Genomic DNA, 576,716 nt, shown 5'->3' with positions numbered 1-576,716 from the left:
GTTATTTTTGGTTTCTTTTCCAGAGACAATATTTCTTCCCTACTATCAAGCATGAGTAGGGCTAAAGAAGATCTCCCTAGAACAGAGAAATTTTGATCTTGCTCACAACATTAGTGCCCTGCATTTCCAAATTCACTCAAAACCTTTGTCTTAATGTGCATACGGTGCAGGCTCTGGGTCAGACCTGACTGGCAAGGTTAAATAAAGGTAAAGATTAAGTTTTTGTACATACCAGAAATACCATTGCAGTGGTTCATGGCCTTCCGGAGAGTTGATAGGCAAAGGAAGCAATCACTATACTGTAATTTTTGTATAACATTTGTACATTCCACACCCTGACTCCCACCTATAAATGCCCAAAGGAAGTCATAAGCACAGTTAATGACATATTAGATGTAAGACCTCTGTTTCCTAAGGACATTCTCCAAGGCAGTTATTCAAAGGGAGCTTGGAATTTTCCATTAGAAATCGTTCTCCTTAATAATGATGTCACATGACATGCATTCCTGTTTCTGTTTTTGTTTTTCTTTAACTCTTTTGATAGTTCTTACACTCTGCATTCCATGGAAAATGTTAATTCTGCAGAGTCTGAACTTCAGTCTCAGAAATGTAGGGTAATCCTAGGAAGTTAGTAAGAGATCTTCAGATGGAATGTATTTGATCTATAATACAGCCCTGCCAAAAGACATCACAGCCAGATTTTGGGAGCAAGGCCAGGGCCTGCTCAGCATCAGAACCGACCAGAACCCAGAGCACTGTGGTCCCTCCCATTTGCTCCATTCAGGATAAATCACATACCCCAACTACAGCTGGGGCCATGGTTTAACAACTAGATCTGTTTTCTCCTAGGCGAAACTCACAGTTGAATGTGATAAAAAGCAGCCAGTGTGACATACTTTAAACATCCAGGAGATTTCACAGCTTCTCAAAGGGAGTAGATTTTCAAGTTGATTTCCAATTGTAAACTGAAGTTGAAATATTTGTCTCTGTTCCTTAAGCATCCCAGACTATTGGTTGATATCCAGGACACTGGTCTGTGACCAGGCTGGGAGAAGCTTTAGATAATTGGGTCTTTACCTTAAAAGAGTACTTTTATTTGCTTCAAAAATGCCCTTCACACTAATGTTCTATTGAAAAGCAAAAACCTCTTGTTTTAAAAATGTATCCCTTCAAAATATTTCATAGGAAATGTAGAATTAATTTTTCTCTCTTTCTGAGATAATCCAGTTGTAACTGATGAAAAGGAATTCCTAGAAAAAAAGAGGAAGTCTAGCAGTGAAACTCTGGTAGAGTTATTCTTATAATGGTGCAAATGTATTACATGGTGAACAGGAGGGAAAAAATTATTTCATTCATGAAATATATTTCATTAAGTCACATTTTTTTTCCTGCTGATCCTGTAAAATTACATTTAGCGTATATGTGGAGCTAGATTGTATGGATTCCTGTATTGGCTGAATCTCTTCTTTTATTCATCAGTTTCTTTGACAAAACAAAGAGGATACCAATAGTACCTACTTCATGTGTTGTTACAACAATTAAGCATGTGAATACATCATGTAAAGCACATAATAACCACTCTAAACATTAGGTATTACTGTTAGTAGTAGTGGCACTATTAGGTGCTTTCAAAAATCTAAACTTAAAAGGAGGCATATTTTTCTCCTAAGTTTGTATCTCTGTGAATCTAATTCATATTATGATAAACTATATGGATTTTATTGGGAGGTCAGTTCACTCCACCAGGACAGATCTGGCTCTTGGTTTTCAAAATAAACTTATGTTATTATTCTATAAGCCTGTTGTCACTATATGTTATAGTTTTCTTTACATTATAACATCGTTTCTTGTGATATGACCTCCTGAAAGACTTGGCTAGGCAAATAACCACTTCCTTTTCCAGTGATATGTTTGCATCAGGTTAAGAAATGGGCAATACTTTAGCAGAAAATACTAAGAGCATAGTATTTTCTGCTAAAATATTATTTTTGCATATTGTTATTGTTTTAAAAAGCCCTCTGCTATAATAAGAACAACATCAAAAACCCTCTTTGAATAGAAGAACAAATAAATTTGGGGTAGCCATATTTGAGTGTGAATGTTATCCATCTTTGTAACTTCTGTAGTTTACGAAGAGATGTGAGTTGAATTGGAGACTCAGTCAGGGTCCTGACAGGAAACTGATGTAAACCAAAAGGGGCAATTAAGGAGAGTTTAATGATAAGTCTACATACAAGCCAGGGGCAGGGCTCAGGAAACTCACACGAGATGATACCCCAAAGCAATACCGCTCTTACACTGTCCCAATCTGAAGAAGCAAAGAGAGGAAGCAGGACCAGAAGCCAGGCAAGCTGAGCCTGTAGAAGTCTGCTGGACAGAGGCCATGACCGTTCAGCCGTTGCCAAATCACCACCTTGTCAGAAGGAGCCAAGGCAATAAATTCCCCCCTCTTTGTCTTCCTCTGCTCTCCATACCCTGCCAGGGCTTCTCAATGGCCAAATGCAAATGGACACCAGATGCCAAAGAACCTCAGCTGATGCAGTTACTGCAGTGAGCTTCCCCAGAGCTCATAAGGTGGAAAGGGAGGGAAGGGGATCTAGAGGTGCAAATTTTCTGCAAGGTCAAGAAACACTCCAGGAAATGCACTGATGTGTTTTGGTTTTACGGCCTTTCCCATGCTGTAAATGAATCCTGCAAACTAGTGTTAAAAACAGGGTTCCAACTTTTAGAGAACTTCTCCAAATCAGAGTTTCAGACTGTAAACACATCTGAATTTTAAAAATTGCAAGAGAAACTGGTTCTGCTTTTTTACCTAGAGGATTTTCTAGCTTCATACTAAAGAGAATTTGAATTAAACTGGTTTTTGATATTTTACCACTTTCGGCTGAAGAGAAATATGTTCCCACCAGATCAGTTGTTCTTCCTCCTAATTCTTTTGACTATAAAAATCTGTCAACAAAGAAAAATTGAGCATGCACTCCTAATACAAGTTTGCGTATTAGTAAAGTGTGTGTGCATGTATGTGTATAGAGAGAGAGGGAGTGACTATTTTAATATATATGTATCAGAACATGTGAACGTGGAAAATAATAACAGCTGAATAAAATGAAAATATATGAGTTTACTATCACCTCTGCCACCCCTGTATACATCTTCCTTCCCCTCTTTGCTCCTGGGAAGGCCCCTTAAAAGACAACTAGGATTCCACACTTGCTCTAATGGCCATTCTGGGCACAGTATTATTCTACCCCATGGACATTTTATCAGTCAGGCTCTTAAGAGAGAACATGGACACCAAAATAGGATTTTCAGAATAATCAGAAGATGTAAAATGGATAACTTGCACCTGAGAAACACGTTAAGCTGCTGCTAAGTGTGGTCAGTGTATGGTTCTCAGTAGAGCTTCAGAACAGGTCTTACCTTCATTTTAAAAACAGGGAACTGAGCCATAGAATATTTTAGCAACTGGCACAAGATGATTTTTTTCTGTCTAAAACTCAGTTTCCTGAGTTCCAGATGAACATTTTCTCTCAACATACCAGGCTTCCTGCATAGCACATTTTCTATAGAAGAAATTTGTGGAATAAACCAGCATTTCACCACAGAAGGCTCTCTCTGGGAAAGATATGTCCTGATCCTAAATGAAATGATTTGCTTAGAGAACTTAAGCTAAATGCCTCATGCATGCTTGGCCTCCTGGTTTCTGCTTTTCCTGCTGGGACTGAGAAATTCCAGCATTTCTCACTGGAACATGAGTTACCCTGGGCCAGAGACTGCTATTACATTGTCTTTCCTCCAGCACCTGAAACAGTGGTGAACAATAATAGATTCCTGATAAAATGGCCAAATAAATGTTTACTCTAATGAAACATAAACTTGTGTATCTCCAAGGCAGCAGGCAATTTTGAAATCTGAATTAGGAAAATAGCTCAAAAATTTTTAAATACAAACATTGAAAAATATACCACAATCTTTAGAGATGAAAACTACCTCAAAATATCACTGTAGTTCATTTCAACAAAGGGAAAGAATTCTTGGCCACTTAGTCTACCTCGTTCACAGCTTTCCTCAGTTAACAAGGTGCAGTTCAATTCCATTTTGCCTCCAACTCCTTCTCATTAAGCTTGGCTCAAATTCAAGCCCCCAAAACCCTCCCGTTGTCCCTGAATGGTCCCCATGTTTCACTTCACTAAAGAAGAGATTAATTTGTAGAAAGGCTTCAGCACATTCCTGGGTTGCTCAAGTGCACTTCTTTTCACAGAACAGGCTTTTGATTTTGTGCTTTAAATCAAACGCAGAGAGCAAAAATTCCAAGTATGTATGGGCTTCCGACCTTTAAAAAAACAGGATTGTTCAGATGGAATTTGACACAGAAATGCTCTACCCTACTACCCTTGTTAGTTTGATTCTTCCTCAAGATACCCCCTTTCTTCTTTCTACTAAATATCAGCATTTCAATCAAGTTAGTTTTTGGCAAAGCATTAAAGATAAGCGAAGAGTTCATTATTAGTAATTTATTCATATTGACATTTTAGTGGTTTCATTTCTATGGAGAAGACAGTGGCTTCAATTAGGAAGTCTGTTTAGCAGAAAATATATTAATACACTATTTTCTATGTCATGGGAAATAATGTATTTACTTGTACACTGACTCAGGCACTATTAACAAAAACTATGATAGAATTTAGAAAAGTCATTTTTGGATATTTGTACAAACTCCTGAGTCACAGATTTATAAATTAGATAGAGAAAGGAAGCATAGAAAACATTAAATACTTACACTAATGCATTTGAAAGGTTATTTTCAATCATCCTGGAATCTTTTTATCCTACCATTTCTAATTTTTTAACTTACTGAGGTAGTTTTACTTGAAACCTATGGCAAGCAAAACAGTCTAGTCACAAAAAAGATCCTTTCCCATGTGGGATGGAGATGTTGCTTTGATCTTGTTCACAATGTCTGTTAAATAAAACACCATGTCACCCCGCTTCCTTGGTGTGATTCCATTTACACACATAGACACACACACACACTTTGGTGAACAATTTAAGAAGAATAGTTTTAAACAGTTTTAAACCATTCTACATTCAATGCAATGGTTGTTGTACTCACAAATTTCTTCTCTCCCTCCATTTTCAACAGGTGATTTTAGGGAATAGAGATGCCATGATTGTGCAGACTTATGAATGATCAGAACATAATAGACTAATCAATTGCATTTTAGAAACATATTCAACCTTTCAAAATGCCTTCAACCATCCTTTTTCACATCCTGTGATCACAAGAAAAGAGATGCTCCGATTGATTAAAAGGGGATGTCCTTGGTAATTTGCAACAGACATTCAGTCACTGGAATGGATTCTGGTAAACTGAGTTCGATGGAATTCTATGAATATAATAGTAGTAGTGTGATCCATGAGTATTATACCCTTCACCATAGTCCTGAAACAACAGTATCCCATCCTTAACTCGATGGTGTTGAAGAAGTACTCTAGAGGGCACCCAAACCGCAAACGTTTCATATCACATACAGTGACTGGCAACCAACTGCCCCCCTAATGCCTTTCTTGCATTTCATAGCTTCTTATTTTTGTGTATATGAACATATAGGACAAGCAGTATTCCAAAGCTTCTTCAATCTCCTAGACCTCTGATTCAGTCAAGTTTTCCTCCAGATGAAGGAAAAACAGATTCCTGGGACCTAGATGTGGGTGGCAAAGGGTCTTGACCTTGCCTAATTCAAAGTAGAGTGGCCAAATAATAAAGAAAATCCCAGGACCTGATGATTTTGCTAGTGAATCCTACCAAACATTTGAAGAATTAATGAAAATCCTTCTCAAACTCTTCCCAAAAAAAAGAAGAGGAGGGAAGACTCCCAAACTCATTTTATGAGGACAGCATTACCTGAATGTTAACACCTAATAAGGACACTAAAGAAAACTACAGACCAATATTCCTGGCACATATAGATTTAAAATTCTCAGCAAAATATTAGCAAACTGAATTCAACACACATTAAAAGTATTATATTCTGTAATCAAATGGAATTTATCCTTGGGATGCAAAGGTGGTTCAACATACTCAAATCAACAAATGTGATACATTAACAGAATGAAATATAAAATTCATATGATCACCTCAACAGTTGCAGAAAGAGCATTTAACAAAACACAATATCTTTTCATGATAAAAATGCTCAACAAATTGAGTGTTGAAGAACATACATCCACATAATAAAGGCCATATATGATAAGCCCACAAATGACATCATATTTAACAGTGAGAGATAGAAAGAGGTTCCTTTAAGATCAGAGACAGAATAAGAGTGCCCACACTCTCATCACTCCTATTCAACATAGTATTGGAAGTCCCAGCCAGAGCAATCAATATAGATTCAGAAGTAAAAGGCATTAAAATTATAAAGGAAGATGTAAAATTGTCCTGTTTGCAGGTGACACAATCATCTATATAGAAAACTCTGAAGACTCCACACCAAAAAAAAACTGTTAGAAATAATAAACAAATTCGGTAAAGTGACAGGATATAAAATCAACTTACAGAAATTAGTTGCATTTCTATACACTAACAACAAAACATCTGAAAAAGAAATAAAGAAAATAATCCACTCACAGTAGCATAAAAAACAATGAAATACCTAGGAATAAGTTTAATCAAGGAGATGAAAGATCTGTACATTTAAAACTATAAAACTTTGATGAAAATGGAGAAGACACAAATAAATGGAAAGTTATTTAAGTTTATGTAACAAAAGAATTAATACTGTTACAATGTTAATACTACCCAAAGCCTTCTATAGTATCCATGCAATCTCCAACAAAATTTCAAGGGCATTTTTCAGAGAATTAGAAAAAAGCAATCCAAACAATTTGTATGGATTCACAGAAGATCCTAAATGGGCCATAGTAATCCTGAGAAAGAAGAATGAAGCTGGAGGCATCACACTACCTATTTTAAACTATCTCACAAAGCTACAGTAGCCAAAACAGTATGGTACTGGCATAAAAATATACATATTGACCAATGGAACAGAATTGAGAAACTACTTATAAAATCATGCATATATAGTCAAGTAATATTTGACAAGGGAGGCAAGAATACTCACTAGGGAAGGGATAGCTTAATAAATGGTATTGGGAAAACTGGTTATTCACATAACAAAATTATGAAATTGGACATTTATCTCACACCATTCTTAAAAGTTAACTCATAATAGATTAAGAACTTAAACTTAAGACCTGAAACCATAAAACTCCTATAAGAAAACACAGGGAAAAAAGATCCTTGACACAGATATTGGCAATAATTTTTGTTATGTGACACCAAAAGCACAAACCACAAAATCTAAAATAAATAAGTGGGATTACCAACTAATAAGCACAGCAAAAGAAATAAAGAACCTATGTAACTCAATAGCAATAAAACGAACAGTTCAATTACAAAAAGGGCAGAGTAACTTAATAGATATTTCCCCAAGGGAGATATGCAAATGGCAAACAGACACATGAAAATGTCTTTGACAGCACTAGTCATCAAGGAACTGCACATCAAAACCACAAGGGGATACCCCACATCTGTCTCCAGAATGGCTATCATCAGAAAGACAAAAGATAACAAGTATTAGCAAGGATGTGGAGAAATGACACCCTTTTATACTACTGGTGGGGATGTAAATTGTACTATTTGACTACTGGTGGGAATGTTAAATTGCTGGAGTCATTATGGAAAATAGTATAGAGATTCCTCAAAAAATTAAAAAATATAACTACTGTATGATCAAAGTAACTCTTTGGGTATATACCCAAAGGAAATGAAAATAGGATCTTGAAAAGATACCTGCATTCCTATGTTCATTGCAGTGTACTCAAATAGCCAAGATATGGAAACAAACTAAGTGTACATCAACAGATGGCTGGATAAGGAAGACATAGTGTATAAACACAATGGGAAATTACTCAGCCATGAAAAAGAAGGAGATTCTGCTGTTTGCAACAACATGAACCTTGGGGACATTATGCTAAGTCAAAAAGTCAGGGAAAGACAAATTCTGTATGACATCATTTATATGTAAATCCAAAAAAAGTTTTTAAGTTGAATTCATAAAAACAGAGAGTCAGTTGGTGTTTATCAGGGACTGGGAGTGAAAGAAACAGTAAGAAGTTGGCCAAGTGGTCAAAACTTCCAGATATAAGATGAATAAATTCTGGGAATCTATTATACAGCATGAATTATAGTTAACAATACTGTATTATATACTCAAAAGTTGCTGAGAGAGTAGAACTTATGTGAGTAAATGTTCTCATCACAAAAAGGAAACGGTAATTATGTGATGTGATACAGGTCAAGCTATGCTAATGCTATGGTGATAATCATTTTGCAATCTTTAAGTGTATTGAAAGAACACTGTACACCTTAAATTTACACAATATTACATGTCAATATATCTCAGTAAAACTGGGGAAAAATGGATAATGACAATACGATAACTCTGAGATACTAAAGATAAATCTTGAATTTCTTTTGGATGGGTAAAATATGATAAAGCAAAAGGACAAGGCTTGTTAAATATATGATGCTATGGAATTATAAGAATTAAAACTGTTATCATTAAAACAAGACAGAACATCCATAGTTGGGTGACCAAGATCCAAGAACGAAGCTGCCACAGCAAGAGACACATAGTGCAGTGCAGACCATGCTGCCGGCCCTGCCCTTTAGGGCTGTACTTGGATGGATGTGAAGGCCACTTCAAATGGGGCTTCTTCTGAGTTTCTGCCACCATCCAAAAGGAGACTAAGATAGGATAATACAGAAAAACTTATTCCTTGGAGAAAAAATATGGGCCAAGACACTAAGGAGCAAAACCTGGAAAAAGAGGAATAAAGAATTTGTAAAAACATCTTTCCACTGAATAGGTTCTTTCCTCTTTGTGATGCTTCTTTCTTCAGAGTTGAGTTGATATAGCAAGCCAGACCTGACGCTGATTTCCCTTTAGAGGGACCCCTTTCCAAGCAGAAAATACTGCGAAGTTCAGATCAAAGAAAACCTAGAATAGAGTTCTTAGAAGAGCTGCTATCTTTCTGTAGGATACTTCTATTTAGGTTCTTTTCATCTCAGAATGAGAAGACTGCAAGGGAACTCAGAGTAAAGACTCAGGAAAAAAGGCCACAGTGAGTCATCAGTCTGCTCTTATTCTTGACTTTGTGGCAACCAATTAGAATAATTAACACTTACATTTGAGATAGAATGTACTAGCCACCAGGTATTTTCTACATGTTTTACATATATTAACTCATATAATCCTCTTATTGACCCTTTGGACCTCATTTCATAAAAAAGAAAACTGAGGCCTGAGAGGATAACTCAATTACCCAATTTCCCACAGCTAATAAAAGGCAGAGATGGTCCTCAAACCCAGGTATTCTGATTTCCAGTGTCAGAATACACTGAACCATAGCACTATATTACTGAGTGTAAATCCCTTTGTGCTCACATGAATATGTAGGAGGTTTCCAAAGGTCAAATATTCATAACAACAAATAGACTTGTCTACGTCCCTTGAGGACTCAAATAGAAAGATGGTTACAATCATGATAAAATATATCAGCTGAATACATACGTCTTTCTTCCCATGATGCCCTGAATTTCAAGGACTGAGTCCTTGGAGTCTCTAAAATAGGCAAGACCTAGTGTTATACCAAAGTCCTGAAAAGTCACTAAATTCCCTCATAATCTCACTCTACAACATCTCTTGGCTCAGCACCCTGCTAATTAATCACATTTATATTAATGTTGGATTCCACTTTGCTTGGCCTTCATTTCATTCTAATGTTTAGACAAATATCCAACACTAACTTTGTACAATTTCTGCTCTACAGCATTGGGTTATGTTCTTGTTGATAAAGCTATCCCCAAAAGTCAGATTTGCTTAGGGCTCCAGGGATGGTGAAATATATTTGAGGAGCAAATACAGATGCAAGATGAGTGGGTTTTAGAAGCTAGGCTTAACTAAGAGCCATGGGATATCCATACCCCACCCTCCTACAGGCTAAAAGTACAGATTTCAGAGAAAAAGAATAAAGTAACATGGCCTCAAGAAATACATGATCACCTGTAATTACACTGTCCGCTGGCATAGAGGAGAATAAATTCAACCCATCAAAGTGAAATCATTTGCAATGAAAACAAAGGTATCCATGTGTAAGCAAATCAATTACAGGAAAGTATACACCCAGACAATTTCTAAACAATGTCCAGTCATGACTAATTTTAGTTTGAGGAATTCAACAAAGAAATAATGTCCATTCAGCATCTCTAGTCCTGCTGAGACTCTGGGACATTGCCAATGGCTCAGCTACTACTCTCAAACCCTAGGTAACCTGAGTCTGATACTCTGCCCTTTCAGATCACCAGAAAACGTTACCAGGATTTCATTTCTCTAGTCTTTACAGACACTCTGCTTCTTTTGTTGAAATAGAAACCAGTGAAGGGGAGAATTTGCCCCCCCCCAAATATGTCTCTTTGATAATGATTATTTTAGACTGATCATTTTTAAGAAACAGCAGAATTAGGAAAAGATCTAAAAACTGAGTAGAAGTTACTCACTTATAAGAGACATCCACTTTTGTGAGGAAAATCTGCATTTGTATGTATCGCCTTCTGTCTGTACCAAGAAGAGAGGATGCCTAAATCTCTGAAACTCTTACTAATGGAAAAGGAAAGGATTTAAATCTGCATGACAACTTTGCCCTTTTTTATTGTGTTTTTCCTGATGCCATCTCATAACTGGCTTTCCCCCCTCCCCAATAACTTTTGTCTTTAGCTGGAGATGGCATTTAAGGTGTACAGAAGGTAAAAGTGTTATTAAACTTCTGTTTGCTTTTCTGCTATTAATCTGTTTTTTATTATAGGTGGTGTTTCTGCCAAGAACCCAGAAGAGTACAGGGAGAAATTATTTTTTCCTCCCTTACACCAGTAAGAATATTTTCTCCCATCTCTACTAATGGGAATTTATGGTTTTTAGGTCAAATCTATAGGCACATCAAGGACCTAATTCCCAAAGCACAGAGGAAGCAGAACCCAGGGTCAAGGTATAATATACATAGAAATTAAGACAGTGGACTTGGTTGTCAAACTCAAGTCCTGCTCCACCATTCCTAAGTCTTGATATTGGGAACCTGATTGACCCTCTTTTACTGAGGCTAAGCTTTCTCATGGATGAAATGGGGATAATTACGGTGGTGGCTGACTCAGAGAATCATCTGTAAAGCTACTCAGTATGTGACTATTGGACCAGCAGCATCATGTCAAGTCACCTGGGAGCTTGGTAGAAATGCAAATTCTTGGGTCCTGTCCCAGAAATCTGAATCAGAACTGGGGAAGTGTTGGCTAAGAACCTGTGTTTTATTAGCTCTCCCGGTGATTCTTATGCACACTAATGTTCAAAAGAACATTGATTTAAAGCATTAAATAAAATATGAAGCCCTTAGTATGGCTGCTGGTATACATATGACCTTAATATATATATATGAACTATTCTGGGGTGTTGCCAGTGGCTGAATGATTCAGGAGCTCAGATGGCTCCAGTGAACAATTAGAAAAGACACCAGCAAGATGCAAGCTAATTGGAAAGGGGTTATAGATCTGCCTTTCCAGCCTTTTCACTTTCTAAGATCTCCATTGCATTTCTAAGATTTTTTACTTACTTTTTGTGCCTCTAATTCACTCGATTACAAACCAACTATCCTGCACCTTCTTAGGTACTGCCATTTCATTTACGTAATGTAAAACATGACTGATTGCAACTTAAAAGTCCACACCTACATGGCAATATGAATCATGTATGAAAACTAGGAATGGCCAAAGAGGCAGAATTCCTGAGTGATGGTCCTTCTGAAAGAGCAGAGCTGCTAATCATGGTGCTAAAAATGTGTGAGAATTTCTGTGGGACCCACATTTAACTTGACAAGGATGATTGATAGGTAGCCACAGTTAGTATTGAGCTATAGCCTAATTTAGGTAGTCAGTACATGGTTCACCTGCTGTAACTAGAGAGGGAAGGAAGACCTTTCTTCCCAGCCCATTTCTGGAGACCCTGAGGAACCCACAAGGATGCTTGGGGAAAGTACATCCCCACAAATTATTACATCAACCAAAGTCTGTCCAAGGCAGGTACAATGTTCAATGTTGGGCCTACAAGATCATGGTGTTTTACTCTTAGAAAAATAGAATTCTTGAAGTTAGGGTCTCAGATGAACAAATTTTTATTGACTATATGAGGATCTTAGGATACACCAAGTCCAATCCCCAAACAAAATCAGGAATAACTTTTCAGCAACCTGGATGCAGGGTTACCCAGTTAAAAATACCTCCCACAATGGGACTTTGCACCATGAAAGGTCCCATTATTTTAAAATTAGCTGAGAAAATATGTTTGCATACTTTCTGCCCGTACAATATTGACTATTACTGGCTCTTTTTTCTAATAGTCTGTATTAGATATTGAAACTTTACTACTAATGTAGTATCCCTTTTATCAAAGCCAATCAGGATAGATAATTGATCAAATCACTGAAAAGGCTGATTCAGCAGTGATAAATAACAATTTTAACTTAAAATATATAAATATGAGATGCTATGACCATTTTTGTACTTCCTTTATCTTTCTTACATAAATTGTATCCATAATGCACCTTTACAATTTCCAATTCCAGTTTCCTTGAATTGAAGCAAGAATTTAGAGGCACTCATGAAACCTATCAGTCTGTTATATTCACCCTGGAGTTTTATGATTATTTTCCCTACCCTGTCAATTGTCTCACCTACACTTAATTCCACTGTTGTTAAAGGAATTCTCTTTAGTAAATCGTTTAACATAGTTTCCATTATTATAAAAATTATACTATTTTTATTATTATAAAAACCTGCACTTTTAACTAATTTATGTAATACTGAGTAAAATTACAGGAGTGTAATGAAAAGGAATACTGACATAATTACATGGGGAGACAAAGAAAACTGGCTCGGTGTAAGCGTACAGCTCTACCAGCTAGAATGCCATTATATCAACTAACAAGAAAGGAAAACTTCAAATCGTGAGTACTGAGTGTTATGGATGGCAAAACGTTTTACACCATTAAGGGGCAGCTCCACTTACCTGGTAAATCTATTAGGTGGAACTGATGGGGAGAGCTTGTTCTGAAGTATTTTACCTTGGAAATGTATAATAGCATATTATTCATAATTTCATGTGTATTGATCCCCTATGACCAAGTAGAATGGTACCCTGCAAAAAGAGGCAGAAAAACATCTGGGATCTAGAGTAAAAGTCCCAAAATTTGTAATTAAAAACTAGTGATTTATGAATAAAGTTTATTTGAAGAGTAATTTATGAATCTTGTTGGAAAGGTGAACCACTGGCTAAGTTACAACAGAGGCTAAAACTTGAGTTTCGTCTAGACCTGAGACAGGATGTAAAGCAGATATCTCCCCTGATTTCCACACCCTGTCCTCCTGACAATGGCATCTGATCAGTCCCCTCCACGAATAACTGACACATTGTACATATGTCTGTACATGGGCCAACACTTAATTAAATCATGAAATTATAAATGGAACTATGGAGTATGATCTGCAAGGACTGTACCACATGAATATTTTATCTAGAGTTAAGAGCCACATTTACAGAAAATATGTAAGAATAAAGACATTACACCTGATCATCTACACTTGCCCTCTTACAGCACTAAATTATGTTTTCTACCTTTATCTTGCATCTATTTACCACTTTAGCATTTTATTTAAAAAAAAATAAAAATAAAAAATAAGGTAGAAATGTGAGATTCACATATAAATCAAGTATAAAGATCAAATGAATATTCATATTTGACCTGATTGTTTATAGATCATGATGCGTTATCAAAACTGAAAGTTTCTGTGATGACTGCCCTTGCACTGTTCACCATGTAAGAACTTATTCACTATGTAAGAACTTGTTCACCATGTAAGAACTTGTTCGTTATGCTTCAGAAGATTGGAGACTGTTGAGAGTTAGGCTTGGGGTTGATTAATGATTGTGCATTGAGTTCCCTATACAGAATTTTAATTGTTGTTAACAACCATATGATCAATAAATATGAGAGATGCCCTCTCAAAAAAAAAAAAAAGAATAAAGACATTGCAAAGACCTTGGCATATAGGTGGTGGTGATAAAAAAAAAAAAGTCAATTATCTTCGTACCCTCTCTGCTTCCAAAAAGTTCCTCTATGTAAAGACTGTTAGGTCCTAGTAACAAAATTGTTGGGTGCTAGTGTATGCAACCATCAGCTTTACTAATTAATGACAAGTTGTTTGCCTAAATAATTGTACTGGTTAATTTTTTCATCACCATGGATGAAAGTCCCTATTCTTCCACATTTCACCAGTATTTAATAGTGTCAGACATCGAAAAAAATATTTTGCCAATATGATGGGTAAAATGGTATCTCATTATGGTTCTATTTGCATTTTCCAAATTACTAGTAAAGTTAAAAATCTTGCTGTGTTGACATCCAAAATATATAAAGAGCTCAAACACCTCAACAAACAAAAAGCAAATAATCCAATTAAAAAATGGGCAGAGGAGCTGAACAGACAGTTCTCCAAAGAATAAATTCAGATGGCCAACAGACACATGAAAAGATGCTCCACATCGCTTGTCATCAGAAAAATGCAAATTAAAACCACAATGAGATATCACCTCACACCAGTAAGGATGGCCACCATCCAAAAGACAAACAACCACACATGTTGGCGAGGTTGTGAAGAAAGGGAAACCCTCCTACACTGCTGGTGGGAATGTAAATTAGTTCAACCATTGTGGAAAGCAGTATGGAGGTTCCTCAAAAAGCTCAAAATAGAAATACCATTTGACCCAGGAGTCCCACTTCTAGGAATATACCCTAAGAATGCAGCAGCCCAGTTTGAAAAAGACAGATGCACCCCTATGTTTATTGCAACTCTATTTACAATAGCCAAGAAATGAAAGCAACCTAAGTGTCCATTAGTAGATGAATGGATAAAGAAGAGGTGGTACATATACACAATGGAATATTATTCAGCCATAAGAAGAAAACAAATCCTACCATTTGCAACAACATGGATGGAGCTAGAGGGTATTATGCTCAGTGAAATAAGCCAGGTGAAGAAAGACAAGTACCAAATGATTTCACTCATATGTGGAGTATAAGAACAAAGGAAAACTGAAGGAACAAAACAGCAGCAGACTCACAGAACCCAAGAATGGACTAATAGTTACCAAAGGGAAAGGGACTGGGGAGAATGGGGGGGAATGGAGGGATAAGGGCGTGGAAAAAGAAAGGGGGTATTACGATTAGTATGTATAATATGGGAGGGGCATGGGGAGGGCTGTACATCACAGTGAAGACAGGTAGTGATTCTACAGCATCTTACTACACTGATGGACAGTGACTGTAATGGGGTTTGTGGGGGGGACTTGGTGAAGGGGGGAGCCTAGTAAACATAATATTCTTCATATAATTGTAGATTAATGATAACAAAATAATTTTTTAAAAATCTTGCTGTACACTTAACAGTCATGCTTCATTTTTTTGTGAAATGTCTGCTCACATCTTTTGTTCATTTTGCTATTTGAATTGTCTTTAATTTCTTGATTCTTATAGGTTCTTTATCTTGCTGAACTTCATATTAACCTGGGACAGGGATGTGATTTTTCTCCTTTACAGATAAGAATAAGATGAGTAAGAGACTAAGGAACGTGTGCAGGTCATAGAGGTAACAAATGATGGAGGGCAATCCGAACCCAGCTCTGCTTTACTCCACGTTCAGTGCCTTCCACTTAACAAGCTGCATTTATTTTTGCTGCTTTCTTATTTCTGTACCACAAGCTCCCCCTAGATTCTCTACAAAGAACACTCTCACTGTGAATCACATTGCACTAAGGGGTAGGGAATGGAAATGATCAGGGAAGGCAGACTACTCTGGAAATGACTAGGGAATAAACCAGGGGCAAAATTGAAAGAGTAGAAGGTATTTGGAAGATCTTCCTATTGCTCTTAGCTCATGTTCACCACTGTCATCAATTATAATGATACTAAAAAGTAACAAAAATATCAAATATCCCTTGAGCACTTATGATGCACAGAATTCTGCACAAAGCACTTCAGATGCATCATTTAGGTGAGTCATTATGGCAGCACCATAGGTTAGAGAATTGACTTAGTCCTATTGCATAGAGGAGCTACCCCATTTTAGAGGAATTACAGAAATTCTCCCAAGGCCACATAACCAGGCAATGGTACATTCTGGGTAAATACCAATTTGTTTGACTTTGGACACTGAACTTCTAAAAGTTATGACTGTATGTCACATGCCACTAATCAAAATACTTTACCATATAGTTCATATCTCTTTGTCCCAAGCAAGTTTTCAATGGATGATTAATCATCTGCTAGTTTTCACATTATCTAGCAGATGATTAGTCATCCACTGAGAATTCAGAAGGCCTGCTGGTCCTCAAATACCAACCCTACTTTAAGGTTAATTTTCCAAAGCAAATTAATGTTGATATGTGCACATGTTAATAAAAAATGCACAGTTCAGTCTCTTTTGTAGCAAAAGCATGGCTTCAGAGTTCCAGGAGTCCAGGAGAAAGATTATTTTGGACAACAGAAGTAGGATGTGCCTCAAGCTTTTGCTAGGCTCTTTCTGCACAACTAGAACTTGTTTTTTGAACTCAGGGAAATATATCCATAAAATTTATAAAAAATCAGGAACTTCTCAGATGATTTTTAGAGAAATTCCCACTTCATATCTGACTTACCTGAGGCATATCATGTTGTCATTTACAAAGGATCACCCTTCACCAGTTAGAAAGTAGCACTCAGCCTTGGGTTAGCATCCTTAAAAATGGAAAATTTACTATCCTGAAATGTCTTTTTTTTTTACATTTCATTTTTTACATCAAATACAGCACATGATGTCTCATATGAGAACCAAATATTTAAAATCACATAATTACTTAACTCAATGGCTTGTTTGGTTGACATCACCTTAAACTTTATGGGAAATAATGATTTTTAAGAGCTTAAAGCAAAAAGAAACCAAAACAGACACAAGTACATAATAGGTGCTCAGAATATAGAGACTAAATTCATAAAGGGGCAAATGCCATTAACACCCAGAACATTTCTCTTGATAATTATTCAGAGCTCTAATTTAAGGATGAGGTTTTAATGTAGTTATAGTTTCAGAAATATATATTGAAAGTAGCATTTGTATGAGGCAAAAATCTGATTCACTCTATGTATTAAAACTATTACATTTTTAGTAGTCTTAAGTCAAAAAATAAACATCATTTTTTAATGTCTGACTTGGATTAATCCTCCCTACACTATTTGTACTTTTTACAAATAAGGAAACTGGAATTCTGAAGGGACACTGTAAGCATTACTGAGTCACTGAGCCAGGATTCACATCTTAGACTGTCTCCAAATCTCATGTTTCTATATTAGAACAGGTTTCCATCTTAAAGCTGTGTCTGTCTCCTTTTGGGCAAACACAATCAAAATCAAGATGGGGTCTAAAGAGAGGAAAGAACCAGAATATGCTGATGACATATTTGAATCAGATATTTCCTATATATAATCTCATTTGATCATCAAAAAAATGGTAATAAGAGAACCGTCATCTCAGTCCCATTTCTACAGCTGAGAAAACTGAATCCCAGACAAGTCAGATAACTTTGTCTTTGGATGGGATCAGAATTTAATATGTCTACTAATTCAAAGTTTTCTTTAGAGTAAGAAATCTAAAGACCAGGAGGGAAATAGCACTTATCAAAGGCATATTTTAATTAGAAATTTCATATATTTTCAAAACATTGAGAAGCCAATTTAATTTCTACTCACCAGGAAACTGAGTCTTAGACATTTTAAGTGATTTGCCTAAAATATTAGGATCAGAATTCAAGTCCAAGTTATTGATTCAAAGTGATTGTTCTTCCCATTAGAAAATTGATTTTTATATTTATTTTTTTTTAGTTGGAAGAGACTTTTGAAATACATGAGGCTAGACTTCTTATTTTATTGATGAAATGAAACAAGATGTGAAGAGAATATCATTCCTTCAAAGTTGGTTGAAGAGCAGGAATTCAAATATAACACAATCGCTTGCTGTCCATTGGGAAAGAAATTTCCAGCTATGTTACTAGAAAGCCACTCAACAGTATTTAAAGAAATTTAATGTTGTATAATTATTAATTATGATACCCTTAATCTAAAAACAACCATTTCCAGTGAACTTTAAATTTCTTGGGCTGGGAGAAGGTTGGTGGGAGGCAGAATCCTCTTTTGCATATTAACAGTTCAGAGCACTGGGCAGACATTCAACTGAATGATGAATAACACAGAATAAACCATAGTAATATTTGAGAGTTCCTATATATTTAAAAGTATATTCCTTCTATTTTCAACTATTTGACAACAACTTAAGACAGTTTTGTCTACTAGGATATTGATCATCCCTTCCCTACAATCAAATTTATATATTTCCAGAAGACACTGCCCTTACTTTGCCAATAGTTCTGTCCATGCGTTGTGAGTGAAACAGTAGTTGCATAGAATTAAAGAGTGGTTGGTTGGGATAAGATTGGAAAAGACTAGACTAAGGATTCTGAGGTTGGCAAGGGTAAATGTTAGAGAAGGGGGAAGATAGGTGGCAGGAAGTGAAAACTGACTGAGCTTCATTAGGATCATACCTACCTTCATGTGCATGTACATTCATGTGACAGAATTTAGCTAAGAAAGGACAGCTAAAGATAATACAGCTGTAAGAGAAAGTAATTTTTATCAAGCAATTTAAGGTATGTAGTGTCCCTAAATAATGAATCCACAAATAGTTGTGGAATGCTTACTAAGGTACAGTTCTAAGTACTGGGCACCCAGCAGTTAATCAAAGTTCTGTAGAACCCAGCTGCTGGTCTACAGAGGGCTTTACTTGTAGTATTTAATATACATCTTCATATTTTTACTTCTGGTTAACCACGTATTGACTGTATTAATTCTCAAAAGACTGGTTGGTAAATTTACTTCTGTTAGCACATAAAATACAAAATAATGGCACATAAAATACAAAATACAAAATAGATACAAAAGAATCTAAAATATATCGTATTATTTTTGCATGGTGACAGAGGGTAAACTACATTTATTGTGGTGAGCATTTTGTAGTGTATATAATTGTGGAATCATTATGCTGTTCACCTAAAATAAATATAATATTGTATACCAAGTACAGTTCAAGAAAAGTAAAATAAAACAAATCTTTAAAAAGGGTGTGAGCAGATTATAAGAGGGAGCTGACTTGCAATTGGACTGAATTATGGCTGAAGCGGTAGAAGACAAGGACTCCGAAAGTAGGTGGGAGGAGCCTAAGGAAAGACTTCAGCTTTTTCACAATTTTGTTTGGTGCACAATGAGAATTTTAAAAAAACACTTTACAATAAACAAATCTCCTGATGGTCAAAGCTGGAAGAATTTGAGCACTATGGTAAATAACAGAGCATTGGATTATAACACAAGTAAAAAGCAAATGCATGGCTCTATATGATTGAATAAATAAACAAATATGGTGAAGCAATAAAACTTTCTTACAGAACAACGCTAATTTCAATTGTCAGCAAGGCAGATCTTCAGTTATATCTCCCTTTAGTATATGCCAGACTGAGTAGTTCTTTCCAAAGAATAGGACAGGGGAAAGGAAAAATAACTGTACAATGAGCAAACCTGAAGAACATGACCTTTACCAGCAGATGAAGGTTAGCATCACCAGTGATGGCCTGTGGATGTCATGTGACACTGATATGAAGTGATGAGAAGGGCATTTCACTTTGGTGGTATTCTTCCCCAGACTAGATCTCGAGTCTCATCATGAGAAAAGTATAAGACAAACCTGGATCAGGGTAATTCTACAAGATATTTGGCCAATCATCCTCAGGACTATTAAAGTCATGCGAAACAAGACAGGACTGTCATGGACCAGAAGGACTGTGGAGATACAATAAGAAACAGTGCAGTGTGGTACCCTGGAAAACAGAATGTGAATGGCAAAAATGGTGAAATCAAAATTAAGACTGGACTTTAGGTAACAGTATTGCACCACTGTTGATGTCTTAATTTTGTCAAGTGTACCGTGCAAATATAAGGTGTGCTGACCATGGGAAAAACAAGGTGAAGTGTACACAGAGACTCACTATATTGTATTTGCAAGTTTTCTGTAAGTCTAAAAGTATGATAAAAGCAAAAATAATTTTTTAAAATAATGACAGAAAATATTAAAAAACAAAACAAACAAAAAAGTGCAGTGTGGAGGTGCTGTTGACAGGAGTGAATAACTTAAAAAAGAAAAGCCTGAAATGTTTGATAGGCAAGCACCAGGATTTTATGTGGAATTCAGTAAATTTCACCCAGGGAACTCTTCTCTAGCCTTGTGGAAATTCTGAAAACCCCCTTCCATACTGGACTGATTATCTGTGCTAGTGACCATGATTATAATGAATACAGACAAGTTTACGGCTGTAAAAGCAAAAGTGGGATGAAGGAGAAATGTGGATTTTGTCTTTGTCTTTGAAATAGGTGGCAAAAGGTTCTATCACGTGATAAATTATTTCCTAGACCTTGAGTATCACTTGCTAGGGACACATATTTGGTGGTGAAAAAAAAACCCAAAATAAAAAACATGTGTGAATGAAGAGGTTTGACAGGATATTTTATATCTCCAGTGATTTGGGGAAGTAACTAAAATGGTCAAGGAAGGCGGCTGTATTTCATTCATTCAATACAAGCTGGAGGGAGAACCATGGGTCCAGGCCCATTGTGTTTCTTTCTGTAGTCCCAGGGCTCAAAATATGGGTGTTATGAATGAACGAGTGAATGAACAAGTGTGATGGAAAGATGAAATACTTGGAATTACAGGAAGTGACACAATGTCAATTTTAGTAGAGGAAAGAAACACTTATGAATGGTTCTCATATAAGAAAAGATAGTGCAAGTAGTAAGAGGTTTAAATAAAGAACTATAGGAGTTCAGAGGACTGAGGTTATAATTCAAGATTAGATAGTGACCTTCCATTTGTGCTGGGCTTTAAAGTGTTCCTAGTACTTGATGATGTGATTTCGTTGAGATCATTTATTTCCTCGTTGTGTGTGGTGTGGACAAAGTGCTTACTTAAAGAAAGAACATCAGAGTTTAAATCCTAGTGCTACATCTGACCGCCACACTCTTAAATATAGAGATTCAGTAGCTTCATCAGTACCATAGAGGTGATGAGAATACGTATTTGTCTCACTGCTTAGCAAGGAAAATTACATTAGATAAAGTTTGTCAACAGGCTTAGCAGAGCAGAGCAGTAGTAGTGGCCGGTGACTGAATGCAGATGGAGGGAAGGGATTGACAGTTCACTGTTCCTAGTCTAGGTGGGCAATCATTTATTTCAACCTGCCATTCCATTCCATAGAGTAATACTGGTATTGTAATGATGTCTGATGAGACAATGCTGCCTCTGATAGTGGGATTTTAGATGAGGGAGAGCAGGCAGGACCTTCCCAGATCCCTGACAAGCACAGCGTTCAGGTGACCACCCCAAATGCAGCAAGCCATTTTCCTCTACTGTTAAGATTAAGTTTGGTGGCTACCAAGATACATACATTGGTTTCCAAAAGCAGAGACTCCATCCTTCCACTTAGGCTGATGGATCTACACATTGGTTTTATCCATGTAATAGATGGTTTTCAATAGCGGTCCCCTGATTTGACAGAGTAATTTAACTTCCATTTTGGACTTTTAAGTTCAGGAACTGAAAAAATGACTCCTTATTTTCTCAAATGTAAAGGGAACATCCAGAAGCCTGGAAGAGTCATGGGTAATTGGTAGGGAGTATCTGGGAGGCAGGTAATATCTGGGAGGCTGCTGGCCATCTGAGAAATCTTTTTGTACTTCCAGTATTAGTCAGTGGGCTTTCAATTTCCTCTCAGATACTCCAGCAATGCTATATGCTCATTATTTAAACGACACCCCCAAGACACAACCTGCCATTCCATAGAGTAATACTGGCATTTTAACGATGTCTGATGAGACGAAGCACATGACTGTGGCTAAAACTTTGAAGTTCAAGGAGTCCGTTTTAAATCTCTTCATCATAGACATTCAGTGGTCTTACATCCTGGGCTTTTAGTTAGAATAATGTCACAAAAGCTGGGGAAAAATAGCAATATTCACCATTAAAAAGTGTTTTCACTTACATTATTTAATGCTCACAATAGGAATCCTTGGGTCACTTCATCGTTTCTATTTTCAGTGAAGAACCTCAAGCTGAGAGAGGTTAAGTGACTTGTTCAAAGTAACAAGGCAAGTTAGTAAGTCTTTTTAACTCTGTGTCTAGAAATTTTCCCTCTATGCCCTGCTGTTAATACCTTGATGTGAATTAATTTTAATTAGCACTTCCTTCCCAGGGCTTCTGGCATTTAAAATAACATAGTAAGTAAAAAGATACATTCATTAATGCTAGAATTCAAGACATTTTAGCCTTTGAGTAAGTAGATATTTAGAGGAAGCAAAAGGACTTTCTGGGTGTTCCACAAATCACATAAAATGTAGGTGAAAAATGTCTATTTGCATGTAAGATTTATTTTGATGATATCATTCAGCTATGACCCTGCTTTATTCATTATATTATACCAATATAAATTCCTAAATAATTTAAAATTATTTTCTGGCTCTAGTAATCAGGAATCAGAACAACATTTATACAATTACCTTCTGTCACGGTGACCACTGACACCCCAAAGGACAGTTATATAAAGGACCATAGGGGTGTCACTTGAAAGTTTGGAAAGCCCAGGTGTCTTTTGAAAGTTTGAAAAGCTCAGATGTTTCCATAATAGTTTTAAATCTGACATCTTAAAAGTCACTAATTGATAATTCCTCATGTTGGCAAATCAAACATCATTTACACAGCACTTTAATAAAACATACGATGATATGAAAAATGGTGCCACTGGGAAGGAGAATATTAGTGGAGGTACTGAATCCTAAATTTCTCTGTTGTAGATGGAGAAAAATACAATCAGTAAGCCACACACGGTGGGGTTTTAATAAATATCCAAAACTGTTTCAGGAAAAAATAAATAGGCCATGAAATCTGGATGATGATACACATGATTAGAGTGGCCCCATAAAGGAAAACAGCATGGAAATGACAGAAGAGCATTGAACTGCACGTCGGAGGACCTTGAGTCTGAGGCCGCCTCTGCCTCCCACCAGCCGTGCGACCTCGGGAAGCCATGTAATCTCTCCATGTCCGTTTCCTCATCTAGAGATCATTTAATCCATTAGACTGGAAATCTTTACCTTTCCTCTGTTACATAAAACATTCCTTTTAAAGCCATAGAATTACAGACAGGCACTCATTCATCTAGCTTAACATTTATACTGTGCTTCATGCTTGGGAATCAAAGATAATTACAGTATGAGTCCCATTCCCACTCCCCACGCTCTGGGACTTCCACAGTCCAGAGTAGAGATTAATTCATTCACAAGAGAACAAGCACAGCCTAGCAGTTAGGAGCCAAGGGCTCCAGGCACAAACTGCCCGAGTGTGAATCCCACTCACCATTTATTAGCTTGGACAGGTCACTTAGCTTCTCTGCACATCAATTTCCTCAGCTCTGAATTCAGTTTCCTCAGCTGTAAACTGGATATGACAGTAGCACCTAACTAACAAGTATTAATATTAGTACATGCATTGCTTTTAGAAAAGTATCTGCATGCTATATGTAGTACGTAAAAGGCTATTAAGTAAAATAAGTTCCATAGAATGTTTTAAGTGGTATGACGAAAGGTATAAACCAATAGTTCTCAACCAGGGAAGTTTTGCCCACCAGGGGATATTTGGCAATAGTTGGAAACATTTTTGGTTGCCATCTCTGAGAGGATGTTACTGGAGTCTAATGAAGTTGGTAAAGGTTAGGAACGAGGACAAATATCCTACAGTGAACAGGAGAGACGTCCACAACAATGAACCAGTCAGTCCCAAATGTCAGTAGGGCCAAGGCTAGGTACATACACAGAAGAGCAGGGAAACACCAAGGGCCAAGGAATCAGTTCTATTTGGGTTGGCAGGAGGCAGGGAGGAATTGTAAAGATGGAGGTAAACCAGTGTTTGAGCAAGATCCCATGGCCAAAAGCACTGAGATGAATTTCAGGTATGGCCAGAGGCCCTGGGAATCTAAAATTGATTAAATTGATTTTGTAACTCACTTTGCATTATTAATTCATTTTATCCTCATCACAGCACTATAATATTATTAGTCCTGTTTAACAAATGAGAAAATGAAAGCACAGAAACATTTTGAAACTTCCAGAAGATGGCATAGCTAGTACTTATTTTAGTAGAGTTAGTGATTTTATAATTCAAAATATGTTATTTAGATCACATAATACAAAAAGAAGTATCTGATAGTTTACAAAACACGCACACAAATAAGACTATTAAAACTATAAGAGGAAAATAGTATTTAAAAGTTGTACACATTCGGTATGAAGTATGTAGTAGAGTGAGAAATTTGACCCTACACTCCTTCTAAACCAAAATAAGGAGGAAAACACCATTGAATACACAGATACTGTGGTCTGATAAAAGGAAATCAAATGTTTGAGGTAAGATGAAGGGCTGATAAACAGACATCCAACTGTGTGTTTAGCAGCAGACTGAAGCTATTCTCTTTTAATAATTAAACACTTAGTCATTAGAGAATGCTGGGAGAGTTGCCTAACTTCTATTAATTTTCACCTTAAGGATGAGGTGATCATATGTAGGATTTAATCAGTGTAAGAATAAAAAGACATTTCCTTAAAAGTCCTCTTATTACTATGTTGTTTTGACTCAGCTGGAAAGCATGGAGCAATGATTAGGTCTGTTGCTATGGATTAAACCACTGATTTATGGATGGAAAGAATGTCACCTCCTTCTCCGTGAAAGACTGTTCTTCTCAGCTGGACAGCCAAGGGCTCAATTCTTCTTCCTTCCAGACCAAGGAAAACATTTTAATTATGACTTAAACAACTGTTCTGGACAAATCCAGAAATAGACTGCCTTGGGAATTCTTTTTTCTAAAATGAATGGCAAGAGTTTACCATAAATATATGTGCAGTGTTATATTTGGAACTGCTTATATTTGGAGCCCTATAGCCAGAGGAAAAAGACAGACAGCATAAAATTACTTTATTGGAGATATTTTACGGTAGTGAATTTTTATTTATCCAACCAGCATGTATAGAACACCTAAGTTGAGTTAGTGTCCTTTCCAACTAGCTTTTTTTTAAACATCACACAGGCTCAGTACTGACCCATTACTTAGATCAAGAGCAGAATAGTAAACAATTATGTAATATGCAGCATGTAAACATAGACTACTACATGCATCCATTCAACATTTATCAAGCATCTATCATGTCCAAAATTTGCACTGAAATTGCACAGTAATCAGATACCAAATTTTTCCAGAACACATTTATTGGCACCGACTGAATTTTTCTCCTGATACCTGTGAGCTTACTTTTCAGTAGGAAAATGGATTTTTCTGCTCCTTTTCTATAAGGTAACAGGTCTCAAATATCTTCACTCAATACAAATACAAAAAAATACAAAGTTATTGTAAGCCAAAGGGAAGACTTGCAATATACAAGGCAAACCCTTAGCCCTAAACCCACTGAACACCAGAGCAATTCATATCCACTCAGGTATTTTATTTACCAACTCTACAAGCATACACTGAAGTGAAAATCTGACAAACGTGCCTTTTTTTCTCCTAGCAGTTAAATCCCTCAGCACAGTGGTTAGGATGAAAAATAAAACCTTAATGCACTTCCAAATAGCTGCTGTTTTTTATCAGCAGGGCTGTTAGAGTACCTCCCACCTCACACACACACACATGCACACACACACATACACACACACACACACACACACACACACACACACACACACACACCGCATGCATGCACACCTTTCTCCTTCCTTCCCTAAATAAACTTGATCTTAAAGAAAATTTTAATAAAACTGAATCAAAGGCAAGCATTATGACACTATCTTCTGCAAAACAAACACTCCCCCATTTTTGTGCTGCTTTAACTGAGGGGTTCAGAGATTGAGAGAGGGACAGTGGGTCCTGTCTGGGCTACAGCTCAGGGCATCAGAACATGAAAAGGAATAGGGAAGGTGGCCTGGAAGAGGTCCCTGTTCCCAGACTTGAAAGGAGCATCCAAGTGAGGCTGACTTAATTCAGTTTGACACATTTCAAACTCCAGGAAAACCAGGTGCTTCAAAGCCAAGTTCTGAAATCCACAGGTCCTGTGAGGGGACACTAGGAAGGGGGTGGGGGGAGGGGTGGCTTTTCTTGACTCAAAAGTCAGCGCTGTGCTTGGGGAAGCAATGCATTCAGAAGTCCAAGGACATTTGTTTGTAGTGGAAGAGAAGAGGTGTTCAAAATAGCATCTGTCATCTCTCCTCACCTCTGAGTCTTGGCAATGAGGCTAACCTTTCCTGCCTTTACAGAAATTATTTGATGATATTCCTCACAGATATCAGACAGGCAGACAGTCTAGGGCTCAGCAGGCCCCGTAACACTGACTTATATTTGAAAAGTTCTGACAGATAATTCTTGGCGGATGTCCTAGATTAAATATCACCAGCAGCTCTCTACGCCTACCCAGGGCAGCTGTAAAGTATCTGACCCTGGTGACTAAGGCCCAGAGCATGAGAAAGTGGCCATCCCACCACCAACTGATCAGTGGGGTGATGTGTTCTCACGCCTCACAGTGACGTTAACCCCTCAAAGAATGTAGCTGGGATTTGCGACTCAGTTTATTTCAGGAGGCGACAGGCTGGCCTTCACATTATTTTTAAAAGCCCATCAATATGGAACTGGACTTTGTACATTTTAAGATCACTTCTGAGGCATTTCATCAAGAAATGGACAGAGAAAATGGTCAGGAGATAAAATTATTCTTATTCTTTGCTTTTGTTTTAATATAGAACACATTATGTAGGTGCAAAAACTGAAATCTCTTGTTTTCAGTACCTTAAAGAGAAAAGTCAGGAAGTATAAACTGAAGAAATAATCTGTTTTGAAAGGGGGATAAGAGAGATCCAAAAAAAATGAAAGAGAAGTAAAGTGAAGTATACTTATGATTATCAGTGCATATAGAAAGAAATACTAAGTAGATCATGGGGTATCGAGAATAAAATTAATGTAGATAAGAAATTAAAACTACTGGTCTTTTTACCATCAGATGGGTATTACTTTAATCTTGTTATTAAAATAGATGATCACGATAATATTAATAATAGGTTCCAATTACAGAGTTCCCAGTATGTGTTAGAAACTTCCTGCAAGAGAAGTATCAGACCAAGATGAGGCCCAATTGAAATAACTTGCTCAAAAACAGAATCAGTCTTTAAGCACAGATGTGTTGGAGCCAAAGGTATACATTAGTAACAGCTAGAGACACTTTTTGGTAGTAAGTTGAGTTTCTTACACCAATCAGCAAAGATACTGCTGAGCTTGAGTTTCTGTAGCCTGTGTATAATGAAAATGATGGTCATATGACTGTGCTTTTCAATGTACATATCCTTTTCATAGAAACACTAGCATGACTCCAAAGAAACTTCCTTCACTCCCCAGGTTCCAGCCTCTGCCCCCACCCAAACCCCTTGCCCCCTACACTGCCCTTTCAGACCTCAGTGAGGACCATCTATACAGTCAACGAACTCAGTCCCACATTCTATTTACTCCAGTTTATTTATTTGGGCATTGCCAGTAAATTTATACTAAACTCTAAAATAATTTCATTTCCTAAAATTGAATGGGTATGAAAATCTCCTGAATATAAACATGAGCAACTTTTTCCTGAATGCATCCCCTTGGGCAAGGGAAACAAAAGCAAAAATGAACAAATGGGACTACATCATGCTAAAAAGCTTCTGTACAGCAAAGAACACCATCAGCAGAACAAAAAGGCATCCTACAGTATGGGAGAATGTATTTATAAATGACATATCCAACTAGGGGTTAACATCCAAAATATATAAAGAACTCACATGCCTCAACAACCAAAAAGCAAACAACCTGATTAAAAAATGGGCCGAGGATATGAACAGACAATTCTCCAAAGAAGAAATTCAGATGGCCAACAGGCACATGAAAAGACACTCCACATTGTTAATTATCAGGGAAATGCAAATGAAAACCACAATGAGATATCACCTCACACAAGTTAGGATGGCTAACATCGAAAAGAGTAAGAACAGCAAATGCTGGTGAGGATGCAGAGAAAGGGGAACCCTCCTACACTGCTGGTGGGAATGTAAACTAGTTCAACCATTGTGGAAAGCAATATGTCAAAAATATAAAAATATAAATACCATTTGATCCAGGCATTCTACTCCTAGGAATTTACCCAAAGAATACAAATTCTCAGATTCAAAAAGACAGATGCACCCCTATGTTTATCGCACTATTTACAATACCTTATGGAAGCAACCTAAGTGTCCATCAGTAGATGAATGGATAAAGAAGAGGTGGTACATATACACAATGGAATACTACTCAGCCATAAGAAAGAAACAAGTCCATTTGCAACAACATGGATGGAGCTGGATGGTATTATGCTCAGTGAAATAAGCCAGGCAGAGAAAGACAAGTACCAAATGATTTCCCTCATTTGTGAAGTATAACAATGAAGCAAAACTGAAGGAACAAATCAGCAGTAGACTGACAAACTCCAAGAAGGGTCTAGCAGTTACCAAAGGGGAGGGGTTGGGGACGGCGGGTGGGGAGGGAGGAAGAAGGGGACTGAGGGATATTGTGATTAGTACACATGGTGTGGGGGGATCATGGGGAAGACAGTGTAGCACAGAGAAGACAAGTGGTGACTCTGTGGCTATTGCTACACTGATGGACAGTGACTGCAATGGGTATGGTGGGGCGACCAGATAATATGGGTGAATGTAGTAACCACATTGTTTTTCATGTGAAACCTTATAAAAGTGTATATCAATAATACCTTAATAAAAAAATTGTAATAAAAAATAATTGAATGTGTATGTGCTGCCTGGTTTCATAGCAAATCTAATCAAATGTGAGTATAGCAGAAGGTAGATTCAAGAGGCACCCATGCTCACCAAGGATGTGAATGGGATGGAGAGAGTGAATGTGTGAGGAGGGAGTGCTGGGTTTGAGTCTGAATTCATCACTTACTGTCTGTGTGAGAGAGCACAGTTCACAAGTCTGGCTGCCTGGATGCAAATTCTGTCCCATCCATTTAATAACTGCGACTGTCAGAATGTTACTTTACTTCTCTGAGTCTCAGTTTTGTAATATATAAATCAGGGGTATTAATAGCACCTGTCTAATGAGGATTAAATGACATAATTAATGGAAGTCCTTAGAACAACATTTGGCACATAGTAAGTGCTCAATAAGTGGTAGCCATCTTCATCATCATCATCATCATCAATATTATTATTATTGCCGGTATTATTGTGATTACTACTGTTGTGGTATCTAGTTCCTAATATCTATTATCAGCCTCAAGCCCTTCATGAAAACAAAAAAGTGTCAAAGTGGTTATTTTTCAAAATAGTTTATTGTATTTTATCAACTATATTGACAATATAATTATTTTATGAAATACAGCTTTATGAAAAAAATGGAATAATTCACTCAAATAATGGGATTAACTGGTAAACCAGTGGTCTGTATTCAGCCCCCAGAATTGTTCATTTCCCGTGGATAACGTACTATCTCCATCTCTCACTTGACACAAGTCACTATGTGAATCTGAGAACCATTTTGAAAGTTAAGCACATCTGTTTAACTTGGAGTTAAGTTCTAACTCTAAGTTAGGCCCACTTCTAACTTCCAACTTCAATGAAGTTCAGTTTTCTCTTTTGTATAATGGGGCTAATAGTAATTACCTTGAAAGATAGTTATTAATGATTAAACATGTAAAATCACAAAGTAATAAAAGCTAACACTTACTGAGCTCTTATTTGACGCCACATAATGCTGCAGGGACTTTTAATGTATTAATTAATTTATTCTTCACTACGACTCTATGTGATGTGTGCTGTTTTAACACCTGTTTTGGTAACAGCTAAATAAATGGCAACTTGGGTTATTTAAACTACTGTCTTGACTGTGCGTGCCACTGGTTTTCAGAGACAAAACCTTTCAAAGACTCTCCCCTTGGAGGAGTCATTTAGGATGGCTATATTATCTGCCCAGGTTCCCCACTGCCTGTCTTGCCTAAAGGGCTCCAAGCTGAGTGTGGGAGAATTTACCAGAGAGAAAAACCATTTAGCTTTACCTGGGTGACAGCAATTATGCAGAATGACAAAAGGAACAGTTAAGTTACTACGAGTTAAGGATGATAATTCACTCTCCCCAGGGACTGTCAGTCAGAAAGCCTTGAGAAAAAATAACAGCAAAACAATGGCAGACTCTATTGTCAACAGTCATGTTCTCATAATGCCTTGGCATGCTGAAACAATAAGGCCAAAAATGCAGTCTGTTGTCCCTCGAAAGCCCTCCAAGCACATCTGCTGTATCTCAAGCTGTCACTCCTTGGAGACTCACCCTGGAACGGTAGTCAGGACGTCTGTTAGCCGTGGTAGCTCCATAGTAATGGCTCCAGAGGACTCTCCAAGTAACTCAGCTGCAAATCAGAATTTACCAGCAGCTTTTAAAATACATGACCAAGGAGTAGAAGAAACCTAGATAGTAAAGTATAGATTTCCTCAACATAGAGATGAGGGGCAGGGTAGTTGCAAGACTAATCGTGATTATTACTTTTGTACACTATGTGAAAAGTGCCAATCTGAAAAAACCCAAGAGGGAAATAGAAGTAAACTATGAATGCCCACATCTCCAGGAGTTAAAACATTTTGCTGATTTCTAATCCATCAGTATTGATTTGAAAACCTTTGTTTTACTTGCCGTTTGCCATAGTCTTAACAACAGCATTATATTAGTTTACAGTAAGGTGATGTCAGACGACATTTATTGCTTGAAATCTAAAGCAATAAGTAAATTGAGAGAGGGGGACTAACAATTTCTAGGGGGTTAATATGACCTGATATGCCAAACTGCACACTGACATATACTATATCACATGAAGATAAATAAGATAATGGAGCTGGCTTGCCTGGATTCAAATCCCTGTTCTTCCACTTCTTGCTATAAGATCTTTGGCAGAGAAATCTCTTAAACTCTGTATGCTTCAGTTTCTGGAATTATATAATAGGCATAATATTGCCTCTAAACCATATGATTGTAATTAAATGATTTAATTATGTTGTATGCTTCAAATGCAACCAGCATATGATAAACTCTGGATAAACACTAGCTCTATGATGGAAGCACATTTAACAGATAGTTTAATCATTTAGTCACTTTTATTCCCACTTTATTGATAATGAAACTACCACTCAGGGAAATTCTGTGATCTATTGAGGGGCACATGGAAGAGCTGGGAGTGGAAATAAAGCCAGTCTGTATCTAGATCTCATGCTTCTCAAGTACTTGATTCTATTCCTCTAAGAGAAGGAGCTTTGGGGGAAGTTGGAACTGAGATCATATCCCTCCCTCTGTGCTGTATGACCTTGGGCAAATCATTGAAGTTCCTTATCTCTAAAATGAAGATAATCATAACAGCTAATTTACAGAGAGAAGTGAGGATTTGAAGATATTTTTATGGCAAGAAAATAGCAGAAGGCTCACCTCATGTAAGTTACCTTTTTCATTCACAGTGAAGGGCGCTCTATTTAGAGATCACCTGGAAATACTATTATTACTCTTGTTTTTGGAAGGAAGCATTGAAAAGATTAATGGGTGAAATTTTACATAAGATTTTATTTTTCCAAATTATTTCTTCTCAAAGATATACTAGTATCTGTCAAGGAATTCATTAAACTTAAGTAAAGTTTAAATTTAAGATCATATGAAAATCTGTATGACCCAAAATTGTCATCTATCCCTTCTGATAGAGTAAGCTTAAAATTCCAAAGCTTAGAAGGTTGGAAGAGTTTGGCTTTCAGGAATATGTCCCAGCAATGGAGAATCTGGGCAGGTGTTTACTCAGAGGTCAGCGTTCTGAGCCATCCATTTTCATTAAACACTTACTGGGAGAAACAGGGAGAATTAGAGTACTAGCCAAGCAGGTGTTCAGGACACAGCATGAAAGAGGCCTCGAGTAGATCAGTCTCTCGACTGACAGAATGAAGAAAAATCTTATCCAGAGAGATAGCTACTCTGGTTTGGGGGTAACACTTAGGATGGGAAGGAGGTGGAGAAGGAGCACAGACACCTGAGACTCATGGCTGGCCCAGGAAATCCTGCATTTCAGAGTAACACATCCATCTGAGTGAGAGTGAGCACTGCCGTAAAGGCATGGTGGGGGAATGGGAAGAAGGGCAGAAGAGATATTATTATTATGATGATGATGATGATGATGATGATGATTACTATGAGAGATCAACCTGCCAGGCTAGACTAAGTACTCTCCTTTGTGCTTCTAGAAGTTTCTGTGTCCTTCTCTATTGGCTATAGTGTTAATTACAGACTCTATTGATCTGTCACACCCACTAGATAGACTAGAGGTCTTTGTATAAACCAAGACTACCTCCTGTCATCAGTTCCAGGCATGGTACCAGAAGGTAGTAAGTGCCAGTAAATATATTTTTTTTTATAAAGATATGAAGAGGAGAATGGTAGAACCTGTTATATATACTTTGGCCCTGTCAAGTTTAGACAAACAATGTTCTGGCCCTGAGCTTGCAGGAGAAAACAAGGCACGGAGGCCAAGGTAAAGTGAAAAACCTCCAGGCTAGTAGTTCTTAGCAGAAGTACCTGAAGAACTTATAAAAATATGTATGATTCTGTACATTTATCCATGGAACCATTCAACAAATATCTGCTACATAACTCTTCTGTGTGAAGGGTCTTATTTGGTAATGGATTTAGATGGAAAGCAATAAAGACACTAGCTCTTCTCTAAAGTTTCTTGTACCCTAGCACTGGTTACGATTTCAAGCAAAGAAATTACATACAAAATAATGTATCAGAATTATCATAATAACTTAATCATAATATGGTGGTTGCCACCTAAAAATATGGTAGGGTATATTCCACTACAGACTAGGTAGGAGGGACACAAAATAGCTTGGCAGCAGTGCCTTGAGGTGACTCAAATATGTCTTCCAATAAAAACCACTGATTTGGTCTTTCATAATTTCTTCTGGCTCTTACTTCTGTAAAGCCTTACATTAAATTCACTTATTTGAAAACACCTTTACATTTATTTTCACAGTGCATTGAAAGCTTTTCAAGTCCTATGAGTCAATGAACAAAGTAAACAGTGAGCTCTGGTTGGATCCTGACCCAACAGAGAAGCAGTTATGTTAATACAAAAATGTAAACGTCATAGTCATTTAAACTCAAGCCTCCCAAATGCTAATCTATACCATTCCCATGACACCAAATCCCATGTCCATCCAGCCAAGGAATTATAATTCACTTTTTACTGTCCATATGACAAATAGCATGGGAAACCCAAAGACACCTGTCAACTTTGGGTTCTGACTTACTCCTGGTGGTGTGGCCCATCCATCGTAAACCACAGCCTAGCTAAATGACCTTACTGCTCAGACTTTTTCACCCCATTCACAGCAGGGGCATGATTACTACCCAGAGCTTCCAGTGATGTCAACAGATATTCTGGATTCATTTGAAACTCATGGCAAAACAAGGGTTTGCATATCTGACAGAGATAACTAACCCTCCCTTAAAAGAAATTTGCAATGGATAGGCTCAATACAACCACCATTTTCAGAGTAATCAGTTGTCATAATCACATAGCATAGACTTAATCACTTCTGAGGAATTTGGTCGGACTGGGGACATTCTGCATTTGTTGTTATGGTTGGTTCAGAGTACACATTCAGAGTATTTACGCATCCTGACTGGATGGACTCACTCTCCCCAGGCTTATGTTTCTCTGCAGGTGTTTCTTTATGACTCACAGGTCACAGTGTGGTATGGAGAGTGAAAAAGGCAGCAAGTATTTGTCATTTGGGGGCCACTGGGAGCTCAAGGGATCAGGGATATGAAGATCCTTTCTCCAGTTGATAAACCTCTAGAATGCTTCATGCAGGAATCTTTCTTTCTTTGGTTCACCACACCCTCCCACGGACCCCGTCATGCATTCCAGAGGTTTGTACTGCTGACACTGCTGACATTGGCAAAGTTTGCTTTTGACATTCAAGAGCTTCCACTTTATCTCTGTATTTCTCCACATTGCAGTGCTGCACTCTCATGATAATGCTAAGCACTGCTGTTTCATTATTTTTAGGCATTTTATATGGTATACTATTTTTTAAAGCCGAAGTTATTTGTTACTTCTCTCATGTCATCTTTTTCTTTCAAGCAAACCACAAATTCTTTTCACCAATGACAAAATGAGCCCTTTCAAAGATTTCTCTGGGTCTTTTATCTTAGTCTTCTTATAAACATAGAGATGAACAAAATGTCAAATTCTGAATCAGTATGCTATGGTCTGAAGAGCACCAAATTGGATTTGAATCCTAGCTTTGCTTTCCAATGACCTTGAGCATGTGAAAGTCAGGCAAGGAATTACATATGAAAAACTGTCTGGTTACTTCCAGATATACCTCTAACTCTTTAAAATCTAGAATTCTATGATTATTTTTGGAGCAGATATACATAGCATTATCTCTAAGATATTTTCCAAAGAAGTCAACAATGTATTAGATACTTGGGTGTTAATACTTATTTCATAATCAAAATAGCAATGTCCCTTCTATTAAGACAATGGAATGAGAGTCAGATAAGGATTTGAAAGCTATATCCTTTATCCAATTATTAAAAAACATTTCTGAGTAGCAGACCCGTCAATTTTAAAACAAAGGGATAATGTCTTTCCTCTATGACTTTTGTGAGAATTAAACAAGATAATAATGTATGTGCAAATGCCAAGCATGAGATCTGACACATAGGGGTCAGAAAATAAATGATAGCAATTCTTACTATTATTGACACAAAGCTTTTTTCTTTTCAAAGCCCATATATTATTTCATGCTAACAGGCTAAGCTAATGCTGCCAAGAAATGTCATATAAAAACATATACCAGGGTCAGTGACATTGCAAAATTCCCATCCTGAAATGGAAAGACTTTCAACAGATTTTAACAGGTAGCAACAAACTCGTTCATATTGTATGTTTCATTCATTCAAATAGCCCTTGACCCAATAGCCCTGTAGCAAGTCTGTCATATTTTATTTATGCAGTCATTAATATGGCAAATATTTATCAAATGGCAACTATGTACATGGATTTTATCAGAAACTAGCTTTTTATATTGAAATAAGACCACAGGGGGGGAAAACTGTTACAGTAGAAATGTGCTTAGTAGTGAGCTGATGAAAGGAAGGAAGGAAGGGGCAGAAAGGAGGGAGAGAGGGAAGGAGGCAGGGAGGGGGAAAAGAAGGCAGAGGGGAGGAGAGGAAAGGAAAGGAAATAAAGAAAGGAAATACTACATTACATTTCCACAGTGCGGTAAGATTTACAAAGCCCCTTTTCTTAAATACGCCCTGGCTCCCCACTTTGCTCCAATCCTACTCAAATCACCAACATTCAAGCCATGTTATTCTCATTTCTCAACAAGACTATTAAGTACGGCTCCCAACCTGGTCTCCATGTTTTCACTTCTTGCATCCTTACATCCATTTTCTACAAAGCAGCTAAAATTATCGTTTAGAGTGAAAGTCAGATCATTTTACTTTCCAGTTGAAAGCTTGCAGCGCCCTTCCGGTGTACCTCTCCAGCGCTGTGTCTGACAGCTAGCTGCTCCCTGCTCTTGGGAACCATGCTCTAGTCACGGTAGACTATGGTCACTTCTGGAGCAGACAGATCTGGTCCCTGCCTCAGGGACTTCACACTTACTATTCACTGTGTCTGAAACAAGCTTTCCTCCCATCTTCTGGAAGCTGACTCCTTTTCATTAATAGGATCTCAGCCTTCTTGAGCTCATTGGGAAGGTGCCCCCTCCCTACCAATCACTATTACACCCCTCCCTACCAAACACTATTACACTATTACCACTGTTTCTTTTCTTTTTTGTCTGTTACGTTTCTGTTGTCTACTTGTGCTCTGCTATGGTCAGACTTCTTCACTAGAAAATAAGCTCCATGAAGGAAAGGATGGCGCTTTCATTGGCATTTCCCTGCCACACAGGGAAGCTGGCTGCAGCAAGGTTATGAGACTTAATAAGCAAGTAAAGGAGTTTATAAATTGTATCCAGGATGCATAAAGTTTCATTCTATTTGTGTTTTATTACATTTCATTTATGCATATAAAAAAATGACCTCTGTCTCAAGGAGTCTGAATCAAGTCCTTAAAACAAGATACTACCTCTTCAACAGTTAATGATCCAGGAGTTAGACTATAGGACAATAATAATGTAACAAGACTGGAGATGACTGTGTGCCAAAATTATGAAAGAAACAGTAAGTGCTCTGATTTTGCATACAGTTTAAACAAGTATGTTACAAGAAGTGTTTTTCTTTTTCCAGTAAATTCTATCTGTTGTTCCTTGAGTTCATGGTGCCTGCTTCTGTGGTTTATTTGATTTTTCTGTTTAACTGACTTCCATGTCTTAGTGTCTTCTAAAATTGCTGTATTTCACATATTTATTTTGTAAATTAAATTTATTTCAAATCAGCTATCTCTTGACCATTTTTTTAAATGTTCCAAATCCCTTGAAATAAGTGGAGATACAACACTGGTGAAATTCTAAAATCACTGTTGTGATAAGGGGAGCAGGGTGCCAGTGAAGTGGCCACCTGTTTGGAAAATCTTCACTTTTAGATATATACTGATACCTATATATTAGTAATGATCAAGTGGAATTTATAATTTAAAATATAAACAATGCCATCTGTATTAGCACCCCAAAATATGAAATACTTAAATATAAATCTACAAACTATATACAACACCTATATGAGGAAAACTATAAAACTCGGATGAATGAAATCAAATAACTAAATAAATGGAGAGATATTCCATATGAATGGAAAGACTCAATATTGTCAAAATGTCAGATCTTCTCAACTTGAGCTATAGATTCAATGCAATCTCAATCAAAATCCCAATAAAAATATTTTAAGGATATCAATAAACTGATTCTAAAGTTTATATGGAGAGACAAAAGATCCAGGATAGCCAACAAAATACTGAAGGAAAGAACAAAGCTAGAAGACTGACATTATCTGACTTCAAAACTTACTATAAAATTACAGTAATCAAGACACAATGGTATTGGTGAAAGAAGTGACCAATACATCAATAAAGCAGAACAGAGAGCCTAGAGGTAGACCCACAAATATAGACAACTGATCTTTGGCAAAGGAGCAAAGGCAGCAGAGTGGCAAAAAGAGTCATTTCAACAAATGGTGCTGGAACAGCTGGCCATCAACAGGCAGACAAATGAATCTAGACACAGACTTTACACCATTCACAAAAACTAACTCAAAAAGATCTAGACTTAAATGTAAAATGCAAAAATATAAACTTCCTAGAAGGAAACACTGGAACAAATCTAGATGCTCTTGAATATGGCGATGACTTTAGTTACACCACCAAAGAAAGGCACCATGGATTAAAGGACTAACTGATAAGTTGGACTTCATTAAATTTAAATCTCCTGTTCTGTGAAAGACAGTGTCAAGAGAATGAGAAGGCAACCCACAGAGTGGGAGGAAATAGTTGCAAAAGATATGTGTGATAAAGGACTGCTGTCCAAAACATACAAAGAACTCTTAAAATCAACAATAAGAAAATGAACGAATCTATCAGAAAAAGGACAGAGTGCCTGAATAGACACCTCACCAAACAATATATACAGATGGCAAATAATCATATGAAAAGATGTTCAAAATCATATGTCATTAGGGAATTTGAAAATTAAAACAATGGGATACCACTACCTAACTATTAGAATGGCAAAAATCCAAAAAATGGACAGCCCCAAAGCTTATAAGAATGTGGAACACTCGGATCTCTCTCACGGATGACTAGTGCGAATGCAAAGTGATACGGCCACTTTAGAAGACAGTCTGGCAGTTTCTTACAAAATTAAACATAGCCTTACCATATCATCCAGCAATCATGCTTTTACCCAAAGGAGTTGAAAACTTATGTCCATACAAAAATCCCCACACAATTTTTATAGGAGCTTTATTCATAATTGTCAAACCCTGAAAGCAACTAAAATGTCCTTCAGTAAGTGAATGGATAAATAAACCGATACAGCCAAACAATGCAATACTATTTGGCACTAAAAAGAAATGATCTATCAAGCTATGAAAAGACATGGAGGAAACATAAATGCATATTGGGAAGCGAAAAAAGCCAATCTGAAAAGGTGATTCCAGTTACATCGCATTCTGGAGAGAGCGAACTACAGGGACAGTAACAAGTTCAGTGGCTGCAGGGGTTGGAGGGAGGGAAGGATGAATGGGAGGGATTTTAGGGCAGAACTATTCTGTATGATATTATTATCATGAACACATGCCATTCATTATACATTTGTCAAAACCCATAGGATGCATAATCAAAAACAAACCCCAAAACTACAGATTTGGGTGATAATAATGTATCAACATTGGTTCTTCAGCAGTGACAAACGTCCACTCTGGTGAGGACTTCTGAGAGTGGGGAGACTGTGCCTGTGTGAGGAAGGGAGCATATGGGAACCCCATACTTTCTCCTTAATTTTGCTGTGAATCTAAAACTACTCTACAGTCTATTAAAAAGAGAAAATTAGGATATGACTAACATGGAAGATACTAAAAATTTTATATATTCTTAAATTTGGTTATTTCTAAGGTAATAAGTAACCAAATTTATCCAATAGAAGACCTCAATGGAAAAATGTATAGCAATAATTTGAACAGGTTATCAAAGGATTATTTGATTTTAAGATTAAAAACTCAAGAGAGGTCATAGGTATTTTTACTCATTTTTTTCAAAATTTAAAGGAACAGCTTTAAAAAATAATATTAAAAGTGACATCTACAGGTGGCAGGAATTATTTTCTTTCCAGTTCAGTATTTTATCAAGTTTTATTCAATTAATGTCATAACTGTGCATTTTATGTAAAATAATGAATACAAATTTTTTGAGACTAAAATGCATAAGTAGAAACTTTTGATTTATATTCTATCGCTTAATAATAAAAAATGGCAAAATCTATGTGTTATATAGAAATAATTTTATGAGGATTGGGCATTAAAGTCTAAGGGAAATGGAGAACAAAACCAAGAATTCAGACAATGATTTGGAAGGATAATACACATGTGCTTAAAATATTCATGCCAAATTATGTAAGTTTCAGTAATGTCCTCTTTTTTCATGGATAGACTGTGACCTGTGAGGACGTGTGCCATGTATCCCTCTGATCTGTATCTCCAATAAACAAAGTAAGGACAGGAATCTTTGTTTGTTTTGTTCTCCTAGAGAGCCCAGGACCTACAGCTGGGCCTAGCAAATTATACATATGGGTCAAATAGGTCTATTTTTCTTGAATGAACACATATCTGTTTAATAAAGAATAACACACACACACACACACACACACACACATGAATGTACAATTTCAATACTGCATTTCAAACTTAATTAGAAACTTCATTCTTTAGTCTACCTTTGGATGTTTCTGTCGGCTTTATTTATCTGCTTATTTCTAATTGTGCTAGTCATTTCTGCTCATCACCAAATATTTCTGGTTCCCTCTCTTCCAGGAACACGGCAGGCTCCATTTCCCAGCTAGAAGGGGCCATTTCTGTCCAATAAGCTGTAACAGAAATGATAGCTGCTGAAGCATTTCATTATTAATGCAAGATAACTTTAGCACTCTCTTATCTATCAGCCGTGGTAACCTGTACTATTCAAGATGATATTGCTTCGTCAGCTGAATCCTTGAGTCAGGAGTTGTGGCTAGAAGTCTGCCGTGGCCTCTGATTTGTTTTGGCAAAAAGCAAATCCTTTGTTGTAGGTCATGAAGATATTGACGTTGTTCCCCAGAGTATTTTAATCCATCCTGATTGACATACTCACCCCTAAAAAACATGTTTTAATCAGCATAGTTTCAATTTCTGGTTTGGCACATTTGCCTTGTTCTTTTTCATTATTTTCCTAGGTAGTCTCCCGTTTTATTTTCAATGAAACCTATTTGTGTTTCAATTGGTATTGCACTGAGTTTACAGATGAATTTTATGTGAATTTAAACTTTTACTACATTGCATCTTCCAATACAAAAATGTTCAATTACTTAAAACTTCATTTATGACCTCAATAAAAATTTTAAAAATTTTATCCTCATATAAATCATGCATATTTCTTGTCTGTTTCCAACCAGTTCACCTTTTCTTTTTAATCACTATTGTATAAAGGCCCTTTCCTTCTATTATGATTTTATTTTGGTTATTATTTTCACATAAAAAATATATTAACATTTTATATATTAATTTTGAACTAGCTAAATAAATTTCCTTAGTTTTTCTAATACTTTCTGTATTTCTGTTCATGGTCATGTTTTTAAAATTTATAGAAACACAAGAGAATTAATTTTGCTTTCTCCTCTGACATATTTATACCAGTATCATTAAAAAAATAATATTAAGTTGAAAATATTTACACAATGCAAGAGTAGAGAACAAGAAGCCATAAAATAAAAGTTCTAAATCAATAAGACACTAACTGTAAGTGGTATAAATAGTTTTGAAATTAAAATGAAGTATTACTACAACTTAATAGGTCATTATGTTAAGAAAAAGGAATTTTCCATAAGAAACACTCGAAGCTCATAACTGCGAAAGTATTTTACTATTGCAAAACAATAGTGAAATGAGGTATTAAAATCTGTACATTTCACTAGTTTTGATGTTGGCCATAGTCAGCAATATGTTTCCTTACTTATATATGCAGATCACAACACATTGAACTGAGTGTTTCCACTGGGTTTCTGAAAATCATTGTATTTATAATTTGATACTATTAATGTTTTGGTCTGATTCTTAAGTCCAGAGGTTACAGGTATTTAAGCAAATTTCTCCCTGCAAATTCAGCAGATGTCAGGGCTACACCAGCCCCTGCTTTCTTTCCTTTGGCCTATATTCTCTCTTTTCTTCCTGTCAGTTTTCCAGACATCATCTCTCTTACAGAACTATTTATGCCCAAGTACCTGACCTTCAATGGACATATTTCAGTATCTTCACTCCATTTCCATTTCTCCTGCTCAGAAAACAAGCAAGATTTTTGAGCATGTGAATGTCATGTTGCTTTTACTGACACACAGACCTGAGGTCTGGGATTGAGGAGGGAGCCCTCAGGTGTTCATGCAACATTCCTAAATTGCAACAGTTTGGACCCCAGTAGTTGGTTTTTCCAGGCCATAGCTCCCTGCCTCAGGGGGCTTGACCACTTAGGGGGTGTATTTCATTCTCATAGTGAAGTTGGGAAGAGTTACTGGCTTTTAATGGGCATGGACAGAAATGCCAAATACAAAGTAAAGAATTCAATTGCCCCTTAAACCAAAACCAAATAAACAAAAAATATTTGAAGCAGCCTATTTCCTCACCAAGGAAATAACAGACATTTTCTCAAGATCTGAATCTTACTTCTCAGCCTAGCACCCTGTGCCCCTTTCTACTTATATAGGAAGTACTTTCTACCTCCCTTCAATTTCAGCATAGCCTTATGATTTGTTTTGGCCATTGAAATGTGAAAGAAAGTGCTATGTGTCACTTGCAAGTGGAAGCTTTAAAAACTAGTGTACAATTCTCTAAGTGTCTTTTTTCTGTTCTCTATACTGGTGGGAGAATGTGTCAAGAGAAGCCTATGACATCCTGGGTCCCTGAGAGAACCCAGGAACAGAACCCTTGCCAAACCATACTGTGCCTATAACAGGAAAAAGAAACAAACAAATCACTAAGAGTTTAAGGTTTTTTGTTACTGTATTAACTCCTAACCTATCATGATTGAGAGTTCCTCTTTGGATAACAGGAATCAGATTGCCTCTATATACCTCTTAGGGACTGTACTATATCCACTCAAAATTCATAGACTGAGGCCTCAACCCTCAAAGTGACAGGACCATAGGAGACAGGGCCATAGGAGGGGTGATTAGCATGAAGTGAGGTTATAAGGGTGAGAACCTAATTGAATAGGACTGTGTCCTTAGAAGAAGAAGAGACATCAGAGGTGTGCACATGCAGAGAAAGGCCCGGGGCCATGTGAGGACACAGCAGAAGGCAGCCATCTACACGCCCAGGTGAAAGGCCTCAGGCGACACCACCCTACCACTGTGTTGATCTTGGACTTCCAGCCTCCAGAACTGAGAAAACAAGGTCACTGGGGAAGCCATTCAGCCCCTGGTATTTTGGTGGTAGTCTTGACAAATACAGTCCCCACCGTCTTCACAACAGTCTTTCTAATTTATTTTAATTACACACTCAGCTACCACAGAGCAGCTTTGCCCTGACTTAGACCAAGTCCAGGGTCCCAGGTCACTCTGGCCTCCTGCTTGCATGGGGAAGGTGCTGTAGGGTTTCATTTAAAATGAAACCCTCTGATCTGGGTTTGCATCCCAGCTCTTGATGTGTGGTGTTTGTGTTTTAATCCCAGCTCTATCTTAAATTTATTGTGAGACCTTGAGCAAATTATTTTTCTGTGCTTCAGTTTCCTCCTTTTTAAAATGGAGATCCCATTAGTACCTGTCTCACAGTGTTCTGGGGAGGATGCAATGAGAATGAAAAATAAAACACCTAACAGTAGAGCTTTACTTGTACTGAGCACCGTAAATGAATACTAACGCATACTAATTGTTCATATATTAATTCATTAGTATAACTTCTAGATTGGAATGCCCTCCACCCCTGGTTGCCTGAATCACAAAAACATTGATAAATGAATGCTGATGAACCTGTCATATTTTGTGCTACACTAGTCAAGCTCTTTTTCCCTTATCAGCCTCCACAGCAAATGGCATTTCTGAGCCCAGGGTCCTACTCGGGGCTATGGACATTTTCAGGGTACTAGTTCTAGTACTACTGCTGCCAGCAGTGGGGTGGCAAGATTCTCACAGACTTGTACTCAATTCCATTCAGTTTACAAAGTAGCCTAAGATACTTTGAGTCTCGTAAACAACAATGATGATAAATTAAAGTTCAGTGGGCAATTTACTCTGGAAATCGAGAACCTGTAAGTACATTTAGAAATGCTTGAAAGAGACAGAGCTTGCAGGGCTTGGTAGCAAAATGCTACCAATACTTTATTTGAATTTTGTAACAAGAAAATAAAGGCCAGAGATGTGTTCCTTTTCACACTAAAGGAAATAGCTTCTATCAACTGGATCAGTTCCAATAACTTCAGGGATCTATTGGGCTTTATTAGGTCTGTTGCCATTGTGATGGGCTAAGATGTTTCTTTTGAAGAAAAGTAATTACTGTACCAGAGTACCTAGCCAACGAAATGCAATCGCATTTAAAAAAATCCACTTGCTCAGCACAGTTTCGGCTCTCTGTGCCTTTCGGTAAGCTGGCTCAATAGCTAGCAGATACATAGATCGCCATAATGGCTAGAGCTTACATCCTCTTGCTTACATTTTATAGCAAAGCACAAGGAGAAAAAGAAACACCGTATGAAACATATTCACTGAAAGCTATATTAGCACTTTATCACATTCACAAAGTAGTCACTATTGTATAACTAGGGGGTTAAGCAGAAAAGTGTAGGACAGAATATTTGTTGAACATGTACTTTTGGCTAGGCACTTCAATACGTGACATATTTGATTTATGTTATTTGAATTACAGGATTCTTATTGTTACCACATCAGAGTGGGTGGATAATGCCTGACTCACCCTCATTAAAATACATGAAACTAAAAGGAAAGAAAAGAAATCTGAACCATTGCAGAACAATTACCCAGCTAAATTTAGTAAAAGTTTTCAAAAATTGATGTTTCCCTATAACGTATTCCTTAGAGCTGGCATATATATGAATATCTTTATCAAGAAGCACAGTAAACTGTATAGGATTTGAACAAGGGTTCAATTTTCTTAAGTAACCCCTGTATCATCCTAAAACCCTTTTGAAGCATACCTTCTTTCCTACTACGGAAAGATACTGATGAGAAAGATGCATTTGAGGCGATAACAGTGATATTTCTCAGGTAACACATTTTACTGAGTGGCACTTTCAGTCTTATTTTTGACATTTTATTTCTAGAAAATATTTCTTCTAAAGTGAGGGCCAAATGATACAGTTCTTTTCAAGTTTTTTTCAATGAACACAACCATGTGCTCAGTGTTGGGAGGTTTATGTTGCTTTGGAGTCCTAAATTTCCTTCCATCCAACTCAGTGAACCCCTCAAAGCAAGAACCTTCATTTAACAAATTCATGCAGAACAAATTTAGTTTAGCATACTTGAAGATTCAACTCTCATAATTCTGAAATGAGGAATACCAATTAAAGTAAAGTGATATCTTCTCTAATGTTGTGTTGTGGCAGGCCTTGATTTGAGGTGGGGGAAAAATCTATCTGGCCCTAATAAAGATTTGTTATTTCTGGGTTGTTGGGGTATATTGCTTCTTTTACATTTTTACAGTAAGGCCTAATTTTCAGTGCTGTAGAGCTAAACAATTTATTTTATTTTGAAAGAGATCAGTCTTACTGATTCCCCAAGGCTTCATTAAAAACTAAATAGTAAGTGTTGGGCATCTCCTCTAACATAGTGTGATAAGTCCCATACCAGAGAGAAGTGAGATGTGCAAGCAGGAGAGAGCCTTCACCCAGTCCACAATTTAGGTGAGCTCCCCAGAGGACAGGGACCCAGGTCAAATTCTGAAGACAGGCAGCAATTATCAAGAATGAAGAACGGGAGGAAGGGCTTTGCAGGCAGAATGAGAAGTGAATGCAGATCACATTCCTGAACTTTCATTTTGATGCATGTCCATCTACGTTTACCCTGTATGCTCTCAGATGTCTAATGAACACCCCTCACCAGCAGCCCTGCCCATGTGCACCTCCACCTGGATTCCCCACGCAGCAGTGGCACCATGAGTCACCATTCCCCGACACCAGAAAGTGTGAGTCAAACTTGATTCCTCCCTCTTCTTGTATTTAACTACAGTGTTAAAGGAATCACTGCAAGTTCCCTATCCCATCTGCTAGGCGTTTGTTGAAGTTTTGTCTTCATCATCTCCAGTAATATTTGTTTATTTAAATGCCTCTTGTTCTTTAATCTGGACAATTGCTATAGTTGGTTTTTATTAAATAACAATCATCACTTAAATTCAGCAGTCATGGGCAGTTATGCTAAGGTATATACAAAGTGCTGGGGATAAAGCAATGAATGCAACATGGCCACAGACTCCAAAGAGATCGTATCTAGTGGAAGAGATGGAAACAAAGAGATAATTTTGATACAAGGCTTGTTAGAGACACACAAAATACAAATCAAAGAAAGCTGAAGAAGGAGCAAAGAAAGCTGAAGGCCTCTCAAATTAATCCTGTGGTGAGACTTCAAGGAGGAGAAGGAAACACAGAGAAATTACTCCAGATAAAATAGGCAGAATTAGCAAAGGCATGGATACAAAATACAATGAGTTATATCAATGTTGCTGAAACTTAAGATTTTGGGAGTAGGAAATGATAAGAGGTAAAGGTAGAGGAAAGCATGTGGCGGGGGAGGGGGCAAGACATGCAGAATCTTGTATGCTATGTTAATTAACAGCAGTAGTAATCACATCAGCCACTGAAAGCCTATTGTACTTCCTAAAATGATTACATACTTGGGAATTTCATCATAATAACTATATGTTGAAAAAGATGTTATTTCCATTTTACAGACTTACCAACTAAGGCTCCAATGTAAGCTAAGTTGCTGCTGGCTTCTGGTGAACTCAAATTCAAATTCTGATATGATTCACACCTACATTATTCCTCTATCTCATTTCCACCTTTCCCAAATGTCTCTTTAATTTATTAACAGATACTTTTGCTTCTAATTTCGTATTTCTTGCCTCAATTAGACCCAGTCACCATGGGATGATGTCATTCTTTCAGCTGTTGACGGTCCTCCTTTCCCTTTTGCAGAAGTTCAAAGTTCATGCGCTCTCAGAGCTGCTTATGTGTTACTCTCCCTTCATCTCGATTTCTCTACACTCACCTTACACCCTAGAGACACTTAGCTTCTTGAATGTCCCCGAATATGTCTCCACATCATCACACGTGCTGTTTCAGCTTGTTCAAATGCTCACCCTGACTTTATATCTTCCTTGATCCCTGGAAAATACATATTTATTCCCCATCACCCAGAAAGCAGAAACCCACGTCAGTATCTGTCACAATGTTATATCATCAAAAAATGAGGATTCACTTTCAAAATATGTAAAAATGACTATGAAGATATTGAAATGTGATATTTAACCAAAGATCATGTAAGAAATATAACCTTCTATAAAGTCATCAAGGTAACTGTATGAGGGAGTATAATAGACAGATATATTTTTCTTTAACTGGTGCAGGAAGAAAGTATAGCCATTCCCACTGATATACGGCTGTCTCTGAATTTTCTATGCCTGTGTTTTATAATCTAAGTACTTAGAAGGATAGCATGTATGGTCTAGCCCAAGGCACTGTACAAATCAAAGCATGACCCATCCATTTCTGTTCTGTCATATGGAGATTGCAAAGGGTGTACTTTTCATGTTCCACATCATTAGCAGAGCCTAACACCAGATTCAGCCACATAATGTCTGTGTCCGAACATGAGCAAAGGAGTTGAAATATTCAAAGATGTGTGTATGAACAGCTGAATCACAGGTGTAATGTCATTTATGCTATCCTTCGACACTTATTTGTTGAGGACCTACAAAGTTCCACATTACTTTGAGTAGAGACATAAGACCAAGTACCCATCATAATAAAACTCGTGATCTTGCTGGCGAGATAGACCATAACATATGGAATAAAAAAAATAATGTAAAACAGCAATCCAAGACATTTTGTTCTATGAGGAAAGATGGTAAACTAAGCAGTTTAAGATAGCTTTGTGAATAATGGAAAAAGCACTGGAGTCAGAAGTTTGGGTTTTAGCCCCAATTCTGACATATGATAGCACTATGACACACAACAAGTTATTTAAACTTTCTGACTTTTGAGTTCAGATAAATATATCTGTTATACAAACTTCAGAGGGCTTTGGAAAGAACCAAATGAAAATCCTTTTAAGACTACAAAAGAATATAGAGAAGTATGACACAAGATAATTTCCATCTAAAACACAACATTTTAGTGGATCATGTACTCAGAAGAACTACATGCATTCTCTTCTCCATTCAATTTCAAGTTGGGTTCCTCTTTGACAGTATTTATTAATCCCTCAATTAAATATGATTTCTTAATTCATTAGTAATTTATTGAGAACTATTATATGCAAGTCACTGTGTACAGTATTGGGGATTCAATCATGGAACTGTCACATAAGGAGCCTATATCATGCAGAAACTGTCAGGCCAATAGCAAGTGCTCAATAATGTTAGTTTTACCTTCTAAAAATTGCATCTCGAGGATGGGCGGAAGATGGCGGCGTGAGTAGAGCAGCGGAAATCTCCTCCCAAAACCACATATATCTATGAAAATATAACAAAGACAACCCTTCCTAGAATAAAGACCAGAGGACACAGGACAATATCCAGACCACATCCGCACCTGAGAGAACCCAGCGCCTCACGAACGGGGTAAGATACAAGCCCCGGCCCCGCGGGAGCCGAGCGCCCCTCCCCCCAGCTCCCGGCGGGAGAAGAGCAGGCAGAGCGGGAGGGAGACAGAGCCCAGGACTGCCGAACACCCAGCCCCAGCCATCCGGGCCAGAGTGCAGACACAGTACGTGCCCAGGGGTCCCTGGATACTAGGGAAACAGGGCAGCAAGAACAGTGAGCGGGCACCAGAGGCCAGGCACCGGAGGACATAAGAAAAGCGAGCGACCAATTTTTATTTTTATTTTTTTGCTGTTTTGTTTTGGCGAGCGGTTTTTGGAAGTCTTAAAAGGATAAGGCTCCCAATACTAGGGAAACAGGGCAGCAAGAACAGTGAGCAGAGGCCTGAGGCTGGCGCCGGAGAATAAAGAAAAACAAGCAGCCACCTTTTTTTTTAATTAAAAAAAATTTTTTTTTTTTTAATTTAAAATTTTTTTTTTTTTTGTGGTTGTTGTTTTGTTTTGGCGGGTGCTTTTTGGAAGTCTTAAAGGGGCAGGGCAGGACACTTAATCCAGAGGTAGGGAATCCAGGATCTCTGGGCACCCTAACCCCTGGGCTGCAGGGAGCAGGGAGGCCCCTTACGGAGATAAATAGCCTCCCAGCAGCTCCTGCTCCAACGCGACTCCACCATTTTGGAGTAGCTGCCCGAGCCAGGCCACGCCCACAGCAACAGCGGAGATTAACTCCATAGCAGCCGGGCAGGAAGTAGAAACCCTGTCTGCGCGCAGCTGCGCAGCACAAGCCACTAGAGGCCGCTGTTCTCCCAGGAGAGGAGGGCCACAAACCAACAAGAAGGAAAGCTCTTCCAGCCGTCACTCGTCCCAGCTCTGCAAACTATTCCTATCACCATGAAAAGGCAAAGCTACAGGCAGACAAAGATCACAGAGACAACACCAGAGAAGGAGACAGACCTAACCAGTCTTCCTGAAAAAGAATTCAAGATAAGAATCATAAACATGCTGGCAGAGATGCAGAGAAATACACAAGAGAAATGGAATGAAGTCCGGAGGGAGATCACAGATGCCAGAAAGGAGATCACAGAAATGAAACAAACTCTGGAAGGGTTTATAAGCAGAATGGATACGATGCAAGAGGCCATTGATGGAATTGAAATCAGAGAACAGGAATGCATAGAAGCTGACATAGAGAGAGACAAAAGGATCTCCAGGAATGAAACAATATTAAGAGAACTGTGTGACCAATCCAAAAGGAACAATATCCGTATTATAGGGGTCCGAGAAGAAGAAGAGAGAGGAAAAGAGATGGAAAATATCTTAGAAGAAATAATTGCTGAAAACTTCCCCAAACTAAGGGAGGAAATAATCGAACAGACCACAGAAATACACAGAACCCCCAACAGAAAGGATCCAAGGAGGACAACACCAAGACACATAATAATTAAAATGGCAAAGATCAAGGACAAGGAAAGAGATTTAAAGGCAGCTAGAGAGAAAAAGGTCACCTATAAAGGAAAACCCATCAGGCTAACATCAGACTTCTCGACAGAAACCCTACAGGCCAGAAGAGAATGGAATGATATATTTAATACAATGAAACAGAAGGGCCTTGAACCAAGGATACTGTATTCAGCACGACTATCATTCAAATATGATGGTGGGATTAAACAATTCCCAGACAAACAAAAGCTGAGGGAATTTGCTTCCCACAAACCACCTCTACAGAACATTTTACAGGGACTGCTCTAGATGGGAGCACTCCTAGAAAGAGCACAGAACAAAACACCCAACATATGAAGAATTGAGGAGGAGGAATAAGAAGGGAGAGAAGAAAAGAATCTCCAGACAGTGTATATAACAGCTCAAGAAACGAGCTAAGTTAGGCAGTAAGATACTAAAGAGGCTAACCTTGAACCTTTGATAACCACGAATTTAAAGCCTGCAATGGCAATAAGTACATATCTTTCAATAGTCACCCTAAATGTTAATGGGCTGAATGCACCAACAAAAAAATATAGAGTAATAGAATGGATAAAAAAGCAAGACCCATCTATATGCTGCTTACAAGAAACTCACCTCAAACCCAAAGACATTTACAGACTAAAAGTAAAGGGATGGAAAAACATATTTGAAGCAAACAACAGTGAGAAGAAAGCAGGGGTTGCAGTACTAATATCAGACAAAATAGACTTCAAAACAAAGAAAGTAACAAGAGATAAAGAAGGACACTACATAATGATAAAGGGCTCAGTCCAACAAGAGGATATAACCATTCTAAATATATATGCACCCAACACAGGAGCACCAGCATATGTGAAACAAATACTAACAGAACTAAAGGGGGAAATAGACTGCAATGCATTCATCCTAGGAGACTTCAACACACCACTCACCCCAAAGGATAGATCCACCGGACAGAAAATAAGTAAGGACACGGAAGCACTGAACAACACAGTAGAGCAGATGGACCTAATAGACATCTACAGAACTCTATATCCAAAAGCAACAGGATACACATTCTTCTCAAGTGCACATGGAACATTCTCCAGAATAGACCACATACTAGGCCACAAAAAGAGCCTCAGTAAATTCCAAAAGATTGAAATCCTACCAACCAACTTTTCAGACCACAAAGGCATAAAACTAGAAATAAACTGTACAAAGAAAGCAAAAAGGCTCACAAACACATGGAGGCTTAACAACACGCTCTTAAATAATCAATGGAACAATGACCAAATCAAAATGGAGATCCAGCAATATATAGAAACAAGTGACAACAACAACACTAAGCCCCAACTTCTGTGGGACACAGCAAAAGCAGTCTTAAGAGGAAAGTATATAGCAATCCAAGCATATTTAAAAAAGGAAGAACAATCCCAAATGAATGGTCTAATGTCACAATTATCGAAATCGGAAAAAGAAGAACAGATGAGGCCTAAGGTCAGCAGAAGGAGGGACATAATAAAGATCAGAGAAGAAATAAATAAAATTGAGAAGAATAAAACAATAGCAAAAATCAATGAAACCAAGAGCTGGATATTTGAGAAAATAAACAAAATAGATAGGCATCTAGCCAGACTTATTAAGAGGAAAAGAGAGTCAACACAAATCAACAGTATCAGAAACAAGAAAGGAAAAATCACGACGGACCCCACAGAAATACAAAGAATTATTAGAGAATACTATGAAAACCTATATGCTAAAAAGCTGGGAAACCTAGGAGAAATGGACAACTTCGTAGAAAAATACAACCTTCCAAGACTGACCCAGAAAGAAACAGAAAATCTAAACAGACCAATTACCAGCAACGAAATTGAAGTGGTAATCAAAAAACTGCCGAAGAACAAAACCCTCAGGCCAGATGGATTTACCTCCAAATTTTATCAGACATACAGGGAAGACATAATACCTATTCTCCTTAAAGTTTTCCAAAACATAGAGGAGGAGGGGATACTCCCAAACTCATTCTATGAAGCCAACATCAGCCTAATACCAAAACCAGGCAAAGACCCCACCAAAAAAGAAAACTACCGACCAATATCCCTGATGAACGTAGATGCAAAAATACTCAACAAAATTTTAGCAAACCGAATTCAAAAATACATCAAAAGGATCATACACCATGACCAAGTAGGATTCATCCCAGGGATGCAAGGATGGTACAACATTCGAAAGTCCATCAACATCATCCACCACATCAACAAAAAGAAAGGCAAAAACCACATGATCATCTCCATAGATGCTGAAGAAGCATTTGACAAAGTTCAACATCCATTCATGATAAAAACTCTCAGCAAAATGGGAATAGAGGGCAAGTACCTCAACATAATAAAGGCCATATATGATAAACCCACAGCCAACATTATATTGAACAGCGAGAAGCTGAAAGCATTTCCTCTGAGATCGGGAACTAGACAGGGATGCCCACTCTCTCCACTGTTATTTAACATAGTACTGGAGGTCCTAGCCACGGCAATCAGACAAAACAAAGAAATACAAGGAATCCAGATTGGTAAAGAAGAAGTTAAACTGTCACTATTTGCAGATGACATGATACTGTACATAAAAAACCCTAAAGACTCCACCCTAAAATTACTAGAACTGATATCGGAATACAGCAAAGTTGCAGGATACAAAATCAACACACAGAAATCTGTGGCTTTCCTATACACTAACAATGAACCAACAGAAAGAGAAATCAGGAAAACAACTCCATTCACAATTGCATCAAAAAAAATAAAATACCTAGGAACAAACCTAACCAAAGATGTGAAAGACTTATACTCTGAAAACTACAAGTCACTCTTAAGAGAAATTAAAGGGGACACTAACAGATGGAAACTCATCCCATGCTCGTGGCTAGGAAGAATTAATATCGTCAAAATGGCCATCCTGCCCAAGGCAATATACAGATTTGATGCAATCCCTATGAAACTACCAGCAACATTCTTCAATGAACTGGAACAAATAATTCAAAAATTCATATGGAAACACCAAAGACCCCGAATAGACAAGCAATCCAGAGAAAGAAGAATAAAGTAGGGGGGATCTCACTCCCCAACTTCAAGCTCTACTATAAAGCCATAGTAATCAAGACAATTTGGTACTGGCACAAGAGCAGAGCCACAGACCAATGGAACAGACTAGAGAATCCAGACATTAACCCAGACATATATGGTCAATTAATATTTGATAAAGGAGCCATGGACATACAATGGCGAAATGACAGTCTCTTTAACAGATGGTGCTGGCAAAACTGGACAGGTACATGTAGAATGAAACTGGACCATTGTCTAACCCCATATACAAAAGTAAACTCAAAATGGATCAAAGACCTGAATGTAAGTCATGAAACCATTAAACTCTTGGAAGAAAACATAGGCAAAAACCTCTTAGACATAAACATGAGTGATCTCTTCTTGAACATATCTCCCCGGGCAAGGAAAACAACAGCAAAAATGAATAAGTGGGACTATATTAAGCTGAAAAGCTTCTGTACAGCAAAAGACACCATTAATAGAACAAAAAGGAACCCTACAGTATGGGAGAATATATTTGAAAATGACACATCCGATAAAGGCTTGACGTCCAGAATATATAAAGAGCTCACATGCCTCAACAAACAAAAAACAAATAACCCAATTAAAAAATGGGCAGAGGAACTGAACAGACAGTTCTCCAAAAAAGAAATACAGATGGCCAACAGACACATGAAAAGATGCTCCATATCGCTAATTATCAGAGAAATGCAAATTAAAACTACAATGAGGTATCACCTCACACCAGTAAGGATGGCTGCCATCCAAAAGACAAACAACAACAAATGTTGGTGAGGCTGTGGAGAAAGGGGAACCCTTCTATACTGCTGGTGGGAATGTAAATTAGTTCAACCATTGTGGAAAGCAGTATGGAGGTACATCAAAATGCTCAAACCAGACCTACCATTTGACCCAGGAATTGCACTCCTAGGAATTTACCCTAAGAATGCAGCAATCAAGTATGAGAAAGATCAGTGTACCCCTATGTTTATCGCAGCACTATTTACAATAGCCAAGAATTGGAAGCAACCTAAATGTCCATCGATAGATGAATGGATAAAGAAGAAGTGGTACATATATACAATGGAATACTACTCAGCCATAAGAAAAGGGCAAATCCAACCATTTGCAGCAACATGGATGGAGCTGGAGTGTATTATGCTCAGTGAAACAAGCCAAGCAGAGAAAGAGAAATACCAAATGATTTCACTCATCTGTGGGTATAAGAACAAAGGAAAAACTGAAGGAACAAAACAGCAGCAGAATCACAGAACTCAAGAATGGACTAACAGGTACCAAACGGAAAGGGACTGGGGAGGATGGGTGGGTAGGGAGGGATAAGGGATGGGGAGAAGTAGGGGGGTATTAATATTAGCATGCATGGGGGGGTAGGAGAAAAGGGAGGACTGTACAACACAGAGAAGGCAAGTAATGATTCTACAACATTTTGCTATGCTGATGGACAGTGACTGTAAAGGGGTTTATAGGGGGGACCTGGTATAGGGGAGAGCCTAGTAAACATAATACTCGTCATGTAAGTGTAGATTAGTGATACCAAAAAAAAAAAAAAAGGGCAGTTCCTGTGTGGTAACCTCCAATGAGTTCTACACAGGGTATAAAGGGCATATAAAAGTGTAGGCAAAGGGTCTGTTTGTGTTTATATAGAGGATCAAAGCCTAATTGGGCTACCCCAAAAATGAACTAAGATATGATATGAAAAAGAACTTCCAACATCAGCACTCTCTGGAAGACTCATGCCAGAAGATGATCATCAAAAAACCCCAAAAAAGATCCACGCACTGCTACAGCTGTAGATGCACTCATCCCACCAGTTCCTGGACTTGCCATGGGAATGAAGAAGGAGATATCTAAGCTGGCCTGTGCATACAGTAAAACAACAAATTTGACTGGATCTATAGTGTTGGAACTCAATCAAGAATTAGGAGAAGTGCAAATTGTAGCACTCCAAAATCTTACAACTACAGACTATTTACTGTTAAAAGAACATAAGGGATGTGAACATTCCCCAGGGATGGGTTGTTTTAATTTGTCTGATTTCTCTCAGACTGTTCAAGTTCAGTTGGACAATATCCACCATATCATAGATAAGTTTTCACAAATGCCTAAGGTGCCTAACTGGTTTTCTTGATTTCACTGGAGATGGCTGGTAATTACAGGTATGCTTTGGTTATGTAACTATACTCCTATTATGTTAATGTGTGTGCACAATTTAAGTAGTAGCTTAAAACCTATACATGCTGAAGTTAGTCTACAAGAAGATATGTCAAAGAAATAATCAATCTTCCCATGTTTTCTGCCGCCTTCTACTTCTATAGCTTTTCTTCTTCCTTCCTAATTACAACCCTTAAATAGAATTTGTGCCTCATATCAAATTTACCCAGTATCATAATTCTTCCAAGTGGTAAAGATACCTCAAGACAAATGCTGGGCATAGAAGCCACAGGGCATAAATATGCAAAGAAGTAAAAAGCTAACCATTTCAAACAATAAGGCTTCTCTCTCACTTACCAACTTTACATTTCCCTGTATGACCCCGGAAGATGACTGGTTAGCCAGAGACGGGTAAGATTCCTCAAGGGGGGAACAACCTAAGACAGGCACAGTCGCAGGGGGGCCATCAGGTGAGAAAATGGGGATCAACAGAGGTGAGGCTTAGAACCTCACCCCCGCTGTTCTGAGAGAAATCTTCTGCATCTGTCGATGTTTTATGGCCCTTGTCTAGCTTGGATTAACACATAGTCTACAGGCACACACCTGATCATCTACATTTGCTCTCTTACAACACTAAACTATGTTTTCTACCTTTATCTTGTATCTACCTACCACTTCAGCATTTTATTAAAAATAATAATAATAAAGAGAGAAATGTATCCACATATAAATCAAGTATAAAAATCAAATGAGTATTCATATTTGAACTGTTTATAGTTCATAATGCATGAGCAAAACCGAAGGTTTCTGTGATGGCTGCACTTGTACTGTTCACCATGTAAGAACTTATTCACTATGTAAGAATTTGTTCTCCATGTAAGAACTTGTTTGTTATGCCTCAGAAGATTGGAGACTGATGCAAATTAGGCTTGGGGTGGATTAATGATTGTGCATTGAGCATTGACTCCCCTATACAGAATTTTATTGTTATTAATAACCATTTGATCAATAAATATGAGAGATGCCCTCACTAACAAAAAAAAATTACACACTTCCAGTGGTAAAATAATAAGTAACCGGGATGTAATGAATATAGTCAAGATACTGTAACAGCTTGGTATGGTGATAGCTGGTACCTAGGATTGTCATGTATATAAATGTTGAATCACTATGTTGTACACCTGAAACTAATGTAATATAATACTGTGTGTTAACTACCCTTCAATAAAAAATAATTATCTACAAAAAAAAAATTGCATCTCATATCTGTGGTACATACAGACAGGCTAGAGAAAGTGAAGAAGAGTTTTGCATGATTTAAAAAAAATTTCCTAGAGAGGAAAAATGTTTTATTGCTGTGATAAAGATTTGCACTACAAATTATGTTAGAACTGATAAAAAGAAAATTCATTCTAAAACTTCAGTAACTGAAAGGGAACAGATAGAAGCTGGCAACACACAACAGGGACAGCACAAATAGCAGATTGAACCCTGACAATTTTGGACCATCATTAATTTAAAATGTGTGCATCTACATATGTCTATATATATTTACATAATATATATGTGCAAATATGTTGTGTATATATATGTTTATATATACATACAACTTAATTGAACAAATAACAGCAAAAAAAATAGCAAGTGCATATACTCAACATCTGAAAGCTGTGATGAAATAGATATATTTTGATTGCTAATAGATTTTTATTACACTTAGGCATACAATCTTTCTGGAGGGGAGTTCAAAAATGCATTGCTATAGTGGAGTCATGTTACTATATGACCTAGTAATACTATTGATTTCTATTGCTCCATGAAAATATTCCTACACAATTAGCAACTTAAAACAACACAGACTTGCTTTGTTACAGTTTCTGTGGGCTAAGAGTCTAAGCCTGGCTGAGAGAGGCAGGTGGACCCTCTCATAGAGGGTTACAAGGCTGCAATCAAAGTGTCAGCTGGGCTCGGGGGGTCTCATGTGAGGCTCAACTGGAGAATAACTCCCAAGCTCACTTGAGTTGTTGGCAGATTAGCTCTTCGTGGTTGTGAAACTAACGGCATCAGTTTCTTTACAGCTGGAGTCTGCTCCCACCTCCTAGAGACCACACGCTCATCGTTTCTTGCCACTTGGGGTTCCTCATTGTAGCTGACCAAATTTTCAAAGCAGCAAGGAAGAGACTATAGTGGATGGACATTATACCTTGTGTAAAATAATCATATACACATAACCACATGCATTTCATCAACTTTCTCATATTTGACCATTTAAAATTAAGTGAAGGACCACCACCACACTTAAAGGGAGGGGATTACTCAAGTTGTGAATAAAAACAAAAGGTGGGGTTCAGGGAAGCCACCTTAAGATTCTTTCTGCTACGACCATATCAGGGAATATATCCCAAGGAAGTAACTCAACATAAAAAAGAAGGACTTAGACAATATTGTTTATTGGTTTACTGTCTATTACTTCTGATAATTGGGAGCAATTTCAATTCATAAATGTGGGCAAGAAGAGGATATAAAAGGCTAGACACTTGAAAATTAATCTCATTGTATATTATGTACCTTAGACATGAAAATTAAGAGTTTCACACATATAATAGGAAAAATAACCAAATGGGGCAACAATAAGGGTGAAATGAAGTTAGAACAATGAATATGTGATCACATACCAACTAAAGAAACATTTATTTGAATAATATTTAGAGTAGGAGAGGCTACAATATTTGTGAATTCTTTTTGATCATTTTTCAAAGAATATAGGTACTGGCTAGTGTTCTTAAAAATCAAAAGAAAGTTATTTATAAAAACGTGAGATTCATGATATGTAGAAAGCAAAAATAAATTGTAGAAATGATTTTTTAAGACCCTATAGTGTAATTTTTGTAAAGATCAGAAAAGTGATAAAATTTTAATTAAGGAAAACAAAGAAAATAAAAATACATATTATTAGGAATGAAAAAGGAGGCATAATCATTTATGCAAGAGTTTAAAATATTTAAACACAAATATTATGTGTAAAATTAGGCAACTAATTGGAATATTGAAGAAAAATGGATGCTTACCTAACAAACTATCAATTATCAAATTGATCCCAAAGAAAGTACAGAACGTAAATAGACAAGTGACCATAGAAAAGACAGTGGAATCAACTAAATATTTTGCCACTTGTAAAATAAATACCTTTATTAGCCTAGATGCTTTTCTAGATGAACTCTATATAATTTTAAATAACATGTGATCCAGTGCTATTAAAAAAATTGTACAGATCACAAAAAAAAAGAAAGCTTCTCATTCCATTTTTAGAAACTGAGGAAACCTTAATATCTTAATATGAAGACAAAAGACTTCAAAAGCTTTACACCAATCATTCTTTGAATAATAATGAACAATCCCTTGATTAAAAATTAGAAATTGGGAAGTCTGCATACCTCCTGCTCAATTTTGCTGTGAATGTAAAACTGATAAGAACCTAAAATATAAGGTCAAAATAGGGTAAAAAAATTGGAAATTGAAAATAATGCAAAATACTACAAAATCATAATAATGCAGTCTAATAAAATCAAGCTAAATTATTCAAAGAATTCAAGGTTGGCTGCACCATATTGTATGCCATCATTTCAAATATATTATACCTAAAAATGCATTATATTTAAAAATTTATTTGATTTAATTCATCAAGCATTTTAAATTAAAAACTAAAGAAAAACAAACAGAAAAGATGTAAATGATTAGATGCAACATCATTGCCATTAAAATTAGGGATAAGACATTATAATTGTATATTGTTCTAGAAATGCTAGTATGGCAAATCAAAAAATAAAATTGCTTAATTCACATGACCACTGAACAAGAAAATCATCTCTCTTCATAGATCATACTTATATACCTAAAATTGTCAAAATAATCTAGGGTAAACAAAATAATACACATGCATGCATTCACACACACAGAGAAAAGGTGAACCATTAAAATTATAAAATGATAAATAGTCCAAGTATGATAGTCTTTCTGTGTTCAATGAGTTAGAATGAAAATCCTTATATATTCTATTTGTAAAAGAACATATAAAAGTATATTCTGATATATTCTGTTTATAATCCTGTTTATAAAAGTGATGTTAAATGAAGTAATACTAAAAGTTTGCAAAAATTATATAAAATCGCAGATGAAGAAAATAGCAAACAACAACAAAATCCTCCCAAATGAAAAATAATGGATGAAAATTTGCTGAAGTAGATACCAAAAGTTAAATAAGCCCATTACAATAAAAATGGTAGGGTAATTAAATAGGTATAGACAAACTGGTCAGAAGAGATAGTTCAAAAGAGATCTATCTGAAAATATGATGGAATGTATGGCAAGTCCAATCATCATATTTGAATAGTTGGTATATATAATAGGGTAGCAAAATACAGGTTTATTTCATAGCCAGTACAAGTGGTTAGTTATCTAAGAAAGAAGATGGCAGCATGAGAAGTGAGGCAAAAACCTACTCCCAAAATCACTTATAACATGAAAATACAGCAAACACAACTATTCCTGAAACAGTGACCCAAAGACTGCAGAACAGACTGCCTAGGTCCTCGAAAAAGAGAAGACTTCACAGAAAAGGGTAAAGTAGCAAAGCTACAATCAGGCAGGACCAAAGCCCTCCCCTGGCTCCAGCCCATAGGCAGGAGGAAGAAAAATCAATCAGGGGAGGGAGTAGAAGCCCAGGACTGCTGAACACCCAGCCCTGGACATCTGCTCCAGGAGCACAAACCCACATTACATGGTACTCCAGAGATTAGTGGGGTTTGAAAGCAAAGACAGGCAGAATACTCAGGAAGACTGAGATTCCAGCCACTGTGAAGAACAGGTACACAAAACCAGCCGTCCTGGAACAAAAGAAAGGTGGGCAATTTGAAAGACTTCCCAGCAGTGAGAGTGGCTTTAAAGGGGCAAATATTACACAGAGACCACTGCTCAGGAGACAGGGCAGGTGGACAAAGTCATCCTGGCACACTCAGCCAAGCAGGTTGGGAATTTTCAAAATCTCCAGGAGCTCCATCCCCTGGCTGGCAACACAGCACCAAGGTTTCCCACTGCGATATGCAGCCTGCTGCTCCTTCCTCCCAGCAGGGACTGTTTCTGCATACCTGCTGTCCCCACCAATGCACCAGGCCAGCCAGAGGGTGGTCCTGCCTAAGGCAGCTACAAGGGCATAGCGCAGATGCTCCTCCCTGCACACTTGGCCCATTGGACCTGTCAGTGGAGGCATGTACTTATTATAAGTCTATGTACTTATTATGACTGGGAAGACAAGGAAAAGCTCTATTCTCCTGGCAGGAGCCAGTTCTGCTCACTTACAACCCCTGCTATTGTTGAAGGTGCTCTGCAGCCACAGAGAGTAGAGCTTCTGGGTACTAGAGGGCACTTCCTGTACAAATCTATTATCACATAAGAAACCTCCCACCCCTCCATAAAATGAAGAGACAGGGGAATTTTTTCAAAACAAACATTCAAGAAAAAACTCCAGAAAGAGGGCTTAATGAAATTGAAATTATCAATCTTCTTGATAAAGATTTCAAAATAAAAGTCATAAACATGCTCAGGGAGGGAGCTACAGAAAAATATTCAAGATCTCAGGGAGGGCTCAATAAAGAGACAGAAACATTGAAAATTACAGTATCTGAAATTAAACATACAATGGAGGGATTTAAAAGTAGATTCGATGAGGTAAAGGAGATGGTAAATGAAATAGAAATTAAAGAACAGGGAAATGAAGCTGAAGCACAGAGAGAAAAAAGATTTCTAGGAATGAAAGAATAATAAGTGAGCTGTGCAACCAATCCAAACAGAACAATATTTGCATTATAGGGGTACCAGGAGAGGAAGAGAGAAGAAAAGGGATAGAAAGTCTCTTTGAGGAAATAATTGCTGAAAATTTCCCCAATCTGCAGAAGGAAATTGTCTTTCAGGCCATGGAAGTACAGAGATTTCCCAACACAAGGAACCCTAGGAGGGCAACACCAAAACATATAATAATTAAAATGGCAAAGATCAAAGACAAAGAGAGAATATTGAAGGCATCCAGAGAAAGAAAAAAGATCACTTATAAAGGAAACTCCATCAGGCTATCAGCAAACTTTGCAGCAGAAAACCTAAAGGCAGAAGGGAGTGGCATGATTTATTTAATGCAATGAAAGAGAAGGGCCTATTATATAAAGAGTGGAGGAGGAAGAAGAAGGGGAGGGAAAAAAAGGAACCTTCAGAATATGCTTGAAATAGCATAATAAGTGAGTTAAGACAGACTGTCAGATAATAAGGAAGCTGTCCTTGAACCTTTGGTAACCATGAATATAAAGCCTACAGTGGTAATAAGTACATATCTATCGATAATCACCCTAAATGTAAGTGGACTGAATGCACCAATCAAAAGACAGAGTTACAGAATGGATAAAAAACCAGGACCCACCTACATGTGCTTACAGTAGACTAACTTCAAACCCAAAGACATACACAGACTAAAAGTGAAGGGATGGAAAAAGATATTTCATGCAACTAATAGGGGAAAAAAAGCAGGAGTTACAGTACTTGTTTCAGAACAAAGTAACAAGAGACAAAGAAGGACATTACGTAATGATAAAGAGGTCAGTCCAACAAGAGGATATAACCATTAGAAATATATATGCCCCCAATATAGGAGCACCTAAATAAGTGAACCAAATACTAACAGAAATAAAGTGGGACATAGAATGCAATGCATTCATTTTAGGAGACTTTAACACACCACTCACTTCTAAGGACAGATCAACCAGACAGAAAATAAGGAAACAGAGACAATGAACAACACATTAGAACAGATGGACCTAACAGACATCATCTACAGAACATTCCACTCAAAAGCAGTAGGATACACATTCTTCTCAGGTATACATGGAACATTTTCCAGAATAGATCATGCACTAAGCCATAAAAGAGCCTCAGTAAATTCAGAAAGACTGAAATAGTGCCAACCAGCTTTTCAGACCATAAAAGTATGAAACTAGAAATAAATTATGCAAAGAAAACAAAGAAGCACAAACACATGGAGGATTAACAACATGCTCCTAAATAATCAATGGATCAGTGACCAAATAAAAACAGAGATCAAGCAATATATAGAAACAAATGAAAACAAGTCAACAGTCCAAACCTGTAGGATGCAGTGATTGCAGTATATTGTAATACAGGACTTCAAGAAAGAAGAACAATCCCAAACAAACAGTCTAAATTCACAATTAATGATACTAGAAAAAGAAGATAAGTCCAAAAATCAGAAGAAGGAGGGACATAATAAAGATCAGAGCAGAAATAAATAAAATTGAGAAAAATAAAACAATAGAATCAATGAAATCGGGAGCTGGTTCTTTGAGAAAATAAACAAAATAGATAAACCCCTAGCCAATTGGATAACCTAGAAGAAATGAACAACTTTCTAGAAAAATACAACCTTTCAAGACTGACCCAGGAAGAAACAGAAAACCTGTACAGACCAATTACCAGCAGTAAAATGGAATTGATAATAAAAACTACCTAAGAACAAAACGTCTACACCAGATGGCTTCACCACTGAATTTGATCAAACATTTAAAAAACAGCTAATACCCATCTCCTTAAAGTATTCCAGAATGTAGAAGAGGAGGGAATACTTCTAAACTTATTCTATGAAGCCAGCATCACTCTAATACCAAAAACGGACAAAGACACCACAAAAAAAAAGAAAATTACAGACCAATATCCCTGATAAGCATAGATGCAAAAATACTCAACAAAATATTAGGAAACCAAATTCAAAAGTACATCAGAAAGATCACCCATCTTGACCAAGTGCGATTTATTCCAGGGATGCAAGGATGCTACAATATTAAAAAAATCCATCAACATCATATACCACATCAACAAAATGAAGGGCAAAAATCACATGATCATCTCAACATTTGCTGAAAAAGCATTTAACCAAATTCAACATCCATTCATGATAAAAACCATCAACAAAATGGATATAGAGGGTAAGTACCTCAACATAATAAAGCCATATATGACAAACCCACAGCCAACACCATACTTAATAGTAAAAAGCTGAAAGCTTCTCCTCTAAGACCAGGAAAGAGACAGGGATGCCCACTCTCACCACTTTCATTCAACATAGTATTGGAAGTCCTAAGCACAGCAATCAGACAACACAAAGAAATAAAAAGCATCCAAACTGGTAAGGAAGAAGTTAAACTGTCACTGCTTATCGATAACATGATACTGTACACAAAAAGCCCTAAAGAATCCACCCAAAAACTAATAGAACTAATAACTGAATTAAGAGAAGTTGCAGAATATGAAATTAATATACAGAAATCTGTTGCATTCCTATACACGAACAATGAATGAGCACAGAGAAATCAGGAAAACAACTCCATTTACAATTGCATCAAAAAGAATAAAATACCTAGGAATAAACATTACCAAGTAGGTGAAAGACCTATACCCTGAAAACTACAAGACACTCATGAGAGAAATTAAAGAAGACACCACTAAATGTAACACATCCTGTGCTCATGGATAAGAAGAATTAATATTGTCAAACTGGCCATCCTGTCTAAAGCAATATACAGATTCAATGCAGTCCCTACCAAAATAACAGCAACATTATTCAATGAACTAGAAAAAATAGTTCTAAAACTCATATGGACCCTGAAAAGAACCCAAATAGCCAAAGCAATCCTGAGAAAGAAGAACAAAGCTGGGGAGGTTATGCTCCCTAACTTCAAGCTCTACTACAAAGCTACAGTAATCAAAACAATTTGGTACTGGCACAAGAACAGACCCATAGATCAATCAACAGAATAGACATACCAGATATAAACCCACACATATATAGCCAATTAACATATGATAAAGGAGCCATGGACATACAATGGGGAAAAGAGAGCCTCTTCAACAAATGGTGTTGGCAAAACTGGACAGCTACATGTAAGATAATGAAACTGGACTATTGTTAACTTCATACACAAAAGTAGACTTGAAATGGATCAAAGACTTGAATTTAAGTCATGAAAACATAAAACTCATACAAGAAAGCATAGGCAAAATTCTCTTGAATATAAACATGAGCAACTTTTTGCTGAACACATCTCCTCAGGCAAGAGAAACGAAATAAAATGAACAAATGGGACTACATCACACTAAAAAGCTTCTGTACAGAAAAGGACACATTCAGCAGAACAAAAAAGCATCCTACAGTATGGCAGAATATATTTGTAAATGACTTATCCGATAAGGGGTTAACACCCAAAATATATAAGGAACTCACACACCTTAACACCCAAAAAGCAAATAACCCTATTTAAAAATGGGCGGAGGATATGAACAGACACTTCTCCAAAGAAAAAATGTGAATGGCCACAAGGCACATCAAAAGATGCTCCACATCACTAATCATCAGGGAAATGCAAATTAAAACCTAAGGAGATATCACCTCACACCGGTAAGGATGGCCAATATCCAAAAGACAAGGAACAACAAATGCTGGCGAGGATGCAGAGAAAGGGGAACCCTCCTACACTGCTGGTGGGAATGTAAGCTAGTTCAGCCATTGTGGAAAGCAATATGGAGGTTCCTCAAAAAATTACAAAGTAGGAATACCATTTGACCCAGGAATTCCACTCCCAGAAATTTCTCCAAAGGAAACAAGATCCCTGATTCAAAAAGACACATGCACCCTTATGTTTATCGCAGCACTGTTTACAATAGCCAAGATATGAAAGCACCCTAAGTGTCCATCAGTAGATAAAGAAGAGACGCTACATATACACAATGGAATACTATTCAGTCATTAAAAGAAAATAAATCCTCCCATTTACAACAACATGGATGGAGCTAAGGGTATTACGCTCAGTGAAATAAGCCAGGTGGCGAAAGACAAGTACCAGATGATTTCGCTCATTTGTGGAGTATAACAACAAAGCAAAACTGAAGGAACAAAATAGCAATAGACTCACAGACTCCAAGAATAGGCTCACAGACTAGCGGTTTTCAAAGGGCAGGGGTTAGGGAGGATGGATGGGGAGGGAGGGAGAAGGGGATTAAGGGATATTATTATTTGCAACACAATGTAGGTAGGTCACGTGGAAGGCAATACAGCAAGGAGAAGACAAGCACTATCTCTTTAGCATCTTACTACTCTGCCAGACAGTGACTGCAGTGAGAGGGTGAGGACTTGATAATATGGGTGAATGTTGAAACCACAATGTTGTTCATGTGAAACCCTCATAAGATTGTATATCAATGATACTTTAATTTTAAAAAATAAATAAAACAACATATTAGAAAAATTTAGGACTTCTCATGTAGCTTTTTGGGAAATACAGAATTACCAAGGTGAGAGGAAACCCAGATGTCATAAAGGAAAATGGAAATAAAATAATTCCATAAACAGAATAAAATCAAATCAAATATTTGCAACTCATGTGGTAGATAAGTGATTACCATATTAAATGTACATAGAACTCCCCCTCAATAAGAAAAAATACAAAAATGAAAAATAAGGAAATTATATGAATAGGCAATTCACAAAATAAGCAATACAAATGGTCAGTAAACACAAAGATCATTAGTCTCACTGGCAGTTGGAAGTTGAAGACATGATGAAAGACTGCATTTCACCTCTCAAATTGTAAAATAATGTAAAATAAAATAAAGACTGGTTCTAGTGACTGGATGGGGTAAACAGGCAGTCACATGATTGCTGGTAAGAATGTGAGTTGCTACTGCAGTTTGGAGAGTAATCTAGCAAAATCTTTTGAAAACATAAGTCTCACAACCTTTACATTTTCGTTTCTGATTTTCAGTATTAAGGAATGAAAGCTCAGAGACACAAAGCAATATTTACAAAGATATCTATCATAGTATTTGTGGTGGAGGGCATGGGGATGCCTAGCAACAAAGCAAACAATTAGGAAAAAAAAAGATAAAACATGAAACAACCTAAATGTTGGTTATTTTTCAGGGAGCTCAATGCATCAAATATTATACAGTATTTAAAAATAATGAGTTGGTTTTCAATTTATTGACCTAAAGATATATTCATGTTCTATTATTAAGTGAATAAAGCAGGATGAAAAGTAACATGTATATAAAAATCTGTAAAACCCTTATGAGTATGTATCTGAGCTTCCTGGAGCAAGGAGTTAGACCTGGTACCCTATCAACCGGGGTGTTAACACTGATTTCTGCCACATCAGATGGCATGGGTGGTTGAACTGCCTCAATAGTTGTCATGATCTCATTTTTTTTAATATTTGAGAAAAGAATAATAAACTAACTTAGAAGAAAAATGTACATTTAAAAGATACCATTTGCAAGGGTTGAGATTTATAGCCATGATGTCCTGTTGCTATTGCGATCTATTTCAGCTCAGTGCTTAGTATTATATTTAATAAAAGAACAAAAAATTAAAAGGAAACTGGCTGAGTATGAGAGGGGATGGGGATGTGAAGAAAGAAATTTGGGATAAATGCCCATCCCTTAGATACTGGGTTTCCTCAGCCTTCTGCCCCTGATCCTCTTCTCTTGCCTGGTGACAGATATAATTGCATAGCACTCAATTTACCTTGTTACTTTCTGCTTCTCCCACAGGACTTCAGGGGTTCACATGGCCAGGGATGATGACTTCATTATTTACTCCTTTCTCCCTGAATGTAATTAGTAGCTATAAACTAGTAGGTAATCAACAGGTAGGTAAACTGTGGGAAGAAACTAAGAAGAGAGGGAGGAAAGGTGGGAAAACACAGAATATTTGGCATGGTACCTGGCACATGAATGGTCTTTACAGAACGTGATCACCCCCACGTCCCTTTCTCACTCCAATTCCCCTGCCCTCCATGCCCTCATTCCTGAGTACTGCTCACTTTCCTGATTCAGATGCCATACCCAAGCAGCAAAAAGGTTATCCAGCGATTCATCAATTCATCACCTCCCATACTTCACTTTCCTGACTGCATTTCAGCCCCTGGTGGGAGATCTACACCCTTTGGCTCTGCTTACAGAATGGCCAAAGAGCACATCTGGACTGAGCATTTCATTTTCAATCCAAACTTGGTTGTATTAACGCTCTGTCATACTTAATATATACTGGGCAACATGCAGTCTGCTAGATTTGTACTCACTGGAAAAAGACAAAGCACGACATTGTTGAGGCCATACCAGCAGGGGGTATAATTCTTTGTAAAGCTATATAGTATGTTCCAAATACATTGCAGCTGTTGATAGGTTTTATTACATTTGCAGTTAGGGACCTTATTATATTTGCCGGAAAGATTTATTATATTTACTTTTATTACTTCAGCAGTTTGGGATATTTTCATATTTGTCATGAACTTATTCCATTTATGCTCACTGAGTTTATATCTTAAGGTTGCGACATGAGCAGTCTATGAATAATTTCACCTATTGTCATTATGCTGCAGTCAATTTTCATTACCACTCCGCTAATATTTCACAATCTTTGCAGGTGCTGCATATTACATTAGTGGTGTGAATATTTAAAGTCAGCAGGAATGGGGCAGTACAATCAGCTGAAGAAAGGGCACAGACCTTGCAAATGCTCAAACTCTTGGCAGATGGAGGGAAATATGCTGGACTGCAGCAGGTGGCTATGATAAGCAGATTCATTTTAGTAATGTGTGTCCAAGGAACTTAACCCTTAGTCTGACATGCTCTGGCTTGCACACTCCAAGTTGTCCATATATCTTATTGCTTCAAATTTGCCACATTCTTCCATGGATTTACTAAATGAAAAATAAGAAATAAATCTTGAGATTATGACAAATTTATGTTTTCAAAGTGATTCCTTGCCTGAATTAGCTCTACCTTGAACAGTTAGGTGATAGTCCTGTAACTCTACATTATAGGTGAATATAAGGAGATTATTCAGCCTAATTCTTAGATTTAGGGGCAGGATAAACAGCTTGATAGGCTTTCACCATTATAGCCACTATAGTTTATTCATAAATGTGACATTGATGCAAACCTTTGTTTGAAGTTACATAACTTATTGTTGTTGCTAATAGAACCAAGAAGAAAGGCAATTTGGGGCAAGAGGAAACCTGGTAATTACAGCACATGCTGGCATCAGCAGTTGCAGAAGGAAATAATAATAATAATAACAACTTAAGTTTATTGAGTGTTTACTACTTGCCAGTCACTCTTGTAAAGCAACTTACTTGTACTAAATTAATTAATCTGTATAACAACCCTCTGAGCTGTTTACAATAATTAGCTCCATTTTACAGGTGAGAAACCAACTCACAGATAAGTTTAGCAATTTGCCTAATGCTGATCACACAGGGTAGAAGAGATCCAACCAGGTTTGAGCCCAGGTAATTTGACTTCAAAGTCCAAGGTCTTAACCTTTGCAGGATATTAATTCCTAGTTCCCCAAGTAAGATAGCCTCCTATTCCTTAACTAATTACTTTTATGCAGTTTTTATTAATGTTATGGATTATGCTATGTTCTCTGGACTTTCTCTAGATCTATAGAGTCTATTTAACCAATATTTAAATATACTTTCAACCAATGGGATTATATACTTTTCTCTCTCAAACTACTTGAAATAATATGGACATCAATTTAAAGGCAGATAACAAATCTGTATCATCCTTGTAACTCCTCCTCCGCCCCCAATATATGCTAAACTAAGCTAAGCTGAAATTAACCATAGCAGTTAGGAGCACAGTATATCATTTTTAAATCACCCCTGAAACTACAGCAATGAAAGATAGAATCCTGAGAAAAACATGAGAAAACCTAGGTGTGACTAGAATAGCAATTTCTGATATTGCAGAATATCAGTTTCCTCACCTATAAAATCAAATAAGATGAATACTTGCTCTGCCTCCCTCAGAGGTTGCTATGAGGTCATAGGGTCATCAGATTTAACAAATAAAAATACAGAGAACCCAGTTAAATTTGGATTTCAGAGAAACAAATATGTTTTAGTATAAATATGTAATATTTGAGATATACACTAAAAGCATATTTGTTGTTTATCTGAAATTCAAATTTAACTGAGCATCGTGTATTTTATTGGGAAAGTCTATAGGAGAACTAAGTGAGTTGCTGCGTGAAAATACAGTTGAACCCTTCTGACATGCTGACACAAGACACTGAGATGGTAATACGGCTCATCCTTCAAAACAGGGAAAAACACAAAAAAACCTTGGAGGATTTAACACAGAGTCCTAATGCTGATCACCTCCTAAGGATTTGCTCCTCAGTAGGTGGAGGGCTGTTTTGTGGTTACTTTGGAAAAAAAACTGACTCTCAGCCAGAGAACATGCAAAGTCAGGGAGGTGACAAAGATCCTTTGGGGCAGGGGTCTTTTAGCATCATCTGCCGACTAACGCTGGGTTGGCTGCCCTTGGAACCACCAGATGGGAAGTTACTACAGACACAGCCTCCTAGACCCTCTCCAAGAATTCTGATGTATACCTCTGGGTCCAAAATTATCTATGTTCAGCAAGATTCCCAGGTGATTCTTTGCAGTAGGCAGGTTTGGCCTATTGTCAAAGAGATTCTGAGGGATATTAGATGCTTTTCTCTAGAGCGCTAATGACTGCAGCCAGTGTCAATGATTGGAACACCCTTGTACCCAGGTGGCCCTAATCCTGGCATCTACATGGGACATTTGAGGGGCACTGGCTGTCATCCAGAGCATAAATCCTTTGAAAGGGCCCAATATCTGTCCCAACAGTGTCAAATGGACTAGAAGCATTTGATAGAGCTCTTACTGTTGATAACAACAGAATCCTAGCTCCAAATAAGTTAAATTTAAAACAGTAGAAGCCATGTTGCAATATTCCTGCACTTATGATATTATGTCACCAGGACAATAGTGATCTCACGTTCTCTTTGCTTATCTCTCTTCCAGAACACCCCCCAGCTAAATTCATTGGTTCAGCATAGGTGACATGCCTATCCATATAGAAAAAAGCACAAAAATCAATTAGCCAGTCATGAATCACATGCTCACCCATCCTACCCACACCCCATAGACTAAGACAGGAGGGAGTGATTTTAAATGCCAGAAAGGATGTCTATTACTAGTATAAAATATGCTGGGGAGAAGTCTGGTTATTATGAGTATAAAAATAATGAGATGAACACTTTTCCAGAAATATGAAAGACAGAAAAGCAGAAAAAAATCATGTGATCCTGATTTTTCAAAACATATTCTCTAAAACCCTAAAAATCTCATTAAATATTCTGGATGAAACATGGTTCCCTGCTCAAGAACTTTGAAAACACAATGTACTGTATGTGCGTCTTGGAGATTAAAATGGGGACAAACCATATAAAGTCTCTGAAAAGTGACTCAATACAGAAACCTGTTTACCTTGATTTAACCCAGATTTCTGAATTTGAATAAAACATGAAAGATTTTTAATAGTGGGGTATTATGGACTGAATGATTATGTCCTTCAAAATTTATGTTAAAACCTACAATGTGAGGGTCTTAAGAGATGAGGTCTTTGGGAACATAATCAGGATTAGCTGAAGTCACAATGGTGGAGTCCTCATGATGGGATTAGTGCCCTTACAGGTAGAGACCAGAGAGCTTGCTCTCCTTCTTCCTGCCGTGTGAGCACACAGCAAGAAGGCAGCAGCCCGCCAGAGAGGAATAGGGCCCTTCCCAGAGCCCAACCCTGCTGGCATGCTGATCAGCAACTCCCAGCCTCCAGACAGGAAGAAATAGATGCACTGTTTAAGTCATCCAGTCGATGGCCTTCTGTGATAGCAGCCCAAGCAGACTAGGGCACAGAACATATCACAGAATGTGTGTCTTAAGGCAATACTTCTCAATGCTTAATGCATACACTTATCACCCATGGTTCTAGTAACAGCAAAGATTTTGATTCAATAGGTCAGGAGTGGGGCTTAATAATCAGCATTTTAACAAAATGCCTTGGGGACAACACTTTCAGTAGCAAGGTTCTAAGAATGGTACTTTGGAAAATAAAGCTCTGGCTACAACCTAGGTCCTTCATGGCCATTTTCGTGTCTTCCTCCTCTGAGTAGCCTGAGCTTCTTGTGCAGGGTCTGACATGTGGAGACGTCCAGAACTATTTTAGGGTTAAATGGGTATATGAAAGAGTGGCTCACTTGAAGCCTTGCTTTCTGATAAGATTTACAAGTCAGGCATCCACCTGTTCTATAGTTGAGCAAAGTACCCTCATGTGGGGTACGGAAGAGGGGGCAGAATGGGAGGGAAGATTTTCAAGAGGCAACAGACGTTCTGTAGCTGAAGGGTAATGACAAGGTGCTGAGACAGCAGTTTCAACATCAGGCCAATGGACAGCCTGGTGGGGCCATTCCTGGGCACGGTGATGGAAAATTAACCCAACCCTGAAGCAACTGACCTCCAAATCTTTTCAGGCCCTGTGAAAAAACTCCCTCCCCTTCTCCTTATTCTGATATGTGACCACACTCCTCACTACCACATACTTAGAAGCATTGGTTCAAAAATGCACCAAAGATTTTTTAAAAGATAATGCTTCATAGGGAAGGTTCTATTTATTATCCTAAGCAACCAGCATATTCTAATCACCATCGGCACCATCAAAATAAGCAGAGTGAGAAAAGATCATACCAGCTGCCTATTTATAAGAGCATCACTTTCTCTTTTTGATATTAGTATGCAATTAATGAACATTAGTTTCTCAGATCACTTAAGTTCTTGGTGCTTATTTCTCCCTTTAAGAAATAAAGTTCAGAAACATGATATTTGTTGGCAGCAGAACAGTAATTATTTACTCCTTATGCTTCCATGTGGAGAAACTTTAGCTAAAAGAACTCTCTTCACTCTGTTCCCACCCACCTTACGCTTCCCAGTACTCAGAGAAGTCAGCCAGCTGACTGGTGCAGTTAGGAACAAAAGCTGAACATTCCTGCCTCAGTCTTTCATTCTGTTCTATGTAGCATCTTCCTGCTCACATAGAGTTGCATCCTGCTATTCCAGGGAGTAAATAATTTTATAGGTGGGCTCTGCCATGTTGGACAAGGTCTTCCGGCCAGTGGTACTGCCTGAGACAAGGTAGATATGTCTGCTCAAGAGTAAAGAATTAGCAAGCTCATTTGCCCAGAGTCCGGTGTCCCCATTTATCTAGATATCCAGAAAGCAGATACTCTGATGCTCCATCTTTTTGTCTCCTGGACTTCATTTTGTTCTGAACTAAGGTTAAGAATGAAGTTGTTATTTATTGAGCACCCCAAATTCTAATATTTGCATGCATTAAGATCCTTGAGAAAAGGCAAGAAATAGCGTTGGGAAACAAAATACAAGACAGAGAGAGACTGGTTGACAGCTTTATTCTTAAGGCTTTGGCCACAAGAGGAATTCTGTCCTTGGTGGATTGTTATGGTTTATGGAGGCTTTATTCATAGACAAGTGACTTCACTGATATAGGCAGAGCTATTTTTAGCAGGCATAACTCATAGAAAATATAGATCTTTAGCAAACAAGCCTTGAAAGGACCTGCAAACTTGGACAGCTCTACTTTACTGAGATTTACCTAACTGCATTTCCTCTTCTCCATGTTGACCTGGCGTATACAGCAGTGTGGCTTGATCTTGAACTACAAGATTGTGGCTTGACCTCTGCAGAAGCCAGTGAGGCAGAGATTAGATGTAATATGTAAGATGTTGCTAAGGTGAAAAAATATAAATCAGAAAAAATCTCTGGCAAATCTGACTTTAAGTCATCCACAAAACAGAAAAGAGAGAAAGGCAGTTTCCTCTGGTGGGGCAGGGACACTGTGCTGCAAGATCACATCTGGGAAAAGGCAAAAACCCAAGGGAAGTCTGGTAACATTACATTGATCTGGCAGTTTATTTTGCTGGCAACCCTCCAATTAATCCAAATAGAGTAATGCTAACCTGGTTGTTCATGGCTTAAGGCTGAATCAAATCATGAGGCAGTTTTAGAACACCCAGGCTTATGGACGGAATGAGAGGGACTTCACAAACTTCAGACCATGAATTCACCCAGAGAAGGGTCATGAGTCTTATTAATGAACAAATGAAAGAATTGAACTGCATTCTGGGAAGTGATACAGGTGATATTTTTTATCTCTGCCAAATTACTATCTCTTTCTTCCTACTGGTTAAGATCTCAGGTGGAGAACGGGCGTTTATTTATTGCATCTCCAAAATCTCAATAATAAACCTTTCAGTTTATTTTCTTCTATATTCATCTTATCACAATGATGCTACACATGACATATGATAACAATCGTCAAGGAAGTGACAGTGCAATGGTGGAAATGGATGGATTCAGAATATATCTTAGAAGCAGGGGCAATGGAAGTGACAGAGGTATTGGATGTGAAAGAGAAGAGGAAATGCAGGGAATACTATTTCCTGTGTTGTAATCAATTAATTACATAATTACAATTAATTGAGATGGTAAAGACTGCAGAAGAACAGGTTTGAGGAGTAAGAGAGGGCCTGTATAAATTCAGGTGAGTGCTCATTTAGCTTTATTATATTTTCGAGTTTGTCAAAATGGATTTCTATTTGTGCTGTCCTCCAAGTTATACCATGAGAAGCAACTAAGACATTCTATGGAAAAGTGCATTTCAAACGTGCAATGCCTTCTGAAAATACAAACACCTAACTCAGGCAATTATCCAGGTAACAGAAAAAGTAATTCTCCCTTGTTCTGAATTATCTGTAGATGTGAGAAATCAAAAACTGCTCCCATTTAAAAATGTTGTGGAATTGATCTTTGGCTCTTGAGAGATTCCTAAAGAGATGATTTTAATAGAAACAGCAACAGAATCTTCTCTAGCTCTCTTTTTAAAATAGGAGTGGAAGGATAGGAATCAAACATGAAGAGAGGAACTAATATGTTCTAGACTCAGATAACCCACTTCATAAGTATTAGTTTATACTTACTTAATTACTTCATCTTCACATTAAACCTGGGTTACTATTATTATACCCATTTGTCAGATCTGAGTCAGAGAAAAAGAGTAGCAAGTACAAGACCACAATGCTAGTAAATCAGTAAATGCAGGATTTTATCTGAAGTTTTGATAACAAGAAAATGCATTTGGTTCAACAAATAGGTCCTAAGAGCTCACTCACCATATGCCTGGCATCCTGGCCTGGCTGTTTATCCCAGCAAACTTTCCCAGTTACATAACAGGAATTAAAAATAAGCAGACATAAAAAAAATGTGGACAAGACTCTGGGCCATAATAAATAATAATTATAGCTTCTTACCTTCAGGGATGTGAAGTCTCGCTAATGCAGATGAAATAGTTTTGGGTAGCGATTCTGGACCATAAATCTAGGACTAGAAGCTGTAAGTTTTTGTCCTGAGTTGAGCTGACAATTTTTCCTTCCTCTCAGGTAAAACCTTCCCCAGAAATTACATACTTTGCAAAGTTAATTTTTGTAGCAAAATTGACAGCAAGTGCTGAGAGGCTCTAAAGGGTAGAAAAGGTGAAAAACTCATATGCATTGCCAGGTTCCTGTGGTTCCAAGACAGACATAAGCAGAATGATGATTCAGACTAACCAACCCTCCCTTCTTCCTATAAACAGAACAAGTAACAAACAAGTCATCATTTTCCAAAACATGCCCTTTGAAAGCATTCCCACCCACTGCAGTACAAGGGCCAAGGGCTATCTGTACCTATAATCAGAAGGTGAACCTTGTTTAAAATGCCAGATTCCTCAACTTAAGAACCAGGTTAGAACTTCAGACCACTTCTGGCCTTGAAGCACCTGCTTATGAATGTATCCAAAATCCAGTTCATTTATTTTTTCTTTATTGTGTTGCAACTTCTATTGGAGCATATGATTCTGTTGATGTAGAGCATCACAAAACAATATGATCCAGACAATATAAAAGATGCTCCATAGATACCCACAGACTTTATCATTCAATACTTCTTTTTTATTACTACAGCATTTTTCTGCTTGCAAACCACTTTTACATACAGTAGCATAATGATTTTTTATGGGGAAAAAAATAGGACATATATTATCATTTCTATCACACAATTAGGAAAATCCTAGCAGAACTTGGAATTACATTTTCTGGATTGTTCCAAGTTCTGTGTTAGTCTCCAGTAAATATATTTTCCTTGGGGAATAGGAAAAGATGTATTCATACAAGTGTATGTATTATTATTATTGTAAAACATAAATCATATATTTTAATTATGTGAATGTAATTATTATTAATTATATGTTTTAGTCTGCTTAGGCTGTTATAACAAAATACCTTAGACTGAGAGGCTTAAACAACAGAAATTTACTTTCTCACAGTTCAGGAAGCTGGAATTCTGAGATCAGGGTACCAGCCTGGTTAGGCTCTGGTGAGAGCTCTTTTCCTAGCTTGCAAACAAGCCACCTTCTCACTGCATCCTCACATGGCCTTTCTTCAGTGCACACATGAAAGCGGAACAGAAACAGAGAGCTTCCTCTTTCTGCAAGGCCACCGAACCTACTGGATTATGTTTCTAGGCTTACAACCACATTTAATATTTTTCCTTTTTTTTAATTGAAGTATCATTGGCATAAATCTTATTATTGGTTTCAAAGTAACCACAACACCATGAATGGTTCAACAGTTACCCATATTATTAAATCCTCACCCCCTCTAGTGCCTTTACCATCAGTCAACATAGGAAGATGTAACAGAATCAGTGGCTTTATTCTCCATGCTGTACTACCAGCCCTGTGACCTATTTATATTATGATTGGGAATTTTTGTGCCTCTTTATCCTCCTCACCCTCCCCATCCACCCACCCCAACCCCTTTCCCATGGTAACCACTAGTCACTTCTCGGTGTCTATGAGTCTACTGCTATTTCGTTCATTCTGTTTTGCTCTGTTTTTATATTCCACAAACAAGTGAAATCATGTGGTATTTGTCTTTCTCCTCGTGGCTTATTTCACTTAGCATAATACCCTCTAGGTCCATCCATGTTGTTGCAAATGGCAATATTTCTTTTTTTATGGCTGAATAATATTCCATTGTGTATATTACCACATCTTCTTTACCCATTCATCTGTTGATGAACACTTCAGTTGCTTTCATACTTGCCTACTGTAAATAATGCAGCAACAAACAGGGATGCATGTATCTTTTCAAATCATGGATTTCATTTTCTTTGGGTAAATTCCTACAAGTGGAATTAGTGGGTAGAATAGTATTTCTATCTTTAGTTTTTTGAGGAACCGCCATACTGCTTTCCAAAGTGACTGCACCAGTTGACATTCCCACCAACAGTGTAGGAAGGTTCCCATTTCTCTACATCCTTGCCAACACTTGTTATTTCTTGTCTTTTGGACAGTGGCCATTCTAACTCATGTGAGGTGATATCTCATTGTGGTTTTGATTTACATTCCCCTGGTAATTAGCAATGTGGAACATCTTTTCATATGCCTGTTGGCCATCTGTATTTCTTCACTGGAGAAATGTCTGTTCAGGCCCTCCACCCATTTTTTAATCAGATTATCTGTTTTATTGATGACCTCATTTAACTTTCATTGGTTCTTAAAAGCCCTATCTCCAAATACAGTCACACTGTGGGCTAAGGGCTACAACATATAATTTTGGGGGATTCAATTCAGCCCAGACTTTAATACAGTGAAAAGCATTTCAAACATTCCCACTGTAGTTTTATCAAATCATTGAATGGACAGTAAAATATCTCATGGTAATGCAATCTTATACATATTTTTACCTTATAAAAGTGTTCTTTATTAATTTCTCATAATACTACTAAACAAATCTTTTTTAGAGTGTTCAAATTATGGATTATTTTGCTTTGTTAATTCTAAAAGGTTGATAAGAAAAATGCTCATTTTCATTTGAAAATTTAGTTTCCATTTATTTTAGTTAAATGTGTACTTCTAGTGTTCACAGAAACTTGAAATGAGATTATAGTTTTACTCAGGGTTCACAGTTACAAAAAACAGTCTTATCCACTATAAATAAATAAATAAGTTGTTCTATTGATTTAAGTGACCTGTTTATCCAAGAATAGGAAGGAAAACTATAAATCAACACAGCAGAATTATTAAACTTATTGGTAATAAAATGCATATGGATTAAAAATAAAAAGCACATTTAATATCTATCAAATAACCAAAGATCATAAATTTCCAATGATGATAAATTTTAAAAAATCACTATCTTCATATACTCGTGTTTACATTATATATTAATGAGATGCAGTCTAAAAGTTATAAAAATGTTCATAACTTTGACCATAAAATTTTCTTTGAGGAATATTTCATAAGAATATTATTCAAAATTTTTTCTAGATTAGAGAAATAGGAGGATTTATATGTTTAAAATGAAGAGAAATGCTGTGAACTTTATCTAAATAAAAATTTATGGAGCCAGTTAAATAATTATGAAGACTATAGAAAATAGGGTATTTTATAATAAGTGAAAAAGGCAAAATACAAAATTGTAAATGCCTTAAGATTATAAGAAGGAAATACGTGTGCAAACAAGAGCTAACAGGCAACATTCAAGTGTACACACACACATATAGCTTTTGATAAACCTGAGTTTTGGGATTTTTGAGTCACCTATTTTCTTTTGAAAGACTCTTTTTTATTTTACTGTAATGCTTGAATAATAAATAAAATCCTATTAATATAAAAACAGATAAAATAAATAAAAATGAATATATATTTAACAGGATTTCATATACTCCATATTTCTCTCCCAGCAGAGTTCTTCTTCAATTTAGCTCTAACGACAAAAGGAAAGCCAAATGAAATTGACTGTCACGAGGCATGATAACAGCATCCAAGTTTATACTAATGATCAGATTTTATTATAATAAGGTCAATAGCAAAATTTACAAATCCATATATGATACATGGGAGAATACAGAGAAGTGGAGAACAGTTTAATGTATCTAATATTCTTTAATTAATTTGTTGTCTGTTGCTAGTACTATGCCTTGGATAATGTAAGCACTCAATAAATAATTGTTAAATTGAGTTGCATTTTATAAGAAGCATATCACAAATTAGATATTAATATGTCAGTGCATTTACATGAATAATCTTAAATATTAATTTTTGTAAAATATAAGATACTTCCATATCTCCTGTATAGATGAAATGAACATAAGAGAATATAAACTTTGGAATCATACTTAGTAGGCACATAATAAACATTGATTGAATGAATAAACAAGTTAATGACTAAATGAATGTGATTTTCTTGCTCTTCTTTAGGTTGCGTCATTCTGTGGAGTATTACCTGTGTTACTTTTTCTCAAAGTGTGGTCCCCAGCTGTCAACAACAGCATCACCTGAGAACTTGATAGCAATGCAAATGCTCAGCCCATCCCAGAAATTCTGGTTTGACAAATTGCCCAGGGGCTTCGGATGCATTTCATGTAAGCTCAACTTAGAGAACCAATTATCCAGCCCAACTGACATTGCTTAGACAGTGCATTCCACAATCTCTAACCCAATAAAACAAGAGGAAGCAATGGGGTCACAAAATATATACTCTCATAAGATTATATGTCAATGTGAGATTTAGTTTTGAATTAAATAGCCCATCTTTAAGAAGAGTTGCCATAAAACTTCAGTAAAGAAGTCAATGATACATAGCCTCAAAATCTGAAAGATCACAGATAACCTAGTATTTACAGGAAAGCCCTCAAGTAAAGAAAAATAATTAAAGACTGCCTGAAAATGAGTTTTAACTGGCTCCTAGGTCAACATGTTATCAAAATATAAGACAAAATCTACATCAGTGTGAAAGCCTGAGAAGCTAGTTTGCCAAGAGGCCAACTAAGCGGTCCCCATGGGGAGAAAACTTATACTTCGAATATTTATAGAAAAAATGAGTTTGGAAATCAACTTTGTCATTCATCAGAGAACTCACACGGGGGAAACTCTATAAGCATTTCTGTTGTGAGAAAATCTTTAGACAAATGTCTAAATCCCATTCCTCGAGAGAATCCATTTTGGGGAGCAAGCCAATAAATGTGATCAGTGTGGGTAAGCATGCTGTCAAAGGTGATATTTTCATATTTACTCATGAGTCTGAACAGGAGAGAAGCTAGGTGAAATAAAATCAGCATGAGGAAAGTTTAACTAGACATCTCTTGCAAAAGCCACATAAGAAGCATTCCTGAACATATGCAAGTAAGTGGTGGGTTGCCTGCTCCTAGAGGGTACTTAGGCTACTGTGTCTCTTAGTTGCTGGTGGTAAATGAGTAAATTCTATTCCATGCAATAAAAATTACATGTGTAGTGACTATGTTTAAGAACCTTCTTTAAGTTTATAAAGGCTATAAAAAGTGAACAAAGCACAGAGCCCTCCTTCCAAGGAGACTGAAATTTATCCACAGAGATAACTCAAAATACAACCAATATTTGTTGTGCTGGTTAAAATCTAAGTAAATCAGGCAGTTTAAAAAGTAACAAAATACAAGGAAAGGAGGCATTTTCTCCCAGTGAATGGAATCTAGAGGAGTTGAATATGAGATGAATTTTGAAGACGGAGGATAGACTGGGTTTCAAAGGGTAAAGTGGTTTAGAGAGAACATTTTGAGGTAGAAGAAAGGAAGAAAGAGGGACAGAGTAAGCACGAATACAGAGAGAGAGAGAAAACCAAGGTACGGCGGCAGATTAACGCTCCCTCCAGATGGTGTTCGTGTCGCAATCTCCAGAATGTGTGACTATGGTAGGTTACACAGCAAAAGGGACTGAAGGTTGTGGATAGAATCAATGTCACATTCTGCCTTTAAAATAGGGAGATTATCCTGGATTATCTGGTCGGCTCAATGTAATCACAAGAGTCAAAGAGATGAGAAAAGAGGAACGATTCAAATGACACAGCCTGGGTTCTGAAGGAGGGAAGAGGTCACGAGCCAATGAATACCGGCAGCTTTGAAGAGTTGGGAAGGCAGGAAAGTGGATTCTCTCCTCTAGCCTCCCAAAAGAAACACAGACAGAATGACCCCTTAATTTCAGCCCAGTGAGATTTGAAGTTCTGACTTGCATAACAAGATAATAAATCTGTCTAGTCTTAAACTGCAAAGGTTGGGGCAATTTGCTAAAGCAGTGATAGAAAAGTAATCAGTACGGATTGTGGGAAACGGCTGAATCACAGTGTGCTGGATAGATTTAAAGCAGCACACGGAAGGCAGATTGGTGTCATGGCGAGAAGTACTTTGACTCTCAGGGTGCGGCAAGTCTAAATTCGAAACTACAGTGAGAAATCACCATAAATTTTGAGTTAGGGATTTTTGGGGTGTGGCGGTTGTGTGGATTTATTCTAAAAGCAGTGTATAGGATGGATTGGAAGAGAGAAAAATAGGAGACAGGAAATCGCCACGGGAGGCTGACAGCAAACTTCAGTTTAGATGGATTCAAGGTCTAAAAGGCAGTGGCAGCAAGAATAAGGAAGAGAAGATGGACTAAACATTACAAAGACTTATCTACTTCTGTGATTGGGGTTTGGAGCCAGGGGTGAATTGAAGGAGTCAAACATCTTAAGGACAGATAAATGAAAAAAATATATGTATTAATAAAGAAGTCAAAAGAAGCCAAGGAAATGGAGAAGACCATAAGACAGTATACATTTTGAACATCTGAAAAGGGAAACTTATATTTTTTATATTTGTAAAGTGGAAGGTGTATCAATCGGATCTATCCAGTATTTTATACATCTGGAGCAAGTCAGAAGCTCAGCTGCTCACCAAAGTCAATTCTCTCCTTCCATCAAATGGCTGGAAACAAACCTAGACTACATTTCCCATTGGAATGTGGGCAGGAATGATGTAGGAAAATTCTTGGTTTGAATTCTTGAAAGAGTTGGTGTGCCACTCACACTTCCATTCCTCTTCTGCTCTGAGGGATGGCGGACTCACAGGCGAGAGAGGGGCTGGGTCTGAGGGGAGGAGAGTGACTCTGTCTACTTGACCTCTCAGAACAATTACGTGAGGGGGAAATAAGCTTCCATTTTGTCAAGTCACTGACGCTTTTGTTTCCACAGCTGAGCCTGCCCTAACAAATTCATAAAGCAGACTTTCTGGCACAAAATGTAATGTCAGTTAAGCCCAGTTGTGAATTTTTTTTTAAATAATGTTCAACTCTATGCAGAGTTAAACACACAAAGTCACACATTGGGGGGTATACAGGACTCCTTTAAACGCGAAGTTTCTTCACTCATTTGCGAAGACAAAAATGGCAACTAACTTTTCAGAAACATTATATTACATAAATTTAAATAGAAGACAAACCTATATTAAACATATCAGCAAGGCATAAACAAAAGACCATGTCAAAGGGACAGTGAAAAAAAACAACAGAAAAAAAAGAAAGATTATTATTACCCAACTGAGGGACTTCCAGGAAGCTGCACTGTTATATTTTCACAAAATGAAGATACAAATATATACAATGTAAATTAAGAAAGATTCTGTTATTGTCTCAATGATGATAATAGTTCATATGTGATTTGTTTTCCCACGAGGACCACATTTGTCGAGGATGATGAGGCAGGACCCAAGGGGATGGCTTCTAGAGGAAGATTTTCTACACAAAAACTTCATCTACTTTCATATCTCAGACTGAAGTACAAACGTATCACCTCACAGCTCATTAGGCTTAGAGAAGGAATAATTTGGCTAATCATTATCCAGCCTTAATGATGCATGGAAATGGGCTGAGCTCAGCTCCAGGCAGGCTGACCTATTCCGAGGAAAGGGCAGCCAAGCCACGGCAGCCACTTTCGGCTGCCGGCAGACGGAGAGTCAGATCACCCGACGGCAGAGGGCAGGGAAGGGAAAGAACTCCGTTCAGTTTAGATATTTCAGTATTTCTACATTGTCAGGAGCTCCACATGCTGGCATCCAAAGATTAAAGTCTCAAAAGACAACTGGGTAAAAGAGTAATCCGAGCATTCTGTGCTTCTAGGATAGAGAAAAGAGGGAAGGTAGAATATAGCTTGGTGTTTATAAATGAGATTTTATGCAGCCACATTGCCACCCTGCCTTGATTCAATCTAGCAAATTCCATTTCCATCTCAGCCTCTCCATCTCCTTCTCTGCATGAATTCCAGTTGTTCCCTAGCTTATCTCAGGTGCTTACTGGTTTCTTTCACCATTCTTAGCATTCTTAGCACCACTGCAATAGAATTATCCATTCATCTGTTGGACTCTATGTTTTCTAAGAGCAGGAAATATATATCTCACTGCTCTGCACCTTAATTTCCTTGTCAGAAAAAAAAAGATAATTATAATAAGATTACAGATCTCAAAGAGTCGTTACAAAGGTTAAGTTGGTTGATACACGCAAAGGGCTTTGAATTGCATATTATGTACACTAGAGGCATTTGCCATCATTGCTGTTGATTTTAATTTTTCAAATGAGTTAAAACATAGTCTTTATAAGGAGTTTCAATCTATTTAGATTTAAATTTAAATTAACTAAGTAAAAAAGCTTGGTTCCTCAGGCACACTGGACACATTTCAAATGTTCAATAGCTACATGTGGCAGCAGTTACTGTATTGAACAGAACAGATATAGAACATATCCATCATCACAGAGCCTTCTGTTGGACAGTGTTGATCTAAGCTGCTCTCTGATCAATTTCCTAATTCCCTTTCTCTTTCATGAAGAGAAGGGATCATATCTATTTCATCTATCATTTATTGCTAGCAATAACATATTTTTATTGATTGAATAAATTGTATAGCAGTCAGCTTAGCCTATAAATTCTCCCCCCATATTCAAAAACAGCCCAAATGTTTTCTCCAACTTACAGACTTGCAAACCAAATTTCCAATAGAATGCCCTACAAAACTTTGCATTAAGCATTTTCAGCATCCTAACAACACTCTTCTTGTATATTGTGGATATTAGCTAGGGACACCAGTGCCCATGCACAGTTAAATGCCAGAAACCTTGAAACTGGAATCTGTTTCCTTCTTCTTCACCTGGATACATGATTCAATTCTATTTGCCTGCCTTCTTTGTATTCAGATCTGACCATGTGACTAACACACAATGCAATGGAAGTGGAAGTTGTATGTGTAATTTTCAGACAAAGTTTTTAGGAAGTATCTCTTCCTCCTACATGCTCCATTTCCCCCTCTGCCAGCTGCATGAAAGGATCCCAAGGTGTTAGGGGATGGTAGGAGCCGAACATGATGTATTTGGGGTCCCTAAGTCGCCACATGGATAAAAGACACTCACATGCCAAGAACATCTGCTGTGGAAAGTTGTGTGAGAAAGTTCTATTTTATTAAACCCTGCCAATTTAGGAGCCAATTTGTTATAGAATCTAACATCCTTTTTACAAGTATATTTAACTTTCTTCATTTCTGACCCTCATGCTTCAAATTCAAATGTAAATTTTGCTGGGCATATACCACTTAAATATTTTTCATATTTATTTAGTATCTTTCAGTATCCTGTGTCTCCCATTCCAATTCTTACTAGTTATGGTATCTACTTCAAAAAAACTCTCTACTTTGTAAATTAAAAAAATAATCATCATGCCATTAGTCAAAACTTGAATCAGCTTTTCTAATATTCTCCTTTTATGTTTATCTCAAATACTTGTGTCCCCACCAAACAAGACTGCTAATTATTTTTTGTGTACCTCAACCCCATATTCTCACCTCTAGGCCATTGTTCAATATGTTTACTCTGCCAGAATGCCCAGAGCTGCCTTTCAAAATTATACTCACATCATTTAAGGTGACACTTATATTTCATTACTTCCATTATATTATTTCTTCTCACATTTTCCTATTTGTAGCTATTTTCTTATGCCTTTATTATCCCTGATATGTCTTCCTTAATCACCATCCCTGGGATACTACACCATGAGAAAATGAGTGACTATACATAATGGTTCTGTCCCTAACTGAACTATAATAACCACTTCAAGAAAAAAAACAAAACGGAAACAGTTTCATGAACATATCGATTGTTTTGAACACTAAAAATAAGCAAACACAGTATAATGTCCAAGTAAAAGCAAAGCCTTTGAAGAAGCCACCGGGCTGAATCAGAGCCACCTTCTGCCTCCAGGAGCTCCCAGGCTAAGTCTGGCAGCTGGAGGGACCGAAGCCAGAAACCTGGAGAGCATCCTCCGCATCTGGCATTCCCTTAATCCCCCAAGCTCTCCATCCATTAGAAAGTCTCATTAGTGTCACCTGCTAAAGAAATCTCAAATCTGGCTCATTCTCTCCATCTAACCAAAATTAGCATCACCTTTCTCTTGGACACCATGTGACATTTGACATTTGACTCTCATAAACTAAAGACAGTATAATTTAGTTCTTCGCTGATATTGCCACCTCCCTCACTTTGAAGCTTCTAGCAATTTTCTATTTCTCTTAGAATAGAGATGGAACTCCAAATAGGTCTGGTCCTTACCTCTCACTCTTAGCTCACCTGCAAAGTTCCCCTTTGCTCTCTCTGTTCCAGCCATATCAGCCTTATATTGGTTCCACAACCCATCACAAGGTCTTTCCTTAGTGACGTCTTTTCTGATAACTTGGATTCAGCCAAATTGCCCGACAGGTATCCTAGCACTATATCCTCACCATCCCTGAGTTTATCATGGCTGTAATAATAAACTTGATTATAAGTTTACTTGATAAATGTGTACCTCACCACTGTGAGAGAGGTCCATCTAAGTTTGATGACAGCAAGGACTGTGAAGTTTTATCGATAGTTGCTTGCCTAACATATGGAAAATGCTCCATAAATATGTGTTGAAATGAAAAATATATGAATAAATAAACCTGAATCTATTAATCCTTTCCTTTGTGAACCTTTCTCTTGAGGAGCTCATGCTAGGTTGATGAGTGAGACATGTGAACTAGAGTTGCACTGCATTATTACAGAAGTAAATGAAAATAATTTTAAAGATACAAAGAAGCTCCTAATTTTACTAGGTAGTACAGGGAAGTTCAAAATACAAAAACTCTTCAACTGAATCTTAAAGAATGGAGCAGGCTGTATCAAGAATAGGTGTTGTAGGATGTGCAAAGGGCATACAAGTCAAATGGAGTCATTGTATGAAATAAAATCTATGAAAGAACTTTGCAGGGGGGATTCACATTCTGAGAAATATAAGTACAGGCTACAGAGCCGTTACTGAGAGTCATAGAAATAAAGATAAATGCAGGCAGTTTATCAAGTGACATGGAATCTTATTTGTTCTGAAAAATCTATTTCATCTTGATTTACATAAATATAATTACCTATCCATACAAATAAAATTGATATAGGTTATAAACAGAAATTTTATTTAACCTGGTTTTTCATGAAAAAGTCTCCCATTTGGAGTATATGTTCTAAGGCATATATAGTTATACTTTTACAGCATTGACCACAAGTGCTGTTTCTATATATTTTATTTTCAGCTCGAAGAACACTACTAAAATTGCTGTTTTTGTTTTCAGGTATTGGTGGCTTTTTCTGCAAGGATGCCATGGTAACCATTTCTTTTAATAAACACTGAATATATTCGTCAACATTTACTTAGAAAATAAATTACTGTTGCATATTTTCTGGTTAATAACTTTATAGAAAAATTTCCAATGTTGCAGCTACACATTTCTTTTGTTAACAACCCTTTCTTTAAAATACACTCATACTCACACACACCAGACATACAATGTTCTCATTAATTGCAACCTCTGTAAAGAGGATTATTCAAGTTTTTTAACTAGTAAAACCATTTCAAGGATATTGTACAGTAAAGTTTACTCACTTCCCACCTCTTACTTGGCTTTCTGTTTAGTAAGACAAATACATTTTGGTTACAAGAAGTTTTGGACAATCACAGCAGTGACAAACTGTTGAAAGGAAAAAATTACACAGTGATTACTAACACATTAAGAATAATCAAGAACAATCCCTTTGATATGTTAAGGACTTTATAATTTTTTATGTATTTGTATGTGTGCATATGTGTGTGTGTAGCCCTTCTGTATTCTACTAAGATACTTGTGAAACTGACAGTGATATCCATATATAACAAATGAAGACACAGAGACTCAGAGAGGTTCACCCAAATTAGAAGTATTAGCCAACAGGACCTCTTTGTCATCAGCCTTTTGTAAGTAGTCTTGCTAGAATTCCATAGCTGCTACCAACAGGCATGAAAATATTAATGTAGTGCAATGTAGACAGACGCCATAGGAGTATCTCTTCTTAGTTAAATATGTGTTTACTTTATTGGGTCTCATAGTTTCTGGTATTATTCTTAGTTCAAGCAACAAAATCAACATTCTTCTTGAAGCTTTTATTGTTATAAAGATAAACTGAGTATTTCATTACTTGAAATATTTGCTACAAATGACTATAATAAAAGTCCCTAGGTTTGCTACATGATGTTATGTTTATGGTATAGCCGATAGAATGCTTTTCATTTGGAATACTTTGTTGAGTAGCAATTGATTGTTCTTCCTATAGGGATCAAACTTCTAGTAATAAAGATTAGCTTAAATATGCATTCCCATTTCTGCCTTTCACTAATTGATTTCTATTCTTTCCCCTGGACCTGTGGTAATAATAAGCAAAAGAATCAGTGTATGAACTTTCTTTCTTTTGAGTGGCTTGGATTTTGGATTTATACAAAAATAATGCACAGAGTTCTTTAACCTGATGAGCCTGGTGCAATCTTGCAGCATCACCCTTGTTTACAGCAGTTTAATAAATTATCTGATATTATCATTTAGAAGAAAATAGTCTCAAGTCTCTTAGGAAACTAGTATTGTTGTCTTATGCAGAAAACTGAAATTTAGAATTAGATAATCTTTCATTAGTCTGATTCCCAACTTCATCATGGTTGATATTGGATAAACTACTTAAACAATTAAGAGTTTGTTTTCCACATCTATAAAATGGGATTATAATTCCTATATCTAAGTGTTACGGTGAGTGTTAAATAACATATTAAATATTAAGTAATGTTAAATAAGATATTATTTAAATAGTAATCAGTAAATTAATTTAAATATTAATTAAATAATATAATCAGTATTTTATTTCACTGTATAGGCTCTCAGTTCTCAGGCAAATATAAGATATTATAGGGAACTTAGTATTTTTAATAATTTTCCTTCTCAAAATGTTTTTTTGACATTACTATTTCCACCCACTATAAAATCTCATGTTCGTTTTCATTTGTGGTATCCTTTCTCAACTCTCTATCTTTCCACTATTGCTATGAGTTGTGGGGAGCTTTGCCAGTATGGAATGTTTATCTTTTATTGACTGAAGCAATTTTCTTAAAATAAACACAAACTTTGTGGCTACCCAAGAGCCCTCTTTGTGTGTATTTAGAAAGAGCTAACAATGTGGTTAGTTGAAAAGTTTGGGAGCAAAGGACAATGCAAAAAAAATTTTTCTGAATTTTTGATGGTTAAGAAAGTAAGTTGGAAGAGTTATCTTGTGCAGTTTTTTGAGTAACTCCTACTTTAAGATGATTAAAGTAAACTGATATACCTGGTCATTTTGTTCCTTTAGTCAAACAAAAATGTGTTGTAGAGGTGCCACTGAAATACAGATGGTGGTGACATCTGTGGATTTTATTTGTTTAGTAACTCCAGTAAAGCACATTACTTCCCATGGATCAATGACCTACCCCACCCTAACCCAAGATCCACATGGTTCTGATTCTGGGGAGAGATCCTTTTCCTCATACTGGCCCTGAAACAGGTTTAGAAACACTAGGCAAACTTGGCCAATAACAATCACATCTCTCACAATTCTTTTGTGAATCTAGCTCTGTTATCTATCTGTCTGTCTGTCTATCTATTACACATCTCTCTTTCCTCTGCACTCCCTAATATGATATGATGTAAGGGCAGTGGGCACTATGGCCATAACTGATTTCTTCCTCAGTCACACGGGGAAACCTACATGCAATAGGTAAGAATAAAGCTAACAGAGAGTAAAGCAGAACGCATTCAAGTATTCATTCTGTTCATCAGTCATTTATTCAACCAATGTGGACACAGAATCTACTATAAGCCAGTTTCAGGTACTTGTGTTACATCAAAAACTAAAGAAATAAAAACCCTTGCCCTCAGTAGCTTACATTTTTGCAGGAGAGGGAGCTGGAAAGAGGGAGAGTTGGGATGGAGGAACAGATATTCAATAAACACAATGAAAAGTAAGTCATATAATACATTTGAAGGTGATAAATGTTACATAAAAATCAAGCCAGATTAAGAGGGATCAGAAATGCCAGGTTCAGATTATATAACTGAATAGAATGGTCAGAGTAGGACTCATTAAGAAGATAAAATCTGAGAAAAGATTTCAGGGAAGTGAAGACATTAACCATGTGGATATCTTGGGAGAAAGCTAAATGGAACAAGAAGTGCACTGGTCCAAAGGCATGAAGTAGTCAAAAACAGAAAGGAGGCAATGTGTCTAGAGCAGAGAGAAAGGAAGAATACTTCAAAGTTAGCTGGAAAGTAGATCATTTAAGGCCTCAGTTAATATACCATACTAACAGTCTGTGCAAGAGAAACCATATGATTTTGTCAACTAATATAGAAAGAAAAGCATCTGACAAAATTTAGCAATCATTCATGATGAAAACTCTCAGCAAACTAGGAAGATAAGGGAACTTCCTCACATACTGTACTATGAGCTAAGTCCAAGTCAGATTTTACAAGTTAAAAAACTGAACTTTAAAGAGGTTAAATAACTTATTTACTGTAATACGGCCAGACTGAATCATAGTTTGATTACAGAAGTCTCATGCTGATCCACTGCATGATAAGTTGAATGACAGTCTACTTGATATTGGACATGCATTAAGTTTCATCGCTTGAGGTACAATTCTGTGAGTGATATACTATTACATATTATTGCAGAGGCTATGTCAGCTGTTAACTCATGGGAAAATCCATTTGTAGCTAAGATTACAAATTAAAAATATTTATATGCTTTTTTAAAAAGTTTTAAAAAATTCTTCCTATAATCATTGGCAATAAATAAACAACAAACAAATAACTGATATCAACGTAGTTAATTCTGGCCTGGAGCACTCAGGTAAGAGACAGAATACAACATATGTCTGCATTCCTTAACCAATAAGGCAGGCAAACTGCTAGTACTATATATGACCCATTATTAGGAAGCAGTCATTCTTAGAAAACAACTACCAACTAATAAAGGAATACTATTTAAAGAAAACAATTCAGTCTAGTGCATGAACAAAATGTTTTTTTCTGCTGATGATAAAAAGAGTACCTAAGCAAAAAGTAGAAATTGTGAAATAAACTGAAAAAGATTATCAGAATCACTGGAGGAGAGAAAGATAATCTAAGCCATGAAAAAGACATGTTTCTTAGGCGTGGTAGGGCAAGGTGGTCATCAATACTTGAGCAAGAAGTAATTGCAAGTTTATCACAGAACTCTACTAACATATATATATTTTATATATACTGTGTCTAAATTTGTTATATAGCAAAATACCCCTTTCTCTCTGTAATCTATATTGTCTTGGTAAAGTAAGATATTTCTACAACTCTCATTTTCAAAATGCCATTGATTACTGGAGGACACTAGCAGGGTGGATGGATTATGGGCTGTAGAGACACCACTATGAGGGCTCAAATCCTAATGTAGCTAATTACTAACTTGGAAGCCACTTGATCCTTAGTAATTTGGAGTTAAGATCAGTACCAATCACAGAGCTGTTGTGACAATAAATTAAATATTTCACATAAAGGTGCTTACAAAGTATCTGCAAGAGTAAGAATTTAATAAATTTTAGATGTCATTGTTTTTGAGAACCTGCATTTCATCATGCTGGTAATGATCACAAACTAGTACTTGATCATGAAGAAGGTACTCCTCATAGCAATTATTCAGTGCTTCATGCATTGTTTATTGTGATAAAGGAGATATAATTATATAAATGTATAGATGTAATATGCAAATGATGGTGCTAGTGACTATAAATATTGTGAAAGTGTTAGTTTTTGTCAAGAGCAGAATGTAATCAAATTCTGGATTTCATTATTCACCTTAAGATTTTATAGCAAAGCTCTTATATTATTATTTTTTTAAACTTTAAATAGAAACCACTGCAAAGTAGTTAGGTTTTTCATGGAAATCTAAACCTCTCAAACCATACTGCCGTACCGAAGAAACTATGGTTTTTATAATGCAATTTTCACAATATCAAATTTCTTAAGAACAGAACAAACTAGAGTTCAAGTGTTATTTTTAAAATAGTATTTGAACGTCAACATCAATGACAATCACAATAAAGATTTAAGGGCCAAAATTAGCAAAGCAGGATTAATTCCTGATGAAGTCAAGGCTCTTCATGGGTTGGGTAAGCTCAATTTTACAAAATTCTTTCTTAAGGAGAATGCAATTTTTGATAAAAATAATATTTTGCATTGCATTAAGCAACTCAGATAATTTGTTGCAGCAGACACCAAAAAGCTAGAGTGAAAACTGAGTGGTGCCCTCAAAAAGAAGGCCTTTACCTTCAGGCTTAGAAACTGGTCATCTTTCTACCTGAAATCTTAATGCATGCACTCATGTCAGCCTGTTCATTTCAGCACCTTAAAGCCTCATACATTTCTTGGCACAAAGTACCAATGAATCAGTGAATCATATGCAAATAATAACAAAGTTGGAAAATACCAAAATACTCATTTCTGGCTAGAGAGATCAGAGCTGCTTCAAGAAGCACTGACATTTGACATAGTTTAGAAAATTAACGTAATTTATGTGGCACACTTTTAAAGGTAAGATAAACCTCTTCATCTTAGTTCTTCTAATATACATTATGAATTTATATAGAGTGTTTTAAAAATCAGTTTTGCCCTCCATAGTGTCTGGAGTCTTCTATGTGCCACCTAGGTCAAAAGTTACGTTTCCCTATGTTTCCTTCATACTTTGGTCCTACCCAGGCCATTCAGAGTCATCTGTCCCATCAAACACTTTCATCCAGAATATATATACAAATTCTATGTGATATAGATTCACAGAAGACCAAACAAATCTGTGGCTTGTGTGTGTGTGTGTATGTGTGTGTGTGTGTGTGTGTGTGTGTGTTAGGGTCTTCCTCACATATGCCTTTGCAAAAGGTTTATCCTGCCTGGGATCCTCTTCCACTCTGTGCTTACCCTCCAGAACACCACACCCACTCCCCCACCACTCACCTTCAGGCAGCTGTCTCTGAAAGCCTCAGTTCAAGCGTCTCAGGTCAGTGAAATCTGTCTGTGTCTGTCTGTCTGTCTGTCTGTCTCTCTCTCTCTCTCACACACACATGCACACACACACTCATTCAACATCTTCCTTCTCCACAGGAGGCACTTTCATCCCTTGGCTCCTCTTGGTTTGCAAATTCAAGCATTTCCACCGCCTGGGCTTGTGCATTTTATGTCCCACTTTCTGGAGAAGAAACATGTTCTAAATTTATTATATAAATTATGTAGCAAATTTATTTATTTGCTACAAATAAGCAAGCAGCTACCATTTGAGAGATGGTATAATGAGAAGGCCTTGGCTTCCAGTCTCAAGTTCTAGAAGAAAACACTGCCCTGCCAGCATATCTGTCCCCTTAAAATCCCCTCACTCATGTCTGTGACAAAGGCCATGAAGGGCGGGGTTCAATCCACTCAGTCGCACTATATCCTCTGTCACATATTCCCTTAAAAAGCAAAAATCTAGAAAAAGGACAGAACTGTATAATCAGAAACACCTTCACATCAACTAACATAATGGTACTTTGTTACAGATAAATCTTTGACTTATCTATAAAATTGAGATAATAATACCCACTCTACAAAAATGTTATAGGGATTAATTAAGGGAAAAATCCCCCTTCTTCTCTCTCCATTACCTTTAAAGTCAAATGGGAAAAGAAAGTTTAATCTGAACAAAAAAAGCCTAGTTGGCATATAAACACATTTTATCCACTTAAATGCAAGTCAAACCTCTACATGTCACTGCGTCACTTGTTTGTTTCACGTTGCTGTCACATTAGAGTTCAAAATTTCCCCACAGCCATTGTATATAGCACTATGCATTCCCTGAGGGCATTTCCTTCAAGCAATTATAGACGTTTTAATATGATAGGCTTTTTAGTTTGTACAACATGTTTTATGCAAATCACATCACAAAATGCTATGCAGAGTTAAATAATTCACTTAGAGAATTCAATAATACATAAAGGTAATGGGAAGAAGAAATTAGGAGATACTGGCTAGACAGAACACTGAAAACCTGTGGTGTTAATAAAAGAATTAACTCTGGTAAAGGAAAGAATTAATAGTGAACAAAACAATTCCTACATAATATGCAAAGTGCGTAAAAGTACAAGATGTTATCGCAAATTTAATATTCCTTATCTGGATGACAACAGGGCCAAAGTAATGCAAAACAGAATGTCATGAACATTAAAATAAGAAGAGGATTCCAGAGGCAGAAATTAAGGGGTCTGTAGGACTTGTCATGAAACAATAGAAATTATTTTATCCATGTATGTCTCTGAATCCTGGGCATGTTGTGTCTGTAAGACACTTTGGAATAGTAAAGTATTTGATTCCCCAGAAGGAAATGAGTGGTGAAAGCAGCAACTGCTGAGCTGCCTGAGGTACTATGTAATTCACAGAAAGGCAGAGGATTTGGGTTCAAAATAAACCTATGAGCTCTCATTCTACCATATATTACTTTCTCTGGAAGAGGGATTTAGCCCTGTGTTTTGGATTTTCTCATCTGCAAGATGTCGCTTGTAAAAAAAATGTGCAGCAGGGAAATATCAAAGCACTTTGAATTGTGGAATAATCCTAAATAAACACTACTTATCAGCCATTTGTGTGCTTTCTCACTGGTTCCCTTGGGGCTGGACATTTCCCTGCCCATTCATTCTTGCCTTCATTCTATCAGCGGATGTTCACTGAGCTCTTAACATTATTCCAGGGACTGTTCTGTGTGCTTCAAATAGTGTTGAACAGAAGAGATTCAGTTGCTCCCCTTACAGCATGCACAGTCTAACTGGAAAGAAAGACATTACAAACAAACAAATTGCATAAATATAATGTGATATTTCATAAGTGTTCTGAAGGAAGCCAAGGTAATGTATATACAGAGAGGCTGATGTAAAGGTCAGAATATTAAGAATATATTCCTTTTGAGGTGACACTGAAGCTGGAACATGAATAATTAGTAGGAGCCAATCATATGGACAGCAGGGAAAGACATGTTCTAAGACAAACATGTGTGGAAACCCTGAGTTGGGAAAGAACCTGGTGTGTATGAGGAAGGAGAGAGGCAAATGCATGTGAAGCGCTGGGCTTTCTCTAGACTCTGAAGCTACTGTGCTTCCTCCTATCACAGTGTATCTCACACTGGAGTATACTTTCCTGTCTACTGGGGGACTTCTCCCACAGGACTGAGGTGTTGAAGTTAAGAACGTGGTTTCTTCTCTGTAAATCCAGGTTGCCTATTACAGATCATAACATACTGTTTTATAGGTATTCTTATTCCATAAATACTTGTTTAAACAGTGAAGAGGCATTAGTCCCTGGTGTAAGGTACTGGGAGAATAAATATTTAACTGATGGAAGAATATAAAAGTCGACTTAAATCCCTGTCTTTCAATTACATAGCTCCTGCAGGAAGTGTATGAAAACCTATGATCTAATAGGCAGCATACTAGCCCTAAGGGCACAGAGAAGAATTAGAGTCCCAGCCTTCTATGACCCCAGAATATAGTGGGGAGAAGGATAAATAAACAATTAGAGAAGTGTGTTAGGTTTTATAATAGATGCCACTGTGATTGGCACAAAAAATCAGCCAAGGGTATCTTTGAAGGCTTTCTAGGGATGTTTTCTGCTTTTTTCTATAATGTTTCTTTCTACTAGATTTAATCAGTTCAATTTAAGGAACAATAATTGCACTTATATAAAGTACAGAGTCCTGCTGAAGAAAATGATAGGAGTAAAATTTTAAATTACAGAACATCTTCTCTTAAAATATGGTAAGGATACCCATAAATAATTCTAGGGCATTCCAAATCATTAATGTGAGGTACCATGGAAATCTTGTTGAATTACTGATAGGGGAGAACATTTTAGGGTATCATGGAAGCCATCATAGAAGAAGTGGTACATGAGCTTATCTTGAAATAAAGGAATATTAGGAAGAGTAAAGAGTAACAGGAAGATATAGGGCATATATGAAAATTGCATAGAGTTAATTTAGCAGTAGTTTGTATTCAAACAGGGATAGTACCCTATTATTCCTATTTACAGAAGGGAAAACTCAGGTTCAGATAAGTTACAAGTTAATTTCCCTAGGGCACAGAGCAAATAAGTAACAAAATGGAAATGTGTAATGAAGTCCAGTGATATTTCCACATGGTTGGTTGGGAATTTCTGATGCATCCCTCCAGATACATGGATTCATAAGTGGGAATCAGCAAAAGACAATTCCAAGCCATGGATCCAGTCTTTGGATTGTCAAGTAACTTATTCAAGAAATACCCACTGTTCCACCTTTCATCAAACATCTCTCCCATGGAGCCCTTAGGTACCAACAACACTGAATAGATGGTTGGTGTTATGGACTGAATTGTGCCCCCCTCCAAACCCCACCCCATTCATATGTTGAAGCCTTAAGCCCCCATATGACTGTATTTGGACATAGAGCCTTTAATGTTAAATAAGGTTGAATAAGGTCATAAGGGTAGGACCCTAGCCTGATAGAAATGTATCTTTATAAAGAGAGGAAGAGATACACTCTCTGTGTGTGTGCATACACAGAGAAAAGGCCATGTGAAGACACAGGGAGAAGACACCATCTACAACCCAAAGAGAGCCACTTCACCAGGGGCCAGCTCTGCTCCCACCTTGATCTTGGGCTTTCAGAACTATGCTAACATAAATTTCTCAGCCACCCAATCTAGCATTTTGTTATGGTAGCCTGAGCACACTAATACAGTCAGGAAAGGAGACACGTGGTCGTTAGTTTGTGTATAATTCAATAGTCACATCACAAAAGGTCTGCTGCAATATATCATGATGGTATTGGTCCAGTCCCACATTAGCCACCTGGCCAGTGGACAAGACTAACCTGTGAAGTAAATCTACAAGAAATTCCAAGATACAGAGGAGGAACTGCTTGGAGCAGCCTCATTTTCCATTATGAGCCTTCCCGTGGTCCTCGGTCCTTTGTCTTGATCTGAGGCCACTGTGGATGCCACCTTTTCTTTCTTTTATAGGCTCAGACTCCTATGTCTTCCTAGAAAACTTTCATGGAAAGAATGGCAAACTCCATTTTACAGGCAAAGGAGCTGAAGATGAGGAATAAATCATCTAATGTCACAGAGCCAGTAAGTAGATACCTCTTATTTATTTTCTTCAGTTTCCTACTCTATTTGGTTCTGTTTACTTATCTCTGATGTTGGTTCATAGGCTTCAGACTGTGGATTGACATTGATTCTCTCATTTCTCACTTAAAATACTAGAAATTTATTCTCTTTCATTAGATTCTAAGTCATAACCAGATTTGGGTGATACCAGGGAAGCCCAAACACCCATTTATCAGTTTAAGTTCGTCTTAACCTAAAGCAAGCAAGAGAAAATGGATTTGGATTCAAGCAAAAAGAAGTCAAGGAAAAGAATTCACACTTTGCTGAAGCTGCCAAATCCTTCCTTCTCCAAATTTGGAAATTGAGGCCAAAACGGTTCTGAGAGTCCTAGGATCACAGAGCTTGCCGAAGGTCTATTTATGGGTATGTGTATTACAGGAGAGGATCGTTAAGTTGGAAGAAGGAAAGAAGTACGAAGCTTTTGTTTTATTTAGTTTTTAATTTAGAAATCAGGAAACAAATGCATTGAGGATTTTCTGTGTATCACACCAAATATTTCCGTTAGGAAAGTGCTGGCCATGCAAACAACTTTTTTAGTCCAAGCCCAGATATAGGAATAATGTTCACTAAGTTATAGAAATAATAACCCTAGGTGCTCTGCAGACATATCCACAGACCTCCTCCCCTTACCCCCAATATCCTCATACTCCCTTCCAGACTTGCAGCCACATTGCAATCTAAGTTGACTGTTTGTTCTTACAAATCTCATTTCATAAATTGTTGTATGTAACATTTGCCTACATTTAAAGTGCATGACATCTACACTTCCCTGTACCTTCCAATTTTGCAGTTCTTTCCAAAATAGCAATCCCATGTGTCCAGCAAGATGTGTTTTCTTACAAACTGCTGTTGCTTATTGTCCATTATCCATTGTGGCCAATACTAATGCAGAGCTTCTCTTATTACTTCTTTATTTGTAAGCTAAAACACTGGGAGTGAATTTACTACTCAGCCAGCCATGAAGCTCCCTGGGTATAGAAGAAAAATCTATTTACCCAGAAATTCTACTTACCCAGTAGCCTCCAGAGATACTTCTTTTACTTTCTTTCCAGGAAAGAGTCAGTGGGGGTGGTGTGTGGGGGGGAAGCCAGTGGCCTTTTACTTTTGGAAATTAGAACGAGAAGCTTGGCATTATAAATTTTTGTTTGTCCTGCTTCATGGAGAAAATCTGACCTCTTATAGTCCAAACTTTTACCTCCGGTGAACTCTAAAGTCAAGCACTGTGTGAGTCACCCCAGGGAGCTTAAGTTGGTAGGATGTAATTTAGTGTTACCCAGCAGGAAAGAATCGTAACCAACTCCGTGTCAACACACCAGTCTCCTAACAAGAGTCTCAATCAACTGGTCAAAAGTGTTACCTTAAAGAAAATTAGCTAAATAGATTGTGTGTGTATGCATGTATGTTTTCATTGAACTGAACTCTTCCCCATTTTTCATTGTTAGCTGTGACTATTTGATAGCAAATCCTTTGATTAGATCAAGAAAAGAGAATCACATTTACTGAAGTGCAACTATGAGCTGGTCACTGATCTAGGACACTTCTATGCATATTATCTAACTTAATCCTTATAAGAATATTGTCAGAAAATTTATTAACTCCTTTGTCTACATAAAAGTTGATTTCTTAAGCAGTTTGGATAGTAGCCTGTGTCGATAAAATTGACCTTCAAATAATCCTAAATACATTTTAGGATTGTTTTCCATTGCTCATAGGTCACTTTTTTTCTTCCTTTTGCAGGAACTAGAAGTTCATGTTTACAGTTTGGGTGATTTCAAAATGTGTGGTCTGGATCAGCAGTTCTCAGTTTAGGGTGATTTTCTACATGCACAATTACTGCCCCACCCCCACTGTGAATTTTTACCAATGTCTGGATATATTTTTGTGTCTCACAACTGTGAGGGGTGCTGCTAGCATCTGGAGGCCAGCAATGCTGCCAGCATCCTACAGGATGGCCGTCCACAATAAAGAACCACAGGGCCCAAAATGTCAATAGTGCCTAGACTGAGAAACCCTTCTCTAGATATTTTCTTCTAGGTTTTATTCATTTAACTCACATATATTTAATGTCTGTTATATACCAGGTATTTTGTTATGACCTAAAAGAACAAACCTAAAACAGATTCCTGGACCTCAAGGATCTCAAAATCCCCCAAGAGGAAAGAATACACTACATAGTGTTGGCACCTAATGCCAGGCACTGTGCAGGAAAGCAGTAACCCAACAGAGGCCAAGGCAGGCGATAGCCCTACCCTCACAAGGCTTACAGTTCCATAGGGAAGAGGGACACCAAGTAACCAGTTTAAGGAGAAGGGCAGGCAGTTGTAAGACTATTTAGCCTGAGGTCCAGAAAAGGTTGCCCTGAGGAACTGGCTTTTGAAGAAAGTTCTAAAGGATGAAGAAGGATTCACAATCTTCAACAATGAGAGCATAGCATGTGTGAAGGTGCCTGGAGTGAAGACACTGAAGGGAAGGAGAAAAGCATGATGCTAGGGTGCTGAGTTGCTGCGGGGGCCAGGTGTAATGTTATGATAGATGCTACTCTTCCCTCATAAAGTATTTTTAACCAAGACTTATTTCAAAGAGGAATCACTATCAGAGCTAGGATTTGAAAGGTGGGTTGCAGTGAACTAGGTACAGAGAAAATATCCAGGCAAAGGACGCTGAGGTTAAGGTGGCATGGCTTGCTGGAAGAAAGGCTGGGTTCGGATGTCTGAGCGGGTAAGCGTGTGGGTCAAAGAAATGGGATGTGAGGATCGAAAGTAACCAGGCCTTCTGCCTCCTCATGTTTCTTGTCTAGATACCTGAATGGCTTAAAATGATTTATTTCCCTTCAATATATGTGCATGATTTTTAACAGGCTCTATTTTAAACAATTCATGAAGTTCAAGGAGTCTTTCGCCCCAGGCCCCATTTGATTGATGCAATGGTATCTTAGCAAGACCTTTTCCAATCTCTGCCCCGTCTTTCTGTTCACCCCCCTTTACAACCGATTGGAGTCCCTCAGCTTCAAACTCAAGCTCAGTAAAAAGTCCCAGTTCGCTTCAGCCTCATGCCTTTGCACCATCTCTCAATCCCAGGCTTTTCAGAGCCCAGTGGCTTTTTAATCGCTGGTGTTCTTACAACACTTGGAGCAAATCACTCAGCACCTCCCACACACAGCCAGCTCCTCACAAACAATAGGAGAGCGTGAAATTCAATTCACAACACTGCAGTTTACACATTCCAAACTCACTGAAGAGATAAGCCCTCCAATTAATGGCCTCCCTGTGTAATTGCTTTCCCTTGCTTACCCAATTTGCTTTTGATCATGCTCTGTTACAAATTCCCTCACCTGCTTACAAGGTGAGTTCCTTTCAAAGGGAACCAGTGGGGATTGAAGGGAGTGGGCTGGGTAGTTGGATACACAGTGAGATGGTTTTAAGATGGTTTTAAATGGATTTTCACTTTTCCTCTTTCCCCTTAAGCCTCCCTGGGTGTTGTATCAGGACTACCTGAGGTCTTCTTCCTCCAACTTCTCACTGGTTTAGGAAAGCAAGTTGTTTTCTTTTGTCCCGTTTATTCTTTTAAGAAACTCTCTCCTATGAACAGGAATGAACCATTAAACTCAATTTGAATGCCTCCTGCTTACCCAAAGTCAACAGTAAAATTGATCAGCCTAATGGCTGATTTCCCCAGTGACAGTGCAAGCAAGGATGTCAACTATTATAATTTACTCGTCTGTCACCACATCTTGGGGCTCTGTGTGTGGCACATAGTAGGAGTTCAGTAAATATTCATAACACAGCTATAGGGATGAATATTTAATCATGGCATTCAACTTAGTTTAAGGATTATGTTTTAAAAGAAGTCAAAAGAGATGAAGATGTGGAAGAAAAGACATTTCTACAGGAAGCAAACAGGTTAGACACAACAGCAGAAGCCAGAGGTTCTGATTGGAGAAGGCTGGCATGGGCACCTGATTCAGCAGCTTACAAGTGCCCGGTTGACCTTGATGTGGGTGCTAGCAGACAGCTCTTTAAACTCTTTGAGAAAGTTTGTAAACAGAAAAGCCTGGCCATAGGATCAGAAAACCAGGTCTTACAGACAGGACTCAACTTGAGCAAAACCATTTAACTGGTTGAGAATGAACTTCCCTGAGATTCCCAATTCCTCAGCCCATCCCTGCACCAAAGGAGAGTGAAGACAGCTTGGGTCTCCCAGGCTAAACACAAGGAGAGGCAAACAAGAAAAGGCCTAAGAAAAGGATTCACAAACTACAAAATCAGCTAGTATTTTAACAAAATAGAATGGATCAGAATCCATTAAGACAAGATGGCTAATTTAAAAGACATATTTAGAGGATGAGGAAACAGAATAAGAACTGATGATTGGAACCACTTCTCTATTATTTTCATTTTATTTTATTTTTAATGTTTAGAAAAAAAGTTATTTTTGATGGTCTTAATGGGCTACAGAAGATATTAGCATTAGAAAAGTAAATGGCATGCCATAGTATTCTTGAGATAAGTTATCTGTGCTTACCTGCTATACTCTGAGCTGAATTATACACTTAGTGTCTGCAAGTTGTAGAGCATTCACTCTACTAACAATATACAGAGTCTTTATAGAATGAATCATGTGGGTTAAAACATGTCAGTGGAGTCAAGGCACAGGTCCCTAGTATCACTAATTTCAATTTTGGGCTTTTCTTTGCATGGTAGTATGATTATTCCTGAGCAAAGACTCTCTCCTGAGCATTCCATTAAGGAAATGGAAGTGGATAATGAAAAGATGCCTTATTTTCTCTTTGTCAAATTAACTGTGCATAATCACAAAAGGGAGCTGATATATTATATACATGAACTGAATTTTCTAAAAACATGCATTCAATTAGTGGCTTGAAGGTCACATGGAAGCCACGTGGAAGAATTCAGTCCAACTGAACCAACACTTTTTTAAATGCGTTTAGTTATCCAAGAACTATATGGGAGGGAGGATATGTGTGAGGATACATATCCCAAGATGAGTAAATGGGGGCCTTTGTTCTCCAGGGCAGGACCTGCCCAAGTCTGACAAGTAAACAGAGTGGGAGACTTCAGATCCAGTGTCTGCTGACCCAAGACAAATCCTTTCTCAGTTTTGTTAACACTGAAGAGACAGCCTGAATTTTCAAAAACTAAATTAAAAGAGGTCCAAAAGGAAATCACTCTGAGAGTATGTGAAGCATAAAATTAAGCATTTTTCACAGATTTCTAAACTTGTCATACTGAAGAAGGTCTTTGTCTTATTACATCTCCTACCTGCGGGTCAGAGAAATCTTCACACAGGTCTCAATATTTAAGATCATTCACCTAGATTTCTTTTCTCAAGTTGCCTTAGACAGCCAAATTTTTGAAGTTAGTTCCTCTGTATCTTGCCCAAAAACTCTTTTTCCATCCCATCCCATCCATGTATCTACATTTATCATATCCATCTCTCCTTCTCTTTCTCCAGTATTGGACACAGTGGAGTAGCGAATGACACAGACAGTGCGGCAGGCTAAAGAAAGAATAAGGAGGTGTATTTTAATGGAACATTTCTGAATTCCCTTGCTTCTGAGGATGACCCAGAAATGGCCTTCCTCAGGCCTCTAGTTGGGAAAAATTTTCCTCATCCTCCCATGAAGCTAAAATCACTGTAATTTTTTTCTCTCATAAGGCAATGGTGTTCACTACCTTCTATTACAGTAATTTTTCTGTCTGTTCTCTTTCTTTGAGTAGATTTTAAAGTCCTCACAGCCTGAATCATACTCTGGCTCATCTCCATTTCCCTCACATGGCCAAGCACTGTGTTTTATACAAGGGCAGCTGCCACGTATATGGTTATTGCATAAAGTGAGGTGGGCTGGCAAATAATGATATAATAGCCTGAGAAAACTTCGTTTTGGTAGTTGAGAAAGTCCCATACATAGAAGTATCCCTGAAGAGTCCCTGCATGTTATGATCTACATAGATACATTCCTACTTCTCCGTGTCCACTATCTTGAGAGTGCTACCATTTACTTTTACAAAGGGGAATGTCTCTTCAGGCGACCTCTGGAACTAATTTGGCTGACTTTGCAATTCCAGATAACAGTTCACTGAAGCTTCATTAGTACACCAGCAACATAATAATTTAAAAAAAAAAAAGAATTAAGATTGACTGCAGGAGAACTTGAAGTAGTCTGTCACTTCAGATGAGCAATGTCATCATTAACCTTTAAGGTCACATTAGCTATTATTGAAGTGTCACATATCACTGTGTCAAGATTAAATTAGACAAACTATTACCTCATTATTATGCTAACAAATCTCCAGCCTCTATGAATTAATATTACACAGAGTGAAGACTTATTTATCTAGTTTACTAATAATGCACAGGTTTAAACTATTTAGATGTAATGTATGAGATCAATTTCATAACTGGAAAAAAATTATCTGATGTTACTTTCAGTTACAGCAAAACCATGAACAGATCTGGGACTAAATTACAAGTTGGCATTTAATTTTAAGACAATGTGTTGAAGGAAAGTTGATGCCTATTGATTTTATTCTGGAATCCTTTTACCTTAATGTCAGAAGTTCTCAGATATAATAAAATAAGTTTATTCTTTATCTAAAGAGAATACATGGCTTTGAAAGCATCAAAGGAAAGACAACTTGTGATATAAAAGAGCAGCCCACTAGATGTCTTGTTTTGAAAAGGTTATCATCCAATCAATACACTAAAATATGGTGTGTGAGATGTTATAGACAGCTGGCTGGGGGTTTGAGTTAATCCAGGTTTATGTAGTGGCTGGGAGACAGCCAGGACTGTATCTTGCCTCAATCCAGTAAATATTAAATTTTATAACAATGGCTCTGGAAGGGACTTTAGAGATCAGCTAGTCAAACCCTTGCCATTTCATGAATGAGGAAATAGGTTCAGGAGGTTTACATAATTTGCTCAGAGGTACAGAGCCTGAAGTACGATGAGCACACAGGACCACTGCTGTACGCAGGCTGCCTGAAGCGGGAAACTACACAGGAAGCCTTGTGATCTCTAAAACTTGTGAAAAAGTAGGATGTCAAAGTTGAGGCATAGATATGCTATGGGGCAGGGGACAAGGAAAACTTTTGTGTTCTTGGGTAAATTATCTTTAATAACACAATTTAATTCTACTAGTTCATAAATATGCTCTTTCTACTATAATTGAACCTATATGGAGAGGCTTCTCATCAATGAGCAACCAGCCCATCTAGAATGGCAGCTGTGCCTTGACATATCTATGAATTATTTATAACTGCATTTAACTTTAACACAATAAGAATCCTTTGCTTTTCTCCCAATTTTTATGAAATAATAAAGCAAAGTGCAATTAAATGTAAAGTTACACAATTAAATGTATTTGCCCAAGGAAAGCTGTATTTGTGAAGTTGCCAAAAGAGAACTATTGGCTGTTGGCTAGTGCTGCATGTAATTTCCACTTGTGATTTGATATAGCAAGGTTGGAAATTCTTATATAAAGGCCTATTTACCGGTGTTGGTTTCTAATGTACAATAGGGATGGCTGCTCAAAAGTTGGAACTATTCGAGTGGAGAAAACCCTGTGTTGTGGTAGAGAACATGCTAATGAACTAAGAAGAACATTACTGAAATAAAATTGAGGATATGCTTACCAAAAAGCTCTAAGTACTTTTTCAGGCCAATGACCCAGAAGGTAAAATGAATAGCAGAAGACAGAACAGAGAGAATTTTCACCTCCCTACTCTTCTGAATAGAGTCCCTATATTGAAGATAAGAAACGAAAATGCAGTGCCAATGTTGAAAATCTAATGTTTTAGATATACAGATATATGCAAAATACATAACGATGATCATAGTTTAGAAGCACAGGGATGAGGCTACACAGTGTCAAAAATACAGGGAAAAATATGGATGCCTCCCAATGCCGAGAAGTTGAGGTTTGTGGATCCTTAGGTGGGCGTCTCAGAGGATTCTTTTTTCAACAGCGTTCCTGTAATTATGTATAAACTATGAACTCCTCTTTAAAACTCTGAAGATAATAACTTTCTTGGGGAAAGTAGCATGAAGTATAGAATCTGAGAAGCATTTTTTTTAGGACATGCTTTCATGCTCTGAAGCAATTCACTTCCTGAACCAAACCACCTGCTGATTAGATTGATAAGAACACATTTTTTTTTTCTCAAGGTAACTGCAGAAGAAAAATAGAAAAATTAAATAAATAGCATAAAAATCCTATGGTGCCATATTCTCTCATGCTCTCATACCCCATATCCATCTTTCTTTGCCTGCTCTGGTGCCTTCTTCCTATACTAACAATTTTTCTGTCCATTTTTATAAATTTCCACATATAGATGTACATAAAATATATAGCCTTGATATATGTTTAATTTCCATGAATGATATCATATTGTACATATAATTCTGCATTTTTCTTTTTTCCCTCAGTTATGACGTTTTGTACATCTACACATTCTTCTATTTAAAGATCTAGTTTATTGGCATTAAGAGCATCATATATAGTGTTCTACTATAGGATTATCCCCCATTTTATTCATTCACCCACCTATTGATGAATATTCTGCTAAATATCTTACCTGTTATAAACAATGCTTCAGTGTGAACCCTCCTAGATAGTTCTGTAGAAGTGTGGGAAAGTGTCCCTTTGCAGAGTTGAAATATATGAGTTTAGATATGCTTATTTTTAATTTTATCAGAATATGTTGAATTACTTTCAAAGTGTGTCTGTTTACATTCTCAGCAGCTAAGGATGATAATCCTATTTCCCCAAATGTTTGGTACATCAGATTTTTAAAATTTGTTGACATTATTGAGATATCATTTAAATAAATAGCATATATTTGAATAGTACAGTCAAATGGCTTTGACACTTACATATGCATATGAAGTCAACCACAGAATCAAAATAATATTTTCATTACACCAAACGTTTCCTTGCACCCATACACAATGATTCTCTACTCCACTGCTGTCTCCAGGAAGCAACTGACCTGCTTTCTGACAATACAAATTAGTTTATATGATCTAGAATTTTATATCCATGGAATCAGGGAGCGTAAACTCTTTCTTGTTTTGTTTCTTTCACTCAATATAATGATTGTTAAGATTCATGTTCTGTGTCTCAGTAGTTCATTTATCTTAAAGGTTAAATATTCTTTTGCCTATTCATGGACATTTGTTTCCAGTTTGGTGCCCTTACAAGTAAAGCTGCTAGGAACATCATATATGTCATCACTCATATATACGTAAATGTCTAGGAAGAGAAGAGCTAGGTCACAAGGTAGGTATACATTTAATGTTTTAAAAAGACAGTCAAACTATTGCAAAGTTGTACCATTTTATATTGCTACCAGCAGTGTATGGGAGTTCCAGTTACTCTAAATCCCTGTCAATATGTGGTATGCTCATTCTTTTTAATTTTAACAAATCTAATGGGTGTGCAATGGTATTGCATTGTGATTTAATTTGCATTTCCCATATGAATGAGGGAATAAATATCTTTCAAGGGCTTATTTGTCATTTCCATCTCTTCTTTAAAAAGAGTGCCCTGTATTTTGCCCAATTTATATTGGACTGTTTATCTTTTTGAGTTGTAAGCATTCTATATGTATTCTAAACACAAGTTCTTTGTCTCATATTTTCGTTGTAAATATTTTCTACCAGTATGTAGCTTTCATTTCTATCTTCTTAGTTCTTTCAATGACATTTCTCAATTACAATGAGTTTCAATATCATGTTTCATGTTTTTGAATTCTATCTACAAAATCTTTTCCTCCCTGGAGTACCAAATTTTTCTTTGTTTCCTTTTAAATGTTCAAGTCTTCTAGATTTATAGTTAGGTCTGTGATCATTTGTAGCTCAGTTAGGATAAGGCTTTCATCTGTTCTGACTATTCTGCATCCTTTTGCATTTCTGTATGTATTTTTTAGAATCAGCTTGCCGATTTATAAAAGAAAAAAATAGGTGCTGAAACTTTGTCACTGTATTCAATCTTTAGAATAATTAAAAAATCTGACATCTGAACAATCATGAGCATTCCAATTAATGAATATCATAGATCACTACATTTATGTAGGTCTTTGATTTTATTAATGTTTTGTAGTTTCCAGTATGGAGGGCTTGACCATGTTTTGTTAGAGATATATTCTTAGTACTTTTGTGGTTTGGTGCCATGGTAAGAGGAATTTTTAAATTTTTATTTCCCAATTGTTTGCTTTTAGTATTTACAAACACATTTTCTATTTTATAATCTTTTATCTGAAACCTTGCTAGATTTATTTTTAGTCTTAGTTGTTTGTAGGTTCCCTGGGATTTTCTGTGTAAACAGCATATCACCTGCAGATAGGGATAGTTTAGCTTCTTTCTTTCCCTCTTTGCACTTTTTATTTCCTTTTCTTTCCTTATTGTTGTGTCTAGCATCTCCAGTACAACACTGATTATTCAGTTGGATAGCCACGCATTTAAAATGGCAATAGTCGGCATCCTTGTCTTGTTTCCTATCTGAGGGGGAGGCAATTAGGTCTTTCACTAGTAAGTGTAATATCGGCTGTGGAATTTTCATAGATACCCTTTGTCACTGAGAAAGTTTCATTCTATTCCTAATTTGCCATTGTTTTTTATCTCAAATGAATGTTCAGTTTTGTCACATGTTTTTCTGCAACAATTGAAATAATCTTTTCTCTTTCACATTTCAATCATATTTTTTTAAGTCCTTATTCTTTTTGTTAATGTGATGAATTGCACTGATTGATCTTCAAAGCATAAACCAATTTAACATAGCTGGGATAAACCTTACTTGTTCATGATGTATTATCTTTCTTATTTTGGGTTTGATTAGCTTATATGTTTCTAAATAATCAGCATCCGTGGTCATGAGGGATATTGGTCTTTTCTTTTTGTAGTATTTTTTTAGGTATTAGGGTTAGATTGGCCTCATAAAATGATTTTGGTACTGATTCCTCCAGTACATTCTGAAAATGTGTGTGTAAATTGGTTTTATTTTTTCTTGGATGTATTGTAAACTTCATCCATGAAGCACCTGGGCCTGAAGAGTTATTTTTGAGAATTTTTTAAAAAACAAATCTAATTTATATAATAGGTATAGAGACATTCTTATTTTTCAAGGGAAGGGTATAGCTATTTTTCAAGAAATGCTTATGTAACATCCAAGTTGTCAAATTTGTTCACAACATTTTATTCATAATATTCTCTGATCTTCTTAATGTCTAGGATCTGAGATGATAACTTCTTTTCCTTTCCTGATGGGGTGGGTGTATGTGATGCGATATGTTCCCCCACCCACCCCATCTCTTGTTACCTCTCTTTTAATCAGTCCAACTAGAGGTTAATCAATTTTTTTGACCCTTTAAAATAACCATGTATTGAATTTTAAATTTTCTTCAGGGTTTGCTTTATACTTCTTTGGTTTCTGTACTTTATTATTGTTTTCCTTCTACTTCATTTGGAAAGATTTGCTCCTCGTTTTTCCAATTTTTTAAGGTGCTGGATAGTAGGGGCTCAGCAAATATTTGTTATGTATGTTATCTTTTTTAATCTTCAAAATAACCCTATGGGTTAGCCTCCATTACTTCCTTATTTTTTCAAGATGAGCAACATGGTGTTTGGAGAAGCTGAATAGCATGTTAGAGCAGCCTTAATAAAATGCAGAGTCAAGATTTGAGTATATGTCTGTCTGGCTCCAGAGCCTGAATTCTTACCCATTGAGTTATGGGGCCCAGGAAAAATTCCAGATATTTTGCTTGGATCCCCTAATAGGTGACAAGAAAATCCAGAGAGGGTGTATTTGATGGGAGAAAAAAAGAAAAGATCAGTATTTAAAATGTTCCACTTCAGAAACTTGTGGACTATGCAATTCATGGCAGGTGTGGAGTTGGATAGCCACACATTTAAAATGCAATCATTTTCAAGTCTCACAATGCTATAGGAGCATGAATGAGAAAGTTCAGACACTGGCATAGTAAGCAAATATCAACACATTACCAAATAGCATACTCTCCACATTTTAATAACTGAGCTACAGTAGTTCCAAATCAAAGTAACTTATTTCTAAATGGTTTAATATGAGCAAAGTGCAGAGAAATGCTTCCATTTTTTGCTCTTTCATTAGGACATAGTGCATGTATAAGAAATACATCCAGGCTCAGCAGAGCAATTCTCCTGAGCTTAGCCCCAAGATGAAAAACAAAGCAATCTCATCCTTTTAAAATTAAATTTCCACTTAGTGTTTTCCTAAAAGATAGTTTCTTAATTTTTATTTCCTTGAAAGGTCCACATTTTATTAGAAAATAAACACGGACCCTAAAAATAAGTTATTTAATTACCCTACATTTGCCGTTGAGGTTTAGTTCCAAAACTTTCTCAGTTCTCTAATGCCATATGTAATTCATGTTGCATACTTTTGCAGTTTTATATTTTACATTTTACCACTTTGAAACTAAGGAAGGCAAAAAAGAAGGCCTGCCATTTACTAGAGATGGGCTTTGGTTATAGTAAAAACATTTGACCTTTTCACTAATGGGTGCAAAGGAAATTGCAAGTCAGATAACAGTTGTTCTAAACCAGAACTAAAACTAACACATGGAGTTAAATTATGACCTGAGGCACAGGCTGATGCAGTGCGGCATGGCAGGCAGAGCCAGGCTCATGTAAAAGAACAAAATAAGTCTGACTCCAGCTCAGCCACTGTTGGGAGCTTGAGGAAGGCACTTCTATCTGACTAACTCCATCTGTTTGGAACCAGTCTAGTCCCCAAAAGGTACCTCTAGATACCTGGGAGGTGAAAATCGCGCTAATCAATATGCATATTTCTCTAATCAAACTAACACTGAGAGATGTAGGTATATTTTAATGCACATTCATCCATGAAGACAGCAATACCAGTGCCCTTTGTATTGGAAGTTTTGTACTGCAGATCAAGATTAGACTGGGGGGATATACAATGGAGGATTTACTAATTTGCCTTTAAATAAGGTCCATGCTTTTAATGACACTCCCTTGTCCTTCTGTCATTGTGTACGTAACCTGGCAAACTCCAGCTCTCGACCTATGTCCCACCTGTACTTGCACAACTAAATTTAATGAGCTAAAATCATAAAAGTAGACTCACTTTAAATGTCTGAACTCCTAACTTCACACAGGCTATTATGGATGCCCAGAAACCTAGTACACATTTATTCCTGTTTCTTTTTCCCAAGATAACTCTTTTACAACTTCTCTTACCTCAAACTTCACACACCTCCTCCACCGCACTCATTCCCAGCTTAGAGCCTCGGATTCCATTACACTGACACAATGGCAAAAAATTAGAAGGTATAGCCACACGCTTTGACCAAAATATCTCCAACAAAACTACTTTTGCATCTAGAGTCCTTCCCCATTCCACTTTAGATGTACTTTCCATGCACCTAAGGCCAATCCAACATTAGAATTCATCTTTTCTCACCTACTCAAGGCCATGGTTGTTCCAACATTTGTAAATCACCATCTTTTAATTTCTCTGGATCATGCTCATTAGCATATACATATGCTTTAATAATTCTCAAGTTAAAAATCCAACAGGAAATTCTACTTTGACTCTATAATCCCTTCTAGCTTTATTCTCCTTTATAGAAAATCTCCTCAAAAAATGGTATCTGTATGTTATGTCCCCAAAATCATCTTCTGCAATTCTGTATGGAACCCAGTTTGATTAAGCTTTCAACTCGTCACACCACTGGAACTGCTCTTTTCGATTACAAGCCCACATCTTACTTCACAAAGCAGCTGCCTCTGATACAGTTAAACACCCTCTTCTCAAACTCATTTATTTACTTCCTTTCAGGGAAATCTCTCTCACTTGCCTTTATTTCTACATCACTGGAGGCTTCTTTACGTTCTCCTTTCTTAGGTTCTCTACATATTCTGATTTCTAGGCAGTTGGTAGCTGGGGTGTCAATCCTCAGGCTTCCGTGCTAGTCACTCTCACTCCCTCCATCATCTCTTTGAAACCCAAGTTTTCAACTACCACCTCCAGTCAGACAACTCCCAACATTCAAGCCTCTCTCTAGGACCCTGGATCCTACACACAACTACCTACTAGATGCCTTCTCTTGAATGATTCACAATGATTTCAAAACTAACATTTCTCAAAGTGATAGCCTTATTTCTCCTGCCTTACCCAAGAGATTTGCTTCCCCTGCAGTCTTCTTCATTCCATTTACTAGCAATTCAGACTTCCTAGTTGGCTCTGGCCAAATCATCCCTGAATCATCTATTTCTCTTCTACCCCAAACTATGGCAAGTATGTCCTAGAAATACACAGAATTGAACCAGTTTTCAACACCACTGCTACTACACCCTTGTTCAAGTCACTGTTGTTTTTCACTAGGATCCTTTCTGTACTCTCCTAATTTGTCTCTCTGCTACATGCTTGTCCTACTTTGGTCTCCTTTTACTCAAAGATAGAGCAATCCTATCACTTTTCTCAAATTCTTAAATGATGCTCCATCTCACTCAAAATAAAAGCCAACATATTTATAATAGCCTAGAAAGCACCACATGACCTGGTCCCTATTAGCTGTGTTACATCAGTCTTACAATATCCCCATTTGCTCAGTTGGGTCATGTTACACACGCCTTTCTTTTATTATTAGGGTATTCCAGGTACAGTTCTAACCCAGCTTATGCACTTTCTGTTCCTTCTGCTTGGAATGTTCTTTCAGAAAGCTGGGAGTGTCTTGGAAAATTCTCCCTTCCAGATAGCTTACATCTTAACCCTAGGAAGTTAGATATTTATTCTTTTGATACCTAGCAGTCATTGATTCAATTCTAGACATGGAGTAGAGTGGTAATAATGTGTATTGTCACCCAGAGAAACCCCATATGATATATAAGCCCTTGTTGAAATTTGTACATATGCTTTGGAATATTCTTTGTAACTCCAGTTCCTATGCATAGGCATACAAAAAATAATAATAAAAGACCTGGCTAGTAAGTGAATGAAGGTTCTATGTACTTCATGCATTGTGAAATTCATATGTAAAAATTTCATAGTAACCTAAAATAAATTGCAATCTAGTGGGACAAACAAATAGGGCTACATCCACATAATAAAAGTTTGCAGGAGACATAAATAATAAATAATACTGTGGGATATGTGGTGAAAATGGATGTATTCCCGGGACTATGGAATTTGAGATGAGTGAGCATGATTCTGAGAAGAAGAAACAGATGGTGAAGGACAGACTGAATAAAGACCAGAGACAAGAAACTGTCTGACAAAACATGTAGTCTCACATTCCCAAAATTATCCTCAAGAGAGACTTTCATATTATAAGACCTCACTCTTAGATCCACACATACAGTTCCAGAAATGGATGGATTTACATTAATATCAAGGTTATTATAAAGATTTTTAGGGCTCTCTTGCACTAAAAGCTACTAGAAAGTAAACACAATTCTAAGGTCTCTCAATTTTGATGTCCTATATTCCTACTTATTCAGACCACACAAACACATACACACAGATGCAGGTAACATAGCTCTAACAAGAGGCCTTTTACTTTGACTTGGGAGATACATGTGTTCTACAGTCTTAGAAACCTCTCTGAGGGTATCTCCAATTATTCTGGAAAATTTCTTCTACAGCTTGCACTAGTATATTTTTACTTTTAAATATAATTTTAAGCTAGCATACATTAACTTAATTTTTTAGTATACCTATATAGATTCACTTATCCACTGCTACAATCAGGATACAAACCACTTCCTACATCCCCAAAACTCCCTTCTGCTATCTCTTTGTCAAACTAAATCTTTACCTCGAACCCCTGGCAATCATGGACCTGTTCTCTATGCCCATGGATTTGTTTTGAGAGAATGCCATATAAATAGAATCATACAGTAAATAACCTTTTAAAACTGGCTTCATTTCCTTGGCAAAATGCCTCTTGAGAGTTCATCCAGGTTGTTGCATGTATTAAGCATTTGTTCCTTTTTTGCATGGAATATATTCCCTTGTATGGATATACCACAGTTTTTGTATTCATTTACTGATTAAAGGACATATTGGTCAAAGAGTACAAACTTCCATCTTTAAGATAAATAAGTTCTGGGGAATCTAATGTACAGCACAGTGATTATAGTTAATTATACCATATTATATACTTGAAAGATAGTAGATTTTTAAATGTTCTCACTACAAAAAAGAATTGGTCATTATGTGACGTGGTGCAGCCAACACTATGGTGGTTATCATATTGCAATATATAAGTGTTATCAAATCAACACATTGTACATTTTAAACTTACACAATTTTGTATGTCAATTATATCTCAAAAAAGCTCAAAAAAGATGGAAACATGGATTATTTCTAGTGTTGGGAGATAAGGAATAAATTGGCTATAAGAGTTATAGGTTTTTTGGGTAAAGACGTTTCCTTTTTTTATGGTAAATAACTAGGGTAAATACCATACACTAGGTCATATAGTTAATTGTATGTTCAACTTTATAAGAAATTTCCAGATTGCTTTCCAGAGTGGCTAAGAATTTGAGTTGTCCCACATCCAAGCAATTGCTTTTGTTGTGTATTTGTTTTCTCATTTAGCTTTTCTAGTAGTGTTAGCTTATCTCAATGTTTTAATTTGCATTCTAATTTGATATTATATATCTTTCCATATGTTTATTTGCCATCAACACACTGTTTTTGGTGGAGAGTTCAAATATATCCTCCAGTTTTACTGGGTCATTGGTTTATATTGATATTATCGAGAGTTCTTTATATATATTCTAGATTCAAGTATTTTGTTGGATATGAAGTTTGCAAATATTTTCTCCTACTTTGTAGGTTGTCCTTTCATTCTGTCATTGAAATCTTTTGCAGACCAAAAGTTTTGAATTTTGTTGAAGTATAAATAATCAATTTTCTTACTGTATCATGCTTTTGGTGCAATATCTAAAACTTCTGCCTAAACCAAGGTCAAAAATATTCTTACATATTTTTCTAAAATTCTTATATTTTTACATTTTATATTTTGATCCATGACCCATCTTGAGTTTATAAAGAAAGAATTATAGGTTGAGTTTCTTTTTCTTTCTTTTATTTTCTTTTTCTTCTTTTTTTTTTTTGAAATGAATAACCAGTTGTTTCAACACTATTTTTTGAAAAGGCTATTCTTTCTCTATTCAATAGTTTTGGCACCTTTGTCAAAAATCAATTGGCCATATTTATGTGGAACTATTTTTGGGCTTTCTATTCTGTTTCATTGATCTATCTGTCAGTTCATTCATTTTTATCAACTTTATCGTTAGTACTTAAAGTAAGACTGGGAACACAGTACAAAAGATACCAGAACTGTTTTCCTTATAACAGCAGATCTGTCTGGCCCTTAAAGGCCTGCTTAATGTTCTCCTGGTTACATAGCATAAGTTCTCAGACACATAAAGAGTCTCTTCAATCTCTATAAATGTTGTTCTGTACAAATATCACTTTCAAAAAAGATAAATATTAATATTAAAAATGCTGGAATAAGCACCTGATAACCAAAGTCAGTTCTTAAATATTTGACAAGTTTTGGATAATGACTCAAGCTGGGTGGAAATATGTAGACTATTTTAAGCCAACTTATATAATCTTTTCTTGGGTCATTAATCAAAATATAAGACTTCTATCATTTAATCTCTTCTTTGTTATACCAATCTAAAACCCTCTGAAATTATCTTATGTTTTATGGGGAAGTTAAATTATTAGTGTATTGAGTATCTGGCTTATGATTTGTTTTGCAAGGATGTTCCGTAGGTTCTCCTAGAACAGCCTAGAGCAGTCACCTTTAAACTGTCATAAGATAAGATGCTAAGACCTTGACTGGATTTGTAAATATTATCTTCTCATTTACAGTTCAGAAGTTCCTTGCTTCTTTAGGACATAGGCAACCTCAGATGTAGGAGAAAGGACTCGAAAGGGAAATTGAAGTAATAAACTAAGTATTATAAATAGCTTGAAATGGTCCCAGTCCATGTCTGCCATCTGCCTCTTGCCTAGGGTGTTTGGTTGCATACCCCTTGCTCTCTATGATGCCAGGCACTGTTCTAAGCCACTAACATGTACAAATGCTTTGTCACTACAATATCCATGGGCGGCAGATGCAGCATTAATATTGCTTTTTCATAGTTAGCCAAATGAAGTAGAGAAAGGGTAACTTGACCAAGACTATACTTCAAGATGGCAGTACAGACATGGTCCAAACTCAGATAATCTGCTTCCAGAGTCTGTGTTCTTAATCTGATCTTTAGAGCTGCTAGAAAAGGGTAAGGAGAAAATGTAATTGTGAATCAGTGAAATCATCATCCAAAAAACTCCTTATAGTATAATCTATGTTCTATAGAATGATATGATGCATGTATTGAAATTATTATACCATAAGCAATAATAAAAGTAAATGGGATATTTATATTATGTATGTGTAACTCTGGACAGAAAATCCCCAGGAAAAATACCTTTTGAAATCAAAATCAGTCAAAGGGAGAAATAAAGTGGGAGAAACCCATTTATTTCTTACAAGCAGTCATCCACTTCTCTCCAGTGTCTCTCGCCCGGCTGCGGAAGAAGAAACCCCACCCAACTTCTCTGGTCCAGATAAGCCCTCGTTTGCCCTTGTAATTTCCTAATGATATGGAGCTGGACTACTTCTCTCCACCTCTCAGAAACACCTATTAATATGGAAATACACTATGGCCAGGCAAGAGATTCTGGAAATACTGCAATTTTACCCACAGTATAAAATACTGTATATATAGGCATCTGTATCTAATTGAAAACTAGTTAATGCTCTGTGAATATAATTTCCCTTCTCCCTGTTTGCCCAAACCCTCCTCATCCTTCAAGATCTCCCTTTCCTTTGAAATTGGAAAACTAGTTATTCTTTTCCTATCCTAAGATAGAAACTTTGGAATAAGATAATTAAAGCATAAAATCTAGGCTGATACAGAATACTTATAGAATTAAAATTGAGGAAAAAGTGTGTGGGGTTGAACGGATAAGATGGAAGTAATATCTGACCTGAGTCATGCCTATCTAGGGTGGATATGATTGGAAAATTACAGTTAGGTCAACAGGGTACAGTGTCCAAAGAACCTAGCCTCAATATGCATCAATGTTTCCAAAACCAGAATCAAGAATCTGTTAGATTAGCCGTCCTTCAGGAGATGTGTCCCTGGTGTGGTAGAGCCCCAGACACTGCTCCAGACCTCTGAGACAGGACTTGGCTCCCTGGAAAGAGAGAAAGGGGGTTGTACAGGCCAACATACTTTCTATTTCTTTGAAACAGTATGAAGAGACAGGGGAATGTGAGGCCTGACTCGGCATGAGAATATAATTGAACGTCTTCACTGAGGGTCAGTTTAGTTTTTCCACTGATTTTCCTCACTTAAGGGAGAAAAATGGAAGTGTTGTCATGACCAAATTCACCCATTCCATAAACACATTTTTTCACTATCAATGCAGAATAAGATTCACATAATGGGATATTTCTGAGCACTGAAGCTCATACATTTAGGAACATATTTTTACCAGTGTAGAAATCATTCTGAAATAAATTAAATGATGTCAATAAAATGACTATAAAATTGAAGCCTAGAGCCAGATAGAAAAATCTGAAAACAATAAAGAATTCAGTGAGGCAATAAAAACATAGGCTGAATCAAATCAAGAGGTGAAAGGAATTAGTTGCAACCTGGGTTGTAAATATTAAGTAATGGTGATAAATGAAAGACACCTAGAAGGGATATATAGTGCAATAGAGTGCAAAATTAATTCCAGCCAGAAGCCATAGGAATGGAGATGCCCACTTATGTAGCAACCAGAACTAAATAATAAGAAGGTACTTGGTGGTTTCAATTGTGGTTCAAGTTGACTCAGCCAGATGTACGTCAGCTGCTTGAATGCCATGATACAGTCTTATAATACACTCAGACTATAGCAAAGGGTATCAATACACAATATAAATATCTTCTATAAAGCTTTTACAGAAGGACAAAGAACTCAACAGATAAAATGCACAAAAGGCACAGTTTACAGAATTAGAAATTTTAAAAGATTTTATGTATAGAATATATAAAATTAAAGTGCAATAAAATATTATGCTTTATTCAAATTATTAATAATTCAAAGATATAATATCCGTATACCCTTTTTAATGTTGTTGTTATTTACATCTATGGTGAAGGAACGCTATTTACATTATTTCTGTATTCTATTTGTCTTTGTGTCTCTTGCAGTTCGTTTTAATGTCACTGCTGTGTTTCTGGATACATGCATGTTAATAACTCATATCTTTATTATTAAATACAGCTTTTAACATTACCCCTGTTTTTTTTTTTTTATTTTTAAGGTATACTTGTGTACTCTACCTCTGTCCGTTATTTTATTTTAAACATTTCAGAATCTCTTTGTTTTAGATGGATGTCTTGCATATAGCATACTAATGACTTTCTTCTGCTAACTGTGACGGATCATATGCTGTCGACCAGCACCATCTTCATCCCGCCCCCGCTACATTTCCTAGAATCCCCTTCTCTGTGTGGTTCTGGGTAAAAGATTTCCAGTAAGAGAGACTTCTAAAAGATCAGAATGAATGAGAAGACATTCTTCTCTTGAGTTGCAACCAGATATATGGGCACATGAGAAATTCCTGACAGCTAGGAAGAACTACCTGCTTCTTCACTGCGGACTGAGATACTGGGGAATTCTCACCTTCTGAAGAATTGCTGTGGCTTCCAGTTTAAGAATTCTCGACTTCGGTACTTCAGGTTGAGACTTCAGTGTTGATGCCTCTGACTTGCAGGAGATACTCTGACTCTCAGTGACAAGTTTCCAGAGAAGCGACCTCTATCTTTCCACCTCTCCCAACAGATATTTAAGCCCTTAGTCTACATGAGAACAATTACACCTGAGAGCATGGTGTGGCTTCTGTCTTCTTGACTGAACCTGGACTAATACACTGGCTGATTTTGCCTTCTGAATTCTGTGACATTTTTCATCTCATATTTACCTTTAAATGTCATTTCACTACAGTGTCCGCTTGTCTCTTCCTCTTCACTTCCATTCTTGTTCTCTCTGCATATCTTTAAATTTATACAAGTCTATCTGTTTTTGCAGTAATATCTTTATACTAATTTCTTTATTCATACTGCTTACCATGTTTTTACTTTTTGGATAATTGTTTTCTACTAAAAGTTTTAGGTAGAACTTCTTCTTTTCTCTGCCCTCTCTCTCTCTCTCTCTCTTTGCACTTAATATGAGATGATAGACTTTAACTGCCAATGTTTATTCCTAAAGCAATCAGTAAACTCATTCTGCATTCCTTTTTCTCTCCCCTCTCTCCCTAAACTGATTTTAGTTCTATTGGTAAAATTACATTGATGTTTACCTTAAATACTTATGACAGTGTCTTTAGGCTCTTTTATATTAAGATCTTTCTTTAGTATATTTCCTATGAATGACTTCTGAAATATTAACTGACATTATGCATGTTAATAATATGTCTGTGTTATGCAAAAATGCCATTACCTTTTAACACCCGTTTGGCAAGATATGCAATTGCTGGCTTACATTTTCTTAACATATGTTATTTCAGTGTCTTCTGGCATAAAATATATATGTTGCTCTCATAAATTCTAATAATCATATTTTCTTTCTTATAAATGACTATCTTTTGGGAATGATGTCTAAAGGACTTTTGTTCCTCTGAAGTCCATAGTCATGCTAAAAATTAATCTTTCTGGGTCATTTTCCATAGGGATTATGTTCTTTCATTATTTAGTATGAAGTCTTTTTTATTCCAAGGAAATTTACTTGAATTCTATTTTCTATTATTTGTTCCACTTTACTGTTTTGCTGTTCTAATGCAATTAATACCATTACACATATGTTGCATTACTTATCTTTATATCATTCTTTCAAATACTCTTTCTCTTTCTTAATATTTTCTCTCCTTTACTTATGTCCCTTATGACATTATTGGTGGCCTTCATTCTTGTTTAAACTTTGCTTCTGAAATCAATTTTTTTCTTTCATTTCTTATTATTTTATGAGTCATGTTAGTTCTCTAATCATATTCTCATTTGTGAAATGAATTATTAGCCTTTCTAATTCTGCTTTCTATTGTTTTCCTTAATTCCTTTGAAATAATACTAGTATATAGATTTTATCTCTTCTTGTGTATGTCTTTGTGGAATGATTTAAATGTCTATAGGCATATTACTTTGCTCATTTTACTCTTACCAAAATTTAATATAGAGTTCTATTGTAATACATTTCAGTTGCTGATTTCTAAGTGAAATAGGTTTCCTGAACTCTTAGAAGGGGAGATAGCCTAAATTAGCATCTAATCATATGACTCTAGAGCAATAGTCTCTATTGTTATCATATAAAATTCAAAAATATGCCCTTGCATTTTCTGAGATGTGCTGGCCCTATTTCCCTTGCTGACTTTTATATGGACTGTGCATCCTTTGTGCTTAATATCTATTTTTCCTCAGTGTGTATTCTATTCATAGCAATACAACCTAAGCTTGGTACTTTATTGTAAAAATGAGTTCTATTTTATTAATTTTAAGGATTAATAATGATCAGACCATCTCAACATTGTCTGAACTTCCCTTGGTCACCATTAACTTCCTTGCTAAGTTAAGCCTCTGTAGACACCCTCTTACTTGGGATGCTTAAGCTTTGCCCATCAAGTTTCCTACAATAAGTGGGGCGATTTCTAGGTTTTTCAGCTCTCAGGGCCATTTAAAGATTATTTATTCCCTGATTCTTCTTTCTCTTGCAGAGTTGTTGAAACCATACAGTTCTCATTGCTGTTTATGGTTTGACCCCACACACATGGGAACCATTTTTCATATGATTTTATTGGAGATATTGTCTGTGATATTTCCAATATGTTATCTTAATGGTTGTATCTATTTTGGAAAGGGGCTTCTGGGCTATTCAAAAGCACACCATCAGCTGCTCTGCAAACAAGGTATTTATATTTGTTAACTACTACCCATAACTAGAATTTAATAAAACGTGAAGAAAATACGCCCATTAGAAAAATATTTTTCAAGTGCTAGTTATCTTTAAGATATATTTAGAAAGCAACAAATCCAAATTTTACTTCATTTGTATATCTTTGGGTAGTATACACTATTGTGATCAAGAGAAGGTTAGTTTTGCTGAAGTGTTTTTAAAAAATAACTGACAATTGTGCAATATAGGTAGACCCAGCTCAAATTTTTATTGTCCATGAAACCACACAAGGTTCTGGGGCTTATTCTGATGTTTATCTAATAAAAGGATGAATTGTCTCTTAGTACCTTTCACTTATTGATTTCCAAGATTTCATTAAAATAGCTTCTCTGGTGCACTTAAGAAGATGCAAACATATGTAATTTGTGTGAGAGACCATGAACTAATCCCATCCCTCTCTCCAGTGGATCTGCTTTTATGTTATATGAAGTTTTCAAACAATATTAAGAATAAGTGATAACAATAGTACTTAATTTTCAATTAATCCATAGCACTAACATGGATTCTAACAAGGACTAAATTATTAAGCTGTGGTACTAAACAACAGGACTATCAACTCAAAAGAACAAATCCTTAAATTACTTTGACCTGTGCTAGTCTTTGTACAAGCCAGTAAGTATTAGTAGAAAGCATTTTTCCAAAACATAGGCTTTAAATAGAACCTATAATTTGCTTATCTTTGCTCTTCAATTTTATAAATTTAAAACTCACCTCCCTACTCACAATAGAGGGTCATTTATCTATAACATACATGATTTAAGTCAGCTGTGCTGTGATCATGTGCACTGTGGCTGAATTACAGATCCAAAGTTATTTTTGAATCATTTGAAATGCTTTAAGATTCACTGAATACAGCTGGAAGCAGATTATATTGAATTCTAGGAAAAGCCTAGTTTATTCCCTTCCTGGTACTTAACAAAAAGCAAAGTGAATCAAATTTCAGTTTGAGTACTGTAAACCAAAATTTGCAAACCCCATATATCTTGGCTTTCAAAGATCTTTGTTGGAAGAATCATAGTGTTTAAGTTTGGAAAGCTTGCTGAGGTTTTCCTATCTGTATAACAGTCAATTTTGGCATTTTTCCCAGGGAAATGCTGTACATAGGATTTGATAAAGGAGTTCAATGTTGGGCTATTTCCCAAATACTTAGAGAAGACATATTTCCATTCTAGACAAGAGAGGCCTAGAGAAAGAACAAGGAAAACATTAACTGTAATTTGGACAATCAGGATAAACCCAGGAAACCGAAACTGAACAAGATCTCATCAACCTGAACCACAAAGATTTGCTCAGGCAAAAATTCTGTTCTCTATCCAAAAACATGTGCATTATCTTTGAAAGGTCCCTCAGAATCCCAGGGCACATCCCTTCCCAACTCAACCAGCTTCCCTAAAGGTATTTTTTTAAATTAACAACAATAGGATTATTATATAGCTAGATTGAAAATAAATAAGAGAAATGCTTTGCTTAAAATCAGGAATATATTAGGCATCATTACATGAGATATAATCCATGAGGCAAATAATTTTAAAAAACGAGTGACAGTGTTTTCAGATTTGCAGCTATGAAAATTCCTGCCTCGGTGCAGCTTTCACTTGCTTCCCAGGTTCTTGGAATATATCAGATATAGAGGGAAGCTGATTAGAAAGCTCATTGATGTGAAATACAGACTACAGGTCAATTTTTATATATCTAGCAAAACAATCTTGACATTAAAACTTAACCATCAATATTAGACTAATTTCAATAAGCAGGTTTGACAAATCCCCCAAATCTTAAGATAGCTTAAATATTACCCTATCCTACTTTTGCCCCATCCTATCCTACTTTTATTGTGGAAAATACGTAATTTCTACAACTTGCATACAGCTAAATGTTAGAGCACTGACTAGAATACCAGATCTAATATATATGATATTATTCTGAAGACAATAAAATGAGACTGAAGAATTTTAATAAATCTCTATCTCCAATCCACTCCTTTGACTCCTCAGTCCTGTATTTTCAAAAAGCCCTTCGAGTCAACATTTTGCAAAATAAATTCATCTTTCCTTTCTTCCAAATAAAACTCTCTTCTCCTGTATTACCTTGTGCCGTGAACACCACCACTGATCTTCCAGAGGGACACCACAGAGGCTCTCTTACACATTCTTTTTTCTTTCAACTCATATGATAATTTGTCCCCAACTCCTGCCCCTCCTATTTCCCAAGTTTCTCCTCTATCTGTGAGCCCTCTCAAAATCTACAGCTGCTCCTGAGTTGAAACCATCATTATTTCTCACCTCCTAATTGAAAATAACTTCCGGAGTGAATTCATGCTTCTATTACTACTCTGACCCACTATGCATTCAGCCATGAAAGTGCTGTTTCTAATGTAAGTCTTACTGTGTCATTCCTTTATCTGCAATTTTCAATGGGGGCATCTTCTTACTACTCTTGGGCCAATTTCTCATTTTCCATTCGATAATCCCGAAGAGGATATTAGGTTCCATATGAAACAGTTAGCTCATTCCATGGCAAGGCCATTCTGTTATTTTCCAAAAGATCTTCCATAAAATAAACAATTTTTGTTTTTTTAAAGTGAAGTAAATAATCAAACTGCATAAGAGTAAAAGACACAAATGAATTAACTTTCCCAGCTGTTGACTCTTATCTCATTGGTATGTTTATTTGCATTTCAGTATTACTTGTTTTTATATATTTTTTAATTATCCTGGAAATAATCTCCAAAGCCATACATGAAGTGCTCGTACATCTATTCTTGATTTTCATCTAAATATAGTATTGTCTTCCTAATATAGTGGTTATGATCCAGAAACCTCTATTGTGCTTTTCATATTCCCATTCTTTCCAAATTTTATTTTCAACTTCCTTATTCATCATCTGTATAGATTTACATATTTACTTAGACTTTATTTTCCAACCTATCAACATAAGACATTTCTTGCTTTTTCAGGATCTAAGCTAATACAATGCCCCAGGTTCTCCTATGTTTTATTCACCTTTAATTTTTCCATAAATGTTTTTGACTTTTACTCTCTTTTATTTCTGTAAACTTAGTTCAGTTGAAAAATATTTATTGAACAGATGTTACACAACACAGGATAACAGCATTTCATCATTTTTCAAATCTCTGCTAAACATCTCACAATTCAAGGGACATAAAAACAATCTCCCACGTACAAAACACAGAATTTTCCAACTCAAAATGTCAATCGTGCCAAGACTGAGGAAAACCTGAATCGAAGCCACCTGACTTCTACATCATTTTATTTGTTAATGGTGAATTAGTATTCCTTTTTACTGTCTTTCTTCTTAAAACTTTTGGAATTCCTCTTTCACTTTAGTTCACTCATTTTCTGAGCCAACTGTACAATTAACAGCTGGGTTTGAAAATTTTAGTCAAGTTTTGCATGATGGTATTTGGATCTCATGTCTTCTTCTTTTCCTGTATTTTGTCAGAAGTTTGCTGGAGTGCCTTCTAGAAAATCACTTTAGGAGATGAGTGGTAAACTTAATGACTCCATGCATATCCAGATACATGTCTATGCTGTATTTGCCCTTGATATTTTGGCAGGGAATTGCCTTTTCCTTTGGAACTTAAAATAACTTTTTTTTTCCACTGTCAGATTTAGTTTTGCTGATGAGAAGTCAGTTTCCATTCTAATTCTCATTTCTTTGTAAATAACCAGCTTGTTGTTTTGTATATTTTTGGAACCTTTTAAAATATCTTTCATGTTCTGAAATGCCATGAGGGATGTGCCTAAATAGGCATTTTCCATTTATCCTTCTCAGCCCTTCATGGATTATTTTATATTGATGATTCATTTATTTTAGCTCTTTAGCTCTAGGAAGTTTTGTTTTTCTATTTCTCCACTTTTTTCCTTTCGTATTTTAATATCTTAAGACAATCTATTCAATTCCTATTAGAAATATTTAAGCAGATGGCTGTGGAGCCAGTACACCTGGATTTGAATTCAAATTGTGCCCCTTGTTGTCTAAGTGAATTTGTTCAAGTTACTTTACCTCTGTGCGTCTCAGTTCTTCAGTCTGTAAAATGGAGACCACAGTAGTACCTACTTCTTAAAGTAATTGTAACAATTTTGTTAGCATGCATCAAAAACAATTAGTAGTTTATCTGGCATATAGCTCCTTTTCAACGTTTCCTAGCATTATTTCTATATTCTCAGTACACTGTACTGTCTCCATAGGTGCATGAAAATATTTCTGGCCATTGCAAATGACAATTACATGACGTTTCTTTCAGAAAAGATCAAATAGCAACTGGCAAAGATAATGTCCATGTGATTTATTTAGCAGTTCTGTGTTTCTATAAATGTGAGACTGTCAGGATGGTCATAGATCCACTTTCACGGGATCATAAATCCATTTTAATTACTTCTCCTTTGCAAAACCATTCCAGGGGATTGTGGAAAGGAAGTTTTGGTGGATCCACTGATGGATGCAGATGATCTGTCAGTTGTTATATATGTGCACATACATACATGCAAAGAGCAGACTCACACAATACTTCAGCAAACCTCAAAATACCATCCTTTCTAAACCCCATCAAGAAAAATTTCAATTAAACATTTATTTTCCCCTTTTGGAACTCATTTTTCAAAATATCCCCCATTTAAAGTATAGGCGTAGTCTTTGCAGCAAAAGACTTCGTTCCTATCTCTTCTCTGTCACATGCTATTTGCAAAGTCCTAAATAAGATACCGACTAGGGTTTTTCCTGTAGCTTATGAAATGGGGTTAACCCAAATGGTGTAAATGAGACAGAGAGCACACACATGTGCATGCCATACAGAAAATATGCAAGCTTGCTCTCCTTTTCTAAGCCGGATTTCATGTAAATTACTTCTTAGAGAAAGAATGAGGTGAGTAGAGTGATCACAGAATATAATTTAGCCTATACATAACTTACCTAATTTGGTTCTGCACCAGTACTTCATTATTGGGTATGATATAATTGTGTATTTTACATCTCTCTATATATATTTCACTTTACCCACACTATTTAACATTTCTTTCATTTTGCTGAATTTTAAATGCTCATGATAGGCAAGGTATATGGAATGTGTAGATTCTCATGTCTAAGTTTCTATTGCTTTTTTGCCTGTCAGGAATATTTATTTTTCCACAGAATCATAGTATTGAAAACAAGGGTTTTCTTCTTAAAATAACTACTTATTTCTTTCCCTCTATGGGAATTCTTTATATTTTGGCACAAATATATGGAAAAAAATATAGTTGGATTATACCCAGAAGAAATATTTGACAGGTTTGTCCTGTTAATAGTAATTAAGTTTAAAATGCAAATTTTAAGATCACTGTCTATATAATAAAATCTTTTTGGCTAACCTCAAAGTATTAAGTGATTATAATTTTAATGGAAAATTTCTGGCCCACTGTTCACTATTGGCTTGTATAATGTCCCAGTGAAGGACTTCTAATACCACCAAAGGGAGAAGGTTAAAGTCCATTGAAAGTGCCCTTCATTTTCCTGGAATGGTGCCTAGCTCTTGGAAAGCAATTTACAAAAGGCCTTTTTTTCTACTATAATCTTTTTTTCCTTTCCTGGTGACTCCTTTATTCAATGCTTATATGGAGAGCCAGATAACCACTTAATGCAACGTTCTGGTGCATTAGGCCATGTTCATGAATGAGTGAAAAGATCTAAGATCAGGAGAACGTGAAGATTGGGAAGGACATGAAATAATGACCCAGAATCTTTTCCAGTATCATTTATTAATAGCAGCTGAAGTGACCAGTTGTTTTTGCAAAGGGAGGCACTGACCGCCTCATCTGTAGTGATGCTTCCACTCTGAGTAACCATCATTCTGTGGGTTGTCTTCACTGCATCTCACCCACCTTTCTCTTTAACCTATTCTCACAAATCAGTCATCACAACAATTTTAATGTTAAAATTCCTTAGATGCCTTCCCTGGAAACTGTCAAATTCCAGATTTGTTATTTGTTCAACTAATATTTTATGTAATAAAGGAGGAAGGAAAAAAATTTGTATAATTTTGGCTAAGCACCAAAGTGGTGTATTAGTCTTATTGCCACTGTTAGCAAATTACCACAGATTTGTTGGCTTAAAAAAAACCCACAAATTTGCCCTCATAGTTCTGGAAGTTAAAATTCTAAAATCAAGTTGTTCATAGGGCTGTATTGTTTCTGGAGGCTTCTGGGAAGAATTTGTTTCCTTGTTTTTTCCCCACTTCTAGAGACTGCCTGAATTTCTTGACTCACGGCCCTTTCTTCCATCTTCAGAGGTATGACTGCAACTTCTGTTTCCAGCATCCTCTCATCAGCTTCTGTGATCAACTCTCTCTCTGCCTCCCTCTGTAAAGAATACTTGTGATTTCACTGGACTCAGCCAGACAATCCAGGATAATCTCCATATTTCAAAATTCTTAATCACAACTGCAAGGTCCCTTTCGCCATATAAGAGAACATAGGCTTGAGGAATCAGGACATGGACATCTTTGAGGGACCATTTCTCAGCCTATCAAAAATTTGAATATTTAGATTCCATGAGGGGTTCAGACAAGGTTCCAAGATTATGTATTTGCCAGATTATCAGACCTGTTTATGTAGGAATATGAGAACTCAGCCACTATCTGCAGGCTCTTCCTATAAAGAACACTGCTAAACAAAACTACTAAACAAGATGAGTATAAAAACATTTCAGAAATAAAAAATGGAAGTCATAAATCCAAAATAAAAAGTACTCATACCTAAAATGGAAACATTTCAAATGATTCACATAATTATGACTTCAAAAGTTTCTCTTTTTATTGTTTGTTTAAGAAAGAAGTTATCACCTAAGGGCTAGGCTATTTATAATAACTGATACATCATTTTAGCTGCTACAATAAGATGTATATATGTATATATATATGTATACATATGAAATTTAGATATTCTATAACTATTTAAAAGTGATTTTGTTAAGGCTTTGAGAAAATAGTGGCTTAGATGGCTCTAGGATCCTACTTACAAGTGTTTGGAAGTGAAATGACTATTATCTACCACCCATTTTTTAAAAAGTGCATTAAATTGAAAACCAAAATTGTATATCATGATTGAGCTGGAAAGGTTCTGATATCCAAGACAGTGCTATGTTTAAAGCCATTGAAATGAATTTTCCAGATTAACTCGAGATTCAAAGGTCAAGGGAAAGACTTCATATTGAATAAGTCAACAAAATGGTGTTTCTCTTTTGACTTAAATAAACAACTATGCTGAATAAAAGTTTAAATTACTTGCATCATAAAATGATAATGATGTTGATAAAGATATTATTTGTTGGCATTTTATGCCCCCACACACATGCATACGTATACATAGATACGTGAAATGTTTTTTTAAATCTCCAAATACAATATTGTACTTGGATATAATACATAGACAAATGCAACCCTGAGGTATTAGACATAAAATTACACTGTAAATACAAGAGATCAGGGTAACCAGGATTATGCAGTCTTTTCATCTCTCATAGATCTATTTTGGAATAAAAGTCTTTCTGCTTCCAGAAATCACATGGTATTGATACATATCAGTATCATGGACCTCACGGATGGGAGAAGGCTTAAGAAAAAGAGCAGGTATGTTGAAAGATTTAAATAGTAAAAGATACAGCTTCAAGTCTAACCTCTGTTCTTAATAGCTGTGAGCTCAAGAAAAAATCATTCACTTCTCTGAGAGTCCAATTCTTCAACTATAAGGATGAGATAATAATATGTGTATCCCGTGGTTTCGCTGAACTAACCAGAAAAGAGTTTTTAAGTCCCTTCTGGCTGGACAAAATCAACAGAAACAATCTATTGAGCACTGACAACAAGACAAAGGTTCTCCAAATCACAAAAATCTCCACAAGATAAATATGCTATTTAATTTAGAACACAAACTATAGATCAGGAAAGCAGAACCCTCTGCCCAGAATCACACAGAAGAACTTAGATTTTAAACAAAGCCTAGGAAGCCTGTTCTATCTGCTATGCCCAGCTGCCTCTCAATAAAATAAAATATAATTTTATGATTTAATCCAACAATTTTCCTCTATAAATAAACAAAATGTGGACCCAGGGAAAAGTTTCAATTTGAGTCCATCTGATTTCTGCAGGCACAATTTGGTGATCAAATCCAGGTGGAGACGTACCTCTTTTTTCTAATTCAACCCTATGAACATCCCATCAAGATCCTTATTTTCATGAAAATAGTTAAAGGATGATTTTTATAAGTAAGTATGGTTATTGTAATTTTTTGATTTATATAATTTTTAAAAGCTAAGGTCATGTTTCTCAGCTTGGACCAAAAATCCACTTAACACCTTGGCTGACATCAAATCCATAATTGGGCGTGTTTTTTAACTTGGCAATGGGTAGAAGAGAGGGAAGCACATTAGTTAGTCCTTATATTCTTAGTTCAGAAGTCATCCACCCAAAATGTAGAGTGACTCAGACATTCAGTTGGAAACATAGGTAACTTATTTCACTAGTTTGCGTACTTCAACTAAGACTGACACTCCACACACCTGCAAGAGTTGAATTCATTTTGCCAGCTCATGGTACTAATTCACACAGAGTCTTCAGCATATGTTATCACCATGCTGTATATAATAGCATAGGCTCTCTATCCTTATCTCGAGCAACTGGTAGCCAATGAAAACAAGTCCAGGTGATGGTTTCCACAATTTGACTTACACAGCAAATTGTACACAATGATTTATCTTAAAGGTTATTAGCAGGTATCTGGTTTCTAGATACACAGGTTTTCTACTTTTCCAGTTTTTGTTATTTTCAAAGTGGATAACTAGCCCTACCCCATTCAGACTTAACCACACCTGGAGCATTAATACTTTCTATCTATTCCCAGCCTCTGCATACTCTCTCATTGCATCTCTGTTCTAAAAAAGTCAACAGAAGAAAGGCTCCAGTTGAAGATGCAGATATCACCCCAAACCTCTTCTTCAGACCACAGCAAACACTACACACAAAAAGAACTGCAAATATTTTCTGGATGAGACGAGCCTCCGAGCAATTCACTCTGGATGGAAATTTATTGTTCCCAGTCTGTCAACAAAAGTGACAAATTGATGCAGCTGGGAAAATTCTCTACTGACAGTATATTAAAGAGGTGAGGGATGGATTCATTCATCTTTACTTCAAAGTTTCAAGTATACAGTTTATTATAAGAAACTTCACTACTCTATACATATATCTGTATATATACAAATATATAAACATATTCAAATAAAGATAATTTTCATTATCTTTGAAGCAATTCCATTTCATTTTAAGGCTTTTCCAACAACATTTTGATTAAGGAAAGGCAACTACCACAGTATCAAAACATGTTTTCAGTCCTAAAATACAATGACTTGTTCCCCTTTGAGAGATATCATAATTTCACTTCAAAAACCTTATGATAACCAAAGGTAATCTTGTCCAAAGTCCCTTCAATGTACTTCTGCAGCCAGATGTGGTAGTATTTATCCTCAGAAAAGAATAGGTTGAGAAGAAATTGTATTTAATCACTTGGAGATACGTCTATGTTGGATGGTAATTTCAACCAAATATTCTAGATCATATAATAAGGGTCCTAAGATAATCAAGTTCTAATCATTGAGTGCATTCATCCTGCTGTTTATTTCAAACCATCAACATGTAGAAGTCAGCCACCTACAAATCTCTTTTGGAAACAATAAACTTCGTAGGTTCTTATTCTTTTTTATTCCTATTTATAAGCTTACCTTTCAATAAAACTTAAAGGAAGAAAGAAAATTATTTTATTTTAGATGGGTATTAATCACAAAATAATCCCTTTTACATGGTAACATCTGGGGTTTGGGCTGTGTCTAGATTAGAAACTAGACTTCAAACTTGTATGATGGGATTGTCCTCTCCTATCCACTGCATTTGTTCTGAAGGGAACAGCGCCCTCAGTACCACCCAACTCATCATATCAAGTGACAAAGCAGGAATTGTGAGAATCTACTTAGGCAGTCTTAAGTGTTTTGAATATTGCAAACAAGATTGGCTAGAACTGTAAATGTTTGTTACTTTTGAGTAAGTTCGTGGTTCCTTGTCACCTTATACCAGCTATCTTTGGTAGAAGGTAGAACATCCAATTTCCCTGGAAACTATATCACACTCCTGCATTTAATAATTTTTACAATATCAAAGAAAACAAAATCTGCTTATAAAACTGAAAATATGAAGCAGAAAACATTTGGATTCTGTGTGTAAAAAGAAACAGTTCTTTACAAAATGGAACTCAACTAAAAATCAGCAAGGTCCACGTCAAAATGTTAACTGTTAGCAGGTAATCTGTGGCAAAGATGAATAAATAATGAAGCAAATCTGAAATTCTATACATTTCTTTGTTCAGATTATCTTCATTTGTCTTCCCCAAGAGAAAATGGCCTGAATTATATGTCTGAAGTATAACTTACATAGGAATAGTTCTGCAAACACATTTTTAAGAACCAATATATTTTTAAAATATAGTGTTTATATTAATAAATGACATTTATTACTTCTCATGCTTCAAATCAGAAACACAGCAAAAGAACTGACACATGTTCTCCAACTGTTATTCTGAAACAGGCAATCTTAAATCTATTGATTAACTGTGATTCTCACTTATGTTACTTGAAGACACAGGATAAAAAATAATATTTAGTTCCAAGATAATGTCTAGGCCACAACAATAAAAAAAACACAGGCTTTCTTAAAACAATGTTTCAACCTTTTAATTATCAGTATTGTGATGTCTCCCAAGGAAATATGCACATAAAGACTGTTATTAAATATAAACATTCAGTTATTTAATGGGAAGTACAAAATCTAATGTCAGAATTAGCTATGATTTCATAGGTTCCAGGAAGGTATCTTTCCCACCCAAATCTCTCTCTAATATGTTCATCCACTTGACTTGAAGGAGAAGGGAGAGAAGGATAGGGAAGTAAAAGAATAAGGAAAAATGGAAGGAAGTGAAGGAGGGAGGGAGGGATGAAGGTCATATTCCACAATCAGAAATAAGATTTAATACTCAATAAAATTTGATTTAAAATGTTTGTTAAATTTTTACTAAAAGTATTTTTTTAACTATATGAAATCAAGCATGAGAGTAATAGTACAAGAAAGACCTTTCGTGAGAAGTTATAATTGATGGCATCAAATATTGATATCACCCACCTCACAATGTTGCTTGGAATAAAGGCCTAAGAAAATGAAGATCCTAGTCAACTCTTGAGATTCTTGATAAGGTGAAATAGGAATAAAATCTATGAGTAATTATTCAAAAACATCTTTGAAAATTCAAAATAGGACTATTACATTTTTAATTGCATAGGGATTTTTGGCTTGTAATTTAGTAAACACTTGCTAATGTCTTGCCTTGTGTCAATCCAGTGGCCAGACTTGACATCACATTCACCTGCAAGAATCTAGGATAGGAAGCCCATCTTTCTAGAAAAGCAGAAATAAACATTTCTCTTGAGTGAGAAAACTCACAGGAATGCATGTAACAGTTCTCAGACCTGTATAGGAGTTACCCTCTTTGTTCCCACTAAGTATCAGCTAAACTGTGAGGGAAAGATCCACATTGGGTGGGTGTGGACATCACCTTGTCATAGAAATCTCACTCCTTACAGCCCAAGCATTCTGGTAAGAGCTGCACTCAGGGGCACCCAAGGAACTCTTCCATCATGTATTTATAATGTACCAAGTTGACTGTCATGTACCATTCAGAAGATGTCTTTACTATAAATGGTAATCATTTATCATTATCAGATTCCAGGTGAACTGGCTAAAGGACAAAAGCTTGTAGAACAAAAAACGCTTGGTCATTTTCTGGTATTTTTTCTTAAATCCTTTTGCTATTGATGAAGATTGACTCTGTTTATAATAATTAAAATAACATGTGCTCACCTGCACTCAAGGAACCCAGTATGTATAGTATCTGGGGAGTTTAGAAATATATAGAAAAGCAAGAAAAAGAAGAATATATCCATAATCCTGCCACATGGAGACAACCACTGTTTGGATACGCAGGTATTTACTCTCAGCCCTCTAACAAAAATGTGTTTCACATAATGGAAACTTTATTCTCAGAATTTTCCAACTTGCTAACATTTTTTAGCTCAGTATGACATGATAAATGATTTCCCTGGTATTCAAATTAATTATAAATTATTTAATGATTGCATAATATTTCATCATGTAGAAATATAAAATCTGATTGTTTTCAAATTCCTAACATATAGGTGTTCTTCCACTTTTTTTAATTGCAAAAATACCCATTTGATCCCTGTACTTACTTTTAATTTTGAAATATATTAACATAAAATACTATATATATGTGTATCTAGGTATATATGTGTGTACATATTAATATATACATATTTTAAATCTATAGGTTGGTTTAAAGAAAGACATTGAATAGAGTACCAGTTGACCCACCAAGCAGAAAATTACCAGTGTACTGGAAAGCCCACTGTATGCCTGATCCGTTTTCTTCCTCTGTACAAGAGATAACCTGTGGCATGAACTCTGTGTCAACTATTGTTTGTCCTTTTTACTGTGTTTGTCATATGTTTATATATCCCTAAAACATGGATTGCTTAGGTTTGTATGTTCTCAATTTTATATTAAAAGATGTATTTTTTTGCTGGGACTTGGTTTTAGGCTTGACCTCATGATTTTGAGATTCATCCATGTTGACATATGTGTCTAAGGTTCATTGGTTTTCACTGCTATTTAGTATGAGTTGTATTATTTTGTTATGTCATTTTTGTTACGGAAATTGTTTTTTCCCAGGTTTCCAGTATTACACCTATTATTTCAAATAATGCTAAGCTACAAAGATTTAAAAGAAGTAAAAGGTTCTTTAAAGCATTAAAAGTATTTGTTTAGTGTCATTTTCAATTATTTTAGCTCCAAGCTTCTACTTTCTTTTGCCTTTTGTGATTGCATTAGAGCTGGATTTTTTCTGAAGCCCTTGCTAAATATCATTGTCTATTAATTGAAGATTATATTCATTTTGATTACTGATATATTTAAATTCAGTTCTACTATCCTGTTATGCTTTCTACTTAGCCCACATATTCTATGATTCTTTACTCTTCCTCTTTTTGAGCTAGCATTTGTTATGTAATGTTTATTTTTCTTTATTCTTTTCATTACTTTCTTCTCCCTCTATTAGATCAGAAAGTACACCTATTTATTTCTTCATTTTACTTCCAGATATCTTAACATGTCAATTTTTCTTAACATGGATAAAATTAATCATTATCTTTATTCTTTCCTCGTATCTTTCACTATAATTATTTCATTAAATTCATTCAACAAATATTTATTGAGTGCTAACTATAAACAAAGCATTCCAATATTCTTTAAGATTAAAAATATTTGTACTATATTCTGAAGGAAATGAAATGAGAGCAACATGGAAAATATCTCAAATGAGGAATACTCCATTCATCCTGAAATGTATATATTCCTGTAGGAGTAGATGCCTAGGCTGATTTCTTAAAATGACGTGAAAAAGTCCTATAGATACAGAAAAAAAAAAAACTGAGAGAGATATTTCAGACAACACAGAAAGCACAAGAGTAAGCTCAGAAGTAAAAAATTACAATCTAGGAGTAGACGATTTTCATGTATTTTAATGGTGCTAGAGCACAGGGAATAGAAGTGCTAAGTTAATCTAGAAGAAAGGTGAGTGAAGGTAGGGAGACTCCAGCACCTGATGTATCTGGAGCACTTGGAATACTAGAGGAGAAATTGCTGGGTCAAAGATAAAAATTATGTTTTCTCTCACTAATTCTAACTTCTTTTCTGCTAGAGGTGGGTCCCAGTTGCCAGCCTGCCACAGAAGCAGCGATGTCTGGCCTACAGCAGTAAGGAACTGGCTTCTGCCAACAACCTCAATGGGCCTGGAAACAGATTCTGCCCCGAGGTTCCGGAAGGGAACACCCTCATACAGGCTAAAAAATATCCTCAGCCCAAATATCACTGGACTTATATTTTAAGAAGCCTTATACATATATAAATTATGTATAAATTCCCAATTTTTCAGATTGATTTCATAACTATATCAGCCATTTTCCTGATATTCCTCCTGTTTGCTTCCATCTCTCTTTTATGACCAATGCTTTCATTTGCACTTAAAATATCAGCCTTCCCTGAGCCAGTACAGTATATTCTAGGTGTGTCAAAATGAACTCCAAACTCCTTCCTTTCCCTAAAATTGTCCTATTGGCAAGTGGCTTTGTAATGGGGGACTCTGAGCCCCTGGCCATGGCTGCTGGACCCAACAAATCCCCCAGCACTGTCTAAACAGACCATATTCCCTCTCCCAGGAATCTGAAGTTCACAATAATGGTAATTTGGGCTAAACAAATTATGTATCTGTACCTATTATATAAAAATTCATTAATTGTGAAGCTGTCATATTATACAACATAGATGAAGTGGGGTGAGGTAGGGAAAAACTCTATCTTTAGGGTGGACAGGGGTTGCAAAGAACTCAGGTCAAGCACTCCAGCAAAGCTGGAAGGCCTAGAGAGCGGAAGACCAAGGAACACAGAACCTTGCCAGACTTTTAGTCTCTTTCAAGACCGTTATTAGTCTGTCCCCCTTAGTGTAGCCAAATCAGTTTCCTTAAAATTCAAATCTCTTTGTCATTTTCATTCTTGGGCACTTGTCCGTGACTCTCCATTACTTTTGGGATAAATGCCAAACTCCTAGTACATTAGATAAAGTCCTTCTTAACTTTTTCCTCCTTTCCTTCCCAGCCTCAACCACTGCTGACACGTTCTGCACACACTAAAATCCAGTCATGCTGAATGTGCCATGTATTCTCTCACTTACAGAAAGTTAAATTTTCTGTTCTCTATGCATATTGATTCGTGACATCAATTCCAGTTTACTTTGTAGAACTCCACTCAGCTGCTCTTCTCCCAGAATCCTGTCCTTCCACAATGGATTATGGCCTCAAAAAACTCTAAAAATTCCCCTGAGTCATTACCATATTACACCTATATATGTAATACAGCTATATTTTCTATATGTGTGCATGTATGTTGAGCCTCCACTAGTCTATGTAAGATATTTGTAGTATCTAGTATTACCAAGTAGATAAAGCTCAAACCAGGCTTTATGGCTTAACAGGTGGAGCACTGCCTGGATTTCAGGAGCCCATTTGCATTGTAAACTGAACAATTTATGCAGTGCACAACCTGCACAACCACACACAGTGGACCTATTGGTATATTTTTCTCACACAAAACTGAAACCCCCCACCCCATGGAAGAGGATAATGATTTATTTAGTTTTGTAAAAGTAACACCTAGCAATAGTATCCATGAAAGCTGGTTTTAAGTTTGTTTGTTGAATTATTGATTGGTGAAAATAAATTATTTAGTTGATTATTTTATTTTGTGCTTTTATAACAAGTGATTTTTTAAGTTTATAAAATAATTTCTTCCTAATGAATTATGAGGATTTTTTCTTTTTTAATCTGCATGAACTCATTTATAAATTACACTCACTTTTCATGTGTCATGTATGTTGCAGACATATCTTTCTAGTTTTCTAATTGCATTTTAAATTTATGATCTTTTCACAGATGAAATAGTTTGAAAACATCAAATCTGATATATCCTTTCGTGATTTTTTTCCCTTGTTTTTATAATGAGACAGTCTTTCCCATCCCATCTTACAGATAAAATTATATTTATACCTTTTCATCCCTTTCTATTTAATCCTGCAACTATCTGGAGTTTGTTTTGAGGTATGCTGTGGCTTATGGCTTATAATTATTTTTGCTGAAGAGAAAATAATAATCTGTTTGAGTATCAAACTAAAAGGGAGAGCCTTTATTTGTTTGAGCACCTAACTTCAGAATGCAAGTGAGGTGTATAGCATTGGTTTTTAATTGTGTTTTTATTTTAAATTTTAAAAATTCACCCTTTCTGGACCCTGAGGCTATGCATTCAAAAACCCAATGTATTTTATGCTGTTACCATTTCCATAGTCTTGTTAGTATATTAAATAATTGAATTAAGTAAATTATAATGTTGTTTTATAAGAAAAAGCCTTCATGCGATGTTTGAGGTTGGTCTAAGAGATGGCAATTATATTTCAGCACCCTGCTTCTGCCAAGGTCACTTTTATTCTAGAAACCCCTTTGCCTCCCAACACCTATATTATTAACTACTCATCACTCTGAAATCAGAGGAAGAGCATAATCTAAATTCCAGTGAAGAAAACAGATAATGAAATTCCAGCAAGATCAAATGAACATAAAGGAAGTCAAAAATAAGTACTTTAAAACGGTGATTTTTAAAGAAGTTCTTGTAAGCTAGTAAATACAAGTTAGAGTCAAACTTTAAAATGCAAGGAACTATATTGGGCTATATTGTAAACCAGGCTTAGCCAATCACAGCCATCAGCTGTCAGGCAGATCGAGCCTGCTGGTTTAGGAAAGCTTCCTGGGACATATGTGATGACGGGATCCTCTCCCCACCTGCTCCTTTATCCTGCAGCAGGCTGGCCCGCATGCCCAGTTCCAAGGGCATGAAATTAGGAGCTGCAAGACCTCTGTGGTCTAGGCTTGGAACTGTTATAATGTCACATTTGCCTTATCTTCCAGATCAAAGCAGAGACCAGATACAAGGCACTGGGAAATTGAACCCATGGCTTAATGGGAAGCATTGCAAAATATGATGCTATTTTTGCAATTTATCACAAAGATACATAGCTTTTCTTTCATCCTGGGGATTTCTGCCTTGTGGGTGGAATAGAGTAGGGAGGTCTTCACTTAAAGCAGAGAGGATCTCCTTATGGTTTTGACAGACCCTAGCCACATGTCCTTTAGTGACCCCTTCCTCCACTAAAAAATTATGTTCTATTACTGCATGTGTATAAAGATAAATATGAAGATTATACTCTTCAATGAAACTGTACTAAAACTTATGATGGGTCCTAAGGTATAGTGTGTAAACTACCTTTTGGATAAATCAACCCTTCTTGGAGAGAAGACTTACAAATCATCCTTATTTACTTTTTAACGAAGCTACTTTCTGTCTTTATGGATGTGTCTATTCTGACATTCCATATAAATGGGATCATACAATATGCAGCCTTTTTATCTGGCTACTAAAATTACCAAAACACTTTCAAGGATCATCCATGTTATAGTATGTATCAGCACTTTATTCCTTTTTATGGCCAAATAATGCCCCATTGTATGGCCATACTGAATTTTTTATGCAATCATCAGCTGATGGACATTGAGGTTGTTTCTGCTTTTTCCCTAACATAAATCATGCTTTTATGAACATTCATGTAGAAGTTTTTTGTGTGGACATTTTTTCTTTTCTCTTGGATATATACATATATGCATATGTATATATTACATATGGAATGCATGGAACATAAAGTAACACTATGTTTCGCTGTTTGAAGAACTGCCATACTGTTGTCCAAAGTAGCAGTTTTACATTCCAATGTGCCGTTTATGTGGGTTCTGTTATCTCCACATCCCTTATCACTATTCTTCACCAGCACTTGTTACTATCTTACATTTTGATTACAGTCATCCTAGTGGGTAGAGAGTGGTATCTCACTGTGGTTTTGATTTGCGTTTCTCTGATGACTAATGATATATTGTCACTTTTCATATATTTATTGTCATTTCTTCGTCTTCTTTGGGGAACTAAGTCCTTTCAGCATTTTTTAGTTGGGTTATTTGTACTTTTTAGTTGAATTTATAAAATACATATACTCTGTATATGAGTCATTTACTGGATATATGATTTATAATTATTTTCACCCCCAGGGAGGTTATCTTTAATTTTCTTGGTTGTGTCCTTTAAAGCACAAAATTATTTTAAATTTTAATAGAGTCCAATTTATCTATTTTTATTTTTGGCATAATATTTAAGAAACTATTGCCTCATTTAAAGTCATGAAGATTTACTCCCATGTTTTCTCCTATGACTTGTAGTTTAAGCTTTCACTCTTAGATCTTTGACTCATTTTGAGTTTGCTTTTTGTACATTGTATAAGGTGAATATCCAATTTTATTCTTTCCTTCATAGAATCCAGTTTTCCCAGAACTGTTTGTTGCAAAAACTGTTCTTTCTCCCAGGGAATTGTCTTGAAACCCATGTCAAAAATCAGTTGACCATGATGTAAGATTTTATTTCTGGACTCTCAGTTCTACTCCATTGATCTACATGTCTGTCCTTATGCTGGTACCACACTGTATTGATTACTATACCTTTGTAATAAATTTTGAATTTGGAATGTTTTCATTTTATGCAATTGCTTTGGCTATTCCATATCCTTTGCATTTACATATGAATTTAAAAACAGCTGGCCAATTCCAACCAAAAAGGCAAGTAGGATCTTGATAGGAATTACCTAGAGTCTGTAGATTAAATTTAGGAGGATTGCCATTTTAGCAGTTTAAAATATTCCAATCCATAAATATAATGTCTTACCACTTATTTAGGTCATTTTAAATTCCTTTCAATGGTTTTTTACATTTTCAGTGTGAAAGTATTGTGCTTGTTTTGTTAAATTTATACCTCATCAACTTATTCTTTTGAAGCTATTGTAAATAGAATTGTTTTCTTAATTTCCTTATGGAGTTTTAAATATTTTCTGACCCTTAGCTGCTATCTAGAGTCAATTATAGCATCAAGGCAATTTAACACGTACCTAAAGTACATATATATACTAAAAACTTTTGTGCACAATGAAATATTCAGACTATAATGGAGACTGCAAGAATAAATAAAGCATTGACCTTGTCCTCTAGTGTGAAATAATAGAAAATACATATATTGGTCTCTGCCCCCAGTTTCTTGAACAGGGCTCCTAAAACCCTTGTAATCAACTAAATGATAAGAATACTATTAACATATTTTGTTCTAATATTTGAACTTTGATTCCAGTTCTTGATACAAAGCTCCTAAATCCCTTGGGATTTTCTGGGTGACTGGAGTGTCTTTTGCTCTAAGAGGCAACTGCTGGGGGCTTCCTGCATAGCTTCTGGTTAAGAGTTGGTCACCAGAAAGGCCAAGCCATCATAAGAAGCTTAGAAATTTTCATCCGGTCCTCAACCCTCTGGTAAGGTGGGGTGAGGCTGGAAAATGAACTAATGATTGATCATACCTATGTGATGAAGATTCCATAAAATCCCCAGAGTATAGGGTTCAAAGAACTTCCAGATTGCAGAACATATCCAGGGGCCAGGAGAGTGGTACACCCTAACTCTATGCTAGGGACCCTCTGGACCTTACCCTGGCATGTCTTCGCCTGTTTGTCTGTATGCTTTATAATAAATCAGTAAACGTAAGTAAGTGTTTCCCTGAGTTCTGTGAGCCATTCTAGCAAGTTCCTGAAGCCATGGAGGGTGTCATGGGAACCCTGATTTATAGCCAGCCAGAAGTATGGATGATGACCCAGTACTTGTAGCCAGCTTCTGGAATTGGGGGCAGGCTTGTGGACTGAGCACTAAACTGTGGGACCTGATGCTAACCCCAGGTAGACAGTGGAAGAACTGAACTGAATTAGAAGACAGCCAACTGGTGTCCCAGAGAATTAGTTGATGTGTTGAAAACCCACACACAACTGATATCAGAAGTACTGTATGTGAGCAAAGGAGAAACACAGGAGTACTTTCCCAAACTCTTCTAGGAACTTTAAAAAATTATATTTTTCATTGTAAAAAACCACGTTAAGTGGCACAGTACCTGCTCTATAATAAATGTTCGTGATTAGTAAATAGATGAATGATGTAATGATGGCAATGGTGATAATAATATTCACTTTAATCAAAGAAAGAATGGATAGCCTCTTAGTCTACCCAATAATCCTACCTGCTACCTTCCTGTGCACTGTCTCTCTCTGCACCCCAGGAATTCCAAACTACTTACATCTACACCCTGCCATGTCACTCTCACTTACGTGCTACTGTCCATCAAAGAATGTCCCTGGAACACTTTTCTGTCCCCTACCCAAGACTCCCTGCCCTTGCCTAGCTCTTCCTTACCCCTTTAGTCTCAGCCCAATGTAACCATCACTTCCTTTAAACTTTCCTGACTTTAAATTTGGGTTAGGGGCCCTCCATCGTTCTGAGGATGACTCCAATTATCCCCATCTTGGTACCATTACACATCTCTTTGGCTGACGTGCCCACTAGGCCGTAAGCTCCTTGAGGAAGTGGAAGCCTGCATCTCTACATCCAGAACAAAGACTGGTATATCACAAGTGTAAAAAAAAATGATAACCATAAGTGATCACACTTATGTGAATAAAGTTATCCAGAAGCAGTCCATAGCTTTAGGGCATTGGTTTTAATCAATATTTACCCTCTTATCCCTCAAATTTTGTATAAAAATTTCCTGTTTTCCTTGTTCTCCCATTGCATTTCTACTTTTCTTTTACTCTCCCTTCTACCTTCTGTTTTAATTTTTATTGTCATATGTCTATTGTCAAACATGGTCCTTGTTGAAAACATCTTGAAAGAGTCCCTCCCTCTCACCTTAAAATGGTCCTACATCCATTTAACTGACACATGAGACCATTAAGGGACTACTCCGAAGAGGGAGCAAACATGTTACCAGAACCCACTCCCCATCCCCACAACACAGGCCAGCATACCAGTTGGGGTTGAAATATTGTCACGTATTTGGAAAAACATAATTTTTGACTCAACAGATATAGTGGTATTTGGGTATTTTAAAATCATATATAAAATAAATACATTTTCAAGCCTATCTATTATTTTATTCTATTCTCATCAAAATGTTCTCTGAATTGCATAGTCAACCCAAGGTTTACTGACTGCGAGACACAGGCATGTCACTTTACCACTCTGACTTCCAGCAATGACATGTGAACACTAACACCCATTTCTTATGTTCTGTGGAAGGAACAAAATTTTAGAAGACATATAAACTGTCTTTTTCTGTTCCTGGCATGTTGAATATGTACAATAAATTTGTTCCTTTATCCATCCTCCCCACTTACTATATAGAAACAGCTATGGTCCCCAGGTAAATGCCTGACTGAGATAGAAACACTATTTTTGAGTAAACATTGCTGACGGTTACTTTGAACCATTTATCAATTTAAAAAAACAAGCATACTACAAGAAAAACAAAAATAAATCGATTTCTTATGTTGCTTTTTTTTTTGCTGTTTCTATAAGGGTTATTTAAACAGAAATTATGACATTCTCTTGGGGGATTGGCTCTGGTTACCCCTCAATATATGTACCTCCCTTTAGAATGTCAGTCTTATTCATTGACACTACCATATTTTCCTCAAAGAGTTGAGTATTTTCCAAAACCCTGCAAGCCATTTCCCCTATAAATTATTCTTATTAATGTTTCTATACTAAAATGCCTACATGTTGCATTGCTTTACGTGCAGGGGGCAATTTTAATATTTCAAAGACCCCTATAAATCAAACACAGTGTTGTAAAAAAGAAGCAGTTTGGCTGGAAAAGCAAAGATATGGTTCCTGTCTGACATTTGCATCAGAAAGTCAGCCAAGCTTCTGAGTGCATTAGTCCATGGAAACAAGAGTCCTCTTATGATAAACAAGCACTCTGGGAGACAGGGTATTATCACAAAGAGGATTATTTATGCTAGTTCGAGAAACAAGAAAAGGGGAAAAATGTAATCCCCTTCAGATCTTGAGGCTGATCAAATAAAAATTTCAAAGTGAAATTTTTGAAAACTGGCTCTATGAGTGCTTATGGTGTTAGTCAGAAAATAAGTAGGCAGAAGGGACCTAGGGATGGCAGAATATCAACAAATAGAGGGGCTAATATTGAATTCTCTTGAAGCAGGATTTTAATTCTCCTAAAAATCAGAAGCTACCCTAACTCCATTACAGACCTCATTGGAAATAAAATCATCTCTGTGGAAAAAAAACAGATGCACATATATATACAGAAATACACACTTATTTGGAAACACAGATATGAAGCCCATAGACCAGAAAACATCTCAAAAAATATCCAACTATGCTGGTTCACAAAATTGGCATGGTGAATCTGAGGTCACAGTTGGAAATTGTAAGCAGGGCCAAATCCCTAAACTTCAAGAGCATAAAGTGTCTTTAAATTTAAAATGCCAAATAACAGTTAATATCTTCTATTTTTTCTCTATTTTTTCATTCAGATTAGAAAATTATAATCTGAATGTTTCTCTTGACAAAGAAAACTATTATATACAAAGCAGGTGTGATTTCTACTTATACAATAAGCATATAAAGTAATTTGAGCCTTTTATAGAAAATATAAAGGAAATAGTAAAGATAACAAATAAATAAATATTTTATATATACCAGGATAGGGTCACCTGTGGAAAAAATCAAAATCAGTAATGGTAAATTATATCACAATTACAGTTTGTCAGGCTTGGCTTCAAATGAGCTTCCAATCCCAGCTCTGTCTGCCACATATAAGCTCTGTGGCACTGGCAAAGATAATTAACCTCTCTGCCTCAGTTTATGCATCTTTAAGTGGAGGTAACAAATATTTAACATTCAGATAGTTAGTATTATGTAGTCTCTCATTTTAGTATAATCTCAGGCACACATTCAACATAATCATTATACATTAATATAACGTAATATGAGTTGTTTAAAATGATTTGTGGATTACATTTAATTGAATCAACTTTAAAATAATCTAATTCAAGCTACATTAAATGAGTAACAGAATATGCTCAAAAGAGACTAAGAATCTGAAAGCACAGTTATATGTGTAAAATACTCTTTCATTCCAGTTTTGTTTATCAGTCAGATTCCTAGGTAGTCAGGAAAAAGGAAGCCCTGGATATACAGCCACAGTAAGACAGCTGAGCAGACTTTGCAATACAGGTTAGAAGTACCTTAGGGGAGATGACCGATCTGCAGAAACACTGGTGTACATCCTTCCTGACAGTGCTAAACCCCAATAACTAATGACAAATGGGAAATCCACCCCATCGAACAGTTGTCTTCATTACTCAGCACCAAACAAATGGGTCTGATGGATGTTTACCATTGGACAGGCCACCTGCTGTGGTGCCTTTGTGTCTTGGGACTCATATTTGAAGCAATCTTCCTTCTGTGTCTGCAATTTTATAGCCTAGGTTATATCCTAAAGGATAAGTACAAGTATTCTTGGGGAAGAACACAGCAAACCAAGGAGGGATAAAGCTAAGTGAAAGGAATGTAGGTTCAATACCAGAAGAGCAGGGAGATAATAAAGAACATAATTTTTAAGACCATTATAAGAATACAATGAAAAGATGAATATAAAGCACTTAGCACATTATAAGTTCTCAGGGAATGTTCTGTTAACATTTTTACAGGTGTTTATAATAATAGTATCAATTTTTATATTCAGATGAGCATGTTGTTATTATTTTAATATTATATCTAATAGAAGTTTCAGTCAACATGTCTGAATAATGAGAACAATGATGATTAGGATCAAATATCAGAGATCAAGAATACTGAGGACAACTGAAAAAGGAGATCCAAGAAAGTGATCATGACAGTAACAGTAAATCACGATAGGGTATTATGGAGAATTTACCTTTTGCATGTTAGCCAAAGGGTGGAAACGCAAGTGGGTTATGCCAAAGGAGCAAGGATGGGACAGATGTGGTTCCTCCAGCCTATCTCTGACTCCCTGTTCCTCATCCCGACTTCCACCTACTTCCTATGAGGCCTTCCCTATCTACAAATGGGGGATTGTCTTTTCTTAGGTCAATTAAAAAAAAAAAAAAACCTCCATTAAAAATCCTTTGCCCCATGTCCTGTACTACCCAAACCCTGCTCTGCTGTTTCTAAAATGGCAGCTAATAAATATACTAAAGTTGCCCAAGCTAAGGTGATATTTTTAAAAGTCTCTGGCCTCCTTCTGTACTCAGGGTATAGGTTTGTTTTCTCATAGTATCTTTGGAGGGACAGCATGTTACAGACTGAATTGTGTTCCTTCAAAATTCATATGCTGAAGCTCTAACCCCAAATGTGACTATATTTGGAGATAGGGAATTTTACCTTTCGAAGTCTTAAGGGTAGGGCCTTGATGGAGACTTCTGTCTCTTGCTTTCTCCCTGCCTTTCTCTCTTCCTCTCTCCCTCTCCCTCCCTCCTCTCCCACCCCTGTCCTGCATGCTCAGAAAGGCCAAGGGAAGACACTAAGACAGCAGCCTTCTGCAACCTAACAAGACAGGTCTCACCAGACACCAAACTTGCCAGGACCTTGATATTGGACTTCTGGCCCCTAGTACTGTAAAAACAATTAATTTCTGTTGTTGAAGCCACCCAGTCTGTGGTAGTTGATCATGGCACCCTGCAGAGCAGACAGATTACAGCCTTACCCAAAGGACTGAATAAAATGGTGAGAATTTCAGACATCCTCAAAGACAAGAAATGTAGACCACACAAAGATGTGAATTTTATAAACTACTCAAATTAATGCACAATAAAGTCCAACTACATTTTTCTTTTATCATAGTTAAATGTTTTGCTTAATTCGGCACACTAGAATATTAATATATTATAGGGCTCTCTGAGTATTTATTACTGAAATATTAACTGATGACCAAGGAGAGAAAATTTTCCACAAGCTACTTAGACTTGGATTCAGAATTTATGCATCAGTTTTTGGTGTAAGGGGGCATTAAGAGGACCAGATGCAATCTGTAGAGGCAATAACTGCCATGTGAGATGCTGAGACCACAATCATCCTTATTTTGTTGGTGCTATTAATTAATTAATTCTGCCAAAGAAATCTCCTTTTAGCCACTTTGCTCGATATGTAGGAACATCTTCTATTTTCAAATTCTAGGTCAGTGTAGAATATTTGCTGCCTCCTAACAAAACCTCTCTTCACTTCTCCAAAGTGACCTATCATCAGAGCTGATAGGCAACCTTTCTTTAAGGGGATTGATAGAATTTTTAATGCCTGAAAGAAGTTTCTAAGATTGTTTTCAAACAATTGAGGCTGCTTAGAAATTTCCTTCCATGAATTGGAGGAGGAAGGGCACCCAAATTTTCTTGTCATTTTCCTAGGAAGAAAGCTCAAAAATTACTGTGTAAACAATTCTTCCAAACATATATTTATTTATCCAGAGCAATTTTTAAACAAATTCATGGCTCCTAGACATCTGACCTCAGAGTTTTGGCAAACTGATAGACCTGTCCGATCCTTTTGTTCCTACATTTTTTATTATCTTGACATCCCCATATTTTCAGGGTTGAATTTGTTTTACATGTAAATTTATATTACTTGTCTCCCCTGGGTTGTTCTCTCCAACTAAAAATTCAGCTAAAGCTGATGGTGAAAAAGAATGGAGATTTTAGCTACCTAAGGCATATAGAAGAATCTTTGAGACCCGGGCAATCAAGTAATTGAAAACATATTGTGCTTTTCCCCCACCCCAAGGGCTTAGCCTAGCTACTACTTTCAATGATTTAATTTTCTTCCTGTTATGTCATCTCCCACAGATTGCCTGCAAAACAACAGGCTTGCCAATGGCGCACAAATGCTGCGGCTGCCTGTTTTCTGATGGGCTGCAAAACAACATTAAGTTTTTTTTTTTTCCTTCTCTTTTTAAAGCTGAGAACCAAGTGTAGTGCTGCCTTGATTATAATCATCTCTCCTCTTCAATCTACACACTTAAATGACTTTTGACAAGAAGTCTCCCTTCTGAATTTCAAATACCTTATCCATTGGATGTGGACAATAAGATCACCCTTAGGGGACTGCTTAAATGACATGCATGTGATATACATGGCTACTGATTCGCTAGTATCTATCCTTCCTATCTTTCTTTTAATAATTTAGCCTCTGGGTTTCAGTTAATCACAAAGCCTGCTGGTTAAAGAATACATACCTCAGACCCCCTTGCAACTAGCCAAGACCCCCTTGAGTAAGTACTGGCCAGTGAATTGTGATGGGAGTGACATGTTCTACTCCTGGGTGGTGTCCTTACAAGGACGCTTCTTGTTCTCTTTGTCCTCTTTCCTCTTTGCCATGGGATGAGAAGTGTACATTGGGGTGGTGAACGCCAATATCACCACCACTTTGTCAAGCAGACTAGGAAACACCCCAGGGAACAACAGAGAAATAAGAGAAAAGGGATGTGGGTACCTAAAACAATCTCACTGAGTTGAAACTTCTGACATACTTAATTTAGCAAAATCTTACATGAGAAAGAAAAGACCCTTTTATCTTGTTAAAACATTCAAGCCAAAGTCCTAAGGAATCCCATGTATAAAGCCTGCAGTACAGATGCCACAGGCAGTCATGGTATTTCCCAAACACAGACATTCCTTGCATATTGGAGTCACACTACAACCCAGGGCAGGAATCTAAAGTGAAAAGTCACCAGGGTTCCACACATTTATTGGCTGTGAATCAGGAGTGGCTGTCCTATTTCATAGATGAGGAACCTAGAACTCAAAAACATTAAATAATGTTTCTATATTGTGAGAAGAAATTATTAAATACATACATACACAAGCACAGACATACTCCGATAGAAAATGTTTTAAGGGTCTGTTGTTGGGATGATAGAACTATTAAATTAAGCAGTACTTGTTGAAAAGAAGGACCTCTGCATTTACAGTAAATAATATTAAAATACTCAATAATTGTATTAGTTGTTGTGATGGTTAACTTCATGTGTCAACTTGATTGGCCACAGGGTGCACCAATTAACGTTAGTTCTGGGTATGTCTATGTGGGTGTTTCCAGATGAGATTAGCATTTGAGTCATAGATGGCCTTTCCCCAGGAAGGTGGGCACCATCCGGAATAAAAGGTGGAGGATGGAGGAATTTGCCCTTTTCCTGCCTCACTGCTTGAGCTACATCATCTGTTTGTCTTCCCTGGTTCTCAGACTGAGATTTATATCTTGGGCTCCTCTGGTTCCCAGGGTTTTCGAATAGTTACACTGCCAGTTTTTCTGTGTCTACAGCTTGTAGATCCTGTGGCTTCTCAGCCTCTGTAATCATGTGAGCCAATTCCTCATGATAAATCCCTTTTTATATCTATAGATATATGATAAGTATAAATGAAAAAGCAATAGAGTTAGACACGCAGAGACAGAGATGGAGAAATCCTACTAGTTCTGTTTCTAAGGAGAGCCCTAACACCCTGTAACATGCACATTTCATGAAAGTACTTACCAGATAAAAAAGCTGTTTAATCATACAGTTAAATGACTGCAATTTCCCTCTTTTCATCTAGTTCATCTTCAGGTATCAGTTCAAACACTGCTTTGTCTCTGAATTCTTTCTTGATTCTCTCAGGCATTTGGACAGTTGTTATGCCATATTTTCATATAATGAATTAAAACACTTATCACATCCTATTATATATCTTGGCATTTCTCCATCTCTAAAGTCAAAAACATTTTGATTTTCCTAACTGTAGGCTCAGTCCCTAATTGGCATACAGCAGGTGCTCAATAAACATTTTCAAATAAATAACTAATGCCAGTAATGTTTTCAGTCTTTACAATGCATCAACCACATTTGATCCCACAAAGTAAGGACTATCATTAGCCTACATACACAGGGAAAAGCTGAAAGTTAAATAACCTAAGATTACACAGTCAGTGGGAATCAAAGATTAGATCCAAGGTTTATAGGACGTCAGTTCAAGAACTCTTAACCACAATGTTATACCCCTTGTCAATTGACTGAGTACATGAACCAACTAGAATTGCTGAACACCTACTGTGTGCTTCTTCTTGTGCTAGGCACAAAGGTAATGAAATAGTTCTAAAAACCATTACCTCTGGCCCTCAAAACATCTATTTAAATGGACGCAAAGAATGCACACATGAACACTCAATCGTCTGTGTTGGTGGAGACAGAAAATAGCTAAAAACTACCCCTTAATGGTCTCCCTACCAATTTCATCTAAATTCAGGGAAGTAAATGATGTTCAATGATCTGCCATATGACGTGGTGCAAAAACTCTTCTTCCCATAAGTCTATTTATTTCTAGTGTCACTAGAATGATAAACTACTTCTTCATAAGAATACCCTGGAAAGTAAGAGCATGAGACTGTGAGCTGGAAGTAACACAGATTTCCAAAGACACAAATCATGCCAGCAAACATGACTTTTTGCCATAATACCATTCGAAGGTAAGTCGATTAAAGAGCATTGCAGGAGTATTGAATTGTACTTGATTTATTCAGGCCCAAGTTAGTGTCTCAGGAAAACTTGCTCTGATATTAGGCAAAATTTCTATAGGTGTTGGATGACCACTGTCAAACAGATTGCTTACTAACTGCAAGGTCATAAAACAAAGAGTCATCACAAATTGCCTGGCATTTCGATGAGCATGCCCAACTGCAGGACTTCATGAAACAGTCATAACCCTCAAGTGATGACTGTGCCAGATAGTTGCAGAGGCCTAAACACAGGAAAGCATAAATCTCTTGTGAATGAGAAGGCTGAAATGTCAAACAAAACAATAGTTTTAGAGGCTATCCTTTACCTATGTAGTATTATATATATATATATATATATATAAAATACACATGTACTATCATTTTTATGATTCAGTCAACAAAATATTAAGTGCCCACTCTATGGAAGGCATTAGAAATATGTAGAAAGAAAGGAGCTTACATTTATTTGCTGCCTAGTATATATCATGCTTTGAACTGGGAGCTGTCCATAATTCATCTTCTTTAAAAAAGACAGTGTGGTTCTGGGTGTGAGAGACTGGCCTCACATGTTAGATGTTGCTCTTGGCCAAATGATATAATTTCTCTGTTCCTCAATTTCCTCATAGGGTTGCTGTAAAGATTAAATGTGTTAATATACATGAAGTGCTTACAGTATCACTACTTAGTCTCGAACTCTGAGGTAGATAGCAAAAAGAGCATGTGCCTTACTATCTGTGAGACCTAAAGTGAATTCTTTTTCCCTAGTTTCTATTTTGCGACCTGCAACTAGTTTGTTAAACGCTTTGTATTTCATTCCTTCATAATTAAACTGAGGACCATACCTATTTTTTAAGATGGTTTTAGGGATGAAAGGTAATGAATTCAATTTGCCTATCACTATGCCTGGCAAAATAGAAATTCTCATTGAACAGAAGCTGTTACTGTTAAGAAAATTACATTGCCCTCGGAGCTTACCACTTCAATTTCAAATCCCAATGGTTATTCAGAAGCTATTTATATTTTAATATTTATATTTTAATAAAAATTCTGATTATAAATTCATAATCTTGCATGATTAAAAGCATATATATCTATAATCCCACAATACAACATGCTTATATCCCTACAACCCTGAGCAATCTTCCATATTACCTTTTATGCTGCCCTATTTATTGGAGACATACCAGATGGTTGAAGGGTAGAAGGGTCCGTTAAACTACTGCTCAGTGTCAGGCGTGGTAAATTACTTTTCCTACACAGACATGTTCTTAACATTTAGAAGCATTTTGCATAACTATTGCTTCAAAATCAAAGATAAAAACATTCAAATACTACAGCTTTGATTTAAGACTTTTATGACATTAACTTAGAGATAGCACCTATTTTCACACTCGGAAATGTTGTTTTGGTTCTATGTATTTCCATCTGTCTTTAATTTACTTAAAAGCCATTAATATTTACTGAGAACCTACTGTGTATAAAACCCTAGAGATAAAAATACAAAAATGGCATACCCCTTGCTCTCTAAGAATTCAAAATCTATTGGTGAATTCAGATAAGTTAGAGACCGAGGTGATTAGTAGAGCAGAGTCATTATGTATTTGGCTCCATCTCTGAAAGTGTTAAAAACTATTAGTAATTACTATTACAAACTTCTGTTGATCTTTGGCTCAAAATGTACAATTCTAATGTAAGGTTGTACACAACTTAAGATATTTTAATAATGAGAGTATAAGTACATACGCAGGTTCAAATCTCCTAGTTATTTTTGTTTTGTTTGTGTATTTATTTGCTTGCTTGCTCTTTTCCATTTTAGTTAACTCTACCAGAATGTTCTATGGTTGAGTCAGAGGGTAGGGTGTTGAACCTGGGACACCATAGTATTTCTGGGTCAATGAAGAATTATCTAGGCTGTGAGAAAATTTGGATACTTTTCCTGAACCTAGGGGGAAAAAAAGTTTTTTTAATGGAAGGACTCACTGTAAAATAAACTTGAGATACATTAAGGGGAAAAAATGTGAATGTTAAATTCCCATGGTGAATATATGCTTGGCATCCAATAGATACTCTATAAATATTTATTAAAATCATCTACCATGTTTGTTGATCAGATTGAGGTGTTTGAGAAGAGATAGTTGAATATAGGAAAGTGAATAAAATAGTCCAAAATGTCATCTAGCCTCCCATTTAAAAGACAAAAAAACAAGATGGGTGCCCCACACTTTTCTATATCACAGATTGAATGCTCCAAGTGTCAGATAACATTAACAACTGTTATACTGATGTGGAAAATGAAAGCTGAGATGTAAAAGTCAAGATGATAGTCTACACATCTCACAGTCTCCATGCATTATACCAGGTAATTTCCATATGCATTATTTCTTATAATCATCTCAAAAAAATTTCAGGAATACAGGAAAGTTCTTATATTCATTTTAAAAATGAGAAATCTAATGCTCAGGAAAAGAATGCTTACAATGTTATATGACTAGTAACCAGCAGTACAGAAAGTAAGATTTGAGTCTTATGACTTCGTAACATATTTTTCCCATGGGAATATGTAGGTCACTTTATGACCACTTAAATAACAAGCACATTTATATTCTCTTTAACACACTGTATCTGTCTTATGTTCTAGCTAATTCCAATATGCTCATGTGGATTCCACACATACCTCTTTTTATTGAGCCTCGTTTTATTGTGCTTTACAGATAACATTGTGCTCTTTATAAATTAAAGGCTTGTGGCAGACCTGCATCAGACAAAACCATCAGTGCCAGTTTTCCAAAGCATTTGCTCACTTTGTGTCTCTGAGTCACATTTTGGTAATTGTCACAATATCTCAAACTTTTTCACTATTACTGTATTTGTTATGGTGATCTCTGAACAAGGATCTTTGGTGTCACTATTGTAATTATTTGGGGCACCACGAACCACTCCCATGGAAGACTGTGAACTTAATTGATAAATGTTGTGTGTGTTCTGACTGCCCCACTTAGGTATTTTGCCCCATGTCTCTCCCTCTCCTCAGGCCCCCTATTCCCTGAGACACAACAAAATTGAGCCAGTTAATGACCTTACAATGGCCTCTCAGTGTTCAAGTGAAAGGAAGAGGGGCATATCTCTTACTTTAAATCAAAAGCTAAAAATGATTAATCTTTTATGAGGAAGCTTGTCAAATGCGAGAGGCATGTTGAGAGTAAAGATAGGCTGAAAGTTAGGTCTCTTGCATGAAAGAGTTAGCCAGGTTGTGAATGCAAGGTTCTTGAGGGAAATTAAAAGTGCTACTCCAGTGAACATACACATGACAAGTAAGTGAAACAGCCTTATTGCTGATCTGGAAAAGGTTTTAATAGTCTAGATAGAAGATCAGGCCATCCACAACATTCCCTTAAGCCAAAGCCTAATCCAGAGCAAGGCCCTAACTCTCTCAATTCTATGAAGGTTGCAGAATAAAAGTTGGAAGTTAGCAGAGATTGGTTCCTGAGGTTTAAGGAAAGAAGCCAACCCCCTAACATAAAAATGCAAGGTGAAGCAACAGGTGCTAATGGAGAAGCTGCAGCAAAATATCCAGATAATCTAGTTAAGATAATCACCAAAGGTGGCTACACTAAACAACATATTTTCAGTGTAGACAAAACAGCCTTCTATTGGAAAAAGATGCCATCTAGGACTTTGATAGCTAGAGAGAAGAAGCCAATGCCTGGCTACAAAGCTTCAAATAACAAGATGACTCTCTCGTTAGAGGCAAGACAGCTGGTAACTTTAAGCTGAAGCCAATGCTCATTGAACTTTTCAAGAATTGTAGGGCCCTTAAGAATTAAGAATTATGCTAAACTTACTCTGCCTGCACTCTATAAATGGAACAGAGCCTAATAAACAGCACATATCTTTACAACATGGTTTACTGAATATTTTAATTCCAGTGTTGAAACCCATTACTCAGAAAAAAAGATCCCTTTCAAAATACTACTGATCACTGACAATGCACCTGGTCACCCAAGAGTTCTCATGGAGACATCCAATGAGATTAATGTTGTTTTCATGCCTACTAACACAACATTCATTCTGTAACCTGTGGATCTAATTCAATCTGACTTTCAAGTGTTATTGCTTAAAAAATATGTCTTCTAAGACTGTGGCTGGCATAGCTAGTGATTCCTCTAATGGATCTGGGCAAAGTAAATCAAAAACTTTCTGAAAAGGCTTCACCATTCTAGATGCCATTAAGAATGTTTGTCATTCATGGGAAGAGGTCAAAATATCAACATGAACAGATGTTTGGAAGAAGTCTAACCCTATGGATGACTTTGAGGGGCTCAAGATTTCAGTGGTGGATGTCACTACAGATGTGGAGGAAACAGCAAGAAAACTAGAATCAGAAGTGGAGTCTGAAGATGTGACTGAATGACGGCCACCTCATGATAAAACTTAACTGGATAAGGAGTTGCTTCTTATGGATGAGCAAAGAAAGAAGTTTTGTGAGATGGAATGTACTCCTGGTGAACAGGCTGTGAAATTGTTGAAATGATAACAAAGGATTTATAATATTACATAAACTGAATTGATAAAGTAGTTTCATTTAAAAATGAGGATTGAGCTTGCTGGGAAAACTGGCTGACATTGACCAGTTTTATCAATTTCCAATATATTGTTCTCCCCAAAGATACTTCATAGGTAAAAGTAAACGCAATGATTTCTGTTATAGTAGGCAGTTAGTTAGACATAAGCAGGAGAAAAGTGTCAGCCCATCAGCAAGGAGGACTCCTCCCTGGGCAACTTTTAAGCCCTCCTAGTTCCCAGTTTCACAGTCAAGGATGCATAGCTTACCAGGAGACCCAGCCAGTCAAGGACACCTAGATTGTCAAGAGGACCGAGGCCACAAGGGCTCCACTTGATTACACAGGGCATGTGCAAGGTCCAAAGACCTTGTCCAAAAGTAACCCCACCTCATTAAAGTAACATCTAAATCTAATTAGCATTGTGTTTTTGGCCCCTCTGTGGGCTTTGCTCTCATAATTATGGGTATGGTGCCTGTGCACTGAGAAAGGAAGTTTTATAACCTAGAGCTGTCAATCAACCTATCAATCAATTGACATAAGATGCAGGGCAAGACTTCCTGCCACCTTAAGAAAAAATAAAAACCAGCCTAACTTTAACAGCAATGCTGTTTCTAGACAACCCACTCTCCACCCTTCTTGAGAGTATACTCATGATTTGCTTAATAAAGTCCTGCTGTTTAAAACTGTCCTACATCTGTCTCTTGAGTGAATTCTTTCCTTCAAGAAGACACGAATCAGCAAAACACAACATGTTCTGCAGGTAACAGTTTCCCCTTCCATAAAGCCCTTACTGACCAGTCCTCTTGTATGTTCATCCTTCAAGCATGTATCTCTATTAGGACAGTGGAGGATATTTAATCTACCTCTCCCAGTAGATTTTTTTGCACAGTAAGAAGCATAACTATAGCATTTTTTTCAGTATCCCCCGATTCATCTGGCATTTAATGAATGCTCAAGAACTGTTATGAAATGAGTAAATACATGAAATCTTTGCAGTGTAATATTTATTTTACCATAGGTATTATCACTAGTTTCATCAGAGTACAAATATTTTAACAGCCCTTAAAATCCCACTTCCAAATCATCTTTCCAAAAGGCTTTTTAAACAAAATATGAAGGGCCATAAACCTACATTTGACCTATGCATTTTTCTTCCATAGTGTGTTTCCATTAATGAGAACATTTTAATCAATACTCAATGGATCCTTCCAAGAAAGTCACTTGCTGCTGATGTCAACAATCCATCTCTTGTGCCATAGGAGACTTCATGTGATTGCTCAGATCCATCTGAAAGCCAGAACCCACGAGTTTGGCAATGATAACAGAAAATACGGCGGACTCAAATCACTGTGTCAACTTACCATCATCCTGTTAGGTAGAAAGATAGACAGACATGAGCAGCCAGGGGAGGGGAAGATAAGGTTCAAGGACAAAACTGCCCAAACTCTGCCTGGGTAGGAAGTCCCACATGAAGACAACAAAGGCTTTGAAGGGCGATAACTTCTTTGCCCATTGGGACCAGGCCAAACTGGTCCCAACCTGATCCCAAAGTGGGCACAATCAAACAAAACTAAGAACTGCCCAAACCACTCTTCTTCATGGGAAAGGATATGCACACTGAGAGGGATGGCTATATAGATGCACCTGTCAATCAAATAACCCCACCTGTCAATCAAAGAGGCACCTCCTGGCCAGAAAGTAGTATAAAGGCCTCCAGACTAAACGGATCAGGGCCTTTGTCTGCTTTAACTCTGGCTCACTCCGCCCTTGGAGTGTATTTAAATAAAACTTTCACTCTGCTTTGCTATTGTGTCTCTGCCTTTCACTTCTTTGTTTCAATGGGGACAAGAACCAGGAGAACAAACTCAACCCACAACAATCCAGGAAGAGAAGGCATTCGAAGGCTTTCGTTCTGTTCATGGCCACTGAGGTCAGCATCAAACACATCATCCAACTGCCTGAAGGGGCCTTCTCTAAGGACTTTCCCTGAGTCTGTCAGAGTCTGTCTGTGTTCAAAATAAGAATTATCCATTCTACATGTCTACTCAAAGTCACTAAAAATCCTCTTTTGAAAGTGCATCAATCATTTTAAAAATACACATGGACAGAAAACTAAAACATGCATTTCCTAAGAAAAACAAAGTTAAAGAGCTCCTTTCTCATTTTTTGGTGTTCTGTTTTTGTTTTTTTGTTTTAAGACAGAATCAGCTTTGATATAATGGGTGCACTGAACATGTCAGGCAGAATGTTATCAAAAGAAATAGTTTAAAGTTGTTCCTGGGGGGTTATGTATTTTGATGTCCGACTATCCTTGTCTTACATGAAAGTATTTGTTATAGATAAAAATTTATTTTGACCCAGAATTGGCAAATACACAAATGTAAAAACAACAAATCTACGCTTTGGAATAGGGACTTTGAGCTCTTTGATTGAAGTCAGTTAAAATGACCTGACCGTATATTGCTTTTTTAAGAAATTCCACTCTGAAGACATTAAAGTGGTGGGTTCACAAAAAAAAAAAAGAAACTCCAATTTGTAAAACTGTTTCACTAGGTTCCTCTGAGAAAAATGGCAAAACTGAAGTTGAATCTTGAATAGTTTTTGATTCTTGGAAAACCACTAAAATCCATTGCCTCAGCAAAGAAAAATGGTCCACATCACATTTTAAGCAATTAAGTGAATACCTCTCTCTCTCTTTAACAAAGAGATCAACATGAAAATGAGAGCAAAATGATTCTTGTTTAGAGAGGTGAGGTAATTGGCAAGCGAGGGCTGTTTTTTCCCCATATTTCTGTTTTGCCTGAAGCTAACCTCAACTGTAAGGACTCCTGAGCATGCTAAAGAAACCCAAACCTTTTTGATTATAATCAAAGAACAACAATGTTTCATATGTGAGTTTTTAGCATCTGCTGAGCAACAGATATGCCCTTTCAATGAGTGAAGCCACCCAAACCCCAGACAAGTTTCCTGTCTGACTTGATAGCCATACAGGTGAATGATGCACTGCCTTAAACTCAGCCCTGTGGCTCTGCCCCGGGAATTGGGAGCTGGAGCAGTTACCCAGAAGAGAAATGCTGGGAAAGAGAACTTTCTTTCCTCTCATCTTTCTTCTCTCTTTTCTTTACAAGCCAATTCCTGCTGACCCCAGTTCAGCCTGGAGGCATTTGTCTGACAAATGTAGGCACATCCTTGGAGGGGAGAAAGAGGGAAATAAGCCACATCCCTTGCCCTGGGGGGATTCCAGAAGGAGGTTAGGGCACTGGCTGGTGCAGGGAGGGGAGGAGGGCACTCCCAGCTGTGTGCACAGTCATCTGAAACCTACAGCAGGCAGACTACCAGACAGTCCACAGAAGCCTGAGAGCTAGTGAGCCAGGGGACCTATGGGGAGAAAGACAGTTGGGCTGTGGGGACAGGAGAGGAGGGGCCTGGGGCTGGGCTTCCCAGGCACTGCATTTCCTTTGAAAGGAAAGAGGCCAGGAGAAGGGGCCAGTGTGCAGGCCGGGGCACCTTAATGTTGTTTATTCTCCCTCCCACAGTTATTTTATGTCTCAGTACACCGCAGAGCACCAGGCCACCTGCATTCGGACAGGGTCTGCACTTCTAACTCAGTGTGAGCCACGCCCCTTTCTCACCAACATGGACAGTCCGAGACATCCCCATCCGACCAACCTCCTGATATACTATAAAATGAAGAAATCATAAAATAGGGTTATAAAAACGGGGCTCTATCTTCAAGGCTCACATATAAAAACCAAAGGGATGTAGTGAGCACCTCCTCCAATATTCTCTAAATAGACACAGATTGGGAGCATATATTTAACTTCATTTGCAAAGAATGCCCAAGAAAAGCAGTCTTGGGCCAATGAAGTCTCCTGTCTTTCTCCTCAAAGAGCACAGACCTAAGCTCCCCCACACCTCATACCATACTGGCCCCACCCAGGGAGGCGCTGGATCCAGGGAGGAGGGAAGCCTCAACAGCTGAGTCAAAGAAAGGTCCTTAAGGGTGTCATTGGGGTGGGGGTCACCCCAGGTGCCCTGGATGATAATGGCCCTTCAGTCCTGCTCAGTGTCAGCAAGAGCCTGTCTCTGGAGTTGCTCATCTCCCCGCAACAAAGTCACTTCTCATCATCTCACAGCCTGGAATCTCACAGATGATGTCACCTCGTCATCTCACAGCCAGGAATCCCTTGAGAGAATTTGAAAGCCACCCCCAAATGTTGCCCTTCAGACTGCAGAGTTGCATTACGACAGGGCCCACTCACAGATGCCAATGCACGTTATCACTCAAACACAAAGGTGATATGAAAAACGGTGAGGTCTGACCTTTGTCAACTGTGTCCCGGGCCCAGAACGATGCTGGCTAGCAGAGGCTGCTCACGGAAGCCCTGAAAGGTGTGAATTCTGGAGCCCAACTGTGTGGGTGCCCACCTGGGTACTGCCTCCCGCTCCATCACTTACCATTTGTATTCCATCACTTTAGGTCTTGTTTTCTCATCTGAAAGAGATAATTATAGCACTTACTGATTAGGGTTGTCAGGAGGAGTAAATGACTTAGTTCACCTGAAGGTATCTAGGAGACTGCCAGGTGCATAATGAACATTTACTAAAAGTTAGCTGCTAATACGACATCTCCACTCCTCACCATAACTTCAGGCAATATCTATTAATATTCTGTTTTACAAATGTAACTGAGACTTAGGTTAGTTAGGGAGGCTGCCTATGTTAGGTGATGCACAAAAAGACAGGTAGAGGTTCAAATTCAAGTGTGTCAGATTCCAGTGTCTGCCACCTGATCATCTTTTACTTTCACATATTACTGACTCGAGAAAGAAGTTGGAATGGATGCAAAAACTGAAGAAAAGTAGTAAAGTAAAAAAATGCAATTCACAGCATTTTCCACCTTTTCAGAAGACAGAACTATACAAGCTGAATGGTTTATTTTACTTTGTTTATTAGCTCCCATTTTGTCTCCTCTGTCTCTTTCTTCTCCCTCTTTCTCTTTCTAATGATAAAATGATCTGACATTACACAAAATGCAAATTATGTGCTATTGCCTTAAATTGTTCCAGTTCATTTCACTCGCCAGGAGCATTCATTACAGCTAATTATTGTAACAGATTTTTATTATTCATAATTATTTGTTCATGTCGTAATGATCATAAATTTAAAAAATTCTAGCTATCATGAGTTACCATTCATGCTTGGCAGGATTTTTTTTGTTGTTTTCTCCTCACAGAACATTTAGATGCTCATTATCATCAATACATTTGTAGGTTGTTATTATCCATATCCAATAAGGTCCTTTTGGGGTATGCAGACTGACTTCAGAAACACAGTAATTCTGAGGCCTAATGACAAACCAATGCTCTGCTTAATTTTAGAAAATCAAATTAACTACCTCTGATTAAATTTACAGCAGATTTCACTGTGTTAACTGTGTCAGGTTCATGACTGCAGGCAGAGAGAGATGCTTCCTTAGCTCATCTCTATGCAGAACTTTTTTTTTTTTTTTCAAAGATCGTCTTTCCAAACTGGGATACTATGCAAGAGTTTCCTGGGAATGTGAAAATGATCAGCCAAAAAAACCCTCTTTCTATTAGTCATGGAAGTGCACTCACACCACCAGGGATTTGAGTCAAGATATAACGGGTGCAAATCTCAGGCCACATGAAACAAACCTTATTTCATTATTTTTTTAGATTAACCTAGTTCGGTGTGATTGCCTCATTCCCTGTCCAGCTCATGGGAACTTTGGCTCTTCTTACCACATTCTTGAAGTGCCAAGGGCACGTGAGAGGCACAATTTACCCCTTGGAGTTGTGCCAAGAACAGGGATCTGCTCGCTTCTGAGGTGTCAGGTGACCTGTCACCCACCCTCCCTCTCTGCCCCTCAGATGCCCACTGTCTCTCTCTTGCATGGTTCTAACAATTTGGTTCCTCTGCCATGTCTGATGCAGAAATCTTTCACTGAACTGGGAGTCCTGGACACAGGGTTGATCCTCCCTGCTGCTCCTCTTGGCCAGTCCCTCCAAGGTGCTTCCACATCCTCAGGTATCATATTAAAGGGTACAAGTCCCCCACCTTCAGCTAAATCTACAGCATTCACTTCTCTGTGCCCCAGGGTTCAGGAAGTCACTGAGAGGCGATCTCCTCTCTATATTCTTATCTTAGGAGATCTTTTCCAGATGCAGGACATTAAATAGCATCTAAATGCTCATGATTTCTAAATGCGAACTCCAAGTTCGCAGGGACTCTCTGAGCTTCAGATTCTATACTTTCTTCACAGCTTTTCTCATGTATCAAATCAGCACGTCACACTTGGTATGCCCAAACAAAAATACTGATTAGCTTCCCTGTAGAAACCTGCCCCTTTAGAGTTTCCCCATTTCAGTAAATGGTGCTCCAATCCCTCATTAACTAACTTAGGAATCAGGGTCATCCTTGACTCCTTTCTTCCTTTCCCACAGCTCAGCAATCTCTCAAGTCCCACCACCTCTGCCTCTGAAGACAACCCACATCTGATTACTCCTTATGGTCTCTGCTAACACCCGTGTGCAAGCCCCTTCACCTAACTCCTGCGTGGCTGCAACTGGACTCCAAGACCTGACTCTAGCTCCTCATGCTCCATTCCCTCTGCAAGGCACACCGAGCGTTCTAAAGCAAATCAGAGCATGCTCACATTTGTCTTTAAACTTTCCCTTACTTTTCATTAAACTTGCAATCCAAACTGTCCTTTCCTGTAAGACTCTATGCCCTGGCCCCGTCTTCCTCCTCTGCTACTGCACCTCCTCCCTCCCTCCCACCTATGAGGCTCTAGCCACACCAGCCTCCTTCAGTCCTTACATAAAATTTATTTATTTGGCTGTTAATATCTACTGGTTCAGATGTTGTAATAAAACACTGTCTTGCCAGTGGGTTTCAGCCCCAAGCAAGTTCACTGTAGATTCAATGTGACCAAGGAAATGACAGTAGAACGTTCTTGGGGTGAAAGGGTTATACCCAGCATTATATCCACAGTGGCAGGTCAATCACTAGAATCCCATCCACTCAGAGCAAGTCTGCAGGCAGCAAGCTGGTCTCTGTCTCTGGCCTCTCTGCCTGCACAGCCATCCTCTGGGTCTCTGTCTTCAGCACTGCCACCACTCGAGTCTCTGCTCTGCTCTCCTGCAGCCTTGCAGCCCTGCCACCGTGTCGCCCAGAGCACTGGGCAGGGCTCTTTATACAGAGTCAATAATGATGCATTGCCCACACATGTGTAGTGAGCTAGCCAACCAGGGCCAGGTGAGAATCCTGGCCACAGGAACCTTCATTTTATCCACATTCCATCCCCTCCAGGATTCTTACCTCTCAATTTATGTGCCCTGAATCCTCTGTAATGGTCCCTGTGCAAGGAAGCTGGAATATTTTAATCAAATTCCATAATCTACAACAATATACAAATAACAGAAATTACATCAAATTATTACAACCCTCAAGCCTGAGGAGATAGATCCATTGCCACCAAGTGGACATCCTGGCTGTATTCAAACCATTTCTACTCAAATGAGTTAACCAAAAGGACCGTGGGCGGGCCTTACAATACCCACCTTCTCCAGCCTCTCCAGCAGAAAGTCTTGCAGACACACAGACCCATCTTGTTGCTTTGTCCCCGCCTCTGCTTCGTCCTCAGCAGCCAGAACCACTGCTCCAGTCTCAGTTGTTGCCACAGCTCCAGTCCAATTTCTTTCTATCTGCTCCTGCCTTTTCAAACCAACCCACATCTGGGTCCTCATGACCTTCACAGGGCCCTTCAAATTCTTTCTTCGAGAAGCAGACCGTATTTCCTTTTGTGCTTGAGCCTGAGGATAGAAGCAGAGCATGGAGGAACCCACAGCCTGAGGGGGCTGCACCTCTCCTGAAAGAACCCGTGGTTGCTGAGTCCCTCTGGCTTTCCCCCAGCTTCCAACCAGGTGGGGTCTCAACTGAGGAGGAGCTGATGCATCCGGCCTGGCAGGGCCTCACCCCTACCTGCTCGTCAAACCTCCGCTCCTCTATTTCTGGGGCTGATGGCTCCACTCCATCCTTCTCTTGCCCCAGGGCGCCTGGCAGCCTGCGCTCTCAGGCTGCTCCTTCTCGTGCTGCTTCCTCTTGGGCTACCACAACATCTTCACTATTTCCACAGCACTTCGTAGTGATGCCATTTCAGCCAGCAACAAATTTTCTTTCTCTTGGGGTGGACCCCGGACCTCCATCCCTTCACAGTACCACATGTCCACAGGGGACACTCGAGTGTCTCCCCGTCCATAGGGGTAGCCCGCTGGAACACTCCTTCCATGGGGGCAGCCTGTTCCTTTTCCTTGGTCACCAGTGAACTCTGCCAACTGTTACCAGTTGTCTTGTCAATGGGTTTCAGCCCCCGACAAGTTCACTATGGATTCAACGTGACCAAAGAAATGACAGTAGAACGTTCTTGGGATGAAAGGCTTATAGCCCATTTTATTTCCACAGTGGCAGGTCAATCACTAGAATTACGTCCACTCAGAGCGGGTCTGCATGCAGCAAGCCGGTCTCTGCCTCCAGGCCCCTCTGCCTGCACAGCCGTCCTCTGGGCCTCCGTCCTCTGCTCTGCTCTCCTGCAGCCTTGCAGCCGTGCCAGTGTCACCCAGAGCACTGGGCAGGGCTTTTAATATAGAGTCAATAATGATGCATTGCCCACACGTGTGTAGTGAACTAGCCAACCAGGGCCAGGTGAGAATCCTGACCCCAGGAACCTTCATTTTATCCACAAACACTCTACAGGAACTTTTTCACTTAATCTTCACAAAATTCACTTCATCCTAATTTTAAAATAAGGTACTATTATCATTGCTGTTTTATAGATAAACAAAAATAAAATGGGAGCTTAGAAAACACATACTATTACCTGACTGATCAGAGTGAGGGAAATATGAGGAGGAAAGAATTATAATGCAACTGGATGTATAGGGATCCTGGTACTATTTCTTCTGAGTTCGGCTTTCTTAAATAGAGGCGCTTGTCATGTTGCCAAGCATTCTGTCTCAAGTGGGCAGACTTCTACCCACACTGGCTTCACCCATTCTGTTCTTGACCCTAGGCATCTCTTTCACTCAATCATGCAGAAATTATAAGGCCAAAGAAAATTCAAAGATATTAAGGCAAAAGGCTGGGGGGAGGGGAGAGAAGGAGAGAGCCAACAGACAGATATTCTTTGGAGCTGAATATATTCTACCCAAAACTGGAAACAACCCAAAATGTCTATCAACTGAAGAATGATATATACACTATGGGTCTTCTTTATCAGTGGTTCTTAACTGAGAGAAATTTTGCACTCCAGGGAACATTTGTCACTGTCTGGGGATGTTTTAGATTGCCACATGTTGGGGGCAGGTAGAATCCAGGGTTGCTGCTGGATATTCTCCAATGCACAGGACAGCTCCCCTGCCCCCAACAAAGGATTATCCAGCCCAAAATTTCCACACTTCTGATGCTTGAAAATCCTGATCTTTCTAATGGAATTTTATGCTGCTAACAAAAAGCATGTTTGAAAAGAGTGTGTCACTACATGAATACAAATTGTGGTGATATAAAATAACAGATGAAAAATGATAGTTGATATTGTATATGCTTTATGATTTTAAGAAAATTACACAACACACAGAACTCTTCTACTGAAAAAGAAGACACAATAGAGATAGATACACCCAAATAGTAACAATAATTATCTCTGGGCAATAACATAGCAATTTTTTTATTGTTTGTGCCTTTCCTTATATTCCTTCCAATGAACATGTATTACTTTAGACATTTTTTTTTCTTTAAAATATTTCTGAATTTGTGTCTCCAGTTCTTGCTCAGAAGGAAACTGAGTGCTATCCCCTGCTTCCTTCCCAGACCCTAAGTAAATATCCGGTGAAATATATGAATCATCCTGTTCTTTATACTGGAGATGGCACCATCTCTCTTTATTATGCCTTCTGGAAAGGAACATGCACAGGAAGTGAAACAGCAATATGAGAATCTAGTGGTAAAATTATTCACAGGGTATTTGGGAAGCACTGAGGAAGAGGAGCACCTGACTCAGTCAGGCTAGTGTTCAGGGAAGACTGCCTGGAAGAGACGCTGTTTGAGCGGATACTGAAAGCAGAGGAAGGGACGGGGTACCACTCCAGACAGAGAGCAGAGTATTTGCAAGGACATGGAGATGATCAGCATGAAGGTGCGTACAGAGGAATTTCAAGTGTATAGTCCATCCACACAGCATTTCTAGAATTGTCTCCAACTCACTCTTCAGCACAAGTCACCTCTTCAGACTTCCAGGATTCCCTTCTCACCTCCTACGTCAGATATACTCTGTGGACAGGCTCTGACTGTGGGCATCTTGGCTAAGAGCTGGCAGCTTGCCCACACTTTCCTGGAGTCACGTAAATACCTGCTAATTCCATCATTCTTTTTCTCTTTGACCTTGGAAGGAGGCATAGTTTGTAGACATAGTAAAATCTGGCAAAGTTTTGGTCAAATCAAGGTGATATTTGGTTGGGCAACTAGATTTTCTGTCTGCTGTCTACCACCACCACCAGTTTACAGGGGAGATAATAGATGATAGATAGATAGATGATAGATGATAGATAGATAGATAGATAGATGATAGACAGATAGATAGATACAGAGTAGATAGATAGTGATAGATACATATAAGTAGATAGATATGTAGAGAGAGAGAGAGAGAGAGGACAATGGTTTTCAAAGCCTGGTCCCTGACAGGCAACATCACCATCTTCTGAAAATTGTTAGAAGCACAAGTTCTCAGGCCATTCCTGACACCTGCTTAACCAGAAACTGTGGTGGTGGGCCCAGCAATCTGTGGTTTAGCAAACACTCCATGTGATTCTGAAAACAGTATATTTTAAGCACCACTAATACAGAGAATATGGGCAGGTAAGGCCTCGGTGACTAAATTAGGGTCAATCCCACACCAGAGTATGAGCCATTGTGGCTTGGCTGGATCAGGAGGAGCTATAACAAGTGTTCCTGTGCACAGCAGTTGATGGCCTTTGCCTCCTTTCCCTTAGACCCTTGTCTTGCAAAGTGTCCACAGAACTAGTCGGATTAGCAGCCACACCATACTGGAATTTGCTCGAAGTGCAGAATCTCAGGTCCCATAGTGCCTTCCAGGTCTATTGAATCAGAATGTTTATTTTAACCGTCTCTCTAGTTGGTGAAATTGTGTATTAAAATTTGAGAAGCACTTCTATAAGCCATACTTCAATTTCAGACCTCAAAATCAATGCTTGTTTAACTGCCATCTTTTAAATGTCATCTGCATGAGTTTTGCCTATCCATGCATCACAGTTACTACTATTTACTTAAAATTTCTGTATGAGTCTAACCCTTTTAACAGATATAAATTATTTCATAGGGTAAACTTTATACCAATTCCACTGAAGAAAAAGCAACTCAATTTGCAACAAATAGAGTATGCATAAACATATAGTGAAAGGTAGGAAGTATCGCTAAATTATAACTGGATATTGTTGACTGCCAAAGGTTGCTGAGCCTGTACTTCCTTCATGCAAAGATAGAGATGCAAGTGTTAAAGGAGCATTAAAACATCTAGCTTAGACCTTAGATTCCCTAAACAGGAACACTGAAGAGAACTGGAAAGGGAATGACCTCGTCACTATGTCATTTACTGTGACATAAAGCCTGATTCCTGGGAAACCAATAATTACCTGACTTATTACCTAAAAATCAACTCCTGTGTCCCCTGTCAAGAATTCTATTGGGAATACTGTTCTAGTGCAATGCTTCTCAAACTTTGACATGCATTCAAATCATCTGGGGGTCTTGTGAAAATGAGTGTTCTCTCTCCATAGGTTTGGGGTCCACCCTGAGAATCTACATTTCTGACAGGCTCCCTGAGGGTGCCCATGCTGCTGTTCGTGGGACCAGACATTGAGTAGCAAGGCTGTAGATATTATGACATAATAGGAAGGAGAGACGCAGCAAGTACTTGCTCAGGGAAGGGCATGAGATGAGAGGAGGAAGAGGAAGTGGGTGAAGGTTTCCATGTAGACTGCTGACACTCCTGCTGCTGAGTTCCACCCCCATCACAGGACACAGTGGCCACAATACCTCAGAGGTGGGAGCTACTGGAGTGAGTTAGGGCGGGAGGAAGATGAAGTCCTTCCAGGCCGGGAGTGTTTCATCAACAGAAGAATCAGGTAAACAGCATTTACACCAAGTGACACCTAGTTATAGTGATTTGAGGCCAGAAACCATTAACCACATAAATATACACACTTCACGGTCCTTTCAGCAGTGTGGTGGTAGGAGGCTACCTGGCCCGTGAAGCATTTCTCAGCTGGAAATCACCAAGGGTGAATTGACCCATATGGGGACCCCTTGTTGTTGGGTTCTATCTAAGAAAAATCCTATAGAGGAGCATTTCTTACCTTAAGTATGCTGTTCACCCTGAAAAGTAAGTCTGTTTTTGGATCACCCGTGCCTCTCAACTGGATCTTGTCTAATCTCTGAGCTTTAGTTTAGTTTAATGCGCATTCATTGTGCAGCCCCATTCAGCCTGCACCCAGAGCCCATTAACTGACATTTGACAATGTGTGCTGGGGAGAAGAATCATGGAAAATAGAGGCAACAAAATTCAGATGGGAAGCTTTCTCTTTGACATCAATGGAGAACAGCAGTCATGCCCCCAGGGTGCATAAAACTACGCAGCAGCCAAGCAAACCTAGATCTGGTACAGTTTGTCAAAACACAGCAAAACCAATCCAGGCCTCCAAATCCTGGGGTAATAATGTTTGGCCATCACCAGGAGTCCAATTAACCTGACATTTCCTCTTCATGTCCTGGAGTCATGACCTGGGCACAGTCAACACAAACTCGATTTCCCTAAATTCAAAAATCATTTGTCAGCTCCCAGGTGATGCCAAAACACACCGTTCTAACCTCCTTAGGAAAACTGCTGGGCCACTCAAGTAAAACAATCAGCCAAACTGATGTTTAACTGAACTGATTAGTCATTTGGTAGTTTTATTTTTTTTCCTTTATCTTCTTTGAATTTACAGGTCAGAGGAAATCAGTCAAAAGAAATTGTCATCTCCAGAAATTGTCATCTTTGGTTAAAGCCAAAATTGCTTCTCTGCACTCTAAACTCACCCACCACAAAGCTCCGTGCCTCTGTTACTGCATCGCTAAAGTCAGATGTGAAAGAGGCAGGAAGAAATCAGCTCTATTTGGCAAATAATTAATTAGAGTTTACCAGGCATCAGGCACCTTCCTAAGCTCTTTACTCATATTAACGAGTTTAATCCTCTTAATAACACTTGAGGCACATTGTAACCCCATTTTACACGTGAAGAAACTGATTCACATAGACGTTAAGTTGCTGAGCAGAAAGCAGACCTACGGGTGGGTGCAGAAGCCAGAATCACTCAGGGCACCACTAGTACACACTCTTTGATCTCAGACGCACTGTCGTCCATCACACACCGAGCTCAAGGAGGCCTTCTGGGTATTTCAGAGGTCTGGAAATACAAATCAGCGGGAAGTCATGGAGCCTAGCAGTGGGCAAGACAGTGAGCCGATTTTGCACAAGAGATCTGGTAGGATTACAATTGCCGTCCACAAAGATTGACAAGGTCATTACTTACAGAATGAACATAATTATTCTGTTTCTCCCATAGGCCAGGCTAAGTCAAATGATGGAAGACAGATGTGGTATTTCATTCATTTTACTTTTTGCTTATTTGTTTTCCTTCCTTCCTTCAGAATCACTGTGAGCATGACATGGTAGTTAAGAGCACAGTCAGCAGCGTCAAGCAGAGGTGGGGATGGGTGGTCTATGTTCTCATGTTTAGAAGCTGCAGTTGCCACATTTTCTTTACCCACTCATCCATCAAAGGACATTTAGGTTACTTCTATATCTGGGCTATTGTGAATAATGTTTCCATGGACACGGGGTTTAGGTATCTCCGCAAGACACTAATTTCATTTCCTTTGGATGCATACCTGGAAGTGTAATTGCATGTGGTAGTTCTATTTTCATTTCTTTTTGAGGATCTGCCATACTATTTCCCATAATGGCTGCACCAATTTATATTCCCGCCAACAGTGCCCAAGGGCTCCCTTTTCTCCACATCACCACCAACACTTGCGATCTCTTGTTTTTGATGCTTAGCCATCCTAACAGCAATTTTGAGCACTTTTCATATGCCTATTGGCCATTTGTATATCTTCTTTGGAAAAATGTCTATTTTGTGGTATATATATATGCAATGGAATATTGTTCAGCCATAAAAAAGAAGGAAATTCTGCAACAACATGGATTTACCTGGAGGGCATTATGTTAAGTGAAATAAGCCGATCATCGAAAGACAAATACTATATCACTTATATGTGGAATATAAAAAAATTTAAGCTGATTTCATAGAAACAGAGAACAGAAGGGAATAGAATGGTGGTTACAAGTGGATGGAGAAAGGGGAAAATGGGGAGATGGAGGTCAAAGAGTACAAACTTCCAGTTATTAGAAGACTAAGTTCTGAGTATCTAATGTACAGCATGGTGACTATAGTCAATAACACAATATTGTGTATTTAACAAGTGTTGAGAGTAGATCTTAAGCATTCTCACCACGCACATACACAAAAAATAGTGAAAGAATTAACTGTGTTAATTACCTGAGGCAGTGGACCTGTTCATTGCCTTCATCCTGACAATCACTCTACAATATATATTATGCACCAAATCATCACATAGACTTTAAATATATAAACTATATTAGACAATTATTCCTCAAGAAAGTTTTAAAAGATAAATAAAAAAGAAAAGCTGCAGTGGTTATGGAAATGTTATTATACTCTCTAATCCTCGTCTCCTCTATCTATAAAATGGGCATGCATTTGTACTTACCTCATAGGACTGTGACAATTGAATGAAATCATGCAAGTAAAATGCCAAGTATAGTGCCTGACTCTACAAAAATTAGTTTTCATTGGCATTCTTTTGTTACTGGATTGAGAGGAGATAAGATGAGAAAAAGATATTCCCCTTCATCATGCAGGTAGAAATTACAGGGCTGAGCACAGTGCCGTGAGAACACAGAAAGGAGCGAACACCTTCAGGAGAGTGGAGAATGTTCCAACAAGGCAATAGCTTATTTTAGGTGCTAAAATAAATAGTTCATATGGTGGACATGGGAAATAAAGGCAGTGGAAAAAGCTTGCAAAAATTTGGGTATGCCTTTTTTTAAGATGGGTTTGAATAGTTGTGGCAGAAATACAGAATTCTTGCTCGGCTTGAGTGGGGGGATGAGGAGAAAACATTAAACTGAACTTTCTAATAGACAGAGCCCCTCAGCAGTGGGGTAGGATAGGCTCCCTAGGTTCTCATAATTGGATGTTAAGCAGAAGTTGGATGGACATCTTTCAGAATGTATCTTTTTTGGGTAAGCTAGCTTCTCACCTACAATGTGATTTTGCACAGATCACTTAGCCACTTAAAGCATTAGGCTTCCCTGCAGAAAAAAAAAAAAGGGAGATAACACTGAAGAGAAGACTGAGCTTCTCATGTGATTGTGTGTAGGAGTTTAAAAGACTCATCCATCCACTCAAAGATTACTTATTATCTACTACATGCCAGAAACTATCCAGGTATTAGGAATACAGTACTGAACAGAACACTATTCTGTACTCACTGAGCTTACGTTCTAGTGTGGGAGGCAAAGACAATAAACACAAAGGTATGTAAATACATGATGATTTTTATGGCTGTAAGTGCTATGGGGAAAATAAAGCAGGCAAAGGGGAAAGGGAACACTGGTGGAACGTTTTAAGGAGGGAGGGTCTCTGAAAAGGTGACATTCAATCTGTAGATCATGAAATCATGAGCCAGAGAACGAGCAGCCAGAGATACAGAAAACAACAAGCGAGAATGGATCCCAGGAACTATGTGAAAGTGATATGGCAAAGAGGACACAAGTATTAATTTTCTTAAATGTTGCTGAGATGCATATTAATGATAAATATTGAAGTTGACAATGAGAAGGTAACTTGGGTAGGTCAACTGTGAGGAGCTGCTGCAGTGGAATGGTGGGGGGGGAATCTGATGGGAATGGGTTCAAGAAAGGACAGACGAGAAGGAGGGAGATAATGAGTATAAATAACCCACTGAGGTTTGCTGTAAGGGGAGCAAAGAAATGGAACTGCAGCTAAAGAGGAGTGTGAGGTCAAAGAATTATTTCTTTCCAATTTTTTTCTTTAGATGGCAGTTATTACAGCATATGTATATGCTGATATGAGCAATCCAACAAAAAGGAAAAAAATAATAGTACAGAAATGAGAGGAGAGGACTGCTGGAACTTTCCCTTAAGTAAGGAAAGGAGACACACAGGATACATACAGTGCACTAGGGCTGGGGTTGGTCTCTAGAAGAAATGGGTATTTTATCCACAGTGCTAAGAAAACACGCTGAATAAAACAAGTTCACCTCCAGCGAGGATGCAAATGAGAATCTTTCTTTCTGACTTCTTTTGAGGTTTTAATGAAACAGGGCAAGGTTCATAGCAAAGACTTGGCATGGGGTGAGGCTTAAGAGGAGCGTTTGAGGAAAAAGAGAAGATATAAAATAGTCATCTAGGATAGGGGAAGATTGAATGGTCTAGAGCAGCCATTAAACTATAGCTTGTGAGGAAAATCCAGCCCACTGCTTGTTTTGGTAAATAACATTTTTTGGAAGACAGCCACACCCATTCATTTATGTACTGTCTGTGGCTGCTTCCCCGCTATGACGGCTCAGCTGTGACAGAAACCATACGGCTCCCAAAGTTTAATGCTTTCTCTCTGGCCCTTTACCAAACCCTGGTCCAGAGAATTGAGTTAGATTTGAAGCAGTGTTAGGAATCACAAGGTTGAGGTCATAAATTTGAAGGGAGAGTAGAAACACGGATGTGACTGTGTATATATATGTGTGGGTGGGAATGGGGAAAGGGGATTCTCTCCAGACAACTTCAGTTGTTTGGATGCATATGTAGAAGAGGAAGAGAGTTGGAAGTAACCAGGGTGGACATTTAGACAAGCAAATATAATAAAGGGAAAGAATGGTAGAGGGACCAAGGGCAGTAAAAGGCACAAATAATGGACCCTGGAGTCAATGCTGATTAAGTGAGGTCATGAGAGGAAGAGTGACAGTGAAAAAGGATCAGTGGATTTTAAGTCTCAGTGGGCTTCAGGAAATATTAAATTGGGGTACTAAAGGGAATGAGCACAAAATGCATGAGGAGAAAGAAAATGCTTGAAATTAAAATCATGGAGAGGTTGCCATTTTGGGAAATAAGGAAAAGCAAGTGAATCAGTTTGCCGAGATGAGAATAAAATAAAGCAAATATAATCGCACTCTCAAAAGGAATATCCCATACAAATGTCAGATTATTTCCAATCTCCCGGACACAAATTTTGCACACAGTATAGCATTTCAATTTGGGGAGGATATTTGGATAGCATGAGCAGTAAAGAACTCCCCTTGTTTGTCTAGTTTCCAAGAGATCAGTGAAATTACATTAGGAAGAGGGAAAATCTAAAACAGGTAGGAGAAAGTATATGAGCTTTCAACGTTACATGTTATTAATAACTCCATCTCTCCAGGGAAATGGCTCCAACTGAAAGACACTACCCAGGATTACTGTCCCTGGAATGGCTTAGATGACAGACAGAACGCAGGAACCGCAGATTTCATTATTTTCCCCACACTGTTGATGAAATGGGAGCCCAGCCTGAGTTATGTGAGGTTTTTCAGGTCTTTCCAAACTAAACACAGTTCATCAGTTTTCAAAATCATAAAGAATGACCTCTCTCCCTACCCTTACCCCTGACCCTATTCACATAGCTTTTTCTTTTTTAATCATTGTGTCTCTTACATCAAACACTTTAAATGGGAAGAATGCTGGTCTTAGGTGACTGTCCGTGCTTGCCATCCTTCCTGATCCACCTTCAAAGTCATGGATGCATTCCCAACTGATTAAATGGGTCACAGCCGTTCAGAGAGGCCAAAGCCAGCTGGTTCCAGTCAATTGTATTCTTTCCAACTGGCAAATGAGAAAGAGTTTTTTTCTCAGGGGGTTGACTCTACAGTTGGTCTCACCCAGTACATCTCACCCCCAGCCAGTTGATGAATCTATCTAGACCTTTGGTTAGCCCATGTGCCCACCACGAAACATTGCATATGAGATTATTTTTAACTAACAAATATCCTTATATATTCAAGGAGTTGAATATATATATATTCAAGGAGTTATTTACCCATTTATTTTCTTCATTATTTATGGAGAAAAAATATATATATATATATACCAATATTCTGGTTGTGAGGAAATGGAGGGGAAAGAGACAATCCCTCATCCAAGAATATATAGGTTACTGGGGGGACAGAAAATAGCCAATAAAAATTAAGTGTGATAAGTAATAACATATAGAAGCAATTAATGGAAAATACAGGAGGGATATCTAACTCACCCTAGATCATGGTTTCTCAACCTCAGTACTATTGACATTTTTGACTAGATAACTCTTTGTTGTGGTGGCTGTTCTATGTACTATAAAATGTTTAGCAGCATCCCTGACCTCTTCCCACTAGATGCTAAAGAGTAACAACTCCCCACCACCACCAAGTGTGACAATTAAAAACATCTCCAGATGTTACCAATTGTCCCTGAAGGGAAAGAGAGGAAAAATCACCACATTTGAGCACCACTAGCTAGAGCATCTGAGAAGGTGACCTAGAGGAGGTTATACCAGATCTGGGTCTTTAAGGATAAGACGTCCCTTCCACAGTAAACAGAATGAAAATATGATATTTATGCTGAGGAAACAGCACATGAAGAGAGAGCATATTCAGGGAATTGTAGGTAATCTGATGAGGCTGCCGCACAAAGAACAGGTAGTAGAGTGTAGATGGCAAAGACAGACTGGACCCAGGTTAATCAAATCATTCACAACTGGAGTACATTTTAGCTATTTCAAAACAAGACATATTATAAAAATTATGTATGTAGATATTAAAAAATATAGACATCTGATTCCAATCTTACTGAATCAAAATCTCTGAAAGTAGAGCCCAGGAACACATCTATTTTAAAAGTTCTTAGTCAGTTCAAGGAATTATCAGAGTCTTGTTACCCAAAGTTTGGGTATTTGCTTATAAATGCAGGATCTCTTTGCAGTTCTACAGAAGTATAATCTGCAATTTCACAAGATCCCTAAATGATTCCTATACGTGTTAAAATTAAGAAGCACTGCTCTTGTCTAGAGGAAATCTTTCAAGAGCCAGAAGTGAGTCCATTAATGACCACCAGAAATAACAATAGGCTTGTTCTACTGTTTAGAAATAAAAGGAATTTACCTGAAACATGCACCACTGGATCACTCATTTCAAATTTGTGCCACGTGGTAAACTGAATATTTCTTAGTAATATAAAATATGATCAATTTTCATAAACTCATATGAGAAAGCAAGGAGCAAATGTCGCTCTTGATCATAAAATAGCCTGCATCTCCATGACCCACAATCCAATCCTGACATAAATATGCCTCTCCCAGGATATCAATATTTTGAGCCAGTGAAAAGCATAATTTCATAATTTGTCATTGACAGATTAACATGCTCTAATTCCAGGCTGAATTGGAATTTTAATCTACCTATTTATAGTCAGGAGAAAGCTGACTATAAAAACTGATAGGAATGGCCATTTGGCAAGCACTTCAAATTGCCAGTACTGTGCTAATGTTTCACATAAACAATGGCTTGTCATAGGAATTATTACTCCATTTCATAGACAAAAAAGACTGAGACAGAGAATGGGAATGGCCATGGTCTCACAGCTAATAGACAGTAGAGTCTGAATGTAGTCCCCCATCATCTGACTTCCTAACCCCTGCTTCTATCTACTCTAATTTAATTGTAAGGACATATTCAAACCCCAGCCATCCTACCCTGCAGACTTAACAATAAAACGTCTGGGTCAGTTGCTCCATCTATAATTTAAAGGCAGTAATCTGAGGCCGTGCTTTTAATGAATATGCCATTCAAGTGTGTTACATAACTTGGAGGTGTCAGGCGCTTGACCTGTATAGACTGAAAACATTCCAGAAGCAATTCTGATGTCTCTTTTCTCTACCTTATGAAGAAGCACTGCTTGACATGATACAGCGGTACACAGAGTGTTTGTGAATGCCACGTGCCCAGCTCCTTGAAGAGGAGATGTGTACCCTTGAAACAGACCCGTAAGTGAGGGGACTGCTGCTGATATTTGGAAGACTAATTTTTTAAGCATATCTCATAACACATGTAGCCTGTGTCTTTAGACTCAGTTAATTGAAATTAACCTCAGTGAAATTAACCTTGACTGATATTTTTTTCTGTTAAAATAACTGAACCAAGTGCTGAGAGTTCTTTGCACCTCAATTTTCATACCCGTCAGATGGAGGTATGTAAAGATAGATATGCTAGGTAGATGGACGGATGGATAGACAGAGAGCTGAAGAGTTGGTATCTAATGACATTGCTGTTATTAACATGCTAAGCAAGCAATAATGGCAATTAACAAATATTGAGTGTTCTGTGTGTCAATTGTGTTCCAAGCACTTTACATGAATTCCTTTAATCCCTTTCAACAATTCCAGGAGTTATGTATAATTATTTTACAAATGAGGACACTGAGGCACAGGGAGATTAAGTTACTCATTCCAGTTTGTTTAATTAGTAAGTGCTGGTGAATCCTTCTTCAGTCTGTTCTCCTAACCACCACCCTATACTCTCCCTCATGCATATCTTAATTAGCCCTCCTTTACTACTGTCAGAAAAGGCTCTTATTTCTGTTTGCTTTTCCTAACCTCACTGTACACAGTGCAGCAACACTGAATAATATTCCTGACAGCTGTCAAGGAGGGTAACCAATTAAATGCAAGAATCTGTCAGTTTCTTCTTTGCAGGGGAAATCCTTAAAATAACATTTTATCTCACCTCTCTGACTTTGTATCCAAACAGGCAGGACAAGATACCCGGGAAGAAGATGCATTTTCTAAGGCATCTTCAGTCAGGTGCTCATATCCTATATACCAACAAGACTTTCTCTTTCCTGTGGACATCTAACGGCTTTGATGATTTACCCAGTCTGCATCTTCTTTGAGTTCCTTCCAGAACATCTCACAGCAGAATGGCCAAATTTCCATCAGTTGTGTGTGTCCATGGGAGAACTTAATGTGCTGAGACCCTGCTGCATTAATGACACAACCCCTTTCTTTCTATAGCACCCAAATAATGCTCGCTACAGATCAATTACAACATGAAGACTGCCATTATTCATTATTATACCTCTATCTTTTACTATTGCATAAATGATTGAGGATGGGGACTGTCTCGTTTGTTTCAGAAAATTTCTGGATTTATTTTCTGTAAGAAAAAAAATACAATTAAAGACACTGTTAAGTGCCTCTCTTTTTCTTTTTGGGTCTTCTGTATGAAGTTTCATACAAGAAATGTCTATATTAATTCCTGGGTAAAGCTTTGATTTTATGTTTTCTTTTGCAGAAAGTCAAAACTGGTATAACTGACTATGTGCATGCACCCGACTTTTCTTTTAGTCACAGAAAAACTCAAGGCCAATTCCATCTATCATCTATCTATTACCTAACTATCTATCCATCTATCTATCTATCTATCTATCTATCTATCTATCTATCTATCTATATCTATATTGATCTATCAATCATCTCTCAGTCTAGGAAAGGACTATTTCATCAAACATTTACTTAACTAATTAGTTAGTTAAGGAATTGATACCATATCTGTAGAATAAATTCCCTTACTAAGTATCTTGATACAAAAAGTCATGGATGAATAAGAAAGGGACTAAGAGAGAATATGTTTCCCTTGACATGTACAAACCCATCTGTACAATTTCAAGAAAAACTCAGTGTTTATAATTCATTAACATTTTTCCTACGTCTCCATATTTTATACAATGAAATAGAGATAAAGAAATAAACATGGCTTTGGCAAAACAACATAGCCAAGAGAACACGTCTAATCAATGACAGGGAACGTGGCTACATAACAATCTTTGATAAAAATTCTGGCTATACCTTCACTCCAAATATAACACTTCTCATGACAAACAGCTGCCACAATTCATTCACTTGCTGCTATTCTCTCTGCAGTGAACAACCATTGTCTAACACTCCCTGTTCCTTGGAGAAAACAATACTTCATTAATTTGATTTGCCTAGGACTGCTATCCAGTACCCATAGCACCCTCCACCCTTGGGCAGAAAATCTGACCTTCACCCAGTGAATCACAATAGTTCATTTTACTAGCCACAGCGCGTGACTGAGAGATGGACAAATGAACCATGTTGAGCCAATAAGAGACTTTCTCTTGTATTATTCAGTTTGGATTGGAAGCAAAAGGACCAGAAAACTACAGCAAGGTGAACTGGAAGCTTATCATCATTCCTACTATGTAAGAAAAAGTGACAAGTATTGTGTTGGAGAGAGAGAGGAAGAGGAGGGAGGGGAGGAAAAGACAGATATGAGGCTTCATTTGAATCATTTGGCCTTTTTATGCTTAAAGTCAGCTCCACCTCTGGACTCAGACTGAGCTCAAGTTCCCACACTTAAAATTGCAAATGTTCTAACTGATAGATTTCTCCTAGCATTTTTCTCCAGCCATACTAAGCTATTAAACGACTTGGTATTCCCAGATTAGAATGGACTTCGGCATACCTCTGCATTTTGCATATGCATCCCCTATTCTGATTATTCACTGCTGTGTAACAAATTGCTCTAAAACTTGGTGACTTAAAGAATCCTTTATTAATGGCTCATATTTCTGAGGATCATGAATTTAGCAGGGGCTTCAGCTAAGGTAGCTGGGACTGGAAGCCATACTTCTAGGACAGTTCTTTCACATACACGCCTGCTGCTTTGATCGGAGGGTCCTTGGCCTCTCACTCTCAGTGTGATGTATCATCCTTTGAGTCTATTCCCATGGCTCAGGCTACTCACGTCACAGAGGCCTCAGGCAGGTGCCCTTCTGAGATGGCTTCCCAGAGGGAACATTCTAAAAGCAAGAGTTCTAAGAAGCTAAAGTGGAAATAGTGAGGTTTCTTAAGATCTAGCCTCAAAAGTCACACAGCATCAGTTCTGCCACCATTTATTGATCTGAATGAATCAAAGGGCCAGTCCAGGTTCCAGGTTGGGGACTGTAGAAGGACAGGAATACCAAGAGATGTGTCTCATGGATGTGGCAGGAGAGATCATTAGAGACCAGCTACTGTCTGCTCCTCTGTCTGGAATGGGATGCCCTTCTTGTCCTGGTTACTCCTACACTCCCCTGGGCTCTTAGCATGAATATTCCCTTCTCTAAGAAATCTTTCTTTCTTCACATGTACATACTTCTGCCATAGCATGTGTTAACATCCCCTTGCAGTATGATTTATTCATATGTCTCTATACTAGACTCTGAACACTTTGAGGGGATTAAGATGTCTTAATTCATCTTTATATCTGAGAACATAACTTATCACTGGTGCTCAGTAAATGTTGGCTGGGTGAACATGCATGTACATGTCAACACGTTTACTCCTTAGGCTGAGAAAAATCACAATAGATGGATTCAAGTGACATTCCTGCTCCCAGAGAAGTTTCTGGGTCAGGATTATGTCAGCCTGTGGACTATTTTCCCCCATGATATATTCACACATGCTGTCAACCAGTATCAGGATATAACAAACTGACTCAGCCAAAAGTAGTCAAAGCAACTGTCAAAGTGCTTCAGGATCCCATCAGCTGGATGAGCCCCGTCTTTCTCACACATTTCAAGCAAACTTGGCAAATCATACATTTATCTGGACAGTCAGGTCCACAAAAATGTTATCACTGGACAAAATGCAACTGAGTGTCAAAGGGAAATTATGTTTCCATGATTGCCTTTATTTCATATTTCATAATACTTACTAAATCTACATCTGACTTATGAGCTATGCTGATGCTACCTTTACTAAGGATGCATTATACAACCTCCTGCAGATGAGAAGATCTGAGCTAACACAGGCAAAAAAATTACACTTGCATTGAAGTTCCAATAACCATGAGGCTGAGGTGCTCATCACCATTAGTACAATAGAAAACTGGATTATTCTAAGGTCTTCTCTTTCATCTTACTGAGGTTAAACATAAGAAATCTCAGGAGTTTGTGTATATATGTGGGAAGAATACGTAACATGAGAGCTACCCTTGTAACAAATCCTGAAGTACACCATACTGTATTAATTATAGGAATTATGCTATGCAGTACATCTCCAGAACTTATTCAAGTAGCATTACTGAAATTTATACCCATTAAACAATTCTTCATGAAACAAACAAAACACAGGAACACAAGGAACTTCTGGAAGGCATTGGCTAGGTCTCTTATCCTGATAATGGTGATGGTATTAGAGGTGTTAGCATATGTCCAAACTCATCAAATTGTATAATTAAAAATGTGCAGTTCTCTGTATAACAATTATACCTCCATAAAAGCTGTTTTTTAAAAGAAATCAATTAAATTATTTTTCTTTTTCTTTAACTCCTCTATTTTTTTGTTTCTATAAAAAATAACAAGGGTCATACCCAGAGAAGTAACCAAGATCAATGAAAGGAAAAAAAAAGAGAATTGAATGCTGAAATCAGTAAAGAGGACAAATCCTTAGAGAAACAAAACAATAGAAAGCCTAATTCAAGGTAAAGCAATGGGTTGAATGATGATCCCACAGCTCCTCGGAAAAACTTTGTGATATAGATATTTTTTTAAATTCTGGGTTTGACTGTTCTACCGTTCAACTAAGTGTTAACCTCCATGTAGAGCTCAGCAAGACATTAGAAATAGTAAGATAAGGAGATGAATTCACAGAACTATTTAAAGGAGAATAGTGAAAACACAAAAGAAAGCTGGAAGTGTGTGACCTGGGACAAGTGTGTGACCTGGGACAAGTGTGCTTAATGAAGGTATTTGATAATTATGAAGCTGTTCCAGACACAAAGCAGTATGTATACATACAGTGCAACCTATTTGGATATTATTCATTTGGTTCAGGTGCCAAGCAGGAAACTGTTCCTAGGCCTGCTGACTCTAAAACAACTTTATTGATGTCACTTCCCCAAGGGGAGTATCAGGTTTTTCTATCAAAATCTCTCCCTGGACACTAGAAATGGATCACATATGTCCAAAATTTATGAAAATTATAAACCACAAACCAGAATTTGAAATCTCAAAAAGACTATGGCTATAGATTAGCAGACATGAAATACCAGGTCCCAGTTGTAAGTATTTTAGGCTTTGCAGGCCATACCATCCCTATCACAAATGTTTAACTCTGACTTATACCATAGAAGCAGCCAAATACAGTATGTCAACAAACTGGTGTATCTGTGTGCCAATAAAACTTTACGTATGATCATGGAATTTTCAATTTCATTTAATTTTCACATATGACAAAGTATTCTTTTAGTTATTTTTCAGCAATTTAAAAATGTAAAAATATTCTAAGCTTTCAGACCATGCAAAAACAGATGGTAGGCTGGATTTGATCCACTATCTAGTTTGGTGACTCCTAGTATAGACTAACTTTGGTTAGTGACAGAATGAAGGACCCAAGTTTGTTTTTCTTGATTTTGTGTGTGTGTATGCATATTCAAGAGTGTCAGCTAGAGTTATCTTGCCTTTAGATCTAACTGACTTGGACTACTATTCCACAGGTGGAAAACAAAAACCCACAGTCTTCTCTCTCTCTCCCTCTATTTTATCTTGGGTGTATGCACCTCTGTCTCTCTGATATCTCCCTCTAGCTCTACCTCTGTGCTTTCTCTACAGCCCCCTCACACAACCCCCCATCCCCCAACATTTATCCTCTCTTTTATCTCCATTCATCCCTCAGCTCCATTCTAGTTAAAAAGCATCACGATTTAACAATATCTCTTGTTGACCTACATTTTCTAACAATTTTAAATGGTGGGGAAAACATAAGAAAGTGATAATATTTCATGTCATGTGAAAGTTTTATTAAATCCAAATTTCTGTGACCATAAATAACATTTTTTCGAATATAATATGGAAATTGCATTATAATAAATAAATTTTTATATATAGCTGGGAAAAAAAAGGGTTCTTTGAATCAGACAGTCCTGAGTTCAAGTTTGAGCTCCACCAAATAAATAGTATGTATAAATCATCTCTAAGCAATACAACTAAATTCCAAGGTAATTTAAAAACACTTTTTAGGGAAAATTAATTGAATCCTATCTTGATTAAATCATTTGTCTGACACTGAAACTGGTAAATAGCACAGTTGAGATTCAAACTCAAGTCATATTCTGGAAACTTTCTTCCTCTAACAATGATGTATGGTAGTTTTCTGTCAAGTCTGTCTTTTTTCTAGTGTAGCAGTTCTATGTAGGGAGTTCTAGGTCAGGATGGAGAATTTCATTTGTTTAATGTTTCAAGATTAGATGCTGCAAAACTTGCATCAATTTCATTTCATTCTGTTATTAAATATCCATCTAACCAAGTAACAACTCTAATGAATTTTTTTTTATCAACTCAAGATGTTCCAAAGCACAAACATGGAATTTCAAAATTATGCCTTATCTATTTTTTGAGCACTCATTATTTAATTTGCTAAATTCCTACTTTGATTTTGTTGTGATTGTCAATGACTTGATTTGCAAGCTTTGTTTTCAATAATTATAATTCAATAAAACTGTCAACATCTGAAGTTTTCATGGATTCTATTCATTAAATATTTGATTGAAGTATTTCAACACATTTTGACTGAAAAAAAAAAAGCAACCAAAATTTGAAGACTCAGTTACAGTAAATACATTCCAATACAATAAATTTCAATATAGGTCACATGTTTTGAAGTAGTTGTCCTAAGGCTCTAATGTTCTAAAATTTAACTAATAATGGACAGCAGTGAAAGGTATATGCACTGCTAAAGAACTTTAAAATTTCACTTAACATAAGTTCCTCAAGATTCATCCATGCTGAAGCATGTATCAGAATTCCATCTTTTTTAAGGCTAAATAATATTCCACTATATGTATACCACTTACAAGGACTCTTTCCTTGAATAAACTTTAGTTAGGCTCCTCTGGACCCAATTCTCAAGTAGGCCTCAACCCTTGCCCCTGTCCTTGCTGGGCCTTATCAAGAATGCTGCTAAATCAGTATAGAGAGAATCCCATACCCTTGATAATCTGATCACTCTTGATATCTGATTAAGTTTCTTATCCCCTAGCTTGATATCTAAGCCCTTGGTCTGCCTTCAGCATGCATCTTGTTAAGTCTGTTTTTTTTGTAAGAATCCCCTCCTCTTGATGTCTCCTCTTAGTAATTCATTTACCCCTCACTCTTCTCATTAAGTATAAATCCTCACTTTTCATTGGAGTCCTGATCTCTTTCTCTATTGCAATGACCCTACTGCAGTAGTCTTGAATAAAGCCTTCATTTCATTATCATTTCAAGAAGGGGCAGAATAATTTTATCCTTAATACCACATTTTGTTTATCCATTCATCAGACAGATACTTGGACAACTTCCACCTTTTGACCATTGCAAATAATATTGCTATGAACATGAATGTACAAATGTCTCTGAGACCTTGCTTTCAATTCTTTCAATTCTTGTGAGTCTACATCAGAGGTGGAATTGATGGATCATGTGGTAATTTTTTTTCAATTTTCTAGGGAACTCCCATATTACTTTCTATATGGACAACATCTTAAATTCCCACCAACAGACACAAGGATGCCAACTTCTCCATATCCTCACCAACACTTGTTATTTTCTGTTTTTCTTTCTTTTTTTCTCAGAATAGCCATCCTAATGGGTGTGAGGTGGTATCTCATTATAATTTTAACTTACATTTCCACAAAGATTAGTGATGTTAGTTATCTTTTCACATCTTTCTTGGTCATTTGCACATCATTTTTAGAAAAATGTCTATTCAAGTCCTTTGCACATTTTTTTAATTGGGTTGTTTTTTGCTGTTGAGTTGTAGAAGTTCATCATATACTCTGATATTAACCCCTTATCAGATATGTAATTAGAAAATATTTTCTCCCATTCTATAGGCTGCATTTTCATTCTGTTGATTTTGTCCTTTGATGAACAGAAGTTTTTAATATGGATGTAGCCCAATTTGTCTATTCTTACTTTTATTGCCTGTGCTTTTGGTGTCATATCCAATAAATCATTGCCAAAAACAATGTCATGAAGTTTTTCCCCTATGTGTTCTTCTAAGAGTTTTGTACTTGAGCTCTTATATTCAGGTCTTTAATCGATTTTTATATATGCTGTTTGGTAAGGGTCCAACCTCGTTCTTTTGCATGTGGATATCCAGTTCTATTCTATTCCATTGGTATATATACATATATTTTATTTTTACTGGTAACCACACTGTTTTGATTACTTTAAATTTGGTAATAAGGTTTGAAATTAAGTGGTATGGGATCTCCAACTTTGTTTTTTTCAAGATTATTTTGGCCTTTTGGGTCACCTGAGATTCCATATGAATTGTAGGAGAGATTTTGCAATCCCATTTACAAACCCATGTTAATGGGATTTTGAAAGTATGACCTTAAATGTATAAATTGCTTTGGGGAGTATTGATATCTTGACAATATTATCTTCTAATCCATCAGTGCAGGATGCTTTACCATTCAGTTGTGTCTTCCTGTGTACACATTTTGCCTTGTTGGCTTATTCCTAGGTATTTTGTTCTTTCTGATGATATTGTAAATGGAATTGTTTTGTTAATTTTTCACATCATTTACTGTTTATGTGTAAGATGGTATATGGTATATAGAAATGCAACTCATTTTTGTGTATTGATTTTGTATCCTACAACTTTGCTGAATTCTGTTATTAGTTCTAACAGTGTGTGTGTGTGTGTTAGAGATCTTTAAGGTTTTTCAACATACAAGATCATTCAAACAGAAATATTACTTCTTCATTCTAATTTGGATTGATTTTTATTTCATTATCTTGTCTAAGTGCTCTGGCTAGGATGTCCAGTACTATGCCGAAGAGAAGTGGCAAAGGCAGACATCCTTGTATTTTCCTGATCTTAGGGGTAGAGTTTTCAGTTTTCCAACACTGAGTATGATGCCAGCTGTGGGTTTTCATGTTGAGATAATTTCCTTTTATTCCAGTTTGTTGAGCGTTTTTACCAAGGGTATTGACTTTTGTCAAATGCTTTTCTTGCATCAAATGAGATGATCATGTGGAAGTGTTTTTCCTTCATTCTTTTAATGTGATATATCATATTGATTGATTCCACTCTTCCCTTTCTGCTGGGGAATGGGTGTCATGTTAGCCACTCCTCAATACTACTTACTATGTTTCCATAAACCAAACTGAAATATAGAAAGCAACAAGGGTACTTCTTAGAAACACTGGTGTGCCTGTCCAAAGGGACACTGTCATCAGGCTCTTATTTACTGAGCTGTAGAATTTCCAGGACTCATCCTGTTCTGCAACTGCATCAGAGCATATTGAATGTCTTCTTTACAAATTTGACTATTATGCTTGGTAAGGTTTTGGAATTTGGTGTCAGACACTGTCATTGGAAAGCTTAAATCTGAAACCTGTCTGGAGCTTCTTGGAATTCCACTGCAAAAACAGCAAAGGCAGCCTCGACCAGAGGCCAAAGAGTCAAGTTTTACCAAAGGGTGAAGAAGGCTGAGCTAGAATCCTCCTAAAATAATAGGACCAAAAAGCTGTCTGCCAGCTTTGGAACCCCAGCAGGAAGAGCAGGAACTGAGAGGACTGAAGAGATCTGAGACTGAAGACTGAATGTGGGCTTGACTGGACTTTTAAAAATAGCTGGAAATGAGACTTTGTTTATAAATGAAAATGGCCAGAAAAGCAATGGAACAGGTTCAAGCACTGGACAGAAAGGGAAGAGATGATGTAGCAAAGTGAGTGACAAAGAAGTAGATTGCCGACTGCTTAGCCTCCTAAGTCCAACTCCCTAGGGGGAGGTGGGGGCGGGGGGTGTTGGAAAGGGGAGCAGTGAAATGTTGTGAATTCCTGAGCCGACAATGGGATGATCAAAGTAATGTGCGTAATTTAAGAATGTGTAGATTACACTTAGGACATGTAATATAAGATGATGGAAGGAAAAGGGGAAAATGTGTCAAGAAACAACGTTAGGATTTCAGCCACACCATTTGCTCCTTCATCTTTGGCTTTCTTTAAAGCATTCCCTGTGCAGGAATAACCTTCCACCATCCTCTTCCATTTTTAGCTTGCAACTAAATGCATTAACTGTAAATCCAGAATTAGAACCCAGGTTGTTTGACTCCAAAAACTCACATTATTAACCATTATATAGTCAGTTTCCAATCAGGTCTATTACAAATACCTTTATGTCACTATCATTTCCATGTGATTGTGGAGAGAGTGGAGGACTCTATCAATTATTAGAGACTATTTTACTTTATTTCACTTCACTTTCTGCTCTCATCTCATGATAATACTAATGTGATCTTGAGAGAATACTGCTCATTCACTAGGAGTCCAAGAAATCAATCTGAACATCTTTAAAACAATCCAAAGTGAGAACCAGAATTTATACTAGTTCTCAAGCTGGAGCTGTCTTTGGTGATTTTATCCTTCTTTAAGTGTTCTGTGTTTATTCTTCAGTACGAAGTCCTCACAGAATATTTTGCATGTACTTTAACTATGGTCTTAACTAGACCCTTTGCCTTCCCAAAATAAAATCAGATGTTTCAAGTACAATGAGATCAGGAGTCTAGTGTACATTTTATATTTCTGTAAATCATAATGCTTTAAACTCTGAGAACATCCACTGAAAGTGCGGGCATTTGCTGGGACTCTTTGGACTATCCTCAGATCAGCTCTATGAGCATCTATTGTTCATAACAATGGTGACTGGTGTCCTTTTATTCTTTCCCTCCCATGGTAACCTTGCCTTAATGGCAAAGGCCTTTACAGAAAGTGTTCAGTTATTACAGTAAAAGCCTTGAATTCTTCACTCTAATGTAAATTGAATTCTTTATCAAGAATACTCTTTACATTTGACAAACATAAATGTGTAACAATATTACCATTTATGAGCACAGCAGGTAATTATACACATAACTTAAATTGGAGCTTCTGCTTAGGATAAACTCATTTTAATTTTTTTTCTCAATTACACATTGTGTTTGGCTCATGGTTTTCATTAAGGAACATGTAAAATCTTATGCATTTTAGTTTACAAAAATAAATGTGGCATTTTCCCCTTGATATAACATTTATTAATGTTTGAATGGAGCTTTCAAAAGTCAAGCAGATTTAATTTGAAACTTATGAATAAAAGATTTGCATTTAGTTTAAATTTTTCTCCAAGGCACCTGTGTCTTTCCTTTATTGATCATTATGTTGTACGAGGAAGCTGTGTTAATTCTTTGTGTTGCTATTTTAATTAATGCTCAACTGAATTTATTCATTCAGAGATACAACACAAGCATCTCCAGGCAAGGGTCAGCACTCTCAACCCTTTCATCAGCATGTTTTTCTTTTAAAAGAGGACTTCCGTGCGAATAAGAACAAAAATCCTCTCAGTTTCAAATCATAATCAATTCAAATGAATTATTTTAGAATCCATTTAGGCAAAGACCTAAAGAACTTAGCCACATTCCAGATTGAGGTTCAAGACTACCCAGGACTTTATAGCAGAACTAATTCCCAGTTTTCAACACTTCTCCCACATAGAAAGTATAAAATGTTGAGGAGTTAGAGATTAAGGAGGAATTTTTGAGAAAGCCTTTGGGATGTCATGAATCCTACCACCTCCAAGAAGTCAGTGATAGGAATTCTTACCCTTCACCTCAAATCTAGGGAAAAGGGCTTCAAATGGACACTCAGGGTACTTATCATATGTCCTCAAAACTTGGGAGCAAAGTGGACTCACTTCTGTCTTTTGACTGAATCTACAGAGAGGCTGACTAAAGAGTCCACTTGAAATAGCACCACAGCAACAGCAGACTGGAAATCAATCACATGCTTTTGAAGATGAGCCCAGTGGCTGGATCCCATGAGCCACTAACAGTCTATGGGTGCGACAGTGAAATGGGATGAGAGAACTTCATTCTCCGATGACAGGCAAGGGATCTTGGAACATCCCTCAAAAGCTAGCATTGTATTTTTGTTACTTCCAAGATTAGGAAGAAGTGATAATTAGCTAGGCAATGATGTTAAGAAACTTGTCCATTTAGAAAATTAGAGAGTTCTCAGAGATGGGAAGAATCTTATAAGAACCCACGAGACTTCTCACTGAGTGAAAAAGTCAACTGCAAATACCTCCTAGACCCAGAAAGCACCAAATCCAGATAATTGAGAAGATTGTTTGAAATAAAAGAATTTTCCTGTTCTTTGCATCTCTCTTCCCTTCACTCCTGAAAATTTCCCAAGTTCCACTGATCAGAAATGGTCAGAAATCTGCTCACAAAGTGAGGGAGGAATAACAAAAGTGCTGGGAGGAGAGAGAAGCCCTTCGTGAAACCTCACCACTGCTTCTGCAGCAATCAGCCTGCATCAGGTTTTGGCTGGGAGATGGGATGGGAGAGCTGGCCTTCAAAGTTTAAGGTTTTGATTATAACACTAAACGGGACAAATTAATGGTTGAATTCAGAATCCTTTGTAGACAGAAGTTACAAAGAACTTCTCTTATCTCACAGTAAGCAGAGGATTCATGAGCCCTGACCTAGTTTTTTTATTCAGGGGGACAGGAAGAACCAGTGCCATAACTTGGATTTGAATGAACAGTAGGGAATGGGAGGTATAAGATGTTGTTAGATAAGGAATCCTACTTATTTAACATAATAGTTCCACTTCCCTTATCAGCCTTCATGTGGCAAATACATACTTGTTGAAAATCTTTAAATTTTCTACAAACCAGTCTCAGGTCTTCTTAAAGTTACTGCAGAAACACAAAGGACTGAGATTACTGAAAAAGGGATCTTGATGTCACCAGTAAGATATTTGCTATTGTCCTTACTTCATCAAGGAAAAGAAGTTCAGAGAGGTTAAGTAACTTATATCTGGTCTCTCAGTTAGAAATTTTCAGAGGCAAGTTTGTAATTATTTAGTCTAAGAAAATGTTAGTTAGTTGTTGAATCTTAAGACAAGAATTATTGTCCCTTCTATAAGAATATCATAATGAAAAATCAAGTATTTTGGGCTATTTATCCAAGATCTTATAGCTGGTTTATAAGAAAGCAGAATATAAATCCAGATTTAAATCCTTGGTTGCCTTTTCCAAAGTCTTTAGACAAAATGAAAAAATCATTATTGCACAAAGTGACCACAATTTTATTCAAACATTTCCCTTAACCATTCAAACTTGCCATTTTCTCTCCCTTTCACCAATGGACTTTTTTAAAGATCTGAATTAAATAGGACATTTCTCCTCCTCTGTGAGAACTTCCTGGCCTTCTAGTTTCTGATGATTTGCTCCTTCTCTAAAATCCTATGACACTTCCAGTCTATATCATCTGGGCTGGAACTTAACCTATGTGACTTACATTCTCTTTATACCAATTATTTTCATTAAGGTATTAATGATAAAGTCATTCTTTCTTGTGTATAGTTCTCTAAGTTTTGCAAATGTACAGTCATATAACCACCACCAAAGTCAAAATACAAAAAAATTTCATTAACAAAATATTCCCCTAAATCCCTTTGTCATCATCCTTCTCTCTTACTCCAGCCTGACAGTGATTGATACATTTTTCTGTGTCTCCAATTTGGTATTTTCTAGGACTCATATAGTATATACATTACAATGACATGAAATCATATAGTATATAGTTCTCAGGGACTGGCTTCTTTTATTTACTATAATGCATTTGAGATTCATCCATATGGCTGTGGGAACCAGAAGCTTGTTACTTTCTATTGCTGAACAGCATCCCATAATGTGATGTACCATCATTTGTTTGACCATTGACCTATTAATGGACATTTCAGTTATTTGCAGTTTTTGTCAATTATGAATACAACTAACACAAATATTTACATAGGAATTTTGCATTTAAAAAAGCATTTGATTCGCTTGGTAAAAAATTCCCAGCAATGGGACTGATAGTAGGTAAATGTTTAAACTTCCTAAGAAATTACCAACATGTTTTCCACAGTTGATTTACCATTTTGCATTCTCAACAGCAAGTTATGAACAGTTTAATTGCTCTGCATCCTCACAAATATGCTGTATTTGTCAGTTAATAAATCTTTGCCATGCTGATAGTAGAATCTCACCATGGTTTTCGTTTGTATTTCCTAATGACTAATGATGTTTAGCATCTTTACATGAGCTTATTTGCTATCCATATACCTTATTTGGTAAATATCAGTTCAAATATTTTTTTCAAAAACATAGTTCAATTCTTGTTTGTTTTCTCACCATTAAGTTCTAGACTTTCTTTCTTTATTTATCCTGGATACAAATTCCCTAGTAGATGTGTGATATAAAATATTTTCTTTCAATCTATGGATTGTATTTCCATTTTCTTAAGAGTACCTTTCAAACAGTTAAATCCTTAATGTTGATGAACCCCAAAATGTCATATTTTTTATAGATTTTATAAATCTTTCTTTTTTACACATATTTCTCTTTTATGGGTTTCTTGTAGTCTAATCAAAGAAAATTTGCCTATTTTCATGTCACAAAGTTTTTTCTCCTGCATTATTTCCTAAAACTTTGAGCTTTTAGGTTTTATTTTTAGGTATATGACCCACTTTAAGTCCAAGAATCAAAATTTTTGCTTGTTTGGTTTTCTGCATATTGATGTCCAAATGTTGAGGCTTCATTTGTTGAAAAGATAGTCATTTCAAAATTGAATTGCCTTTATCCTTTGTCAAAATTCCACTGGGATTATACCAAAACTCCTGTACCATGGGACTACTTCTAGACTTTCTGTTTGGTTCCATTAACTTATGTATCAGTTATTCAAACATAATTTCATCAATAATCTAAAGAAAAAAATAATTTGATCCTCTTGGAAGATACAGAAAATGACTAACAAAATTCAAAATCCATCCATGATAGAAGCTCTAAGTAAACTAGGAACAAAATTCATTCATTCATAATTTCACCAGTACCACTGCTTTCAATACTGTAGCTTCATATTAAGTCTTAAGATTATGTAATGCAAGTATTCCATGATTTTTTGGAAAATGTTTGACTGTTCTAGCTCCGCTGCCTTTTCACATAAACTTTAAAATCAGAATGACAATTTTTTTCAAAGATTTTTCTGCTAAGATATTAATTTAGATTGAGTTGAAGCTAAAGATCAATTTGAAAAGAATTGACATACACAGTAAACCTTCCAATCCATGAATATGTATATATCCATTCACTTAAATATTGAACCATCAGTGTTTTATAGTGTTCTATGTACAGAATTGCAGACATTTTATCATTTATATCTCTAATTATTTTATGTTGTGGTGCTAATGTAAATGATCTTATTTGAAATACCAAATAATTTTAATATTCAGAAATGTGATTAAATTTTGTATATTGATTTTATATCCTGTAACCTTGCTGAACTTACTGGTTTCAGTGGCTTTTTTTAGACTTTGGTACTTTATAAATACTATAGATAATGTCTGACAATAAGGAGAGTTTTATTTCTTCCATTCCTATTGGTATGGATTTATTTCTTTTTCTTGCTTCAGTGCACTGACTAGAACCTTAGGGTACGACTTCCATAGAAGCATTAAATAAGAGTTCACATACTTGTCTTGTTCTCTGTTTCAGTGGGCAAGCACTCAGTTATCTACCATTAAGAAGTTAGCTGTCTTTTTGTGTAGATGACCTTTGTTATGGCAAAGAAGTTTCCTTTTGTTCCTAGTTTACTTAGAGCTTCTATCATGAATGGATGTTGAATTTTGTTAGCCATTTTCTATATCTTCCAAGAGGATCAAATTATTTTTTTCTTTAGATTATTGATGTAACAAATTATACTGATCAATTATATAAACATTTTTTAAAGAAAAAAAACAACCTTGGGATATTCCATTCATGCCAAACCTAATATACAACAATGTGTTATAAATTCCAACTTAAGGCTTTGATAGTTTTACACTGCACTAAAGCATGAAAATTTTAAATATGAAAAGTGACAACCTTGCTGTGTGGCCCTCAAACATATCTCTCTTCCATTCAGAACACAACTTATATATATATTTACATTCTTACAATATATACCCTAAGAATTTAAAACTTTATTCTGTTTGGAAAACTTCAAAGGTTTTTAAACTATAATATTTTTTATATTTTATCATTAAGGTATAATAAAACACCTAATCATTAAAACTTTTAACAAAATTTTACATAAATTGTACAAGATACACTAAACTTTAAAATAGGGAAATATTCAGAGGACAGTAACCAGGAGGTTAAAGAAAAGAGAAATAATGTCAAAAAGGAATAAGGGGAATTGGTGAGGTTTTCCAATAATAAATGATTGTTAGTTTGAAAGTAGATTGTATTTGTTCTGAGAATTAAAAGTCAGAGAGACTCTAGATGGGCAAGTGTTCTCTTTAGAAGTAGTGAATTTTGTATCACTGGAGTTGTTTATGCATAAAACGCATGGACACATCCCAAGGGTGATGTAGACAAGATTCAAGCATAGAGGTGAGAATCTGGAGGGAGAGAGACTAAAACTATCACATAAATGACCCATAGGCAGTATGTTATTTTTTCCATCTAAAGGCTATATTTCCTGAAATAGATAATAAAATTGAAACAGTTGTGCTCTGTTCTCTTGATTTCCTTGGCAACCACAAGCTCATTATGCTTTCAAAGGTTACAATTGCTGTTACATTCTCCAATGGGAAGGTCAGGACAACCTTAAGGACTCTTCTGGGTCAAAAATGTCCCAGGATGTATGAATTTTTTCCTGAGTTATATGATAGTAAGGATTAGGAGAGGGAAGTTTAGAAAGAGGGATCAAATGAACCCAAGGAAACAGGATGCTCCCCAACTACACTGTGCAGTGGCACCATGGCTAGGCACATACCTGAGCTTCCTCTGAAATCAGAGCCCAGAATCAGCCCAACAACCCCCTCTTCTGTCCCTCAGACCAGAGCCTATGTTGAAAGCAAGGTGCTTTAGGGCACTCAAGAGGCCAGCTGAGAGTGAATCACTTAAGTGAGTCACTCATCTATGCAAAACAAAAACACAATGGCGTCATGTGCACTTGGGGACTCCCCTTAGACTGCTTTGGAGTCATTCAGAAAACCAAAACTCTAGGTCACACCTTTCAGAAACTAGCATTTTTCAAAGCACTTCCCATCTTGGGGCTCTGTCTTAATCTATTGCTTTCCTACCTCTGCCAGCATAAACCTATGCTATCCATCCCAATGAATTTTCCTTGGCCTATTCATGTAGTGTTTGGGGCCAGGGTTATTTGGTTTTATAACTCTTATCTCCTCTTAAAGTTGAAATCTTTAAGAGTTACCCCTGGCCTTAGAGATATGTAAGAATGTACTGTAACTTGATAGTAACTCAGGTTTCTTTGACTTTGGTTGGTGTACACAGAGAATGGGAAAGGAGGGAAGGAAAAAGTGTTCTGTTATGTTGTACTTTATAAAGTTTCTTTTTTCTTCTTAGTTAATAGGAAAATAGATACTTTGTAAATCTTCAGACTTGCTGTAGGCTTCATGTTTAATGAGGTAAAGGATATTCAATAGTTTTTCAAAGCCCTACACAGCTGGAATAAAATAACCCAAGTATTAGCAATTTACATGCTCTATATACAATCAGTGATATTTGTACTGAGTATTTAAACAATGCACTTAAGGCATAAGCCTTGAAACACAAAGATAAATACACTTACTGGTTTCTAAGTGCTTAGAAACTAGTCCCTCCTGTGATCTGTGTAAGCCTCCTAAAAAGACAGAAATCCCATATGACTGAACTGTCTCATTTTAGCAAAGACATCACATCACTCTATAGCCCTACTTTAGAGGTTCCAACACAATTCCTTTATCTTTCCTCTCTTCATATTTGAAAAACAGAAGTCTTTACATGTGATTTAATCTATCTTGAAATCAATTTAATTGAGCAAACGTCATTGTACTAGATGCTATACAGGTTGCATTTTGAATCCTGCTTTCACAGAAATCACACTATTTTAGAGGAGAAGAAAATAAGCAAATAGCTACTGCAAATAGCCACAAGGAGGGAAGGTTTTATGAAGGTAACTATCTGAAGACCCATGGAAAATTTCAGAGGCATTATGCCCAAGTTGGATTTTGAAAGACAAATGGAAATTCCCCCCAAGTTGAACAGTAAGAATATTTTAAGAGACTATAGCCTTGTCTCTTGATGAATCCACAAGTAGTTCAAACATGGCTGTCAGATAAATAAAGCATTACTTGGATGGGGTGGGTTGGGGAACTGCTGGAGAGAAAACTGGACAGATGGATGAGGAAGAGATCAGGAAGGACTAACATGCAATGCTGAAAAGCTTGCACTTCACTCTGTAAGGAATTGGAGGCCTTTGTTGGAACTCAATCCGAGGGACAGTTTGATCAGATTTTATTTTAAAAATAAAGTTACATGGAGGCTAGATTAAACTGAGACAAAACTGGAGGTTGGGGGATCCTAAAGATACCACTGAAGATTCAAGCAAAAAATAATTAGGGTTTAAATAAAAGTAAGGGTGGGTTTATGGGGGTACACCAAAAAGGTTATTTGAGGGTAGAATCTACAAGACCAATGATCGTGGCAGAGGATGAGAGATATCTGAGGAGCAGGGCATGTGTGAAAGAGTGAAGAATAATTTCAAAATTTCAGAAATCTCCTATTTTGGTTTTTCTCCCTAGAAACATTGTGCATTCTGCCCTTGCTACTCAAAGTTGGTCCATGAAATTACTGGAAGCATTGACATTACCACAAAGCACATTGGAACTGCAATTCATTGGGCTCCTTTGCAGAATTTCAGGTGGCAAGGTCGAGGAATCTTGCTCTCCAGCTGATTCTCATGCAAGCTGAAATTTGAGAAGCACTGTTGCACGTGATTGAAACCAATAATCTATACATCCCCCCATGAAGATGCTTCCTTTCCTCTCAGCTATCTCTGACAACTCTATTTCTATTTCTTCTCTCGCCTGAAGGCTAAGCAAAAGTAGCCTGTTAGGGTGGTGTCAAAATTTGGAAATGAGCGATCTTTTCCCAGTACTAAATTTGAGGCTCATTCCATATGGCTGTAGCGATTTAATGGTAAGTGCCGAGATGTTTCACGATCCACTTCGTGTAGTTCCAATATGGTATGGACCTGCTTGTTATTGCATTAGACAAAAGCACTTACAAAGAATGGACACTGTGCAGTACTTGAACTTCCGTCTATTTTCTCTCCACAGTTCTCATTTCGAAATTACCAATGATGGCAGTATCCTACTGTGATATCCTTTATTATAAATACCTCCATTGTAAATAGTGCAGAAAAGAGGAGCTGAACTTACAATGTAATCGTGAAAGGATGGAAAACCTGGTTCCTAATTAGGCTCTTGAGTTTGAAAAACTCCATTCTTGTTATGAGAGGAAATACTTCAGACTGAGCATGAGGCAAAAGAGATGTTATATAAGAATTGAGAATAGGAGATTGACAGACTAAAGGGGATGTCCAATTTGTTGCATTTCTGAATAGAGGTTTTCAGCATTCTGCCTTAGATTGTTTCACACTATCTACTATTCTTTCCTTCTTTTTAATCCTGCAATTGCAGTTGTTGGAGTTGTAACTTTCTTGATCCATGTCCTTCCTCTCCATTTGTTAGTCTCACTATGTTTTGAGTGAGATATATTTTTAAAGGCTTATACTACTTTCTCCTTCTGCAAAGCAACATCATAGGAAATGAAAATGAGGATACCTGCAGAATGCAAGGAAACAAGGGAAAAATCAAGGAAAGCAACACTTGGAAGAAAGATAATGAGAGCCCCCTACTGAGCTCTTACACACACTGGTGGGATGGAGGAGGCAGGACTGCGAAGGCAACAGACAATAAAGGCAGGGCAAGGACCCCCACTTAAGGTCTCAGAAAGAAGAAAAAATTATAGCCTTTCTGCTCCTATGAAGGAACAATGGACCACCCAGAAGGGATCAGAAGAGATGAGGCTCCCCGTTACCTGCACCAGAATACAAAAAGAGAGATTGTCAAAATACCTTCCAAATGACATAAACGGTAATGTGCTGAGCCTGCTTCTAAACAGATCTCTTGAAAACTCTCCATTCAGGTGAGGGCTGCCTCCACTTGATTTGGTCCTGGAAGCATAAACTTCTCCAAAAGATGCTGCCCATGGCTGACAGTTTGGGATCCCTCCTCTGAGGAGTGTCTTCAGGATGCTATTTCTTTCTCCTGTTTTACAGTGTTTTGGTTAAGTGGGTGGGTGGGTGGTGTGGTAGGCTCGGTTTGTTTTTATTCTTCAATGTTTAGAACGTATAGTTCCCATGGTATGGCACCAGTCTTCCCTTCCTTTCTAGGTATCTCAGGATGTGGCTAAATAACCATCTCGGTTATAGGCAACAAGAACAGGCCTGATATTTCCACCTACTTTCAAGTAAACAGGTCCAAGGCATTTGGTAGCTTTGGATTTCCAGTTACTATTGTGTTTTTAATCCATCTCGATTGCTCTTGCAATTAACAAAAATCCTGAAGTTTACTGGTGGTATATTTTTATCCTTTCCTTCTTTCTTTATTAGTAATTATAGAAGGTAGATAAAAGCTCTGTACATTCAGGTTCTTTATGTCCTTATGCTCTCCTGCATATACCTTCTTTTATTTTTATAAAGTAGACCAGACTAGATATTGTTCTGCCTCCTCCCTGGGGCTAAGCAAAATAAGTTGGAATAACAAAAGTGGTGTTTTTTTTTTATTTTTGCTTTTTTGCTTTGTTTAATCCTCATTTTGTTGTGACAGCACGATCACCAAAGAACAGGATATTTCCATGGGCCGGGGATTGCCGTGGAAACTCCCACATAAGGGCAGGAAAGCTGCCTCTGCTCGGTCCCACTAGAGCTCAAAGGATAACTTGGCTGCAGCCCCCACTTGGGAGGGGCACGGACACCCCCATCGCAGCACCCTGGGGAGGAGAACCAATACTTCTCTGAGCTGGAATAGAGTTTCGAAGGACAACTTGGCTGTTAATCTGATAGGCAAAGCAGGACAGTCTCAGAAGTCAGAACCATATGGACAGGAATATGGAAAAATTTAACAACATGCCATGTTGAGAGAAACATTAGAAGGTGTTGAAATTGGTTTGTGAGTGACAGGGATACATGCACCAAATATGGCCCACAAATTCAAAGTGTTGGTGCAAACTGTAAAGAGCAAGACCAGGGTTTCTCAAAGTGTAGTCTGAGAACTTAGCAGAATTTATCAGAATTACCTAAATTGATAGCTAGAAATGTAGATTCGTGGACTCTATCCCCAACTAATTATGCCAAGAATCTCTTTTTCTCTCCCACAATTTTAGTTGCTGGATTTGAAACTTTCTCAGTTCACGTCTTTCCTCTCAATTTATTAATCTCACTATGTTCTGAAAGAGAGATACTTTTAAAGGAGTATACTACTTTCTCCTTTTGCAAAGCAACATTCTAGTAATATGAAAATAAAGGTACCTGAGGGAGAAAGCCAGGAAACTCACCCATCCTTAAGAGCTACCCTAATGATTCTAAGTGGACTAATTTTGAAAATCCAGTGTTTTTTCATTTCATGGTTTTAAAAGGCTAAATGAGTTATATTGCTTTTCAAGTTACACTATAGACTGGATGAGCATAATGCTAACTTTATAGTAAGTTTTATAGGTAGTTAGAGCAAATATCAGACAATAGAGAGGCTGTAAAAAAAACTCAATATATATGTTAATTCCTTTTAAAGACACATTCCTAGAACTGTTTATAAACTGAAAATTCTAATTATATCTTTCCAGTTGTCTGGCTTCAGATGAATAGATTAGAGGAATTCAACAGCTAGTAAAAAATAGAATCAATTTCCTGATCATTATCATTTAAACTTTCATGCTTCAGATTCAAAACCCTTTAGTGTTTCCCAGGCTACATATCACGTTTAGTCAATCTTTATAATAAAATTCCTTTCTAATAAATATTGATTTTCCCATGCCATTATTTTAGGCCAGACCATTAGCATATTATACCTGAAAAACTCCTTAGCTGCTTAAAGAATCTCCAAAATTCCATAGCACTTTCAGCATTCCAACTAATTTGTAGGAGGGCCTACATTTATGTGCCATCTATTAAAGCAGGAAACTGATACAGGGCATAACAATTGGAATGCAGGAAGAAAAAGTGTTATTTGTAGATGCCAAGACTTCACACCTACAAAACACAGAACGCATCACTGAAAAACTATTAAAACTACTAACTGAGGTCAGTAAGTTGTCCAGTAGCAAAGTACATTGATAATCAATAGTTTCTCCGCATAACAGGAAAAGAAGTGAGAAGAGATAATGAAAAGAACATTGTTCACAAAACCATCATCCCAGGAGGAACTGCAGTGGAGCAGAGTCCTGGAGCCACACGTCTTGTGATCAAATTCTCAACTGCTGCTTACTACTTATAGGACTTTAAGGAAGTTAAATAAGCCCATGCCTCAGTTTCCTCATCTCTAAAATGGGAGAGTTTTAAAAACCAATTTCATAGCATTATTGTGAAGTCTATAGGGGTTTTACACAAGGGATTAATGTAGGTTATGACTCTATGACTATGATAGAGTATGGGCAATAGGAAGGACTATAGGAGGAGCTAATGTAGGTTAAGACTCTATAATACAGAATGGGCTACGGCTATATGTAACTCCAAAACATATTATATATTGTATATGTTACATATAATATATATGTAATGGGGAACACTGATAAATCTTCACTGTGATTAATGTGAAATTACATCAATCTTGTGCCAGCAGTTATTATACAGAATAAGTTCTGAAAGTCTAGGATTGACCCTGGTGACTTACGATTCCTTCCAATCTTGGGATTCTCTGGTTCACTGACATTGTAACTTGACATTTTTGTTCCTCATCTCCTCTACGGTTTTTGTCAGTTTGAAGACTGGAGGCTTGGTGCATGTGTAGTCGTGCTCTCTCACTTACAAGAAATCAAAATTTTAAAGAGGTAGGGCAGTTTTCTAAAAATTTCCAAAACAGGTGTCTGCTTTCTTTTCTCCTATAAAATGAGTTGAAGATTATGAAGGGAATGGCTGACAAAGATGAATAGAAGGAAGCCAGAGATCTATGCTTCTGAGATTGAGCAGAGCCAGCCTGGCTGCAAGGGAATTTAGAAAGGCTGTGTGGAATAATGCAAAGAATGTAGGCTCTAGGGCCAAAAAGCCAAGATTACAATTGAAACTCTTGTGTTTCCCAATCTGGGGGAGTTTAGTGGGTCTCACTGAAATCCTCAGCCTCAGTTTCTTCATTTCTAAAATATAAATCAAACAGGAATCTGATTCACAAAGACTTGTTGTGAGGGTAAATTTAGGAGCTTGGTAAAAACAAAGTGCCCTTTGGATACCAAGAATTGAGTTCACGGCCTGTGTAAACTTCTCTCTGTTTTCTAAAATGCACATGTCATTATACCTGAAATTATACCATTATGGGTTCTTTTTAGGGAGGGAAAGCAATCTCTTCCAGGCATCTTTATCCTTGATACGAGGATATCCATTCACCATGTGAACTTGATAGCTTGTAGTGAGAAAAGGATAAAAGTGGCCCAAATGTGAAATGAAGTGGATAAAACATCTCCTGAGGCAATTTCATGATTTCCCCAGCACCAACCTCTGGCAGTGAAATATTGGAAAAGGGAGCCAATAAATATGGTTTTAAAAATTTATATGATTTGTCCAGAAATGCATTACAGACCTGAAACATAATTCCACTTAAAATAAATTCCTCCATGTGGGGATTTACGTATTTCTGTATCTTTATAAAATCAATATTATAATTGTAAAATTAATATTTTAGGTATTAAACAATTTAATGAAGGATCAGGTACAACAGATAAAGGCTTTTGTGCATATTAGCTACAACAAAACAAAATAAGATAGTATATGTAACTATCTTGCTCAGTCGACACTTAAAAGCAGCCTGATATTCCTCTCCAATGCCCTTCAACCTGTATCTAACTCTTCTTTTCCCCAAAACCTGGAAACTCAGCATTGTTTTTGTCTACCTTCCAAGCCAAATGCACTGAAATTGTTAGAGAGAAAGATCCTGCGATTTGTCCAGGTACTCAGGGATGAAAACCAAAAATTACTGTAACTACTGTATTATTGCTATTTCAACTGTGCTGTAAATATGTAGAATGGAAGTGTTGAGCTTTATATTGAATGTGCATCCTTGCAGATTTAAATAAATGTTCAAAATCTCTGTGTTTGTTTGGGTTCTTTGGTTGCAAGCAACAGAAACTAACTCTGACTAACCCAAGTGAGAGAAAGTGAGATGGAGAAAAAGATCGACAACAGTACAGAGAATTTGAGATATTCTCAGAATCAAAAGAAATGGGTAAAAAACATTCCTTAAGAAACAGTCATGGGATGGAGTATAGTAGGAGAAATGACATTTTCCTAAGGTGCCTGCCTATATAATACATATTTGGGACATATGGCTCAAGACACGTTTTCCCAGCGCTCTAGCAGCTAACCCAGCTTAGAATACCTCTGTGCCTTTTTCCAGGGCAAAGTGACATCTTGACTGACAGTTCCAGCCAGATTTTGTAGAATGGAAAGCATAAGTTTCTTAGTGGGAAATCAGAGGAAGGAAAATAGCATCTGGACAGTCAAAAGTCCCCAGATGTCCACTAGACTTACGCTAACAGCCTTCATGCATTCACCAGTGGCCTCCTGCCTTGTAGTCTAAAATTCCTCTCCCCACACAGTGTTGTTTTAGAAGCAGAAGCTTTGGGGATCTGGGCTGGAATTCTGTACATGAACCAAATGGTCCAAGGTGAGTGTTGAGGAATATCCTCTTTATAAGCTCAGACCGTGGCTTAGTCCAGGTGAGCAGCATTGTATATTTTTATGCTCAGAATCTCTGTTCATTAAAATTTCCATAGTGAATGAATAAAATTAGACCATGTGTTTTTCCATTTGCATGGTTTCAAAAATAGACATAAAGCTGTATCTTTTTCTTTTCATTTAAATAGTACAGGTGGTTTTTCTGTTATTCTTTTTTTAAAAAACTACTTACCATTCCTTCTTTTTCCAAATTAAAAAAAAAATAAGTATCCAGATATACACTGAAGGTGCCAAGTCACAAATAAAGGATCGTGTTCAATAAATTTCAATAGCTACCACTCTGCAGAGTTCCCTCCACTTGAGGGAATTTGCTGAAAGAAATTAGATTTTGGAATAAAACAAAGTTTGGTCTTATATTGCTATAATCTTTCTTCCAAGTCAAGGCCTTCACCCTGACTCGGAAAACCAAAAATAATAATCTATTTAGACACAGGATAAAAGTTATTGAGATTACAACTTTCCCTTCTAACCACCAACATCTGGTGAGAAATATTTAGATGATTAACTTACAAAGAGATGGTTTTGATATTTTGCTAGTGAATTGACAAAAGTTTTGATCAAATGGACAAGATGTTTTGATGCTAAGAAAACACAACTTAATAAAGTCTTAGAATTCCTAATGCTAGGTCCTTAAATGATATGGCCATAAAAGTTTTGGGGTGTTTGAAGTTTTTTTTCAGGGGTGTGGGAAGGGAGACAGAAAACTGGAAGCATATGTTTTGATTCATTTTCCTTGCCTCTGAGAAATGTGCCATAGAAATATGAAGAGAAATCTTAATCAGCCCATACAGAGCTCTAGTGGCATCTTCTAGATAACTTTACATTTTACTGGTGGGTTGAAATGCTTGTTATTTATCAACAGCAAGTACAAGAAGCATGCCATAGAGAACAGGGCAAAGACTTTGGAACCAGAGAACCAGAGCCCCAAACTGCCATGTGTGTAATCCTTGTGGGTTATTTAATGCCCTAAACCTCATGTTCCCTAAGAGTACCCTGTGGGCTTTTTGAAAGGATTAGAAACAAATATTTTAAAAAATGAGGAATCATCTAGGATGTGACAGTGCTGAATAAATGATAGCTGGTATGAAACTTCCTCACAGAAAAGGATAATCTTCTAATGGGGAGGTGAATTTTGATCCTGATTGTACCTGGAACATCAATATAAAAGGTGTAACATCAAAGCAAAAACAGACCCAACCATGATCTATGATTCTAGGGATGCTATTGGACCTTCTTACCCCAGACACAGGAAGTGACAGCAACTAGTACTTGGGTCCAATAAATATGCTTCTTGTCTTAAATATAACTGAGTTTCTGTAAAACTTGATAGTACATAAGATTTATAGAAGTATTCACTAAGGAAAAGGTGGTTCTGCATGATAGGATAAACTGCTTATAAAACGGTTATATAATAAATCTCTGCTTCTGGTTGCGTTCTCTGTGCCTTTTGATGTGCGATTCTGTGTCATCCACTGATCTGTATCTGAACCTCACCCATGACATCGTGCCCCTGAGATGAGTCCACGTGGGCATCAGGGCTGTGATCACCTAAGCTGCACGGGTTCTCAACTCCATGCAAATTCATTCTGCAATTAATACAATTACAGTTTTAGCGGGGGTTTTTTGTAAAAATAAAATACATCAGTTACATTTTAGATATTCAAACCACGTTGGACCAGGCAATTGTTAACATATTACTACTTTGAACAGATCACTCGATTGCCTTGTAAATGAAGCAACTATAAAAATGCAGTTCCCAGTAGGTACCCATGTGGCAAGTGCTGTCCTTGATGTTCTCCTCATTTTAATAAATTTAATCCTCCAAATGATCCTACAGGCTATGTATTTTATCCACAACTTAAAGTTGAAGACACAAGATTTCTACAGTACATGACACGTTCCAAATCAGAGAGCCCAAGAAAACCAGATGAAGTTTGAGTCTAGAGCCATACAACTGTAAAGTCCATGCGTCTTCTTCCCTAGCACACAGCTGCTCCACAACGATCCCCATCATTTCTGTGCGGACTGTGTCTAAGAGCATGGCATGGGCTCTGGAATCAAGATGGCTTGATTGAGGTGAAAACTCTGCCACTAGATTCAATTGTATTGATTAATAATAATTAATTATTATTATTAAATTTATTTAAAAATACTATGAATAATAATGCTCATGATTATTAGTCATAATTAACAATAATAGGTGTATCACAATGATTATATATGAGTAAAGCAATTTAAGAGTGCTTTGGATGAAAGCAAAGTAAACCAACAGGGAGATACTCTCTAAGGTTGTTAGGAGCAATGCTTGGACAATTCTTGCAACTCTGTCAACCTTATGTCTATTGTTTCCCAGTTCTTCTGACAGAGATCTTTTTAGTTAACAGCTATGATTATCTACAAGGTGTTCTGCATTTTAATTATTTTTGCTCATGTGCCCCTGACTTACACAGACAATTACAGTTTAAAATTCAGATCACAAAAGATTTCATTGCATTTTAGGATGTGATGTTAGATTCTATGTTGCCTAGATGGTTCATTTATTGTGTGTGTGAACTGCATTTTATTCATGAAAATTTGCACTGGACTCTATGTTGTGATATTAAAACCATTACACTTAACTGAAAGAAATCTGCTTATGGGCTGCTAATGAATCCCTTTTCCTTTCCTCTATGGGCTATAGTCAATTAGGAGTATTACACAGTAAGCCAAATCAGAACTAAAACATAGTACAACTTTACTACTGATAAAACCATCTGGAGAGTAGGGCAAGGCTTGCTGTGTCCCTGTCAGACCAAAAGCACCCAGAGTTGTCCATCCAGTGGCAAGATAAGTCAAAGTAGAGCAAAAGCATGCAGACTTTTATCCTTATAAAAAAAAATGCAACTTTGCTCTACACCCTTGTGGTAGGTGTAGAAGAGAGAGAAGGTCATGCATGACGATCTAACCAATGTCAAGTTCCCAATTTTCCAGGTCAAATGCCACTCTTTCCAAAATGGGGGCCCCTGTGATACATCCCCTGAGTGTTCTCTGAGCTTCTCCTTTACTGGCTTGCCCTCACTCACAACATGCTACCAAAGACGGTTCTTATTCAGTGCTCTGTATTAGCTGTTCCTGTTTCCAGAAACACTTGGCTACCTTGTTCTTGACATGATTTACTCTTTCTTGTTATTCTAGTCTCAATCCAAAGGTTATCACTTCAGAAAGACATTTGATAACCACCTAAAAATAAAAGCTTTCTCTGTTATCTCTGTAATATAATTGTTTCATTTTATTTGTAGCATCTGAAATAATTTGTTTACTTGTTTATCAAATGGTCTATCCTACCAGTTGGGGCAGACAAACATATTCCGTAAAAGGCTGAATAGTAAACATATTAGGTTGTGAGGTCCATAGGGTCTCTAGTGCAGCTTTTCAATTCTACCGTTTTAGTGTGAAAGTAGTCAGTGGTGAAACAGAAGTGAGCATGGCTGTGTTCCAATAAAACTACATTGTAAAAACCAGGTGGCAGGGCAGATGCGGACTGAGGCCACAATTTGCTGACCCCTGTACTAGAATATGAACTCCATGAAATAGAACTTACTGGTCTTATCACCACTCTCTTCTCTTCCCCTAGAATGGTATCTGGAACACAGCAGGTTTTAAGTAAATATTGCTGTATGAATAAATGCACCCATGATGAGATCTGGCAAGGAAGCTCCTTAGAAAAAACACTTTTGGGCTGGAGAATACATTTTGCATCTTGTGCACACTTCACGGGTAAAGAAACTGAAACCTAGACAGAATCAATTTTCCAAGGCCTCTCAAATGGGTAGTCCCAGAATTACAACCAGAGCTATGATAGCCTGACTCCAAGCATAGTGTCCTTACCAAAAGCCAAAAAATAAAAAGCAGTTCAATGGAACAATAATGGAGGTTCCCACCATTAAATATAATTTTAGCAACAGCAATGCTGTGTGTGTATGTGTCTGTGTGAGGAGAGAGAGGATGGGGATTGGGAGCAGAAAGTGTTCAAGTTAAGACTGAATTGTGTGCTGAGGATGATGCTAGGCATTTTAGATGGATTGCTCAATCTCCACAGTCATGCCATGAGTAGATTTTACTGTCATTGTAATCATTGCATAAATGAGTAAACTGAGCTAAGAAAGATTTGGCAATTTGGTCAAAGATGCATAGCTTGTAATTGTGGAGAAGTAATTTAAACTCAGAAAATATTATTCTGGAACCCCTATTTCTAATGTGTATGCTAAAATATAACTGAAAAGGTGACAGCCTTTCTCTTAGAAACCAGTGCTATTCTCTGAGGTTCTCATTATTGGCTGTAATCCATTTGGGTCAGAGACTAACTTAGAAAAGCCTACTGTATGGAGTGAGTGACATACAAAGATGATGACAGCTTTATTTTGTTCTCCAGACAGAGGCTGTGCAAAGTTTCACATTGGCTCTCTTCAGTGTGTTTTGTGATTAAATACATTTGGCCAATGCTGACTTAAACTAAGCTAAACACGTTGGTTTGTTTTTGTTTGCTTGTGGGAATTCTCATAAACCTAAATATTTTAAAGACCTTGCAAATCTGAAAGGGGATATTTAGTACACAGCATTTCCCATATTTGTCTGTGGAGTACTTCCTTTCCACACTTGCAAAAATATCTCAACATCTCCCTACTATACTTATTTCATTTTAGAAGTCAGTATTGAAAGATTGGAAAATGAGGAGCCATCTGAATGACTCTTTTAATTTTATACAATCTGAAGACTGATACACAAGACATGGTAGTCGGGTAAGAGGAAAGAAGGATTAGAACATGTTTGAAACAGAATGATTGGTGAGAGGAGATTATAGGATCCTGTTGGATCTTGCATGCTGCATACCTTAGGCAAAGCAGCAGGGAGAGAAAGGGATGAGGAAGGCATCAGATAAGCCAGGAGGACAAGCCAGTACCCACAGGGGCACTGTAAGGCACTGTGAAACTTTTCCTAAGTTTGGTGTCATGTTTCAACCAAGAAGTAAAAGTTATTTACTCAACTCAAGATGCTTAGCATTATAGTAGCATCTGTCATGTAGCTCTTACTGAATCAAAAAGCTAAGAGCAAAACAAGGTATAACTTTACTGTGGATTGAGATCCTTCAAAAGGGTATTTTCAAGTCCTAACTAACTCCTGGTACCTGTGAATATGACCTTATTTGGAAATAGGATCTTTGAAGATATGATCAAGGTAAGAGGAGGTCATACTGGATTAGGGTGAGTCCTGATCCAATATGACAGGTGTCCTTGTAAGAGAGAAATTTGGACACAGAGACAGGCAGGGAGAGCGATGATGGAGGTAGGGATCAGTGATAGGTTTACAAGACAAGGAACTCCAAGGATGGCCAGAGACTACCAGAAGCTAGGAAGCAATAAGGAAGCATCCTTCCCTAGAGCCATCAGAGAGAGCATGGCTCTGCCAAGTCTTTAATTTTGGACTTTTGGCCTCCAGAACTGTGAGAGAATAAACTGAGTTATTTCAAGCCACCAAGTCAGTGGTGTTTTGTTTCAGAAACCCTAGCAAACTAAAATAACCTTGATTCTAATTATAGCCATAAGGCAAATCATAACTCTTAAGCAGCACCACAAATGGCCATATATAGACTAGAGCACTGCCTCTTGTGAACATTAGGTCGTAGTGTCCAGGCAATACAATTATATTCTCTATACTAGTGGTGACACAGGCTGTAAAGTGAATCGGTATCACAACATCTCTGAAGGAAATTTAATCTCTCCGAAAGCACTGCCAAAGTTTCTAGTAATTGAAAGCCTACCATGAACACAGAGAACAGATGAGGAGCACTGAAAAGGTGTGTCGAGTACAACCATATACCTATAACATTCTGAAACAACAGTGAGCAACAGAAGTCAATAAAGAAGGAAGTGCTAAGAAATGTGGCTCTAACTCAAAGACATGCAGAAATCCACAGCAAAAGGGAGATCAATGACCAAAAGTGTCCTCATGGTTAGAATGTGACATGTGGGTTTGGCAAGGTTATTGATCTGACCCTATAGATGGTATCTCTGGGTAACTAATAGGGAATATTATCATTTTCATTGTTTTAAATTTACTTACGATTTCCTGGGAAATGGATACTGAGACTAAAATCTGGTTGAAAGAGAGGTCTGGTGAGTGCTCTAGGGAAGCATACCCGTGAGGGTGAGCGATGCAGGGCTTGACTGAGGAGGAAGTTGAACGCAATGCAGTTGATCTAGGATAGACCACAGCATTATCCTCCTTTGAGTAAAAGGGACCACACCTTTCTGTTCCTGCCTCAGTTAACCAGATACTGGATGTGGCTTGCCACAGGATAGAGATATAGACTCAGGAAGGAAGTTCCTTTTGACTGAAGGCAATTACCAAAGGGGGGCTCAGCTGAGAATCTATGGCCACCACTACTTCAAGCAGCTGGGAATGAGTACCTCAAGCCAACAGCCAGCATCTGGATGGCATACTCTTCTCACTTCACAAGGAGTTTGGGCCTCCCTCCAAGAAGTTACAGGCAATTAAAGGAAGCACAATTAGAAATGAAAAATCAATATCTGAAAATAATACCAATGCAAGTGTGCCAATATTTATATATGTCACTGCAATTGAGGAATATGGCACTCATCTTCCCGGGAGTCAGAGTAAAAGGAAAATAGGATGAGTCCTATCCTTATCTTTATCAGCGAGGAGAAAGCAAACTAACTCCTCAAAGGAAGCACAACTTTCTTCACATTATACAATAATACATTATATAATATAATGTAATATTTTATATATATATAATATAATTTTTTATATATTTTATATATAAATATTTTATATATATGTATATTATATATATTTTATATATATATTATAAATATTTTATATATATATAATATAATACATTATATAATAAAACTGGCACACAGACCTTATAAGGTAGAACAGAATGACATAAAGGAATAATGCCCTCAATAGCATTATCTTTACAGCACATATAACGGTACAAGTTGTTTCTTGTAAATCCTGGGGAGAGGGGTAACCAGTGACAGAACTCAATGAGGGTTTCCTTTCCTCCAAGATACAAGATAACTTGACCCAAAATGCAGAATTCTGGTGCCAAACTTGAGTTCTAAATCTGGACCTCAAATTTGCAGCAGTCCATGCACCTCATGGCCTTTAGAGGATTATGCTAAATAATTTTTCCTTCAGGGAGCAGTCTCTTAAACCTTTCTAAACCTGTATCACCAGCAGCTGGTCCATAGCAGAGACTCAAATATTTGTTGAAAGAATGAATAAGAAATACAATTTCTTTCAGACTGGTGGGCAGTCTGTGTATGTGTGTGTGTGTGTGTGTGTGTGTGTGTGTGTGTGTGTGTGTGTTTAATGAGTAAGTATAGAATTTCTAGGGTAATTTCAAAACATGTTGGAATCTAGACAATCTAAAGGCAGAGTAAGGGGAAATTATTTTTGATATAACAAAATTATAGAAGGCCTTGAGAAACGAAGAGATTTAGACTTGAAGGCATAAGAAACAGGGAGCCAATGAGGTTTCTAAACAGAGCCCAAGATAAAAGCATTGTCTGAAATAAATGATGTTGGCAGTAGAAAACTAAAAAACAATTTTTTCCATCAAACAAGTTGTTTCCAGCAGGAACTGTGTAATTTAATTTAACATTTTATTTTTAAACCAAATTTAGTCAAACCAGTTGTTCTTGTAGACAAAATTATTTTAGAGAACTTTCTTCTTAATAATAAAAAATTTAATTAGCAAGTAGGAATATATAAAAATAAATAAATTGTACCAAATCACCCCCAGAGAGATTGATTGCTAACATCCTTCCCACCTTTTTTCTCTGTAATTTACATAGTGGAGTTCAGACTATACAGATCATTTTGTTACCTCAGTTTTCATTTAAATTATGTGTAGTTTTCATGTTATTGAAAACTCTTCAGAAACATAATTTTAGTAATTTTAACGATTTCATAATATTCACTTATATGAATCACACATAATATACTTAACCATTTCTCTGATGTTATATATTTGTTTTCAAACTTAAAATTTTAGATTTTTCTACTTCAATAAGAATACTATAGGTAAATCTTTGTGGATATTTCAGATTATTTCCTTAAAAAATATTCCTCAGAGGGGAACTACTATTTTGGAAACGTTTATACACACACACACATATATGTTTTAAGATATTTTTTAAAAGGATTATACGAATTTGTACTCTACTAGTATATGAGTCTATTAGTATTCAATATACCCATTATCATGAGGTATTTGTAATAAAATAAAAATATTATTGATTAGACAGGAAATAAATTATGTTTCATCATAGCTTTAATTTAAATTTCTTTCATTTCCAGTGAGCTTGAACATTTTATTCCAATACTTATTTTCAACTTCTTTTTTCACTTTGTAAATTCTCTTTCCTCACTTCTTTGCTATTTAACTCAAGCTCTCAGTAACAATATTTGTTTTGTCATAAGTCTTTTAGGAGCTCATTATATAATAAATTAATTGATCTGCATGTTGTATTTGTTGGATATATTTATAGAAATAGAGAAAAAATAATTTTCATACATCTTTCCTTTTGTAATTTCTTCTATTTCTTTTAAAGTTAAAATGCTTTTTCATTCCTAGATTTGATAGCAATTAACTTCTATTTTTTGTATATACTTTAAAAACCTAAATTTTAAAATATAATTCTATAATCCATTTGAAATGCCTTTTGATGCATGGAGTGAAATGACATATCAGTCAGGTATCATTGATTACAAACAAGAAGTCAGATGTCCTTACCACCAACTCTGACAGTAGAACAAATGTAAACGCCACCCACTTCTTCATTTAAGGAATTGTAACCTGAGTCATGAGCTAGTCGATATAATTTTTGAAGCCCAAGTCAAATGCCTTGATCTACATTTGAAGAGGGCTCTTTGAGAGTTCTGAATTTTGGTTTGGGAGAGGCAGAATTTATAATGTGTGGGAAGTTCCCCAAGTATAACATGGCTGTTCAAAAGATGCTGAATTGCCAAAAAACAAAAAACAAAAAACAACACATATCCCTATAGATAAACAAACAAATCAGCCATTGTTTCAAACAGCTTGGCAATTGTGCCAGTATAACTTAAGTAACTTCTCCTTCCTCCACGGATATAGTATACTTTCATTATAGTATATTAAATATTACTTGTAGTTGGATAGGTTTCTGGTTTGTGCACAATTTTTAACAGTAGTAGATTGAGCATTTATTTGGTAAGTTTAATGTAAGACTGAGAAAACAGTCAAGAGTCTTTCTCTGTCTCTCTCACATACATACCCTACAAGACATACACACGTTATAGCTCTCCACATATTAGAACAGTAACTTTTATTTGTATGCATTATCTTCCATTTTAAACTGTATTTCCACTATTATGTTACTTAGCCTCTCTTAATCTTCAAATAATTAAAACTAATCATAGTGCCCAAAGCACACACTTTTAACCACTGATGTCATGTTATCTCTACTTTACAAATGATGAAAGGAAAGAAAGCCATATCTGAGAGAGTGGAAAATATGGCAGAAACCTCCTTCCTCATATACACCAAGGAAGTAACTATAGCAAATACAACTAACCCTGAAAATGACCTGAAGACTGCAGAATAGACTATCAATACCTGGTGAAGAAGAGGAGACCACCTGAGAAGGTAAAGCAGCACAGTCATGATCAATCTGGGCTCAAGCCTTTCTCCCTCCCGTGGGAAGGAGAAGAATGGAGCAGGGATGGGATAAGTGCTGAGAGGTCCTGCACACCTGGCCCTGGATATCTTCTCTGGGACCATGAGTCCACCCAGCATTGAGCCTTGGTGATTAATGGGGCCGGAGACCAGGGAGGGCTGGTGTACTCTGGGGCCAAGATTCTGTTTCTTGTGGAGGACAGGCATACCCATTGGTCCACTGAGGCTAAACTTAGAGATGGCAGGTTGAAGATTCTACCAGCATCGGGGAGTATGCCAGAGAGGCAGAGATCAGAGGGAGATCTCTCCAGAGGAGAAAGAGCAGGCAGAAGACACTTTCCCAGCCCTCCCTCAGCCCAACTTATCAGCACTTGCAAAGCCAGCCCCCAAACACTCCATTTAACTTGCTTGTGGCCCAACCCAGTGCAGGCCGTTCCTTGTACACCCACTCACCCAGCCCCTTTGACCAAGCAGCAGTTCCACCTTGCTGACTGGCAAGCGAAGGAGAGCCAACACGTTCCCAGCTTTCCCAATCCTCCCTCAGCTCAGCCGGTCAAGGGCATGTAGGAGCCAGCTCTAAACTCTCCATGGGTCCGATTGGCTCAACCCCAGCACTGCATGGTCTGCCTGCCCTTCCCGGTACATTCAGCTCAACAGTGGTCCTCCCTTGCTGACCAGCAGGCAGAGGACACCTCCACTCACAGTGAATCCCATAAGAAGCAACTCATGTCAGCAAAGGGCACACAGAGGTGAGCTACGGGATCAGCCATTACCAGGAGAGGAGCAGAAAGGTGGGACCCACCCACAGCCCTCCAACAGCAACTGCAGCTCAGTCACAAAAGAGAAGTAGGCACTGGTGAGCAAAGAGTCTGGAACTCCGAGGCACCACAGGATGCCTTCTTCATAAAGCTATAACATTCAAGATGAGGAGACATAGCTGATCTATCTAACACAAAGGAAGAAACACAGAAACCCAGACAGAATGAGGAGGCAGAGGAACATGTTCCAAACAAAAGAACAGGATTTGATACCAGAAAGAGGGCTAAATGAAACAGAGGTCATCAATCTTCTTATAAAAGATTTCAAAATAACAGTCATAAAGATGCTCACTGACCTGGGGAACAGAATCGATGATCTCAGTGATTACTTGAACAAAGAGATAGAAAATATGAAAAAAAAAGCCACTCAGAGCTTAAAAATACAATAAATAAAATGAAAAATACAGTTGAGAGAATGAATAGCAGACTGCTGGAAGTGGAGGAAAGAATAACTATGATGGAGGATAGAAAACAGCAGAGTAACCAAGTTCAGGCATGGAGAGAAAAAGGAATTTCTAAAAATGAGAAAATGCTAAGTGAACTGTGAGACAACTCCAAATGAAACAATATTCACATAGCAGAGGACCTAGAAGGAGAAGAGACAAAGGAGTAGAACGTCTCTTTGAAGAAATAATAGCTGAAAAGTTCCCCAGTCTGAGGAAGGAAATAGACATCCAGGTCCTGGAAACACAGAGAGCCCCTAACAAGAGGATCTTCCCCCCCCCAAGAAGACAACATAAAGACATATAGTAATTAAAATGGCAAAATTTAAAGATAAAAAGAATCTTAAAGGCAGCAAAAGAGAGGCAGACAGTTATCTATAAGGGAAACTTTTCTATAAAGCTATCCGCAGATTTCTCAGCAGAAACTTCACAAGCCAGAAGGGAGTGGCATGAAGTATATAACGTATTTAAAGGGAAGAACCTACAACCAAGAAGTATCTACCCAGCAGAAGTTTAAAAGAATTCACCACCACTAACCTGGCCTTACAGGATATGTGAAAAGAACTTCTGTAGATGGAAATGTTCTTAAGCCTAAATATTTCTCATCAGTGAAAACAAACCTACAGTAAAGGTGGTAAAACACTTACTTACAAAGCAAGTATGAAGTTTAAAAAAAGGAGTAAAATCACTATACACAAAATTAGTCAAGAGATACATCAAAAATGTAGATTATGACACTGTATACATAAAATGTGAAGGAGGGAGAAGAATAAAAAAGTAGTACTTTTAGAATGTGTTTGAAATCGAGTGACCATCAATTTAATATAGACTGTTATATATTGGAAACCATCCATGAACATTATGGTAACCACAAGCCTAAAGCCTATAACAGACGCACACACAAAAACAATTTTTTTAAAGAAATCCAATCACAACACTAAATAAAACCATCAAATAACAAGAAGAGAGTAAAAGAGAGGAAGAAACAATCAGGGAGGAACTACAAAACAACCAGAAAACAATTAGTAAAATGGCAATAAGTACCTGTCTATCAATAACTACCTTAAATGTAAGTGGACTGAAGGCACCAAAAGGACACAGGGTGGAAGAACGAGTAAGGAAACAAGACCCATCTATATGCTGCCTAAAAGGGACTCATTTCAGACCTAAAGACATACATAGACTAAAAGTGGAGGGATGGAAAAGACATTTCATGCAAATATATTTTTAGGTAGAAAAAAGCAAGAGTAGCAACACTTGTATCAATAGTAGACAAAAGAGATTTCAAAACAAAGAAGGGCATTACACAGTGGAAAAGGGATCAGTCTAACAAGAGGATATCACAATGATAAATATTTCGGCACCTAACACAGAAGCACCTAATTGTGTAAAACAAACACTAAGAGAACTAAAGGGAGAAAGAGATGACAACTCAGTCATATTAGGGGGCTTTAACATAAATAAACAGCTCAACCAGACAGAAAATAAGTAAGGAAACAGGCACTGAACAACACACTAGATCAGATGGACTTAACAGATAGATACAGAGCACTCCACCCAAAAGCAGCAATATAACACATTTTTCTAAAGTACACATGGAACATTATCCAGAATAGATCACATATTAAGACATGAAAAGAGTCTCAACAAATTCAAAAAGATTGAAATTATAGCAAGCATCTTTTTTGATCATAGTGGTTATTGGTATGAAACTAGAAATCAATTACATGAAGAAAACAAACAAAAAAAACACCCTGAAGCTAAAAACTATGTTTCTAATTAACCAATGAATCAATGAACAAATTAAAACAGAAATGAAACAATACATGGAGATAAAAGAAAACAGAAACACAAAATTCAAAGTATATGGGATGCTGCAAAAGTGGTTATGAGAAGGAAGTACACAGCAATACAAGTCTACCTCAAGAAACAAGAACAATCCCAAATAAACAGTCTAAATTCACAGCTAAAGAAACTAGAAAAAGAAGAACAAATGAAATCCAAAGCTAGTAAAAGAAGGACATAGTAAAGATCAGAGCAAAAATAAATAAAATAGAGAAGAATAGAACAATAGAAAAAAAATCAATGAAAGCAGGAGCTGGTTCTTTGAGAAGAAAAATAAAACACCTACCAAGACTAATCAAGAAAAAAAGAGGCAGGACATAAATAAGCAAAATCAGAGATGAAAAAAGAGAAGTTACAACTGACACCACAGAAATACAAATAATAGAGAATTCTATGAAAAATTTTATGCCAATAAATTGGACAACCTAGAAGAAATGGACAACATCCTAGAAAAGTACAATTTTCCAAGAATGACCCAGGAAGAAACAGAAAATCTGAAGACACCAATTACCAGTAACAAAATTGAACTGGTAATCAAAAACTCCCAACAAACAAAAATCCAGGATGAAATGGCTTCACAGCTGAATTCTACCAAACATTTAAAGCATAGCTAATACCCATCCTTATTAAAGTATTCCAAAATATAGAAGACAAGGGAATTTTCCAAACACATTCAAAGAGGCCAGCATTACGCTAATACCAAAACTAAAAAAAGACACTACAAAAAAAAAAGAAAATTATAGAATATCCCTGATGAACATAGATTCAAAATCCTCAACAAACTATTAGCAAACTGAATTCAAAAATACCTCAAAAGGATCATCCATCATGACCCAGTGAGATTTATTCCAGAGATACAAGGATGGTACAATATTCATAAATCAATCAATATCATATACTATATTAACAAAAAAGGATAAAAACCACATGATCATCTCAATAGATGCTGAAAAGATATTTGACAAAATTCAACAACCACACTAATAAAAACTCAACAAAATGGGTATAGAGGAAACATACTTCAACATAATAAAGGCCATATATACAGCAAACCCACAGCTAACATCATATTGAATGGTAAATGCTGAAGGTTTTTCCTCGAAGATTAGGAACAAGACAAGGATGCCCACTCTCACCACTTTCATTCAACATAGTACTTCAACTCCAAGCCGCAGCAATCCAAAGGCAATCCAAAAAGGCTTCCCAATTGGTATGGAAGAATGTAAACTGTCTCTATTTGCAGATAACATAATATTATACATAGAAAACCCTAAAAACTCCAACAAAAACTATTAGATCTAATAATTGAATTCAGCAAGGTCGCAGGCACAAAATTAATACACAGAAACCTGTCGCATCCTGCATATTAACAGCAAATTAGCAGACAGAGAAATCAGGAAAACCATTCCATTTATAATTTCATCAAGAAGAATAAAATGCCTAGGAATAAACCTAAGCAAGGAGGTAAAAGACCTGTACTCTGAAAGCTATAAGACACTGGTAAAAGAAACTGAAGAAGACACAAATAAATGGAAAGCTATCCAATGCTCATGGATTAGAAGAATTGTACTGTTAAAATGGCCATCCTGCCCAAACCAATTTACAGATTCAGTGCAATCCCTCTCAAAATACCAATGGCATCTTTCAATGAACTAGAGCAAATAATCCTAAAATTCATATGGAACCACAAAAGGCCCTAAATGGCCAAAGTAATCTTGGGGAAGAACAAAGCTGGGGGTGTTACACTCCCTGACTTCAAGCTATACTAGAAAACTACAGTAATCAAAAGCATAGTACTGGTAAAAGAATAGACCCATAGATTAATGGAAAAGAATAGAGATCCCAGAAATAAATCCATGCATATATAGCCAATTGCTATATGATAAAGGAGCAATGAATATACAATGGAGAAAGACAGTCTCTTCAATAAATGGTGTTGGGAAATCTGGGCAGCTATAAGCAAGAAAATGAAGCTGGATTACTGTCTATCTCCACACACAAAAGTAAACTCAAAATGGATTAAAGACCTAAATGTAAGACATGAAACCATAAAACTTAGAAGAAAACAGGCAAAAGTCTCTTCAACATAAATAAGCATGAGCAATTTTTTTCTGGACATGTCTCCTCAGGAAAGGGAAACAAATTCAGAAATGAACAAGTGGGACTACTACATCAAACTAAAAAGCTTCTGTACAGCAAAGGACACCATCAAGAAAACAAAAAGGCACCTATAATATGTAAATTATTTATCCATTAAGACATTAACATCCAAAATATAAAAAGAACTCATACAAATTAACACCAAAAAAACCCAAATAACCTGATTTAAAAATGGGCAGAGGATCTGAACAGAAATTTTTCCAAAGAAGAAATACAGATGGCCAACAGGCACGTGAAAGGATGTTCCACATCACTAATCCTCAGGGAAATGCAGATCAAAACCACAATGAGATATTACTTCACAACAGTCAGAATGGCCACTATCCAAAAGACAAGAAATAACAAATGTTGGAGAGAATGTGGAGAAATGAGAACCTTCTTACACTGTTGGTGGAAACATACATTGTTGTAACCACTGTGGAAAACAGTACAGAGGTTCTTCAAAAAACTAAAAATAGAAATACCATTGACCCAGTAATTCCACTTTTAGGAACTTACCTAAGGAAAACAAAATATCCAATTAAAAAATATATATGCACCCCTGTGTTTATTGCTGCATTATTTACAATAGCCAAGATATGGAAGCAACCAAAGTGTCTGTCAATAGATGAATGCATAAGGACGCAGTACATATACACAATGAAATATTATAAAGCCATAAAAAAGAAATCCAGCCATTAACAACAACATGGATGGACTGAGAGTATTATGCAAAGTGAAATAAGCCAGGCAGAGAAAGACAAATACCACATGATTTCACTTACATGTGGAATCTAAATACGAAACAGAATGAAATGAACAGAAGTACAGTAGACTCATAGACACTGAGAAGTGACTGGTGGTTACCATGCGGGAAGCGTTGGGGTGGGTTCAGAGGTATGTGAGGGGGGTAAAGAGGCACAAAATCTCAATCACAATATAAATTGGTCATGGGGGTGGAAGTGCACCATGGAGAATAGAGTCAACAGTTCTGTAACATCTTTCTATGTTGACATATAATAACAATACCAGTTGAGGTGAAGATTTAGTAATGTGTGTAACTGTTGAATCATTGTGTTGTATACATGAAATCAATATAATATTCTATATCAATTATACTTCAATAAAAATAAATAAACATTTGTTAATTTAAAAGAAAAGACTTTAAAAGATAAAACATAAAAAATAAAAATAAGAAAGCCTTTCTAATTAATGTTGTACAAACTTTGACTAATTACACAGATGAGAAATTCTATCAGTTACCATCTTCCAACGTTGAAGACAACCGTGTGTTCACTTTGGTGAGAACTCTTCCCCTCAGGCAGTTTACATTCTGGTTCACTCTGGATGTGAATGATCGTCCTCATGATTTCTTAGCACATTCCTCCAATTTCCACCACGATCATAGAATCAGAGTATCAGGTGGGTTCTCCAAGTCCTTAAGAAGTTTACCAAATACTTTTTGTAAAGTTGTCTTATTTAGTTGTTATATCTTCACCTTGGGAGTGTAATTGCCCAACATGCAAGCTCTCTTTTACAGAGATTATGGTGGAAAAGGGAGTTCAAGGCAGAAATTAAAGACTGTACAGTCTATGGGGTTTTGAATGGGGCCTATTACAAGGCTACCTTTATTGTGGGAAATTAAAGGCCTCATTGCCTTACTCTGGAATAATAATTCCCATATACAGCTGTAGAATAATAGTTCTAATCAATAGTTTCCCTATGGAGTATGAGGCACAGCCTTAGGTTATTTTCAACCCTGAAGAATAAGTAGCATTATTCCTAGTTTTAAAGGAAAAAGGTGGAACATTTGTGTTCCAACCCAGATGCCCATCTTCAAATTTCATGTTTTGTCCACCATATCGGAGGTTAAAGAGTCAAATGTTTTAATATCCCCCCATTTCGTATCTCCTGCCTCGTATCTTTGATGCTCATGGGCCTACCTGGGGCATCACTGTGGGAGCCAGGCTTCTTTGTGAGACATCAGGGACCAGGAAAGCCAGTGATTCCAGACCTTAAATACTGAAGTACTGCAGAACTAAAATTCTACTTTCTCTATGAGTTTTACTACTAGAAATGAACATGCCAAGAATTTACAAGTTTATTAAAAAGTTAAGATGTAGTGAGAGAAAATTAAAATAATGGCAAAAATGTTTTCAAAATTCTTATAGTTTTCCAGAGAGCACTTTCCAAATTTTGTTAATTATATTTAATAATAGAGATTTAAACTGAAATGATGATTTTAGCAATAGATCGCTGGTAACAAACGTCTGTCGCTGGAGTATGTTTATTGATGCTCCAGCTGCTATATTCCCAGGGATAACCCACAGTTTGCATGCACCCGATCAGAACAACACTCAAATTAGCAGATTAGCAACAACTGGCAGGGCAGCCAGATGTTTCTCCCACCTGAAAACACAGGAATAAGCTGGAGAAACTGACATGACGTGGAAAGTCACTGATACACCAGGGCCACAGCCTTTACCTTGTTCTGTTCACATAATTTCTCTTTCTTCCTTGATCCCTGAAGAGGGTTACAGTGTTTTCAGGCTGCATGGGAAATGTGGATGACGTTCATGAAAGGATGGTGTGGATATGAGACGGAAGGAAGCAAGGCCTATAAATCTGAACATGTAGGAGCAAAGGAAAGAAAGGAAATTTTCAAAGAGAGGCCTTAGAGGTATGACATCCTTAATTATTTGACATCTATGAGTCAATACTAAAACATGGAGTTGGGCAAGTGATAACATTTTGGGGACTGAATGGAGCATGGGGAATCATGCTTTATAAACACAGAAGGTAAAATTAGCTTCATTCCTGCTAGGTTAAATATTTATTTATTTTAAAAAAAGAACAAGCAAAACTATGAGAATCCCTATAATGCCTTTGAAAGATAATGCTTTTAAGGCACTGATTACCTTCAAGTTTATTTCTGCCACTGTTGTTACCTTCATGAGTTGTTGACTTTAGCAGAAATCCTGAAGCTGAATAATGCTTATCATGGTGCTATCTAATGTGATCAAGTGATTTACCTTATAATTTTCAAATACAATGTTTACATTTTTAGTTTTTAAATTAAAAATCTGAAATAAAATTAATATTGATGTTAGCATTGGAACATTTTAGTGTTTTCATATTTTAAATACATAATCAGTTTTCCCCACTAAATAAAAGTTCAACAAATGTTAAAAGAATGTGAATTTAACCATCAATCAATAGCCAGCATGGTGTGTCTAACCATTAATCAATAGCCAGCTTGGTGTGTCTATACCAATTGGTTTTCTAGTGAAACTGGTTTGTAAAGGCTACAAGTCTATTGACAATGATTCTCCTTCACCATCTGTAGTCAGCTTCTTCTGAATCCTCTTCCAAATAAGCTCTAACCTTTGGGCTTTTGTTTCTGCATTGGCAAATGTTAGCAAGAATCCTGCTAAGTCGGTTAAGCAGAATCCTCCCTCCTCAATATCCAGTCACCTCCATATCTAATAGGATTCCTCATCTTCCATCATCCCCCAGGTGATATCTGATCACTCTGGCCTGGTTTAGGCAAGAATTATGTCAGATTGGTTTTGCCAAAATCCCCTTTACTCTTGATATTTCCTCTTAGCAATTTTCCATCCACTAAAACCACCCTACTCCTTGGCAATGAATTCCTACTTTGCCTGGTTATATTTGGATTTGACCCCAGTCTCTCTCCCCTATTGCAAAACCCCATTGGAGTAGTTCCTGCACATACCATGATGGCCCTAAATATAGTTTACCTCACCATTCTTTAACAAATGTCATGAATTTTTTCCTTAACAAAATTAACTAATCAATTAGCTATTCTATTAATTTTAAAATCAAGTGTAGTAATACTAATTTCTATTAGCTTACATTTTTGAATAACTTTTATATTTCTTCCTTTTTTTATTATATGCCTTTAGTTGATTTGTAAATTGCTTTTGTTGAAGAGTTTACTCTTGTTTATGGAAAAAGTCACAAGTTTTCAAGAAAACCAATAGCTTCAAATTATGGGCAGTGTCTTCTCAAAGGTGCCATTATGGACTACCTTGGTTGATTCACATCTCTGAAACCAAAATATATGGCTTCTACAGTTGATTTTGGAAAGCAAAAACAAAAGAATTGCTTGTGCTTATGATAAATGAGAGAAGTAATTGGTGGTGGAAATGACACTTCAAAATTTTCAAACCTGCAGTAGCAAGTACAAGCAATGGACTCTGGGAAACAAACCATCCATTAACACAAGGAGCAGAGGAGGGAGATTCCTATGAGAACTACATTTTTTTTCTTAATTATATTGATGATGTAAATTATAAGTGTGGAAAATTACCTACGAGACCAGAACTGAGGGTATGACTTGGATCCATGTACCAAAAACATAGAACTTGACTGCATACATGTATTAGATGATCTAGAACTAGAAATAGAGCTTCATTTCTATGAAAATAACAAGTGCGGGTATTTGGTATCCAAATGTCCATTGAATATGTCTGTCAGTCACTGGGCGAGGCTGTGAGGATATGGAGGAGAGGTAACAGAACTCTTGCCCTCAAGGATTTACAGGACAGCAGGGAAAACAATAGGTAATTACAATAAAGTTAGATTGTGAAAACATTTCTAGGTCAGAGCTAGGCAAGATGGACCTTGAAGACTGCATCACTGCTAATAAACAGGTTTTTCCCAGTTAGATGTTGCTGCCCCAGATGACTATTACAGCCTCATCCAAACAGGTCAAATGTCAACAGAAAAATACTAATCACCTTAAGAAATGTCACACATTTTATGTAGAGAAGTGAAGCGGAATGCCTACATTTTTCTCTCTCCTTTTTCTTCTTTAGTCAAGTTTTAAAGAAATAATGCATTGACTGTCTAACATTGCACTATGCTAGATAATGAAGGAAACAGCAAACAATATAAATGACAGGAATTAAATGTGTTAGCATCACGTTAATGTTTTGGACTTTCTTTGAGAGAAACTGGTGAAGTTAGCAAAATAATAATCAGCAGAAGTGTGTTTCTTACTGTAAGAATTTCTGGGGCAAATACACAAAAACACTTGCTAAACATATTTAGGGAGCAAGATTTTTATGAAACAACGTTTAGCCACCAGATGGGAAGGCTAAACTTTCAATATGCAGGTGATACTGCAAATTTCAAAGATGGTACATAGCATGAAAAGTTTTCCATAAGCATTGAGTTAAGAAAGAATCAATGTCAATAGATCATCAGGAGTCAAAATACTTTGGAAAAGTACAAATCACACTAAAAAGTCAAAGTGAAAATCATACTAAAAATACCATATACTTTAGAACCAAGGAGATAGCCTTATTCCAACCTTCTTCTATTTTAAGGCACCAAATTAAAGCATAAATTCTTTCTTTGACAAAACCTGGAACAAATTCCTTAGCCTGGGAGATTTTCCCCTCAAACATGAAGAAATATGTGTTAGCTATTTTTGAGTGGGAGGAATGTAAAAAAACGTACATTTTTGAGGATTGGAGACATTTTTTGTCCTTGAATAACTCAAAATTTCTTTGTTCTTCTGAATCAAATTTAGCAAGTAATTAGTGCATAATGAGAACCAGTTGTAGCATCAGACTCTAGTTAGTTAAAGTGCATTTTAAAATACATAGGAAGGCAGATAATCTGAATTTTCTTTCTAATGATGCTAACCTCATGAATGCTTGTTGAAGAGTGTATGATAGGCTCAAAAATCTGTTTTGCTAATTTCCAGAAAGCCCTTAGGGATGAATTTTCTGTCCAAGTTTGGTTCAACAATGTATCTGCAGCAAGAGGAAGCTTTGAATCAAAGATCAACAGCATAGAAGCACGGGGGTCTCTAACAGAGCCTAGTAGGATATGATTGCTCCAACACTGACTCCCTTGTTCATTTACTGGCCGTGCTTTAACTGCTGAGAGGAATCCTATGAGAATCCTATTCTGGAGACAAAAGTCTCACTCCTAAATCCCCACAAAGCAGGCAACAAATCATAGGCAGACAATCAGTCAGAGCAAAAGCAAAAGCAGGTGAGATACAAAGATCCAGACTATTTTAGCCCTACCAGAAAGCTCCTAAAGGGAGCAGGTGTCACCTGAGCAGGAGAGATAAGAAGAGAGGACACACGAGTCACCCCTGTGGGAGGGTCCTGAGTGACGACTGCAGATCTGGGGGTGTCAGGGTTGTGCCAGCTGCTTTTGACCTACCACTCAAATTTGAGTTGGGGAAAATTGACTTACCACTCAAATTTCAAAAGTTTATTTATCTCTTGTGTGAAATCCAAAGCTTATCACATGTCTTCCAAGGGGTGATCCAAGGACCTAGGTTCCTACCATCTTGTTTGCTGCACAATCGTCACTAACTAGGTCGCCATGCATGTGTACATGAGGCCACCAGAAAGGGAAAGAGCTTGGAGAATAACAACATGGGCTACTTTGTAAGCCAGTCCATAAAGTGACATACTTCACTTCCGCTCACTCACATGCCACAACGCACTGCCAGAAAGACTGGGCAAGGTGGCCTAGGAGAATATCCAGGATGAAGACACTGATCTGTGCATTAATGGGAGAAGCAAATACTTTAGAGAGAAAGAGGCCTGAGTTCTAATCCCAGGTCTGCAATCTACTAACTGAGAAGCAGGGGGCACGTTACTTACCCTCTGAGCACTGACATACTCAGTTTTCCCTTCTAGTTCTCCCTAGCCTCTAGGTAAAACTTCACAGAATTTTCCAACCAGGAGGAAGGTATGAATGGCAGCTTAGTTTATCTGCAATGTTTAAGAAATATGATGTTAATACCTGAATAAATAGAACAAAGCTTCATAAACCATGAGAATAAAATGGAAGCAGAAATAGAAGGAGGAATGGAAAAGAGCTCAACCACCCTCTGCCACCAAATTATAGAAATATTCATTGCCACCTTCATTTTCTTATCATACATCTTCTACACAAAGGCTGACAATCTAGCCTTTCTTCCCCCAATACACCAAGGAAACTATACAGGAAGACAATGGTTCTCAAATTTTAGTGTGGCTCAGAATTATCTGGACAGCCTGATGAAATGCTAGGCCCACTCCCTCCCAGTATTTCTGATTTTCAGTATGTGTGGTGTAACTCCAAGGGGGGAATATTCCCCCAGCCTGGGGCAAAATACCTTTGAACTGAAATAAGTGAAAGGGAGAAATAAAGTAGGAGAAACTTGTTTATTGTTTACAAGCTGTAGTCCACTTCTGCTCGCCCATGTCCCTTGCAACTCGGCTGCAAAAAGGCACCCCACTCAGCCTCTCTGGTCCAGATATTCTCTTGCTCCCTCTTGTAATTACCTATTGATATGGAGATGGACTAGTTCTCTCCACCCCTTGGAAACACCTAGTGATACGGAGATGCACTAAGGCCAGGCAAGAGATTCTGGAAATACTGAATTTTTCCCACATGTGGGAATAGCCAGAGAATTTCCATTTCCAGCCAATGTATAGGGGGTGCTGATTCGGCTGGTCCAGGCCACACTGTGAGAACCACTGCCCTGGACACGATTCTCAAATATTAGAATTGACCTGGGAGTTGTCTAAAACTCCAGGCTACTCAGACCAACTAAATCAGAATTTTGGGGGTAAAGTCAGGTAGGTATTTTTTAAAGTTCCCTAGGTCAAGAACCACTGCTCAAACAGGATGCAAATAGTTTTCTTTTTGATATCTTCAAGAAATGATTGGTTAGCCATCAGTCTGAAGACGTGGTTTGGAACTGCTACGCTTGCCTTGGAGCCATTGCCAGTAGCAGTGCTTGGCACACAGCAGTCACCTCCGTGAAAGGCGGTGAGACTCTTGCGGAAGTAGTTGATGCCTTAACCTCTCTACTGCAATGAGCAATACTGACATCCCTTCTTTTCAGCACATTTCTCACTTTACATACTGAACTTTCCTCTTCCCTTCCCACTCCTTTGCTTATTTGTTTACTCTGTTAGTCCCTTCTCCTCACTTAACTCCAGGGCTTGCTCTTTGGTCCTGTGAATTACTTTTCTCCATGTTAGTATTTCAGTCATATTCTGCCTCCATGCAAGTGATGTCAGCATGTTCCTGACCTCCTAGTGACCCCCTAAACTTAAAAGGGGATTGGATTCCTCCCCCACAAATCACTTTAATTATTACCTTGAGAAGGTAACTCTTAAGACATGTCACTCTAGGAAGTAAAAGTGTAATTAGGCATATATCAGAACAAAATAGCCAACATTTATTGTGCACAAGGCATTGTGCTAAAATCTTCACATGGATTGTATCATTTATTTTTCACAAGAAACCCATGCCTTAGGTACTACTCTTATCTGCATCATACAGATGAGGAAAGTAAGGCACAGGGAGGTTAAATAACTGGCCCAAGGTCATGCAGCTCGTGAAGGGCAGAGAAAGACTTCCAAAGATTTACTCTGGCTTCAGAAATGAAGATCTAACAATTCTATTTGGAAAAGAGTGGAAAGAGGTTCTGGGAAACAGAACACAGTTATCTTTTTTTTTTTTAAAGTACTTCCACAGGAGTGGACAGCAATATTCAGATTCAATATAATTGAACAAAGCCACCAAAATAATTAGGCCCCAATGAAGGAATAAAGAAAAGGCCATTATAGATGTTCATGAAAAAAGAGGGACAGAGAAGATCACACGTAAGGAAAAATTAGGGGAAGGGGTGAACGGCTGTGGTCCCTGAGTTTGTCAGTGAGAAGGATTCATGGGTGGTTCCCATGGGCCTGATGTGGGCAAATCAGGAGACAGAGAGCTGACTTGAGGTCATCTTGGTACCTTTCCCATGAGTCGGTCTGTATGGCAGAGGAAACCCAGCATCAAGAAGCTAGATGTTGTGTGAACACTGGTTTGTTAGCATTCAGAAACAGTCTAAGGCAAAAAGCTGGAAGAGAGATACACCGAAACCCAGGTCAAGGGAATTATAGTTAGAGGAGCCCAAGAGGACCATAGCAAAAGTCAAAAAAAAGTAACCATATGATAAAGAAAGGTCTAGTTCATACATACCACTGAACCAGGGAACATTAAGCCAGTTACACAAGACCCAATTAAAGTTATGTCCTTTCTTACGTTACCACTTCTCCACCCCCCTTTTCTTTAAACTGGGAGCTCTTGGAATCCAAGAAGCAGGCAAATGGGAATGAAGGAGGAGAAGCAGGCAGAGAAATGATAGAAGACAACTGGCACAGGCTGATACCCTCAAGTAGCTACAGCTTGAGGAGAAGAGAAGATTGACATTAAACCATGTTCAGAGTTTTCTTAACAATTTACACTGGACACCAAATTTCTGAATTAAGGTAGTATATATTTCTTAAAGTGACTATCAGACTGCTTAATCAAAGATTGAGCAAAAACATGCAGACAGGCCAAAATGAAGGTGTTACTTCATTAAGCCATTTAGTTGTTTATTTCATATATGTTCGCACATATATAACAAAGGCTTCAGGTGATATTTTCATTATGTTCAACCTAGAATTCTTACCAATTTGTCTGGAGGAGTTACAGTTAAGTCCTGCAAGAAGACTTTTCTGTAAGGAAGAGAGATAGCCTCCAGAGTAAGAAAGCCATAGCTCAAGAGATCATGAATTTTTAGAGGTTTGGCTCAAGGAATGTGATGCTGTGATGGGAAGGGCGAATGTGTCCATGTATCCACCTGATTCTGTCACTCAGATAGTCTTTCAGTCTACCATGAGTCCTGGTATAAGTAATCAGCAATAAAAAAATAATTTTCTCCTTAGATTTCTAAGTGACACTGTGAGTACCAGGATCCATGGGGTGTATTAGTCAGGATTAGAAAATAAACCAGGAGTTGTTCTTGGTCTTTGAAGCAGGAAAGGATTAAATACCCAGAATTTGGTGTCAATAAGGCTTTAGAAGGGCTGAAGGAGCCAAGATCAGAGAAGGCTGCCACTAGCTCTCAGGTTCTTCAGCCTCCAGAGAGGTAGCAACTTCCAGCCAGGTCAGTAACTCTAGAAAACTGCCCTTCGATGGCCACTGCTGCCTGGAGCACTGAGGCAGGTGATGTTCAAAGTGCTCCCAGAAGCTACTGCTGGTGCTGAAAACATCTGTTGAAGTCCAGGTATTACCTACCATTGAAAAGGAAATATCATGGCTTCTGCTCCCTTTCACATTCCAACACTAATGCAATGCCATTTATTAGAGGAAAGCATATGGTAAGAAATGCTGGGAAATATGACTCCAGGTCATCCAGCCTCTGAGACACCAGGGAGAGCCTATGAGGGACACTGGGGATGGGGCTGAGGACTATCATACAATGCAGCACATGAGGTATTCCCAATGTAAGAGACCATACATATCGCTATTTTCAAATGAAATAATAAAAACAAGTAGCTCTGTTTGCAACTGTGATTCTGAAAATATGGATATTTGATTCTAAAGCAGACTTGGGGTTTCCCAGAGGTGCTCCTTTTCTTGTCTGCAACATCCTCTGAGAATACATCATCTTATCCACAAAATCAGATACATGGAAACAGGTGAGTGGACCTATCATTCAAAATAATGCAAACCCACACAATCCCTGAAACAGGCAGACACACATGATGCCCCAAACTCATTCTGATCACAGACAAACTGTACGGATCAGAATGGACACAACCCTAAGTCAAATCCATACCTTCTGAGCGGCATAAGGACATTAGAGCTTCACCAGCAAAAACAAATCAACACAAGCTCCAAGGAAATTCTAATCCTTATCCTTCCTTGTATATCAATTTTGATCAAGGTTTAGCAAATCTTCTCTGTGAAATATTTATTTTAAATCTGTATAAAGCATGTTTTTCCTCTTAGATGATGAAAAAGCAAATAATTTGAAATACAGGATTAAAGTGGCTGTGAAAAACAATTAAGCAAGCCTTGTATTATTGATTCTGCTGTTTCCATTCTACCACTTCCTCCCACCTCTAATCAACCCTCCTCTCTGCCAACCAGGTTGATATTTCTAAAATGTACATCTCATTACGTCTCTCATTTATTTAAAAGGCTTCAAAGTCTCCCATGACTTAAAAAAAAATCAGCTCTATAACAATATCCACAATGCTTTTAGAACTGAATCCCTATCAACCTCCTTAGCTTCCATTCTTACCATGCTCTTCAATTTCAACAATAAATGTCTCTATTTATCCTACCTATACATACTGATGTGAATGTTAAATGAGATGACGTAGGCAAAGCATATAGACAGGACCTGGCACGTAGTAATTAATAAGTCATCTTTAAATATGTTCTTTACAATGTATATATACAGGTGGTTTTCCATTCATAGAAACCCCTTGAGGAAAGCAGATGAGATTTTAACTCTTCCATTGTTTTTAATTAAGAAATTGAGGCTCAGAGAGTTTCTGTGGCTTCCTGAAAATGCTACAGCTGGGAGGCAGAGGAGCTAGTACATAAGCCTACTTCTCAGTATTGGTCGATGCATGCCCCACTACTCTATACTCCTTCCCTAAAGATTTACGAGAAGTTGTAATTAGGTAGAGGTTGTTCTTTGACCCACTATCATGGTACCTGTGCCAGGCATTTGCCCATTTTGTTACAGATCCATTCCTTGATCACAATGGGCTGACCCTTCAATCTTTTCCCAAACTGCCTCGCCAACAGGCTTCTGACTATATGCAGTAAGTGGAAGGCACTGGTGGAGATTAAAATCATGAGGGAGGAAGACTCTAGACTATTTCTCACTGTCTCTCTTGCATCTGGTAGTGGTGGCATCTCCTCTACGGTGCAGCAGACTCCTCCAGGCAACTACCACTGATGGCCAAGTTCCCAGTGGGGACCCTTGGCTCCCAGGCCCTAGAAACACCACCTACTCACATCATTTCACCTGTACTGGGCAATGCTTGGTTGCACTTCCTATTATTGCTAAGTCTTGGGTTGCCACTTAGTCCCATACTTGACCTTTAAACATTTTTAAAACCCCCATGTTACTTCCCTCATGTTGAGCCATAGCACTGATTTCCCTAACTAGATCTTAGTTCATAAAATGGCCACATAAAGAGTTTAGATATTTTAACCCAAATTGGAATTACAGACTTTGTTTAAGTTAACTCATAACATCAGATATCCAGATGTCCTTTATTGTCTGGAGCACACAACATCCATTCTCCCTTTTTTCATCCTAATGGAACCTTGATTTGTTGGATGTGACAATTTATCCAACTAAAAATCTACATTCCCTGGTTCACTTGCAGATGGCAGTGACCATGTGATTAAATTCTTGCTAGTGAGATGTAAGCAAAACAGGTTGATAGGCCTTTGGGGAAAGTGCGTAAAAATCACTTCACTCAATTGCCTTATAAGTGTTCACACTCATTTTCTGCGTCTTGCTACCTAGGATGCAGATGATGACTGGAGCTATGCAGCCACCTTGTGACTATGAGAAGATCTGGAGGATAACATTTTAAAGGATCAAGAAAAAATATAGGGATGAGCCTGAATGATTGAAGACACATGTGGAGCACATGCACCAGCATGGGACCTATGTCCTCATGTTATATGAGAACTACTGTTTCCTGGGTACTAGGATCTGTTAATACCAAATGCAATTGCAAACTGACACAAAGCTTAACTTCACTTTTCTTTTGAATAGCAATCATTCATTTTCAATTCATTCATTCCTCCCATGTGTCAGATACTATGCAAGAACCTGGGGATATAAAAATAGATAAGGCAGAGCTCTTGCCTTTAAGAAGGTCACAGTGTACTGGGAGTCAGACATGAAAATGCACTGTTACAATTGCAGAGGGGTGCGTGAATACAATAAATAGCATCTAGGGAATACAGAAGAGGAGTACCAAAGTCTAATATGCTTGGGGTCAGGGATGGTTTCCTGTGGAGGTCATGGCAAACTGAAAAATTAAAGATGATTAGGAATTAGTTGGTTCAAGATAGGGCACCAAAGTGGAGGTTTGGGGTCATGGAAGTAGGGAAACATTATAGGTAGAGAGAAATGAAAGGAAATGAGAAACATGTTGGTGTGTGGGAGGAACTTCCAGGAATCTGATTTTGTCAATGAGCAAATCACAAACCAGACTGGTGACAGATGAGTCAAGACTAGTCAGCACTCCATTACTATACAGCCTCTTGAACCATGACACAGAGCTCACACTTGGTCCTACAGAAAGGGGAGTCACTGATGTTCTTCGATGTTCTCTAAGCAAGGAGTGACACCACTAACAAAGAATACTGCTGTCCCTTCAACAGCTGATGGACTCATAAATAGCTCAAGTCAACCTAAGTACTGGTTAATGGTGTTATGAACTGGTGTCACCAATTGACGTGGTACAGACTAGTTTCTCCATGAGTGCTGTGGGTAAAAGCTAACCAGGATAAAAGATGCTATCTGGAACTGGGAAGTCTTCTGTAAATTGTGAACTTTTAGAAGCATGTGCCATTTATTCTATTGTGTTGCTTGTTCAATAACTACTTTCTGCATGAATAAATAAATGAATAATACATTTGAGAAACAATGTTTCTCCATTCACTCCCCAAAGTAGATAGTTAATCAACAGTACTTGGCACCCACCCAGGAACATGCCTTCATTCTCTGCCCCAGGAGAGTGGGGGTCTCATGCTACACAGCACTTAGCTTTATTCTGTCAATTCAGGAGCAAAGAATTCTGTACACATGAAAAGGAACCCGGCAGCTTTTATTTACTTAGGGGCTAGGAGTTTATGGTCTCATATTAAGAGCTCTACAACAGCAACCTAGTGAAACTAACTCTGGGTTTCCTCCAGCCACTTGCAGCCTCTTTTTCTATCCTCACCTATGAATAAAGAAATGCAAATATTGGGGGAGTAGAAAAAAACTGAATCCTTAGATTAACTTCAGCAGAGCTGGAAAAAACTGTTTTGAAATCTAAAAGAGATTTAAAAAAATAGTACTATGTAGTTTGTCTCCAGGAGGGCTAGAAAGAAAAGCACTGAAACCAACACCCTCTCTCTGCAACCAGGTATAGGGGCAGAAGAAACCAAAAGAGTTCAGTGAGTGGTGGCAGAGTCCAAGAGAAAGGGGGGCAGTCTGGGTCTCCGGGATGCTTGGAAGGAAGATAAGAAGATATATAGAGATGTGTCCAGGTTGGTCACTGTACAGGAGCCTTAGAGAAAAACACTGAAATGACCAGGGGCTGTCTCTCCCTAAAATTGCAGAGCTAGCCAATAAGACTTGTGATCTGCTTGGAGTCACTGTTTTGCACAGATGTTGCCTACTGTGGTCTTTAAAGCTTCAGGGAATGAGAAAAGTAAGATGGAAGGAAAAACAGAAAAAAGGAAAGAAGGGACAATGCAAAGGAGAAAAATTTGGAGCTTCTGGGGAAAAACACTAAGGCTATAATATGACATATGTCTGAGTTCTGGCTACTATAATGAAGTTCCATAGACTGGGTACCTTATAAAAAATGAGAATTTTATTTCTCAGAGTTCTGAAGGCTGAAAGTCTTAGATTAGGGTGTCAGGCTGGTCAGGTTCTAATGAGGACACTCCACCAGGTTGCAAACCACCACCTTCTCATTGCATCCTCACGTGGCAGAGAGTAGAGAGAAGCAAGTGCCTCCACAGCTTGTGTAAGAGCTGAAAGATTCCAGAATTCGTCACCACGAAGACAATCCCCACCAATTGAAGGGTACATGCATTCAATCCATAACAGCATATTTAAGAAACAGTCTTTTCAAAGTAGAAAATAAAGTGAAACAAATAGAGTCACCACTAAGTAGAGTTTTGCAGGGGTGATAAGATTCAGATTAGAGTTCAGGTGGGTCTTGCTCTTTTACTTATGAGCTATGTGATGTTAACCAATTCATTTCACCTCATTAAGGCTCAGTTAAATGATCAGTGAACTGAGCATAGTATCTTCATCACAGGAGTAGTAGGATAATTAAATGAAGTTGTATTAGCAAAGCACTTCATTCTTTACTTGGCCCAAAATAAGTACTCAATAAGTGGCAGCTATTTAATAACGTACAATGAAGTGTATTCTAACTCATTAAAAAACTCTTTTATGCATTTGATATGTTCTCACAAGGCCCTGGCACTATGTTAATTTGAACAGGATAGTGTCCTATTCTTGATGGTGTTCATAGTCAAGTGCACAACACAAGTAATTAAGTAGGTAACTTCCACAGAATGGTTTCGATGCTAAGGTAAGTGTAAGTACAAGGTGCTATAGAATTGTAAAAGACACAGCAAGAGAAAAATACAGAAAGAGGCTAGATCATAAAATTCTAGAAGAATCTGAAATCTACTTGACAGCAGGAGGTCCACTGAAGAGTTATAAGCAGAAGATGGAAAAGTTTTGACTTTATAGAGAAATGAAATGACTATAGCTCCAGCTAGGAAATAAAGTAAAAGGGATAAAGAAAAAAGTTACATCAGTTTTGAATTCAGACTCATTCCCTTGAATGTCTATGTTTTAGTCAAATTTACTCAAACATATGTTGATTTAAAATTTTTATTTTTATTTATCCCTCTTATCAAGGAATTCTTTCAATGCCTCCTGACATCAGGCATGGTGCCAAGTAAAAGCAAAAATTTTGGAAGGTTGGTTGATTGTATGATGGACTTCATTAATGTAGGTATTTGATAAGTGTCCACTACATGCATGAAAAATAACAAAATGAGTGAAGTATTTAAATGCAATAAGAGTTCTGACAGAGGAATATGTAAGGAGCGAGGTAGGGCAGACTTACCCTGCAGGTCAGAGGTTTAGGGAAAGACTTCACCCAAACATCAATGTTTTGAACTGCATCTTAAAAGACAAATGCATATTTCACAAAATAAGGAAAGGGGCCTCTAGCAGAGGGAATAGAATATAGAACAGAACAGAGGCAATAAGAATATAAATGCAAAATGATGTATAAATGTAACACCATTTATTTTCAGAAAAAGAAATATGTGAATATGTCCCTTCCCATAAGTGAATGTGTGGAAAGCACATACACTGAAAGAATGCTCCCCAAAGTGTTGAGAGGGCATGGTTTCTAATCCTGAGGATGGAAATGAATGTAAGAAAAAAGGAGAGAATAGGGAACTTTTATATTTTGCTCTGTGTACTACATTGTTTGACCTGTTACAGTGAGAATGTGTCTATCTATTACTTGTATAAAAATACAAGGAATAGCATATATTTAGAACAGAAACAGCATGAGCTCTCATGTGTTGTTCAATATGACCAAGAGGAATCACACAAAGAGCTCGCAGGAGACAAGAGTTCAGGTAGTCAGGCCCGTTCCTGAAAGACCTTGTACACACCATCAGTGTCTAGACTTTGCATTATAGACAGGGGGGGCAGTAAATCATATAATAAAGAGAATGGATTGAGGTACATTTAGAAAGATAGCTGGTAATGGTACAGAGATTGGATTGGAAAGGAAAACACTGACATTCAGAACAGCTGCGAAGTGTATCAGTCAGATGGGCTAAGCTATGCTGTGGTAACGAATTCTGGAATCTCAGAGGTTGTTCTCATCTACTCGATCCACAGCAGACTGTCCTCAGCCATTTGGAAACTACAACATCTGGAACATTCGGCCTTAAAGGTTTCTGGGGTACGGGGAAAATAAGCAGAGAGAAACCACTTCCACTTTAACGTTTCTTAGACTAGGAGAGACATGTTATGTCTCCTCAAAGTCCTTTGAAAGTCACTGGCACTTGGAAGGATATGTAGGTCCTTGATAACTGCTGAGAATGTGAGAATGTGACCATCAGGAACATGGTAACCGAGAGAGGTGTGCCAGGAGATAACACATGCCCCAGAACCACCTTCCCAGACTTGCCGCATTTGCTCTGTGTACAAGTTCTATTTGCTACAGAGGAATACTCTAAGAAGCAGAACACTGACCAGAGTGGACTGTGTGATACTTTTAGGATAGTAATATTTTGTAGGATGGATTACAGTGTGCCATAAATACAAGATTATCATGTCAAGCTAGTGCCAAAGAATCATCCGGGCTTTGCTGACGTGTCAGTGAGAACATAGAGCCAGGACCACAGCCTTACTTAACCAGTGTTGACTAGTATAATGACTGTGAATTTTGCTTACATCACAAATATCCTTAAAGCCAGTTGTATCATAATTAATAATGACTTTTTAGTGCTGAGTATTTTAATCCATTTGAATATGCTCTCCAAATCCAACTTCCTAATTTTGCAATGCCATGAGCCCATACATACAAAATTAGGAATATGTGATATAGAGTCAGCAGAAAGAAGCCTTAAAGATGAGCATCCAGGGACAAACCACACTTGAATGTCCTGCAGAGGTGTGAAACAAAGATGAGGTGGCCACAGAGTACAAAGAGAACCAAGGTTTCATGGAAGCCAAAGCAACAAAACAAGAGCAGTCACCTTGGCGGATGTATAAAGCATCCTGTACCAAGTTCTCTGTTTAGAGAGGTCACTGGCAGCCTTGCTCAGAGTTGTTTCAATAGGATGTTGGAGTAGGGAAGCGTCTAAGCCAGAAAGAAGTGAAATGAGCTGTGACTACAGCAAATCTTGGAGAAGTGTGGCTGTGTTGTGCACACAGCAGAGATAAAATGCTCTCCATACTTCTCTATTCCTTACCACTCTCAGTGTACTTGGAACACTGTTGATTTACTTTGTCTAGAAGCAAGGGAGACAGCAAAAGAAACACAATAACATGTAGAGCAAAGAGGTGCACAGAGCACATACATCTGGTTGGATAATGCTCAGATTCACAGGGAGCCCTAATTTAATAACATAGCTAATGCTCAATATCCTTCTCTTTCTTTAAACAAAGTAAGAAAATGGAGAGACTAATGTACTTTTTGTTTCCTCATTCATATTCCAAAATGGCAACATGTTCTTTATGCATTTCCCCTGCCAAAAAAGACCAAACCTTTTATAAATGTCCACAAAGGAAATGTTCACAAATAAATAAACGTAGAAATTGTCAAGTTTTGATTATACCCCAAATCAGAATCCACTTAGCAGCTATTTCTTTTCTTCTGCACAGAAATATCTCTTGGATATGCATTTGTCATGGAACTCATTTCGTATGTCTTCCTTTTAAGTAAATAAAAATGTGACAATCATTTCCATCTTCCCACGAAGTTGGCATGCCCCCATCAGTGGTCAAAATCTACTAGTGCATTTCTGACTTCCCATGCTGTCATTTATTCCATAACAATGTTACAGATACTGAAGTTGTTTTCCCTTATTTTTTCAATAAAATCTGGTGTTTACCAAATATTGATACTATGGAGAAAAGTGCTTTCAGCTGCCATGTTGTCAACACGAATGCTTTCTATTAGTTGAGCACCAAGTTTGGAAACATGATTTAAGTAATGGCCACAGAGGCTTGTTTTTTAACTCACAATAGCAAGATATTTTATTTTTCTATTTGATGTTAACAGAAATGTCTGTGCTACTCAAGGAAGGAAAGTTCTTGAACATCAAGTTTTATGAAAGGGCATTTTTAATTCTACTAGACACTGTGCTACCCTGTATAATTTTTACTTTCTGAGTCCCTAAGGCAACTTCACAGTGTTTCATTTCTCTACCCATCACTTAGCTCAGCTTTGTCTAGAATTCTGTCCTTGGCTTTCTTTCCATTTTTTTTTCCCCAATTTGTGACCCATGGTTGAGTTCAGCAATTTTCAGGATTTCAAATTGAGTCTATGTGCTTATTTCCCTCCAAACAATAATTTGTTCTTTTTGAAACACCAGCCATGTTCTCCCAATAATCACATTAAACCCTATGTAGGAAAAAATAACTAATTATCTGTACTACCAAATGTGTTCCAGTCCAAAATAATAGTTGATGAGTTATGACACCATCCCTTAAAGCTCAAACACCAGAAATTTTAAAATCATTCCTCTGTTCCAGTCCTCCACCACAAAAAGCATGTATCAAATCTTACTGATATTTCTAGGAAATTACCTGTCCAGCTCAGCTTGTCTTCTTCCTCTCCAGTGCAACCCCCATAATGAATCTGAATGTCACATCCAGGCAAGTGCAACCGCTTCCTATCTATTATCTTCTTTCTACAGGTCTCTGCTCTCTCCAGTTCATGTGGTTCACTCTTATCAGAGCTGCTTCCATGAAGTAAATGAACTCACACCTTCACCTTGAAAACCTCCACTGATTTCCAATCATTAATAACATAGAGTTCAAGATCCTTACTGGGACTTCAGATTCTTTACAGTCTATTCCCAAATGATCTCTCCAGACTCTTTTGCCACCTAGTCTTCAAAACCTCCTTCCATTCATTTCATGAATCTTGTGTCCATCACTCATGTGGCTCCTGGTGCCTGAAATATTTTTATGTACTTCATCCCACTAATAAACTCCTATACACTTTTCAAAATTTGCAACAGAAACTGCACATGCCCATTCACATCTCTCCTCTCTTCTTGCTTGACATGGTAGACATGCAGCCATAGGACCAAGTTCCACACAATGAAATGTGGGCAGAAATAGTATCTGCCATTTCTAGAGATGGCTGCCAAAAATAGCTACACAATCCTCTGTGAGGAATCTCTTTTCTTCATATGGTAACTGGGTGCACAGGATCAAGTGGAGGCTTCCGACACTTCAGAAAATGGTTTTGAGAAGCCTGACTTACTGAGTTAACAGAATATGAGCCACAAATTGGAGGAAAACTGACTCATTAAACGACTCCACACAGCAAGGATCCCAGCTAACCAGCAATGCAACTGGGACATAAACAAGAAATAGGCTTTTCTTAAGCTGAGACACTGAGACTTAGGAATTGTTTGTTATAGCAGCTCTTGTTATTTACTCTAACTAATACAACAACTGAATAGGGTTAGCATTCTCAAAGAACTTCAAAGAGAAGGATAACGCCTTCCAATATGGTGTCCTGTTAACAAAATCGTGCGCTCTTACAAAAACAACATTTTATTTTATTTTTTTCCTGCTGAAGTTGTATTTTCTAAATGATATTTTCCAAGGGAACATTTTGCAGGAGGAGATAATAGGGTGTTCTTTAAAAAAATGAGCTTCACGAACAAATACATTTGGGAAAGACTGGCTTAAATGAAGTTAAATAAGTATGTGTGACTGTAAGTATATTTAATTACGGACTTCTCATCTATAATGTAGTAAAGAGCTTTGGGAATCTCAAATAGCATGCAGCATTTTCCAAACCTCTTTAAGCACAGAATCCTTTTTTCAAAGCACATTTATCAGTAACGCTTTAGACAGGTTTCCAACTAACACACTATGAGATTTACAAGATAGGCTGTAGTAAGGACCATGGCTTCTGTGAAGGCAGGAGCTATATCATACTTATTTCTGTATCCACAATGGATAGCCCATTACCCAGCATACTGGTAAAATTTAATTATTTATTAATAGATGTCTATTTTTTTATTGGGTAGCCTTTGTTATCAGAACAAGCCAATCTTTTTTTTTAAAAAAAGAAGACATTCTGCATGTTCTCTCCTCCTAACATATCCATTCATCAAACTACTTGTGAGCAACGGAGATTTATTGGAACTTGATGAAAAAGCTTGTGAAAATTTGATGAAAAAGCCTGCGATGAATTTGATAAAAGCTCCTCAAATTGCTAAGAGAAAAACAATAGTGTGTTCTTATCACCACCCCTCTTTAGCCATCATCTGCAAGATTCCTTCTCTTCCTGTTATACAGTCTTTAAGTCTCATTTCCAGTTTCTTTCTACAGAGTAATTTTGTTCTTTTTCAGCTTTCTCAATCCAAGGTACAGTGAAATCATAAGCACTGGAGACTCAACCTGGCCTTTCCAATATTTATCCATCTCCCTAGCCAGCCTGCTCCCACTAGGAAAATATTTTACCAATGTAATTCTGTAGTAGAGTTCTTTACTTGTATGATTCTCAAGAAAATTGATGGATTATCACCTTTCCAAATTTTCCCCTTAACCGAGTACAAAAAAAAAATTTACTTTTCTTTATTAAAATTTATATTATTTTTCAAATTCTGCCTTACCTGAGAATATGTAATACGATATGTAGCATACTAAAAACTTATAGCACATGTAGTACAAGCTTGGACATATGAACATGTGGTATAGGTAGTAAATATGTAACAAAATCCTCAGAAAATTCAATCTGATCCCAGCCATCATCATTACCATCACAAGAAGAAAAAGAAATAACTGTTGGTTGGTTGCTATGTACCAAGTACTGTACTTGCCCCTACTGAATGATTCCCCTCTAAGAGCAGGAAAAAGACAAGAATATGCCCTTCCCCACACCTTTTCAACCTAATATTGGAAGTGCTAGCTAATGGATAAGACAAGCAAACGAAAGACATACACATTGGAAAGGAAGAAATGGAACTTTGCAGATGACATGACTGTCTCTGCAGAAAATATGAAAGAATTTTTAAAAAATTCCTGGAAATAACAGCAGTTAAAGCAAGGTTGCAGGATTTAAGTTTAATACACAAAAGTTAATTAATTTCCTATATCCCACACATACAAGGGGAATTTGAAATTAAAAACACAATACTGTTTTCATGAGACCCCAATTAAATACTTGGGTAAAAACCTAAATAATATATATCTATAAGATGATTATGAGGAAAACTGTGGCTCTCTTTAAAGAAATCAAAGAAGAACTAAATAAATAGAGAGATATTTCACTTATATATAGGAAGACTCAATATTGTCAAGATGTCAGTTATTTCCAATTCAATCTATAGATTCAACACAATCCTAATCATAAACCAGCAAGTTTCTTCGTGGATTTCAACAAACTGCTAAAGTTTATATTGATGATGCAGAAGACACAGAACAACCAACACCATATTAAAGGAAAAGAACAGTGAGAGGACTGACACTACCCAAACTAAAGACTTAATATAAAGGTACAGCAATGAAAATAGTGTGGTATTGACAAAAGAATATACAATAATTTAATGGAACATAATAGAGAGACCAGAAATAGACCCACATACATGAAGTCAACTGATCTTTGGCAAATGAGCAAAAGCAATATAATGGAGAAAAGAAAGACTTTTCAACAACAGTGCTGGAACAACTGGACATACACGTGCAAAAGTAAGAGAATGAATCCATACATAGACCTTAAGCCCTTCACAAAAATTAACAGAAAATACATCATTTACATAAATGTAAAATGTAAAACTATAAAACTCATTGCCAATAACATAGGAGAAAATCTATATGACTCTGAGGTTTGGTGAAGACTTTCTTAGATACACCATCAAAGGCACAATCCATGAAAGAAATAATTGATAAACAACACTTCATTAAAATTTAAAACTTCTGCTCTGAGGAAAACAATGTCAACAGAAGGAGAGGACAAGTTCACAGAGTAGGAGAAAATATTTGCAAAAGACATATCTAATTAAGGACCGCTACTGAAAATACATAGAACCTTTAAAACTCAATAAGAAAAATGAACGATCTGATTAAAAATAAGCACAGGATCTACACAGACACCTCAAAAAAGAAGAAACATACTGCAAATAAGTATATAAAAAGATGCTCCTTATATTATTAGGGAATTGCAAATTAAAACAACGAGATACTACTATATACCAATTGGGATGTCCGAAATCTGGAACACTGAGAAGCCAATTGCTAGCAAGGATGTGGAGCAACAAGAACTGTCATTTATTTTTGTGGGGATGCAAAATAGCACAGCCACTTTGAACAACAGTTTAGCAGTTTCTCATAAAACTAAACATACTTTTACCATATGATCTAGTAATCATGCTCTTTGGTATTTATCCAAATGAGTTGAAAACATAGGTCCATACAAAAACCTGCACACAGTTATTTATAGCAGCTTTATTCATAATTGCCAAAACTTGGAAGCAGCCAACATGTCCTTCAGCAAAATGAGTGAACACATAAACTGTTATACATCCAGATAATGGAATATTATTCGGCACTAAAAAGAAATGAGCTATCAAGACATGAAAAGAAATGGAGGAAACTTAAATGCATATTATTAAGTGAAAAAAGTCACTCTGAAAAGGCTATATACTATATGATTCCAATTATATGACATTCTGGAAAAGGTAGAACTATGGAGAAAGTAAAAGCCATTTAAAGTAAATAAGTGATTGTCAGGAATTGGCATAGAGGAGAAGGATGAACAGGTGAAACACAAGAGAATGTTTAAGGCATTAAAACTATTCTGCATAATGCTATAATAATGAATACATGTTATTATAAACAAGTCAAAACCTACAGAATGTACAGTACTGAGAAGGAACCCCAAGGTAAATTATGGACTATGGGGGATAATGATGTATTACTGTAGGTTCATCAATTGTTAACAAATGGTATGGGATACTGATAGCAGGGGAGGCACGGGGAGCGGTCAAATGGCATATGGAAACTTTCTGTATTTCCTGCTCAGTTTTGCTGTGAACTCAATACAGCTCTAAAGAAAAAAAGTCTACTTTAAAAAATGAACTGCATGCTTTGATGTGACCATTGGAAGCACAGTCTATAGCCAATGAACATCTAGAGTTGTAGAATTCAGAAGGGTAGAGAACCAGACAAATTATATCACGGACACCAGCAAAGAGATTTCAGTGACAGGTAATGCAATTTAAGATCCTTGCCCCCTCTTTAATTATTCCCAGCAAGATGCCAAGAGTTCCACAGTACAGCATTCCATGAACATAGTAAAAACGGCAAAAATATAAAAACAAACGGAAAGGATTTAGAGTAGGTTGCTTCTAAGATGGCCTTCAATGATTCCTGACACCCTATATAAATAATCTTTCATAATTCCCTACCTTCAGTAACCAATAGAATATTTCAAAGTAAGGACATGATATTTCCATGATTAGACTACAAAAATTCTGGTTTCCACGCCAGGAGCAGATTCTCTCCCTTACCTAATAAAGCAAGTTGCCATGCTGGGAAGGCCCATGAAGCAAGGGGCTGAGGAGGGTCTGCCGAGAGCCAGCTAGAAATTCCAGCCCTCCAACCAATAGCTCACAGGGAATGTATGTTACAAACAGCCACATAAGTGGACTTGGAGGAAGATCCTTCCCCAGTAGTCTTCATATGACACCCAGCCCTTGCTGATTGCTTGATTGGAGCCTCATGAGAAAGCCCAAAGCAGAGAGCCCAGAAAGCTGTGCACACATTATGGAGATACACGTGCTGGGAGAAAATACATGTGTGTTATTTTAAGTCCCTAAATTTGTTTTCATTTTTATGCAGAAATAGATAACGAATATAAGGGCTTGCCAGTGTCCCTGCCAGCTCTCAGTTTAATGCTAAATATTTTGTTTTAACTGATTTCATTGATGTTACTCTGCATCAGTGAGACATAATCAAAACATTTAGTTTACCCAAAAATGCTTAACCAAAACATACATATGAAAGATTGCCATGCAGTTTAGTGTGAAATAGTCCTTGATAGAGCACTTAGTGGTAACAATAAAATATGTATTGTCTTGACCCTTTGGGTCAGTAATAGACATTATCCTATGTTAATAGTTTGGATGTCACTACTGTGCTATTATTATTAACTGTTATTAATAATCAATAAACTGTTACTATTACTAACTGAGTGGCCTTAGGCAAACTATATCATTTCTCTGACTCCAATTTCCATTCCTTTTAAATGTATAAAGGAAGGGGATTACATGAAATAATAAACGCAAAATTTTCTACAATTCCCAGATCACAGAAAGTACTTAGTAAATATTAATTCATATTATCATAAAAGTTATAAAAGGAATTTTAGTTACATTTTAAGCCAGTTTACATCAATAGACAGCCTAAGGTTGAAGACCTAAAGCAGCTCTCTCATGACTAATATAATTTCTTGAACGTTACTTGCTGTCTTCTAATCAAATAGGTAAGTCATAATTTACAAAGAAATAATTTTCCAAGAATCTGTGATTAACAGACTCTATTGAATTATCAAAGGGACCTTCAGGAATACTTAGAAGAAAGCTGTGAGAACGTAGGAGAGAAAAGGCTCATCTCGCAAATCCTTAACTAATTAAATGTTATTGTTACCACAAAATCAAGGAAAAATGTAAGTCAAAAAGCTCTTTCTTTCCTTGGGAGCAACTCCTCTGAACAAAATAGACTGATGAATAAATCAATAAAGTGAGAAAATCAAGGAAAACCTTCAACTGCTTGTATTTCTTGGGATTCAAAAAGAAAAAAGTCCCTTTCTTTTCTGTATGGAACCAAATAAAAGTATTGTTGATTCAATCAAGCATGTAGGGAGTTAACATTCTTACTTAACCATAGTGCATTACCTTTCCTTAGTTAGATTGTTGCCTTTATGAGCACTCCATTAAACAATGATCCTGCATCTTTTCTAAATAAACACCCAACAAAAATTCCTGAAAGTATATTAATAAATATCAAATACTCTGGAATAAATCCTTACTAAAAATTTATGAGAAACATATACTTAGGAAAACATAAAGCAGATGAGATTGAAGGAGAAAATGTGTCTCAGGTTCATTAAAAGACACTAGCAAAAATAAAAACAATAAGGGCTGTACCTGTCTGCACCAAGCAATGTGCTAAGTATCATCTCATTCTCAAAGTTATCTTGCAAAGATTCTGGCAGGGTAGATGCCATTTCTATTACCTTTCTACAGACCATGAAACTGCATCTCTGAGATTATTTTATTTAATTTGATACATGTGGATTTATATTTTCACAATATTTAATCTTAAGCTTTTTGTGGGATTTCTCCAAAGTAAACCCTTCTTTACCTACAGTTTTGACAGAAACTAATGGCTTCTAATTTTACATAGAGGAAACAAAGCTGCTTGTGAGCCATGATTGCATTTCTACAAAAGATAATTCCACACTGAACCAAATATCTATGATAAAACCAAACAATAAATACACAAACATTCTGGGACTTAAGGTCAGAGAGTTTACTTGAGTTTCAACTTCACTGTTACACTATTTGCTAAAGAATTATGAACTTCCTTTCAGATGATCAGGGACAGGGGCAACTATACCACCAATATAACTAACCTTTTAATTTTTGAGCTTTTGATTGATATTTTATTTTACATTTACAATTTTATTACTTACAGTATTTGAATAAAAATTGTACTGAACCATTGCACTATTTTGTTAGTAATTTCTGATCAACAAGAAGCCCGAGGAAGGTTCAGGGAGTTCATGGTGCGCAATTCCAGATCTCTTGCTGAGGCAGCTTCCCAAATGCACAGCTAGTTGCATCACCCCAACACAGATGAGAGTCGTGGTGCTATGGGGCGGGGGTGGGAGGGTTCGTCCCCAAAGACAGCTTTCTGTGAGCTGGTGACAGACAGCTGGACAGCCTGGTGTGAAAATACCATCCTCATTCAGTTCATCTGACCCAAGCCCTCCTGTCTGAATTTAAGAAATGCTCCCTCTGATTTTAAAGATCTACCAGATTGAATGCTGGATTAATTACTATGGTCTCCATGAAAAAATATACAACAATTTGGTGGATTAAAACAGCAGAAATGTATTCTCTCACAGTTCCGGAAGCCAGAAGTCTGACATCAATCAAGTTGTCAGGGCCATGCCCCCTCCAAAGGCTCTAGCGCCGAATCTCCACGTGCCGTTTCCAGTTTCCAGCGGCCCCCAATTTTCGTGACTTGAGGGTGCATCACTCGCATCTCTACCTCTGCCTTCTCACGGGCTTCTCTCTTGGGTGTCTCTGTGCCCCCTCTTCTATCTCATGTAAGGGGTGTGTCATTAGATGTAGGGCCTACCCCACCAAAAAAGATGTCCTGATCTTGGGATTCTTAATTCCATCCTCAAAGAGCCTGTTATAAATCACATTCACAGGTTCCAGGGGTAGGATATGTCCCTTTGTGGGGGTAACCTTTCAACCACCTGCAGAAGCCTCAAGCTCAGGAGCTCAGACTCTGGAGTCAGAGAGACCTGTGTGCAAATATGGTCTTCCCTTCCCAACTGGATAACCCAGAACACTTTTCTCATTGATAAAACATGGCTAGTATAAGCACCGATGCCCTGGTTTGTCATGAAATACAATGCATTAGACACAGTAAGACCCTTGACATATTGTCTGGCACACATGTTCCCTATTATGACTAGCTGTTTCCTCAAGAGTCCACATCATTGGAGATGGCTCAGCCCTAAGCAGGCAAGAGCAGGTGGCCTGTGTCCAGCCAGAGAGGATCCAAAATGTGTGCATCATGAGCCTCTTGCTCTAATTGAGATGATTTTGTCAGATGGAATCTCAAAACTTAAATGCAACTTAATGATCATCCAGGTCAATCCACCAGATGCTACAGATAATAAGGAATAATAATGCTCAGAGAGAGCATGTTTCATCCACAGGTACACAGAAAGTTGGTGGCACAATAAAAACTAGAATTCACTTCATGCTCCCCATTTAGTTCCTACCTCTGCACATTATTACTTGGTAGATGAATAATTAGTAGTAATCATCTCCATTGACATACAGAAAATTTTAAATAAAAAAATAGATTTTTTTTCCATTTTAGAATGTTTTTTCCAAACTGACTCTACTTCTATAGTAACTAAGACTAGCAATTTTAATTATAGCAGCACACACTGGTATAGCAGTCTGGAGTAAATCCCCTCAAATAAATGAATGCCCCCTCCACTTCCACTGACCACTGGTAAGAAATAAATTTCCTGTTGATCCATTCACCCTTCAACCATATAGTAAAAAGTGTATAATTGTGCTTTTGTACTAATGAGTTCAGAAATTTCCTAATAATATTCTGCTTATTGTCTGTGTCATTATAAATTTACCAATTTCCTTGTGTATAAAGTATATTCCTGAGATTGCAAAGGTAGAAGAGGGAAGAGGAGAGGGAATTAGGGGGTAGAAAGCAATCAAGTCATTTCATTCAATCTTATTTCACTAAATTACCTTTGCATTTATATCATCACCCTTCTAGAGTTGTAGTGCCTATTCCTTGAGAACTGAAGAGATCCTCTCCTACAATGTAAAGTTCCTGAGAGCAGGGCCCATTTTAACTTAGTCATGACTGCATCTATAAGACACAACATAGTGTGGGGCACATAGTGAGTTCCAAATATTTCATTGTTGAGTGAATTAGTATTCCTCTTAATTTGTTCTCTCTTAATAAATATTTATTAGGTTCAACATATTGAGGAGCTCACTGTTTAAACATTTCAGTTTTGTATCTTCAATACTATGCACTGCACACAGTGAGTATTCAAATGTATCTGTTAAATACACCACGTAAAGAGTTCTGAAAGACTGAAAGCTTGGTTACCCAACTTCTTCTAAATATATGTGTGATTAACCTCATCTTAAACTGACTTGATAGTTCTAAAGCCACTTCTGAAATAATTTTTACATTCCAAATTGGCAAATTTTATTTTCAGAGCTAAGGACAGAATAATGGACCTATGTACTAAAAATGAATTACAGCACTAATTTGGCCAATGGAAGTAATTTCAGGTCTATAGCAAAAATCTTTTAATATGGTCTGGAAGCCTGGCATGGGAAGAGTCTACTGCTGTGGCCCACTGCTGGACTTTGGAGGGTATATAATCACTCCCACAGGGCATCAGGGACCCGCTGGGCAGGGCTGTCACTCAGCCGGTTGATAATAAGTCTACGTTAGTCTCAGATTTGGTTAAATAAAGCAATTGTATTAGAACAGCTCAAGGCAGAACAATCCCTACAGAAAGTCCAAATTGCTCTTTAGGCCAGGGTACCAAGATGTCAAGTTTACCTTTACTTCAGTGGGTATGCTCATGAAACAATAAATAAAAATAAAAAATAAAGATACAACAATAGCTAACAGTGTGTTAGCTTGCTGAGGCTCCATAACAAAATACAACTGAGTGGCTTAAACAACAGAAATGTGTTGTCTTAGTTCTGAAGGCTAGAAATTTGAGATCAAGGTGTCAGCAGGACCATTCTCCATCCCAGTGCCCTAGGGAAGGATCTGTTTCCGGCCTCTCTCCTAGCTGCTGGTAGTTCTTCAGCTTGTAGCAAAACACCTTCAGTCTTCACGTGGAGTTCTCCCTGTGTGTGTCTCTGTGTCCTAAGCTCCCCTTCTTGTAAGGATGCTGTCATATGCGATTTATGGCTCACCCTACTCCAGTATGACTTCATCTTCACTAATTACATCTGTAACTCTATTTCCAAATAAGGTTATACTAAAGTAGCAGGGGTTTGGACTTCATTTTTGAGGGGACACAGTTCAACCCATAACACTGAGTAACAGAATCAATAAAAGAAATGTATTAACAGGATTTTTGCAGGGAGGGACTTGGTAACCCAAGGTTTTCTTATTTCAGGCACCAACAGCCTAGTATTGCACAGGTGGGATAAACCGTTTTGGAAGCTGAAGGTCATTATTAACACAAGATTCTGCGAGGACACAATCTCTCCTTTTACTCACTCCAGTGACAACCTGCTGAGGGAATTGAGGCCAACCAGGACAAATGGGAAAATGTCGGCACAGAGCCATTGGCTGCACCAAGTTCTGCACTTATCATCTGGACAGTATGACTGACATTAAAGAGCTGGATTCGATGGATGCCAAAGAGCAGTGGGCAAAGGAGCCCGCTCAGGCCAAAAGCTTGGCAGTTTTTTGGAGGAAAGTCATCATTCAATTATTTTCCCTCTTCAGCACTGATTTTCAGGCGGCCTGACACTATATATTATCAGGTCTTTGGAGGAAAGCACTTAGGAAGCGATTGCATGTTGTTTCAAACTGAAAGAGACACAGTGCTGCTTTTTCCCTTTCCTTGAATCAATGCGGCTATTCTCCAATAGTTATAAAAAGTTCTGTTTCTGAAAAACTACCCTCAAGCTCCACTCTCTCTCCTGAGTTCCAAGGATTTGATGACAAACTTGGCATACTAAATTTTACCGATCCAAATCAATGTTGAACACAAAAGAAAGCCCAGTGCCCTATGGTAATACAAGAGCATGATTATTTTTGGACTGAAATCACTTAACACAAGCACAGCTGCAAAGGTCTTGTTCTACTTCAGAAGATCATCTTTACATCCCAAACAGCATCCAAAAGTCCTAGAAACCAAGCTCAGACAGTATTATTAATACGAAATAAAATATGTCACACTTGATTTTCAAAGATAGTAAATACACCAACACCAGTAAAATTAAATAAATATTTGAAGTCTGAAGTTCACATCTATGAGAGAGCCAGGAAAAACGAACATTTTAAATTTGTTTTAGGAAAAAAAATTTCATTAGTTTTCCCCCTGACTGCTTACTTAATGTTAACTGTATATTGACTGCAGAAGCTCTATTTATTCAATGATGAAATGTCCATCAAAAGTGAATTTATTGGAGATAAATGCACATGCCTGTAAACCTGACTTCATAATGAAGAAGTAGGCAGCCCTAATGAGTGTTTGGATACACCCAGTGTGATCATGTCACTTCCCTGCTTAACATTTTATTGATGTCCCACTGAATTCAGGCTACCTTTCAGAAAGCTTTTAAGAATCCAGTCTATGATCAACCCTTCAGCCTCCTTTGCAAACGGCACTCATCCCATACCCCTGGCCCTGCTTCAGGATCCCCGCACACCCACTCTCCTCCTTTCTGGGCACACTGTGCACATGCCAGTCCTGCTCTCTGGAAGCCTTGGGCATCCTCACTCCAAGGCTCAATGTCCATGAAACAAATCTCTGAAATGGGTGGGGAGTTCCTCTTATATGCTACTTTTTGTTCACCTGTGTGACAGCTATTTTCATACAGGGAAATTTACAAACCTACCTCTTCACCCAGCTGCATGCTCCTTAGGAACACAGATTCAAATACCTCATGTTATTTGGTCAATAGGTGTTCAATAAATAATTGTTGAATGAATAAGTAAAAGTTATCGTGAGACTTTTATTAGCCATATCTCACATTGGTCATGATAATTAAATGTCTGCCAAAATAACTAACATAATTAAACTGTATTTAAAGAAAAAATCAGGTTCAGTATGAAAGTAAAAACAGTGGTACCCTGTTCTGCACTGATTCCCGAGGGGAATACAGGCTTACCTCTAGAAACAAGAACAATCCCAAATAAACAGTCCAAACTCACAATTAAATAAACTAGAAAACAGAAATGAGACCTAACGTTACTCAAAGGAGGGACATAATGAAGATCAGAGCAGAAATAAATAAAATAGAGAATAAAACAATAGAAAAAAAAAATCAATGAAAGCAAGAGCTGGTTCTTCAAGAAGGTAAACTGAATAGACAAACCAGACTGATCAAGAAAAAAAGAGAGAGGACACAAATAAACAAAATCAGGAACAAAAAAGAAATAGTCATAACAGATATCACAGAAATACAAAGAATTATTAGAGAATTCTGAGAAAAATTATATGGCAATAAGTTGGACAACCTAGAAAAAATGGATGAATTCCTAGAAAAGTACAGCCTTCCAAAAGTGACTCAAGAAGAAAAAGATAACCTGATGAGACTAATTACTAGTAATGAAATTGAACTGGTAATCAAAAAACTTTCAACAAACAAAAGTCTTGGACCAAATGCCTTCACAGCTGAATTTTACCAGTTACCATCCTTGTTAAGGTATTCCAAAAAGTAGAAAAAGAGGGAACATTCCAAACTCATTCTATGAGGCCAGCAGCACAGTAATATCCAAAACCAGACAAAGACACTACAAAAAGAGGAAATTATAGAACAATATCCTGATGAACATAGATTCAAAAATCCTCAAACTATTAGCAAAATATTAGCAAACTGAATTCAAACATACATCCAAAGCATCATCCATCACAACCAAGTGGAATTTATTCCAGGGATGTAAGGGTAGTACAATATTCCTAAAGCAATCACTGTGGTACACCACATTAACAAAAAGAAGGATGAAAACCATATGATCATCTCAATAGATGACGGAAACGCATTTGACAAAATTCAACATCCATTCATTATAAAATCTCTCAACAAAATGGATAATAGAAGGTACATAATAAAGACCTATATGACAGACCCACAGCTAATATACTCAATGGCAAAATGCTGAAAGCTTTTCCTTTAAAATCAGTAGCAAGACAAGGATGTCCAGTCTCACCACTTTTATTCAAAATCACACTGGAGGTCCTAGCCACAAAAGGACAGATATAAGACAGGATAAAGAGATAAAAGGCATCAGAATTGGTAAGGAAGAAGTAAGACTGTCATTATTTGCAGTTGACATGATATTATATATATGACATGATATTATACATAGAAACTAATGAATCCACCAAAAAAATTATTAGAACTAATAACTGGATTCAGCAAAGTTGCAGGATACAAAATTAATAAACAGAACTCTGTTGCTTTCCTATACACTAACAATGAACTAATGGAAAGAGAAATCAGGAAAATCATCCCATTTACAATTTCATCAAGAAGAACAAAATACCTAGGAATAAACTTAATCAAGGAGGTGAAACACCTGTACTTTGAAAACTATAAGACACTGATGAGAGAAATTAAGAAAGACACCAATAAATGGAAATCTATCCCATGCTCATGGATAGGAAGAATTAATATTGTCAAAATGGCCATCCTGCCCAAAGCAGTAGATTCAGTGCAATCCCTGTCAAAATACCAACAGCATTTTTCAGTGAACTAGAGCAAACAGTCCTAAATTTATATGGAACTACAAAATACCCCAAATCGCCAAAGCAATCCTGAGTAAAACGAAGAAAGCTGGGGATATTATGCTCCCTGACAAGACTGTGCCAATGTAATGTTCACATGATGGTGAATAATCTAGAAACAATTGCTAATATTACAATGAGGAAAAAATGGCTTTTTTCAAAGGCACAATGACTTGTCTTTCAATATCTGTAAGATCATGCAAAAGAGGAATTAAACTCAAATCTGTATGACTTCTGAGTATCAAAGGATGTATTTTGGCTTAATATAAGAATAACTTTTTAAGTATTTGAGCTTTGTGAAAATTGAAATAGCTTTGTCTTTGGGAATGCGAGGTCCTTTTATCAGGAGGTAAATAAACTGAAGCTATTTGCCTATTTGTTGAGAATGTGAGAGAAGTAACACATCTATCAAATTAATTCTGACAATGATGTGAAGATGATTTCTGAAGTTCATCCACATGTGAAATTTAATGGATTTTTTAGTTTCTTATCAAGAATAATTTCAAATGAATTCATTTTTATTTTATTGTGGGCAAGAATAATATGTTAAAGGAAGATAATTAATTTTATACAGACTTACCAAATATATATATATACATATAAAATATTCACCCAGTGCAAAAGGGATGAAAAATGTAAATATATGTTCAACAAAAGGCATGCAATAGAATGCCCATTTGAGCACTATTTGGAATAGCCTCAACTGGAAAGTACCCAGACACACCTCAACAGTAGAACAAATAAGAATTTTATCTTCATCCAATTAAACACTCTTCAACCACAAGAATGAACAATATGGAACATTGTATGTACTTTGTATGAACATTGCTACATACTATATAAAAGTATAAAAAGTTTAAAAGAATCTCACAGACATCAAGTTGAGCAAAAGACATAAGAGAGTAAATAAAACCAGGTAAAACTAACCTATTGTGTTAGAAGTAAGGATAAGGGTTACCCTTGTGGTACGTTTTGAGTGAAAATGGGCACAAGGCTTCTGGTGATTTGATCTAAGGGGTGTTAACACAGATGTATTTAATTTGTGAGACTACACTGAACTAAACATACAATATGTACATTTCCCAGTACATATGTCATACCTAAATACAAAGTAGTAAAAAATGGCCTCTATCTCCATTAGTTTCCTATATTCTATACTGTAGAAAAAAGCATTATGGCAAAGTCATGGGATTTATATTTTAAAGAGTTACTCACTAAGAGGATCAAAATAATGGGAAAGGTTTAAAAAAATATTGAAAAACTTATGAACAAAAATATGTGCTTTGGAGAAAGCACTAGCAATGAACTCTGGTCACTTTGGTGTATTTTGTCTAATTTGTGTTGAAATTCATATGCAGTAACAACTAATTATAGATCTCTTTTAGGTTTGCTGGCTGCTTTAAAATACATTGATTTATTTGTCATGGAAACTCTGGCAGAAATCAAATCTTCTAGAATTTTTTAAAGCATTTTCATTTATGGATAGAAGCATATAGCCATACTACTGTTTTTCCAAAAAGTCTTTCACTTATTCAGTAAAACAGGTGCACTGATTTATCAGACCACTGTCACAGCCATTTAGCTAATCTCTATGCAAACAAGAGCCCAATTTGCCAGAGTCGTTATACTTTCAAAGCCAACAGAATCGGTTTGGATATTACTCCTGGAAAAAAACTAGTACTGTACCATGTAACTGACAAACAAAAATTTTTTCACGTATTGGCAGCTTTGTTCTATGATAGAGGTCAACAAATGTTTGCTGAAAATGTCCAGGTAGTAAATATTTAGGATTTGCATGCCATATGAGCTCTGTCTCAAGTACTCAACTCTGCTCTTGTTTTGTGGAAGCAGCCACAGACAATATATAAACAAATGAGTGTGGCTGCCTTCCAATAAAACTTTATAAAAAAATTGAGTAGGCCAGATTTGGCCTGTGGATTGTAGTTTTAAACTCCAGTTCTAGGGAAGTAAAAAAAGATGTTCTGATTTATTTTGTTTTCTCATTTTCTCTGTGGCTATCAAGGTAGTACAGTATCTATTGTTATCATTCAGTGGTTCCCAATCTGACATAACCAGATCTTTCAAAGTCCTTAGTCATCCTTCCAATATTAAAGTTTGATGAAAACAATCCATTTATCTAGATCACACAGAATACAGAAATATAAGTCTTTTATGCTTTTCATGAGAATTTCCCCAACTTCTTCCTTGTGCAATATTTTTTTAACTTCTTTTCCTACTTAATTACTGTTAACCCCTCAAAGTTTAGCTTAAAACTTTACAAAAAAAAAAAGTGTTTCCTGATGCCCCAAGCTAAGTCATCTCCCATCACATTTTATCCACTGTTTCTCTTTTGTGTAACTTACCACAGTTGATAAGCAATTTATAGTTGTTTATATCCCAGACTCCAAAGACAGACTACCTAGATTAAATCTCAACTCTAAATTTATTGACTCTGCAGCTTTTTACAAGTTGTTCACCTCTCTGTGCTTGCACCCTCATTTCTAAAATGAAGTAATAATAGTAATTATCTGAACTGAATTCAAAAATACATCAAAAGGATCATCTATTACAACCAAGTAGGATTTATTCCAGGGATGCAAAGATGGTACAATATCCATTAATCAATCAATGTGATACACCACATTAACAAAAGGAAGGATAAAAACCATATGATCTTCTCAATAGATACTGAAAAAGCATTTGACAAAAATCAACATCCATTGACGATTAAAAACTCTCAACAAAATGGGTATAGACATAGTATACCTCAACATAATAAAGGCCAGATGTAACAAACCCACAGCTAACATCATGTTCAATAGTGAAAAGCTGAAAGCTTTTCCTCTAAGATCAGGAACAAGACAAGAATGCCCAGTCTCACCACTTTTATTCAGCATAATACTAGAAATCAGAGAGGGGCGGAAGATGGCGGCGTGAGTAGAGCAGCGGAAATCTCCTCCCAAAACAACATATATCTATGAAAATATAACAAAGACAAGCCTTCCTAGAATAAAGACCAGAGGACACAGGAAAATATCCAGACCACATCCGCACCTGAGAGAACCCAGCGCCTCGCGAAGGGGGTAAGATACAAGCCCCGGCCCCGCGGGAGCCGAGCGCCCCTCCCCCCAGCTCCCGGCAGGAGAAGAGCAGGCAGAGCGGGAGGGAGACGGAGCCCAGGACTGCCGAGCACCCAGCCCCTGCCATCCGGGCCAGAGTGCAGGGCCCTGGATGCTAGGAAAACAGGGCAGCAAGAACAGTGAGCGGGCACTGGAGGCCGGGTGTTAGAGGACATAAGAAAAGCGCGTGAACATTTTCTTTTCTTTTTTTTTTTGCTTTTTTGCTGTTTTGTTTTGGCGAGCGCTTTTTGGAAGTCTTAAAGGGATAGGGACCCCAATACTAGGGAAACATGGCAGGAAGACCGGTGAGCAGACGCCCGAGGATGGCACCGGAGAATAAAGACAAACGAGCGACCACCTTTTTTTTTTTTAATTAAAAAAAAAAATTTTTTTTTTTTTTAATTTAAAAATTTTTTTTCTCCTTTTTTTTTTTTTTTTTGGTGGTCGTTGTCTTGTTTTGGTGGGTGCTTTTTGGAAGTCTTAAAGGGGCAGGGCGGTTCACTTAATCTAGAGGTAGGGAATCCGGGGATCTCTGGGCACCCCAACCACAGGGATGCAGGGAGCAGGGAGGCCCCTTACGGAGATAAATAGCCTCCCAGCCGCTCCTGCTCCAACGCGACTCCACCACTTTGGAGCAGCTGCCCGAGCCAGGCCACGCCCACAGCAACAGTGGAGATTAACTCCATAGCAGCCGGGCAGGAAGCAGAAACCCTGTCTGCGCGCAGCTGCGCAGCACAAGCCACTAGAGGTCGCTGTTCTCCCAGGAGAGGAGGGCCACAAACCAACAAGAAAGGAAGTCCTTCCAGCCGTCACTCGTCCCAGCTCTGCAGACTATTCCTATCACCATGAAAAGGCAAAGCTACAGGCAGACAAAGATCACAGAGACAACACCAGAGAAGGAGACAGACCTAACCAGTCTTCCTGACAAAGAATTCAAAATAAGAATCATAAACATGCTGACAGAGATGCAGAGAAATACGCTAGAGATATGGGATGAAGTCTGGAGGGAGATCACAGATGCCAGAAAGGAGATTGCAGAAATGAAACAAACTCTGGAAGGGTTTATAAGCAGAATGGATAGAATGCAAGAGGCCATTGATGGAATTGAAATCAGAGAACAGGAACGCATAGAAGCTGACATAGAGAGAGATAAAAGGATCTCCAGGAATGAAGCAATATTAAGAGAACTGTGTGACGAATCCAAAAGGAACAATATCCGTATTATAGGGGTACCAGAAGAAGAAGAGAGAGGAAAAGAGATGGAAAGTATCTTAGAAGAAATAATCACTGAAAACTTCCCCAAACTGGGGGAGGAAATAATCGAACAGACCACGGAAATACACAGAACCCCCAACAGAAATAATCCAAGAAGGACAACACCAAGACACATAATAATTAAAATGGCAAAGATCAAGGACAAGGAAAGAGTGTTAAAGGCAGCTAGAGAGAAAAAGGTCACCTATAAAGGGAAACCCAACAGGCTAACATCAGATTTCTCAACAGAAACCCTACAGGCCAGAAGAGAATGGCCATGATATATTTAATACAATGAAACAGAAGGGCCTTGAACCAAGGATACTGTATCCAGCACGACTATCATTCAAATATGATGGTGGGATTAAACAATTCCCAGACAAACAAAAGCTGAGGGAATTTGCTTTCCACAAACCACCTCTACAGAACATCTTACAGGGACTGCTCTAGATGGGAGCACTCCTGGAAAGAGCACAGCACAAAACACCCAACATATGAAGAATCGAGGAGGAGGAACAAGAAGGGAGAGAAGAAAAGAATCTCCAGACAGTGTATATAACAGCTCAATAAGTGAGCTAAGTTAGGCAGTAAGATACTAAAGAGGCTAACCTTGAACCTTTGGTAACCACGAATTTAAAGCCTGCAATGGCAATAAGTACATATCTTTCAATAGTCACCCTAAATGTTAATGGATTGAATGCACCAATCAAAAGACACAGAGTAACAGAATGGATAAAAATGCAAGACCCATCTATATGCTGCTTACAAGAAACTCACCTCAAACCCAAAGACATGTACAGACTAAAAGTCAAGGGATGGAAAAACATATTTCAAGCAAACAACAGTGAGAAGAAAGCAGGGGTTGCAGTACTAATATCAGACAAAATAAACTTCAAAACAAAGAAAGTAACAAGAGATAAAGAAGGACACTACATAATGATAAAGGGCTCAGTCAAACAAGAGGATATAACCATTCTAAATATATATGCACCCAACACAGGAGCACCAGCATATGTGAAACAAATACTAACAGAACTAAAGGGGGATATAGACTGCAATGCATTCATTCTAGGACACTTCAACACACCACTCACCCCAAAGGATAGATCCACTGGGCAGAAAATAAGTAAGGACACGGAAGCACTGAACAACACAGTAGAGCAGATGGACCTAATAGACATCTATAGAACTCTACATCCAAAAGCAACAGGATACACATTCTTCTCAAGTGCACATGGAACATTCTCCAGAATAGACCACATACTAGGCCACAAAAAGAGCCTCAGAAAATTCCAAAAGATTGAAATCCTACCAACCAACTTTTCAGACCACAAAGACATAAAACTAGAAATAAACTGTACAAAGAAAGCAAAGAGGCTCACAAACACATGGAGGCTTAACAACACGCTCCTAAATAATCAAAGGATCAGTGACCAAATCAAAATGGAGATCTAGCAATATATGGAAACAAATGACAACAACAACACTAAGCCCCAACTTCTGTGGGACACAGCAAAAGCAGTCTTAAGAGGAAAGTATATAGCAATCCAAGCATATTTAAAAAAGGAAGAGCAATCCCAAATGAATGGTCTAATGTAACAATTATCAAAATTGGAAAAAGAAGAACAGATGAGGCCTAAGGTCAGCAGAAGGAAGGACATAATAAAGATCAGAGAAGAAATAAATAAAATTGAGAAGAATAAAACAATAGCAAAAATCAATGAAACCAAGAGCTGGTTCTTTGAGAAAATAAACAAAATAGATAAGCCTCTAGCCAGACTTATTAAGAGGAAAAGAGAGTCAACACAAATCAACATTATAAGAAACGAGAAAGGAAAAATTACGACGGACCCCACAGAAATACAAAGAATTATTAGAGAATACTATGAAAACCTATATGCTAACAAGCTGGGAAACCTAGGAGAAATGGACAACTTCCTAGAAAAATACAACCTTCCAAGATTGACCCAGGAAGAAACAGAAAATCTAAACAGACCAATTACCAGCACTGAAATTGAAGCGGTAATCAAAAAATTACCAAAGAACAAAACCCCCGGGCCAGATGGATTTACCTCGGAATTTTATCAGACATACAGGGAAGACATAATACCCATTCTCCTTAAAGTTTTCCAAAAAATAGAGGAGGAGGGGATACTCCCAAACTCATTCTACGAAGCTAACATTACCCTAATACCAAAACCAGGCAAAGACCCCAACAAAAAAGAAAACTACAGACCAATATCCCTGATGAACGTAGATGCAAAAATACTCAACAAAATATTAGCAAACCGAATTCAAAAATACATCAAAAAGATCATACACCATGACCAAGTGGGATTCATCCCAGGGATGCAAGGATGGTACAACATTCGAAAGTCCATCAAGATCATCCACCACATCAACAAAAAGAAAGACAAAAACCACATGATCATCTCCATAGATGCTAAAAAGCATTTGACAAAGTTCAACATTCATTCATGATAAAAACTCTCAGCAAAATGGGAATAGAGGGCAAGTACCTCAACATAATAAAGGCCATCTATGATAAACCCACAGCCAACATTATATTGAACAGTGAGAAGCTGAAAGCATTTCCTCTGAGATCGGGAACTAGACAGGGATGCCCACTCTCTCCACTGTTATTCAACTTAGTACTGGAGGTCCTAGCTATGGCAATCAGAAAAAACAAAGAAATACAAGGAATCCAGATTGGTAAAGAAGAAGTTAAACTGTCACTATTTGCAGATGACATGATACTGTACATAAAAAACCCTAAAGACTCCACCCCAAAACTACTAGAACTGATATCGGAATACAGCAAAGTTGCAGGATACAAAATCAACACACAGAAATCTGTGGCTTTCCTATATACTAACAATGAACCAACAGAAAGAGAAATCAGGAAAACAACTCCATTCACAATTGCATCAAAAAAAATAAAATACCTAGGAATAAACCTAACCAAAGAAGTGAAAGACTTATACTCTGAAAACTACAAGTCACTCTTAAGAGAAATTAAAGGGGACACTAACAGGTGGAAACTCATTCCTTGCTCGTGGCTAGGAAGAATTAATATCGTCAAAATGGCTATCCTGCCCAAAGCAATATACAGATTTGATGCAATCCCTATGAAACTACCAGCAACATTCTTCAATGAACTGGAACAAATAATTCAAAAACTCATATGGAAACACCAAAGACCCCGAATAGCCAAAGCAATCCTGAGAAAGAAGAATAAAGTAGGGGGCATCTCACTTCCCAACTTCAAGCTCTACTATAAAGCCATAGTAATCAAGACAATTTGGTACTGGCACAAGAGCAGAGCCACAGACCAATGGAACAGACTAGAGAATCCAGACATTAATCCAGACATATATGGTCAATTAATAGTTGATAAAAGAGCCATGGACATACAATGGCGAAATGACAGTCTCTTCAACAGGTGGTGCTGGCAAAACTGGACAGCTACATGTAGGAGAATGAAACTGGACCTTTGTCTAACCCCATATACAAAAGTAAACTCAAAATGGATCAAAGACCTGAATGTAAGTCATGAAACCATTAAACTCTTGGAAGAAAACATAGGCAAAAACCTCTTAGACATAAACATGAGTGACCTCTTCTTGAACATATCTCCCCAGGTAAGGAAAACAACAGCAAAAATGAGTAAGTGGGACTATATTAAGCTGAAAAGCTTCTGTACAGCAAAAGACACCATCAATAGAACAAAAAGGATCCCTACAGGATGGGAGAATATATTTGAAAATGACACATCTGTTAAAGGCTTGACGTCCAGAATATATAAAGAGCTCACACGCCTCAACAAACAAAAAACAAATAACCCAATTAAAAAATGGGCAGAGGAACTGAACAGACAGTTCTCCAAAAAAGAAATACAGATGGCCAACAGACACATGAAAAGATGCTCCACATCGCTAATTATCAGAGAAATGCAAATGAAAACTACAATGAGGTATCACCTCACACCAGTAAGGATGGCTGCCATCCAAAAGACAAACAACAACAAATGTTGGCGAGACTGTGGAGAAAGGGGAACCCTCCTACACTGTTGGTGGGAATGTAAATTAGTTCAACCACTATGGAAAGCAGTATGGAGGTACATCAAAATGCTCAAAACAGACTTACCATTTGACCCAGGAATTGTACTCCTAGGAATTTACCCTAAGAATGCAGCAATCAAGTATGAGAAAGACCAATGCACCACTATGTTTATCGCAGCACTATTTACAATAGCCAAGAATTGGAGGCAACCTAAATGTCCATCGATAGATGAATGGATAAAGAAGATGTGTACATATACACAATGGAATACTACGCAGCCATAAGAAAAGGGCAAATCCTACCATTTGCAGCAACATGGATGGAGCTGGAGGGTATTATGCTCAGTGAAACAAGCCAAGTGGAGAAAGAGAAATACCAAATGATTTCACTCATCTGTGGAATATAAGAACAAAGGAAAAACTGAAGGAACAAAACAGCAGCAGAATCACAGAACTCAAGAATGGACTAACAGAGGATCAAAGCCTAATTTGGTTACCCCAAAAATGAACTAAGATACAATATGAAAAAGAACTTCCCACATCAGCACTCTCTGGAAGACTCATGCCAGAAGATGATCATCAAAAAACCCCAACAAAGATCCACGCACTGCTACAGCTGTAGATGCACTCATCCCACCAGTTCCTGGACTTGCCATGGGAATGAAGAAGGAGATGTATAAGCTGGCCTGTGCATACAGTAAAACAACAAATTTGACTGGATCTATACTGCTGGAAATCAACCAAGAATTAGGAGAAGTACAAATTGTAGCGCTCCAAAATCTTACAACTACAGACTATTTACTGTTAAAAGAACATATGGGATGTGAACAGTCCCCAGGAACGGGTTGTTTTAATTTGTCTGATTTCTCTCAGACTGTTCAAGTTCAGTTGGACAATATCCACCATATCATAGATAACTTTTCACAAATGCCTAAGGTGCCTAACTGGTTTTCTTGGTTTCACTGGGGATGGATGGTAATTACAGATATGCTTTGGTTATGTAACTATACTCCTATTATGTTAACGTGTGTGCGCAATTTAAGTAGTAGCTTAAAACCTATACATGCTGAAGTTACTCTACAAGAAGATATGTCAAAGAAATAATCAATCTTCCCATGTTTTCTTCCGCCTGCTACTTCTATAGCTTTTCTTTTTCCTTCCTAATTACAACCCTTAAATAGAATTCATGCCTCATATCAAATTTACTGAGTATCATAATACTTCCAAGTGGTAAAGATACCTCAAGACAAATGCTGGGCATAGAAGCCACAGGGCATAAATATGCAAAGAAGTAAAAAGCTAACCTTTTCAAACAATAAGGCTTCTCTCTCACTTACCAACTTTACATTTCCCTGTATGGCCCCGGAAAATGACTGGTTAGCCAGAGACGGGTAAGATTCCTCAAGGCAGGAACAACCTAGGACAAGCACAGTCGCAGAGGGCCCATCAGGTGAGAAATTGGGGATCAACAGAGGTGAGGCTTAGAACCTCACCCCCCCTGTTCTGTGAGAAATCTTCTGCATATGTGGATGTTTTATTGCCCTTGTCTAGCTTGGATTAACACATAGTCTACAGGCACACACCTGATCATCTACATTTGCTCTCTTACAACACTAAACTATGTTTTCTAACTTTATCTTGTATCTACCTACCACTTCAGCATTTTATTAAAAATAATAATAATAAAGAGAGAAATGTGGTATCCACATATAAATCAAGTATAAAAATCAAATGAGTATTCATATTTGAACTGTTTATAGTTCATAATGCATGAGCAAAACTGAAAGTTTCTGTCATTACTGCCCTTGTACTGTTCACCATGTAACTTATTCACTATGTAAGAATTTGTTCTCCATTTAAGAACTTGTTCACTATGCTTCAGAAGATTGGAGACTGATGAAAATTAGGCTTGTGGTGGATTAATGATTGTGCATTGAGCATTGACTCCCCTATACAGAATTTTATTGATGTCACCAACCATTTGATCAATAAATATGAGAGATGCCCTCACAGAAAAAAAAAAAAAAAAGAGTACACACTTCCAATTGTAAAATAAATAAGTAACCGGGATGTAATGTATAGCATAAGGAATATAGTTGAAATATTGTAACAACTTGGTATGGTGATAGCTGGTACCTAGAATTATCATGTATATAAATGTTGAATCACTGTGTTGTACACCTGAAACTAATGTAATACTGTGCGTCAACTACCCTTCAATAAAAAAATAATTATCTAAAGAAAAAATATGTATTATAACTGTCAAATCACTATTTTGTATACTTGAAATCAATATAATATTGTACATCAACTGTACCTCAATAAATATATATATAAACCAAGCTACATAGTGTTGTCTTGAGGATTAAATGATGAAATACATGCAAAGCACTTATAACAATACTTGTTATCACTAATGTTAATAATTATTCATCCATTCATGTTATTACTAATGTTAATAATTATTCATCCATTCTCTTATTCAAAAATATATTCATGTGGCAGCTACTATATACTGTATATACTCTATTATAATGTACACTCCACAAATGCAGAATTACCACAAATTTAGTGGTTTTTAATAATGTCATATATTAATTCATAGTTCTGTAATCATAATCCACCGAGATCTATGTGTAGTGCATCACAAAGCTGACATCAGGATATTGGTTGGACTAGACGCTTATCTTGAGATTGGGAAAGAATCTACTTCCAACTCATTCTTCCTTACTCCTATTATTGGCAGAATTCAGTTCCTTGTGGCTGTAAGACTGAGGTCTTTTCCTTGTTGGAGGACCACCAGGGCCTGTCTCAGCTCCTGAGGACCATCTGTACTCTACCTTTTATAGCTCATTCTTCATCAAGCCAGCAAACATACACCAAATACGCCGAGTGCTTTGATTTTCTTTGACTTCTTCATCTACTACCAGCCAGAGAAAGCTCTCTGATTTTAAAGACTCATGTGATAACACTGAGCCTGCCTGAATCAGTCCCCTATTTTAATGTCAGCTGTGCCTTATAGCACAACATAATCATAAGAGTAACATCACATTTGAAGATACCAGGGATTTGGAGATGGAATCTTTGACTGGGTATGAAGGGGGAGTAGAAGGGAGGTTAGCAGAAATCTTGCCTACCACAAGCTCATAATGAATGCTCAATAAAGATCATGAATGAATCACAACATCACCTTACGTTGACCACAGGCTCATAAAGATGGAAAAATAAGTGTGTTATTATTGACTAAATGATGTCTGCTTGGTGGACAAAAAGAAAATATAAGAATAGAATCTGTAAAAATACTTTATTAAAGATTCTTTAACTCTGAAAATTGAAAGCAACTTTAACTATTACCCAACTGGTAACCAGTGAAAATGAGCCCCTTAGTTTATTCATTCACACAACTATTTTTAAAACACTACTATGAGCATTGTACTAAAGGTGTGGTGGAAAACAGTGAACATACAGAAGGCCTACTCTTGCAGAACCTCCATGGTAGTGGGAAGACTCAGGGGACAGTGCTTAAGAATCAGTAGGCTGGAGCCTGACTGCCTATCTTCAAATACCTGCCCCAACTCTGGCTAGCTATGTAATCTTGGGTACATTATTTAATACTCTGCCTCAGTTTTCTCACCAATAAAAGGTAATACTCATATATTTGTAAGAGTACTGTGAAGATTAAATCAGTTAATTAGATTAGCTATTGACTATTCGTTGATGTAAACCCTTAGAACTTTAGCCCAGGATTTCTCCATCTCAGCACTGTTGACATTGTGGCCCAGGTAATTCTTTGTAGTGGGGACTGTCTTGTGTTTTGAGAGTGTTTATAGCAGCATGGGCCTCAGGACACCAGATCCAGTAGCACAACCCTCTCTACCCTCCTACACCAACTGTGACAACCAAAAATGTCTCCAGACCTTGACAGGTGTCTCATGGGATCACAATTACATAGGCAGGTGACTGAGAAACACTGATGTAGCATGTAGTAAGAGCCCAACACATATTAGCTGTTACAATATTTGATCATTACCTGATCTCGAAGGGCAAAGGGACAGATTTCTTAAAGGAGGTAATGCTTGCACTCAGTTGTTTATTACAAAATCCCATATGTAAACAGCATGCAGTATAATGTTTTGCAGATGTTAAGTCAATTGATATTAATTTATTTTTTCTTCCCCAATCCTTAAAATTGACTTAAAATATAGTCCCTCTCAGAATACTTTTGTTTTCTTATTGCTAAGGGTTTCACCTGTCATTTTTAATTTCATTTTCATCTTCCCCTTTCTAGTGTATTAGTCAACTTTCAACCTCAGTTATAATCTTACTGCACATCATTTATTTGGAGAAGTGTTTTTTTCATGGAATAATGTAAGAATAAAACCACTCTTGAATGTAATGTTCCTGCACCTCCCTGTATTCTTGTAGGGACTGAAAAATGGACTTTGCCACTTTTTGTGTTTGTTTGTTTCAGTTACTTTTTTGTAACTGTCTTCTCATCTTCCTAAGATGCATCAAGTTTTTACTTTGCCTTAGTTAACTATAAGCTAAGGGGAATAAGAGACGTTGTCTTTAACAATTGAAGATCACTCTGGTGCTAGAGGTATCACTATTTTGGGCATTGATCCTTCTTATCATAGAACTGTGTGTATAAGACTGCGGTGCTGAATACAAAACACAATCCGAATCTAACTTTTCCATTCTAAATCATCTATATTTTTGTCTTGTCACTTGCTTTATCTTCAAGAGTCAGAAATATATCTGCTATTAGAGGTTTCAGATTAGTTTTGCCTCTTTAAAATTACAATGAAATATCATGTTCCCCAAGTTGTATGTCCGGGCATTAACTGCAAGTAAACATTACTCTGACAAAACATAAAGGAGATTAAAAAAGGGACTGTATGTGGGAAAATTTTAATATCCCAGTCCCTATAAGACAGACATGGTCTTCATTTGAAATGACCAACAAAATGTGAACAGAAATAAGGATCTTACTCTCAAGCAAAAACTTTCAAAGCAGCATGCGGTTCACATGACTGTCCTCTTTACCCCTGTCAAGAGACTTGGAATATTGCAAACAGAAACTGCCCCATTAATCTGGAGCTAGCATTGGAACAACCAACTTGAGATGGATTTACAGCAAGAATGAGAAATAAACCTGCAGTGCTGTTTGTTACCACAGCATAACCTACCATATATACTGACTGATACATGTAATAATAGTGACTCATTCATTTTTTCATTTATACACACCAGTCACAAGAGTAAACATAAGTAGAGAAATAGAAGTAACACCCGTCCCTAAGGGAGCTTACAGTATAGTGGGAGACTGACTAGCTACAGATTTAGATTACCTACAGATTGCCTTCTGACTATATTCCCATTCCTAAATTCTGAAATTGGCTGGTTCTCTATGACGAAGTGGAGGATGAAGTATCATGTGAGGCACTTAGATAAGAAAACCCTGGAGGCTGGGCAGTAACATGAACCAAATTAACAAGGTGGTTATCTCTTCTTTTGGCAACTACAATCCATGCCAGGATCGTGGATACAAATAGGGCAGATTCTATGTCCGACTGCGCTGGAGAAGCCATGAGAGATTGTTAGGAAGTGTTCTCTGTAAATGTCCATGCAGAGAAGACAGAAAACCCTCGCAGCCAACACTTTTCCAACCCTGAATGGGAGACATGGTTTCCAGCAATCCCCGCTGCTCCGTCCACCACCCCGAACTGCCCTCTAGGGCAATCAGACACTACTGCGTCTCACAGTACGTGGGAGGCCTGGTAAAGGATCGCCACAGCAACACAAAGACCACTTTATTATTTGGCTGTGGCCTGTGTTTGATTTCCCAAGGAGTCTGATATATGGAAATGCAGCAGTTGAAACCAGCGTGATTTGGGTCTGATGGCTGTCCTCTTCTCTGCTAATAGGAGAAGGCAGCATTTCGTGGGCCTCATAAAAGGGTTTATGAGGCTTTGATGGGAAGTTGGCAGCCCAGGCTGCCTACAGTGACCTGATGAAAAACATCTCTTCTCTGCACCGACATGAAGGGTTTATGGCTGTGGTTGTTTACTCAGAGAGAGTCCAGGCAGAGCGGGGACAGGGGAGTCAAAGAGATGGGCCTCAGAAAAGAATGTGGAGGAAGCACTTGGCTCTGGCATGCGACAACTTGGACAGGCATCAGCTCACAGCAGGGGCCCTGAACTGAAATCCTAGGAAGGCTGAGAAGACAGTGCACTGAGCACACCTAGAGATGCCTTTCTTCCACCTTTACCAAGTGATCACTCTCTTCCTCTCCCTTCACACTAGGGAACTTCTGGTGTGGTGACTAAGAGCGTGGGCTTTGATGACACGGGACCAGACTTAAATTCTGCCCCCATGACTTACTAACTGCATGACTTTAAGGAAGGCATCGAACCTCTCTGATCCTCTGTCTCCTACTCTTGCTTAATAATGATTAAATTGAGATTATTTTGACAAAGTTCCTAAAACAATGCCTGATACTCAATGTCCATTTAGAAATTAATGGCCATCACTAGAAGATCTAGGTTTGAGATGCAATTCCATCCCAGGCTGGTCAATTGACCTGACAGATTCTAAGTTTCCTCACTGAAAACATGGAAGGGATGGAAGTGGGAAGGAAGAACAAATTAAGATATTATATGTGAATATGGTTCATAAATTTTAAAGTGGAATTCAAAGGATCATGCAAATCCTAAGAAGTACACTCTTGAATAATAGTAATAATAATGTCCAAACATTAATATCCTGTGTGTCAGGTGTCAGAGTTTCTTCTAATCACATTATATGTATTAATACACAATCCCCATCACCACTGTGAGCTACCTACTTAATCACCTCCATTCTACAGTATGGAGGAAACCGAGGGACAGAGAGTTTACCAAACTTGCCTAAAATACAGCAAATATTACAATTCAGGTAGTCTGACCCTTATCCTTACTATATTAATATTTTATAATTTCTATAAATAGGATGTATTAATATAAAATATTGTCCAAATTTGTTTAACATTATAACTTATAGTTAATGCTTTTAACTATTAAATACATTTTTACATTTAGATATACACTTTCAAATTGTCAGACATGCAGATTTGTGTACTTCTTAATCAGACAGCTGGTTCTATGTATGCAGTGAATATAGCTATAGTGAATTCCACAATGAGAAAAGGTATGATTATCAGGATTTCTGTACTTTCATCAATTCATCCCACAAATATTGACTGAGTGCTTACAATGTGGTGGGCAACATGGTACACACTGTCAGGGGAACACTGGAAAACTTCTCAAAAAATCTATCAAGATTTCTGTATCTACTACCTGCACACCCTTTAGTCACTGTTTCACACATGAACTACTTCAACCTGGCTTCCACCACAATCACTCCAATTCACGTATTCTCAAATGTCACATTCTAGTCTCTTACTCCAATGTTTGTGTATGTGTGTATGTCTTCATCATACCAACCTTATTTAAAGTGTTTACCAAGTTTTATTTAAAATTCCCCACTTCCGCAGTTTATATAATGACACTTTCCCCTCTGGAGAGTAGTTTTCATTGGCTCATTTTCTTCCCCAAGCCATTTTATGCGTGGACTATTCAATGATCCCCACTGTCTCATAGTCAGACTCTATGTCCTGGCATTCAATGCCCTCAAGATCACATCCCATACTATTTCTCTTGCTTCACCTCTCACTACCTCCATCAGGCATGAAACCCTTCAACATTCCTCTCTTCATTATTTGTCCTATCTCTGGATCCAGTTTGTTCTCAGAATTAACTCTCTTCTTCATTTAGTATTTGGTTGAAGGCATCCTTCTCACTTCAGGCTGAACGCCAGATAAAGATAATGTTTCTTTCTCTACAGCCCAGTGGTAATTTACCATGCCTCTCTCAAGACACTTACTGTATTTTACCCTGACCTACAGCCCATTCCACAGTTGTCTTTTAACTTGCAGGAGGTACTGTTGGATGGATGGTTGGACGGGTGGTTGGATGGATGAATGGACAGTCACAGGCTCACACAACTAATAAACTAACCTTTCTACTAAGGCATGTGTTTTATGACATTTAGGATAAGAATTGATTGAAATATCCATATTGGTAGTTGTCATCAGCTGCAAATATTTTCATTTTAGAAAACACTCTTAATATCTAACATGAGTATAATTACAGAAAAAACAAAGCTTTAGAAAGAAAAAGTAATCATTGCTGGCAGCACTAGATTGGAACTCTGGGGTTCAGCATACTGTACATTGATCACACCCCCAAAAGTCTCCAGTTCCCCCATTTCCTCCTTTTAACTTTGAAGTGAAGTTAAGCAGAGAGCCTCTAAGTGTCCCTCTGGTTCTAGAAATGTCCAGGTCTCTCTGGCATCTTCTCATGGACAGTTTGGATCCAATATATCATATTTCTTCAAAGAAGCAGAAATTAGGAAGTAAGTCCCAAGGCACATTATCAGAGTCATTTGCCATGGTGGCTGGGAATAAAGCGGGGTTCTTACCAACCAGTGGGCTGTTTTAGAGGAAATTCTGAAAAGGATATTTATGAAAGAAGAAAATGTCAGCTACCAATAGTCCCTGCCCAGTCTAATCTTCTAGAATTGTGTGTAAGAGCCTGAATCATACGAATCAGTGCTCCTCAGGATGTGTGTGTGTGTGTGTGTGTGTGTGAATAGATGTATATGTGTATATGTACACCCCAAAATACCCACGTGTATATATACATACATATATATGTGTATATAGTCACATATGTGTATTGCATGTATTTACATATATAGACATATTCAGTATATATATGTATTTATACACACATATATTTATGTATGCATATGTGTATATATACACACATATTTATGTATATGCATACTGTGAAATATTCAAGAAAATGGAGCTTTGAAAGAGCAAAAGGAATGAGAAAGGAGATAAAGAGATAAGGTAGAAATGGAGCTAAGTCCATTTGGCTGACAAAAAACAGTGTTTCCACTTATGTGCTGAGGAGATGAAGGGAGCAGAGCCCTTGAAGATAGTTCTCATTAGTCCACCGGTGAAGACAGTGCTCTGTACGTGTCAGCAGGGAATACAGAGCTAAGATGTGATGGATGGGCAACGACTGTGTTTTCTCTGGTGTCCATTATTTTATCACATTCTTCTAGCCCCTAAATTCTTCCTACATAAAACAAAATTATAAGAAATAAAAGTAAAGTAGCTTTTTCCTCTATTTTCATATCGGCAAGTGCTGGAAAAGATACTAGCACGTGAGTTCAAGAGAACGTCTGTCTCATCTCCACTGACTCATTCGTCAAGTCTGTGTAACATGAAGGAGAGATGCACCGGAGAGGCGGGCCACACTTCCCACAGTTGGAGCACAGGTACCTCATTAAAAAAGAAGAAAAGAATGGCCATGATTCTGATCAGAAACACATGACGGGCGTTACAAGTGAGAATGTATTCAACTAATTTTTCCAGGAAACTAACAAAGCTTGATTTATTTGCACTTAGAGGCGTGGTTGAAGGGGAAGCACCTGTGATTGCTAATATTTGAATGTCCATCATACACAACGTCTTTTGCAAATGTCACCTCATGGATACCTCCAAACAATTTCGTAGGGCAAGTCCCTTTCCCTCTTTGTAACAGAGCGGACTCCCAAAGACTGAATGTTCTAAGTACTCAGCCGAAGGTCATCCCATTAATTCTTGGTAGAGACTCAGTGTGAGCCCAGTATGTCTGCCTCAAAGGCTATGGGCTTCGTACTAACACCCTTTACTTAATCTATTATTGTACAGTTCAATTTCAAAGTGCTTTTTTACTTATCTAATTATTTTTCACCTTACAACAAGATGAAACAAGGTGGAGGCATTACAACTTTAGATTTCATAGATAAGCAAACTGAACCTCAGAAAGTTTAAATTATTTGCCCAAACACACTTGCTAAGTGTAATACCAAGACAAATATTCAGCTTCTGATTTTAAAACAAGTTCTTCTTGCAGTAGAGCATACTGAATTTCAACAAATAGTATCAAAACAAAGCACTGCATGCTTGTATTCCTTAACACGGATCCCTTTTCAAAGTAACAGCTTAGTATTATACACACACACACACACACACACACAAACACATAGTGGGCTAGAGTTACTTTAATATATATTAGATATTGAAATGTGTCTCTTTTCATTAACACAAAGATTCCTAGACAAATTGTGCTATTGTAGGAAGGCTGAATACAGAAGAACAGAAACTCCTCCAGCCAAAGAAAATTGCATAAACACAGAAAAACACTAATAGCTGTACTCTTTAATAGTCATAGAGGCATGAGCTTGTCTTTGCTTGATTGGACTAAAACAGCATTTGAATGGAATAACCTTCATTTGACATTTAGTTAACTACTATTTCACAGAATCATGTTTCATTATAAAATGAGAGCCAATCTTAGCAATGATTGCAGCACTAGTTATTATAAAAATGTTCCTTATTTTATTCTCCCAATCAATATTCTCCAGCTCCCACCCTAGAATTTGCTTTCTTGCTTCTGATTTGAAGGAGGAGTGAAAAGGGGACCAAGAACTTCTCAAAAGGCATTATTCTGAGAAACAATATTGCTTTACATTCCCCAAAGGGCAGCCACATACATTTGCACTTTTTTTTTTCACTTGCAACCACCATTTGGAGAGAGCTACTATTTTTTCTTATGAAAGAAGAAATTGAAATAAAAGTGTTCAGTGACTTCCCCAAGGTTGCACTGCTAATGTGTGGCTGATATGAGAGTGAAAACTCATATCTAGTCATGTCCTGTCCACTGTATCACCTCTTTACATTGGAATTTAATTTGACTTATCTGAGACCTACAGAATGCAAACAGAAGTTTCATCAATATCAGGTAAAACCTGAGGTCCAAGAGCTTTTTTTAGGAACCCAATCCAATTGTGTTTCTGATTTTCAAATCTATTATTCTTTTAATCTTAGCTTGTTAGAGCTGGAAGAAACTGCAAAGAACATTCATTGAAGAAACATTATTTTATCCTATCACAGACCAGAGATCTTACTACATCCTAAAGATACAAAGATGAATGAGACAGGACCCATGACTCTAAACAACTGATTACAATGCTAATTATTTAAACAGCAAAAGGAAACAAAATATTATAGGGCTGGAATAGAAGTATGTGCTAGGTAGAAACGGTACAAAGAAGAGACTACTTCATTTTGCTGTAGGGCACAGAAAAAGGGGGGTTCACAGATGAAGTAACACTGTAATTGGAATTTTTAAGTGTGTAATATGCTCACTGAAGTGGAAGGGAGAGCTGAAGAGGTTGGAGGGGGAGTGGATGGAGAATCAGTATAACCAAAGGCCTGGCAGACTTGTGGGGGACTACAAATGGTTCTACAGGCCTGAGGATTTAAAGCATGTGTGAACTGAGAGAGAGAGAGAGAAGGAAAACGTGTTGGTGTGTAGGTGCTGGCATTGGAGATCTGTCCACCACTACCTCATCTAGCATCTTGAAGGCAATCAGAAAAGGGTTCCCCTCACTGGACAAGGGATTTCAGTCACTGTCCCCTAGCCACATACCTAATGTGGTGACCTTCAAATAGAGAATGCCAAAGAAATGCAGAGGGACAAGAGAGAAGATTGAAGACGTAGTGAAGCCATGTGGGGTCTGAATGCTCAACTTCCTCCCACATTACATGAAGCCATTAAAGAGTTTTGATGAGAAACAAGAGTGACAGCAGAGAGAAGGCAGGAGATGACAGGAATGACAGTGAGGCCCAAGTCGCCATTACAGCTTCCTTTTCTATAACTCACTTCATCGTCTCTCAAGAGGCAAGAGAAAAGGAATTAAAAGTATTGATTAAGGACAAATTATGCTCTTCCATACTTTTAGAATCTTTTTCAGCAGTTTAAGCACAAATTGTTCAGTATTTGTTTCCCCCTCCCTGGCCCTTAACTTAAGAACTAGGTTTTAGGTGGACATACCAAATCGGCAACAGCTTCAGACGTGTGTTGGCATCGGCACCTTCTCCTTTCCCTCAGAGATGTCCTCACCCTACCTGTCTCTAGATATCCTATGATAAAGTCTACAGAAGTGCAGTTGTTTACATCTGATACTTTTAGGAATCTTGCCACACCTATTTATTCGATGAATATTTATTGGGTACCTAGCTTAAACCTGGCAGCATTCTAGGTTCTGGAAATACACAGTAATAAGCAAAGGAGGCCAAAATCTCTACCTGATTGTGCTTACATTCTACTTACTATTGATATTGATGCCATAATTTCTAGTTCTAGGTCCTAATGTCCCTGACCCTGGGACCTCCTCGTCCCAGACATCCATTTCTTTAGGAGGCCACCAAACCCATCTAGGCACCTCTTCAGTTGTGTGTAAACTACTTGCCATGCATCAGAACATACGCTGATATCTTGCTAAATACGAGGTCAGAATTTCCCCAGCTACACCTCCACGGAGTGGAAAATAGCACTCCTCTGAAAGAGGGTAAGTACAAAGCAGTACATGGACACCCCACTGCTTTTTTCCAATCCCCTTTCCCTATCCAACACCCAACCCCAAAGACAGCATTCCATGTCCCCCTTTTCTCAATTCTGTTTCCTCATGACATGTCCCTCTCATGTGCTCCATCAATCTCATGATCTAGTCTTAACAGCACAAAGTTGTAGTTATTCAAAGAGAAAATATATCAAGCAGTATTAAGAAAATATCATTTTTATTAATTAATAGTCCAGCTTTAAGTTCATCAAGAGCAATCCAACACAGGAGCCATAAACGAGGAGAAATTCAAGACAAACACACAGACTAGCATGTGGCAGGCAATGCAATTGTAATACTAAGGATGATGGCTAAGTATCTTTCTGGGTAACTGGAGGGGAGGTGGCATTACTCACAACCATAAAGGACAACAAGAGAACTGTTAGGATGCTCAGCTCAGTTTTGCATACTGGCCTTGAGCTATCTGTGGAACACTTGATTGAATACTTGAGCTTTAGTTCAAAAACTAGGTTGAGGATCCACGTGTGTAAATCCACAGGACAGAAGTGGTATTTGAAGCCATGGAGAGATGATCTCATCCAGCCCTTCCTCTCCACTAGCAACAGCTCATTTAACATGTCCAATATCTAAGGCACAGAAAAGTTTACTCAGTGAAATATGCAGAATCAAATGACAATTTATTGGCAGAGGCAACCTAAGGTTTTCCTGCCTCCCAGCCCAATAACGAGGTTCATGATAAGTTAGGAAGACAATGTTTCAGATGGGTACAGAGAAGAAAAAAAAAGAAATGAAATCTACACAATTCAATCAAATGTTAGGCTCAGCAACATTACACATGTGAGAGAATTTTAAAGTTAAACTATCCCTGTATGAACTGCTATGCACGATTCCTGAAACACCTGCCATACTTACTTGCCATGGGAGTGAACAGAACAGCCCCCAGGGTGACTGAGCCTTTGCATAGATGAGGTGGAGGGACGAAGAGCACAGCTGATGTTTCTACAGGACAGTGCAGAAACATTGGTTTGCTGTAGAATTGAGTAATTTCCTAGAACAAACTCTTTAGAGTCTGTGGTTGTATTTCTACAACATGAATAGAAATGACCGCCATAGAAAGAACAGCATGTCCCGGGGAAACCCAGCTTAGCCCTCCACTGGTTCTCAAACATCTAAGCAGTCGATTCTTCTGAAAAGCAGTCTCCAGAGTAAATCCTGTGTCTTCTCCTTCCAACTGATTGATCAAAGAACAACTGGTAGTACCATTACTTTCTGAGAATTTAGAACACACACACCTCTATAAAGTCATTGACGGCGGCTCATTATCTACCATCAGTTTAACACAATTACTTCTTTCTCGCTCAATTATGTCAAGGTAACTAATAGGAAAGTTGGTTCTGTAACTTTAATAGCTTGCAAATTAAGAGCAGTAGAAATTTCCCTAAGTGTCTCATGGCCAGAGGGCTGGGCATGGGGGGGTTAATGGGAAGAAATGCCCCTTTCCTCCGGCATAACCATATGCTGCTCTTCTTTTATGCCCCAGGTAATACCTCAGTACCTCATTTTCTCAGTATAAGGTCTGATTATTTGAGATGATAAAAGAGCACTGGCTCTTGAAAACAAGTTACAGAATGACAGATGACCATACTTTAAGTTATGTTCTGAGTTTTAAAACATAATCTACCATTCTGTGAAACATCACATTTTTTCTACAAGATAAATATACCAAAACAAGGAAAAATCACTTAAATGTATTCCCAAACCCCATTGCCTGCACAAACCTGCAATTGGAATTGGTTTAATGTGCATTCATTCATTCGTGTAATAACCAGAACTAGGTTCAAATCTCAGTCAGCTCCATTATTAGTCACAAGTTATGTTCCAGATACTCAGCTAGGCTATGCAGAGAAATGTTTTTAAAGAACTTAACACTGACTTCAAGAGACATGACATGACATGCAAACAAATAATTGCCATGTAAGTTACTGGATAATGATGATGGTAGATATGTTGTAACTCTTGGGGGAAAATCTCTCTCCCAGTGTGGGGCAAATTACAGGGAAAAATAAAGTGGGAGAAATCCATTTACTGCTTACAAGTAGTCATCTTCTTCTGCTCACACATGATTCTCATGACCCAGCTGCAAAAAGAGACCCCACCTACCCTCTCGGTCTAGATGTGCCCTCACACCCCCATGTAATCACCTATTGATATGGAGATGAATAGTTCTCTCAACCCCTTGGAAACACCTATTGATATGGAGATGCACTAAGGCCAGGTGAGAGACTCTGGAAATATTGCAATTTTACCCACAGCGCACCCCTTCAGAAATCTCACCTCACAATCTATTTGCTGTCCATTTTCTACAATGACCCCTGTGCAAGAAAACTGAAGCACTATAACCAGACTAATAACATAAAATAACAACAGCAATAAAATCGTGATAATCCTTAAACTGGAAGATTCAGCTAGGTTTGAAGTTCTATGCAGATTAAGTCCACATATCACCCATTCCACAGGTGCCAGTAAGGAGTTCAGAGCAATCATCACACGCAGCTGCAGCCAGGGACAGATCCAGGCCACAGGGACTGTAGAAGAAAATAACCTTAAGGGTGATAAGACACATATTTTAATGACACCAGCATAGGCAAATCTTGTCCATTAGGTAGGATGCATGCAGGAGAGTGGTCCTGCAATAGGACAATGGCAGAAATGGGATCTCATCCTGGTCTAATATACCAGACTTTCACTCCCTGTGAGAGTTACATTGGGTCAATATATAGGGCTACAGAAGGGGCATGCACTGGCCATAAAGATAAAACAAAATTTCCCCATAGGATGCTCTTACCTTAAGGGGCTACTAGAGAGGGTGCTATGTTGCTGTAAATATGCACCCAATTTGGTTAGTGTAGGCATCTGTGCCATGCTACTCCATGGCCTTTGGATATAGTCTCACACCCCACTGCAAAGGGGATAGGTGGTTATTACCTCGGTCGGAGCTGTTCCAGTGATGGGCTCCATAGCCAGCAAGGCGTGGTGCACAGCAGCCAGTTGTTTTCCTATCGAGGTGTACCAGACCTCTGCTCCTTTCCATGGTTATGACCAGATTCCAATAGGTTGGTGCAACTGTTCAAGCCACTGCCAAAGACCCCGTCCATAAGCATCTTCAGTTACATGAACATCTAGCTCACAGGGCCTTGATGGGTCCATTACACTCAAGGCCTGTGTGACCTTGACTGCTCGCTTAGCAGGAGTAAAAGCAGCTGCACTTATTTCATCCCTGTCTTAGTTGATTCCATTTCATACCAACCAGTATAAGGGCTTCAGAATTTGTGCCAAGTGTGGGATAATCACTCCCCAGTAGCCCAAAAGACCCTGAAACTCCTGTAATACTGCCACAGTGGTAGGGGTGGGAAAGCCTGGACCTTGTCTATGACTGCTTTAGTTTTACCCGACCAGACAACCCCCAAGAACTTTACTGACAGACCAGGTCCCTGAACCTTGGTGCTGTTCACAGCCCATCCTTTCTCCTGTAGATGTTGCAGCAGTCTAGGAACTGCCCCTTCCAAATCTGCAAGAGAATCAAGACATGAGCATAACATCATCAAAGTGGTGATACTGTTGCACCATTTGTGGTTTCTTCCATGTGGCCAAGTCCTGGGCTACAAGTCCGTGACAGATGGTGAGACTGTGGAGGTATCCCTGTGGAAGGACAGTGAATGTCCACTGCCGGCCTTCTCACATGAAGGTAAACTGCTCCTGGCTTTCCTGTGCTATGTCAATAGAGAAGAAAGCATTAGCAAGGTCTACTACATAATGATACATTCCCAGATCATGACTGAGGGTGTCCAGATTGTCTGCTATAGAGGGGACAGCAGCATGCAAAGGGGGTGTGACTTTATTCAATTCCCTGTAGTCCATGGTCATATGCCAGGAGACTTCTGGATTTTTCACTGGCCACACTGGAGAATTAAAAGGACTATGACTGGGCTATACGATGCCCACCCTCTCCACCTCCTGTAGAGTTTCTCCAATTTCCTTGTGCTCCCCAGGCAATTTATACTGCTTAGTATTTGTCACCTGCTGAGGTACAGGCAGAGCTATAGGTGGGTGCTTAGTATGTCCCCTCAGAACTGCCTTTGCCACACATACCCTCAGTCTGAGCTCACCTGCGGTGGTCTGTAACCACAGGCCCTGCAGGGTATCAACCCCCAAAATATATTCAGAGATGGGAGAAATGTACACAGTATACTCCTTCGGAGGTACACGCCCTATCCCCAATGTGATTTGGGCTTTCTTCACTCTAACTGCCTTCCCCCCAGCCATCTATCACAGCAGGGGTACCAGGAAAACGTTCAGGGTTGCCACGGATCAGAGAACACTCAGCTCCTGTGTCCCCCAGCTCCAGGACACATTGTACATGGGGGACCAATGAATTGCTAATTCTACATGTGGCCTCCAGTCCCCACTATGTCCCCCCCAGGGTCTTGAGCCCCTGCCTCAGTCACCCTGCAACACCCAATTGTCCTCCTTTGGGGGTGAGGGTCCAGACACAGCCTGAGTACTGTCCCCCTGGAAGTCTTGCAGGGACACAGGCCAGATATGGGGCTTTGCCTCTGGCTTCCCGGCTCTGGACCACAGTAGCTGGGAGAGCTTCTCTGGCTTTAATTAGTGCCACAGTTCTAACAAGATCCTGTTGAGCTGCCCATCAAGTTTTTCTTTCACTACCCTGGCCTTTATCAAATCAACCTTGAGACCCTCACAGGGCCCTTCGCCCCTCTCCTTTCAGCTGTAGCCCATACTTCCTTCCGTGCTCTTACTGTTTCAACCTCCCCAGATCTGCTAAAGTACGAGCCTCACTTATGGGTTGCCCTATGTGTGTGTGTGTGGGGGGCAAGAATAGTCACTAGGGACTCAAAGAGAGATGGGGGAGCTATAAGGAGAATGAAATTTCTCATTCCTACAGTGAACAACTCCTCATCGGGGTTCTGGGGGTCCGTATCATAGATGATATTTTTCATGACCAACTCCTGTACACCTGCTGGAGCTCTGCATACGTTTTCCAGCTAGTGGGTAAGTATGGTAAATCACCCTGATTAGGCCAAACTGCCCTGATGGCTGCTGTCAGCCAATCCAGGAGTGCCTGATTCTCTGAGGTGTGATGGGCACTTTGCAACCACTGCCGGAGGGAAGGGTGAGTCATGAGGGAAGCCAGTCTACCCATTTCAGAATGGACATTACAATATTTTCCACCCCCATATCCCAGAGACTTAAAAGCCATGTAGGCAGAGGTGCTAATGGCTTCTGCCGATACTGGACGCTCATGTCCACCTGCTCATTCTGGGTACAGGGGCAGAGCATGGAGTGCTCCACAACCTGAGGGGGGAGCTCCTTCTCCTCCTGAAGAGAGCACAGTTGTTGCATTTTTATTTTCTTAATTACAACCGGCAGGCCTTTAATGCAAGAAACACTGGTGCCTTGGGTGGTGGCCCTTGGCGCCCCCCTCTCATCCTCCCGAGACATCTCCTCTACCATCTCCAGGGCTGAAAGCACCGCCCTTTCCTCCCCGTCCCTGACTGCCTCCTCCCTCACTGTTAACGTACCTTCCAGGAGCACGACCTGTCTTCTCAATAACTGTCTCTCTTTCTTAATGGCATCCCACAGGTCATCGCCCAGCTCCTTCCAGTGACGCTGAAGTGTGTCTCTCTCCTGGCAAAGTCTCTCTCTCTCGTCAATAACATTTTCCACTATCTCAAAAAACAAACATCCTACAATCCCAGCTGCTACGTGGCCACTCAGGGCCTCTGAGTAGTCTTCAATCTCACGGAGGGCTAATGACACACCTTCCGGTGTCTCCACCCTTCCCCAGTTCTGGCGAAGGCCCATCCCTCCACAAGGAGCTTTACCCTAGACCAATTCTGCACTAGGGGCTCCCCAGATGGAAGCCCCACAGATAGGGGGCTCCTAGGTGAAGCTGTACCCTCCACCACTGTCGCCACTGGGGCCTCCCAACCATGCATAGGGGGGTGGTTCTGGGTATCTCCCCACCATCTCTAGGGGCAGCCCGCCCAATGGTCTCACCCATGAAGACAGATTTCAGGTTCAGAAGTTCTGTCAACTACCTCTAGGTGTAACTCCTGGGGAAAAATCTGTCTCCCAGCACTTTGAAACCAAAATCAGTCAAAGGGAGAAATAAAGTGGGAGAAACCTGTTTACTGCTTACAAGCAGTCGTCCACTTCTGCTCACCTGTGTCTCTCATGATCCAGCTGCAAATAGGGACCCCACCCAACCTCTCTGGTCCAGATATGCCCTCATTCCCTCATGTAATCACCTACTGATATGGAGATGCACTAAGGCCAGGTGAGAGATTCTGGAAATATTGCAATTTTACCCACATATGAAAATAAGGTTGTTGAAAGGAAGGAGTAAGTATGTCAGAGAAGGCACTCCAGCAGAGCAGAAACTTGAAAAGGCCTTAAAGGAGAAGCAGGAGACTTCCAGGCACTTATAGAAAATATGGCGTGGAAGCCTTAGTAATAACCGCTTCATGAGAACATAAGGTAAATACATCTGTCTGCAGGTTTGTTGCATTTGACCACATGGGCCCCTCCTGAGTAAGAACATCTGTAGGTTTCTTCCCTTCTGTCCCAGAACCCCTACTGCAATCTTCAACCTGAGACTGTCCTGTACCTGCCCAGACTCACCACTCCTCGCTCTGATTTTAACACTAGTTCCCCTAAAGAAGATAATTGGTGAGGTAATAATACTAAAATGTCTTAAGAATTTCTCAGGTGTGAATTAGAACTGGATTCAATTCTAATGAATTAACAATACTGAACCGAAAATCCTAACTTGTTCATTATAAAGAGGAAGTGAGACAAGAGATTAGGAAGAAATAAATCATCCTAAAGTATTCATATCACTCAGTAGATGATCAGATTTTCTTTTGTTCTTTTTTATGTTTTCAATCACAAATAGGCATGCACATATTTAAGAAATCAGAATACTTTTCCTTTTAAAACAAAGAGTAATTTCACCCCTCCCAATTCCCCTTTCCCCAGAGCAATCACTTTAAGTCTTTGAGCTGTATATTCTTATTTGCCTTCCCTTCAAAGCATGCTTTTCACTTCTATTACTGGCCTGTTCACCTGCAGGTCTGATCTACTGACTTTTCCATGGAAGATGAAGATTTGACTCTGTTTCCTTTGTCAGCTTCCAACACACACACAAGCTTTCACTGACACATACACTCACATGTTTTTATTACTCGCTACTTCTCAACATGGTTAAATAAGTCTACATTATTGTAACCTTCCTTGGTAGTAAAAAAATAGTTAGCCTTTCCCACAGAATGTCAGTACGTGGAAGAAAGCTCTTTCAGAAAGAGCAGCTCAGGTCGAACTGACCGAGCTACCCTGGTGAGTGCCTCACATCACAGCCTCTGGGACATGTTGGTCTGAGCAAAAATGTGGACAAAGGAGTTTTATGGGTTGGCCCACTGCCCCCATGACAGCAGCTGCTCTCGGAGCACAGTGGGACCTCATCTCCCCTGAACTCCACAGGCATCCTAAGCTCCCCCTCCTCAGCTGTCATCTTAGGGTATTTTGATGGCTTGCCCTGCTGGTGTGACCCACACCTTAATCCCTCAAGGACTGGAACACTTGACAGTCACAGTGTTCTCAGTCTAGGGTGGCTGCACATACCCATTCCTAGTTACAACAGGACAAGGGTCTACCAAGGGCCTCCAAGTAGATCACCTGGGCTCCTTAGAGTCCTTCTTGCCAGAATTGTGAAAAAGCAGCCCTGTCTTTTCCTCCTGATCAGGGTCAGTTGCTGCTACCAGCATATGGCAATAGCTTTTTTTTCCTACTGGTCTCTGGGCACAAAGAAGCCAAACTGCCCTCATGACAGATGCAGTGGGATGTTTCCTTTGTCTCTTGGACCCTTTTTTCCCTTGAGACCAAAAAATCTAATACAGCAGAGTTTAGGGTTGAGGAGACAGCAAGACAAAATCCCCTAGTGGATCAGTCATGGGGTGTGGCAGGGGGGGCACACCTTGGTTCTTAGACCCATGTTACCCATCCTCATGTAGACACAGGGCCATAGATATGTCTCTGATTTGATAGACATATTGCATTCTAAAGAATAAATAGCACCCCACATTTTGAGGGTGTTTTCTATAAACTAGCAATTCATTTTTATAGCTAGAAGGCCGTTCTGGTGTCCTGGGAGGTCAGCTGCTTTTGGATGATACAGTACAGGGTACGACCAGTGGACCCCACAGCCAGAGGCCCATTCCTATACCTCCTTCACCGTAAAGTTCCCTGGTTGGATTTTGCACTGGGTGGGATCCGAGGGCTATGGACCAAGCATTCTGTAAGCACACAGATCGTGGTAATAGCTAAGACACTGCAGGCTAGCCAAGCAAATCTATACCTGAAATAGATGAATGCTGACTGAAGACAGAAGGCACCTGATGTCAGATTGTCAGCAAATGGCCAGGTCTCCTTGACAAATAATGCTTTACAGGATACTGGGCTCAGTGTTCATGTTTGTTGCTGAAAAATCAGATACTCCAAGGCAACAGTAACTGGATCACCTTAGTAACAGGGTGAGCATATGCTGTTGGGCTCATACACAGCCTCCCGCTCTGCCTCCATGCCACGAAGCTCATGTGTCCATGGTGCCAATCTTGGGTAGTCAAATGTTAACTGGTACATAATTCCATGTGACTTTTCAGCTTCTCTACTAAGCAGATGTTTTTTGTGAGGCATTAACAGATGATGCAACATCTTCACACGTAGTGCCTCATCTCATATATCCATCTATGTGTCTGTATCTCAAACACCTTTGTCTTTAGTCTTCCTGTCCTGTTGCTTCCAGACCGCCTACCTTCCAGAGGGTCATGCCATTTGCCACTGCCCAGGAATCTGTATTTTCTCCCCTCAGGCCACTGCTCCTTCCACATCAAGTGAATGAGCAGGTTCACTGCTTGCAACCCACCCACTGGGAAGACTTTCTCTCCCCACTCCACTGTCCTCAAGGGCACCCTTGAATGGGGCTATGTTTCCATCATCTACTTTCAGCTTCAACTATGCACCAATCTAATTCATCCATGAACCAAACTCACCTTTTTCTTCCTCTGTCAAATGCTCCTACAGAGCCCTCCCACAGGCACAGGGACAAGGCAGGGAGTGAGCTCTGGTGCAGCTGTGGTGGGTGACATGGGGTCTGCCAGCTCACAAAGCCTCCATGTGGCCTGTGGTCCTTCTAATGCTCCATCCCAGATGTGCCATTTCAATCTTGTGATGGACAGCTGCTATCTAACGGTCAAATGCTCCATCTCCACCATGACCCAGTAACATGCCACAAGTGCTTCTCAAATGGCATGCCATCAGCTGTGGCAGACAGCACAGCCTTATTCCAGAATCCCAGGAGGTTGAGCTGTGATTCTCCTACCAGAGTTTGTCATTAAACTCCACCTTGCATCCTTGCTACTATGGACACTGCCAACACCACATAATTTGCAGGGTCATGTGACCCAAAAGCAGGGCTGATTGTCTCTTGGCCTAGACCTGCTACACTGCCCTTTTCTGCTCCAGGTCCCACTCAAAGCTGGCAGCTTTCTGTGTCATTCAGTATATGGCTGAAGCAATATTCTTAGATATGGAATGTGTTGCTCCCTTTGTTAGTCTTGTTACCGGGTGGTGGATCATGGGATTTCTCTGTTTCTGTCTTCTCAAAGGAAAGAATTCAGTCAAGAGATCCAGTAGAGAGTTAAAGCCGCTGCAGGGGGTATTTATTTAGCATAACTTAATGGCAGGGGTAGCAATCCAAGTCGTGGCATCAAACATGTGGCGGGTTGAGTTTTTTCCCCTGGTCCTTGCCACCACCAAAACAAAGAATTGAAAGGCACACTGCTGTCAATAGTGAAGCAGAGCCAAAGTTTTATTTGAATTCACTGCGAGGGAGGAGGGGGCCAGAGTTAAGGTAGACCACGGCACCAAACTTTTAGGGGAGGGTCTGGTTATGATGTCCTAGCTGGAGGGTGCCGCTTTGATTGATAGGATGAGGTCATTTGATTGACAATTCTAGTTCCATGCCCATTCTCCTTGATGCACAGGTCTTTTCCCAAAAGGCACACAGAAAAGCCTACTGGTGGGTGGGAGCAAAACTGCAAATTTTATTTTAAGGAGGTTATGCTGATGTGTGGTATGGGTGGTTCTTGGTGGTGTTCAGTTGTGCCTGTGTTGGGACCTGGTTGGGACCAGTTTAGCCTGGTCCTAATAGGCAAGAAAGTTATCTCCTTGCAAAGCCTTTGTTTTCTCAGTGGGACCCCCTAACTGGGCAGTTTTTCCCTTGAGCCTTATCTCCCCCTTCTCCCACTGCTCATGCCTATCTTTCTCCCTAACAGTCTGTCAGGGTCATATGGAGAGAAAAGCCCTATGAACACACAGCAAGATAGTAGCCACCTGCAAGCTACGAGCAGAGGCCTCTCAGCATGACCAGCCTTACTGGCAGCTTGACCTGAGGCTTCTAGCCTTCAGAACTGTGAGAAATAATTCCTATTGTTTAAGCCACCCAGCCGGTGGTATTTTGTTATGGGAGCCCAAGGAGACTAATATACCTCCAAATCTAAAGAAATGTATTGCCTCACAATTCTGATGGTTAGAAGTCTGAGATCAGCGTGTCATTGTAGGGGAGGAAATTTTATCACCTCAAGCTCTGGCTCTTTAGCATATTGATCATTTTAAGCTGGTTATTTATAAGAAAGTGCAAACTGGAGAAGCTCTGAAAACCAAGTAGAAGATATCCTTTTGTAAAAGATATTTACATTGATAAAGGAAATGTCTTATTTGTAAAGGTGTCTCCCTGTCTGTAACAGGACGAGGGGAATGACTCAATCTGCAGAAACTCTTATCACTGGAGAAAGCAGCAACTTACATCTGCATAAACGCTTTACCTTGTTTACTGTGGTTTTCCTGGTTACCTCCGGTAACTCCCCACCCCCAACATCTTTGCCTGTAGCTCAAGATAGTATTAAGGTGATGGCTTCAGCCATTTGGGGGATTTATTCAGTTTTCCTGGTACTCCTCTATGTATATTGGAGATACATGTTATTAAACCTCTGTATGACTTTGTCCTATTAATGTGTTTCATGTCAATTTAATTCTTAGACCAGCCAGAAGAATCTGGAAGGGTAGAGGAAAATTTTCCTCCCCAAACCAGCATAGTTGAGTTCTGGTGAGAGCCCTCTTACTGGCTCAAAGACAGCTGCTTTCTCACCGTGTCCTCATATGGCTGAAACAGAGAGAACAAGCCCTCTAGTGTTTCTTCTTTTAAGGACATTAATCCCATCATGAGGACCTGTGCCATGACCTCCTCTGCACTTAATTACCTCCCAAACGGTCCATCTCCAAATGCCATCACATTGGCAGTTATGGCTTCAACATATGTTTTTGAAGGGGACAAAATGCACTCCATAGCAATCAATAAGCTTTGCCATCTTCATAGGCAAAAAACAAATCCAATTTTATCGCATACACATTTTATAATCCTAGCCTATCCCTAATAATTAAATTTGACAAAGATGACACAAGCAATAAAGTTACATACAAATTTCACTTAAGAAGGCATGTGTAAACATTGAATAAAATACTAGTCCATTGTGACAGACTTTGCTACTGTTCACCAATAAATACTCATCTCCCCCTCTCTTCTGGCACATGCAAAGATCTAACTTCTGGATTTTCTTGAATTTAGCCAAGACCATGTGACTTCCTATAGTCAATGAAATGTGGGCAGGAATTAGTATGAGTTTTGGGCACAAGCAGTGAATTACCAGGGCCCTACCCATCTTGTCTCTCCTCCCTCCACCTGGAGACTGTGGCAGCTGTGTTTGCACGCAAGCACAGCAATCTTCTAACACTTGGAGAATAGTTGCTCCAGAGACTTAGATCCAAGCTGACTTTGTGGGGGCAAGAGATAGTCTATTACTTTAAGTCACTGACATTTGAGATAGTGTTTAACCATGAAATAATCTAGCCCATATGACAGATATAGCAATCAATTTCAATTGGCCGTTAAAAAAAATTAATATGTAAAAGCCAAGTAGGTTTTATCTAAGGAAAGAAAGGATGAACCACTATCAAGAAATGTACTAGATTAATATCACAGGAGTAAAACTACATCTATATAGGCATTCTGATAAAACTTTACCACTCCACTGAAAAACTTTTCTTTAAGAATAAAAGAGTTCTTCCTCAATGTGATAAACATTAACAAATACCAATTAACCTATTACTGAGGAAACAACAGAGACATTAAAACTAAACCCATTAAAAAATTAAGACTAAGGCAGTCATGCCTGCTATAAAAACCAGGATTGAACATCTTTTCAAAGCTCTAGACAATGAAATAAGACATGAAACATTTTTAGAAAAGGGAATAAAAAATTATTATTCATAAATAGTTCTACAGTCTACTGAGAAAACATTCAAGGATCAACTGAAAAAATATCAGAAGCAACAAAAAACTAATGGCTACAAAATGATATACAAAGGTAAGAATTCCAAAACACCAGCAATAATCATTCATTCAGGAAGTATTTTTTTAAACTCCTATCATGTGTCAGGCTCTATTCTAACTCTAATAATGTAGCAGATAAAACAGACAAAGAAGCATTCCTTCATGGAGCTTTTGTTGAAGGAAAAAGGTACTAATACTAGCAAAAAATAACAATAAAACAGTAAGTAAGATAAATACAGGGATCTCACATTTAATATCACTAATCATCTCACTCACTACTTAAAACAATATGTCTTTGCATGAAAAGTCTAATTTCACAGGAACATATTTTCTATCAAGAAAACCAGGGAAATAATAAAGTATTACATATAACTCTAAAATCCAACCAATATTCTATACTATAATTAAAACACAAATGCCCCAGTATTAATAACAAATGTTTATATTGAGAGTTGGAATACTTAAAACACTGCTTTTGCTCACCAAATAATTGATGTTGTTAATAAACAGTTTCTGGCTATGTAGTATTATGATGTATTTCTCCTTGCTGACATGCAACTTTCACTTCTTGAAATTTTACTGATCTACTAATCGTATTTGGAATGTAACTCAAGACTGTTCATGTACGTTTTTTGTTAAAAAATGTGGTATTTGGACTTGTGAGCATAATTTTTTTTTCTTTTCAAACACTGGCCAAAAGAATGTTGCATTCAAAATGCTCCATGAGGTATTCCACAGGGAAAATATTAATTGGTAAATACTCTATGATTTTCCTATAGAGTGATTTTCCTCACATCTCTCAGTCTTTATTCCACTACCATCTTCTCAGTGAGACCTTTCCTAACACCCAATTCAAGCGTGCGAACACGTGTTTCCTCTCCTACCTCCCTGATTTTCCTTCCTGTTTCCTTCCTGTATTCCTTCAAATATTTATTCCTTCAAATATCCCTTCAAATATTTAGGATATTTGAAAGACCCCCACGGTGGGAGTATATCTGGTGTCTGAGCACAGCAACTTCAGAATGGTTGGAGTGGCAGAGCTATTGGATCAGGAGAAGGGTAGTAATAATAATCTAAGATAAGGATGTAAGGAGATAATATAAGGATATAAGGAGAGAGATGAAAGAAGGCAGGCAGGGGAATTGGAAGATCACATGGGAGCTTTTTTTAGACTATTAAAATTACTGTGGATTCTGCTAAGAGGTTGAAGGTCATGAGTTTTGAACTGAGGAGACTATAATACATTTCATCAATTCTAAAGCACAGGGTTCATTTTATGTTGTGGTTCACATTTTAACATCACAACACTAGAGCTATGTCTTGCAATCAGTGTTGTATTATGTGATAAGTTTGGGCCATACATGAAATAATGGTGTGTTGTAAAAATCATGTTGTCTTAAATTTGAGGAATGTAGTAATCCAATCTACACATTAATAGTATTCTGAGTGTTGTTTGAGAAAGACAAAAGGATACCAAGGGTTGCCTGAAAAGAAACTTAAATTATTTGGAAATTAAATAACATATTTGTAGAATTCATAGGTCAAATAAATCACATGGGGAATTAGAATTTATTTTGAACTGAGTTAAAACTCAGTTTCAGCTGAGTTTCTAAAAGCAAACTTTTAGATACTTTTAGAAAACTTTCCTTGATAAGAATATAGCAATGTAACACTTTAGAAAAAGAAATATATCTGTTTACAAATACATAGTATAAAATGAAAAATGCCTAAAATGCAAATAGATTCATAGAAATGCATTAAAAAGTATAATACACAAAGTATAGTGCTTATCATAGTGTTTAACAGAGAATCTTGGGCTTCTATGCATATTTGCACCTCAATTGTTTATTAAAATTTACTATGCATAAAAATTTTCACTAGGATGTTTATTTTATACTTAAAAAAAAGAACAAAAAATACTTTAAAAATACACAAAGGCAATACACTGTGTTTTAACTCTTCCTTGTCTTATTTATCTGTGCTTCCTCTCAGCACTTGCCTCCACCTTGAGGTTAAATGTGCACAGGTACCTTTTAGGGAGTGAATTTCCATATCCTCAATATATGTCTTATTTCCTAATGTTAAATTAGCTGAGGAAGTGACTGGTAGTGTCTCCTTCTTCACTTCTAGTTTCACAACCATTTACCCTTGACTTCTCAAAAGAAGGTACCGACATCCCTAATGTAACCATGGTGACTTGCCTAAAAGAAGGGAAACCTCTGGTGTACCTAACAAAAGGACAGTTCAAAACAGGGATGTCAGTGAAGACTCCCTTAATCAAAATTTGATAATCTAGCCCCATTCATCTCAACAAGAGATGAATTTCCAACAAAATTTTACCTTTTACATTTAATATGTATTAGCAACATTCTAATATGTCTATATTGTTGTATCAATTACATATTAATGTTTTACTTAAGACTCTCATCCAGAGGAAACTACAAAATTTTTAGAGGTTTATGGCCACAAAAAATAAGTTATTTTAATTTCTAACTTTTTACATACTTTTATTACAGGAAAAGAAGATGGTGGATCAATAAAAGACTCAAAATAAAAATATATTGGGATAACATATGGATAAACTAAGGGAAGAAATAATTTCAAAGAGATAAAGTGATGCCTACCTCATATAAGACAGTTGTGTATAACCTTAAAATAGATATTTATGATTTAAAAGAGGTACTTCTCTGCACATTTAAAATGTTGCAAATAAAAGAGCAAAGTAGTATTATTAAAATGCATATTGCATTAACTTTACTGAGTATTTATTATGTGCTTGGATTTTTGCTAAGTAGTTTCATAGATATCCTATTTCACTGTTACAAAAATTTTGCAGGATAGATATAATGCCTAAACAACAGTTGTAGAATTTGAGATCCACAGAGGTTAATCATCAATGTCAAGGACCACCCAGCTAGTAAGATGCAAGCTAAGAATCTAACTTACATCTCTTGATACCAACTCAAATGACACAGCATCTTGTTTTCCTATTTTTGCTTCAATAATAACAATTTAAATAATGCATCAAACATAATTAATAAGCATCCAGTTTTGACATGGCAGGTCATGCATAAGAAATAGAAATTGTGGTTTCTTGTGATCTAGTCAGTAAGACAGGCTATGCCATAATGCATTCATTCAGTCTTTCCCTTCTCACTCCCTCCCTTCCTTCTTTCTTTTCTTCCTTCCCTCAACAAATGATTAGTGAATGCACTGCTTATCTGGCACTTTGCTTAGCACTGAGAGGTCTAAGCTGTATCTTAAGCATATAATTCTAGCAAAATCTATAACAAGGAGAACTTCTGTCTTAGGAGTTCAGAAGGGAAGGAATCCTGTATGTTAGTACTGGGTATTTCTTGGGTTGTACAACTAGTTAAAATTACTTCTCAGTATGACTACTGCTTGCAATTTAGTGAACAATTATCTCATTAATTAATTACCTTTCAACCGCTCATTCCTCACAACAAAGAAAAAAAATCAGACTGTGTGACTGGAAGTCTCATAGAAATGAAATATTAAAGGAAAATAAATTCCTATAAAAACATATAAATAAAAGCAGCAGGGGCCCTGTTCAGTGAAGGCTCAACTGCCCCCCCCTCCCACACCCCATGCTCTCACACTGTCTCCTGTACATATCTACCTGTAAGCTTTAGTGTGCTTATTTTTCACACCTCTTTCTGTCTCTCTTAAATGATAAGGTCTTCGAGGAATCCTGAAGTACCTCTAAGTGCTTAGTGGAGCCTGGATATAGTACATTCTACACAACCTGTGTGTCATCAGTGACTAAAATCACTACCTCTTGATAGTCGTATGGTAAAGAGGAGGGAGGGAGGGCAGAAAACAACCACAGGCAAAGGGGTGCTTACTTAACAAAGAGCTCTGCCAGTCAGTGAAATCATTTCTAGAAATAGGGGCAGGTGGTGAGGGTTCCTGCTTCTGGGTTCCACATAAATTGATTGATTGATATGATAACACCTACCGCACTACAGGAAGCCAGGGCAGAATGACATGCACAAAGATTCCTGTTGGATGTGAAAGAAACCAACATAACAGTGCTTAGACAATGGAGAGGTTTCTTTCTCACTCACATGACAGTCCAGTGCACATATTCCAAGCCCGATACACAGTTGCACCTTGTTGGAACTCAGGCTTATTCTATCTTGTTGTTCTGCCACCATTCATATACGGCTGCCATCTCATGTCTAAGGTGACTGTTCTAGCTCCTTCCACCACATGCGTATTCCACTGAACAGGAAGGGAAAAGAAAAGGATTGTATATGTTTCTTTCCTTAAAAATTGTGTTATTACATCGCTAATTATCAGAGAAATACAAATTAAAACAACAATGAGATATCACCTCACAACAGTAAGGATGGCCAGCATCGAAAAGACTAAGAACAATAAATGCTGGCAAGGATGTGGAGAAAGGGGAACCCTCCTGCACTGCTGGTGGGAATGTAAACTAGTTCAACCATTGTGGAAAGCAGTATGGAGGTTCCTCAAAAAACTCAAAATAGAAATACCGTTTGACCTGGGAATTCCACTCCTAGGAATTTACCCAAAGAATACAAGTTCTCAGATTCAAAAAAGACATATGTACCCCTATGTTTATTGCAACACTATTTACAGTAGCCAAGATATGGAAGCAACCTAAGTGTCCATCAGTAGATGAATGGATAAAGAGGAGGTGGCACATATACACAATGGAATCCGATTCAGCCATAAGAAAGAAACAAATCCTACCATTTGCAACAACATGGATGGAGCTAGAGGGTATTATAAGTGAAATAAGCCAGGCGGAGAAAGACAAGTGACAAATGATTTCCCTCATTTGTGGAGTATAACAATGAAGCAAAACTGAAGGAACAAAACAGCAGCAGACTCAGAGACTCCAAGAAGGGACAAGTGGTTACCAAAGGGGAGGGGTGAGGGAGGATGGATGGGGAGGGAAGAAGGGGATTGAGGGGTATGATGATTAGTACCCATGGTGTGTGGGGGGAATCATGGGGAAGACAGTGTAGCACAGAAAAGACAAGTTAGTGACTCTATAGTATCTTGCTATGCTGATGGACACTGACTGCAATGAGGTATGGGGGGGGTCTCAATAATATGGGTGAATGTAATAACCACATTGTTTTTCATGTGAAACCTTTGTAAGAATGTATATCAATGATACCTTAATAAAAATAAATAAATTTAAAAAATAAATACAAAAATAAAAAGCGTGATATTAAATATACCAACTCTATTCCCCTATCATTTGCCCAAATACCATCACATGGTAAAAACCACCTGGAAGGGTGAAAACCACAGTGAAAAAGATTTGGTTATATTGTCTTTAGCTGGTCAGCCATGTGATACTAAAACAAATATCTAATTCTATAGAAGAAAAAGAGAGTTACCTGTGAAGAACTGATAGTCTGCGCTGAAGTTTAGACAAAATCAGATTAATATAAAAGTGGATAGAAATTCTTTTTCTATGAGGGGTACTGTTTTTTGGGAAAAAAGAGAAAATGGAAAAGACTTAGCAAAAGCTTTTTAAACAGGGAAGTCTAGTAGAGAAAGTGGGATGGATTGTGTGATTCTCGTGGACAAGGGAGATCTGTGGGCACTTCTCATGCCAGAGGCCACAGAGCTCTGAACATCCCTGGCAGCATCACAGGTGCCAGGAATACAGAACTATATAGAAGAGCCCCTGGGAATCTGAACAAAACGGCAATGTGATTACGTGGCCTAGTGAAAGTTACAGCATTAGCTCTCTTTTAATCCCCACCAGCCACCTGTTCCTCACTGCTGGCTCTCAGAAATGGTGAAGCGAATATAGAGTAAATTAAAACTTTTTCTTTATCCCTTCATTTGGATCTGTAACAATCAGAGAGGAAACTTCACTGATTCATGTCAATGTACACAATCTACAAAACCAGCAGAACTCTCTCCTGTAAAGAGGAACAAAGAGAAATATTCAGACATAGGAAAGACACTGTGGTTCAAAAGAGAACAGCCTGAGGAAGGTACAAATGCATATCAGTGGAACAGACTTGCTGCAAGGGACGATATTTTGAAAATATCTGAATTTTGTTAACAAATTAGAGAAGACATACATCACAAAACAGCTAGAATAGGCAGTCTGAAGAGAGCAAGATCTAAGGTCAGGAAGGCGTACTCAAGGATTAAGTATATATAATTGCTGAATTGAAATTGGCAATGAAGATGGGAACTGGATACAACGAAAACGAATGAGACAAGAGAACTGACCTAAGGAGTTACCCTAGACGTCAGAACAAAAGGAAGACGAAATAGATACAATGCGAGAAAAGATTTAAATGAAACGTAAAGTTACAAGCACGTTTAACATGATACTTCACATTTTGAAACGTCCTCCAAGGACAAGAAAAAATTAGTAGAAAGAGACACTAGCATGTATATTCAATAACATTCTTCAATTTCAAAAATAAAGGAGAACACCACTTGTTGACATCTGACCCAAATAAGGAGGAAGAGAAAGAAGGGGGAAGGGAGAAAGCAAAGATGTTTTTTAACCTCCAATTAATGCAAGTTGGAAAACATCACGACTCTGTACACTTCGTCAGTTGTCTGCAGCGCCTCAAGTCACTGGTAGAGAGTAGGTGTTCAATAAATAGGTTGAATAAGTGAAATTTCAGGGGTTTAAGTCAACAAACTTTGACCAAAAATTGTATAGCAAGCTTTATTGTGTGGTGGTATGAGAAGAAAAAAAAAAAAAAAAAGGACAAACTCAGATGTGAATTTAGCAAGTACACTTTGCTCTCCAATCCTTTGTGAAAAACAGATTTAAACTGGCAAGACAGTTGGCTAAGAAATGAATAAAAGTATAGACATGAAGATATGGGGCATCATTATATTACAACCAATGAGAAATAAAATTAAATATAGTCTAAGGCTGAAGAGTTATTGCTAAAGTTTATATACTTAAAGAAAATGAGAAAATATTTTTTGTGAAATATTATTGAAGGGCCCCCACCCATAAGATGGCGAAATTCCTGCTTCTCTTCCGGGTCCTTGGTTCCCGCCGGTGCCACCTGAAGCCCAATCACCCCTCGCCCCCCTAATCCCAGCACCTAGCCACCAGCCCCCAGCCCCGTAGAAGTGACACCACAGTCACCCCATGCCCCTTCCTATATAACCCAGCACCTTTCCCCAATAAAGCGGAATTCTCCGGTGAATTGCTGCTGTGTGTCGCTCCTTTCCTTTCAATTATGAATAGAACACAAAAATAATATGTACTTATTATATAACTGTGATATTAATAATATTTTAATCATGTACATTAAATTTCTACCTTTGTTAGAAATCTGAGTTTAAAGTCCCAGATTAGGAACACAAAAATCTGGATGTGGGTCAAAAAGTGGCAGAATAAAACGACATTAAAGTTTCCATTTTACACAGTAAGAGCATATACAGACATGTTGTTTCTTACTTGCCGTCGATAATTTCAAAAAATGTTACGTAAGATTTAATTTAAAAACAGAGTGAATTTACAATTCAGTGAATTGAACTGACGGAATTGCAGTTTGTTAAAGTTTGTGTTCAGATGCCCAGAATCCCGCCGGGCAGTGATTCACCCCTGTCCTTTCTTAGCCTAGATGTCTGCCTTTTCCCCCTGGCCTGTCAAAACGGATTTAAGGAATTCTTCATGGCGCACCAGGAATGAGAAGGGCACCCTACGTACTCTGAAATGCGTGTCCCTTAGCCAGCAGCCCTGCAAGTCAAGCATTCCCTCATCTGCTGGTGTCTCGCTGACTGCCTCCAAGTGCGCCCCTGGCAAGCGACCCACATCCATCCATCCTGCCCACCAGCCTCAGGCTCACACCCACCGCATTCCAGGAGCCCCGGGCCATCAACAGCCGCTCTGTATTGTGCTCACAAAGTTCAAGTTACTGTTAAAGGACCTTTTGGCGCTTCCTCTCTGTTATGACATTTTGACTCATCTGGGCCTGAGATTACCCACACGGACATCTCCGGCCCAGCCCCCATGGTTTCCAGCCAGCATTTACAAACATAGTTGGGAAATTATCCTCTTCCCAGAGGTGTGTATAGATTATCCCACCAGGAGTCATTACAGGCCTAAGGAACTCTCCAGGTCACCAGGCCTAGTTAGTGGCCCTGAATCTGAGAGCCTTTTCTTGTGTTTACTGCACTTATATTTGCACACTGGTGCGTGGGGGGGTTCCAGGAATTCATAACACTTCGCATCTCATAACAAAGCCACCCTGTGAAGCACTAACTCAGCAGGACCTCGAAATGTATCCAGCGTCCATCCTGCCTCCTGCTCAGAATTCTCACTCCCTGAATCACCTCTCAGACTAAAGCAAGCACTGAGAAACTGCTGAAAAGCCACTGTATTTGCTTTTCTCTGTTTGCTTTTCACACCTTTCCTGCTTTGGGGAGCTGATCCGGCCTTCAGATCTAAGAGAGCCAGCTTCTGGGCACTGGGCTCCACTGGGGAGTGAAAGCAAACAGGAAGGGGGAAGGCCCACAGAATTCTTTATAACCCGTATGCTAAATTATGTCAACAGGATGCCGGGAACAAGACCTGTCAAGGGAATTCCACAACTAAATGATGAAAACTTGACCGTACCTGAATGGAGAGGCCTGGATGCGGTTCTCTTTGATCTAAGGACCTAAGGACAAGGAAGCTTAGAAGGAGAGAGTTTAGAAACAAAGAAAACAATTAACATTAAATAATCTAAAGAGTAAGACTCCTGTTTAGGGGCAGCTTGACTGGCTTCACACCTTCAAGGGAAAAATCAAGTCAGGGGTTCAGAGATAAAGAGTTTCTTTTGATTCTGATTTAGCTTTGGGGAGAAGTGATATATTAGTTTGGTCCCAGTGTTTAGGATTTACTTTTTTAATTTTCTGTGAAAGGACTAAGTTCAATATTAGAAAAACACATCCAAGTAAAAATGAAGATATATGAGGGGCAAAATTTTACCTCTCTCCTTTCCATTCACCTACTCCAGGGAAAACATTCCCATGTGGGAATGCTTAAACTCCCCCCTCCCTACTCTTTCTCAGAGACATCAAAGGACACTGAATTAGGTTTAATAGTTTACAATTGGAATTTGTCTTTATGAAAATGTCAGGCTGTGTAATTTATGGAAATTAGGCATGCATGCATCTCCATTGTGCTATGAGGCATTATGATACAGAAGGATTAGGCTTGAAGACAGAGATCTCATGATATATGAAAATACTTTGTGTCTAAACCCTGCCCAGAGGCTAGAGAGGGATTTAATAATCTTATTGTCCATCACAAGGAGAGGGGAGACATTTTAAGAATAACCCAGTTTTGTTGTTGTTTTTAGTGGAGAGAGGTAACTCTTTTGTATACTTGTTTCATATTCTACCCTGAAGAGCACATGATGTATCATTTTGTTTTATGTTAAGGCAGATTCTTTTTAGCATGCTGTGTTGCTCTGCAAATAGAGAGGCAGGATTACCAATGCTTCGCTAACTCTTGCCTTAGGACAATTTTCATTTGTTTGAGCTACAAAACCTAGCAACTTTTGCAAGACTTTGGGAATGAGAAAATTTGGAATTTTCAGAGAAGTCTGGATGATTCTTTCTTCTCTGTAACAGTGTTTCACAGTATGAACTTTGTGAGTGGAAAAAAATGTTTTGGTTGAAATACATTGGGTCTGATTGGTTAGATTTGGATGAATTGCATTTCCTTCCTCTGATGCTTAGGTTTCTCTGAAAACCTTCCTCTGAAGGTTTTAGAATTTTAAAAGTCGGCAACAAAAATAATCATGATAATTGGTAATAATAAAAATAGCTTTGTGTGCATGCTGTTTGTTTTTGGAAGATTAGCCACATATATTTCCTTTGTTGATCTAAGCACCTTTACCTGTCTGGAAATTCAGTTCAATTTACCTTTACAATATTTGGTCTCAGCCAGTCACTACTGGCCAGGGTAGGTTTTTAACCAGCAATGAGGGTGCTGTCAGAAATCTTACGAAATTTAGCAGGTGTGACTTTGACTTTCTGGAACTGTAAAGAAATTCCAGATATGTTCACACTTAAACTTACTGAGGGCTCTGTGGATCTGTGCTCAAAATCGAACACTACTTAATAAATAGTTCCATATTTTTTTTTTCCTTTTCAGCTATTGACACTGTGAACACGCAACTTCTGATTACAAATAAGAAATAGGAATTAATTTTGATTACTTGGAAAGAATGTGAATATATATCAAATAATTTCCTCAAGCTGGCATTTAAAAAAAAGCTAGTGGCAAATCACTGAAAAACATGGAACCCCGTGGAAAACTGGATCAGATGTGCCATTTTTATAGCCGTACAAATAAACACATTTCAAATTCTGTTTGTTGGAGTAGCACTTCCTTTGAAATGGGAACCCTGCCATCTAGTGGGCAGTTGGAGCAACACATTTTAGATCTTTTTTTGACATACAGAAAGAAATAGGTAAAGTTAAATTTTGAATCGTTTTAGAGTTGCATCATTTTGGAAATATATTATAGATGGAGAAATTGAAGCAAAGGCAGTGAATGATGCTTTCCAAAGGCTATGATTAGCTTAATGCTTGTGTTTTAAATAGTACCAAAATAATCAGTTTCTCAAAATCAGTATTTCATTACTCAATAGACAGAAGATGTTGTATTTTATTTTTATAACAATATTTTTGCAATTTCTGTTGCTGTTTAACTAATGAATACCTTTTAAAATATTCACAATTAACCTATAGACCAAATTGTATGTTAGTTTTTAGTTAATTATTCCTTTGCCTAGGGGCCAAATTTCAATGGCTCATGAAAAATGCTTTGTTTTTTGTTTGATTTTTGGTTTGGGTTTTCTCTCATGGACAAAATAATCCGGAGGTAGGTACTCATATTCTGACACATTTTTATAGTTCACTGTCCTTAACTTTTCTTTCGACTTTCCTAAGAACAGTTGAGTTAATTTTTAAAATCATAGCAGCATGTTTATTAAAATCCATTTGCACAAATCTGCTTCTTAAAAGAAAACTTTCACAAATAGATGAAGAACTATTACTTCACTAGAGACAACACAACTGGGAAAAAATAAATATCTTATCATATTAAACTATTATCTTCAAGTAATAAGGACTCTCCTTTATTGTTTATTCAAGAAATGTACTTTGGGTCCCTACTAGGTGTCAAGAACGGAGGCACTACAGTGAAGGACACCCGAATAAGCAGACATACGGATAAATAATCACATGCATCATGGCTACTCTGACAGAAGCACTTATATGTGTGACGCACAGTAGAGACTGATTAGCTCCCAGGGATGCAGGTGGGGCAAGTTTTCACATAGCGGGAGAAACTCCTGATCTGCACAAAAAGGACCAGCAGAACTTTCCCCAGTTGAGGATGGAGGGGGCAGTCTGGGAAGGAGGTATCACATACAGGAAGGTCAGAATCACAAAGAATCTGGAAGTTATCAGAAGAGGAAAAGCTCAGCGTGATCAGCGTATGTTTAGAAGTGGTGTCAAATTAATTAAAGAGGAAGGCCATTAGACTGATGTGGCTCTAACGGGCACGGCAGTATAGGAAAGCAAGCCAAAATCCAAGCCTATGACATGCCTGAGGCACTACGAACAACCAGTCACGAACAGCCAATTGGGCTTAAAGCCATAGCCAATCAATATTTCCTTGTTTGCTTCCACCTTTTCGCTTTAAAAGTTTCTCCCCAACTTCTGCCATCTCAAAAAGTTCAACACACCTCAGTTTATCTTTTAACAGAGGACAGAACCAGACACACTGAGGGAGTGGAAGGGGCCAGATCTACAAGGAACCTGTTCCTACTGTGACAGCAAAGGGATAAAGACGAATTTAAGTCCCCTTCTGGTCACCAGCCATCTGAAGGATGTTGACTTTCTAGCCCAGAAGAGGTGCAATACCATGGCAAACAGGGAGAGCCCTGGGATGGATGTCAGTAGAAAATGGTTTTGGTTTGGAAAATCTACAGCGTGACTTCTTGGAAAAAGGTGAAGCCAGGTTAGTGTTTCCTACCCCAGCCTCATTTCTGTAGAAGACAGATCCCTTGCAAAATACTAATTTCATAAGCAGCTGGCCAAAAAAAGAGATTTTTTTGATTGGATAAATATTTTAACAAAATATAATTTACGTTTAGAAAAATGTTACCAAGAGAACATAAATTTTGACGAATTTTCACAAAAGAGCACACCCAAGTAACTAGCACCCAGATCAAGAGATGAAATAGTAGCTGTGCTCCAGACACCTCCTGGGGGGGAGGTGTTCCAGTCACCTCCTCCTGCAGGGCACCTTCTAAAGCCACCAATTCTTTTTACTTTTGAATTTTATGTACATGGAATCTCACAGTATGTCCACTGTTATGTTGTTGCAGTTTTAAAATGCTGCACTTAGCGTAGTTACACACATTTCTTACCTGCAGGACGTCTCTCCAGGAAGCTTTGGTGTGCAGCGCGCCCCAGACGAGGAGGACGTCTGCTTCAGACACCAAAGTAATGGTCCTTGGAGGGCACAGTGTGGGCAGCACCTACGCTTGCCAACAAGTGGAATTCCAGTGCATGAGTGCCTTCTAGGCCTGGGCAGCACCACTGTCTGTGCTTTGTAAAGAGCTGGATACTGGGTTAAGCTTGGCAGGTCACACAGTCTCTGTGTCTTGTTGATGCTGCTCCCCTTCCTCTTCTTCTTCCTCCTCCTCCTCCTCCTCCTGTTTCTGCTTCTTCTGTTTTTCCTTTTTTCATCCCTTTACCAATGTAAAACCTTTTCTTGGCTCACTAGTCCTCCAAAACCAGGCTGTGGGCAGAATCTTGTCCGTAGTTTGCCAACGCACATCTGAACCTGATGTGATTTCCGAAGCAACCAAGCACTGAAAATGGTCTCTCTTTCCTCCGTAGCACAAGAAGGGACCTGACTTTCTCAGTCTCCAGAGAGACCATACAGTGATGCAGTTTGGGTCCATTTTTACAAGTTGCCTTAATGGTTAGAGTAGTACCAGAACTTGGGGTTGCCTTAGATCAACGTGCCCTATTTAAAGTAGGTGGTAGTCAGAGGACTCCAGTACAGATATTAACAACAACAACAACAAAACCAGAACCTATATACTTCCTTATATATTTGACTATATGCTCATTTTATGATTTTTTTTAGGGAATGTAGGGATTAATCAGTCATAGTTACATAGAACACTAACCAATTACAAATGAAGCTAATTATGAGCTCCAGGAAAAATTTAAAATTTTCTAAGAAATGAATTCCAACATACATACTCTAGCCAACCTGTGAGTAATACTTACACAAGCATCATACTGTAAACACAGATTATTGATGTAAACAATACTTGTTATAATTATATTGGGTGATTGAGAGAAACATATTTCAGGAAATGGGCAGGAGAAAGAGATTTATGAGAGCTAAATGTTTGTCTTTCAGAGCAGAAATTAGACAAAATGTCTAATCTGAAAAGTTAGGACACAGAAACATAAGCATGTTATTATATGATAGGGTATTAAATACTATAAAAAACAACAAAAGCTTTTGAAAGTTACTTCCTGGAAGAAGAAAGCCAGGTTCATTTTTGGTTGAAAAAAGCCTAATAATATTTTAAGTACAAAACTATCATAATTATTTAAATTTAAAAATTATGAACAGGTATTACTATATAAATATTAAAGTAATCATTTAGTTCATAACTTTGAAACCAGTAACAGCAATTCCACAACCTAGAAAAAAGAAATGAACAGAGATGCAAATGTAAATGCATTAAGATGCTTTTCAGAGAGCTTATAATAGTAAAGAAAGATTGGAAATCATTTCAATGTACATAAACAAGAAAAGCATTAATGAAATGGTGGCATGTCCATAACTTTCAAAAGCATGAAGCCAGTAAAATTTTTCTGAAACATTAATAGCATAGAAAATTCATTCACTTTGTAAATACTAGGGGATAAAAAGCAAAGTACAAATGATATAGTCTAAATATAAGTATGATACAATTATATATATGTGTATGAACAGAGAAAAAAATATTTAAAGAAAATAACTAATTTGTTATGGTTGCCAAGCATGTATGGTAATTTTTTAATGTATTCTTTTCTGAATTTCACAGACATTTCATTTTTCCGTCTCCCTTTTGTAATCTGAAGAACAAAAATTTAGTCTTCAAAAACTAGTTAATTTTCCTTGGTAAGTTTGGAGTGTGTGTAGGATTTCAACTCAGATCACTTGGATCTGGTTCTACTTTCACTAGCTTATGCACAAAAATAATTTCTGATCCTTATACCTGCGGCATGGCCAGCCCAGCAGATGTTCAGTGACTATTTGCTAAGCCTAATCCAGAAGCCCTTTATGGACAGATTCTTTAAAACACGTATGGTTAAGGGTCATGACCCCCCGATCATAATCCCTTGTGTAAACACACCTATACCATGTCCAACATACCTTCACTATAAAGGGAACATTATATTCCACACTGTAAAGCTGAAAGCTTTGCTTCATTTTTTAAATACAGTTTTTGAATTAGATTTACTCATTTGTGGTAAAGCTTCCAGCAACTTCTGATCAGACTGCCTAATAACCACAGGAAATTATTTGGGCAGCATGTTAATTTGCTGATCATGTATAACATCAGTTGTGTGTGATAGAGCAAGACAAGTTTGAATACTAAAAAACTCCAGGAAAAAGATAATGAGAAAGAAGTGACAGCACAGTTGACCTGCTCTAGAACAAAGCAATTAACATCGAGTTTGCGGAGAGGGAGACATGGGGCCCAACTGAAGTAAAAGAATATGATCTATTTTCAAAACATAAGCCAGGTACTATAACATCTCTCTGAATTTCTGAATGGACTGTGCTTTGATTGGCTTAAATAACGTGTATATATTCAGTGATAGAGGTGGTTGGCAGAGGAAGGCAGCTATGATACCCGTTCAAGGACTAAGCCAGTGTCAAACCTACTGATTTAATGTAAGTCTTGAAATGTCACTGGGATGTGAGTGAAAATGGTTGAACATTCTGCCCCTTTGCCCACACCCCACATGTAACTACACACATTTTTTGTTCCATGTGCTATTGTTTTTAAATGTTTATTATTTGTTAATATAACTGAATTTGAATAGAAGATAAATTCTTATGAGCATTTGATTTTATGTAATTTGAGGCAAGTTCTCTTTCAACTCAAATTATCATGCCAGAAATACATTCCATAGGATAAAAATGGTCACCCTCAAATCTTTATAAAAACAAAATATTAAGCACATATTTCATGTAACTATAGGCATCAAACATTGTGGGAGGTATTGTCCTTTTCATATAATAATTAGTATTAATATGCCTTGCAAGTCCAAACCTCAGGTCTGCCACTTATTTAATTGTGCAAAATCAGGTAATTTATATCACCTCAAAGTAGGATAACAATATAACTTTTCACCCAAAAGCAGAATTTTTGACAGTGAAAAAGACACAGTCAATAGGTATAAATCAGGACTGTACTGGTAAACCAGGACTTCTGGTCTCCCTATCACTAAGACGTTTTCTCTCCATAAACTAGCTTAATACCCCTAAAAGTTAGGGGAGAACTGTAAGAGATAATGGATATATAAAGTACCCATCATAGTATCAGGGATGGGGCAGTTTCTCAGTGACCAGTAGCTTTCTCTCTTCATCCTTTAATTCTTTTTCCTCAGCTCAAATCAAAGAGTTTGCAGATAAGCAGGGAAAACATTCAACTAAAACCCATTTCATGAGCTTGTTCTACAAGGCCTTTTTTTTCAGTCTTGTCCCAACCTGCTTTTCCAGATTCATTTCCCATCATATCCTACCAACTTCCCAAACATGCATAACCAGGCTTACACACACACACACACACACACACACACCTCTATATTCTACATCATATCATCAGTATGATCTTGATTTACTGGATTTCTCACTTTCTTAGACCAAAAGAAGGCTTTTCATGACTCTAAGTCTGTCTGTACAATGTTTGCTTTCCTGGAATTCTCTCTTCCCTTTTATCTGGCAATCTCTCTTTTAATTTCAAGAACTAGCTGAAATCTAACTTCCTCCCTGAAATGTGTGTATCAATAATCATTTTCTGTTTAACACACTTCCCCCAAGACTTCAGGACCCTGGGCTCAGGATTCCCTGGTCCACCCTTGGGGGTGGGGCCCAGCCGGATGACGATGGGTTAACTCGGGTCCGCAGCTGGCTGCCAGCTCAGATGGCGCTGGCTCGGTGATACTCCGTGCAGTCGCTCATCTTCCAGCAGGTCCAGCTGGGCTGTACAAAGGGAAACTGAGCAAGATTCTTTGAAATGGTAGGAGAAGATGAAGTTTTCCTCAACCCTCTTAGGGTCTGGGTCAGACAATTAAGCTGACAAAGACAGACTAAAGGAGAAAAGCAGCAAAGCATATAAACTGATTTAATATAAATTTTATGTGGCACAGGAGCCTTCCTAAGGAAATGAAGACCCAAAGAAACAGACCCAGATATTTTCCTCCTAGGGAAGCTGAGAAATGGACAGCTGTGAAGGAATGCAGTGGGTTAAGGAGTCTGAGGTAATCAGAGTGAACTAGGGGGAACTCTGCCAGGCTGTCTTCGTGGGGTCTTTCTGTCTTTGGAAATAAGGCTGACCCTTTCCTTCAGGTATGGGGAGAGCACCTCTCATGGGAGGGTTTTATGACCTGTTTCAGGGAAGAAGAGTGAGATGGGGAGAAGGTCAGAGTTACCTTCCTGTTTCTGCCATTTTCTCAAATTCCTTCAGCTTAAAATATTTATATGCCAAGGTACCGTATTTGGGGGCTGGGGGTAGCTTGTTCGGAACCTCCTCAAAAGCAAGTGCATGTGGGAAGGGCCTCCCAGAGCCTGGGCCCAAACCTGACACACCATGACTTCTGATGTCTTCTTTTGACCAAAGCAAGTTGCAGGGCCAGACCCAAATCACAGGCTGAATAAAGATTGCACCTCTTGGTGGGTAAAGCCGCAAATCACTTCACAAAGGATGTGAATATAGTGATAAGTGAAAAATTAGAGCCATTTCTGTAATCAATCTGTTAAATCTACCTTTACTCTCCTAGAACGAGCTAGTGCACTTACTCTATATGCTTCCCTAGAATGTACTCCTGCCCCACTTCCATTGTTTTGACCTACTGTGTGCTTCTAAAAACACATGAACTTCCTTTGTTTAGCTTGGCATTAATGCATGAAGATGTCATGTAGATAATATATAGTACTTGTTGAATTAATAAACCAACTACCTGTCAACACATGAGGTACCTAGATATTATTGAGTGTGACATGATTAAACAGCAGTTACTTTAAGTTGTTGCAACTGCAGCTGAAAGAGATAGATATTTCATTGCGATATGCAATAAGAATCATGACATCAATATGTCTGTCCAATGGTGAGAACTCATTTTCAGTTTAAACTCTAATCAAAAAGTGTGATAACTAAAGTCTTAGGTTGATCCATGTGAAATTCTTAATATTCAACAATTTGACCTCCCCAAAAAGGCAAAATTTTATGGTGCAACCTAGTAACAATGAAGTGGTATAATCCTTTTCCAGTTGTCAGTGCACATGAGAAAGCAAAACATTTATTTTTGGCAGAAGAACTGAAAGGCTAGACACAATAAAAACAGACATGTTATAGGACTGCACTATTTAGGAAGTACACCCTCTTAGGACTAGAGTGATAAAGAGGTATTATTGACAATAATCCTGGATATATATTGAGGATATTTAAAATTCATTATTGCATCCTAATCTCTGTAGCAACAGAGAATGTGAAGAAGTTGAAAGGCAAATGATTATTGTGACAGAGTGAGAAGATGTGATGTGCAACATCTTTCATTGAATCATGCCTCATACATAGCATTTGTATGCTTAGACCCACATGTGCTACACTCTACTAGTCAACAAAATGTGCTAAAAGTGATAGAGGGCAGGGACTAATTCTACAAAGGGAAGCTCATGATTATGATGTCTAAGTGCTGGCAGAAAATTGAGTTTCAAATACAGCTACAGACTGCATATTACAATTCTGTGCCTGTGGGGAAATTCTCCCAAAGAAAGAGATACCTACTCAAAATCTTTAAAGATAAGTAGAATTTAAGAAGTTAGACTGGAGAGAGATGCACCATGGTTGAACCCACTGTAGCTTGAGTAGGGACTGCATGCTGGAGTGATGTCATGTGCTTTCAGTCTTCTGAATGATAATACCTAACATATGTTTGCTGCTTACTATGTCAGTCAGTTTGCTGCATGCTCTGTGGGCTTTATCTGGTTTAACTTCCCCCAGACTCTGGGAGGAAAATACTATTATCTCTGTTTACTGGATCTAAACCAAATTGATGCTTAGAATCCTTGACAATTTTGCTCATAATGAGAAATTGACAAAAATCAGCATTTAACCCAGAAGATGATGGCTTGTCGACTTTTTTTCTAAGTCTACTTTCTTGTAATTAAAACTTTTGGTTTTGGTTTTAAATTTGCATTTTATTTCACCATACAAGACGCAGATCTTTGGATGTTGAACAATTCAAAGACAGCATTTTAAACATGTGGATGTTTAATAAATATTGTTAGATAAATCAGTGTTTCAAAGCACAGGTTTGCCCACAATCCAAATCCAGCCTGTTGCCTACTTTTATGGGTCATTTATTTGGAACACACACACGCACACTCATATACCCACAGTTATGGCTGTTTCACACCATAACAGCATTGCGTACTTGCAACAGAGACCACGTGGCCAACTAGACCTAAAATGTCTATTTACTAGTTGGCCTTTCACAAAGTTTGTGAAATGGAAAGAAGTACATTTAAATTCCAGTAAACAATAATATGTTGAGTACCTCTTATCCTTCTATTATTAGAAAACTTTCAAAAAATGGGAAATCCCAGTGTCTATGTGGATATGTCTACAAACTGCAATGATTGTGTTATAACCATAATTATTTTCATTGGCAGAAACATTATGTGTATTCTTTTCTTTTTATTTCTTTTTATTATAGATTTTCTCACTGGGAGATACTTTATCTGTTTTATTTCATTTCATCTTCATAAGACCCAGTGGATAGATTATCAGCCCTATTTTATTAGCAAAGGAAGTAGAAGTTAAAGATATTTTTCATGGGTCCCTTGGAGGAACTGGAATTGAACGCAGTCATCTTCAAACACTGGATTCTGTTTTCCCACTGTAATTTCAATCCACTCTCATGTGGCAAAGACATCCTGATTCATTGCTTATGAACATATAGTGCCCTTTATTTTGAAATATCAGCAATCATTTTTCACCGTTATCACATAAATGGGAACATCCCATTAACACTTGAAAGATGTCAAGACCTAAGAGGTCAGGTGACTGGTGCTCCCAGCCATGCAATGATTTACAGAGAAGACAAGAGAGAGAGCATACCTGCAACGGAAGGCATTTGTTCTGTGTTCCCACACAGCTTGTGACCTAAGTGTCATAGAATCTTGGAGATGGACAGTTACCCAAAGATCATTTTATCCAGCCCTCTAACTGAAGATTGAATCTTCCTTTAGTATCTCGAGGGAGCTGGCAATCATGTTCACAGTGATGATACACTTAGTCAGGTCCCGATACTGTCATAGACATTTAATGTGCTTCACCCCATTTAATCTTCACAACACCTCTGGGAGACAGATATTAATTTCATAAGATAAGGGAACTCAGTCTCAGTAAGATCAAGTCATTTGCCCAATGTCACCCAACTGGTAAGGAGTGAAAGTGATTGAGAGCTGCAGTATCCGACACTGAAACCCGTTCTCTGTCCTTGTCGTTGGTGCCTATCAGCAGCCCAACAACCCTACCCTGCAGGACACTCTGCAAATTCTGAGACTGAAATTACAGGGGTGATCACTGTTGACATTTTTGTGGGGGATGACAATGAATACATTTTCTATTAAAGCAAAAATGCACTTGGGAAATACTAATAACATAAAATTTCAAAAAGGAACTTAAAATCTTTCAGCTATCAGTTTTTTACAATAAAGTATAATATGTATCTCTGGCCAGATATTCAATAGAAAACCCACTCCACCCATGACTTTGGGAAAAACCAGACAGCCACACTTCAGCTGCCTGGTAGTTTGGGCAGGGACACTGATACTTTGAGGTCTCTGCTGGCTTCCACGCTGGCACTCTGCACCTGCCTTCTATACCCTCCTATGGGCAGTGAAATGTCAGGGGACAGATGCTACATTGTTGCAACAGCTTAGCTGTTACACTAGTTAAGCACATCTTCAAAAGGACCCATCCTGCTCAATACACACACACACACACACACACACACACACACACACACACACACACACACACACTCCTGTCTCTATCACTCCAACACAATCCTTTCAGTATGACGGATTCTGTGCAACACTAAATAACACATCAGTTAAAACCTTACAACGTGGTGAATGAAGGAAGTGAGTGAGTGTAAAAGAAAGAAAAAGGCTAGGCTAATAAATAAATAACCAATTATTGACAATTACTTCATACTTACCTTAAACAAGCACTATGCTAAGTGTTACACATCCATGTATTCCATCCATCCAACCTCTTTATGAAATAGCATTTTTTATGTCCCTACCTTCAGATGAGAAAAGTAAGCCTTAGGATTAACTTGTCCAAGTTTACAGTGAACCAAGGTTTGGGTCCTACAAACATTCTTAATAAAGAAATCACAAACATAAAGGAAGAAATTAAAACATACACAAACACATAAAAAGGCACATACAAACTCAGAGGGAAGGCTCTCAGGGTGCCAGCACAGAGCCAGTATCTCCTGCTGGGACCTTCCAAGCAAATGACACTGTTAGAGGAACCCTGGGGTCCTCTGGGTCATTCCTGACATCCCCCAACCTTTACTTCATGATTTTTGACCTGGGCATGGGAACCCTTATTCCTCCCACTTTGTAGGGTTTCCTGCTCCAGTTTTATCCTTCGATTTGCTTTTGTCCAGACCCCAAGCACTCATTTCCAGCCTCCGTCCAGCTCCACTCCTGCCCCTTCCCCACACACCTTACAAGGTCAACCCAACACACTCGGGGCTTTTCCTGAACTTCCTTGAGGGGGCAGCCCGCTGATGTCAAGGTCTCTGAGCATTACTTTCCCTGTTTTTAGGCTGGGGATAATAGTGCCTGCATGGAGGATTCTTGTGTGGATTAGAGATGGTGGATATAAGTGACAGACAATGAACAAATATCTATTATGCAAATCACATGCAGGGTACTTCCAGCTCAGGTTATTTTACTTTAACTGTTGAGAAAACCCTTCGTTGGTGTTTTCAATTGGATGTGGGCATCCACAGAGCTGATTTTATAGCCTTAACTATGCATCAAGTCAAAAATTATGATGGCTGCATTTTTTGCAAAGGCTGAATAATTTTATTGCCCTCAATGAGATTGGTAGCTGAGGAAGCTGAGGCAATGATGAAAATAATTAAATCATGTGCTTCAGGGCACACAGCAATCAAATGCAGATGAATACAAAGAAATTCTGCATTTGTCTCTGATTTTTTTGACCTCTTCCCACCAACCCCTCCACTCACCAAAACCTAATACTGTCAACTGGCTGAGAAGATGGAGCAACTGTACCTTTCACCAAGGCGTAGGGCCGTGGGTGCCGTAGCCCAGGACCTGATCCAGACAGCCAGATGAGGAGATTCTGCCAGAAACCAGCTTTATTTCTTTGGCCCCCTCCTCCTCCGGCTGTGTGAAGACTCAAGTAGCGTTATTTATTATAATTAATTGTTTCACTTCACTGATCAAAAGCTGCTTCCAAATCTGATCCAAGGACAAGTACAGTCCCTGAAATTCATGAGTCTTGGTATTACAAGCCCCATAAACCTTCAGTGAGGAAAGGCCGGACCTGTGTGCAGAAATGCCCTTGGTTCTCTTCCGCAGGCACCATGGACTCCCTGCAGAACAGCGCAAGTGTCTGACTATGTCTAGATTTGGGATATTCTGATGTCTTCTTTTGCCTGGGAACCACCAAATCAAACAGTGCTTTTCTTCCTTAAGCTTTGGCTACCTCATCAAAGTAGACTTTTTGAGAAAGACGTGCTTATAATTGCAACACATGCCACAGTGCTCATTTCCAGATGATTAAAAGGAGGAAACTTAGTTCCCCTGTCACCAAATGGGCTGTGCTACAAGCTATATGCCATTGCCTTGTTACACGAGAGCTTTAAAAAAATCCTATATTTCAATATTTAGTGTCTTCATTATAATTTAGAGATCATAAAGTTTTAGATGCTCCTCTCCCAACTCTTACGGAGGGAGAGAGGGAGGGAGGGAGAAAAGAGAACTAATCATCCTCATTGGGTTAGGCAACTAAGCTCTCTGGGAGAGAAGTTTACCAATCATGGGTCCATAAAAATGATTCCAAAGATACATTTACTGGCTATCCTTTCCCAGCATGTAGACTGCAAGCTGCCCTGAAGGTAATTGCTCCGTCTCATATCTGTTTGCTTCATCTCCATGCATGCACAGCTCTACCCAGATGCAATGCTCCTCCAACGGTAGTGGGTGGACGGGAGCTTCCCTCGAGCTTCTAGCTTCTGGTTCCCTTGCTGGGGGGGGTGGCGGTGCAGCACTCTAGCGCTTCTCAACTGGAGTGTGTGTCTCCTCTACTGGGCTGAACAGAAGAAGAGAGTAAGGGAGAGATGAAGAGATTCAACCAAACTGGGGGTGTGTTTTAAGGAGGGGGGCACTCAGCATAGGCAGGCCATCGAGGACAGGGGATATCAGTGAAACATTCGCTGCTCACCCTGACTTTCCATCAGAGACTTTCCCCCTTGATGCTTCCCTGCACCACATTTACTAGGGCGTCCCTGTGGGTCACTGGATGCTGCATCCCCCCAGACAGGCGCAGCTTTTCTTCATTCATTGTGAGGAATTTCCTGAGGGAGAAGGTCGTATGGCTGCACAGAATTGCCCTTCTAGTCCATGGATCACTGAAGTATAGGGCTAGATGATGCACTGTGAGATAGAATAGGGTTGTTTTATATTTAAGTAATTAGGAACATTTTGAGATTTGTATTTGAGAAAAAATATATATAAAGTAGTATTTATTTAGAGATACGAAAGACTTTTATACCTTTCTATGATATGTTATTCAGACATAAAGAATATCATCTGCCTCTGCCTTACATCCTAAACTTTCTTTTCTAAGTAAAGAGGAGTCTCAAATGGCCAAAAAAATCACTTCTTTTCACATAGAAGCATATAAAGGAGCATTTAAATTCTTCTTTATAAGGAAGACAAACCTAATCTCAACTGATTAAATGACTATTTACTGGGTTTCTAATACAGATGGGGAAGATGGTTCAGAGTGTGGGAAGATGTAAAGTCATGGGGAATGCTTCCTATCTGCAAGGAGCTCCTAATTTTATGAAAACATAATACTTAAGTGTATAAGCTTATGGATTCATTTGAACACCTGTGTTGTAATATTTCCATTCTTGACAAGTTGCAACAACATTCACACAGCCTCCCAAGCCAGAATAACAGGAGTCTCCCTGGCCTCCTTTGTCTCTTTCATTCCTCCATGATTCCCAAAGATCTACAGATTCTGCCTCCTTAATGTCTCTAAATTAATCTCATCTACAACAACCCCCTTGCCTTACTTCTTAGAAAAGCCTCTTAATTAGCCTTCTAATGTCAAATCTCTAATATCCCAGTCTGCGCTCCATGTTAACAACCAGGTAGATCTTTCTTAAATCAAGTTTAACTGACCTTGTAATTCCCTTACTTACACAGGATAAAATGTACATATTTAGCTTAATACATAATTTGATCCCTGTCTGATTTTCTAATTCATCTTTTGAGATCCACTAATATCAATAAACTCCAAGAGGACAGGGCCAGTGTCTTCCTGGTGCAGCACTGTATCCATCAATGCCAACCAGAGGTTGCACACAGTAGGTGCTGATGACTTGGAATAAATAAACCCTTTGCTCCAATAAAACTAACGTATTCATTATTTCGTGAATGGCCTATGCCAGTGCTGTTTTGGGGTCTTTCGCTATGCTTTAGTCTCTCTCTGCTATGTTCTTCTTAAGGACAATTTCAATTCAAGGATGCCTTGAATTGGCCTTTCCTGTGCCTTTTGGCTAATTAAGATGCCCCTCTGTCATGCTCCCACATTCTTCCAGGTTAACTCTGTTTTGGAACTTGCTGCACTTTCTGTGATAACAGATTAATTTATCTGTGGGTTCCCCTGGTCTGAATACTCATTGACATGCTCCTGTCTTATCTGGTTTTCTATACCCAGTGCCATCATTGTACCTGGTTTAAAATAGGCCCTTGACGAATGCTTAATGAACATACGAATAGGTTGAATGAATGGATAAATGCATAAAAGGGAGCAAACAAATTAACAGAATACTGAGCTGAACAGCTACACATGGCAGTATATATTTCATATACTATTAAATGTAGGCATGTTAAGAAGAGTACAAGCTCCTAGGAGGAAAACTTCTTTCTTAGTTAAATCTTCGGAGATGAGTCTCAGTTTAGCATTGTTAAAAAAGAAATAAAAGCCCAAATGGAGTCATTTGCTCACCCAAACCAAGACTTAATTACTGTTTTAACCTATCCCAGCAATGTGACCTTTTAACAGTCAATCAGGAATTTTCTGGTCAGCACCACTAAGGTCATCTGTCACATGAGCCTTCTCCATCCCACAAAAGCAGATGTAATCTGCAAAGTATGACACCCTGCTCTTCCTCTAAGGGAGGATGACCTTGCTTGAAACAATCATTTCTTTTCTTTTACTAATAACTCCCCCCACCCTCCTTCCTATAAACACCTTCCATTTTGCACAATACCTTGGAGCATCTCTCAAGTTGCTACATGGATGCTGCCCAATTCATGAATTGCTTAATAAAGGCAATTAGATCTTCATATTTACTTGGTTGAATTTTGTTCTTTAACAGTATTAAAGGGACTTTCAGGTGTGAAGAGCAATAGTCTCTATTCTTTCCTAAATTCAGTTTATTATTATATAGTTAACATTTTTCTAACTATTCACACACTTTTTCCATAACTCAAAACTCAAAACTGTATGGAATCAACAAATCAAATATTCCCCCACATTCAAAATCAATTACATACTTTTCAAGTCAAAAAAGTAGAATTCTCATAAATGCTCTGAACACCTTAAAAAGCAAACATAAAATAATGGAATAAACACAAAATAATAAATGCATAGTCTAACTAATCCCTGTTGTTATTTAACTCTCAGTTAAGCATCATTTCACAGATAGGTTTCTTTAATCACCAATCTCCATCATTCTTTCTCATGATCTCCTGAAATTCTCTTCAAGCATTAATTGACTTGTACTTATATTTTTGTTTACTCAACTGTTTATCCTGTCCCTCTCCATCACTGGTCCATATAAACTCCACGAGGGCAGAGATGATGAATATAGGTTAGCTCTATTTGCAATTCCTAGTGCAGTACTTGCACATAGTCAGCAGTCAACAAATATTCACTGAATGATTACATATGTTTGTTTAATGCCTGTAAACTCCATGGAGGTAGACATGTTTATTTTCTTTACCACTGCCCCATTGTGTGTACATTCACACACACACACACACACACACTTAGGATATATACACTGACAATTGTTTTGTGCATGAATGAATAAGTAGAACAAATTTAATATCCAAAATATATAAGGAACTCATACAACTCAATAGCAAAACAAACAAACAAACAAACAAATAATCCACTTTAAAAAATGTACAAAAATCCTGAACAGACAATTCTTAAAAGACGACAGGTAAATGACGAACAGCTATGAAAAGGTTCTCAACTTCAATAATCATTAAGGAAATACAAATCAAGATCACCATGAGATATCATCTCATACTTATTAGGATGGCTAACTATTAAAAAGAGAAGACATAGGTATTGGTGAGGATATAGAGAAAATGGAATGCTTGCATACTGTTTGTGGGAATGTAAACTGCTGCAGCCATTATATATGTGTAATATTATTCAGCCACAAAAAGGAAGGAAATCCTGCCATATGTCTGAACATAGATGAATCTGGACAAGTTTGCTAAGTGAAATAAGCCATCAAGAGAAATACAAATACTGCATGACTTTACTTATGTGTGGAACCTAAAATAGTCAAACTCATAGAAGCAGAGTAGAAGAGAGAGTAGGTAGTTTTTAGGGGTGGGGGAGGGGGAAAGGAAATGTTGGTATGGGGCCCAAAGTTTCAGTTATGCAAGATGTGTAAATTCTAGAGATTCTCTTACACAGAAGAGGGCTACTTCTGCTTTCATTAGAGACACTATAACTCCACAATTTCAACCTAGGAATTCATTATCATGACCCAAAGTGACAAAACACCCAGTGCACTGAGTGAATTCCCACATGTTTTAGTTATTACAGTTTTAATGCCTCACCCTTTGGCCTTAATTTAGAGATAGATTAAATTTAAGAAACCAATGAAAGGAGAAGCTCTCCCTATCTCTATTACCTTTGGGTCAAGATATTCCCAATTCTATCACCTTTCAGGGCATAATTTGGCTGTTTTCCTTTATTCTCAAAGGAAGCCTGAGAGGCAGGACACTTCTTTTTATAATCCTGGCTGCGTCATGCTTTATTCTCATTCTGTATATTACTCAAGGTAAAGAGGCTAAGTGTTTTACCAAATCAAAGTCCAAGGTAAACCTTCATCCTCATAACTTTTCATACAGGATAGATTTTATAATGAAAATGATCAGATGTATGGGGAGAGGAAGACGGAGAGGGAAGGGAAAGAGAAAGATAGAAATAGAGGCTCAGAGACAGAGATCTGAGCTGTGACTATATGAAAGAGGTCAGAGCTGCCATCATTCCACACCACGGCCTTGTAGGGATTGTTTAACCTTATTAGTACCTCTTTCACGACATTAGATGTCTCAGCCTCAGTAGCTAAAGAGTACATTTTGAGAGATTTTCTAGTAGATAAAGAAAATTGTATATTACTTTGGTAATATATATGCATATTATACACACATATTAATTCAGATGTTTTATTTCACTTAAAGCATATTATATTCTGTGCTTTTACTCCTGAATCTCAATTTATATAAAAAAGATTTGTAAATTTTTCCCTGATTCAAAAATTATAATATTTTCATGATATTAAAAAAAAGGCATTTTTCAACAGAGATACATCTATGCCATAGGTAACTCCTTGCCAAGGTTGTTTAAAATAATCACAGGATTTTTAAAAATCCTTTTGCATTCTTATCATGTTTAATTTTTATTTTCTCTTCTTATTTCTTATTCACCTATTCATTGCTTTTCTCTGTGTACATAGTAAAACTCATGAATGACCAAATAAACTAAAACTAGTAAGGGCTCTTACTCTCAGCTCAGTAAGACAGCTTGGCAGGGGGATTAATGGATGTTGGAAAACACAAATCACGAATCTGTGAGAAACAAGAAATAACATAATGTTTATGGAAGAGGGGCTTTTATCACTGCATGGTCCCACTACATATGTTCCCCTACCCAAGCTATATCACTAAAAAGATACCATTTGTCATCTATGGATACCCAAAACAGCTCCAGGACCATATAGATGTCTCATTTTTCTTTGTGCCTTTGCGTTGTTTATCAAAAAGCATGGGGACAAGGGACTTCAAAGGGAATTCCTTCCTCAGATCAGCTCAGTGGGAGGCTGAGAGGGACAAGAAACAACCTCTTGATTGGTATTTATGGAGTGCCAAATGTTTCCTCGACACTGTACAATCCACAGGGAAAGACATGGTCCATGCCCCATGGGGTCACCATCTAAATGGGACTGATGAGGTGAGGCATAATTGGCTGAATTCTTGCCCTGTGTTGATGACTTCTCTATGGGAACCCACATCATCCTCTATGGAGACTGCTGCTATTCAGCAAACCTTAACAAGCGCATTACGTCCTAGGAGAGCCTGGCACAGTCAGCCCCATCAGGAGGCAGAGCTCTGCGTTTGGCATAACTGCCTCGTAGCCAGTCTCCCATCCCAGACGCAGTCTTCAATGGCCTGGCAACAGTGTAAAGTCAATAGAAGGCTTTGTGGATGATCCAGGAGAATCAGGAAGACCCTTATCCTGGAGACAAAAGCTGAGCCTAATACTTCTAGAATTGCTCTCCTGGCTGCCATTTTAACATGCTGCTTCAATGGTTACAGCCCCCTAGTGGTTCCCTGTTTCTTCTTGCATTCAATGGAGACCACAGAATGCTACCACAGATTGGAAGCTATCCTCTTGATTACACCTCGTGTCTAGCCTTGCAGGCTGTCATTCTGCATATCTAACCCTCACAAGCCTAGAAAAAACGATTTCTTCTTCTCCCAGAACAACACTGTTCCCTGAGAAACTAAAAATTAAACCAGTCCATGTAATCTCTGATCTACCATCTCACAATTTACTTTCATAGTTTTATTCTTCATTTTGAAATCTTGATCTATTTTTGCTTACTTTGACTTCCTCTTTTGTCTCACAAGTATTATATCTAAATCCACAGGTGAGGAATGTGCAAATATAACAAAATCTGATAAAATACCTTCATGGTAGAATCCAGAAACAATTTTATTTTCTGAGTACTCCTAAGAGGTCCTTGTATACTCCAGGACAGGTTAATGTTTTTTGTTTTTTTTTTAATTTCTATCTAACTATTTCAATTCTAAAATGTATGCCATTATATTTTGTGACTTTTATTAATTTTTAAGTTCAAGTGAGGTAGAGGTTAAGAACTGTGTGTTAGTACAGGCCAAGAAGGGAAGAAAGCCCCAGACTGTTCCAACCCTATAATTCCTAAATCTTCCAAAGTTGTCTGAACTTGGATAACTCAGTTGCCACAGCTATCAGAAATATGACCAGTGAAGCTGTTTTGTGTTTTAACAATAGGCTATAAGTCTGATTAATTAATATGCTAAGAAATGAACTGGATAGAGCCATAAGCAAAAGGCCTATGTAATCATGATAAAAATGACATAAATGAGGAGGAATTCATTCAATCACTCAAAAAATACATACTGAGAATCAAATATTTTCCAAGTACTATACCAGGTGCTAGGGATTCAATGATGAGCAAAAATGAGGTATTATCACTGCCCACTTAGACCACACACTCCAGAAGGGAAATTAAAATAGCCATATAAATGAATCTAAAATTGCAACTGTTAGGTTCTATAAATGGCAGGCACATAGTGTTAGGAATGTATAACAAGGATTTTGACCTCACAAGGATGTCATGGAAGGCTTCCCTTTGGAAGTGATGACTGAGCTGAAGTCTAAAGGCAGAATGGCTTTAACTAGTCCTGGAATGGAGGGAGGAACCAGCCATACAAAGAGAGCAGATGTCATGGGCACAGGCTTCACCATTCTAAGGAAGAGGGAAGTCATGATAGCTTTTCTAAATCTACATATCCCAATTCTCAAATAGCGTGTCCTGGACTATTCACCCCCTTGCTCCCACTTCTTCAGGACTCCTTTATGGCACTTGAATTTCTACCTTGCACTACGTATAATATGATTCTTCTGATCCATTCTTCAAGGACAAAATCTCTCTGTTTTCCCTTAAAGCCTCTGCAGTACTTAAAGAGTGCTCAAATACTATTATCAGGTGGAACACTGGGAAGCAGCCAAAAAGATGATACTTCAAAGTGTATGTAAACACAAATATTTAGATGTGTTTCTTAAAAATGAGAATGGGACAGACTTATCTTGAAGATACCTCATATTATAAAGCCATACTGAATCTGAGGAAATATCCAGGGACCAAAATAATCAGAAAGTGAAACAAAAATGGTACAGGAAAGGTGTGACCACATTGAACCAGGTGGTACTGGCTGATATCAGAATAGTAGAGCCTAAGGGTACGATGTCATGTGAGAGGACTTTGGGCTGGGTAAGGTAGAGTTAGAATAGAGATCCCCTTATAAAGTCTGGAACTTCTAAGTGTACTACTGACAAAGGAATATGGCAAAAACACTTGTTCATATTGGCTTTGACACTGAAAGGAAAAAACTGACCTTGGAAGAAAAATTACTAACCATACATCTGTCCTCAAATACAATTGCACTACTGTTTGGCCTAGGAAACCATGCCAAATGTTACTAGCTGTACTCGAAGTGTATCAGACCTCTAGTTGCTAGGCAGCAAGAATGCACACTCTGTGAAAGAGTTTATCCTTAACCTAGACCCGTACAGATTTCTACAGATTAAATTTATACAGATAGGAGTTTAAAATCTAAAATGTAATACTTCATGAGAAAACAAGTTACCATAATTAGAAAAACAAATCATGAAAATAGACCCCTGGGATTCCAAATAGTATAATTATCAGATTCACAAAATAGAGCAACTATGATTGAAATGTTTAAAGAAATAACAGATGGAGATCAACAAGTGAAAATGAAACAAAAGACTATAAAACTATAACTAGGCATATTTAAAAAAATAACTTTTCTAAAAATGAAAAATGTAAACACTGTAACTAAAACCTAAAATATAGAGTTACATAAAAGTTTTTGACAGAGCTAAAGAAATACTGAAGTGAAAGACACATCTAAAGAAACTACAGAACCACAGAATGCAACATGGGAAGGTAGAGATATGATATATGTGAAGGAGAGACAAAGAAATACGGAGAAAATAATTTTTTAAAGACTAATATTCATTTAACTGGAATTCCAGAGGAGAATAGAAAAAAATGAGAAGTAATATTGGAAGGGACCACATTTGAGAAATGTAAAGAACTAACAATACTTAAAAATACAGAAAAAAGGATGCACAAAAAACAACCAGCAGGAGAAATAAATAGAAATCTACTCCTAGACACTCAATAAATTTGCATAATAACCATTAACCAAGAAAAGATGTTTAGAGCAATCAGAAAGAAAAAAAATAAAAGGTGATTGTCTATAAAGGAAAATAAATTAAATAGAAGGATTCTCAATGACAACAATGGAAATGCTGAAAGTACCTATAAATCTAAAATTGTATGCCAATAAATTATTGTTTGCACAGTCAGAAAAAAGAAACTGAGAGCTTACTGCCCAAATAGCATGAAGGATGTACTACCAGGAAGAAGGCAAATCCTAATAAAAATTTCCAAACTATAAAAAAATTAATGGTGAGTAAAGAAACTGGTAAACATATAAATAAACTTAAACAAATATTGACTACATAGAACAAAGTTAACAAAGTCTCATGCAGAGGATTAAAAAAATGAAATAGAACTAAAATGTTAGACATTTGTGACACCTAAAACAGAAAAGGTACCTGGAGTTAAAGCATTCTAAAATCTTGCATTATTCAGGAAGAAGATGATTCATTCATTGAACAAAAATAATATTAAGTCTGTTTACATTAGATTTAAATTAAATATGCACATTAATTATTCAGGTAAACAATAAAATAATAAAAGTAATACCTGTAACTTCTAGAATTATAAATATATTGGAAGAAAATTGAGTTAAAAAACTCAACCACTGCAAAAGTAGACAGAAAATGAGGTGTTTTATTTTTTAATGCATATAAAAAGCAAAGCATAGCAAAAACACAAAATAAGAATGGGAGAGATATGTTCAAATATATTGGTAACAAAAATAATATTGATGGACCAAATTCTATATGGAGAAGCAACAGATTTTCAGGTAGTATATAAGATAGTGAAATTCAACTACATGCCGGTCACAAAAGACAGATCTAAGACTAAAGGATGCAAAAAAAATTGAAAAGAAATGAATGTAAAATACAAGTCAAGATGTACTAAAATAAAGATGGTCCATCTATATCATTACCAGACAAAATACAAAGTAAGGCATAACTCCAGGGGGAATATCCCAGAGTAAAGTACCTTTGAAATCAAAATCAGTCAAAGGGAGAAATAAAATGAGAGAAACCCGCTTATTTCTTTCAATCAATCATCCCACATCTCGTGACCTGGCTGCAAAAGAAGAGACCCTTCCCAACCTCTCCAGTTCAGATATGCTCTCCCTTGCCCTTGTAATTGGAGATGGGCTACTTCTCTCCACCCCTTGGAAACACCTATTGATATGGAGATGTACTAAGGCCAGGTGAGAGATTCTGGAAATACTGCAATTTTACCCACATAAGGCAAAAAAACGTTGTTTGGAATATAAGGTCAACACATTATATAAAACAGTTTAACTCATCAGGATGATTTTTACCTAAATTTTATGCACAGAATTATATAGCCTTAAAATATATAAAGCATAAAGGGCAATACTATGAAGACAGTCTGGCAAATCTACTCTCAGAATTTAAATGCCCTCAAGTAATTTTGTAGATCATGTAGACAAAAATATTAGTATCTATATAGTTGATTTGGACAATGAAAATAGGTAGAACTCTGTCCCCATAACTAGAAAATACATTTATTTCTCAACTATTCATGAGACATCTACAAAATTGGTCATACATAATATTAAAAAGCACATTTCAACATATTCAATCAACATTTAAAAGCCATATCATCTGTCTAAAATATGTTAGAAAGCTATAACAGAAGAACAGTAAGATTCAAACCATGTATTTGGGAAAGTAAATTTTAAGTAACTCATACAACAGTCAAAATATCAAAATAGGATAACTTAACTATGGTTGTCTCCAATATATAATGAAAGGAACTAAATTACAGACACATTAAGTAACTTGCCAAAAGCTATAGTCAAAAAGTTGCAGTTGGGATTTGAACCTGTAGAATCTGACTACAGACTTTTTACTCCTTCAGTGAGCTTTTATCACCATTCACCTTGAAAGGACTCCTAATTTATTCATGGTGTTTTCTTCCTTAATCCATTGGTTATTTAGAAGTGTGTTGCTTAATGTAGAAACATTTGAGTCATTTTTAAATGAATTCCATTTGGTCAAAAAACATACTCTGTGTGGTTTCAGTCTTTTAAATGTACTGAGACTTATTTATGGCCCTTCATAAGGTGTATTTTGGTTAACTTCTATGTTTGCAAAGGCTATGCATTTTGTAGTTGGAATAAGTAGTTCCTTGAAAATACCAATTAGGTAGAGGTTGGTTGGTAGTGTTATTCCAAACTCCTTTAGCATTCCTAAATTTTTTCTACTTGTTCTATTAATTTAGGAGAAATGGTTGTTAAAATTTCCAACTATGAGTGTAGATTTTATCTTTTCTCCCTTTAGTTCTGTCACTTTTTCCTTCAGTAACTTAAAAGTGTTGTTATTAGGTGCATACACATTTAACTACATAGATATTCTGATTGAAACTGATAGCATTTCACTTTTTTACAGTTCACTGTCAATTTTCAAAGCTATACTTTGTTTTATCAGTTGCTGAAGAGACTATAGCAAGCATCTATAAATTATCCCAGTTTGCTTGGAATTAATACACTTTGTGTTAAATATAATATTACAGTACTATAATTACATTTAAACACCCTTTTATTCATACTATTGTTGCTATGTTTTCTACTTTTACATGTATTATAACCCAATGCAATATTATTCTCCTTTAAAATAGTTTTAAAGAACTCAAGAGACAAATATATATATATATATATATATGCATTTTCACTTTTACCTAAATATTTCTGAGTCCCTGCGCTCATCATTCGCACCTGTAGATTCAAGTTTTATCTGCTATCATTTCTCTTTAGAATGAATAACTTCCTCACAGAGCAGGTGTCCCGGTGAGGAATATTTGTTCTCTTTGTTTACATGGAAAGGTCTTTAAAAATCGTGTTGTTCTTAAAGAATATTTTGATTGGAAAGTGAAATGTAGGTTGATAGATTTTGTTTTCTATTCTTTCAAGGCTTTAAAATATTTTTCTACTGACTTCTGGCTCCTGTTATTTCTGTTGAGAAGTCAACTGTAATTACAAATGCCAACCAGTCATTAACTAACCAATTGTAAATATAATATGAACAAAGTAGGAGGATGTGAAGTTGGTGACTGGGAATTGTGATTTTTGTAATACATGGAGAGAGTGAAAGATAGCTAAATCTTATCCTCTAATCAACTAATTTATCAGCTAATAGAAAATTCCTAAAACACAACCATAAACATCAAGAAAAAACATAGAATCATGTTATTCAGAGTTATGGGAATACACAGATAAAAAATTAATCAAGAAAGAATGGGTTGCCTGTGGCTAGAGGAAAAAAGAGTTGAAGGGTCAGAAATAAGTTAATTTTGTAACAAACCTTGTACAACTATTGAACTACTTGACACAAATACATGTCAATTTTTGATACATATCACAACTCCATTTTTAATGGCTCTTAGATTTTTTAGTAAATCCCTGTTCTCCAAAAATCCAGTACCTGGTAACCATGATCTTTTTTCTCTTCCTACAACTTTACCTTTTCTAGAATGTTATATAAATGGAATCATATAGTATACAGCCTTTGATTCTGGTTTCTTTAACTTACATTATGCTTTTGAGATTCATTCATGTTATTGCATATGTCAGCAGGTTTTTTCCTCCCTAATGCTGAGTCATATCTGTATGACTGTACCATAATTTGTTTACCAACATTTACAAATGATAAACATTTGGGTTGTTTCCAGTTTTGGGTGATTACGAATACAGCTGCTGTAAATATTTGCATACAGATTTTTGTGTGGGTGTTGCTGTAATTTCTCTTGGGTAGATGTTCTAAGAATGCAATTCCTGGATCATATAGGAAGTATGTATTTCACATTATAAGAAACTGAAAAATATGTCAACTTTTAATTTTCCAAAGTGGCCGTACCACTTTGTATTCTCACCAGCACTACGTGAGAGTTACTATTGCTCTGAATCCTTGGCTTTACTTGGTATTATCAGATATTGTTTTTGTTTTTAGTATTCTAAGAAGTGTGCCTTCTTTCATTTCTCTCAGCATCTTTGCTAGTTTTCAGCATACAAATCTTTCACACATTTGTCAGATTGGATAAATTCTGAGTAAGTATGTCATGTTTTCAGGTATTATTATAAATGATATTTTTATTCCAATGTCCAGTTGTTCAAGGCCAGACAGCAAATACAACATAGTTTTGTGACTGACTTTGAATTCTGCTGCATGATTTAACTTACTTCTACCTTCCTGTATGGATTCTTTGAGATATTCTTTGTAGACAATCACTTCATGTGTAAAAAGAAATGGTTTTACTACTTTGATTCCAATCTGTATGGTTTTTATTCCCTTGTTTTTGCCTTCTACTGTATAGGGTTTGGAAGGAGTGTTTCCAGTTTAATCTAAGTGCATAAATCCAAGCCACCTCACTTGAGAACTTGAAGGGCCTTTACTATGCCTATCATTTCTCCCCACAGACATTGTGTTTAAGTGCAAATACATCTGTGCAAACAGGCTCCCAGGCCTCACCTTCTCCCAAGGAGACAGCTGCAGGGTTAGATCTCTGGGCTGGGACACAGTGTGTCTGCCGGAGCTGGGCTGGGATTTCAGAGGTCAGGAAGAACTGCCTTCCCTGTTCCCTTGTACCAAGGAGGATTGAGATTACTAGGTACTGATTGGAAGGTAGTTTTAAAAACTTCGTCATAAACTTAACATGTCTAGAACTGAACTCTTTACAGCACACACACCTCCAGTCATATTTTTCATCTCAGAAAATAGCATCACCCAGATGCCTAAGCCAAAAACCTAATAGACAGGCTTACTTTTTCTCTTCCCCTCATTTATGCATTCACACTCCCAGGAAATCCTGCTGATGGTACCTCCCCAGCACCAGTGATACCATCTGCTGTAGAAATTGGCCAGAGATGTCCCCTGTGCATCAGCCTAAAATTAAATACCTTATTGTGTCCTTAACTACCCTAAGGATCTAGCTTCTATCTGCCACTCTGAATTTACCTTGTGACATCCTCATTTTGTTCACCACCACCGCGCCATATTTTTCTTCTTCCTCTTACACTAACTCACCAAGAGTACTCCCATTTCAGGACCTCCACATCTATACTGTCTGGAAAGCTTTTAGGAAGATATTTGTATGAGCGCCTCCGTCTTATCAGTCAGGTTTTAGATTAATGTCACTTCCTCAGATCCATTCATCATGCTTTTAAATGTTATTATTATAAATAAAAATTAGTATTTTATTACTTTAATTTTTATTGTTCTTATTTTACTTTTTCATTATATACTTTCTAGTAATTTATTTATTTCATCTCCCCACAGTGGATTTTATTTCCATCAGAGCAGAGACCTAGTCTATTAGACTCTGTACTTCTTAAAGGCAAGGAATGTGTTTGCTTGTGTGTTTGTTTGTTTGTTTTTTCTCAAATACCTGTTATGTGCTGGGCTCTTGCTATGCCTGGATTAATTTCTGTTGAATCGATAAATTTTACTCTTGATCTTCTTTGGGTATATTTAATCATTCCTAAAATCATGTGTTAAATATCATGCACTCTATTTTAAAATAAAAACTAATAAAATGGGGAACAAGGGCTTTGGAAAGCATCTCCTATCAAAAAGTCTTGAAAGAATTAGAGATATTCAACTTGGAGGGAAACAACCCAGAGGCAATCATGATGTCGTTTTTTTCTTAGACCTGAACTCACTTGAGAAAGAGACTGACAACTGTAGAATTACAGGAAAAAAGACAGAGTGTCAGAAGGCTTTGCTTAAGTCCACATCAAGCTGATCATCAACAGATTCATGGGACAGGAGAATTTAACAATTATAATTATGCAAGTGTCTCACAAACTAATTTTACTTCATTTCTTAATAAAGCTTTGTTGAAAAGATGAATAAAGGAATGAAGGAATTCTACAAGGTGCATAAATTCAATAAAAGGACAATTAATTGACTATGAAGAAATGTGAAGAAAGATAATTTAATCAGAATCTTTGAAAAGAAAATATTTTCTATTACTTGGAAGTTAACTTATTTACCAAAGAGGAAATGCCGAAAAGAGAGATGCAAGTTAAACACCAGGGTGAATCAGTCAGTTAAATCTGGATTGTGGGATACTCTGCAGGAAAAAAAGATTGTCAGTTTCTTCAACAAACCAATGACATGAAGAGGTAAAATGAGTGAGGGGAGAGGAATAGAATATTTTTTTCTACTCTTATAGAGTGAAAGAAACTAAGAGATAGAGCAAACAATCAAATACAATAAGTAAATCTTGTTTTGAACCTGACTTCCTAAAAAGCTTCTTTAAAACAATTGAGAAAATATGAATGTGAATTATTTATCCTTTACTATAAGGAATTATTGTTAATTTCGTTAGGTGTGGTAACTGCCTGGTGGTTATGTAAAAACACTGCCCTGATCAGTTAGGAGTGCATACTGAAGTATTTATAAGTAGAACAGTGTCCTGCATTTGCTTAAAAAAAAAAAAAAACTTTTGCCAAAAAAGAAAACGGTAGGGTAGGAGGGTGGATAGATAATATAGTCTTGGTAACATGTTAATAGTTGTTGAATCTGAGCAACGGACACAAGGGTATTACCATTATTTGTAATTTTATGTTTTAAATTGCCCATAATAAATTTTGTAAATCTCACATATTATAAAAAATAAAAAGGAGCCATGTCACCCTCAAAAATAGGCTCCTTGATTTGGATGTGGGTGGTGTGTGTGTGTGTTTATACACTTGTGCATATGTGTAGGAGCATGAATCTATGATTGTGTGCACACCTGTATGTGTGGTTTGTGTGTTTGAGTATTCAGCACCAACACTGTCATCCTGAGTTCACTTTACACTCACTTTTCATTTTTCACTTGAAAATATTTTTCTCAGAAATCAAGGAACATGTTGAAACTTCACCAAAGAAAAATATAACTGTTCTGTTTCTGTCATCTTTTGTCATCCAATTATCTTCAATTCTCAGAAATGAGATTCAACCCTAGGAGAAAGAGTAGATTTCTAGCATAATCTAAAAGAGTGAAGAGAAACTGACTCTCTGGGTAATGAGGCTTCTGGTCAAAGGAGAGTTACTTATAACCAGACAGGTTTGGTAGCTTTCAGTAGGAGTAACTTTGAAGAGTTAGATATAGAAGGGCTTTTCAGATGGACCTAAAATTATTTTTTGTTCCATGTGATTCAGACTGATGGCCCATGGCATTGAATAGCAAGGCTCCCTCAAGTTACAGTACATTTCTAAGTATAAAATATTCTCAGTTGAGATCTATTGGGAAATAAATCTACCAACAGCTCAAAGGTTATACCTCTCTGCCTAGCCTCTGCCTGATCTTGGATAGACATGAACTTCTCGGCTCAGAAGGGTATCTCCCCCTTATATTAGGTGGTCCACAGTCCTCCAGTTCTACTCCCCAAAATCTCATGATAGGACTACTCATCTTCATGTTGATTTCAGTTTTACAATGTCAGTTTCACAAAGTCCGGAGATTACTGTATTTCCAAGTAATTCCTAGTTTATTTATGCCAAATGAGTAAAAATAAATAAATAAAGGCCCCAAGATACACATGGGCTGTCAAATTTAAAGTCATTAGATGACAAGTTTTACTCTAAGACTTCAGCTTATGTGCTAATAGTTGTTATGATCCATTTCAAGAATTTACAAGATTTGAGGATTATGCAATAATGAATCATCAAAGATGATTAGCATGACTTTTAAATGAAATTTTTCTTTAAAGAATGAAAGAACAAGTGAATGTTGCCAAACTTTGTACAAAGCAGATTCTATAATATAGCCCATTAGCTACCTCTTGGTTTTTCTCTCACTGCATATATATAACATGATTTATGTATGCATAATATACGTTTTGCATGTGTGTGAGTTTGCAAGCGTGCCTGTGCATATATTACATACAAAATAATTCAGATCCTTCTCTCCACATCCAGTTTCTTGCACTTTTTTTACCTTTTGTATTCTGAATATGTGTGAATGGAATGAGTTACCGTAAGCAATGCCAGCTATTTTGGGAGCATGACACAGGGCAGATGAGTGTGTTACTGCATTTAGTTGAATTTAGTAGCCACTCTGCTTTCGCCCCAGAGTTGCCCCCCAAAGTCACCCTGCGGGGCTGGCGGGGCCATCTGTTTCACATTCCGCTCTGCTCAGACTGCAGTGTTGTATTTCAGCTTTCTGTGCGCTGGATCCGACCGATGACATTTGAGGTGCCTGCGACCCACAGTGATGAGGATCGCGGAAGATGATGGGCTCGTTAAGCACATCTCATTTTAGACAAACTGCAAGTGGCATTTTGTTTATATGGTTCATTTCGCCAACAAATTAGATTTCAGATTGATTGCTTTCCAAAATGGCTTTGTTCATCAATTCTGAGACCAGGCAATTACAATCAGAATCCTAGTAATTAATGGTCTCTTATGTTAAAAATGTTTTTTAAACAGCAAGACACTCGTGAATTTCAACAGAATATAAACTCTATTCTTGACTTTTAATCCCTCTCAAGCACTATATGATGTAGAAATGAAATAAAGGTCTTCGCCCAAGTTTCCTGTGAATAAAAGATATGACCGCTCAGAACAAAGGCATGTAAGCCACATAGATCCCTTTATCATGAACTAATGGAAGGCCCAGTAAAATATGAATAAAAAGCTTGACATCCTGAATCAATGGGGGCCAATGGTGTTGGATTGTGACTGAATATTATGAGTCATTTTATTCAAATGCAGTTTCTAACATGTGGCACTTTCATTTAATTTAGATTTCTGTGCAAAATGTATAATTCAGTATAGTTACTGCTCATTCTACAAGCTCATCTTTAGGAATATATTACACCTCTGAAATCAAATTAGAAATTGAAGAAGAGTGATGGGGAGCCTCCATGGAGTTTTTCTAAACTTTCATTGGCAAAAGTTCCTAGTAATTAGCTATAGCTTTGTACCGCTAGGAATGGCATGGTGCTTCTGAGTCCTGATAGAATCATTTTGGGGTTTGAATCCTACCTATACTGCTAACATCCTGATGAATTTTCTCAATCTATGTATTATAAAATAAAACATAAATTCAGATCACCATATAAATAAAATGTATAGCCTAATTACTTATTACTACTTGGAAACCACCTAGGGCAAGAAATAGCCTTTTGCTCCCTATTAGAAAAGTCCTTTTCAGGGGCCCTATCCCTATTGGGAGACTTCAATTCAGCCATTTCTACAGGAATTGGAAAAGTGATGTCATATCTCCAAATCCTAAACTAGTACGCTGTAAAACTCAGATCATTTAGCTCCCAGGTGTGTTTATGTATGTGTGGACCAAGCTCAGCACAGAGAAGGTGCTCGCCCATGCTCTTCTTTGCCCTCATTCCCTTACCTAGAAAGGCAAGATGGTTCGCAGAGAAGACAGCAGGGACAAAGATCAGACCCCGGGGGTGGGGGGGGGGGGGCGTGGGGGTGAATCTCATGAAAGCCTTGGCATAAAAGGGCACAACAATGAATTCAACTTTAAATGGCACACTATGAAGGAAAAATCATGAAATTCCTCATCACTCTAGCTAGTCACGAAACTGTCAATTCCAAAATGAAAGACTTTCACTCTTGAGCATGTTCTCTGGACCCTCCAGGCTCCTGAGAGTTATGAGTTTTATCTCCACTCTGGCTCTAATGAGTGGGGTGACATCTAGTGAGCTCCTTTAAGATTTGTGATTTCTGATGTGGAAGAATAAACCATCTTTGAACTCACACCTCTCTCCACACTGGAAAGACAGAGAAATCAAATTTGAACAAACAGTAATTTTCTCAGGGTCAAATCACAGAAACTCAGGTCTCTTGATCCCTTTTCCAATTTTTTTGATCAATGTTAGCAGATTCTCCCTGGAAACACTGTGCTCATTTATTATTTCCCTGACCCAAAATCTTGCTGTAGTTTCTCACCCCTACTAAATAAAGTCCATCTTTGTCAGGCATTTTTATCCTGACAGTTAATGGTCTGACATTACTGATAGGTGATACCATACTTGGCTTGTTTTTCAGAGAGGAAAGATGTTCTACCATCTCCTCTCCGTTTACTGAGAGCAGTTCCTAAGGCAGTTTATTTCACTGTTGAGTCGAGTAGTGAGTGTGAGACTACAAGCAGAAAGTGTATTGGGCCTCTGCGTTGAGGTGGGACGGTGGAGTCCACCAGAAGGAGGATGCTGGAATCACTACAGCTAGAGAAGCTGTAGAGGGTTAGCCCAGGAGAAGACAGAAGAGAGAAGGTGGTCAGCATCAGAAATGACATTCAAGGAAAATGACAGAGTGACTCAAAGAGAGATTCATGATGTTTGGTCCTAGGAAATGTCATGAACTATCTTTTGCATTTCTCCATGGTATTTTCAGAAACCATCCATTTCTTGCTTACGTATTACGGGCAAACGTGTGTTTCTGGGATATATCATAGAGTGCTGCCTGAAAGTTAGCATAAAGACAGAGGGCACATACTTCACTTCCAAAAAATATTATTTTCCCATTGCCTCTATAGGCACATGTAAATATGTGTGTTTTATATCATTAATGAGTGTCTATTATACAACCAGCATTGTTCAAACTTCACATAGATTATGTCATTTAATACCGGCAGTGTTTTAAGGTACTTTTATTATCCCCTTTGTACATATGAGGCTCGTGAGATTAAGTGGTTTGCCCATGACACAGAGCTAGTAAGCAATAGAATGGGTAAGTGGACTCAGGCAGCCGGACTCCAGGGCCCATGTTCTTAACCACCACACTCACCACCTCTTTAATATCTTTCCTCTGGCTCATGTCCATCAGTTATCCTTCCATGTGAATATATTTTATCTTCCCACCTTAATGATAAGCACCCTGAGAGTAAGTAATTTATCTATTTGTTTACCCTCTACAGATCTTTTTGAGCTGACTGTTTTGATGAGGTGACTGCTACCTTCCAAATATTTAAAATCAGAATAATTCTTGTAACAAATGAAGCCTGACTCCATGTGCCAATGCATGGAATACATAAAAGCTGAGCTCTGAGTGAAGTGAAGTTAAAGGATTTGTCCAAGGTCATAGAACCAGCCTAAGTACTAAGACCTGCTATTCCATAGCCCAAATTTGCGCCCTTATATTAATAAACCCTTCTCAAGCCAGCAGCCTTAAAAAAACAGAGCAGAATATTGCATTTGCTGATTGGGTAGGATGATATGTAAGAAGATAAATTTTTTTATGACTTTAATGTTATTCATTCCAAAGTATATACTGAGTGTTCCTATGAGCTCCTAGGAATGAAGTATATCTGGTAGCAGGAGATACTTACCTGCACATACAAGTTTTAGGGAAGAAGAATTTGAAACTGTGTAAGGAGACCATGGTGAACAACAAGAAATGCCTAAAAATGTCAAGAGGTGATAAAATGTGAATGTGCTTTGTGAAGCTGTGAATTCCTTTTTGCTAGGAGTTTGAAGCAGAGGCATCTAGAAAATAATTCTCAGATATGATATCAGTGTGGACTATATGCTTTGGGCAGAAGCCTGGACTGCACTTCTTTTTCATTCCAGCCCCCAAAGTTATAACTCTATTATTTTTAAACGATCTAATGTACATAAGGACATTTAACAAATATCACTGGATCACAACTGTACACACATGCACAAATACACAAATAACACATATCTATAGAATAATGCTAAAAATATTTCACATGTGTTCGTAATGTCATTCATTTAAATCCTTGTCTTCCTAAATAGATACAGCAATCCTTCCTACAATTTACATTCAAATTGACAATATTTGAATTTCTTGCTAGAAACAATAATTTTCTGACAAATGATTCTCCATTTGACTGACTAGCAAAAATTCAAGTATTTCCTTCATCACCAAGAAAAATTTATACTTTTTTCCCAATTAATGCCGCCATTTGAATTTCAAAGACAACTATGTTACATGAGGAAACAAAATGCTTCCAACTTTGAATTGGTTTAATGTCCATTACAATTCTTTCTATTGGGCTTTTAAGACTTCTAGAAAGGGAATGCAAATTAAATTGTGTGAGGAAGAGATAAATGCCTTTTTTCATTCATAATAAATTGACCTAAAAAGCTTACTGATCATCTAAATGCTACATCTGGACTTGTTATCACATGGAAATTCATTATAGAAAATATACTATGCAGATTAAGATGGCTAATGCAGTGTGTAAACTATAATATCTGCTATGATTTAGAATTACACTTCCTCATCTAAGTGAAGATTGCTTTGACAGGCATTCACCAGCTGCCTTGTGTTTTTATATTTGATACTAAGTATTTGGAATAAGTATTTGTAAGAAAAACCTATCATGTAAAAGGCATGTTCATGAAGTCATATTATTTGCATAATTCCTGAAAAATAAACACTGCTTTGGTCTATTTATCTTGGGGGACATCTTCAGGGACACTATCTTATCCAGCTACCAACTGAAACATTAGCCAGAAACTCAAGTTTTTGATGCATATCAAATGGCTGTGTAACTCATGCTCCTCTAAGGCAGAGTCGTCCAATAGAAACAAACGTGAGCCACTAAGACAGGACACACATGTAATTTTAAATTTTGAAGCAACATTAAAAATAGAAAAAGTAAATAGTTGAAAATAATCTTACTGATGTATTTTACTTAACTCTATATCTGCAAAATATTATTTCCACATATGATCATCATAAAAAATATTAATGTTAGCTTTGCCTTCCTTTTTTGTCTTTGAAATAAGTCTTTGAAATCTGGCATGTATTTCACTAAAAGCACGTCTCCTTGGGACTAGCCACATTTTGAGGGCTCTCAGCCAGTACATATGAGATAGCTACATGCAGCCCATGCCTCCTTCAGATCCTGGCTTCACCATGAATATAAACAAAGGTAGCTAGTGGCTACTGTACAGACAACACAACTCTAAGGGCTAAGTTTTCCATATTTCATCTTACTCACCAGTCCCTGCATTTCAGCCCTTTCCCTAGTGCAGATAATGATAACAGTCATCTAAGTTTCAGCATCATTTAACCCCAGAAAAGTGAGAAACAATTCTGACAGGATGTTGAAATCTCCAATCACAATAAAGAATGGATAGGAAAGTAGTTTGGAATTTTAGTATCTAAATTCTCATATTTAGGGGAACACAGCAAGACAGTTTTCTCAGCCTCCTTTAATCTCAGGGACTGCGGATGATCAGTCAGTTAGACTAGACCCTGCTGTTCCCATCTTTGGTACTAAGGGTATTTTTTTTCTTTATTCATTTTTCATTTCTTTTCTTTCCTTTTGCTTCTTTACTCTGCTAACTGTGCCAGTGAATCTTGAGGAGCTCAGCTCTATACCAAAGAATGCTACCTGCAGATGAGGAAGATTAGAACCCTTACCTAGTTCTGCCCTCCACATAAATCTGGCTGCCCTTAAACTCAACTGGAAAGAAAAACCAACTCAATCAGAGGACTCTCCCTAGTTCACAGTGATGTATGTGGCCTACTGATGTTCTCTGTACAACCTGTACGGTGTTAGTCAATTTGAATTAGTTGACAATACTTAAAAATCAGTAGATTTCAGAAGAATCTGATTCAGTTTTTAAGTGTGAAAAATTATATCGGGTGATTCCAAGTCCCAATTCTTTCATGGGATCCTAACATTCTAAACCTCTATCCCAAACTCATTCTTTTGATCTGACCCACTGAGAACTCTGCAATGTGTATGCCCCTCGCTGGGTGAACTTGTGTTCTTGGATTTGTACTGCTGAGCACAGCCAGGGACAGGGCCGAACCCTTCTATCTTACTTACCCTGCCCATGGCTCACTGTCAGCTTGCCCCTGCCTCTGTGCTGGAGCCCTGACAGCAGCAACACTGATGACTTGGCCTGTGGTAATTATTTTTCCTTGGTCACCAAAGTATGCATCAAAAAGCCATGATTAATCTCCACTATAGAACTTATTCAAGAATCAATGGCTATGCTGTTATTGAATTATATGTGAAATGAACCATGAACTCAATGAAGAGACATATCAGTCTTACTTATGTACAAAACCTTATTGGATTGGACAGTGAATATTCAGTTTTTACCTAGAACTACAATAATATAGGCCTTTGTAAAGTTCCTTGAAAAACAGGCTTCCTAAACCTCCTATTTGGTTCCTAAATCCACAACCTGCCTTCTACTTAGGTTGTAGAAAAATCTCGTTTATTGAATTAATATTCGCATTCTTGTCAAGCTACCTATAGTAGTTTTCCAGGGCTGCTGTAACAAATTAACACAAAATGGGTGGCTTAAAACAATGATAATTTATTCTCTCACAGTTCTGGAGATGAGAAGACTGAAGTCAAGGTGTCAGTAGAGCCTTGCTCTCTCCAAAAGCTCTAGGGGAAATTCAATTCATACGTCTTGCATCTTATATTCTATATTGTGTAAGAGTTTTGCTGATAAACATTGGAGTAGAAAGATATGGGTTCGTTTCCTGACCTCATCATGTGTTAGTCATGTAGACTTAGGAAAGGAGCCTTGCCTGTCTAAGCTTTAGTTTCTTCACTGCAGATAAAGTGGAATAATAGTAATCACCTCATAGGGTTGTTATCAATTTAAAGGAAATGATGTTTTTAAATCACTTAGAACAGAGCCTAGTACATAGGAAAAGTTTTTTAAAAAGGCAGTCTTCATTATTGGGAAGATCATATTTTTTAGAGTAATCTTTATAAACCTGAATTGTGAGCTTTTTTTGAACTGTGCCTGTAATCTGATTTCTATTATCATGGCATGTGATGCACAGACAAATGCTTAATGTATGAAAACATTTATTAAGTGAAACTCATGTAATTAGAATTAAATCATAGCTATCTTTTAGGAATCACTGTAAACCAATTTTATGCAACTATTATTATGAAATAATTCCCTGCAGCATAACTGTTCTCTGTAGTGTGACTACTGATTTCTAAAAACATCAAACTCAAAAGGACCAATAAGCTATTAAGCTTGTACATGACTGCCCCTGGCATACCTTGTACCTTCCTTGATGGAGCAACTTTAATTCCCTGTCCTTGGTATTGAACATATCTCAGTTTGTGTGATCCCATCTACCTCTAAATTCCTCTTACACTTAGTGTTAAAAATCATATTGAACTATGATTTTCAAAACACAGTTTGTGACCTACTTATACCATGATGAAATCAATTTGGTGGGAGGCAAAGTTTTTAAAAATGAAATCCAGTAGAATAGAACAAAATGAAATAGAATAGAAAATAAGACAACATATGAGGCTGGGTAAGTCGAGATAAATGAGAATAAATGTTGTGTGAATCGTTTGTTCTGTTTTATATGTACATATGCATAAATACCTCTATGACTTGTGGTAGGTGATGTGAAATGTATCTCCCACCAGGAGTTATAGGCACTTGCCAACTAACATTTATCCACTACAGATATCCTATGTATATATTCCACACTGTGGTAGATCACATTTTTGGTCTTAATTCTTTTTTTACCTTATGGCAACTTCTTATTTTGAAGACTTCCAAACCTACAGAATGAATAGTACAATGAACATCATATATTCTTTATGTGGATTCATCAATTTCTAAGATTTTTTCTTTTTTTTAATTTAAGTATAATTGATATAGAATCTTATATTGGTTTCAACTATAAAACTCAGTGGTTCAGCAGTAACACGTATCAATAAATCCTCACATCCACTAGTTCAATTATTATCTGTCAACATAGGAAGATGTTACAGAATCATTGGCTATATTCTCCATGTTGTACTACCATCCCCAAGACTAATTTAAATTATGATTGAGAATTTTTTTGCCCCTTTATCCCTCTTACCCTTTCAGCCTATCCACTCACCCATGGTAAACACTAGTCATTTCTCAGTGTTTATGTGTCTACTGCTATTTTGTTCACTTTGTTTTGTTTTTATATTTCAAAAATAAGTGAAATTACATAGTTTTGTCTTCCTCCACCTGGCTTATTTCCCTTAGCATAATACCCTCTAGGTCCATCCATGTTGTTGCAAATAGCAGGATTTTTTTTTTAATGGAGGAATAACATTCCATCGTGATATATGAGCCACATCTTCTTTATCCATTCATCTACTGATGGACACTGGTTTCTTCCATACCTTGGCTATTGTAAATAATGAGGCAACAGACATAGGGGTGCATTTATCTTTTCAAATCAGGAATTTTGTTTTCTTTGGGTAAATTCCTACAAGTGGGATTACTGGGTCATATGGTATTTCTATTTTTAGTTTTTTGAGGAACCTCCATCCTGCTTTCCACTATGGCCGCACAAATTTACATTCCCAGCAACAGTGTAGGAGGGTTCCCTTTTCCCTATATCCTTGCCAACACTTGTTATTTCTTGTCTTTTAAATAATGGCCATTCTAACTGGTATGAGATGATATCTCATTGTGGTTTTGATTTGTATTTCCCTGATTAGTGACGTGGAACATTTTTTCATGTGCCTGTTTGCCATTTGTATATCTTCTTCGAAAAGCAATTTACAGATTCAATGCCATCCCTATCAAAATACCAATGGCACTTTTCAATGAATAGAGCAAATAATCCTAAAATTCATAAGGAACCACAAAAGACCCTGAATAGCCAAAGCAATCCTGAGAAAGAAAAACAAATCTTGGGGTATTATGATCCCTGATTCAAGCTATACTAAAAAGCTACAGTAATCAAAACAGTATGTACTGGTATAAGAACAGACCAATAGGTAACTGGAACAGAATAAAGAGCCCAAATATAAACCCACACACATATGATCAATTAATATATAATAAAGGAGCAATGAATATGCAATGGGAAAAAGACAGTTTCTTCAATAACTGGTGCTGGCAAAACTGGACAGCTACATGCAAGAGAATGAAACTGGATTACTGTCTAACTCCATCCACAAAAGTAAACTCAAAGTGGATCAAAGACCTAAATGAGATGTGAAACCATAAAACTCTTAGAAGAAAACACAGGCAAAAATCCCTTAAGCATAAGTAAGCATGAGCAGTTTATTTCTGGACACATCTCCCTGGGAAAGAGAAACAAAAGCAAAAATGAACAAGTGGTACTACGTCAAACTAAAAAGCTTCTGTACAGTAAAGAAAACCATCAATAGAACAAAAAGGCAACCTACAGTATGAGAGAATGTATTCGTAAATGATTTATCTAATAAGAAGCTAACATCCAAAATATATAAAGAACTCATACTATTAAATATCAAATAAACAAATAACGTGATTAAAAAATGGCTGGAGGGCTGAACAATTTTGAAGACTTTGATGCTTTTGGAATTTGGAATTTCTCTCTAACTACATATTGCTTATTATTTCTTATTCTTAACCTTATTTTTCTGCTGGGCCACTGAAAGTAAGTTATAGGCATCATGACCCCTCCCCCCACCAAATATTTAGTATATATCTTCTAAGAAAAAGGATATTCTCTTGCCTAACCACAGTACAATGACCAAATCCAAAAAAATCTAATGTTAAAAAAATAACTATTATCTAACATAAAGCACATAATCAAGTTTGGCCAACTTCCCCAAAAATGTCCTTTTCAGTAAATTTTTTTTTGGTCCAGAATCCAATCCAAGACTGTACATTACTTTTAGTTGTCTTAACTTTTGGTCTCCTTCAAATGTGTAACAGTTCCTCAGTACGCAGTGTATCATATCAGTTTCTGCCACACAAGTTTTCATCTAATGATTCTGATGATTCTTGCCTGAATCAATTACTGCTATAGGGAAAAATAAGTTTTTCAAACATTCAAAGAATAGTATGTACATATACATATACATGTATGTGCCATGTGATTTACATGTTTTAGATCTAATCCTTGCAATAGCTGTAACAAGCAATCTCCATTATACAATAAGGAAGCTAAATCTCTCTGCATTTAAGCATTAGTCCAGGGTCATTTAGCTTAGGATGTTGTAGATCTGGGATTTGAACCCAGAATATTTCCTTCTCTATCATACGGCCTCTGAAAGGCATTGATTTAAATTGTTTTGTCTGTTAGTAGTTTAGTCACCCCTGCTCTCTTTTGGTTAGTCGTTGCATAGAATATCCTCATTTATCCTTTCACTCTCACTCCATTTGTGTATTTGAATCTGAAGAAAGTCTCTTGTAGACAGTATAAAGTTAGATCATGTTTTTTTAAAAATGCATCTGCTAATCCCTGTCTTTTGATTGGGGAGTTTAATCCATTTAGACTTAAAGTAATTACTGTTAAGGAAGAACTTACTTCTGTCATGTTGCTATTTGTTTTCCATATACCATATAAGCTTTTTAGTCCCTCATTTTCTGTATTACTATCTTCTTTTGTATTTAATCGATTTTTTTGTAATGAAATATTTAAATCCCTCTTTATTTGTGGTTACCATGGGGATTGCATCTAACATCCCAAAGTTATATCATTCTATTTCAAATTTATACTGTCTTAACTTTAGTAATATGCAAAAACCACTCCTTTAACAGCTCTGACCCTACCCTTTTCAGTTATTAATGCCACAAAATTACAACTTTATATAGTGTATGCCCCAAAATAAAAACTAATAATTATTTCAATTCACTAGCCTCTTAAATTATATAGGAAGCAAAGTTACAAACCAAAGTTATAATACTTGCTTTTAGACTATTTTTTGAAAATATTTTAGGCCTTTAAATCATGTAGAAAACAAAAAGCAGAGTTACACACCAATGTTACAATAAGACTACATTTTATAATAGTCCAATTATTCACAATTACTGTGATCTTTATTTCTTCATATGGCTTCAAGTTACTGTCTAGTGTCCTTTTGTTTCAATCTACAGGACTTCCCTTAGCATTTTTCACAGGCCAAGTCTAGTGGTAATAAATTTCCTCGCTTTTTGTTTACCTAGAATATCTTAACTTTTCCCTCATTTTCTGAAGGACCATTTTATTGGATATAGGATTCTTGGCTGACAGTTTTTTTTTTCTTTTAGCATTTTGAATATATCAACCTTGTGATATTTTGTGATTTGAAACGATAATGTGGAAACTCCAGAAAACTCTCTCATTTCCCCAGAATTTCTTAGGTTTTTTGTTTTGTTTTATTTTAATTATTACAGGCTGTGTCTGTGCTGAGGATCCACCAGAGGTATTAACTTGAGGCTTTCTCCGGTCTTTTCTGAGCCTAATCCTTCCCTTAGATATGCATGGTCACTTTCTAATTTCCCCCCTATACACAATTGCTTTTCAATGTCCTAGTCTTCAGTGTCCAGCTCCCACAAGGGGAAGAAGAAAAAAATGAAGGTGAGGGTGGTTAGGGAGGTGCCGGCCTTTTAAATCCCATGGAAGCCATTCCAACCAGAGACAACAGAGAGAAAGGGGCTTATAACAATGGGGTGGGGGCAACTATGGCCACCACCTCCTTGCTAGCACCTCTGTGATCTGAAGCAGCTCCAGCCATCAGAGCATAGGTCCTGGTATTTGGAGGAGGGGGCTCTTTCTGCCACCCTGGCTTCTGCAACCCGTGTTCAAGCTGCTCCAGGAACATGTTCACAGCTGCCTGCCACATGGCAGGGAGTGGAGCAGGTGAGTAGTTACTATTGTGCTAAGAGCTGATATTGACCGAAAGGAATCATAATTTACTGTTCAAATCTTCCTCTGAAAGTTATAAGACTTCTTCAGTAGACTCTAGAATTCCAGAATAGTTATGTTAGACAGATTCTTCTGGTACAATTATTGTCTAGGAGGGAAGAGAGTTTCCTGGTACTTCCTACTCCACCACCTTCCCAGAATCCTCCTTTGCCTTAATTCTTCACTGTTCCCTGTGTTCATGTCCTTTGCTATGTGACTATATAATACCTACCGATAAAGAGGTAGAGTCTACTTCCTCACTGTGATTATGGCTTTAGTCACTTGACTTCATTTGATAACTTGAATGAGTCGGAAGTTGCAATGTACCAGTTCTGAGCCTAGACCATAAGAAAAGTTGTGAGCTTCTAACGCATTCTTCTGAGCGTCTGCTATCACCATAAGAATAACATTCCCAAGCTGGTTTCATGAGGAAGATGAGAAATATGCAATACAAAGCTCAGCTCTCCAGCAGGACCCAACTATCAGCTAAATTCCTGATGTACTAGTGAACACAGCTGAGATCAGCAGAGTTTTTCATCAAGCCAAGCCTAGCCTAGGTCTGTTAATCTCCACTCAACCCACAGAATTGTTAGCTGACTAAAGTCTTATTATTTTATACCATTAATATTTTTGTGGCTTGTTATTAAACTGTATTATTGTAGTATAAGTAATAAACACACAAGTAGCCTCCAAGAAATTGTTGTGCCTTTGCTTCCCCACATTCACAACTTATCCTTTTACCTTTGTTTTTTCATTGCTATTTTTTTCCCCATGAATTCTTCTGACAGATCTATACATTTATTCCTCTGTGTTTCCATAAGACTGATCACATAAGCATGCTTTCAACACAATGCACTGCAATTTTATGTATGCTTGTCCATCTCTCTCCCTACTGTTATTGTTTCTCTACACTCTTACACTAGATTATAAGCCCCTCCAGGTGGAGAAATAATGTGGTATAGTTGTTAACGACACAGATTTTGGATTCAGACAGATCTTGGCTGCATGCCTTCTCTACCTATGGGAAATAGGGCATGTGTCTTAACCTCTTTGAGCCTTTACCTACAAGGTACATAATATAATCACCTTCTAACTTAGATGGTTTTTGTGAGTACTAAAGTTGTTAGGATGGATAAAGAGTCCAGAACACGATGGACAATAAATTCTAGTTAGTATTAATGATTTTCACTAATCTTTATAACCATAACATTTTCACATATTGACTGTAGAACCAACCATAAAAACATTTCAATATATTGAACCAGGAAATTGGGAAAGTTGAGAAACAGAGAGAAGAAACACCATGTCATCAGAAATCTGATAAAATATTTTTTAAAAAGGATACATTCATGAAAACATAATTCCAAGGCATTCTAGTGTAAGGTGGAATCAGAACAGATTTTTCAATTTTGATTTTAAATATGATTTTAAGTTTTTATTTTTTCTTTGAAAAATATTGTAATTTGTCTTTTTCGTGTTCTTATTTCCTTTTTTTCTAACATAAGGAAGATGAAAATACAAGGAAAAGGAAGAAACAATGAAAATATACAAAATCAGTTGACAGATTTAATTTTTCACTTAGAATATTATCTAATTTTTTAAAGAGTAAAATTGAATTAGGTGGAAAAACTATAAACTATGTCAATAAACTAATCATTTTTCCTCTTTTTCTACTTACTAATTTATGCTTAAACTTTAGTAGAAACATAACATTAAGAGAGGCTCCCTGGAAAAAGTATGGGTTATCAAGTCAAACCTGATGTTGAATCTCATCTTTGCTATTTAGTTAGTTCGTGAACTGGAAAAAACTATTCAACCTCCTGAGCTTAGATTCCTTCATCTCAAAATTATACACAGTATGACTTCATAGAGTTGTAAGAACTGAGTGGGGTAAAGAATTTAAAATGTTCCTGTAGTAGGTTGAATGACTGGTCCCAGTCCCTCCCCATCCCCCTGCTTAAACCTGTGCCATGCCTTTGACACTCGAGTACAGTGTGCATCCCTCCCAGGCTTGAGCTTGGCTGTAACTGGCTCTGGTCAAGTGACATATAATTAGGCATGACAAACATGCCAATTCTGAACCTAAGTCCTCAGTGATCCCAGTGTATTTCTGCTTTTTCTCTTGTGTGACTGCTCTTGTCTTGGGAAAGTGCCTCATCTACCTCACTAGTCAAAGGAGGATGAGAGACATATAGAACTGAGTTGTTCCTGCCACTTCACTAATTTGCAGTTTAAACCAGGGCTGGCCAGCAGCGCCCAGCCTAGATCAGCAGAACCACCATTACTAATCAGCAGATCCATGAGAATAAATGAGTGTTCTAAGTCATTAAGCATTCGGATAAATTCTTACAGAGCTGTATTGTGAGTGCTGACCAATACAGCCCCCTACTCTGTGGCTGAGAGATAATAATTGTTTAATATTATTTCTCAAATAACATAACAATAAGTCATTTGGCATTTCAATGTATTCATGTTAAACACTGAAGAGAAAACCTCCCTTTATTATACATGATTTTTTTGAAGGCCAATTATTAACACAAATTTGTGAAGTAAAATACTAAATAAAAATTTAAAGATGACATGTTGATATTCTTGGTCTTATCTGGTTATTAGAAGTTTCAATATACCCCTAATCATTTTGCTGCTTACTAACCCATTAGGCTAAAAATATAGTATAAAGATAGTTTGAACATAGTATAGGATAAAATTAATTCATATTAATACCCATTGAGTAGTACATAGTTTCAGGGGTTTAGACACAAGCCCCCGATATGTTTTACATACACCATTTAAAATATACCAGTCAGTGAAATATATTCTATTGATTTCCCACCCAAATGGAATTTGAACCACAAATGGCAGGTGATAGATTTATATTTCATTAATATAATCCTTCACATAACTCAGTATTCTCAAAAAGAATCATTATAATATAAGCCCCTAATACCTGAAGGCTTGAAGTTCTTTTTTGCTTGCATCTTGGCTTTCTCCATTCTACCCAGATACACAATGAAAAAGCACACCAAGTTTCATTCCTTATGAGACCTGAGGGAATACCAATTTCTCATGAACCTTCACTGGGAGTACTCTTCAATTTGATGTCTAAAAATGCTCCAATTACCCCCACTTCAAATCCAGACTAAAAGTCACTCTTTCACCTTTGATGATTTCCTTTAACAATAGAAGGATGTACACTTCAACAACAAAAAAATATAGGTATATCAAAGAAAGAACTTGTGGGGAAAAAGCTCTAGAAAGTGCTCAGCAGTGTTGCATTTTTGTGATTGATTTCCTATCAGAAAACCTAAACCAGAGGACAGAACTATGATTTTTTCAATGTCCCATGACAACTCTTGCAATAAGAAAGATTTTTCCCTAATTCTGTCCAACTCTTCTTTGGAAAACTAAGTTCTACTTACTTTCAGTACTGTGTATTGCATTTGCTAAGTTGTAAAGTTCAACTCCTGGATTGATATGTAGTATTTAAGTAATCCTCATTTCCCTCCTAAAATTTAGAAGGATAACTGAAATAAAGATTTGTGAGTCATCCATTCAACCCTTTTTTCCCCCTTTTTCCTTTTACATGACGATGTAACATTCATACACTTGACAAAGGGCTGTGCAAACAACTATCACGTGCCATGCATGGTGTTGGATGCTGAGGAGCTGACAGTTTCACAGGGAAGCTACCTAAGCATTAATCAAAAAATCAGAGAAAAATATATAACTAAGCCTGTAACAAATACTATGAAAGAAAGGTGCATGGGATTGCAGGAGGATATAGCAGGGGGCCTGACCTAATTTGAGAGTATAGAGAAGGTTTCCATGTGGAAGTGATGATGGAGCTAATATATGAAAAATAAATAAAAGTCATCCAAGTGAAAAAGGTTGGGCAAAATGGGGGCTCTTCCAGGTAGAGTGATTATGAAGCTCATCAGAGCAAGTGAATGAAGACCAGGGAGAAATGCGGATCGAACAGAGAGTATCAGAAAGAATGGCATGAAATGAGGTGGCAGGTGAGCCAGAGACCTGACTGGCAGTTACGCAGACTGGAAATGTTCTTGCTGGATGTGGCCCTCCAGATCTACTCTGCACCCTTCTTCACCACACCCTGTGCCCTAGGAGATGGAACTTTTAAGAACTCTATCGATGGCTTCCTTGCTCTCCAGCTTCCAGATGTGTTCAGCCAATGGAAGGTACCCTCAGGAAACTGGATGACAAGCTGAGAGTGGGTAAAGAGCCTATTCCTCTGCCATAGGCACACCTACCCACTGGACACATGAAGTAAAGTGCCTTTCAGATTCACATATTAAAAGTATCACTTTGACAACAAAATATAAATTGGATTGTTAGAGGCAAGAAAGAATGGAGACTTGATATTGTTGTACTTCAAATAAGACATGACATTTCCTTGAACAGGAAAATAATGGTGGGAATATAGAGAAGTGGGTGAGCTCAAGATGGGTGACAGGGTTGCTAGGGTGGATCCTAATACTCTGTTTATGCAGCTTGATGGGAGGCAGTATCGACTGAGGAGAGCAACTGGAAATAAATCCAGGTTTCAGATGACAACCAGGCATTTGTCTCTGTATGTGCTGAATCTGAGGTGGCTTTAAGAATTCCAAGTGGAGATGTGAAACAGACAGTTAGATATACAGACCAGAAACTCCAACAAAAGGTCGGGACTTGGGAATTTATATTTGGGAGTTTTCAACATATGGTGATGATTAGAACTGTGGTTGTACAGGAGGTTTCCCACAGGGTGAGAATGAGGCGCAGGCCCGGCCCTCGGGAACTTGACCATATACTGGCCAGTTAAAGGAAAACAAACTTGGAAGGATAAAAAAAAGGAACAGCAGAGACTCAGTGGGCATATATGACACCAGAAAATGTAGTGTCACAGAAAACAAGGAAAGTGAATATACAAAACAGTGTGAGAATCATATGTATCTCTGGTTGACTGAAAATACATTAAAATATATTCTTTAACTCTGTCCTTTACTTTGGCAGGGAATAAATGTTGTGTCTTAAATGAAGGTGTTTCCAATGCCAGATAACAACCTTACTGTACTTAGTTTCCTTGAGATTTTGACCCTTTGTGGTGTCTGCTCTTCTCTGCAATAGAAGACAGTTTTCATGTTCTTGCCTGTGATACAGCTCAGTGCTATGTCCTGCTGCCTCTGGTGATTACTGCTTACCCCAAGCAGAACTGATAAATTGGATCCAGTGACAAGAACTTGGATTTCCAGTTAACCAAAATTTCATTTTAGCACACATCTCCCTGCACATAAAGAAAAACGCACACAGAGAAGTTAACTTTCCCAAGAACATGGACTTAGAAAACAGCAGTCAGATTCAGACTAATACCTTCTGATTTTCAAATTCCTGGATGACACATGAAAGCAGTGACCTAACTACTCAACGATACTCTTTTCTTAACCTCCATAGTGCAAGCAACATGTGACAAAAGTGAAAACTCAAAATTGAGAGAACACAAATTATAAAGTCTGAATATCAAAAACTCTAAATCATAAATTCAATAATGACAGCAGTCTGAGTCTCATCCTTTGAAAAATATACCTTTGCCTCAGTCAGCTGGGGCTGCTATAACAAAAGTACCTTACACTGGTTGGCATAAACCACAAACATTTGTTTCTCAGTTTTGGAGGGTGTGCAGCCCAAGATCAAAATGCCGGCAGACCCAGGGCCTGCGGAGATCCTGCTTCCTGACTTGCAGATGGCCATCTGCTCTCACGGTGGAGAACAGAGAGCTACAAAAGCTCCTCTGCCTCTTCTTATAAGGGCACTGATCCCTTCATGAGTGCTGTACCCTCATGACCTAAACCTCCCAAAGGTCCCACCTCACACTGGGGGTTAGGGTTTCAACATACACATTTTGAGAGGACAGAAATATTCAGTCCATAATAACTTTTAGCACCCTTGGAGAAGACAGTTCTTCAATGTGTCCAAACTTACAAGAACCACTTCTCATTGTCCACACTGCAGACTATTTCAGTGTTGTAACATGATCGCATGGTCAACTCGTCTGCAGCTCAGGGTACTAAAAGCTATCTCACTCTTTTCAGACCTCCCTTGTTTTGTAAATCAACTGTTCACCTATCTAAACCAAGCAAGGACCAAACAAACCTATGGTCTTGTTACACAACACATTCAAATAAGCTTGTTTTGGTGTCTCTGTTTCACTTGCTTCTTTGTATTTCATGTAAGTTCTTTTGTAGCTGCTGATTTTGCTCTAAAGAAGAGTGAGTGCTACCTCAGAATATTCTGCTGACAGTGTAGGAAGGAAGACTTCAACGTTAGGCCAATGGATCTGGTGTCACAATTTAATTAAACCAAGCAATGTTTTCATGAGCGCCATGTGAGGACTATGTGCTCCACAGCTTTGGAGAACCTAATTGCTAAAATCTTCCCATTGGCTACAGGACAACATTATGCTAAGGAAGAGTGTCTGGCATTTGTTTTACTACAAACATTATCAGCAGTGGTAAATTGAGGTCTATCTCAGTGTTTAAGTTGTCACTATCTAAATTAAACTGAAATGGAAAAATTTTAATCTAGCACAATATAACAAATTAACAGGGAATGGCTATCAGGAAGAAATTAAATGGATCTAGTATCAAGGCAAAATTTAACAGAAATTAGAAGCCAAACTGATACATGCTCTGAGCTGCTGGGATATGAGTATCAAAGATGGGTATCCTTGAATCTTACAAGGGAGATCTACCAGCTGTTATTACTTTACTAGACCACAGCTGTTGCCAAGCCAAACTAACACAGACCACCATCTCTTGTCTTGCTTGGAAAATGGTCAAATACAAGTTTTCCCTGCATCCTAGAACTTATTGCCCATCTAGTGTCAAACAGTAGCAAGACTGAGGTAGAGAATGCACCATGGGCCCTAGCACAAGCCCACCTGGGAGCCTGAGGCCTTGGCCACTTGCCCTAGGATTGTTTTCCTTCACCGGTAGACATATGGTCTTGATGAACTATTGTGAGGACAGCATGGTGAAGAAGACCTATAACATCACAGCCCCAAGAGCTAATTCACATAAATTATAATCAGGAGGACCAATAAAAGGTGTGCTCTGGCCATTATGCCTTACATGACATCATGAGAATTTTTTTTAGTGCTTTTTCATAACATTTCTCTATGAGAGTAGAAGTGCTCAAATGGCAAAGGAGAAATATTAATTAGATATCCACCCTGTCAAACATCCTATTAAAAAGAGAAGACAGTTCAAGGCAAACAGAGTTAGGAACCAGGTCTGTCTTGCCAATGGGTTTCAGCCCTGGGCAAGTTCACTATGGATTCAATGTGACCAAAGAAATGACAGCAGAACATTCTTGGGGTGAAAAGGTTATACCCGACTTTATTTCTACAGTGGCAGGTCAGTCACTAGAATCTCATTCACTCAGAGCAAGTCTGCAGGCAGCGAGCTGGTGTCTGCCTCTCTTTGCCTCTGGGCCTCTGTTCTCAGTGCTGCCACCACTCCAGCCTCTGCTCTCCTGCAACCTTGCAGTCATGCCACTGTGTTGCTCAGAACACTGGGCAGAACTCTTTATAGAGAGTCAATAGCAGCGTATTGCCCACATGTGTGTAGTGAACTAGCCAACCAGGACCAGGTGAGAATCCTGGCCAAAGGAACTTTCATTTTATCCGCAAGATCATATCCATGGAGCTCAAGATCATTTCCTAAGTCAGGGAGTGTGGAGGGAAGGAGTTTCCAGTTCTGCTTGGACCATTTGTCATAGTTTCCTAGGACTGCCGTAACAAAGTAGGTGCCCTACGACAGCGCAAAACTTGGTGTCTGACAGTCCTGGATGCTACATGCCTGAAATCAAGGTGCCAGCAGGGTTGATTTCCCCTAAGGGTTCCGAGTGACAATCTTTCATGACTCTTTCCTGGCATCTGGGAACAGCTGGCTTTCCTGGGCATTCCTTGGCTTGTAGGCATGTCGCTCAAATCTCTGCCTCCATTTTTACCTGGATTTCTTTCTGTTTGTCTTCTCCTCTTGTGAGGATACTAGCCAACTCAGGGCCCACCCTACTCCAGTAAGACCTCACCTTCATAGTTTGATCTGTTTACAATCCTATTTCCAAATAAGGACACTTTCTGAGGTTCTGAGGGTTAAGACTTCAATATGTCTTCATGGGGGAACCAGTGCAACCCACACCACCATTTGAACAATTCTGAAAGAGGATCTCACCAAAATCTGACTAAGAAACTAATGAAGGTAAAATCATATTTTTACTTACTGGTTTTTTTTAAACAGTAAACAAATGAAATTTGTTTTTAAAAAGTTTACCTAACATATGATTGAAAGAACTGAAACCTTTCACTCGCTGTATAAGGAAATATAAAACTAATTTATGGTCTGACAAGAAGGGAGTCTCCTCCGATCTTTGGTGAAAATATTTCCTGAAATAAATAATTCGTCTCATGGAATTGTCTCATGTCACCTGTCTTCCATGGTGAATCAAGGTGCTATTCTATGGGAGTGTATTAATAAATGTGTCTTGAATATTCGAACCCAATAGGGTTTCCCTTTATTAGGAATTGCATAATTTCCAATGGTGCTTTCTGCAGCTACATGTGGAATTCTTGGGAACTCAGAGATGGCCAGTTAAAGCAGTAGGTAGTGCCTGACCTTACATTTAATCAGCCAAATTATTATGTCTGGTTGAGTCTAGCTGAGAGATTAACAAACATGAGTTTTAAGTCAAGTCACAGAAATATTAGAAAGTGTACCTCTCTCATAAAATAAGCTTGTCCCAATAAAACAAGCCTAGAAGTGGATTACCATGTCTGTACCTAATATTGAATTACCAGGACACCCTGACGGGTTATTTCACCTTCCAATACCTAAAGAATCTTGGCAGGTAGCTGAGAGCTAACACCTTCTAGAAAGCTAGTCCCTGTAGGTAGAGGGGTTTCTGCTTTGCCAATCTCAGCACCAAGTGCCCAGAACTGTCTAATTACAGTCTTGATTTTCTGTAAGTCAAAGTCAATGACTCCCCTGACAGTCTGCATGCCTCTGACTCCTTTCCTCAAAAACCAAAGGTCAAAGTGAGGCCCATTAGCAGCTCTGCATTCAGGCACCAAGAACAGCAGGGTTTTCCTGATTAGAAAGGAGGGGCAGCCTGACTTATATGCTCAGAGATGTAGCCAAAAGCGCTGGAAAGAGAAGAGGTATAGCAAACAAGGTCCCCTGATAATACCTCCAGCCTGATCTCTCATCACTTTGTGGTTCTCCATCTACGCTCCAGTAAGATTGAATTTCATCCAGGTCACCAAAGTTGATGTGTTCCCTCTTTCTGTTTCTCATTCACATTCTTTCTTACCTCTGGGTCCTTGCCCACGTACTCCCTGCTGTTCTTAATGCCTTTATGAATCTTGCTTTATTAGAAAATATCAGTATATGTCCTTCAGAACTTGGGTACGTATAATTTGTCTCAAAAGTGGTCACTCCTCCCCAAATTTATGCCAGGTGCTGCTTCTCTCTGCTCCCAGTGGCTTCTGTACTTGGATCAACCAAAGCACTCACCAGCCCGTATACTGTAATTGCTCGCATATTTTACTGTCTCCCCAACAGGATTAAGATGCACGAAAACAAGAACCATGTTTTATTTACCTTTGTAGCCTCAGCAGCTAGGATAGTGACTGGATAGGACATTTACTGAATGAATCAAAGAATGGATACTAGTTTGGGAACCAGAAAACCAGTAATGTAGTTCTAGCTTTGCCACTTACAAGCTCTGATTATTTCAGCAAATTATGATCATTGCTGTCATTTTCATGACCTTGGCATCCCCAGACATGAAGGAAAATCTTTACTTTCAATACTTCCACTTTCATGAACTTCTGCTGCTTTTCTTTTCAACTATGAAGGAGGGATGACCCCATTGCATGACGGTTGGTAGGAAAGGCCACCATAAGGCATGTGAGGGAGCTGCGTAAAGTGCAAAGCCCCACCGAAATTCCAGTTATTGTTGATCCTGAGCAGAAAGTGGAGGAAAGTGTGGCTGAGTGTTTGCAAATGTAACTTTATTGTGGGAACTGCATTATACCTGGGTGACACGGCGTATCCACTAAAGATCCTCCCCTTACCTTCCTGTCTACCAAGGGACAGGATTTGGAAGGACACATTCAGGGGTTGGCCAGTTTGGTCTGGGCACCCATCGCTCTCTTGGGCATGTGCGGTATTTTTGATACAGTCAACATGCTGGCAGTTTCTGTAACTGGGGCTTTTCGCGACTGGGATTTGAACAAGGCTCATTTACTTATAGCTCAAGTTAAAAAAAAAAAAGTTCTTACTTGACTGCACTACACAGTTAAATTGAATATTATAACATGCATACACAGGCTTCACATTCAACCACCAATGAATCCTCTCCCAACAAAATATATGGAATCTCTGTCTACAGAGATGAAGCTGTTTTCCTCTCACCTAATTTAAGCTTCAAGGTGTCATGAATTCCCTCTGCAAGTTCCTAGTTTATGTAAACCCTTTCCTCTTTGGGTTTTGATGCTTTCTCTGGAATCATTGGAGATTACAGACTGCTTTCTGGGACAGTACTGCCAGAAAAGCTTTTCCCTCCCACACACAAAGCATAGTTTACCTTTGGTGCTCTCTGGTTCCTTTCTATCAAAGTGTCTTTCACCATGGTTAGAGTGAACATCAATAAATTACATCAAAACCAACTCTTTGCTGTTTGGAAAAAATCAGTACAAATAAGCAGCCAAAAATTCATTAGTGTGTACTGACGAAGGATCTAGAAATTTTAAATTAGCCATTGGTGAGAGTTGAGGGGGGAAATACTGAAAGATAGCTGTTGTCAGTTTCTACAGTCTGCTCTTTCTACAAGTATTCTCTAGCAAATATCCCATGGTCCATCTATGGTATTAAAGAAAGGCTCTAAAAGCATGCCTCTAACAGTTGATTTGTGCAGGTCATGATAAATAGAGGATGTTCCATAATGGATTGGGAGAAGAACCATTTCAAAGCATATGAACATAGGAACTATGGCAGCATATAAACCTGTGTCCACACAATCCAGGAAGGTGACACAGGGAGAAATCCAGTGCTTGAGCCAAGAGGACAACCAGTATGAGCACACATACACACATGCACGCGTGCACACACACACACACACACACAACCTCCATATCAACATGTAGACATTCATACAGACACACATGTATATAGACACATAACACAGACACATGCATCATGCGTGCACACATGAACACACACACACACACGGGTGAAAAATAAAAAAAAATTCCTCCAAATATGTTTTATTATTGCTGGATGGCTGCTGCCAACAAAAACTTTTCCATATAATTTTTCCTCATCAACACAGATGATGTGATTAAAATAAAGGAGCAGCTGGATAAGTTGAAAGATGGGAAAAGCCACATAGTACAGTGGAAAGAGCCTGGCACTGATATTTATAAGAGCAGGGTCCTAATCCTGGCTTCCCAGGAGTGGCTTAGGTTGCAGACAATGGCCATAAATCAGAATCAAAGCTGGGAAATGTTTCAGGAACATGCCCTACAATGATAGTCTAATGCTTAGGCTACTCAATTTTTTTTAATGGAATGTGAAATTGGCTGCAAGATGCATTGAAATGTGAGTAGTTAGTCCTATTGTCTTATGCCAGGATCCCGGCATCATATAAATATTTGAATTTGTGACTCCTGATTTAAATTATCTGAGTCTAAATTTCTTATTGTAAAATGCTGTGAGAGGGGACTTAGATAATTCCTGAGTGACCTGTTAGGGACACAAAAAAAAGCATGCCCATGCTGATACATTCTGGGAAAAGAAAAATGATACAATTGTAATCCAATATCCCAGTCTCCAAACCAATCAAGAAAATACAAGTGGTATGATAGTAAACTTTTGCATCCTATTTACAGTTCACCAGTTTTGTGAGAAATCCATTTTGCAAAGTGGGAAAGAAGTCATTGAAAGAAAAATGTCTGAAATGAAAATGGCAAGCTAATACAGAGCCCACTACAACTGCGAAACCAAAACATCAAACAACTGTGATGTCATCACTGTGCATCAGTAAATACTGATGGCCTATGGAACACTGAAACCACCTCCAAAATGGAAGAACACATAAAAATCCAAACCCAGGTCTACCTGGGAGAGGGGCATGAGTACTCCGCAGGAGCCAACATCAGGGAAACTATTTCCTTTTCCGCCTCCCCTCTCTCCTTTAACAAAGTGAGGAATTTGGTTAAATGATCTTAAATTCTGGCTCTAACAACCTCTAAAAGACTACAGTCGGTATCAGTTTCCTTCACCCCGTGTATTGTTAATCCTGCTTCATGGAATTCGTCTAACTGCAGTTCATGCTTGATTTTCATTCATAAGGAGCTCCATGGTCTATGTAGACTCTAATTGGAGAATTAGTATTGTTTCAAAAGCACTAGCTCAGTCTCAAAATGAGATGCCCTCAGTATGACATGCATGTCTAATTTCTTCCATGGTTGCATAAAGTGAGCAAGAAAGGCATTCTCAACCACCCCTGACAGCTTTTATCACAGGCTATTCAACAAATGTTTTCTGTCTGCTTGTCCAAGAAAGCTGATTAGACAAAACAGCCAGTAGAGTCACAAAGAACATTCATTACTTACTAAGGGAATAGAAAAGTTATTTAAAATGAATGAATAGCAAACACAAAAATGACTCTTAGAAGAATTGCATATACATTTTTGTATTGTAAAATTATTAGGAGTGTGGCGTGCTACAATGTTAGGGGTTGAATTTCCACTACATTGCAAGGATAGCTGTGATTCTTTAGTTTTAAATTAAATGATCTAACTCGGGTTCCTACTCAATACAAAATCCTTTGCAGCATAATTCTTCTCAGGTCACTGCCCTAGAGATGATTTCTCAGAAAATCTAGGTGATCTGGAATGTCCAGAGGATTTACTAGCCTCCATTCAGAAAGATGTCTTGAAGCCCTTGATCATCTGTTACGTCCTAAGATCAACTTGCTCCTTTCACATGGAATGAGTGACACAGAGAAAAGAGATTCAGCTGTCTGCCCCCTTCCCTCCAACACAAGGGAAAGAAGATTGTGCTCATTACAAAATCTCAAGTCCCCATGCTTTCATCCCCTCGAAGACCCCTTCATTATGGTGAATTCTTAGGTTAGCTGAACATCTCTCCAATGCTTCTTGCTTAATTTTTTTCTCCATCACACTCCAAATGTTTCCTGTGCCTGTCTGAAGTGTGTCTAATAGACTCAGTCTGTGGACAGATGAAGCTAGACTGGGGAGGGAGCAAAGCAGTTAAGGAGAAGAATGAGGAGGTAGGCTTTGAGCTTTGTGTCTCCTCAGCCATGCCCACTCCAGGTCAAGGTCACCTGTGAACCTAAAGAGCCAAGCCAACTCACCCTGCCCATCTGGTTTCTGGCTCAAACATTACTAAGCAGTCCCAGGTAGGACCCTGGCACTTTTAGAGGTCAGTTTAAGGGTTGCTAGGGAAACCTTAGTCATACTATAGGCTTGATCTTCAGAATTACTCTAGAATCAACATCCTATCTGATTTTCACAGGTTGGTGCTGTTTTTTGTTTTCATTAGATTAGAAGGGAAGAAGGGGCCTGGAATCAGTCTACTTGCACTCAAATCTGAGCTTTACCAGTAAACAGCTATGCAAACTTAGACCAGTATGTTAGCATGTGCCTTGGGTCTTTTCATCTGTAAAATGGGAATGGCTATAGTATTTAGTTCATAGGCATTAAATGCATGGCTTGTTGCAATTGCTCAATGAATATTGATTCTTACTTTTATTTCCCCATACACCAAGTCTGTTTGAAACTAGGGGTAACTGAATTTACCTGCAATGTTGGAGGTACCATAACCAGTTTGGATATAAGATATTTGAATAGTATATATGTGTACATGTGACACACACACACTCCAAATGTTCTCAGTCAGAAAGTAATAAAAATGAAAACTAACTTTGCTTGGTTTTCTAAGGGTAGACTCCCATTTTCTCTCACATTACCATAACAATTCCATCTAAAACAAAGCTTGGCAGAAAGTTCTGTGGCCTGTGCTAAGAGGAAGCAATTATATTGCTCTCTAGCAAAACATGTTTACTTGAGACCTTCCATCAGGGCTTCAGTTTCTTCATCTATAAGAAGTATCTTCTCTAGAACGAAATCCATCTTTGGAATGAATTAAGGTATAAATGAATGTGCTAATCAGATAGTTAAGGCTGATCCAGATAATTCCTGCACTTGCCTCTTACTCTTCTTCCCTTGATGTTCTAAACCTATCCAGGAGAAAATCAACATTTGACTGTCTTTGTATAAAAGCATTCCCTGTTTGCCATCTCATTGTTTCCTCACGATGAATGCAAGGAAATTAAATTCAACTAATATCTATGGCAGACCTACTGGGTATATGTTACTCTGCTGTTTTTATTTTAATTATCTCTTTTTACCTTCAAAACAAATTATATGGAATGGAAAAGCATGTGCCCCTTCCTCAATGGAGGATGCTGAGACCAGTAAGGAAGCGATTTACTACAGCTCATGCAGACAGACTATTTGGGGCACTGGCTGTGCGGTGCTGGACAGATGCAGGTCTCATGCTTTCCCCAGATCCAGAGGGTGAAGCCATTTCCACCTGAATCACATACATGAGAAATACCAGAGATGGTTCTTCAGAAAGAAGAAATGGGCCATTTTACCTGGTGAAGATATCTAGTCAGACAAAATTACATGTTCACTCTAGGAATTAAGAATATACAGCTTTCCTTTCCTCCCCCTTCCTCTATCCTACTGCCAAGGACATTTTCTAAAGAATCATTCACTAAAACAAAGTCTTTGAGCAAATCAATTAGAGTATAGAATCAAAGGGTCTCGCCCTTTCAGACCTGCCGCCCCGATCTTTGCGGACTCATGCTCTGCCTCCCCCCAGGGCTCTGTGAGCCAGCATCACCAAAGTCCCACATGCTGCTTCTTGCCTCCATACCTCTTTCTTCTTTCCTACAATTTTTTCCCCACTCTTCCCTCATGTCCCTGTCCATGTGTTTTTTTCTTGGGGTCTTTTTCCCTGGAGTGGTTAGCTAGCTCATCCTCTGTTCCCACAACATCCCTCCAGCCTCTGGGAGGACATACATCAGTCCAATGAGTCTGATGAGTATTTAAAGGGTCCTAACTCCTTCCCCTAAATGCCACCACACTGCAAGCTTCTTAAATGAATGTCTTTCTCATTTGTTTTGGTAAGCTTGGAGCCTAGCACAGAGTCTGGAGTAAAGTGAGTACCCAGTAAATATTTTCAGGCTTTGTAATTAACTGACTGATGAATGAATGAATGAATGAATGAATGAATGAATGAATGAATGAATGAATGAATGAATGAGTGAATGAATGAATGAAGGTACAAATAAGTAAATGTGTGTGTTTGATTTGAATTGACTCCTAACTTGGGTTAAACCTCCCCCTTCAGATTTCTTGGTTGAAAGGAAATACTTTGAGACCAACTCAAAAAGGATATTAATATCAAATATTTTAGAAACAGTCAAAGCCCCCATGAACTTGGGGGCATTTTCCAACCATATGCTTTTCATCTCCTGGTTCAGCTGATATAGTATGGAAGTAATTGAATAGCCACTCTTTTCTAGGATGTCAACATACATTTATCAAGGTTTCCAGGCAGTTAGTTTCTCTTTTGAAATTTTAAAAGATGTGACTCTTGGCAAAACTGTATAAACATTAGATTATTTTCCTGATTTTGCTTAAGAACTATCATTTGATTCATCTGCCAAGATAACTTCATTATGTCCTTGGGGCAATTCAATACATTCGCTATTTATGTCTCCATTTTTCAAATTCACCAAGCAAGAACTCCAAATCTTAACAGAAGCCAGCACAAATCTTTAGGAGGTAGAGTTAGGAGGTAGGGCAGAGGGGGAGCATGAACCATTATGGATGCTTGGAAGTTTGTTAAAAACAAGATACAATTTTCCCATCTCTGCATCCCCCTTGGCGTTTCTTCTTCCTGTCCATGAGATTTGGATTAATGTACCTTTTACACCAACTGCACTTTTTAATCATGAATCACAGTTCTTTAATCACATGGTGCTTCATATGATAGCTGGTGGTACACATGGGTCATGCAGTGACCAGGCAGTGCCATGAGGTTAACATCTTAGGTCCTGAGTTCCTGAATAAATCATTGGGAAGGGATGGAGTCAATAAGCCAATGGAGACCTCTGCTAGCCTTGGGGGTGGCATCAACGCCAGAGAGATATTTGATCTGAGTTGGGGAGGAGTGAATATCTAAACCTAGTCAGGGTACTAATGAAAAGGGAAAGATAAAGCACCCAGGTAGCACCTAACAAAAGCAATTGCAGGATCTTCATCTGTAAAGGGGGATAATAATCATGCCCATCGTGGAAAGCTCATTCATAGGAAACACATAGCTCAATATATGTGCTGGGGTTGTCTCTATTATTACTGATTGTTTTCCCCACTCTCTATCTTCCCTGTTAAGCCCACTTATTCCCTTTGGCTGTTCCTGCACCTGCTTTATCCCTAGTGCCTGAATCTCAGTCCATTCTCTTTTAATCAGCTCATTTATTTGGCCCTGGACACGAACTAGGTTTGTACACTTGTATTTACCCAAGAAACAATTAAGACAGCACCATCCTGTAAAGATGAAGGACTAACTTCATCAAAGTCAACAAACACGTACTGATGTTTCAAGAACAGTGCTAGGAACATGAGGTTATACAACTGAACAAGACTAAGCCACTGACTGCAAAGTGCACAATACTGATGCCCAACAGTGTGGTGAGCATATTGGTGTCCAGTAAACTGTGTTGAATTAAAATGATCTTTAATGGGAGTAAAATGTGTGTACAAATAACCAAATCAAGTTGTAGTAAGTATAATAGTAGAGACATGAATAATTCACTTTAGAAGTTGGTAACAGTTTAGATAGAAATATTAATTCAAATTGGGATGAGATCTGGAAAGATTTCTTTGATGGGCTGAAATCCAAGCCAGAGGGTGAAGAATTCTAGCACAAATTTAGACCAATGAATGTATGTGCTCCCTTTCCAACCACCAGATGTATTCTTGTATCCCATCTGTCCATTCCACACATGAAATAAATTTAGACAGTTAAACTTTATCAACTGCTTATCTTGGAGAGTTTCCTGATTTTAGTTGGATAAAAATTGATGTTCAGGGAAGTTTTCACTAAATATCACATATTCTGTCCATTAAGTAATAAGTTCTAAAACAGAATGCCAGATGAAAGGCATTTCAGAACCAGGATCTAAAATTGCTTTCCACTGCATGTATGTATAATTTCTTGATGAGGCAAGGCAATGTTTGACATAGTTTCCTGCAGTCTTCAGAATTTGCTTTTTCAGCCCACACAATCCTGCTATTTATTATTTCACGTTTAGTTTGCCTGCAGTAATGAAAAAGATTTAAAGATAAGATGAATACTTGGGGGTTATAGAAAACCTGGCTTCATTTTCAAGCCAGAAATAACTTGTAGCACAAGTTAGAAACTCAAAATAACAGAATTAATAAGAGGAAAATAAGCATAGCCTTGTGGTCTTAACTAAGTGACCATCGCTGTGAAAACAACATTGCCACCAACTGGTATAATTTTTTATCATTCATTATCATGCCTAGCAGAAGGCATATTGTGCAAATAGAGACAGCATAGGAAGAGGTCCAACTGGCAATTGTTGTATCTCAACATATTATGCCTGGCAGTGAAAAACCAAAATGGATCTCAAAGTCTCCAGACACTCCATCTTCGTAGAATATTTTAACAACAAAAGACAAAGCCTCTAGTTCCAAGCATACCGAGTATGTTTTCATAATTTTTGTCTCAGTGTGCAGTTCTCCACTTTTAAAAATAGAGTAGGTTTAAAAAAAAAAAACTCTAGCGTAGACTAATCTCCATAATGTTTTGACAACATTTGTCATAAGTATTATTCCTATCACATGAGATATTTTAAACATTATTCTCATTCTGTCATAGAAGTGAAAGCTTTTTTTTAACATAAAATAAGATATGTAGTTAAATTCAGGAAATTTTTCAAAGGGGACATAATAATTTTTTTGGGATAGCAAATTTCATATCTTCCCTTGGAAATCCAAACCCAATGCTGAGTTTGTGAGTAATAAAGACAAGTCAACATGGATTATGAACAACTACATTAATACCACAAGTCTCTATTTTTTCATTGTATAAAGAGGCGCTAAGTGGAGAATATAAAACTATAATGCTTTTGAGGTTTTTTTAACATAGTTCCCATGGTAATCATTCCTCAAAATACACAAAGGGACATTGAGATTTATTAGAAAAGAAGACATAAAGAGTTGCCATGAATAGCGTCCTGAGCCTTCCATCCCCTGACATGTCTGTAGAGGTGTGTGTCTACTCTCCTCCTCCTTGTCCAGCTGTGACACACATATTCACACATGGTACTGTGAGCACAGATGGAACTCTTCTGGATCTGAATTCACAATAGCCTGAAGATCACCAGGAAGAAGCATTAGTATGCATTAACAAAATAAGCTCCTTGCGAGACCTTGAGTTTAGATGATTGAATTAAAATGATCTTTAATACTGCATCCAGATAGCCTTTTACATGCAAACTAATTGAAAATTAAATAGATGAAGATCTCTCAAGCAGTTTGATTTTTGTTCCTGAGTTCAGACTGTCCGGTTCATCACCATGAATAATCAGGGTCCAGAGAGATCTTCAAATAGCAGAGCATCTCAGAATCTTGGTGGGGACATGGGACATAAGGTCAACCCCCATTTCACACCCTTGACCACTCCCCTTATTGGGCTCTCACACTCCAGGTCACTATCCAGCCACACCAATCACCCAAGGGCCAGGTACCAGATAACCAGGGACAGCCCCTGTGTCCCAGAGCCTGCTGAAATTATTCAAACCAGCCAATCCCAAACCTGCTTGCCTTGCCTCGCCCATCCCTTCCCTTGGAAACCACAGTAAAGTCTCTCGCTCACAGTTTCCCGCTCCCTCTGCTTCCTAGCCACCCTGGTGCCACCCTGCAGTGAACCCCCCTGTGGTGTAGCATGCCCCCTCCTCTTGGGAAATATAAATAATGAACTGTATTTTCAATGGCAATCATTTCCTGATCTGTTGACCTTACTGTACAAGAAAATACAATGGAGAAAGGCAGTGTCCTATAGTCCTGAGGGAAGCCATCATCTTATCACACTTGGCTTGGAAGTTGCTCCATTCAGTCAAGTTCATGGAGGCAGCACATAAAACTCCTCACAGCACTAAGAGAGGAGAGATGAAGATAAGCCAAGGCTTGAGGTCAAACACAACGGCAGCTGTGGACAGAGAAGGTGGACAGTGGAGAGAAGACCCTGGAGCAGGCCTGAGAAGAAAACTAAACCACTGGGAGCTGAGCTGTCTTGTTTTGCTTTTTCTCAAGAGCACAAACATACTGAAAATCCTCAATAGGGCAGCTTGAAAAATGTATGAGTCTGTGATGCTGGAGCAGAGATAGAGACAACGGGAGTAGAGAAGAGCAGACAAACATGGGAGTTATTTTTAAGGCAGGAGGAATTGTTGAGTGATGGATTAAGATTTGTTGAGGAGGACACAAAAGTTTGTAGCAGAAAATAGAGAATATTATTCCCTCTTCAAATGAGCATAAATGCATCAGAGAAGGAAGATAGTTCAAAGGATAGGAATAGGACATGTTAAGTCTGAGTAAATGGTGCTATTTTGAAATTCAAGAGAAAACAACTATTCCTAAATAGGAGGGTGAGGTGGAGAAGAGGAAAGAGAAGGAGGAGGGAGAGGAGGAGGTTAAGGGTGGCAAATGTTGCACAAAAGTCAAAACATAAAATAAGCCATTGGATGGGCAATTAGAAAGCCACTGGGACCTTGATAAGAGCATTGGCAGGAAAGGATACTGATTTGGCAAAATCTAGATCAAAGAAAACAGAAACAGAATTTTAGTGCACATGTAGGCTATTCAAATATATATATATATAAATATATATATGTATTTTTATTTTTCCTACTCTTCATTTTCCAAGTTCTTAAGCATTCCCCTATGGAATTTCCCCTACCTTCAGTACCAGTTCTGAGGGCTCATTCTGAAAGAATACTTCTTGACTCTACCTAAGGGATTAGATGACAGTGGCTTATTTGGGGGAGCTGTTTCATGGCTTTTTGCACTTTTATAAAAGGTTAGGAAAAAAGCTACATAATGCAAAATAATTAGTTGTATTTTTATCTTGAAGTGTTGTGATTGGGCCCCTTTTATCCATTCCAAATATTATTTATTCGTACTTTATTTTTTCCTACATTGATTATTGCCAAGGTTTTATTCTCTTATTACTTACTTCAAAGAACTTTGACTTTATTTCTTCCTATTGTATATTTTTCCTTGACTCTACCTAAGGGATTAGATGACAGTGGCTTATTTTGGGGAGCTGTTTCATGGATTTTTGCACTTTTATAAAAAGTTAGGAAAAAACTACATAATCCAAAATAATTAGTTGTATTTTTATCTTGAAGTATTTGTGATTGGGCCCCTTTTATCCGTTCCAAATATTATTTATTCTTACTTTATTTTTGCCTAGATTGATTATTGCCAAGGTTTTATTCTCTTATTACTTACTTGAAAGAACTGACTTTATTTCTTCCTATTGTATATTATTTTTCCCATTTCATTAATTTCTCCTATTTTTATTCATTTCTATATTTTTTTGACTTTTTCTATATTTATTTTCCTAGTTTATATGATTGGATACTTGGCTCATTACTTTTCAGGTATTTTTCTTTTAATTCTAGGTATTTATTTTTATGTAATTCTCAAAATATCCACAGGTTTGCATATGTATTCTTTTTTCTTATTGTTCTAAAGAATATCAAATATCTAAATTAATTTTTCTATTAATTACATAGAAGTTTTTTTAAACTTTCTAAATGAGTAGGATTATGTTACTGATTTCTAACTCAACATGTCTGAATATTTCCAAGACTGCAATTTATTGAGACTTGCTTTGCAGCCTAGAGCATGGTTAATCATTATAAAAAATTTGTGTGAAGAATATGTAGTCTCTGATTGTTTAATGCAGGACCCTTTGTATATCCCTTAGATGAGACTTGTTAATTATGTTGATTGAATTATGTATATTTGTCAAGTACTGAGATATAGTAAGGATCACTCACTCTAGCAAGGAATTGCTCAATTTCTGTTGGTTTTTGCTTTTTACATCTCAGTGTCAGCATATCATCTGCCCATCTGATATTTGAACTGAGCTCATTAAATATTTTCTGTTAATTAAACCTCTCACAACTTGGTGCTTGGAGTAATTTGCAAGGATTCAGGAAAAGAGGACGTACATTCCATAAAACAGCAAACCGTGCTACTTTGCCTCTAGGATTGTTATGAAGCCCTTCTCACGTCCATCACGGAAAAGGCAGGGGAACAGCTGAGGTGAGAGCTGGAATTTTTGCTCTGTTCTCCTGACACAGACTCGTCCTTCAGCATCATGGCTTTGCGGCTGAGACTGGGGCCTCCCAGTGGACAAAAGATCTCTCTTTACCTCAACTAAGGAAAATGATCGTGAGACTGGGGCTGCAGCTGGGAGCACACACATGACATGAGCACGAGATGACCCTGGGCTCTAGTCCCAGCCCCACCCTTACTCGCTGTGTGACACCGACCAATTCAATCAACCCCTCCCCATAAGCTTCACTCCGCACAGCTCTAAACTGAGGGGGAAAGGCCTGCATTGATGGGGTATTATCATTATTTGACACAATCCACAGAAAGCCTTTAGCAGAGTACCTGGAACAACATAGGCGCTGAACAGAACCTCAGTTTCTATTTGTTTCTCTGTTTGGTTCTGCTTTGGAGACTAAAGTTTGAGGGCGGGGGGAGACAAACAAACTGTTGGGTCTGTCCATGAGCTGTAAGAAATCAGCAGCTTCTTTCAGTGTCGTTCTGCTGAGTCCCTGACCACAGTTCCTCAGAGTTGGCTCGAGGCCACTCCTACGTGGGCCATCTTACTCCAGCCTCGGGGAGAACAGGTACTGCTTCCATCCGCCTCTTCTACGACCCACTGAGTTGGCGTTTGTTCAGACAGGGCAGCAGCATGAAAAATGGCAACATTTGCCATGAATCTCCCTGGAAAGTAACTCGACCACGGAGTTTCCATGCTGGGTTTCTGAATTTAAAATATACACATGAAGGGAAGATGTGACAGTATCAATTTGCCCAGGCCATCATAACAAAATGCCAGAGACAGGGTGGTTTGAACAATAAAAATGTGTGTCCTCACAATTCTGGAGACTATAAGTCTGAGATCTGGGTGCCAGTGTATTCTAGCTCTAGTGAGGGCCCCCTTGCTGGTTGCAGTTAGCTGCCTTCTCACCTGCCTTCACATGGCACAGAAAGAGTGTAAGCTCTTGACAATTTCATATTAGGGCACTAATCCCCTCATGAGGGTCTCACCCTCATGATCTCATCTAAACCTAATTATTTTGCAAATGTCATCTCCAAATACTACCACACTTGGGTTATAGCTTCCACATATGAATTTGGCCGGGAAAGGGGATGAAGAACAGTGGGTAGATATAAATCAGTCCATACCAGAGACCAAGAATGCTGTGAATGTCACAAGCCTTCCAAAAACCTCAGTTTAAACTATTTTTTTGTCCTTTGAGCAAACAAATAAGGAGCAGCCTAAAAAGCTGGTTAATGTTAAAACTGCATTAACTCAAAATGAGGGATGCTGTGGCATGTGTACAATTATTCAATGATCAATTAGAATGCCTTTAAATAATTCAGAAAACACCTGCATTCAAGAAATGGTTTTCACTACTAGAATACCATGGAGAACTTCTTTAACTACATTTTTTAAATTAAATACTTGTAAAAAAAAATAAGTTTATGAAAGCAATATCACTTCAGAGCTACAGTGTTATGTACTAAATTTTCTCTGACCTTGCTCCAACTTACACTCCAACTCATGAGAAAGTATGTTGCCTGAATCCTGGGTAGTAAGGATCTAGGGCAAAGTGTAGCAAGGAAAAAGAAGATCCCACTGTAGATAACTTCTTTGTGTCTGAATTCCTGTAGGAATATGTCTGTCACCTCTCCTCTGGCATGTATCACTTTAGCTCTGATATTGAAGGTATTTGTATGTGGCTGACAATTTCATGTTCCAGTAGGTAGAGGAAATTCCTATAGAAAAGAGCTTATATTTCACCGAGGAGGAGGAATTGGTTGGTGAAATGGATGAGACAGGAACCTGGGAAGAAAATGACCTTCTTATATATATGCTGTTCTCATTTCTGTGACAATCAATTTCAAACAGTGTATCTCAACACCCCCAAAAGCACATAGGTATTTGTCAGGTCATATTTCCTAATGTGAGTTTCAGAAAACTTGATCTTAAACTCTGCTCATTTCCCTTCTCAGTGTATTAGGCAGACTTATTATACTAAAGAATCGAATGCAAAGACTTTCACAAAGCAGATACTTAGTGAATTTTGTTTTGCTAAACAGATAATGCAAATTGAGAATTAGGAAGGGGCAGGGTAATATGAAAATGGCAACAGTTCCCATTTTCCCCTTTCAGACAACTACATACAAGAGAGAAAGTTCACCCTAACTCTATCATCTCCTTTTGCTTTGGGCTAATACTTAAGGTAAAACAATCAACAACATCTGTTCAGTAATTACTCCATGTAAATTAGAGAAGAGAGCTAACATTTTCTAGAGACACTATATTTGGCACTGTATGTACCTACTTTTTCTTCAAAATAACTCTACAGAATGGGAATTTATACTTTTCATATTTCAAAAGAGAAAGCTACAATTGGTGGAGGTTAAGCAGTGCTAAGATTGGGAACAAAGACTTTCTGACTTCTAAACAGGCACTCCAACATTAAAAAGCACTAAGCTAAGTGTCCTAAAAATGTATAAAAGCAATCTCTGAACGTCACTGAAGCTCTAGAGCCTAATCAGGGAAAATCACATGCTCATCCAAACTTAGACCTCAGAAACCTAGAAAGTATCTAATGTAATATGTTTGTCATACACAACACATCAGGCTACCAAAGTGTGATTCACATAGTACCTTGACAGAAGCCACACAGCTAGTGAGGGTCATTGTCAGCCTAGAAATAGGGCCTCCTGACTTGAGTTCAGCAAGGTCACGTGCATTTTCGTGGCATTTAGACGTCTCTCATTTGCCATGTATTAAAGCATGATAGGATACAAAGATGGTGACACATGACCCCTCTCTGTTCACACTTTGGTCAGAAAAAAAATATGTAGCAAGAAGTCATAATACAATGTTAGACTAGAGGAAGGTATAGGGAGCTATTATTAGTGAGGGTACTTTTTAGGATTCTTGGCTAATAGTGAACTTAACCTGATCTACTTAAGCCAAAGGGAGCTTAATGAGCCAGGTATTCTCATGTTCAAATGTATTGTCTTACAAGGTTTTTCTCCTGTTTGATATTTCTGGAAAATCCTACCCAGAGTAGCAGTTATCTCCCCAGGAAGGTTTCTGTATCTTTCCCCACTGCCCAGTGTGAGAAGCCCTGCATTACTGGTGCCATACTTCATTCTTTGGTTTACCATAATTGATGAACTTTGTCTCCTACACCACCTTATGAGCCCTTCCAGAACAGAAATCATGTCCTGTTTGCCTTAGCAACCCAGTACCTAGCATTTAGTAGATGAAATAAACTCTCACCTAATGTATTGTTAGTAAATGGTAAGTGGATGATTGTAACAAACCATTAAAATGTCTACCTTTAATCATTATATTAACCCTCTTAGGAAATTGCTTTTTAACATAGTTTTTTTTAATTAAGGTATCATTGATACACAATCTTATGAAGGCATCACAGGAGCAACATTGTGCTTACTACATTTACCATATTATCAAGTCCCCCAGCACACACCCCATTGCAGTAACTGTCCATCAGCGTAGTGAGATGTTATAGAGTCACTACTTGTGCTCTCTGTGCTATACTGCCTTCCACGTGCCCCCCTACATTATGTGTGCAAATCATAATACTCCTTAATACCCTTCTCCCTCCCTCCTAACCCCGCTTCCCCATATCCTTTCCCCTTGGTAACCACTAGTCCCTTCCTGGAGAATATGCCATGTGCATTTGAGAAGAATGTGTATACTGCTGCTTTCAGGTGCAGTGTTCTGCAGATGTCTGTTAGGTCCATCTGTTCTAATGTGTTGTTCAGTGCCTCTGTCTCCTTACTTATTTTCTGTCTGGTTGATCTGTCCTTTGGAGTGAGTGATGTGTTAAAGTCTCCTAAAATGAATGCATTGCATTCCATTTCACCCTTTAATTCTCTCTGTGATTGTGAATTATTGTGTCCTTTTATCCCCCACCCCCTCCATCTCCTGAACCACCCAACCCTTCCCCCTTGGTAACCACTAGTCTCTTCTCAGTGTCTGTGAGTCTACTGCAGTTTTGTTCCTTCTGTTTTGCTTTGTTTTTTATTTCATAAGTAAGTGAAATCATATGATATTTGTCTTTCTACACCTGGCCTATTTCACTGAGCATAATACCCTCTAGCTCCATTCATGTTGTTGCAAATGGTAGGATTTATTTTCTTTTTATGCCTGAATAATATTCCATGGTGTATATGTACCACCTCTTCTTTATCTGTTCATCTACTAATGGACACTTACGTTGCTCCCATATCTTGGCTATTGTAAATAGTTCTATGATAAACATAGGGGTGCATATGTCTTTCTGAATCTGGAATCTTGTTTTCTTTGGATCAATTCCTAGGAGTGGAATTCCTGGGTCAAATGGTATTTCTATTTTTAGTTTTTTGAGGAAGAAACATATTGCTTTCCACAATGGTAGAACTAGTTTACATTTCCACCAACAGGAGAAAGGTTCTACTTTCTCCACATCCTTGCCAGCATTTGTTTTTGCTTGTCTTTTGGAGGTTTCCAATCCTAATTGGTGTGAGGTGATATCTTACTGTGGTTTTAATTTGCATTTCCCTGATAATTAGTGATGTGGAGCATCTTTTCATGTGCCTGTTGGCCATCTGAATTTCTTCTTTGGACAAGTGTCTGTTCAGATCCTCTGCCCATTTTTTAATCAGATTATTTGTTTTTTGAGTGTTGAGGTATGGGGGTTCGTTATATATTTTGGATGTTAACCCCTTGTCAGATATGTCATTTACAAATATATTCTCCCACACTGTAGGATTCTTTTTTCTTTTACTGATGGTGTCCTTTGCTGTACAGAAGCTTTTTAGTGTGATGTAGTCCCATTTGTTCATTTTTGCTTTTGTTTCCCTTGCTGGAGGAGATGTGGTCAGCAAAAAGTTGCTCATGTTTATATTGAAGACATTTTTGCCTTTGTTTTCTTCTAACAGTTTTATGGTTTCATGACTTACATTCAGGTCTTTGATCCATTTCAAGTTTACTTTTGTGTATGGAGTTAGACAGTAATCCAGTTTCATTCTCTTACATGTAGCTGTCCAGTTTTGCCAACACCAGTTGTTGAAGAGGCTATCATTTCCCCCTTGTATACCCATGGCTCCTTTATCATATATTAATTGTGTGGGTTTATATCTGGGCTCTCTATTCTGTTCCATTGATCTATGGGTCTGTTCTTGTGCCAGTACCAAATTGTCCTGATTACTGTGGCTCTGTAGTAGAGCTTGAAGTTGGGGAGTGTAATCCCCCCAGCTTTATCCTTCCTTCTCAGGATTTCTTTGGCTATTCTGGGTCTTTTGTGATTCCATATTAATTTTAGAACTATTTGTTCTAGTTCATTGAAGAATGCTTTTGGTATTTTGATAGGGATTGCATTGAATCTGTAGATTGCTTTTAGCTATTTTGACAATAATAATTCTTCCTATCCATGAGCATGAGATATATTTCCATTTATCGGCATCTTCTTTAGTTTCTCTTATGAGTGTCTTGTAGTTTTTGTGGTATAGGTCTTTCACCTACTTGGTTAGGTTTATTCCTAGGTATTTTATTCTTTTTTTTTATTAAGGTATCATTGATATACACTCTTGTGAAAGTTTCACAAGAAAATCAATGTGGTTGCTACATTAATCCATATTATTGAGTCGTCCCCATATCCCATTACAGTCACTGTCCATCAGTGTAGTAAGATCCCAAAGAGTCACTACTTGTCTTCTCTGTGCTACACTGTCTTCCCCATGACCCCCACACACACCATGTGAAATAATCATAATGCCCCTCAATCCCCTTCTCCCTCCCTCCCCACTCAGAATTTATTGAGTCTTTTGGTGTCCTAGTATGTGATCTATACTTGAAAATGTTTCATATGCACTTGAGAAGAATGTATATCCTGCTGCTTTGGGGTAAAGTGCTCTGTAGATGTCTGTTAGGTCCATCTTTTCTAATATTTTTTACAGTGCCTCTGTCTCATTATTTATTTTCTGTCTGGTTGATCTGTCCTTTGGAGTGAGTGATGTGTTGATGTCTCCTAAAATGAATGCATTGCATTCTATTTCCCCCTTTAATTCTCTTAGTATTTGTTTCACATATTTAGGTGCTCCTATGTTGAGTGCCTAAATATTTATAATGGTTATATCCTCTTGTTGGACTGACCCCTTTATCATCATGTAATATCCTTCTTTGTCTCTCATTACTTTCTTTGTTTTAATGTCCATTTATTTTTATACAAGTACTGCAACTCCTCCTTTTTTCTCCCTATTATTTGCATGAAATACCTTTTTCCATTCCTTCACCTTTAGTCTGTGTATGTCTTTGGGTTTGAAGTGAGTCTCTCTTAGGCAGCATATAGACTGGTCTTGTTTTTTTTTTATCCATTTAGTAACTCATGTCTTTTGATTTGTTCATTCAGTCCATTTATATTTAGGGGGATTATCAATAGATATGTACTTATTGCCATTACAGGCTTTAGATTTGTGGTTACCAGAGGTTTAAGGGCAGCTTCTTTACTATCTTTCAGTGTAACTTAACTCATTTATTATGCTATTATAATCATAATCTAAAGGTTCTTTTTTTTTGCCCTTCTTTTTCTTCCTCTTCTATTATTTATATGTTAGGAGTCATATTCTATACTCTTTATGTATTCCTCTGTACTCTTTGTGTATCCCTTGACTGACTTTGTAGGTAGTTGATTTAATTTTGCATTTGCCTAGCAATTAACTGGATTTATTCCTTTACTCTGGTTTTAGTTAACCTTAGGAGCACTTCCATCTATAGCATCTATAGCATCTATATGTATATCCTTAAAAATACACTGTAGAGATAGTTTGTGGGAGGTTAATTCCCTCAACTTTTACTTATCTGGAAATCGTTTAATCCTTGCTTCATATTAAATGATAATCTTGTTGGGTAGAGTATTCTTGGTTCGAGGCCCCTCTGTTTCATTGCATTGAATATATCATGCCACTCCCTTCTGGCCTGTAAGGTTTCTGCTGAGAAGTCTGATGATAGCCTGATAGGTTTTCCTTTGTATGTGATCTTTTTTTCTCTCTCTGGCTGTTTTTAATACTCAGTCCTTATCCTTGATCTTTGCCATTTTAATTATTATATGTCTTGATGTTGTCTTCCTTGGGCCCCTTGTGTTGAGAGATCTCTGCACCTCTGTGACCTAAGAGACTATTTCCTCCCCCAAATTAGGGAAGTTTTAAGCAATTATTTCCTCAAAGAGACTTTCTATCCCTTTTTCTCTTCTTCTTCTGGTACCCTTATAATGTGAATATTATTCCGTTTGGATTGGTCACAGAGTTGTCCTTTTATTCTTTAATTCCTAGAGATCCTTTTTTCCTCTCTGTGCCTTGGCTTCTTTGGAGACCTGTTCTCTAATTTCTATTTCATTTACCATCCTCTGTACTTCTTCTAATCTGCTTTTAATCTCTACATTGTGTGTTTTATTTCAGAAACTGTATTTTTCAAAGTTTCTATCTCTTTCTTGAAGTCATCCCTAAGATCTTGAATATTTCTCTGTAGCTCTGTGAGACTATCATTTTTATTTTGAAACCTTTATCAAGAAAATTGGTGATTTCAGTTTCACTGAGCCCTCTTTCTGGTGTTTGAGGGATTTTGGCTTGCACATGGTTCTTTTGCCACTTCATATTTGTAATGAATAACATGGGATACTAACTTTGTGTAGGCTGCACTCTCTAGTGCTAGGAAGCTCCACTCTGTGGAGCTGCCCAGCACCTCGAGTGATGTCGGGGGTTGCAGGCGATCCATGTTGGTGCCTGTACAGAGGAAAAAACTCTTTGCTGCTTCCCGACTGCAATGCCTGACTCCACTGTCAGAGCCAGTGGGCCGAGTACACAGTTAGCAGTCTCTGCATTATGCCCCTATAGCTGCCATAGGTGGGGTTCACCTCCATCAGGCCTGCCATGATGGCAGAGGCTACAGGTTTGTGAACTGGTGCTAGCCAGGAGAAAAGAGCAGCAGGCTGCTTATTTCTGTTCGGGGCCTCAGTGCTGCATTGCCAGCTGGTGGGTGAAGTGCCTGAAGCTCCTGAAAGTTCCCAACCTGCTGGGCAGAGTGTGCCTGGATGATTTTGTGCACTTGTCCTTTCTCCTGAGCAGAGGTTCTTTTGCCTCTGTTGAGGACTCTTTCGAAGTGCCTGTGTTTCTTTTGTCCTGGAGCAGCTGGTTGTGGATACCTGTTCTCCACAGTGGCTGGAATCTCGGTCTCTCTGAGTGTTCCATCTGTCTTTGCTTTCCAACCCCTCTAATCTCCATAGCACTATGTAATATGGGCTCGTGCTCTCAGAGCAGATCTCCAGGGGTGAGCGTTTAGCAGTCTTGGGCTTCCACTCTCTCCTGCTCCATTTCTCTTCCTCCTGCCTGAAAGCTGGGGTGGTGGGTGGGCTTGGGTTCCACCAGATCATGGCTTTGCTACTTTACCCTCTTCTGTGAGGTCTTCTCTTTTCCCCAGATGTAAGCCCCAGATGTAAGCCTTCTGTTGCTTAAAGATGTAAGACTTTCTTTCTGGTTGCTCTTTCAGGATTAGTTGTATTTGCTGTATTTTCATGTTATATGTGGTTTTTGGATATTTCTGCCTCACTTCTCACACTGCCATCTTTTTCCCAGAATCTGAACACAGTTTTTTAAATCACCTTTTAGACACTGGCCTCATTCCTGATGCATACTACTACATTTTTCTCAAAATCAAGGCACTGAAGCCTACCTTTGGGACATCCTGAGGGACCTGTGAAAATCAATTCCTTACAAGAAATTGTCTTAAGGTAAATTAGGCTGACACACTCAAGCAGAAACTCACAGGTTACTTTTAAATCCCTAAAATAAGCTCTTCCCTTTGGAATATGCCTCTCAATAAAAATTTCCTTTTTCAAAGCTGGGAGAAGCCACATTCCTGCTCTATTACTGATTTGTGAATACTCTCTGGAATAATTTATATCATTATACTATTAGGGCTTATGAATTTCTTAAAGAACAAATATGATATTTTATAACTGTAGGACACCATGGCTCATTTGTTAAACTACAGAATGGCTTTAGAGATTCTGATTCATTGACTTGGTTTGATACAGAGAATAAATAAGTCAATAAATAAATAAGGTTAAAATCTTCAACTCTTATAATAGTTAATGTTCATCCATGGGAGTTGGCCCATGTTAACCAGACACTCAACTTTTGCATTCTACTGTTTTCCACAGGAAATCCAATCACTTTATAAACCTATAATTTTGTTTACAATTGTTTTCTGAAGATTACATTGTCTGAAGACACTGTCAAGATTAGATATGGGCAGTCAAAAGAAATTATTGTAATTTCTATTTTACCTTCCAATTTGGAAAGCCCCTTGTCACAACAATGGGAAGAAGAGAGTTTTCACAATAGCATTTAAATGCTTTATAAAAGTAACACATGTTGTTTTTGTCCAATATCATAAGCCAGGAGTGATCATGCAGCTACTCCTAATCAGGCGGCAAGGGAACAAATAAATCTTCCAACAAACCTAGAAGTAGAAGGGAACCAGATATGAGGGAAGAAGAATGAAGTATGTAACTCTAACTCTTAAAGTAGACAAGGAATTGAAAACATTTCCCTCAAAGACATCATTAATTGAAGATAATATCCAAATTCAAGCACAAAATGCAAATACAAATAAAAAAGTACACAGCTGTTGAGAATGTTATTCCTGAGAAACTGCTGTATATAGAATCCTCAGAAATGCACTGAGTTGCTGTGGAGTAGGCATTTGCATCTGATGTTAAGATAGCCATGTGGCCAGGACACTTAGACAAGGGTGGACAGAGGTGGTGGGAAACAGAATGCCATGAGAGCAACAAAGGCAAACTCTGACACCTTGAGGAACTACCTTTTAACTAGGTAGCTTTATCAACCACTGTATTTCTCTGAAGGGAAATCTGAGGAACTTGGAAAGTATGTACTTCCCTCTGGAAGACTGCAAATCGGTATCCTTTGCCATTTAAGAAAAATTTTATCTTGAACTTGGTCTGTTGACATCTTCTCATCAATTATATTATTCTCAAGTTTGAGAATGACACAGTTGAAATGCCAAAGTCAACGCAAACATTGGATATCCCTGATTTTTGGTAATTCTGAAGGTTTTTGCTGGAAAAGGATCTAGCCAGGTTGCCTAGATGATTCTGTATGAGAATATTAATAAAAAGAAAGAAAGTGGGTATCTCAGGAAGTATACAGATGTTTATTGACTAAAAAGAAAGAAAGTGATGGTGGTGATGGAGGGAGAAGAAACACCTAAAGGTGTCATAAAAGTCCCTACACTGAACATTTTAAATCACCACGATAGTCTCATCAAGCAGATTTGAATTTTTCATGATCTAGTTGACAACCTGGAAGGAACAAAGGGAGGGAGACAGAACGGGACAGAGGAAGGAAGAAAGGAAAGAAGAGAGGGTGAAATCCACTAGGTTTTGGCAGAAATTTAGTCTGTGTGATTCTTCCAAATTGTTTTCAATAATGATAATCTGGGGTTCAAATGCAAGGTAATAAAAACAAAACAATATGTAACAAAATATTATCTACCTTGTTTATTCTCATTTTTCTTATTTTTTTCATGATAAAATTTCAAAGATTTATTCAGGCAACTGAAGTCATGCCAAGATTTTCATTAATTTTAAAAAGTACATTCTTTCCACCTTCTTGATTTACTTTTGACTAGATTCATGAGGACAAAATACTGCTAGATTGACCAAGCACTTGGATTACTACTGATCAGAGTTACTGTGTGCTTGTGAAATTGAAACTAAAATTATGAACAATATGATCCTCTTCATAGACCCTGCAGTTTGCCAAATAAGACAGGTAACTAGATTTTCATTACTCCAAGGTTTATGAACATGGGGGATAGTCATTAGAAATACCAAATCTATTACTTTGGGCACTTTTACAATTATATTTAGTATTACTTGAGGATATTTTATTTTCTTCCTTCTTACAAATCTAGGTAAGAAGCTGCTTAATAAATAAAGCAGAAATGACAGAACCAAAGTTGTTAGAATGTAAAATCAGCAAAAACAGAAGCTTGTCTTTCCTGAACTATTTGTTTCATTGGTTACTACTCCTAATTTTAGAAGTTCAAGTCTTATGAAGCATACGATTTTTTGGAAAGTCCCAAAAAGGGGAATAACAGTTTCTTTTTTTTTAATTTTGCCAGACTGCAATAAGAAAACAAGGAAAACGCATTAGCTCAGCAAATAGAAACATCTTTCTGTGTGCTTAGCATCTTTGGGGATGGTGGGAATATGCTCTTTTCAGACTAGAAAGGAACATTTAATGAGATAATGTATTTTCTTTATTATTGGAAAACCAATCTTTCAAGCTAGAACAGGTTTTGTTTGCTTACTTTGTTTTCTAAACAAACCAGCATAGTATATTTTTTATATTTGTATTCATATTCATATAGCCTTTTTAAATTTGGAATTTTTTTGTACATAAAGAAGCTGATACAAATAATACTTCTGTTGAGTGAGAAGAGATAAAAACTGAAAGTCAAATAACTTGGATTGAATTTATTACCTTTTACTGATCACCAGCTTAATTTTTATTCACATCACAAGAAAAGTATCACTCATGTAGCATTTCCAAGCTAATGCCTAAGCAAGGCATCAATCTAAGGGCAGAGGCTCTTGCAGGTGGAAGGAATCTTAGGAGATGAGCAAATGTGTCCACCATGAATGTTTCTCTATGCATAGTGCATGTACCGCTTGGATCACAATCAGCTGAGGTGCATACCAAAAAGGCACACCCCATGTCAGATCTACTGCATTATAGAATACACCATTAGCATGCTCTCTATCATCTGAGATCAAATCCAATTTAATTTCATATGTCAGCTTTCAAAATATTTCAGACTGAAATTGTGTTGCTGTTGAAAATTTTCTTTAATACTCCATGTCCAGGTTTACTTAAATATCTAATAGAAAATGGCCAAATGGCCATTATTTCTCAATTAAGACTTACAATAGAAGAATGAGATTAGTATCAGGATACTTATTAGTCAGAATTGATCAATCCTTGTTTTTGGGAGACTAAAAACAAAAGGCATTAAATTAGATAATGTATTCAAAACACTTAGCACAGGTCAAGTCCTCAGTAGTTGTGGTGGTAGAGATGTTAGCAGTGATGGCGATAATGGTCGTAGAAGGTATGGTGTTAATATAGTCTCCACAGACTCACACTTCTGCCCTTCCTTCCTTCCTCCTTTGCGTTTTTATTTTTTGTAATCTTTTTAAGTGCTTATCAAAATCATATATGCACATGATACTAAATTAAACAATACAAAATAGCTTTACTTTAGAAATAGCAAAACTTTTTGCACACCCATCAACAACAAACATCAAGTTCAGTTACATAATGGTATTCTCTTTTAGTATTTGTTTTTAGCTCTTCTGATTATTCTTTTCCATCATGCTATTAAGTAACATGTTTATCAACTTTGAGCCACAACTAATTTCTTGATTTATCAACTTGGGACCACAACTAATGACTCCATAATATGATGAATAAGTTCCCTAAACTTTCACTTTTTCCCTCCTCTTCTTCTCCAAAGTTAACATTTATACTATTTTTTCAAGTTCTTCAAATGATCATTTTTCTAACATTAGATAATCAACCTCTATTTCTTGTTGCACCAATTTTCGACAGTTTCTCTTGGTTTTCCACGATATGAAATGAAGGTTTTCAGCAGCACTCTCCTTGTTTTTCTACTTCCATGCCCCCTTTTCCTGGTTACACTTTCACTTGTATATCTACCTTTTGCTCTGCAGCTGCATCCAAGTATTCCAAACATTGTCTATAAATTGATCATAAAAAGTGAACTGCAATGATCAGCATGTGACAAGTATGCTGTGTTAAGATTACGTTTGCTTTTCTGTAAGTATATACTGGGTTCTTGGACCTATTGATGGAGAATATTCTGTATTAGTGGATTTGTTACCACATGCATATAAGACTTGGATAAATGTTTAAAATGAATTGTGAAAAAATCAGTATGTAGAGAAGGGAGGGAGCCAAAGAAGTCTGTGAATAAAATTGCTAACACCATGGTCTTCCTGCTCCATGATGCCATTGCTTGGATCTCTACAACCACTACTAGCATCATAGTGAATAAATTCTCTTTTCTTGTATCCCATAAAATACTGATAATCACTAGACATGTCATTTTATTTCCTACTCACATTTTTTTGTTATTAGGTGGGATATTTTTGGCAATTTTTGTTAATTTATTTCATTCTTGTATTATTTTCCTTAATTACATCCTCACTTTTTATAAATCAATCTCTTAACCACACCATCCATGTTGATTCAACTGTTTAATTTTGGTTTTTCTTTCCTAGAGAATTCCCTCTAGAATGTCTCTCTCCTTATTCTGCAATGCATACTGAGTACTCTCCACTCCAGGTTCACTGCAGAGGCCCCACAATTCTCTGCTAGTAAAGGTCCACTATTTCCTGCATGCCTTCATCTTTGTGTATATGTTTATTTGTTTACTTTCTGCATATAACAATTTATTACAGTACACTTTCAAGTAACTTCCTAAGAAAGAATGGATTATTTATAAATCTCCCAGAAAGTTTTAGAACAAGTGTTTCTGGAAGCTTCTAGGCTCTGCATTATCCTTAATGTTCTGAAATTTTACAGTGATGTTTCCAGATGTGTCTTTTTCCCTCATTCATTGTTCTGGATACTTGGTATGTTCTTTTAATATGAAAAATGTATGTCCTTCCTTTACCATTAAGAAATTTTCATCTTTTACCTTTTAGCACTGTTCTCTTTTCCATTTATTCTGAACTCTGTTTCTAAGACTTTAATCAGTCAGGAGTTGAACCTCCTGCATTGCTCTTCTATGCTGCTTTTTTATTTTCTCATATTTTCCCAGTCTCCTCTTCTTTGTTTTAAATTCTAAGAGATTACTTCAACTTTACTTGTCAGTTTGTGAACAGAAATTTTTTATTTTTCAATCGTATTTTTAGTTTTTCTTTTGTTTTGTTTTATGATTTTCTCTTTTAGAGAATACTTCTTTTACTTTATTGATGTAGTGCCTTCTTGGTTCCAGGTATATTACCTTTCTTTCTGTTACCTGAATTATGTGTTTCTTCAAGGATCAGTTTTCCTGCTTGTGGTAGCCTTTCTCTTTCATGTTTGTAGTTCTCTTAACTAGAAATGATTCATGGTTGTCTCTATATATTTAAAACAAAGAACTTGGAATTCATGTGGGTTACCTTTTCTTTACATGAGGAGGGCTCCTTGCAGCCAGGCCCTGAGTGGGAATTCTGATGAGGAGCTCTGTGTGCCTCAGGGGAAGCTGTGTGAGTGACTGGCCAGTCTCACAGCAGGAAGAACAGCCAGTGACTGGCTCTCAGGCAACTTCAAAAGCAGCTTTTTGCTGAAAAAGGATCTAAGCAAGTTACCTTGATCTAGACAAATGCTAGTGCCAGACACCTTTATTCCAAAGTACTGAAATTCACACTAGAGTTGTTAGTGTTCCCCAAATATTTACTTCAAATTTGTTAAAGGGAAGTCCCCTACTCTTCTTCTTTAAGGTAATCTTTCCTGCCAATCTGTGCTTACCTTGTCCCAGGTAATACAACTGATAAACTTGAAAGTTGGCAATCTGACACTAACATCCTCTTTTCACCAATATAATATGCTATCTTCCCAAAGACTCAAAGATACCTGAAAAAACATTTGATGATGTGTTACTATTGCTAGTTAGAAACCAACTGATAATTTCAGTATTCCTGGTATGTGACAGCTCAGAACTACAGTGTCTTCACAGATCCACCTTGAGAAGGAAAGTAAAATGTCAGTGGTCCAGATTTTGTCCAAGTACCTTTCTAACTCCACCAGTTTTCAGGGGCATGGGAGAAAATGAGGTCGCCACATTAATACAATCGTCCCATTAATGGATCCTTAATTTATCATGCCAATTTCAGCCCTACTTGTCCTGTTAGTAATCCCTGAGCATTAGCAAGAGGTGCTGGGAACTACACCAGAGAGACTGGTGTAGTTTCTGTCTTCCAAAAACCTGTGATAATCCCTGCTTCATTAGTCTTAGCTATGCCCTTAAACTTTTCCTAATTTTCTCTGGTATTATGGGAAGAGGCTCAGAATAAACAAGAGTCTCATTTCATATATAAAGTATATAGTCTCACACTCTTCCTGGGATATTTGAAGATGCTGTCAGAGTTTGATCCAGTTCTAAGAAATGTTGACATTCTGCCAGATCATGTTGTTTCTTGGATTTTTTTTTTCACCCTTTCTAAAATCCTGAAAAAAGTTTCTGTTTGGACAATAAGTTCTTCCTAGTCTTTGCGCTTGTCACTATCAACAGCTGTTGTAACTAGATTTTTAAAAGAAGAAAAATTCTGTTTTTATATCAACAAATCTTTTTCAAAAATCCACATATGGATTCCTTGACTGCTAGACTAATTACACCTAAATTTTACTTCAGTCTCAAAATGAGCTTCAAAGTGGAGTTTAAAAGTGACATTTAACTCATTGTCACTCTACTACTATTTTTTAAAAAGTCATATACCTGCATAAAAATAGCCCTAAAGTAGGTGCCGCTATAGCAACTGAGCATTCCTTTCAGCACAGGATGCCTAAGGGTGCAAATGGCAAAACTAATGATTGTCTTGGTAGTTACTGAGTCAAACCTGAAGATATGCTTTTTTTTTCTTAAAAGGATGATTCTTCTCAAGGTCACAGGTCCCAAAGCTTTGGAGTCAAATTTGAATCTTTCATCATGCTCTGAATGAAGCAAACATTATCTCAAATTGCAGTTGTACTTTTCAGCTTCAATGTTGCTTTTAAACTTGCATAATCAACTTCACATTCTTCTAAAGCTGATTATACAACATTTCCCTATGAGGAGTTTATTTAAGAGAATCATGGAGGAAGGACAGAAATTGGACCATAGTTAATAATTTTGATACCAGCTATTATTTACTGAATGCTCAATAACTGTCAGGCAGAGTGCTAACCTCTTTGCATAAATTATCACATTATACCTTTATAAACACCTTATCAGGTGGATGAGAAGAAAGAAAGATCTCTGAAGTCCATTTAGCTTAACTTTCCATACTTTTGGGTGAAAACCTCCATCACGGTATGACATATTTTACCCCAAGATATTCTAGCTAAGGAATCAGTATCTGCAAAGCTCAGAGGCCAGAAGATCTTGGAGAAGATGTTCTTCTCAAGAAGAAGCTAATAAAGTGGTTTTTCCAACTATGGACATCCATCCAACTGGGAACCTACCAATTCAGATATGTGCACTTCTTTTGCATATATATATATATATATATATATATACTGTCTGTGTAACAGCCCCTGGGTAAGATTTATATTCATAATTCAAAATTTTATGATGATGACTAAAAAAATTCTTACAAGCCAAACTCTGGAAAAAGAACCATATAAAGGTCATATTATTTTTTAGGTTTATTTCAAATATTATTATTTTATTGCAAGGACATAATAAAATATGAAACAAATGATCTCTGTTATGCTTTTCTCAAGTTTGCCTTATCCTCTATATGTGTCATTCTTTTTTTCCAGCTTTACTGAGATATAACTGACAAATAAAATGGGTATTTTTAAATTACACAATGTGATATGATATAGGTATGCCTTGTAAAATGTTTACCACAATTGTTAATTAACACTTCCATCACCTCACACAGTTTCCTTTGTTTGTGTGTGGTGAGAACACTTAAGATCCACTCTCTCAGCAAATGTCAAGTATGCCATATAGTAATAGTCATCATGCTGTCCATTAGATCTTCAGAACTTTTTCATCTCATCACTGAAAATTTATACCCTTGATCAACATCTTTTTTCTTCCACACCTCAGCCCCTGGCAACTGCCATTCTACTCTGTTTCTTTGAGTTTGACCTTTTTGGCTTTGTTTTTTATGATCTCACATGTAAATGTAAATACAGTGTCTTTCTCTGTGTGACTTATTTCACTTAACAATGCACTCCAGATTCACCTATGGTTCCAAAAATGGCAGGGTTCCCTTCTCTTTTACTGCTGAATAATATGCCATTGTGTATATTAATACCACATTTTCTTTATCCATTCACCCATTGATTGACACTTACATTGCTTCCTTATCTGGGCTATTGTGAGTAATGCTGCAGTGAGGATGGGGGATACAGATACCACTTCATGATACAGATTTGATTTCCTTTGGATATATTCCCAGAAGTGGGATGGCTGGATCATAGATATAGTTCTATTTTTAATTTTTTGAGGGACCTCCATACTGTTTTCCATAGCGGCTGTACCAATTTATATTCCCACCAACAGTGTACAAGGGATTTTTGTCTTCTCCTTTTTCTCCACATCCTTGCCAACAGTTATTATTTCTTATCTTTCTGATAATAGCCATTCTAACATGTGTAAGATGATATCTTGATGTGGTTTTTGATGTGAATTTCCTGGATGATTAGTGGTGGTGAGCACATTTTCATGCCATTTGTATGTCTTCTTTGGAAAACTATCTCTTCAGGTCCACTGCCCATTTTTTAAACAGGTTATTCTTTTTTTTGCTATTAAGTTACATGAGTTCCTTATGTATTTTCATTCCTTATATATTTAGTTCCTTATATCCATTCCTCAATTTTGCCTTATCCTCTATATTTGTCATTCTTTTTTTCCAGCTTTACTGAGATATAACTGACAAATAAAATGGGCAGTTATTTTTTTCTGCCCATTTTGCAAATATTTATCTCATTTCATAGCTTGCCTTTATATTTTGTTCATTGTTTCCTTTGTTGTGTAGCTTTTAAATTTGATGTAGTCTCACTTGTTTACTTTTAATTTTGTTGCCTGTATTTTTCCATAAACTACCAACAAACTACTTGAAAAAGATATTTTTAAAAACTCATTGACAATAACATCAAAAACAATAAAATACTTAGGAATAAATTTAACTAGGAAAGTGAAAGACCTATGCACTGAAAATTATAAGATTTTGATGAAAAAATTGAGGACACAAATAAATGGAAAGATATCTCATGTTTTTGGTTAGAATTAATATTGTTAAAATGTCCATAATACCCAAAGCAATCTACAGATTCAATGCATTCCTATCAAAATTTCAATGGCATTTTTCACAGAAATCTAAAAATAACCCTAACATTTGTATGGAACCACAAAAGACCCCAAGCACTCCAAGTACTCTTGGAAAGAACAAGCTAGATGGCATCGCACTTCCTGATTTCAGACTATACAGCTGTAGTAACCAAAACAGTGTGGTGCTGGCATAAAAACAGATGAACAGACAAATGAAATGGAATAAACCTATAAACATACGATCTTTGACAAGATCCCATTAAGACACAATGGGGAATGGGGAATCTGTTCAATAAATGGTATTAGAAAAACTGGATATCCATATGCAAAAGAATGAAACTGGAGTCCATCTCTTACAGCACCCACAGAAATTAAATGAAAATGTATTAAAGACTTAAATATAAAACCTGAAATCATAAAACACTAAGAAGAAAACATAAGCCCAAAGCTCCTTGATATTGATCTTGGCAATGATATTTTGGACGTAAAGTTTACTTTATAATATGTACAAGGAATTATGAAAGACAGCTAGTGAGTTACCAGTTTCTAGTACCTTCACACATGGAAATTAGAAATAATCCTTAACTGAGTGAGTGTGAGTGAGTGAGTGAGGTAGGGGATGCAGGATGGGAGGTTATGGGAAGAGTTTTTCATTTTCTTTAAAGACCAACTCCTCTTCTAAGGGTCCCATATTGTGTTTTCCTTGGTTAAGTGGTACACTTTCCAGAGAAAGGCTTACTAGTAAGTCATAATCCATGTTAAACACTTGTGCACAGTAGTTTCTAATTGATTTCTACCAAAGTTGTAGCTCTCAGCAAATGTTGATGATATTTTTTTATTAACTTAACAAATATTTATTGTACTTGCTCATCTACTTAATGAATATTCATTAAACATCTATGACGTGTTACATACCCTACTAGGAAATCAGAGTGAATAAGGGAGACACACCTTATCCTTCATGAGTGAGACATACCAGTGACTAAAGAATTACAATAAGCTGGATGATTATGAGGATGTTGAAGGTATCCCTGAGCCAGGCTAAAGAAGTGGGGGGCAGAAGTTACAAGAGGCAAGATCTAAACTAAACAAATTTTGGTAGGATATGCTAAAAAAAAAAAAACTCCACAGAACTGTGTACATAAGTCCCACAGGCCAGAGAGAGCATGGTGCTGTTCTAAAACTCATACTTGTAGGCATGGGTGGAATGTCTAGTGGAGGGAGTGGTTAGAGAGAAAACTAGTGAGTTATGCAAGGGCATGAGATTGGAGGGACTTACAAAACACTACCCAAGCTTTGAATCTTCTTGCTGGACAACGTGAATAATTTGATAATAGGTTTTAAGTGCAGAAGTGGCATGAGCATATGTATTTTAGAAAGGTAACACTGGCTATAGCATTGCACATGAATGAGGGGGAGTGGTTTGAATGTCTGTGGGCCAGCTATGAGGCTTTTGCAGGACACTAGTCTCCGGTTGCTCACACTGTGGTCTTAAGACCAACAGCATGGGCGCGACATGGAAGGAAGCTCTGCAGAAATGCAATACCTCAGGCCCCACCCCAGAACTACTAAATCAGAATCCACATTTTCACAAGTTGCCTAGGTAATGTGTATGCATGCTGAAGTTTGAGATCTGTTGTTCTGTAGCAGTAGTTCTCACACTTGGGAGCACACTGATAACTTCTGTGAAGCCTGAGCAAAATACTGATGCCTGGACATCACTCTCAGAGGCTCTGATCTATTTGCAAACCAATGGTTTTAAAACTTTGCCATGCATTAGAATCTTGAGGGCACTGTAAAGTTGTGGATGTCAAAGCTGCATCCCAGACCAATTAAAATAGACTAGGAAGATATATAGGAGAAAGAAGACTGACAGAGCTTACTGATTAACTGGACATGGGGAGTGACAGAGACTAGTCAAGGATGGCACCCAGATTTCCAGCTTGGGAAACTAGGAGAAGTGTAATATTCAGCAATCTTTGTCCCTAAATTCACTGTGCCTCCAATGTGCACCACTGGCAGCTGAATTCTTTCATGAAATCCACATTTTTTGATCCCTGTGGCAATGAGAGCGAGCCTGTGAATATATGTTGATAGGAGGAGTCCTTACAAAGAATTGGAATTCTAAACTAAAAAACAAATTCCCTCAATACAGAGCAACATTGGTTTCTATTTTCTGTGCAAAACATTTAACTACCTCCTGCAGAATTAACTCAGCTGTACCAATAGGGAAAACACCGTGTCATGTTGTAGATCATGAAGGAACTGATCACGCTACATTCTAATTGTGTTACCTTGTAGGATTCTACTATCAAACTACAAGCTCCTTTTGGGAATACAGTGTCTCTGCATGCCCAGAGCTCCTAATATGCATAGTAGGTGCTCTTGAACACTATTTGAATGAAGGCATGAGTGTGCAATGAATAGAATTCAGTTTACACAAAGGAATAATAAATTCTCTTTGATGTGGCTGCTTCAAAACTGCATTTTTTCCTTCTAAACTGCTTGAGTTTTGCTTTATGTGACAGCTTCCCTTAGAAAGTGTGCAGCAGCCACTGCCAATTAATGCTAAATACATTCATTGGTCCAACGGGATATTGTTTCTGATTAAGAATTAACACACTTTGGCATGAAGCTGTCAATGTCAATCAGTTTAAATCAAACTGAAATGTCAAACCACTTAGCATATGGCTTGTCTATATCTAATCCTGAAAGCAAGGGTGACATTCTCCTAAAGAGGAAACAATCCTAATGTGCAGTGAGCTGCAGCCTTTAAAGGGCCAAACTCCATCTGAAAATGCATAACTTTCTATTTAAAATTTCCCTTCTGTAACTTGAAATACAAGCTCTTCTGTAAGCACGTAAGTGTAAATTGTAAGAGAGCAGGGACCTATCTGCCCTGTTCATCACGCCACTCCCCAACACTACAACAGTGCCCGCAACAAGGTAAGCATGCAGTAAATGTTGGCTAAATGAAGAGATCCCAATAGTTATTTGCCAAACAGAAATATCAATTCTTCTTTAGATCCCATTAGCAGGCATATGTTTTAAAAATCCAGTAAGAATGCTTAAAGGACACATCCTGAAATTTTGATAGTAAATAAAAAGGAAATTTAACCAGTAATAAACTAGTAAGAAAATTATAAGAATTACCCATGCAAATGGGATCATCAGACCCAGCACCATCAACCTGCACAGTTCCCCTGTGACACTAAGCTTCACACAAATGCATCCACATTAGCCCTTTGAGAGGGGCGCTTTGGGCTTACAAACAAAAAACTTATGCAGAGACTTTAAGAAACTGGGTGTTCTTAAGCAAAGGAGCTTCGGTGCCAGGACTTTACATATGAAAAAACATGTAACATACACTTAATAAAAGATGTTAACACTTGCTGAGAGTTTACTATATGCCAGACAATGTTTTAGGCTACTGTTACCTATTAATTCATTGACTATTAACAAAAACCTATCAGATTGGTACTCTCATTATCTCCATTTTACAGATGAGGAACTTGAGGCTGGGAAAAGTTAAGCAACTTGCCCAAAGTCATTCAGATAAAAGGCATTAGAAATGAGAATCATACCTATGCAAGACACAGAAATGGTTTTAATACAATGTAAACAATTAAAACTAGTATAATAAATCTTTTGACATGTTTAAAGGAAAACAGTTCAGTATAACAAGTCTATTGCAGGAAGACCTCTCTAAAATGGAAAACCGATCATTCATTAAGAACAAAACCAATCAAAGGAGTGCCTCCTTGGGCCCGGCACTGTTTCAGGGGAGAGGAATGCCGTGGAATCAAGTCAGAAAATGGCCCTGCTTTCGTGGAGCTTACATTTTAACAGGGAAAGATAGACAATATGTATGAAAATATATAAACGCAGTATTTTCGGATTACAGCAGTGTTACAGAGAACAGACAGCAGGGCAATGCAATCAAAAGGGACTTGTAAGTTACTTTAAGTTGGGTGGTTCAGATATCTCTCAGAGATAGTGACATTTGGGTTGAGATTCTGTGTTGACAGGAAAAGGCAGCCACCTGAAGATATAGGAAAAGAGAAATTCATCCTAGGGAATGGCAGATACAAAGCTCAAGGGAGGGCCTGGAGCTCAAGGAGCAGAAACAAGCCACTGTGGGAAAGAAGGAGAGGAGGGCAAGGAAAGAGGAGGGGCGAGGTGAGGCGGAAAGGGAGGGGGCGGCTCTGCTGGGGCCTCACTGCAACTGCATCAGCTATAAAAGGCTTTGCGGATCATTATCACCACTTCCATAGTGTATATTCCCATGCATTACAATGGACTGTCTCTTACTTATTGCAGTTCTTTTTCATGTCCCATAATAAATTCTCATGGTTTTCTTTATACAGAACCTACACAATTTTTAAATTTATTACCATACATAAATTTTTGATTATCATAAATGGGGTCTTTTATTTTTTATCTATGCATATGTTCTAATTGTTATTTCTTGTTCATATCAAAGTGGTTATAAGAACAACGTGGCATACTTGGTGAAAAATTCTTGTCCCCAAATGATACTTGCGTCAGTAGTCTCTGAAATTCTCTTTTCTTCCTTAGAGCTGAATAAATACTGGCACAATTTCATTCTCCGTTAAGCTCCAATCTGGCCACCTATCTTACGGGTAATCCGCTCTCCTCCCTTCCTTCCTTCCTTCCTTCCTTCCCTCCCCCTTCCTTCCTTTCTTCCTTCCCTCCTTCTTTCCATTTAACCACATTTACTAAACTGATTTAAGAACATATTACATGTCAGAAACTATGCTTGAAACACATAAATATAACCCTAAGTAGTTTATGGCCTTCTTAGGTCAGGTAACTAAAAAGTAGTTAAACTGCAGTGTCAAAAGTTCTCAGGTGGCAGTAAGAGCCAAATGCTTTGGGAGCACAATGAAGGGCCCCCACCAGCCTGCAGGGAACAGGAAATGGGGAGAGGCGCAGCCTACAGACAAGGAGAACACCAGAGGGGTGCAGGACATACGGGTCTATTTCGTCAGCCATGAAACAGCAACCCAATCTGACTGGTTTGTACAAAAAAAAATTTTTTTCCGATTATACAAGTAATCCACAGATGCATGTTTGGTATTAAAATCTAATAAAAAAATGGGACTATGGAAGAAAAAGTTTAAAGTATATGTTTTCTTCACATGAAACACTTATAGATAAAAGTTTTTAACTATGTGATTATATAGACTTTCATAACTTTCTAAATGTATACATACATGTATTATATATAATATAAATATCACTATGAATATTATTCTGCTACTTTCATTTTTCATTGAAAATACTTTGAAATGGTTCAAACATATGTACATACAAACCTCTATCATTCTTTTTAATATGTTCATGGAATCTTTTTTTAATACAGAAGTAGTATCTATTTCCATGTTCATAGTAAGAAAAACATAATGAACCTGAAAAATAGACATGGAAGTGCTTAATCCTCCACAACTATCCACTCACATTCTCATTCTCCAGAGCTAAACTCTCTTATCTCTTAAAGTCTTGGTAAGTTCTCCTAGAAATACTGTGTGTGTGTGTGTGTGTGTGTGTGTGTGTGTGTGTGTGTGTGTGTGTGTGTGTGTGTAAATGTTTTCTTAATTCCCTTGAAGCCAAGCTGCTCTCAAGGACCTGGAGGAACACAGATGTCCAACTTCTGGGCAGACCCTCCACTCTGAAAGGAGCAGTGAGATGTGCACAGGTGGGTTGGCTATTCGTCACACTAGAGTCAAGGAAGGTTCTGTTTCATGTAGTCTGACCTCAGTAATGCCAGTTGGAAAAAAACTGCATTTTCTGATGTGAAACACTCTTTTAATGGAAGAATGGGCTAAGGGAAAACAGAACATGTTCTTATTTCTAATGTTGGAGGGAGAATAGAGAGTTTTCTTTGTAAATTATTCACTCTCCTAATCTAAGTTATTCAGCAAATGCATTTTGATAAAGCACCATCAGATTGACATGATCTGAGGGTAGAGCATCAATTCTAATTGCCACCTGCCACAAGAAACTAATACTGTGTTCTCTAGCTAAAGAAATTCAACTTTATATGCTTCCGGTCTATGGGTGATTCTAGCTCCTGGCTCTCTGGTAATTTATAGTAAATGAGGCATAAATGTATAGGGATTATTTATTTACTTTGAAGTGGATCTGTGATCTGTGAATGACCCTATTACAAGTTAATAAGAGGAAAGGTGTACTTGTTCCTGGAATGAAAGGAAAAGCAATTGACATGCTCCACATACAGTCTTCATAACTTCTACCCAAAAGGCTCATATCAATAACATTCACAAGGAAATAAGCAAAGAAAAAGCATTATCTGAATATGAGAAATGATAAAATGGAAGCCCTCAGACCTGGATACCTGGCTTGTCCAATTTTAACTTAAACATTAGTGAGCAAGCTGGAACCAGGGGGACTTCTCATCATTCAAATATCTAATGATTATATAAGCTTAGTATTGCATTTATATTTTATAGAGCAATTTTACACCTAACAGTTCATATGATAATCCAGTTTAAAATGAATATTTGGGGTACTATTCACAGCATTTCTTTAGAACAGGAAAAGTTTGGATGTAGGAAACTTAAAAACTTCGTTTAGCTCATTCCTGTGTGTTTGCTAATATATTCCACTTTGCTCCCATACATCTGACGATGCCATCACATCTAGAATTTCAAAGCATTAAAACCCCCTATTACTCTATTTCCCCAACCTCATGAAATAGGGAGGCGAGGGGATTTTCACCCTTTCTTTCCAGAGCAGAACCTCCAAGTAAATACAAGTGCTTTAAAAACTACAGTCACACTATTGGGAGAATTAGAAGCTAACTCCAAAATCAGATACACCTAGCACTCCTATGCAAGATTTAATTAAGGATTTTAGCTAAACAGTCACAGTGGTTTCCCCTATGAAACCAACCCAGCTGTAAAAGTCTTCAGGAGCCCATTGCTTTGGTCCTTTGTGGGAGAAGGGTTTGCCGGTACTGAAGGATTTGGAAGAGATTTTCTACATTTGCCCACATAGGGGCAGTATTATCATAGCATTGAAAGACTTCCGGACTAGGCGGTTCAGCATGAGCTTGTACAGCCAATTAACTCAGGAAAACATCCTTTTGTGTCCTCTTCTCTGACTTAGAGATAATGCAAACGAGGGCAAACTGTGCGGTTAGAGCGCTCTGTTTATTCGGTCCAGCTTATTTGGACGGATGTGGGTGCAGGATGAGGGGCAACCTAGAGAGCCAATGACTCTCAGTGGCACAAAAATCACCTAGGGACTTGGAGAAAGGTGGTTCCCCCAGGAGTAAGAAAGCAGAACAGAACTATAATTTTAAGCAAATCATGGCCTTAAAATTTGTCCCTGGGCTTTAAATTTCTTCTCTTTTCTCTTTATCTGACTTCCCAACAAAGAAACAGGAAAGAGATGTTTATGTTGACATTTTCCTTTTCTTGTTGGTGACCTCTAATTTGTGTAAGTCACATTTTCCTAGCAATAAAACTACAGTGCAGCCTGCTTGCAAATCCATGTATGCGAAACACAGTTTCTCTCATCTCATTCTGTTTCTCTCACACACACAACTTTATTAGGGAGAAAACAAGCTCTCTCTCATACATACATACTTTTTTTTTTTCCTGGTGTACTGAGAGGGCTATCTCATTAAATCCTCACAGTAGCTGATGTCATTATTTCCATTTTATAGCTGTGGAAAGCAATGTCAAGAAAAATTAACTGAACTGACTCAAGTTCCCATGATAGTAAATGGGCAGAACCTGATCTATTAGATGCAAAAATGCACAACTTTCCTCCTTAGCACATCCATTTCACCTTCAGGATAATTTCTCCCTCTTAATTAACATTTTTTTTATGTTGTTATTGCCCAAATTTATCTATAAATGTTTATGTAAAGAAAATCAAGAAGGAAATAAGAAATAGCTGATAAACGTGTTGCCAAAACAAGCACTAATGTCTTAAGGATTAACAAGGAGGAAAAGTGTAACATGTGGATCTAATTTGAAAAACTATACAACAGTACAAAATGAAAGGTACTAATTTATGACCCATTTCCATCTCCCTCTCCACAAACATTACCACTACACCAATAAGAAATAATACACAATTTAAAACACACGTATAATACATTATGATGCATGTAATATCAGCTAGCACTTATGGGGCATCTACTATTAGCCAGGCACATTTGAAGAACTTTATAAAAATTATTAAGTCAATTAAACAATTAAATCATTTAATATGCATGTATAGTCATATATTCACTTTTATTTATCCTATAGTGATCTTACACTTCACAGTATTCTGAACATTTTTTCTTTTTTCTTATTTTATCCCTTTAAACATACATCTTGGAGATCCTTTCCTATCCACACAGACTGATCTTTCTTTTACATAGTTTCTTAACTATGTTAAGAAATAGTTTCTATTTCATACAAGGGATGAATCATAACTGACAGGTATCTGTGGTTTGTCTCCTTTCCCTTAGATCTTAAAGAAGAAACAAGTAGTTAATTTTCTTTTAATTTAAAAGTCATACCTTCTGCAACAAAAGAGTGAATATGGTTAAACTGTGTTAAGGTCAGAAAGAAACTGATAAAATGAAGGGAAACATGATAGCAGTTTAGAAAACTATTGCATAACAGTGTTGCCAATTGCCTTGAGGCTGCAGTGAGCAGCAGCAGGTGGCCAAGACTGGAGGCCCACTGACATCACAGGTCAAATCATCCCATTTTCCCCGGCACTGGAAGTTCCTCCAGGACGGACACTCTGTGGTGGGCATTTACACGAGATCAAATGATCCTCATTCTTTGGCCCCTGACAATAAGTCCACATGCTTTTTTCCACCAGCTAATTTTCCCTGATTTTCTAATCATGTTCCTTCGAGCCATTCCATGTGCCCCTGCTCAAGAATAAATATATATATCCCTATACCTCAGGTTGCTTCCCCTTCCACACCAAGCTGATGATAAGGTGTGCAAAGTTCTGCCCCCAAAAAAGGATTTTCCCTTTACGACAGATTTTCTGTTGATTAGCGTCACCCCTAAGTGGTGCTATAATAGAGCAGAAGTCCATTTTCAGCTGCCACTTACATATCAGGCCAACCCATTTGTCAACCAGCCTGGATCCTTTCCTCCTTATTTAGTTGGTCTTAGGAAATAGGTGGCCCCAGCAAGCCACAGATGTGTACTCAGAAAGTCTGGGTAACCACACATCATTACATGGGAGTGTGTCCAGGCTTCCTGGTCAAGAGGTTTACATATGCCTTCTGGATCTGCCCAAGCCCAAACCCAAACACAGTACTCCCATCACCCAATTACCGCTTTGCCCATCCAACCTTATGTGACTTGGTGTATTTGATAATACTCAGCTTATGATAGTCAAGTTGGTAGTGTGATATCATCAATACAGTGGACAGCATGAATGTCAAACAGTGTCAAGATGGTTGAGATCACTGCAAGCAACAGTACGACAGGGTGCAAGAGAATTCACACAGCCTCAGGGCAAGATAGTGAGTGATCAGTGCTGTTCTGCCCTGTGAAACTGAAATGGTTTTTATTCCCTCCCACTTAGAAGGTCAAAAAGAGGCATTTGTCAACCTATATAGGCATTCCAACACTGGAAATCATTAATCTGCTCCAGTAAGATGTCATATCCAGCCAGCAGTTGTAATTATAATGCCACCTAGTTAAACTCTTGGTAGCCTCTTGAATTCCTGTACTACCCATCTGGGGGGGCAGAGCCCATACTGGTAAAAAGGGCACTGATGAAACCGTATCTGTAGCCTTTAAATCTTTAACATCAGCAGCATCCCTCTGATCAACTATCTTGGCCAGAGGTCAGTTAAGGGAGGTCAGTTTCAGGAGCTTCCAATCAGCCTTTTCTAAATTAACAGTCTTTATGCCACAGTTTAGAGAACCAATGTGACCATTCCACCTGATGCCAAGTCTACCTACCCCATTCAGGTCCGGGACACTAACCATACAAATAAGAAAGACTTGGCCCCAGACTCCATTTATTGCCCGGCTTCCATTGGCTCCCACCCCTGCTGGAGGATGCCTAGTATCAATTCCCATTCAAACCCTTCATCTAAGAGCTGAAAAAAGGCCTGGGCATTCTTCTTTCCCCAGTGCACAGTTACCTTGCCAAATGGCCACAGGTCATTTTTATGAAAGGAGCAGAGGTTTGTTTACTACATAAACTATTTCTTTCAGAGGTTTCCATCAAGGAGATCTAGAATCTCCTTCTGTTAGTAGGTTCTGGATCTGTGAACTGATATAGATTTGGAAACCATGATTTCCCAACTGACAACAGCCTTCTGCCCACCAGCTCTCAATCTTCTTTGGTATAACAAGTTGAGAAACATCTAAATTGATTTCCCATTTCTCTCTGACTCAGTAACTCAATCTCAATAGCTCTCTCTATATATCTCTCCTCTCTACAAGGAATGTCATAATTTAATAGTTATCACCCCTGTCCCTGCTGGACAAGAGACCCCATTTGCCACCCTAGGCCTGACGCCAATTCTGATCATTATTTCTATGTTGCAACTGGTGTGTAGATGCTGCCACGTGGTGTCTGCCATTCCCCAAATTCATCATTTATATGTGAGAGAGCTCAGTTTCGTGGCAGCATCTCCCACTGCCAGACCCAGCTTACATAAAGCAGCCACCGCCAAGCTACTGAGAAAGCCGGTGCGCTCCCCACCAGCGCCTCCCTTAGGCCCTCGGGGGAGGGAGCGTCTCCTGGGCTCTCAACAGAAACACAGTCTCAACATCTTACATAATAAGGCCTCTCAAACATTCCCACCTACCCAGCCTTCTGATCCACTCCTTGGATCTGCACCTTCCAAAAAGGTTCTGGCATCACCACTCCATTCACTGTAGTTCGTCTTTCCACCCAAGCATCAAGGTGCCCGTCCAGAAATCTCAGGTGTCTTTTCCAGAACATGAATCCAGAGTAATGAGAAAAGCATTCCCTCCTATCCAGCCTGACAGTCTACTCTGCCTGCTCTAATGTCCTCTAATTCCATCCATATAAATGTGTACCCAGTTCTTCCCAGCACATATGAATCATCTTCTGAAATTCCTATGCAGTGAAGCTACTTTTCCCTGGGGCCCACCCAGATAGCACTTTTCCATTCAGGGAGTGAGGGCTAAGATACGACCCTGATATTGGCCTGGAGGAACTGAGGAATGATGGAGGCAGATCTTGAGGAGAACAGGGTAGCACTGTGAGGACTGTCCCAGGATAGACCTTCCCTTGGCCTCCAGGCAAGGAGAGGCTGCTTTCACCTGCGCTGGACATTCAAGGGAACTCGAGGGCTCAAACCCGCAGACTCATCCACCCAAATGTCCCCTGGCTCCTCCTCCTTTTCTATCAAGGTCCTAACAAAGGAACCATGCCGTGCATTTGGTTTGCTCTGCAGCTCTGCCGCCTGATTTTCTACATTCTGTTCCATAACTGTAACAGGTATCATTGCTCTTTGAAGTAGCCACAAAGCCCCTGTGACTTTCAAAGCACTGCTCTGAGTTTATCATTTTCTTTTGCCAAGGATTGTGATGTAGTTAATCTACTTTAATACCCCCATAATTATCACTTTCCCCAAACTGCTTCCTCAGTAGAGCCTTTGCATAAAATAATGTTTTACCTACTCTTTTCATCACATCCCAATTAATCACAGTTGAAAATATCAGTAATTCTAAAGCCACTGCATGCCAGGGGTTATTATCCAAGTAGTTACTACTAGTATGGGTCCTCTATTGTCATCAAACCATAAGTAATTCAACTCCAAATAGATTCCTGAGGTCTGCTGTCTAGGATTTTTCCTGAGCTCAACTGTGATAGCCTAGAGTTCCCAGAAGCAGAGTTTGCAGCACTACTGATAGGGAATATATAAGGGGGCAGGAGATAGGGTAGTACAAAAAGAGATATTTAAACAGATAATCACAAGATAACAGTATAAATCCAGGAAGGGGGAAATCCTGCGGCAAAATGCCTTTGAAACCGAAATCAGTCAAAGGGAGAAATAAAGTTTAAAACCCGTTTATTGCTTACAAGGAGTCGTCCTGCATCTCTCTCTCCTGCTGCCCCCTGCTGCAGCAGAAGCAAGCAAAAATTCCCCCCAACCTCTACACTCCAGATAAGCCTTCCCTCACCCACATAATTCCCCATTGATACGGAGATGGACTACTCCTCTCCACCCCTTGGTGGAGATGCACTGCTGATATGGAGATGAACTAAGGCAGGAGAGAGATTCTGGGAATATTGCAATTTTACTCACAAACAGAATAAATTCTATACTAGACACATGAACAATATGTACTCTACAAATCTGAGAAGGCAGTTAATTGTTCTTGGAGAGTCAGGGATGTCTTTATGGAGAACCAGGGTAACAACACCTATTCAGCACTCACTCTCTGCCAGGATCTTTGAAAAGCCCTTCATATTTAATACTTCCAATCATCCTATGATGCAGTCAGTTGCACTGGCTCCTTTGAGGGATGAGAACACTAAGTAAAGATTGGTGAATCCCACAGACACCAAGTGGCAGATCCAGGGGCCATGCTTTTAAGCACTAACTAAACTCTCTCCCAGAATATTAGTGTTGACCTGATTTTTAAGAGAGAAGGTGCTCTTTACCAACCTTTTTATATTAGGAGAAAGGATACCCTAGGCAAAAAGGACAGGAGTTGCAAAGGCAAAAAGAAGTGAAAGGAACTATTATGCTTTAGGTAAATAAGAAATCCAAAATGAACTGGGAGCCATTTGGAGTCTGTTCCAGCTGCTATAGCAGAAAACCATAGACTGGGTGGCTTATAAACAGCGGAAATGTATTTCTCACAGTTCTGCAGCCTGGGAACTCCAAGATCAAGGTGCTGGCACAATTTGCGACAACATGGGTGGACCTAGAGGGTATTACACTACATAAAATAAGGCAGAGAGAGAGGAAAATATCACATGATTTTTCACTTATATGTGGAATCTAAAAAGCAAAATAAATGAACAAACAAAACTGAAGTAGACTCTAGATACAGAGAACAGACTGGTGGTTGCCATAGGGGAGGGGAGGATGGTTGAAATAGGCAAAGAGAAAAAAATGAGTGAGAATGCTCGGCATTTTGATCCAGGTGATGGTTTCATGAGTGTATTCCATGTCAAAATTCACTGGACTATACACCAAGATTTGTGTATTTTATTGTATGTATCTTAATTTTTAAAAAATGTTTTTAAGATGCCATCAGATTCAGCATCTGGTGAAGGCGCTCTCTCTGATTCATGGGTGGCTGTCTTCTCACCAAGTCTTCACAGAGTGAAAGACCAAGGGAGCCCTCTGGGGTCTCCCTAATAAGGGCACTCATCCCATTTGTGCAGGCTCCCCCCTCACGACTTCACCACCTCCCAGAGACCTAATTCCATCATACTGGAGAATAGGTTGAAACATGAATTTGCAAGTACACAAATAGTCCACAGTGGAGAGTGGGCAAGACAGGGAAGAACAAATGGTAGAGAATGGACGAGAGAATTTAGACTGTAAAACCAACTGGGTGGTTTTACAATAGTCCCTTTGGAATGGAAACTGATCATGCATTATGGTGCTGGAGATGGTAAAGTGGCTTAAGGGCTTGTTCCCTTCATGTCTGTTACCTTTTCTTCTCTCTTCCCTGGGCCTAAGTGCCAGGTACCCAACTTAACTACATATGACTTTGGGCAAGTCTCTTAACCTCACTGTCCTGTTTTTCTAGTACAACGTGAGGAAAATAATAGCTGCTACTCCCCTACCTTGGAAGATTATAATAAAGATGAAATAAGATAGCACCAAGTAGAGTATCCACATTTAACATGTATGAATTCAACTGTAAGCTCATGTCCAGAGAAAGAAATATAAAGAAAGCAGGAGAAATAACAGTTCAACAGTATGGGAAATTCTACGTCTAATGATTGGTAGCTCTTCCTTGGTGAGAAGAGACGTGTGAATCTGCTGTTCCCATATTTAGACCCAGTTCCCCACTGCCTCTCAGAGCACAAGCATCTCACAGAGAAGTTGTACTTGAAGCTGCTGCTTAGCACAGTGAATGAAACACAGTATTTATTCAATGAATGTAAAAAATGTGTGTCTATATCCTTGTTATTATTCTGTTCCACCCTCTTCACCTTGCTGGCAAGCTGCAACCTCTGCCACCAATTGATTTGTCAAGTGTTGTCCCTGGCAGGGACAGCTGTCCTATATTGGGGACTTAGCCCCCCCTGGCCTACAGAAGAGTCACTGATCTGCTCTAAGCTGCTTCCTTTGTGGCTACCTCGAAGCAGCTACTCTCTAAGTAGAAGTGGCTACTCAAACCAGAATCTGTGCCTGACTTCTTGCTTAGTTCCCTACAACCACCCCACCTAGAATCAATGTCCATCTCCATAAATTCAACTCTAGACACACCTCATCACCAAGTATCCTTGCCGTACTGACCCCAGAGAAAAAGAGAATAAAAAAGAATATATTAATCTCTACCTCTCTACCCTTTATTCCTACCTTATACCCTGGCCTGGGACTAATCTCTCCCTACAGCTATTGGCAGCGTCAATATCCTTTCCCATCCCTGGAAATTCCAATCCCACCCACAAGATGTGATCTGAATCAATGTCTGGGTAATCAATATGACCTGACAGTCCATTCCTAAAAAGTGCCTGTTTAAGGTTAGCCAACTCTGTATGTCAGTCTCAGTGGCCCTGCCAGTTTATATTGTGCTTCCCCAAGCCAATCACAATACTTTTTCCCAATCTTTCCTCCAATGCTGTGAGATCACCAAGCCAACACATCTCTTATGTGTGGTCTGCCCTCCACTCTCTATTTCCTGAGAGCAAATGCATACACAAGAAAACATGCAAATATTTTCCTAAAGCAAAAGCAATGTGTAAGCATAGAGAAATTTAACCCAAAACTTAGGGGAAAAATACCCTGCACAATTTTCAGGTACACAAAATATATGTCCAATGAATGAACAATAATGCCATCAGATGCATTTGGATAATTTCATTGTTAGTGGGGTACTCGCCAAGAACAACAGATGTGGGTTTGTCTTATGTGAAGAAAATTAAAAGACCCAACAAAGTCCTGTCTCCTACAAAAGAGATCTATTTGACGTAAAGACAAAAGCAAGCCAAGTCTTCATGCTAACAGGCAGATTTCCATACACCCTGCTTGGTGTGTACCTGGAGACCAATAAGCCTTCAACTGATGTTAGCATTTTTTATCATCGTAATTGTCATTTGTTATCACTTCACTGCATGCCACCCTACCAGCATACCCACCAAGTGCAAAAACAGATTCTCATTTCCTTTTGACTTTCAGAGCCAAATAAGATAAAAATAGGTCATCATCTCCATTCCCAGTATGTGCAAAGGTTTGATCTAAGAGATACTTTGAATATGTCATATGGCACATCAAAGTTCAAGTTATAAAATTCCAAGTGGTTTACAAGCCAGTTCATCTTGTCAAGCACCCCTGGTGGAAGAGTTAACATTCTCATGGAATCAGCCAGTTCATACTCGATTCCCAGTGGAATATGCAAGAATCTCCAGTGCAGAGAATTTGTGGATATGTGTATGAAAGAGAAAAACAATACAGAGAAAGCTAACTGAGCTCCTTTTCACGATGTTTAAGCAACAACACTTTAAGTAAAATCATGAGCTTCCTCCAATGACCTTTCCATTTTAGCCTACATGGCTCACATTTTATATGAACTCGAAAGAGTTGAGACAAGTACTATGCACACTTAATTTTTTGTTGGAAGATTAGAATCTCTGAATGTTAGGTTTGGCGCACACACTCACAAACTAACAGATACCTTCCCCACCAGGCTCACTTTCTGGCCTGGCAGCTGCTGGGGAAACTAACTGGTACCGGTGAGAGTGAATGGATTTTGAACACAGAGTTGCCAAATACAAATCAAGCACCTCAATCTATTTTGGCTCTGTGACTTTGGCTGAGTTAATTCTTTCTCAATTTCATTTCATCAGCCATAAAATGGAAATAACAGTATCACCTACTTCATGAGAATATAGTGAGGCCTGAATAAGACAGGGTATACATAGAAAGCTCTTTACATTCATCCAGATGTTGCACAAATTATAAGGTCAAGCTGATGTGATGTGTGAGTTTGTGATTTGAATGCACAGGACCTTAGTTTAAGTCCTTGTTCTACCCCCTGATCTTTGTTCGTGCCACAATCTTCATCTATAAAGACAGAATATGCACTACACTTTCCTTACATGGTTTCCACGATAACCCATGAGATACCTAAAAAGCACTTATCATAGTGTCTGATATACAGAAGCACTCAGCAAGTGTCAACGACCATTAGACATTTTATACTAAATGTTCCTTCAACAAGTATATAATAAGACTATAATAAGCTATGTGCTAAACACTCTTATCTTATACTGGAATTAAGGTACAAAAGGGACTCCTCAGGTAGTGGGGAATATCTTACTTCATATGTCCTTTCCCAGAAGTGATCAGAGGCTTCTCATTGCCCAGAAAATAAAGTTTAAGTTCTTTGCTCCCCACTCAAAACACTCCACTACATGACTCCACCCTATTACCCACTGAACTTCCTTAAGCAATCTGTGCTTCCAATCGACTACATTTCCCATATCTGTGGTATGGCTCATTGTATTAGTCAGGGTTCTCCAGAGAAATAGAATCAATAGGAGGAGATTTATTATAGGAATTGACTCACATAATTATAGAGGCTGAGAAGTCCCATGATCCACCATCTGCAAGCTGGAGAACCAGGAAAGTCAGTGGTTTGATTCAGTCTGAGTCTAAAGGACCAAGAATCAGGAGCAGAAGATGGAATGTTCCAGCTCAGACAGACAGCAAATTCTCCTTTCCTCTACCTTTTTCTTCTATTTGAGCCCTTAATGGATTGATGATGGCCACCTGCATTGGTGAGGATGATCTTTTTTATTCAGTCTACAGATTCAAATGCTAATCTCTTCTAGAAACACCCTCACAGACATACATAGAAATTATGTTTTACCAACTCTCTGGGCATCTCTTAGTGTAGTCAAGTTGACAAATAAAACTAACCATCACACTCATGCTGGATTTTCCACGTGGAGAGCCAGTTTTCTGCTTCAATTCATGTCCTTTATGGAACAATTTCTTTCTTTAACACCTCTTCTGGTGTAGCTGAAGATGATACTCCTTGGCCATAAAGTGAGTACAAGAGCATCTAGACCCCCTCACTTTAGGGATGACCCAGTTCAGGCTGATGAGACTGACACTTGGGATCAGTGCATGATTATTCAGAAAGGAAATTTCCTTTTACACTGGAGTTGTTATGGTAGCAGTTAAACTAGAAGGCCATGAGTCAAGAGCTATAAGATACTGTCATACCTGTAAGAACACCCAACTCAGAGGAAAGCAGGACTGAGAGATGGAGAGAAACCAAATCCTGATGCATCATGAACCACGTGGATGGACAGGCCTTGACTTTCAGTTACAGAAGCCAACCCATTTCTAACAATGATGGTGGTGGTGATATTTCCACCACCTGCAATCAAGAATCTCCTGCTGACCAATACCACAGCTTATTTATATCTGTGGCTCTTATGAAATAATTGGAATGAGTTTTTGTCCACTGTAGGTGCTCAATAAACATTAGGTTAAATTAATTGGTAACTCACAGATTGAAAAGTAATGTATTCCAAGTGGCATTCGACCTCATTAACATTTAACCTGGTTCATTATGGCAGAGGAGATTTAGCTGAGCCAAAAGATCAATTTGTAGAGGCCATTCAGCCATTCAGTTTCTCTAAAGCTCCAAATGAACCTCTACTTCGCATAACAACCTACACAGATAGGAAAACTATATTACTTTTCTGAGTGCTTTTAATCCTCACTGGAGAAATGAGAAAAAGAAAGCCTGGAGAGATGTCTTGATGTCCTGCCGTCTCACGGGAAATGTGAGGAACACCGTTGTGGAATCCTTTGTGATCTCAAACATTGTGGTTCCAAAGGACTAATGGTCCTTTGTCTCGCCCAGTGTCCAGAGTCAGGTAGTAGAGGAGTAAGAACTTTCGGGATCACCCAACTGCAGTTGAAAACTTACCTCCACCAGCTGTGAAGCCCTCCTACAGGGTCTAGCACACGATAAGTGCCAAATAAATGACAGTTTTTATTACTACCATTAATACATTTTGGTGATCCCTCAGATCACCAGAAATCTTGGGGCAGCTTCATCTGACTATTTCCCACTGTTACCCATGAGATTTTTCTGTCTTAGAGAACAAATTCCCCAGCAGACGTCTCAATGGGGAAAACTTAAGGCATGAGTTATTGGTACTTGTATTATGATTCACTTCCCACCCATTGTTCACAGACTTTCCTCGTTCATAATAAAATGAACTTTCCAGCGCTCATTGAGGGGAGAATATTATCTGGTTACTGTTATAAATTTGCTGAGTTTCACTAGTTTTAGAATCTAATTTAGGTTGAGATCCTCACAAATTATGGTAGGAATTTCCCAATAGATTAAGGGAATTGGATGACTGTGGATAAAAAAGAAAATGTGCAAATAAACATAAAATTTAACCCTATAAACATGAAATGGCTTCAGAAATTCTTGCCACAGGTTAAAGGGAAAATTATAGGACAATTGCCTCCTTTATGTGACCTTATGTCTCATCACTGTCCTAACTAAATGTCAAAGGACAGGCCAGCATAGAAAGCACCAACCAAATACACATCACTACAAACAAGGTTTTCTGACTCACCAGAAAGGTTATTTGGGGCCACTGTAGGCAAGGTTTTATTATGAAAGCATAACTTAATTCCTTTTGGTTTAATCTAGCTAGACCAAATATGATTAGTTTGTTAATATTTAAAAAAATAAACACAGCTGATGATTTCAAAAATTCTTAGAATCTATGCACAATGTAAAATATGCTATTGAAATTAAAAGCATGTCAATAAAATAGAGACTCTTCTCCATGGGGTGCGGGAGGGAGGAGAAGTATGCTATCCCTTCAGTTACTGACCAGGTTATCTCATGACAGGCCTCTCCCAAAATTTTTAGAGAGAGAGAGCTGAAGAGGAAAGGGATGTTAGGGGAAGGGAATTAACACATGGTGAACATCTGCATCATTCCAAATACTGTGCATGATGCTAAACATGCACAACCTCCTATCATTCTTCCCAAAACCCTTGAGACAAGAGTTCCTCACTCCACACAAAGGGCCTTTTCACCCCAGAGGAATTCAGTAAAGTGCTTATGATATCCTCACTAATAAATGGCAGTGTTGATACTTACAAAATAATCAGTGTTATGATGAAAAACAAAACCAGAAACCTCCAGAGATCAGTCTTTTCCTATCCCACCATTCAGTAATTCATGTTTAACCTTATATACATTATAATTTTTATATGGATGTGGGCCAGAGATGGGTTGTTTAGCAAACTGTTTCCCTCTTCTAGACCTTGCGTTCAGAGACCACAGTTCCCATCTCCTTGCAAGTTGTGTGGCCACATAACTGAAATCTGACCAAAGGAATGTGGTGGGTGTGATAATCACCATCCCCAGACCTGGTCTATTAGAACTTCCTATGCAATCCTCCAGGCTTTCGCTATTACCACATCTCCTAATCATATTCAGATAATCTGGTGGACAACTCTGAGGCCCAGTGGATATTGGAGCAACTAGGTGCGAAAAGCCTGGCACTTTCATGACTACATGGAGCAGAGCTATGATGCCAACTCACATTGGATTGTGGCATGAATGAAAAGCCCTTATGAAATTAAATCTCTGTGACTCCGGAGTTATTTGTTAAAGCAGCTGGTTTTCCCTGATACATACATGATACACCATTTGTACTTAATATTTTTATTTGAACATATCCACCTTTTTCTTAAAATTATTAATCACAGGACTATTTATTTTAACCTCAACTTGATCCACTGGCTACTTCTTTTCTATTACATGAAAATAAAATCAAACTTTTTAAAAGTTTCGTGTGTAACAATCTTGTGCGCCATATTTTGAGATATAGGGCTCTCTAATCATTTTCCTGTGCTTAGACAGGGAGTTGGCCCCTGTTTAACCAAGACCCTGAACATACAAAGTGAATAGTCATGTCAGGATATGCTATAATTCAACAACTTCCCTTTAGGTCCTGAGGGCCCAGCAAGAAAGGATGGGCATTGAGCAGAAACCCCACAGCTGCTCTGGCTTAAAAGGTAGCAGAAGCCTCTTGGCGAGAGACAGACTAACTGTAGCCACAAGCCTCTCCCGGTTGCTGGGACCTCATCTGGTGAGTGCTGTGGGGCCCATAGGAACTACTGAGCACTGAATTAGCAAGGACAGTGGCCCTCCTAGGGATGCCGGGGTTCTTGTTCATGCAGCTGAAGAATGAGCTTCACAAACACTCAAGGTAGGAGAGCAAGGTACAGGCTTTTATTTAGAGATAAAGTGAAAGGACAGAGCTCCCGGCTCACGCCAGGAGGGGACAAGAGAGTCCTGGGTGGTGTTTGTCTATGGGTTTTATAGGCAGATGAGGATTTTTCGAGAACATGAAAAAATGCTTAGGGGTGGGGACTTACTAAGTGGTCCTAGGATATTTACAAGTAACTTGATACAGGTAACCTCCTGCTCTGTTGATTTCTCCCTGGGATATCAGCATCTTGGTCTGGGGCATATGAAACAAGGCCACCTGCTCAGCCTGATCCCAAGGTGGGCTGAGACATTGTTTGCTAAAGAGTAAGTTAAGTGCAATCTTATTGTTAAGGTGGAATCCTTCTTGCCTTTTACTGTGTTATGGCTGGGCTTGCATGCTAAGTTAGTTTGCCCAGTTTGCAAAATCACTTCATTAGATCTGAAGGAGGAAAGACAGCACATAGGCCTGGGCCTTTTAGCATGCTAAAGTGAATCTTACACATGATTATAAATAATTAGCATAAAATAAACCTGTGCTACTCTTCTTTATCTGGGGTATATTAACTGATCTCACTGAAGAATGACTCTAGAGCTAAAGATTTCGTAAGGTTGAAGCCACTGAGGGGGAGGGGTGAGCACGTCAGATGCTGATGACGTGCCAAAGTCCCCGGCTGCTGCCCCCTCCCAATCTGAAAAATGTGCCTTAAGCTAGCCAGTCCTCCAGCCGCTGTAAATCCAAGCTCTCCCTCCCCCTACCTTCTTTAAAAACTTGCTGCCTGCCCTGCTAGGCGCGACTTTCCCAGCCTCCATTTCTGTAGACTGAGAGACCTCACCCTGGAATTACATTCAAATAAACTACCTGGCCCTTTGTTGCCTCTCTTCGCCTGCTTATTTCGGTTAGAATTTATCTTACAGATTTAACGCAGAGTTTTAGTAGGGGGTTTCCTTGCACGTAGTTACATTGCTCTGACTGCAAATATCCTGGCTTGCTTTTTCCGGAGGCCCTCACCCTACTCTGACTACACCCACAGTCCCTGTCTCACTAGCAACTCTCTGCCTTTAGACAATTGAGCCAGTTACGTTCACTCCTTCCAAGTTATCCAGACCTGTGGACTCAGCCAACGTACCTTCCAACTAGCACATTTAGGCATCTGCCCCTGGAGCCCCATCTCTCCAGCCTTCAAAGAAAACCTAAACCCAAGACTAATTGTTATACAAACAAGTCAAATAATAAGACCTCCTGGAGCATAAGGACCATATCCTATCTCTAATTCCTCAGAAAATCCCAAAGCACAGAATAAGCACTAAATAAGCATCTACTAAGCTGAACACCAAAGGCTGACCTGTCTGGAGAAGTAAAATAAATTTGTTGCATCATCTCATAATGATCCGCTCCAAAAGAGAGAAATGTTTAAGAATTCTATGAAAATAAGTTACAAATTTTCAGTAGGTGTTAAAGTGATAACCTTCCTAGAGAGGAAACATAAAGGCTGTGTTTGAAACCCCTCCGTGAAAATGAGATGATTGCTAAGTCCAATACAATGAAGACAAGGTCGGCCTTTATAAGGAGGGAGCCGCTACTGAAAATCAACTGTACATGCAGGCACACATGTGCCACACTGCGGGTTCCCTAAATCAGAGAACTCTGCCAGTCTTCGTTGATGATGCTTGGAACTGCCTGGTGTTGAAAATCAGGCTACCTACCCAAAACAGAAACAGGGAGAGAGAGAGGGAGCACTTTTAGTATGAAATATACTTAACATAAAACCCGGTGACTCTCGGCACAGTGAAGTACTAAGTAATTACTCTGACCACAGACATCTTTTCTATACTAGTGTTCTGTGCTCTTCCACTGTTATTTATGGAAAGATGGGGGGTGGGGGAAAGCAGATGAACTCTTACCATGGCAACCCTTGCAGAACTGAATACTATCCCTCAGTGCTTAGAGAGCACTTCTCACCAGGAAAAAAACAAAACAAAATGCCTTTGGCTAGATTATATAGTATTTAACATCCATGGGGGAAACATACAAAGCAATTAAATGAGCACTCACTTTGTCCCCTCCAGGGCAGAAACAAAGTTCTGGGGCTTCTTTTCAATAAGATCTTTATCTCAGTGGAAGAACTGGCAAGCTTGTATAATTGAGCTTTAGTGGCTTACTGAGATGACCAGGTTCTACCATTGTACTAAGATTGAAGATAACAGTCATGTTAAGATTTCTTTCCAGTGTTTTCCATCCAAAATGAAACCATTCCTTGACCTATAGCTGTTTCCTTTCAGTGTTTACCCCCAGGTAACCATGGATTTACTTTGAATCATTAGGTCACTGCTGTCACTGAGCCAATTTGGTCTCAGTCTCCTTCTGTCTTCCTTCCCGCCCCCTCACCCCTTACCACCACCAGCCTGTTTGGCCTTGTGACACTTCCAGAGAAAAGCAAATCGGTTCTATCTCCTGGTTTTGCTTATAATTACCTTCTCTGGGCTCCAGCTTCCTCTTTGAGAAGCCTCACAGAATTGCTTGTGGAACATAAGAGCTGTCAGGCTACAGGAACGTAAACAATGAGAGAAGAGGACAGTGCATTGCACTGTCAATACCGCAGTGTGAGGCAGCAAGAAGACAGGTTTTCAGTTCTGGTCATTAATTCACAATGGGAACACATGGAGGTGTTTTCCAAAAAGTACAAGCCTGTAACACTAGCCCAAACAAAATGTCATTGCAACTCCGGGGACAGGAAATCCTGGGGCAAAATACCACTAAAACCTAAATCAGTCAAAGGGAGAAATAAAGTTTAAAACCCGTTTATTGCTTACAAACTGCAGTCTGGAGCTGTCTCTTTCCTTCTTGGGCAGAAGCAAGCAAGACCTTCCCCTAACCTGTCAGGTTCAGTTACCCACTGATATGGAGATGAACTCTTTCCACCCCTGAGGAATGCCTATTGATATGCAGATGCACTAAAGCCAGGTGAGATATTCTGGAAATATTACAATTTTACCCACAGTCATACTTTCAAGAATTAGATTAATCAGAGACTCTTTGCAGACATGTTCAGTAACACACCTCTTTTCTGTTAGTTGATAGAGTTTATTGATTGATTTGGGAAGAATGTTTGAATATGGGAGCTGGCCTAGGACACATCATGCCTCTTAGTTTTTGCCATCTCAGTTTAGACTTTAATTCCTCTAGAAAGTATTCTCCAACTTCTACAACTAGATCAGGTATCCTCCTCTGTGTTTTCTTGGCACCCTGAGCTTAATCTTAGAGCAGCAGCGATTGTTTTGTAATTAACTGCTTTTTGAAATAGGCTAAATTCAGCTTTAAGAACAAATACACTCCCAAATTTCAGGAGCATAACAAAGCTATATTTCTTACTTAAACCACCATCCTGTGTGGCCTGGGTGGCCCTATAGCAATGCTCTTATCTAAAGCCGTAAGGGACCCAAGCTGCTCCTATAATCAATTCTGTTATTCAGAATCCTTTGCTTCCAGCTAAATGCATAAGAGAAATCTCGGTGGAAAGTGGGAGTGGGGGTGAGGGGGAGAAACCACGGTCATGGAGATGCCACAGTCATTCTCAAAGGGGTTAAGAACTGGCAAGAATTAGTGACATTGATACCATCCAAGTGGAGGGTTGGAAATGTGGAAGAACATATGGATATTTAGTGAGAAATATCACACTCTGCCCCTATATGCAAAATTATATTGTAAACTCTTTGAGGAGAGAGCTGGTTATATGAGAATACTTTAGCATGACAGCATGTTTGTGCCTGATAGGAATTAACCAACAGACAGAAAAATCCAGGAGAATTTATATGTAAATTCTTATTATTAATACAAGAGTTCAGCATATTTACTTGATACAAGAACAGTATCAAAAAAGATCACTTTTATTGCTAATATACCAGCAATTAAGTATAATGTACAAGTTTTTAAAAGGCAGTTATTACAAAGGAAAATATACTATAAGGTGTGTGGGAATGTAAAATGGTTCCTCAACTTTGATGAACTGTTTGGCAATTTCTTATAAAGTTATATATACACAACTACCTTATGATTTAGCAGTTCTATTCCAAGTATTTACCCACAGAGAAAGAAGGTATCCACCCACAAAAAGAATTGCACAATTCTCTCAGGAATTCTAAGGAGATTTGCTTATCACAGACAAAAACTGGCAACAACCCTATAAATGCACTGCAGCATAATACATAACAGAATATTATACACAATAAAATCAAATGAAATGCTGCTCATATAACAACTTCAAAGAACCCCCAAAACTCCTTGCTAAGGATGAGCCACACACAAAAGAGTACAAATGTGGGTATAATTGCAGTATTTCCAGAATCTCTCGCCCTGCCTTAGTGCATCTCCAAATCGATAGGTGTTTCCAAGGGGCGGAGAGGAGTAGTCTATCTCCATATCAATAGGTGATTACAAAGGGGGTGGAGAGCAAGCAGGCACCTGTACTGGAGAGGTTTGGTGGGGCCTTAGCAGCTGGGTCATGAGAGACATGGGTGAGCAAGAGTAGACGACTACTTGTAAGCTATAAACTGGTTTCTCCCACGTTATTTCTCCCTTTGACGATTTTGGCTTCAAAGGTTTATTTGTCCCAGACTGGGAACATATCTGCCCCTTCCCTGAAAGTTACCACAAACTTATATAATTCAATTTATATGAAGTCCACAAATAGGCAAAAATGACAGAGATATGACAATATTTACCTTGGTTGTAAGTGAAAAATTGATGGGGAAGGGTCATGAAAAACTGTCTAAGGTAGTGGAAATGATCTGTATCTTCTCTGGGATATACAAAGCTTTATACAAGTATCAAAACTTCTCAAACTGAATACTTGAAATCCATGAATTTTATTTCATCTAAATAATGCTTTAATATGACAGCAAGGAAAGAAACCTAAAAGCACCTAGAAGCAGATTTTCAGAGATGTTCAAGACTGTCCAAAAAATTTACCAAACTTCATTGAAAAACATGAATGAAAGTATACATTATATTCATGGAGAGGAAGTCTCAGTCTCATAGAAGCAGCAATTCTTACTAAATCTGCATATTTCACGCATTTGTGTTCAAAGTCTCAACGCCTATTTGTGTGTGTGTCTGTATGCTCATGTGTGTGACTGCCCTGATAGATGACCATAAGATGTATATAGAATATAGAGCCTGGCCTATATTCTTGGAGGATGATCATAGAGGATGATTGGAAAAATGATGGAGAGTAGAAAGACTGTTCATTGGACAACAAGACATACTATATATAGTATTTAAAGCAAAGTATATTGGAGCAAATATAATAAATAGACCAATACAATAGGAAGAAAAGTTTCCTCAAAGTAATAGTTAATATAACCTTACTCTCCTGCAAAATCAGAATTCCTTTCTCTTCTTAATAATTTGCATTTACACATAAATGTGTTTTTATCTCTTCAACCCTTAAAAATTCTTTTAACCCCACTCATCCCTATTTGGTTTAATCACTTTATTGAGGTATGATTGACATACAAAAAGCTGTACCTATTTAGTGTATACACCTCGATGAGTTTGGAGATAAATATACATGTGGTGAAATCATCTCCATAATTGATGCCATAAACATATTCATCACCTCCAAAAATTTCTTCCCACCCTTTTTATTGTTATTTTTGGGGATAAGAACACTTAACATAATATCTACTCTCTTAGAAAGTTTTTAAGTATATAATAGTCTTGTTAACTATAAGCTTTATGTGGTACAGTAGGTCTCTAGCACTTACTCATCTTGTGTAACTGAAACTTTAGTATTTTTAACTAATACCTCCTTATTCCCCACTCCCCCCAGCCTCTGGAAGCTAACACTCTGTTTCTATGAGTTTGACTATTTCAGATTCCTCACTTAAGTGGTGTCATATAGCATATGTCCTTCTGTCTGGCTTATTTCACTTGGCATCATGTCCTGCAGGTTGATCTGTGTTGTTGCAAATGACACGATTTCCTTCTTTTTTAAGGCTAAATAATATTCCCTTGTGTATATATACCACCTTTTCTTTATCCATTCATCATCAATAGACATTTTAGTTGTTTCCTTGTCTTGGCTACTGTGAACAATGCACGATAAACATGGGAGTGAAGATACCTCTTCAAGAGCCTGATTTCAATTCCTTTGGATAAGGAGTGGGATTGCAGAATCATATGGTGGTTCTGAATTTTTTGAGGAACCTCCACACTGTTTTTCATATTGGCTACAACAATTTACATTCCCACCAACAACGTACAAGTGTTCCCTCATTTCTTCACTCTCATTTGCAATAAAACTCCCTGAAAGAGACTTCTTGGAATTACCATCTCTAATTTCTCTCTTCACATTTTTCTGTTAAGCCCATTCTAATCAATTCTTTGACTCCCACCCCTCCAATGAAAATCCCCATGAAGGTCAACAATGACCTCCAAAATAATCATTTCAGTGAATAGCTTCCTTTCCTCCTTCTAGCTTCATTTTCAATACAACTGATCATTGTCTTCCCTTTGACAGGCTTTCTCAGTTACCAAGTCAGCAGGCTCCCTGCGTTCCCCCCTCCCTCACAGCGTTCCCCCCTCCCTCACTGCTCCCTTTTGTCTCCTCCCTGAGCTTCTGCCCTTCTCCCTGACATCTTATTTTTGAAGTAGCAGAAAATGAAATTCTTATTTTAATTCTCTATTTATACTTAAACCCTTCGGGATCATATCCAATCCCATAGCATTAAATGCCATCTATGTACCCCAAGTTTAAGTCTCCAGCTTAGACCTGTCTCTCAAACTCAACACATATATTCAACTGCTTCCTCATTGGATGTCTAAAAATTATCTCAAACTCAAAAAATAAACTCTTGACCATCCACCCAAATTGCTGTAGATGTAATTTCCCATTTCAGCTGGGAACTCCACTCTTGTAATTGTTCAAGTAAAAATATTAGTCACATTTGATACTTTTCTTTCTTTTATATCCCAAAGCCAAACCAGAAGGCTTTACTTTCTCAACCACTTGCCTTGCTATCACACTGATGTGAGATAGCAGCATTTCTTTCTGAGTTACTGACAGTATATTTCTAACAGGTTGTATTGATCAAATAGGCACAATCCTCAAGTATGGGTGGCCTAACACAATAAAAGTCAATATTTATCTCATGCAAAGTTCAAAGCCAACGTCCCTGACCTGGTGATTCTCCTGGGTTACTCCTCTCCTGGCTATACTACAGAAACCCCAGCCCTCTTCCACTTGATGGCTCTACGATTCATGGGGCCTCAGGGCCTCTGCAGGAAGTGACATAATCACCTGTGTCACACTGCACTGGCCAGAGCTCAGTCACATGGTTAAGTTAGCTGGAAGGGATCCTGGGAAACACCAAGGAATGCTCAGTACTTTGTCTGCCACAAATGCCTCCCCATTTCTACACTTGCCTCCCTGCACCTAATCTCAACACAGCAGCCAGAGTGATTTTATAGCATAAATTAGATCATGTCACTCCTCTGCTCACAATCCTGCAGGATTGCTCACTTGACTCAGACTTGAAGCCAAAAATCCTAACAGTTGCCCACAAGGCTCTGCAATATTAGAAACCCTGATTGGTTGTCTCATCCCACTTTCTACTTCTCTCCTCAGCTCCTAGTCTGCTCCAGCCACAGTGGATTCTTGCTGTTCCTCAGATAGGACAGGCATGCTCCCAGATCAGGGCTTCAGACCATCTGGGCCTTTTGCCTGGGAGCCTTCTCCTCAGATCTCTGCATGGATAGCCCACTAACCTCTTTCCTGTCTTGCTCATACTCCCCCACCCCACCCCAGGTTAATGAGGCCAACTCTGAACACCCTGTCAATTGCTACTACAACATGCCACCCACTACCTGGAACTCCCAACTCTTCTTTTTTCCAGCATCTCCAATCCTGTTCTGCTCCTTGGATGGCATTAATCATCTTCCCTTCCTAAAATGTTTGTTTCCTCTCTCACTCTACCAGAAGGCAAATACCAAGGCAGTGATTCTTTGTTTTTTGGCATACATTGATGGCTGGATTATAACAGAAGCACAATCCATATATTCTTTTAAACAAACAATTCAATTTTCATTACTTCCTAACTTCATAGGTACAATTATTATCATCTATTTTACAGGCAATAAACTGAAGCACAGAGATATTTAACAATGTGCAAGGTTATCTTGCTAGCAAACATCTAGCAAATAGTGGAACTGACCTTCATATCCTGGTAGTCTGGGTCTATGGTCTGTGCACACAACCACCAAATTTACCTACTTCTCCATTCAATACTCCTGGAGCTGTCATAATCCATACTGCAACCTCATGAGTTAGGACCTGTGAGTTGATATATATTTTTTAAAAGATGAGAAAACTAAGGTAAAAAATTAGACTCATTTGCCCAGTGTCACACAGTTAGTTAGAGATGGAACCAGGTTTGATTGTGACATTTTGACCCTAAAATTTCTGCTCCTACCATCCATCTGTATCTTTCTAAGAATGCTATAACATGAAATCACCTCTGGAAATCATAAATCTTGTATTTGTTGTTATAAAAAAGTCACAAAGTTTCCTCCAGGGCTGACTTATTTTAAAGTTCTGCCAGTATCCTTTGAGTGAATGCCCAACTACGTAATATTGCACTGCCTACCCCCAACCGTTTAATTACTTAATGATCCTAAAGCCCGGACGGCTGACCCAAATCCTGTGGTCTTTCCTCTCCGTGTGGTAAGCTCTTAATCAACAGGATGTTGAGTTCAGTTTAACTCAATGTTTTTACTGACTTGAACCATTTCCCAACTGAGTTCATCCAAGTACCACTAAAGACTGCCATCTGACTAGGTTTATACATACTTCAGTTCAGGTTTTATTTTACTTTATTTTTTATTGAAATAGAGTTGATCTACAATGTTATATTGGTTTCAGCTGTACACCATAGAGGTTTGACAATTACATACATTAAGAAATGTTCACCACAGTCAGTGTAGTTACCATCTGTCACCATACAAAGATAAAACAGTATTGACTATATTCACTAAGCTGTAATTTCATCCCCATGACTAATTTATCTCATAATTAGAAGTTTGTACCTCCTTTTGGAAGTTCTGTACGTCACTGCAGGTTTTAATCACTCTAGTTTCAATGTGTGTGGTCCTTTCAGCAAAGCCATTTGGGATCTACAGTGTGGGAATGATGACTTGGGACACAGACGCTGTTGCCCTGAGTCAGTCTAGGGAGCCCACGGGCCATCTACCAGCAGTGGCACTAAAAATTTTGTCAAGAAAAATGGAACAGCTGATTGTGCTGCTCAATGAGGGTTCTCAAAGGGATGCTCTGACTTTCTCTCAGCTGCTGTTAAACCTGTCTAGTCTTTAAAGCATATACACTTACACTTTAAAGCATATACACATTTACACTTGCTGCACACTCGTGCTTGGACCCAGTCTCCCGTGGTTCTCGGGTAAATGACGGATCTTGTATTACCATTTACTTGAACAGAGAGACATCTAAATTGTTTCAGCCCTGGAAGGGAACCTGTCAATGGATCTTTTACATAATTGCCCAGGATTTCTATGAGTGGGCAGGCCAAGAATAACAGTTTTTGTATGAAACCCCAAGAGTGCACCATTTGCCCACCTCACCTCTTGTACTGGTCACTTGTTACTCTCTGTCTGGCTGCTTCTCTGTTTGAGAAATACATTTCCCCAATTCTATGTGATTCTCTAACTCGTGTTGCCCTGCCTTCATATGAACAAAGGTGGGCATGTAACACATACTGCTGGTCAGAGTACCCTAAAGCCCCTGGATTTAAGAGCTGTCGCATAGGGGTAAACCTGCAATGTAAGCAACATTTGAAGAGGAAAGAATAGGTGAGCAGTCAAAGAGGTACAATGTGTATCACTTGTCCGTTGCTGCATAACACATTACTCCAGAACTAAGCGCCATAAACAACGCACATCTCAGAGTCGCTGTATGTCAAAGATTCAAGCACAGGTCAATCAGCTCAGGGTCTCTCGAAAGATTGAAATCAAGTGTCAGCCAGGATTTCATTCATTTCAAGGCTCAACCAATGGAATAGACACTTCCAAACTCTCTCACTGTTGTTGGTGGGGTTTATTTCTCAGGAGCTATTGGACTTAAAAAGGGACTCAGCTCCTCACCGGCTGTTAGCCAGAGACCAGCTGCAGTTTCCTGTTGCTTTGGCCTCTCCATGTGGAAGCTGGCTTCCCCAGCATGAACAAGAGGGCAAGAGAAGTAGGTCCAGCCACAGCGAAGAGTGCTAGCGGGATGAAAGTCACAGCCTTTTGTAACTGAATATATGAAATGGTAGCCCGTCACCTTTGGCATATTCTATTTAATTAAAGTAAGTCACTAGGTCCAGTCCATGCTCACGGGAAGGGCATGGTGATAAGGAGGTTGACATTATCCAGAGCCATTTTGGAAGGCCAGTTACCAAAACAATGCACCTACATATGTTACCACAAGCTGATACTAACTCGCCTTTGGGAAACAATTAGGAAAAGTATCCCCCCCACAAACCAGATGCAACCAGATGCACCCATGTAAAGAAAAATGCATCCTTCCCGTGGCCAGCACATCCTTGAGCCAGGGCACAGAGCTTGACCAACAGAGTCTATCATCTCTGAGCAGAGTACAAACTAGAAAACAAGAGTACCAGCCCCATTACACTACTGCCCCCCTTCCTAACAAAACACAGTTCTTTGTCAAATAATGCTACTTTAGAAGTGAGGGCTGACCTATCTTGCTTTATAAGAATGAAGGTTTTAGTAGAGAACACAGTCAGTATAATGTCACTCTAAATGAGACAAGGCAAATGATGTCTCTGAAATTGACTTGCCAGCTTTAAAGCACCAGACAAACGTAAGGAATTACTGCCCAGATCTAGTCGGGCAAATCCAACCAACATATTCCACACAATAGCAGCATTTCATCTGGACCACCCAGTAATTCACCTCAGACTCCCATGCCACTTTCATTCAGCAAAGCTTTATTGGGCATCACTTTTGTTCCAGGTGCTTTCAGACAACCAAAGTCATGATACTGAATAAAAGTAATAGTGTCAGATATGGGTTAGCCTTTCACACGGTGTAACTAGACTCCTACATGGATTCAAATGTTCCTACACTTCTCTTATTCCAAACCATTTCCCTATTATTCTCTGAAACTCGGTTATTGCCTACAATGTGCCATGCGCTATGATTTGTCTGTCTGTGTTGAGAGATGAATAAGAAAATGTAGATAAGCTAATAGGGTAACTTTCTGGAGCAAGTGTCCTCCATACAGTGGAAGTGTCCAAGATACTTTCATCTTACGGCTCCACCTCTGAACACAAGGCCTCTCGCAGGCTGCTTAAAGGAAAAAGAGATTGAAGAATTAAATGCACAGTGGCTTTTCACTGCTTTAGGCTAGAAGTGATTTGTGTCACTTCTGCTCACAGCCCATTGCCCAAAATTATTCAATGGTTCAACCAAACTCCAAAAGGATGATGTGTGGTCTTCTGTATGCCCATAAGGACATGGTAAACTCTGGTAACATCACTGCCACATCCACATTATCTGTCTATGAATGATGCTGCTGGGAGTCAGAAAGGGCAGCCATCTTTCCAGAGAAGGGATAGCAGGATTAGAACCACTGTCTGGCTTGCTCCAAAACACTCACTTGGTTCTGTTTTGCTTTCCAGCACAGCATCCTTCCACTTGGGGGAACCATTCCTTTGAGAATTACTTACTAAGCTATTCATTTTCAAATGGTGTACATTAAACAAGGCAGTCTTACCACCTTACCCCAGCCCCATCCTAAGGGAACGAGCTCTCTCCCATGTCTGAATACCTCTCACTTAGACTTACCTCTCCTGTGTCTTGTCATGTCCTCTATCCACCCACAGATTATCTGAAAATGCTGCTGAATCTCTAAAGCTCTGTACACAGCTGGTACTTGAAAGAGCCATTTTTTCCATCCTCCCGTTTAACAGCATCTTCTTCAGGAAAGACGTCTATGTCCACCTGATGTCATTATTGTCAAGGAAAGGAAGTTTACTATTTCTCTCATTCACTGCTTCATTCTGCCATCAGACGCCTAGAGGCGGAAGGCCACCTGAGAAGGGAGGACTGTGGCGGGTACGCTGTCTAATGTCTTCCCTGAAAAGCCATGACACCACAGACCTGACTTGGTCTTTGTCTCTCTACTGACCTTGTATATCTGACTTTAGAAACAAACAAAACTTCAGTACAAAAATACAGAAGCATAACTGAGAACTAAATACTGTGTTGTCAGAGCAGCAGCTTGCCAACATTCGTGTTATCCGTAGAGATGCATAAGCAATGCCTTCCACCCCAAAAGTTTCCATCCCCAGAGGATGTAAATTGTGCAAATTGACAGTTCATGAAAGAAACTGTGTCGTAAGACAAGTCCAAGCACATACATTTCAACATCCAGAACACCAAGAGATCATGTCTTGTTGAGATAATCAGTGAGGGCTTCATGAGGGAAGTGGTATTTGATAATAACAGTAATGGTAGTAACAGAAATAAGATCAAGCTAATATTTGATTGACACTTAAACCACACCAGACATTTTCCTAGGCACTTTATGTTTATTATCTCATTTAAACCTTAGAATAATTCTAGGAGTTTTTCACTCAGTCATTCACCAAAAATTTATTGAGCACCTACGCTGTGGCAGGCAGAGGTCTATTAGCTGAGGTTATAGCAAAGAACAAGACAGAAAACGTCACTATTCCCTTCAGGTTACTTCTATCGAGAGCAACCACTATAATCTGCATTTTTTTTAGAAACTAAGGTGTGAAGGCATTAAGTACCCTGATAAAGGTCACACGCATTTTTAGTATCCCAGTCAGGACCTAACTGCAGCCTATAAGGTCACAGCACGCTCACTCTATGGTCATATCATATCCTCTATGTGAGGATATGATCACATGGTGTGATTGGGTGACAATAGCTAAAATAACAATAATGTCGGTTAGTATTTGGTTGGGCATTTAGCATGACAAGTACTATACAGCTTTATATGGTTTATTTCATTTATTCTTCAAAACAACCCTAACAGTGGAATAACTGGGGTAAGTTAGGACTTGATAATAACCTGCCCTTTATCAATCAGACCACCAAATCTTAAATTCTAACATTTCCTAGAACTTGGCTAGCTGTGTGGCCTATTCCTTTTAATAGGCCACACAGCTAGCCAGCACCTAGGAGAACTGAGGTTGTTGTACCAGTGTTTTCATGTGCCTCCATATCCTATATTTTAAGTGTCTTGGAGTCAGGACATGTCTTAGTACTTGCTGTGTCCTAGTTGCCTGACACATTGGAAATGTAATAAATATTTGATGAATGAGTGCAAGCCTGGTAGGTTAAGGGGCTTTGACCTTGTTGAAGTATTTTCATGAATGAAAGCATATGGCACAAGCACTATGATTTCAAGAATCGCAGCATTCCAGAAACGATTCCAGAAACGACCACATACTGGGAAGATCATCCTTTATCAACACAGGAAACTCACCATAGGCCCAGGGAAGCACCTGTGGCTGCATGGAGGGCTCTGGGTACCCAAAGGCGATAGTTATGTAGTGCAGGCCAAAGAGAGACAACATTTTGCATCTCCCTGTTAGTTTTGAGTTTGGGCCTAGTTACAAAGAAATTGGATCAAAAAGTAACTTCAAGATACACAAGCTATCCTACCACAAGAAAGGGTGCCCTGCAGCAGAAATCTAACCAGAAGCTGCATTTGTGGATAGTAATGCAAGCCTTATCCTGGTGTCCTAAACACATTAAATCCTCTGCACTTACAGCAATCTACTGCTTAAGAGTGGCAGCTGGGCAACTCTTTTCAAAGTTGGCATGAAACCGAGAAACAAAGAATTCAACTTCCATCCATTTTCTCTTTCCACTAACGAATACTCCTTTTGTTCCAAAGCCTCCCAACTGACTCCCCTGACAATACAGGTAATTAATGGACTGTTCTTCTTGATTCAGATACTGTCGAAAATGGGGGCGGACTTGATAATTGAATCTGCATCCAAACTTCCCCATTATCTAAGTGACTAAGAAGTGTACATTAAATTAATAAAACAACTTTTTTCCAGGAACTTCTTCACAGCTAATTGATAATGTTCACATGATGAAAGAGAAAATGGAGGCAGAGAAGTCTTGCCAAATAAGACTGAAGCAGAAATTTCCCTGGATTCTCTCTAAGATGGGATTTGAAATTGGACTTCATGAAAGTCAGCAAGTGCAGGCCCACCACAGGGCTCTCAAAAAGTCAGAATTAAATAATCAAGTAGCATAAGTTGATTTAGAAGATTGTTTCCTAATTGTTTAATGACTTAAGCCTAAATTTGATTTTTTTAACTTTGAGATGTAAAAATATGGGATAGGGTAACTTTCAGAGTCAATAATAACAATACTATTTAATTCTTCTGATGATTAAAAAAAGATACTCAGTATCAACCATCTCCAGGACACCTCAACAATAGATTAAAATATGTTTGGCTCTGATTTTTGGAGTCCAGGTAGTATAAAATGAGAGTCTAGAAGTCAAAAATGTTTGAACCATTCAAAGGCTTACTTTTTCTGAAATTGGTCTTAGTGAGTATTAGCTAGAGCTTTCCCTTTGTTCCTGAAAGGAACTTCTACATTGATTCCAAATGCACAGTGCAGAATAAGAGCTGATTTAGAAGGTGCTATAGTTTAAGAATTCATCACCAGTAAGTTTCTTGTCCCTGAGGAATTTAGTGGCATCTTCTTGCATTCAAGGCAATATATAATATCTAGAAAAGATTATCACAGATTTTGCAATTGTTCATACTAAAATATCCTGGGCATTGACAAGTCATTTAAAGAGACACAGATGAACAATAAATGATTGCTCATAAAACAAAGTGTTGGTTGCCATTTCATGTTTTCTCTTCGTGCAGACAACATATGTGTAATACAGAGAAGTAGCTAAGAAAAATCTTCTTGAGGATGTTTTAGCAGGAATCACAGGGGAGGTACTTCAGGTATATTTTTCTGGAGAAAGGAAAGAATTAAAGAAACTAGAAAGAAAGAGATGGTGTTTGGGGGGAGCAGCTAATTGGCAGTTCAAAATGTCGATATTTAAGAATTTAGAGATTGTGGCAAAATAAGAAGGAAGGCTTCTGAATACCTTGATAAGGACAGAGTGTGACACAGGAGGTTTTCCTGAACTCTAGTGACCTAGAAGATATGAATTAGCATTCCACAGCAACATAAGTTTTATAGTCAAATAAGCTTGGGAAATGGTGAATGCTGTATTCCCCATTTTGGAGATTCAACATGTAGTAGATGTTAGAGACTCCGACAAATCTTTAAGGAAAAAAAATCAGTTTAACACGGTTCAACCTAACATTCTCTAACTCATTTTATCATGGAACAAAACTGCCTCCCCTCCCGCACACCTACACATTCCTTGTTTCCACTGTCCCTCCCTTCCTTCCTTCCTCATTCCTTCTTTCCTTCGTTTAGTTATCTTTCCTGGATACCCTCTAACCACTACTACTCTTCACACCTGTGAGCCATTGCAGGCTTTTAATGAAGAGAATAACATCAAATTTGCATGTGGAGCACATGAAAGGTGGATGGAGTGGGTGGAGACTAGAGGCAGAGAGGCCACAGCATTAGATGTGATTAGAATTAATAAGATATAGTTTGGATGCAGGACAGGGTGGTTAAAGGGAAAAGAAAAGAACAATGAAAGTAACTGTTGCTTCTGCCATGTATTGTACTGGTGGTGACTAAGAAAACAGCAGATCCAAGAGAGAGGATACATGTGTAGCTTTGGAAATGCGTGGTTTCTGAGGCACATTTCTGGGAGATGTCTAGGAAGCAGTTCCGAATGCGCAGGAAGGATTCAGAAGAACATCTGGGATCTGGTGCTAGGAGTCATCAATATTTCATTGATTTGTGCCATACAAATGTTAAACTTTTAAAGCAACATATTATGTAAAAACTAACTTTTGGTATGGATTCCAATCTACTGAAAACAAAAACCTGCAGAGTCTATTATTGACTTACAAAAGAAGGACAATGCTAGGTATCATAAGAAGCCTTCAAGTCAGAAAACTCGGGTTATACTTTCAGTTCCACTGAGAATCCAAGATCTAAAAAGTAGATAGAGGTAAATCACTTAGCTCCCCTATAGCTCCCTGCCTATAATGTGCCAAAGTAACCTAGTGATCATTGAAATATTCAGTCTATCCAGTTATCAGGCATCATTTAAATAAAAACTTCAAGGGACGTGACTGAACCTGAACGTGTAAAATTTCTAAACCCAATCATTTTTTATTAGAAATCATGACCTTTGCCCAGTTGTTCCCTCCACCTAAAACTCTCCACAACTCATTTGTCTCCCAGAAAAAACTAAATCATCTCTAAGTCCAAGACTGAGGTTTATCCCCTCCATGAAACTTTTTCCAGCTGTTTTCACCAACACTCAAGGCAAAATGAACCACTTCTTCTTCAGACCCTTAACATTTCACTCCTATCTATCTCTGTTAAGGCATGTCATGCACCACATTATTGCTAGATGAGCTTATGTTTTTTCTCCAGTTATGTTGTGCGCTCCTTGTAGGTAAGTCTTATTTATCTCTAATTCTTCTGTTTTATCCTCTTTGCCTGGTGCCTGGTAAAGCACCATTCAATTTCTGTTTAATGCACAGTGAGTATCTTATGAACTAATGAATGTATGCATTATGAAATGAATGAAAGAATAAATGCATGCGTGAATGAATAAACAGATAAAGATCTACACTGGCCACCTATACTAGGATACTTAATTTGTCCTATTTGGTCTGTTGAAATTTGTTCTTTGGGAAAGCTCAGCAGTCAGGATACTTAAGCACTCCTCATGGGATTTTAGGCAATTAGGAACAGTCAAGGCTCACAGAATGCAAGGAGGCCCTACTGATTTCACTGGATCTACATAGACGTAACATTGGGTTTCTGGTTAGAAAATAGAGGACTAAACCAACTTGTTACAATTTTTAGATGAAGAAATGGGGGAAAAATTGTTTAGATGGTAATAATTTTTGCTCACAACATCACATTGAAAGCGGAAAGGCCAAAACTAAGGTAAAATGTCTGATACTAGCAAAAAAAATATTAAGAAGGCTGATAATGTAAACCGTGTCTTGTTTGAAAGGCAAAGAGTGTATTCCACAGATCAAGTTCAAATATCCTGTTTAAATATTATTAGTTTGAATGTTAATCTGAGTTTCATGTTTGATTGCAAGGATCAGGGCTACAAATACCATGAAATTAAAGCAGAAATTCACTTCTGAAAAGGAAGCTGAAGAGAGGATTTATATGAACCCAAATAATAAATAATACTTTAGGATTCTGACTCATTCCCAAACCAGAGTGTAATTGTTTCTTCTTTCACCCTGCTTCCTCAGCCTCCTCTCAGTTGACTGAATGCAAATCCCATATCTGGGCACATTTACAAAAGCTAAAACAAACAATCCAAGTAGCCAAATGCCATGGCAACAGAACCAAACTTGACACCACTAACTCACAACAAGGAATGTCCACAGATCTCAGAGCCATCACCAGAGCCCCTGTTTCGTCTTCCCATTACAAAGCCACACTTTCCCAGTGGACCACAGAGAGTCACTGTAGTGACTCCTGCAATGACTACTAATAATTGCCAACCCCAAGCTGCAATGGATGGCAAGGGGAAATGCTCACAACAAATAAACCCCAGTTGAGCAAAACCTGCTACCCAAGACTTGGTTTACATTTGAGAATAAGCAGAAAGATCAGATTATAGTGGGAAGACTCAATCTTGCAGAAAATTATTAAGCTAAACACTTTATGATATCAGAGATGCCAACAAAGCTGATCCTAACATTACTCTTCCTTCAGCAAATCCCTAGGACACTGAGTGTATGGACTCACTACATATTTCCACACGCTCTAGTGGAGTTGGTCATATTTGTACATAGATTTTTTCATATGGGATTGATGCACCAAAATTGAGAGGAGGTGGAGAACCAAAGCAGACATCTTGATGTGCATCAATGGACAGATAATTCTACGCAAACATTAAACAGAATTCAGGCCAAATACATAGTGATACTGTCTTTGAAGCATTCAAGTTCCTTAAATTATCCTCCGCCTTGTCTATATTGAAAGAGCCCAGATGTTTCATAGGCACAACAGAAGGGCACAGTTGAGCTAAGCATTATCCACTTGAATGGGTCCCAAATGCAGTGAGTAGATGGGCATGAGCTATGACAAAGTTCTCACTATACCAAGTAAAAGAAGTAGACAATAGAGAATAAAGTGAAGTTTTCAGACTAAATGACACATCTTAATTCTGAAATTAAAGCCTGTATTTTATTAGTGTTAAAATATCTTCTCCTTTATGCTATGATGGTCCAGGCTAAAAGTATTAGAGTTCTGTCCAGGCAAAAAAATGGTCCAGGCAAAAAGTATTAGAGATGGTGCAGGCAAAAAATACATATAGCAACTCTATAACAAATATCATAATTAAAAACATGCCATTTTATTAAATAAAAATGAAGAAAAGTATGGAAAATAATGTTAAAAATTGCTTATGTTTCTCAAATTTTTAATTAAGAATTATTGGCAATGTATCATTTAGTATAGTTCTATGGGTTTCTTTTTTTTAAATAATTAAGTAGCTCAGATAAAACCTGAGTCCCTTGACCTCCAATCTCAGTCCTCCATGGTTCTAGATAGTAGGAGCAGGACTAGATTTCTCCAGGTTCCTTTCCACTACTCTAAATTGCTCGTTATAATCAGAGAAGCTCTTGCACAAGTGGTAAACTCTGCTGCAGGGAAACATTTCACATGTGGATGTTTGGAAGTGCCTGAAGAAAATGTGAAAATTAGAAATAAAATTGAGCAGTTACATCATAACTTAGCCTCTGTTCATTAAGTTTTGTAGTTCTCAAATATTCCTCATAGAGCAGGTAAAGCTCAAGAAACAAATTTTCACATACTTTGCACAATACAAATGCCATACATAATCTCATTATTATTGAAACAAAGTATAACATAGTTTAAACGACTTTGGAATCTGGTCATTAGTACTTAATAGGTATGTGACTTTGAGCAAATTAAGTATTGCTTTTAATTAATTTCCTCATCTTTAAAATGAAAATAATACTATCAAAAATTAAACTTATTACTGAAAGGTTAAATGAGATAATATTACAGGTAAAGCATTTAGACAGTGCTCAACAAGCACTACCAGTTACTGCAGTTACTATGGGTCTTTCTTGTACAGAAGATGCACATGAATGCTGAAAGGTTTTGACTCTGAAGGTCACCTCTTTCAACAGTTGGGTTCATGCCCAGGCTTCCATCAAGGCTTCCTGACACACCAGTTGCCAGCGATATTTCCTAAACTCTCAACAAAGAGCATTTATTTCTTCATGTGCAAATCTTATACCCAAAAGGATATACTTTGCATGTATGGTGGATGCCTGTCTGGAGTAAGATCTACTTAGGAAGTCAAAGCATAAGCAACTTAATATATCATGCAAGAGATAAACATACAAATACCCAATATGCAAAATGCCACATACAAAAGCAAGAGATAATCTCAGAAAGTATGACAAAGGTCAAATAAACCTTGTATGAGTAATGTGCTTCCATTTCAACAGATATTAAGAGTTCATTAGGCTGAGAGGGTTGTGGAAAATTCTGTAGTGGTGAAGAGTCCAATGTTTGACCATTAGGGATGGGCAGAATTTGGTTTGGCTGAGATGGGGATATTTATATGAGTAAAATCAATGAATAAATGACTTGGAGTAAACCAGAGAAACTGGAGCAGTACAGAGTGATCAGAAATAAATGTAGATTTTATGAAGTTAGACTGAGGCTAGGAAGTGGAGGCATCAAGTTTCTAAACCACCCAATGCTTCTGGGAAGGTGCCATTTGGCAAAAATCTCCTCAGCTCTGCTTTGTGAAATATTTCACAACCATCTTTGTTAGTTTCTCTTGGTGCAACTGTAATATTCCTTTTCAACTTTTCAGCTTTAGGGATTTTTTTTCTTGACCTGGCTTATCATAATTTTTTGCATTTCTCTTTCCTGTTAATCTCCGACCTACCTCCCACCCTCTCCTAATGCAATAGCTCCTTGTCAGAATTAAACTATGCCAAATATAAGAACTCTTCTCTCTCTAGATACAGACAAGACCAAAACACTGTCTCTGATAACATAAAACCTGTTCCAAGGGTGTGTGAGAGTCTGTGTTTTCCCAGCCAAAAAGCAGTGCTTTTAACTATTAGGCAAAGGGGAGCAATTAAAGGTTGGTGGGGAGGGGTGTTGTTAAAAAATAGTTGTTGATCACTTTATGTCAGTGGGATTTCAAACACTAGAATTTGGTGGCCATCCTAGAGCAATTAAAGGATTCCAAATATCACTAGCCAAATCAACAAAAATTTAGCTCAATCATTGCCTTAGTCCATTAGTCTTTTGTGATGCCTACACAGTCATTGAGTACCATTCTCTGTTGTATAACATTCACTCACTCACCAGTCAGCTCTCTCTCCCTTTTTTTTTTTTTTGCATGTTTTCTGCTTTAATCAGTCTTTCATATTCTTATAAGGTAAGATTCTTACATACATTTTTAACTTTTCTTAAATTTAGTTTTTTAAATTATAACAGTTGCCCCACTGAATGGTTCACCTGCTTAGCTACATTCCCAGCTTGCCATACAGAGAGGACCCTATGATAATTTTAAAAATACACAAGGATTGTGCAAATCTGTGTCAAATACTGTTCCAAGTTGGCAGCTCATCTGTGATGGCTTGAGGCTCAGTCACATACCATGACATTCCAGTGGCAAGGCATTGGTATAGAATCACAAGCAATCTCATATTTAAGGCATGAATTTCTACAAAGCACAGTATCAATAATTACTCATTCAGCTTCTATTTAAATATTTCTGGGTAGTTTCTCAGAAATCATATTTGAGATATGCAATTTGTAGAAAGCCTTTTTTTCTTTCATTGATGCAAAGTCAGCTTGCCTCTACCTGTTATCCACTGGTCCTAATCTTGTTTTTCAGAATTAACAGAATTAATCTTACCCAGAAGCAGACCTTACGTAAGGACTTTTGGGCCAGTGACTTACATGGAAGTGCTCCCAGGAGAACCTGTTAGGGAGCGGGCCGGAGGACAGAAAGGGAAGACAAAGAAGGGGGGAGGCACAATGACAAGCAAAGCCCTCGAGAGGACAGCTTTGGACCTATGAGGAGGCTCTTTAGAGTGTAAGTCCCACCTCCTGACTTTGTCCCTACTTAGGGTAAGGAAGCTGGACTTTCATACTCCACCATGAATTTTAGTCACTGACCAAAGGGCCACCCAGGAGACCTCAAGCTCTGTACTTCTGTCTGTCTGGTCTATGAGCAAAGCAGCTCAGTAGTCTAAGAAGAGCCCTCTGAAGGAAGATTTTCGGTGTGAGCCTTTGAAAGCAAAAGTACACAAAACCCAAGGGTAGAGATCATAGAAACAGTAAAGGAATCTGAGTCCATCAGAATGGAGACCAAGAGTCCCCAACACCCCTCTCCCTCGTAAGAGCTTTACATGCCACTGTAGACAACTCTCACTTCCTCCAAGACTCCATGTCTTTCCGCTAAACTTTACTCGCTTTTTTGATGCCAGGTTTGTCCCCAAACCTTGGGGGGACCTGAGTAATACTGAGTTGTTGGTCATCTCTCATCTCTTGGAGAAAGTGGTACTTCAGGGAAGTACCTGGCTGTGGACTGACCCTGAGGTGAGCCTTTCAGGGAACAAAGGTTGAAAGGGCTGGGTATCAATTTCTGCTGTACTCCAAATGTCAACGGCAAAAACAAAAGATGGTAGCAAAGGATTTTCAGAAAGACCCACTAGCCAGTCCGTGCCCCCCCAGGGACACAACCAGACCCTGTGCTAGTTTTCAGTTGAAGACCTGAAGTTTTAGCTATGACAGTTTGCAACTCGGCCATGTTTATGAAAGGAGCAACTTGGAGATTGAGGAGATTTTGACACCAAATATTGTTTGAGTTTTAAAGCCTGAAAAGTACATATCTAGCCTTTGGAAAGGTCACCCTTCCTGTTTTCAGGTTTATGAGCTGCAATGTTTATGGTGGCTCAGTTTCAACTTTTGTTTCTTTTACCCTCAGGGCATTTCTGTGTAAATGTCACTTTCTCCAACCAGCACACTGCAAGAGTGGCTTAAGCAGAGTTTGTATGTAGGTATCTGAGGCTCTGTTCCCATGGACAAGGGTCGGTTTTTTTGTTTGTTTGTTTGTTTCCTGTATTTTAATTGATCTTAATGTTCATAGAGTGCTGTTTGCAGAAGGCTCCACAGTCATACATAAAACAGGATCTCTAAAACATCAACTAAACCAAAGCAAACAAATCAACAAATATAAAATAGTATCATAATACTATGCCTACAGTAGCTTGAAGGGCAGTAATTAATCATATTCCCCACATAAGGGTCTGAAGGTTGATAATGAATCACATTCTTTCCTCCTCGAATTTAGAAACAATTAGAAATAGACACAGGAATCACAGGCAGAGAACAAGGTCTTTGCTTTGGCAGAAGGGGGTGAGATTAACGTAGCTTGAACCAATAGACAGTGAGCTTCCTTGTTTTCTTCCTGCTGTTGAAATTCAGGAAGTCTGAACAGAGTGGCAGGACTGTGCCTGGCCTCTCCTTCAGGCAGAGGCCAGTCACTAAAGCAGAACAGTTTTGGGAACTGGGCAGGGAGATCAAAAGAAATGAACACAGGAGCCAAGACATTCTGGTTCGGGCACTTTTAACTTACAGCTCTGTGACCTTAGATAAGCTAGTTACATTCAGCCTGAAGCTCCTCACTTGTAAAATGAGCCTTCTGAGAATTGAATTAGACGTTATCAAGGCTTTATGTATTTTAACACATTTAACCTTCACATCATATGAGGTAGGAACCATTCTTATTCCTATTTTTGAGATGAGAAAACTATGAGCCAGAGAGGATTCAGTACATTGCCAGGATTATTCTTCAAGTAAGAAACAGAGAAGGGACTGGAAAGCACAGTCTGACTTCAGAAGTCGTGGTTTTGAACATCACAACATACTTACTCTCCAACAGAGGATATTCTCTTGGCATATTATTGTCTTTCTAGTTTAGCAATCCTTGATAGATGCACTGGAGTGCTGCTGCATAAAAACATAAGCTATTTTTGGTAATTGTTGTGTCTAATTATCCATGAAATGGGAAGTGTTTTGAGTCCCATACACAAAGGCCAAGTGGAACAGAGTCATTGCTTAATGTTATGTACTGGCCCTTCTTTGTCCTGAGAGCAAACTGTAGTGCTTAATAAAAATAACTGGTGTAGGAGAAGAACCAGGGATCAATTTTAGGCCAAACTTGCTTGTCAAAACAATCAACTGGTGAGGAAAACACCATTTCCATCATACTTGTCAATGGCAAATTTACTCGCATATATAAAGTACATGAGAACTTACTCTACATTAAGACAGAACTAAGATAAGTAAAATGGTTTTCAATGTCTCTGTTTCAAGAAAACTTATTAAGAGAAAAAGGAGGCGGCTATTCAAGCTTTTATCTGCAGACCTTATATCATGTGAATCATCAGTGTTTGTATGAGGCAGCACCGGAACATGCTGAACTTATTCGGGGGAAGTAGGTAGGTGACTTAGTACCACAACTTAACTTTCAGACCCTGGGGAAATAAGTCATTTAACTGTTATGAGCCTCAGTTTATTTGTAAATTGGGATACTTTCTACACTACTAAACACACAGAGGAATTACTGAATAAAACGTCAATGAATGTGAAAGTGCTTTATATACTCCATAGAGATTCAGTTTAATTCAATCCATAAGCATTTGCTGAGTACGTTCCATGGGACAGGAATTGTGGTGAACTCTTAAGTTTGAAAAATCAATGAAATTTAGTCTAAAGCTTTAAAGGATTATTATTACTAGCATGTTAGCTTTAAGTCATGTTTATAGCACAATGGAGCTGCATTTCATGTGTAATATATACAATTTATAGTATATTTGGACCCCTTGTTTCATAAATATTTACTGTTAGTGTAAGTTCATTTTCTAGGACATAAGCATTATTTTACACTTTTAAATTATTGCTGTGGCTTTGTGTTCTTATGATACACTAATCACCATTTCTGTGATTTATTTGTTGACAAATCCTTGGTTGAAAATATATGTCAATTATAATATTATTTCCATAAGAAGCACGTTCCCCTTTATAACATGTGTTCTTAGGAATACACTGGAAGCTAACTAAGAGACCGCCTATATTTTCAGTTCATTGTTCAGATCAAAGCACTAAGACCCTGAAAAATGGATGTTTTCCCAAATAAGCCAAAGTATGGTATCTGAGGCAGATAAGGTGAAGCACTGAATACTCTTCTAAAATCTATAGGCAATAGCTCTGAAGTTTTGTTTATTATGACCAAATATGCATTTTCCCTTTCCTCCAAGTAAGAAAGTATCTCGTTAATTATCCATTTATTCATCATTAATTTGGTGGGCATTTTTTGCATAGCCATTGTTCTATGTGACCTGAAGAATATGAACAATGAAACACATGTCAAATGAATTAATGACATAGGCCCCCACCCTTGAAGATCTCCCAGAAGTAAACATTGCCTGGGCCAGGATGCAGTGTCAAAGACAGCTCATCAGAAAAACAGAGAGAGACTAGTCTCTGGCAAAGCCACCATAACAGCCCTGGAATGCCAACCTCCAGACAACACATTAAAGTAGAAAAATAAAATTCCTAATTGATTTCAAGCCCATGGGTAAAACTGCAATATTTCCAAAATCTCTTGCCTGGCCTTAGTGCATCTCCATATCAATAGGTGATTACAAGGGGTGGGGGAACAAGGGTATAAATGGACCAGAGAAGTTTGGTGGGGTCCCTTTTTGCAGCCCGGTGGTGAAAGACATGGGTGAGCAAACGGGACAACTGCTTATAAGCAATAAATGGGTTTCTCCCACTTTATTTCTCCCTTTGACTGATTTCAGTTTCAAAGGCAATTTGCCCTGAGCTAGGAGAGAGCATTTCCCCTGGAGTTACAAAGCCATTTTTGGAAAGTCACTTTTACTCATATCTAGATGCAATTCCCAGCACACAAAGATCTCTGACTCATATGGAGGCCAAAAGGAGTCTTCTTTTTCTCCTGGGTAGAAGCAAAGGCCAACAGGGGCTAGGATGAAAGGCTGATAAGAAGCTGGGGAAGGTTTCACAGAGCCCTGGAAACATTTTAAACTGTAACTATTAAGGAGGCTCAAGACCTGTGTAAAAGGAAGTAAGGAGGAAAACATCTCAGGCAGAAGTAATGCCAGAAGCGAAGGCTTGGAGGTATGAGAGAACAAGGCAAACTCAGAAGCAATGAGTGCCCCTGATGTGACTGGGATGTAGGGAAGCAGAAGGAGACTGGGATGCAGAGGAGGCTTCAAGTTTATGAACTGTCTGGAACGCCATGCTAAGGAGTTAGAACTAAGATGACTGCTTATATCCGGCACCCACTCTGATCGGGGCAGGGGTGCTCATACTACACTGTTAAGTATTTTGAGTATCACCTGCTTTACTCGTTGCACACATTGCCTAGTTCACCACAAAAACACCCTCAAAGGAAAACAAGTGTAGTCAGCATTTATCTTTCAATGATGCAAAAAAGCTGATGATGTCCAAATTACAGCTAAATTGGCCCTTCCTGAGCTTGTTTTGTTTCAAGATGTGTTTAGATGTAACCCAGTGAATCCTCTGGACAAGGCAGATTGCTGGGTTGGGAACTCGAACTATATTGAGCTACAAGGGATGTGGCAAGTATTGGTGGGACAAAACCAGATCAAGCCAGAGAGTGAATGGGTTCCTAAGCAGATGGGCAACAGTGAGACCCAGGCCAGACAAGGGGTGGTAAGTGGGCAGAGAGACAGGCCTGCAAGAGAAGGATGGAGAACAAAGGCAGGTGGGGTACCCAGTCTGGGCCTGTTCAGGATCCACGGCAAAGCTGGGACTGTCAGCTGATAAAGACCCAGGCCCCATACTGAGTGTGAGGATCAGACCCCAGTTCCAGGAAGGATAAAACAGGCAGAAGGAAGGTTTCTAGTTTAGAGGGTCCTGGCTTACCACATGGAAAAAGTTTTAGACAGAAACCTGATTGTTTCTTTTGTTTGTTTTTTTACAAACAGCTATGATATAAAATTTTAATTTGTATGGAAACTAAGATTTTTTAAACTGAGAATTTATCTATCAATTACTAAATAGTGCTTGAGCATATATCTATGGGCCATGCTACGATCTGTGATAAGCAATAGGGATTAACAACAACAACAATAACAGTAATAATAATAAGCTACTATTAACAGTCAATATTTTTTGAATGCTTACAATATGCCTACTTATATTCTATACTCTTTGCATATTCTTTGCATATATGAATTAATTTTACTCTCACAACAATTCTCTGAGGCAACTCTTCTGTGAAATTTGACTGAGAAAACTGAGGCAAGGAGAGGCACACTGTGGTTTGCTCATGGTTGCACATAAGGGACTTGGTAAATTAGAATTTACATCAGGCAGGTCTGGCTGCAGAACTTACACTCCCATCCTCTTAAAGGACACACCAGGCTCCACCTGTGCTGTGGCTGAGCTCCCACAGCAGAGAGAAGAGAGAAGGCACACTTGTAAATAACTAATCACAGCACACTAACGCCACACAGCCTATTAGGCAGCAAACATAAAGACTTGGTAACCCAGAGCAGGCCAGTCGAGGTCTATCGATGTTTCTCAAAGGAGACATTTTTAGTTGCATCTGGAACAATGGGTGGCATTTTTCCATATGGATAAGAGCCTTAGGGACAGAAATGGAATGACAAAGACCCCTGGCAGGAGTGTCCAAAGAGGCAAGTTATTCCCAAAGGTTGGGGCACAGCACACACCATGAAAAGTGGCAGGTCTTGAGGATGGACAGATAGAATTGGGTCCACAGTAAAGCATGGGTCCTGTGATGGAAATGCTAGGGAGCTATCATGGGCTGTAGACAAGATAGGTAACACCATCAAAGCCAGGAGCAGTGTGGGAATGGGTTGGATGCTGGGAAAGAGAGATGGGTTCTGGCAAAACTGGAGTGAACCCTGAAAACGTGAGCAAAGAACTACTGAAACACATTCTCAGGATAGGCCACCCAGTCCATTCCCTGCTCTCCAAGAAGCAGCCACAGAGAGACTGAGAATTAGGTTGGGCTGATATGTAATGATGATATTAATAGAAAACACATTCCTGTGGCATTTAGCAAGTGTCAGGTAGTGCTCTAAGTGTTACACCTATTAATCCCTTTTGGTCTTCACAACATCCCCATTTTACAGATGAGGAAATAAAGAGGTTACGTAATTTGCCCAAGGTCACGCAGCTAATTGGCTGGGGAACTTAGCAGCGTGACACCACAGTCTATGCTCTTAGCCTAACACTCCACTGCCTATAGCTTAAGGCGCCTCTAAAATGAAGTGGAAAATAGGGATGTAAACAGACTCAAGAACTGTAACTTTGAAATTTTCAAGACTCAGAAAAGTCATCATGTTCCCAGCATGGAGTGAAAAAGGAATTGGGTTAAATAGCAGCTGAAGTGTTGAGCTATAGAAGAAGAAATAACACTTCTTTTTGGTCCCCTTGGTGGAAATGATGCAGCCTTGAAACTGGCTTCTCAATTAGCAGGCAGAGATTATATATAACCCCAGAGTCTTATCTCAGAACCTATTAAGAATTGGGTTCAATTTGATCTCACTCGTATGAAACCGTGAGCTAATATTTCTTTCTTTTTTCATTTGAGCCTTCATTTTCTCTTCTATAAAATGTGAATGATAAAAACTACTTCATGAAGTTGTTGAAAAGATCAAAGAGGTCCTACATGCAAAGTACCCAGTCCATGATGAGCTCTGGGTAGGTGACACATAGTGGGAGACCATAGTGACGGCCAAGGTGTGATGGGTTCCGTGCCTCTGGAAGCAGCCACGTCACACATAAGTAGCCATGCAAGTGCTATTAAAAGGAGTCTTGGGAGATATGGAGCTGTCCTTCCTAACTCTTGGATTTTAGATTCATTCCAAGGTAGGGCCAAAGCAAGCAGGGAAAGAATTATCAAATTCTCGTTAGTGATGCCACCCCACTGACCGGAGGTGGGATGCTACTCAGTCAGGTCCAGTGCAACAACAGCTGAAAGAGCAGCTGGGAAAAAAACAAACTGCTGGAGCTCCAAAACCACAGAGTGGGAGATTCAGGGAACAAAGACAGCGATTTTCAGGAGGACCTCCAGCAGCTAACCGCTAGTGGATGACACTCCTAGAATCTCAGCTTCCAAGGCCTCAGTTCTTTCCTCATCAAATATTACCAACTAAGTCCACTGGGAAAGTTTTCCTCCATGGGAATAAATCTCTGATACCATCATACTGGTCAGGTAGACAGCCGGATCAGTGTTACAGGTGTTGATTTATCCATATCAGGAATGGATCAATTTTTGGCACCTGAAGCATGAAGCTGTTTGCATTCATTGGAGCTGAGCTAGAAAGTCAAATTAGGCCCAGTGACTTAAGCCTTAAGTCAGTTTAAAAGACTAATACACAGATATTTTATTTAAATTTTTTTGTTCATTTTTTTGCTTTTCATTCATGCTTTCTTTAGCATTTAAAAATATGATAAATATAATTCATTTGTAGTACTACCATGAAGATTCACAAAAGCTTATAATTAAAGCCTTTGAAATAATTATGTCTGACCTAAAGGAACAGTTCTTAAAAAATTGGTTGAAGGGAATTACACTCTGCCCATAAATGCCTCTTCACTTCACAGAATTTGAAGCCTACCCAGAAGCTTGAGGACAAGCCCGGAGTGTTCCAAAGTAGAGATACCGGAAGGTCCTTCTACTTGCAAAAGACTGGAAAACAGAAGGAGGAGACCAAATTTTAAGGCCTAGTTTTGGCATTTATATGTTTTGTGACATGGGAAAGTCCTTTACCACTGTGGGCCTCAGTTTCTCAGCTGTAAAATGAAGTAGTTGTACTACATGATTTGTAAGGGTTTGCAGGCTTAGTGAAGACAGCTAGATACATATATTCTACTTAAAGTGAGAGGTCACATCTCAAGTCATGGTCAAGAGCAGGGCTCTGCAGACACACTGCTAAGCTCATGTCCCAGTGCGGCCTCTTACTTGCAGTAGGACCGTGGGCTAATCACTTAGACTTTCAGGGTCTCCTTTCCCCCTTTGTAAAACTGGGAAAGTGATAATAATACCCTCTTCACAGGGTTGTTGGGAAACTTGAATGAGCTAGCATTATAGCACAGAACACTTCTTAGCACTGTGCTAGGCTGATCTTAAAATCTCTAAGACTTACTCTATGCCAGCCACTGGACTGGCAAAATCCTTTACCTAAATTTTACTACCCAATCCTTACTGCCCTCCTGCAAACTGATATTCTTGTCCTTGAGGGTGGCATTTGAACAACGCAACACTAAAGTCCCCCAAATCTTTGTACCTTTGATCACTCCACATTGCTTTCCTGGTTTTTTCCTTTCTATACTTTCTGACCCTTTCTGCATGCAGGACCAAGGTTTGCCTTGTAAGAACTAGCAAATGAGCTCAGGGAGATGTTATGTTTAAGGCTGCCCTTGAAAGTCTGGAATCAGATATTCCTGTGTGACTATGGAAATCAATTAATTTCCCACTTCCAGTGCTTTTTACTTTAGTTAGTGGTTTTAACCTGTCACAGAGTCTCCCAAACTAGATTATTAAAACAGGATTAATACCATAGTTGTAACCATGACAAGAGGTAAGCCCACATAACAATCAAAAGAGAAGCACAATGTGTCTATCATGTTGATGCCAAAAATGGCACTGGTGCAATCAAATATGACAGATAAAAACATGTTCAAAAATATAGCATGATAAATAGCAGTGTGAACCAAAATTCAGGATCACATTTAATCGTGGCACACACACACACACACACAAGGCATTGCCGTTAAAACCAAAAAAGGAAAAAGCAACCATTGTCCCATTTACTATTTAAGGTTTCTTCTCTAGAACATCTAAACACTGTTACAAGGTATGACACTGGTACAATAGGTATAACTACTGCAAATGTTTTAAAAAATTATTAATTGAAAATAATGATTATATATCTATAAAACTCAATAACCCAACTTAAAGACTTCTAGAATTATAATAAAAACAATTTTTAATAAAGTCACTGAGTACAAAATAAATATTCAAAAAAATTAATAGCATTATGTCTTACAAATGCTCCTACATCAGCCTCGTATAGATCTGCCTCCTCTTGCTTATACCACCTACAATCCATTTTTCCACAAAGAAGCTAGAACAATTCTTCTAAAACAAATCTGATCACACCATTGGCCTGCTTCAGATCCTTCAAGGACTTCCCATTGTATCTCAGATACAATCCAGACGCATTAATCCAGCCTTGCGGTCCTGTTCTGCCTCATCACCTGCCTCTTCCCCTTGCTTGTGATGCTCCAGGCCCCTTCTCATTCTCCAAACATGCCCAGGTATTCTTCCTTCAAGGCCTCTGCATATTCTGTTCTAGTCACCTTGTCTGTCTTTGCTCTTTGCTCTTTGGGTACCTGCATTCTTCCCATTCTTTAGACCTCAGCTTAAAAGATCTCTCCTTAGAAAGTTCTTCCTTGAACTCATTATGTTAGTAGCTTCCCTACCAGCCATCCAAACCCCACCTGCTCTTACTCTGAATCACCAAACCCTATTCCTTGCTTTCAATGTATGCATTATTATCACAAATTATTATTTGCTTGTTTAGATGGTTACTGTTTCTCTTTGAAGATTATAAACCATTAGGGTAGGGCCATGACTGGTTTCATGCAATTCTAATACCATTTCTGGGGAAAGTGACTAAACAATTCTGAAATATATAGAGAATAATAAACACATAAGGGTGGCAATGATCATTTCATAAATAAAGTGAAATAAAAAGGGAACTAACCTTGCCACATATTAACCAATATCGCAACAAAACTACAATCATTAAGGTAATTAAATAGAATAAGCCAGAAACAATTGCTAGTAAATGTTATACTTAATATATTATAAAAGGAGCATCACATTCAACAGGTAAAGGGATGGATTATTCAACAAATATTAAAGAATTTTTCTATTACATATAAAGAAAAAATTTTTGGCCTTTTAGTACACAGAATAAAATAGAACAAAGTCCAGATGAATTTATCTGCTACATGTTAAATGAATGAATGAATAAATAGGCAAATAAATCTAGTAGGAATATTTCAAGGATCTTAAGAAACATAGAGAAAAGCTTTCTAAGCTTAAATGTAATGAATGAAAAGATGTATCTACATCAAACATAATAATAGAAAAATTTTAATGAATTACTTACCAGGAAAACTATAAGAAATATGCTGATGATAGGAAAATAGTCTTAAGCTATAAAGAATGTTTACAAATCAATGAAAAATCACCCAAATCACAAAACAAAAATAGGCAAAAGAAACCAGTAAATAATTCACATAAGTAAAATGACAAATGTGGATATGTGAAAAAAAAATGATAAGCCTCCCTAATAATCAAGCAAATGTGAGTTTATTTGAGGGCTAATATTTTTCAAGTATTAAATTAACAAAGGTTTTTCAAAGCTAATCACAGTATTGGCAAGGATGCATTAGACAGGCACTCAGGCATTATGATAAGAAAGGGTAAACTGGCACATCATATATATTTTCTAATGGAATTCCTAAATTCTCCTAAAAATTGCCCATGCCAAAGTTTTCCAATAATTCAGGCAGCACCTATCAAAGCACCACACAGTGCAGGCCAATAAACAGCATCCCTGTACCACATAACAAGAAAACCCTAGATCCCCTTGCCTCCTCCTTGCCTTTGTTCCTTAGCACCCAGGGATATCCCTGTGTTAGTTAGATCCTAACCCCTTGGTTTTCTTTTTCATCCTCGGCTCCATATTTGTCCTTGGGATGTGACAGTAGACTTGGCTTCTTTAATTGTAAGTACCAGAACACTCTTGACATAGCTTAAATACTTGCCTTCTGAAGCCTCTCTGTGCTGTTATCCTTGGTGGCCACCTGTGCTGACCATCTGCCTGGCACAGATCCATAAGGAAAGCACATTTACTAGGTAACCCTAACCCTGTGATGGTTCATTTTATTTGTCAGCTTGGCTGGGTTAAGTGATCCCAGATAGCTGGTAAACCATTTCTGTGGGTATGTCTGTGAGAGTGTATCTGAAACAGATCAGTATTTGAATTGGCAGACTGAGAAAAGAAGATCCACCATACCCGATATGAAAGAGAGTCATCCCAATGCACTGAAGGTCTGAACTGAACAAAAGGCAGAGGGAGGAAAAACTTGCTCTCTGCTTGAGCTGGGACATCCATCTTCTCCTGCCCTCACACATCTCAGTGTTCCTGGTTCTCAGACCTTTGGACTTAGATTGGGACTTTTACTATCAACTCCCCTGGTTCTCAAGCCTTTGGTTTGGACTGGAACTACACTATGAGCCTTCTTGGACCTCCATCTGTCAGATGGCAGATTGTGGATCTTCTCAGCCTACATGATGATGTGAGCCAATTCCTCACAGTAAATCTCTTTCTATGTATCTATATATATATATAGCTAAAGTTATAACTATCTATCTTACTGGTCTGTTTCTCTGAAGAACCCTGACTAATAAACCCCTTCAGAGGATGAGACATTTCTGTGTTTAAAAAGAATTTCAAAGCTCAAGAGTCCAGAGGCCTGAATAAGTATATATTTATCATAATCACCTTAAACATAAATGGATTGAATACACCAATCAAAAGACATGAGTGGCAGAATGGATAAAGAAACAAGACTCATCTACATGCTGCCTACAAGAGACTCATTTAAGACCCAAAGACATACACAAATGAAAAGTGAAGGAATGGAAAAAGATATCCCATGCATCTGAAAGAGAGAAAAAAGCAGGTTTGGCAGTACTTGTATCAGACAAAATTGATTCAAAACAAAGAAAGTAACAAGAGACAAAGACAAAGAACATTACATAATGATAAAGGGCTCAGCCCAAGAGGATATAACCATTATAAGTATCTATACACCCAACATAGGAGCACCTAAATATGCAAAATAAATATTAACAGAATTAAAGGAGAAAATAGATTGCAACACATTCATTCTAAAAGAATTTAACACACTACTTATATCAATAGATAGATCAACAAAAAAATAAATAAACAAGAAAGCAGAGGCACTAAACAATATATTAGATTAAATGGATTTAACAGATAGCTACAGAACACTCCACCCAAAAGCAGCAGGATACACATTTTTCTCAAGTGTACATGGAATGTTTTCCAGAACTAGGCCACAAGAAGTGCTGCAATAAATTCAAAAAGATTGAAACTGTATCAAGCATCTTCTCAGACCACAATGGTATGAAACCATAAATAAATGACACAAATAAAACAAAAAAGTCTACAAACACATGGAGGCTAAACAACATGCTTCTAAATAATCAATGGATTAATGAACAAATTAAAACAGAAATCAAGAAATAAATGGAGACAAATGAAAACAAAAACTACAGCCCTAAATCTGTGGAGGCAGCAAAGGTAGTTCTAAGAGGAAAGTACATAGCAATATAGGTTTACCTCAAGAAACAAGAACAATCCAAAATAAATAGACTAAATTCACAGTTAAAGAAACTAGAAAAGGAAGAACAAATGAGCCCAAAGTCAGTAGAAGGAGGGACATAATACGGATCAGAGCAGAAATAAATAATGTAGAGAAGAATAAAACAATAGAGAAAAATCAATGAAAGCAGAAGCTGGTTCTTTGAGAAAATAAACAAAACAAATAAACTCCTAGCTAGACTTACCAAGAAAAAAAGGGAATGTACACACATAAACAGAATCAGAAACGAAGAAGGAATAATAAGAATGGATACCACAGACATACAAAGAATTGTTAGAGAATATTCTGAAAAATTGTTTGCCAATAAATTGTATAACCTAGAAGAAAGGGACAACTTCCTAGAAAAATACAAACTTCCAAGTCTGACCCAGGAAAAAAAGACAGACCAGTTACCAGCAATTAAATTGAAATGGTAATTTAAAAACTCCCAACAAACAAAAGTCAAGTTCCAGAGAGCTTCATAGCCAAATTCTATCAAACACTTAAAGAAGATCTAATACCCATTCTCTTTAAAAGTTTTCCAAAAAGAAGAAGAGGAGGGAATACTTTCAGACTCTTTCTATAAGGCCAGCATCACTCTAATACCAAAAATAGACAGATACAACAAAAAAATTACAGATCAATATCCCTGATGAACATAGATACAAAAATACTCAACAAACTGTTAGCAAACCAAATTTAGAAATACATCAAAAAGATCACCTAGCATGACCAAGTGGGATTTATTCCAGGATGCAAGGATGGTACAATATTCATAAATCCATCAATAACATACATCACATTAACAAAAAGAATAAAAACCACACAATCATTTCAATAGATGCTGAAAAAAAAGCACTTGACAAAATTCACTATCCATTCATGATAAAAACCCTCAACAAAATGGGTATAGAGGGGTACATACCTCAACTGAATAAAGGCCATATTTAACAAACCCATAGCCAACATTGTACTTAATAGTGAAAAGCTGAAAGCTTTTCCTCTAAGATTAGGAACAAAACAAGGATGCCCATGCTCATCACTTTTATTCAACATAGTACTTGGGGTACTATCTATGGCAATCAGACAACACAGAGATAAAAGGCATCCAAATTGGTAAGGAAGAAGTTAAACTGTCACTATTTGTAGATGACATGATATCATATATAGAAAACCCTAAAGAATCCACCCAAAAACTATTAGAAATAGTAACTGAATTCAGTAAAGTTACAGAATACAAAATTAATACACAGAAATCTGTTGCATCCCTATATACTAACAATGAACCAGGAAAAAGAGAAATAAGGAAAACAACTCCATTTACAATTACATCAGAAAGAATAAAATACCTAGGAACAAAACTGAACAAGGAGCTGAAAGACCTATACTCTGAAAACTATAAGAAACTACATAAAAAAATTAAAGAAGACACCAATAATAGAAATCTATCCCATGCTCATGGATAGGAAGAATTCATATTGCCAAAATGGCCATCCTGCCCAAAGCAATTTACAGATTCAATGCAATTCCTATCAAAATATCAATGGCATTCTTCAATGAACTAGAACAAGTAGTACTAAAATTCATATGGAGCCACAAAAGACCCCAATTAGCCAAAGCAATCCTGAGAAAGAAGAATAAAGCTGAGGGGATTATACTCCCTGACTTCAAGCTCTACTACAAAGCTACAGTAATCAAAACAATTTGGTACTGGCACAAGAACAGATTCATACATCAATGGAACAGAATATAAACCCACACATATATGGCCAATTAATATACAATAAAGGAGACTTGGAGACTTGGATATACAGTGGAGAAATGACAGCCTCTTCAACAACTGTTGTTGGCAAAACTGGACAGCTACATGTTAAGAAAATGAAACTGGATTACTATCTAACTCCACACACAAAAGTAAACTCTAAGTGGATCAAAGACCTAAACATAAGACATGAAACAAGGCTCTTAGAATAAAACAGACAAAAATCTCTTGACTATAAGCATAAACAATTTTTTATTGGACACTGCTCCTCTGGCAAGGGAAACAAAATAAAAATGAACAAGTAAGACTATATCAAACTAAAAGTTTTTGTACAGCAAAGGATACCATTAGCAAGACAAAAAGGCACCCTAGTATAGGAGAATATATTCATAAAGGACTTGTCTGATATGGGATTAACAACCAAAATATATAAGGAATTCATATAACTCAACACCCAAAAACAAATAACCTGATTTAAAAATGTGTGGAGGATCTCCAAAGACACTTCTCTAAAGAAGAAACACAAATGGCCAAAAGGCACATGAAAAAATACTCCACATCACTAATCATCAGGGAAATGAAAATTAAAACTACAGTGAGATATTATCTCTCACCAGTTAGAATGGCCACTATCCAAAGGATAAGAAACAACAAATGTTGGAAAGGATGTGGAGATACAGGAACCCTCTCACACTGCTGGTGAGAATGTAAATTGGTGCAACTGCTGTGGAAAGCAATATGGAGGTTCCTCAAAAAACTAAATATAGAAGTACCATTTGACCCAGTCTACTTCTAGGAATTTAGTCAAAGAAAAGAAAATCCCTGATTCAAAAAGATATATGCACCTCTATGTTTATCCCCACATTTTTTGCAATAATCAAGATATGGAAGCAACCTAAGTGTCCATCAGTAGATGAATGGATAAATAAGAGGTGGTATATATACAAGATGGAATATTATTCAGCCATAAAAAATCCTACCATTTGCAAAAACATGAATAGATCTAGAGGGTATTATGCTCAGTAAAATAAGCCAGGTGGAGAAAAAAAAATGTCATATGATTTCACTTGTTTGTGAAATATAAAAACAAAGAGAAACAGGAGGAACAAAACAGCAATAGACTCATAGACACTGAGAAGGGACTAGTGGTTACCAAGGGGGAGTGGCTGGGAGGTGCAGGGAGAGTGCAGAGAGGGGGATAAAGGGGCACAATAAGTCACAGTCACGATATAAATTGATCACAGGGACTGCTGAACCACTGTGATGTACATTTGAAACCAACATAAGATTGTAAATTAACAGCACTTTAATAAAAAATGAAAGATAAAGGAAAAAAAGTCCAGAAGCCTGAGAATCTGGATACTATAACCAGCAATCAGCTAGTATTCTGGTTACACAAAAACCAAGTAGTATCTGCGAATGTGTATCATCAGCTCTCACAGCGTTGGCTAGGCTGTTGGTGTTGGGTGAATAGGTTCCAGCTCTGTCACTGGATGATTTTGAATAAGTGTAAAACTTTCTGGGCTTTAGATTTCTCACCAGTAAAATGAAAAGCTCTGATGAATGCTGAGAAACTTGAAGGTCTCCAGTACAGAAAAAAGATCATAGGTTGGGGTCAAACAGAACTGAATTTGAATACTTACTCGTCCCTTAGGCCCTTTGTGACACTGAATAATTTGTATATCTTCTCTGACCCCCTGTTACCAATGCAGCTCTAAAATATATTCTGAACATATACCATACATGTACCAAACATATACCATGCCATAGCCATAGCCATAGCATGCCATGAATGACAGCCATCAATAAATCCCAGAACATTATCCAAGGGGTTTAATCCTGGGTGGTAAAATATACTCAAATTCAGAAATGTAATTATGACTATACACATATGCACTCTTGTGTTATACAGACTGCGATATTATAGATTATAACCCAGAAAACTAAAAAGCTGTCACTAAAATTTGGAAAACTAAAAAAAGTCTTCCACTAAAATTATAGTGAAATAGGTAATTTCTTTTCAGATATTATCTACCTAGACTTGTATTTTTTCAGTAAGTCATTTATAAATATGAGTTTTAATCATCTGTAAACAGACAGATGTATTAATCTATACTTTCAATTTTTAAGTAACAAAAGTTTGACTTAAACAGTTTAAGCATTAAAGAAAATTATTAACTGAACTAAAGAGACCAGGTTTAATCTTAAGTTTGGGGAAAAAGGATTCCAATGACGTAATTGGGGCTCTATTTCTCTCAGGTAGAACCTATCCATGTAATGAGGCTCATAATCTAGGACTCACTTTCCACCACTGGAAAAGTCCCTTTCCCCATAGCACTGGCAGAAAGAAAAAGATCTTAGGGTGAACTGATTGGCTGTTTTGGGTCATGTGCTTGTGGCTGAACCAATAACCTTGACCAGGGCATCAGGTGTTTGTCTGGCCCAGACCTTTGGATGGTAAAGAGGAAGGAAGAGCCCAGCACCAATGAGCCACATGGAATTGGTTCCCCAGCAGACTCAGAGGTCCTTTATTAGAATCTAGTTGGGCTGGAAAGAAGAAGGGTGGTAGCTCATATGATCTCAAGGTTCCTCTCAGCTTGTTTTTCTATTTACTATTATTCTAGGCTCATTACAAAAAAGTTAAAAAAATCTGAAACACAGGTCATTTAACATATCAAAAGAGCAGAAATATGATGTTATAGGACAAATGGGAATTTTGCACCAACATATGCTTTATGTTTAGTGTTCCTCTGGACTCTCTTGGGAAGAGGTATGGTGGTTAGGTTGGAGACGAGGAAGAAAAGGAAAGTATGCGTAAACCACATCAAATATTCAGTAAGGCCAATGAACAAGTTTGAAATCAGAAGATTTACCTCTTAAGTACGTAAGCTCATATAGTCCCAGAGTCTCTCTGACTCTGAACAGCAAAGCGGGTGCATTAACCTTCCCAAATAATTGCAGAGACCAAATGAGGTAAATGGAAAAACATTTTAAAAATATAGAGCAGTACAGCCACGATTATTTCTACAGAACAGATTTTAAATAGGTGCTAGATTTTGTGGTGCTATTTACAAATGCAGAAATCCAAATAAAGCAGAGGGCAGTGGATATTTATCTGATCAGAAAGGGACCTGGAATTGGAATGAGGCCTGACAGGATAGGTGTGGGTTGGAGAGAGAGAATTGTTACATCTATTGTTACAGATGAAGTCTTGTGACTTAATTATGGACTGACTTTCAGAAACTTCCAGCTTCATACTTTTCTACCTTGTGCTAATTTGCAGTCAAATTTACAATTTTCCCTTTTCTGTTCACTGCTTGTACTTTGCTTTGAAAGCATGGACAAATTCCACAAGTCTCAGTTGATAAAGAAACCACTATATGGAAAGTGTGTGCCAGAGAGAAAAATCCTCCAGTGCTTATAGAAAAGACTATTTGCCAAATAGTCTGAAAACAATTTGGAGTCTGGTATCAATGAGGTCCTGGCAAGAGTCTGCATAGAACCAAATATTTAACCTCATTCTTGGCATTTCAAATGACAAGTATTACATGGAGAAATTAGAATTTTGGGGCAGTGGCTCCTATATTAGTTCCTTTCAGAAAAAAGTATTAGTAATTTTTTTTTCCTTTGGGCTCTGATATTGTTCCTACTCTTCACTCCACTATTCAACAATGGTTTATCATGTCCTTCTCTATGCCAGGAACTTGCTAGTTTCAAGGAAGACAAAGATGAAAAGTCATTGTACCTGACCTTAAGGATCTCATACCTAGTGATTTAGGCTGGAATAACAGCTCAAAGAAGGTTAACACAAAAGAAGGGTGCATTTTTAGTTAGCACCTGAAGAGGCACAGATGGAGACATCATGTCATGGAGAAGGATTTGACTGGACCAAATCAAAACTGAGGAAATTATCTTTAGTGAATGGAGACCCAAACTTACTAATATTTACTACTTGAATTGCACCCATATCACAGATGAGGACCCAGACAGTCACAGGCTTTGTGCAGAGCAACACAATGAAGAGGGAAGTTTTCTGATTCTCAATGATCCACCCTTCTACTGCGCTTCCCCCACAAGTTCCATGTTGTTTACATGTGTTGCTAGTCCTATCTTATTATTTTGAATGTGGGAGGTGAAATTGTGATTTAATTGAACAAGTTATTATTGGACACATATTATCAACACGTTATTATGCCAGACACCAGAGACATCAATATGGAAACAGCGTGGTCCTTCTCAATTCTGGACAAGTGGCAAGCAACTTCATATTACATAGGGCACTGCAATATGCTAAGAACCTAGACTTTGGAAAGGTAATAGACTGAAGAAATATTTGGGCATTAGGATCAGCAAAACTTGCTAAGTGATTGGAAGTTTAATCAATTTTCCCCCATTTTTCTGGCTTTTATTTCAATTTCTACATTGTCCTTATTATTTCCCTCCTTGAGTTTATTTTGCCTTTTTTTTTAGTTTCTTAAGGTCATTTAAGATCACTGATTAAAACCTCTCTTTTTTCTGTTCTGGGTATTTAAAAATCCAAAAATGAGCAAAAGACATGAAAAGACATTTCTTCAAAGAAGGCATACAAACAAAAATAAGCGCTTGAAATGATGCTCAACATTAATCATCACAAAACTGCAAATCAAATCCTCAATGAGATACCACTTCACACCCATTAGGGTAGCTATTATCAAAAAAAAAAAGAGAGAGAGAGAGAGAGAGAGAAAGCAAGTGTTAACAAGGATGTGGAAAAATTGGGACCATTGTGCATTGCTGGTAGGATTGTAAAATGGTGCAGCCACGATGGGAAAACAGTATGGTAGATCCTCAGCAAAGTAAATGTAGAATTACTGTATGATCTAACAGTTCCACTTCTGGGTATATATCCAAAAGAACAGAAATCAGAAACTCAAACATGTATTAATACATAAGTGTTCATAGCAGCATTATTCACAATAGCTGAAAAGTAGACCTGACCCAAATGCCCACTAATAGATGAATAAACAAAATGTGATATGTACATGCAATGGAATATTGTTCAGCCTTAAAAAGGAATGAATTCTGCTATAACATGGATAAACCTTGATGACATTATGCTAAATGAAATAGGAGACACACATAGGGAAAAATGTTGTATGATTCCACTTATATGAAGTACAGAGAACAGTCAAATTCTTAGAGACAGAAAGTAGAATAGTAGTTACCAGAGGCTAGGAGAATGGGGAATGGAGAATTGTTGTTTAATGAATACAGTGATCCATATGGGAGGATGAAGAAATTCTGGAGATTTGGTGTTTTGTTTTGTTTTTTTTAGTTTTTAGAACAAGCAATGTTTTGGCTGTATGTTATGAACTGAAAGTTTGTATCCCCCAAGTTCATATACTGAAGCACTAACCTCCAATATGATGGTATTTGGAAATGAGACCTTTGGGAGATAATTAAGGTTAGATTAGGTCATGAGGGCAGGGGCCCTCACAATGGAATTAGTGACTTTATAAGAAGAGGGATACAAGGAGATACACCTCTCTCTCTCTCTCTCTTCCCTCATGTACACACCATGGAAAGGCCATATGAGGACACTGCAAGAAGTTGGCCTTCTGTAAGCCAGGAAGAAAGTTCTCACCAGAAGCCAAACTGGCTGGTATGCTGATCTAGGACTTCCCAGCCTCCACAATTGGAGGAAAAGAAATTTCCACTGTTTAAGCCAACCAACCAGTCTGTGGGATTTTGTTATAGCAACTGAGCAGACTAAAACACCGCATTCCACAATTTTCATGTTTTTACTTTATTTCAGTTAAAATTTTTCTCTTGTGAGTTCTTCTTTGACCCATCAGTTATTTAGAAACATTTTAATTTCCAAATTTGCCAGATATTTTTCTGCTGTTGATTTCTAAGTCAATTCCACTTAGGTTCAGAGAACTGAGACTAGACTTCTTCTCTGGCATGAGACATAGTCTACATTGGTACATAAAAGAATGTGTATTCTTCAGTTGATGCAAGAAGAGGTCTATCAATACCAATGAGATCGAGTTGCTTGTTAGTTTCTGCTATATCCCTACTGATTTTCTGACTACTGTTATATTAGTGAAAGACAAGTGTTGAAATTTCCAACCACATTTATGAATTTCACTTTTCCTGCCTTTATTTCTGCTAATTTTTGCTTCACTTACATTGAATATTTACTATGAGAGTCATACACTTTTAGATTGGTTATGTCTTCATAATGAATCTGTCTTTTTACCTATAAAACATCACTTTGTATTGCTGGCAATAGTCAATATCCAGAAATCTACTATGTCTGCTTCCCATCAAAACTTAGGTTTTGTTTCTGTTTTTTATTTTTTTCCCTCTGTCCTTCATCTTGGATAGTTTTAGTTGCTGTTTCACATTCACTGATCTTTTCTTGTGAGTGTCTAATATGTTTTAAGTGCATTCTGTAAAAATTTTATTTAAGATACCTTGTTTTCCATCTCTAAAGTCTCCATTTATTTTTTAAACATGTCTCCCATGTTTTTCCTTTTATGGTTCAAGTTTCCTTAAAAGCTTTAAAAGCTTATTTATAAAAGCTCCTTTATGATCCTTGTCTGCTAATTGTTTTATCTCTGTTATTTATGCTTCTACTTCTATTGCCTTACTTTTTCACCTGGTTATGGCTCATGGTTTCTTCCTTCTTCATATGTCTCACATTTTTTTATTAGATGCCAGATATTGTGAATTATACATGGCTGAATGCTAAATTTTGGTGTAGTCTATGCAAAAGTTTTGGACTTTGCTACAGCAAGTAATTGCTTTGTTTGCTCAATATTTTGTTCCTTTTAAGCATTGTTTTCAAGCTATTTTGGGGTAATTTATGTCAGAAATACTGATAGGTAGAATTTACTGTCACTATTAAGACACAGCTCCTAGGGTTTGTAATAATTGCACCATATATTTAAGCAGTTCTCTCTACTCTGTGTGTGAAAGTCAAATGATTCACAGTCCTGAATGAGTCTCGCGATTGCTCAGCTTGGAGCTCTCATGAAATTTTTCTTATCCCAAAAGTTGTTTTATGTCCATACTTCTAAAATTTCATCCAACACATTCATAGACTGGTATTTAAAGACTCAAGAGGACTCCTATACAGGTTTTTGGAACTCTTTCTTTGCTAAGTTAGCCTCTTTCCAGGATTCTTCTCTGAAAATTCTATTCACCTAGGCCTTCCCAAATTCCAGACATCTGCCTCTTCAACTCGAGACCACTGTGCTCCCTTTGGGTTCCCTCCTGCCTGCACTGTATACTGAAAATTGCCTTTAGGCAGAAATCTGGGGCATGACAGATTTCATCTTGTATATGTTTCTTCACTCAAGGATCCTATTGTCAGGCTCCTGTCTTCTGATATCTGAAAACAGTTATGTTATATTTTTGTCAAATTTTCTAGTCCAAGTTTGGACTGTTACTCTCATGGTTGTAGACAGAAAGATGGAGCAAGAGAGAGCATGGAGAGAATTCACTTTGAAAATGGTTTGTCAGTTGAATTTATTAAAGCAGAATAAATCACATGACCAGAAGCCAAGCACTCTTTGGCCATCCTGGCAAATGCAAGAACGGAAGAGCCATGACAGCTAAGAACAAACAAGACAGTGCACACCAGCAGATGCCAGCCCTGCCCTGAAGCTAACACAGAGCAAACTCCTTCTCTCACACCCTTCCACTGCCATGATGTTACAAAAGGCCTTTCTTATACCAATTAAAAAGGAGAGAAGAGAAAAAGCTAAAACACAGTTAGACCCCAAGTGACTGAAAAAAAATGGAAAACATCAAGGTTTCTGATTCTGGATAAAAGAAATTACAGTTGTAAAAACAGAAAATTTCTTCCTTGCCCCGAAGCAGCTTCATTAGGAGGACTCTGCAGCAGGGCCCAAAACTACCCACTGTTTTCCATTGTTTGTTGATTGTTTTAGGTGTGTCAGCCTCTCTCTTCAAGTGGATTGTAAAGTTTCTCAAAGACAGTATCGTTTTATATCCTTTTTTAATATCCCACAGCATGTAGCACAGGGCTGAGGTCACAGGGACAGATGTTTAATGGGTACAAGGAGGTTTACCTGCAAGTCACTTTCCCATGTCTATCAATCTTCCACAAAATTGTTTCAGAGCTTATGTTCATCTCCTCTTTCTTCGCCAGTTAGAACAACCATCCTCATGAGCTTTTCCTAGACAACCCTCATTGCCACATTTTCTTCCATTACTATACAACGTGTGTGACAATTTGTCCCAATATTTTGTTCAGAAAATGTGAACATTGTGTTTAAAGTCATTATGAGAATAAGAAACGGATTTCAAGTTGTTGGATATCTTTTTTAACTTACAACATTGTATATAATTACTTTATGAATCTCCCACTATAAGCATTATATTATTTGTTAAATAAAAAACAAAGAAAAGGCAGTTTAAAAATATTTTCCCATTTTCATTTCCAAAAGAATTTTGAAAGCAAAAATATGCTCAATTGTGTTATGCAGCATTGATGCTACACAAAATATTCTGATTCTTAGACAAGGCTATGGCAAGTCTTAGAATATAATTTTATTTGCAATACATCATTGCATTTTATCTTTTCAATTGCATACAAAAGCCATGCTATAGGGCCCCTCCAGGAAAAAACAGGAGTGAAAAAAAAACTATTGTTGGCAGAGGAGCTAGGTGTTGAGGGAAGAGGAGACCTCAAAGCTGTGTGATTTAGACTGGCAAGGATCAGCAGGGACTTTGTAACTAATTATTCTTTAAAAAAAATAGTGGTTGATCATTGGTAACTAGACTTTGCTTTAAAATAAAACTTTATAAAGCATCTCTTTTGCTGACTTTCAGATGCATGGTCAAAGGAGGAGCGAAGCAGTCTTTGGGAGCCCATGGTTGTCACAGAAATGCTTGTAAGTTGATCTTTCTATGCTGAGAGATGTTTTGCATAACACTCCATCTAAGGTGAGGCAAATCCCCATGGAACAAACTCAGGCAATGCCAATTAGTTAGAACACTGTGGACGAATCATAAGTCGAGAGAACAAATGATGGTTTCCATAGAGGAGGGGGTTGGGAGAGGGACAAAATAGGTGAAAGGGATAAAGAAGTACAAACTTCCAATTATAAAACAAATAAGTCACGGGGATGAAAAGTACTGCATAGGGAATATAGTCAATACTATTTTAATAACTTTAGCGACAGATGGTAAGTACACTTACCACAGTCAACATCTCATAACATACATATAATGGTCGAATTGCTATGTCGTATGCCTGAAACCAATTTAATATTGTATGTCAACTATTCTTCAATCAAAAAAGAAGAATAGGAAAGGGAGGTCAGAAAAATAGCTACTGCATTATGGAAAAGTTAGTTTCAGATGTTTACAAAAGATGTCTTAACAATACTAAAGACTCAGATTTGTTTTCACTGCATGGAAAGTTGGTTTACAAATTCTGGGGTCACACAGATCATTTACTGGATATTGGTCTTGGACAACAGATCTAATCTCTCTGAACTTTAATTTTCTCATCTGAAAAATAAGGATATTGGTGCTCCTACTACAGGTTATGAGGAGATTTGAAAGGGAAAATATATGTAAAACATCTAGCATATTTTCCAGAGTAATGCAGGTGCTCACAAGATTTTAGATCCTTTCTATATCTCACTAGAATTCTACAAGACTTAACTGACTCCTAGAGAAAAGGATAAATGGTCAGTCTCCACACTCCATTTTTGTTTGTAAATCTCCTCTAAATATTCAAAGAACTATTGAAATCATTTGCTTCCTCTGTAGTGGCTCACCTACTCAAATAAATTATTTAAATCAACATAAAGAGATAATGATAGTTGGTAAATAGGATGTCCTTAAAAAAATATCCTGTGTACAGAAGAACAACTTTCCAAATAATTTTATACAAGCAACATATCAATCATTATAATATAGGTTGGGTATAACTGAGTATCTTCAATGATGTAGAGATTGCTTAGCTTCTTTTAGGTTTTGGAATATCCATTTCACAGAAGAGTTGAAGTGCCAATTAACAAGACTGGTTTGAAGAGGAGGATAGGGAAGGTGACCTTTTGAATAGCTTTTGAGAATTTGTGCTCCACAAATGGGTTCCTATCTCCTCTATCAGTCAAACACCAAGATACAAAACTAAATCAGGATAGTCTGAGTCCAGGTGAGCTCACTGGAGTGGATGATGGAAACACAAGACAGACATTAGCACAAGGAACCTGTAAGTGCAACTGTAGACACACATACAGAGACAAATGGAGTCACAGAAAAGGGACATCTTAACCTAACTTGCAGTGGACATCAGGAAAAGCCATATTAATCTACCTAAGGCAAAGTTTGATAGACAAGATGACAATCTTGCTTAAAATTTTTCAGTGATTCCCCATAAAACAAAGAATTAAGATAATGCTCTTTAGCCTGAAATGTGGTGCATCTTCACAATCAAGATATGTGCAACTCTTTCAGCTTCACTCCTTTAACTCTTATAAAGTAATTCTCCAAAAGATTTCCAAGCACACCTGATGTTCTCTTGAGGAAGCACCAAGCTCCCTAACACCCAGAATTGCTGTGACACTAATCCCTCCCTTTACTTGATTGAGGCAATATGAATGAGTTCTGGCAATGGATGTGCCAGAGATGACATCAGGAGGCCGAGCTATTTAAACATCTCCAATACCCTCCAACCTTCTCTTCGGTGCAACTTTGGAGGCCTGTGTTCCAGATGGCATGGCTACAATATGGAGCAGGACTACCTAACTTACACCAAACTCAGTAAGAGTGAAAAACAAACATAGTCAAGCCACCATGCAGCTGGTGTTAAGTACCCTGACTAGCACAGCTACTAAACATATCTGTTTCCCAACCTCGGTTTAAATTTTTTGGCTTTGATTCTCTTCTGCTTCCTATGATGCTGAGTCTTCCTAGTTCTTCAAAAGTTAGCCCAATACTCACCAATCTACTAATCCTTCTGGATGTTAACATTTATTTTCCCATGGCACTTACTATGTGTCATTCATTTCACATATAGGATTGTTACATCTAAAGAAAAATAGAGTTTTACTTTCCAAACTATTTCACACAGTGACATATAGTAACTGAAAATATTTTTATGTCCCAGTGAAGCATATGAGGGTGTTTTTGACTGATAATAACCACCCACAGAACTTCAGGCACCTCTGGGACCTGCTCAGTGGTCTGGAGTTCTGAGACAATTGATAAATTTAACTCGACATTCTTTGTCCACTCACAGCATGTTGATATGCCGTGGTATACAGGTTGAGAAGTTTTAAAAGAAAAGCCTACTGAAGCACAGTCTTACATGGTAGAATTATCTTGGAGTTGTCAGTATGCTTCAGCATCTAAGCCTAAACTTTTCTTAGGTTCTTTTTATAATGCAGTATACCACCAAGTGAAGAGCATATGTGAGTGTATTATACGTCATATTGACTCATTAATCCTCACAACACTGAGAAGTAGCCTTCATCATTTGTAGTTAGAATATGAAGAAACTGAAGCTCATTGAGGCTGTGCAATTTACACATATCCAAGCAGTTTGGGGACTGCATTGGTACTCAAATAAGTCCAGCTCTGAAGTCATGCTGTCTTTATCAACAGACTCCTCTGTACTAATGACCCCAGAATGATTATACCAACCAAACTTGACAAAAGGTACTATATAAAGCAGAAAGCCATCTTATGGCTTTATAATAAGAAATATATTGCCAAACAAATTAGAATACTGATTTCAACTCATTGTATTGTCTTACCTCACTTCTCAGAAAATAGAAATCTGGGATCCCTGAAACCTGGTGGAGATATAATATTCTGAAGATCTGAGTTACCATGTAGCATAGACATGTCTATACATTGCAGTACAAGGGACCAAGGTAGGAGTTGAGAAGCACTATCCTGGAGTGTACAAAACAACTTAATATAGCTCACCTATAGGAAGTCACCTGTCAGAGGAAGAGCAAAAAGAAGGAGCCCTGGTAGAGAGCCAAACAGAAAGAGGCCAAATGATGGTAAGGAGAGAATGTTCAAAATGATGTGGAGAGTCACAGACAGAGTAATCTCAAGACTAAAGACATGCAGCTAAATTGATAAGCAATAGCCAGGTAGGAATCTCTGAGAAGGGGCAGCTAAGGTCTCAAATCTCTCTTTCAGAAAAGTCAACATAAGAACCAAAAGTATTAGCAGAGAGAGGCTTGGGAGCATGAAATCTCAATAAAGATATAGAAGGGAGAACCGTTATGCCAGAGTCACTAAGTTAGCTTCATATAGCTTTCCTGGTGTAGAAGGAAGTGCAATACTTTCCCGAATATGCAGCACTAGTAACTCAACTTCATTAGTTATACAGTTATGCTGATTAGCTGGCCCTTGGTTTCACATTTTCAGTTCCCACCGTTAGCATAGCCCCAACCTGCTTGTTCCCTGAATGGAAGTGGAAAGAGGAATTGAAGAAACCCCAGTACTGTCATACATTGTTTTAGCTTTCTCAGTGTGCATTTCACCTTTTTCAGGTAAAGCACAGGAATTTTCCCTTTGGGAACCATTATCTAGTTGGAAAGAACTCATCCTCCAGTTTGAAGGACATATAGCACCTTGCCTGAGAAAATCAGCATAGTCGATAACCCTGGCCTAAGGAACGGATTCAGAGCTGGACACCTAATCCAAGCTGAACAGTGAAAACTGTATCAGGGAATTTTGATAATATTATTGAGAATGAGATACTCTCTTTCTGTTGCTACATTAGATTGAAAGGATGTAAGTCTATAATTATTGGTATGGATATCTTGCTATCACAAGAGAAAAATCTTCCTGAGAATGAACTAGGAAAAAAACTATGAAAGAAAAGAGGAATGAAACACATTTTTGATGAAACTTAAGCACCTGATAATTCAACAATACCTGATGCCAATTCTCCTTGACTCTCAGGTATGTGAACAGTAAACTAGCCAAGCCTATTAAGTGAATTTGAGCAAAGATAGAAACATTCTGGATTTTTAAGGTTGTCATTCACGCTTGGAATCAAATCAGCCCTGTAACTATTGAGCAAGATCACTTCAACATTCCCCTCAGTTTCATTAAACTTTAGAAATATTTCTTCTTTACTATAGGCCCTTGACTTCACTTTTCTTAGAACATCCCTTTAGAAAGTATACAGTTGTGATCCTTTCCCTACCCCTCTGAGAAGTAAATCTCCTTTCAGGCTCTTGCCATTTTTACAACCCAGAAATATCTTTCTTAAGGGCCTGGGAGCCCTGCCTTAGAAACATAATCCTCAAGAAAGGTAATGCCCCTATCTCCCAGTCTCTGTTGCAGGAGAGGACCCTTACTTTGATAAGTGCCCATTAGCCATCACAGATGATCCAATCACACTGACCACCTCCACCACAAACATCATCTAGTACTTCATTAGTTCACTCCAGGGCTTAAATACCCTCCTACTTTTGTTTCTGTGGAGTTGAGTTTAATCTCTCTCCCCGGTTGTAGTAGTCTTGAATAGTCTGTCTTGCCTATTTAACTCTGATGCAATTTTTCTTTGACACTATCTTATGTTGAGGCTTATTTTTATGTAAGAAAATACATTATTTAAGCCAGTTGAGTCACATTTTTTCTGTTACTTGCAGCTAAAAATAACTAATACAGAAATTTTTGTATTATTATCTTCCCTAATTCATAACAGTTTTTAAAGGATTTGGAGCTCTAGCCTTCTGCAGAATCTTTTATTGGACTTTTTTGCTTAGGTTTTTTTATCTCCATGTCCTAGGGCTTCTGAGCAACTTCATATAATGGCTTTTATTACATTACTTTGTTCATTTGTCAGTGTTTCCCCATGTCAGAGCCCTATGCCATATGCCTACCCTGATAACTAAAATAAAAGGTTTTTTCCTATTGCCTCTAATTGCTTTGAATTCTTCTGTTGCTTCTTTATTGCTGAAAGAGGAAGAGGAGGAGGAGGAAGAGAAGGAAGAAAAGGAGAAAAAAGAGAGAAAGAACAAAAAGAAGAGGAGGGAGAAGGGTGGGAAGGAGGAAGAGGAGATCCTGAAGGCAAAGAAGAAGGAACAGAGAGGGAGGGATGATGCTGACAGTGTGTCAGCACAGCCGCGGAATGAACCCCCAGGATTCTTATTTCGGTCAGCTCTCGGAGGAAAGGGTTCGTCTTCTACTCTAGGATGAGTTATGCCCTTGGGTAAGGTGCAAGGCAGGCACAGAGGACGGTCTCCAAGTTGGCTAACGATGATGGGCCTAATGAAGGAAAAGCAGGGCCTAAGAGGTGCTCTGTGAATAAGTACAGATGCCTGAGGCTGGAACTCAAGCCCACTGGTCTCTGAACTGCAGCTGACCCGAGATCCAGGCCCTTGATTATTCAACTCATCTCTGGCCCACCTCACAGTTGTTGCTTTTTGTGTGCTCACCTTCGTAACCTTGGCCTCCCTCCCTTATTCTCCAGGTAACTGACACCTGCTCATATACTGACTTAACTCCTGTCATATGAAAAAAGGTTCACTTCTCTCCCTCTTGTTCAGCTCATTGGCATCTGCCTCTGTCTTGTCTTTCCCAGCATGAGCCCAAAATAGCACTGTCCTTCAGTCAGTTCTAGACAGGATAAAATCGGCTTGTAGCTATTATATTTTTTATTGGTTTTTGTATGGAAAAAAAAAGTCTCTTTATTGATCAAAAACGTATCTCTAATACAGAGATTGAAATTGCAAAAATATCTCTCCACATCAATATCTTATCCAAAACAAACTGCTTTTGGAATAATATTTCACAGAAAGTATTTTTTTAAATTGATTTCAAGAAATGGAATCCACCTTGGGAAATTAGGCCCATCTACTGCCAGTCTTTTAAGTATTAGTTCATCACACATTTACATGTGATAGGAAGGTCTATGAGGGATGTGATCATAATTGGAATATTTTGAGAGTGACATTGTATAAAGAGTCCTGCCTTCAGTTGGGCCCTGAAATGAGTGAGTGGCTGGCAAAGGATGGGGAAGGAAAAGGAAGAGAAGAGAAGGATAGCTTTGGAAATCGTAAGGACCGTGAAACAGAATGTGACCCACACTGTAGGTCTTGATTGGACTTGGAGCTAAGCCTATACAGAAAAAAGAGAAAGTAAAGAAATGTGAATACCAAGTCATAGTCACAATTCATTTCCACAGAATTTACTGAATTCTTGCTGTGTAACACAGTGCCTATTAGTCATGAAGTTTATAAAATCTATCAGTCATGACTTCTACCTCTGGACCTCATCAGATTCCAGTAGAAATGGTTCTTTTTCATGGGTCACAAAAGACTTTCATATACATTATATTTGATTTTTATAATTCCTACAAGAGAGACAAATCAGGAATTAAAATCTCTACTCCAGAGTCCAAGAAACTGAGGTACAGAGAAATTAAATGACTTGTCCAAACTAGGAAACAGCAGAGCTGGGCTACAAGTTCAGACCTTCTGACCTCAAATCTTTCTTTGGATTTGACATGATATTGTGTCTTAGAAAACCCTGCAACCAGATTAGTGTTCCCAAAACAATAGCTTATAACCCATCATTTTGTCAGCACAATATTCCAGACAGGATGCTGATGGTATTTATTCATGAGGCTATGGACAAAAGCAGATCATAGTCATAATGCTCATCCTACCACCAAGACAGAATTAAGATAATTATACCACCTTAGAAGAACAATTTACTTCCAAAACCCTCTTATATGTGTATTTAATTCTCTAAATTTATGAGAGGCTCAGCACAAACTATTTCTATAGTACAGGTGAGGAAACTAAGGCACATAAAGAACTTTTGTGCCAAAAGTCACTCAGTTAATTAGAAATAGACATGGGTCTGAGGCCTAGGTGTCCTAATTTCCAGTGCAGTGCTCTATTGGCTAAAACTCTGCTAAAAGGGGAAAGTGCTATTCATACTGGAGTGGGTGACCTGGAGTGTTTAATTCACTAAGCTGTAGGTCTTTTTAATCAAGTGGGGACAATACTTGTTGATTATTTAGTCACTTGTAGTTCCATCTCTCTCACTAGATTATAAGATTTATAAAAACAGGACACAAATCTCATTCATCTCTGTATAACCCTAGTACCTAGGAGTGCCTTGTGCATAGATGGCACTGCATGCCTGGGTGAGGAGATGAACTGAACTGAGCAGCATGAAACAAAGTGAAGTGTTATTGAATGATCTTTTGCTTTAATACTATAAATTAAGCAGAGTGCCAATAATATTAATATAGTAGAGGAATGAAGGATGGATTTAGGAATGGAGAAGTGAGAGTTACTGGCTTGATAATATTAAAGATAATTAGTAATAATTGTAAAATGCTATGATCACATGTTCTAGATGACCACAATACAGCCAATCCCGGGTGAGTCCCACCTGACATCTTCAAGCAACCCACCAGACATAACTGTCTCCTAAGTCTCGGTCAGAGGACCACGTACCCAGGCATCCATCATTACTTACCGCATGCTGCTCTTTATGGCAGCTCTCTCAAGGCTAGACTTGAGATTGGATAAATGCTCACCTTCCTTCTCTTTGCCTCCTTATAACTGGCTCTCCTACCTTTCTCCAAAAAACCTAGCTCCTTTGACATATAGCTTTCCATTTTCCCACCTATTATCCTTCTTTGTGCTTTCCTGATATCCCTGAAACTTCCCTTAAACTATTGTTAGTTTCAGCATCTGACTGCCTACCTCTTTCCCTATCACTTCCAAATTCCTCCATATTTGGAAATGTCAACAATCATGCAAATGATCTGCCAAATGCCCTGGTCTCAATTCTTTGATCTCATTGTCGCTTTTCTGTCATTTCACTTCAGCCATCAACTCCCACATGTATATCCTAGACAATGTATGCTCACAAATCACTGCACCCCTCCATAAACTCAATATCAGTTATCTTATTCTTCAACAATACTTCATATCTTTTCAACTCATCCCCTATAGTGCTTAACTCAAACTTTCCTTGGACCCCAGTGGGACCTTGAGTAGTACTCAACTGGCAAAACTCCAACCATAGTTGAATCTGCTGTGTCTTCACCTGAACCTCTAACATTTGTTGGATAAATCACTCCTTACTGACCAGACTCACTTCAAATTTATGGGCACAAGTCTCAAATGGACACATGACACTGTCACTATCTGCTGTACTCCGCTACTGAATTCAATTCCTCACTTTGCAAGATCTCTCTCCCAAATCCCCAATACCACTCCCACAATATGGTCTCCAGATGACTTAATAAATTTTTATAGAGCAAACAGACACTAACAAACAAGCACCCTTTATTTTTTTCCCATTATTCCTACTAAATCTGCCTCCTTTCTGATTAAAGTGAAGAAAGCATCCCCACTCCTGTTAAACCCCTTTCCCAATGTGTCCTCGATCCCATCACCTCTCAAAGTCCTTCTTTCTGTAATTATCTCCCATCTCTCCAGAATTATTGATTTCTCCCTTTACACTGCCTCATTCCCAGCAGAATACAAGGGTGCCTTAAAATATCTCATCAAAATATTCTTCTTTTTACCTCCCATTTCCTCCAACTACTATCCCATTATCTTGCTTCCTCCCACAGCACAATTCTTAGGAGAGATAGCTATACTCATTGTCTCCATTTCCTCACCTGTCCTCTCCTCATGAAGTATTATTATTCAAATCAGACTTTCATTCCTATGACTCCACTGAAATAACTCTCATCAAGGGCAATTATGATCCACATCCTATGATAACTAATGGCCAGTTTCTAATGTCATCTTACTAAAGTCTTGGGCATTTAGCATGGTCGGCCTCACTTTCTCTATGGAACACTTTCTTCTCTAGCCCAGAAGTTATGGACTGAATTGTGTCCCCGAAAAATATAGGTTGAATGAAGCCTTATTCCCAAAGTGACTGTATTTGGAGATGGGCCTTTAAGGAGGTAATTGAAATCAAAAGGATGGGAGCCCTAATTCCAATAGGACTGATATCCTTATAAGAAAAGAGAGAGACCAGGAACATGGGTACTCAGATAAAAGGCCACGTAAAGATGGCCATCTGCATGCCAGAAGACAGGCCTCAGGAGAGACCAAGCCTGCCAACACCCTGATCATAGATGTTCAGCCTCCAAACTGTGCGAAATGAATTTCTGTTGTCTAAGCTACCCAGTCTCTGGTACTTTGTTATGACAATCCTTACAAACTCATACAGGGTCCATGAATCCACAGTTGTCTCCTCCCTTACCTACTGTTCCTTTTCATTCTTCTTTGATGGCCTCTCCTCTTCCCTAAGACCTCTAAATGTCATCTTCTCTGTCCTTAGTTCTTTATCTAAAGCCTCTTCCTAAGTGACCTCATCCTCTTCTTGGGCTTCAGTTTTTTTTTTAAATGTATGATACTGGTAATGTGATGGTATTTTTTTGAATCTTTAATGATTAGGGATCCAAAGTAAAAAATGTGAATGAAAGATATAATATTTAGAATTGTCTAAATTCTATAGGCATTATCTTGCCTATAAAGACTGATATAACAATATTACTCCTGAAATTTAACTTTCTTTTTCATATTTATTTCTCCCCTGACTAGAATACAAAGACTGTCTATTCACTAGTATATCCCCTGTGCTTCCACTGGAACACTGTCTGTCACTTAATAGGCAACCTAATATTTATTGACTCTAGTTTATTAAACTGTTCAAGAATGTAGCTTTGTCTTGGGATAAAAATGAGACTACCTCCTTCCTGACCCAAATCTCAAACTTGCAGAGCCCATGGCTAGTCAGCTTCACAGATTAGAAACACAGGCCTGTCTCATATACTCTGCCACCCTTAGGACAGAAAAAGCTAGTTAGAAGGCCAGGTTATGGGGATTTACCTGGAAACACTGACTGGACTGAATTAGGACAGGAATCTGCTAGAGAGGAATCTGCTGCACTTGGAGAGAGGAAGGGAAGGAACAGGCAAGAAGGACAGTGGACTGTCTGCACCTCAGCAAGGAAAATAAAAAAGGAAGGGCAAAGTTTGGCTCTGGCTTCATAGTCACATCAATGGCACCCACCAGGGCGACTATCCCAGTGAAGGCCAGTGGCGACTGAATGAATTAGCTGTTCTTAGTCCCTTGGGAAAAAAATTTGTAAAGCAGAAGTGCTCCGTCCCATAGTCCTCTGTGAGGAGAGGGAGCGTGCACAGCATCCTCTCTGGGGCAAGGCCAAGACATACGCAGTGCAGGGAAGAGGATCCACCTCCAACCTAGGAACTGACTCAAACTAGGCTTTCTCTCCCAATTTCCTCGGTTTCTGGAATATTTTGCTGGTAATGGCATTGTAGTTGGCATATACACAGTACAGGCAAGGAAAGAAGGATGAATACAAAAGAAATCTTCAAGAGTGAGTGTATGCGGAACATTATTTAGAATCATTTCTGGACGATCTGCATTGATAAAAGCAGGTGGTATCAGGATGCAGATAAATGTGAAGGCAGAGCTTCCGTTTAGTTCAAAGCCTTCCCCTTGAAAGTCGACGTGCCATTTTAGAGTAAGCTTGCTTTGTTAAGCTAGATTTGCTTCTTAGTAGAAGCTTACAAGCATGTAACCTGTGAGGGGATGGTTGCCATGACAACATTAATGAGCCTGTCCTGTGACCAGAGAGATTGTAAAGAGAGAATATGTTTGTGTTCCCACTTATTATCATATTGGTCTCTGCTTTCTAGACAGGAGGACCTGAAAATGCACTCTAACAGAGAGGAATATTTATTAATGGCCTTATCATGAGCCATTCAAACTCTGAATAAGTAAAAGGAGAATTTTACACCATTAAAAAAAAGTCAAGGTCAGCCTAAAAACCATTCAGATAAAAAGTACGCTTATAACGGGCTACAGCTATGAAACTGAATGCTGTTTTCTAACAAGTAACATGTTGAATTTACCATTAGTATAGTTTAGCCTGATATATGTTTGTATAATCTTCCTCATTTAAGAGTTTCAAAGCCTTTTCATTTAATAATTAAATTGGTGGCCCTTCATATGCCTCTTAATTAAGCAGTAAGTACTCATCAAGCACTATACATTTACTGATTATTATACTCCTGTACTACACTGGCTCTTTAAATATAAGATAGCTCTCCAGCCTCAGAACAAAGTCCAACACAGGTTACTCACATTTAAGTTGAGAAAAGTGACACTCAGAGAGTCTGGGTAGTTGTCATAGGCCTGCACAGTCAGTAAATAGTGCTTTGAACCCCACTCAGGTAAATGGAGTGGTTTCTGACCTGCTATCCCTTCCCTATCAATACCACTTCCCACCCCCATCCAGGTGATGTGGCAGTTCTCTAAAAACATGTACTGCAAAAGGGTAAGAGTTTGAAACCCAGTCATATAAGATTTATAATTCATTTAGGAAAAAACAGGTGAATTATGAGTCTTCAAACCAGGATGCATGACCCAAATTTGACACTAACTGGCTGGACATCCTTTGGCAAAACATATATATATTTTTTTTCTCTACTTTTTAAAAATTAAACTATGATTGATATACACTCTTATGAAGGTTTCACATGAAAAAACAATATGGTTACTACATTTACCCATATTATCAAGTCCCCACCCATACCCCAATGCAGTCACTGTCCATCAGTGCAGCAAGTCACCAGAGATCCACTATGTCCCTTCTCTGTGCTACACTGTTCTCCCCGTGATCCCCCACATCGTGTGTACTAAACATAATACCCCTCAATCCCCTTCTCCCTCCCTCCCTACCCACCCTCCCACACCCCTTCCCTTTGGTAACCACTAGTCCCTTCTTGGAGTCTCTGAGTCTGCTGCTATTTTGTTCCTTCAGTTTTGCTTCATTGTTATACTCCACAAATGAGGGAAATCATTTGGCATTTGTCTTTCTCCGCCTGGCTTATTTCACTGAGCATAATGTCCTCCAGCTCCATCCATGTTGTTGCAAATGGTAGGATTTGTTTCTTTCTTATGGCCAAATAGTATTCCATTGTGTATTCTTAATCCATTCATCTACAGATGGACACTTAGGTTGCTTTCATATCTTGGCTATTGTAAAAGGTGCTGCAATAAACATAGGGGTGCATATGTCTTTTTGAATCTGAGAAGTTGTATCCTTTGGGTAAATTCCAAAGAGTGGGATTCCAGGTCAAATGGTATTTCTATTTTTAGTGTTTTGAGGAACCTCATTACTGCTTTCCACAGTGGTTGAACTAGCTTACATTCCCACCAGCAGTGTAGGAGGGTTCCCCTTACTCTGCATCGCCAAAATTTGTTGTTCTTAGTCTTTTCTATACTGGCCATCCTTACTGGTGTGAGGTGATATTTCATTGCGGTTTTAATTTGCATTTCCCTGATGATTAGTGATGTGGAGCATCTTTTCATATGTCTGTTGGATATCTGAATTTCTTCTTTGGAGAACTGTCTCTTCATATCCTCTGCCCATTTTTTAATTGGGTTATTTTCTTTTTGGGTGTTGAAGCATGTAAGTTCTTCATATATTTTGGATGTTAACTCCTTGTCGGATATGTCATTTACAAATATATTCTCCCATACTGTAGGATGCCTTTTTTGTTCTGTTGATGGTGTCCTTTGCTGTACAGAAACTTTTTAGTTTGATGTAGTCCCATGAGTTCATTTTTGCTTTTGGCAAGATATATATTATTACTGTGCTTTAGTTTCCAGAAACTACTATCTAATAAAATCTGAGTCACTGTTTAGACCAGTCACTAGTTAGCTCTCTGGAAAAGGATTAGGCTGACTTAAAAAGTAATGAGTTTCCTGTCAAAAAAAGTATTTAACGAGAAAATGCATGACCACATAACAGATCATTCTACATTGAAAACTGGATTTAAACAAAGTAGAGACTGGATTTTTCTTTGTATTTTTAAGTCAACTATTGAAAGATGTGTGTTTAAAAATCTGTTATGAGTGTAGATTTCTCTATTGTTTTAGTTCTATTAATGTTTACTGCATGTATTTTAAAGTGATATTATTGGTGTACACAGATTTATGATGTAAATATACTATTAGATTGACTCCCTTTTCATTTTGAAATACTTTTGATTTCTAATATTCTATATATTCACTGATAGTGCTTCTTACCTATAGTTTTTAAAATATTTTTATAGCTCTATCAGCTTTTCCTTGGTTAGTGTTTGTAGATTCTATCTTTTTCGATCATTTTACTGTCAATCTTTGTGTCTACATAAATAAAGTATACTTTTGTAACCTTTCTGATAATCCCTCTATCTCTCTAGGTCTGAAAAACTGTAGAAAAAAAAAATCATTCTGCTCTCCAGAGATTTTTAACCTCCCTTACCAAGCAGCATCTAAGGGGGAGCACCAGTTACACTGTGGGGCCAGGATCTCTCCTAACTACTACAATATTGTGGAAATTTTCATCCTGCCTTTCACTCAAGCTTCTGGCCTTGCCTTCCTGCCCATTCCCACAGCCATCCACATGGGCCTGCAGCTCAGGAGATGTCCCAGGTCCCAGTTCATCGCCCCTGGCCTGCATGACCCTAAAGCTTGACTAGCTTCTCGTACCCTTACAAAGGGTCTCACCCAAATGGAATCAATCAAGGCTCCAAGGGAAACACAGGTCATCTCACCTTGGGATAATAATCCCCCTCTGGAATTTTTATTCATTTATTTGTTTTTCCTCTAGTCTTCAATATCTTTAAAGCTTTTCTTTTTCATTAAAATAATTTTAGATCTTTCCAGTTGCACTGGGGACTTTAGACTGCCACTAGTAGCCACTTTCTACAGAGAAATGGAAATGCACATACATGGGAAATGAAAACGATGTTAAAGAGCTCAGCTTTCATCTGTGGATGTTTGGATCAGTGTCTCTCAAGAGTTGCTCTCTGACCACTTGGAATGCTTGTTAAAAAGGTTAATAAAAAAGGTTCTTATACCTTCCTCCACTCCTATCAAATCAGTATTTTCAAGTGACTAATGCTTGTATTTTTCTGGAACTTGCCAAATGATTCTCATGCTCTAAATGATATCCGTAAGATCCGTTAGAAACATGGCACTTGACTGTAACTGAACTCAGGAGATAGACATTTTGTTTAGTCTTGATGTTCACAGTATTTTCCACAGTTCAACACCCAATACAGATTTTTTAATTCCTGTTTAATTAACAATAATGGCTCATACTTTCTTCTGGATTACTATGTGCCAGACACTGTTCTAAGCTCTTTACAGGAATTAAACTACTTTAGGTTTGTCATAACAACTCTTAACATAAGCTAGGTTCTATTATTATTCCCAATTTCCAGATAAGAACACTGAGGAACAGAGAGACTAAGTAACTTGCACAAAGCTTAGTGATTCAATGCAAGAGTGGGGATATGAATCTAGGCTAACTAGTCATACTGAGCATCATCTGAACCACTTCAAAAGAATGCCTCTTAGAATAAACACTGAGTGAATCTAATTCTGTGGCTTTTCTAGCTTTACACCACAGAAACTATCTCAAACTCTAATACTTATTAAACATTCTTACCATAATTTTAAAATGGTGACTGAATTCAGGCTAGTAAGTGATACTATAGGAGCATCAGACTACCATTTAATTGACACATCAGATAAAACAATGATGCTCCCCATTTCCTCCATAAACTTTGTGAGCCATTGCCTGGGGCTCCCTCACTCTCCAGAAAGCCCAGATACTGCAGGTAGTATTCTCATCATGTGAATGTTTATCAGAAGTCTAGTGCACTTGTTCCCAATTTAGTTTATATCTGTTTTTTATTGCACTTACATAATTTATTCAAATATTTATATAAGCTGATAAAATATGGGCGTAAAAGAGAAAAGTTAATAAAAAGTTTGCCATTGAAATAACTATAAATGACCGTGAAGAAATTGTCAAAGTCCAGACGACAATGATTTCTAATTGCTTTGATCAGTGCCTTTATGTTCTTGGTCCCCTTGAAAGAAAATTAAATGGAAAATCTTAGACAAAGCATGATTAGTGTCCCATCTGAGGACACATGTGCTCAGGAAGGCCTTGGCTCTGTGAAATGCTTGATGAACAGATGAAATTTATGTATTATACACTTAAGAAAAAGTTTAAAAGATAGGTTTGTTTAGAAATTTCTACTTTAAACAAAGTCAACTCAGATGTCATCCTATCAGTAAGGACTGTTCCTGACTACCCCACACAAACTAGGAACCTTTCTCTCCCTAGCACTCCCCATCTCTTTACCCTGCCTTCCTTTAGTCCCTAACCTTTGTCATAACTCTCAAGATATATTCACACTTATTTGCTCATGTTCTTCTGTTTACAGTAGGTATCCAGTTGTAGGCAGAATAATGGTCCCCCAAAAAAGACCACATCCAAATCCCTGGAACCTGTGGCTATGCTGCCTTACATGGAAAAAGGGACTTTGCAGATGGGATTAGTGTTAAAGACCTTGAAAGGGGGAGAGTATCCTACAGTATCCACACGGGCCTGATTTAAACACAGGAGTTCTTAAAGGAGCCTTTTCTGACTGAGGTCTGCATCACAAAGACATGTGATGACAGAATAATCAGAAAAATGTAGTGTTGTGGGCTTTGAAGGTGGAAGTGAGTCAGGAGCCAAGCAGTGAGAGCAGTTTCTAGCAATGGAAGGCGTGGAAGTGGATTCCTCTGCAGAGCTACTAGAAAGTACTGTATCCCGGCCCACATCTTGAGTTTAGCCCAGTGATACCCATGTTAGATTTCTGACTTACAGATCATGAGCTAATAAACATGTTATTTTAAGCTACTAAGATCATGGTAATTTGTTATGGCCACCACTGAAAACTAACACAGGCCCCCTTGCAGAGCATGAGCTCAACAAAGACAAGAACACTGTTACACTTTCTATTTTACCACTAAAACTTAGGACAGTGTTTGGCATAGAAAATGTTCAAATAAACACATGTTGGATGGATGAATATGAATGAATATGCCAATAAGCCAATAAGCCATCTCTTCTAGTTCTGATACTATGGCACAAGAGGGCTTTAACTGAAATAATGCCAATACTGTTACTATCTATTGAGTGCCTTTTATTAGTCAGGCATTTAAGTACATTCATTTTCTCATTTACTCATCACTGAAAATTATTTCCATTTTCCACAGGAGCAACTTGGGACTCAAAGACACTACATAACTTGACTAGGTCTAATTAACTAAAAAGTTGAGTCTTCCATTAAGAAACTACTAACAAGAATAATCAAATTTGTGTTTTAAATTTATGGTCAGTAAAATAAAAGGTAATTTAAAAGATCATCAAACACAACATATAAATGGTGACCTTGAAATGTAAGGAAGGCCATTTATTTCATCAATGTGTAACAAAGGCATTTATTTCCAAGGCCCCAGAATTTGTGTATGCATGCATGAATGAAATGACACTTTGCATACTCTGGTGATTTGAATACTTCAAAGTACAGCAATTAGGCACCCTGCCTAATGGATTCGCCATTAGAACTCCACATGTAAATTAGTGGACCATGCATGCCCCTCATCCAGAAGGTCAGCTTACAAACACAGCAAGCATAATCTTTCAGAGACTTCTTTGAGTCCCCAACGACAGTCACAGGTTGAGCTCCTGTTGCCCTCTGCTATACCCAATCCACAATGAGTGGATCCAGCATTTTTTCACATCCTTGCTTTGTTGAGGCTGAACAAAACTGGAAAATAAGCCTGGCATTAGAAGATGGGCCCAGCCCAGGTACTATTGGTGGTGAATATTGTATTAAAAATCATATTGAAAAGGAGTTTATGACAGATGAAGTTACAGAGAAAGGCATTTTCTGTTCACCTACCCAACAGAAGTTTTGGTCATGCTTGGTTTTAAATCAGTTCAGCTATTTCTCAGCTCTGTGGCTGTTGGCAAATTCCTTAACTCCCCTCAACCTCAGTTTTCTCATCCATTGAATAGGTATATTAGTAGCTACTGGATAAAATGAATAAACAGGACAAGACCATTGCCCTCAAGGATTCCACAGTTAAAACACACCTTTAAGAATTAAAGTTACTTCAAAATTTGGAAACAGTCAAAATACTCTAAAATGGGTAATTGATTACTTCATGTTAAATCTCTACAGGACTGAAAGCAGAGCCAAAAATAGAAAAATTACCTTTTGGTTTTCCTATTATTTTTGGATTCATTTTTATTACATTACTTCCGAACTGTGAATAAAATACCCAAACTACAACATAGATTGTGAGTTCAAGAAGAGAACACATTTTTTCACTTGGCCACTCAACAAATATTAAGTCCCTGCTGGGTATCTAGTTTATTGCAGGTGTAAACCAAGTGTCAAAAATGTCTGCCATCTTGAGACAAACACTCATGGCTGGGGAGACAGACAAAAAACACAATAGATAACTACATTATAAAGGACATTATAATGTAATATGAGTCACGAAGAAATAAAGGGGAAAAGAAGTGTGAGAGAAGAAGGAGGTGGAGTTGTAATTTCTGTAGAGGGTCCAGGAGAGAACTCAATAAGGTGACGTTAACAAAGTCTTGAAGGAGGTGAAGAGACTGCCATTGTGGATAACTACAGGAAGACACTTCGGGCAGAGGAAATATATACAGGAAAGTTCTAAAATTAAAAAGTGCTGTACAACTATACATGGGAATTTAGCACCTGTAGTATCATCGAAACCTACATATATCAGTTCAGGACATAAACCTGAAGCCAAATGGGTTCATTGACCTGTATGTCCCAAGCTACAGAGCTAGTTCACAGCAGAAACTCAAACTTACATGACTCCTGACTTCTGATCAAGCTCTTTCCACCAAAACTCAATTATTACATACACTCTATATTCATTATATAAAACTCAATCTCCCTCTTTAATGGATATCAGAGCATTATAAACCCATATCTCTAAGGGTGAAAAGAGTGTAATTCAAATAAATAACATCTTGTTTTGGAAAGAAACATCTGTCCAAAGAATTTGAGAGGTAGCTTCAGTGTTGAGTTCAATTCCTGGAAGCTAAGGAATAAGACAGAGATACCACCTCTTGCAGCACTGACCTCACTAAACATTGACACCTCCTGAGATTAAAGTATCACTGTCTCTGGGAAGCCTCATATCCCTGGTAAATAACTACTCTCATTTTCTAGGAGTTGTGGTGTGCCAGTCAAAATACAGTCTTCCATTATAAAGACTCTGTGTGAAAATAGGTAAGCACTCAATAACCTCTGGCAAAATTATCTTTCAGTAGAACTATGAGTATTAGGAGTCTCAACAAATTATCTCAAAAATTATCCCCTTCCTAGTTGAAGAAGTGTTGCTAGCCAAAAGAAAGATAGGATGAAACATCTACTGACAGCCCTCAGGACAGATACGGCCCTTAATCCCTACAGCAATCCTGTGATGATGGCCTTGTTTGCCTGTCTCATTTTGCAGTGAAGGAAATGGAGGCCCATGAAGATTATGGGCCTCTAGACACCTAAATAAGAAATAAAAGAATAATGACTAAAAGTGAGAGTCCCCCACACAAATACCATACTATACAAAATTATGGGGCCAGGATAAGGTTATGGATTTTTATTATTAGATACCCGTTATGTCCACATGCTGGAAAGAGATAGAGACTCACAGAGAATTAAAAAATATTGGTAAGATCAAATTGTTAATACATGTCCCAAAAAAGAAGGAAATATTGCAAAGAATAAAATTGTGTTAATAGACAGATTTCAATAAAATCTTTCTTCGCTGAAGTCCCAAGAAGTGAAAGGAATCTACCCACAAGAAACTGAACCTAAGTAACTATTGAAGAGAATTCAGAATAGACAATTGTAATTGCAGGGCCAAATCAGATCAGCAGGCATTCGGTGGTGAGAAGGGGGTGGGGAGGAGAAAGAAGAGGCAGCAATATTATACAGCACAATGAAAGCAGGGATATACGTATTGGAGAAAAAAGGTAGGGGAAAAAATATTTTTCAGTGCCCTCACTTCCATATAAAATATTTAAAAATCTAAAAATGAAATTTCTCCAAGCCTTTCCATCAAAAACCTCACCAGAGCAGTCTTTGTGAGTTTGATATGTAGCCACAGGGCCCAATGTAGTACTGTTGAACACCGGTGGCTATTTAATTGAAATTTATATTAATTAAAAAAAATTTTAATGTAAATTCAGTTATTCATTCAAACTACTATAGTTTCCAAGGGTTCAACAGCTACATGTGCCTAGTGGCTACCATTTTGGACAGTACAAATCTATAAATAAACATGTTCGTCATCACTGTTAAAAGTTCTACTGGGTAACACTGGGATAGAGTTTTCTCACAGAATCTAGTCATTTGTGAATCCATAAAACCTAGCATGGTGTCTCACATAAAGTAGATGCTTAATAAGTATTTTTCAATTGTTGAATTACCTGGATGCAGAATAAATAGGAAAGATAGGTGGGAGATTTATTTGTAGGAAGAAAATATCTGACACTAAAATTTGAGTAAATCTATTTATAATTAAGATTCCATGTCAGCGAATTTACTAATAAAACTTTCTTCCTCAGTTCTCAATTTGTTTTTTGTAGAAATTCATAGCTATTCCTGTTGTGATTTTCATAATTTAATATTTCTTTTTTCTTTGAGAGCAAAGCCAGGTGAGGTAAAAATATTTACTTACATGCTATCTCCACATGTTTCTTGCATCAAGAATTTAATATGTGTTCTTTCTAAAGAAAGACCAAAGAATATCTGTCTTCTGTGTCGTTTCAAGCAGATTCTATCCAGTTTTTGCTCCCCCTACCCACCTGACAGGATTGTTGTGAAAAACAAGCAAGGTAAGTATGCGAAAGCCAGTCGAAAATCATATTAAAGGTCATATATATTCTTAAATTACTATTACAATTTTGGACGGAGGTTGAGTGGCCTTTAGGTTAACTGTTGGAGGTTGGCATGGCTAAAATATTGAAAGCCTTTCCCAGCTTAATAATTAACTTACCTGTTCTGTTGCTTATCACATCGAAACACCTGTCTTTTCTGTTAATGTTTAAATTCATTTGAGAGATGTCACTTATGTTTTTTTGGTTATAATGAAAACATGGAAGCCTGGGTCCACTATCCCTTCCCCCACCACCTGCTCCTGATTCTTCCTCTTTTTCTGTTTCTGCTTCAATCTCAAAATTATGCTTGTTTTCACACTGCCACATCTTTAGGAACGATCAAAGTTTGAGTTCAAAGATGAACAAAGGTTCCAGAGACAAAAGGAAATGTCGATTTTTGAAGGATTTGTTTGACAATAAACCATAGTAAAAGAAAACAAAGAACTCTTATTATTGCCTCCATAACATCCAACCCCAAGCTTATTACTTTGATGTAGTTATCATCACTATTAGTATGTCTAATCTATTCAATTTATGTCCCATATTGATACATATGACATATTTATATTTAACTTTTATATGAATCATGCCATTTTTATTTTCAAAGCAATTTAAAGTCAACTAGGCATTTTGACATTTATTAGCTCATCTGAAACTCTCAGCTCCCCCTGAGATTGGTCAGGCAAATACTTCTATTTCAATTTTCCTCTAGGTTCACAGAGGTGAAGAGACTTACCCAAGGTCACACAGACCGGTATGTGACAGAGCTGGAACCCAAATTTCACTGATAATATCCAGGCCAATTTTTAAATTATTCTCAGCCTGGAAACCAATACACATTTTGTTTGGTTGCCAGTTGCCTTAAACCTTCTAGTGCTACCTCTTGAGAAAGTCTTTGTAAATTTTTTTTCTTTTAAATCTTACAAAGTTATGGAAGCAGTAACTTCAAAAAGATTTTTTAAAATTTCTAGATCACCTGTCTTCCACGCTAACCATGTATTGTAAAGTACCTAAAAATGCCAAATAGGCATAGGGAGTTCACAGAGGCCTTCATCAATACAAAGGTAAAAAAAAACCTTCATAGGAACCTGAAATTAAATTAGTCTGCAGTGTGAGAGTGTGTTTCACCATGTTTTTTTCTATTCAGGCTAAAAAGATCAAAATACTGTACACAAGATAAATTTGCAGGAAATGGAAGTAAGGTCACCAACTGACACTTCGCACAGAAACGCCACAAGCCTCATCAGCACACACACACATAAAATGGAATTATTCATAAGATTGACTTTTCAAACACCGTCTTATTGATTTTTGTTCAAAAACAGCCTTTTGGTCACAGTACATAGTGCCACAAATAAGCTGGACTAGGAGGAGTTATTCACCAACAAAACTCTTTTTTGCCTTCAGAAGACCCAGAAAGATAGAATGCAAAACGTGGGCAGAACTCCTACTCAATTATGAGATGAGACAATGTGGCATAGTGGGTAGAGCATGAGATTCGGAGTCAGAAAAATCAGCTCTTATAATTAAAAATTGAACTATTCTTATACTAGTACAGAATCAAGTATAGCTGTGTAGAAGAACACATGTACAGCAAAAGCATTTGAAGGCTGGAAATGGATTTGATGGGTAGAATTAAACTCCTATTGACAAAACTCCCTCCAAAATTGTATCCTGACTCTTTTTTGCTATGGTCCTACATTTTTTAATCTTTCAGCTAGGATAAAATAGTTGTTAACCTGAGAGATAAAATAGTTTATTTGCTCAGCAACTGTTAGCAGTAATGAGTTTGGTCACCAAGCTCATCCAGAGGAAACATCTTTCTATTTTTTTCCTACACAAAAAGGTATTTTCCCATGATTTTAAATGATCGACAATTTTTAAATCATCTTTGGCATGACTTGGAGGATATTTCTAAGGTTTTCTCAAGTTCTTATTTAGAGTGGAGTTGCCTGTTAATTAATGTCTTGGGTCCTATTTATTGCAACAAGAAAGAATATAGGAAAAAGTGCAGGGCTGATTGTCAGGGGCCTGGGTGTGAGAGTTAGTTTTGAAATTAATTGCCCCTGCACTAGTTTGCTTTTATAGCCAGCTGGACTACTATGAACAGCTTTAAGAGCAAAACCCTTGTCTGTAGGCTTAGCTGACCCCCAACCTGGAATGACTTCTAAGACTGCCACAGTGATACCATTGTTATTAATTAAATCATGGAACATACAATGGCCCATTTTTCTCATTTTGAAAGTCAAGTTATTGCTGTATTCAACCCACACCCAGAATTTCTCCATTCCTCCCACCTCATTCATACCCTCTCTCAAGTTTTGTATGTATTCATCTCCCCCAATAAAATTTTAAATTAGTGTTTAGATAGGGAGAACAAGACTATATTTTTTTCCTGTTTGCCTACATTTCCTTTCAATGGTTAGCACCACCCTTTGCAATCAGTATTAAACATTTATTAAATAAATAAGTGAATGAAATATTGCTGTGACCTTGTATAACAACTGCTGACTCCATGTCTTAGTTTCCCACATATTTAAATAAAGGGGTAGGTAATAGTGAGGTAGTATAGTACAATGATTAAGAGTGTAAAGTTTGGGACTAGGGGACAAATATTTCTGCAATATGACCTTAGGCAAGTTTACTTAACCCCTCTGAAATTCAATATACTCATCTGTAAAATAAGGAATACCTATGCAAATTGTATAAAAAGCAATAATGTATGAACAATGTGTAGCATAAAGCACAGTTGTAGTAGCAATAATAATACAATTTAAAAGTTAATTTTTTCTGGATCTAACACTATAAATCTGTTTTCCTTAACGACATGTTTTAATAATTACTAAGAACAAAAGCAAGACCTCATAAAATGGCTCTCTTCTGCTTATTAAGACCTTGTATGCTTAGTCATTTTCTGGCCTCAGTAAGAAGAATGGAGATGTGCAAGAAAAGGATTTTATTTTGCAATCTTCCAGCTAAATGTAGGTTTTGGAGGGGTGAACAAAAGGCCAGAAAAAGATGCAATTACTGTTAATTAAAAACAGTGGTTTAGAGAGAGGGAATACAATTCATGACCCTATTACAGTAGAGCAATATTACTGTACACTAGCATTAATATGCAAAAATCATTTATTCCACTCGTATTCCAGTCAGTGTTGTTGTCTTATACATTTAGAAATCCTAGGAGAAATTTTTCTAATAAGGGAGGATACACAAATATACATGCTGCATATACAAACACTAATATATGCACATGCCTGGTCAAACTGAACACATCTGATGTAAAATATACACACTTGAATGAGAATAGAACCAATTTGATAGCAAAGTTATATAAAACTAACAATCAGACAAATTTGTTTAACTAAGCCTTTGACATTATAAGGTATTTTTAAAGCTGACAATTGGATAGTGGGTGATTTGGGAGCTACCAACATTAGAACATTCGAGTTTCTTATGTACTTTCTACACATGCAATTAAAGTGAGTTTTTGTAAAAAGCCACTAAGTTTTGATCAAATATTTTTAAATGCAAATGTTGACTGAGAATGCTTTTTTTTTTTTAAGACCCCCATCAGCTCCATTCCAGTTTGTTGCATCTGGCAAACATTATTTCTTAGAGTAAAGCTCATTTTGGTCTATGGCTCACTCATTCACTCAAGAAATATTTATTGAATTTATTGAAATCTTCTGTGATACATTTCATTGTATCTGTATAAATGGAATGTATATTTTACTAGGGAGGAGACAGTCAATAAGTAAAAATCTAAAGTAAAAAAACTAACAGGTAAATAAGCATGCAAATAGATAATAAGGTAATTTTAAATAACGATAAGTGCTATAAACAAACTGCATCATTTTTCTTCTAGAAATTTTATCACTTTAGTTTTTATATTTAAGTCTGATCCATTTTGAGTTAATTTTAGTATATATTGTGTATCATGTATGGATCAAAGTTTATTTTTTTGCATATATCCAATTGTCCCAGCATCATTTGTTGAAGACTATCTTTCTGCATTGAACTGCCTTTGGAAATATGTCAAGTTTGTTGTCTATATGTGTGTGAGGTCAACTTTTCTGGATTCTCTACTGAAAAGAAAAGAAAAATCATAAAGAAAGTATAAAAGGCAAAAGAGAATAAAAATATGACAGGAAGAAGACTGATTATATCAAATATAAACAATGAAAATGCTATTTACACAAGCCATATATTTTTAAAAGATAAATAATGCCAAATAAATGGACAGAAATTACTCAGGCAAAGCATGAGTAGCAATATTACCTTAAGGTAATAAAACCCAAATCAAAAGGCATAATAAAGCTAATTATTTTGATCATCAAAGGAAATAAATGCCAGACACAGGTTTATAAGACACTTCCCATGTTATCAAGATGCACATAGACTAAGAAGATAGATATATAAACAGGTATTTTCTTAATGCAAAGCAAGAGTATGAGATGGCTAGGGTACTAGAGTAGCACACAAAAGGGCCAAATATTAAACAAATTAAAACACTGAAGGATGGAGAGAAGAAATTTGATTGAGATAGTGACCCTGAGACTCAATGAATCACTGTGAGTTCCCTAGATACTCTTTTTCTTTCAAATATCCCAGACTTGGAGATTAAGAAGCCAGGAACCAAAAAAAACACCAGTAAGTGCAAACAAAAAAAGAAGCTCTAACAAAAGCCTTCTTTCTCTAGCCAAAGGACCAGGAAAGATAAAACAATTACATGGAAGTCTAACAAGGCAGAAATCCTTTATTCAATAAACTGTATCTCAGCCAAACACCGCAGAACTGTGGCCCCACTCCCATCTACAGTAACAAAGACCAAGTGAGGAGCATAGACCTACAGCCAGTTTGTAAGGCATCCCAACCACTTCACAAGGCCAAGTAGGGAGCCTTGAACTCTGCAGGGTGGTTACAAATTCACCACTCTACTATCAGAGGTTAGCTTGGACTTCTACCCACACCCCACAGCAAAGAGGCATTCCTCTCCCTCCCCACTGGAATAGTGTCTGAAGAAACCTAGTGAACAGTTAGGATTTTCATCATAACCCAGCCATAAAGTTAACCCCAATATGGTGTCAGTAGGGGCCATATAAGGAGTAGAAACAGGGCACCAAGCTAGGGAGGCATCATGGAGACTTACTGGGGAGCCAGAACTCCCACCCCACCCAGAAGTAATGAGAAGCCCTCACGTTCAGATGTGTCCGCAGCAACCTGGGATTCTATCATTACCTGACAGTAATGAGGCAGCTCCCTTCACTCTTTCCTTGCAAAGCGGCGTACAACAAATCCAGAAAAAGTAGAGCCTTAAATAAGAACCAAAGCCTCATAACATAATATCCAAAATGTACAGGTTTCAATCCAAAATCACTGATTATCCTAAGAACCAAGAAGATTTCTAACTGAATAAACAAAGACAATCAAAATGTGCAAACACTGAGAGAACAGAGATGTTAGACTAATCTAAACATTTTAAAGCAGCCATGGTAAAAATGCTTTAATGAGCAATCACAAATACTTTCTAACAAATGAAAACTAATCTCAGCAAAGTATAACGAGAAACCAAATCAAAAATTTTTAACTGAAAAATACAATAATCAGCATTTAAAAAAGAAAACAGTGGGTGGGCTGTTGGAATGGAGTGGTGGAAGAAAGACTCAGTGAACTTGAAGACAGAACAATATAAATGATTCAAGTGAAACAACAGAGAGAAAAAAAATGAACAGAGCCTCAGAGACCTTTGGGACTATGACAAAATATGTAACACTGTGTCTCCAGAGTCCCAGAAAGAAAGATGAAAGAGAGCAGGACTGAAAAAATACCTGAAACAGTAATGTAATGGCTCCCTAAACTTAGAAAAATACATACATATACATATTCAGGATAAGGAAATTCCAAACAGGATAAACTCAAATAAGTCACACGAAGATACGCCAAAGTCAAGATTCCAAAAGCTAAAGAAAAAGTAAAAGAAAGAAATGACACTTTACCTGTAAGGAGAAAGAAATTAAAATGACAAAAATTTCTCATTAGAAACTATGGAGGCCAGAAGAAAGTGGCACAGCATTTTTCAAGTGCTGAAAGATTAGGACTATCAAACCAGAATCCTATATCCAGCAAAAATATTATTTGAGAATGAAAAGGAAATCAAGACAGTCTCAAATGAAGGAAAATTAAAAGAATTTGTTGTCAGCAGACCTACCTAATAGAATTGTTAAAGAAAGTTCTCTAAACAGAAAGGAAATGATTAAAGAATGAAACTTGGAGCATCAAAATGAAGGAAGGAAGGGAGGAAAGAAGGAAGGAAATGATTAGCAAAAACATGGATAAATACAATAGACTATCCTTCATCTTTTGACTTTTCTAAGTTATGTTTGTTGTTTGAAGCAAAATTAAAACATTGATATAGTTTCAAAATGTAGGTAGAGGAACTATTTAAGACAATTATAAAAGGAGAAAGTAAAGGGTCATAAAGGGGGGTATAATTTCAATACTCCATTCAAACTAGCTAAATGATAACACCAGTAGACTGTGATAAGTTTTGTATATATAATACCTAAGCAACCACTAAAAAAGCTATACAAAGAGACACATTAAAAAATACTATAGATATATTAAAATGAATTCTAAAAATTATTTCAAGTAACCCACAAGAAAACAGAAACAAGAAACAGAGAGAACAAACAGAAAATAAAAACAAATGACAGACTTAATCCCTAAGATATCAATAATAACAATAAATGAAAATGGCCTAAATAAAATTAAATGACAGAAAACCGACAGGGCAGATTTTAAAACATGACCAAACTAAATGCAATGTACAAAAAACTCAGTTAAAATATAAAGATACAGGATTGACTGAATAAGCCAATGACTGAACAAGATACATTATGCAAACATAAATTAAAGAAAAGCAGGATTTACTATATTAATATGTAACATAGACTTCAGAGAAAGGAAAATTACCAGAAACAGAGAGGGACATTATATGATAATAAAAGAGTGAATACACCAAGAGGACTCAGCAATCCTAAATGTGTATGCACCAAACAATAGAGCTACAAAGTATGTCAAGTAAGAACTGATAAAGTGGAAAGGATAAATAGACAACTAAGATTATAGTAGTACTCTTCAACAGTCCTCTCAACTATTGATACAACTTAACAGACAGTCAGCAGGCACAAAGAACTCTGCAATACCAAATAACAGGATCTAATCAAAATGTACAAAACACTCAAACTAACAACAAAAGATTATGCATTATATTTAAGTGACCACAAAACACACACCAAGATAGACCACATTTGAGCCATAAATTAAACCTCCACAAATTTAAAAGAATTGAAATCATATAGTGTGTGTTTGCTGAAAACAATGGAATCAAATTAGAATCAGTAAGAGGGGAAAGAAATGAAAACCTCCAAACACTTGAAAACTAAACAACTCTAAATAATCCATGGGTCAAGGGGGAAATCTCAAGGAAATTCAAAAATAGATTGAATAGAGTGAAAATTAAAATACAGGATAGCAAAATTTTCGGAATATAAAACTAGGGCTGAGAGAGAAAATTATGGCATTAAATTCATACATGAGAAAAACAAAAGTCTTAAATCAATGTCTAAGTTTTCACTTCAAAAACAGAAAAAGAAAAGTAAAATAAGCCTAGAGCAAGCAGAACAAAGGAAAACTAAAGATAACAGTAGAAATCAAGGACATTAAAAATAGAGAAAATCAGCTATACAAAGAAATGGGAATTTAGAAGATCAGTGACTGACAACCTCTAAAAAGACCATCAAAGAAAAAGGAAGATGACATAAATTACTAATATCAAGAAATGAAACACAGGGTATCACTATAGATCCTCAGACAACAAAAGGCAAAGGATGAAATAATTCTGAAAAGAATCAAATAGAAGGAATCAATAAATAAGATTTATTACATAGCCATAGTAAGACTATGTGGTATTGGTGGAGAATTAGACACATAAACAAATTCAACAAATTACAGAACCCCAAAATCAGCCCAACTGACTTGATGAAGGTGCAAAAGCAATTCAATGGAGGAAATACAGCCTATTCAGCAAATGATTCTGGAGCAACTGGTTATCCATAAGGGGGTAAAAATAAACCTCACCTTAAGCATCACACCTATACAAAATTTAACTCAGAATGGATTACAGCATTAAATGTTAAATATATTTGGACTTTTAGACATTCCTACATACTTTGCTCCCTGACCTTTCACAACTGACACTTGCTTATCTTTAAATACCAGTTTAAATATCATTGCCCAGAGGGACTTTAACCAGTCAATTCATTTAAGTGAAATCTTCTCATCCTCACTGATTTCTGTCATAGCATCCTGCTCATTTTTACTTACAGCTCTTACATCTTATTTTGTTGTTACACGGTTTTATTAAATTTATTTACTTGTTTACAGTTTGAATCTCCCACCAGGATATAAGCTCCACACATTTAAGAACCACGTCTATTTTTTCAGGAATGTGCTCCAACCATCTAATATGACAACAGAAACATGGTAGGTGTTCCAGAAAATATATGTACAGAAATAAATAAGTCCATTTTAGAAGGCCAAGGAAACCCTGTCAAATAGAATTCCTGATATCTTTCATCATATACAGATGTATGAGTGTGAGGAAAGAATTCTCAAATTAGTTTGATGCCTACCTCCTCCACTTACAGGTTCAGTTAGCTAGACTAAACTAATAGTTTATTTAACTAAAGTATTTAAACTCTGATTCTCCAAAGGTTGTTGTACGTAGTGAATTAAAACATAAATAAAAAGTTTACATGGTAGACAGATCAAATATTGTCTCCTTTCTTGAGATAGTTTAACCTCTTTTTGACCCTTAAGTTAATGAGTATATGAGCAAAACTCTTTAAATTCCTGCATTAATTTGGACTTCACATAACAGTTTCATTTGAGAACATCTGTGGCTATTTCCAAAGAAGAGTTATTAGCCCCAAAACAGAATTAAAAGGAATGATTTTCCCTAAATTATATGGTCATTTATAGGCACAAGGCAAAGTGAGAATTTTAAATAATCTACTTCTCTTTAAATTATACACATTTTGTCTCCAGTACAGCAGTTCTTAGTTTCTTATATCTATCCTGGGGAGGATGATGACTTAGGTTAATCAAAAGAAGATATTGCTCAACAAAACCAGACTTCTCCTGCCCCTCACCAAATGAAGTTTAGTAAGAGTAAAGTATGCCCTTGAAGTGTCTTTATAGGCTTTATAGTCAATAACTCTAAAGATTTCATTCCTCCTAGATGATTCTATTCTAAAGAGAATAATAGTGGTCTTTGAAACTAACTGATAAAGGGCTTTTATGAACCATCCCTGATCTGTTCCACAGAAGGAAACTGCGCTCTCAGTGAACTAGGAGAGGGAATCATTCTATTTGCTCAAAGCCATATAGGGCTGGGGTTAAGTATCAGCCATTCGGTAGATGATACACAATATTTGTTGGATGAATGAACAAGTGAATGAAGAGTGAGTCTGGGTTGTAGAAGCAGACTGTTAACTCAATAGGGATTCAGAATATCATAGTAAGAAAGACTATCCCAACCTTCTTATTCAGACTATGCTAACCCTCTTCAGCGTTTCATCTACTCCTTCATGTATAAAAGATCTGAAAAGAGATTTCTGTTTAATAAATTTCCATATGTGAGGAGCCAACTTCAGGCAGGCCATTTCAACTGCATCCCATTCTAATGGGATTTACTTACTTTCTTCCAAAGAACTAAGTCTACCTTTAACTACCTACCCTTTAACTTTTATACATAGGCTCTAGTTCTGATTTTTCTTCCAAAAGTAGCTTACCAAAAGTTTCAGGAAAGCTATCACAGACCTGATATTCTGAAATTAATATAAATTCTAATAGCTCACTGAAAAGGAAAAGGTCTTTAAAGGAAGCTTCTGGATGAAGACATCGGGGTTCATACTCAATGAACAAAAGTTGACAAGTAAAAGGTCTCAGGATTGTTATGAGAAAACCACTAACTTTATGTTTTAATAAATATTTTATTTTAGAACTTTTTAAATAGTACAGAGTTTCCATATGCCCCCACCTACAACCAGGTTCCTCTATTATTAATACCTTATATTACTATGGCACATTTGTTACAATTAGTGAACCAACACAATACATTTTCACTAACTAAAATTTCTAAGTATTTTCAGATTTTCAGTTTATTTAATGTTATTTTTCTGTTCCAGGATCCCATCCAGATACTGCATTAAATTTAGTTGTTATGTCTCCTTGGCTGTGACAGTTTCTCAGCCTTTCCTTGCTTTTGATAACCTTGACAGTGTTGAGGAGTCCTGATCAGCTACTCTGCAGAACCTGTCTGATGTTTTTGTCATCATTAGACTGGAGTCATTTGTTTTGAGGATTAAGACCACAGAAGTAGGGTGCCATTTTCACCACATCATGGATACATATTACAAACATGACTTACCACTCCATCAACTGGCTAATGTTAAACTTCATCAGCTGGCTGAGTTAGTATTTCTGTGTATTCTACACTCAGAATTACTCTTTTCCCCTTTTCCATTATACTCTTTGGATGCAAGTCACTATGCACAGACCACACATAAGAAGTAGAACATTACGATTCATCTCTATGAGGGGAAAGTGTCTACATAAATTATTTGTAATTCCTCTTCAGGGAGGATTTGTTTCTTCTCCCTCATCTATTTATTTATGCAATCATTTATTTGTATTGATATGGACTCGTAGCTATTTATGTATGTATTAAATCTAATATTTTCATTTCTTGTTGCTTCATTTTCAGCTTTGGGCATTGGGAACTTTTTCATTTGGATCTTGATCCCTTTGACATACCCCAGTGATTGTGGATTTCCTTTTGAGCTCTTCCTAACTTTCTGACACTAAGATGCTTCAGGTTCTTTGTGTGTATATCCTGCCTCCATATTAAAATAAGCCACTTCTCCACTGAGTTCTGGTTTCTTTTGGGAAAATGGGTATCAGAAACCAACATCTGGGTGCTAGATATGTTCAGTGTTCCTGGGGTGGTGATGCCTCTAGACTTTCTCAGTGCACAAAGCAAAGAAATACATGTGGGCATACTAACTAGTGTATATACAGTATCTATAAGCATTTCTACATGTAACCATCTGTATCAATATCAACCCAAATATAAATTTACACTGAGGTCTCCAACTTGAATCCATTACCATATGTTTCATACCAGCCTCCTACCTATGCTTATATGTAAACTCCCATTCCAACAAACACCTGGCTACCACCAACCACCATTTACTTCATTGTTATTCTCCAGTAGAAATGTATAGTTGTACCAGAATTGTTAACTCGTACTCCCATATAGTAAACTAATTTATCAAAGAGAATATGATGCATATGCACAACTTCTTTTCCCTTTCATCTTATACACTGCACTCAATTCTATAGTTACTTAGGTCAGCACCTTTCTACCTATCCCTTCAGTGAGGTTGTTTCATAATTTAGAATACAGTTGGACTATTTTGCCACATTTTGCATTCCATTATGGGATCTCCCAACCTTCTAAATAATTTTTAAATTTGCATGCAGTAAGGTTCACTAAGGTTCATTGCAGCAAAGTTCAGTGGGTTTTGACAAACACATAATGTCGTGTATCCACTACAGTTTCGCCACCTTAAAAAAAATCCTCTGTGCTTGACCCATTCAATCTTGCCATTCATTTCCTATCATGGAATAGTGTTCTACTGTATGAATGTATGACAAAATTTTTATTCATTTACCTATGAAGGACATCTTAATTGTTTCAGTTTCTGATGTTTATGAATAAAGCAGCTGTAAATATTCACACACCAGCTTTTGTGTGGACATAAATTTTCAAATTCCTTGGGTAAATATCTAGGCACATGGCTACTGAACCTCAACCACACAGTAAGACTGACTTGCTAAATAGGAAATTGCTGAACTGTCTTCTAAAGTGACTATTCCATTGTGTATTAACAACAGCAATGAACAGTTTCTATAGCTCTGTATCCTCACTAGCAATTGGTATTGCCAATTTAATGGATTTTCACCATTTCAGTATGTGTGTACACTATCTAATTTTTAATTCAATATTTTTGCTGCCATTCCAATAAGTGGCTACTTAGGTAACTGGCATAAATTGGACAGCCACAAACGAGTTACCTTTTAGTTCCATATTCGATGGAAGACGATGGTCCATAAGAGGAAGGTTAGTGTACCTGGACAGGTCAGCACTAACATTTCCTCATTGGTGAACTTGGAATAATTTTTATATGGTAGAGAATAGGAAACCAATTAATTTTTTTTTCTACAGCATAGCCAATTATCCCATCAACACCAATTTGTATTTCCATTTCTATTAGTAATTAATTTATTTAAGTATGAGTTTGTTTTGCAGCTATCTATTCTGTTTCTTGTGTCTATTTGTCTGTTTTATTACTACAGATATTGTATTAGTATTAATATGTGGGACTGGTTTATCCCTATATTTTTATCCTTATTTTTCAAAATCATCTTATCCATTTAAGGAGTTTATTCTTCTGTAGGCAATTTTAATTTCCCATATCACCCCTAAAAAAAACTATGATGAAATTTTTGTTAGTACTGTTTTTAATTTAATTCATTTGAATGGAATTCGTGTGCAATGCAAAATCATCTCCTTCATGAACATAGTATGTTCCGCAATTTGATTCCCGTTTTATGTATTTTAAAGAAACTTTAACTCTCCCTGTAAATATTTTTTGTACACTGTATTAGACAACCTCTAGATATATCACAACTGGTTTTTGATTTATAAATGGCATTTACCCTACATTTCCTATCTGGTTATGGATGAAGCCTGATTTTTATTGCTGAATTTTACATCCAGCATTATTTTTGGATTTTATAATTGGTTTTAGCACTTTGATAACTTTAAAATATGATATGTAAATTATCCTTTCATCTTAAGTAAAAAAAATTATCTTTCTTTCCAATCTTTATAGTTTATGTGTCTTTTTCTTGTGGTATTGCTTTGGTCAGGACCAGTAATGTTGACCAGCTATCCCAGTTTGCCTGTGTCTGAGAGGGCTTCTAGGACATGGAACTTTACCTTTAAATAGTGTTAATTGTTCCAGTCAAACCACCCAGGTTTCCTGGGGCTAAGGAGTTTCTCAGGATGCAGTGTTAACTCCCAGAAAGACCTGGGCAAACCAGGTCTTGATCACACTGCCTGTAGGAACTGGTTGAATCATAGCAGTTAGAGTGGGAATCACTGCCTTGATCCCTACATTAAAGATAATGTGGTTAGTAATTTCCATTACATACATTGTTCCCTATAGGGTTCTTTTAGTAGTCTTTATTAAGTTAAGGACGTTAGTTCTTGCTTGTTCTTCTAACCATTTTAAGCATAAATAGTTGTTAACATTTAATTGTTTTCTATGCCTGTCAAGATGATAGATTTTGTTCTCTGTTGAATCATTCTGGCATTTTTGGTACAGATGCTATTATATCATAACACAATTATAAAGCATTGGTGTATTTGCCTAGTTAATATCTTCCTTTGGATATTTACATCTATGTTCATAAATGGAACTGGCCTATAAACTTGATTCTTAAAACTATTTTTTCTTTTTTCTATAATAATGTATATAAGAAAAATTATCTAATCCTTGACAATTTGATTAAATTCATCTATAAAATTATCTGGGATTAGGGGCAAGGAAAATTTCAGTTACTCAAGTGGCTATTAATCTATTCTAATTTTCTCTTATTTTTGTCTTTTTTGCCACTTTACCATTTTGTCTTTTCTGACATATCCTTACATCAACATTTTAAAATTTATTCAAGTATTATTTACATGCTATTCTTCTATTGTCCAGCTTTATTGAAATACAATTGATGTAACAGACAATATTTTTATTAAAGTATCATTGATAACATAATATTATGATGGTTTCAAGTACATAACACAGTTCTTCAACATTTACCCGTACTATCAAGTCCTCAGCCCCTCCAGTGCAGTCACTGTCCATCAACGCAGTAAGATGTTACAGAATCATTAACTGTATTCTCCTTGGTGTGCTACCACCCCTGTGACCAACCTATATTGTGATTGCAAATTATTCTGCTCCTTAATCCCCTTCTCCCTCCTCCCAACCCCCTCCTTTGGTAACCACTAATCCCTTCTCCGTGTCTATGAGACTACTGGCATTTTGTTCCTTCTGTTTTGCTTTGTTTTTACACTCCACAAATAAGTGAAATCATTTGGTGTTTGTCTTTCTCCACCTGGCTTATTTTACTGAGGATAATACCCTCTAGATCCACGCATGTTGTTGCAAACATAACATTAGTAAACTTAAGGTGTACAATGTGTTGATCTGATATACTTTTATATTGTTACATGGTTACCACCATAATGTTAGCTAATACCTTCATCATGTCACATAATTACCATTTCTTTTCTATGGTGAAAATATTTAAGGCCTACTCTCTTAGAACTTTTCAGTATAAATAAAGAATTGTTGATTATAATTACAGTGCTGTGCATTAGATCCCCAAAACTTGTTCATCTTCCAAATGGAAGTTGGTAGACGAACATCTTCCCAATTCTCCCCCCTGTCAGTCCCTGGAAATCATTATCTTTAACTAATTCTACTCTCAGTTTCTACATATTCAACTTTTTTAGATTCCACATATAAGTGATATCATAAAGTATTTGTCTTAAACCTGAAATATATGCATATTTATTTCCAACTTTTCACTCTGTATTTTATTTAAATATCTTACCATTTTTTCTCATAAAGATGGCCATTCATTTTTCTATTTGTCTTTCGAAGAAACAAGTTTTAGAAATTGTAAATCCTAATTTTGTGTAATATTTTATTCAATTTTACTTTTATCTTTATTATTCCTTTTATTCTTGTTTCATAGGATTTATTCTGTTGCTCTTTACCTCACTTCTTAATTTGAACATTGAGCTACTTTATTTCAATAATTCTTTTCTCTGATAAATGTTTCAAATTTATTAATTTCCTTCTAATCTGCATCCTACAGGTGTTGACATGTAGCACTTTCATTGCCTTTAGCCTAAATATTTACAGTTTCCCTAAATGTTTTCTCTTTTTATTAAGGATTATTTAATAGAGTGAGTGGAGCTTAGTATGCTGTCTAAACTTTAGGCTTTGTTGCTAATTCCTAATTTTCTTAAGTTATGACTATGTTTTGCATCCTGAATGATTTTGATTTTTTAGAATTTATTAAGGCCACCTTGATTAGTGAACTTTATGAGACCTTGATATACCTGATAACTTTAATCATTTCAATGGATATAGCCTCAAAGTTATTTTCCATCAGCAATTTGAAGATATTTTATTACCGCCTTCTTGCAACCAGTGCTACTATTGAAAAGATTAATGTCATCATTTACTTTGTAAGTGTCTGGTTTTTCCTGTCTGGAGCATTTAGCTTTTGTTGTATTTCACATCTTCAAATGTCACTATAATGGGTTTAGATGTAGTTTTTTTCCTTATCAATTCTGTCAGCATACTATGATTCCTTTCCACCTAAGGATTCAGGAGGGTTCCTGTAATGTAGTGATTATCACATTAGCCTCACACCTAAGGATTCATATCTTATCCAGTTTTGAGAAGTTCTTATTCATTCTTTCATCTGCTACTTTCTCTCCTCTATTTATTCTTTGCTCTCCTTCTAAAAGTCCTTTGACTAGCCTCTTAAATTTCCACTTCTTCCTCTATTTGTGTGTGTGTGTGTGTGTGTGTGTATGTGTGATCTGCAGTATTTTCTTTTCTTTTATTAAAATATTGTTGATACATAATTTTATACTGGTTTCAAATATACACCACAGTGGTTCAACAGTTACCCATATTATTAAATCCTCACCCCCACTAGTGCAGTTACTATCTATCGACACAGAAAGACGTTATAGAACCACTGACTATATTCTCCATGCTGTACTACTGTCCCTATGACCAATTTATATTGCCACTGAGAATTATTGTTCCCCTTTATCCCCCTCACCCTCCCCACCCAACTGCCCCAACCCTTCCCCCTTGGTAACCACTAGTCATTTCTCAGTGTCTATGAGTCTACTGCTATTTTGTTCCCTCTGTTTTGCTTTGTTTTTATATTCCACAAATAAGTGAAATCATGTGGTATATGTCCTCCTCTGCCTGGCTTATTTCCCTGAGCATAATACCCTCTACATCCATTCATCTATCGATGGACACTTAGGTTGCTTCCCTATCTTGGCTATAGCAAATAGTGCAGCAATAAACATAGGGGTACATTTATCTTTTTGAATCAGGGATTTTGTTTTCTTTGGGTAATTTCCTAGAAGGGGAATTGCTGGACTGAATGGTGTTTCTATTTTTAGTTTTTTTAGGAACCTCCATACTGTTTTCCACAGTGGTTGTACCAATTTACATTCCTACCAACAGTGTAGGAGGGTTCCCATTTTTCTGCATCCTCACCAGCATTTGTTATTTCTTATCTTCTTCTATCCTCTCTCTTAATCTTTCTGTTACTCTTTCAATTTACTTATCATTTCCAGACATCTTCCAGGAAAGTTCCTCCACTTGATCATACAGCTCACTTTTTTGTTCTTCAGCTACATTAATTTTATTATTCAATACATCCACACAATAATTTTGTTTAACAATATTATTTTTCAGATCTAAATCAATGAAAATTATTTGACCTACTTCATGTTTCCCATATTCTCCTTTATCTCCCCAATAATATAGAATATGTTTATTTTAAATCCTTACTCTACATTAATTCTATATTCTCTTTTATGAGTGTTCTACTTATCCTTCTCTTCCTAGGGCTTGTTTTTTTAACATAACTCATGATTTTTCCATAATACCTTTTTATTTCTTATTCTCCTATACCGAGGCATCTACTGACCTATAGTGTCTCCCTGGGAGTGGGTTGAGATCCTAGATGCTAGACAGAAACTCAGGGTGGGGACCCTGTAGCAGATGAATTACCTAATAATTTCCCAACTATCTTTTTTTATGTGCATAAGACAAAGACTTGGCATCTATTTCCAGGAACAGGGTATTGATTTAGAAGGATCATATGACATTAATGTAGCTTATATTTGGTTGAAAAGACCTGCAAAATAAATGAAAATTAGGAGAGGCTCCTAAGTAATCTTAGGTAATCTAATGAACTCATTTTTATTCTCATCACTTTCTTTGATACCTTCAGCTTTGAGATTTGCTCCAAAAGAATGTAATCTATGAATACTAACACTAGACTGTGGCAAATATAATTAATATTACTTGATTATAAAAAGGCCTATCCTACATATGAAATTTATATATCTTCCTAAATATTCTCCCAGAGCCTTCCCTAATTTTGAGGAGGAATAACAAATTATTTTTTCCTATCAACCATAGGAGACACTCTAAGGAAACCATGGTCTAACAGGTGGAGAAAAAAAAACCTGTTAGCTGAGACAAAAAATAAGTATAGGCTCTGATAATCTATAAAAACTGGTTACCTGCCATAATACAACTTTCATAGATGGAAGAAATGGAAGAATTAGTTATGCAATTATATTAGACATCTGACTAGGGCAACTATAGTACTCAATTTCCAGTCAGTAAAGCAATAGTAATATGTAACCCACATACACCTCCACATTAACAGTAAAACAGCCACTTGAAAAGAGTAAAGTTCATGAAGCATTTACAACTTTATGGTTAAGAACAGATGCATTCTTGTCAGTGAGCTGAAGTTTTGATGCTGACACTTCACAGCTTTATGGTCTTGGACAAATGCCTTTATCCCCTTTGTTTTTATTTCCTTTTCTGTAAAACAGAATTGACAACAGTATATACCCCTATAGGGACGTGGGAATTCAAGCAGAGAGTGTAAAATAGTACATGGCACCACCCCCAAAATATTAATGATTACCTGGCACCACCCTCAAAATATTAATGATTATCTTGAGTGAGCAGGAATATCAAACAGTATTATAGACTTTTTAAATATAGTGGCTATTGGCCAAATATTATTAGGGTTCAAGCAGCTTAAAGAAACCTTTCTTTCCTGTAAGCAGTTGAGAATTCATTTTAACTCAGAGTCAGTAGATAGGATGCAATTCAAAGTCTAGACCTCTGAGTAGAATAGTTATGTGATCACATGAACACATGCAAATAAGCATGAAATAATTTGGAAAACAAAATCTCAACCACTATAAACTTGGAAGAACAGTCAGTAGCATGAGCCAGGAAGCACCTTTGCGATGTTAATTTTCTTAATATGATTTGAGATAGCACTTAACCTAGAATTTTTTTTACACACTCAAAACTATAACACCACAGAGAGTGTTTTTTTTTTTTACAATAGGATGTAATTCCTGATATAATTAGTGGTCAGTTCAACAAAAGCTTATGTAAATCACAATTGTATCAATCCAGAATAACAACCAAAGGATACTGACACTGGACCAAAGCCAGAAATGCACCATAACAACTGCTGGCTAAGAGTTTCAATCGTATTTTAGATTAAGGATTGGTTTATGAAATTGATAATTTTAATAGATAACTGACAAAGTAAAAAAGGAATGTGAGCTCTTTTGTGTGTGTGTGTGTATGTGTCCATCTGTGTGTTAGGAAGAATAACAGCCCCCAAGTTGCTTACATCCTAATCCATACTTGTGAATATGTCCAGCTATGTGGCAAAATTATGTTATATAAATTCTATCTGGTCAGTTGCAGATCGAATTAATGTTGCTAATCAGCTGACCATTAAAAAGGCAAGATTTTCCTGGGTGATTTGGGCAGGTCCCAACTAATCACATGAGTCCTTAAGAGTAGGGAACCTTTCGCAGCAGGTCAGAGAGATGTGATGTGAGAACTTGACCTGCTATTGCTGGCTTTGAAAATGGAGGAAGAAGGGAATGAGCCAAGGAATGTGGTGGCCCCTAAAAGCTGGAAACCTTCTTCTTCAGATAGGAAGAAAACAGCACTTCAGTCATACCGGCGCAAGAATGGAATTCTGCCCACAATGTGAATGAGCAAGGGAACAGATTTTTCCCTGGAACCTCTGGAAAGAAATGTAGCCAAGTCAGCACCTTGATTTTAGCCCAGTGAGACAGGTAATAGAATTCTGACCAACAAGACTCTAGGATGATACATTTGTGTTATTTTGAGCCACTAATTATGTGGTAAGTTGGTATGGCAGTAACAGAAAACCAATACTAGAGAGAGATTTTATAAAGTGAATTAACTGCCAAAACAATGAAACTTTTAAATTTTATTACAAAAAGCTAATTGGTAAAAATGACACAGAGTCCTGTGCTAGGGTCCTAACAAAACCTCAGAACGTATGCCCAGGTTCCTGTTCTTGAAGGCAAGTCCTTCCCCTTCGTGAATATTATCAAGCAGCTTTTCATGTAAAGAAGAAATTAGCTGTAAACATATGTTTTAGGATGTAGGTAGTGTTGTGAACACAGAGACAGAACTGAGAAAGAGCAACACATTGGAAACAAGGAGGGCTGTTAGGAGTATGAGCCGTGTACTGCTCACTACAGAGCTTTCACTTTTGGCCAAGCCACACCAGATAGAAAATATTTGAATTTCTACATGTGTTAAACACCTACTGAAGAGTTTCCATTTGATATACATTCAGGTACTACCAGGTCACCCATTCATATTTCATCATGTGGTGTGCAGAGAATTGTCCCCATCCCAGCCAACTCCATGCTGGGCCTATAGGGCTAAATTCCAGTTGTCTACCCCAATCCTTGGCCATAGTTATTCTTTCATGGAAGGGTAAGAAATTCAGGCCTAAGCTAACAGTAAATTGCAGTCTCCCGGCAATAGAGCTAGTTCAGGTCATGTGATCTTCACCGACCCAATCAGAATGCCCCAAGTTTGTTCTGGAAGTACTGGGATGTAGAATTCTCACCCTATAGTTGTGGTACAGGGCACAATCTGGAACAACTGCAGTTCTTGCTTCCATTATCAACAGAGCCACATGAGGCCAAAGCTGTACAAACCGGAGGTCAGAGCCCAGGATCATGCCAACAGCAGAGCTGGAAGCCTCATGAAAAATGAGAACCGTAATTGGTACCTGTGGTAAATCATACATCTGCACTGTTCAACTACATGAGCCAGTAAATTTCCCTTTCTTATTTAAGCCACTTAGGTCAATGTTCTCTCACTGCAACTGAAGACTCCTCTACCCTAGTGCACCCAAAAGGCCATACTTCCTGGAGCAATGAAAGGGGAGCTAATGGTTGCCCAGTGACAAAGGACCAGCCTTAGCAGTAAGACCATGCAGCTGGTACAGGTACATTACTTAGGACTGAATACATATAAATATGTATTTATTTATGCATATTATTGCATATTGTCAATATGATTCTTTGTCAAACTATATATAGTCCAATCTATAGTATGACCACTTATTTTGAACTGGGTGCTTTACTGTCTTTGCAAGACCCTGAGTTTAAAAGTCCCCTTTCCTCTACTAGTCACCAGAATTGAATGGATCCCAGCGATGTCAGCAGCACAGAACATGGTAGTCAGAGAGAAGAGACCTAGGAACAATCCACCTTCCATCCTCTGCTCTGCCACACTCAGGAAGCCCCACGAAGACAGAATTCTCAAAGAAATGTTGCTCACCAATGTGGTATGTTCTGGGCCAGAAATGTGGGTGCTAAAGTCAGAGAAGGACCTCTCAATTCAGGTTTAAAACAAACACACTTCCCTCTCAGGAGTAGAATTCTAAAATCAACTTGAAAGGTAAAAATTGTGGGTAATAAAATTACGCTGGCAAAATCTCTTATATTGCTCATAAAGCATAGTATACATTGTTTTATGTATTTAACTCAAAAAAGGAACATGCATGTGTGAATGTGTATTTTATTTAATAATATACATAATGTATATGAGAAATATGTATACAAAATATTATCCTGCAGAGTTTCTTTATTCAACAAACAGTTGAATTAGAATAAATTCATTTCAGTCCCACCATATATACATGTGCATATGCGTTCATTCACATGGGCTGTGTAGTAGTCAAGTGGTTAAGTGGTAAGCTACAAATATATACACAGATATGACATAGATGGTCATACTCAACTTCTCTTCTCTTACAACCTGCATGTGAAGTGTCAGCAAATTCTTCCAGTTTTACCTTCAGATAAATCCATCCCTGCCACCTCCATCACTGGTCCAAGTCTCCACCATGTCTCACCTGAATCAACATAATAGGCTACTTGGTGGACTGTTTCATTCTTCACTCCCTCAGTCTATTTTTAACACAGTTGAAGCACAAGTCAGACCGTGGCGCTCTTGTATTCAAAATGCTCCAGTGGTTCTCATCCCAGAGGAACAACAAATTCCTTACAAACATCTACAGAACCTGGCCTGATTTGGTCTTCTGTTTCCTCTCTCACTCCGTTTCTGCATGCCTCCCTGGCTGCAGCCCCTCCGGCCTCACCGCTGTGCCTCAAACACACCAGGCATATTTTCATGTGTCAGGACGTTACACGTGTTCTTTGCCCTGCCTGGCAATCCCTCAAACGCCCACACAACTTATTCCCTCACTGCTTCAGGTCTTTATTCACACGTTACCTTCTTAGAGATACCTTCCCTACCCAAACTCTCTAAAATATCAACCCACCCACCTCCTTTCCTTAGAACTTACCACTACCAAACATAATATATATTTTTACTAATTCACTTGTTTATTATCTACTCCTCTGACATATAAGGTTCACAAAGGCATGGATTATTTTAAATCTTTTTGTTTGCTGTAATACCCTCAGCACTCAAATTATTCTTGGATCATAGGCAATGATCATTAAATTGTATTGAGTGAATGAATACATCCATATAGATCTTTAATGGGCTCCATTAAATTTAATGGGTTCATCTAGGTAAAGAAGAAAAAGGGTCAATTGGTAATGATCAAGCTTATGGTATATGTTCTTTACCAGTTTGTTGAGTGAAATTCGATAAATTACATAGTTTACTGAGCAAAAGTATACAAATGTGAAGCATATACAGGAATTCTTATGCCTGTCTCTAATTATTCTTAAGCAGCAATAGATTTCAACCAGTTTGGCTATTGTGAACAGATCCTAGGACAGATCCTGTGTTTCCTGCCACCTGGAATTCATACCCTCTGTATTACCTTCTTGAGTGTGGGTGGGACCTGTAACTTGCTTCTAACCAAGGGACTAAGGCAAAGGTGATGGACAGCACTCCCCTGATTAGGTTACATTGTGTGGATTTGCCGATGTAATTAAAGTCCCAAGTAAGCTTTGATTTAATCAAAAGGGAACAGTCATCTGGGTGTGTCTGACCTGAGAAAGGAAGCAGCCATGCTGAGGAAGGGACCTGTGGGCAGCCTCCAGCCTACACACAGCAAAAGCAGGGCCATCAATCCTCAACAACAAGGAAGTGAGTTTTGCCAACAACCTAAATAGGAGAACTGGATCCTTCCCCCATCAAGCCTCCACATGAGAATGCAGCCTGATACTTTGATTGCAGCCTTGTGGGACTAAGCAGCAGACCCAGCTTGGTTGTTCCCTAACTCCTTACCCCATGGAAACTTCAACACAATAAACGTGTGTTGTTTCAAGCAATTAATCTGTGGTGACTTATTAGACAACAACAGAAGACTAATATAGGGACTAACGTAATAATTCCTGCCTAGGATTGATCTTTTTGTCCACACTATCATTTGCTGTGACAACCTCACTTTCGTTTACTTATTAATGATTACAGAAAGTCCATGATTTTGATTATGTCCTTCTTCAAAGTAGTCTTTTGGGACTGAGTCTTCATTAAATTATTTCTGTGGAAGTATTTGCCTCCTTCCTCTATGTATTACTTAATGCTGATTACCTGCTTTACTTGTTAACAAAAAAAGGCTTTAGGAACCAGTACCCCACCTCATTAATCTTATCTATCCACATTGTCTCAATCTCTTTTCTTTCAGGCATTACCAGTATTAGTGTACTTGCTATGTTTAAAGGATGGATGCTTTAATCTACCTTGCCCTGGAGATTTGCTTCCTGCTGGGAGTCTAGCTGAGAATAAATACACTATTGCACAGAATCCTGAGCATTGCTGGTGATTCCTCTGTAAGATTTGTCACTCTCCCTCTTGTGTTCAAATAGCTAAGGGGCATCACCATGTAAGAAGTCCATTCCCCAATGTAATTCCAGTCCTATCAAAACAAGCTTAATTCCACTTCTCCTCTGTTTTACTCCCTGCTTTGCAGTGCAGAAGACTACTTGAAGGCACAGGGAGAAATAAAAGAAAAAAAAAAAAGAATAAAAGGGGGAACAGAATGAAAGAAAGGAGGGAGGGAGGAAAATTGGATAAAGCTCCTACTTTGTCACCTACTGTGCTTAATATTTTCACATCAATAATTCCTTCTAATCTTTGTTCTATGAGGATTATTCCCCCCATTTTACAGAGGAAAAAACAGTCTGAGAGAGGTTGAATAAGTTATCCAGTTATAATGAGATTAATAGTTAAATAGATGTTTCTTCAAGTCTTCAAAAGTAAGCTGTTTTTTGCATTGTTTTCATTGGGTGTGTTGTTCTGTTGTTGGCTTATTTTAGGCAATTATCACATGTGATGAGGTTATGCATGTTTCAGAAATCCTTATTAAATTTCAAGAGAGAAAATGAGTTGAAATGACAAAAACTGATATACACAATTAGCTAATTTCTAAGGAAAAAGCATTTACTGTACTGCAACATAATGAATGTGCTATCTGTAATATGAATCAATTTTAAATGTATAATACTTCTAAGATTTGTTTCCTATCTCTAGGTTAAAAGTCATTACCAGATTAGTAGATTCTTCTGTTTTGCACACATCACCAGATGTTTACTATAAAATGTAAGCTGTTTAAAGTTGTCTTCTACGGCTAAAATTAAAACCTAGGAAACAAGACAACAATGCAAAAGATAAATGAGATATCATATTGCCATTAAAAGTTTGTTCCAGTAAAGCATCTGTAAGAATGGATTGTTGATAATTTTTAGATGTTACATTCCCAGTGAAACATCAGAGAAAAAGGATATTCCTTATGTTACAACTTAGGGAATGAAGATGTTTTCACTGAAAAAGATGGTGTTTCAGTTGGACTTGTATTGATCGTCCAGTAGTTGTCAAGAGCTTCAATGAGTGAAGCAAAAGGGAAAATTACTCTAGACCAAGAAAAAAGCCAAGACTTACCCCCTTCCTAACTGACCCAGAAGGAGGAAGAGTCAAGGGCAAAAGACACCTGGTTCTTGGTATCAAGGGAATTTTCTGGCATCCATGGCCAGAAAAATACAGCACCCCACTACTGAGAAGATACGTGTTATCACAGCAATGTACTCAGACTATGGACCCAAGCCTGCCTGAACTCCAGCACAGCTCAGCTTCTCTGTGTTACTAAACATGTCCTAGTTATTTCCATCTTGCTTTCTGTTTCCTCGTCTGTACAATAAGAGTAATAGTAGAACCTATTATTTGTACACTTTTAAGTGTTGAAAAGATAATACATGCAGTTAATTTAGAATAGTGCCTAGCATATATATGGTAAGCTCAATAAAAGGCAAGTGTTGGTTGGTGCAATTATTAATTAGCAAAGCAGCATAGCAAAGCACTGATACATTTGGGATCTAGAGCCATGCAACCTGGGTTCAAATCCTGGTTCCATCACTTGCTAGATGTGTGATCTTGGGAAATGTATAATCTTCAACTCTCTATGCCTCAGTTTCTTTACCTTTAAAATGAGAACAATACTAATAAGTACCTCTTTGGGTATTTATGAGCATTAAATAAGTTAATATTTGTAAAGTGCTTAGAACAGTGCCTGGAATATTAGGGCTTACTGTTTTTAAAAACAAAGTAAGTAATCCAAACTAGAACTATCCTGCACCAACAAACTGCTGTAACAAGAGGTCTGCTTCAACTGAATGGCTCCAGTTGCCAGTGTACTTAAAACTGCTCCTTGTATATAAATACCCTTAAGGAAAACACATAAGACCAAGAGCAACTTTCTTAAATTTACAAAGCACAGGTTTCTGACCCTACCCTACTCCAGTTCCAAAGAGAAGATATAATTTCAGAGATGCTCTCTGTCTGATGCCCTTTGTCCCCATGTAATAATTATCACCTAATTTCCTTCCTCATGAAAGTGGACTATAAGACTTGAACTCATTCCTGAAACAAGGCTGAAGACATTAATCTGCATGCAGTCTTTTCCTAGTTTGAGAATTCTTCTTTATATTTCAATTAGAGGAACTTGGATATATAAAAGAAAAATCCAGAAGAGAAAGGCAAAAATGTAAAGGAATGGAATCTTTTAAGACTTACATTACACATCTCTTCATGTAGGAAGAATCCCATAATTTTGCAGGATAACAGAGGTGCTCTCCTTGGTGACAGCATAATATTGGAGAAAAATTTTCAATGGTAAGGAATTCTATTGTTTTATATGAATAATATAGAATAGATCATGCTGTAGTAACAAATAAACCCAAAATCTTAATACAAGATTTCTCTCTCACTCACATCATGGTCTAATGAAAGTTGGCTAGTTTTCTCAGGCAACTCATTTCCAGGCAATGACTCAGGGCTCTAGAAATCTCCTATCATGTAAGTTCATCGTCACATGATCATAATGATCACATGCTCATACGATCAGACACATGAACTGTAAAGAGAAAGGTATATTTTAAGACAAGGCTTGGAAATCACTTCTGCCAATGTTCTATTGGCCAGAAATAGCCACATGGTCCCAACTCAGCCTCTCAAAGGAGCTGATACGTGTAGTTTTCCTAAGTTTCCAGAGAATGGAAACGGGATTGCCAAACATTAGACAGTCTTTGCCACAGTGGCTATTTTGCTTATTCTATTCTGAGCTCCTTGTGGACAGAATTTATCAATCCCACTAACATACTACCATCAATAATTGTGGGTACCAATAAATATTTTTTGAATAAATTAAATAATGAACCACCCTTACTTGTACCCCTGCCCTTTTGCTGAGTTTATCTTCTGGGCTGTTCTTGCTAAAAACTTGGGGAATTTGTTTTAATAGAAAAGGTAACTCCTTTCTGATCACAGCCTTCTCAACTGCTCAGCCAGGAGCAATGCCTGCCCCCTCCCCCTTGACTAGTTGGTGCAATAAGGCTGGTGTGACTGGTCAAAGTCAAGTCAGAAAGCAAAGCAACAGCCAGATGACTTAGGGCACAGTGAAGCATCAGCAGTTTATGGGAATATGGGCTAGTGAAGTATTTTTGGATATCAGACAATAGACAATAATATCCTGTAGAACTAAATAGTAAAGGTGGTGGAATCTGTGAAATGATTCTGATGTCAAAAGAAAAAGGAATGAAGGAAAAGATAAAGGACATAAATCAAGATGAGAACATAATCTGGTCAAAACAATTTGTCTTGGTTAATAGTTGTTGATTTCTTAGGCTAATACACCCCCACCCCCACATGCTCTTTTTAATTTCTAAACCAAAACATAACCATATCTGATATGCTTTGGCAGAGTCTGCAGCCTTACTTAATTAGCAGTAATTTTTCTTGTCTAGTTTGTCATCAAAAACGAGGACCTGAAGCATTCACTGGTATACTTCTTCTCTAAATCCTTTATTTCACATTATTGGATGCCATGAACCCAGTCCTACCTAAGAGCATGAGATTAGAAAAAAGTCTAGAATATAGTCTCTGTCCTCAAGTATCTTGTCAGTTCATCAGGAGGAGGTGATATTGGATGATATCAACAACCAGGCCACTTGAACCAAACTACATGCAATTAACTGCGTGGAAGTCAACATGAATCTCTTAATCTTTCTGAACCACAATGTCCTAATGAACAAAATGAGAATATTGAATCGGATGATTTCTGAATGCCCTTTTCAGCCCAGGGTTCTAGGATTTTATGCTCTGTGCTTGATAATTGAAAGTTTCAGAATCCTGTTCAAGTACAAGAGGACCAAAAGAGCTTGTTCAGTGAGCAAATGAAAAGAATGTCTACTAAGATTACTGGAGTCAGTACCTGTCTGTTCGGTTGCTCATCTCTGACCTATTCTTGAAAGGTCAGTACCTCCTTCAAAACAGTAAACAAAATACCCTCCCCCAGGACATGGAGTTTCTGCATTTATAAGTCTTAAGTGCTCCTCCAGGTGCGAGGTCACTTAGGCTTCTGAACAGTTCATGACTTCCCTGAGCTCCAGTGAGGAGATTCAGTAACTTGTGTTACCGCGCTCATATTCCCTGGGACATGATCCTGTGTATGTGTTAGGCTTTCTCTTCCATCCTGAAAATGTTTACAAAAGTGATTTGTTTTAATATTCTTTACAAGAAGGAGAGGGACAATAACTTTGGAATTGACCAGACATGGATTTGAACCCTCAAGCCAGGGCTTACTAGATATGTCACCTAAAGCAAATTATTTAACCTGAGATTCAAGTTTTAAAATATGTATATAAATACACAGATTGACAGAATTTTTCTGAAATAATATATGTGGGGCATATCTGACATTGAAAGCACTCAAAGAATGCCTACTGGGTTTGTTTGTTATTGTTGTTTTAAGGGAGAGAACCCTGTGCTGAGGTTTGGACATTAAATTAACCAAGTTTGAGCCCATATTGCTACTATATAGCATAGGCTTTGAAAGTACATCTATCTAATTCTTTCCATTTTTCTATCATCCCCCACCTCTCAGTGACCCTTCTTTCAATGATTTTATTGGACAATATTCCTTGTAATTTATTTTCATCAGAGGTTTGGAGGGATGCTGGGGTGGTTTAATACAGAATCTAGCCCTGCAAATTTTATTAGACCAAATGGTCACAATTTGCCCAAGATGATCTGGCTACTTGGGGGCTGGGGGCTTCTGAATCAGCATTCAGTTCTCTTTGCCTACTAAGTAGAAAATAAACATTTGTAACAGTGAAGATTTTTTCACATTATCAATGACTTGACCACAAACAATATTGTTTTAAATGGCAAATTCTTCCAACCCTCAAACATAATCTATTTAATGATCTACATGTTTCCATTTTAAAGAATACAATAATGATCACTTACTAACAATAATGTTATGTTAAAATTTGAATTATATACAAACTTGCAGAAACAAACATAATTTACAAAGATGGGCCAACTTATAATCAATCAGGCCATAAATTCAGAACAAAAGCTATATTTAAATGTTTCCAAAGTTGGAAACAAAGTTGGAAAGTATTCTTTTTTCAGAATAATAAATAAATTTCTCAAATGCAAAATTTAAAACATAGGTCTTCTTGAACCTGCTGCTCCTCTGGTTCAGCTATTTGTATTCCTGACCCTGAGCAATACAAGGTGACTGTCATGAGAATAATTCCTTTCAGGTTATTTTTAATCAAGGAAACTACCAATGACAAGTAATTTTTTGGTATTAAAAGGTTTATCAAAGACTGGAGCCAAAAATCTCCTCCACAGTGGCAGAACATATACCTTCATAAAGCTGTGCATTCATACCCTTTGCAAAGTCAAGGGTGTTACCTCCCATGGTCTACACTTTGTCCCTGATGACTGTCCCCTTGAGATAAGGGGAACAGGTCTGCCAGATTAGAAAATATATCCTGACAACAAAGCACAATGTCAAAATCAGGGACAAATGGCTGTCAAATCTATGGATTTTTTCAAGACCCTCTTTTCCTCAAGTGGTTAAGAACAACTATTGAGAGCTACCCAGAAACTGAACCCGGTGTTAGGTACTGAAGGAGCAAAACAAATAAGATTAACATTAAAAGTAACCCCTATCACAAACATCTTGCTTTGAATCTCAGGGGAAAGAAAGTGAGACAAAACAAACATCATTAATGCTGCAGAGTTCCCAATTCCCTTCCAATTCAAAGAAAAGGGAGTCTCTTTCTCGGCTAAGGATCCTCTCCTCTTCACCTTCTGAGTATAATCACGTGTGCCAGGAGGCTTCTCTTGGATTTGGTGTTACAACAATCATGCAGGAATGGGGTGTGTAGGGTAAAGATATGAGTATACGAGCTAAGGCTGGACAGGAATTCCTCAGACAGCTTAGGGGAGAAGGAGGATCAGAGACAGCTAGGTGTATGTTAAGGAGAAATAGGTGAAAGAAAAATAAGACAGTTTTGAGAGTAACTCCTAGCTCCTTTATGGAGATTGAGATGTAATCAGCAATCAGAGTTTTTTGGAAATGTCTTCCTTAGTTGCTGAATTGTGCTTCTTGGATTACATTGCCACACTGAGAATGAATTATGTGAGTGCGGCCCTCTATGAGTTACCCAGAAAACTGGTGAAAGAAGTCTTTTAAGGTAATATGTAGTATAGTTTAATTTATTCGTCAGAATCTCTGTGACTGGACATTTTTGGTATGCTGTATTTTTAGAGAAAGACATTGAAACTGTTTAATATAGGGAGGATGAAGTCATATATGACATCCAGGCTATGTCCTGGGTTCCAATGACATTGTGTCCTTTCTTTTGACAGAGACAGAAGAACTGGTCTGCAGGTATGAACATACTTAGAGCAACAGCACATCTGGGACATCCTGATTTGTTTTTAAGAACTATGTATACATGTTTGAAAAAAAGGTATAGAAGGCACTCATCATTGGAAACTACAACTTTTTGGATTTTTGTACATTTATATCATGGTTTCACATTGATTTTCTTTTTGAATTATCTATAGGGAGGAGATGGCAGCATAATTAGTTTACAGTTCTGGGTGTTGTAATTTGGCCCTAATCTTTTGTTCTCAGTCTCAAAAAATGACTTATCTACATTAACATACTTTTTTTAACTTAGGCAAATAAACTTAGAAATTTTAGAGAGATTGATAGTAAGGAGAGAGACAAGATGACACTGTGAAAGTAACATTAAATAGGTTTAAAGAAAACCTAGTTTCCAGCCCTGATTCTATTATTTACTTGCTCTGTGACCTTATACAGTTTCCTAAAGCTCTCTGGGCCTCTTTTCTCATCTGCAAGCTGAAGGTGTTGAGCTTCAGTGCTTTTCAACCTTTGTTCTAATACTACATACCTGAGATCTACAACACTGTAACCAGAAACAAAAGTTCATTATAGAAGTGAACCTGGTGGGGGTAGAGACATGGAAAGAAGGAAAAGTCACTGAGCTTTGAAAAACTCCCCAAATTACTTTTAAATTTCCTCCCCATCTCTAATAAAAACTCACTGCACTTGAGGATATCTGGAAACCCTTGTGGCTCTAGAACTACTATGACAAAGGCTTACTTCCTATTTTTGAATGTTCATAATGGCTACTGATGATAAGTTTACATATCATTTGAAGCATAAAGAAAGTTAGGCTCAGAGCAGATTATGCCTTGCCAAGAACCTAAAGGGAGGAGCCATGGCTGCTGATTCCATGCTCCTGATTTCTCATTGCATGAAGCCTCTGATGGTCAGTATCTTTCTTGGAAAGAAACAGTTGTCTTCTTTGTTATTGTAGGGTAAATGGAAGTTTTCAACCAGAATTCCAGCCTGGCCTTGATAGTGACATGCAGATAAGGGCCTGTTCGCACGTCAATATACTGTTTACCAAGGCAGAGCCACCAGCCCCTCGGGGGGATTGCCTGTCCAAAGTGGCAGCCATTCTCTCCTGCCCTCCGTTCCTGGTACATAATTGGTCAGGTGCCTGCCAGTCACCATGGACGCTCCCACGGAGTTTCTCCCAGAAGGGTAGGGGGAAGTGGAGCAGGGGCAGCTGGAGAGGGAGAGCTGAGAGCAGAGGGCAAGGGGAAGGGGCGGAGCACGCCGGGAGAGACAGAGAGAATGGGGAGACTGAGCCTTGAGAAATAAACCTTTAATCCCCAAACTATTCTTTCCTTTGTCTTCCTTTGTTACCAGCAGAGTCAGAGCGAACTTGCCCTGGGCGGGAAGCCTCCCTTCCTCCCAGAGCCACAGGTATCAACCCAGAGACTCTTCAGGTCATTAGGTTCAATAAACAATGGCTGAACGATAACGAAAGAATAATAAAAGCTCGTATTTATTAAATGCCTATTATCCATCAGGCACTGTTGTACATTCTTTACATTTATAAATTCATTTATTCCTCCAAAAATACCCTAAAGCGAAGATATTGTTATTTTTGTTTTATAGATAAATTAGCTGTGGCACAGAGCTCAAAATTACACAGGTAAGTAAATCCTGGAGGCAGAGTACGAATTCAGGCATTCAGGCTCCAGGGCCCTTGCTCATAATCATTGTGCCATGCTGATTCTTGAAAGATCTTCTTGAAAATTTTATGTTTTTTATTTGGGTTATAGATAAAGAATCATGAAATCAGAAGGCCAGTAAAGAGAATGAAACACAGCAAAGTATCATGAAAGAAGGTAATAAAGGAGGGAAGGATTTGAGATGGAATTCTAGTTCTTCTCAGTTGCTATGTGATCTGTCAAGTTACTTCATCTTTCTGTGCCTGAGTCTCCTTAAATATGACATGGCATTGACAACAGCATTATTTAAAATAATTTTCAGAATCAAATTAATACCCTACAGTTAGCATGGTACCCAACATCTCCTACATATGAACCGAACATTCCTTAGATCCCTTCTGTAGTTGCTATCTCTCCTACCAACAACTCTAGTGTGTATAAAAATAGTGTTCAAGGTAAAACAATATGTTCAGCAATATGGATCACCCAATACAAGGTTATGTGCTGTAACCATGGAGATGGTTTTATATTTTATCTTTAGCAGATATAGATTTTTTTTAAGTCTTTCTATGAGGTCTATATCCTTGACTAAAGCCAATGGTGGCTCTCCCTTTGTTCATTCAATTAAATGCAACAGCCTTTACAGAGCATCCCCTCCTGTCGTTCCTCCTGGCTCAAGCTCTCACTGTTTCTAACTAGGATTTTTTTTCAGCTTCTTCCTATCTAGTTCCACCACTTCCTGTCACTAACCCTCCCTCACAAATTAACCCACTACACTACTGCAAGTGACACCTTTATGATGAAGAAATCCAACCAAATCAGATCCTTCCCTAATGTATTCCAGTAGTTCCTCACCCCTCCCAGGATAAGTTCACATTTCTTAGTTTGCCACACACAAACCTTCATGAACTCTGTTTTGCTTTCCTCTCTAGCCTGACCTTGAACCACTCTCCTAATCTCCAGGGCCTAGAACACACTGCATTATGGGTCCCATGACCCCTCCCCTGACTTGCTTCTTTGCACGCCTGTGATTTACCCACATAGCTCCATCTTCACATAAAATTCTTCTTCCCTGACTCTCACTCAAAACTTTCATGTGGCCCATCTCAAATAACTTCTCATCTATCAAGAAAATATCAGCACTGGAGATCCTAGGACGATTTTGTTGAACCACACCTGTTGGATTTAGTTTCCTAACCATGCCCATATCCCCATGTGCTAATCTCAATCACTACACCAGATGCATTCAACTATGACATCTTTGAGGACAGAAACGGTGTTTTCCATTTCTGCATTACCAGGACATGCTAGGCACATAGTAGGCACCCAATTCTCCTACACTGAATGAATAAACATATGGATGAAACTCAAAGAAGCTCATTTGAAGCATGGAAATTCACACAGACATTCGTAAATTAAACCACATGACACTTCTTCAAAAGGTAGGAACTATAGCATTGTATTTTTATACTACTAAGCAAAGAAAAATTACAAATTTTTCTTGTTTATCTAAACATCTGTAAGCTTGCATCTTGTCAGTGATTGCAATGGTAGAAAGGGTATTAGTCCCATTCACACATACCAACATAGGAGACTGTGAGCAACCTGCAACCTGTCTCTGTCAGATAATTGTATTAGAAAAGAACCTCATGAAAAATAAAATTTTTTTCTATGAAATTTGAATGTCAAAATATTTCACTAAAATAATTTTACTTGAAGAAGTAAATTTATAGATTTATTAGCATTAATAATATTTATAATCCAATGGACCTTTGATTTTTATTACCTTCCCCCACCCTCATGTTTGCAGTTTTACACAATGCTGGGGTAGCAATCATGCCAATGAAAGCATATGTGCTGCTAAATCCAACATATGGAGAGAGGTGAAAGAGGAACTTTAAAAATGATCAATTTATCATTTTTAGAATTTTTCAAGATATTAGTTCTGGCATCTCATTTTCCAACCTTTACATGAAAAGCATGCCTACAAAGTTATATCTGTAAGTGCTAAGGGCATCAAGGATTAAATATGGTGGGGTAAATTCTCTGCTAAGGAGTTTAGCTATTTTCAATTGTGATATCTTGTCTGAAGTAGAACATATTAAGAAAGGCAAGGGAGGGGTGGATGGAGAACAGGCAATGGTGGAAGGCTGGGGTCTGAGCTCGTTGACAGCAGTCCATGCAAGACTTCGTCCGTGTTCTTATCAGCTTTATTGCCCAAATCCGACTGGGCTTTCAGAGGAACTCCAGCTATAGTCACTTTCACGGCCACATACTCCCAGAACTACTGACCTGGCTTCAGGAGCCCTCCTGCCACTGACTGAAATCTAAAGGCTTGTTTGCTCATACACAAAATCTGTCAAGGATATTGCTACACACCATGTTAATTTAATTAAGGGTTTTTAATGAAGCAGAAAATTAATCAAAAGGTTGTCAGGAGAATATGTCAAAATCAGTCTTTACCAATGTCAACACACTGTTTCAGGATCCTTCCACTCTTTCTGGAAGCTTCCCTTATGAAAATACTGAAACAGATGGAATGGAACAGAAACAGAAAGGTTCATGGAAGGACAAAAAGGAAGCCCATTTTCTTTGTTGGTAAAAATGGTGGTATATGGTTTATTTCCTTTCAGGCTAATAGTAAATAAGCCTATAAGAATGAGCCATGGCACTTTAAAGAATGGAAGGATTTCTAATAAAGGTAAAATCATTCTAGTTATCATCTTTTCCTCCAAAAAGCCTTTCAGGATACCCAATCTTACTTTTCTTATAATGCTTGGGACCCATTTATTGTGCCCCATCATACCCCTATTTGTCAAATACAACTACTTTAATTATGGCCTTTGTTTCCTCTCTTAATAAAAAAAGAATTATCTAATCTTTTGTAAGTCACCCATTTCAGAATTAAGGGTAATTTTTTTTTCATTTTCAAACTAAGGTGCAATTTACATACAGTAAATTCACTCTTTTTATAGTATAGTTCTGCACATTTTAACAAACATATAGATGTATAATGACCACAAGATATAAAACAGATGAATCATGACAAACTATTTCTCCATAACCCATTGCTATAAACTCCTGCAACCACCCATTGCCTTCAGCAACCAATGATCTCTTTCTATCTCTGTAATTTCACTTCTTTTTAAAATGTTGTGTAAGTGGAATCATACACTATATAGGCTTTGGAGTCAGGTTTCCCTCACTGAGCATAACACATTTGTGATTCATATATGTTGCATGTTATCAGTAATTCATTCCTATTTATTGCTGGCACTGCTGCATTTGTTGGACATACCACATTTGTTTACCCATTTTCAAGTTGAGAAACATTTGGTTTATTTCTAGTTTGAAGCAATTACAAATAAAGAGGCTATAAAGGTGTAAATTTTTGTGAGAACATAGTTTTTCACATCACTTGGGTAAATTCCTAAAAATGGAAGCTCTGGATTGTATGATAAATGTAAGTTTAACTTTATGAAAGAAAAATGCTGAATTATTTTGCAAAGTTGCTGTATTATTTTGCAATCCCAACAATAAATCTTCACCAGTACTTGGCATTTTTAGTTTTTTTCAAATTGCATCCGTTTCTAATAGATGTATAGTGGTACCTCACTGTGGTCTTAATTGGCATTTCCTTAAAGACTAGTTGTGCTGAGAAGTTTTTCATATCTTTATTTTATATCCATATATCTTTTGTAGTTTATGTCTGTTCAAATCTTTTGCCATTTCTTTATCAGTTTGGTTTCTTATTACTGATATATATTATTATTATTTTAGAGCTCTTTATATATTCTGAAGAGTACCTTTAACAAATAGATTTGCAAATAATTATTCCCACTTTGTGCCTTGTTAAGTCATCATCTTAATATTGTCTCAATGAAAGCAGCAATTCTCAGTGTTAATGAAATCCAGTGTATAAGTGTTTTCTTTTATAGGTCAGACTTTTGGGTAACTTACCTAAGCAATTTTTGCTTAACTGAAGGCACCCCAAATTTCCTGTTTTCTTCTACAAATTAAGTAATTATATGTTTTATATTTTTTATATTTTAGTCTGAGTCCATTTTGGGTTAAGTTTTGTATGTGGTGACAAGTAGAGATCAGGTTCATTGTTTTTACATGTGTACATTCAATGGTTCCAGTATCAGTCATTCAAAAGATTATTCTTTATTATCAAATTTTCTTTTCACCTGTGATGAAAATCAATAGACCATATATGCATGAGTCTTTTTCTGTAATCTCTATTCTGTTCCACTAATCAATATCTTTATTCTCTTTGCCAATATCAGCACTTTCTCTATTACTGTAGCTTTATACCAAGTCTTTAAATCAGGTTATATAAGTTCTCTAAATTTGTTCTTTGAAGAGCTAAAATAGGTTTGGCTATTTTAGTTTCCTTAGCTTTCTGTGCAAGTTTTAGAATCAGCTTATTAATTTCTACTGTTTCCTACCTTTAAACATCAGATGTTAGACACAATCTATTAGATGTGTACTTAAGTATTTCATTGTTCTGGGTGCTATTGTTAAGTAAAGCTGATTTTATGTTTTTACTGAAGTATAATTGATATATAATATTATATTGCTTTTAAGCATATAACATTCAACAGTTACACACATTATTAAATCCTCACCCCCACTAGTGTGGTTACTATCTGTCAACATAGAAAGATGTTGCAGAACCACTGAGTACAGTCTCCATGTTGCACTTCCGTCCCCATGACCAACTTACATTATGATTGAGCTTTTGTACCTCTTTATCCCCCTCACCAAACCCCCCACCCATACCAACCCCTCCTCCATGATAACCACTAGTCATTTCTCAGTGTCTATAAGTCTACTGCTGTTTTTTTTCATTTTTCTTTGTTTTGTTTTTAGATTCCACATTTAAGTGAAGTGACAAATGGTATTTGTCATTCTCTGCCTGGCTTATTTTGCTTAGCACAATACCCTCTAGCTCCATCCATATTGTTGCAAATGGCAGGATTTCTTTCTTTTTATGGCTGAATAATATTCCATTGTACATATATACCACCTCTTCTTTACCCATTCATCTATTGATGGACACTTTGGTTCCTTCCACATATTGGCTGTAGTAAATAATGTGGCAATAAACAGGGGTGCACAAATCTTTTTCAATCAGAGATTTTGTTTTCTTTGGGTAAATTCCTAGGAGTGGAGTTACAGGGTCATATGGTATTTCTGTTTTTAGTTTTTTGAGGAACCTCCATACTGTTTCCCATGGTGCTATACCAATTAACATTGCCCCCAACAGTGTAAGGGGATTTGCTTTTCTCTACAATCTTGACAACACTTGTTATTTCTTATCTTTTGGATAGTGGCCATCCTAACTGGTGTGAGGTGGTACCTCACTATGGTTTTGATTTGTATATCCCTTATAATTAGCAATGTGCAGCATCTTTTCACATGATTGTCAGTCATCTGTATCTCTTCTTTGGAAAAATGTCTGTTCAGGCCCTCTGCCCATTTTTTACTTTGGGTATTTGTTTTTTTGGTGTTGAAGATAGGAGTTCTTTATATATCTTGGATGTTAACCCCTTATCAGATAAGTCATTTACAAATATATCATCCCATCCTGTAAGGTGCCTTCTTGCTTTGTTCATGGTATCCTTTGCTCTACAAAAGCCTTTTTAGTTTGATCTAGTCTTACTTGTTCATTTTTTAATTTTGTTTCCCTTGCCCAAGGAAATGTGTCCAAAAAAAAATTGCTCATGCTGATGTTCAAGCAATTTTCACCTAAGTTTTCTTTTAAGAGCTTTATGGTTTCATGTTTTATGCTTAGTTCTTTAATCCATTTTGAGTTTACTTTTATGTATGGAATTAGACAATAATCCAATTTCATTTTCTTGCATGTAGCTGTCCAGTTTTCTCAACACCATTTATTGAAGAGACTGTCTTCCCTATTGTATATTCGTGGCTCCTTTGTCATATATTGTTTATCTGTTCCACTGATCTATAGGTCTGTTCTTGTGCCAGTACCATACTGTTTTGATTACTATAACTTTGTAGTATAGCTTCAAGTCCAGGAGCATAATTCCCCCAGCTTTGTTCTTCTTTCTCAAGATTGCTTTGGTTGTTGGGGCCTTTTGTGGTTCTGTATGAATTTTAGAATTATTTTCTCTAGTTATTGAAAAATTCCCTTTGTATGTTTAGAGGGATTGCACTGAATCTCTAAATTGCTTTGGGCAGGATTGCCATCTAAACAATATTAATTCTTTGTTCCATGAGCATGGGATACATTTCCATTTGTTTTGTGTCTTCTCTTTCTCTAATCAGTATCTTATAGTTTTCAGAATACAGGTCTTTTACCTCTTGGTTCAGGCTTATTTCTAGGTATTTTATTCTTTCTGATGCAATTGTAAATGGAATTATTTTCCTGATTTCTTTCTGCTAATTCATTGTTAGTATATAGGAATGCAACAGATTTCTGTGTATTAGTTTTGTATCCTGCAACTTTGCTGAATCCATTTATTGTTCTAATAGTTTTTTTGGTGGATTCTTTAGGGTTTTCTATATATAGTATAATGTCATCTGCAAATAGTGACAGTTTTACTTCTTCCTTACCAATTTGGATGCCTTTCATCACTTTACTTTGTGTGATTGCTGTGACTTCGACTTCCATTACTATGTTGAATAAAATTTGGAACTGATTTTTAAATGTCCTTTTCCAGTTGTCCCTCTCTGCTATACAAAAATGCAACCGACCTTGTATAGTGACTTTATATCCAGTGACCTTGCTAAACTCATTTATTAGATCTATAGAAAGCTTTTCTTTTACCTTTCTTTCTATTAATGTATCATTGATATACACTCTTATGAAGGTTTCACAAGAAAAACAATGTGGTTATTACATTCACCCTTATTATCCAGTCTCCCCACATACCCCATTGCAGTCACTGTCCATCAATGTAGTAAGATGCCACAGAGTCCCTATTTGTCTTCTCTGAGCTACACTGTCTTCCCTGTGACCCCACACACACCATGTGCACCAATCATGATACCCCACAATCCCCTTCTCCCTCCCTCCCCACCCGCCCTCCCCAACACCTCCCCTTTGGTAACCACTAGTCCCTTCTTAGAGTCTCTGAATCTGCTACTATTTTGTTCCTTCAGTTTTGCTTCATTGTTATACTCCACAAATGAGGGAAATCATTTGGTACTTGTCTTTCTCTGCCTGACTTACGTCACTGAGTGTAATACCCTCTAGCTCCATCCATGTTGTTGCAAATGGTAGGATTTCTTTCTTTCTTATGGCTGAATAGTATTCCATTATGTATATGTACCACTATCCTTATGTGTCCATATGTATCTTCTCTATCCATTCATCTACTGATGGACACTTAGGTTGCTTCCATACCTTGGCTATTGTAAATAGTGCTGCAATAAACATAGGGGTGCATATGTCATTTTGAATCTAAGAAGTCTATACAGAGCTTTTATATAAATTCTTTAGGATTCTCCAGGTAGCTGATCAACTCATCTTAAAATAGAGACTGTCTTAATCTTCCTATCCATTTCTATGTATTGTATTTCTTTCTTTAGCCTTTATATACAAGATCTTCCAGTATCACATGGAATAGGGGAAGTGAGAGTACACATCCTTTTATGTTCTTGATTATAGAGCACAAGGGCTCAGTTTTTCTATATTAATTACATCGTTCCCTGCAGGCTTTTCATAGGTGTCCTAAATCAACTTAAGGAAGTTCCCTTCTCTGAAAGTTTCTTTCATGAATGGATGTTGAATGATGTTAAATGATTTTTCTGCATGTCTTTAATGATAATATTTTTGTTGTTGTTCTTTATGTATTTATATGAACTATACTGATTGATTTTAGAACACTGAACCAGTATTGTGTTTCTAGGATAAACCAAACTTGGTCATGATATGCTATGCTTTTCTACTTATTGCTGGATTATAAAGTTAAGAATTTTTGACATGTGTCTATGTTTATAAGAGATATTAGTTTTCCTTTCTTGTAATATTTATTTCCTAGTTTTGCTATCAGGCTAATGATGGCCTCACAGAATGTGTTTGGGAGTATTCCCCCTCCTAAACTTTTCTGGAATACTTTATGAGAACAACCATCAACTTAATATAAACTGTTTTATATTTAGGAAACTATCTATGAACCTTATGGTAACTATAAACCTAAGGCCTATAAAAGATGCACAAAAAATATTAAAGAGAAATCCTAGCTTCACTAAACCCATCAAATAATAGTATAAGAGAGGAAGAAAGGAACAGAGAACTATAAAAACCAGAAAAAAATTAATAAAATGGCAATTAGTGCATACCTATCAATAATTACCTTAAATGTAAATGGACTCAATGCACCAATCAAAAGACATAGGGTGGCAGAATGGATAAATAAACAAGACCCATCTATGTGAGACCTACAAGAGACTCATTTCAGACCTAAAGACATACAGACTGAAAGTGAAGGGATGTAAAAAGATATTTCATGCAGATAAAAGGAAGAAAAAAAGCAGCAGTACCAGTACTTATAGCTGACAAAATAGACTTCAAAACAAAGAAAGTAGAGGCAAAGAAGGACATAACATAATGATAACGGGATCAGTCCAACAAAAGGATATTAACAATTATAAATATCTATGCACCCAACATAGGAGCACCTAAATATTTAAAATAAAGTAAATACTAACAGACCTAAAGGGGAAAATATACAGCAACACAAGCATAGTGGGGGATTTTAATATCCCACTTACATCAATGAACAGATCAACCAGACAGAAAATAAATAAGGAAACAGGCATTGAACAACACATTAAACCAGATGGACTTAACAGATATACACACAATGTCCACCCAAAAGCAGCAGGATACACATTTTTCTCAAATGAATATGGAGCATTCTCCAGAACAGAGCATACATTAAGACACAAAAAGAACCCCAATAAATTCAAAAATATTGAAATTATATTAATCATCTTTTCAGATAAAAATGGTATGAAACTAGAAATCAGTTATATGTAGACTTTCTATTGCTTCTTAATTAAATGTTTAGTTAAACTCATTTGTGAAGCCATTTGTACGTTAGTTTCTTTCCTGAGAAGACTTAACAAATACGAACTGTTTACTACATATAGTACATATATACATTCAGGTTATTAAATTATCCTTGAGTGAGCTTTGATAGTTTTGTGTTTTCTAAGGAATTTGGTCATTTCATCTAAGTTATCAGATTTTGGGGCATAAAGTTAATAATAATGTCCATAGTGTCTCTAGTGATGTCCCCATTCTCATTCCTGATATTGGTGATTTGTGTCTTCTATTTTTCTTGATCAGTTTAGCTAAAGTTTACCAATTTTACCATTCTTTTCAGAGAACTATCTTTTGGTTTCATTGATTTAATTTTTTTTTCATTTTTATTTAATCTGTTTCCTCTCTTTGATGTTTCTTTTTTCTTTTTCTTTTGGCTTTAATTTTCTCTTCATATTGTAGTATAATAATGTGGAAGTTTAGGTCATTGATTTGAGACTTTCTTTTCTAATACAGGTGTTTAGTGCTATAAATTTTCCTGTAAGAATTGCTTTATCTGCATTCCATAAATGTTGAAGTGTTGGGGCTTACTTCTATTAAATATAAAATACTTTTAATTTTGTTTGTGAGTTATTTAGAAGTTTGTTATTTAGTCTTAAGATAGTTGAGATCTTTACAGATTTCTCGTGTTAATGATTTCTAAATCCATGTGATCAGAGAACATATTTTATATGACTTGAATATTTTTTAATGTATTACGATTTGGTTTACAGGCCATAACATGTTCTATCTTGGTAAATGTTGAATGTATACTTGAAAGTAATGTATATTCTGCTTTCATTGGGTACAATATTTTATAAACATCAATATGATCATCTTAATAGTGTTGACTATTATATGCTTATTGACTTCCAGAAATCTATCAATTATTTAGAGAGGGGTATTGAAATTGCTATTGTATTTGTGAATTTAACTATTTCTTCTTGTAGGTCTATCAATTTTTCCTTTATGTATTTTGAAGCTCTGTTAATAGGTGCAATATGTTTATCATATTTATATCCTCTTGACAAATTGATCTCTTTATGTTCATTTAACTAAACTCTTTATCTCTGGTCATTCTATTTGCTTTGAAATCTACTTGAATGACATTAGTATAAGCACTCCAACTTTCTTTTGGTTAGTTTAGCAAGGTACATGTATTTCCATCTTATTCTTTGAACCAATTTGTGTCTTTTTATTTATAGTGTATATATTGTGGGCAGCATTCAGTTGGGTCCTCATCTTTCCCTTTTATTTGGGGAGTTTAGTTTATTTAAATTTAATGTGATTGTCAATGACTGTTTTTAATTCCACAACATATTTGTTTATTTTTATTTACTTTGTATTTTTTCCATCTATTTCTTGCTCTCTTCTATTTTTTTCTTTTTCTGTATCTGATTGAATGCATATTTTTTATTATTCGATTTTCCTCCTTTTTGGAATATAAGCTACAGGTTTTTTTCAAGTAGTAGTTTAGTGTTTCTATTATACCAATTTTAACTTTCACAATATGTCTTCAAATAATATTATGTCACTTCACATAATTATAACCTTATACTTCCATTTCTCCTTCATTTTTCCTGATCTTCTAAATTTATCTTACACTTTACTATTGCCTTTGTTATAAATGCCACAATACATTGTAATACGTTCCTTAAAATGGTCAATTATCTTTTAGAGTAATTTTAAAATATAAGAAAAAACATTTTATATTTACCCACATATTTACCATTTATTTCTTTTCTTTATATTTTGTAGACCCATATGTCCATTGATATTCTTTCCTTCTTCCTGAAATATTTCTTTTATTATTTCTTATAATACAGGACTGCTGGTGATGAATTATTTTTTGTATGTCTGAAAAAGTATTTTTCTTACCTTCTCTTTGAAATGCACTTTCATTGGATAAGAATTCTAAGTTAATGGGTTTTTTTTCCTGTCAGTATATAAAGATGCTGTTCCACTGCCTTCATGACTGCATTGTTTCCAGTGCAAAGTTTGCTGTTATCCTTATAGCTGTTCTGCACATAGTGTGTCTTTTTTTTACTATGACTGCTTTAAGATTTTTCTCTTATCATTGGTTTTAAGCAACTTGATTATAACATGTCTTGGAGTGGTATGATTCTATGTTCATTAAGATAATTAGATCTGTAGTTAATATTTTTAATCACATTTAGAAAAAATTTTTTTCTAATCTCTACCTTCACTTTTTTCTCTTTCCTCTGCTTTGGGGACTCAAGTTTTTATATATTAGGCTTGATTACATTTTCCCTTAGTTCACCAATGATGTTTCTAATTTTTAGTCTTTTTTCTCTGTGTGTTTCATTTTGGATAGTTTCTATTCCTGTGGCTTTAAGTTCATGAAATATTTATTCTGCAATTCTAATCTTCTGTTAATTCTACCCAGTATAATTTTCATTTTAGAAATTGTTTTGTCACACCTAGGAATTTGATTTTTTTAATATCTTCCATGTCTATCTTTAACATACTCAGGGTTGTTGCTTTTTTTTTTTTACCTTCTTCAACATGAGGATATATTTATAACCATTTTAATGTCCTTTTGTTTAGCAATCTCATCATCCACATAACTTTGGGGTCAGTTTCAGCTAATTGATTTTTTTATTCATGATGGTTTGTATTTCCTACTCCTTTCCCTGCCATGTAACCATTTATTGGATGCCAACTTTGTTAATTTTACTTTGTTGGATGATGGACATTCTGTTTTCTTTTTTTTTTTTCTTCTTGATGTTTGTTCTGGGACCCAGTCAAGTTACATTGAAATTCTTTGAGTCTTTCAAGCTTTGCTTTAAGCTTTATTTAGCAACATTAGAGATGCCTATAATCTAGAGTTAATTTTACTATGGTTAATCTTTCCCACCCCTTTCAGTATCCTAATGTCCAGGAGCTATCCAGAGTCCTGGGTGCTGAGATGTTTCCTCATTCAGTCCTCAAAGGCTTGTGGGACAGGACTTGAAGTACAACCACAGAACATATTAAATTTAAACAGAAGTCAAGGTATTAATATTGAAATTATTAAAACAAAGCAAGGAATCTACTCCTGAAGTAACTTGTTCCCTGGGTTATGGTGCTGGGATGCATTCAGAAACCTAGCCACTTCTGGAACTTCCCATGACCCGTTCCTTGTAGGACTGGTGCCCTGGCCTTAGCACTTTAAGGCACTTGGCATTACAGAGTTCTAAATTTCCACTGTTCCCTTGACCTTCCTACATCCTACTGTGCCTCTGTCCCCTCTTGTAGAGATACTACAATGCCAAAAAGCTGACATTTTTCCCCAAATGGAGCTTGATGGCCTCCCAGATAGGGACGTAAAAGAACCTGCTGCTCTCTGTAGTACTAAGGAGGGATGGAACCTAGGGAAATGCCTGTCTATTGTCCCAGGAACTGAAAGTAACTGTTTTCATTTCCACATAAGTTAGCAGGAATAAAAGGCAGACTGTGAATCAAATACGAGTATATATCAGATACATATTCCAAAGGGACCATCTTCTCTGAGTAACCCACAGAAGTTAACCAACTTGCCCAAAATCATAGAATTAGTAAAGCAAAAGCTGGCATTGAACGCTTGACTACCTGGTTCTTCTGTCCTTTGTGGACACCCATCCTTGACTATACATCACAATATGTGTCAAAACGTTCTCCATAAACTTTTGCAATCCATGGATTCTGTTGATTTATAGTCCACCATTTATTTTGATGCATACAAACCCTATGTGGAGAACTTGTATTCTAATATAAATGATCATTGCTGTAAATATTGATTCTCTAATTACAAATGGATTATTTATATACAAGCACCATCTATGGTCCCCAAGAATTAAGCCTAGTATACAATAGTATGTTATTTCATTTGAGTCTCACAAAAAATGATACCAAGTGATTGCAGATGTTTTTATTCCCATTTTACAGATAAGGGAACTGAGGCTTAGAAAAGCTTAAGTAATATGACCAAGATCACACAGCTAATAACTAATAGAGCTAGGAAGTAAACTCAAGTCAGAAAGACTGAAAAGATCCTGCTCACTATGTTAAACTGCCTCACACATGGAATTGTATGTTTAAATATAGAGAAATTCTTTCTGCAGATGACTTCATAGGAACACACTTCTCATATAACAAAACTTGCACTGACAACAACCAAGACAATAACAGGTCTTACATTACACTTTCCTGTTCACAAAGTATCTCCTTATATTATTTTGTTTCCTCCCAATTTGAAGCAACACTAGAATCCTGAGACTTTCTAGGATTTGGCTTGTCCTTTCAGAGAGAGAGAGATAGAATGTTATTGCAACTTGATTTTTAAATCAAATCAAATGAGCATGAAGAGTAGATCTCGACATAGAATTCAAGTGGCCAGGTAAATCTTTCTTTAAAAGAGGAAATGAAGTTAATGGCATTGGGAGTATTGCAGTAAATAGCAAATTAAGGTTTTCATTCTGCTTGGTCCTTGTTTTTCTTTAAGATGGTACAGAATCTAATTTAAGTTGCTCACTATCGCACATCTTAATTGACAGACCTCTTCCTTATGTTTTGTTCCTAAAAATTAATGTTTGTATTTAATATCATACTGTCATTATCTTGTTTCCTCTACACTGAAAGGAGTTGTCTGTTATTTGCAGGTGTGGAAGGCCAGCTGGAAACACAATTCCCTTCTCCCCTTCCCTCCTCCCACTGATCACTGGTTATTACACGTAATTATATGGAAGCATGTATTCGACTTTATTATAATGCATGACAGAGTGCTTTAAGTAAATTAGAAATTTGCATATCAATTCAGGGGGAAAAAAAACCTAAAATGCCATTCAGGACCTTTTATTTACATCCAGAGGATTCCTAGATTTTAGGGAATTGCTTCTCTTCTTAGGTCAGAGTCTAAAATTTGAAAGTATAATGAAGCCAGAGTGAAGGGGGAGGGGCTCTGCATCCATTGCATCCTCTTTTCCTCCTTCTCTTAGTAACCAGCTGGGCAAATGTTTCCTTAGTAACCAGACATGTCAGGCATTAGCTACCTGCGGCACTCAGCATTCACCTTACAAGGTTTCAGCCCCCTGGAGCCAGCAGGTAGCTAGCTGGTAGTTTTAGGACTTCTGCCAAACAAAATCAGGACCCTCCAAAGCAGACACAGCCTGCTCCCTGGAGTGTCAAGAAATAACAAGTCACAGTGAGCCCCACAATTAGTCCATCCTGGCCCTGCCCATCACTTTTTGTACTGAATCCTTCATTTTCCTTGAGCCTGGAGAGAGTTGACCCCCGCTGAAGAACTGCTTGGGGACTTCTATACCCTGGATAAAGGCGCTGAAGGGGGTCATCTCCAAGCAGAGAGTGGGGAAGGATTTGTGTCTCCTCCAGAATTGCTCAGGCTTGACTGTGTGGATGCTAAATCATTCCTGATGGAAACGTACGTCCCTCAGCTCGTTAAGATAATTTGTAAAAGTGTGTTTTTGCCTTTGGAGAGTACTGGAGGCTATCAGAGGGTGTCATTTTCTACAAAAATGTTCCTCACAGATTTCATTATGCAAAGTCTTTGTTTCAACTCCATTGTCATGTTTTCATTTATGGATTCACAAATTCAAGGACCAGGAAAACTTTGTGTTTTTTTTTAAATCTATGCAATCTTTTTCAAAGTATGATTTAAACTTTTTGCTTTTCACCTTGGAAAATATCAGTTACAATCTATGGGTAGAGGGGAAAGAAACATAGAGAATAAAGTAGTCATATAAGAACAGTGGAATTACAGACAGATTTTTCAATTACATTGCTTTAATACAAATAATAAATATATATTTCCTTGAATTTTAAAATATCATCTAATAAGTAAATGCTTTTATAATGGAAATATGTAGCTTAGGAATACCTTCAAGTGGTTTTAGTTTAAAGGTAAACGATTTCTATTGTGTAGCCAGAATAGAAACTACTCTTGGGTTGAACCACTAGGCGTTGCCAGTATTTGACCCCTTTCGATCTACGAAAACAGCCGTTTCATATGGTTCAACCTAAACCATCTAACTGGTCAATAATCTTTTTCTTCAACAACATAGAAAGGTAGTTTTCCTCATTTTGCTTGTTTGTCTTCCCCTTATTCCACATTGGATTTGAGAAGGCTGATGGCATTTAAAAAATTTTCCCCCCACATAGGATTAAAAATGACAAGAGTGAGAAAGAAAATGCAAGCAATATTATTTTGTTATTGTTGTTTTCTTTTGCTTTTCACTATCAGCTCTCTTTAGAATCAGTAGGGCCATCCGAATCATCCCATGAAGTTAAATGTTACTTTAGAAAGGGCATAGCTGCCCAGTGCCCTCAAGGGAGATGCCTCCTGTGGCCTGTGGGGGGATAGCAAATAGCAACGAGCACAAAGCAACTCCCCCCTGGGAGAGCTTCGACCCAGTGCCGCACTACAGCTGCCCAGGACAAAGAACCACAGAAAAACTGAAACGGAGTAGGAAACAGAAGAAGCCAGAGAGAATGGATCATCTGTAGTACTATTCCCCAGGAAGACCAGCATTCATACGCCCACATGGCCCAAAGGGCCAGGGACTCTCACGTCACATGTTTAACGACACAATTCTACAGTTCCAACTCTGCCGGGTCATGGGCTTCTACAGAAGGTTCTGGTGAAACATAACAGTAATGGAAACAAAAACAAAAAGGAGGAGGGTGTGTTCTTTGGGATGAAAGTTAACTTCCAAGTTGAAAGAGAACAGCTATGTCCCACTTTCAGTCCTTCGGCATTTCAACTTCCGCACAAGGTTCAATTGTTTCCATGAAGACCAAGGAATATAAAAATTGAAAAATATGAATCAAGCCTCTCTGCTAATGTGGTTAATTATGTACATCTTTTACTTGTATAGGAATAGATTTTTTAATTATGTCTCATATCATTAAATGTGTGTGTACATAAACACGCATGCCCGCCTTTGTTGCAAAACTTTGGGAACCACATAAGAGAATAAGAATTGAAAGGATTCCCAGAGGGCTTAAAATACAAGCTCCTTATTTAGACTGAAATACTAAAGCCAAACATCATATCACACTGGAATTAGAACCTAGTACTCCAGTAGCCATTCCACTACACTGCACTACCCATTAACCCTATATAACAACCGGAGTTAAACCAAGTCAAATTCTCCATCTTTGGAAAAAACATGATTGAAATCATGCTGAAGTAAGTTCTGTGGCAGAAACTGCAACGGGCTCCTGATACTCATTCTCCCTACTTCCTTAATAACAGAAAAATAAATTTTTAGCTGGGTGCATTATAAAAAACAATTTCCTAGTCTCCATATCAGCTGGCTGCCAGTTATGGAACTGATCTCTGGTCAATGAACTATAAACAGGAAGGATCCATGAGAATTCTAGGAAGTCTCCTTAAGAGGGAGGATGCCCACCTCTCTTCTTCCTTTCCCCTTTCCTGATGCCAGGAATGCTAATGGATTGGCTGAAACCCTGATGGCCATTTTGGATCAAGGGACAATCTGCTATGGATGGCAGAGCAACAAGATAGAAGAAGTTTGGGTCCCTAACAGCCAGGGACCCCAAATAACCAGGTACGGGTAGAGCCTTACCTACATCCAATCATACTTTCATTGAAAAAGAAACTGCTGTCTTACTTAAGCCCCCTGTTATTTGTTTTTTTTCTGTTATTTGCAAGTAAGTCTAATTCTAACTAATCTCAATATACAAGATATGTATCTAAAAGACCTTATAATATTCTAATTACTGTGATTTAATAATGGAAAAAAGACTGATTTAACCTGTGATTATTTTTTTATCCTAAAGGGATTGAAACATTAATCAAACTTCATATTGTGCATACTTCCTTTTCCTACCCCCTGGGCATATTAAATGTCTAAAGCCCAGCAAGGTACCAATATCTAGGACAAGCTCTTTGATGGGAAGTGGAGAGGCAACAGTTCATTCTTTTATTTTCTGTATATTAATTAAAAAGCATAATTTGGATATTTATTTGTCAGATTATGGAGGCAGAAGTAAAATAAATGTTTCAAATAACTTGTAGGTTTAGGTGTTGCGTGTGGGTATGTGCACACACATGTGCACTAATAAATCACTATTCTCAGGATCCTTTCTAGATAGGAACCTAAGAAAATAGGTTTATACAACACTTAACAAAAATATCATCCAAGGAAAGGCAAATATCTTATACTACTAATCCTTATGTGGTTTTGCCCTTCATCCATAATTTTCATGGTTGTCCAGTCTATTCCTTCTTACCTTTATAATCAACAGTTCTGTTCTGAATCTTTAGCTTGTAAAACAATGTCTCATATGAGAACAGGAGAAAATAAACTAATAATACAAGTAATAATAATTTTACTTTTCCAATGTGCTTTCATACAAAAAGCTCCAAGTGCCTTATAAATTATATAAGCTGTGATCACTTAGCCTCCTACTAAAAGGCTGCTACTCTTAAAAGAAAACTCTCTGTCGTGTTGTACAGCAGGAAAGAAAGTCTGCCATGTCTATGTGCAGTTGCTGGAGGAGTTTTAGGGAAGCAAAGTATAATTCCTACTCAGTGGCTCTAAAAGCTTTGAACAATCCCTTTAAAAAATTGTCAAGGGAGCTTTTAATCACCAGAAGCAGTCAGCTCTTTGTTTTGGGTCTCATCCAGTCAAAGTGGAAACTTCAGCCATAAAACAGCACACCAAATCATCAGGGGTTATGAAGTCAGCCCGACTTCATTAGCAAGTCTCTTTGCCAATGATGGTGTCAAGCAAGGAAAATGGAAAAGAGTAGAAGGCAGGAAAAAAATGTGACTCAAAGCTAGTAAGAACTAGACTGTGAAAGACATACAACTGGCTTCCTTTTGCATATTTTTTTCTCCGTTTCCAGTTCTTCAGTAGCAGAACCAAGATCTGAGAACTTACCCTCAATTCCAGCCACCTACCACAAAGGACAGCAGCAGGGGATGTTCTTCACACTGCTTTGGCACCTGTGAACTTTCATCGACCTTTGGGGTCCATGACCTAGCTCCTGCTGCCTGCTGCGTGAAGTCTGCTGCTTGTGCCTAGAGCTGGGATGCTCTTCTCTTCTCAGGGTTGCCTCAGCTCCTTTTTCATGATGCCAGTAGAGCAATGCTAATCCTGTAAGAGATGCTTTTTGATCTTTCACCTCTTCTAAAGGATTTGTTCTTTATGTATAGTAACGATACCTTAGCATATGTCAATTCCTAGCAAAAGGCATGGGCACAGTAGATGCTGAACATTTTATTAATGACTAAATAGACCAGTCCTTTATCAGTGCTGGCTTAGAAGTTTCAAGAACCATCTAACTGACCTCCTTGTGACCACACCTGCCTTCCATTCATCTATTCTGAATGTGACAGATCGTGGGCTTCAGAAACCTAAGGTCATTCCACGAACACTTCACAGCATCCCCCTCTTCCACCTCTTCCATCCCATCCTTCACTATCATGCTTGCTTAAAACCTTCCATTGTCTTTTCATTGCCTTAGAACAAAGTCCAAACTCCTTACAATGCTATGGTCTATAGACCTGAATTTTTCTCCAAAACCTTTTTCCACCTCACCTCCTCTTGCTCACGATACTCCAGTCATACGGGCTCCTTCCATTCCTCTTCAAACGTGCCATGCTGCTCCCCTCCTCAACACCTCACTGTGTTAATCCCTGCACTTGGAAACCTCTAACCCACGCACCTTCTCATTCTTCAGATCTCAAGTTCACCCTCACCTCTTCAGAGAAGCCTCCTGTCACCATTCTCCATTATATCCTCAGCCAGTAGCACAGTGCTTGGCACTTTCAACTACTCAGCAACTGTGTGTTGAATGAACAGATAACACAGTTTGGGCTCTAACACTAAAGATCTGTATCCCACAAAGAGAGTTCCTCTAGACTAGAGGGAATCTCCAAGGCACATTGTAACTCCAGGGGAAAAAATACCAGGGCAAAATACTTCTAAAACCAAAATCAGTCAAAGGGGGTAATAAAGTTAGGAAACCCATTATTTTCTTACAAGCAGATGTCCCGTCTCTCTCTTGACCAGGATGCAGCAGAAGAGGGCTACACCCAACCTCCCCGGTCCAGATAAACCCTCACATGCCTTTGTAATTACCTACTTATATGTAGATGGACTACTTGTCTCCATCCCTTGGAAACACCTATTGATGTGCAGATGCACTAAAGCCAGGCCAGAGATTCTGGAAATATTACAATTTTACCCACACACATCAAATGGGGACAGTCTGACAGAAAGAAAAAGTAACTAAAATGAATTTTTGTGAAACATAGCAAGTATTAGAAACCTGAGACTTCCTTCCAGGCCCATCCATGCTGTTAGAAATGGTAGGATTTCTTTCTTATTTTTACACATATATACCATGTTTCCTTTATCCATTCATCTGTGCATGGACATTTGTTTCGATATTTTGGCTGTTGTGAACACTGCTGCAGTGGACATGGAAGCGCAGATCTCTCTTCTAGACCTGGATTTCAATTCTTTTGGCCCTCTAACTAGAAGTGGGATTGCTGGGTGATATATTTCCATTTTTAATTATTTGAGGAACCTTCATACTCGTCTCCATAGTGGCTGCACCAATTGACATTCGCACTAACAGTCCACAACAGTTCCAATGTATCCACAGTCAGTCACAGAAGGACAAATACTGCGTGATTCATCTCATGTATCTGACTCATCTAAGATAATCAAACATACAAAGTAGGAAACAAAATGCGGGGCACTAAGGGATGGGGGCCGAGGCATGAGGAGCTGCTGCTGAATGGGTGCGAAGTTGCAGTTATGCAAGATAAGTAAGTTCCAGAGATCTGCTTATAACACGACACCTGTAGTTGACAATAAGGTATTATGTACTTTAAAATTTGTTAAGAGGGTAGACTTCATGTTAAGTGGTTCTGACCACAAAAAATAATGAAAACAGCAAAGGGACATGAAGAAATTTCTGGAGGTGATGGACATATGATTACATTGATAGTAACATGAGTGTATATTTATGTTCAAACTCATGAAATTGTATACATTAATTAGGTGTAGCTTTTTATATACTAATTATATCTCTGTGAAACGGGAAAAAATTGAGGCTTCCTACTATAGCTGCTATTTGCCCATGTAAACAAATAATTATAATTTGCCGTATCAGCTCCTAACAGGGTTTCTCTCATATTTACCTGGCTAACTCAACACAGATGTCATCGCCTGCAAGGAGGCTCCCCACTGTTGTAAGGTGCCTTCTTGATGTGCTCTGGTCATACCTGGTGTGTCCACACGATTTCAGTGAAGCGGCAGAAGACTGGGTGGAAAGAAGTGTTGGATACGGACTGTGCAAGTGTTTATATTTTATGCTAAAGCTTTTGGAATTTGTCTGGTTATCAACAGGAAAATAACTGAAAGCATGATCATATTTGTAGCCTGGAAAAATTGTTCTGTTTCATCTCTCAGAGTAGATTCAAGGGAAAGAATACTGGAAAGCAAGAGGTCATCAACAGGCTATCACAGAGCCCAAGACAGACATGACAAGAATATGCACCAGGTTAGTGGCAAAAGGAATAAAAAGGTGAGTATGGATTCAGGAATTATAGAAAAGGTGGGTTCTACAACACTGAGGGACTTTTTTATAGGAGTTGATAAAAAAAGTCAATTATTTAAGAGAGGCAGCTGGGTTTGCCAAAAAGATAGTGATTTGAATTGGGAAAAATGGAAATTCAATGAGATGTTGGGGGATATCCAGGTAAAAACATAAAGTGGGAAACTATAGATTCAGACTTGTAACTCACAAGAAAAGATGGGTGGATGTGTAGACTGGGAAGCCATTGGTGGTTACAGGGTTCACTGACAGATGATCTTATTGATGGCCCTACATACAGTGAAAATACCTGGGATAATGGTTCAGGAATTGATCACAATAAATGCACTCTCCAGAGCAATCAAAAATAAATTCATCCTAACAGTTTAAAAAATACTATATGCTCAATAAGCAGCAGGTACTGACTTATTTCCTCTGAATTACTGAAACAGAAGACAGAACCATAATGCATTAAATCCTGTTTGTTATCCACAATTTCGAATACTTGATCATCATAAGGTGCCTAAAGAGGACTCTCTGACTCTAGAGAAACAAATATAAAATGCTGGATTTCATTGAAGTATATTATACATTTATATGCTAATGTGTTCTAGATAGGTGTTTGGCACCTACTGCACTATAATGAAGATGAGTTAGCCTGTATATTATATTCCTATTGCTTAAATGGATCCCATTACAAGTTTCACAGAGCATGCTTATTCTTTGCATCCACCTAAGCCCAATAATGAAGTTCAGCTGTTTACAATATAGGGCAATACTGTGACTGAGTTTTACTACCTTAGTGAAAGAAAATAGCATTGGAGGGGAAACTAAGAGTTCACTAGTGTTAACAACTAATAGTAAAAAACTTACTATGAACCAGGCAATATTCATTCATTAGTTTCTTAAACACTCACAGGAGATGTTGATATTGTCCCAATTTTATATGTTGTGGGTAAAATTGCACTATTTCCAGAATTTCTTGCCTGGCCTTAGTGCATGTCCATATCAATAGGTGTTCCCAAAGGTTGCTTGCAGAGTAGTCCATCTCCTTATCAATAGGTAATTACAAGAGTGAGCAAGAGCATATCTGGACCAGAGAGTTTGGGTGGAGCGTCTTCTTCTGCAGCCGGATCACGAGAGATGTGGGACAACTGCTTATAAGAAATAAACAGGTTTGTCCCAGTTGATTTCTCCCTTTGACTGATTTTGATTCCAACGATACTTTAATCTGGGATTTTTCCCCCTGGAGTTTTATCTGGCAGTAGTCGGTAGGACCTCTGAACCCGAATCTGTCTACATTGGTGCAACACTTCAGAGGACCTCCCCTAGAGATGGAAGGGAGATGCCAGGAACTGCCCCCTGTGGAAAATGGGGAGACCCCAGTGGCTGCAGTAGGAGAAGGTACAGCTTTACCCAGGGGCCCCCTATCTGTGGGGCTTCCAACTGGGGAGACCGTAGTGGGGACTGGTCTGGAGTAAAGCACCTCCTAGAGGGGTGGGCCTTCCCCAGAATTGGGGAAAGGTGGAGACACTGGAAGCTGCAGAATTATCCCTCCCTAAGATAGGAGATGGTTAGAGGCCCTGAGTGGCCGTTTAGCAGCTGGGATTGTAGGGTCTCTTTTCCTTGAGATAGTGGAAAGTGTTATTGAGGAGAGAGAGAGATGGTTATAAAGGAGAGAAAGAGGGTTATTGAGGGGAGAGAGAGACTTCAGCAGGAGAGAGACACACATCAGCATTGCTTGGAGGAGCTGGGTGATGACCTATGGGATGCCCTTAAGAAAGAGAGACAGTTATTGAGAAGATGGGTCATGCTCCTAGAAGAAAAGTTAGCAGTGAGGGAGGAAGCAGCCAGAGAAACTGCACTGTAAAAGGTCACGGTGGAAGGGGAGGAAAGGGCGGGCCTTCAGCTCCAGAGATGGTAGAGGAGGTGTTGGGACAGGATGAGGTGGTGGGGACAAGAGCCGATCTGTTGCTGAGGTCACCACCTGAGGCACCAGCCTCTCCTGTAGTGAAGGCCCACCAGTCGTAATTAAGAAAATAAAAACACAACAACTGCAGGCTCCTCAAGGGGAGAAGCCACCCGCTCCTCAGGTTGTGGAGCCCTCTGTGCCCCACCCCTATCCCAGAATGAGCTGATGGACATGAGTGTCTAGTAATGGCAGAAGCCATCAGAATCTCTGCCTACATGGTTTTTGCATCTCTGGGATATAGGGATTGAAAACATTGTTATGTTGGGTTCTGAAATGAGTAGACTGGCTTCCCTGACAACTCACCCTTCCCTTCCATAGCAGTTGCAAAGAGCCCATCACACCTCAGAGAATCAGGTGCTTCTGGATTGGCTGACAGCTGCCATCAGGGCAGTTTGGCCTAATCAGGGTGATTTACCATACTTACCCATTAACGTATGCAGATCTCCAGCAGGTGTTATGGGAGCTAAGCATGAAAAATATCATCTATAATATGGACCCCCACAGGGCCCCAATGAGGAGTTGTTCACCATTGGAATGAGAAATCTTGTGCTCCATACAGCACCCCCCATCTCTCTTTGGGTCCCTAGTGACTATTCTTGCCCCCACATAGGGCAACCCATAAGTGAGGCTACTCATTCTTTAGCAGATCTGGGGAAGATTGAAACAATAAAAGCTCAGAAGGAAGTATGGGCTACAACTGAAAGGAGAGGACCAAAGGGCCCCATGAAGGTCTCAAGGACCCAGATGTGGGTGATTTGATAAAGGCCAGGGTAATAAAAGAAAAACTTGATGGGCAACCTAATAGGATCTTGATAGAACTGTGGCACCAATTAAAGCCAGAGCAGTCCTTCCAGCTCCTGAGGTCCAGGACATGGAAACCAGAGGCAAAGCTCCATATACAGCCTGTGTCCCTGCAAGACTTCCAGGGACAGTACTCAGGCTCCGCCTGGGCACTCAACCCCATTGAAGGATGATTAAGCATCTCAGTTCAACTGAGGGTGGGGGTCAAGGTCTCCACCTTGGGAGACATGGTGAGAACTAGGGGCCTCAATGTACAATGTGTCCTGGCGCCGGTGGACACAGGAGCTGAGTGTTCTCTAATCGCGGCAACCCTGAGTGTTTTCCCAGGACCCGTGGTGTGATAGATGGCTATGGGGTAAGGAAATTAGAGTGAAGAAAGCCCAGATCCCACTGGGGATACAGCGTTTACCCCTAAAGGTGTATACTGTGTACATTTCTCCCATCCTGGAATATATTTTGGGGGTGGATATACTGAAGGGCTTATGGTTCAGACGACTGCAGGTGAGTTCAGACAGAGGGTACATGTGGTAAAGGCAGTTCTGAGAGGACATGCTAAGTATCCATCTGTAGCTCTTCCTGTACCTCAGCAGGTGACAAATACTAAGTATGAATTGCCTGGGGGGCACAAGGAAATTGGAGAAACTTTACAGGAGTTAGAGAAGGTGGGCATCATAAAGCCCACTCATAGTCCTTTTAATTCCCCAGCGTGGCCAGTGAAAAAGCCAGAAGTCTCCTGGGGTATGACCATGGACTACAGGGAACTGAATAAAGTCACACCCCCTTTGCATGTTGCTGTCCCCTCTACAGGAGACAATCTGGACACCCTCAGTCATGAACTGGAAATGTATCATTATGTACTACACCTTGCTAATGCTTTCTTCTCTATTGACATAGCATAGGAAAGCCAGGAATAGTTTGCCTTCATGTGGGAAGGCCACAGTGGACATTCACTGTCCTTCCACAGGGATATTTCTACAGTCCCACCAGCTGTTATGGACTTGTAGCCCAGGACTTGGCCACATGGAAACCGCAAACGGTGTGGCTGCATCACTACATTGGTGATATCACACTAACATCTGATTCTCTTTCAGATTTAAAAGGGGCAGTTCCTAGACTGCTGCAATATCTACAGGAGAAAGGATGGGCTGTGAATAGCACCAAGGTTCAGGGACCTGGTTTGTCTATAAAGTTCCTGGGAGTCGTGTTGTCAGGTTAAACTAAAGTTATTCCTGACACAGTCATAGACAAGGTCCAGGCTTTCCCTACAACTACCACTGTGGCAGTCTTACAAGAGTTTTGGGGTCTTCTGGGCTACTGGAGAGTGTTTATCCTGCACTTGGTACTAATTCTGAAGCCCTTATACTAGTTGGTATGAAAGGGCATCAGGTGGGACTGGGATGAGACGTGCAGGTGCTTTAACTGCTGCTTAGCAAGCAGTCAAGGTCATATAGGATTGAGTGTACTGGACTCATCAAGCCCCTGTGAGATCGATGTTCATGTAACTGAGATTGGTTATGGATGGGGTCTTTGTCAGCAGCTTGAACAGACACAGAAACCTATTGGATTCTGGTCACAAGTACGGAAAGAAGGAGAGTTCTGGTACACCTTGATAGAGAAGCAACTGGCTGCTGTGTACCACATCTTGCTGGCTGTGGAGCCCATCACAGGAACAGCTACAACTAAGTTAATAACCACCTATCATATTGCGGGGGTGGGTGTGAGACTGGACCCAAAGGCCACAGAGTGGAGTGGCACAGATGCCTATACTGGCCAAATGGGGCACATATTTACAGCAGCACAGTGCCCTCGCTACTAGCCCCTTAAGTGGAAAATTCCAATGCTTACTGGGACCATGTCCTATACCAGTGGAAAGCAGGAAGAACTTGCTTTTGAGCCATTGGTAGCCAAGAGTCCTTATCAGAAGGGAAAAGTCCCTATACTTAAAGATGCTTGGTATACAGATGGCTCCAGTTGTGGGCAGCCCCTGAAGTGAAGGACTGTGGTTTCCCATCCTAAGACTGATGGGAAGGAGGATGGAGAGGGGAAGAGCAGCCAATGGGCTGAGTTGCAGACAATATGGCTCTTGATCACCCAGGAGCCCTCCTCTATAGCTGTTTGCACTGAAAGCTGGGCCATCTAGTGGGGCTTGACCCTGTGGTTACCAACATGGTACCATGCCAACTGGATGGTTGGTCCCAGCCCCTCTGGGGCCAAGAGTTGTGGCAAGACCTATGGGCCTCTGGTGAGACTAAAACAGTTACCATTTATCATGTGACTGGCCATTTGCCTTTGGCATCCCCAGGGAATGATGAAGCAGACACACTGGCCCAGGTGCGCTGGCTAGAAGGAAAGCCTGCCTCTGATGTGGCCTAATGGTTACATCAGTGTTTGTTACATGCAGGGAAAAAGACAATGTGGGCTGTAGTCTGTCAGTGGGGCTTGCCATTGACCTTTGACAAAGTCAGCAGAGCCCAGAAGGAGTGTCTTGTGTGCCCTAAGAGGGACTTACATCGAGTGCCACAGCCACATGGGACAATAATAAGGGGCCAATACCCCTTGTCAGGTGGCAGATAGACTACATTGGGCCTCTGTTCATATCAGAAGGATTTCAGTGCGCCATAATTTGTGTGGACACAGCTACTGCACTGCTGGCTGCTTTTCCTGCATGTCATGCAGATCAGCAAATGACCAAGAGGTGCCTACAGCATCTCTTTGCAGCCTATGGCTAGCTGCAGGTGATTGAGAGCAATCAAGGTACCCACTTTACTGGACATGCATTACAAGAACGGATACAGCAATTAGGAATAAAGTGGAAGTTTTGTGTACCATATAACCCTATTGGGTAGGCATGATAGAGAAGTACAATGGTTTGTTGAAATCTGGCCTGAAGTCAGACACCAATAGTCTACAGGACTGGTCAGTTCATTTATGGACAGTGCTACAGCGTTTGAATGAGAACCCCCAAAAAGGAGCCTTAAGCCCTGTGGATATGCTCACACACCTTGCTGCTTCTCCTATACAACTGCATGTGCAAACCAAAGAGGAGTTACTGAAGCCAGGATAGGGCCAGCAGAGCAACACCCTGCTGCCTGCCCCACTGCATTAAACCCTGGAGACATTGTTGAGTGTTGGTGGCCCTGGACATTTTGACACATGGCCCAGTGATGGATGGCCCTTCTAGCACCTTGGGGAAAAAGCCTGGAAACTGGCCTACTGTGTGTTCTTGGAGTAACAGCGGAGTGGCCCCCAAAGATCACAGTAGTGCACCCAAAACATCCAGGAGGTAAGAGCATCTTATGGGGAAGAAGTTTTGTTTTATCTTTATGGCCCTTGCATGTACCTCCCACAGCCCTATATATTGACCCAATGTAACTCCCACAGGGAGGGGGGTGAAAGTCTCGTGTACTAGACCAGGACAAGATCCCATTCCTGCCACTGTCCTATCACAGGACCACTCTCTTGCATGCATCCTACCTGATGGACAAGATTTGCCTATGCTGGTGTCATTAAAACATGTATCTTATCACCCTTAGGTTATTTTCTTCTGTAGTCCCTGTGGCCTGGACCCAGCCCTGGCTGCAGCTGCCATGTGATGATTGCTCTGAACTCCCTACCTGTTCAGCTACTGATGCCTGTGGAATGGGCGAGATGTGGACTTAATCTGCCTAGGACTCTGAACCTACCGAATCCTCAGCCTCAGGATTATCATGATTTTATATGTTATTATCATGATATTGTATGTTATTAGTCTGCTTATAGTGCTCCAATTTTCTCACCCAGGGCCATTGCAGAATATGGGAAATGAGTAGATTGTAAGGTGAGATTTCTGGAAGGGTGGGCTGTGAGTAAAATTGCAGTATTTCCAGAATCTCTCACCTGGCCTTAGTATATTTCCATTTCAATAGGTGTTTCCAAGGGTTGGAGAGAAGAAGTCCATCTCCATATCAATAGGTAACCTAAAAGGGTGAGTGCATATCTGGACCAGAGAGGCTGAGTGGGGTCTCTTCTTCTGCAGCAGGATCAGGAGAGATGCGGGATGAGTGCTTGTAAGAAATAAAGGGGTTTCTCCCACTTCATTTCTACCTTTCACTGATTTCGGTTTCAAAGGTATTTTACTCCTGGATTTTTCTCCCCCGAGTTACATATGCCCTGTGTCCTCTCCACAAAAAAAACAAACAAAACTAAAGCACAGAGAAGTTAGTAACTGTCAAGGTCACAGAGCTTATATCTGGCAAACGTGAGCTTGAAACACAGGCTGTGTGGCTCTAGAACCTGTTTTTTAATCACTCTGGCTCCATACTTTCTCCTATTAAAATATCTCAAGGTCTTTTCTTTTGGGGAGACTGAAAATTTTAATCACTCCTCCCATCAACACAAAGTAAGGGCTAAAAAATTAAATGCTGACTTGATGCATTAATAAATAATGCATGGACATTCTATTACATCAGCTGTCACTCCGAAATGTCACTGCACTGACATTCTGCTGCTCCCTACTTAGCCAGTCTGTCAGCCTCACTCTGACTCATTTTTGTAGCCCATTTTGTTCTAAACACAGTAGTTTATCATCTTAACACTGCTCTTGCTAGCACTGTAGCGTGTGAACTCTCAAACTTCTACAGGATTAATAAATCCAGAGTCCATAGTCCCTGTTCCCTGTAGGAGAAACACACAAACACACTGGGTGGCTTCATGGGTGGCTGACTTGTGCAGTTGCCTGGGGCCCCATGCTCTGAAGGACCTTGTACTCAGAGCTTTGTGGTCTGCTGTCATTGTCTTGAAATTTTTGAACAAGGTATCTGCATTTTTATTTTGCACTGGGCCCCACAAATTACACTGCCAGTCCCAAGCTCACATAAATTCATTGAAATTTCAACCCAGCATTCTTTTGATCTATTGGCAAAATGATTTAATTACATTTGGGGGAAATATTATAAAGGAAAAGAGGAGAGTTGTGGGAATATATAGCCAGAGGAATTAGGAAAGTCTTCTTAAGTAAGTCAGATTTCCTCTAGGTTCTGAGGGATGAGTGGATACTAACGGGGCCAAGAGCTGGGAAGCTGGGAAGCACGTTCCAGGCAGAGCCCTGAAACATGACGCACATGGTGGGTTAGAAGGACTAAAAAAGAGCATTTAACACAGTGGACATGGGAACAAGGGAGGCTGCCAAGAGAGGTAGGAGCGTGGAGGGACTATGCACCATTGTAAGAACTTTCATCTTCATCCTAAAGAGTAATGAGCCTATTGCAGCATTTACATCTGGAGAGTGACAGGATTGGATTTTTATTTAACAAGGTCACACTGAGATCTCGTGCCTTTAAACTCCAAGTTAACCCTCAGCCTGCACTGGCATTTACTAGATCTGCAGTTTCTTTTTTCACAGTACTCCAGCTCCAAATGCTCTCTTATTACACTTAGCAGATGACTTCATTTAGTGTTTCTAAGAAGGCTGAAGTTTCCCAGCTCCATTATGTATCCTCATCCCCTCTGCCCCATCACCACACAATCCCCAGAACTTTAAGATGGCTTTGTGCTGCTCAGGCTTATCTCCTCTCCTCTTGTCTCAGAAGAAGATGTATCCTTCATCTCTTCCCAGGCTAATCCTTCCAACTATGGTCTTAATCCCACCCTCATTCATCAATCCCATTCCTCAGCAAGGGAATCAGATTCTCTTCTTTCTCCAGCATCTTAGATCTCACACTACCCAACAGTTCTCCCCTTCAACCTGTTGCTACAAGCTCTATCCTTCCAGGAAAGGTGGGGAAGTCAGAAAAACATGTTTCTCTTGAGCTATTACCCCCTTTTATCCTCTTCCCTTACCAACCAGTTCCTTAAAATACTAGTCTAAACTTGCCATCTTCACTCTAACTCTATGGTTTCAATTTGCATCCTTCTCCTGAGTATGGCTTCTAAGACTCCTCTTCAAATGCGTACTTGTATGAATGGTTTTTTAGGACCAAGTAAAAACTTCTTAAAATGATATCATAGTTTGACCCTATTGCCTCAGCTTATCAAGATCTTTTGGGATTCTTTATCTGATAGCCCACATATTTCCTTTTCCTTCCAGCTGTGAGTGATCCATGACTTTATGATGTCTGCCTTCCATGTGATAATGACCCTATGAATGCATGGGATTGGATAAAAAGTACAATTTAACATTGATTTGGAACACACCTTATCCCTGCCGCAGAAATTGCATTGTAATTCCTTGCCTATTTTGAAATCCATTCTTCTGGACATTTTCCACTGATGAAGTTACATTCAAATTTCTGGTTAATAAATGTAAGGTTGAACTGCTGCTATCATTCCTGTGCCAGAAACATTAGCAAAAATCTAATTAAATAAAGCCATTAAAAAAAAAAACCAAGAAACCCATGGGGTGTGCACTTGAACAAGAACACGGAAGTAGTGAACAGAGGAGGAAAATATTTTTTATGATTTTTTATGATTGAGAATCTAACAGAACAATTGAGAATAGTAACAAAAGCACAGGTGTCTTATGTCCTATCAGACAGTACTCATTTTAGGCAGCAGTGGTTTCCCAGCAGGCCTCAGGGCATTGTTACAGGTTCTCAGCTGTTCATGTAGATCAAAGCAGCGAATGTGATCAGAGTCTGCCTGTTTGTGGACAAAGGTTGTCCTAAGAGTCAAACGAAAGGGGGCGCTGAATGGAAGAGTATAGAGTTTTCAATGACTCTTCAACCTTTCGCTTTTTGAAAATTCTACAGGCCTAAAACTAGGCAAAGAGAAGATCTAATAACCTTGTCTCATAATTAGGGTAATCTTTAACAGCACTGTATCTGATTTCAATAACTACATAGCAATTAGATGATTATTGGTGCCCAGTAAAAATATATCATTAAGCATTAAGGAAAAAATACAGATGAACAATAATCACACTGTATTTTACGTGAAGCTGTAACCTGAAGCATAATAATTACCATGTGCTGTAATCTCCAGAATATAAATAGGAGTGTAAAGACCATTTAAAAGAGAGAGAGGGAAAAAAAGAAAAACTCAATCTGGACCAACTATGAAGCCTATACCAGCTAAAAAAAAGCATGGACAGTTGGGGAGAAGGAACTAATAAAATATTCTAATGACCTACAGAAAGTGATTCCTACCACCAAATCCATGGACTCTATCTTTTAGTTCCACCTCTGCTGTCTCTGCCTCACTCAAGCCATCAACATATTTTGCTTGGACTGGTGCAGTATTATTGGGTTATCCTAATTAATCTCCTTGCTTCCAGACTCTGTCAGCTCCTGTGTACTCTCAACTATGATACTAGAATTCTCTTTCTAAAATAAAATGATGATCATATCACTTCCTAACTTAGAAATTCTCTATGACTTCCCACTTCAGAGAATAAAGCCCAGATTTCTTAGCATGGCTATCAATGCCCCTCTCAGTAAACCTCACTAACCTTCAGTCTCACCTCTAGGCAATCACTGCTCTCACTCTTCCAGCCCCTACCCTCCTGAAGGCTACACTCCAGCCAGGGCAGATGGTCTACCAGGTGTTCCCACAGCCCTGCTCTTGATGGGTTCTCTTTGGGCAGCTTAGAAAGAGCCTAAGAGCCTAGGTCCAACCTCACCTGTGCCTCTTAGTTGTGTGACCTTGGAAAAGTTACCTAGCTGATTTGTGCCCAGTCTTTGCAGCGGTAAAATGGGAATATAATCAAAGCGCCCACTACATAACATTTCTGAAAGATTCAAATGAGCTACCACAGGCACAATTCTTAGAACAGTGCCTGGTACAGAATAAGCAGTATAAAAGTATTTGTTTTTATTATCACTAACTTTTGCCATCCCTTCTCCACTTGGCAAATTCCTAGTTATCTTAGTGACTATAGTTGAATGACATCTTCCTATAAGCCTCAGTTTCTTCACTTTATCACCAGCAGGCATAATAGATACTTTGTTTTCTCTTCTCCCATAGCACCATACAACTTTGATCATAAAATCAAGTAACATTAATCTCATATTATTAAACACCTAATACAAGCTATGCAAATATTAACCACAGATAAATAAGGTAGGCATAATGAATACCATTATACAGATAAGGAGACTAAGAACCAGAGATATAAATGAACTTATTCAAACAGTAAACAGAAAAATTGGAAGTCAAGTTCAGTCCAATATGACCCAAACCCATTGCCTTTTTTCCACACAGTATCACAACCCAAGCGCAAGACTCATTACTCTGTATGAACAATAGGTGCTTATACAGGTGTTTCTGCCTCTGGACTGTGAGCTTCATCTATCTTTTAATCACCATCAACTTACACAAGGCCCTGCACATTACATATGCTCAATAAGTGTGTATGACCTTCCAAAACCATATTCTAAGGGAATGCTGTCCAACAGAAATATTCTGTGAGCCACATGGGCAATTTAAAATTTTCCAGTAGTCATCTAAAAAAGATAAAAAGAAAATGACAAATTTAAATTAATAATAAACTTACAGGTTTTATATGCCTGTAATATTATAATTTTAACATGTAATCAATATTTAAAACTGTTAATGAGATACTCTACCTTCTTTTTTCAGACTAAGTTTTTGAAACCTGGTGTACCCTTTATCCTTACAACACATCTTAATTTGGAAGGAACACATTTCAAGTGCTCACTAGCCACTGTAGTTAATGGTTAGTGTACTGCACAGTGCAGGTTGAGAGAATATAAACTGTAAATGTAAAACTAAAAGGAATATTGTGCACTCTACTTTGTGGAGGTCAACTCAGACAGTCCAAGTAGACAACACACATTCTCAATCTCAACTGTGTTCCTCCACTACATTCAGACAACGGCTCTACTCTCCGTACTAGGTCACTGGGCCCTTGCACAAACCTTTGAGACTCATGGCTGTTTTAGTTCCTCACTGCCTTAGACAAAGTCCACATGAGACTATTGAACGCAGCTCCTTTTCAATCCAAAGTAACCTTACTGGGTTTGTGTACAATATTATTGAGCGCCCATAGTCTGCCAGACACTTCATGGGTGGGGGAGGATTAAGCATACACCTACATCCATAGGATTTGAATTGAACCTCTCCTCTCTTATTCAAGTTCTCTCTTTGACTCCGTTGTCTACAGAATATGTGCACACAAGAATTTAAGTTAGTAAATTCCATGTGTTTGACTTGACACATGGTTAAGCACCCGGTGGTATGCCTTGACTCATTGCCTGGTGCTCAGCAGACAGTTATGGAAAGAATCTCAAGTTTACCGTGGACTTAGAGTACAGGCCAATGTGGGAGACGTGACTGAGGACAAGCTTGGTCATCAGAGCCTTCAAGGTTAAAATGGAAATAGAACTAGAAATAAGCCTGTAAGTAGAGAAAGAGGATGAAGAAGAGCATTTCAGGTAGAATGAGGCCAAAACAACCTCAGAGACTGGAAATTGTTTAACAATACTTGCATAATACTTAGGTTGTACAAGGCAACATTCAAAAGACTTTTCAAAGGTTAACTCATTTATGTTTCATGCCAAGCCACTACAGTCGGCCTATTTTTGAAGATAAGGAAAAGTGGGTAAGTGGCTTATAATGTTTACTCTACTAGACAGTAGCTGTGCTGAGATTTGAACACAGAGCCTCCACTTCCAGGGCCCATGCTCTTAACCACTGTGTTATGCTGTCTCTTTGTGGCAATTATCCACTATAGTTACACTTTATGAATTATGCTTGACCTTCAATTATTTTGGTTCTTGGTGAGCTAGTGAAGTGTTCTGGACTATCCTGAAGTAAAGAGAGATACAGGGTAATTTTGACTTGATACCCTAGGACCATCTCTTGGCTATTCTGAAGTCTGGGGAAGCAGCTTAGCATATTTGAACTCAGTATTGTGTCTTCATAGCCATCAACTCACTTCACAAGAAATGTATCAACGAGTTCCCACCACAAGGCACATGTAGCTCCAGCACAGAAGTCGTATTATAAGAAAATTTACTTATTAAAACTTTGAGGGCATTCTAGGGGCAAATAAACAGTAATACAGGCTTTTTTCTCCTTTCAGAAATGTTCTGGATTGTCATATAGGCATAACCAAAGTGTTTTGTTTTGTTTAATTTTCTCCCATAAATTAATTCTTGTTTAATTTACTCCTGTTGATAAAATCAATAAGGAGTAAGATAAAATCACTATCTTGAAAAAACTTCCATTGTGGTTCATTTCCATATGACATATAACTGCTTAACACCTAGGTGCCAGGTTCTCTACTGGGCAATTTTTTTAACCAATCCATTTTTAAATTTTGTAATTTTTGATATTACAGAACTAAGTTGGAACTTATTAACATTCCACTTGTTAGCCTTAAAAACAAAGCTGTCAGTCATTTTACCAAAATGGGTTTATTTGGGAACAGCAGAATGCAATTCTGGACAAGCAAGCTTTGGCAAAACCACAAGCACGTCCGGAGAACAAAGGAAAGGGAGCTCTTTTATAGAAGAAAGAGGGAGAGCTGGGCAACTGCTCTATGCAGGAAGTCCACTGAAGGAGACTGGGAGTCCCATGTGCTGTAGATGCTTATTGGCTGAGTTGTAAAAGTCTCTCACTGGCTGGGCTGTTGCCAAGCTGTTGCTGGAGGAGGCAAAAACAATTCCCTCCTCTTACTGGGTGGAGAAGTAGCCAGAACAGTAGAGCTGCAAGGTGTCCTTCTCTTCCTTGCCGTGGGGGGTCTGCAATTGACCAGGAGTAGTGGGCGGAAGAGCTCCCCCTGCAGGCCGCCCAAATCCATGTCCAGGGGGCTTCCCTTTATCAATTTTCACACACTGTTACATTTCAAACAGAAATAAAATTCATAAGCCAGGAAAACACAAAAAAACTAAAACAAGGAAAACCTCATAAAACTAAATATGAATCCCACTATTAACAGCTTAACAGAGAATGTGATTTAAGTTCTTAGTAAATGATAAAGTTATGTAGAAACTGAGCACTTACAAATTATTTAAAACCTGCAATCACTGACCAGAAATTACACAGTTAGATCATGAGAAAACAGCAGGAATGGATTATGAGGGGAACTACAGCAAGGTGAAGCACAGTCCCTCCCACTAGGAGTTTTAAAAATTACAGTTACAAATTACTATTATATGCCAAGACAAACGCTGTGTCAGAATTAGAAGCAAATGCTATACAAATACTAAGGAAGCCACAACTAATTCTAGTAGGGTGGAGGGGATGGGCATTTGTGTGCTTATTAATAATTTTTCAAAAGACTTTTAGAAAAACATTCACTTAACTACATTAAAAGAAAGAATGAAATAAAAAGGTCCAACTGTGAGAATTTCGAGGAAGGGGTGATTAATTTCATCTGGGCCAGTAAGGAAAGGCTTCCAGGAGGCAGTGATGTTGGAACTGAGAGTTAAGGACTGCATAAGGTTTTTTAGGTGACAATGTTGCAAGGTCACCTCAACCAGAGGAAGTATGGGCCAAAAAGATCAGAGATATAAAATACCATAGCAGGAAGCAGTAACTGTGTTCTCCACGTAAAGAGCTCTCATTAAGTCTTTCCTGGCAGTGGGATTTGGCGGTCAATCATTGCATGTAATTTCAGAACATTTACTGAGAATTTATTAGGCACCACCACCTTGCCAAGTGATATGGATACAATAACCTATAAGACATGGATTCTTAAGAGTTCAAAGCCAGTAGCAAAAACAAACATATGAACAAATAATTGCCAGTCAGCAGGAAATTGCTTTAATAGAAGTCTAGTATAAAGCAAGGCGGTGCCTACCTAAGAACAAGGCAAGACTGGTCTAAAGGTGTGATATTTGAACTGGGTTTTGAAGATGAATAAGAGTTGTCTATAGGACAAAAAAACAAGATTCTTTCAGACACAGGGAACAAGTGCAAAGATAATTATATGAAACATTATAGTAAATTTATGGAAAAGCAGTTTAGCATTGCTGCAAAGAAGGGAATGGATGAACCTGAAATTGGAGAGGAATGCAGAGGTCCTAGAGTGGAGATCTTTATATGAAATGTATAAATGTTGTGACTTCACTCTCTAGGCAATGGGCGTCAATGAAGCCTTCAAGCAGGAAGTAAACATGAACAAATTTGCTCTCCAATCCATACTAAATTGGAGAATGGACTGGAGAAGTTAAGACTGGAGGACCTGTTAGGAGGTGATGACAATGAAAAGATGGTAAAGAAAAGATTAGCCTGAAGTCAGGTAAGTGAGGCAGGAGGTAGCAAAAGGAATGGGATTGAGAATATTTCAAAGGGAAAACCAACATGATAAAATGACCATCTAGATTACGTGAGGGAATGGAAGCTGAGAGGGATGATTCTTATGTTTCTGGATTGAGCCATTAGATGAATAGCAAGGACAGCAATCACGATAGAGCAGTCACTGGTTCAAAGAGAAAGATGATGACATGGGGAAGTGGAGGCTGATGTAAAGCAGCAGCAGTATAAGAAAGAGCAATCCATTCAGGCTTTTGATAACACCAATCTATCAGACAAATCTGCCATCTGCCCACATCTACAATTTACTTCGTGTTTCTTCTAAAATAAAAGAGCAATCAATCTTGACATTCACCCCAGTTCCTGGGCTTGCCTGTCCCTCCTACCTGTGATCTCATTGCAAAAACTGGTCAGATTAAAACTAATCAATCAAATTGTGTCTGCCAAGTTAACATCTGTGTAGGAAGTTAATTGACCCTGCTTCTGACACAATCCCCCATGACAGATGAGAAGTGAGGGAAGATGGGTCATAGCCAGCAGTTCATGACACCAACAATAAGGAGATGCCCTCCTCTATAAATGGATTGTCTGGACAGCAGGTGACCCATGGAGCAAATCTGTGGGGAGGTCAGAGGGTTAACAGGTGTTCCAGGGTGAGGACAGCAGGCTCACAGCCACAGCTGTCATAGCAACCTCCAGGAAGCAATCAGACTCAGACAATGACAGGAAAAACTGTAAGGGACATTCTCTCTCTGCCTTAGGGACAAAAAGGTGTGCGGAGCAAGAGGAACATGACTGCACTGGATGTGCAATCATAAGGTCTGGCTTCATGTCTGACTTCATGGACATACTGCTTATCTTATCTGAAATTAGTCAATTCATAATTAAAAGGAGGTTCAGTTTCACAATACCAACTGGACAATTTGAGGCATTTTACCTAATATTTCAAGAGCTCGGTTTTCTCATCAGTAAAATGGGCTAACATCTACTTTGTTATACAAGAGTATTTTCATGAATAAAGGTAGTAACTTAAGGGAAGGTGCTTGGTAACATGAAAACTGTTAACCAAATCTTGGGGTCAAGGGGGTTTTGGTTCAACAATTAAATATACAAAAGTTCTCATCATAATTCTACCATATCCAACACTGGGATCTATCACCTAATTTCTCTGGATCTCAAAACAGAGTTGGGAATAGCTGGTCCTACATTCACTTGTAGCTCAAATATTTTATGCTCTATCAGGGCCACTAGAAAGGTTTCTGGCAGCCTGGAAAGAATGTAGAATTCAACTGTAAGATCTGAATTCAATTTCTTTTCCAGATTCTTAGTAGTGACCTTGGGAAATTTACATAACTTCTCAGAGCCTTGGTTTCTCTTCTATACTATGGGTCTTAACTATCACATGTCAAAGTACTTTACGAGGCATAAAAAAAGATATAAATACAAACTATTTATTGCTATTCTGGGCTTAGTTGCAATTCAAATCAATCACCACAACCAAACAACCATCCTGATGCTCTTCAAATACAAGTTAATAATAAACCAACTTCTGACAAAGTGTAAGCCAAATACATCTGCCTGGTGTTCCAACAAACCTAAAACACTGAATAAGCCAGTTATGAACTGAATGTTTGTGTTTCCTAAAATTCAAATGTTGAAGCCCTAAACCCCAGTGTTATGGCACTGGGAGGTAACTGTGCTTAGGTGGGGTCAAGAGAGTGGGCCCCTCATGGAATCAGTGCCCTTATAAGAAGAGGAAGAGACATCACCTGTCTGTCCTCTCTCCACCTTGTGGAAAAACAGTGAGAAGGTGGCCGTCTGCAAGCCAGGAAGTGGGTCCTCACTATGAATGGAATCTGCCTGCACCCTAACCCTGGATTTCCCAGCCCCCAGAACTATGAGAAAATAAAGTTCTGTGTTTAAGCCACTGAGTCTATGTTTTTTTTTGTTACAGCAGCTGGAGCTGGCTAAGATATATAGTGACTCCAAAGCAAAGAGATTAATTTTCCTGTGGCCTTTAGAAATCTGTCTCTTTCATAAACCATGCTAACTGTAAGGTACAGTATGACCTTAGCTAAGATAGCCTCTGTGGCCATAGCCTGTCAGATACAGAAATACATTGTTTTTAAGGATCTTCAACTGATCTCTTATATTTAAACATCTATCCTCTCTTCATTCTGCTTTTACTTGGTAAAATGCGAGTTCCCCTCTTAAAATTTTGCCCCCCTCAAATCCCTCATAAACTCCAGAAAGGTTATACTCCCTCTATACCTTCTGTGGCTCCTGAATGCCTACCAGAAGGACATAAGAGATCTTTCACAACCTGGCTCTCCTCACACCCCAGCGTGGGGTGTCAGCATGAAGCAGCAACTGGGGGCACAGGCTTCTAGATCGGAAGCAGCTATGTCTTCCCAGAACCTGGCAGAGTGCCTGGCACACAGCCAGTGAGCCATCAGTACTCATTGAATTAATGAATTAAGGAATTCCTACTCTACCACTCAATTCCTATTTGATCTTTAATTATTCATTGACCTCTTATCATTGGAGTTTGCTCATTTGCAAAAGCGATTATTAATATCTACTATGTAGTTGGTCTTATTGAATGGAATAGAGTATAGAAAGTTTAGCATGTTGTCCAGGACATATTAAATGTTCAATAATTGGTAGTTAGTAATAACCATTAAAGCACCTTATGCCCCAAGTTCAAAAGTTTGACATTTGCCAAGCCTGCCTTGTCCTTTTAGTCTTTGATTTCCAAAGCCCACAGTGACTCTCCTCCCGTGACAATACTGGGAAGGTGTGTTTATGCCTCTCCACCTGTCACATCTTACTTTATCTGAACTATGGAAGTGCATGGCTTCACTTGTCCGCTAAATTCTCAGCTCCATGAAAATGAGGCGTGTATTCAATTCATCTCTATTTCTCACTTGGTGTCTAGCATAGTGCCTGATTCAACGCTAGTGACGAAACTTGGCTTAAATGTTTGAATGAATGGAGGAATGGATCAACAGAGGTGACATCTCCTGAGGACTGGTGTCAATTTCAGCAAATGTCCTTCTATTGTAAGAAGACTCTGTGATAGTTTCACAGTGTCTGCACATGTTCAGACCCATCAAATTACATAATTAAATGTGTGCAGTTTTTTATCAATTATACCTCAATAAAGCTGTTTACAAAAAAACAATAAATCAACCATACACAGCATTAATGAGGAATCAAAGATCTCTTGGTCTCTGCTTAGTATATTTATGGTGGTCCTTTCCTTGGTGACTAGATCATAGATAGCTCACCTGTCCTTTGACTTTTGACCAAGGAAAGAGATAACTGGCCCTGCTCTGTTAGTACTTGATTCTGAGGAACTGTCCATAGCCTTCTGGCTAACCTCTCCACTGACTTCAGAGAAAGGAATGGAAAACTCATGATAAACACATTTGCCCTTTTGAGCAAGTCTGCCTACAATAAAGAAAGCATCAGTGATGGACACAAATCTTTCATCCAGTTGATTACTATAGGGCTTAAGCATTCTTCGTAGTAATTCCCTTTCCCAGATGATGCTGGATAAATCAATTTCCTCTGTTCCTTAGTTTTCTCCTTTTAGAAAATGGGTATAGCATGAAGATGTGAATAAATGAACAGCAGATCATCACCCTGAAGTTAAGCTACTTTTAACTTTACCTAGAGATTCCCTAAGGCTTCAGGTTCCACTCAGCTCAGCCCTCCTAGAGCTAAGCCTACAGGCGCTGTGATACTGATATACCTGTAGACACGTATTCACTTCCAGAGGCAGAAAGGAATATTCACTGAACCTATGATGGGTTCATACACTATGCTAAGCACTTAGCAGAACAGGTCTCATTTGAGGTAGATACAGATAAAAACTTCTGATAGGTGATCAAAGAAGTGAGCCAATGTCACATAGCTAATAAATTATACTACTGAGTTCTATTTATTTGTTGTTTCAGTTGTTTGCTCTTATTCTGAGTTTAAAGTTTTTGCTGAAGTCCAGGATGATCTGAAACTAAGTCAAAGGAATAGTTATCATTATATATTGTTTATTCTTTCAGGGGAATTCTTCACATTCTCACTTACCGTTATGGCAAACTCACTACAGAGGTAACTATAAAGTTCCTTAAAATTTGGAAGAACAGGGTCAATATCGACTGTACCTTTATGAGGCAGGTATGAAGTGAAATACAAAGTGTCATGCTACCATTTTCCATATTTCCAGAATTAGTCTTTCTGTTGGGATGAACTTCTAGAATGATAAAAACTCTCCTAACCACCATGACCACTTGTGTGTAAATATGAGACAAAGCCAGAAGTCTGAAGGGATATTTCTTTCTAGTGTAAGAAGACAAAGTTTAGAAAATTAAAATTAGCATGTTGGAGTCACATAGACCTGGGTTCAACCATGACTTCATTACTTGACCATGGCAGGACCTTAGGCCAGTTTCACCACTAGGACTTTTGTTCCGGGACTGCAGGAACTATTTCTGTCTTGCTTACTGCTCCATCCCAGCACCTGGAAGGATGCCTGGTACATAGGAGGGGGCAATTAATTCTTGTGAAATAAATATCTTGAAATCACTTGGCAATGTAATGAGTACATGACAAATGGACTTTAGAATTTATGCAGAATATAGAATTTATAATCTACACTAGTTGAAGCTCTCCAATGATAGAGGTGAAAAGACTTTGGAGACCATGCCCCTTTGCAGCCGAAGAAACCATAGTCCTGAGCCACCCAGCTAGGATTCAAACCTGTAATTCTTGATGTATTTTTGGCTACAACTAGTTATTTTGTGTATATATATATATATATATATATACCCATAGAATCTTAGACATAGCTGTTTAAATAATAAAACAAAAGCCAGCACAAAATTTTTCACATAACATCAAGATCATCTCTTGTGTGTTCAGTTGTCAGAGAGAAACTAAAAGCAAAATTCTGAGGATCCCCAAGTTGTTGGTAACTCACCAGAAACAATGCTGGAGCTGGACCCACAGGCCAGAGGTGAAAGGTCACCACCCGGACTCTACTAGGTACCAGGGAACCACAGACAGCCCCTGGGTACTCCTTGGTGACCTTAGTGGGCGAATGTTCCTGAGCTCGCTGGGGGCCCACTGCGCTCTCTTCAGGGTCTGACTTACAAGGAGACAGAAACTCTGGGACCCCATACAGAGGACATGTACATGGTGCCTGTGTCTGTTGAAAATGCCAGAGAAAAAGAAATGTCATGGAAGAAATCAAAGAATTCTTTGTACAAATGGGGGGAAGAAAAGAACGGAAAACATGGGCAGCTGAAAACTTAGGCCATGTGGTTCACATTCCATCTCATTAATATTTCTTCAAATGCCATGTCATCAGTAAGGTATAAGCTGAGGTCTAGTTAATGCAAATTGTGGCCATAGTTGCAGCCCTTTTGAGAGTGTTCGTGGGGGCTCATTCGCATTACTCCCCACAGCAGAAACTGCAACTAGGGAAGTTGGTGAGTTAATCACACCTAGTCGATTTCCCAGGCTAAATGTGCATCTGTTTTTCTCTTTCATAATACTTGTTAAGCCTTTATAAACAACTCACAGCTCTGTAAAAAACAGTAACTCTCATTTAAGCCATGTTTTTCAATGTCCCAGGAAATATGGTAGCTACTCTCTAGAAGGTTCCACTCTCCAAAGGTCACCATCAAGTAGAAGCTGATTGGCTGGGAGCTTCCACAGCAGCTCCTGCCCCACTGGTTCCAGGGAGCACCGTCAGAGCTCAGCCTCCAGGAACGAGCCCGCCTCCTGCAAGTCACTTGTACTCAGCAAACGACCGGTGTTAGCACTGGTCCCCACTGGCTTCTTTGTTACTTGACTGGAAAGCTAAATCCTTCACCTCTCCTATCACCCAAATACCACCCCAGTCACAGTGCTCCTCTGCTTCCTTATTTTGGCTTTGTACTTGCAAGCAGCTCCATTGCCAAGGATGTGGACTCTATTTCAAAAGGACACCTGAGCTCTGCTCCAAAAAGCCTTTCAAACTGTAGCAGGCCCTTGAACTCCCAGGAGGCTCTCCCAGGCTGGTTCTCATGGTGACAGCAGAAAGGCAAGAGAGTGGGGCTGTTGGAGGCCTCCTGAGACACAGGCACAGAACAGCCACACTGTTGCTCCTACCATATTCTTGGGGAAATAAATGAAGGCCACCCAAATGAGAGCAAGCAAAAGCTATTGATTTACAGACTGATGTAGCAAGGGAGTCAGCCACAGTCACATGCATTTGACAGAGACTCAAAGGCAGGTGAAGGAGTAAGGAAGCATTAGAATGGACAGGTATGTCCTGATTGGAGACTGCTGGCATGGGGAAGCTGAAGGTGGGCTACCTGGAAGGGGCGCATCCTTCATGATTGGTTAGTGGTGCTTATCTAGCCTTCTCTGGTTGGTCCCAATTTGGAAATTGGAGCAAATATTAGGAAAGCTCTCAGTCACTAATCATGTGCTCTAAGTTACTAATCAATGGCCTTCTGGGGCCAGTTGTCACAGAGGTTATTGTCTGGCTTCCTGGACTCATTGCTCCAGAGAGCGAAGTTTGATTTTGTGTTACTATAGATAGTAGGTTGGCTTCCTGGGCTGTTGCTACAGATTATCGGTCAGAGCTCTGTTTTTATATGTAGTCTGGCCATTGTCAATTTGCTTATTCAGTCTCCCATTGTATTGACAAAACAAGTCACAAAATTATACAATACCTATTCAAGAGTGTGAAAATATTTTTAGGGGAGAAGCTGCAAAGCCACATTGTAAAAGATGTGGACACAGGGACATCATTAACTGAGTTTACTAAGGCAGTCAACCCCTCAACAAGCAACCAGAATGTGCTAAGGGACTGGATCATGAGAAAAGAGGAGTCAAGGACAACTCCAAGTGCTTTCGACCTATGTAACTGGAAGAACAGAATACTAAGACATAGAAGACAAGGGGTAGACATAACAATTCCGTTTTGGATTTGATGCCTTCCAAGACCATTAGATATCCAAGTGAAGATACCAACTGGATATACAGGTCAGGAGGAGTTAGGCTAGAAATAATAATTTAGGAGGGAGTAACTACAAGGAGATGTCTTGGTCACTCCTGGCTGCTATAACAAAAAAACACAGACTGGGCAGCTTAAATACAACAGAAATTTGTTTCTCCCAGTCGTGGAGACAGGAATTCTGAGATCAAGGTGCCAGCATGGTTGGGTTCTGGGAAGAGCCCTCTTCCTGGTTTATAGACTTCTCATTATACCCTTCCATGGTAGGGAAAGGATGGGTGAGCTCTCTGGGGTCCCTGTTATAAGGGCACGATCCCATTCATAAGAGCTCCATCTCCTAAAACCATCACATTGCAGGTTAGGATTTCATATATGAATTTGGAGGTGGGGGCATAAACATTCAGTTACTGCAGGAGAGAAAATAATTTATAAGCCTTGAAGATTAGAGAGATGAAGCAAAGTGGACTAAGAAGTGACCAGTATACTAGGGGGGATCCAAGAAAGGATGGGATTCCAGAAACAAAGACGATGGTTCAAGAACATCATGATCAATATAATCAATGTGTGTCATATGCAGAGCAAGAGAGAGAATTAACCACTGAATATGGCAACATGGAGTTCACTGGTGACCTCCTAAGATTGTTTCTAGATGGTTTTTTTCTTTTCTGCTCTCACCAGCTAGGAGCCAGTATCACCTCCCCTGGAAGACTGCAGTAGACTTACAGTGGCCTCCCCACATCTATCTTGGTCTTCTTCCCACCCACTGCTCACACTGAAGTACACCCAATCCTAGCCTCCTGCACCACCCCATTTAAGTCCCTAGAATAGTTTCATGTTGCTCTTAGAACAAAACCCAAACCCTTCAATATGATTTTGACCCACATGCCACATGCCAAGGGAGTCAGCCACAGTCACGTACATTTGACAGAGACTCAAAGGCAGGTGAAGGAGTAAGAAAGCATTAGAATGGACAGGTATGTCCTGATCGGCGACTGCTGGCTTGGGGAAGCTGAAGGTGGGCTTTTCAACCTTCTCACTCCGCTCCCACCATAATGACCTTCTCTTACCCCCTGGGGTGCTCTTTTTCCTTTCTCCCTCTGGCTAAAATGTCTTTTCATGTCATTCCCTCTTCTGAAAGAGTCTGTTTCTCCAACTCCAACACGTGAGCTGTGTGCGTGCCGCAAACATGCACATGCCTTGCTAAGCCACAAACACCCTCCTGTTTAACAGGGAAGCAGTCCATGACCAAATAGCCTGAGTTAAGTCACCTAAAAGCCCCAAGCCCTATGCCCTACTCCTCCATTACCCCATATCCCACAAATCTTGAATTTGGCAGCAGTTTTCAAAATTATCATTAAATCATTACTCTGTTTAATATCTGCCTTCTCTGTAAGTCTACTGGCTTCATGAAGACAGCCATGTCCCCTGACTCAAAAGAAAGGCTTGATTAATATTGTTTTAAGTAGATGAATGAATGTCGATTGAACTCTTTGAGATATACATTACAGTCTCCTTTTTACAGATAAGGAAACTAAACCTCAGCAAGGTCCAGACCTTGTTCAGGATTCTAACCCAGCTCTGTCTGACTCCCACACCCTAGTTCCTACCCCTTAACTTTCCTTAATATGCATGTGCATTCGCTCCTAGCTGGAGTTTCTAAAGGCAGAATGTGGATCTTTTCATCTCTGAGTCAGAGCCTATCTCTGGATCGTTGTACTATAGTGTCTAGATATATCAAGTGAACTGAGTTGTAGAGAATTGAATTTCACAGATTTGAGCTGAACTAAGCAAACATGCCTTGTAAAAATGTTTAGGTTTATGTTAGCAATTTCATATTTGATTTATAATAGCAACTTCAGCTTCCAACCTCCTCCCTTCATTGCAATGGTTTCTTTCGTCAGGGAAATATTATTTTGCATCCACACTTAGAGCTCTTTGGTTCTGGAAGAGGTTACCTCCTGCCCTTCCTTGTTCACCCCAAGCACTATTTGTGTTTGTCTGATGGAGAGAGAATTCAGCCCATTATGAAGCAATAGAAATTGTGTGAATGCTTTCAGCTCAAGAGTCAGTGCACTTATGGGAAGTAGGCCTCTCAAGCTCCTGCAGACTGCAGACCATTTTGGCGAAACAGAGGATGCCCGCGAACCACCAACTATCCTCATTCCCACCTGGGGCTGCCCCAAATGAAAACCACACCCCAGGAAATGAAAGGCTGGTACTGCCCCTGATGGGTTGCAGATGAAACAATGCCTGCTCTTATTAAATATCATAGATAAATGACTTAATAAAACCAGAAACCAAGCCATAGATATGATAATAAAATAAACAAGCACTAATGCCACAGCCCACAGACCACCTGGCTCTCCAACTGTGGATTACCAGGTGGTCCCCAAAAGGCCTTCAAGAATACTCTAGGGGGGTAATGTTATTGATAAAAACAACAAATAACAATGTTAACAATTAACTCTAAATAATGCAGTAAAGTTTGTAAAGAAGCTTGCATTTGCTCTCTTAGAGCTGTACAACAAATCTATGAGGGATGTGGGACAGGAATTTTTGATGCCCATTCCAGCACAGGTGAGGGCTCAGAAGGGTTGGGTGATAGGCCAAATGCTTCATGGGCAAGAAGTGACAAAGCCAGGATTTCAAACTTTAAACACCACTAGAGGATAAATCCCCAGCACACACCTGCTTGGCCATCTCGCTGGTCTGGGACTATGCTAGACTGAATTACTGTTCTCAGTTTTTTACCTGTTCTCCGTTATAAAATTACACATCTGAACACTTTGTCATAAAATTTTATATGACTACAGGTGGGCTCTAATTCCCTGCCTCCTTGGTGTTTGGTTATGTAACTTGCTTTGGCCAATACAATGTTAATGAACGTAACGCAAGTAGTAGCTTTAGAGAGTTTCCATGGCTTGAACGGCTCTCTGGCACTCCTACAGTTGGCCACAAGATGCCCAAGGATCTGGTAGAAGGGGTTTGAGAGGACATTTGGAGCAGACCTGCATCCAGTGTGCATGGGGAAAACAGACCCAGATGAATCCATCCAGGTCCAGCTGAGAGCAGCCAAAGGCCAACCAACTTGCAGGAATGAGTGAGAGAAAAAAATGCTTGCTGCTCTAAGCCAGCAGAGTTTTGGGGTTGTCTGCTAATGCAGAAATATTATGGCAATAGCTAAAAACACAAGGACTACATCTCAGTTGTGAGAGCACATCTGGCTGACGGGTGACGGGGCTGTTGCAGCGGGCAGAGAAATGAGCACACATTTTGCAGTAACAAACCTAAGAACAAAGATTGAAATCCCAGCTCTGCCATGCCTTAGCTCTGTGACTCTGAGAAAATTACCTAAGTGGGATATTTTATGCCAACAACCCAGAACAAAACAGGAACCACAATTACCTACAACAGTTCATTTCTTTCTCAGCTCTGAAGAAAGCCTCTACTTTTTTTCCCTTTTTTCTACAACATATGCTAGATTGTGGGCAACTTGTGGTTAGCAAAGGTGTCTTCAGTCCTATAAACCGCTTTTTGAGCATCAGAATTTAATCAGTACTGGTTCAAAGGGGAATAGAAGGAAAAGAAAGGAGGGAAAAGGGAAGGAAAGAGGGAGGAACTGTAGGAGAGAGAAAAGAAGGAAGGGAAATGATAGTTAAAATGCAACTGACTTCAAGAACTCACATGATGAGAGGCGCTCCCAGGTGCCATTCCTCTCAATGCAATCCCCTCATCTCGGAAGTAGGCTACAGACACAGCCCAGATGTACACACAGGAAGTGGAAAGTATGGAAAATAAAAATGGGAGGGGGAACAAACACTTTTCCTTGTGAGGAGGATCATGTAAATCAGACTGACCAGTAGTTGGAAGCACCTGGCTCCTGGGACTACTTGCTTGCACCTTCCGTGCATACAGGCACATGGCTGGAGCTCAGTAACCATGTGCTGACTGGGTACAGGATGGATGAGTGACAGGGAAGGGAGTTCAGACAAGCCAAGGAGAAACGTCTACCAAGGAAGAACATGTGGGGCAGTGAGAAGGCACTGAGGTGGGAACCAGGCAGCCAGACTCTGCCATAGGCTCTCTAGACCAGGGGGTCTCAGTTCCCCTCCAGTTCTAGAATTCTAGGATTATGGCAAAGGAGGAAAACACAGCCATAAACACCTCAAGTAGGCAGTTCATCGGCTAGTTGCCTGAAAAAAAACATTGCTTATTATATAATAACATTGATGTTTTTGTTTCTGGGACATACTACTTTTTATAATTAATATTATGCAGGCATCACATTATTGTGCATTGATATAGCAGCAGAATTTGGCTGCTCTTTTCAGTGTTGACATTTGGTATTTGATTCTGACCAGTTCTTTTGATGCCCAGCCCTTGCTAAAAGAAAATATTGCTACCTATATGCCATCGGTTGCTAGGCACTTAGGATGCAAACAGGTCCTTTTATTTTCTCCATTCAATGAAGTTCTTTGTCTGTTTAATCAATCATTTTGGGACTCCTGAACAAGCAATTTGCACTGATTCAAAACTACCATCAGTGGATGCTAAAAGCCCTTCTTCTCAAGAATTTGGTGAAACTCTGAGAATATTTACAACCACAGAAGTTTTTGACTCTCCACCTTTTATCCCTGTCACTACCCCATGTGCAAATCAGCAGTTGGCGTGTACAACAACGATTCTTCTTTTAACACTACCACCTGAGTCCTGGTCATAACTAAATGAGTCAGGGGGACAGCACAAGACCCAAGATGAATCAAACAGATCCTCTTATTCAAGAAATTGAAATCTCAATCAAGAGACACAGAGGTGGTGGGTCAGCTGTGGCTGCCAACAAACACCCACAAAATTTACTTAAGGCAACAAGGTACTCTTCTCATGAGTCTGGGGTCAGGTGGGCAGTTCTGATCTGAGCCTCACAACTGTGTCTCAGTCAGCTGCAGGCAGGACAGGAAGTTCTCGGCTGGACTTTCTGTCATAGCTGGGCTCAGCGCAGACACTGGGGTCGCTGAGCTCTTCTCCACGCACCACACCGTCCAGCAGCCCGATCACAGCCTGACGGCGACGACAGGAACAAGCAAGGAAGCAGAAATCTGCAAGTGCGAATTTAAGTTTCTGATCACATCTCATTTGCTAACTGTTCTAGGACCAGTTTCAGAATCTGAATGCGAAGAGACTACAGTTACAGGGCAAAGGGCGTGGCTACAATGAGGTCTTTAATCAGGTCCATTGATGCAACTGAACAATCACAGACGGAAGTCGGTAACCAAAGGGAAACAATCCAGGAAGAAGATACGCGGGAGCTCAAGGCGGCACCCCCGGGGGTTTCCTGATTCCTGCCTCTCCAAGATTCCGTCGATCATGTGACCTACCTTCCTTCAGCGTGAACTACTCCGGAATCCTCCCAGTAAATCACCATTTCTCCTTAAGTTCACCAGCCAGGTTTTGCTACCTGCCACCAAAAATTATCATCAACTGTAATGACTTTTAACGAACACACCACATTTTGTCAATTCCACATAAAAAAATTTCTCATTCACCTCTTCCTTGTCACCAAAGTTACTGCCCCACCTGGGACCTGTACCCTTTCTCAGCTGAACCACTTCAGATTTCTGAACCAGAATATTAAGCTACTGGACCTGAGCCCCACTGCAAAATGGCTTCAGGTCTTTAGTATTCCTCAGTCACATTATTTGGTTTGCTTATTGAATTAGGAAATGTCTAACTATCGTATGTTCCACACCTTTTAATAGGAGAACAAGCTGGTGATTGTCTATGGAATATGGTGAGAGTTAAGAAGTTGCTCTTTTCACCTTTTTCAAATATGTACATTGATGTAGAGAAATATTTTTCACCACTTTTTAGTTAGAATCCTGTTTTGGGCCTCCTGCTATTTATTTAGCATGTAAAAATAAATAAATAAACAAATGGTAAAGAAACTGATTTTTTAGAAATATGTCATTCATAGTAACTTCAGGAGAGAAAAGCATTACAGTTGTAACCTTAAAAGTAAATTGTATCTGTCTGGCTTTATAATATTGTAATTGTTTCAATGATGCAATGATCTGTTTATACATGGGCATTTAAAGATTGCTTTAAAGTTTAGTCAATGACAGGAAGAGAAGAAACCAGCCTCCCAACTGGAGAAGAACCATCAGTTTGTGTGTATTGAGGAATGCTCTGACCTAGTCTTGTGTGATTAACTTGCAAATAAGGGTTGAAACACTAGTCACATATACATTTAAAAATGTATTACAGCCTTAGACTGGATATGAAATGGTCTTTCCTCTCAATATATGAGAAAAACTGTGTGTGTGTGTGTATACATATATATATGTATATATATATATTTTTTTTTATTAAAGAAAAAAATATATATATATAAAATGATGTCCTTTACAAAACAGTGTCCCCCTCCAAACTCTACCTTCATTTAGCATTTTTGGTTCTTTTGGTTTTGGGGTTTATTGGTCTGGTTTTTATACTGAGGCTTGCAGACCAAATCCCATCCACTACCTGTTTTTGTAAATAAAGCTTTATTAGAATACAGCAATGCTCATATGTTTGCAGATTGTCAATGTCTGGTTTTGTACTAACTGAGCACATTGAGTGATTGCAAAAGAGACCTTCTATCCCACAAAACCTATTTACTGTGGCCTTTTCCCAAAAATTTTTGCTGAACCTGGTCTAAAAAAAAGAATTGGCTAGGGGTCAAGCAGATATGGATTAGAATCAAACTCTGCCAGTTCAAAAAGTGATACTGAGCAAGTTATCTTTTCTAAGCCTGACTTTTCTTCTTGCTAAATGGAAACAATTACCAAGCATCAGGGAGATATTAAGAGAATTAAACAAATATGCAAAGAATTTGGTACAGTGTAGCCCTCACAGATATTAATTGTTCCTTCTTTCATCCCTCACCCACCATGTTTAATCCACTTCCTTTCTTTTTAGTGGTACAATTTCAACCTACAAAAAATTATTTCAAATAAATTCAATGATATATGAAGGCTAAAATCAACAGCTTTTTATGATTCCCAAATGGTTTTAATTTCTCATTTTTCTCTTCCCTTTTCCTTCTTCTGATGTCCCTCCAAAGGAACAGAGCAAATAGCACATCTACCAGTTTGGCTAAGGCATCGCCTTATAATTTGAGAGCAAGCTAATCAGCATGTTAAAAATGTTGGTATGGAGCCAAGTTATTCAAAATCAATGTCCACAAAGTTTAAGGTCCACAAAATGCTTCCCCTCCAGTCAACAGTGGAATTTGGTTGCACCTAAGCTTCAGCACTCATAACTTTACATTAATGCTTGATGATGCAGTTATAAAGTGTCTTCTGTGTATACTCTCTAAAGAAGTGCCAAATTCTCCAGTCACAGAGTTCTATGGATCCTTTAACTCTTTTTGTCACCACTTTCAAAGAACTTTTTGTGCCTCTGTGATTGTGAAACAGATGTTCAAGAAAGCCACCACAACTTTCAAGTTCAAGTTCCAGCAGTATGAAGCCACCACACTCATCCACAAAAGCAGGCTCTGTGTCTCCTAAACCCAGCTCATGCTCTCTATCCACAGTCTCTGATTCCACATCCCAGGCAACAGAAAAGATAAGCTCTAGCTCCAGGATAGGGAATTATTCTAAGATTCCACAGTCAGAATTTGCCTACAGTCTGTTGTGTCCAAAACGGAAATGAATTTTGAAGAATCAATGCCCAGCCACAGTGAAAACAAACTAGTTAGGTAGGTTGCTCAAGAGGACCAATAATCCAAAAAGAAGATGTCAAGAGAGAGTGCCAGCTAAGAAAATTCCATGAGAAGAGTAACAATGATAATGACTGCCTTTTTAAAATTACTTTCTTTGTACTAGACATTATGCTAAGTCCTTCATAGGGTGACTATGGTTATGAAAATTCTTCTCTGTACAGTACTGACCACATATAAATAGCACTCCCCAGTCTACATAGTCATTTATGGTAAGCTTCTATAAATACATTATAATTAAATTATTGCATTGAGTATTTTCTACAGGCTTTACCTCATTCAATCCCTGAAATAAGCCACTGAAGTAGATTTTGTTACTCTCTTCAATCTAGAACTGGACAGTTACTATAGTAAGGTTAACATAACCATGTAGACACAACCATGTCTATATAGTTACTAAGTAGAAGAGCTAGGATTCAAATCCAGGTCTGCCTTGCCCCATGCTTTTTCCACCATTTCACTGTCTCTTCTTAATTTATTGATTTTTAGCAAATACCTTTTAGAGCAGAGGAAGTTGAGAAGCTTTCACAGTTTGCAGTATTCCACCAGGACTTAAGCAATTTCCCTGGAATGGAATGTAAACTCATAGGAAAAGACAGAGCTCTTTGAGGCCATGGGGGCACCATTTAATAAATTGCTAGATGAGCCTCTGAAATGGAAAAGACAATTATCAACTCTGAGATGAAAACAATGTGAACAGGTCTTACACCCTCCCAGAGGGTCAGCTTCTTCATGAAGAGAGGCATTCATAAAGGGACTCCCTGGTCAATTGTTAACTCACTTTCTGATAAGAATTTATTTCCCATCATGAAAGTGTCAGGAATCATCACCTCCAGCTTTAATGATCAACCCGCACTAGTTTGGCCTCCTCATTTTACTGTGAAGCTTTACTTAGGTTTGAACAGAAATATAATAATTAACAAAGAACCCAAATCAAAAACTACCCAGTTATTTATTGACTATGAGAAGCAAGTTTCCTCATGAAATGATTTAAAAATAAATTGTAAAGGTAGTGCTCTAAGCCAGAAAGAGAATGGACAGGGTCAAAGATATACCCAATTTAGTCAAGTCTAGCCATATCTGGAAGCCTGACCTAGGAAGAAAAACAGACTTCAGAATTTGAAAGACCTGAGTTTAAATCTCACTTCTCTTTAAATTAGAATGATGATGTCTATTTCTGCTAGTGTAATGTAAGGATTTGCAAGAAATTATTCATAGAGAGCCTAGCCCATGGTGCATCACACACAGTAGATATTCTGTAAAAGTCAGTCAGTTCTCTTGCCTCCACCTTCAGGTACCTGTGATCTATGAGCCTCATAAACCTGATCTTAGAATTTCAATTCACATAAACCTGTCAGTACTTTACAGTAAGCAATTGGAAGGCAGTTGCTTTTGGTTATATCCAACACAAAGTACACCTTCTACATAATATGCATTCAGTAATCATTTGTTTAACTAATTAATTATTTGACAAGACTATACGGTAAGGTTAGGAAAATTTAAGTTTAACTGAGATTTAAATTTTAATATTTGAGGGAGAAAATCATAAAGCAGAATTTCAGAAGTCAGCAGGAAAAGACAAGACAAAAGAATATTGGGCTTTCCTGATGTTTCAAACTGTTTGGGAAGATGTCTAATTCCTTTTCTCAGGTCTCAGTCAGTTAAGCTGGTGCTAGGAAAGGCTAATGTGATAAAAATTCCTGTCAAATCCTATCAATTCCTCAGGATTACTTATTACTATGTGACATCATCTTTGCCCTGCCAATAACCATTATTAAGTGGACTATGGAAGGATATCAACCCAAGAATCAGAGAGAGTCTGAGTTAGCTAGCTGCAGGCCCTGAAATTATAAAGTCAGACAGACTCAATAGTTAAGCTTCCCATTTTGAGATGGTCAATTTTAGGGGCACATGAACATAGAAGGCTAGTTTATGGGAAAAAACAAAAAGAATGGATCAAATGTGCAAGGTAACAGAGATGGGAGGCCATGTGTTTCTAAAGACAATGAGAACAATGGAATTCTTTCCTGGTCTTTGGAAGCCTTCCAGTTCTCAACAGCCATAGTTCATGATAGCTATGAATATCCATAGTTTATGTACTTCATAATTTATGTACTTCATAACTTAAATTCCCTTGATTTCTTATAATAATAAGTTTCTATTTTAAATTTCCATTGAGCTATATCGAGTTGGTTTCTATTTAACATAAACAAACTATTTCTAAGACAGATCTCGGTCTTATCAACTAAGTTATCGAATATAAACCAAATATTTCTTAGTCCCCCATTGTCTGCACACATGGCAGCATTATACTCTCTGGCTCCCTTGTGATTGGATGGGGCCATATGACTAGTGTCACTTCCAGGCCTGACATTCAGTTGTTGGTGAGAGATGTCAGAGATCTTTTTTTTTTTTTGAACAGGCCATGTTCAAAGTGGTGGTCGCTCTATCATATTAGCCTGGGTCTCTGAGGCACTAGTTACAATTGTTGTAACCTGGAGTACAAAATAATGGTTCCTGGTTTCAAATCCAGGTTCTGCCACTGACTCCATGCTCTTGGAGGAATTTTTTAAACTCCTTTGGCCTCAGTATTCACATCTGTAAAATGGGGGTACTAATAGCAACCAACTGAGGATCATGTTGAGAATTAAATGAAATAATGTTGATAAGGTGTGAATATCAATAAAGAATGGTTGGGGGTTATAATCATTGTTTTCAAATATCTGAAATATCGTCAAATAAAGGTTGTTTTTTAAAATCCCAAGAGACTGGACAAAATAATCAATGGATAAGGTTTAGGGAATGACAAACCTTAATAGACATGGAAATTTTATAATGGTTAGAAAAATGGACTTCACAGCCTCTAGAAGAGTGAGTGAGTTGGGGGAAGAGTCCAAGCAGAGGCAACTAGTACCTGGAGATGGGTGAGGTTGTTGTGGAACCCATACGAGGGGAGCTGGCTTTAGACTATATTCCAGTTCTGACATCTATATCTCTGCAAAGTATCGTTCATTCATTCATTTATTCATTCAACAAATAGGAACAGACAACCTACTCTGTGCCGAACACTACAGGCTGGGTAGTAAAGAAAACCATGGGTGTGATACTGACAGGGTCCTCGTCTTTAAGGAAGTAAGAGACTGGCGAGGAAACCACACATGAAACAAAAATTTATACAATGATTCATTCACTCACTAGAAATGTGAAAACTTCTGGGAGGAAAGAGGCAGAGTGCTAGGACACAGGGTGACAGATTGGGCAATCTCAACTGTGAGGTCCAGAGAGCTCCTAAAATAAATGGGGATTTAATTGAGTCCCAAAGGACATACAGAAATTTAGTCAGGTGAAGGATAGATGGCTGGGGAAAGAACATTCTAAGCAGAGGAAATGGGGTACTATGAAGAGCTGATGCATGAAGTAGCTTCACATTTAAGAGAGGTAAAGCAGGCTTGTGTGTTAAGAATGTTCCAGAAGGAGAGAAGAATACAAGAGGCAAACAATGAAAGGCCCAGGTTACACATGGCTTCAGAGGCCAGATTAATACTGATCTAAGTGGCATGTTACAGCAGCTTCCAAGAACTAGTTCAAAAAGCTTCAGATCCCACCTTGGGAAAGTACAGTTCTGTAGAGCAAAAATAAAAGTTTTATTCATATGGTCCATCAGCATCATGTTTGCGCACCCATTCTGTGCAATGATCAGGATCCATGTCCAAGTACAGGAGGTAATTTCAACTTCAGGGTGCCTCTATTACCCAATCAGCACACTTGTTGCTTGAAATTCTATTATTAAACAAAAGGTATTGTGTCTTGCAAAGTTTTGGTAAAATACCAGGAAGTGTTAACAAGTATTATAGAAAGATACCAGTTAAAATACAAAAACACCAGATTATATTGTGAATGGATCCACCACTTGCACTGTCCCAAATTGATTTTAAGGAAGACGTTGGGGGATTCAAAGAAAAAACTTGTTACTTCATAAATGTGTCCTACTTGCAAGAGTTTGAAGATACTGCTCACTCTCCAAAGCTTACAAATTCACAGAGGAGAGGGACTAGAATGAGACACTGGAAAAGCAACACTCAGTGTCAACTACGCCCAAGGGAGACATCTAATTCCCATGGTTGTGAGGAAGAGAATTAATCCTCAAGTCCGAGACAGATAAAGGAAGAGAAACCAACAGGCCACTGGAGGTTGAAAAATGATTGCTTGGTCGATACATCTCTATAATAAATTGCATAAAAGGCCTCCATTCCCTACCCTCTGATACATATTTTTGTAGTGTTTGCCACTGCAGGTGAGGGTACTCCCCACTTCTTGATTTTGGGCTCATCCATGGGATTTGCTTTGACCAAAAGAATGAGATGGAAATAAAGTGTGCAGTGCTGAACTTTGGCTTTAAGATGTCCCATGGGCTTCCACTTGCTCTTTTGCACCTCTGCCCCTGCCTAGGGAAGAACACCTGGGGATGGTCTCATGATCCTTGGAGGAGGATGGGAGACATGGACACAGCCACATGCAGTCAAATGCTGCCTGGACACCAACCCCCAGCCAATTCACAGACTATGAGAAACAGCAAATGGTTGTTGTTCAGAGTCGACTTGTTACACATAATACATAACTGATAGTCTCTACCTCAAAGTGCTTTGTTCATAATAAAATCACAGGTACAATAAGATCTACCAACAATACAAAATAAAATAGGAACCAGGAAATGAAAGGGAGATAAGAAGACAAAGATATGGGTGATGTGCAAACCTCTGAAATTTTCTCTGGGGCCCCAAATCCTAGCCATTACAACAGAGAAGGGAAAAAGGTAGAAAAGAGACCAGAACCTACAGATATTTCCAAAGCCCAGAGAACATCCCCCTGAAGCGTGGGTGTGATGAAGAGACTACAGGCCTGGGAATGAGAATTTGGATTCCCAGTTGCACTGTGAATGTTTTGAGCTCCTTTTTCCTCACCAATTAAAACAGAAAAATTATTTTTTTTTATACCATAGATATGAGGATTAGAAACAATAGTATAATGGAAGAGATAAGCAGTAAACAAAAGGTACTAACTAGCATTGCTAAGGTACTAGTTAAGTGTTAGCTTAAGTTTCTGGTCCAGATCCTTTCTTAGACTTGCTCCTGATCTAGTGAGCTAACATCCCAATCTGACCCTTGTCATCCTGTTTCTGACAAGGACAGACATGATAACAACATAAATGTAATTGTGAGGGTAATAACAGTTGGAATTTATGGAGACGCTTACCCGCCAGAATGCTAAACATTTTATTTATATCATATCCTTCCCTCCACACATTGGCCCCACTGTTTTATCATTTCCATTTTACAGATGAGAACATGGAGAAGCAGAGACACTAATTACCTTTCCCAAGAAGCAGTGAAAAGATTTAAATCCAGGGTTTTATGATGCCAAATGCTTTGCATAGCTTTACCACAGCACCCCCCGGACTCTCGGCAGTTTTCCAGGCCTTGATGGGTTCATGACTGGGTGTCATGACCGAGGGCCCTCTGTCTCTGGGTCACCAATTTCTCAGTGGTCAGTTGTGACAGTTGGATTGGAGTAAGTGCTCTTGACGCATTAGCAGAGGATTCAGTGACAATTTCAACCCTGCTAACAGGAACTGGTGGGAAGATCTTACACTGCTTCTCAGGAAAGGCAGTGTGAAACAATCCCAACTTCCCATTGGCTTCTCCAGCCCCAAGGGACCGGGCCCACAGAGGTGACCCTGCAGAGGTTATGCCACTCTGTCCACAGACATTTACTTTCTGCTCTCATGCACTCCCAGCCTCTCTCTTCAATTAATCAACTGGTGGTGTAGCAACTCAGTCAGTGTGTTCCAGGAGGCCACACTTTTGGAAGACTCTTACAATGAATTAAAATTTCATTTTAGACCCTTAATAGCCCAATCAATAATTTAGGGATCAAGGAAAACATTTTCTGGGAAAGCATTAGCTTAAAACTGAAAAGTGGCTGCTTCATCCCTTGGAAATGACACGATTTTAGCAAGGGGTGAGTAGGGGGAGCTGAGGCCAGCAACTGCCGTTCGTACACTCCCATGCTCTCTCCTTAGTTGATTTATTCTCCTCTCTCCTTTCTCCTTTCTAGTCTTCTTTCTTCTTCTCCCCTGCACAAGGGCTATTACTGTTTCACATTTTCTCCTCATCTTTCTGAATACTGAGCGGGCTGGAGCAATAATTAATTAGCCCTGTAATACATCCGTAGCTATGAATTCTTTTTTCTTGATAACAGTTCAAAATCATTATCTACTAATGTTGTCTAATTTCATTTTAAAGTATTAGTCACACTTAAAATGAAAGATTCACCTTAAGGAAATTGCTACAATTCCATTTTTTTTTCCAATGTGCTTGGCTTACTAAAAATGATTAATTTAAAAAGGTAAAAATAGACAAGATTCTAAGAGTTCCAAAGCTGTTTTTGAGAGCTCACATGGTAGTTAATAATACATCCAGCTTGCTAAAACCTTTGAACTGATTTCCAAGAAACTACTTCAAAATGCATTTCTCTCTCTCTCTTCTCTAGTTGCTGCTGATTGCAGGTGCACTAAAAAGTCCATTTGGTTTTGGAACAAGCAACACTTCAAAGAAACTAACCCGACAAAGACTTTTGTCTCAGAAGTTGTTCATCTGGGCTGAATTTTAGTATGAAATCACAGCCTTAGGAGCCAAGTGCCCCACACTTCCCAACTACCTCAGTGATGACTCACCCAAGCAGTAGGAAATTATAACAGAAAGTAAGCTTCTGAAACAAAGCGAGCACTGGGATGGTCCCTGAGAGGAACATGGAAAAGAAAGGACCAGCAAATATTCTAGGATAGATAACTTGTCCTCTTCTGTCCTAAAAAAATATTAGACATTTGGACAAATTAGTAATGTCTGCTCTAGAAGTATCCCCACATCCCATTCCTCACCACAGCAGACCCCTACAACTCCCTCTAAAGCCTTTGAAGGGTTGTCACACACAAATTCCTATTTGAAATCCTAGGACTAAGCAATCTCAAAATCCTTTTCAGATTTAAAAATGTCTTTAAAACTAGATAATTTGCTCAGATTTGCATGGCAAAGGTAATGGCAGGAACCCAGGATCCTAATTTCTAGATCAGTTCACATTCATTGATTCCGCCTCTCCAGGTCCTGTCTCCGTACTTCTCCACCTTGCCGTATCAGCGTGATGAGGAGCCTGGACATCCTGGTCTGTCTACTGTAGGCACTGCCCTGGGAGACAGCCCCACTCATTCAGCATCCGCTACCACAAAAATTCCCAGCCAGTGCTCAGTCTGCTCCCTAGCCAGTGGCCTTCCAATTTTAGCTGCTTCAAAATCATCTGCCTGCCTGTTAAGACACAGATTGCCCAGCTCCCCCGCCAGAGTTTCAGACGCAGTAGGTCTAAATGGGGCCTAAGAATTCGCACTTCTAACAAGTGTTGTGAGGCAATTCCCTGTGAGCCTTTCACATTTCTTTCATATCTTGCAAGGAGAGGCACTGGCTTTCTTTTTCGGAACTACTTTAAAGGATATCTGTATAGTGAACAGCCTCAGAAGATGGAGATACTAAAAGGCAGATTTATTTATGTCCTGTAAAAAAAAAAAAAGATAATAATGTCTTTCTCCAGGGCAAAGTTCAGGCAGACTTGCTACCCTTTATAAAAGATTAGGATTCTCTAAGCTCCTGATTCTCCTGTAAAGTAAGTCACTGCACAGGCATTATCTGGTCTTCTCGACATTACCCTGTGGGAACTGAGCTCAGGGACTGGCACAAGCACTTTAGATATTACATATTTTAATTTATTTATTTATTTATAAGGTTTTTATCTGCCATCTTCTTTCTAATACATTTCCTTGAGTCCCAGGATTCCTATTTTATTCATTCCTCTTTTGTTCCCAGGACATAAAACAGCCAGGTACATAATAGGTGTTCAATAAACATTTGGTGAATGAATGAATGCACAAAAAATAAATAAACAATAACCCAAGGTTAGCACAACCCAACTTTATTGTATATATTAAAAAAACAGAGTTTGAGGGAGTTTGGGTAACTTGGCCAAAATCACAGAGCTAGGACATTGCAAAGTTGGGATCTGAACCTAAGTCTCTTGACTCTCCCGCCTAAATCTGTAACCACTACATTCTACTTCCTCCCTAAAGCAAACACATGTCTGGGAAGAAAATCAGAGCAGAGAGCAGACACCAATAGGAGGGTAGTGCCTACGTCATAGTCCTAATTGTTTTCTTCTTTCTGCACACCTACACTTCCTAAATTTTCTAAGAAAAAATCCACAGAGAAATATTTTACAAATATATGTATATATATGCATATACCTACATACCTATGTGTATACCTATGTGTATATAAATTTGATGAGAAAAAATAATTTCATTTTTTAAGAACCTAAGTAGTGGAATTATTTCAATGATATTTTATTTTAGCAATGTCATGTCTCTGGGTGACACTTACCCTCAGACAGTAATCAAAGCACACAAGAAAATGATTCTCCACACTTTGTCACACTTCACTGTGATCCAAAACAGCTTTGCCCCCCACTCATATATTTACTTGTCCAGGCCTGGTCTGATTCCAAACATTATTCTTTCAAAATGAAGTTGTCTCTTAAGACAAAGACTTGCAACTGCTGAGGAAGTTCAAGGAAGGTAATAAACACTCTAAGGACAAGCCCCAGTGTAGGTTCCAAAAATAACCTTGAGCATATTTAGAATTGGTGGCTTAGCCTCTGGAGACTATTAATTTCAACATACACTCAACTTATTCCCAATATGTAAGTTTCAAAAGCCAATACCCTTAAGTCAAGGTCATAGCCAGATTTTCCTTTACTGTAATTCTTTGCAAAGTGACTGTCTTTTTGTCTGGCAACTCTATCATGATGCCAACTAACAAGAACCTTTCCCACCCCTACATTCCCTGGCCACGACAGCCCAGAGCTTATTGGAAACACAAAGAAGGACCTATGCCTCCCACAACAGCACTTGGATCCATGTCATTCAGATTCACTAAGATAATCAGTGTCTGATCATTAGAAGAACACTGTACTGTTTACAGTTCTCAAGCATTTGGGACATTTTCCTTTGTTCATTATACTCAATTAGAAATTTGAATTAAGGTTTCCATTAAGCAAACACTGCTCTCTTTTCCCATGTTTATTGTGGAACAGAAGCCAACAACCTCTGTAATTTCCTTCCAAGTTTTGTATATGAGTTGCATTGTTGAGAATGGGGTTTAGTAATATAATTGCTCTCCCTTTGTGTGTCTGGGCCACTTGGTAGGAGAGAGTACAACTCAATCAAAATTCTATGTACTGAAAACCATCACAATTTTTCTATTTCATTTCCTTAGCATTTAGAGGTACATTTGTAGAATTTTATGAAAAACAACACAGGCTTTCTGTACATTGACTTCATAAATAATCTTACAGTAAAAAGAAAAGAATCTCATTTTAGAAACCAACAAATCTGGATTCATGCCTCAATTTCACTAACTAGCTGGAGGACCTAGAAGAAGCTATTTAAGTTCTCTGAGTTGATGTTTTTTATCTGGTGCAAAAAATGAATTTACAATACCAGTGCTAACTACCTTATAAAATTGTTATCAACAGCAAGAGAATACATACATGAAAATGCTACTAATGTTAATTATTTAGAATTAAAAGTCTTATAATCAAATCTCATTGAAGGTAATCTTCAAAGACATACCTAATGTTTAATTTGATGCTCCAGAAATGCTTTATTATAACAGTCTAATGTGTCATTGGAACACTTAATCTATCAACAAAGAGCATAATAGGAGGACAGTTTCTATTTAATCATGGAAGAATAATTATAATAGGAAGGTTACACTTGAAACATCCGCTCCTGGGGTTGGGGGGAGGGGAGGTATTATGCTTCAGCTTTCAAATGCACTGAAATGGATCCTTCATATTGTTGCATGACATTTCACTATGTTTTTGTCCTGGGAAAGGGGTGGGACTGGGGCTGTAGAAAGAGGGACAAATTGGGATGGTCTCATTTCTTTTCAATTACTATAGCCAGACTCCAAGGACATCATTAACAATGGGTAGTACTAGGAGATGCTCCCTCCAGAAAACACTTTAATTATGGGCTGCTGGCATGTGTCCAGGAGGGAGCTGGCTGGCTATCGGAGGCTGGGAGGTTGAGGGAGGCTTTCAACCAGCTAGATTCAGAAAAGGGAATACCCAGGAGGAAATACAAAGTAATTACCATCATCAAGAGCAATTGCCACAATACTGGAGTTGGGCTCTGGTTGTTCACAAACAGGCAATTCCTTTTGCGCAGACATTCGTGTTGACCCCCTCATACAGATGCTCAGAAGGAAAAAAGCAGGGTATAACCTTTTCCTTCTTAATCATCAACATTTAGCAGGGTAAATGTCATCTGCTGTCTGACTTTCCATTAACTATATAAAATCCTGGGAAACAGTCCCTGCACTTAGAAACATGCTTCAAAAAAAAAAAAAGAGAAAGATTTCCCCTACTACTTCCTTCCTTTTTGTTTTAAAACCAACTATTTCCTTTGCAAACACCCCTACCTTATAGAGATTTCTGGAGGTGGTACACCTGTAACCTTCTCACCAGAAGTTTCTTAAGGCAGAATTCCTGGAAGCAAATTGAGTAACTATGCTAACAAGGAGACTCAATTTAACTGTCATCAGGAAATTATAAAATAGCTTATCAGAGATTGAATGTGAAGGAAAGACTCCGAGGATTGTCATTTAAGAAGCTGTAGGTTAAACTGTGCGGGGAAGATTTCCTTTAGCTCATTAGTACTTGAAGTCACAAGCATTTAAAGGATCTAAGACCCGACAAGGAAACAGCCTGCCTTCAGTTCCCCTGCCAGACAGTGATTAGCTGGAATTAACAAGAGTACCACTAGGGATTTCTTCCCAGATAATTCAAACAACAGTTACCCCAACACAGAAATCTTAAGAAATAGTTAACCTGGTTTTGTAACCCTGCATGCATGCCACAGGAGGAGTATGTACTTCTGGTATTTTCTCTCTGCAGAGCAGACTGTCACTGGGAAATTACTGAGATAAAAACACATCCACCCTGCACCTGTCAGAGTCATTTTGTGATGAGAAAAATTATCCGGTGCTGCCTGGTTCTGTGGATGTCTGCATTTTATTCCCGGGCCTGCCACTCACTTATTTGTTGTTCCATGAGCAAATCCCCCTAGGCAGGGTTAATGGTTGGTGGTGGGGGAGTGGAAAACCATCAGTCACTATTAGTTTCAGCAAACAATTCACTAGATTGATTCATTTTGTCTAAGCTGACAGAGTCCCAAAGTGTAGGACAAGGAACAGGTTCAAATTCCATTCTTAGGTGTTTTTCATCTAAGCCGGGTTGCAATCTCTGTAATGCATTAGAATTAGACACACCCTCAGTAGATGCATTTAAGAAACAGGGGTCTCCATGAAGCAGCTTGCCGAGTGGAATAGATGGTCCTGATTAAATCAAATTTCAGGCTTATGGCTTCAATTCTGCAGAGTTCTAGATTTTTCATTAAAAACAGAAGAGTTGGGGTTTACTGTCAGGAAACCTGGGTTTGAATTGTAGCTCTACCACAAACTCTGGGCCAGACTCTAGGAACTCATTTCTAAACATGGAGATAATCAGGAAAGGACCTACCTCATGGGATCAGGATAGGCCCATCAGCCCACTCAGTGTAGTGCAAACACACAGGAAGATACCAAGCTAAGAGATGTTTGAATGAATGGATACTCAAATCAAGATTACCTTGATGGTAGCTCATGAAAAAAAAAAAAAATGATGATGATAAAGTAAAATCATGGAAAGGAATTCTTATGTCATCAGTTAATTCTTTCTTCAAAATAAACCAAACTATAGAGTGGAGAAAATGAATTTTTGATTCATTAACTGTCTCCATTAGAGGGGCTGCACATGATACTATCAGAGAGTAGAGTGCATCTATCTGTATTCTTGGCAGAAAGCAACTGGCTATCTTCAAAAGAAAAAGATGTACTAGAAGTTCATCAAGGGAACATAGACTTGAAAAGAGGCTGAAAGACCTGATTTCAGGCACGCCAAGTGACTAGGCTCTCCCCTTAACCAGACTTCAAAAGGCTCCTCTGAGCCCTGTTCTCGACTACGTCTTGAGCTTGGTCCTTGGCCTGCCTTGCCCACAAAGCAAGAAACCTACTAAATCAGTTTGTGAGAATCCCCCAGCCTTCATATCTAGTCACCCTTGAAATCTGATCACTTTTCTCACCCCTCCCCTTTTATCCATAAGCCCTTGGCCTGCCTTTAGCAAGATTCCTGTTATGTCCTTTTAGCAAGAAACTCACTACCCTTAATGTCTTCTCTTCTAATTTTCCATCTACTGACCCCCTCTGATCTGGCTTGTTTGCTATAAATCCCAGCTGTTCTTGCTGTTTTAGAGTTCAGCCCCATCTCTCCCCTCTACTGCAAGAGTCATGACCCCTACTGCAATAATCTTGAATTAAATTTTCCTTACAAGTGTCAGAACACAGGAAAGAAGGAGGCTGTACAGTATCAAGAACACAAACACCTTCTAGTAAGAACTGTCTGTTTTCCCACCATGGCTGCTACCATGACACCCAGGACATCTAACTTCTGGACTTGCTCCCAGTTCAAAGTCCTGGATGGAAGTATCAGACTGGCACAGACTAGGTTACCTTCCCAAGCCCTGGCCACCAGGTGGTCATGAGGACAGTTTTCCCTCTAGATTCCATGGGCAGAGAGGAAGCAAGAGGGGTGTTTCCCAGAATAGCAAGAAGGACTAGCTGCTGAGCAGCCAAAAATACTGACTCTCCTGTGGCTAACAGACCCTTTTCATATCTCATTTCACTTAATCCTCAGAACCACTTTGGGAAGATGAGGTGCTATTATATCCAAATTACAGATGAGGAAACTGGGGTTCAGATAAATTCAGTGCCTTTGTCAAGGATTACACATTTCCTAAGCGGCGAGACCCAGGTTTATCTGGCTGGTTCTTTCTACGCCATTTCAGGGGCTCCCATATAAATACAACCATTGGGGCCAGAGCTGAGTAGAGTAACAAATAAGAAAATAATTTTGTGAAGCAACACAAGAGGAAAAGAAAGAGATGAGAAATAAAATCAAGGTCTCCTTTCTCCTCTGCAAATGCAAGGTATGGTGTCCCCTTTGCTTATCTGTGCCTCACCCAGAAGAAAAAATGGAAAACAGCGCTGTCTCCCTGGGCGGGCACGTGCTGGCGGCTCACCGCCCACTGCTGCTGGAGCTGAGCCCTGCCACTCAACGAGGAGGCTGTGGTCTCTGTGCTGGGTGAACCTCACTGCCCAAGAGGCTGCGATTCCCTGCAGTAGGAAAATTTGCAATTCCTATTTGCCAAGCACCAGTGGAAACCAATTTGACCAGAGGAGTATGCCCATCAGAAAAAGCTCTGTCCCCAAATTCAAGATTTCTCTTCCCCACAAGCCAAAGGCATTCAGAACAATAATGCAAATTACTGACTGTGTTTTATTTCTTAATATTTTAACCATTTTTATTCATATGGGGCTAGAACATGGAATGAATAACTATAGTTTGAATTTCACATCTAAGACCATTTCATACACAATGATAAGTATCTTTTTCTTCAACCTTCTGGGCAGGGTAGAATAGTAAAGTAGAAAGACTGAAAATAAAAACCAGACTAGAATCTTTGCTCAGCTACATATTAACAGAGTGTCTTAGAAAAAGTTGCTTAACCTCTCTAAACCTCATTTTCTCCATCTGAAAAATGGGGACAGTATCAACCTCATAGGGCTACCATGAGCACTTCAGGCAGTGCCTGCCATGTACTAAGCATTAAATAGAGGAGTTATTATTATCTTCATTTTACAAAGGAGGACTTGGAGAAATTTAGTAACCTGTCAAGACCACAGGCAGCAATAAAAGCTTAAACCCTGTCTTTTGACTCCAAGAAAGAACATTTTCCATTATATCCCTATACTTTATATTTCCTGCCCAACAAACATCCTGCTGGCTTTTACGCACACATTACCTTACTATTTCATATTTGCTCTTGCATCCACTATGACTAGTAAGGAAGGTAAGAAATTCTGTTCTGGGCCCAACAGGTTTGTGATTGGAACCATAAGTGTTATCTTCCACTGAGAGTCACCCTTAGCTGGGCACAGCTCCTGCATCTCTCCTTTTCCTTACTGTTCTGTTAAGAACATGTTTCCCATGTCTACATTCAAGAATTTCCCAAATTTCTATTTTTGTGTGACCTTGTTCATGAATTCTTAACATTTACTTCTTGCTGGGTAAAATAGGCCTTCTTTGCCTGAGGGGTACTATCACTTAATATGAGATTCTTTATCCAAGCACAAAACTTAACCATGACCCACAGATTCCTGAGGTACCTTGGGGAAAGAAACTCAGCCACGAGATAAAAATGTAACACATGAAAAATGGAGAATACTTATGTCTTCACATAGGAAAGAAAATTCAGTTGCCAAAAAAACCCAGAAAATGGGCAAATTCTAGGCAGCATTAGAAAGAAGTTAGAAATAAAGGAGTTTAGAATAAAGGAGAATAACATAGTATTCTCCCTATGTACACCAACCAGAATCCAAACACACTTGGCATAAGCCCTGCAAAAACCAGCTGACTTTATTGTCAAAAATTATTAGATCATTGATTCTAATGTTTTTAAGAATATATGTGTGGAAAATAAATTCATACTGGGGTGACTGTACTTTCCCTGCATAGAACGCAGCAGAGCTGTCCACCCACCCAGGACTGGAACTCTGATACAGATGTCAGCAACTCCACCCTACCGGTGTTCCATTTCATGAGGCTGAATGATGTCATGGAGAGAGTGGGCCTTGAGGTCAGACAGACCTACGTTTAAGTCCTGACTCAGATGTTCAGTTGCTGTTACAGTTTGCTCTGTCATCTTGAACCTCAGTTGCCATCTATAAATGGGAGATACTTACACCCATCTCATAGGACCTCATAGAGATCAAATTAGCCTAAGTCAACTCTGAATCAACAAATGTTAGTTTTATTCCAAATATTAGAACTTGTAGTAGATGAATTTTGTATCTATGCAGTACATTACCTTTTTCTGAATCCTTTATTATTATTTTACTTTATCATCGCTACCCCATGAAGGAGATAAAATTAGGCCTTTTTAATATGGAAAAACTACAGCAGAGAGGTTATTTAGAGTTGCCCAAAGTCACAAGACAGCTAGTGACAAAGCTCACCAAGGTGCATATCCTTTGAGAGCCCATTTTCCTTTCAACATCCTGAGGTCTTCCTGACGTTGTACTTGAATGTTTCCACCTGGACAAATCTCCTGGATCCTCAAGTACCACAAGTCTCTTCTTCCATTTTTTTTTTTAATTCATTCACAACCTGATTCTTCTTTATGCATGTATTATTATCTCCTCTTCGTTATTTATTTAGAGGGAAATGATTAATGTAAGTGCTAATGTGAATTTCTATTTCCCTTCAAAATATCCCCCATCTCACAATTCCTTCCAAGGAATATTTCAAGTATTAAAAATATGTACAACTAGACAGCCATATGTTAAAAGGTATTTATCACTATCTTGGCATGGGTCTGATCTAAAAGATTTATTTCAAGTTGAAAATTTTTAGGTGTTAAAAAAATTTTTGATGAAGCCAATTAGTGAAAACACATGTATCTAGCATTTTTAATATGCTTTTGATTTAATTAAGATAGAAATGAAATTTAATAACTTTCCTCAAACTAAAGTAAAATTTTTTATGGTTTAAGGTAATATTAAAAAGGCATTTTTCTAATTCTGTTTTTAAGTCTCTAGATGGACATTTGACAAAATTATAATTTATACATGAACAATGGCTGTTTACAAAAGCTGAACAAGAAGTCGCATAGGTCAAGGCTAAAAGTTAAAAGGAGATGACATAATGATCATACTATTTACCATATCGATAACTCTTACTGAAGGTTTATTATTTTCCAGGTGCAGTAGTAAGTGCTTTACAGTACACTCTTCCCTTTAAAATGCGCAAGAGCACTATTCTTGTGCTTACTTAAATACAGGAAACTGAGTCATGGAAAGGTTAAGTTATTGGCCAAGAATAAGCGTCTCACCTCAAGCAAGTGGTAGAATAGGGGACTGAAATCCATGTGTATGTAACTGTTTTTAAATCTATATACTCTTAACTGAATTTATTCAATAATTTCATCCACAAATATTTGTCAAAACCTTTGAAGTACTGGATAGAATTCAGGAACTGGTGATACAGGAGTAAGTAAGAAAGGTGAAACCCCTCCCCTCTACAACCACATTCTTTTGGGAGCAGATACAAAGTCAACACATGAACTAATGAACAAGATCATTGCAGATAGTGGTAAGTGTTATAAGGAATGAGATGATGAGAGAGAAGGATGGCTGTCAATTCCCATGCACAGTTCTTGAAGGCCTCGCTTAGGGCATGACATTGAAATCAGGTCCTACACAACATGAAGTCACCTGACACAGGGTCCTGGAGGTAAAATCTTCTGAAAAGCCCTCCACAGGAGACATGCTGGGAGGGGAACAGAAGGCAGGCTGGGGAGCAGGAGTTTAGCAGGGACAGGAGCATGGCAGGAGACAGACAAGACCTAATCCTATGACAACACACTGTCATGTAAGAAGTAAAATATAGGGACACGAAGAACTCACTACCCGAATGCAAACACTGCCAAGAGTTCCATATTCAAAGATATTTATGTCAAACAAATAATAAGGGAAAGAGTTAGCCTGAATACCAATGTAATATTTCTTTAATTTAGATCAAAAAAATTTTCATTTTTAACTTGTATGTTAGTTTTGGTTTGAGCTATTAGATACATGGAGGATATTAAAAACCTAAGACCCTGAATAGCCAAAGTAATTCTGAGAAAGAAGAACAAAGCTGGGAGGATTGCCTGACCTCAAGATCTACCACAAAACAAAAGTAATCAAAACAGAATGGTACTGGTACAAAAACAGACCCATAGATCAGTGGAACAGAATAGAGAGACCAGATATAAACCGATGATTATATTATCAATATGCAATAAAGGAGCCATGAATATATAATGGGGAAAAGTAACCCTCTTCAACAACTAGTTTTCAGAAAACTGGACAACTACATGTCAGAAAATTAAACTGGATTATTGTCTAACTACATACACAAAAGTAAACTTGAAATGGATCAAAGACCTGAATGTAGTCATGAAACCATAAAACTCTTAGAATAAAACATAGGTGAAAATCTCTTGAACATAAGTATGAACAATTTTTTCCTGGACACATCTCCTCAGGCAAGAGAAACAAAATAAAAAATGAACAAGTGGGACTACATCAAACATAGCAAAGAACACCATCAGCAGAACAAAAAGGCATCCTACGTATGGGAGGATATATTCGTAAATGACTCATCTGATAAAGAGTTAACATCCAAAATATATAAAGAACTCATATGCCTCAATACCCAAAAAACAAATAAACCATTAAAAAATGGGCAGAGAAACTGAACAGACGTTTTTCCAAAGAATACAAATGGCCAAATTCCACATGAAAAGATGCTCCACATTGCTAGTCATCAGGGTAATGCAATCAAAACTACAATGAGATATCACCACACAACAGTTAGAACGGCCACTATTTCAAAAGACAAGAAATAACAAATGTTGGCAAGGATGTGGATAAGTGGGAACTCTCCTACACTGTTGGTGGGAATGTAAATTGGTGCAACAGCTGTACAAAGCAGTATGGAGTTTCCTCAAAAAACTAAAAATAGAAATACCATTAGATCCAGTAATTCCACTTCTAGGAATTTACCCAAAGAAAACAAATTACTGATTCATAAAGACATATGCACCCCTATGTTTATCACAGCATTATTTACAATAGCCAAGATATGGAAGCAACCAGTGTCCATCAGTAGATGAATGGATAAAGAAGATGTAGTACATGTACACAATGGAATATTATTCAGCCATTAAAAGAAAAGAAATCCTGCCATTTGAAGCAACTGGGTGGATCTAGAGGGTATTATGCTCAGTGAAATAAGCCAGGCAGATAAGGACAATACTATATGAGTTCACTTATTTGTGGAATATAAAAACAAAGCAAAACAGAAAGAACAAAACAATAGTAGACTCATAGATACTGAGAAGTGACTAGTGGATACCAAAGGGTAGTGGTTGGGACAGATTGGTGTGGTGGATAAAGGGGCACAATAATTTTCAAACACAATTTAAATTGGTCACAGGGATGGTAGTACAGCATGGAGAAAATAGTTAATAATTCTGTAATATCTTTCTATGTTGACAGTAACTGCACTAGAAGGGGTGAGGATTTAATAATATGGGTGACTGTTGAACCACTGTGTTGTACATTTGAAATCAATATAAGATTATATATCAACCATACTTCAAAAAAAAACTTAATCACCTCCTTGCTTTTCTCCCCCAACTTCATTGAGATATAACTGACATATAACATTGTATAATTTTAAGGTATACCAGGTTAATTTTACACATTTGTATATTGCAAAATGATTACCACCCTGATGTTAGCTAACAACTCCATCACCTTGCATTAACACAAATTCACTGAAAGGAATTTTTTGATATTATGGTTGTATTTAATACAAATGCTGATGCCTCATTATTTTTTCAGGTCCTTTTGATGAAAATTCAAAAAAGAAGGGCACTATTTTGCATTGTTTTGATTTTTGTTATTTCCATTACACAATAAAAGAATCCACTGGCCCCTAATAAAACATTCACCCTCTAAAGTGCATAATTCAGTGGATTTCAGTATTTTCACAAAACTGTACAACTTTCACCACTACCAAGCCTGGCAGGGACAGTAAAGAGTTTGGATTTTATTCTAAAGGTAATGAGAAGTTATTGAAGGTAAATCTTAAGCAGAATTATTTCATGTTTTTACAATAACCTTCTGACCATACTTTCTTTTCTTCCTCTCCAACCTGCAACTTACTAATTGTGTGAGCCAACTAAAGTCCAAGTCATCAAATTTTCCACTTCACCTTCCTGGCACTTCTCTTTCATATTCTGCTTCTCAATCACACAAGACTACTTTCAGTTCTCAGATATATAGTGGCCCTCCTACTCTCTGGACCTTTGCACATGCTGTTTACTCTGCCTGGAGTACCCAGTTTACCTTCTATCTCCCTTTGTCCCATTGGGGAAGTCCTATCATCCAAGATTCTAACCACATGACACCTCTGTCTGGATACTCCAAGACCCAGTTATCCCATTCTGTACTTACAGATTTCTTTTTATTTAAATTGTACACAATGTTTGTTATAAAAGTTTTACAACTCATGACAAAATTTTGGAAAAATGAAAAATATAAAAAAAAAACCTCTTATTACTCTACTGCAAAAGCTGCTTTCTTTAAATTTAGATGAAGTTAACATTTTTCCCACAGAACTATTTTCCTACATTACAAAGCATTGCTATAGGAAGGATTCCCAGGAGAGGAAATACTGTGCCAACATATAAATACAAAGTTTCCCAAGGCGTAAGATATTTACATATAGTCTTTAGGGTACAAGCAACTCTTCTCCTCTCATTTTTTGTTTATTTTATTTATTTAAATTTGAAATGTAATTCACATATAAAAACTCACCTTTTTAAAGTGTATAAATTAGTGGATTTTAGTATTTTCAAAAAGTGTGCAACTGTTAGTTCACAAACTTACTCCACACAGAGAATGCAAAGAGACACCTAAAAAGGAGGCAGGCCACTCCAGGTTGTTAGGTAGCAAGTTTAGTGAAGAAGGGAACTTGATTATGAGGCTTGTCTCGGGTGGCCACAAAGCAAGCAGATCTGTGCACCCATCTGCCAGAACCTTTAAAAGGCCTTATACAGAGGCCTTTGTGGAGCTCAGTTACATATACCATTCAGGTTGTCTCACAAAACCTTATTCTCTCAAGGCTGTCCTTGAAAATAGCTCCTACCATGAGAACAGAGGGCAGTATATACGTTCCAAGGACAAGGGAAGCCGTGAGGAGCCTCTGATCGCCCGGGTCCCGCTTCAAAGGTCAACTGGAAGTCACATCCACTCAATGACTTTCTCCAATAACAACCATCACCACTATCTAATTAAAGAACAATATTTTCACCCCAAAAAGAAACCTTGCACTCATTAGCAATCACTCCCAATTCCTACCTCACCCCAACTCCTAGAAAACACCAATCTATTCTGTTTCTATGGATTTTCCTTTTCTGGACATTTCATATCAACAGGATCATACAATATGTGGCATAAAGTTTTCAAGGTTCACCCACACTATAAAATGTATCAGCACTCCTTTCATAGATGAATAACATTCCATTGCTTTTCCATTCCTCAGTCGCTAGATATTTAGCTTGCATCCTCTTGTTGTCTATGATGAACAATGCTGCTGTGAACATTCATGCACAAGTTTCTGTGTGAATATATGCTTTAATTCTTCTTGGCTATCTACCTAGGAGTGGAATTTCTGGGTCATACGGTAACTCTATGTTTAACATTTTGAGGAACTGCCAAAGTTTTCTAAATTGTCAGTCCAATTTTACATTTCCACAGCAATACATGAAGGTTCCAATTTCTCCACATTCTCACAAACACTTGTTATTGTCCATCATTTTTGTTGCAGCCATCTTAGTGGGTGTGAAGTGGAACCTCATTTTGATTTTGATTGGCATTTTCTCATGATGTCAGGCATCTTTGTATGGGCTTATGTTTAGCACTTATTTTACCAGGTTACAATGCTCTGTGTTCATGTCTGTCTCTCCCCTAGACTGTGAGTTCCTTAAGAGTAGATACAGTGTTATTTGTTTTGGCATCCCCAGAAACTGTAATGAACAAATGAATAAGTTAATAAAAGAACATAAGACTTGGGGAATTCCAAACGATTACATTGATAAAACAAATAACAATAATAACAACAACAAAAAATTAGAAAGGAAAGATAAAGAAACAAAAATAGGAGACACAGTGGTAAGAGTTTAGACAAAGGAGGGAAAACTGTTAAGATTGTATCATCTAAAGATACAACATTTTTTTGAGATTTTAATGAGCAGTAGGAGACATTCAAACAAGGAACTGAGGGAAACGCATTCCAAACAGATGGAACAGCTGGTGCAAATGCCTCAACACATAGCAAGCAACATGGATGATAAATGGAAACAAAATCCAAGAACTGAAGAGCATAAAATCCAACAAAAATTTGTCGATATAGTTAAAGGCTTTCATTTGTGGACTATTTCATTGGGACTATTCACAATGTTTTGGAATTTTAGTGATATTTTATATGAAAGCTGTTCTCTACTCAATTGAATGCAAATAAGGCCATATTACTTGCTTTGATCAATGAAAGTTGAAATGGGTCCCTTCCCCACTGAACCTTTAAGAGCCAGCCTGGAAGTCACCACATCTGTTTGCCACGCCTTGGCGATTATGGAAGCCAAGGATAAAACAGAGTGTAGAGCAGCCTGGGCCCCTGAGTGCCTCTGATGACCAGAGCCCTTAAGACTACATTAATTGGCTGGTCTACAGTGCTCTGCTATAACAAATATCACAGACTAGGTCTCAAACAACAGATATTTATTTCTCATCATTCTGGAGGCTGCAAAGCCTGAGATCAAGGTTTCCAAAGATTCAGTTCCTTGTGCAAGCTCTCTTCCTGACCTGTACATGGCCACTTTCCTACTGTGTCCTCACATGGTGGGAAAAACAGAAAGTAGAAGCAAGCTCTTTGGTGTCTCTTCTTATAAGGCTACTACTAATCTCATCCTGGGGCTCCATCCTCAGGACCTTCATTTAAACCTAACTACCTCTCAAAGGCTGCATCTTGAAATAGCATCACTTTGGATCTAGGACTTTAACACATATATTTGGAGGGAGGCACAATGCAGACCATAGTACATACATACTCACAATGGAAATATAAACAGTATTTTTGATATTGCACAAGAAATTAACCCATTTTAACTTACGCAATATTTTATTCTAAGTTCTTTGAAAAGACACCAGGCTGATTTAATCGGAGGCAATATATAACTGATGTTTTTAAATATGTGTAAATGGATTGAAAGGGCAAGGAAGAGCAGCAGGGGGTGAAAGGAAAGGAGCGACACACAGCAGCAATTCACTGGAGAATTCCGCTTTATTAGGGAAAGGTGCTGGGTTATATAGGAAGGGGCAGGAGCTGATTGTGGTGTCACTTCTACGGGGATGGTGGCTGTTGGCTAGGTGCTGGGATTAGGGGGGCGAGGGGTGATTGGGGTTCAGGTGGTGCCGGCGGGAACCGAGGACCCGGAAGAGAAGCAGGAAGTTCGCCATCTTATGGGTGGGGGCCCTTCATTCCCCCCTTTCTCCTCTATGGGGTTCTGGACGTTGCTTTCTCTCTGACTGCTTCCTGCTGAACGGGGGCGGAGAAGGGAGTGAGGGCTTGAGGACCGGGAGGAAAGGGTTGATAGGACTCCCCACAGTAAGGACGAGTAGATGTGGGCTTCTTCAGGTTGGAAATCAGTGAAGGTTCCCTGTAACCATAGGTCGAGGACTTGTTGATTCTAATGGTGCCAAGAGGATACGGGTGCCAGAAGCCAGGCGTCTGCGGCCATTGTTTCCAGGAACAGTTTCCAGCGGAGAGAGGGGTCCATCTCAGCGTGTGGTGAGGAGGTTAAGTGAGGGTGAGGGATCTTCTGTGGCTAAAAGCTGGTAGTTCCTGAGTAAAAGCTGGCTGAAAGTTAGATTAGAGATTTTACCGACTTGGGATTTGATAAACTTTACTATACAAGGCAAGAAAAGACAGGTGAGAAGAATGATTATTATAGGGCCCGCAATGGGCCACAGCCAGGTGAGGAAGGGGTTTGTTAGTATTGAAGAGAATGGGTTGGAATTGGAAGCAGAGTGGAGGCTGGAGGCAAGGTCAGTGAGTTTGGTAATGTCAGTTTCTACAATGCTGGATTCGTTGATGTAATAGCAGCACTCTTCCCGAAGGAAGACGCAGGTGCCGCCCTTCTCGGCTGTAAGCAGATCTAAGGCCCGCCGGTTTTGAAGGGTGACCTTAGCTAGCGAAGTGACCTGTCTTTGGAGAGAGACCAGGGAATCGGCAGTGGATGTCAGGGCTCCCTCAAGTTTGGCATTGAGATCTCTAATTGCCCATAGAGAGTGACCCAAGGCTCCTCCCGAAAACCCTGCCCCAATGGCTGAGGTGGTCAAAGAGATACGGACCATGATGGGAAGGAAAGCAGCCCTTTTTGTGCGCGAGGGCAAGGGAGGTTGGAGCTCAAGGAATTCTGCCATGCTGTAAAGTGTAAACTGTGGGATTAGGGTGACGAGAATGCAGGGTATATTGGAGTTGGGAGGCAGTGAGTTGAAAAGACTGCCATTACACCAAAAGAAGTGACCTGGTTGCGTAAAAGTCTTAGAGCCGGAGGTAGGGGTGTAGATAGAGAGACAGTGAAGTGCGCTGGAGGGGGGAGGGGTTGGGCCTACACAGTGGTGGATGGTGAGATGATCTGCATATTCTGGTTCCCATAGGGGTATGTCTGCCAGGGGACGGAAGGGTTGTCCTTCTGCATGGAAGGAGTAGTTGGAAATATTAAGAGGCACGGCGGCCAGCAGTGGGCGCTGTAGTGATGCGCACAAGAAACAATTGGCGGTGTTGAGGGTGTGGTTGAGAAAGATGGTGGTGTCTTGAATGAGCTGTAACCAAGAGTAGGAGCGGGGGTAAGAAGATGAAGAGGCGCCGTCAAGAGTTTGGATAATGACTTTTTCGGAATGTCCGATGTCTGATGCAACTTGAGAGATCTGGGAATGAGAGGGAACATACTCTCGAGAGATATGAAGGGTACCGTGGGGGGTCGAGGACCCCCAAAGCAAACTGAGGCTATGACTCCGGTGGCCCATCGAGAGTTCCAGGGATCTGGGATTGATAAGGAGAATGAGCTGTTGGGATATTTTATGAAACAGTTGGAGAAGTAATACTGTGGGTACCGGGAGTTACCCATGTAGTGAATGGCGCAAGACCAGTAGGGACATCCCCCATAGGTGTCTGGCCATAGCCTGCAACAGGCTTGTTTTTGGTCATAGAGGAAGCAGAGGTAGGGAGAATAAAGGTAGCTGCTAGTGAACACTTCGGTGGAGGGAGGAAAGTGGAGGTATAAAGGCTCGGAGCAGCCTTTCAGAGGGCAGTCTGATGTGGCAATGAGGGCAGTAATTTTTGTTTGATGCTGTGTGTAAGTCTGTCTGACTTTGAATCGCCATACAAAGGAGGCTGGGGTGGCGGGGAAGACAATAGGAATGAGGAGAAAAAGCGAGAGAGAGCAAGGGAGCAGTAAAGGAGGAAAAAGTCATGATTCGGGTATGGATGGCAAAGGGGGAGAACGGGATTTTGGAGGAAAGAGGACAGTAAGGTCAGGAGTCTGGAGGGAGCGAGAGTCTGTCAACTTTTGTAGGTTAAGAGGTCTTTTAGGTGATGTGGGGACAGAATGGTAAGGGGCACCCCGAATGTCAGTTTATGAGCTTCCTTCTGCAAGAGCTGTCCAGCAGCTAATGCCCGTAGGCAGGGGGCCCATCCCCAAACTGTGGGGTCTAATTGCTTGGAAAGATAAGCTACTTGGGCAAAGGATGGGCCATAATGTTGGCCTAGGACTCCTAGAGCTTGACTGGACCTCTCATGAATGTATAATGAGAAGGGCTTCGACAAATCAGGAAGATGGAGAGCTGGGGCTTCCACATGGGCTTGATGGAGCTTAATGAGGGAGTGTTGGGGTGAGGAGGATAATGGTTCTTCAGGGGGGCCCTTGCTGAGGTCATATAGGGGTCTTGCCAACAGGGAGAAGTTAGGGATCCATGCTCTAAAATACCCAGCAAGGCCTAGAAAGGAAAGGATTTCTGTCTTGGTTTTGGGAATGGGCAGGTCAGAGAGGAGCCGTTTTCTGTCCAAGGTAATGGACTTTCTTTGTTGAGATAGAAGGAATCCGAGGTAAGTGACAGAAGGGGAAGAGATTTGAGCCTTGAACGGGGATACCCGGTAACCTCTGGAAGCTAGAAGGTTAAGTAGGGAGGCAGTGTCAAGTTGAGACTGTTCCCACAAGGGACTGCAGAGTAGAAGATCGTCCACGTATTGTAATAAGGTGGACTCGGAGTGATCATGATGAAACTGTTTGAGGTCCTGAGCTAGTACCTGTCCAAAAATATGGGGACTATCTCGGAAGCCTTGTGGCAAAACTGTCCAAGTGAGTTGTTCAGAATGTCTTGTGTACGGGTCCATCCAGGTGAAGGCGAAAAAATCTTGGGAGGAGGGGTCCAGAGGGATAGAAAAAAATGCATCCTTGAGATCTAGGACTGAGAAGTGGGAGGCCGAGGCAGGGATCCGCGATAAAAGGGTGTATGGATTTGGGACTAAGGGATGGATAGGGACGATGGCCATGTTGACAAGGCGAAGGTCTTGGATGAGGCGGAAAGATCTGTTGGTCTTTTTAACAGCTAATATGGGGGTATTAAACGGGGAGTGAGTGGGTCTGAGGTAATTTTTGTTTAAAAGATCTTGAATGATGGGTTGAAGGCCTATGAGGGCTGAAGTGTTTAGGGGGTATTGGGCCTGACAGATATACTGAGAGGGGTCACGTAATTTGATAGAGGCAGGAGGACATAGAGCCACGGAGGGGCTTGTAATGTCCCAAACTTTGGGATTTACAGGGTGTATGAGGGCGGAACTGGAGCTTTCATTGGGTAGAGGGGGTCGTCGGCTATGAGGGCCATCAGAAAGGGGGTACTGGGGGCTGTGGGAGTGTATATAGCTATGGAAACATGGAGGAGAGAAAGGATGTCCCATCCTAGTAAAGGGATGGAACACTGGGGCATAACCAGGAAGGAGTGGGAGAAAGGTATGGGATTGTCTTGGATTGCGCATAAAAGGTGGGGGGGGGGTTAATGGGAAAATCTGTTTACCTCCTACCCCGACTATAGGAGTAATGGCAGGCGTGGTAGGGCCCCGGTATTCCCGCAAGACTGAGAAGGTGGCTCCTGTATCTAGGAGGAAGGAGACGGGGCAACCATCTACTATTAAAGTAACCCTGGGCTCCTGTTTGGTGATGGAAATGGTCGGGTGAGAAGCCCCCGGGCCCCATCAATCTTCTTCTGCCAGCCCCACTACGGAGGGCTTATGATGGGGGTTGTTCATCCAGCCTCCCCTTCGGGTGGCTGGGCAATCAGACTCCCAGTGGCACTTTTTGTGGCATCTGGGGCATGGGGTGGTAGGAGATCTGGGGGAGGGGCACGCCCTTGACCAATGTCCCTCTTTTCCGCACTTGAAACAAGCTCCTGGGGGGGGGGGGGCTGGTTTGTAGAAGGGCGCCCAGGTTGTGGTTTTATTAGCTGGACCAACATTTGGAAATTGGCCTGATCAGCCTTTTGTTTACAGCGTTCTTTCTCCTCCTCCTGGTTATGGAAGACTTTAAAGGCCACTGTTAGGATCTCAGTCTGTGGGGTAGCGGGGCCCTGTTCTAACTTTTTGAGTTTAGCTTTAATGTCGGGGTAGCTTTGAGCCAGGAAGTATGTCATAAGGACATGCCTCCCGTCAGGCGTTTCCGGGTCCAGGCTGGTAACTGTAATAGGGCTTGAGTGAGTCTGTCTAAGAACTCGGAGGGAGTCTCCTCCCTCCTTTGAATTATGTCTTGGAGCTTTTGAAAATTGACTACTTTACGAGCTGCCTTTTTCAGACCTGCTATTAAGCAGGAGGTGAAAATATCTCGAGAGCGGAGACCCACGGCGGTGTTATAATCCCAGTGTGGGTCTTGTTCGGGGACAGCGGTGGGGCCAGGGGGATAGGTGGGGTCAGTCCTGTGGGTTTCGGTGGCGTGCATTTGGGCGAAGTCCCAAACTCGTCTATGCTCTTCAGGAAGGAGGGTATTGGCCAGGAGCATGAAAATGTCATGATGTGTGAGGCTGTATGACTGGAGGGTCCATTGAAACTCCCTGATATATGTCATGGGATCAGTGGAAAAGGAACCTAGGCGTTTCTCAAGTTGGGCTAAATCTCCTAAGGAGAAAGGGACGTGAACGCGCATGATGCTTTCGGATCCTGCTACCTCCCGGAGGGGGGCGATAATTTTGGGAGGCCCTTGGGACCAAGTCTGAGGGGGACTGAAGGGTTCTGGCTCAGTCTGTGGGGGAGAAACAGGTGATGAGGGCAAAGACGGAGGAGGCCCCGGGGACCTAGTTAAAGGGGGGCTGAAAGGCTCAGGCTCAATCCACGGGGGAGGGGCAGGTGAGGGGGACGAAGGCAGAGGAGGTGAGATGGGGGGAGGAGATGGTGGAGGAGGAAGGGAGAAGGGCTGTGGTAGGAGAGGAGGGGGAAGGGAGTGGGCGGGAGGCCTCTGCGGGGGAGACGGCTTGCAGGCTGGGAGAACTTGGGGGGAGGCAGGGGGAGGAGGCGGAAAGCTTTGATAGAGGGAATCTCCTTCCATTTTCTCAGGCGCTGGGAGTAGTTAAAGGATCGCGAGTGATGTTAGGTTCAAGAGCTCCCCCTGCGGGCCATTGGTTGTGATTGTCTAGGGGGCATGTCGGCCAATCTTGGGAGCAGTATTTACGGGGAAGTTTTGGTTTTATATCAGGCGTCAGGGAGAGGGTGGCTAGATGCTTGAGCAGGCATTCAAGAGGTGAGCTTCCAGGGAGGGATGAGGAGGCTCCCGTGGCTAAAGGACAGAGAAGGAGACAAACAGGGGAAGACGAACGGAGACCCTCGGACTGGGAGCAGACGGCAAGGAGACAAAGGGCGTCCCCGATGGTCCTTGGGGGTCTGCGGAAACTCGTATACGAGTCGGTTTCTCAGGAAGTGTGGGTCGTCACCCAGACTCCTCTCAGAAGGCAGAGCGCCGGAGTCCGAGGGACCCGGTACTAGGAGTTTTCGGTGGAAGGAATTTTCAGCGGAAGGAACAGAAGGTGGGGGGGAGGGAGCGTTCTCATCCACAAAGGAGTCACCTCGTGTATGGCTGTTGGGGGAGGAGCCTGAGCGTCCGCCGCAGCCGTGAAGGCCTGAGGCGGGGAGAGTTCCCTCCTCGTCCCCGAGCATCAGGGCCTTGCCGGACGATCACGGTCAATGGCGCTGCGATAGCTCGGGGAAGAGCGGCCCGCTCCGGGGGAAAACTTACCCAAAGGCCAGAGAGGAGTGGTGAGGGTGAGGAGCCAGCGCCGGGAAAAGAGGACGAGGGCAAGCTGCTGCTGGTGTCGGGGGGGAGACGGGGCCCAGTTGGGGTGTCCCGTCTCCCGGGTTTCGGCACCAATGAAAGGAAAGGAGCGACACACAGTAGCAATTCACCGGAGAATTCCCTTTATTAGGGAAAGGTGCTGGGTTATATAGGAAGGGGCATGGGGTGATTGTGGTGTCACTTCTACAGGGCTGGTTGCTATTGGCTAGGTGCTGGGATTAGGGGGGCAAGGGGTGATTGGGCTTCAGGTGGCGCCGGCGGGAACCGCGGACCCGGAAGAGAAGCAGGAAGTTCGCCATCTTATGGGTGGGGGCCCTTCAGAGGGAAAGACAACCATTGGAAGACTAGCTACAGCTGAACAGACAACAGTTAATGGTGGCTTGGACTACAGTGGTAAAAGTAGAAATGTACCCGAACCATTAGATCTTACAATAGATGAACGTGGGGAGTAAGAAAAAGAGAGAGTCAGTTATTGTCTCCATGTCTATAATGTTACTATCAGCTCACAGAATTGTAGAAAGGAAAAATAAAGCTTATCTGTGAAAGAATCTAGCACATCCCATTCTCAGGGCTCAGTACAGTCAGTTCCTATCCTCCTTTCCCTCTACCTCCACTGTCACCACTGCCATGCTGTCCTAGGGCTGAAATCAACAATCACATTTTCTTCACATTATACTGTTGTCCCATCATTGTGGGGGACCACAGAGAAGAGTGTCTGGGTCACTAATCACAAACTTGGCTACCACATGTTTTACCCAGGGCTGCCTACAAATTTGATCTCTGTTAACCTCTTTTTGACAATGGGCTCTACCTATGGCCAACAATAAACGATGCACTACTTTACAGTGAGGCAGCTTGATGGGAAAGAGAAATCAAATGAAAGTGGCTCACATGCTATTGAGGCGATTCTCTTACTTATAATTATTCATGACAGCCATAAATTTGTAGAATGGGAAGATGTTTGGATTATGTTGTTTCCAGTAGGCTTGTGACCACTTGACTTCAGTGAAGGGAATTGGATGTCCCTTCTCTTTATAATAACCACAAATATTTCTTTAGGAGAACAATCAGTTTTTCCTGTAAATACTCTTCAGTTTAGAATCCTATTTGCCTAATTGTATGCTGCAGCAACAAGATGGAAAACCATATCATTGTTTCAGCCACGATTTAACCAGTCATTTAGAGCAGGCATAGGACAAGACTGCAATTGTGGACTTTAGACATCAAACTCCATGGGCATGGGAAATATTGCTTGCACAAAATGTTCCTAGGTTCAATGCCTTGCATATTATTTTTGGAAGCATTTTGTATAAGTTGATGCTCAATAATATAGTTTAAATTCCACATGCGCTAGAAGAGAGAATGTGTCTCAGCCGTAATAAATGTAGGCAGCTTCAGCAGAGTAAAGATAGACAGGCTGAGGAAACCTACAACAGCCAGAAATGCTTCCTTTTGCTAACAGTGGAAAGGGAATTCAGGAACAAGATGCAGATGATGCAGACATTACGGGCAACAGAGAAAGCAAAATTTCTTTTGCACCATGTTACAAAGTAATGTCCTCTTCTCAAAGATGTCCATGTACATCTTTGAATCCCAAGAACACATGAGTATGTTACATGGCAAAGAGAAATTAAGGTTGGAGATGGAAGTAAGGTTGATAATCAGCTGGCCTTAAAATAGATTACCTTGGATATTCCAGGTGGGCCCAAGGTAATCACAAGTCCTTACAAGTAGAAGAGCCAGTGGAATGAAAAAACAGGTTTGCATTGTTTTATTTGCCCAAAACACACAGCTAGTGAGTGTCAAAGCCAGTACTTTTTTAATCAACCTGGGATATCCCTCCTGTGACTCCATTCCAGCTCTCAAACAAAATCTAGGATTTTCCTGTATTCTCTCACCTTCAATTATGCCTTGTTTTAAATCGTATACACAAAGCTGTGTGCAATCTTCCTAGCAGATCCTCCTGTGATGTTTCACAAATTATGCAGTTGAGATTCTCATTTCCAAATAATTATCAAGAGAGGAGTAGTCTACTTAGAGTAAATGAAGCAGCAAGAAAGGTGTTTGCAGAGGTTACTACCTATATCTGGAGACACAGGGCATTGTTTTCCTTTTGAGAATTTAGATCCTTCTGTGCTAAAGCAAACCCAAGATACACCTCTGCCAAGAGATCCAAGCTGATTATGAATACAATGCATGGCAACATCTGTGGTTTGCACACTGTTGAACTAAAAAGGCTCTAATGTGTTAGAGCAGAGGCCAAGCAACCAGTATCCATGGCAACTCCGTGTTTAGTTTCAACCGACATTTATGGAGACTATTCAATCAGATTCTTGTATTTGTCTAAATGGCATCCAATAAATATTTCCCATTGCCAACATTTTTGTCTTGGCTTGGAAACAAAGGAAAAGGAGACCTGGGTCCGGGGAGAACGACAAGGGGGTGAATTCACCACAAAAGGACTAACCTCAGGAAAGCTAAAATTAATGTTTCATTTGTCAAGTAGAAAAGACTTGAGGTAACTCTAATAGGTATGCATATAGAATGAGTGGGGGGGGGGGGCACAGAATCCAAATACCTGGCCCTAATTTTATCATTAATATGCGATCTCAAAAAAGTCATGAAAACTGGTTATGTTTACAAACTAACAGCCCATTATTGTTTACTGAGTGTCCATCCAGACAGTATGTTAAGCATTTTACTAATACTACCTCTAATCCTTACTGAAAAAAAAAAAAAACTTACAAGAAACCTATTATTATCTCCATTTTACACTGAACGAAGCTGCAGTAATAGAAGATTTAAACAAGTTACTGTTACAGAATTGGTCTGTGCAAGATACTAACCTAGCTCTGCCTGACTTAAAAGTCCCTGCCTTTTCCAATGTTTCACATTCTGAAGGGGCCAAGGAATATTAATCTTAAAAACATTCTATCCTTGTTTGAATGAATGCTTCAATAATAAGATATTATTCTGGTGAACAGCAAATTTCAAATTCATCTGAGAACTTTTATCACTGCAATAAATAGTTTTGTCAAAAATTAAATAGCTCCATACTTCACTGGAATATAATTAAATGTGTGAAACTTCCTAACTTGCATACAATTTGCATGTGTTCCTTCAAGGTCAACAAGGGAGAGACTAGGAGGTGACATCCAGCAGGCGAGATGCTAGAAACACAAGAGTGTGACTGGCCAGAGTTCAACGTGAGCAGAAAACTGGGCAGGACAAGATGCCTCTCCCCGAGTAAGCATCTAAAACCCAGCTTGCCCTCACCTTTTGGAACTTGTCAGCATTCCTAAACTGAATTACTGATTTGCCTCTTGTGTCACTTAAAGCATCTCAATGCCCACAACTTTCAGTATGATACCAAGTCTAACTCCAGAAGAATTAAGAGGAAATGAGAGCATAAACAGCAACCTCTGCAATATCAATTGTTAAAGCAACCAGGATAAGAAAGCAAACAGCCTCACTGAAGTACAAATACCGTACAAGAAACTGCACGTATTTAAAGTGAACAGCTTGATAAGTTGACATGTGTATACATCTGTGAAACCATAAACACAGTCAAGATAATGAACATTTCCATCTTCCCCAAAAGTTACCTCAGGTCCCTCTGAAATATCTCCCTCTGATCTGGCAAGTACTCTGTCACCATTCATTAGTGTGCATTTTCTAGAATTAAAGGTGTACTTTTCAATTCTCCTGGCACCAAGTTGAACCACAGGAACCAAGTAAAAAGTCACCATTGTTACTTATTCTTCCAAACAGGAGTCCCACCAAACCCCATATTTAAAATGTTGAATCTGTACTCTTATCAGTGCTTTTTACCTTAGCCCTGTGTGCTTTTTGGTGGCTTATTTCAAACAAGCTACCCAGGTCGGGTGTTCAACAGAGCACCACCTCCCTTTGTGCTCCATCAGGCTGATGCCCACCTCCATGCCTGTCAAAGAGACAGGGGGCCATCATGCCTCCTGGCCACCATTTGTCCAGAAAGTTGGGCTGATAGATAGCAGTTTTGAAGGGAACCCAATCCAGGTACTTCTGGAGCTGATGGCTGTATTGTGGTGATAACGATAACCACAGGTTCTAGGAAGCACAGGTTCTAATTTTCCTCGTGTGCAATTCATGCATCAATTTTATATTTACTGAGCTTGATCCATCTCCACCAAGGGTAGTAGCTAGAACACTTTCCCTTGCTGACGTGTAGTTAGTCACATAGGCGTCAGAGGCTCAAATCAGTAGTTATCTGGAGTTTTATTTTTATGTTTTTGCCTTAATTGCCTTTTCATTTTTATTTTTTTTAATTTTTAAAATTTTGATGAAATACACATAAATAAAATGTACTGTTTTAAACATTTTAAGTGTACAATACTGGCATTAAGTACATTCGCTGTATTGTACAACTATCACCATTATCCATTCCTGGAACTTTTACTTTTTAATAGACTCTGAGCAGTTGTTAGGTTCACAGCAAAACTGAGCAAAAGGTCACAAAGATTTCCCAAATATCCTCTGTGCCCACACATGCATAGCCTCCCCCACTATGAACATCCCCCACCAGAATGGTATGTTTGATACAATTGATGAACCTACATTGACACATCATAATCACCTAAAACCATAGTTTACATTAGGGCTCACTATCAGAGTCGTAGAGTCTCGGGGTTTGGGCAAACATAATTACATGTATCCACCATTATAGTATCATATAGAATAGCTACCCTACCTGGAAGTCAATTATCTTTTTAAGATTTATCAATGATTTAAAAAAAAACTTAAATATTTACTCATATATTTGTCCTTTCTAATATTCTTCACTCCTTTCAGAATTCAATTTGTCTTCATTTTCCTTCTGCCTGAAGAACTTCCTTTAACATTTCATATAGTGCAGGCCTGTAAGTGATAAATTTTATCAGATATTGGTGGTCTGAAAAAGTCTTTGTGTTTTGTTTTTTAAAGGTGCTATCACTGGGTACAGAACTCCAATTGACAGTGTTTTCTTTCAGCACTGCATGGTTTTAACGAGAAGTCTTCTGTCATGTTTATCTTAGCCCTTCTGTATATAAAATGCCCTTCTCTTTGTCTGCTTTTGAAATGCTTTCATGCTGGCTTACTCTAATTTGATTATGATGTGGCTTGGTGGAGTTCTCAGTATGCTTCTACTTGAGATTTTTTGAGCTTCTTGAATCTATAGCTTAAGTTTTCATCAAATTTGGAAAATGTTCTGCCATCATCTTTCTTTTTATCAAAGTACTATTGATAAACGATCTGACACTGGTTTCAAATGTACAACACAGTGGTTCAACAGTTACCCATATTATTAAATCTCAACTCTTCTACTGCAGTTACTATCTACCAACATAGAAAGATGTTACAGAATCACTGATTATATTCTACATGCTGTGCTACTGTCTCAGTAACCAACTAATATTGTAATTGCAAATTACTGTGCCCCTTTATCCCCCTCACCCTCTTCACCCACTCACCCCAACCCTTCCCCCTTGGTAACCACTAGTCCCTTCTCAGTGTCTATGAGTTTACTGCCATTTTGTTCCTTTGGTTTGCTTTGTTTTTATATTCCACAAATAAGTGTAATCATATGGTATTTGTCTTTCTCCACCTGGCTTATTTCACTGAATGTATACCCTCTAGATCCATCCACCTTGCTGCAAATGGTAGGATTTCTTTTCTTTTTATGGCTGAATAATATTCCATGGTATATACATACCACCTCTTCTTTATCCATTCATCTACTGATGGACACTGTGGCTGCTTCCCTATCTTGGCTATTATAAATAATGCAGCAATAAACCTAGGGCTGAATATATCTATTTGAATTAGGGATTTTGTTTTCTTTGGAGAAATTTCTAGAAGTGGAATTACTGGATTGAATGGTATCTCTATTTTTAATTTTTTGAGGAAACTCCATACTGCTTTCCACAGTGGTTGCACCGATTTACATTTTCACCAGCAGTGTAGGAGGGTTCCCACTTCTCCACATCATTGCCAACACTTGTTATTTCTTGTCTTTTGAGTAGTGGTCATTCTAACTGATGTGTAGTAATATCTCATTGTTGTTTTAATTTGCATATCCCTGGGAGCATATTTTCATGTGCCTGTTGGCCATTTGCATGTCTTTAGAGAAATGTCTGTTCAGGTCCTCTATCCATTTTTAAATCAGGTTATTTGCATTTTGTGTGTTGAGGCATATGAGTTCTTTTTATATTTTGGATGTTAACCCTTTATCAAATGAGTTGTTTACAAATATATTATCCCATACGGTAGAATGCCTTTTTGTTCTGCTGATAGTGTCCTTTGCTATACAGAAGCATTCCATCATTTCTACACACAGTTTTCTGGCCTCTCTTCTTCCTGAGCCTCCCAATTTACAAGTATGTTAATTCACCTAAAATTGTCCCAAAGCTCACTGGGGCATTTTTTCCCAGTCATATTTCTCATGCTTCCATTTAGATCATTTCTATTCATATTTCTTCAAATTCACTGCTATTTTCTTCCATGATATCTGATATAATCTGTTTATCCCATCTAGAGTATATTTTAGGTACTATATTTTCATTTCTAAAAGTTCCATTAGTGTTTCTTCTATGTCTTTCATTACTCTGCTCACCATATCCAAGCTTTTTAAAACTATATCCTTGAGCAAATTTAGATTCATAATAGATGTTTTAAGGTCTAATTCCATCATCTGTCTCATTTTGGGGTTATGTTCCTATTGATTGATAATTTTTCCTTGTTATAGGTCACATATTTCTGTCTTTCCACATGTCTAGTAAGTTTTTATTGGATGGCAGACCTTTTGAATTTTACATTGCTGGATGCTTGATTTTGTTGTATTCCTTTAAAGATTGCTGAATTTTGTTTTGGCTCCTGCATTAGTTTCCAATCAATGCTGTAACAAATCACCACAAACTTAGTGGCTAGAACAACAAAACTGTATTCTCTTATAGCTCTGGAGGCCAGAGGCCAAAAATGGATCTAACAAGGTTAAAGTCAAGGTGTCAGCAAGTCTGGTGCCTCCTATAGAATCTTTTTCTTGCCTATTCTAGTTTCTGATTGCTGCCAGGATTCCTTGGCTTGCAGATGCATTACTCCAGTCTCTGCTTCCATTAGGACCCTGCCTTCTCCTCTTCTACAGTGAAATCTCCCTCTTAGGCATCACCCAGATAATCCAGGAAAACTTTCCCATCTCAAGACCCTTAACATAATTATATTTTCAAAATTCCTTTTTTCATATAAGATAATATGTAGTTTTCAAGGATCAGGACCTGTATACTTTTGGGAACCATTATTCAGCCTATCACAGAATCCATTTTAGTACCCAAAGAGCAAATTTAATCCTTACAATGTGTGCCTTTAAATTTTGTTATGGCAGGCCCAGGGAAGTCTTTCATCTGGGGTTAATTTAGCCCATTATTAAGGCACAAACTTTATAAGGAGACTCCACCAAATGCCCTAGAATAGTAAGCTATGGCTTATGGAAATATAGCCTATACTCAGTCCTGTGTGAGCATGAGACATTTTCCAGCCTATTGCTTTCCAGTGATTCTTTCCCTAGTCTCAAGCATTTTCCTCATACATACACCTATTAGAACAAAGATCAGAAGGACCTCTGTAGAACTCAGACTCTCTCCACTACTCACATCCTTATCTATGTCCCTCAGATTTAAGCTGCCTCAACCTCCCTGAACCCCAAGATCTGTCTCCTCAACTCATTGAGGCCACTGACCCTTTTACAGTTCTCCTTTCAGGGAATAAATTAGGACAATCACAGGACATCCCATGTTTATTTCCCTCTTCTTAGGCATCATGGTCCCGCCCTGCCTATTATTCAATGTCTGGAAATCATTAGTTCATATTATTGTCTAATTGTTTATGGCAGGAGAGAAATTCCTGCTGCAATTAATCTTTCAGGAGAAGAAACCGAAGACTCTAGAAATTTGGTTTTAAATTGAAAACAAAAGGCTGTAGTGTGATATAAGAGAGTTTAAACCACACCTTCCAAGCTTACAACTAGCAAAAGCACTATAACCAACATCTACAGATGCAAAGGTGACAGGTAATTATTTGCATGACTAGGTAAATCCCTTTAGTCCAGTATTATTTCAACTTAATGCCTTGAAGTTGAGAACATCCTCTTTTGCCCATGATACAAGGTATTATCAGAACTGATAATTTTCTTTTGCATGAACTAATCTTAGGAAGCAGATTTGAGACACAATTTGGAGAAATTCTTTAAATTTTTGATAAGTATAATGTGCATACAAAAAAGTATACATCATAACTGTACAGTTTCACAAACTGAACACACGTCACCAGCAACCAGGTTAAGAAACAGTCCATTGTCAGCATCCCAGAAGCCCCCACTCATGATCCTTTCCCACTTTCTCTCACTACAGTGGTATCCAGAACCCTGACTTTTAACAACATAGATTAGTTTAGCCTGTTGTTGTATTTCCTAAATGAATGTGTACTTATATAGTCCTTTGCACTGGTGAAATTCATCTCTATTGTTTTTGTGTTGTTGTGGATCATCATTTCAATGCTGAGTAATTATCCATCATGATAATGCAACAAATTTATTTATCCTTTCCATTGCCAATGAACATTTAGAGTCTCTAATTTAGAGTAATTACAAATAATGCTGCTATGAACATTCTAGTGCACATCCTTGGTGAATATCCGTATACATTTCTGTTGGACACTTACTAGAAGTGGAATTTCTGGTCATAGGTTATATGTATAACTAGTTGTAAGGGATATTGGCCCCTAGTTTTCCCAAGGTGTTTACAATATAGGCCACTTTTAAAATACAATAGTGTGTTTCAAACAGCAGAGAAGCAACTCAAGGCTTGTATACCCTGGGATGTAAGAGATCAGTGTCAAGCTCAGATCCAGGTATTATTTCCTCCAGATCATTTAAAACCCATGAGAAGACATAGTAATTGTTCAATAAATTAAATACTTTAAAATAAGAAAAATAAACTTAAAATCTAAAACACTAGAGTTTTAGAAAGAACCTGGAGGGTTCTTTCCTCTTCATTTTGTAGTAGAATCTTTTTAATTTAAAGCAGTTTTCTGCAAAATCTTCATATATAAAACCTGCACAGCCTGGGAGCTCTGCAGACAGCTTTCTGGAACCACAGGCCTTTGACGAGCCCAATTTGAAAACACTGGCATGGTTTTCCCCTTCTATTTTAGAATGAGGAAACTCAGGCCCAAGGAAGGAAAACAATATACTTCACAGGGTCACTAAGCCAGGTGGTGAGAAAGCCAAGGGTTAGAACTCAACTTCCTCTTAACCTCTAGTTCAGCACACTTGCCTGGCCCTGTTGAATGGAAATCCTGATCTACCCTCAAACACTGCAATAATCAGGCTCCCGCCCAAACCAAAGACAAGTGTAAATAAAGTTTAGGAGGCTCAGACCCTTTTGACAACCCTCATTTGGTCATTTGCTTTCAAAGTTGCTTGACTCACATAGAGCAAGGTATTCTTCTACTGAGAAAATGAGCCCACTCCACCCCTGACTTAGCAGAATCACAAGCTAAGACATCAAATCTAGTGCTACACCAAGATGTTAGTTCAAAGCAAAATATGTTTACTGAATGTGAATGTAGACAATTGAATACTAAATGTGTATACAATTTATAACTTCCTAAAGCCTACTGGAAAACAAGCAATGTATAAATATGCTCTACAGTATGTGCATCTACTTCCAATTACCAGAGAAGACTGAGCTTTGAATCTGACCTCAATATTTTTTTCAAAGTGTTGGAAAAATGCATTTTGAATATTGTCCAAACAATGGACTTTAGGTCTAATTTCTAAAGACCTAGAAATCTTGCACATCAAATGGCTCCTTTCAAATTTTTCAAAGACTCAAAATGAAACTGAATTCAATTTTCCCCTGAAGAACATATTTTCCTCGTCTCTTTCAAATAGGCAAGAGAGGAGGTGGCTGGCAAAATGTTTTCAGTTTTAACACATTTTTTTTTTGAGAAGCAAAATAAAACAAAAATCATGACTGGATTTTCCCCAGCCCATAATAATGGCCATTTTTCCTGTCACCGACCTATGACTACTAAAGTTTTTCTGATTATTTCATATGAAATAATCTCATTCTTTGTGCTAATAGCACTTGAGTAGTGGCAGTTAATTTTATAAGGCATGACAAACCTCAGATAAAATCAAAAGTACCTTGTAAATCATTTAGAATAGACTATTACCAGAAACTCACAGAGGTACTACTGGATTTAGCACCAAGATGTCAATTTTAAACCTCAACAGAAAATTTGGGTTTAAGTAGGAAGAAGTATGGACTGAGGAAGAGAAAGAAGAACGGGAAGTCAGGAAAGAAAAGAAGAAATCCTAAAATTATTGCACCAAATCAATTCATTACTGAGTGCAAAATGGGTTACTGGACTCTGCCATCAGAAAGATTCAGTTTTGTTATTGAATTCAGTTTTGGCCAAAATGTATTGGCACTTTTTTACTAGAACACAAATGCATGAGGGAATTTACCTGAACCCAAGTGATTCAACCTTCACTTAATGAGAATTTTTGAAGCATATATTTATTAAAGACTTTTAAAAATAATTCTTCCTATCTCTGTCATGGCCTTAGCATACATCAAGCCCCAACTCCTCAGTGTTTCAGAGTGATGAACTGGATCACTAGACCAAGATTCTGCCCCCTAGGGAGCTGACAGAGGGTTATGCAGAGAGGAAATAGGAGGTGACTAAGCGAGTTAATTTTGGGGAAAGAGGAAAAAGGATATCCTTCCAACTAGACTGGGATGAAGGCCTGAGATCAGGTCTGCTTCCATATGAAATGGGCTAATAATCTTTTGTGATCCAGTCCCCTCCTTACTCTCCAGTCCCACCGCTTATTCTAGCATAACCCCTCCAACAGTGCCCAGCCTAAGCAAGGGGAGCTGGCCACACAGAAATCCTCTGGCTCCCTGAACAGGCTACGCTCTTTTACGCCTCTGCCTTTGCAGATGTCACTCCCACTCCCCAGCCCTTTCTCCCAGGCTTGCTATTCTTCTTCGTTTGAAGACATCAACTCTAGTGCTATCCTCAACAGAACTAATCATCCCTTCCTAATACTAACAAAAACGCTAGTCAATGTTTATTATTAAACACTTCAGTGGAGCAAGTACTGTCTTAGGAATTTTATTTAACTTAAAACAACAGGCCTTAGATAGTTATGGTTATGGCTCTCATTTTATAAATGAGCAAACTGGCATGTGTTTCAGAAGGGAAGTGACAGAAAGAAAGAAAAGGCAATGGAATTTATGATGAGAAAAACTAAGGGACCCTCAATGTGGTATGAATTAGATCCCCCAAGTGAGTCCTGTATGAGTCATTCCACCATTGTAACAATCTTCTGATGCTTTTCCATCTTCTGTGGCCTACAGGCTTGTCCCCTCACAAAAACTGTGTGTTGAACCTAATAATCCTCAAGGTCATGATTTTAGGATGTTGAGCCTCTGGGAAGTGATTAGGTTATAAGTATGGAACCCTCATGAATGAGATTAGTGCCCTTATAAAAAAAGGACAGAAACTCCCTTGTCACACCAGCCATCTGTGGATGCAGCAAGAAGATAGCAGTCTAGGAAGAGGACCCTTATTAGACCCTGAATCTGCCAGTGTCATGATCTTGGACTTCCCAACCTCCAAAAAGTGTGAGAAATAAGTTTCTGTTGTTTATAGGCCACGTAGTGTGTGGTATTTTGTTACAGCAGCTCAAATGGACTAAGACACCGTCATTGAGTATTCAATAAAATGTTAATACATCAGATGTGTTGATCAGAGTTCTTAGTCAAAGATAATAGAATCACTCAGGGTAAGCATAAATTTAGTAAAAGATACTACGTGGTTCATAGAATCTCTGTGAGATCCAAATTACTAGACTGAAATACTGCAGAATTCAGTTAGGTAAAATGCACCTAGAAAAGCCATTCTAGCCCACCAGGGAAACCATCCTAGAAGAACCATCACTGCTCCTGCCTCATGTGTAACATCCTGGACTGGATGCTAGAAACACCACCACAGCTGCCCTGCACACTTCCTACCAACCCTGTAAGGAGCACTGGTCTCTCCGTAGCATACCGGCCCCTTCCCTTTGCTTATTTTCCCCTCCAAATCGAGGGGTCTTTTGATTGTCAGGTGCTAGGTCATGCGCCTGTACCCTACCTACAAAGTAGTTAGAGCAATACAGGTTTTGGCTCTCCAGGCTCTGTAATGAAGGAAAGCAATTTCCAAATGGGTTGGAATGATTTTGAGGCAACAAATATAGAGCTTTGATCTTTAGTAGTTATTAAGTAAACAGGGATAAAAAATTGAGAAGACCTGGGTTAAGGGCTTGACTGGCTTCTTAGGCAAGCAGGGGAGTCCCCAAAAAGAGGACAGAGGGCTCTGAAGATAATGCTACTCAAGAGACATTCTCCTGGTGTGGTAGCCTGGGAGAGGGGGCGTGAACCGATGACTGAAAGAAAGAATAGAGTGACAGCAGCCATTTCTAAACAGTGCGGCTGTTCCATTTAGTTTATAGTCATTTTTCCGCTGGAATTGCCCAGCTTGTCTCTCCACAAACCACTTCAAGCCATTCACAGACAAGCTGAGGTAAAACAGCAAACTGGAATAATCCAAGCAGAAAGGTAAACAGAAAACAGAATGTTATAGACTGCATAGAAAATGCTTTGGAAACAGAAACCCACACTACTGTTTACAACAGTCTTGACATCAGCAACATGCACAACAGCTCAAATTCACAATACACAGGCAATTGTCATTCTAAAAATACACTGTACCATAGTGACCATGGAGAAACATGAAATTATATCAAATTGACAGGCAGTTGATTAATACAATTTTCTGGGAAATTGATATTTCCACACACTGGTCACATGAAGAATCGATATTTGTCCAGTTGTTATTAGGAAACTGCTACTATGGCAATTAACCTAGAGGCCTTGTCTACATGTCTCTTCCTCCCAGAGGCCCTTTCAGGCCAGCCAGTCTGTCATGACCTCTGCCATCCCTTATGATCACATAATTATGTTTCATTTACTTCATGACACTTATCTCTCTCTGAAATTATTTTGTTCATTTCTTAGTTTGGGGGTATATTGTGGGTCTCATCTCCCCAGAAAGAAAGTTCCATATAATCATTACAATATCCTACCCCTTCTCTGTATCTCCACTACCAAGAACAGTTCCCAGTATACACTTGATGGGGAATGAAGGTTGTTCCCTAACAGTAACAAGTAGCAATGCTTACCTTACAAAGTTGTTAGGACAATTAAATATATCAGTTAATCATTTGTGTTAAGCATCCAGAAGAGTGTTTGGCACATAATAAGACCTCAGTAAGTGCTGGCTATTATCATTTATTTTGGAACATGCTTATATGCTTTGTAGATCACATCAGTAATACATATTCCTTCTAAAGACCTGTGCGAAATTTACCTAGATCCTAAATTTGAATTTCAGTCCAAGGACCAATGATGGATCCCCAGCAGTTCCATGTGATCCACAGGGCTGGTCTTTGCAACATTAAAGTTTAATGCAGTGTAATAATATACATTTATATCTGCTATAGATTAATAATTTACGTGTGATATTTAATAGGAACCAGAATTCAAATCCTTAGTGCATCTTCAAAAATGTTGCCATCTGGCCCGCAAGTCCAGGGGAATATTCTGCAGTGAGAAACCAGAAGCGGAAGGCTTGTGGTCCAAGGGGTTTCTGTGGTTCTCCGCCCTCTCCCACCAACAGAGGTGGCCTTAGGAAGCAAGTAATTAATGAAGGTTTAAGACTTCAAAAACAGATGGAGCTGGCCCCCTAGATGTCTTTGCAGACTTGTAATTAAAGACTGCTTTGGGTGTTTATCCACAAAACATGCAATCCTAGAATATTAGAGCCGCAAGGAACTCCCATATCAACTGGATCCAGCACTTGATTTTACAAATGAAGGAACAGAGAAATAAAAATGAACAAAGACACTTTGAAATGTTTTTTGAGGAACTAGTGCTAAAATTAGAGTTATTTCTATAATTATATAATTTTGAGTTTTCTGGAGTTTCTCCTTGGATAAGTAGTCTTGACTTTTTAAAAGGAGAATTTATGAAAGTTTTTTTAAAAAAGCATTTTACTCCTTGCAACCTCAACAAATGACTATTCCATCTTCCTCTTGTGTTTTGACTTCTGGTTTTTGGAGGGTTTTTTGGTTTGGTTTGGTTTTTTGCTCTTTTCATTTTTTGTTTGGCCCTGCCATCATTCAAACTCAAAGGCATGTTCACAGAATAGGAAATATATCTCCCTCCACACAATGCTGGGTCCATTGTACGGGTTTATTAAATGTTTGTGGACTTGAACCAAACAATTTATTTACTGGTCAGAATTTAAGGGCTTAGTGAGGAATAAGGTCAAAATTACTTCCTAAAATGGGAAGGTTTATGTTTTAATTATCCATTCCATTTCCACACATGAGTAAGACAAGATGTTGTAGTAATTAAAAGTACTACTTGCTTCTAACTTAGGCAGAGCTCAGTATGAATTCCTGTTCCACCGTGAGTACCATTGGATGTCACCAGAAGTTCTGAGAAGTGACCTGTTTTCTGATAGCA

Source organism: Manis pentadactyla, chromosome 5, assembly GCF_030020395.1.
Source record: "Manis pentadactyla isolate mManPen7 chromosome 5, mManPen7.hap1, whole genome shotgun sequence".
NCBI lineage: Eukaryota > Metazoa > Chordata > Mammalia > Pholidota > Manidae > Manis > Manis pentadactyla.
This window is presented reverse-complemented; position numbering follows the sequence as displayed.